The sequence below is a fragment of the Balaenoptera musculus genome, chromosome 12 (assembly GCF_009873245.2).
Source record: "Balaenoptera musculus isolate JJ_BM4_2016_0621 chromosome 12, mBalMus1.pri.v3, whole genome shotgun sequence".
Classification (NCBI taxonomy): Eukaryota; Metazoa; Chordata; class Mammalia; order Artiodactyla; family Balaenopteridae; genus Balaenoptera; species Balaenoptera musculus.
The window spans coordinates 67,806,683-68,287,694 of NC_045796.1; the positions used below are offsets into that span (position 1 = coordinate 67,806,683).

General features: G+C 41.4%; 3 protein-coding genes across 9 annotated transcripts; 1 reads left to right on the forward strand and 2 right to left on the reverse strand.

Annotated features, from left to right (window-relative positions):
• Positions 1-44,283: 44,283 nt before the first annotated feature.
• Positions 44,284-400,004, forward strand: BACH2 (BTB domain and CNC homolog 2). 2 transcript variants are annotated; one of them, XM_036871014.1, is made up of 7 exons: positions 44,284-44,648; positions 128,611-128,723; positions 244,966-245,114; positions 318,741-318,995; positions 380,364-381,962; positions 393,799-394,005; positions 399,490-400,004. In XM_036871014.1, the coding sequence occupies exons 4-7, from the start codon at positions 318,753-318,755 to the stop codon at positions 399,970-399,972; spliced, it is 2,532 nt and encodes an 843-aa protein (XP_036726909.1). In that variant the 5' UTR covers positions 44,284-44,648; positions 128,611-128,723; positions 244,966-245,114; positions 318,741-318,752; the 3' UTR covers positions 399,973-400,004. The 2 variants fall into 2 exon arrangements, with proteins under 2 accessions (XP_036726909.1, XP_036726910.1); XM_036871015.1 differs by having other exon boundaries at positions 44,309-44,648; positions 128,616-128,723.
• Positions 400,005-403,244: 3,240 nt separating this feature from the next.
• GJA10 (gap junction protein alpha 10) lies at positions 403,245-417,201 on the reverse strand. Of its 3 annotated transcripts, XR_005022124.1 has the most exons (4): positions 414,869-417,201; positions 408,305-408,452; positions 407,068-407,160; positions 403,350-403,368 (listed from the first exon to the last, which is right to left on the reverse strand). XR_005022124.1 is itself a non-coding variant. In XM_036871016.1 (3 exons), the coding sequence occupies exons 1-3, from the start codon at positions 416,306-416,308 to the stop codon at positions 403,306-403,308; spliced, it is 1,596 nt and encodes a 531-aa protein (XP_036726911.1). In that variant the 5' UTR covers positions 416,309-417,201; the 3' UTR covers positions 403,245-403,305. The 3 variants fall into 3 exon arrangements, 2 of the variants coding, with proteins under 2 accessions (XP_036726911.1, XP_036726912.1); XM_036871016.1 differs by lacking the exon at positions 408,305-408,452 and having other exon boundaries at positions 403,245-403,368; XM_036871017.1 differs by lacking the exons at positions 403,350-403,368; positions 407,068-407,160 and having other exon boundaries at positions 407,701-408,452.
• Positions 417,202-422,170: 4,969 nt separating this feature from the next.
• On the reverse strand, positions 422,171-465,060 carry CASP8AP2 (caspase 8 associated protein 2). 4 transcript variants are annotated; one of them, XM_036871010.1, is made up of 11 exons: positions 465,001-465,060; positions 448,274-448,356; positions 443,586-443,654; positions 440,790-440,890; positions 440,152-440,226; positions 438,750-438,865; positions 431,939-434,160; positions 427,773-430,905; positions 426,600-426,699; positions 425,979-426,031; positions 422,171-423,872 (listed from the first exon to the last, which is right to left on the reverse strand). In XM_036871010.1, exons 2-11 carry the CDS (start codon positions 448,326-448,328, stop codon positions 423,869-423,871), a joined length of 5,928 nt encoding a protein of 1,975 aa, XP_036726905.1. In that variant the 5' UTR covers positions 448,329-448,356; positions 465,001-465,060; the 3' UTR covers positions 422,171-423,868. The 4 variants fall into 4 exon arrangements, with proteins under 4 accessions (XP_036726905.1, XP_036726907.1, XP_036726906.1 ...); XM_036871012.1 differs by lacking the exon at positions 465,001-465,060 and adding an exon at positions 463,567-463,666; XM_036871011.1 differs by lacking the exon at positions 465,001-465,060 and adding an exon at positions 453,022-453,108.
• Between the last annotated feature and the right edge of the window lie 15,952 nt (positions 465,061-481,012).

Here is a 481,012-nt window from a genome sequence, read left to right on the forward strand (position 1 = left end):
TATGACTGGCTGACGATGGGGAAGAGGAAAAGCATTTTGTGCTCAGCTTGAGGAAAGACACTGGATGGATCTGCCCAGGGAATGTGCTGGGAAGCAGCCTACCTTGAGAAAGAGGCACCAAAAAAGCAAAGTGAGAACGTGCGAGTATGTCAAACCTATGTGAGGGGCTCCTCCAAAAGGTAAACCAAGAATTGCCATATGATCCAGCAATTCCACTTCTGGGTATAGACCCAAGAGAACTGAAAGCAGGGGCTCTAACACGCACCTGCACACCGGTGTTCACAGCAGCACTATTCACTGAAGGCAAAAAGTGGAAACAATCCAAGTGTCCGTCAACGGATAAATGGATCAACAAAATGTGGTATATACAATGGAATAGTACTCAGCCATAACAAGGAAGGAAATTCTGCTATATGCTGCAACATGAATGAACCTCAAAAACACTACGCTAAGTGAAATAAGCCAGATACAAAAGGACAAATAGTGTAAGATTCCACTTATATGAGGTACCTAATATAGGCAGATTCATAGAAAGTAGAGTAGAGGTGACCAGAGCCTGGTGGGGGGAAGGTGAGGAGTTATTGTCTAATGGGTACAGAGTTTCTGTTTGAGATGATGAAAAAGTTCTGGAAATGGAATAGTGGTGATGGTTGCATAATACTGTGAATATACTTAATGCAGCTGAATTGTACACGTAAAAAATGTTAAAATGGTAACGTGTGTTATGTATGTTTTACCACAGTTTTTTTTTTAACATCTTTATTGGAGTATAATTGTTTTACAATGGTGTGTTAGTTTCTGCTGTATAACAAAGTGAATCAGCTGTGCATATACATATATCCCCATATCTCCTCCCTCTTGTGTCTCCCTCCCACCCTCCCTATCCCACCCCTTTACGTGGACACAAAGCACCGAGCTGATCTCCCTGTGCTATGCAGCTGTTTCCCATTAGCTATCTATTTTACATTTTACCACAGTTTTTTAAAGCCACATGTGATGTAAAGTTATCGATGCTAGACTAGGAACTGGGGGTTGTCTACTGTCCCCAGACACAAGTCTGGATCAGAAGGGAGAGCTGTCAAATGTTGTTCTAAGAAGATTAATCAATAGCCATGAGGGAGAGAAGCTTGGACCAACGCCAACTACTGGCCTAAGGTGTGAACTTTCAAACCAATGAGGACATGGTAATTCTAAGAGCCAGACAAAGGGAGAATTGAAGGGATTTTTAATTGCTGGATGGGGAGAGAGGCATTGGGGAAGCCAGGTAGTTTTCATGATTTAAGCATGTTTTTTTTCCTTACAAAATATTTGCTACAGTGGTTGATTTCCATTTTTTAACAAACCAAGTATTTCCTTCTGAATATTACCTAACTTTACCTTTCTCAACTGCTGCCATAAATAGAACTCATCAACCACAAAGTCTCTAGAAAACTGTCAACCTCAGCCAATAAATAGCACTCAACCATATGGAAAAAAGTGGGCAGTCATGACTCAAGCAAAGTGACTCTGCTTTTCTGAATGGAAAAAACATTCCACATTTTGATCTTGACCAAGAATGTTACTGCATGCAGCTCTGAGGTCTGTAAATAAACCTTTTTTTTTTTTTTTCTTTTTGGTACTGCAATGTTTCCTATTGCATAACCATATGCTTTGACAAAGAGACAAATGTCACACTCTCATCTGACCAATATAAAAGCCATCTTACAACCTATTTTTCAGGATCTCCTCTTTTACTTAAGTTTTTATCACCTTACCATTCCTGTAATATATCTTAAATCTTTACACAGAATCCAAAGCAAAGTACACACTGAAGTAAAAACCTGAATTCCTAAAGGTTCAGAAACGGTGTGTTGCCCCCTTAGATACAGCTTAGGTTTGTTCTATTATCAAAGGGGTCCTGGAGTCTCTTAACCACAAATGAAGTTAAAGCAGTTAATCTGTTTAGCCCACTTACCACCCATCGTCACACAGTAGCAGAGCAGAGTCTTCAGAGACTGGGAAAGGGGGAAGTATGTTTTGATAATGAGGAGAAAGGTCTGACACTGAACCAGGTCAGTGCTAAAGAGATGGGCCAGACTGAGGGCCGCAGTGAGAGGCTCTGGGCAGCTCACAGAAGCAGAAAGACAGAGAGAAGAGAGGATGAGAATGCTTGCAGCTGATATGATACCTTTGCCTTCTTCAGCCCACGTGTTACACGCAAAAGGAAAGTAGCTGGGCTGTACCAAACTAGATCACTCCCACAGCTGGAGATGGGTGATATTCTTCTCCAAGGCATCTATTTGCATCCACTGATCTTTGTGGAACTTTGGGGGCCTTATAGGAAAAATACTTGAACCACGTCCACTTCAGGAAGATGCAGATATATGCACTCCACAAATATTTACTGAGTGCTTCCTACTAAGTCAGACACTGTGCAAAGTCCTGAGGATAAGGCTGTGAAGACAAGAGCCCTGTCCTTCAAGAGCTTACAATCTTAGTGGAGGAGAGCACAATAAATAAGATAATAAATAAACAAGATAAGTAATGACCGTGAGAACTACAATGAAGGGAAAGTACAAGAGTAAGGAAGTAAATAGAAACTGCAGAAGGCCACCTCAGATAGGATGTTCAGGGATGTCCTTAGAAGTGTGTAACATCTGAGCTTGATCATCAAGGATGAGAAGGAACCAGCCAGCCTCCCCGTGGGGAAGCTTCTCAGAGCAACGCAGGTGCTGGGCCTGAGAACATGTGTTCGAGAGAGAGAACAGAAGCTGGAGTGGCTGTGACTATGACATAAGATGGTTTGCAGAGCTGGCAGAAGCCAGATCTTGAGGACCTTGTAGACCACACAGGGGTGGTCAGAAGCCACTGAAGAGTTTTAAGCAGGAGACTAACATGATTTTATTTACATTTTTAGATGATCGCTCAGACTGCTGTAAGGAAATGGAGGTAAAAGTGGAAGCGGATTACTCAGGAAGCGACAATGATAATCCAGATAAGTGATGATGGCAGCTTAGACTAGGGAAGTGGTTCTCAAAGTGGGGTCCCTGGGCCAGCAGCAGCAGCAGCAGCACCTGACAACTTGTTAGCAATGCAAATTCTTAGGCCCTACCCCCGCCCCACTGAATCAGAGACTCTGGGGTGGGACCCAGCCATACATGTATTAACAACTCCTCCAGGTGATTCTAATGCACACTGAAATTTGAGAACCTCTAGATTAGGGGTATGGAAATAGAGAAGGTGTTATGGGTCGAGTTTTTGTATCTCCCTGAAGTTCACATGTTGAAGTTCTAACCCCCACACTGTGGTTGTATTTGGAGATGGGGCCCCTAAGGAAGTAATTTTAAGGTGAAGCAAGGTTATAAGGATGGGGTCCTGATCCAATAGGATTAGTGGCATTATAATCAGAGAGCTTTTTCTCTCTCTCCCCCTTTCTTTCTTTCTCTCTTTTTCTCCCTTTCTTTCTCTTTCTCTCTCTCTCTTCCCCCCCCATCTCTCCCTTTCTCTGTTTCTCCATGCATGCACAAGGAAGAGGTCATGTGATCACAGAGGGAGACAGCAGCTGCCTACAAGCCCAGAGAAGAGGCCTCAGAATGAAACCTATCTTGCCAACACCTTGATCTTGGACTTCTCAGCCTCTAGAACTGTGAGAAAATAAATTTCTGTTGTTTAAGTCACCCAGTCTGTGGTATTTTGTTGTGGCAGCCAGAGCAGACTAAGACAGAAGAGAAGAAGTGAACTGCAGTGGGAATAAATTTTGAAAGCAGAACTTGGCAATGCATTGAATGTAAAGAGTGAGCTCACAGAGTTGTTATAAAAGGCATAGCTGTGAAATCTTTCTTAACCAGGAGAGGAAGGAGTTAATTCAGAGTAACAGTGAGTACATTCCCCCCATACTGAGACTCTTCGAAATATGAGGAAGAAGCATGATTTGGCAGCCCAGCATCTGAACCCCCTTCCTAATTCAGAATATCACCTTGTATGTGGGTCCTAGTGGGAGACACAGCCCTGTATCCCCCTATAGACATTGAAGGAGGAGTGGTTTCCCTCTCATAACTCATTGTCATCCAGGGCTTGGGAACATGACCTAGGCTCAGACAACCAGATGCCCTCTAGGGACTTGCCTCTGGAAGGAGTGTATTCATGGCTTTGGCAGTGGAGTCAAGGTTCATTGGAAAGGATGGTGAGGATCCAGTGACAGCATCCCAACCCATGACATGACCTTGGCCAAATTATTTCCCCAGATGGTTTTCCCACCCTTCCCATCTATTTATGAGCAGTAAGATACTTCCAATAAACTCTTTTTCTGCCTAAGTTAACTAGAGTTTTCAGCCAAGTTCCCTGACTGGCCAAGAGAGGAACTCTATAAAGACTGGACTTCTTATGTGGACATGGGGGCTGAGAGCCCTTAATATCTGGTTACTAATTTAATTATTTGTACTCACAGGCTGCAGCCAGAGACATCTGGGTTACAGGGAGCCAAAGGCAATAGCTTCAGTCAGTTGCTTCCCCAAACTGTGTCTCTTCATCTAAGTGCACAATCAACAGGTAACTGAGACTTTAAATAACAGAATTTCCATTTTTTTTCTAATATCTGACCCCATGCCTCATCTTCGAGCCAACTGCCCCATCTCACTGATGACTTTGTAAGGGCCTCCTGATTATCCCTGGCCTCTGGCCTTCTCCACTGCAGTGGGTCATCCCAGAGCACTGCCGTGACCATGCGATGCCCGCTCAAACATCATTAATAAACTGTTCAGAATAAACTCCAAACTATTAGGTTGATATTCAAGGTCCCACACAATTTTGTTTCTCCCTATTTTTCTAACTTACCTTCTAGTACTTTCCAATATATACCTTATACTTAAAAAAGATTGGCCTATTTGTTGTGCCCTGGGCATGCAACATGTATTCCCACCCTGGCCTCCTCTGCCCCAATCTAGAATGCCTCTCCTCTCCACCTTCTCTCCAAATCTTTCCCACCCTTCCAGACCCACTTCTGTCCCCACCTCTCTTGGGAAATCCTCCTTGAACTTCCTTACCCACAATGATCTCTCTCTTCTCTAAATTTTTAAACTCCTACTGTCCGTGCCAGTCATCTGTTGCTCTTCACGCACTGCCTGGCATGATTTGTTTCCTTTTCGTGGGCTTGTGCCTTACTGCATCAACCAGATTATAACCCCATTTAGAGCAAACGCCACTTTCTACACAGTGATTCACTGCTCTGATTACGCGACCTCACGTCTCCTAGGCTAGATCATGGAGCATGATGGAGAACATGAGGGAAACCTAGATAAGCAAGGATATAATAAACAGGTCTCATTGTCTGCCCAATCCATAGCCCCTTCTAGAGAATCTTCTGCATCTCTCTATACTGCATGACCCTCCTCCAACCCAAAGCAGTGACTCCATTGTAAGAAAAGCACGATATGGCCTGATAAGGCACTTCCAGATGAGAATTCGCCTGAAGAGACACAGAGACTGTTGTCAGCTGGTGGTTGTTACTGGAGCTTGGAGAGCGTGATGGAGAGCTGCACTGGCAGCTGTGTTGCATGAAGTAAGCAAGATGACTGTGCAAAGGGAGCTGGCTTTGATGAGAGGTAAAAAGAGGAGATTTTCAGAGACAGAGATTGTGCAGCTCCTGGAAATGGAGAGAAGGGCTCAGCTCCTGGTGGCCTCCTGGTTCTTAGGTCCCGTCTTTCACTCAGCAGGGTCTGGCTGTATTTCCTGTCCATGAGATCGATCCCCCTTTAACATCTCAGGAGACTGGAGCTGGGTGCAGCAGGTTTCTGGTTTTTGCTTTCAAAGGAACTTTGGCTAGAAAAGAGGCAGCACAGGCTGATAATAATCCTTACCCTCCACTCTTGATATTACTCCCAGGCAGGGGTCCTTGGGTCCTGCCCCTTCCCTTCTCCTAGGACTGTCACAGCAAAGCGTGACTACTAAATTCCTAGCATGGAAAACCAAGAGGCAATTGCTCAAATGCTGTCAAAAGTGACATTCACGTTTGAGTGACAATGATGGCTTTGGTCCTGTCCCCATCCACGTCTCTATTTTTAGTTCTGCTCCTGCTCCCTGCAATTACAATGCCTAGCGCTGAAGCAGTTGCCAGGAGTTATTTAACAAGTACCTTGCCCTTCTCTGAAGACGGTGCTTTGATCCTGAGCTTACATTCTCCTCTCGGTGACAGAGACTTCAAAATGTGCCGTTTCACCAAACACCGAGCCTCTTCTGGTATTTTCTTTGAATGATGGGCTTGAGACCATGGATTGATCCTAGAAATTGGAGCTTATCATAAAGAAATTTCCCCAAACCCCAGTGTCTTCAGCAAGTCACTCTCCATCTCTAAAATGGGACTAACATGCCCAAGCTTTCTCAAAGATGCCAGGAAATATATCAATATAACAGATGGAAAGTGCTTTGTAAATTAACCCAAATAGTATTATTATTCTAATTATCAATGCCCATGTATCTTCAGGTAGATCATTCAAAGTGTAAATGTCATGTACAAAGAACTACGCAACACTCAGAGCTGTGTTGGGATGCAGGGGGCTACTTTGGCTCTCCTACTAAATGATGCTGATGGGCATGCCAGTGGACATGCTGTAGTGGCAACTCACGCGTGCACACGTATTTCTCTAATATTTGAATTTTTTACATTAAACACAAATGACTTGTCCCATGAGAAAACCCTATGAGTGAATTAGGATCAATCAAGGGTAGGAAAATTGGGGAGGGAAGGGATTAGGGAAAGAGTTTATGCAAATAAGAAAAATGTCACCCTTATCCGAAGAATGACAGTTCTTGGAGTAATGATTCTAATCATTCTTGGAGTAAGAATGATTCTTACTCCAAAGTGGATCTCCATCCTTCAGCATCAAGAATATATCACCAAGAGTTACAGATCAGGTCCCCCAGAAACTTACTGGAATGCAGGAAGTTTACTGGGGAGTCCATTGGGGAACCACAACTGTGGGAGAGTGAAGGAAGCTGGACTTGGGCTTCATTCTGTCACAACAAAAGCCTCATTGGACCCCGAGGACACTCTTAAGCTGGGCTGACCCTGTAGACTCGTCCCAAATGAAGCCAAGAGGCAGGACTCTGTCCCCACCCTGTCAGTCACCGGGTACAGACTGCCCCCAGGAAGCGGTAAGATGGCTCTCTTCATCTGAGGGCAATTTCTGGGAGGTCTTACTCAGCCATGAGCTGGGGAATGAGCTTGAAGCAGAGGCTGAAGCAGGGGCTGCAAGGATCTGGGCATAATGCAGGGTCCATCACAATGGGCCAGAGCCACGCTTGTGTTTCATGTGTCAATGAAATAAGCAACTAATAAGGAATTCCCTGAAGAAAAGGTGATCTTCACAACGGTATTCTTGTCCTTCCAAGGACACACTGTAGGGGATGGAACATATCTCAGACTAACTGGTATCTGGCCCACAGGGCTAACAGGAGAATCTGTGGCAGAGACGCAGAAAGCTCCAGACACTACCCTGCGCCTACACCCCAGACAACAACACACACACACCGCTGTCTCTTTAACCCACGGACTTGCATCTCTCGTCACTGTTATTTCACTCTGAGTGAGGTCTTGGCCTTAGCCCAGCTGAAAGGATTATTTTTCCTTTTCAAGTTTGCTCGTTCCTTTAGTACATACACCTAAGAGCTGACGGTATTATTATTTCAAAAAGACTTATGGGTATTAGCCTCAAATTAAAAGGTTATTATCAGAAACAACTTGGAGAATTAGAAGATCAAAAATAACATCTGAAACCCTTGCAATTCCCCCATTAAATGATAGGACGTGCTAAAACTTATCTACACATCATTTTGCAGGAGGAAATCCTTCCAGGCTTTCTTAAACTTTTACACATATTTATTCCTTGCAACATTTTTATAAAACTCACTGGAATACATTGCAAAGAAAAACGCCCTTGATTTTTATCAAAACTATATTTTTCCTTTAATTTCTGAGGAAGGGCATTCTCTCTCACCTAATGAAATTCTAAACTGGCAGCTCTAATGGCTTCTTTGTCCCGTCTTGCTGACTACTTTAGCACAGAAATTTATCAGTTCAAGAAGATGTATTAACTTCCGGGTTAATTCAAAGATTGTATTCTATGATTTTCGTTCACCTATAATGGATAATGTGTCTGGTTATTACCTGCTAAGAGGATCACCATTTAAGATTTTCCTGGATGCTCAATTCTTCTTTGTACATTTGCTAGGATTTTTATCTTCAGCCAGGAAAAAAATGTATGTTGTCCTACATTAATGGTTTGGCAGATTATAAACAACCATTGTTCCTTTCTCTTTTTGATGGTCTTCAGATTTTTTAAAGTGACTTTAACAAGTTCTTTGGGTCTCCCCAGTCCTTTCCAACTTATCACAATCATATTGTTGATGTACCTCATTGATAGATGAATAACCATTTATCTTTTCTGCCTGAGTATGAAACCAGTCCCTGCCTGCACTTGTTGGTATGAGCGGGTTCTCACCAGTGTGTGAAGCTGTATAAATTACAGATACCAGTCATACCCAGCACATCTGAGTACTGGACCAGTGAGGCTTCCAGCAGTTCCTGTGTGAGGAGAGACTGCAGCCTGACATCAAAATCCACGCCTTTGTGCAATCTATATATACCTGGACCCAGTTAATCTGGTATAGGAAGAAAGAGAAATCCACTTACTTTGGTATTTTCCCAGCTTTCCTAAATTAAACTTGATTCTATATTTATCTACCCATTCATTCATTCATTCGTCCATTCATTCATTTAACAGGTTCATATACAGCATTCACTAAGGGCAGGGCACTGCTCTAAGTACTTTAGAGATTAACGCATTTAGTCCTTACAATACCGTATCAATGGTGCAGCTCTGCACACACACACACACACACACACAGACAAACACACACACAGACAAACACACACACAGAAAAACACACACACAAAACATCCCTTGCCCCTGACGTGTGTCTACTTCTTTGTCTATGCCTTGTATGCGATCACGAGTTATACACTTATTTATGTGTTTGTATCATCCCAAACTGGATTATTGGCTCCTAACAGGCAGGAACTCTCTGCAGACATTTATCCAAATGCTGTGACTTGCAGGGACTTCAACAGTTACATTCCCTGCCTGGCAAACTGTTGAAAAGTGTGTCACTTGCTGAGGCTGGAGCTTCCTGACAATAAACTAGCTGGCTCCTCCTTCCTCTTTTCCAGGGTGTCTGTCCAAACAATCACCACTGCCGCGTGTACTGTTGCTTCTACACAACACACACCCGCCCCCACTCAGATAACTCAGCATGGCTGGGGATACCTGGAAAGACGGCATTTCTCCTGTCCAATTGCAGGACTCTGTGGATGAGGGCTAGAGCCATAGAATTTGCTCCTGGGCCTGGGCCTGGCTCCATCACAGCCGGCTCTACCACAGCAGTGAAACTCTATGGGGTTCTTAGTGCAACACTCTGGAAATTAGGGGCTTGACAAGTGGTTTTTCATGATGCTGAAGCTGAGGATCAGGGAACAAAATATTCCCTGGGACAAAGGGGCACATTGTGAGTGAATTCACCTTTTATTACAGGCTGTCTGGCCATCAGATCCCTCTGTGCCCAGCACGTAGGGAAACGAGACCACAAACACGAACACAGGACTGGACACGTAGAGATTGAGACCACGGCACCAAGCGCTTCAGCACCAAAATGTCTCTACCGCGCAAAAAAAAGGTCCTTAATTTAACAACCAAGTTGGGGAACTATGAACAGACACAAAGGATTAGGAACTCACAAACCAGCCTGAGCAAAAAACCCCGACAGATTCCAAGCTCAGTAGCAAGTGTTTACTCAAAAACACTAATTAGCAGGCAAAATGTGGGTTCATGAAACAGTACTCTTCAGAAAGTGAGGAAGGATGGAGAAGGTAGGGGGAAAAAGAGTAAGACAATTTCCCTAGCGAGAATGATGAGAGAATTTCTTGCTCAAGGGCAAGTTTTATAGAAAATCATGATCCAGTGCTAACAGAGGAGGAAACTTTCCAAGGAGTTAATGGAGCAGTTAGAGAAATTCAGGTTCAGTAAATCATGAGGACTGGGAGTATTGATCCAAACATTCTGGTGGATGAAAATATGGAGCTGAGCTGCTGACCAAACTATATAATAGAACATCTCTTCCAAAGAGGCTGGGGATTTCAGTTGCTGAGTCGATGCTGGAGTCTTGCCCACCCAGCTCTCCCTCCCAAGCTGGTTCTCTTAAGAAATACTTCCCACTCTGTCCTGGAAGTTAGTCGACTAACCTCCCACTCACGTAACTGCCCTTCTCATCTCTGGTGATTCCCAAATCCACAGCCTCCACCTCAATCTCTCATCTGATCTCCAGGGGGATATTTCCAAGTCTCTCAATGAATTGGGCAACTCACCATCACAGCTAATTAGACTCTCATCCTGCCCAGTGGTCTCACCACCATCACCAATGAGAAAACAAAACAAAGCAAGGAAACAAACAATAAATCCATCCCAATTGTGTCCCCTGTCTGCCAGCCTCAGAAACATGGATTTACCTGTGATCCCTCCCACTTTTTCAGCTCCTCTACCCAAGTTGCCAATAATATCAGCATTTAACCTTGGCCAGTTATTCCAGTTATTTCTCTAATTCTGTTACGTCATCTGGAGAATGCGAATAATAAGAGATTGAGGTGAGGACTGACCAAGGCCACGTGTGTGGAGCACTCAGAACGATACCTGGCATTTCATTATACACACAAACCGTCATTTTGACCAGCACTGGCATTGCATGAAAATATTTCTTCACTTCTTTCCCCTATACACTCCACCAGCATCATATCAATGCCTTCATCGCCTGAGCCATTAGAGTTTGAGACATTAATGTCCCAAACCTTTAGAGCCAGGAGACTCCTAAGAGAAATCAAGACCAGTCCTTGCTGCGTGCCACAATCTGCTGGGAGCTTTAAAAAAATACAGGGGACTTCCCTGGTGATGCAGTGGTTAAGAATCAGCCTGACAATGCACGGGACGCAGGTTCAATCGCTGGTCCAGGAAGATCCCACGTGCCACGGAGCAACAAAGCCCGTGCGCCACAACTACTGAGCCTGCACTCTAGAGCCCATGAGCCACAACTACTGAGCCCACGTGCCACAATTACTGAAGTCCACGTGCCTAGAGCCTGTGTTCCTCAACAAGAGAAGCCACTGCAATGAGAAGCCCATGCACTGCAACGAAGAGTAGCCCACGCTCGCTGCAACTAGAGAAAGCCCGCGCGCAGCAACGAAGACCCAACATAGCCAAATAAATAAATAAACAAAAATAAAATAATAAAAGAAAATAAATTTTAAAAAAATAATTTAAAAAATACAGATCCCAAGTCCTGCCCCCAGACTTCCTGAATCTGAAACTTGGAGGAAGGTGTACCTAGAAACAGTTTTGTTTTTTTTTTTTCCCAACAGCTTCTCTGTGTCTTCTGCTGCAAAGTCACGCATGGGAATCACTATCTAAGACAATCCTATTGAATGCTCTCATTCTATAGATGAGGAAACTGAAGCAGAGAGAGATTTAGAGACCGGATCAAGGACACGGAGCTGGGAAGTAGCAGAGCCAGGAGGAGCCCAGATCCTGTGATTCTCAATCCAAGTACTTTCAGGTCAACCACCATGGCTGCTCTTAGCCTTGTGGATGCCATAGCTCTCTCCCTGCTCTTCTCCACCTCCAGTGTCTCCCCTTCTAAATACTTGGTCTACATCAGCCTCTGTTCAAGAACGTATAGTTGTTCCCAGGGCAGGGCTACTACCCCTGGGGAGTGTGAGCTGTAGGCAAATATATTTTGCAGGGTCATGTATATACAAATGTTTTGTTAGAAAATTAACCCATGTAAGGCATAGTGATTTACTGGTGAAGATTTAGAACAATGGGTACTTATTTATTGCCCAACGTGAAAATTCTCGTCTTCTTCATCTCTTGTGAATGACAGTTAACCCAAATCAGCAAGTTAGCACCATTCTACCAGTCCAATGTCATGCAATATTGCAAAAGAAATAACTTGCTAGTCAGTGTTAGTGGGAACCTATTCTGACCAGGCTGATCTCCTGAGTTAGGCCTGACCTTTGCTCTAGGATCCCATAGGTATGAATGTTAGAGCTCCTCTGGATATCTGGTCAACCTTACAGGCTGGATAAAGAGTAGGATCGTGCCCTGAAGGGGAGAAATAGGTTCTGGTTTGGACACCCTGTCCAAATAGCCCTGCAGGCTGGGGACTTCCTTCATGGAAAGCCATCCAAATCGTGGGGATCTCTGAGGTGTGGGGACCCAAGATGGGGGTCCTGCCCATGGTTAAGAGCAGTACTGTCTCATCAGCTGGTTAACAGATGGGGATCTATGGAAGAGTACTTCAGAGCCACTTTTCATAGCTTTATATAGATGTCCGGCCAATTGCATTATATGTTAAATAAGTAGGGACTTGGAGGCATTAAAAATTAATAGAAAATTGTATGAATAATGAATCTGTGGCGGTGTATAAAATGATCATACATTACCTCCAGGTTAGACAATGCATCCCTGAAATGGTATGAGCTATGTGACCTTATAGTATTCTCACTGGTGGCCTGAGGAGAAGAGGAACAAAGGAGAAAGTAGATAAAATCTGGGCTGGGTGAAGGACAACATTCAGCTGCACAAGTTACTTATTCCTTGAAGCAATGTGCCTAAGGGTCTCTCCACACCCCCTCCCTGTGGGAGACATGCCCCACAGCCTGGAGCCTCTGAGCCCAAATTGCAGATGATGAGGCTGATCGCAGCCTCCTAGGATAGAAAGACCCCTTAGGATACAAGTAGAGCAGGTTAGGTCAGCCATCTTGGAGCCATGTCAGCCAGGGATGTGGTATGAGGAATTGCATGGATCTGGTCTGGCCCACAGAGGATCAGGCAGGGGGAGAACCAAATTTAAGGCCATGTTCACCAAACTCCCACCTCCACCCCTTGCTCCTCCCCCTCCCCAAGCCTGCTTTGGGGTTTCCCAAGAAAAGTACCATGTCTGTCTCCAGCCTCCCGAGGTCATTTTCCAAAGGTCTGGTAGTCTCCCATGCTTCCTTCTCATCCTGCCAGTATCCAATTACTTGGTCATCACACACACAGTACTGGAACATTTTGGCTTACAGAGTTTTAGATAATATGTTGGCTCAACAAGAAACAAAAAATAACAAAACAAAACAAAAAAAGGAGCACTTCCTGGCAAATTAGAGGCAGGCAGAGCCTGGTAACGCAGGTAATGGGGTGAACATTTACAAAGTCTGCCTCCCAACACTGTTTCTTTGATGCAATTCTTTTTTGCCCTAAAGGAATTTCATGGTAATGAAATCTGTACTCAAAAATCAAGCCTTCCTAACTAGAGATACCTTGGGACTGTTTGTTCTGTGCTGTGTAGCTGTGTGTGGCATGACCCTGTTTCTGAGTAAGTGTTAGGGGCATGGGGGTTGTTGCTATCAATGCATGATCTAAGTCTGCTTTGAAAGCTGATCCCACGGGGTAAAAGAAGATAGGGATCTAATTTGATGAGACATTAAGATCTTCTGACCTGTCTTATCGAACAGAATTCTGGTGCTTGTTTTTCATTATAAAGATCTGGGGTAATAATTTTATTAAGTGCTTTCATTTCCCCCCCCCCCCCCCCACCCGCCGCCAGATTTCTAGTGGAAAGTCAAAGATCCTGATTTACAAACAGAGGTTTCTTAAGTACTATTTTTAGAACAATGCTGTACCAGATTTATAAGGGTCTTGGGGGGAGAAACTACAGTCACTTTCGAGCAAAGTAGCATTTCACTGCATAATAATGAAGTACTAATTGCTCATTGTCATCACTTTTTATGCAAATTGCCCTGGAGCATTTGCCCAATATGCATTTTACATTTCAACAAAGAAAGTGGAGTCTTGACAAACAAGAATCGTATACCCAAGCAAAAATTAAAATATCAGCTATAAAATAAAACTGCTTAAGGTGCATTCTCTATGGATATAAATTTTTCTATTATATCATCCTCATTATTAGATCTATTTGACCAATAAGATTCCTTTGAATCTAAAATAACGGTTTATGTGTCAGGCAAAAAATAAGTTTGTGTGCAAAACCTGCATATTTTGCCCATCGTACAATTTGCAATGGAAGTTTGATGTGAAAATTATGTTCCCAGCAGAATTTAAATAGACCAAGTCAAATCAAAATCTAGATTGTCAAAGGAATCAAATTGTATCAAAGCATTTATTACAGGCACAAATCTCACTATTTTAGAGGTTTCAGTTATTCTAATGGTTCCCATTTTCATAGAGACAGTCATCAGCATTATCAAAAAAGAAACATGATTTTGCATGTCACAAATAGGTAGAGAGTTGAAAACATATCTCAAGGATGTGTGTTCAGATTCCAGTCTGGAGGTGGTTACTAGTCACTATCACGGTGACACCAGGCAACAGAGGAAAAAAAAGAGAAATGTGATTTATAAGTTTTCTGGGACCTTCAGAGAAATCTAAAATTCAAACCTGGCCTTCTAGGTCATTATGAAGATATATTTATCAAGGTAAGAGGATAGAACATATTTTATTTAACAGTCTGTTAGTTTGATCTATACCATTTAAATATTTAAACATATGGCACGTGGGCCTCCATTTGTACTGTTGCCCCAAGCCCCACAAATGTTAGAGGCAGCCCTACTTCTTAGAACCACTCCTGCACTTCCATTTCCCCAGCTTCCATCAAATCTGTACCTGCTCATTCTAAAAATAGAATACAATTGACTTTAAAGGCAGCTGACTTCGAGGGCCATCACCTATGCTATTCAGTAAATCCACACTTTGCAAATCGAAAAATACATTACGTGACCAGGTACTGTTTACAAAGCAAAAGAGGATTTCTTCCCAGATGTACAGAAATGAACGGTTGCCTTATTAAATGACCATTGTAGAGTCTAATTTCCAAAGTAGGATAATTCCCAGAATAATAATTAATAACGGGAAGCCTGCTTAATTCCACACTTCTAAGCCATTTACAGCCCTAAAGTCATTAGTCCACAGTCACTTCTTCTGAGCTGGATCCACAAGTTATCCACTCACTTTTACAAGCGCCCAACCCCAGGCTCAGAAAAGTATTGCCTAAAATCATTGAATGAGTCTGGGGACAAGTGAAGTGCAGAACCACTCATGGGCCCAGACACCCTCCATTAGGCAACCTGATTATGAGATGAAACGCTGGTAAACATGAGCTTCTGTACCCAGGAAATGCACTGTGAAGGGCATAATGAATTTCTTATACTGTGTAGTTTATGTATAAATCATATTAAAGCATGCTGAATAGTACATTATCATACTTCTATTTTGCATTACAAAAGTAACTAATGTAAGCTGCAAAGTGTACTTTTAATCCATTATTCATTTCTAAAAGTAGTCAGACCAGTATTCAAATACCATAAAAGACTACCAGGATAAGCAAATCTGCTTTTCAATGGATGAAGATGAAACAGCAAGATTTTAAAATCAATTTTAAATTAGTCAAGCTGTATTTATCAAAATTTATGTCAAATCTATGCATTCCTAGTTCAGATGGAGGAATTATGACAAACCATAACTTCTTCCCCCCAAAAGATTATATTTCTCCAGTCTAGAATCAATATAATTACTTTCATTATATGTGATTCTCTGATATTGTCTGTTTTACCTCATTTTCAATGTTCACATTGGGTCAAAACATATTTTTAGTTTCCTTGCTCATTTGGGTTCAGCTCTGTACATTCTCGTTTTCCACAGGGACTGCCTCAAGTACTTAGCACTTCTACAAATGTTTCCCCAGCACACAAGCAAGGAGTTGGGGTGTCTCTATCAAGCCCTGAGCACCCCATCTAAAGTACCTCTCAAAGGCCTTTCTAGTCAGAGTTCAAAATCCAGAAGTCATAAAAGAAAAGATTGAGGGCTTCCCTGGTGGCACAGTGGTTGAGAGTCTGCCTGCCAATGCAGGGGACACGGGTTCGAGCCCTGGTCTGGTAGGATCCCACATGCCGCGGTGCAACTGGGCCCGTGAGCCACAACTACTGAGCCTGCGCGTCTGGAGCCTGTGCTGTGCAACAAGGGCGCGCGACAGTGAGAGGCCCGCGCACTGCGATGAAGAGTGGCCCCCGCTTGCCACAACTGGAGAAAACCCTCGCACAGAAACGAAGACCCAACACAGCCAAAAATAAATAAATAAATTAATTAATTAATTCTTTTTAAAAAAAGAAAAGATTGATACAAATTGATACAAAAGCAACATAAGCACAAAACACAAGTGACAGACTAAGAAAATGTTTGCAACCTAAATCACAAAAGACCAAGCCCCTTAATGTTTAGTGAGTCTTAGAAATTGAGAAAAGTCCAACAGTCCAACTGAACAAAGGACATGAACAAAATATTTACAGAGGGAGAAATATAAATGGTCCTTAAACATGGGAAAAGATGTGCAACTTCACTCATAAAGTGCAATTCAAATTAAAGCTCCATGATGATACCATTTCAAAATGGCAAAAATTTCCCAAAGTTTGATAATATAACTGTTGACAGGGCTGTAGTGAAACAAACACATATGCTGGTGGGACTGCAAATTAGAATAAACCTAGGGGATGGCAATAGGGCAATCCCTAACAAAGTTACTTGCTTTGACCCAGTAATCCCTCTTCTGGAATTTATCCTACATATAGATTCGCCTGCACACTTACGAAATGCTATATATGCAAGCTTATTCATTACAGTATTATCTGTAGTAGCAAAACTTGGTCCATTAATAGATTTGATGGTTAATTATATATGTCAACTTGACTGGGCCACAGGGTGCAGATATTTGGCCAAATGTTATTCTGGGTACAGCTGTGATGGAGTTTCTGTTTTTTGTGTTTTGTGTTTTTTTTATGTGCTCATTTATTTATTTTTTAAAAATTTTTATTGCAGTGTAGTTGATTTCCAATGTTGTGTTAGTTTCTGTTGTACAGCAAAGTGAATCAGTTATACATATACATATATCCACTCTTTTTTAGATTCTATTCCCATATAGGTCATTAAAGAGTATTGAATAGAGTTTCCTGTGCTATACAGTAGGCCCTTGTTAATTATCTATTTTATATATAGTGGTGTGTATATGTCAACCCCAATCTCCCAATTTATCCCTCTCCCCCCTGACCCCGCTTTCCCCCCTAGTAACCTTAAGTTTGTTTTCTATATCTGTGACTCTATTTCTGTTTTGTAAATAAGTCCATAAAAAAGAACAAAGTAATGCTATTTGCAGCAAAATGGATGGACCTAGAGATCGTCATACTGAGTGAAGTAAGTCAGACAGAGAAAGACAAATATCATATGACATCACTTCTATGTGGAATCTAAAAAATGGCACCTTTGAGCGTGTTTTTGGATGAGACTAACATTTAAATCTGAATAAAGCAGATTGCCCTCCCTAATATGGGTAGGTCGGTTGAAGGCCTGAACAGAACAAAAAGGCTGACTCTCCCTTCCCCTCCCCCTCCATATAGTAAGAGAGAATCAGCTTTTTCTTGTTTTCAAATTGAAATATCTGCTCTTCCTGGGTCTCGAGCCTGCTGGCCTTCAGGTTGGAACTACACTGTCAACTCTCCTGGGCCTCCAGCTTGCCAACTCATTCTGCAGATCCTGGGACATCCTTTTGGATTGGTTTCTCTGGGAAATCTGACTAATACACTAGGGAATTGATTACATAAACTATCATGCACATATTAGGAATAGTACTCAGCTATAGAAAAAAAAATGGGGATGATCTTGATCTTGGTGAGATCCAGGGCATATTAACTAAATAAGTTATATGCAGAACAAGATGTATTATATGCCAACCTTTACATGAAAGGGGACATACGGATACATATTTGTAATTGCTTATATTCACATTAAGAAACATTGAAAAGAAACACAAAATTAGTGAATAAAATTATTCTATTTGGGGTGAAAGTGAACCAGGACACATACTTGTAAAGGAATACACTGGATACCAAACTCCACGGATGCTCACATGCCTTGTATAAAACAGCATAGTACTCGCGTCCTACACACATCCTCCCATACACGTTATTTTTTATTTTTTTTTTTTAAATAAATTTATTTATTTATTTATTTATTATTTTTGGCTGTGTTGGGTCTTTGTTTCTGTGCGAGGGCTTTCTCTAGCTGCGGCAAGCGGGGGCCACTCTTCATCGCGGTGCGCGGGCCTCTCTCTGTCGCGGCCTCTCTTGTTGCGGAGCACAGGCTCCAGACGCGCAGGCTCAGTAGTTGTGGCTCACGGGCCTAGTTGCTCCGCGGCATGTGGGATCCTCCCAGACCAGGGCTCGAACCCGTGTCCCCTGCATTGGCAGGCTGATTCTCAACCACTGCGCCACCAGGGAAGCCCTCCCATATACTTTAAATCATCTCTAGATTAGCTATACTATCTAATACAATGTAAATGCTATGTAAATAGTTGCTGGCACATGGCAGATTCAAGTTTTGCTTTTTCAGAACTTTCTGGAATTTTGTTTTTTGAGTATTTTTGATCTTTACATCCAGCTGCAGAACGTGAGAATATGGAGGGCCGACTGTATGGAGTAGTGTTGCTCTAAGTGGGGTTCAGGGAATAGTGCCCATCCAGGAATTGTTTGTCACTGAGTTTACAAGCTTACAATTGTCAATTCCACATCATTCTGACCTTCAGTTTCTGAGCGGAATTAGGTAGAATTTTTTCCCCACTCACTCAAAGTCATTACCTTTAACTCACCTTTAAGAGACAATGCCCAGATGGAAATGCTATGCTGATACCTAAATGCTGTAGAGCAGCTTGGTATAAAAAACTCTCTTCCCTTTGTTCCCTTCTCTAATAAGAGGTCCTCACCACCAGCTTAGACAGTATCTAATGGAAGTTGTTTCCTAAGTTAGTTGTCTTGTCTAGGAGTGGCTGACCAGCAGCTAGTTCCACTTCCCTTACTCTCCTATCATGATCACCATGCACCACCATCAACACAAAGGAAGCTGAAAAAGAAATCAAATAGCACCTAGAACATTTTCATCCTCTTGGGAGATTACAACCACATGGCCATGATTTCCAATCACAGATTGGTAACTTTCACAGTTTTCCAGGAGATGAAATACTTCCCATCCCAAACTTAAGTTTTTAGCCTTTGAATCTAGAGAGTCTATATTTCTCATTGCAAAACAATGGTTCCCATGGGAACAAAGTATCAGTTTCTCTTAGCAACCACTGCAGCTTCTATAACATCGATAAACTTGGTATCAACATGCAACTACTTTTACTAAGTGCTTATTATTACTGTAAAACCAAGCTTACCATAGTATAACTGAAAAAAAAATCTAAGCAGTATACAAAATTACATATAAATTGTGGTAAGTATGTACGAAATAACATATGTATAAAACATAAAAAGACCTCAAAGAAATAAACTAAAATATTAACTCTTTCTTTCTTCGTGTCCATGTTTTCTAAATTTTTGTTTTGTGCACAAAATAACTATCACGCCAAAAAAAGAGATAACTCTAAACACAATACAACTGAATTTTAACTTAGAGATGGAGGATATAAGTATCATATAAGCTCTACGCTGTGTGTCACAGCGTTTTCTTCTCTCTCTGGCTTCATGACTATATCACTGCATGCCAGTGCCAATCACTTAACCACTGGCCTGCAGATTCTTTCCATGAAAATTGATGTCTAAGTTTCCTTTGAACTCTAAAAGTCAAAGACTTCATAATTTTACTTTTCCACAATAATTATATGCAGGGGGTTGCCCCAATTTTGGAGCAGGTTTTGGAGGGTATAAAAATCACCAGGAGAATAAGAAATAACAAGTGCTGATGAGGATGTAGAAAGAAGGGAACCCTTGTACACTAATGGTGGAAATGTAAATTGGTGCAGCCACTATGGAAAACAGTATGGAGGTTCCTCAAAAAATTAAAAATAAAACTACCATACAATCCAGCAATTCCACTTCTGGGTATACATCTGAGAGAAACAAAATCACTATCTGGAAGAGATACCTGCACTCTACTGTTCATTGCAACATTATTTACAATAGCCAAGACATGGAAACAACCTAGGACCAACCAAAGTTAACATGGACAGACCTGAACGCCTCATGTTAAGTGAAACAAGTCAGACAGGGAAAGACAAATGCTGTATGATCTCACATGTGGAATCTAGGTAGACTGAACTCATAGATACAGAAAACAGATTGGTTACAAGAAGTGGGGAGTGACGGGTGGGCAAAATGGGTAAACGTGGTCCAAAGGTAGACTTACAGTTATAAAATAAATAAGTTCTGGGGATGTAATATACAACATGGTGACTATAGTTAACAATACTATTTTGTATATTTGAAAGTTGCTAAGAGAGTAGATCTTAAAAGTTCTCATCAAAAGAAAAAAAAGGGGCTTCCCTGGTGGCGCAGTGGTTGAGAGTCTGCCTACCGATGCGGGGGACACGGGTTCGAGCCCTGGTCTGGGAAGATCCCACATGCCGCGGAGCAACTGGGCCTGTGAGCCACAACTACTGAGCCTGCGCGTCTGGAGCCTGTGCTCCGCAACAAGAGAGGCCGCGATAGTGAGAGGCCCGCGCACCGCGATGAAGAGTGGCCCCCGCTCGCCGCAACTAGAGAAAGCCCTCACACAGAACGAAGACCCAACACACCCAAGAATCAATCAATCAATCAATCAATTTATAAAAAAAAAAAAAGAAAAAAAAGTATAACTATGTGAGGTAAGAGATTTTAACCAAACTTATCGAGGCAAGCATTTTGCAATATATACCTATATAAATCATTATGTTGTACACCTTAAACTAATACCATGTTATATGTCAATTATATCTCAATAAAACTGGGAAAAATAAAATAAAATAAAGTAAAATAAATAAAAAATAAAATCACCAGGGGAGCTTCTTATAAACTGGTGCCTGGGCTGCAAACTCATAGATTCCCCATGAGTAGCTTAGACTAGGGCCCAAGCATCTGCATTTTTATCATGGCTTCCAGGAGATTCTAATGTAGACCACATTTGGACACTAATCCACATTCTATGCAGAAGTCTTGAGACATAAACATTATCTAAGAAAAGAAACCATTTGGCACAAGAGAATGAGTCTTCCATGAGATCATCCAAAACCAAGTGGTACAATTGGAACTTGGGCAGTTTTTGCCCTAAAATATTTAACTCAGACTCATCTATTCTCCCCTGTCACCTTGTTATATTAATCCTTGATCTCGGCTCCATCAGTATTTTTTTCACCTTTTGAAGCATCACTCTGCACCACCTGCAACATCCTCTGTGACTCATCACTGAAACATAGACTCCCTTCACACGTGGGGCCTGGCACGCGGAAACGCCCGTGCTCTGCCCTCCGCGAGGAGGCCTGCCTCACGTTCTCGAATAGAAACGATGCTTGCTTTGTCAAATGCGACAGCAGCGGACCTGCCACTGGTGGCCACTGGTGGAAGGCTAACAATAAATGATGGAGACAATGTAAAACAGATTGTGTGTTATATATAATCCTCCATATTCAGAAGATGTTGACAAACTAAACCACAGAACCAGCAGGCTTTTACTGGGAACTTTTCCTGTCCCGGGAATGTGAAACTAGGACCCACCGGTGAGCAGAAAGGAAAAGTCCTCCCTAAAGGGGCTGCTTCTTAAAGAAAAGCAAATTTTTAGAATTCACAACAGAAATGTCTGTTCTAGATGTTTATTGTAGAAAGACAGTTTTTAATTTAATAACCAGGAGAAAACACTCTTAAGGACTGCACGGTGTTGAGTTCTGATGTGAGGCTGGGATGGGAAAGGTGTTCATGTCTTGTTGCTTATTATTGTTCAACATAAGTTCTATTTACTTAAAAAAAATTTTTTTTGGCCCACTCCTAAGTGTTTTTACCAAATTACATAACCATCAGTCATAGATGAATGTCCCCGCGGCTGCACATCACTGCCCATCTCTGACGATGTCCAAGTTTTAAAGTATGTGCCAAACATCGGATGGGAAAAAAAGTGTTTCATTGTTGCTTCTCTCTGTCTTTACATGATTACTAATAAAGTTGATCAGCTTTCTCAAGTCACAGGCCATCTGTTGCCTTTTTTGTGAAATGCCATTTAATTGCTTTGCTTATATTTCTACTGGATGTTTTCTGTTTTTATTTGCATGTAGACGTGCTTTGTATACTCTGATGTTGGTGCTTGGCCATAGGTTCTCTTTAAACACATCACGGGTTTAACAAAACACAAGGCATGAAAATTGGTGCATAAAACACAGTGGGGCATAATGAAACACATTTCAAATGCATCCTTACCTTTACAAAAAGATTATTTACATATGCTTTGAAATAAGAATATTCCCTTCAGCATTTAAAATATCATTAGTTTGCCTGGTAATATTTTATTTCTCTATCTGGGTGCTGGTTATATGTATGGGTGGTTCACTTTTTGAAAATTCATGGAGCTGTAAACGCATGGTTCGTGCCCTTTACGATAAGTATATTTTAATAACAAGTTTACCTAAAAATTCATTAGATTTATATTCTAATGTGCATATAACTTTTCATGGATGTAAGTCTGCTATACCCTTTGAAGATGGCATGTTAGAAAACTCAGTGAGAGAGGGAAAAGGGAACTAGATAGAATGAGTTCTATGAGTTTCAGTGAGGCCACAGGAGGTGAGAAGGGAGACCCAAGTCTAGGTAAAGTGTAACCCAACGTCAACAGGATGGCATGGCCGTCTAATATGGCCTTTTTTAGGGTAAAGTCAAATGTCAGAGCTGACCATTCTTATTAGTTTCTCTCATTAAAGAAAACTAATAAATCAAGATACAAATTGGGGCCACGAAGGTAAAAATAAGTCTCGCCACATGACTGGAACTCCATTCCCAAGAGATGTAGTGTGAAATCACAGAAGACGGGATTTGAATACTGAACTGGCCACTCCCTGCCCATCTGAGCCCTCGTTTACTCATCTGTAAAAGGGAGATAATAGAAACAACTTTGTGGGGTTGTTGTGAAGATTAAGAAAAGAACACATATGAAGTGCTGGTCCAGGGTCTGCCTCAAATAAGAGTAATTATTATTGCTCCTGTCCCAAGATGTGAAAATTTTGAGGAAAAAATTGTGTTTCTGTTTGGAATTACTTAAATTTTTTTAAAGGCAAAATTGAATTTTCTTTTTCCATGGAGAACTAAAAATACTTTCAGGACCAATATATGATTTCTATGTGATGAAAGAGTGTGATCTGGTGTTTTTCTCTTCCAGTTCTTGAGAAAGGTGTGGAACATGCAGGCTTCTAAGTAGGTACTGACTATTGGTGCTTAAGCTCTTAGCAGTTAATATAAACCCTGGATTTACATGGCTTTCAATTTCCTTTACAACAGTTGCCTGAGTCGGGTTTATCACCCTTGTCCTGGTGCACTCGGGAGAACAGACAAGGTGAACAAAACAGTCAAGCTGGTGAGACTGTCTTAATGTGAAAATGTTGGAGCAAAGCACGAGCTTTAATTTTTCCACCCAAATCAAAATCTGATGAAGTTGTGTTTAGACAGGGCTTGGTTCTAGATCTCAAATTTACTTGTGTATACTCATCTAAATACCTAAGGATTCAGGTGGGGTGTTGTTTTTTTTTTCCTATAAATTACTTTTATAGTAATCATATGCTGTTTGGTTAGCATCGGAGAGATCTCTATCTACAAAAAGCTTTCTTAATATAAGCAGGAATCTGTGAACATAAAAACCCTTGAAAATAATACTGGAGCCCAGATTAAACCCACAAATGCAAGAAGGTCCAGGGGTCGAGGGACAGCCTCTCCTCCTTTGCCCTGCTGTTGTGATTGTTGAGACTTGGTGAACTGGAACAAAATTGACAAGGGGCAAGCCTGTCGTTTCAAGTCTCCCAGATTAAATTGACACCTTGTTTTTAATTTCATTTCCTTTTTTATTTAAAAAAAGAACTTGTTATTCACATCTTGAAATTACGCTAAAGTGTAACTTAACTGTCCTAGCACTGCCTCTCTGCCTGGTTGCTCACTGGACAAAACACAAATGTATTATCAAAAATAGCCTCTCAGCCGTAAGACAAGAATGAAGTAATGCCATTTGCAGCAACATGGGTGGACCTAGAGATGATCATACTAACTGAGGTAAGTCAGACAGAGAAAGACAAGTATCATATAATATCACTTATACATGGAATCTAAAAAAAAAAAATGATACAGATGAGTTTGTTACAAAACAGAAATAGACTCACAGACACAGAAAGCAAACTTATGGTTACCAAAGGGGAAAAGAGGGGGGTAAGGAATAAATTAGCAGTTTGGGATTAACATATACATACTGCTATACGTAAATAGATAAACAACAAGGTCCTACTGTATAGCACAGGGAACTATATTCAGTATCTTGTAATAACCTATAATGGAAAAGAATCTGAATATACGTAACTGAATCACTTTGCTGTACACCTGAAACTAACACAACATTGTAAATCAACTATACTTTAATTTTTAAAAAAAGTTAAAAAAAAAAAATAGTCTCAATGCAGGCAGCCCAACACAAACATAAGTGTTGGCCGAGGAGTGGCCTAAGGAACAAAGTAACCATCATCTGGGAATCCCCTACCCAGTGCTATACAAAATATCACCAAGATCTGTATACTCAAGTCCACTGCAGGTATTGGAAAACAAAGGCAGGAATTTAGTCTATATTTTAAGAGGAAATTATTGGGGAAATGGAATTAGTCTTTGATATGAGCAAAGATTCCATGCTAACAGTTCTCTGGTTGCTAAACCTTGACTCTATTATTTAGTCTTTGTCATTCACGGCAAGACTTTGTGACTCAATCTTACTATCTATGACACAGGAATAACACAAGCATGCTTTATCTTCTGCAATTGTTGTACCCTTGAAAACTGTGTGAACTGAATTGTGGAAAATAAAATTACAATCTCTGACTATATTAGGAGGAAGAAAATCAGTATTTTAGGAAACCTCAAGATGAATCCTTTTGTCAAGTGAAGAATCCTTTTATACCTTATCTTAAAAAATAAATTCCATATTTAGTATTATATTCTTTAAAACTGGAATGTATTTTAAAAGGGAAAGTATGATGATTTTTATGGGCTTTATGCTATCGGTCAGACCAGGGTTCCCTACCCCTTGGCCTCTAAGGAGGTTTCTAAAAATATACCTTGTTTCCCGTTCATCTCCATGCTGCAGCGCTGGAGTGAGAATGGGGGTGGCCACGGAGGGATCTGTTGTGGAAGATGATACTTCAGGCCATAAAAAATAACTCTGTGTTCCTGGGAGGATTAAAGGAATGGGAAGTAGAAGCGGAAGCTGGAGGGAAGGGATGAAAAAGAAGAGGTAGGGCTAGGGCTGGTGAAGGAGTTTAGAGCAGAACTGGTAGACAGCTTGACATGTTTGGGAAACCTAAAGATGAGCGTGATTAAAAGGTGGTGAAGGAAGGGGACAAGGACAGAAAGTTGGAGAGAGGGGCAAGGACCCAGTTTTGCAAGGTCTTGTGTACCATGATATGATGCTTGGATTCTATTCTAACCTCAGTGGGAAGCCATTAAGGGCTCAAAGCCCTAAGGGTGACATGCCACAGTTGATTGGAGGCAGGCAAGGGTGGAAGCAAAGAGACCATTTAGAAGCGACTGAACCTGCAGTGGTCCAGGAAGGAGAGTCTTCACTAAGGGAAGGGAGTGGAAACGGAGGGAAGGGGACAGACGCAGAATAAAATCTGAGGACAGAATCGTCAGGTGTGACTGAAAGACTGAATACAGGACGTGAGGGGATGGAGGAATCAAGGATGACTCCCAGGTTTCTGGAACGAGGGACTGAGTGCCATTTGCTCTCCCCGTATTTCTCTGTAGTTTTTGGGCATAATCTCGTGATTCCCATTATTTCAGCTCTAGCTATATTCAGGATTCTCTCTCTCCTGCCCCAACCCCTCTCCTGAATTCCAGATCCCTATTGCCAACTGCCTGCTGTACATCCAATGCCAATCCTCTTCCTCTTCTGCCTCAATTCCAAAACTTGAGAACTTAGGTTGTTTTAAAAATTTACTTCCTTCTCTGTCGCTCCCCAACATCAAGTCAGTTTCCAAGAACTGAGAGACTTTACCTCCAAAAGAGCCATCAGTTCTACCCCTTGCTCTTTTCCTCCCACCCCTTCTTCAACCAGGCCTCCTCCGCTCCTGCCCCGACTTCTGTGAGAGCCTCCTTCCTGCTTCCTCACTGCCTCTCCTGCTCTCTCAATCCATCCTGCACTCTGCTTCCAGACTGAGCTCCCCAAAGTGAGAAATTCAGTCATTTCGCGCCCAGGCTCAAAAGTCATAAATGGATCACTATTGATGGAGGAATTAGGTGCAAACACCTTTGTCTGGCATTCAAGACCCTCTGCCACATAAACACCAGTACATTTTAGGGGTATTGTCTGCAGAGGTGGCACGACAATGTGAAAACATTGGGAGAGGACAGACAGAAGGGGTGGGTATTGGGGGGTGGATGAGAGAAATTGAATATGAGGTTGTGCCTGGACTGTTCGTACAGAGTCTCTCCTCTTCAAGAAGGCCTTTCACAAATGTCAGAATTAGACCGATCCCGGCTCAAAATAAGCACCTCAAGGAAACTGCGCTTGACAGGGGCCGCTTTTGTCTACCTGGCACCTCTTTCTCTTTCAAGATGGGACTGTGCCAGTCATGGTTTTTATTTTCCTGTCTAAAATGATGCGCCCATGGCATGGACACATGACCCAGTAGGGCCGATCAAAAGCTTGATTATACGGACCCCGGAAGACAAGGTGTTGTCGCCCCTCCCCAGAGATGTTGAGCAGGGAGGTCCACGTGATCTTGGAGCTGCTGGGGACCACCTATTCCGTGGTTTCACATAGCAAGCACTCGCTGGAGTGCGAGACCAACGAAGAGGAGAAATGGAGCTGAGGGAGAACCAGAGACCATGTGACTGTGTCCTGGACTTCCCAGTTACACAAGCCACACAGATGTTATAAGAATGGTGGCAGAAGAGGGGAATGTAAAACATTCCAACCCACTGTCCTTATCATAGTGAGTCAAGGTTTCATTTCACTTAAACCTGTCCTTTGCCCTTGGGATGCTCCTTGTCCAATGCCATCCATCTCAGCCCTGTGCCTCTACTCAAGCCAGGGAGGGCCCGCCATGGTTTCCTTTCACCTCCCACCTTGCGGGCGACATCTGTGCAGGCAACACTCCTGGTTCCTCTCCGCCCAGCCCAAGCATCCCTGCTGCACTGGAGCTTTGGGAAGTGCACGTGGTGAGTTTGCTGGCTCTATTCTCTGTCATCAAACTGCCACCCACCCAGTGTTCCTCAGCGGAGTATCCCAACCCTAAATAGAATTAATTGTCTCTACAACGTACTGAGCCTCGTTCAAGGTAAATTATGGTACTATTCCACCAGAGCTGGCTACGAAATGTAACCTCAGTTATTTGAGATTAAAAGCAGGAGCGTTGTGTGACATGTCCACACATACAAACATCACTTCACAAAACTTTTGAGTTAGTAAGGTTTGGATTATCCGAGATTTTTACAGTGGAATAACAGTATGTGTCTATTTCAGGTGAAGACCAGCAATTGCTTTGAGTTACTTGTGGTTTTAAATGAACTGATAATAGATTGGAGCAATTTTATTGCATTCCATTATACACCTGGGCCAGGTTGTCTCTGTACCTTCCTCTTTAGGTGAACAAAGCATGAAGCATGCTGTTCCATCACAACTGACTCTTTCATAAGCCACGACAGTTACTGTTGTGGAATACTAAACGTGACCCTAGTGGCCTGGTGGCATTAGTGCATCTTCCAAAAGTGCCCAGTTTTCTCCTGGGAAGTAATTTCATCAGTGATAGGCTACAACTGAGGAATTTCTGATAAGCAATGAGCACATATCATTTAAGGTTTTATACCGTTAGCAGAGCTATAGCAGGGGCTGACTGTTAAAAAGCATCTGTGAAAAGCAGATTATGGAAGCAGGAGGTAATATTCAAGTGGAGGCAGCTCAGCCTTTAAATAAATGTGTTTTTAATCATAAACTGTCACTGTTCTACAGACCTGTTTTTCCTATTAGCATGTTGGAGATAATGTTAATGAGATTTAGTGTTTTAAGGGCAGTTAAAGTCTTATTATGAAAGGCAGCATAAAAGGACACAGCAGGATTCTTCTGAAGCTGTGAATCATTATTTATCTGTGTGAAATCTGATGGCACTTAAATCTATATGCGAATCATCTAAGCAACAAAAACTCAGGCTTAGGTGACGACACAAGTTGTGTCCCCAAACACTTCTCCTCTTTGTTACTTTTCATACTCCTGAGAAGAAAAACAAAAAAAAACCAAGGTTGGAAGTTTGAATATCAGGGGGAGGGGGTCACAAGTCAGTATTTCAGAAGACAGCTCACTTTTGTCATATGAATGTAACTGAGGTATTGATTACTGCGTTTATCCACCAGTAGCCCCCCCTAAAAAGGGAATGACCTACACACAGGGGCAGCTGAAGGGGAAGGATTGGATGACCTTGTTCCTTGTGGCACCCTTCCCCTCTCCCCAGCCCCCTCTCCAGTTTGTATCTGATTGTATCAGAGGTGGGCTCCTAACCCACCCAAGGCAGCTAGTCTGGCCCATCTGATGTCTGGCCATCAACCAGACCGATCAGATTTCTTCTCTCACAATGCTGAAATAAGAAAGACCTAGTAAATAAGATAACATGCGACAGGAGTTTAAGCTGAAAAGATGTATGTAAAGGTGTCATAAAGAAGAGTCAGAGCCTTAAAAAGCAACAAATTTCATTTGTTCCTGAAATTTTTAGGGAACAGAAATTATGGGCATAAGTGGGTGTCTTGGTTGGGCCCCTCTCTGAGACTCAGCTCGGCTTGGATGTGAGAGGGCAGATCTCATCTCTCCCATAGATCCTCTGCACTCAGCTGCATTGCCCAGTTTTCCTGGGGTTGCACATACCCCTGTCTGACAAGACAGAGGAGGAGAGAGGAGAGTAACAGAGGCTACATCGCAGGGAGCAACCTCAGAACCCCTGAGAGGAAAACAAAACAAAACAAAACCTCCTAAGCAGTGAAGAAATCCATTGGGCTGGAAGGGTGGGCTGGACGACGCTATGAGGGCTGGGTATCAGGAGAGAATTGTGGTTTGGGTACAGTCTGAGGGTCTACCTGAAAGCTAGAAGCTCTCCTTCCTAACCTCCCCTCCCTCCTCCAGCCCCTCCCAGGAGAGGGTGTGTGTAGGCATTTCCCCAGGACAGAGAAGCACATGAGTGAATGAGCAGAAGCCCTGGCGTGTATCAGAGGGCAGGGCTGGTCCGCGCCACCATGGGGCATCGTGGGCTGTGCTGGCGGGAAACCTCAGTGAGGGCTAGACTGACAGCCAGCACAGCAGAGGGCAGAGCCCCAGAAGCTGTGATGCCTAATTTTAAGTGTCAACTTGATTGGGCTAAAGGATTCCCAGGTAACTGGTAAAACATTATTTCTGGGTGTGCCTGTAAGAGGTTAGCATTTGAATGAGTAAACTGAGTGAAGAAGATCATCCTCCCCAATGTGGGTGGGCACCATCCAATCCATCGAAGGTCTGAATAGAACAAAAAGGCAGAGGAAGGGTGAATTTGCTCTTTCTCCTAGAGCTGGGACGCCTATCTTCTGCCCTTGGACGTCAGACCTCCTGGTTCTTGGGTCCTTAGACTCCAACTCAATTATTCCACCGGCTTTCCTGATTTACCAGCTTGCAGATGGCAGATTGTGGGACTTCTCAGCTTCCACAACTGCATGAGTCAATTCCTATAATAAATCTCTCCTATCTATCTATCTATCATTTATCATCTATCTATCATCTATCATTTATCATCTATCCACCTATCATCTATAATCTATCATCTATCTTTCTATCATCTATCTTTTATCATCTATCATCTATCATTTATCATCTATCTATCTTCTATCTATCATCTATCTTCTATCATCTATCACTATCACCTATCATCTATCATTTATCATGTCTATCATCTATCACTATCATCTATCATCTATCAATCATCTATCATCTATCATCTATCATTTATCATCTATCTATCTTCTATCATCTATCTATTATCTATCATCTATCATCTATCTATCATCTACCTATCATTTATCATCTATCATCTATCATCTATCAATCATCTATCATCTATCTGTCATCTATCTATCATCTATCATCTATCATTTATCATCTATCTTCTATCTATCATCTATCTATTATCTATCATCTATCTATCATCTATCATCTATCATCTATCATCTATCTATCATCTACCTATCTATCATTTATCATCTATCATCTATCATCTATCTTTCTATCATCTATCTATCATCTATCTATCATCTATCATCTGTCTATCATCTACCTATCTATCACTTATCATTATCTATCATCTATCTATCTATCTAACTATCATCTATCTACCTATCTATCTTGTTCTTTCTGTTCCTCTGGTGAATCCTGACTAATACAGAAGCTAAATGAGCTACCTCCCTACACACACTCTGAGCAGGAGCAGAGCTAATGTTTTGCCACCTGTCAAAAGAAGACTAGGACTAAGGTGTAAGCTAACTGGTTGATGTTCCACAGAGATGACAGAGGAAGTGGAGGAGATGAAAGCCCACCACAGAGAACCGGAATCTCACCTTGCTCCTCCCTGCCTTAAAGTGAAATGCCCCACCCCACCCCGACAATGCAGGTCTGGTTCTCATGTTCACTCTCACCAAAATAAAAGGCACAACCAAAAGCAGAATAAACCAAATCTGAGACCCAGGGAGTCTAGAAAGCAATCTTCAGCATTTTGTCAGCAATAAAGTATGAGTTTCCATTTTTAATTTTGGGAAATTTTATATTGGGCAATTTACTATTTTTCCTAGAGCTGCCAGTACTATTTGCCATCCATTTGGTATCTGGACCAAACCCAAGCATTTACTTGCAGAGGCTGCTTTCACTGGTTTGGGCAGCATTGTGTATTGGTTAGGAGAACAAGCTCTGGAGCTAGACCTCACGAGTTCAAATCCTGCCTTGGATACTTTTTTTAGTTTTCTAAGACAGTTTATTGTAAAATTTTCATCCTAATATGAATTTTTTTAAACATCTTTATTGGAGTATAATTGCTTTACAATGGTGTGTTCGTTTCTGCTGTATAACAAAGTGAATCAGCTATACATATACATATATCCCCATATCCCCTCCCTCTTGTGTCTCCCTCCCACCCTACTTATCCCACCCCTCTAGGTGGTCACAGAGCACCAAGCTGATCGCCCTGTGCTATGCGGCTGCTTCCCACTAGCTATCTATTTTACATCTGGTAGTGAACACATGTCCATGCCACTCTCTCACTTCATCCCAGCTTACCCTTCCCCCTCCCCGTGTCCTCAAATCCATTCTCTAGTAGGTCAGTGTCTTTATTCCCGTCCTGCCCCTAGGTTCTTCATAACCATTTTTTTTTTTTAGATTCCATATGTGTTAGCATACGGTGTTTGTTTTTCTCTTTCTGCCTTACTTCAATCTGTATGACAGACTCTAGGTCCATCCACCCCATTACAAATAACTCAATTTCGTTTCTTTTTATCTGCCTCGGATACTTGATGGAGGTACCTCTTTAGGAAAGCACTCCACTCCTCTGTGACAAGATTCCTGCTTCCCCAGGTGGTGGTGAAGATAAAACAAAGTGACCAACCCTCCTGGTCTGCCTGGGGCTGAAGGACTTTCCAGGATGCTGGACTTTCATTGCAAAAACTGGGAAAGTCCTGGGAAAACTAGGATGTGTCGGTCACCCAAGGATAAAATAAGCTATTGCAGGTAAAGCACTAAGAACAATGGGTGCTCAACAAATATTAGCCATTGATATTAGTGAACCCACTGCAAATGTGGCTATTGCAATGGTCATTGCTTCCCCTGAACTTGGAGGTCTGGGACGAGTGTCCTGGTCTTTTCTAAAGGGGAAGATGTTTCTCCAGAGCCCTGGAATCACTGGAAACAGGGCAAAGACGAGGGTGGTGTGCCTGCACTGAAAGCAAAGTCTGCACACAGAGGGAGGGTGAGCCAGACTCTAGCCTCCGCTTCTGGCCTGAGATAATGCTCGAAATGCCGTTCACGCTCCCCTAATGCCCTCCCCACCCTGCGATGGGTCCACCTGAGCCATGCTGGCTGTCTGGCTGGTCTGCACTGGAGATCTACAGACAGAGCTTGATCTACTGAGTGAAGACTTCTAGTCTGTAGAGTCAGATTTCTCCTCAGGACACCCTGAGTCTCCCCAGGAGTTCCTAGTGAATTTCTGAAAAATGAAAGGGCCTCCTGGGAGGTTCCATTTCTTGCAGACCCTTCACACATTTTATCCCTCAGGGGCTTGTAAGTTTCCTCATTGCCTGGTCTCAAATATAGGGGAGAATGGTGTACATGGGGGGGCACTTTAGTGCAGGGCTTAGGTACTTAGGGATTCTAGACTGCCTGGGAGTGATCATGGGCAGCTTTTCCTCTTTATACCTCGGCTCCCATATTTACCAAGTTGAGATAATAATTGCTAAGATTTACGAAGCACTTACTATGTGCTGAGAAATTGACATAAAATATCTTAATTAATCCTGAGTACAAATCAAGGGGTGTGCATTTTAGGAATCCCATATTATAGAAATCTGAGGCACAAAGAGATGAAGTAACTTGTCCAAGAGCACAGAGTTTGCGAGTGCAAGAACCAGGTTCAAATTCAGGAAGTCTGGCTCCAGACCACTAGCTTTCAACAAGGTATATTCTGACTCTATGCCCACCTCACTGGGTTGTTGTGAGAAATGAAGTAAAACATAAAAAGATGCTTAGCAACTGACAAAGGATTAATCTCCAAAATATACAAGCAGCTCATGCAGCTCAATATCAAAAAAACAAAAAACCCAACCCAAAAATGGGCAGAAGACCTAGACATTTCTCCAAAGAAGACATATAGATGGCCAACAAACACATGAAAAGATGCTCAACATCACTAATTATTAGAGAAATGCAAATCAAAACTACAATGAGGTATCACCTCACACCGGTCAGAATGGCTATCACCAAAATATCTACGAACAATAAATGCTGGAGAGGGTGTGCAGAAAAGGGAACCCTCTTTCACTGCTGGTGGGAATGTAAATTGATACAGCCACTATGGAGAACAGTACGGAGGTTCCCTAAAAAACTAAAAATAGGATTACCATATGACCCAGCAATCCCACTACTGGGCATGTACCCCGAGAAAACCATAATTCAAAAAGAGTCATGTACCACAATGTTCATTGCAGCACTATTTACAACAGCCAGGACACGGAAGAAACCTAAATGCCCATCAAGAGAGGAATGGATATCTTGAAGATGTGGTACATATATACAATCAAATATTACTCAGCCATAAAAAGGAACGAAACTGGGTCATTTGTAGAGACGTGGATGGACCTAGAGACTGTTGTACAGAGTAAGTCTGAAAGAGAAAAACAAATATTGTATATTAATGCATATATGTGAAGTCTGAAAAATCTGGTATGGATAATCTTATTTACAAAGCAGAAATAGAGACACAGATGTAGAGAACAAACGTATGGATACCAAGGGGGAAAAGGGGAGGGTGGGATGAATTGGGAGATTGGGATTGACATATATACACTATTGATACTATGTATAAAATAGATAACTAATGAGAACCTACTGTATAGCACGGGGAACTCTACTCAGTGCTCTATGGTGACCTAAATGAGAAGGAAATCCAAAAAAGAGGGGGTATATGTATACGTATAGCTGATTCACTTTTCTGTACAGCATAAACTAACACAATATTGTAAAGCAACTATACTCCAATTAAAAAAATAATAAAAAAAGAATTTATCAAATTAAAAAAAATACAAAGATGCTTAGCATACAGTAAGCACTGAATAAATACTGGTTTTATTTTTTTTTAAGGGTGGAGGGCTGAAAAGATAGTCAAGATAAATGGTTCATCATCAGCATAATCTTCATTCACATACAAGAATAGACAGTGAGTCTACTAAGCCAGCCTGACACTGTTAGAAAAATTTAACCAGTATTTATTGAGCATGTATTCAGTGACTACCACTATACTAAGAACTTGGGGTGGAGCTGTGAGTGAAACCAGACACTGTTTCTACACTCCTGAAGCTTACAGCCTAAAGAAAGAGATTAAAATTGAACAAATCATTCCACTCCGAAAAGAGGAAACAAATGAACAATCCAAAAACTAAATTGAGAAAACAATTCCGTTTACAATAGCATCAAAAGAATAAAGTACTTAGGAATAACTTAACCAAAAATGCAAAGACTTGTACCCTTGAAAACTGCAAAATGTTGCTGAAAGAAATTTTAAAAGACATAAATGAATGGAAAAAGCATCCCATGTTCATGGATTGGAAGACTTAATACTGTTAAGATGTCAATACTGCCTAAAGTGATCTACAGATTTAATGCAATCCCTATGAAAATCCCAATGGTGTTTTTTGCAAAAAATAGAAAAATCCATTCTAAAATTCATATGAAATCTCAAAAGACCCTGAAGAGACAAAACAATCTTGAAAAAGAAGAATAAAGTTGGAGGTGTCACATTTCCTGATTTCAAAACTTACTATTGAGTTGGCCAAAAAGTTTCTGAAGATGTTACAGAAAAGCCCGAACAAACTTTTTGGCCAATTCAATACAAAGCTACAGTAATCAAAGCAATGCTGTACTGTCATAAAGACAGACACAGAGACCAATCGAATAAAACAGAGAATTCAGAAATAAACCCTTGCATACATGGTCAAATAATTTTTGACAAGGGTACCAACATCATTCAATGGGGAAAAGATAGCCTTTTTAACAAATAGCATTAGGAAAACTGGATATCCATATGCAAAAGAATGAAGTTGAATCCTTACCTTACACAATATACAAAAATTAATCCAAAATGGATCAAATACCTAAACATAAGAGCTAAAACTATAAAACTCTTAGAAGAAAACATAGGGGAAAACTCCTTGACATTGGATTTGGCAATAATTTCTTGGATATGACACCAGAAGCACAGGCAACATAAATGAAAATAGATAAATTGAACTACATGAGTTAAAAACTTCTGTTCATCAAAGGACACAATCAACAGAGTGAAAAAGCAACCTAGAGGATGGGAGAAAATATTTGCAATTTATATATCTGATAAAGAATGAGTACCCTGAATATATAAAGAACTCCTACAACTCAACAACAAGGAAACAAATAACCTGATCAAAAAATTGGCAAAGAACTTGAAAAGACATTTCCCCAAAAAAGATATACAAATGGCCAACAAGCACATGAAAGAGTGCTCAAGGTCACTAATCATAAGGGAAATGCAAATCAAAACTGCAGTGAGATACCACCTCACACTCATCAGGATGGCAACTATCAAAACACAAAAACAAAAATAACAAGTGTTGGCAAGGATGTGGATAAACTGGTACCTAGAGTAGTCAAATTCATAGAGAAAAAAAGGAGAAGAGAGGGTGCAAAGGGCTGAGAGGAGGGAAGAAAAGGGAGTTGATTCTGGATACAGAGTTTCCATTTTGCAAGATGCAAAGAGTTCTGGAGATGGATGGTAGTGATGGTTGCACAACAATGGGAATGTACCCAACATTACTGAACACTACACTTAAAAATATTTAAGATGGTAAATGTTACGTGCATTTTACCACAATTTTAAAAATACATTTAAAAAGAGGAGTGGAATATAAATGTAATGAATGCTGCAAAGGACTGGGTCCAAGGTACACATAAAGCAGCTCTGACCTGGGGGGGGTGGTGAAAAGTTTCACTAAATGCAGAGTGGGATGAATAGGAGTTTGCTGGGGAAGAAAAGAGGCAAAGAGAAGAGCATATGCAAAGTCCTTGTAAGGTGAGGGATCTTCATTCACTTGGGATGCTTTGTTAATTATGCACTAAGTACAAACATTTGTTTTCACCTGGTTATTTCTTTTTTTTTTAAAAAAAAAACTGAGACATAACTTACAAAGATTGCACAAATCTTAAATGAACAGCTCAGTAAATTTAGTACCAACACTTTGAATCAAATAACAGTCAAAAGGAGTATTGTCATGCTTCCTTTCCCCCTTCCTGGCCCTTTCCCTGGAGGCAGTGGTAGGGCAGGAGCTGAGGAGACATCACCAGGGAGCTGGTCCAGATGGAAGGAGAACAAAGAAATGCGGCAACTAAATGCAACCAGTGAACCTGAATTGGATCTTGGACCAGAAAGGGAAAAGACGTTGTTGGGACAGTTGGTGAAATTTGAATAGGATCTCTGGATTGGCGGGCAGCAATGCTGACTTCCTGATTTGGATGTTGCATTGTGTGTAGGACAGAGTTGTTACCTTTTGAAAATACCCTCTGATGTATTTAGGGGTTGATGGGCATCATGCTGAAACTTGCTTTCAAATATTCAGAAAAAGAATAATAATAATGGGTGTGTATGTGGATACCTATAGAAATAAGGGGTGGGGGAGAAAGAGAGCAAGAACACACAAGTGTGTCAAAATATTAACAATTGGGATATCTCGGGGGAGGTGATAACGGGAGTTCTGTGTATTAATCTTGCACGTTTCCCAAAAGTTTGAAATTATTTCCAAATAAGTTATTTTTCAAAGATATTCTCTATGATTGAAAGGAACCCACAGGTGAGGGTGAGGTCAAAAAGGAAGAGAAACATGTTGTCTATCACTGAATTTGAAACAGGAAAGTTTGAGAGAAAAGAATTTTTAGTGTTCCGTTTCTGCTCTCTCCAGACTGAAGTAGGCTATCCTGAAAATAACCCACCGGAGATTATAATACACTAATAAGCAAACATTCTGATTCAGTATCTGCTTTGGATCGCACGAATTGGTCATCAGATCTGGGAATCTGGGTCCCCTTCTCTGGATCACAGCCCAGCACAATCCCGAGACACTCCTAGACCAACCTTCACACCGCCCTTTCCAGCCTCAGAAAATGAAGGATGGAGGAAACCTACCAACAGGATTTGGCTGGCGATGACAGACCTGGGCAAAGCTGTAAATCCAGAGGGTGCTGAAGTGAAACTGGAACAAACACAGGGTCTCAGTGTTTTCATCCATCTGCAAAATCACCCGACACCCCATTTAAGTCTGGGCACGAGTCACCGGGTTTCCACACACACCTACCCTCTGAAGTGCTGTGAGGTGAGCGCCTAGGTGTGCGGTGCTGAGGGAGACTGCTTGTAGGAAGCATCTCCGGAAAATGGAGAGACAGACGAGGCCCAGAGCTCAGTCATCCACACAGGCACCGTGCCTGACGCATCCACGTGGGCGCAGGACAGCTGTGCTGACCAGCTCTCAGCTGTCACCAGCGTTCAGGTTGGATGCTCTTGTGTAGTTTATATCACATAAACAGGTTTATTTTTAAAAACAGACTAGAAACTATAAGTATAGTCATATATTTTTGGGGGAAACTGCTATAGAATTAGTGAACTCAGCTCTATGCCCCTCAAAAACTCAGAAGCTGGGTTGAGGAAAAAATTGTCAAGTTCGAGTACATTTGTATTAGAATAAAATCATCAAGGCTTTCTTTTCATAGTCATCCAAAAATTGTCAGATTACTTCTGTCTACAGCCAGACTTTTTCAAGGTTCTTAAGCAAAGATGTAATGATTGGTGAAAATAATCAGTTTATTGACCACAGCAGGCAGTTTCTCCCATAACTTTCTGATCTACCTTTCTTGATGTCATAACATCTCACTCCTTCCTAACACTCCAACACATGGACGCTTTGGTCAGACCAAAGTCCAGCCTCTGGGGATCCTTTTGTGTTGAATGTCCAGCCACTTTTCCTCCTCTGAATTCTTCCCAGCCTTGACGTTCAACTCAAATTCCACCTTCTTGGTGAAAACCTTCCTCGCTGTTTCAGCCCTCATAAATATTTTTTCCTCTTAACACCTACAACACTTAAGTTCTTATTAGAATTTAATTACACACATCTTGAATTTTATAACTTTTATTGGCTTTCTTTATTACAGAAGTCATACATTTATATTAGAGAAAAAAATTAAAAACCTGTTAAGCAAAAAGAAAAACCACTCATAAGCTCTTCATCTTGAGGGAACTACTTTAATACGGTCTGTATATATATCCTTCCACACTTTTTTCTATGGACGCTTAGACAATTTTTCCACTTTGGGGATAATACTGCTTTGCAATTTAAAAAAAATGTACTGGGCTTCCCTGGTGGCGCAGTGGTTGAGAATCTGCCTGCCAATGCAGGGGACACGGGTTCGAGCCCTGGTCTGGGAGGATCCCACATGCCACGGAGCAACTAGGCCTGTGAGCCGCAATTACTGAGCCTGCGCGTCTGGAGCCTGTGCTCCGCAACAAGAGAGGCCGCGATAGTGAGAGGCCCGCGCACCGCGATGAAGAGTGGCCCCCGCTCGCCACAACTAGAGAAAGCCCTCACACAGTAAATGAAGACCCAACACAGCCACAAATAAAAAAAAAAAAAGAGTACTAATAAAGCATTGAAATACCAGTATATGTACTTCTTCAACATCATTTTTGATGAACCCATGATATTCAATTTTATATATGAGCCACCACTTATTCAGCTAATTCTCTGCTGTAAGGCATTTAGATTTTTCTATTTTCTTTTTGCTATTATACCAAAACAATCTTTCTGAATAGTCAATTTTTTCAATAGTATAAATTCCAATAAATACAATTTCTATGTGAATAATTTTAAATATTAATTATGAGTAATACATGAAATAATTAATAAAAGTAATTAAATATAAAATCACTGCATTTGTCAATTGTTTAATTTATGTTAGCTTTGACTCCCCACCTAAATTTAAGTTCCTTAAGGATAAGATCCAGTGTTTTCTAATTTTTCATCTCTCATCGGCACAAGAAATATTCAATCGTGCATGAAGAAGAATTAATCTATTTCACTTAAATTTTATGTGGCATCAATTCTTCATGGTAATAGAAGATCTTGGGCTATGTTACCATAGATAATGATGTAAGAACATATTTTCTTCTTAAGGACTATTTCCAAAGTCCTTCTTAGGAACTGAGGTGATCTTGGGGGAGATAAAGATGGGATAAATAAGAGGGATGTGTTGTTAAAAAGCAAAAAGGCTGCCAGCCAAATTTAACAATAGCTAGAAGTAAAATTTCTGCATGATCCTAGTTACTCCGGAAAATTACAATGTTCTCTAGTCTGGAATACACTGATTATTTTTCAAAACTTGTATGAGATTTTATACAATGAGAAATAACTCTTCCTGGCAGTGGCATGTCCACAAAGACTCTAGCAGCAACCCTCAAACTTTGTGCTGCCCAGCAGTCCTGCTACATCGCCCTGCACTGGTTCACTTTTTCTCTCTCCTCCAACTCCTACATCCATCCCTCCTCCACCATCAGCTGATCTCCTCGCTTCTGAGTCCCCTAAGAAAACAGAATCACTCAGACAAGGACTCCCAGCATCTCCTACCACCCCATACCAGCATCCCTGAGCATCCCCACCTGAGCTGCCTTCCCTCCTCTTGTGGGGATGAACTGGCCCTACCTGACTCAAGTACTTCACTCCAAAAGTTATCCCCTCTCTCTTGGCTTCAACAGTTTCCCCTCTTGACTGGATTCTTCTCACCAACAAGCTCTAATTTCTCTCATTGCCCTCTACCCATGTCCCCATTTTGTCTTTAACAGCAAAGCTCCTCTAGAGAGTGGTCCATATCCATTGCCTCCACTTCCTCTCCTCCCAGTCTCTCTCAAATCCACTCCAGCCAGGGTTAGTCTCTACCACTTCCCTCCATCAAAGACACCAATGCCCTCAGATCATTAAAAAATCAATGGTATGTTCTCATCAGTAACACCCATCAGCAGCACTGATCCAACGGATTACCCCCTGCTTTTCGAGACATCCTATTTTACTTGGCTTCTAGGATGCTACACTCCCCTCTCCCCTTCTCTCTCACTGGGGCTGTTTCTCAGCTACCTTGGCCAGATCTTCATTTTCTTCATCTTCTGACCTATAAATGTTGGCATGCCCCAGGTCTCGTCCTCCGACCTCTTCTTTTCTTCACCCGTGCTAACAGATTCTCTATGCTGATGACACACAGGTATCCATCTCTAGTCTGGACCTCTCTCTTGAAGTCTCAATTCCCATGTTTAATTGTCTACTCGACGTTTTCACTTAGATGTCGACAGGCATCTGAAGTTTACTTTATCCAGATGCAAACACTTCAACCTCCCCCCATACCTGCTCCTCCTGTAGCCTTCTCCATCTCATGAAATGGAATCTCTGTTAATCAGCTATTTAGGCCAAAGTCTAGGATTTCCTCTGACTCCGCTTTCTCTCACATCCCACAGTTGAATTGTCAATAAATCCTATCTAGTTTACTTTGAATATATATCTAGATTTCATTTATAGCTATCATCGCAGTCCAAATTACCATCATCTCCCTCTTGGTCTATCTCAATAGCCTCCTAAGTGGTCTCTGTGCTCCCTCTCTTGTCCTCCCCTCGACTTAGCAAACGAAATGATCTTTTAGGAGTTGAGGCCAGGTCATGTTCTTTCTCTGCAGAAACCCCTGTAGATTTCACCTAAACTAGAACCTACTGGCTAGCCCTCTGGCATCATCTCCTGCTACTCTCCTTCTTGCTCTTCTGCATCAGGCACTGTGGCCCTTTTGGTGTCCCTGGAGCATGCCAAGTCCACTCTACCTCAGTCCACTCTACCTTTGCACCTGTTCTTCTCCGTATCTGAAAAGCTTTTCCCCAGGATAGCTGCAGAGCTCACCCCCTCACTTCACTCATATCTCTGCTCAAATGCCTCCTCATCAGGGACAACTTCTCTGACCCAATCACCCTGTCTAAGAATGGCCCCACCCCTGGCACTCCTGAGCTCCTATTTTATTTGATTTCACAGCACACTCTTCACCTCCAGATATTACAACATACAACCTGACATATATATACATATATATATATATAAATATATATACATATATATATATATAGTCAGTTCATTTTCTGTCTCCCTCCCCCATCCCATCTCATCACTAGAATGAGAATTCTGCATGCCAGCTTGTAAAACAGTGCCTGCCACATATAGGTGGCTCAATAATTTTTGAACAAAACACCACTCAAAGCTATCCAGATTTCACCAGTTTTCCCAGGTGTCACCTGTGTAGTACTGAGCTGAGGTTTTATGGTTCCGATACACTTGAAAACATCTGGTTTTGAAATCATAATCCTCAGTCATAATTCTGAGGAATTTGCCCAATGAGTAGAACTCAGTTTCTTCTTAACAGAACTTCCTTCAGTGCGTTGGCTCCTCCTGACTTTGGTACCCTCCCTCTAAAGATCTCACTCCGTTCTCTCTCATCTGATGTTAACTTTGTCCTGCTATGTCTCGTTTAAGGTACCACATTTCAAATTCTGCCTGAGAAAACGCATTATATCTTCTCAACATCCTCAAATCCTATAAGAGGGTGCTGGAGAGCAAAAAAATCAAAGACTTGGGAACTGCTCACTTCTTTCTTCTGTCTTCCTTTGCTCAGCTTTTTGTTTCCTGCATATTTTAATCTTTCCTATTTTATTTTATAAAATCAAGGAGATTTATAGGGATAAAGTTTACTGACTTCAATGTTATGGTACAAATTATTGTCCCTGGAAATCATATCCTGCCTTAGAAATGCATCACAGATGAAACCCATATTCTGGATCAGCACACACATCTAATTATGTAGGAAAAAGAAAAGTATATCAGGAAATGTTGAATGTTGCAGGCACGGGAAATAAATTGACCTCTACACAAGTTACCGCCATGAATATACAGAGGGAAGGACCTGCATCTGTTTCACATTGTAAAAGCCTGAAGTGCCCAGAGCAGCACTGCAAACCCAGGGAATGGCCGGCAAACGTTCACGACGGGAGTGCTAAGGCCATCCACAGCCTAACCTCTGCAGCAGTTCTGCTAAAAGAGTGTCCAGTTCTTGATTTACCATCCTAATTTCATGTAATTCTGAATATGCTTTACAGGCTTTAATTCAAATTACCCACTTCTAACTTTGAAAATGCAGTAACTAACTCCCTACCAGACTTCCAGCTCCTCAAAGGCAGAGATTTTGTCATACTGACAGCCACAGAGGCACATGATTGCACTACTGGACGTGACCTTAGAGATCAACTTGGCCTAGTTCAACCTCCTTGAATGACTAAATACTACAACCTATCATAGTTGCATTTGTTTTTTTCACCTCTAATTGCTGTCCCATTCCATATTTGAGAATTTCAAACTAAGAAAGCTCCAGTCTGAGTCTTTGGCAAATAGACTAACTGAAATGACCTAATAGCCTTTGTTGTATCCATCTGGGACCAGAAGCAAGGTGGCAAAATGGGCTTGTAGTATCCCCCTTCCACCCCCTCTCCACACCCCACGCTGATGCACCCAACTCCATTCACAGCTGGGCGGCCACGGCCTGTTTCAAGAGAAATGAATTTACTGGACCCTCATAGGGATCTTCTCAAGCCTGGCTCTTGTGAGAAAAACATTTCTTGGCCCTACAAAAACGCAAAAAGTTATCGCATTGACACTCACATGCTTACAAGAATGAGGAATGCAGAAACATCACTGTTCATAAGACTATAAGAAATGGTCCCGTCAAGGCAGATCACGCATCATCAGGATCCTCTGCGCTTGCCCTGAGGCCAGGCAGGGACCTCACAAGCAGGGTGTTTTGTCAAAGGGGGCACCAGACCCACAGCCAGGAGGCTGAGGACCCCTCCTACCTCTGAGACGTCTGTTCATCTGAAAACTGGAGATGCTGGCAGAGGAAAACTCCCAGTGTGGGTCTCCACCTACCCAACAAATCTCTGCAATGCTGTTAGAAAAATTACCTTGGCCTCTTCCGCTTCCTTTCGGCCATCGCTTAGCTTTCCACGCAGACGTTCAAAATGGGGCCTTTTAAAACTCTGCCCTCAAACGAAGGTGATTCAGAGCAACACTTTGGCTGATATCACAAGACTCCCAGGGCAGCGCTTCACTGCTTCCTCAGCATAGGCCAGTGCCATTTTACGGGGGGGAGGGGGGGAGGGGAATTTATGATCCTCCTCTCAGTTGAGCGAGCCAAAGTTTTATAATATTCATTAAAGATCAGCACCACATGTAATAATACGATACTGCCTGCACACAAGGGGCCCAAGTTATAGGTGTTCAGGGAACGTGGCAGAATTTCTTGGCCTCGACAGGCGTAAAGTGGCAGGCACCAGCACTACGCTAACACAACCTTCTTTTATTGCAAATGTTCCTTCAGTCGAAGTCCTAATTACTTTCTGTAAAACCCTTACCACCATCAAGCTTTCTTCCGACTGGGCAGCCACAGGATGGCCTTGAAGTGCAGCAGCAACACCCTGGCGGCCTCCCGAGCAGGCGGCAGGGGGGAGGTTGGAACCCATCAGTAGCTGAGGATTTGCAGCTGGGAGGTAGGCTTTTCAGCGAGCTTCGCGATTGCTCGCGCCCCTTCCAAAACCCTGGCGTGGGGACTTAGAGGCTCCCTCGGTGGGACAGGCCGAGGCCCTCCTGGAAAGGATTCAAACGTCAGTATCAGTGTTAGGTCAGAAGCTACTCTTCCTCGCCCCACCCCCTCCCAAGAGGGGGACCGGTCAGCTTCGAGGGGCCCGTGGAGCATCTTTTCCTGCCCCTCCTGGGAAACGCTAGGCAAACCCGGAATCCCAGGTCTCGAGGTCTGGCTCCCGTTCCTGGGTCTAGTGCCCTGGGCTCTGCCCCCCACCTCCCCAGGTGCCACACCAGCCCTCACCTCTCCCCCGACCTCAGTAGCCCCCAGCCCTGGCCTTTCAAGGCCCCTGCGAGTCGCGGGCAAGGCCGCACCGAGCCAGGCGGCCGACGGGACCGGAGCAAGAGGCCCTCCAGGCCGCGCGGACGCACAAAGCGGGGAGTGCGGCGGCGGCAGCGTGAGGCGCGCCCCCTCCCGCGAGCGGGCCGAGCGCGCGCCCGCCCCCCCCGTCCCCCGCCTCAGCCCCCGGAGCGCCATTCGCGGAGCGGCTTACGCTAGTCGCCGGGAGTACGGCGCCCCAGCGGCCGGGGAGGTGCGCTGCCCGGCTCCCGTAAAGTTATTGTGAATGGGGAGCGGGTGACGTCAGCGCCGAATGTCAACAATGTAGCGATTGAGAGTGTGGGCGTTCCGGGGAGAGCGGGAGCCGAGCGGCCCGGAGCAAACAGCGCCGAGCAGCCGCCGCCTCAGCAGCAGCAGCAGCGGCAGCAGTAGCGACCGTGCACGCCCGGGCTGCGGCCGCAGTAGCGCTAACGCGAGCGCCCGCCGCCGCCCTAGCCACCCCGCCTGCCCACTCTCGCTGCCGCCGGGCTCTCGCTTTCTCCACGGCCTCCCCTCGACCCTTCCCCTCCCCCTTCCCGGCACACTCGGGGGGCTGGGAACGTGCTGCCATGTGATGCGCGTCCTCTCCGCGAGCTTTCGGTGACCCCCCTCCCAGGCTGCGGGCCGGGAGGACGCGGGGAAGAGGAGGCGAAAAAGGACGCAAAGTTCTCTGACGAGGTGAGTCCCCGACCGCGGGTCCCGGGCCCCGGCGGCGGGCGGGGCGGCGGCGGGGCAAGTTGGCGGCGGGGGGAGCGGGCGCGCGGGGCAGGAGGGGAAGCGTGGGGAAGCGGCGCGGGAAGGGAGCCGCGGCCGCCGGGCGCGCAGCCGCCCGCCGAGCGCCCTGCCCGCTTTTATGGCATTTTCTAGGAACGGTAAGGGGGTGGAAGCCGAGACGGCGGACGCGCTGCGACGACTGTGCGCTCTCTCGCCTGGCTGTTTACGGCGGGCGAGGCGGCATTGTATTTTGCTCGCGTCGACGGGTGTTTTGGAACAGCAGGGGGAGGAGGAGCAGAGGGTAATAAGTCAGGCGTGGGGAGGGCGGGCTGGAGGGAGGCGCGCGTCCGCGCGAGCCGAAGCAGCTGTCAGACCCACGGCTCGCTCCCGGCCCCGCGAGGCCCGGGCGCCCCGGCCCCCAGCCCGCGCCCGCGGTGCCAGGCCGGGCGGCCTCCTCCCTGCCCGCGGCGTCCGCGCCCGGGGCTGCTCCGCGAAGCTTTGCGCTCGGCTGTCAGTCGCCGCCGGGTAGCTGGGACCACAGCGACTGGCGGGGCATCAAAGCCCAAGTTTAGGGTCCCGGGAAGAGGCAGGCTGCTGGCTCGCGGCGCAGACCTTGGGCTGCGCGCTGGGTGGAATCACTACTACCAATGACCGGGTTGTTGAAATGCGTCCCAGGGAGCTCAAGCCGAGGGGCACGTGCCTTCAGAGAGGGAAATCTTGCACCTTCCTCCCCCAAGATTCTGCATGAAATCAAAGTGCAACACACACCCTCCTCTCCCTGCCCACACTTCAGTCTGCAAGCCCCAGAAGCTCCACCTAGGAGAGGAGTTTATCCAGGGGACAACTCCCCACCTACCCCACGCCGAGTCTCCCTGTGGGGTCTCGCACTTTTCCTCCTCTCACTGGGTGGGTGCTCAGGAGCCGAGCGCCGATGGAGAGGGAGGCGGGCGGCGCTCCTGGGCTACCCCAGCTGCGAGAGGGGACTCGAGTGAGCATCTCGGCGACCTCCGTTTGGCCGAGGATTTGCAGGAACTCGGACCGTGAGAGGAAGCCTGCAGGGCCGGGTGTACGCGTGTGAAAGGGGCCGCGCACCCCTGGCTTCGGGGGTCGTGGGCGCGCAGGGTATCCCCAGCATCCTCTCGCGTGTAGGGGAGTTTGATAACTTGGGGGAAGTTCCTGCACAACCGCTGTCCGATGGTTTTGTCTGTGGCCCGAGAAGGAGCGCCTCGCAATTTGCCTGTCCGGTCACCGTCGTCGCCGCGACCCTTGGGCCCTGGGAAACAAGAGGGACGAGGGCGCCTCACCCCCGACTGAGCTGCACACTCCCGGCTGTCGGGCGGGCGGCGGGACGCGGCGTTCCTCGGTTTTCACCTTCAATGTCTAGTGCTGCAGTCTCTGACTCCCTGTGTAAATTTCATCTGTTGAGTGTGTTTAACTAAAATGGGTAATTACTTTAGATAAAAATCCTTTCCTGCCTAGTGCGAACCTTGGCGGAGATGATGCCTAATGAGATATTTTGCTTTTGTCTGTTTAGAGTAAAATTAGAGATGTTAACTCTGATAACGGTTTTCTCAGATCATTTAAATGTAGCATGTAGGAAAGGCATGTCGAGCTGCGAAGGCTCCGGCTGACATGAAAGAAGCCGAGCGGGAAGGGCTGCTCCTCCTTCGGTGGAGAGGCTCTTTTGGTAAGGCGGCGGCGTCTTGCTTAAAATGTGAGATTGCCTCCACCCTGGTGCTCCGGCAGCTCGCAGCTCGCAGCTCGCGAGCAAACGGCGTTTTTCCTTCTTCCAGGTAATAGTAAACGTGAGTCAAAATGACATCTTGTTACAATTAGCCTTTAGTCTGTAAGAGAGATTGCTAAATAAGTGTTGCGTTCAAACTGCTCCCGTGAAAGGTCTGTCAGCATTTCCATTATAAATTCAGGTTTTCAGGAGTTTATCATTTCACCCCAAAACTTTGAGTGGCTGAAATGTTTTTCCCTCCTAGTGTTCTGCCTTAAAAAATGCATTGATTGTCCACTTCCATCCTATTTGCTGTTCCTGAAACTTGAATAGCATTCAAATGGGGGTCCCAGAAATGGAAAACACAACCATGGAATAAAGTACTTTTGTTAGAACATACTTTATTTGCGCTGAATATTTTCATTTTGGATTTTGGAAGACATGACGTTTGCCACTTGGTAGTCATAAATGTGTTAATTCTTTTGGTGTCCGTCAGTTCTGCAGGTGGATTGAAATGTCAGTTCGTGTTGTATATGCCAGGATTACATGGAAGAACATTCTCATGTATGTGTGTGTCTGAGCTCATAGCTAAATTATATGCATGCCTGTTAGGTACCTGTCAGTTCTTTATATGTTGCATGTGAGGATCTTCCATAGAGGAGAAGAGGTAAGGCAGAAAGGGAGGGAGGGAGTCAGGGACACCCGCACCCCCCAGGTCACTTTTCAGTATTATCAGTGCCTGGAAGAGAGCCATTCTTTTGAGTTATGCCTTTGACTCAGTGTCCTCAGGCAAGTCCCTTCCAGCCACTCACCTCTGGCTGCAGTGTGAGGGGCTTAATTATTTGCAAACTACTCTGACATCCCTGGATGAAAGGCACTGCATGAATGCAAAGTATTGTTATTCTGATATGGAATTTAATGATCCATTACAGTTCATCAGGAAAATGCACTTTGCAGTGGTAGTCAGAAACGTTTCCACCTGATGGAGGGTAATAATAACCGCCTAAAAGTAGGTTCAGATTACAGATGAGACAATTAACTCTAGCCATGTGCTCTTCAATTTGTTGCAATTCATTTTGTGATCAAAGTGAGTCGCAGAGAGCCAGATGGTCAGGTTCACATTCACATCTCTCCTAGGCCAGCGCTTCACTTCTGAGCCCACTGTCTGCACAGCCAATGGGGACTTACTCATTAGCGCTTGTGAGCTGTTCCTCAGAATTTGTGATCGAGGCTCCTGTGATGCCAACAAAGGGCTCAGGCCAATCTGTATTGTTGGGAGCAGTTTAATTTTACTTGGATTAACTCATGCTTAGTGTCTCTGGTATGGATCCAGCCTTAACAAGGGAGGAGAGAGATCCTAGTGGCTGTCTAGCTCAGCAGGGCTGGGCTCCACTGCTCTACTTTTTGTATACCTCAGATTTCAGGGGGTACAGCGTCTGGCTTCTTGTAAATGTTGGCTTATACTCAGTTAAATAAATACCCTCCCTGTCTGGCTGAGGGGTTGCGGAGCAGGACCAGTTTCGTGGGCATGTGACCTGCACTGTTGCACAGGGCCCCTTCCCCCTCTCAGAAGGACGTCACACGTGGTTAATCTTCTGCTGTTGTCTTCTTGAGAGCCTTAATAATTCTTGAACATGGGCCCTTCATTTTCATTTCTCGCTGGTCTCCGTGAGGAGGGGGCACGACGTGGAGTGGCAGGCAACCACTACTATGTCTCAGTTCCTTGTCGTCGACTGTTGCCAGGCAGGAATGGGTGGGAATACTGGCTTTGTGTCGCCACATCTTCTGATTTTTCCGAGGGAGGCTGGATATCAGGGGTTTTAATGTGGAATCCGCTAATTTTTAAATATTCACTCAAACATTTTCTAAATGCTGGGTGGGAACATTGTAAGTGCCAGAGCTGGCCTGCAGGCTGCCTGGCTTCCACTGCTGAGTGAGCTAAAACATCTTATTGTTTAATATTTCTGTATTTGGCGATTTTCTAAAGGCCTGGCACATAGGAGACGGTTTGTGAGTCTCCACCAAGTGAATGGTTAACAGCGGTCAGGAAAACTGAAAAATGCAAGAAAAACAGAACTCTAAATCAAACGAAATCAACACTGAGTCCCACTCAGGGATCGATAGCTTTCTTTTTAACAGAGAATACAACGTGAAAGTCCAAATAATTAATATCAAGGACACCGTATAATCCTCTGCAGGTAAATAATCCATTGCTTTTGGGTCACCTGCCCTCTATGTAGTTGTTATTGACCAAATGGGGTAATATGCCTGTTTAATGCCTAAGGGCTCCTCCATGAGAATTTGACATTTGTGAACACCCACTAAAACAATAGCTGTGATTTATCGAATGTTCACCATGTGCCAGAAACAGTGCTAACTGCTTTCCCTGCACATGACCTTGTTAACTCCTCAAGGCAACCCTATGAAGCAGGCATTGTGCCCATTCTACAGAAGAGGAAGGTTCTCGTTGGAAAGAATTTCATCAGAATGCAGTGTGTGTTGTCCTGACTGTCTAAAGGTTATTTCCCTGTCCTATATACACAATCCAGCCCTGAGTCAATGACTGGGCGTGGGGTAGGGGTCATAGCATACAGAGAACCCAGTTCCTACCCTCACGTACAAGGAACAGGGAACAATGCAATATGCAACATATCTGTCAAAATCTGCGATTCAGACAGCAAACACCGCATCTGCTTCCCTGTCTCCTCCTTTCCTTGTTGGGATGTTGAAGAGGCCCCAGTGACATATGACCCTGTCAGAGGCACTAGCAGTTCAGAAGTCAGGGCTGCTTGCAAAAATTGGCGTTACTCTGGAAAAGAAAATAAGAAGCTTTTGGCAGAGCTGAAGCCGAGTTAGGGAAAGCAGCACCAAGGCCTTGGGAATGACAGAAAATCACTCCTGTATTGTCGATGACAGCGTATAACCCATTCCTATTCCATTTTTAAATTTTATGTAAATATTTACAAATTGTTCAAGTCCAAACTGAAACCTGCTGTGAATTAAACATTTTGTAAACTCAGATTGCCCAGAATATTACTCATCTTTTTTGGTCTGGGATGATATTTAATAGAAAAGTAGTTCTTCCTTTGTTAATTCAAGGTTTTTACTTTTTTTCCCTTTTTTTCTTTTTGTTAGGTTCAAATGTCAGTTCCCCTAAAACTGAAACTTACTCTTACCATCAGTATGCTACTCAGCTTCCCTAAAGCTGGAAGTCTCCTTAAAACCACCAGGATGTCCTTTTCAAGGACCATTTCTTTTCTAAAGAATATGGAAATTGAACCTTGTCCTACTAATGGCACTACTTCAAAAACCAGGCAGGAATGTTGCCTTTGTTTTTCCTTGAGCTATTTTTTTTCCAAAATAATAAATCTCCCCAATCTGAAAGCATTTCACGTGCTTGTTCATCCTAGTCATTGGAATTACAGCCAAAATGTCTCTCAGTCTTCCCCAGTGACCTCATAATCACCACTTCTCCAGCATATTCCCCTGGTTAACTTCTCTTTTGCTCCTCAGCCTGATAATAAATTGGCCTTTGGTTCTGAGCTGTGTCATTTGCCTCCCTGACCTCTTCGTTCCTCTCCTGGTGGCGGTAGGACACGGCGCTGATGCCGCTGCTAGCGGCTCCCTCTCCTGCTCGTGTCAGCTCTCATCTCCTCCTTTCCCAAGCATTGAAATACTCCCCTTTCCAGTCCTCCCATACTTCTCGTGATTGTCTCCATTTGTTTCTGAGCCTGCAGCTGGCATGTGGACAAACTCCAGGTTAGTCGCAGAGGGAAACTTTTTGAGTTTCCAAGTCCATTGTCAAGTTTAGTCTTGCGCCATCCTTTTGTCTCTCCCCTGCGATTGCTTCAGGAGTTTCCTCCGGACTCTTCACAAGTCTACTCCAGAGAAGGCTTAGCTTGGACTTTCACTTTGGAGTTTAAAGCTGGGAGAGCCTAGCGTGTTTACTCCCGTTCTTTTAAGTAGGGAAACAAGGTGAAGGTGCCGCTCAGGAAGTTTGCTTAGTCTCCTAGTACCAACAGATTATCGGCAGGTTTTATTTTCCTGTATTCTCCTGAGCAACAGGAGCTCGTGGATGCCATAAAATGGGCCAAGTGTCCAGAAATGCCAGCCTTTAGAGGCAAGTGCCTCATTCATTCACTAAACAAATGTGTATCTCTTACGTGGCAGGCGCAGTGCTAGGTGATCATGGTGCTAGCGGAGAGCAAAGCCAGTCCTGGCCCTAACCCCCGTGAAGCACCCCATCTGGTAGGAGGGATGGCATTTATCAGACAGCCACAGATAACTTATTGCAAGTTCTGTGAAGGAAAGGTATTTTATGCACTGGAGAATGTACTGGGGAATGTGACCTGGTTGGGAGGTTGGAGCTGCCCTCCCTGAGGAATTGTGGAGTGAGCTACCATTAGGGCCTGTCTGAAACTGGAGGCTAGCTCTCCCAAACCTATGAATTTGCTCCTGTCTGTGGCCCTTTGGAGTATTGCATAAACCATGCTATAACCCGTGGAGTCATTTTGGCAAATAATGGTTCCTGTATACAGAGTCCAGAATTGATTTATTTACCTGTGTCTTTAGAACCTGATAAAAACAGAATTGTTAATTGCCAAGAATACTGTTCGCTTCTATACTTGGAAAAAAATGCAAGTTAGCATTCTTATTTTGGACACATTGAGGGTCGTTTTGACAATATTTGAATGATTAGAAGCTACCCAGCCGTGCCCTCCCAGTTGGCTGATGTGTGTGGGCCCGGGGCGAGGGTCTCTAGTGAAAATGTGAGTCCAACTTATCGGAAGCCCCTGCCTACCCGAGAGTGGGAGGGTCTCCAGCCTCTGCAGACCGAGGATGATTATATAGACCATTCTTAGTACAATTTAGGAGTGTGGACAGTGTCTATTTAAAACAAATTGACTTTAGTGTATGCTGAAACTCCTCTATTTTCTTTTTCTCTGATGGTAGCTAACCTGTGTTGGGAGCCTTCTATGTGTGTTACTGATATTAACTCATTTAATCCATATAACCACCTAGAGGCAGGTGTGATCATTAGAAGGTGAGGCACAGATGTCATCCAGCTAATGAGTAGCTGAGCTGGGATTGGACACTAGGTGTCTGATGCTAGAACTTGTTCTCTTAACCACTGTGCTATTCTGCGCCCCCTTTCCCTTTTTGCTCTCTGCCAGGTCTCAGAAGTGGAAATATAGGCCATCTCACTCTGAAATACTGGATATGTTATTGACATCTATCTGAAAGATAAAATTGAAAAATAATTTCTCAGTGAACCTGAGTGAATGTTGTCTTTCATCTGACTCACTTTCTAAGAATTGCATTCCTCACTTCTAAGTGTCCATCTGGGGATCAGAGCATTGAAGTGATGACATGTAAAGACAAAGGAAGAACTAGACACAAAACATGAATCCCATGACTCTGGTCCCAGGGTTTTCCTGTAACTCATGCTCCTACCCTCTTGTTATGTGAATAATTTGTTTATAGCTTTCTTCCTTCCTTCCTTTCTTTCTTTTTGGATGAGGAAGGAAAAGGTGTAGGAAACCATTCCTATAATAGGTAGATTATTCTACTGAGGAGGAAGAATTTCATTCAGAACCAATTCCATTAGAGTTCCTAATTAGAAATATTAGCTGCTAGTAACAGATAAAAGCAGGTAACCTTTGCTCTCATTCTAGTCAATTTCAGGAAGAGATTATCTTGCCAGATTAGCATGTTGCAACCTTCAACAGGAGATTTGAATGGTTTTAAAGGACTCCGCTAGGCAGTTGGTTTGGCAGTGACCCTGATTACCCCGGGTTTGCAGGGTCACTGTTTAGAACGCTGACTCAGCTCTGTCCTGGGCTGGACGTCCAAGTTGTCATCTTTAGTCAAGCGGCATTATCTTTGGCGCTGCTGGAACATTAAGCATATGCTTGAAGCTTAATTTGGGAAATGATCAAGCGTATGAATGTACTGTGCTTATTTTTCAGTATTTAGTTCAAATTTTGGAGATGGCTAAATGGGGAGATGCTTAGTGTGTCACTGTTGGAGGTTTTAAGTGATTAAAAAAATCAAGCAGATGAGTGCATAAAGATTTCTATGCAAACAATGATGAGCTTAAATTAAAGCTGCTGATTTAGTATGAGAATTACTTGCATTGATTTGTAGAACATCTATATAGGTTCAAGCTTCCATATTATGCAAATGAATGAGCCCTGAAGAGTCAAACTGTGAAAAAAAAATGAAATTAACTATAAAAGACATTATTACCCATTCAGCAAGAGGAAAATGTAGACATACTTAGCATTAACCCTTACTTTTCACATATCTCCTTGGGAAGATCTGCATCAGGGTGACGGTCCTTGCTGCAATTGTAAAGAAACCAGCAAGGCTCACTCTCAGTTCTCCCAGTGGCCGCTTTCTGCCCTGACTTCTTCACTCTGTGCTTTGCTGCCTTTAGGCCACCCAATGCCCTTAACCAGTCCCCGCCTTCCCTTTCAAAACCAATCTCAGAAAAGGATTTTTATGAAAACCATATTACTAGGGTATAAGTAACTGAGCATACCTACTGCATTAGTTCTTTCTGAAGCATCAGCTTATTAATAGGAGACAGAGCCAAAGAAGTAAAACCCTAGAGATGGGACTAGTAGAATTTCATACACTGGTAGGTACCCTGGTGATGGGAGGGAATTCCTGAGTGAAGAGAGGGCTCTTTATAAACCCAACCCTGGAGACAGAGAATATAGACAAGCAGATTAGAGCATATAAACCACTGTAATATTGAAAATACGAAGGGCAAACCTAAGTGTCCATTGACAGATGAATGGATAAAGAAGATGTGGCACATATATACAATGGAATATTACTCAGCCATAAACAGAAACGAAATCGAGTTATTTGTAGTGAGGTGGATGGACTTAGAGTCTGTCGTACAGAGTGAAGTAAGTCAGAAAGAGAAAAACAAATACTGTATGCTAACACATATATATATGGAATCTAAAAAAAAAAATTTAAAAAAAAAAGGTTTTGAAGAACCTAGGGGCAGGACAGGGATAAAGACACAGACATAGAGAATGGACTTGAGGACATGGGGAGGGGGAAGGGTAAGCTAGGACGAAGTGAGAGAGTGGCATGGACATATACACACTACCAAATGTAAAATAGATAGCTAGTGGGAAGCAGCCGCATAGCACAGGGAGATCAGCTCGGTGCTTTGTGTCCACCTAGAGGGGTGGGGTAGGGAGGGTGGGAGGGAGACGCAAGAGGGAGGAGATATGGGGATATATGTATACATATAGCTGATTCACTTTGTTATACAGCAGAAACTAACACACCATTGTAAAGCAATTATACTCCAATAAAGATGTTAAAAAAATATGAAGGGCAGGTAATTTTTAATGTGATAATATGTTTGCCAGCGAGCATCACCTTTGTCTTGCCAGATACTGGATCTGATCGCATAAACCCGGGTAACGAGATGGTATGTTATTTGACATTTAAACAGAGCTTCAGGGGAAAACCACTTGGTGTATGATTAGGAATTTTTGTCGGTTAGTCAGTAGCAGTGAACCCGAAATACTCTATTATCCTTAAATGTTGAATTTTAAAAGAAAAAAAGAAAAAAAGAGCAATGGATTTTACTTATCTGCCTCCCCAGCCTACAGTTTTATTATAAAAATTGAGTTAAGTCTATTTCAAAATTGGCATGCCCCGTGCGTTTAGCATGGTTGGTGGTGACATCTGGACATTTGGAGAAGTTGATTGATTAATGAAGCCATGCTTCTTTTATATAGAAGTGCTGCAGGCTGAATACCCAGCTGTGAAGAGTCTGAACTGCCCTCCATTCTACCCCTCCCCGACGCAGACGCCTCCAGCAACCATGCTATGTTGAGTTGATGGCGCCATCTAGCGCCAGTCTATGGAAATGTCCTGCTGGACTCTTACCTTTCATTCTTCCTTTGAGGTCGGATCTCTGAGCAGCTGGGTGACGAGTTTCCCCCCTTCTCTCGGAGTACACTGTCTAGTTTTTTTTTTTTTCTCCCTAATTCCTACTTTTCCTCTGCCTTCTGTTTAGTTATGCCTCTGTGCCTTCCTCGCTCCCTGACTCCATTTCTTTCTGTTCCCCTCTCCCTGGTAGCCCCTCTTTGTAGCCCTTCTTCCTTTCTTTTTTTTTCTTCCAACTCTTGATCAACTTTTTGGAGCATACAAAACAAAACAAACAGTACTCACAACTGTAAAGATTTTTCTAATGATATGTTATGCCAAAGTAAGAGAACGTCATGCATTTTAAAGTGAAATTAACCATTTAAATCATGCTTAGAGAACCAGGGTGAAACTAGACAGAGTCCAAAAAGTCTCATCTAGAAGACTGTCCGCCATCTTCCTCTAATTAGACGTTTCTTCAAACAGTCAATCAAGAGTTTTTAATTGGCTTTGGAAGAACTACAGTTATAGTATTATTTTCTCTTTTTAAACTATAAATGTAACCTCTCACTCATATTTTAAATTTGAGACAGCCTTCATGGAATATTCTGAACATAGCGTTGTTTCTATGGGAAAATGTGTTCTGAGTTCCAGACAACCCATTTTCCTCTAGATTTTTGGCTCCGGTATTAAGTGAGAGAAGGGAGATGAAAGATGGATAGGACTCAGTCTGAGATGTGATTACACCAGAACGTTTGTGGGATCTGAGTTTGTGTTCAGGTTTAATCTCCCACATCAAACAATAAATTTTAAGTTTCCACTTATGTTAAGCATCTCGATATTGTGGGTTTGAAAGTAAGTCCCCTCTGAAAAACAGGAACTGTGCTTGTCTGTTACCAGTTTTTGTGGTCGATAGGGTAACTATTTTGATTTTTTTCAGAAGGGAGGAAAAGCAGTTAAATCCAGTTAAAATTAAAACCGGTTAAAATTAACTGGCTCGTGAGATTTGAACGCAGCTGTTCCACACATCACATCACGGAGAGCGAGTTGTTTATTACCAGTCTTCATTATTATCAGTTGTGACTACTGCTTTTTGAGCGGCGGCATAGATTGTGTCTATTTGGGGTTTAACCTTGGAAAACAGGAACTGCGAGGGAAGAGAGGTTCCTCCTGTTGGCCGATTTGCATGTACCTTGTTTTTGTTTTGGCCGGGTAGGTGTGTGCACCTCCTGCCTGCGCGAGTCATTCAGCATGTCAGCAGTTTCCTACCAGCAGCGAGTGCTGACTCATGCAGCTGTTACAGCCCTCAGCTGGCCCCTCTGTAATCTGCCCACAGCACCAGCGCTGCCTTGGAGAGCACCTCGGCCACTTAGCTGCTGGGAGGCTATTTTCAGATCTGTGGTCACTGCCGACCTTGGTTCCCAGGTAGAAAACTGGGCATATTTCTGCCTTGGCCGAGACTGCATAAGCATCACAGCGTTTCTGGGAAGCCCCCAAGAAAACCGATTTTTACTTCCTTTTAATTTTCTGGGACTCTTTTGGGGCCAGGGGAAGGGGGATGAGAGTAAAGGGAAGGGACTGTGCTGTTATTTCCTCCGAAGCACCAGAAGGAACCTTCCTGAACCGTTGACTTAGGCTTTCCTGGTGTAAGCCGGACCTGACCCACTTCTCCCTGCACGAGTAAGGAACGTGTGCCCGGAGCAGGGCAGCGGGCAGGGGGGTGCTCAGCGGCCAGCCCCACTTTGTTTTGTGTGGTTCAAGTCCTTAAGTAATGACAGATTTTGTTTATATCTGTTGCATGCTATTAAGGTTAAAAAAAAAAACAAAACCCAAAACCCCAAACCTGACCTTGGGTCATCTTAAAGCTGGCATGTGTTTTCAGAAATGGTTTCACTGTTTGTTTTTGGAGTTCAGTTCTGCTTATTTTCATCGGAAAGTGAAAATGTTACTTTTTTGAGGTTTATAAATAAACTTCCTTTTGCAGATACACGTTTATCAGAGCATCCTAAACTATCTTGAGAAGGATGATTAAAGTTAGATCAGCTGGGGAAAGGAAAGCTTTGCACTCCCTTGTGGAGTTCGCCTCCTTTTTTTTTTTTTTTTTGGCTTCAATAAGCATGCTGAAGCTGCTTTGACCAGTAATAAAGAAAAAGCCAAGCCACAGTGACTGTGTGTAACATGATGTTGATGGAAGTTCTTGGTTTCCGCCGATACAAATGACTCATCAGTATCAATAGAATTGTGACTTCTAATAATAACACAGTGCAAGACCTTCAAAACATGTGGTTTTAGCCCTAGCTGTTAGTGAAAGGTTGGAAAATATTAGTTTGAGCTTTTTTTTTCCTGATCTCTTGATTTCACCCAAGTATAAAGTTGTTTTTTGTAGGTGTGACGATCACACTATTGTTTTTTCATCTTACTGTTTTTAGTTTCGTTATGACCAAGTCGCCAAACTCAGATCATTTCATCGTTTAGAAATCTGTGCAGTAAGCATCTCCTGTCGGGGCTGTGTTTTGAGGGAAATGTGGCTGAAAAGCAAAATCCTCCCTGAACAGAGAAAGGAAAAAACTGGTCCAGACTCTGGTCGGCCAAGCTGCCCGCCTCCTACACAGCGTCTATTGTGGTGGGCTGTGGGACCGCTGACTAGCCTATTGCCATGTGAGTCATTGTCAGAGGATTCCAAGAGGAAGGGTCACAGAAAATGCGAGTCAGAGGAAACAGCCGAGTGGAGAAGGAGCAGTTATCACAGGAAGGAGGGTGCTGCCCCGTTTCCACGGCTGCAGGGCTGCCCAGAAACCCTTGAGCATCACAGGGAATTTAGGTGTGTGTTTGTATGTTGCAGCCTATCTATCTACTTGCATCTCTGTGTGGGAGCATTCTTGTTTTGTTGTTTTGTTTTGGTTTGTTTTGCCTGCAGTTTGGTCAGACAAACAGCGATCACTCTCTTAGCTCTGTACTGCAGAGGTCTTACCCAAGAGCCTTTCCTTTTTACATTCTGTAGTGAAAGCAACTGAATTTCCAGACTATGAGACTAGCATCTGCATTTACATTTATAGTTATTTTCATTCTAAACACTTCATCTTTAGAAATGTTCCATCACTTGTCTCCTAGCTACTAGAGCCAGTGGCCTTTGTGCCTTGCTTGCTACATCAGCCTTGATCTGGGATATACATGCTTTATAAAGAGAAGTGCAAAATAAGAACGTTATTAGTTGAAATTTTGTGTCGGTCTTGCCTCTTTCACACTTCCTTTTAGATGGATCTTTTTGTTGTTGTTTTCTGCCATCTTCTCAGCATTTTTGATTTTTAATACTTATACTTCCCTGTTACTCTTTTTACCCTGGTGTCTTGCTAGCTGGTAGAGTTTCCTTTCTGGGCCTCTTGTTCTTTCTCTCTCTTGGCAAGTTTTGCATTTCTTTCTCTGTGTGAACACTCATCTCTTCTCATTTGCTCTCGTAGATTCTTTTTGCTCCTGCCTACATGCCCACACCCGTTCTCACATCATTCTTGGACAGACCCAGGCATGTTGCACACATATGCACGCACTCTATATACATATATGTAACACCCATGTGAACACACGTGCACCGACATGGTTCCCCTCCCTGACCCTGGCCTCTTGCTCATGGAGGCCCTGCAGTGGCCTCGGGTCCTCCTGTTGCCATCCCTGCCCGCAGCTGGTTTCTGGGAGGGGTCTTTCAGGCGAGAAGAAAATTGGAAGGGGAGCCTGAACTGGCTTCCCACCTGTGTCTAAGAACGCATCCTGGGAAGGAGGCTGGATTCTGAGGAACCAGGAAAAAACCCAAGGGAGGCCCCAGCTTCGGAAGCCAGGGAGGAAGTAGGCCTGGACTCAGGGAAATCTGCAAAGGAGGACAAGACGTTGAGATGGCTCTGCCACCAGCCTGGAGTTGGAGAATCCCCATGGGGTCAGAGATGCATCAGGATGGGGTGGGGTGACTGGGGAGACTTAGGGGGAGGAGGAGGCTGAGAACTCAGGGTGTGAAAGAGGGTAGGGATCTTCGAATTGCCTTCTTGCTGTTAAAATGCTCGTACAGCCTGGTAGGTCTGGGGGAATGGGAAGGAGATCCCGGGGGACACACAGTCTTCCCTTGTGGCCTTGAGCTGTCTCCTGCCCCCATCAGAGAGGCCTTCCCTGACCCTGTGGAGTGGGGGGAACCATCCTCCTTCCCAGGCACCCCAAGCCCACTCCTCTCCTTCCTTTTCTCCATAGCTTTTATCACCCTCTGGCCTCCTGTATGTACTGCTTGCTTGTCCATCTGTCTCCCTCACTATGAAATCAGCTCCGGGACTCAGGGGCCCTTGTCTCCTTTGGTCACTGTGGAAGTCCAAGGGCCTGGAAAAGTGTCTGGCCCTAAGGGGCTGCTCATTAAACACGTATTTGTTGAATGAATGAATGGACTTACTTACTGTCCCTTAAAAATCACCTATGGCTTCTTGCCCACTGAACACGTCCAAAGTCCTCAGCAGAGCCTGTAAAGCTCCTTATAACCTGTTCCCATGCTACCATTTCAGATATATTTTTCATCAGTGTTTTCTTCTCACTCAACTTCTGTTAAATGTCCTTCGAACTGGTTTATGTTTTTATTTTGTACAGTTTCCTAATGTATGAGTTATACATGTTGGCTCTGAAGTTCTCCTAATTTGTCCTAAACTTTCTTCTTGCACAAATCAAGAATTACTTTAATTTGTCCTAAACTTTCTTCTTGCACAAATCAAGAATTACTTTAATTTGTCCTAAACTTTCTTCTTGCGCAAATCAAGAATTACTTTAATTTGTCCTAAACTTTCTTCTTGTACAAATCAAGAATTACTTATCGAGGGGCTTACTCTTTGCAGCAAACTCTGTTAGGCCCAGGATGTGGTGTGTGAAATACAGTCCCAGTCTGTAGGGAAGTTACATTTCATCTTGGAGGTGACATATATAAGCATGAAGCATTTGAAGTACAGTGCACGGCAGGATGTGATCAAGGGCCAGGATGAATAGTAGAGGTAAGTGTGGTGGGTGTTGGGAGAAAAGAGAGCTGGCAAAGATTGGACGACAGGAAAGCCTTAAAAGGAGGAGTTGGATCTGTATATGTCCTCGAAATATTGTGGGATTTGCTGAAATGGTCCAAATTCCCAAGTTGATATCCTTCGAGATTTTATAGATGTCAGGTTCATCAGCTTTATTGTTCCATATCAGTCATTGTCAGTATACTGTCCTTTTCTTGACCACTCCCAAATTAGACCTTCTTAAGATATAATTAATGAAGAGATATGAAGGATTCTAAGTGCAGCCCTAGGAAATTCTTCTGTAATAGTACAAAAAGTTTAAAATGTGTGAGGAGGCCTTCACTTCTGTTGTTTGAAAAAATTGTGAATAGAACTTCCGTTCATTAAAACATGAAGAGTGAGAAAACAAGCCCAAAGTGGTTGATTGATATTTGTGGGACATTTATGGTACTGGTCCAGCATATGTAAAGAACACATGAATCAATAAGAAAAAGCCAGACAACCCAATAGAAAAATGATGCTGTACATTCATATGCTTAAACAAGCACTTCACAAAAGAAACCCAGACAGCTAGTTTAATAATCAAACATATGCAAGTTAAAATCGTAGTAATATACCATACCCTCTGGATTGGCAGACATTTACATACCTGATGTACCATGTGTTGGTAAGGATGTGGAGGGATGGGAGTTCTTATAGATAGTTGGTAGAAGTATAACTTGATACAATTACATTGGAAAACAGTTTATTACCTAACCAGGTTCAACCTGTTACTAACTTACAATCTAGCAATCTTACTCCTAGATAATACATTTAGGAAAAAGTCTTACTCATGTGCTTCAAGAAACACTGACAAGAATGTTCAAAGAAACATTGCTTATAAGAGCAAAAACTGGAAACAACCCAAATACTCATCAACATCATATTGAATCAACTGGTTTTGCTGTACTTAGGCACTGGGATACTCTTTGGCCATGAAAGAAAAGAGCCAATAACACCACATACAGGAGGGTGTGGAGAGATGTGCTGAAGAGCAAGGATTCTGCCTGGGTTCAAAATCCAGGTCTGCCACTTAATTTTGTGACCTTGGGCAAGTTTCTTAACCTCACGGCAGGTCAGTTTCCTCATCTGTATGCTGGGGAAAATGATAGTGTCTACCTGATAGTGTTGTTAGGAAGATTAAATGAGTTAATATTTTTGACATGCTTAGGAGAGTGACTGGCATATAGTAAGTTCTGTGTAAGTGTCTGTTAAACAAAAATGCATGAACCACTATGGATGAATCTTAAAAACATAATGTCCAATGAAAGAAGACACAGAAGAATATGTACAGAATGATTCCATTTATGTAAAGTTCAGAAGCATGCAAAACTAAGTAGATTGTTTAGGGATGTATATATAGATGTTAAAACTGTAAAGAAAATTAAGGGAATGATTGCCACCCAAAAAGATCAGCGTAGTGGTTACCTCTAGAGGTGATGGAGTGGGATAGGGTGGGGAAGGAACTCTTTGGGGGCTTCCAAGGTCCTCAAAATGTTTTACTTTCCAGCCTGAAAAGTGGTCCCAATGATGTTCTTTTTTATAATTATTTTTTAACAGTGTGTGGGTTTTTTGCATATGTGTATACATATTACGTATTAGATAATAAATTTGAAATGGATTTTGTGAGTTGTTCTTTCCTGAAAATATTTCTCATTTGATTTGTTATTTTTAAATTACCTCAGAAAATGCCAAGCCAAAAGTAGCAAGATGACATTTAACAGGAATAAATGTAAATTCCTACATTTGGGTTAAAAAAAAATAACCTGTTCAGGTACAGAATTTGCACATCTGCTTGGTACCAGTTTCTCTACAAGATTGTGAGCTGCCAGTGCAGTGTGGTCTTTGGTGCTTACAGACGGTGAGACTTGCATAGAGCCAGTTTAAGTGAACCGTGCCATTTAGATGGGGCAATGCAGTGGTCTTGCTCAACTATTCCCAGGCCTGGCTGTCCCATGTAGGGAATACTGTGCCCCGTCCCAAGGGACTATTTTAAGGAAGATGTTGACCATGGAGGGAGCATCCTCTGTGATCAGGATGTTAGGGATCTGGAAACTGATCACTTCTAAGAGTAGCCAAGGAAGTGGGGAAGTTTACCTTGGAAAAAAGGAGATGTAGGGAGAGAAAGGGTGTCTCTCTTCCATCATTAGAAGAGGAAGCCAACTTTCTTTGTTGCTCCACAAGTCAGATCCCTGCAGCGTCTACCGGTGCAGGAAGTTTTCAGGTCCTGGTGGCTGGAGATGCCCAAGCAAAAGCTGTGGGGTCTCCTTTAGGCTTGACTGGAGCCTCGGTACCCGACGTGTGGTTCCTGGACCAGTAGCATGGGCATCACCCAGAGCTTGTTAGAATGCAGAACCTCAGGCCCACTCCACATTTATGGACTCACAATCAGCATTTTATCAGAATCTCTCTGGGGACTCACTTACACATTAAAGTTTGAGAGGCACTGGGCTCAATGTTTCTAAGGTCCTTCTTCATAATTCTTAAGATTCAGTGATTTTATTTAGTAAACTATAAACTCAACTGAAAATTACCAGTTCATAGGTGACATTATCAATTTAAAACGCCTGACTATAGTTAATAATACCGTATTCTATATTTGAAGGTTACTAAGAGAGTAGATTTTAAAACTACTCGTCGTAAGAAAAAATAAATTTGTAATTATGTGTGGTGATGGATGTTAACTGGACTTACTTGGGTGATCATTTCACAATATATTGTCACTATGTTGTAGACCTGAAACAAATGTAATGTTATATGTCAATTATATCTCAATTTTTAAAAAGTAAAAAAAAAATCTTAGTATGTTATGTATACATAAAGCAAAACAAATTTTCGTTGCTGAATTAGTTTGAAATTGATGTGTCCATTTTTCCCCTAAAGTAAAAGTTAGGTTGCTTGTGAACTGGGGCAGCTTATAGCAATTAAAACGTAATATAATGGTGATTTTTTTCTTTTTAATATATAAGATGAGATTCTTATTTTAAAATTATGTTAATTTCTTCAAATTTTTTTCTTCTGTATTCTTTAAAATTTCCAGAGTGGATTAAGGTTCTGAGTACCTGTTAAGAATACTCAAAAGAGACATTTAAATAATAAAAGCATCTCATAATGGATTGATTTTATATTTAGCCTTTTTTTTTTTTTTTTTTTTTTTTTTGCTTGTACATATTCCATATTTTGACCTTATAGGAACCTTTGAAGTCTGAGTATTTTACAGTGATTCTCCACAGTGCCCCTTATCTTTTAGATTCTAGATCTGATATCAGGCAAGTAAAATAGTTTTACCTTTTCCCCCTCAAAAGACCATGACTCATTTAAGCTTATCTCTTTTTTTCCTTAAAGATTTTGCTACTCATCCTTTTAACTGATGAAGTTCAGGTGGAACCCATGATTCATTTCATCCTTTTCCCTTTATGTAATTAGTCATTTATTCTTTTGATGTCCATAGTAAAACTAATACTTAACATGATAGTCATAAGATTCCAAAATAAAGAAGTAAATGTAAATGACTTACAATCAGATATAAAGTATGCTTCACTATATGGCAAAAATGAATAGGGAAAACTTTTCATGAATAAAAGATGTTTTTTTAAGGCCGTGTAACCATGAGTTACTTGGTTTGAGCACATATTTCCAGATCTATTTTCTTTTGGCGTATAGGATAAAGAAACTGTACTTTGATGGTTGGCTTAGATAATATGTGGTGTATATATGTCATCTAGATGAGATAATATATGACAGATGGCTTTATAAAATGTAAAGTACTATAGACATTTTAATAACTTTAGTGCATTATAATTCTGTTTTAATTTTAATTTAGCAGGGTTTCCCCTCCTTTTATAGGATTGACTTAACATCTAAATTCCATCTTAGTGTGATTCTTCAAGTTTTGATTTCTTTATCCATAAATGACTATGAATAAATGTCACCACACGTTATCATATTAGTAATTGTGAGGTGGAAAGCTAGACTTTTTGCTACTAGCTTGCTTGCTTGTTTTGTTCGTTCTTTCTTTCATTCATTCATTCATCATGAATATATACTGAGCACTTCCTGTGTTCAAAGCTCTGGGCTGAGTGCTCTGGGAAGACATAAAATGAATAAGACAGTCCCAGGTCCAAAATTTTTTATAATTTATAAACTTGTTTTTAATAATTTTAGCATCTTACTGAATTTTAGATTGATCACCGTTTTAAATACTGAGTAGATAATGAGGTTGATGTTGAACTTAATAGCTGTTAAAAATACAATTGCCTTTCTCTAATGATTAGTGATGTTGAGCATCCTTTCATGTGTTTGTTGGCAATCTGTATCTTCTGTGGAGAAATGTCTATTTAGGTCTTCTGCCCATTTTTGGATTAGGTTGTTTGTTTTTTTGACATTGAGCTGCATGAGCTGCTTGTATATTTTGGAGATTAATCCTTTGTCAGTTGCTTCATTTGCAAATATTTTCACACTGGTCAGAATGGCCATCATCAAAAAATCTACAAACAATAAATGCTGGAGAGGGTGTGGAGAAAAGGGAACCCTCTTGCACTGTTGGTGGGAATGTAAATTGATACAGCCACTATGGAGAACAGTATGGAGGTTCCTTAAAAAACTAAAAATAAAACTACCATATGACCCAGCAGTCCCACTACTGGGCATATACCCTGAGAAAACCATAATTCAAAAAGAGTCATGTACCACAATGTTCATTGCAGCACTATTTACAATAGCCAGGACATGGAAGCAACCTAAGCGTCCATCGACAGATGAATGGACAAAGAAGATGTGGCACATATATACAATGGAATATTACTCAGCCATAAAAAGAAACGAAATTGAGTTATTTGTAGTGAGGTGGATGGACCTAGAAACTCATACAGAGTGAAGTAAGTCAGAAAGAGGAAAACAAATACTGTATGCTAACACATATATATGGAATCTAAAAAAAAAAAATGGTTCTGATGAACCTAGGGGCCAGACAGGAATAAAGACTCAAACATAGAGAATGGACTTGAGGACATGGGGAGGGGAAAGGGTAAGCTTGGGCGAAGTGAGAGAGTAGTATTGACATATATACACTACCAAATGTAAGATAGATAGCTAGTGGGAAGCAGCTGCATAGCACAGGGAGATCAGCACGTACTTTGTGACCACCTAGAGGGGTGGGATAGGGAGGGTGGGAGGGAGACGCAAGAGGGAGGGTATATGGGGATATATGTATACGTATAGCTGATTCACTTTGTTATACAGCAGAAACTAACACACCATTGTAAAGCAATTATACTCCAATAAGGATGTTAAAAAATAAATACAATTGCCTGAAGTATATTCTTCAATTTTTAAGAGCAAGGTTTAGGAAGATTACTGCATATTTCTATAAGGTTTACCTGATTTTAGATTTTTTCAGAATGCTTTGAAATCACATATTCCAGTCTAGCCTGTGCTGTTCAGTATGGTAGCCACTAGCTACATGTGGCTTTTGAGCCCTTGAAATGTGGCTAGTCCAAATCGAGGTGTGCCGTGAGTATAAAATATACACTGGATCTCAAAGATTTAGTATACCAAAAAGGACAAAATGCCTCTTTAATAGTTTTTTATGCTGTTTCCATGTTGAAATGATAATATATAAGTTTAAGTAAAAAATGTTTTAAATTTTACCTGTTTCTTTTTACTTTTTTTTTCAATGTGGCTACTAGAAAATTTTAAATTACAGATATGGCTCACATTATATTTCTATTTGAAAGTGCTAGTCTGGATTCTAAAGTGTAGCGTGGTTGAGAGCTCTCAGAGAAAATAATATCAGAGCTTAACACAGAGAGTTGTAGAGATGAGATGCCACCGACAGAATCCACTTACTCGAAGAAGAAACCCCAGTCTGTGCCTTTGTCCTACTTTCAGAGATGCCTGCTTTCCTGAACACACAAAAAGAGCATCGGTATAGCAAGCATTTATTTAGTGTCTACAATGTACAGAGCATTGAGGGCGATTAGAATAAATATCACACAGGTCCCTGCCTTTAGGAAAAAATACAGCCTACTAGGGAGACCAGATATGAGCATATGACTTGTTAAATGATGATATGAGAGATAAATAGCTATTCAACACTCTTATCCAAGAACTGTCGCAAACACTTGGTAGAGGCACTCAATCAAAAAAGAAAGAAAGTTTACCATGGCCTGGAGGGGTGCCCCAAGGAAGGAGTGCCTTGACCGGGCACTCAAGAGTGGGCAGGATTCCACCAGGCAGAGGGAAGAGGGCATGGCGGGGTAGGAAGGGAGTAGAGTGGGAACAAGAGAGAATTCTAAGATGGGAAGGCACGAGGCAGTTGAGAGGTCAGCTGAGTCTGAGGATGAAGGAGTGTAAGGTCTAAGTAGTGTAAATGTTGCATATCTTTAATTGTTAGGAAGTCCTTTAAATAACAAAATTTGTAATACTGTATTTCCAGTTACATTTATATTTACATTAGTATACAACCTTATAACTTAAAGAATTCTCGGTAAGTATAATATCATTTAATATTTCAGGCAACAGTATAAGCATTTGCATATCTTTTTTTTTTTTTTTGCTAAAGGTATACTGTTATGTCATTCAGTCTTTGCTGTTGGCTCCATTTTATAGAAGTAGAAGGCAGAGAAGCCAAGATTGCATGATGAATGATAAAATCTTGAATTTGAATCCAGCTCTTTAGCTCAGTTTTGCTATGCTGAACCACTCGAATGTTCACACCTGTTATTCTATTTGCTTTGCCTGTTTTTGAACTTTATATACATGGAATCATGTAGCATGTACTGTTTTGTGTCTGGCTTCTTTTCATTCAGTGTTTGTGAAATCCATTCATGCTGTTGCATATGATGGTCGATTTTTTATGCTTGGTGCTATATAGTATTCCATTGTGTGAATATACCACTGTTTATCTCTATGTGTAGTTTTCAGTTTTCTGGCCATTATGAATAGCACTGATGTTGAACATTCTAGTAGGTATCTTTGGGTGAACACACAATGCATTTCTGTTGGGCATATATGTAGAAGTAGAATTACAAAGGCAGCTTAGTTATTAAATTATCTTGGAGATGAGGCTGAAACTTGGCTTTGTGAAGAAAAGCCAAAACTGCAGTTAAAAACTGCAAACTTTTTAAAAATGGAAGTACAGTTGATTTACAATGTTGTGTTAGTTTCTGGTATCCAGCAAAGCGATTCATACATATATTCTTTTCCATGATGGTTTATTATAGGATATTGAATATAGATACCTGTGCTATACAGTAGGACCTTGCTGTTTATATATAGTATTAGTATTTTACTATTTTATATATAGTAAAAAACTGCAGACTGTTGTTACCTCAAATACTATATCAAAATAAATATTAAGGCAGCCTTTACAAAAGGATCTAAGGTGGAAGAATTTTTCTGCCTTAATACATTTTCGGAAGGAAGAATGAAAATAGTAAACTCTTTCATCTAGATAGAGTTTGAAAGGGGTAAGATATTAAAAGACTGAATTTGTATTACTAAGTTTCTCTTACAGTTACACTTTTCTTTCTCCAAGAGAAGTTCTGGCAAATGAATAGTGCATAATTAAGATGAGATTGTTACCAGGACGGCATTATCCTAGGGTATAATGAGGAATGAGTACCTGGGGTCATGTTTATTGGGGGATGAGGAATTGGAGGTGGGGATAAATGGTAGGAAATTAAATGCCCAAATCTATAATGAAAGCTACAGTTCCCAAAACTTTTATTGAACTTTCCTCCAATCCTCCCTCTTTTTATTAGGGGAATCTGCAGGCAATTGAATTTGCATTCTTGCAAAGAAGGCAATTACAAATTCCCTAACCTGTTTTTAGAAAAAAAAAAAAAATGAAGTCAGACATTTATCCATAGGCGTCCTGTGTGAAGGAAGGGTAGTTCTAGGATTTACCAGCACAGAAGACTTCAGTGTCTACCTTTGCAGCTTCTTAACGTTAATGCTGATCATTTAAAGATGGGTATTTTATATTTAGACTGACAAGAGCTGTCAACCTTAAGCAGACTGGGCAGAGGAAGAAATCCTCCTTTTTCTCTGTGCTCTGACTCAGGGTGGCCCTAGGCAAGTTACGTGGCAAATGGAAACGTGGCCCAGTGGACAAAGACCGTTGTTGCTATCATTGGTGGTTTTAGAGTGAAGAATAGGACATGAACTTATGACATAGTGCTTAGGGACTGAAAGTTTCATACCTGTATTGCTGTGATGGACATCTCTTGCGTTTTCTAGAAAGTCCCTCCTTGTTACTGTGATGTCAGTGAAGTGTGTATTTTGGATTATGGGTATATGTTTAAAAGTCACATTTTTCTTTAATGTCCACTGATGATTTCTTTAGGATTACACGTCAGGATTAGGGTCAGAATTTGAGCTTATTCAATTTTTCCTCTCGCTTTCCAAATTAAATATCAAATGAGAGCATGATGGGGGAATCAAGTTATTTTCAAGTCATATTGGAAGAGCAGGTGTGTTCTCTCCTCATTTACAGGGCAGGTGCATTTTAATTTAACTCCTTAAAATGGTGATTAAAGAATTATTCAAGTGGAACAGAGCAAAGTTTTAAAAATGACTTATGAACAGTTGCTCTTATTTTTTCCCTGTTTTCTCTCCACTTGACTTACATAACGTGAACTTCTGAAGCAGCCCCCTCCAAGAATACTGCTCCAAACGTGTGAATTACGCTCATTCAGTAAGATCCAGCCTTTTCATTGGTAGGACAATGTGGAGGTCACAGGGCCCTGGGTCTTTTCTTTGTCAAGCCTGATTGTAAGGCAGGGAACAGTCCTCCCTCCTTTTGAACCCAGTGACATATTTCCATTGGTCATTGAACACCAGGGGGAGCAGAACTACAGAACCCAAAGTACCCCCACCCCCACCCCCCGCAACCGTGGGCTCCCACCCTCCGCCAGAGGATTTGCTGCTTTGGTCTTTTAAGTGCCCCGAATATTTGATGGTGAGATCGTGCCCTCGGGTAGCCAGTTATCAGGCTTGTGTGGGTGTGTGTAGAGGGGTCTCCCCTTAAGCTTAGCATTAGGTCTTGGTGACAGAATCTAAATAACACAGGTTACTCATCACGAGTTGAAGATTTTCCCCTTTTCACAGTGATGCTGCTGATATAATGTCGTACGTTGGCTGGTGATGTGTGCGTACTTAGTGGCCGCCGAGATGCATCTGGAAAGTGTATGGGGGTTGTCTGCTTCCTCTGAGGCTGCTCCGGGTGGTCAGGTGGGGGGCGGCCGTGAGGAAGGTACAGCACCACTTCCGGCAGCGTGTCTTGTGAGCGCTGTAACCCACTCCCTGCACCCGGGTCCCACTTCAACCCTGGTTCTCCCCCCGCGTACTTTATCTTTCGCTGCTTCTGATTTGCCTGCTGTGGGTTTATGACTAAGGTTGTGGTTCAAAATTCCCTTTTTAGCTATGAAAAATCTTTCAGATTACTTTGTGTTGCCATTTCTCTTTCTTCTTTTGCTGTGGACTTTCTGGATTTTGTAAAAATGTGTCCTAAAAAAAAGGTCTTAATATCATATAAGAGTTAGCTAAAGGTGAGGTGGATCATATAATCCCTCATTAGAGCAAACATAAAATCAGCTTAATGTTCTTGGCATACTGAGTGTGTGAAAATGCATTTTATGTTGGAAGCTGTCAGTTATTTAGCACAGTTATGGAAAAGCCCATTTCAGAATATTGACAGAGAATCACTAGACTTGGAAAGGGTTCAGTTATATCGGTCTGCCCTTCACCTACAGGTCTTTTGAATTTCTGCACCGTACTGTCCTTGGAGCTGGGAGAAACGTGAGCTGCTCTTGAGGGGTTTACAGTCTCACTGGCAGGGAACCAGTGTTTATTAATATGCCTGACAAAGTGATGATCTTATTTCTTTACATGATCTTATTCAGTCTTTGAGAAAACTTTATAACTTTTTCAGAGAAAGAAGCTGAGGTGCAGAGACCTTGAGCGCTCACTTAGGGGAACTCGTAGCAAAGAGTCAGGCCTCTAGCTCTAGAACCAATGCTCTCTGCAGTGTGTGGGCTGCCTCTCACACTTGGGCATTTAAAGAACAACTTGATTTAGGGACATCCAGAAAGTATTATGGAAGTTCAAGGACAGGAGCCACAGGTGCAGCTGGAGTCATTGGAGAAGAGCCACTGGCTGGGTGGGAATTATCCCTGAACCTTGACGATGGGTAGAATTTGTATCAAGCAGCCAGGAGGAGAAAGGGTCTCCCGCCCAGTATAAGCTGGATGAGGGCAGGGATGACAACAAAGGGAGAAGAACACACCGGATAGGCCAGTCTAGCTGGGAACCATCAGAGGTTAGCACCGAACCAGTGCTCGCTGCGCAAGGCACTATTCCAAGTTCTTTACATCTATTAACTAATCCTATCCTTGCAGCAGCCCTCTCAGGAAGATATTATCAACTTCGTTTAAGGGTTTAGGAGACAGAGGGCAATGACTTGGTGGCACTGGGATTCAAAGCCAGGCCGTCAGGCTCCAGAGCCTGAGCTCTGGGCAACTCTGCTCTACTTACCCCTCATTACTAGGCGATGCAGGTGATGGGGAGGGTTCTTGAATCGCTGGGGACAGTGATGGAAAGATCAAAATGACAGGGGTGGTGATTGGAAGATCAAAAGGACAGCAGCGAGTTGGCCAATTTGGGAAGAAGAGGAGAAGCAGTTACTCTGAGCTAAACGGGATCTGGTCAGTACCAGTGGGTAGCAAGAGACAGAGGTGAGATTTAACGAACCAACAGGCCTTGGCTGATTGGAATTGAAGGTGTAAAGAAGGCTCTATGATTAGGGGACTGTGTGGCATTTCTGCTGTTGAAGAACTGAGTGAGGTCACGAGAGAGGCTCTTTTGTATGAGGCAGTCACACAAGGGGAAGAAATGAAGGCTTTCGAATGGGTTAAATATGCAGTAGAGGCACCACGTGCTAGAAAAATGGTTCACTGGAGAGCTGAAAATAAGGGAGAGGAGTCCAAGGGAGGGGATAGGGATGGTTTGGGGGTTATCTGGGAGGAGAGAATTGATGCCCTGCAAAAAGATGATTTCTCAGCGCGAGAAGCCCAGGGCCTTGGGAAGCACCCTTGGTCAAACAGAGGAGGGAAAGAGAGGAGCAGTAGCCAAGGAGGAAACAGGAGAAACAGCTAAGCCGTGGGGGAGAGGATAATTGAAAGAGAAAATAAAAAGCAGTGTCAGCTGTTGCAAAGAGGTCAGGGGGACAAAGAGTGAAAAGGGGGCATAAGGTTTGACAAAGGGGACGACCATTTGTACCCTGCGCAGTAGGCTTGGTGGAAATCCAGGGGAGGTGAAATCCAGCTGGACTAAGGATTTTGGAGTTCTTCCTCAGCGGACCTTTTCTAAGCGCTAAATTTACAGGTAATTCACAATCACTGCAGAGTGAGAGCTTCGTAAATACCACGGGGTTGCCTGAGACTGCATTTTGTTAACACTGATCTGTCTGGCCTAACATACTTTGTCTTTCAGTTGCATTCATTCACATAGCTCCCGGGTGCTGACAGAGGAAGTGTTTTAATTGATCACTGCCCACTGAAGACATCATCTGGGGGCCAATTTGATGTGCCCTTGAAGCAGAGCAGGTGAGGCAGAAGAGTGTCCCTTGGGAACCATGCTTTAAAAGGTCACTCAGCTGCTCACCACCTGCCCCACTTCCCAGGGCCATAGACTCATTTACTTCTCAGCCTCTTTTGAGTACAGTGTTTGTTACAAGGAATCCATATCGTATCATAGCACTGCCATATACAGGGCTTCTTTTCATTTTAGGGTGCCCTTGTCATATAAAGTCCAACGGATATGAAAATAACCCAATTTTTTCTAACTTCTCAGAAATCCTCAAAATACCAAACTGTGTCATAGATCTTCCAATGCCTGTGTCCCCTTTGGTGAGAATCCAGGATTTCCCTATTTCAGCACTACAGCTGTGAATTGTAAAGCATTTCATCCACCACCGTGGCATTCACAGTTATTTTTATTTAAGCTGCCAGATTTGGAAGTGCACCTCACTTTTAGCATTAGTTTAAAAATTTTAGGGAGGAGAGAAGAAATTTGCATTTACAAATGATCATGGTTTTTATTTTAGCTTTTGGCTGGAAGCCTATTTGGTTCTTTCTTCTTCCAGCCAGTTTTTCTTGGTAACGAACGATAACTTGGTGCATTCTGATTTTAGAAAATATGTCTCGGTGTGGAAAACTCACAAGACTTAGGAGGATGTAAACGCTTTCTCTCCCAGCCCCTCCCCACCCCCAGTGTAGATTACTGGTAAGTGAAACTTAAAAGAGAGTCAACTCAGGAAAGTCAGACCCCCGCCTCCCACCCCTTCGGGCCCCTGGCTTCTCTTTCTTACTGCCTTTCTCTGTCATCATTAGCATCTTGACTCAGAAGTATGAGAGGGGAGAAAAATGAAAGTCAGTCAACTTTGTTTCTTATCCACAGTTTTGGCCAAAAGTTTGTCTTTGGTTGAACTCTTGGTAGTTGGTTTTTGGAGTTGTCTGGGGTTTCATTTATTCTCCAGTTCTCTTAGTTTTCACGTATAAATATAATCTAGAGTTCATTGTTCTTAACGAGAGAAACTGCTTAATCATTTACTTAGGTTAGAAATCTGTTCTGATTACCCGAAAGTTTTCTTCTCATCTATTTGGTACCTTTTCATAAGAGTTTGATTATATTAGCATAGTCCTAAGATGTTTAATAAGATTTAATCTTTCATTATTAAAGTTCCTAAATATATTACTATGTTTTATCATTATGAACATCAACTCTCATTGTTTAGAACTGTGCTTCATTAACCGTTTTGTTTGAGTCATGGACTGATAATTTTATAAAATACAATAAAAATGAATTACTAGAAAAATGAAATAAAAAACATAAAAACATAAGCCTGATTAAGATTTTTTTTAAATTGTTACATTCAGCAGACATGAAATTACTCTGGCAAACTGCTATAACGTCTCTAAACTCTACTCCCAGTTTCTGGGTCTGGGGGTAGTCTGCAAGTCCCACTTTGAGTCCCACTGTCTAGGTGGAATACAGTTAGGAGGCTGAAGATGAATCCCTCAACTTCAGGACATACCCTCAAAGTAGATTTTGGTGGGATCGTCATCTCCGTATTTCTTGGATTTATATTTATCACTCATAAAAGTCAAGTGCAGGAAAAAAATCCTGTTTATTTAAAGCTTTTCTACTTAAACAAAAAGTCACAGGACAATACATGATTGTTAAAATGTTTCAAACAACATAAAGGTGAATATTGAAAAGTTCATTGTCTTTCTCCCCACTTCTCAGATTATTTCTTTTCCTTTCTCTGACTGCAATATATACACCAACATATACATGTATGTATATATATATATAAGATAATTTTTCTCTCTCTCTAAAAATGAAATCATAAATAGTACTCTGCAACTTATTGCTTTTACTTAATATTATGTTACAGCATTTTTCCTTATCAATAATCATAAATCTAATGCCTCTTTTTAATATAAATTGAATGTCTCTTATGTTATAGCTGTACCATAGTTTCTTTAAATATTCCTCAGTTGATGGGCATTCAGGAACATCCTAGGTTTTTACCATTCCCCAAAACACCACAGTTAAAATTCTTGTGCATATATTCTTACTTCCTTACTTTGATATTTGAAGGATAGATTCCTAAGAGCTGAGTCAAAGATAATGCCATTCCAAAGATGGCATTCCAAAAAAGTTGCATCAATGGAGTCTCACCAGCAAAATATGAAGTACCTGGTTACCTCACCACAGCTACAGAATTGGAATCTTTTACAGTTTTCCCACTCTGATGGATGGAAAGTGATTCCCTAGTTGTTTTTGTCTGAATATCCCTGATTACCAGCAAGATTGTGCCTCTTTTCATATGTTTAAGGGCCTGTTGGATCTTTCTATTTAATTTGGGGGGCAACCACAACAGATTTCATTTTATTGGGTCCTTTAAGTACCAGTTTTTCTGTGTGTGGTATACTCAGTGATTGGGGTTTATGTTTGGTTTAGTGGGATAGGGGAGATAGAAAGATGAAAAAGATACAGTGTTGAGTCTTGTTTTGTTGAGTTGGCTTAAGTCTCATTTTCTTTCTCTAACATTTTTTTTCTACAAGATCAGCTTACTTACAGGAAATCCGTCTCTGTCTATTTGTGTGTAATGTAAAAAGAGCCCTGGGTGGGGCATCTTTATGGCTTGGTATACTGTACATCGTTATTCAAGACTGCCCAGGGAGTGTGCATTCACATGTGTGCATTTTTTTATTGAAGTAAATTTACATAACATGAAATTAACCCTCTTAAAGTATACAATTTAGTGTGCAGTCATCACCTCTATTTAGTTCCAAAACATTTTCATCACCCTAAAGGAATCCCCATACCTATTAAGAAGTCACTCCCATTCCCCTCATTTTTCATCCCCTGGAAACCACTAATCTGCTTTTCTGCTTCTATGGATTTACCTCTTCTGGATGCTTCATATAAATGGAATCATATAATATGTGACTTTTGGGGTCTGGCTTCTTTCATTTAGCATCATGTTTTTGAGGTTCGTCCACATTGTAGCATGTATCAGATATTTCAGTCCTTCTTATGACTGGATAATATTCCATTGTATGCCACAAATGTACCACAATTTGTTTACCCATTCATCAGTTGATAGACATTTGGGTAGTTTCCACCTTTAGCTATTGTGAATAATTACACATGTAAATTTAGACCCCAAGTTAGTCATACAGAGGGAGGTATGAGGGACAAGCAGGAAGGCAGCTGAAAAGAGCCTTCCAGTGGGTCTTCTAGAGCTTTCCCCTCTCTCGGTGATTGGTCATTTACAGGATCTTGAGAAGGCTGAGTCAGTCTTGGGGTCAGATTGGCAATTTGTGTACATTCAGCTTTAAACTCTGGGTTAAACCAGAACACAAGGCCTCCCAGTAGATCACATCCTCTAGATTTAAAGAGAAACTTGCTTTCCCCCCTAGGGCATGGTTGCGTATTTCCCAGGTACCGGCTTTCTGTAGCTTTAGTGGATGCAATGACCAGAAGGTGATATTTGTGGTAGTCCCCTCCATGGCCATTACCTCTGCCCCCAGCTTGGAGCTTGTGGAGTATGGTGACCAGAGGGAGGAATTGTGCCCATGATACATAAGGGGGTTCAGTTCCCAGCTCAGCAATCTTGGTTGAGTTATTTACCTCTCAGTTTTCTCCTCTGTAAAATGGGGTTACTGATACTTACGTCCTAGGGTTGTAGAGAAGAGTTAAGTGGGATAACGTATAAAGAGTGCTGTTAACAGTGCCACGTGGTAGTGCTTGATGCATGTTCATTTCCCCTTCTCAGAGCTTCCTTGTTCTCTCCTATCCAACGCCTCTAACATTACCTCCCAGTGTGTACTGAGAACAAAATGAGCTCATCATATGCATGGCATGGTTCCTAGCACCATGCCTGCTGCATAAGTAAACACTCACTATAGATAGGTCAAAGGATACCTTACCTTGCAATCTGTATTTCTTATTGAGAAAACGCCATCTAGTTGATTACAAGCCATCTAAACTGCTTTAGGTGGTAAAGATTTCATCTGGGTTTACTGAGTTCTTCTGAAGCTTTGTATTTATTACCCCAGACATATCAGGCTAATTACAAGACAACCATGTTCAGGAGAGATAGACTGTAGCCAAGATCCTGGTGTGTGAGTTAGAAATTTAGCATCCTATTAGCACAAACACATTAAAGAAAGTTATGTTTATATCAAATTGTTACATCCCAAAGAAAATATCATGTGGACAGTGTCAAATCATCTCTCTGAAGCTGACATTTCTGTCTGGCCTTTGAAAACAGTTGTTTAGTGCCCTGTTTTGAGTACAGTTTGGGTGCCTTCATTTAGAAATCCCGTCTTAGGGCAAATGGAAAGTGATTTTAGAAAAAATAGTTACAAGGAGAAGAAACTGTCTTCTGCCACCTTCCCTCTCAACAAGCATACTCTGTAAGGATGAAGTTGACCACCCCAACATGCCTGCTGAAAGGAAATGTTTCAAATGTCCTCTTGGGACTTCCCTGGTGGTCCAGTGGTTAGGACTCCGTGCTTTCACTGCCGAGGGCTTGGGTTTGATCCCTGATAGGGGAACTAAGATCCCGCAAGCCATGCAGTGTGGCAAAAAAAAAATGTCTTTTTGTCGTCGGTGCCAGTATAACTGAAGGAGAAAGAGAATTCACGTTTTGTCAGAAATGAAGCATACCTTTAGTTCCAGTCTTTTGTCTCTCTGACCAGATCTGTACTGATTAGAATAGCAAATCACTTGCGTAAGATTTGCACATAAATATCTGAAGAAGCATTTTAGACTCAGGTGAAATTTTGAAAGCATTTAAGAATATTTATAACACTTATATTTTAAAATTAAGAGGTCTAACACGCAGCTGTTTATTTGGCAAATTCATCCCATGTGTGTGCTTTGAATCTACCCCCAAACCCTTACTGAACTTCCAGACATTTCCCAGGAGCTACAGGTAGATGCTGGAGAGAGGGCAAGTAACCAGGAGCTCACTGGGAGGTAGAGACCGGGAGACCCCTAGGCCCCAGCTTTCTGGGGACTTCTGGAGGGAAGTGCCTAGATTGTGGATGTGTTCATCCAGCCCTCCATCTTCATCCCAGACTCCAATCTCAGCTGCCTCCAGGACGTGCAAACTGAATCAAGGTTGTGCCTCTGCAAGACAATCAAAGGTGTCTTTTGTTGGTCCTGACATCTCTTTAGTACAAGGTCCCCCAAACTTTAGGTTTGTGATACCAAAAAAAATGCATTTATGATATGAAAAGCTGGTACTCATTAAGTAGGGTAATTCTTTTAAACTTTATTCCTCTTTGTTTTGAAAAAGTCAAACTAGAGGAAAGATGAAAGAATATAAGGAACACTTCTATACCCTAACTTTACACTCAGTGATTATTAACATTTGTTACTGTATCTCTCTGTGTATACTTTTGTGTATCTGTATTGGGGAAAGGGGCTCATTTTTTTTAGAATCATTTGAAAGTACGTTGCAGACCTTATGACGTGTTACCCCTAAACACTTCAGCATCATCTCTGAAGAATAAGAACATTTCCCTCCATAACCACAACAGTGTTGTAGAGTAACTCTTAGTTGAAAACTTCAGACCAAGGGCAAAGAATAAAAAGGGCAGAGATGGAACAGTACTGAGATTGAACTTGAAAAGTATAAGGAGAAGAAAGAGAAGGAAATCATTCAAATTCCTATTCGGTTTGTTAAAGGATAAATTTTGTACGTACCAATGAACCACCCAATTGATACAGATTTTCCCTGAATATATCTTTAGTTTAAGGAGTTTCTCCTGGTGCTCTGAAGTGTTTAAGCTCTTCAGCCTGCAAATGCATTTCTTTAGCATCATTAGTCTAAAACCTGAGAGGTCACATCTACATAGACTTGGGTGGTTATGAGCAAACTTCCAAGGGGATTTGCTGGTGCCATTGCATTGAGAACATGGGACCTTCAGTTATTACAGTCAGAGATGGTTATTAATGGGCAAGAGGAGTAAACATGGAAGTCCTTTCCTGACGTTTCATTTAGGTTTGTCTAAAAGCTGATATACTAGCACACTATTTTGAGAAATAATTTTACTGGCCTGGCAAAAATGTTAAGCTTGATGTCATCCCAGACTTTTTGCAGATTTAAGCCTCAGGTTTCAGTTCCAGGAAAACAGCTACTCTTTTAAAGCTGAACAGCAGGGACTAAGTCAAGTGGATGGTGTATATAAGCATCACTGATCTGTGTATTCTGTAACAAAAATACGCATTTTCTTGATACCATTAGCTCATAGAACATTAAATAAATTAAAAGCTTTCTTTGGACTGTGTCCCTGACAACATCCATCTTTGGCAGGATTTAATATTTTACGAGAACTATGTTTGGGATTTATTTTTCAAATTTTATAAAAGCTATTCTGACTAAGATTTGGGATGGGAACCATATTAAGCTGTCTCTCTGGATAAGCACATCATGCATCATCATGTCAGGTGTGAGAAAAAGTGTGTTTCCTTTAACAGCAGATATGTCATAGAGATGTTTGACCCATGATTTTTCATAAAAAGTTCCATTTTCCGTAAACCCTTGTGTTTACCCAGTACATTGAATGTGATAACTGGCCTCCCACTGATCAGGCAGAAGGGTAGATGCATCCCAGAGAGTTTGAAACTGTGTATTTTCTTTCATTTCCTTTTTCTTTTTACTCTTTTAGTATTCAGTGGCCATGGAGATTTCTAATTTTAAATTCCTATTTACATATTAAATTTACAAGCGATGACTTTTAGGATAATTTTTGTACTACGTTCTGTGAGCACATTACAACAGCGTTTAATGTAAAATGCATATGTAGTTCCTTGTGTTTCAAAGCCACACTTTTCTTTGCCTGGTTTAACTGTCTCCTGTTTCCAATTTGTGTTAGAAAGTCCTGTGTGAAACGTGAACCCTGGTTTATACAGTTACTGAGGATGAATGCACGTCCCTTGGGGTAATAGCCCTTGAGCTATCTTTACGGTGATCTTATGTAGAATATTTGAATCTTTCTCCTCTGATGCCAAGTGCTCACTTTTCACATGTAAATTGAAGATGGCACTACTTGAACTTGGCCATCAGTGCGTGCCTGTAATGTTGATCAGCGTCATCATGGTTTTTGGCCACTCTGAGAATTTTGTTTTTAAGAGGCAAGTTTTATCAGGACGAACTCAAGAGGGAGGGTTGGATTTATTCATCATTCATTCTTTCCATCAGTAAACATTCATTAAGTGCCTACTTTGTGTCAATGCTGTTCAGAAAGGAACAGGATAATACTGCTGTCCTGGAATCATGTGGCAGGTGCCATGAACTGGTACTAGCTGTACAAGAGCCACTTGAATGGTCTGGGATGGGGGTGTGGAGATGGGAAGGGGCCCCACAGAAGGGTGAGTTAGTGAGTAAAGACATCTCTGAACAAATGAATCCCATACTGAATACTGAAAGAATTTGTAATAAGTTCTCCCAGTGGGACAAGGGTAGTGGAAGGAGCATTCAAGGCAAAAGGAGTGTACAAAGCTGTAGAAGCACAGAACACATTGTGTGAATTTCAGTTAGTTCAGTATGATTAGAGCTTGGGAACATGGAGGAAGATCAGACTAAAACATAAACGGGAGCCCGAGTATGAAGGATACTATTCTAAGGAGATTGGCCTTTGTCCTGTAGGCAGTGAGAAACCACTTCTGGAATTTCAATGAAGAATTTTCACGGTCCAATTTGTGCTTTAGAGCTATTGTCTTACAGCTATGTAGACATGTGACTAAGGGAATGAAATCAGAGGATCAGGTCCTATGCTCCTACAGCAGTCCGCGGGAAAAGCGATGGGGCAGTGGCAGTAGGGGTGGGGATTAGGAGCCGATGGTGCTGAGAGCCAGTTTAGAAATAGAATCCTCAGAACTTGGTGACTGATTGGATATAGGTATTGAGAGGGAGGAATGAATTGCGGACAACTCCCAGGTTTCAGGTTTGGGTGACTGCATGGGTGATGTCATCGGTGTATGGTGTTCAATTAAGTCATGACGCTGGTGCTGCTGGGGGTGGGTGAGATTAATGTGAGAGATAGAGAACAGAGAGAACCAAGAGTAGAAGCCCTGGGAAGTGGACATTTCAGGAGGAGGCCAATAAAAAGAAGCCTTAGAAGGAATGATCTGCAGGAGGAGGAAAACCTAAGGATAGGGTGTCCCAGGACTCAAAGCAGGAGTTTCCAGAAGGAAGGAGTGGTCAAGAGTGCTAAACATTTCAGAGAGGTTGGCACAGGTTCCAGGATATGTCAACTTGTAGGTTTGCGTAATTCTAATGAGAGCAGTTGGTGAGCAATAAAAAATAAGAAATGAGACAGTCCACTCATGCTGCTCTTGCAAAAAGCTGAGATGGGAAGGGAAGGAAAGAAAGAGGGTCCATGAACATTTTTCAATCTTAATTTTTAATAGCCAAGACATGGAAGCAACCTGTGTCCATTGACAGATGAATGGGTAAAGAAGATGTGGTATGTATATATACAATAGAATACTATTCAGCCATAAAAAAGAATGAAATAATGCCATTTACAGCAACATGGATGGACCTAGAGATTATCATAGTAAGTGAAGTAAGTCAGAAAGAGAAAGACAAACATCATATGACATCACTTATATGTGGAATCCAAAAAAATGATACAAGTGAACTTATTTACAAAACAGAAATAGACTCACAGACATAGAAAACTAACTTATGGTTACCAAAAGGGAAAGGGGCAGGAGGGATAAATTTGGAATTTGGGATTAACAGATACACACTTTATATATAAAACAGATGAACAACAAGGTCCTACTATATAGCACAGGGAACTGTATTCAATATCTTGTAATAACCTATAATGGAAAAGAATCTAAAAAAGAATAGATGTATATATATAGCTGAATCACTTTGCTGTACACCTGAAACATTGTAAATCAACTATACTTCAGTAAAAAAATTTTTTTTAAATCTTAGTTTTTTTTGTTTTTGTTTTTATATTTGTTGTGATGATCTGTGATCATTGATCTTTTTATTTATTTATTTATTTATTTATTTATGGCTGCGTTGGGTCTTCGTTGCTGTGCACGGGCCCTCTCCAATTGCGGCAAGTGGGGGCCACTCTTCGTTGCTTCTCCTTGCGGTGGCTTCTCTTGTTGTGGAGCACGGGCTCTAGGCGCGCGGGCTTCATCAGTTGTGGCTCGCAGGCTCTAGAGCGCAGGCTCAGTAGTTGTGCCACACGGGCTTAGGTGCTCCATAGCATGTGGGATCCTCCTGGACCAGGGCTCGAACCTGCGTCCCCTGCACTGGCAGGCGGACTCCCAACCACTGCGCCACCAGAGAAGCCCTAAATCTTAGTTTTTAAGTTTGAAAATCTCGAGCATGTTTGCATACTAGAGGATAGATAGGATCCAGAAGCGAGGAAGAGGAAGGAGACAATTAATGGAATGATGTCTCTAAGAAGATCTGAGGACCTATTAGCTGGAATACATGGAGAGATTAGCTTTGGACTAGAGAAAGAATAACTCTTCTTAAAAGACAGGAGCAAAGGAGGAAAGGGTAAGTGTGCATTTGGGTAAATGGAAGGAGGAAAGGGAAGGCAGGACTTGAAATTTGAAAGTTTGAGGAGTATGGTATCCATAACCATGAGCTGCTCACATCTGCAGCTGGAGCATAGTTGACTGATGGCCCAGTTGGTGCCCCTCTGGAGCTACCTCTGCATTGATACTAAGACCACGCTGAGCCCCTGGGCTCCTCCCCATCAGTGAATTGCGGATTCCCATTGCAGCCTCATTCCCGTGGGATGCAGGATTTTTCTAGTGGGCCATGTTGGCTTGAGAACTCCCACTGGCTTGACCAGAGCTTTCTTGGAACTGTGTTGCAGTCTGAGATTTCCTGTTCATCCTCCTCCCTTCCCTCTCTCTGTCCACATTGTAGTCTGATGGACCTCTTATCTTCCCAGTAAATCATTTGCATTTCTAATCCTGTCTTGGTGCCTACTTCTCAGTAGACCCAAACTAATGCAAAGAACATTGTCAGAATTTGTGTATTATTAAGATAATGTTAGCTGCTTGTAAAGATAACCCCTCAAATCTCAAGGTCCAAAATGGGTGTTAATGAATAATAAGTGACATTCCTCCTGGTTGTCCTTCAGAAATCCAGATTACTTCCATTCTGTAGTTTCTCCATTTCCAATGCATGGCTTCCACAGCTACTGGGCTTTTTGCATCACATCAAGAGAGGAGGAAAGAACACGGAGGATCACACTTGGAAGGTTTTTATGGACCAGGCCTGGAAATTAGCGTAATCCCTTTTGTTCACATTTCATTGGTAGAACTCAGTCACACATCAAAAACTAACTGCAAGGGAGGCTGGGAAATGTGATATAACCTAGCTATGTGCTAGGAGAGGAGGCTGTAAGTCTGATGAAATAGCCCCTCTAGGAAACAGGAGGACCAGCTGAGTCAGGGGACCTGATGCTGTGCAGCTGGATGTACCAAATCCCACAATTATATGATTTTTTTTTTTCCAAGCAGCTTCAGCATTCAGTGACCTGTGAAGGAACAGAGAAAGCAGGTAGGTGGTTGGGTTAATTCAGAGTTTAGAGGTTCTCCTCTTATTTCAAAACCGAACAGTTTTAAAAGGAAGAATAAGGCAAGTTTCCACTGGTTAATGTCTTTTCGGAGTCTCAGTACCAGTACCTTTTGGATTGATGGGAGAAAGTCTTAAGTCACAAGACATGTCGCTCTGTGGCTTCCTGGGTTTAGTCCGGGACCTGGACATCTGGCCAGGATTTGCCTCTTCCTTCTTGCTTCATGCCGGGCCCTTCTGAGGCTGAGCACTCAGTCAGAGAGTATAACTTACAGAGAGAGGAAGATGATTTTTCAGACCCTGTGAGTCCTCTGCTCCTTAAGGTGAACCATTTATCTTGGGCCTTTCTCCAGCGTGGATGCGTGAACCCTGCTTCTCGCTAGCACGCTCCCTTACCTGCTCTTCTGGTGTACCCAATACTTTTTGCCATTTTTGCTTTTGCAGATTCTGCTCATTGTGTTTTCTCTGCTTGAAGTCTTCTCTCTTCTCCTTCCCTTTAATCTTTGCCAAGCAAAATCCACGACATCCTGTCTTCTCAGGGCCAATTCACGTGACACCTCCTCCACTATCTCTCCCCATTTACCACAGCCGAGCACCTCTTTTCTCCTTGGCCACCCTTGGGTCTTGGTTTCATCATTCAGGTGCCATTGGGATGCCTTGGAGAGTAGACACTTGTGTATGAGTCTTTCATCCACTAGATTGAAAACTCACTGATGATGGGACTGTGAATTTCTAGTACCACCTGCCCCAGCTCTTTGTCTTGCACAGAGTAAAATTTTAATAATTAATTGTTGAATGGAAATGAATAAATCTGGCTGATGGTGGAGAGGCAATAGCAGACACATAATGAGGTTCAGTTGGGAAAATCAGGCTTGTGTGGCCACAGATCACTTGAAGAATATCAAGTATTTAAAAAAAGAAAACCCCAAACACCTCAGATAATGTGTTTGAAGAGAGGGGATGGTCTATATTGACTTCTTGCATCTCCAATGATGATAGGGATATTGTTTGTATTATTTATAGGCGCTACACAAGGGGATATATTATGGTTCTGAAATCTGTGAAGGCTATTTCCACCCATCTGTTGTTGAAAAAGTCAGTCGATTGGGAACCCACTATTTTTAACAATCTTGACTTACTTCGGAGGGTTCATGGAGGCAAATTGAGATTTTGGCTGGCTGTAGGGAGTCTAAGGTATATGAACCCTTGGGATGATAGTTTTGAGTTTGAAACATTACAATAGCTCCTTCAGGCCTTTTAAAATGTAGTAAAGTACTTGTAAGTGGAAGATAATGAGTTGACAGGAGACCTCTTTATACAGCCAGAAAACATCAAGCTGTTGTTCCTTTGCTATAAATCCCCTAGCACATTGGTTTCTGTTGGTATTGGTTTTTATTGCTTTTGCAGTTGTAGTTGGTTTATTGTAGGATAAAAGTCCAAGAAAAAATAGTTTTTAAATATAAGGTACATACTTTAAATATAAGATACAGACACTCAGTATAAGTTAATATACCTTTTTTTGGCTGTAGGTCCTTTTTTTTTTCCTTAAAGCCAAACATATTGTGAATTCAAAGAGGTGGAGAGCAAGCAATTAAAAACTGGCCTGAAATCTCCCTTTGTCAACTAAGTTTGCAGGGCATTACACCATTGGGTGATTCAGGCCTTATACACAGCAGGCTATTTTATCACCACTTCCTTAGAGCAACAGGTCCGGCTGCTTCATTTTATTAGCATGATTTAATATATCAGTTTTCTTTGTGTTTGGTAAATATTGTCAAGTAGTTTTGAAAAGATCTAGGAAGACACACACACACACAGTTATTTTTTCACGAATTAATTATGCTCTATACCTAACTGAGCCATTCTGTAGGGAGCATTTATTTCTATTCACCAACTATTTGCCAAACTCTGTGCTCAATATTGAGATTATAGTCTATTGATTTGCTTCTTTCTATATATTTTTCTAATATGTCTTATCTTTTGGGTTTCATTTCTGGCCCTAGAGTCTTTTACTTAAGCGCTTTTAGCTGGTTGTGATTTGTTGCTAAAGTACCTGCATTTAAATTTTTATAAATGGATGTAGATATTTTGAAAACTATTTTTTTAGGATGCCAAAGAGTAAGACAAAAATAAATATATATTGCACTACTGTGTACAAATGGTCTTTCGGAATAAGAATTGTTTGTATGTTGAAAGCAACTTGTGCAATGATAGCTTTTAAAGAATAGTTCAGCAGTGATGTTTTCATTTATTTCTATGTACATATTCTGTTTGACCACAGAAGTCCTTTATGATGACTAAGGCTTCTGTGTGGCCAATTTTCGGTCAAATATGAAATATATGGTGTAGCTACTGCTGTGTTTTCTCTTTCTAATACACTTGGACTTGTCTGTGAGATGTATTAAAAATCATTATTGCAGTTTGGGTTGCCCTTCCATTCACTAGCTTGGCTAGAAAAGAACAACTCTGCAATCCATGATGAAGAAAATCTGTTGGTACAGCCCCAGGCCAATTCTTGGTGTTTGATTCATGAAGAGTGTGACACTTTCCCCCATGTAATTACCAGTTTTGCGAGTGGGCAGGGCATTAAACATCTTCAAGTTCAATACCATCTGATGCAGATGCCTCCTCTAGGGATCCTAGTTTCGTTTTTTTTAAATTGAAATTTAGTTGATTTACAGTGTTGTGCCCATCTTTGCTGTACAGCAAAGTGACTCAGTTTTATACATACATACATTCTTTTTTTAATATTCTTTTTCATTATGGTTTATCCCAGGAGATTGGATATAGTTCCCTGTGCTATACAGTAGGACCTTGTTGTTTATCCATTCTAAACGTAATAGTTTGCATCTACCAGCCCCAAATTCCCAGGAAGGGATCCTAATTTCTGTGTAGCAAATAAGTCTAACAATTCTCACAGCAGATCTTCAGTTATTTGAATAAAGACAGCACCACGATCTCTGTAAGTCTTCTTTTTCCAAGCTGTTTATGCTAGAATCCCTTTAGTATTCCTCAAGTGGAGTTCCTTCCTCATCCTGGTCCTTCCTCCTCTTTAGAGTCTCCAGTTTATGAGAAGGTACCTTAAAATGTAGTGGGCAAAATTTAAAGCCATTCTCCGTGAGTAGTTTGACTTGGAGTCCCGCCAAGTATGGTGGGACTTGGATTTCTCTGGTCTGAGAACAGTGTCTTTATTCATGCAGCCAAAAGGGCATTTTGGCAGCCCTGTCACACCGCCTCTATTGAATCAGGAAGCTGCCACCTCTACAGACCAACTGGGCAGAACTTCACGTTGGAGCCTCGTCAACTCGACCATATTCATTTGAGGGCCCATTTCTAACCTTGCAGGAACTTTTAAAATTCTGTTTCTGGCATCCCTAGTGTTCCATTTTCATACCAGTAGGTCTTCTGTATCTTTGTGATTCATCAGTCTTTGGTGAAATGAGCCAAAGTGGTGATAACGAGTCATGCTCTGTCCAGGATGATATATCCATTGATTTTGCTTTGGTTAGAGTCTTACTGTCAATCATCTGTGCCTGGGGAAGTTGAATGATAAAGCCGGAAGAAGACATGCTTCCTAATCATTCCAAATTTTACTCTTTTATTTTAGTATTTATTTATTTAAAATTTTTTTTTAATTTTATTTTTGGCTGCATCAGGTCTTAGTTGCGGCATGCAAGATCTCTCGTTGTGGTGCACGGGCTTCTCTCTAGTTGTGGCGCTTGGGCTCCAGAGTGCATGGGCTCAGTAGTTGCAGTGCACAGGCTCTCTAGTTGTGGCACGCAGGCTCAGTAGTTGCAGTGCGTGGGCTTAGTTGCCCTGCAGCATGTGAGATCTTAGTTCCCCAACCAGGGATCAAACCCGTGTCCCCTGCATTGGAAGGCGGATTCTTAACCACTGGACCACCAGGGAAGTCCCCAGATTTTACTCTTAAGGAAAGAGATTTTTTTAAAAATTAAGCTAAGTAGAAAATTTAGATTTTATTAGCAGGGTCTCATACATCTTAGGAGACCTAAAACTGTCGGAGGAAACAAAATGGTTTACACCAAAGCCTGGTTTTAACTTTCCCCTTGAGGGCCCATAGGTGTGGGATGTGGGATACTGGTGGTTTGCCCAGGACTGTCCCAGTTCACACCTGTGTTCTGGATTAATTAACAACATCCCCTTTCACTCTTGAAAATGTCCCTTTTAGACAATACATTATGTATTCACCCTAAAGCTCTGTCTCCGCTGAGTGTTTTTTTTTTTTTAAACACATGATGTTTTTTAACTACCTCTCTTTGGTTTGGGCCAGAGACCTTCTCATGTTCCAAGGAATTTTGATTATGGAAGGTGATGTGATAAGTCTTCAACCAATTTGGCTGGAGGGAAAAAGCTGTCTGGTACCAAGTTGTGTTAATCTTTGTGTTATTAAATAAGGATAACTGGCAATCTGAAAACCAGTGGGCTTTAAAATACTGTGGTGTAGATGTTTGTCTAGGCTGGCTACTCCTGTTTCATTACAACATAGTGCTGCTTACACCATAGTTGGAAATTTGACGCTAAGCACTAAGTATTTGAACAGAGTAGAGTCTAAATAAATTATTTCCTTTCTTTCTTCCTTCCCCCTTTCTTCCTTCTTTCTGTCCTGAAATCTATGCATCGTACTTTCCCACCCCTGGAAAAACAGGTCAGAGAGTGCATCTCCTGTCACTACTGTTATCTTCCTATATTAGTAGATTTATACTGTGTGTCCTCAGATCAACCTGAATAACGTCTATAAATTGTAGAACAAAATAACTTTCCATTAAGATCCTAACAATTGTTATAAAGGCTACTGCCTGGGGAGGTTTTTCTCACATGCTGTGAGATGTATTGCGCTGAGGGGAAAGTTGCATCTTCATTAGTTACCCATGACTTAGTCCAGGTGTCACCTCCTAAGTTAGGAAGAGAGGGGGCAACCTCACACAAAGTGCCCTGGTGACACATTTGGTTTTTAAGGGAGAAAAATTCTGAAACCGAAAGAGTTTTCTTTTTTTATATGACTAGCAAAATCATTGCAAGACAAGTCAAGCAGGTGCTGGGTATGTGCTAAACTATTTAATGGTTTTCAGAGTACTGAAGGGCTATTTTTAAGTGTTTCTATATTATTCTCAGCCAAGCTGCTGGATGAAAAGTACAAAGGGCTAAAAATATTTACAGTTTCAGTAATGTCTGTTTTAAAAGAAACCATCCTGTGTGATTTTTTTTTCCATTGGTAGGAAAAGCATATTATGGCTTAGAGAGAAATGGTCACAAGCAGTTTGTCCAACACTTAGGTTTTTAGGCAAAATAACCATCAAAAGGGCAGTAAGTTGGGCTGTAAATCATTAAGAGTTTAAAAACCAAATTGCAGAATGAAAACAGAGGTGATTACAGCTACTTTTACTATTATAGTACTATTACTACTCTTTTCCTACTGTTAACTGTAGTTCCAATTGAAAATAGTATTGCGTATTTTCAAAACTTTGTGTACGTAAGGAAACATTTTAACTTGTTAGGAGACAAGTTGGGCTTGCACCTCAGCTCCATCCCTTGGATATGTAATCTTGGGTAAGTTGCTTTTCCCCTCTGTGTCTCAGTGTACCCATCTGTAAAATGGGGATAATAGCAGTGCTTACCTCCTAAGGTTATTGTGAGGATTAAGTGAGAGGACACTCTGCTGAGGGTAGAACCTAGTATATAGTAAGTGCTCAGTAAATATTGGCTACATGTATTTTTGATCTTTTTAGAATTTATTTTAGTTTTGTGGTAAGAAACACATAATATCAAATGTACCCTCTTAACCATTTTTTAAGTGTATAGTTCAGTGGTGTTAACTATGTTTATACTGGTGTGTAAAAGCTCTCTAGAACTTTTTCATCTTGTAAAACTGAAATGTTTATTATTTTTTAAAAGCTCATTTTCCTTCACAATCACTTCTATAGCTCTGTGGGCATAACATGAGAATTCAGGCTCCACTGGGGTAGGCATTTAGCCTCTTCTGTTCACTGCTGTATCCCAAGTGCTGTATCCCAGTGCCTGGCCCAGAGCAGGGGCTCAATTAATATTTGCCAAATAAATGAATAGATGGATGGATGGGCAGGGAACAGTGCCCTGGGAACAGGGAACAGGGCAGGGAACACATCATTCAACAAACTAGGTGTGTTTTTGAAAAATTATCTCTTAAACAGTAAACTCATTTTTATAAGTGATCTTCAGTACACATGGAAAACTGACTCCTTAGGAAATGATTTTTAAAACAAATAACTATTTCTTAATTGTTTATAAATTCTGATTTGGGTAGGTCAGCTTTTCTTAAACTGGAAAAAAAAGCAGTGTACCGAATGGTGACATGGTAAAAGAGAAAAGGATATGTTAAATGATTTGTCTAAAATTTGAGCAGGATTCACTTTAAGTGCAAACCTTTTTACTTTCATTCACATCTGGCCGCCAGACCTGCTTTTTCCTTAAGGCATATGTGAATCATCTTGTTCTTTCTTTTAGAAAGCAAAACTTCAGGTCTCGATCAGTATTTACCAAAACTGGTGGAACACTGCCTTTCCACTGAGGTGTGCGTCACCTCTTTTTGCATCTTTTGAAAGAATGTCAGCTGAACATCCTCTAGAAATGGCCCAAACTCTGTGGGTGGGAAGAAAGGAAGGAAGAACATGTCTGTCACTTAGAACCTACCACCTATGGAATAAATTGTAGTCTTGTTCTGTGAAGTTTGTACTTAAGTTATCTCCTCTGCTGGGAAAAATGTTAAGTTTTGATAGAGTTTATTTCCTCCTGGGTAAAACAGTGTTACTTTTTATTGCCCAACCTTAGCTTTTGTTTTTATAACACATTAAAATGTTCCAATGAACATTTTATTTTGTATCTAAGGATTACTCTTAAGTATTAGGCACAAAATGTGGCTTACACAGAGGTTCACTGCCGTCTCCCAGGGAGAGGGGACCTGCACTGCCACAGACTTTGCAGTCCTGGGAGGAAGATGATGGGAAGCCGTGTCACCTGCCCAGATTTTTTTGGGGTACCATCCCAACACAGCGCCTGGCTGTAACCAGGAGCAAAAGTACATCTCTCCTTTCAGCTGACAGTTGGCAAACCCTCACTCTGTTCCCATGGCAGAGACCGTCTTCCAAAAGGTGCCATCTTGAGTCATTTCCATTATGATTCTGGCCTGTTTTCTGAAAAGTGACACAGGAAAATGATCTTACCTAGTCACTCTTTCCCAGCCCACAAGACAGAGCTTGCCTCTGAATCAGAGACTGTAAGTAAACCTTCTGAAAGGTCTCCATTATTTCTCTGAGTTGTTAATATTTTTGTGTTTGAATTCTCTGATAGCAGGAAAGTGTATAAAATCTTGCCCGTTTTTTCAATTGCCTTTTGATTCCATACCTAAAGAGGAACAGAAACCAAATCAAAGGCAGTTCCATGGTCTGGACTCTTGAGGACAGGATAATAGTGAAGCAGTCAGCTCATCCTACCCCTCATCTGCCCTCCCACGGCTTCCTACTGCCCAGAGAATCCAGCCTCCTCCCCTACGCAGTTCTGCTGACCTGGCCCCAGCCAGGCACTCCAGTCTCATCGAGCCGTTTTCCCTTCATTGACCTCTCATCAGCCACTCCAACCAGGGACCAAGCTCTTCCTCGAGGCTGCTGATTCTCCTGAAAATGCCCACCCACCCCCCACTTTTCATTTTTCGAACTCTTGCTCATCCTTCAATCTCATCTTAATATCACTTCCTCCGAGAAGCCTTCCCTGATTTCCACCAACCTTAACGAGCAACCCCCTCTCAGTTGTTCATACTTTCCCTCCTTCTGTCTTTCTTAGGCCTTATTAGAATTTTAATTACATATTTACCTCTGGGTTTGTTTATTTGATGGCTTTCTCTCCCATTTGACAAAAAGCCCCATCGGGGATCATGGCTGTTTGTCTGCTCTTTGTAACATCCACTTAGCCCCCTTTGAAGCATAAGGTAGGAGACAGTGACTAGGAAAAATCTCAGAATGATAAAGTAGGTAGAAGCTATACTTTAGAGGAATGAAAAATTCCTCTAAGATCAGAAAAGGATAATTTTAATTACCTTAATGCACTGATGATGTCACCATTGCTGTTTGAGAGCCCTTAATAAATGAGTACTTGCCCACATACATGTCTGATGTGCTGTAACAGTCCTCTATAAATGAGACTAAAAAAAGAGTCTCTTACTTTTTAAACTGTATCCATGTTCTTGCTATAGTAGTAGCATGCAGGCTAACCATTTATACGTGGTCTTTAGTCTTTTATCATAAAAATAAAAACGGTAAAAACATTTTTATAGTAACTGACATTTGAAGTCCTTTTCCCATTTGTAATATCAAAAACTTGACTCTCAAATGGGTATCCTAAATTGAAAAATACACTTTTCATGTGTATTGAAAGGACATTTTCATACAACTTTAATGTTACGTTTCTTTTGAATGCTTCCACGTGCTATACCTAACAATTTCAGTGTAAATCCTCATTTTCCTGATCAAATTCAGTTTAACTACCACACTGGTGTTTGAGCAGAGATACCCTGGAGTATCTGTGTTCTCAGAAAGTTTGTTATGAAATATGATTTTCTGAATCAGATTGTACTATAATAGACTTGGCCATCCTTTACTTAAATTATTCCTTCAATAAATCCAGTTATATCATCTAGTTTATCTTTTCTAAATCTGAATTTTAGTAAGTACCCATTTTTCTTGAATTGGGGGTAACCCTGCAAAGAATAAACCAAGTAAATGATTTTTTTTTTTCAATCTGTATTCTTTAAGAGAATGTGTTATTTTGTTTCAGGTGAGCATACCTTAGTTAATTCACTTCCCTGCATCCTATAGCCAACAGGGAGGGGTCGGGGGAGACAGAGGGAACTCAACACCAACATAACTGATTTTCTCTTTTGCCTGGAAACTTGTTGGAACCTGTCTTAAAGACTTCTGAGCAGATGTTGAAGGACGAACATGAGGTTTTCACTTTAGTTGGAGAAAATTGGTTTTAGTGGATAACAATAATAAAAGTGGGACAATTATATTTAAAGTAGATATTTTATAACTTTTGGAAATTGACCATTTCCATGGTACACACTACACTTATAAAAGCACAGTAATTTACTTTAATTTTTACCTACTTTGTGCCGATTATTTAAACGGCAAGAGAGTATAGTAGAGGCACCCTAGGTTTATGTACGTTTAAGATTAATTGTAAGTTAGTGGTTCCTAGCTTTCACCTTTCTAGTTCAAGTAAAGGACCCTCTGTTCATTCTGTTCCAGCAATAATCACTCAGACTCAACCTACCAATTTATCACTCCAGTTTAACTTCTGTCACTTCTTTCCCACTCCTCTTCCCTTGAGAGCTTCTTGAGCTGTCACCCATTCTACTTCTTTGTGCCTCGTTATTCTGTCACTGCCAGTCTCCTGTCATGGAATGAGGATCTAGGCCTGAAGACCTTTGAAGCAGATTCCTGGAGAGCAAGCCTTTGGAGATTTTCGTCAACTCTATTTCCGCCTCCTTAAAAAAAATTTTTTAATCTAAAATACTAAAGATTTTTAAAATTCAGACTTCTCTTATTTCAAATTCAAATTATTTCTAGTCCCCTCATAGCTAGGGCTGAAGTTCATATGTGTAGGAATGGAGCTAACTAAACTAGTGAATGTAAATGAACATGTAAAGATATACTTACCCACTTAAGAGAACAAATTACTTTCAGCCACATAGAAATGTCTACTTATTTTTCAAAATGAATTATATGTAAAGGAAGAGTTTGCAATGCTTAAACAATTGTTTTTACCAGTTTATTAAAAATCACTAGAATCTCTTTTCAAAGCAAAACTTTTATTAGCGTTGTTTATCCTTCATGGTTCTTGCTGGGTTATAATTTCCGCAGATTAAGGAAGATTAGCTGGAGCTGGAAGGACCTGTGAGAGTAGGTGAGGGCTCAAGGGAGACAGGAACAGCTTCTGTGGAGGAGTCAAGTCCAGAGGGTAACATGCCATGTGTCCGATATGCTACCAGACCATGGTCCCTAGAGCATGGCAGCATCTCTGAGGCACAGTCCAGAGCACACACAAGGGCAGGTTTATGTGTTTGTATGCTCCTGAGTGTGGGGTGAGTGTGGGGTCCTACTAGATGGGCAGTAGACACACATGGAGACCCCAGAAGCCATTGATATTGCTCTGTCCAAGTAGGCAGCAGTATTCACAAGAATTTTGGATCTAGCCATCATCCAGGGGCTCTGGGGCAGAGCTGCAAGTCCTAAGAGGGAAGCTGGAGAGATCACAGAGCCACTGCTTGACTTTCCTGAGCTTCAGTTCCTGATTCCGTAAAATGGAAATGATAATAGTAATTATCTCATGGGGTTATTTTGAAGGCAAATTGAAAGAATATATGTGAAGACCCTAGAGTAGCATCTGGTGCACAGGAAGTATTTAAATGTTCGTTATTATTATATTTACATGAAAATAATAAAACTGTATTTCTTTTTAAATGCCCCATAACTGAGCTTTATTATTCCTCAATTCGGTTATTGCAGTCAATGAAATTTTACTACATTATATGTAGGTGATTTCTAGAGGTATTGGGGAGGCAGTAGGGTAGGGAACTGTTTCAGTAGTAAATCTGTTCATGACAAAGGAAAGTATTTAAATGCTGAGAAAAGAAATTTTCATTTTTTGGACAAATCTTTATTTTTGCTAAGTTCATATAGTTGGTACCCAGTGGTCCCAAACTGTAAAGTTCATGGGAAAGAGGATGCAAGATTTACTTTATAATGTTAGGGTAGGTGTAGAAATAAGGGATAAACATTATGTAAAGACCATAATACTAGTCAGAAGATGTCTCCAACGAGAAGATAATGTTTTCTTCTGTTAGCAGGACAAAACTTTCATGACCTAAAACCAAAACAGTAACAAAAACAACAACTCAACAGTCCAAGTGGTTTTCACTATCTTGATCATTAAACGTGTTCTCCAAAGTCTAAACTACAGTTTGTTAAGGGTTCATTGAAATTATACCAAAACAAATTAGTTTAAAAGTCAAATGGAATTATTGACATCACAGAAATCATAATTTCCCTCTTAAGAATTGCATAAGATTTCATAACTATAAGGGATTTTAAAGATGGTCTTCATGACTAGTTACATTTTTTGAGGCTGTAGAAGTCAGGTATTTGCCCAAAGTCATCCGTCAGGATTCCTGAATTTTTCAGTCTTGTAAGTTTGGTCATACTCTGAAAGTTAACTGTCCTACACTTAGATAGATCACAGAAAATATACTAGGAGTGTTTCCTAGTCACACTGTATAGCTAGAATAAGATGCACTTTGGTAGATGGATTTTTAAATATTACAGAAGATAGATTGATACAGCCACTTTGGAAGACAGTTGGGCAGTTTCTTACAAAGCTCATCATAGGCTTATCATATAATTCAGCAATTGTGATTATAGACATTTACCCAAATGAGTGGAAAACTTATGTCTACACAAAACCTGCACATGAATATTTATAGCAGCCTTATTCATAATTGCCCCAAACTAGAGGCTACCAAGGTATCCTTCAATAGATGAATGGATGAATTGTGATACATCCATACAATGGAATATTATTCAGCACTAAAAAGAAATGAGCTATCCAGACATGGAGGAACCTTAAATGCATATTGTCAATGAAAAAAGCCAATCTGAAAAGGCCACGTACTATATGATTCCAGCTACAGGAAAGGCCAAACTACAGAGACAGTAAAAAGAGCAGTGGTTGTCAGAGCCTTGCGGGAAGTAGAGGCAGCCTGAATAGGTGAAGCACAGTGGATTTTTAAAGCAGTGACACTATTCTGTATGATATTGTAATGGTGGATAGATGACACTGAGCATGTGTCAAACCCATAGAACAATGTAACACAAAGAGTGAAACCTAATGCAAAACTGTGGATTTGGGTTGGTAATAATATATCAATATTGATGCACTAATTGTAACAATGGCACCATACTAAAGTAAGATGTTAATAACAGGAGACACTGGGAGGAGGGAGACCTTTCTGCTCTATAATTTTTCTATAAACCTAAATCTGCTCTTAAAAAGTCTACTAATAAAAATACCTTAAAAGTAACTTTTAAAAACTAGACCATAGTCAGCTACAACAGACTAATATCCCAACAGAAAACAAACAAACCCTGGATATAACTTCTGTTATATAATTTGCCCCTACCTTGTACCTCTGGTCCTTTTTTAAAATTTCTTTTCATTTAGCTCACATTGTATCTCATTAACCTTTAGCTAGTAACGAATGGGTGGTTGAAAAAGTAAAAGGTAGTTTTATTGTTTACTTATAGTTCCCTGTGGCAAACATGTCAGGTTGTAGGGGGCAGGTCGGGGCAGGAGAGCTGCCGCCAACGTGGCTGACATCTTCCTGCTCACATCCCACCCCTCTTTCCTCTCTCTAGCTGGGTCCCACCTGACTGTTGGCAGCAGACAGGGGCTAAGGGTGAAAATGGGGTAGTAGTTATTGTGCTTTTTAGTATTGTGCTACTGTGTTTTATTTTTACAGTATCTCTTTTAAACCTCACATTTTGTAGTTGAGGAAATGAGACCACTGGTGGAGGGAAGGTCCATATGCACGCAGTCTAACTGCGTAACTGCCAGGGGAACGTGAATATGTATGACTCTGTCCCAACCTGCCCCAACCGCCGTGGGAGTAGGTGAGAAGGGGAGCCATTTGGACAAGCTGGTCCCGGCCCAGGTGCCATTGAAGTGATCAGATAACAGGACAAGGTTGGTTCTAGCTGGGGTAGATACCACCACCCTACAAACCAGCAGCTGCCATTAAGAAGTCTTATCTCAGCACTTTTAATCCATGATTAAGTGATACATGATTATCACTTATACATATATATTATTGTATTATGTATTATGAGAACCGTATGTGCATTTAGTCAATTCTTAATCTCTAGTCTCATAGAAAAGAGTGATAGAGTTCAAATGTTGTATCTATTTGACTTTGGAAATGGCAATATATTATTTTGGTGGGAGTTAGCGGCTTTAACTTCTTAAATTTGTTTGGCTGGAGGTGATATTAACATTTGGGTGTCTTTTGCAGCCTGCACATGTTTGTGATGTGGAGAGAGGGACTTGATCCCTAGCAAGGTAGAGCTAAATGTGGTAATCAGTATTTACCCCAGCTAATCCACAGAGCTGGTAATCTACATGCTGAGGATTAGTAGTTGACTTTGTGGAAACCATGGTTTTGAAAGTCAGTTTGCTTTCTCATTTTGTGATGAATATTTAAGAATTTTGAACTGTGTCTCCGCTTATTTAATTTAAGAATTTTGAACTATATCTCCTCTTAATTTGTAATTCTTGTAAGATTCCATTATAGTGGGGGATGGGAAATAACGCTTTTTCTTGTGTTCTTTTTTCTTAACATAAAAATTTTGTAAAGCAGACAGTAGCAGAGTATTTTACAAATCTTGACTAAATATTATGGATTTCATCCTTGACCAAAGCATAATATTTTCAAAATGTTTGGAAAATTCGTCATCACATAAATAATATTTTAAAATAATATCATTTAAATTAAAATTTTTGAATAGTTTTCCTCCTTGACACATAAAACATTCCTCATTGATCTTAGAATTACTTTGCAACCTACTTTACATTTTTTATGAGGCAAAATAAACTTTCCAACTTTTTAATAATTAATAAAAATTATACATTAAAACATAACATTTTTCATTTACTCTAAAATGTTTCGAATTAGGGACTTCCCTGGTGGTGCAGTGGTTAAGAATCTGCCTGCCAATACAGGGGACATGGGTTCAAGCCCTGGTCTGGGAAGATCCCACATGCCGTGGAGCAACTAAGCCCGTGAGCCACACCTGCTGAGCCCACGCGCCCACAACTACTGAAGCCTGCGCGCCTAGAGCCCATGCTCCGCAACAAGAGAAGCTACCGCAATGAGAAGCCCGTGCACCGCAACGAAGAGTAGCGCCTGGTCGCCGCAACTAGAGAAAGCCCGCACGCAGCAACAAAGACCCAACGCAGCCAAAAATAAATAAATAAATAATTTTATTTTAAAAAAATATATTATTTAAAACATAAACAAACAAATAAAATGTTTCTCATTAAACTTTTTTTAACCTAGTACATAACTAGTGCAAATAGAACTTTTTAAGGTTACAATATACCTGTGACCTATAAGATTAATTTTTATGTCTTTATTTTACTTAGCAAGTCTGCAGTAGTAGTAGAGGTTTGTTCTGGGGTTGATCCATATATTTGTTTTTCTAGTCATCCCACTAACTGAGCCTTGTATGTTTTTTTTCTTTTTTTAATTTTTAGAAATAGAATATACTGTATAATATATGTATGTGCTTATATATTTATGATAGAAAAACAAACATGACCTTTGATCCTACTGGAGATAACCATCATCTCTCAGTCATACAGAAGATAAGGTCCCTCTCTTAGTTATATAGGTAAGATTTACATCTTAGTCATATGTAGTTACAGATATAAATATATGCTTGTTGCCAGAGATTATTGAAATATGTACATCCACGCATATAGACTTTTGGAAGCAAAAAGAGAATCATAATGTTTTATAGAGTGGCTGTATCTCTTTAATGTCTCTCCAGGATCTTGCTGTAATTCAAGAGCCAGCACCTGGTTCAGGTTCACCCATGACATTTTCAGTTGATCATTCTCTTGTTTTCTTTTGTAGTTGACCTTCAAACAGAAAGTTCATAGCCTCTTCTCAGCTGTTAATGTGATTTACTTCTTCTGTCTGGAAGTCAGGATTGTTGCTGAATTCATTGTTTGAAGGGGATTGAGGTTCTTGGCTTAAAGCCAGACTGTTCCCTGCTAACAGAAAACTCAATCCACCAACCCTAATTTCAAAGATTCCTAGGTGTGTGGCCCGTGGACATCTTAGACCCTGGGTCCAGCGATTGTTAGGCTGTTCCTGGCACACCTCATATGTCCTGGGTTGTCTACTGACTATAATCCAAGTATCATTATAGCGCTGATCATTGAACACCCCAGTCAGTGGCTTGCAGTCGGAAGAATTTAGTGCAGCAACTAACCTGCTGTTCTTTGTGCTTTAAAGATAGTATTTGAGTTAGTCCGTGTTTAACTTTGCAATTCTGATCTTTGTATTAAGATATGTAATTTTTCTTAATTTTCAAACTAAGGAGTGCCACTGTTGGCTTTGTAGAGCCCTAAGGCCACAGGAAGTACACTATTAAACATAAGTGAAAAGGAGACATCTGATGAGCCCCACATATGGCAATATTACAACTCTTACTCCATCAGGGAGGAAATAGGTCATTCTCACATTGTGAGAGAGAGCTGTCTTGCCATGGATAAAGGAGATTAAGTATTAGTTTAATTAAAAGCAATTTGCCCGACCCCGAGATGTAGAGAAAGAACTAGTGGTTACAGTGGAGAGAGGGAATGGGGTGGAGGGCAAGATAAGGTAGGGGATTAAGAGGTACAAACTACTATATAGAAAATAAATAAGCTACAAGGATATTTCTTAAAAAGCAGTTTACCAGAGTTGTTGTCTAATGAGTTGACCTGGGGAACATTAGCACCAATGGTTTGAAAGCCATCAAGAGCCTCCCCCAAGGAAGACCACGCTGGTTTCCTTAGATTCCTGTCTTTGTGCCTTTACCACTCTCACTTCAGTATGAAACAGTATGAAACAGTATGAAACAGTGGAAAGGCAGAGAAAGACTTTTTAGAATCAGCTTATTAAGAATGAATTTTTCTTTAGATATTAGTAACCTAGAAGGAGAACTACTTTAAATAATCTTTAAAACATATAATTTCAGGTGGATGCCAGCAGTTGTGCTGTTGAATGGCTATGCAAATACTCTAAGAAATTTAATATTTTATCAAAAGGCACAACTGCAAAACCGAAACCCACCGACTTGTTTCTATGGTAACCACTACTGAAATGTGTCTAGCCAGTATGTGTCTTTCCATAATTTTTCTCTGAGAGTTTCAGGGAGTTCATTCATTTTACTTTCCTAACACTGACCAGATAGATAGATACAGAGATGCAAATATGCATATATTTTTCAATGGGGATGTGAGACTATTACAAAATTCCCTTAGATTCATATAGAATATGACTTCATCCTAATGCATAAATATTTTTGGCTAAAAGATAAGTCCACTGTTTTATAAATTTAATTAAACTAATGATGAAACCAGGTAAGTACTGATTTCTAAAAGAAAGATGGTTCCGGCTTCCTAAATGTTCTCTGGTATTTATAGGTGGAACTATGGGCTTCAGCACGTGTCTCTTAAAGGTAAAATTCATTTGGGTGTCTCTACAAGACCCACCAGGCCATCAGGCTCCACTGGATGGAGTTTTGACTCGGATCTAATTAACCCTCCTTGTGGTCCTTCTTCCTTGTCAGAGGTTGTATGTGGTAAATACAATGGAAGTCACAACTTATTTCTTCAGCAATCTCAATATTTCCCAACAGGGTCATTCAGAAAAGCTGACTACGACATAACCAAGGGATTCCATTGCACTTTATACTTAAGATAAAATGTACTACTGATTTGTTTTGAGAACTTCCCCACCTTTCTCTCAAGGCCTGAGTGTCACAAAACAAACAGATGCAGCCAGGTGTTCTTGTGATGTGAAATGTATGCTCACTGAGAGTGTTAACATTACAGCAGGGCTCATGGCATTTATCTAGTCAGGTGGCAAGAAAGAGATACTGAGGAAATGAAACTACACTGGGCCCCATAGTAGGGGAATCTCACTTAGTTCACCAGGATGATGGAGAAGCCAGGGTGTTTCCGAGCCTGTTAGACATGGTTGCTCATGATAATACTTAATTGCTTGCTGAGGAGGAATGAGTATTTAACTTAAGGCCCTCTGTCTATATTTTCAAGTTCTCCCAGGCTCCTCAAATAAGAGCATTGCCACTCCTGGGTCATGGGGAATGGCTTTGCAGTTTCACAGATCCCATTGCTGTAGCATAAACACACGTAGTCTTCAGTTTTCTTTTAATTGAAGTATAGTTGATCTACAGTGTTTTGTTCATTTCTTGTGTACAGCAAAATGATTCCGTTTATATATATTCTTTTTCAGATTCTTTTCCATTATAGGTTATTATAAGATATTGAATGTAGTTCTCTGTGCTATATAGTTAAGTCCTTGTTTATCTATTTTATATATAGTAGTGTGTATCTGTTAATCCCAAACTCCTAATTTATCCTTCCCTTTCCCCTTTGGTAACCATAAGCTTCTTTTCTATGTCTGTGGGTCTATTTCTGTTTTGTAAATAAGTTCATTTATATCATTTTTTAGATTTCACATATGTGATATCATATGATATTTGTCTTTCTCTGACTTACTTCACTTAGTATGATAATCTCTAGGTCCATCCGTGTTGCTGCAATGGCATTATATCATTCTTTTTTATGGCTGAGTAATATTCCATTGTGTATATGTTCCACATCTTCTTTATTCATTTATCTGTTGATGGACATTTAGGTTGCTTCCATGTCCTGGCTATTGTAAATAGTGCTGCAGTGAACATTGGGGTGCATGTATATTTTCAGATTAGAGTTTTCTCTGGATATATGCCCAGAACTGGGATTGCTGGATCATATGGTAGCTCTATTTTTAGTTTTTTGAGGAATCTCTATACTGTTTTCCATAGGGGCTGTACCAATTTATATTCCCACCAACAGCGTAGGAGGGTTCCCTTTTCTCCACACCCCCTCCAGGATTTACTGTTTTAGGCTTTTTGGTGATGGCCATTCTGACTGGTGTGAGATGATACCTCATTGTAGGTTTTTTTTTTTTTTAATATTTATTTTTGGCTGTGTTGGGTCTTTGTTTCTGTGCGAGGGCTTTCTCTAGTTGCGGCAAGCGGGGGCCACTCTTCATTGCGGTGTGCGGGCCTCTTCACTATCTCGGCCTCTCTTGTTGCAGAGCACAGGCTCCAGACGCGCAGGCTCAGTAGTTGTGGCTCACGGGCCCAGTTGCTCCGCGGCATGTGGGATCTTCCCAGACCAGGGCTCGAACCCGCATCCCCTGCACTAGCAGGCAGATTCTCAACCACTGCGCCACCAGGGAAGCCCCATCGTTGTAGTTTTGATTTGCATTTCTCTAATAATTAGCAATGTGGAGCATCTTTTCATGTACCTTCTTGAAGTAGCTGAACAGTGACAGGTCCACAGTGTCCAGTGAGCTGAAGAAGCATAGCTTCACAGAATCCAGTTCTCCCGTTTTCTGGAATCCCAGAGTCTTTCTTTTTTGCTTCATCCTTTTTTCCCCCTGTATTCAGGCTTTACCACTTCTTTTCTGGGTAAACACAGTACCCTCTTTACTTTACTCCTCCCAGTTTCCACATATGGCCCCTTCATTTATCTTTCATACTGCCAGTCAGAATGATCTTTCTAAAGGCAAAACCGAGTCTTGTGGTGACTTTCTTACAGTCTTTCAAAGACTCCTCTTCCTTAGCTGAGCACATTTCCTTCCCAGGGGACCTAACATCCCAGAGTGTCTAAGACCTACATACCTTTCCTGTCAGCATCCTTTTCCCCCTCCGCCCCTTCTGTGCTCTGGACAAACCTTTGCTTTCCCAAAAGCTTTGCACTGAATGCCTGAATTCCGCAGGCCTGAGCTCTCCTCGGGCCTCAGGTACACTTCTGTCCTAGCACTCTGTTTTCTAATGGTCCATTGACTTCCTTTCCTCACTAGACTCTAAGCACCTTGCTTGTGTTTTATCCAGCACCTAGCCCAGCACCTGACACATAGTGCTCAATATAAGTTTATTATATGAATGAGTGAATGAGTGATTATGTCCCACACAAAGCAGAGAGGAAGGAGAAGCTGCATTTAATTAGTATATGAAATAGGCTTGAGTTGCAGTTAATACAGATTTCAACAAGAGTGAGGCTGGCTGGTTGATCCGGGTGGTCACCCTAAGGACACAGCCCTGGGGGATAGCCACAGGACCAAAATCAGTTTTATTAGTTCTAGAGAGATGTGACTTGCAAGAATTGACTTATGATTAAATTGATGACAGATTAATTCATAACTGAGATCTTTTGACAGTGAGAAAGAGAGAGATGAGGCAGCACAATTAATGGGGATCATTTGCTCAGGCCATATCCTCTTGGTCAGTAAATTCTCAGGGGACCAAATATTAGAGCTGGCTAAGTTCTAAGATGAGGAATTGAATTCTTTCTAATTGTCCTTCAGGGATTTTTCCATCAAGCTGGATTATCTGGAAGAATGATTCTTTTCTTTTTCAATTTTTATTGGGGTAGAGTTGATCCACAGTGTTGTGTCAGTTTCCGCTGCACAGCAAAGTGAGTCAGCCACACACATACATATATCCACTGTTTTTTAGATTCTCTTCCCGTATAGGTCATCACAGAGTATTGAGTAGAGTTCCCTGAGAATGATTCTTTTCCTATGGAAGATAAACAAGTCTAGATCAGTGACTTTCACACAGTTCTTAATAGCAGTCAGAGCTGCTCTTTCTTTGTAATCATGATAGCTAATATTTATGGAACGTTTACTGCTGCATGTCAGGCACTGTTCTAAAGGCTTTATCTCCGTTGGCTCAATTCTCAAAACTCTATGATGAAGTTACTGTTATTAGCTCCATTTTTACAGACTGGGAAACTGAGGCAAAGATGTTAAGTGGTTTATCTAAAGTCACCTTGTGAAGGGAGCTGGGATTTGAACCCATGCAGTCAGACTCCAGCACCTATGCTGACCAACCTTTGGAAAAATGCCACCAGCCTTTCTTGTGGTTGCTTTACAGTACTTCATTTAATTCTCATAGCAACTCTTAAAAATGAGGTGTGTTAACCAAGACCTTTTAGGTTGCGAGTAGCAGACTAACTTGAGTGAAAAAGATTTAACTGTATTTTGTAACTAAGCTGTCTTTGTGTCATGTGACCAGCTGTGACACTGGGTATCCCAGTGGGTGTGGAGAGGCAGTTCTTCACAGAGGAAGAGGAGCCGGTGATGGACAAACAAAAACACACTAGGAATCGGAAGTTGAGAGAGGTTAAGTAGCTTGGCCAGGGTCACTCAGCTAGGGAATGGCAAACGTGGAATTCGGAACTAGGCCCCCGCCTCCAGAACCAGTCTGTGTTTGCTCTGATTTGAATGAACCCTGTGCATTCCACACGTCCTTCTTCTGTCTTCCGTCTCCAGCAGGTTGTGGTATCATTGGCCGAGATATCTTTTTCTCTGCTTCATTTTAGTTCTAAGGACACATTGTGGTCACCTCCCGTGAGCCTGGCTATTTCCCAAATGTAGTGTGCATTGCTTTATTTAATCCTGAACTGTCTTTTAGAATAGTTATGTAAACAGTTAAGTTCATCTAATCATTTTACTACTTTCCACTTCAGAGAGTGAATTTTTTCTGACCAGGCCCCAAATTCTAGAGAAATCTTTACTGAAGCCCTGTGACCAGACCAGAGCTTTTTCAGGCGAAGGTTTATGCAAAACATTGGCCTTCATGGAAATTTGGTTCTTGCTCACTTGGGTCTCAGTTCATGAGAATTTTCATCGACTCAAGCAGCAGGTCATAGATACAAGTACAGGTGTGGAAGCTTAGCCTGTGATCTTCCTGTCGCCTCGCAACCCTACTGTACAGATTTTTAGAAGGGAGAGTGCTCTTTGGAAGTTGCTCTGTACTTTGCACTTCTGAATCTGTTTATGAGAAAATGACAGTATTTTTCAGTGTTTGCACCACCTCTGACTGATGCTCTGATCCTTGATGTGTTTAGTTTTTTACGTGTGCTCATCTCTACATCAAAAACAGAGGAAGCCACAGGAAATTGCTGCCTGTATTTCCAGGAAATGTAACTACCTCACCTGCTCCCCGATCCGCACAGCCCAGAAGACCCCACTGTGGGCACTGGCATCGCTGATGAAGGTGGTGATTAGGAGCTGGGGCGTGTTCTCATTCTGCTGCTCTGCCAGCAAAAGCCCCAAGAAGACAGGCTTTTCAGACTCACGTGTTAACACTAAATCTGGTTCTCTAAACACTCCTCTGACCATGTAAATGCATGCATGAAGTGAGGTATCATTCCAAACCAGAGGGCTGGTGGGCCTCACTCTTTCTGCTCAGGTGTGGCACCTCCTGCCTGGTCCACAGGGCTGGGGCTGGTGCTCTCGCTGATCACACAGAAATGAAATAATCCTGGGAGAGAGCCTACTGATGGACTCGGAGGGCATTATGCGAAGTGAAATAAGTCAGAGAAAGACAAATACTGTATGATATCACTTATATGTGGAATCTGAAAAAGACAGCAAACTCCTGAATATAACGAAAAAGAAGCAGACTCACTGATACGGAGAACAAACTAGTGGTTACCCGTGGGGAGAGGGAAGGGGGAAGGGGCAATAGAGGGGTAGGGAATTAAGAGGTACAAACTGCTACGTATAAAATAAATTAGCTACAAAGATATATTGTACAACACGGGAAATATAGCCAATATTTTATAATGACTACAAATGGAGTATAACCTTTAAAAATTATGAATCGCTATATTGTACACCTGTAACTTATATAATGTTATACATCGACTATACGTCAATTAAAAAAACAGAAAGACCAGGAGGTTACACTGAACACCAGCCATTCTTTAAAGAATTATGATAATATATACACACTACTATATATAAAATAGATAACTAATAAGAACCTACTGTATAACACAGGGAACTCTATTCAGTACTCTGTAATGACCTGTATGGGAATAGAATCTTAAAAAGAGTGGATATATGTATATGTATAACTGATTCACTTTGCTGTACAGCAGAAACTAACACAATATTGGAAATCAACTGTACTCCAATAAAAATTAATTTTGAAAAAAAGAATGATGATAATAATGATAATGATAATAGCTAATATTTATTGAGTGTTGACTGTGGTATGCCAGACATGTAACTTAGGACCTATGTGTGTTATTTAATTCAATCCTCACATAAATCCCTACAGGGACTTTCTATATTATCCCAACTTTCAGATGAGGCACCTGAGACTCAAGAGAGTGTTTAATATCTCGTCCAAGATCACACAGCCAGTAAATTCAAACCCAGATGTATGTAATGCCACGCCAGCACTGTAAATAGTTGAGTAGATATTACTGGGAGTGGAGCTGGGCTGGCAGTCTGTGTGCACAGGCAGATGGGAGCAGACAGGGTCCATCCAAGCAGGCTGAAGGCTGGTACCAAGGGCAGGCTTTGCTGTAGATCTGCTGTAGTGACACTCACATGGAAGAAAGGAGGGGCCGGTAGTCCAATAAATCCTTTACCCCAGGGAATTTACGTGTCTCCTGGGTGCCGGCCAACATCCTGAGTGCAAGCAACCGAATACAAAAGGGTGACTTCCCACTGCATCATGGTCCCAGCTTCTTAGCCTAGCTCTCTTCTCTATTTTAGCTTATAAATGTTATATTGTGATTAAAACAAGTAGGAGAAATTGATGTTGCTTCAGCTTCTCCATGAGCTGAAACAAATTTTCGTTTAAGCATGAAATCTGCCATCTCACGGATCAAACAGAGGCTCTGGAAGAGAAGCATCCATAAATATTTGGGGCTTAATGAAGGCTATCTAGTTAATAATACCCCACATTATTACAAAAAGGTAACATTTGACTCCAAAGATACACCCCGTTAAAGCTGGTAACAAAAAGTTGGAAAATGAGGCTAGGAATTAATAAAAGGTTTCAGGAAGACCATTTTTGGACTTGCTAGAGACAGGCCGTAAGTGTGGTTTTGAACTTTCTGGCAGCTGTCATGAAGATGGAAAGATGCGTGTAGTAGACGTTGATTTTCAAAACTCAAAAGGAGAAAAGGTCTCTTAGAATTTTAGCAGAAAAAGAGTTTGCACGTCTACACAGGTGGTGGCTAGTGTTGGTTTAAAGCTGTTCGCATGCAGCCCCATGTACACCTCTCTGCATTCTGCTTACTTTTAGGATTAAAAAAGCCCATGTAGTGTGATTTATCACATGTCTACTTCTGGATTATTTCAAGACTGATAATCTGGTTTGTGTATCATCCATGTCTTCCTTTCTCTTTCCCTCTGGGCCTGTTGTTCATCTCCTGGACATTTCTTTCCTCATTAGCATTTCTGCTAGATGATAAGCAGAGAAAATAAAAATAAACACACAACTCTAGCAATCAACTTTGCTATTTACAGAGGTGGTTTTAATGCTTTTTTAGCAAATGGGAATTTCAAGAGAGATCTTTCCCGATTGTCTTAGAGCTCAGCCCGCCCCTGTGTGTGCTTAGTGAACCCCACCTGAGCTCCAGGTGGAGGGCAGGCAGGGAGAGAGACCTACAGGGGGAAGTTTGACCGCATCATACCTGAGATAAAGCCACTCTTGGTGAATTGACATTGAGCAGAAAAGGTGGAAACTTGTGTTCGTTTGCTAGGGCTGCCATAACAAAGTACCAGAGACTGCTTGGCTTAAACAATAGAAATTTCTGTTTCTAGGCTGGAAGTCCTAGATCACGATGTCAGCAGGGTGGATTTCTTCTCAGGGCTTCTCTCTTTGGCTTGTAGATAGTCGAAGATCACATGATCTTCCCTCTGCCTGTGTCTGTGTCCTAATCTCCTCTTCTTGTAAGAACACCAGTCAGATTGGATTAGGGTTCCCCCTGGTAACCTCATTTAACCTTAAATACCTCTTTAAAGGCTCTGTCTCCAGATACAGTCACATTCTGACTTACTGGGGGTTAGGATTTCAAAAATTCAGCCCAAAACAAAACTGCTGATTAAAACAAGATGTTGCATTACCTAGATTTCAAGACTACGAATTTCTCTCTTCTCCAGTTATAAAGAATTGAAGGTCTTGCAAGGCACCCTTGTTGTAGATTTGTGCCCTTGAAAGGCTTGGATCACAGTCAGGGTTTTTGTATGTGTGTGTTTTTTCTTTTGGATCAAATATACTGTGTCTATTGAAAGTTTGAAGATCAGTGCATTTCCTCCTGTTCAGAAAATAATAATGCCAAGCTTTCACCAGAGTTCTTTTCATCTCCAAGGCTGTCTTAAATATTGACTAATTAAGTAAAAATGGAGGAAGTCTGGCTAAATAGCCTCTCTTTGAGGACCAGTCCAGTGGACTTAGAATACACAGTGATTTGCTGTATCTTTGAAAACAGAAGCAACTAGAAATCTTTTATTATTGGCTATAATAGCAAATGGCATCTCTTATTATGTTTAGCAGCTGACATATCAAATTGCATTTTAGTTGGTTGTTATACATGAAATAGTAGGATATAAGTAGGCTAAAAATGAGAATTTACAGCCCTGGGACATGGGATATCTGACATCTAGGTGTTGCCATGACAACTCATCAGGATGTTGCTTTTGTAATCTTTTAGATTAGGTTCCAGCCCAGGGTCACTGGATTGGAATTGGAGGGGGGATTGGTAACTGGACGTGAATGTTGTACTTTTACTAAGTGGTATTTGAATTTGCAGTTTGGTCATCTTGCTAAGATCAAGTAGAAATGACATTGAGGGAATATTTAAATTCTTCAGAACCGAGACAAGGTCACATTTGTCAGCAAGAATATTCGGATGGAGTGGTCTGAGACTCAGCAGCTGGAAGACAGGATTTCCTGTCCTTGGTCAGTGGATAAAAACTATGCAAGCATCCCTTAATATATGTACACCCCTGAACAGTTCTGCGTAAATGAAACACTGGGAAATTTAACCTTTTTTATAATTGTCTTATGTTATAAAATTGGAACTGAACATCTCCGAGAAAGCAATTTGGCCGCAAAGCAAAGCACGGCTGCTTTCTAGTGTCCCGTATCCTCCATCTCAGCGGGAAATGGCCTGGAGGGCGTGGAATTTGGATCAGGGAAGGGAACTGGGCAGAGTGAGGAAGGAAGCGGTTGGAAAACAGGGCACCACATTCCTCACCCCTCACGTTGGCCTTGACCCTGGGTACCGCATCTCCCCTCTGACAGGGGGCCGCCCAGACATGCTCGTCACCAGGGAGGGTCAGTGCAAGGGCTCGGTGCTGAAGTCAGATCCCAGTTCTGCCACGAACAGCGTGATCTTGGACAAAACACGTTTCCACTCTGGGTTCCCCCTAGGAAATGAGGAGGTTGCGTTTCCTCTGGCTGTCAAGTTCGGCTGCTCATCATCGTGTGGGGAGGGGCAGGTCGCCACATTTCTCTTCTTTGCCGTTAAACCCACATTTCCATCATCTCTTTGCAGCAGAATTAGCCCTCCCCAGTTAGTGGACCTCTGGATAATTAAGAGAGAGCAGAAAGGTACACCCCCCACGCCGATCCTCATATATTTTAGGTTTTATTTCCGAAGCAAAGGCTGCCATGCAGTGAGGAGAAGATGAAATCCCAAACAGAAGACAGCCAGTTCCAGTAAGTTTTTCCACTACCGCTGTTGTCAGCTTCAGCACCAGCTTAGCCAATATTTACTGAGCACTTCTGTGTATAGGAGACAGTGCTAAGCACTTTATATACATATGCCATTTAATCGCATGACAAATACACGTCTGTGTCTGTATGTGAAAATGTAAAATTGAGCATTTGCTATGTAGCAGGTATGACGTCGAATCCTCACAATAATCCAGTGAGGGCGATCAGTTAAGCCTCACGACAGAGGTGGCGTCATCAATTAGCTCTGTTTTTACAGTTAAGGAAGCTGATCCAAAGCTAGTAACTGGTGGAGCGGGGTTTTGAACGCAAGTGGTGAGGCCTCAGAGCCCTTTCTCATAATCTCTCTGCTGTGGTTCTCTACACTCACATGACACAACCGTCACCTGGGGAGCTTTTAAAATCTATGGATCCCCGGACCCCATTCCAGACCAGTCAGAATGTGTGGGGTTGCAGCCTGCACCTGGGTATGCTGATAGGCAGCCCAGGCTGAGAACCATTGCCCCAGATGGATCACTAGGGTCCTGGGACAGAGAGGTTGTGGGCAGCCCCACATCTAACAGACGACTGGCCAAGGCGTTGCATCCAGACTGCTACCTCTAGAGCCAGGTCCCTTGATGGCACAGTGGGCAACATTCCAATTATTATTGTTGCTCTTAGGACCTGTACCTACCATCATGCCTGGTTTCCCTTTCCTAGTCTAAATCTCAAAGCCTCAGGTTCATTTAGGGCCTTTTAAAAACTGTGTAATTGGAACTTCTCTGGCGATCCAGTGGTTAGGACTCTGCGCTTCCACTGTAGGGGGCACAGGTTCGAGGCCTGGTCGGGGAACTAAGACCCTGCAAGCTGCACGGCACGGCCAAAAAATAAATCAATAAAAATAAAAATTTGTATTAGGCCGCATTATGATAATCAAAGAAGATGAACCAAAGGAGTGATTTCCCGCTTAACAGCGTCAGCTAACCTGGACTGATCACCGTCACCATCTTTAATGTCAGTTGTTGTGCTCTACGTACGGGTAGAGTCTGGGACAGTGGTTCCAAAACCTTGATGCACATTGGAATCACCTGAGGATCTTTAAACACCACAGATGCCCAGCTCCCACCCCAGACATTTGATCTTATTAGTGTGGAATGTCGCCTGCGCAGTGGGCTTTTCAAAAGCCCTCCAAAGCGATTCTCATGAGCAGCAGTTTGAACCAGTGGTTTAAGAACTTGGTCTGTAAGTTCACAAGGGTGCTGACTATGGAATCCCTTCTGGGGCCTGAACTCACTTCTTACCTCTGACAGTGTCTCACCACCGTCCTCCTTTGCATTTTAGCCAGCATGATTAATTTGCATTTAATTCTGCTCAGTTCACTACCTGACTCCCAATTCTACCTCGCTGTCAAATGATGGTTTCTCCCCAAAGGTGATTCTTATGCTTAGGCTCTTGGAGTAATACTGGTGACATGTCTGTGGGGTATCTTTGTAAGGTTCTCTCTTATTTTCACTATGAGATGTACTTCTTTTGAAATTGTTTTACATTTTAAAACATTTTTGTGATTTTTATACACGTTGCTTTTTCCTTCCAAGAGTAAAATAAACAACTTTTCCACATAATGCTTTATAATAATAAACCACTTACAAGTCTTTTCCCAAAATAGTTGACCATCAGATTCACTCATGGGAGATGGCTGCCATGCCCGCAGTGCTTAACAGTTGATAAAATCTTACAGATAGAAATACGGTGCAAATTTTCTCCTTCGGAAGTTTGGAAAAGTCGGATTAACTTATCCACTGGCAAATATAGTGGGGTTATAAAGACGTATTAAAGCAGAAGTGTACATTTGTTGACAAGTTTGCAGATGTACTGGATTGATCTGGAAATTCATTTTGCAGTAAGTACTAGGTCTCAAACTGAGATTTTTTAAGGCAACAGAGATGTTGTTTGGTGGGTAAGAGGAGACAGGTATTGATAATTTGCAAGTGGAACAGCTTTTGGCAAAGGCTGGGAGATGGAGAATTGAGCTAGGCTGGTGGGAAAGGTATAAACTGGGTGTGGCAGGTGATGAGGAAGGACTGCTGAGGTGGGGCTGGTTGTGTGAGATTTCATAGCAAGAATACTTGGGAAGAGCTAAAAAATACATGGTATCGCGGTAGGAGTTTCTGTTTTCCTTTGTGTGGTGGTTGAAGTCCAGTTGGTCTATAATCGCGTTGGTGTTCTGGATCGCTGAACAAAAAGGCTGGTAGTTTGGGTTGGTTATTATGCTTTTCTTGAGGGTAAAGCTTTTGAAATGAACTCTGCTTCTTTAGGTTGAAAATTCCTCATTCTGGTGTCTTGTCTACGTCTTGCTGCTGTAATCCCCGAGAAGAGAAGAGGGGTTTAGGACGCCTCTCTTTTGAAATGAGCAGGGTCAGAGCAGGCAGGGGGCTATCACGGTTGTTTCTCTTTGTTCCAGACTTAGAACATGTGAGCAATGGTTCCACCCCTCACTTTGTGAGCTGTTTTCCTCCGATATTTCCTAATTTTTCCCATGACGTTCCAGCCTGTTTCTTCACCAGATTGTAAGGCCTGAAAGACCCCATTGTTCTACAGGAGTCTGAGCTGGTGTACGTTTGCTGAGCTGGCCTGGCCGGCTGGGGTCTGCGTGTGGGTGGGACGTGGCTGGGGGATAATGCAGATTAGAGGATGTGCCGAGTGTATTCCTGACAGTGGCAAACACTTTCTGCTTAGCAGGCATTTAGAGCGGGCCTTTTTCTTCATAGAAGGTGCCGTGCTTTTAAAATATTTTTCACAAACTATGTCTTTCACTGTGCTGATTGAGAGAAATGGGGACATTCCATTAAGCTAAGGAAAGTTTCTTAATGGTAAATCAAATGAATGAAGGCCTTATCCAGACTTCACTTCATCTTCAGATAAATGCAAACTTTTGTTCTTGTAACACACACACACACACACACACACACACACACACACACACCCTCCACACACACTCCTGATGGCCTGCCCAAGATTTATGTGAGCTCTTGATCCATTTTCACCTTCTCACCCACCCTGAACATCTATTTAGAATTGCAGCCTTTCTCTTCCACCCCATTCCCGATTCCTCTGAGCTCAATTTTTTTTATTGCACCTATCACCTTATAACAAAAGTAATGTATTATGTTTCTTATTTGTGTTTATTATCTGTCTCCCCCCGTTAGACTCTAGATTCCACTAAGGTAGGGGATTTTGTCTGTTTTCTTCACGGATTATCCCAAGTCTCAGAACAGTGCCTGACACGTAGTAGGTGCTCAGTAAATATTGTTGAGTGAATTAGTGAATGAACAGCGTTAAGAAGTGAATGATGTGTCTCAGATTTGGGTCTGGATTGATCTGGAAATTCTTTTAAATTCTAATTTACTAGTGAATCTTAAAACATTTTCTGCGGTTTTGTTTTCCAGCTTCCCTACTTTTTAGGATAATGAAGGATGGTATCTTCTCCCAGCTGAAGTTTGGGAATGACTTGATGATCCTTAAGTAGTAGGGGCAGCAGAGTATTGCTCTTAGATTTACATTTTGACCTCAAAGGCCCTACACTAACCATCTTCAAACTCTGGTCTGCAGAAGTTCCCTGGAGATATTTAAGGGGTTGTGCAAGCATTTAATTTGCATTTTATTTTTAATATATTTAGAGCAATTTTTTATAATCATGATTTAAAAACATGCACACTTAAATGTGTTACATACCAAATTTTCACACATTGGGACCACCGACACATTGAATTGGACATATTAACCTTGAAATTAAGTGTTTTCTGCCGTTTTGGCTTCTATATTTGAATATGTTATAAATGAGTTGTCGATAAGGAAGTCTGTACCAGTATTTTTCAGATTCCAGCCTGATCACAAATTGAACAAGTGAATTCCTCCTGTTAGATAAATACAGCATGCTCAGTTACATGCCAGGCAGGGCTAGGGAGCCTCCGCTGGGTGTACGCTTCTTAAGTGGCCAGTTGTACAGGAAGTGAACATTCTGTTTTATGGTCCTGTATCCCCACTGTACATTTCGGATTCTCCTTGATTGATTATTAAAGAAATCAAGTAATTGTTAGGTCATTGTTAGTAATTAAAATTTGAAATTAAAAAGTCTTTTTTTTTCCTTTTTAAAAAAATTTTTATTGGAGTATAGTTGCTTTACAATGTTGTGTTAGTTTATATTGTACAGCAAATGAATCAGCTGTACGTATACATATATCCCCTCTTTTTTGGATTTCCTTCCCATTTAGGTCACCACAGAGCGTTGAGTAAAGTTCCCTGTAATATACAGTAGGTTCTCATTAGTTATCTATTTTATACATAGTATCAATCGTGTATATATGTCAATCCCAATCTCCCAGTTCATCCCACCCCACCCCTTTCCCCCTTGGTATCCATACATTTGTTCTCTACGTCTGTGTCTCTATTTCTGCTTTGTAAATAAGATCATCTATACCAGTTTCTTCAGATTCCACATATATGCATTAATATACAATATTTGTTTTTCTCTTTCTGACTTACTTCACTCTGTATGACAGTCTCTAGGTCCATCCACGTCTCTACAAATGACCCAATTTCGTTCCTTTTTATGGCTGAGTAATATTCCATTGTATATATGTACCACATCTTCTTTATCCATTCCTCTGTTGATGGACATTTAGGTTGCTTCCATGTCTTGGTTATTGTAAATGGTGCTGCTGTGAACATGGGGTGCACTCATCTTTTCAAATTAGAGCTTTCTCTTGGAAATGGGATTAACAACTGCATTTTTTCAAGGTTTTGGGTTAGTTTGAGGCAGATCACGAGATTACAAAGCGAGTTGCTAAAGAACTGTTATGATTTCCAATTTAAGTGTTCCTTGCTGTTCCAATCCACTCATTTCCAAAATTTGGATATGGAAATTTCCCAGAGTGAGTTCTAGTGGCAAAGGATACAGTGTTATTCATGTCAATTTGGTTTCCCAGTTTCAAATGGTAAGCAATAAGAATAGCAGATAGCAAGAGATTCACCTGAAAACTTGTCTGAATCTGTTTGGTCTCTGAGTTTAGAGAGCAGGATTCAGACAGGGAGTCATACCTGTAATGACCTGGGAATATCAGGATTCTCTTAATACAGTGCAACCAGATACAAACACAGCAGTGAAACGTATGCTGCATCAGTTTTAGAAGTCAGTTCATAAGCCAACTGCTATCTGAAAGCCCCACTCCCTGCCATCTCAAAAGTGCCACTGAATATATTATAGGAAATAGTTATGTTGTATTTTATGGAACATTTTAGAGACCTCCTTTCACAGCCTTCTATTGGGTTGGCCAAAAAGTTCGTTCGGGTTTTTCCGTAAGATGGTAAGTGCAATATTCATGCACTTAACACTGTTGTCATTTGCTGTTCTGTCTCCCACACTCATATTTGAGCCCCTTGAAAGGAAGACTTGTGTCTCCTTCCTGTCAGTGCCTGGCATTGCCTGCCACGTGGGGAGTCCTTCGTACGTGTTCATGAAACGGCATTGGATTCGACCGCAGAGGGAAGCGAGCTTGGAAGGAGCAGTGCAGCCTCGTACTAAATACACCTTCAGTAACTTTTCACACGAAGCACAAATTCTAGCATTAAAAACATGTTGGATGGTTCCATGGTTCCTTCACCTTCATCCCTCATGGACAGTTATTTACAGTTTTCTGAATTCTTTCTAGAAATGTCTTTTGACTTGGACCCTTCCATGCCATCCCACTGCCGTGCCAGGTCGACTCTCCTGATTCTGAGCCTTATCTTTCTCTTCTTTCCTGGCCTGGACTATGAAAGCAGCCTCGCCAGCTTCTCCCAGACCCAGTACTCCCTCTGGTTCTCCACATTGTTGCTGCATTTGTCTCCTCATAAGACACATCCCAGCAAGTCCATTGGCCTACACTGCCTGCAGGATCAGGTGCAAACCCGAGCTGTCCAGGACAGTGTCCACGGGCCACACGTGGCTCTTGAGCTCTTAAAATGTGGCCAGTCCACATTGAGATGTGTTATAGGTATAAAACCCATGCCCTATTCTAAAAAAACTTAGTATGTGGCTGGAAACTAGAGATGATCATACTAAGTGAAGTAAGTCAGAAAGAGAAAGACAGCTACCGCATGATATCACTTACGTGTGGAATCTAAAATATGACACAAACGAACTTATCTACGAAACAGAAACAGACTCACAGACATAGAGAACAGACTTGTGGTTACCTACCAAGGGAGAGGGGAGGTGGGGGAGGGATGGATTGGGAGTTTGGGATTAGCAGATGCAAACTATTACATATAGGATGGATAAACAACGAGGTCCTACTCTATATAGCACAGGGAACTATCATCAATATCCTGTGATAAACCAGAATGGAAAAGCATATAAGAAAAAAAGAATGTTTATATATAATATGTATAACCGAATCACTTTGCTGTACAGCAGAAATTAACACAACACTGTAAATCGACTATACTTCAATAAAAAATAAATTTAAAAAGATAAAAATAAAAAGACAGTATAAAAAATGTAATATATCTCATTAATAATTTTCATATTGATTACATGTCAAAATGGTAATGTTTTAGATCTGTTGGGTTAAATACATATCATTAGAATTAATTCCTCCTGTTTCTTTTTACTTTTTTAATGTGACTACTAGAAAATTTGAAGTTATGTGTGTGGTCACCTTAGGTTTCTGTTGCTCAGTGCTGGTCTAAGCTGTATCATGACATTTAAAGTTTCTTATAACTTGGCCTCAGTTCCCTTTTCAGCCTCAAATCCCAGCCCTTCCTGCTCTCCTCAGAGTTTCTCATAACCCCCAGAACTCACCAAGCCTATTTATACTTACGGGTTGTTGCTGTTGGTTTTTTGGGTTTTTTTTTTTTTCACATTCTGTTCCTTCATTCTGAGCTGTCCTTCCCTTTCTTTGTTAGCTGTAAAATTCCTACTCAGATTTTTAGGACCTGACTTAATTGTCCCATGCTGCTGCTGAAGTTATGCCCCCGTCTCCCCACAGCAAGCTCTTGGTTGGTCCCTCCATTGTTGTGCTGGCCTTGCTGTGCTGCCATTAGGTGTCTTCTTAACTAGGCTTCTCCAGGGAAAAGGCTGCAATTTATTCCTCCAATGACCCCTGAGGGCAGTACCTGGTGTGTACTAGACATTTAATTGACATTTATTAAATTAATGTATGAATTAATTTCATCCTACTGCACAAACTGCTATTATCGCATGCATCCATCCACCCTTGATCATCTGAACCATTAGCCATGCAAAAAATTGGATGCCGAGGCGGACAGCACTGGGCCTCTCAGCCATAACCCCAATTTCAGACTTTTGTGTTCAATAAAATGGCCTCTTTGTTCTCACTGGTTGACTTATGGCAATTTAAAATATTATACATTTGAATTTATGAAATCTATGGATATTGTATAGACTGAGAACATAAAATGACATAAACATGACCACTTTTACTCTTTTGTTTACAGGGATTTCATATAAGATTTCATTTGATTGAAGAGTTCACTTCTAAACAAGTTTGAAAGCCACTGTTCTAATCCTAAATTTCATTTACATTTCCATTCCAAAGGTTTCTTTCTGGTTTTGATGAGGTAGTTTCTATTATCACAGAAGTTTACACAGAGCAAGACTTTTCAACTCTGGCTGCCCAATAGCTACAGCTGGGAAGCTGTCAAAAATTCTGATGTCCAGGGTCCCCGCACCCCCAGGGATCCTGGTAGCATTGGGCCGGGGGCACCGGTAATTATGTAATAAATTGATTCCTGGCTCCAAAGAGCCAGGTAAACTATGAAAATGTTGAAGCTGTGAATTGATCATTTTTCTTTCTTTTTATTAGTGATATTGTAATCATGGTAATTCATCTTAAGTTTGTACTGTGATTTGGGGGTTAAAACAGCATTTGATGGAACACACCTTCTGTAGACAGTTTAAGCCTTCTGAAATTGAAAGTTTTTTTCTGTCATTCTCTAAAACCTACCTGCAGCAGAACTTTAATGTCCCTTATTCGTAGAAATAGCAAACAAAAGACCTATCTCAGATTATGAAACTAGGGCTGACAAAGACAGTGGGTGTAATACGTCCGCTCAGGCAGTGGCCCCCTGGCACACTTGTTACCCTGAATAAACAGTGCTCCCCTGACAGAGCCTCTGTAGCTCTGCCACGTTGATAAAATCTGACATTCTGCATAATCACTTTTTAGTGATATTCTTCCTTTTGTTCTTGGTATGTGAGAAATCAGCTTTTTTTTTTTTTAAGGTGTGGGAAAGAATTATCTTTAAGTTCCTAATTCAGTAAAATGGGCTGGTAATGCACATATAATTCTTGTAGGGATGGGAAAATTATCTAATTTCTGTTTATCAAATGTCTCTTCTTAAATTTTTAAAAAGTTATAAAGTACCTGAAATCACGTGAAGGAGAAAATCTGGGATAAATACTTTGGAGACCTTGCAAGAAAAGCATCTGAATTCCAGTAGTCTGTTCCATGTCATGACTGTATACTATTAAAATGCCAATGTAAATAAGCCTAAGTTTTGCAAATTATCAGTTTGTTGAAAAAGGCTGTGTGCTCTTATTCTTTTGAAGCGTCATCTCTTTCAGTTTGGGCTCTGGAGGGAAAGAAGAAAGAAAGAAAAATACACACTTGGGATCGAATCCTTTAGGGCAGAGAAAGGAATAGAATCCTTTCGTTGACTTGGTTATTTGCAGCCGGTATGTCATCTGGGTGAGACTGATGTAATGCGGATTGAATGTTGAGGCAAACTTAGGGACACGTGTGTGTGTGTGTGTGTGTGTGTTTTAAAGCCCCACTCCCAGAATTTGGAGTGAGTGTGAAGGGCACCACAACAACCCCTGGATCTGTCAAGAATGTACCTATTTTTAACATCCTGGATCAAGTGTCAGCTCTCAATAGGAGATGAGGAAGGGGGTAGGGACCGCGTGCAACGGATGCGGATGGGAACCGGCCCTCTGGCGTGTTTACAATACAGCTGTGCATTCTTAATGGCTCTGCCGTTGCCGCCAGGTAAAGTTTTCTTTGCACGTGATGAATGGCAGAGAATTCTTTAGCCGAGGGAACCGAAGGAGCTGGGAGGCGGAAAGGGGAAGGGCAGAACGGAAAAGAGAGAAAAAGAAACACACGGCTCCAGAGGGAGATGGTCTGTGCTTTGCAGTTGCTTGTGTGGATAGAAACCAGATGGTGAGCTGGAACCGCACTTGCTAGGCTAGCTGGGGAGCCAAACATATGGTTAATGGTTGGGAGAAACAGCTCCCGGAGCCAGGGCTTTGCTGACTGCTTCATATTACAGATTGTTACAGTGTGTCATTACATTGCCAACCTAAGTGCTTAATACCCACTGCGGGCGGGCGGGCGCTGGGCATCCACTCACAAGAAAGATTTGAGCTCTTTGCTGGCTCTGAATGCAGAAGTGACATCATAGGGAGGCTTAAAGTGTCTGGTGTTGGGAGGTAGGGAGAAGGGTAATTTTGTAGTGGAAACAACATTTTTTTCTTCCTTTTTTTCCTTAATGAGCCAAGCCTTCACTCCACTAAACTCTAGTGTGTTTCTGAGGACCTTTTTCTATGAGTATCTCTCTCTGTCTCTCCGTCTCTGTCTCTCTCATACATACACATACACGCGCGCACACACACACACACACACACAGAGACACACAAAGTCCTCAGGCAGAATTCTATGCCCCAGGTCCTGTCCCACCCCCTCTACTTTCACTTGGACGCCCCATCCCTGCTCTCCCAAGCCCCGCATTTGAAGTTTCTGTTTGGGGAGCTCTGGGGCCACAGCAGGCCCATGTTATCTAAGGAACTGCTGAGCCCATTCATCTGCTTTTCACGGCCCGCTTCCTTTTATTTTTAGCCAAATCCGTCAGGCCTGACAGGCGGGTAATTCGAGCCAGAGAAAGGGCAGTGCTCCAGGTCCTTTCCACAAAGCAATTCTTCTCCTCCCTCCTGGGAGGGCTCCAGACTTGGCCTGCTTCAGGCAGATGGATTTGTTGAGTCATGTGAGATCATTTACACAAAAACACAGTGAGGCAGTGGAAATCGGAAAAAAAAAAAAAAAAAAAAAGGAGGGTGGGGACAGAGGAAAGAGGAGGGGAAGGCAGAGGAGTGTGAGCTGGGGGGCAGAGGAATGTGCAGGGAAGCAGCTAGACTGAGGAATGCGGAGATTCATTTGTGTATAAGGTAATGTCTCGTTTACACGGCGGGGTGGAGCCCAGCTGCAGAGGTGCCTGAGTCCACACTGCCTGTATTTAAACGAGGAAGGAGGGATGGGGGAACTTCCTTTTTTTTTTTTTTTTTCCTTAATTTTTCAAGCAACACCCACCAAACAAAGACCACACTGTTGACAGCCTTGGGTTCCAGTAGTGGTAAACTACCAACGAGATGGTTTACAGAAAAAGGAGTTGGCTGTGTGATGTAATACAAGTTGGCTTTGTCCCGACTCCAGCGTGACTGAGGCAGCAGGGGAGGGAGGAGAGGAAAATTGCAACAGGACTCTGGGTTAATGGTTTCCAGAGATGATGTAGCAGGGCTGGAGTGGAGGAAGGAAAGTGGGATATGGTGGAGAATGACTCCGAAGTGCCCCATAGTTGCGGTAGGTAAAATAAAGTCATTACGGTGGCTTCCCTTGCTCAAGAGGCATTGAGCAATGGTTTTGAAATGCCAAGGAAGGTATCATTTTTCCCTACCAAGGTATTCATTTTCCTCTTGCTTCTGGAACATGGGGGGGGGGGGAAAGCCCAGCTCTTACATCATGGTAAACAGTATTAACATTTAGTGAATCCGTTTTGTTTATTGTTTATACTACAAGCCTTTAAAACATTTCATTAAAAAACTGTCCCCTGCTCATTCATGAAATTCTTCTCCTCCTGCTTCTTCAGATTTGCTTACGTGCATGCGCTGTGCTTGGATGGGGATTTTTCCTTCTTTTGCTGGAATAAAAGAGTTCATGAGAGAATGATGAGTGGATTATTGAAATATACATTCTTACATCAGAGATGATGAAAGTATGCTATGTAGAGAAAGGGAATATTTTGAAACAGGTACAGAAACTTAGAAATGGGAGAATTCCAAAATACGCACCATGATGATTTTCATTATGGTACCTTTCTGCAATTCTGCATTTATTTAGTGTCCTACTATGCAGAATGTAGGTCAACATCACCACGGTTCCTCATATTACGTTGGTATTTTGAAAGTTGAAATATCTTGCCGTTTTTTTCCCCAGACCTAGGTCTACTCAGGTTACATGTATGGTTTTAGTAATCGTGGAACTGAGCTCATGAATTCTTTCTGTTAGCACTCACCCCTGAATTATGACGGTAAGCACGCAGATCACACCTTTACCTGGAATAAGCAGAGCGCTCATGACGGTGCTGATCCTATGGTCTAAAATTGAAGCTGCCCCACTGTTTTCTAGGCAGCCCTAATGATCTGACTCTGCATAGTTACAAGGCAGTTTTCATTTATTTTACTCAAAGAGAGGACTGGTAAGTTTTTGTGGTGGTTAATTGTACGCATTTTGACTGCGTGATATCAACGTTATCGTAATGAGATTAAGAATTGTCATTATTTTAAACCTACATGCATCCTTGAGTGTTCCTTCTACAACAGAATTTCTCAGTTTCAGCACTGTTGACATTTTAGAGCAGATAATTCTTATTGTGGGGGCCGTTTTGTGCCTGGTGGGATATATAGCAGCATTCCTGGCCTCTACCCACTAGATGCCAGTAGCACCCTCCTCCAGTCGTGACAACCAAAAATGTCTCCACGCCCTGCAGGTGTCCCCTGGTGGGTAGAATCACCCCGACTCAGGACCACCTCTCTGTTCGTATTTTGGTTTGGAGGTTCACCTTCCACCTCCTAGTCTAGGTGCTCAGTTACATCTGAGATGGACTTAAAGGGTATAAAATAACATTTTTCCTCCTGCCATTTATTCTAAAAGTGGGAACCCCAAGTTAGGTAAAGTTTTCGAAGGCTCAAGCCAAGGGTATTTTAGGGAAGAAATTTTCCCACCAGACAACCTGGAGTTTTGTTACACAGGACAGCCTCTCTCTCGGGCTTCTGGCCTCAGCAGGTGGAACCCTTCAAGGCTGCGCTTTCCCAGGGCTATTCAAGAGTAAATGGCTCCACTGACTGCGCCTGGGGGCGTTGACATACGGAGAAAGGGAACTTCTCTTCCGGGACCGAGCAGAGCCCCAGGCCACCAGTTCAGTGGCTCTCGCCAGGCTCACCGCCTTCCTCTCCAGCCCCAGAAAGAGGGGAAGAGGCAGGACCACAGTTCTTTCTTTGGAGCAAAGCAGACATCCTCCCCATCCCAGTGGCTGTGGTCTCCGAAGCTGGAACTCTCGTTAAGCAAGGAATGTGGAGCTCTCCACAGGCTAAGGCAGCCATAAATTTCCTCTGTTTGTTTTGTGAGGCCTAGTGTCGACTGCCGTAATGAGATCAGAGGATACCCCGGGGACCAGGCCTCCAGGTCAGCGGCTGGAGCCGTTTTCTGTGGCTGTTCTCTTGGCTGCTGTGGGAGGATGAGGCCCCTCTCCAGACCACGGGTGTGATGTGGGCATGTGGTTGCATGTCTCATTCCTCGTCCTCTTTGCCTCTCTCGTGCTACCAAAACGTCAGTGTGCAGTCATCCAGCTCTAGATCATTGAAAAGTTAACGTCAGGCACATTCCTTTCCTCAGAACCCAGGACAGACTTAGCTAGCTGGGTACAGAGAGTGCAGGGAGGTGACTGCTCCCTTGGGGTAATTTCCTGAGCTGCTGATGCTGGCTGAGGGCACATTTCTCAATGCCTGGCCTGACCCTTAAGCTCTTCTTCACCCAGCATCACTCTGCTACGAGGAAAAGTCAGGGTGTGAGTCACAACAATGCAGCGTACGCTACAAAGAACATATTTCTAGCTCTTGCCTGAATTACAGCCAAATGGCCACAGAGGGGACGGCTGGATATGGCAGAATTGAGTTTAGGGAACCCCCAAACTGGAATTTGTGGCAGAACAGTATCCTGAGCTGGTGCAGCCTGGCCCCCGTCCAACCCCCAGCCCCACTCCACCCACCGCCAAAATCCTTAGGTATGTTGGATGAAATAGAAAATAACAAGTGCATTGTGAGCTCGAAGGCAGGAAAGGGAGATACCCGGGTGCCAGAAGACGCTGATGCCACAGACCTGGCCATAGGTTCTAGGGGCTGTGGTGTTTACACTCCCACAGGAACTGTTGGCCCAAAGCAGCAAGATGAATTCCCTGCAGAGTCTGTGTGGGGCTCTGAGTGTGAGTGTTTGGGGCACAGGACTGGGGAGATGGGCATCCGGTGTTCTGTTGTTTGAATGGCTGTGGGCTCCCTAGTTACACTACCTGCAAGGTGTGGGAACTTCAGTTATTTTGACGCTAAACTCATTTGAGAGCACTGAGAGCCCCAGGGCCCTGGCAGAAGCAAACTTTAGGACACAGGGTGCCCTCACAAAGAACAAGCCACGCTGAGGAGAAGCTGGTGTTGGAGAGGACAGAATGTGAGCCTCAGGGAAGCAGAGGTCAACAGTGAATCCCTGAGATTGCTTTCGACAGGGGCCCATCGTGGCAAATTGAGCTTTCTTCTGAGGATTAATGACTGTTTCTTCCCAGAGGAACAAGGCATCACACCCAGTCTGACTTGCTAAACACATGAGTTTCGCTGTAAGCACTCTGCTCCCAGTAAGGCGATCGCCTCTCACTACAACCTATCTATCCTCAAGGTACTATTGAGAATATTTAAATCCCTTAATTAGAAACCTTTTATTGGAGAGATAGCTGGTCCCCTTGAGCTTCTGGAAAGAGATACCTTCATAGTGATTTCCATCGTCTTCCTTTTCAGTGGGTCATTCTGAAGTCCCCCACTGACTAGGCTTTCTGTTGAGTTATTTTAGCTTCTCACCAAATCACAGGAAATATGTTTGCCTGAATTGTTCAGCAAACCCCCCAAGGGAGAAGGAAGCTGAGATTGTTTGAAGGTCTCTGGGATTCTTTCAGCATAACATCAAAGAAACCTGGGTAAGTCAGTCATGGTTAGTAAACCTTTGTCCTAGAGGAATACAAGCCAGCCTTCTCAATCCAAAGTGGACAAATGGCCTGGGGATTTGCCTCCAACTGTGGCCAGCCACCAAGCACACTGCCGGCAGTGACATGCACTGTTGGCAAACATGAGTTGAGGATGCTAAAATTAAGGCATGATTCTTTACTTATTAGTAGGGAGATGAAATTGCTTATGTTTAATTTTCTTCTTCTGAAGCATGCAAAGAGTGCCCAAATCGTACCCTGTTGACCTAAAAGTGATGCCACACTTCTTAAGAGAAAACTCTTCAGTACTTTATTCTTAATTTGAACCTGTTTTTTCATTTAGTCTCAAAATATTCTGGCCAAGTGAGGAGTAGATATAGATATTGCCATTAAAGCATCAGAAGAACATAAAATGAGAAGAAAAAGGCTCAGTTGGTGCCAGATTGAAGGAAGATCTTCCTAAATGTTTGTCACCAGCAATTTAGCCTGCTATAACAGAATACCATAGACTGGGAAGTTAAACAGCAGTTTATTTCTCACAGTTCTGGAGGCTGGTAAGTCCAAGATCAAGGTGCCAGCCCATTTGATTCCTAGTGAGGGCTCTCTTCCAGACAGCTGACTTCCTACTATATCCTCACATGGCGAGGAGAGGAAGAGAGAGAGAGAGAGAGAGAGAGAGAGAGAATGCATGCACACATGTGAGCTCACTGGCATCTCTTCTTATAATGGCACTAATCCCACAATGGGGGCTCTGCCCTCGTGACCTCATCCAAACCTAATTACCTCCCAGAGGCCCTGCCTCTAAATATCATCGCACTGGGAATTAGGCGACATTTGAATTTTGGGGGGAGACAAACATTCAGTCCATAACAACATTATAATTAAATTTTGCATATATTGAGTGCCTACTGCATGTAAGGCAGTGGGATAAGTGCTGGTTATTTGGGCATAAAACAGACAAAATCTCTTCCCTTGAAATACTTATAATCCAGTAGGGTAATTGATTATACTGGGTATAATCCAGTAGGGTAATTGATATGGTGATGGAAAACAGGAAGAAGAGGAGAAGAGCCTCATCTTTTTTAACATCGTGCATCCAGTACTTTCTTCATGTTTTCCTTTAATCCTCAAAATAATCTTAGGAGGTATAAAGAATTTCCCCAGATTTTACAGATGAAGGACTAGAGACTCAGAGAAGGTTAGTGCCAAGAGGCAGAGTTGACATACAGACTGATGTGGCCCCTGATCATCCCTGGTTTGCCCACTCTTCCCACTGGGCTCCCTGTGCCCAGGGAAGCCACAGCAGTACAACCCTAGAGGGTCAGGAGACAGCCTGGGAGCCACCAGCCCTGGAGATTTAAAGGAACAAAGAATCCCCCGACCGACATGAAAGGTGTACAACAACAGGTGCAACCTGACCGACCAAATCCAACCAGTACGGGATTTCCAAAATATTAACATCAATTGCCAATGTTGAAAAAGCATGTGATTTTACGTAATCTCTCAATATATATTTTTTTAATTTTAAATTTATTTATTTATTTATTTTTGGCTGTGTTGGGTCTTCGTTTCTGTGCTAAGGCTTTCTCTGGTTGCGGCAAGCGGGGGGCCACTCTTCATCGTGGTGCGCGGGCCTCTCACTATCGCGGCCTCTCTTGTTGCGGAGCACAGGCTCCAGACGCGCAGGCTCAGCAATTGTGGCTCATGGGCCCAGTTGCTCCGCGGCATGTGGGATCTTCCCAGACCAGGGCTCGAACCCGCGTCCTCAGCATTGGCAGGCGGATTCTCAACCACTGCGCCACCAGGGGAGCCCCTCTCTCAATATTTTTGTCTTTCTTGAATATCAGAAGCTCTGGGGCCACGTACCTTGTTCCTACCTTCTTGGAGCTCCACTTGAGTGGCAGACTCTCCAGTCCCCCTACTCCTCATTGTCTTCCCTGGCCTTTTCCCTCATCTCATTCTTTCTTGACCTCTTAGGCATCTGAATTTGTGTCCTCTGGTTTAAATAGCCACCCAGGCAAGAGAAGTAGGCTGAACCAGGCCCCCTCTTGGGAGCTCTTCTGTACTGTGCCTTTAATTAAGATACTCCTAAATCACTGAAATTGATCTTTTATAGAGTGATAGCGCTGAACTCAGATATCCTGACTTAGGATTTGACTACGTACGGGGAACCCCCAGCATACATGCCAGAAGCGGTCATCTGAAAGCAGCTGACACTCTACCCCTTGGCACTGTACTGTTAGCACTCTACTTCCTCCCCGTCTGGCTCTCAAGGCAGTTTTTTTGTGTTACCAGGAATGTCTCTCTCCTTGATAATCCTTTCATTTCCTCTTCCTTATCACAGTTTCCTGTTGAAATGTAGCTCATATGCTAGTTAGTATTTCAGAATATTAATTTTCAAATTGCCTAGCCTGTCCCCTTCCTTGGGGAAGAAGACTTCTGATGATGTTCGGTGGCCAGATGCTCTCATCCTTCTGGCTAGGGTCGTATGTTTTCTGTGGCACGCCGTGAAGGCAGGGCACAGGGGAGCAAGGCAGGGTGGCCAGCGTTGTCCTGTCTCTTGGGGCAGAACCATGGTATGGCATGTTTGCTGCCTAAAGCTGGGGGTGACAAGGGCACAGAGGTCCTGAAGAACCAGAGCCACGTGTCTGCTGTAACCCTGAGGATGGAAAAGGACCTTCAAGAAGTTCCTCAGGGAGCATTGCTCTGGTCCCTCTGCTTCTTCTTCAGGAAGAATGGAAGGAGACAGCCACTTGGGAGGTGTGTGTGCGTTCAGGGTAGGGGACAGGGGTCTGTTTGCTGCTTCACCTTTGGATCCTTTAATCCCAACACCACACCCCTTATTGTGGAAGGGAGGGGTTGGACTGTCTGTAATTAAATGGTTTTACATTTTCCAGTTTTGCACAAGGAGATTCCACTTGAAGGTTGTCAGGACTTTGCTTCAGAGACATGTGAACTACTCCAGCCCATGAAATTTACTCCCCCAGAGGTGGAGGATATTAGGGCTCTTTCTCCCATCTGTTCATGTGGTTTCCCAAGCTCCTAAGTCCTAGATTTAGAGAATTTCTTCTAGACTCTTATCATCTTGCCTGCTCTCCCTTTCTTTCTAAAACCTGTTCGTCTTTTTATTCCCTTATTCCTTCCCCACAAGCTCTTGGGTCCTCATGTTCCAGCCCTTCATTTAGGCTGCTGGATTCAGTGGTGGGAGGGAAGGGACTGGAGGCCATTCCACAGGCTGACCTCAGGGTGTGTTATATGTAAAAGCCAGAAGGAACTTGGACACTGTGAGGTATAAACGGCTGGCTCCTGTTGACGCGTTTCTCATAGAAGTGCCTGAGCTACCCAGCTTTGAGTTGTATCACAAAAGGCTTCTAGAATGAGCATCTTGGTAGGGGGTGCGGGAGTTGGAGTGGGGAGAAAAGCCCAGCTCGTCATATTCCATTGATTCCTATATTGGTAGTAAGTATTAGTTGTATTTTCAAGGGCCAAGAAATAACGCAGTACACACGCACACGCGCACACACACACACACACACACACCCCAGCCCTTTGACATGTCTAAGCTTCTCTTTAGAGTAAGGAGAAGAGAATAAAGTTGGCTTATGCTGTTCTCACCATGTACCTCTCTACTCCATTATCAGCGATCCAGGTGACATAGGCTTTTCTCTGTGGTGGGTGGAGACTGGTGGTAAATAAATAGTGGTGAAACAGGTAGGCCCAGGCTTAACTTTACTCCAACTCCCACTTGCTGACACCCGGGCCCTGAGAGTGTATAATCCCAGAGAAGCCATAGGATGTGGCATTGTCATCAGGAGCCTGAGTCTCTGGGTCCCTTCCGCAGTGAGGACCAGCTGGCGAGGGGCACTCGGCCACATCACTGAATCTGTCTCCAGGGCTCTGTTGGCTCGCCTGCCCTTTTCTTTTCTCCTTTCTTTGTAGCCTTCACCTTTCCTTTTCATTCTCTCTTTGCTCTCTTCTTCTTACACGTACCCTGTCACTACCTCCCTGCTTACCTACACTTCTTTACCCGCCTGGAAAGACGAATTGCATGTCATTAACCTTTTAGACGCCTCAGCTTGACCTTGGGCTTTGTTGAACCAACCCTGTTAGGAGCTACTGAGTGGAAGTCACGCGTTGGCCTCTGGGATGGGCTTTCTCCAGCCACCCTCGAAAGGCATCTGTGCTTTCCTTTTGCTTAGTATCAGGAGAATCCAGCTTCTTGAACCATTAAAAAAAAAACACTGAAAAATAGAATAAAGAAGAAAACTCCCTTAATTCCACTATGGTAACTCTGGTATCTTTTCCTCCAAGGCTTTATACTTAAGAGGCAGTCTCATTTTTTAAGCTGTGGATTTTTCTAAGCTTCTTCATAAGCTGAATTGGCTATAAAACAACGAGGTTCTCTGTGTTTCAAAGGAGATCGAAAGAACTTCATGGAATAAGGCCGGTCTTCTCTGTTGCTGTCCAGAAGCAAACTGACCCAGTTTCTAATTCTGTCATCCATTTGCTGAGGTGTTTTGTGTTAATGGTGGTCTTTGAGTGTGTGTATGTGTGTTTTATTGGGGGAGGTTTTTTATTGGTGGTCTTTGAACGTATTTTAATTCTGTAGTATCTTAAAGTGAAGTCACTTCCAGCCCAGGGTCTACTGCCTACTATAGCATGACTAAGAAGAATTCTTTTTCCTCTCTGCATCTGGTTTCCTAATTAGGAAAACTACCACTCAGATTGATCTCAGTACTAAATAAGAGTATTAATATAAAAGTGCATTGTACAGTTTTGAGCGCTGCATAGCTGTAAAGTATTCTTAACAGTATTTTTTTAAAGCTTTATGATCCTGGACATGAAAAGATTTTCCTCTTTTAAGAAAACCCTGAAGGCAGTTTGCAACAATTATCAACATTGTTTTTAAGGTCCTGCATTAAGAGTCATGACATCATCCTAGGCTCTATGAGTGAGAGCAAAGAAAAAAAAATCTATTCATAATATTTATTAAGAACTTTCTAGGTGACTAATATTTCCCTTGAAGAGTTTTTATTCTGACTTCGTTATAGAACCAACATACATGAAAATGAGACAAGAACACTTGGTGAGGGTGGGGAACAGGAGAGGATCCAAAATTAGTTAAGTGCAAACTATATAAGCAAGTTCTGAGGGAATGGGGATGGTGGAGTGATTGGAGCTGGGTGGGATTTCCTTGGGGAAATTATGTTCAAGAATCCTTGTCTGTTTGTTATTATCTTCTTGTGCCCACCTTTCCTGTGTTGATACCACTGTGTCCATTTGAATGGAATTGTGACATCAGGCATCTCTGCCAGGCTTTTGGACGAACTTCCCAGTTAAGTGCTGGGCTATAGTTTTTAAACAGATCAAATGCATATGTCAAAAAGGAATTAACATGTATAGAATTCTACTTTTAAACCCAGAAATTCACTAGCATCTGTTTCTGGAAATTCAAAGGTAAAAGTTACATGGAGAATTTTCTTTCAGTCACTTTAAGATTGGTTAGGGGGCTTCCCTGGTGGCGCAGTGGTTAAGAATCTGCCTGCCAATGCAGGGGACACAGGTTCGAGCCCTGGTCTGGGAAGATCCCACATGCCGCGGAGCAACTAGGCCCGTGAGCCACAATTACTGAGCCTGCGCGTCTGGAGCCTGTGCTCCGCAACAAGAGAGACCGCGATAGTGAGGCCTGTGCACCGTGATGAAGAGTGGCCCCCGCTTGCCACAACTAGAGAAAGCCCTCGCACAGAAATGAAGACCCAACACAGCCAAAAATAAATAAATAAATAAAAAATAAATAAATAAATTAAAAAAAAAAAAAAAGATTGGTTAGAATTAGATGTTGAATTTTCTTGGCTTTGAAACAGTGATTACTCAGGCCTCACGTACAGATGAAGGCGTTTGGATGTAGTTTAGGCTACAGGGTCAGAATTCCAGGGTCTCTCCATGTTGTACATCATTGTGAAAATATGTCATTGCTATGACTGAATGTGGTATTTTCTTTGGAATCTGTGTGTCTCAAATAGCTAGGGAGTGATCTTCAGTTTCCTCTCCCTATCTTCTGATTTATAATAATACTGTATTCAAAGAGTAGTAATGTGTGCAAAGTAGGAGTTTATCTTTTGAAAATGTATATTGCAAGATCACTTTCTTAATGGTGAAAGATGTTAATATGCAGAATACAGCCTTGGACTTCTGTGCCCTCGACTCAGCAGACGTGCGTCTTGTTATCCGACAGACCAAGGCTGGCTGCTAAGAACTAAAGGTGATGGTAGGCTAGTGGGATTCTGAGTACTTCCTCCTTTTTCTATTGAACATTTTCTATATTGTTAATATAGTTAAAAATAATATATTTTTTAAAGCACTGCAGTTCCGCTTAAGCCTCAAATTCCAGTCTTTATGGAAAGGTTCAGATATAGAAATCCTTCCTAGATGCAACCTGAAAAAAATAATACAGGAATAAGGTGATTATAAGGCACCTTACATGTTTTGTTTTCCTCTCAAATCCACCCAGAAACATCTTTCAAAGGAAAAGGCTACAAATCCAATTATGTGGTTGAAGATATTTTCTTTCTATATTTTTTCTTAATATCTGACAAATTAAGAATCCTGGAAGTGAACAATGACTGTTTAATTCTAAAATGTAATTCAAATGAATCAAAAGAACTACCTAAAGAACCAATAGTGTGGATAAAAACGTGGACCCTTATTTCCTTAAGGGTCCTTTCCTTATTGAGGAGACGTTGGGTCATCTGCTTCATTAGGCCCACAGTACAGAACTCCTGAATTCTTTTATGGTACACTTCCTCCCAAAAAGCTCTGTGAAAGGTTCTAGCTATTAAGCCCTGACAGTGGTACAATCAGGCTCCAGCAAATGCTGGTCTGTTCCTTTTTTTTTTTTTTTTTTTTTGGCCATGCCATGAGGCATGCAAGGTCTTAGTTCCCTGACCAGGGATCGAACCCACGCCCCCTGCAGTGGAAGCACGGAGACTTAACCATTGGACCGCCAGGGAAGTCCCAACTGGTCTGTTCCTTTATTCCTGTGGGCAGCACGGAAGGCATTTAGGTTTGGCATACATGCTACTCACATGCTAGATCCTTTCCCTTCCTAAGGAGGCCAAAGCCTGCACTAGAAACCCTTATATAACTGACCTCTCTGGCTTACTGGTCACTATATCCTCAGTACTCAGCACCTAGTAAGGACTCAAAAAATAGTTATCGAATGAGTGAGTGTTCTTGTCCCTGTGTATCTGCAGTCACTCTGAGCATATAATATCCAGCTTTTCCTTGGACACTGGCGTGCCCAGTGTCTATGGCCTCAAGACTCTTGATTGGACTCTCTAGACCTGCACTGTCCAGTACAGTAGCCACTAACCGTTACCTGTGTCTATTTACATTGAACATTAATTCAAATTACATAAAAATTTAAAATGCAGCCCTCAGTTGCACTAGCCACATTTCAAGTGCTCAGTAGCCACATGTGGCTAGTGGCTACCATATTGGATAACACAGGCATGGAGCCTTGGTATCATGGCAGGAAGTTCCACTGGACACGGGACTGCTCTGGGCCTTCCTGAACACCGGCTGATGGATATCCTCTTTGTCTTTGCAGTGCAGCTGTCTGCTTCAGGAAGTGACGTCTACAGGAACAAGGTGAATCTTTAAGAGCTGCCTTGCGTTGTGACATGTCTAATCTCTTGCTGCAGTCCCTACAGCATGAACAAGGTAAGAGGTACTTTGGGGACTCATCCTTTGTGTCTTTATGGTACCATGATTTACCCTGGGTATGTGATACCTTTCTGTGGTGTGAGGAGGTTGCATCTCCTGCCAGAAGCATTCCAGAGGTTGGCAAGCAGTGTTGACAGGCAGGGTCACAGGGACTGGTGGTGGTGTAGTCTTCCAGAGTTGTCAGCTGTGTTTGTCAGAGGCCTCTGGGCAGCTGAAATATTGGTTGTTAGTGTAATTGCCTTGGCATGAATATTGGAAGATTGAGGCTCTAGAGCCAAACTACCTGGGTTTAAATATCAGCTCTTATAGATACTAGCTTTGAGGACCTTGGGAAAGTGGCTTAAGTGCTCTGAGCCTCAGTTTCCCCATCTGTAAAATGTTGATGCTAATGGTACCCACCTCACCGGGTTGTTATAAGGATGAAGTGAATTAATATGTGTACCAGTGTTTAATATAGTCCCTGTCTACATTATGAGCATTTGATCAATTTTTGGTGTTGGGGACACTCTTGTCCCTTAGACATTGTTGCCAGAGAGTCTTGGGTGCATCTGCAACATTTCCACTTTATTCCCTGATCGATTCAGCATGCAGCAGTTGATTACTGGATGGGCACTCTGGGGATAAACGATGAATGGGGCTTAGGTCTTACCTTCAGCAGGTGACAGACGATTTGGGGGCACTGTGGCTAGTGTGAGGCGTGTACCAGAAGCTGTGGAAGCACAGAAGGGACACCCAACTTTGGGGGATCTGGATAGGAGAGTATAGAGGAGGTGACATCTTGAGTTGGATTCTGTATGATACGTGATCATTTCTTGGACACAGAAGTAGGGCAGGGCATTCCAGGTAAAGGAAACAACCTATGTAGAGGCACAAAAGCATATGAGAAAGTCTGACGTGTGTAGAGAACAACAGAGTTTGGTATGACTGGGCAGGATTTCTCAATCTTGACACTATTGACGTTTGGGCCAGGTGATCCTTTGTAGTGAGAGGCTGTCTTCTGTATTGGAAGTGTTTAGTAACATCCCTCTCCCCCAACCTCAGTTGTGACAACCAAAAATGTCCCCACACATTGGCCAGTGTCCCTTGAGGGGATGAAAATGCCCTGGTTGAGAACACCTGCACTGGGAGAAGATGCCAGATGTGAGCCCAGAGAAGGAGGGAAGGGTTGCATTCTGAGAGCCACTGAAGGATTTAAAACAGGGGAGAGACATTTCCAGAGACTGCAAGAAGAGGTAACCGTGGGTTGTGATGGAGTTGGCCAGCGCTTTTAGATGATTTGGTCTTAAAAATGGATTATGGAATTCCTAGGCTTTAGAAAGCCCATGTAGCTTGTTGAGATTGTTTTACTAACATCCCCTTTCCAGGGGTAATTTTTCTCATGGCCCTTTGTTTGGCCTTCTCACGGGCACGGCTGCTTTACCCCATCAGAAGAAACCAGAAAAGAGTAAGCAATTGTTTTTTGAGAGATTTTCATTTGGCTGAGCCAAGCCAAAGAAGAGGAAAACTTTGCTGACCTTTTCCCCCCTCTGGCTTCAATACTTACCCTCTTTTAAAAATCTATCTATATATATATTTTCATTGAAGTATAGTTGCTGGACAATATTATGTAAGTTACAGGTGTACAATATAGTAATTCACAACTTTTAAAGGTTATAGTCCATTTATAGTTATTATAAAATATTGGCTATATTCCCCATCTTGTACAATATATCCTTGTAGCTTATTTTATACCTAATAGTTTGTACCTCTTACTCCCCTCCCCCTCCCCCCTTCCTTCTCCACACTGGTAACTACTAGTTTGTTCTCTATATTTGTGAGTCTGCTTCTTTTCTTGTTATATTTATTAGTTGTATTTTTTAGATTACACATGTAAGTGAAATCATACAGTATTTGTCTTTCTCTGACTTATTTCGCTTAGCATAATGCCCTCCAACAGTCTTAGAGGAGTGAGCTTTTGGAATCCTAGATAGGCAGGTATTGTTCCCCAAAGTCATAACTAGAGGGCAAGGAGGAGAGGAGATCCATCATGGCGGTCACTGCAAATCTTGGCTTCTATCACTGACAGTTTGGTGTAGTGAAAAGCTAAGACAGCTCTTGGGAAATCTCAGATTGGCAGGCTCAGTATGCTGTTTCAGCCCTGCCCTAAGTTTCTCCGGGGTAACGCAAGACCTGATGTCATGGTTTGGCTCTTGACACACAGCTGGGAACCAGACTCCTTAGAAATTTCAAGTGTCTCAGTAGGTGTGTCTGTTGCTTGGGAGGTTATATTCTGCCCGAGTGACCCAGTGAATGCTTTATTTTATGTTATTTTAATTTAAAGTGGTGATTAAGCATGATGTGTAACCTTCATAGGTCAGCATTTTTCTTATGGTTTTCTTGGCATAAGACAAAAAAAAAAAAATAGGTCACCCTCTGGGGAGGAAACAGATCTCAGCACAAATAAAACTAGATAGTCATCTCATCAATTAGGATATGTAAGTTAGAACGTTGGAAATATTTTTGTGGGTGTGATTGATTTTCTAAGTAGAAGTGTTCCCAGAAAGCTGGAGACATTTGAATTGTACACTTTCCACTTCCTTGGACATACACGGTAATCACTCTCTTTCCTTCCCAAACCCCAGCTAGTTATGAGACACTTTAATCAGGGAGGTGTCCAGATGGGGAGGGGGCTGGAGCATCCGAGGGTCCAGTGTTGTTCCTTTGATGCACCAGGGCAATTCTGACCACAGTTAGGCATTGACAGCTCTCTTTTGGGTCAATTGGAGACGGTACCCTCTAGAAAACACGGGAATGGCCACAGGGCACCAGGAATTGGCAGTTTGTCTAACTATTTTAACGGGATAACCTGTCAGTGAACTGCTGGCAGCCAGGTAGAGCCTTCATTCCTCATATTCTGGAACTTCAATCTGTGCCCGGATCTGGGAACACACCAGGAAGGGGTGCAGTTCCGGCCCTCAGACAGCCAGCACTCTGAGGGCATTCCCAGCCACAATGCTCATCGTGAACCTGGGGCCCTTTCCGGAGGCTGGTGTACATGGGATATGTCAGGTTGATACCCAACCTGTAGGTTTATACAGAGTGGACACCCTCACGTCTATTCACCTTTTAAATATTGTAAACAGACTTTAATGGTTGTACATTCTGGGCTTTATGCTCTAGCCTTACATGTTAAAGAAATTGTGGGTGCACAAATTTCCCCAGGGCTCTCCTTCTCCCCGGCCCTATGCAGACTTGAAGACCATCCTTCCAACTTTCATACTCTCCTTGGATCTTTTTCCGAGAGCTGATTTTCCAATCTTTAATATTGATCGAAAACTTTAAAATTAGAATTTAACTTTGAATTTTGTCCAAATTCTTTACCCTTTCTATTTTCTTGGTTATTCTCTTGTTAATAGGTATAAATATTTATTATATATAATATATTATAAATTTTGTTAACAAGAAGGATTAGTGTTTTGTATGTATATGTGTTATCTATATGTTAACATGCTGTAAAGAGAGGATTTTAGTGTGTTACTTAGCAAATCATAGCCAAGTGGGAGGCAAGTTAAACAGGATGGGATTTTGGGGAGGCCAGTTGGGCAGAATGGTATACATTCAGTACATGCCACTGTAGACACAAAAGCACACTTACAGGAACAACATTCTGCTCTTGAAAGCAACTTTGGAATTACAATCCTCAACTCTTTCCCTCATGGCCATCGTTCTCATGAAGGCACATCGCATGCTGTTCTCTGCCTTGAATTTGTGAGGACACTCCATCTGATTGAAAAATAATTGATTTTTCCGTTATTGCACAGAATGCTCTCCACCCTCCCCCCCCCCCCCCCAGTGAAAGTGAATCTTCTTGAGAACTGTTTCTTCCTTGTCATGTTCCAATAAAGCCAAATCTGATTGTTACTGCTTTGGACAAGCGCCATAGCATCAAATGAAGGAGGGTAGTGTCTTTTATCTCTCTTGATGGGTGGATGCCACTGTTTTGCTTACTATATGCCCAACACAATTTTTTCGCTGAATATTTTCCAGTTTTCAACACCATATCTTACTGTGCCAGATTTGAGGCAGTTTCACCTTTACACTCAGATCAAAATCTCTACAGTCGACAGAAGAGTAACACTGAAATTTAGTTTCTGCCTTCATTTAGAGTTCTTCTTACTTTGCAACTCTTTAATATGAAGCAGGGAAGTCCAGAACTCACCACCGTTGGTTCTGTCACCTAACACCTGGCAGACACATAACTCAACACTAGGTCCTTCAACACATTTATCATGCACCCACTGCGTACCATGCACCATGCTTGCAATTCACCAGTAAACAAAACAAAGGTCTTTGCCGTCCAAAGCCTCTGTTCTGGCCAAGGCGAGGAGTCGTCTCATCCCAGAGTTTAATATTTAAACATACACCTAATGTTAAAACTTTCTCCATTTGAAACTTTTTCTATTTGAAGAGCAAGTTAACAGAGTTACTGGATGCAGGATAGGATTTGGTAGATAGTAAACATGTAAGATCTCTCTCCTCCCCTTTCTAGGACACTCTGGGTGGTTTCACCCAATGACCAGTCTATATTTAATGAGTCCCTACTGCTTTTTTTCTGAAAGCAAATGGCCAAGTTCCCCTCCTGGCAGACTTTGGAGAAATACCACACCCTTCGAAAACCAGTGACATGGAAGAAAATACAGACAAAACTTAAATGATCTTGGAATAAGGAGAGCCTTATTAATTTCTAGTGGCAGAAATGATAAAGGAAGAAAATGTATTTGTTTAAAACCTAAAGATTTCTTTCCATCAGAAGACATTCTGAACTATCCTAAAAGACAAGAGACTAGCCAGGCAATATTTATAACATATATGACAGAGAGTTAACTTAGCTGATGTATGTAAAATTCTTGAAAGTTAGTAAGATAAGAGTGATTCCTCTAATAAAAATGAGCAAAGAACAGAAAGATAAAACCAATAAAGGAAGAAATATGATCAGCAAATAATATATAAGAAAATATCCAATCTCAACAGTTATTAAAATGATGAGATGGCATTTTCTACAATTGATAAGATTCATAAAGGTTACTCATCAAAGGTACGAATAGGACTGGCAGGCTGTCTCATTGACAGTTAATGAAAGAACACGTTTCTCAAAGGGACTTAATGTGTATCAAAGCCTCAAATATACACGCACCTTTTGATTCAGAAACTCCTATTTCTAGAACTCAGTAAGAATTGTCATAGATGTGTATAAAAATTTAGCTAAGATATTCATCACATATTGTTATAATAGTAATTTTTTAAAAATAATAACCATGGTACATCCATACAATAAAAATGACAGGGAGGGATGGAGTAATATTTGATAATATATAGAAAGATGTTCTCAATAAATTGTGAAGAAGGCAAGTTACATAATAATATGTACAGTTTGATCATTATTTTGTTTTTTAAAAAAGATACATGGCTACCCACAGGAAAAAGATTGCAGATACACATCAAAGTATTAAGAGCGTTATCTTCTTTTTGCTTGTATGTTCTCAATTTTCTTTAGCAATATGCATTCTTTCATACTAAAAATAGTGTTTTAAAATAAGACATGAAATTATCTTTAAGATATGAACTTCACTGTATTTTTAAAATATACATGATAAAAAAGACTGTGAGATATTGCCCAGAATTCTGGCAGTGGTTTTCTCAGAGGACAGGTACATGGTATTCATGTTTCTTATTTAAGAAAATATTTTTCTGTGAGAAGAGACACCTGAGAGCTCTCTCCATTCCCCCACCCATCTGGAGAACACACTGAGGAAAGGCCGGATGAGGAAAGAGTGAGAAGGTGACTAGGAAGAGAGCTGTCACCAGGAACCAACCCTACTTGACCTTGGTCAGGGACTTCCAGCATCCATAACTATAGAAAATAAATGTCTGTTATTTAACAAATTTTTCTCTATATTTTCAACTTTCTTATAGTAAGTATTTGTACTTATGATTGACAGTCAGAAAAAAGCAAGCATTTTAAAATAAATACTATTTTAGCTGTTTTGCATTTGAGGTACAACTGGGTGGAGATATTTAATGAGTGGATAAAAAAGAGACAGAGCCATTGGTCAAACAGAGATTTGAATTTGGGAGTCATTCTCTTTGACATATTGCCAGGAAAGAACATTTTAATGTACTGATGTTTTGGAAGCAGTAGTAAGTACAGAAATGCTCTAGAAAAAGACACTGCCCTCTGATTCAGTGGCTCAAATTTTTTTAAATGGCTGTTACATCCTCTTACTCATTATATCCTCTTATTCAAGATATTGCTGATGTGCCCAAGTTTAGACCAGTGGTTTTCAAACTGTGGTTTGGGGACCCCTGGACGGCCTGTTCATGGGCCACCTGCAAGGTCAAAACTATTTTCATAATAATACTGAGACGTTTTTTGCCCTTTCCACTCTCTCTCAAGTATACAGTACAGTTTAAGGGGCTACATGACATGCTATGACGTCATCCCTCTGACAGCTGTTGGAATGTGTGGTTGTGTCTTCATGTTCCAAAAATGTCTCAGCTTTAATTTTTTTTAAAATTAATTAATTATTTATTTTTGGCTGTGTTGGGTCTTCATTTCTGTGCATGGGCTTTCTCAAGTTGCGGCGAGCGTGGGCCACTCTTCATCGCGGTGCACGGGCCTCTCACTGTCGCGGCCTCTCTTGTTGCGGAGCACAAGCTCCAGACGCGCAGGCTCAGTAGTTGTGGCTCACAGGCCTAGTTGCTCCGTGGCATGTGGGATCCTCCCAGACCAGGGCTCGAACCCGTGTCCCCTGCATTAGCAGGCAGACTCTCAACCACTGCGCCACCAGGGAAGCCCTCAGCTTTAATTTTTAATGCGGTAAAACATTGATAGAAATAACTGATGTGAACAAAAGCTCTTTAGGGTCTGCAGTAATTTTTAAGCATATTCTCAGATAGGAGTCTAGACTGTGCCTGTGTCCTGTGTTCAGTAGTCAGAGAAGCTGGGCCCTGGGTCCTGAGCAGGAGTGCCCTGGACATTGTAGCCCATCTGTGCTCACCTCCTACATCGTTAAGGAAACATCGCCCTTATTCCTTATTTTAAAAACTTTATTTTTATAGAATTTGTGTGGCTAAATGAAACATTGTTGGCACAAGGCTGGTGTAGCACCTGGGTTACATGTAAGTCAAATTCTGCTGAATGTGGGGTGTATGGAAATGAGAAAATTAGACCTCCAGTCTCTTCCTTGTGCATCTCACTGGGCAAGTCAGTGAATTTTTAGGACAAAAACGGGAATGCAGTTCCCTTCTAAGAGGTAAGGGAGGGCAAGATTAAGATAATCGTAACCTAGAGGATGGTCAGTTTGGCATGAAGTAGGGAGAAGACAAACTTAAAAGAATTAACTGAGTATGTTTATGCTCATTTGTCTTTAAAACGTGTGCATGTGTAGAACTTGTGTGTGTAAACGTATGTAAAACATACACCTGCTATTTGAGAATTGCTTCCTGAGTTAACATAGAATTCACCCTTTATACAGTCATTTCTACTGCAGGAGCAACGTCAGTGCTTCCGTTTCATTCCTTCTGCTTTACCAGGAATGCATTTCAGTGGGTCCTCGAGTGTGGGACTTACCTCTGCATCTCACAACAGCACACAGTGGGGCAGTGGTCGGTGCCTGCCTCTCTGAGAAGGCATCTTCACGGTCTGGGGTGTAAGTTGAGAATCTGAACCTTCTGTACAGAGAATTTGGCTTTAGAGGAATGATTCTGGGGAGCCAGGAGACCAGGAGCCCCGCTGCAGTATTCACGTGGGCATGGCAGTGCCTTGACTTGAGGGGCAGGACTCTGTAGCCTCACTTAACCAGCTCCCCATCATGTCAGAAAAGATGAAGGAGAATCCAAACAGGTGGGAGGGAAATTAAGGCTTCTGAACAGAAAGGCTGGACTTTTGGTTTAAGACCATCACGGCCCCAGAGCAGGAGAAGGAATATGTTTGACATGACTGGTAATCTAATTTCAAGTCTGAGAGGCCGAGCTGTGAATCATGATAAGCTCTTTGAAATATGGCCACAGCTACTGACCGTAAAACAGTTTTCACTTGGAAGAAAAAGGATGCTCGGTCCCACTTCGTTGTTTTTAGTGGCACTTCACACACGTTGTGATTGTCAGTGTGGGAATCTTGGTCATCCTTATTTCTTGAGGGTTTAGAGAGACGTGCCTAGGATTTTCTTGAATAAAACAAGTTTCGCTTTTTTTTTTTTTTTTTTTTTTTAATTTTTAACTGACAAACTGCCCTACCAACCTTCATGTTGAGCTGTAATTAAATGCTGACTGAACTGGCATGGTCTCGTTCTGCAGCACCGTGTTGAACTAAGCCCACACCAGCCCGCAGCATCATTAGACAGGTCCTTTGGACACATGATGTGGGCGGTGACCTCTTTCTTTGATGCTGGTGGTGGCTGGGTCCCCTTGTAACAAAGAAGCCAGTGGATCCTGGCCTCGTGCATCAGGCAGAGGAATGCCCTGACATCCTTCTTAAGTCCTCAGCTGTGCCCCTTTCCTCTCAATTAGTCAGTCTTAATGGAGACAATTAAGTTACATCCTATTTAGTTAATCAGTGATTGGAAACATGACTAGTTGCTCAGTTAATCCGTGGCTTGTCCATCTTTAGAATATTAACAGTCCACTCAATTTGCCTGATTTTGCGAACGTATCACCTCCACCGGTGCAGTTGGTGTGTATGAGGGGAAATTCATAACAGAGAGATTGCTTTCAATCCCAGCTTATTAATTTGAGTACCTAATGCTTTGAATTGCCTTTTTCCCCTCTCTTTCTGTGATATAGAGGCCTTATAACATGGAGCTGTTTGCTGGCATTTTTTCCTGCTTCTTGTTATCTTTTATCTCTGTAAAAATAAGCCCAGCATTATTGTTTTCTATAAGATGTTTGCCGAGAATGTTGTGCTTTTGAATGTATGTACATACTTGGCTTTATGTTTTAAAAACCTCCTACTGTTCAATAAAATTAATAAATGTACTAGAGGAGAGATGCCTATTTAGAGTGTGTAAAACTACATAATTTGCAGAAATCCCTCAGTTAATACTCAGAAGACATGTATTTCTCGTCTCTCATAAATGACAATGTTTAGGTTTAAATGAAAACATTTAGATTTGATTAATCATAGTTTAGACGTGCTTCTGGTTTATTTGGTTTTCTTTTTTTTATGGAATAATTTCGTAACGTTTTACCACCCTCAGACTTTATTAATAAAGTGGCATTATCTTGAGAGGCTAGTCTCAATTAGATATATATATGAGCAATCCATTAAGATAGCCAGCTCTAGCCACAGAGGTAAAGTGTCCTCACATGTCAATGATCAAGGAGCTCCTGTTAATTAGAACAGTAGGAAAACTGCAACAAGTTATTGGGGATAAAAACAACAATTAAAACGATGGGTGAAATTAGCAATATCTGCATCTCTTGTTATTCCTTAAATCCAACCCATAAACAATTCGTTGTGACAGCTCTAGGCTGGGATTATGGCATTTCGCATGAGGTCTGATTATAGCTAAAAATAGACACGTGTATTGAAGATCTGAAGAAGAATATTAAACAATTGAAATTTTGTGAAAGACTGATGCTGTTTCATTGTAGTAATTTCCCCAAAGGCACATTAGTAATGCTGCTAAATACAGACTTTAATAGACTTTAATAATGTGTACTTCAGAGGCCTGATACACAAAGGAATAATGTATAAAACATTCATTATGGAAAATTGCAACCTTTTTATTTAATAAGAAATCTGTTGAAACAAAACCATTGCACTGCCTATGGCACTGTGTTCCTGGGTGCTAGCAGGCTGAAGAATAATTGCCACCTTCTCTTACATTTTTTTCACCTATTCTAGTCAAGTTACAATCATATTTACTTATTTGTTCCATGAATGAAAATGGGGATTAGAAAAAGAGGACTTGCATTGGATGGCCCCTTGTTCACGTGTGGTCCAGCCTCTCACTACCTGTGTAATCTTGGGCAAGTACCTTAACGTGAAACTCCACTTCTTCATTTGCAAACTGGGGGTTGTTCTACTTAACTTACCAGGTCAAGGTAGGAGATGTGAAATGTTGGCGGGGTGGAGGCTCCGTGGAATAGGCATTCAATAAATGCTTCCTATTATGATTACTTTCTACATCTGTTTCTCTTTGTATTGCTTATTTCTGTGGGTGACTGGTGGAGGGAGGGGGGAGCAGCTAGGGGGTTGAGAGTAGGAAAAAGCAATAAAAAAGAAGCCTCCGTAAGCAGCTCTGTCGCCAAGCCTTGCATTGGATTTCAATTTGATTTTAATGTGCTGCTGCTGAGAGCCATGTTGCTGAAAAAGAGAGAAGAGTAAGAAGCAGATGCTATTGGAAGAACAGTGGGGCATTTATCTCTTTTAATGAGATAACATCATTAGAGTGACAAAGTGCAGCGAATCGATACTCGAAATGGACTGGTGCTATCTTCCCAAAGTGCACCGACGGTTACCCTTCACAGCCTTAGAATCTGCTGAATCACGAATTCTGTCTTATCTGTTATTAGAGCCACTGACTTTGATCTCACAGAATAGATCCACACCTTCGGGATCTGCCCAGGAGCAGGACAACAGACTAATTGGATAAATGAGAAAAATCCGGGGTGATTTATAAGCTGCCCTGTAATCAAGGAACCTCAGAGGAAGGCGGTTGGGCTTTTTTTCCCTTTGACTTCTTTAAATGGCTGCGCACCCTAGCCTGTTCTTCTTGCTCTCATTCTGCTTCTTGGTGTAGTGTCAGAAACACTAATCATGTCAGGCTGTGACACTGACAGCCCTGACATTCGCAACAAAGAGACAAGAAGGAGAGAGAGGCCGAGAGACCTCGGAGGGGGAAGGTGCGGAAAAGCAGCGGGGGAAGGATTTTTTCTTTCACATAAAATCCATCGCTGCAACATCACCAATGTTCTGGATAGATTACATCCAAGGAAAACTAAGGAAGGAGCAAGATGAATTCTAATGGAGATAAAATTGGTCAGGGAAGATTTTTTGCGACTATTTTTCTCCCTCTTCTTTTAGATTTCAGTATGTAGCCTATATGAGAGTGACTGAGGCTATGATTTCTTCTCACCAAGAAAAAAAAGGCATTGAAAAAATTTCCCTCTTATCAATTAGGAGTTTGGGATTAACGTATGTATACACACTACCATATATAAAATAGGTAAACAGCAAGGCCTAGTGTATAGCACAGGGAAGTATACTTAATATCTTGTAATAACCTATAATGGAAAAGAATCTGGAAAAAGAACATATATATGTATATGTGTATGTGTGTGTGTGTGTGTGTGTGTGTATAACTGAATCACTTTGCTGTACACTTGAAACTAATACAACATTGTAAATTAACTATACTTCAGTAAAATTTTAAAAATAAAATTAAAAACAATTTCTCTCTTCCGGGTATCCCAGTTTTTCTCTTTGAAACAAAGCAAAGTTGAGCACGAATCTCAGCAGGAAGTGTGTGCTCTCTAAGATTTTTCATTTTATTGCCAGATTCCCATAGTTTAATCTGAACAATGACCGCCTCAGGAAAGGAGTCATTGGTGAGGGATGTTTTCTGACCGTGACAGAGCTGACGAGGGGACTCTTTATTCAGTGTCATCCTCTGGCCACCTTACCCTTAGCCTCCCCAGCACCTGCCCGCTGAGGAAATGATGGTGTGCCTGGTAGTTCGAAGCAGGCTGCCTGTGGCCAGATCTTCCAAACACCTTTGAGGTTTCTCTCTCCCTCGAGCACTTTCTCCATTTGGAATCCCTGTGGCGAGTGGTCTCTGGTCTCCATCTCGGATCAGTCAGGACCTGGAGACCTGCGGCTGCATCTCACATGTGTCTGGAATCCAGATGTTATGATCTAAATTGAGCTCTGAGCTCAGGCTGAGTCATCCTAGCTTTTCTATAAACAGGAGAACCCAGATGCCAGCTCAGCATTTGAGGTATTTTGAATTACAACTCTGTGTCTGAACACAGATATCTGTCCTTTTACTATTTCATCATGCAAGGAAAAAAAGTAATCAAAAAATGGAAAATGGTGTATTGATTCTGTGTTAGTTATCCTACCACAAAGGAAGTACATTTTTTGGGTCTATGTTTGAGGGCAGAAGGTTTTACATGGTGACATCTCCAGATTAATTAAATACAATATTAAGTGAGAACTTTGGAAAGAACTGAGACCTCATTTTGCAATATTCTTGTCTTTAGTACCCAAGTAAAATTTTACACACTTGGGCCACTTGGGAGAAATGCTTCTCTGAATTTGCAAAATAATTGTTTTAAGTGAATTATAGCATAATTTAAACTATGTATAGCAACCTTTACGTTGTGGCTTATTTAAAATTTCTTGAGGAAATTGTTTTTCTACTGGCAGAGGAGAGTACATTTGTACCCTGGGGAGGATTTGGGGGAATTACCCCCAAATATCTTCCTGTAAATTCAGATTTTCTTTGAAGTTCCTTTTTATCCTAAAAATTTACATGGATGTTACATTGTTCTCTGTGATATGTCTGGGGGTTTTTTTTTTTTAATGTAAAAGAACTTGACAAATTACTTGCCAGTTAAATTACTTCATTAAATCTTATATGAGGTAATTTAGCTGTTAATAACAAATTAAGCCCTCAATATTCAGTGGTTTGACACAATGAAAGTTTCCTTTCTTGCTAAATTTTGAACCAGTGTAAGTATTTCTGATAGGTGAAGTGCTTTTATTAAGCAATGATTCAGGAATCCTGAACTCAGCCTCCTGCCATATTCTGGCCTTACCATCTGTATTAGGTTTCTAGGCCGCTGTAACAAAGTGCCGCAGCCCTGATGCCTTATATAACAGAAAAGTACTGTCTCGCAGTTCTGGAGGCTAGAAATCCAAGATCAAAGTGTCAGCAGTGTCGGTGTCTTCTGAGGCTGTGAGGGAGGGATCTGTTCCGGGGCTCTCTTCTTGGCTTGTCAGTGGCCGCCTTCTCCCTGTGGCTCTTCACGGCATCTTCCCTCTATTCCTGTCTGTGTCCAAATTTCCCCTTTTTATAAAGACACCTGTCATACTGGGTTCAGGCCCACCGTCTTTCAGTGTGACCTCATCTTAACTAATCACATCTGTAATTATCCTATTTCTAAATAAGGTCATTTTCTGAGAGGCTGAGGGTTAGGATTTCAACATGTGAATTTCCCAGGGGGGAGGAGACAGTTCAACCCATAATCCCATCTTTAAGGCTTGTGGTGATTGTCTGCATCTAGCTGGTGGAAGGGGAAGAGAGCATAAAGAAGGAACACTCCTTAATCCCCAGAGCCCTGAAGGGAGGCCACATTTTCTCTTCATATTCCAGTGGTAAGAACTAGTTACATGGTTCTGCCTGAGTGCAAGGGACCTAGGAAATGTAGTCCCTGGATGAGTAGTGACTGTGCTAGGTGGCTTCTAGCAGGCGTGTGCACAAGAGCTCCCCATCTTTCTAGGAAAAAGTGTCACGTGTATGCTGTATCTTCCGCTGCTCCTGAGAGCATGCTTATCCGAGGGCACTGAAAGAGATCGTATCAAAGTTTGAGAATCCCATTCTAGCATGCTTTTCAATTAACCCTCCAAGTGTTTATATGTAAATGAGTGCCTGAGGTTGCTTACTATTTTGTTTTCTTAAGAATCTAATATATTCTCAAGGGTATTTTATTTACACTATTAATGGGCACTTTTTCCTCTTATGAAACCAGTGAAATCCAAAATAATGAGGTTTTAACTCTTCGCCAGAAGTATAACTTGTGCTTAGAATGATTTCCTACAGTACAGTAACTTTTTTTTGTTACATGTTCTATTATTACTGAAAAATGATATGCATCCAAGAGGGGAAAAGGGTATTGTGAGTGCAGATGACAATTATATAACCTGCTGTGCTTATCTCAAATGGCTAGACTTTAGTATTTAATTATAAAAGTCTTGTCTCTCCTATCAGGGTAGTCATTATTTCGAAAGTTGAACGTGGGTTTTATAAGTGACTAAGTAATTGCTTTGTATGTTCCTTTGCAATTACAGTAAGAAGTCATGAATTCTCTACATTTAGAACTGCTAAAAATTATTTAGATTTGCCTGTTGAATAGGTTTATCTAAAAAAGGACTTGGGAAGAAATTTCCACTGTGAATTTTTGGCTTCTCAAAGTAATTTGTAAGAAATTTTCCATGAAAAAGATAGTGATAGTAATTTGAAAAGGATTAAGTAGGTACAGTCTGAGAACTTGGTAGGTAGTGTGAAAACACATGAATACTGAACCATAATATTTAAGATTTTAGTCGTGAAGTCCCATGTCAAGAAACGATTCTCTTTCTGTTTTATTGTTCTGTTATTTTAAAACACGGATGTTATCTAATGATTTAAAACCCATCAGTTCTACTATAGATTTACCTTTGGTCAAAAAACCTGACAGTGGTATTTCAGACAAGATAGTCATTTAAACAGTAACCTTTTAATTTTTAGTGGTTTTAGTTTTAATATGTCAAAATAAACTAACACAAATATTTGAATCATTTTAAGAATGAACTAAGCCCTCATTCATTTAGATGTTATAAATTCAGATTTTGGAGTAGGGTCTAGGATGCAGTTCATCCTTTGTAGATATTTGATAAATAATTATTATTTTAACTGTTAAACCAATATTACCTGTCCAGATATAGGAGAGCCAGTATTTGAATTTGGATTTTATTGATTTCAAAACCCATGCATATTTTCATTCTGTCACATTGCCTCATAGGAGAGTATTTGTTGGATTGAATTCAAAATATATTACATGGATTTGCTAGGCTAAGAGTAAATGCAACATCCCATGATGAATGTTTTAGTTCTTGAAAGAACAAGCCCCTTGCAAATGAACAAATTAATGTAGTGGCTGGAAATTAGTTTCATCTCATCATGAAAGCAAGTCTGTAGAACTTTTACTTGCTAACACTTTAGTAGACTACCACTTCCTAAATAAAGGAGCAGCCTCTGATGCAGAGAATTTCTTAAACATCCATTATGTGACTAACTTAAGAGTTCTTTAGAACTCATGTTAATTTCCTTAAAACTGGTTTCTAATTCATACTCTCACACTTGCCCCCCTTTATGAATGTGCTCAGGTTATGCAGGCTTTATTGATTGGTTGAGACCAACCCAGAAAAGGCAACCTTGAACCATAGGTGGGCCTGGCCTGAGGGCAAGATAAAGAAAACCTGTCTGTTTTCCAGTGAAAAGCTCAGCTAGAACCCTAAGATAAAAGAAAGGTATATTCCTCTAAAAACATTTCACCTTTTCACCTTTTCTAGCAACATGATAAGCCTGACTTCTGTGAAAAGGATGATTTAAGAGTTTTGAGGGGTGCTTACATCATTTTCAGTTTTATTCCATTTACTCCATTCGTGGTCTCTGCTATGTGACTGTGGCCAAGTCACATCCTCTGTTTGAAACTTGGGGTCTCCACGTAAAAGATGAAGCCATGGAAGTAGATTAGGAATTGTTAGCCTGGTGTCTTAGCTGAGGTTGGCTTCAGGGGCTGTCTGTAAAATGCTAGGAATTGAGTCCAATATGTGGTGTGCATATGCATTTTTCTGGAGAGAATGGTCCATAGGTTATTACATCAGATTCTCCAAGGCTTCAGCACACAAAGAAATCAATAGGCCAGGTGATCTCAGAAGTCTGTAGGGACTCTAGCTTTCTAGTTTTCTGTAAATTATATTAAGCACAGGCTATCGTGGGCAGGGTAGATGAGAAAATTAATGCATTCTATCTCCTTTCTGCAGTGTGACCTGGAAGGGAAATTTGGAGTGTTTTTATTGTAGACAACTGCTTCTCTCTTCTCTAGGATGAGTGTTCTGTGTGCAGTAAATGTTCAATAAATGTTTGTGGAGGATGACAAAATTCTGTTATTAGCAGAAGAGCAGAAGTAGTCTATCAGTTTGAAGTGAGTCACTTTTTGGTGATCAATGAACATTTTTTTCAGGCCTGAGCATTTCTTGTAGTTATCTGCAGTGGGTGTTTAAAGAATCATTTGAAATAGCACTTAACTTATTTAGAATCGCAGACACTTGGAGAGTTAGTGCCTAAAGGATGTTCAGAGTTAAGAGATCGATCCCCAGCAGTGAGGAAGCAGAGGCCCAGAGTTGCGGTGATGTACAGCAGTGCTCCAGCTTCATTTCTCTGGCTAGGGTACCTACAGTATGGTAAGCATGTTGTCCTGACAGAGAGCCTTCTCGTATGTGTCGTGGCTCAGCAGATTAGCCAGCCTGAAGCAAGAGTCCTATTGCTCAGCAGATAAACAGAGAATCAGGAGAGCACTCTGGCACCTCCCTCTTTGGGTAGGGAGGAAAAAGAATTAAGTGGCATCCCCTGGCCAGCTGTGCAGTTTGAATCTAATGGAAGTCCTCTCCTGATTGTGACTCATGCAGTTCACTGTATTAAAACAACATACTGTTCTCCAGAAAATCCCAGTTCGATTAAAACAAACAAACAAAAACACCATTTCTTGGCTGCTTGGATATGCCTTTCAAAAAAATCAGGGATGTTTACCTACGTTATTACTTCTTTCCAAAAATTGTATTTCTGTTTTATCCTGTTGGTGGATTTTAAAAATTGGCTATTGACTCCTTAATATAGATGTCTACATGTGTGTTTTACAACCATTTACTCTCTCAACTTTTGTTTAAAATCTAAGCATCTTGGCTGTTTTCCTTGGGAACTTTGTAGAAAGAGAATAATCATAGTAGGCCACAGTAATATTATTTGTCTTCAAAGTTGCTATGAACAATCACTATTAGGATTTATTCTCCAGGTCAAGCCCACAGTTCAAAGTCAAGAGCAGGCCAAATGTTCAGAGCTGGACTTTGGAAACTGATTTCATTTTATTTATTTTTTAATGCTAAAGACATACTCAGAGGGCCTCCTTTTGTTGCATTATTTTTTCATTTTTAGGACCACCAGTCCTCATTATAGCTATTTAACATGAAACTTTCATGATTATAATCACTTTTCAGAGTTGTTTGAGCTGGATTGGTAGTATGAAATAGCCATACACATTTTTCAGTAGGAACAGAAAAAGTGGTATAAAATATTATTACCTGTATTCTTTGACTTAGTTTCCTAGGATAGGTTTTTATAAATTATCGGTGTCTCTTTTAGTCATGAATGAGTAGACAGTATGGCCCATGGTTTTGTACCATGTATATTTATGTATTTTTGATAGATATAAATAAGTTAGTGCCCAGGTACCAAATAATGAACACCCTCAAAATTTGAATTTCAAGGAACAGTGGCAGAAAATATCATCACTTGAAACTGAAACTTTCAGACATCAACAGAAAAATGGCTGAGATTAGCTATGTGTGAAATTCCCAGAAGGTAATCCACACTCAGACAGACCCATGGTTTGTCTACCCATTTTTTGATATCCCATCAACAAAAATCAAAATAAATGTAGATACTTAAACAAGTGAACAAACAGCGTTGCTTGGGGTGGAATAATCTGATATCAGGTGCCTTTTGAGGTGATACAGTATGAAGGACACAACACCTGGAAGGTATTATTGCCAAAAATGTATAATCAAGCCTCTAGACCTCATTCCAGTTTAAAGGAAGTACAGGGGGGTTGAGAAGGAAGTTAAATACCACTGCAGGAAAAGAAGGAAATCAATTTTGTGGAAAATTATAAATGATAACTGTTCTTGACTCCTCCAAAAGTCAATGTCATTTTTTTGGAAAAAAAAAAAAGGTGGAACTGGGACTTCCCCTGGCAGTCCAGTGGTTAAGACTCCACGCTTCCACTGCAGGGGCACGGGTTCGATCCCCGGTCGGGGAACTAAGATCCCTCAAGCCACTCGGTTGGGCCAAATACATAAATAAAGGTTAAAATTTAAATTTAAAAAAAAGAAGGTGAAACTATTCTAGATTAAAAGAAACTAAAGAACCATAAAGCCAAAAACAGAAAACAAAAAAATGTAGATAATGTTAATTAAGTAATTAACATTAACGTTTAATGTTAATTAAACAACATGTTAGAAATTATAACATGTTCACATCAAAAGCAAACAGCCGGCTGCTGGTCCCTGTGTCAGCCACCAATAGGAGTTGGGGAGCTTGAAAATTGTAGAAATGTCCCTGATTATTATAGACCAATTGGCAGTTACATGTTGCCAGTATATTTCAAGTCCAAAGGCTTAAAAACACCAACCCAGGATGACTTGGGTCTCTTGCCAACACCTTCTGAACTTCACATTTTCCCAACAGTGAGACCCTTGGCTTCAGCATTGGAGACTGGCCTCTGCTGTCAGCTCTGCTGCTCAATCTGTGTGACCTCAGCCGAGGCCCTTAGCCTCTCCAGGCCACAGCATCCTTCGCTCCAACATGTACACAAAAGATACTTCAGAAGATTGTTGTGAGGGTAAAATGAGACCACTCATGTGAAAGGGCGTAGGACAGATCTTGACCCATGGTAGGCTTTCAGTGAAAGTTGCAATTTAAAAAATAGTAATCATCTGGCAACACTATTATGCTCTTCTGGGAAATTCTATTTCTCAGTGTAAGTCGATAAGTAAACATTCCAAGTTATCTGTCCGTCTGGCTTTTATGACTTTGGGTGGAGCCAGTCATCTCTATGTGAGATACAGACGATTTCTCTTTCGTGCAAAGCTGAGTCCTCAGTGGGCCTGGCCTCCTGGTGACCCATGAGTTGGTGGGAGTTAACCCCCCCCCCCCAGAAAAAGCCTCCTCCGCTTCACTCCTGCAAAATGGGTGTTCGTCCATGTCAGAGCTTTGTAGATTGGGTTGAAAAGTTAAGTGTTTTGTTTCTGTTTTTTTAACAGGACCAAAGAGCTAAATACATGCATGTACCGTAGCAAATGACAGAAATATGAATCCCACTCACAGTATATTTTTCAGATGCTGTTAACTGGGTTTATTTTTACTTTGACAGATACTTCCGTTTAGGGGGTGCTTTCCACAGACAGAGTCTATTGTGCAATAGAAAATTCGGTAAATTTTGCCTCTAGATTTCCTCCAGATCTCTCAGGTGACCACACCCAAGCCTCAGTATGGCCATGTTTTCAATTAGAGACCTGAGTTATTACTTTAGAAAATGATCTCAGTTTCCCTCAGGAGGTTTTTGCCGGCTGAGTGTGTCTTTTTTTATAAGGACATCGTGCTTAATATAGGGGAAGACCAACCATGTATATGCAACAGACTTAAATTAAAAGTGGCGTAATTGTGTCTGTCTATTACTTTTGATCTCACACTTCATTAGCTCCCTAATGTCAACACGTCCTTAATGGTTACGCGTTTGCACCCTGGGTGTCATCCGACCTGGGTTCAAATCCCAGCTCTGCCACAGAGGAGCCTTGAGACCTTGGGCAATCTCCCTAACCTCTTTCTAAACCTATCATCTCTAAAATACTGATGGCAACACCTGCCTCCCCGGGCTCCTTTGAGGATTATGGTAGGTCATGCCCATATACACTTAACACTCATTGTCTGGTGAGCACTTAGTAAATGTTAGCCCTTGTGATGGCTGTAGGGGAGGGGCGGTGACAGGGTTCTCAAAAGTGACTTCTCTGTTTCAATTTAATAAACTCTTGGGATTTCACATTTGCCTGCCTGTCTACTTCATGATAACCTTGAAGGGAACTGATTTATTTGGGCCAAGTTTGATACACTGTATTTTAAATTTCTAGTACGGAATACCAGCTCCAAATACTGACAGTCATTTGTATCATCTTGCAGCTATTGCACTAAAAGAATAAAAAGCTACTGTTTATAGACACCAAGGTACATCTGGAGGGTGACTTCAAATGTTACAGTAACCTTGCTCATATTCAGGGGAATCACTGGGAAGCGCTTTGAGAGGGTCTAGAAGACACTGTGAATGGAAGCTGCTCTCTTGATTTCGGCTCCGGAGTTATGTGAGTGGTTTGACTTAAGGCTGTTTGGGTTTGGTTTTGTTTCTTAAGTGGAAAAACTCTTTTGTGTCTCTCTTTTATATTAATTCCAGAGGCTGCGTCAGTGGTGAGTCCAGCAGTTGAATTAATATGGAAATCATACTCTAAACTAATCCTTAGGATTACATCCATTATGTAACACTGAAGTGGGCTAGAGCAGAGAAAATTATAGTACTGTTTCTCTCTTCACTTGAAATATGGTAGAGGGCCAGTCTTCTCTATGAAAGTACATGCTGCATAAAAAAGTCATTTTTAATAGGGGTTTTAAAAGAGGAGAAAGGATGTATGTTCTTATTCTGTGTCCCTCTGCAGGCATTAGTAACACTGAGGAATTTTCCAGGCTGGCTCCCACAGTGAATAAGAACCAGGTGCATTTGCATAATCATCATAAAAATTGTGTTCTATCTGTGTTGTTAACTGAGCCAAACATTGCACAGAATTAGACACAGCCTTTGCTCTCTAGGAGTTTAAATGTAAGACGGAAGATACTAATGTGTGTAGATATTAAGACAAATTTATGTTCACATTTTATAAGCATTATGGATGGTTCTATTGTGTGCTTTTACAGACTTCCTCAACCCAGGTAACCCATGCATGGGTATCATGTTATGTTGGTTCATCCGTAGGATAATGGTTTTTTTAAATTAGAGGACTTGTGTTTTTCTTAACTACAAAACTAATACGGGTTCATTTTAGAAAAATTGGAAACTAAAATATAAAGAAATCAACAAAATAACATGTAATTCCATCACCAGGAGAAAACTATCCAGTGTTATATCATAGTGACCTTTTTAATGTACCCTTTGAAAAGTATCTATATATTTTACAAAATTGAGATCTATATATGCAGTTTTGCTTTGTGCTGTTTTCACTTTACATATCTTTGCATGTTTTTATATTAAATATTTTTTAAAACTTACTTTTAGTTTTGTTATAAATATTAGGATAATTTAAAAGTTAAGAATCCAGCTTCTGGTCCTCTGAAACAGTCATTCAATGGATAAGAAGTCAAAGGATCATTCTAATTGTTCAACCAGCCCATTCAGACCTGTTTCCGAAACAGAGCTATTGTTCACCTAAAGTGGAAACTCAGCCGGCTCTGCATGTTTCCTCAGGCTGGATTGCTGTTCCATGTCTATCTTTCCTCACTGACTTATCAGCCTCCGTGCACACATGCACATTTGTTTATAGCAGCCTTCCTGATATGCAGCCACGGCGTGGGGTTTGGAAAACTGCCCAGTTACATACCATTCATACCGGCTGACGTTCAGCTTCTGGTAGCAAATTGGGTCCTCTGAACTCCTTCCATCCCTGGAGAGCTCACCATAAAGTGCCGCTGACCACAGAGCGAACACACTCACGAACTCTCTGAGTGTTTATATTCAGGCACGCCAACGAAAAGAGGCATCTTGGCCAAAGCATTGTGACAGGATTGGGGTCACTTGTAAAAATCATCAACTCTCTGTTTGCCACCCCCTTAGCCATACCATAAACAACTGCTTGTATTCATACTCCTTCAAGCTTAAGATGATGTTTCTTGAAGCCCCTTGGAAGCAGGTGGAGTCTGAAGGGGTTTGCAAGGAGTGACAGAGACAAGTCCCCACCTCCTGGAGGATGGATGTGCCCCCTGGAATGGGGCTCACCCCTTGTGTTAGGAAGCGTTGCCTCGTCAGCCCTGAAGCCATCCCTTTCTGAAAACTCCCTCTTGTCCTCCCACTTTCTCCTAGGAGCCTGCTCTCCTCCATGCCTTGTCTGTTTCTTGTGGAGAATGAGAATCAGGATAGAAAACCTCGTGGGGCTACGTGGTAGGGAGGGAATGCAAAGGGCAGATGAAGGGAAGTTATGCAAAGTGGAAAGATCGCGCTATGTTGGATGAGATTCAGAATCTTTCCATTAGCTCCGCGAACACTTACCTTTTTTTTCCTCCAAAAAAGATTTGTCACTCCTTTACATCAAACAACCTTCCTTATATGCAGGACCCTAAAGAGGAAATATTCACAGTAACAGCGTACCAGGAAGGGGGAGCCTTGATAAAGAAAAGATGTTAAAGCGACATTCATTCTATTTACAAATATGTCCAGTGAGCATGTTTCAGCAGTTAATCAGAGCTTTCTTACTTGGCACTTTCTAAAATGATATCATTATCTTGCTTGCTATTTCAGCAGTTCCAGGAATACCTTGCCTGTGGGTCAGGGTACTTGGTTTCCTATAAACAACTCATAAAAGCCTTTTATAATTTCAGAAAGACAGGCAAAAAAAAGAAGAAATAGCTACACGAGTTATGCAGACAACAATTAAACTGGCAAGATTTCTCTCTTAACACAGATGCTGAGAGAAGGCATCCTCTGCTACCTCTCAGGGTTAAATGTCGTTTATTTGTTTCCCCTCAAACCTTGCTGAATTTAGTCTCTTAGTAGACTGAGGCACCTTTGGAACTCCCATGGGAGACCAGGAGGTACATGCTTAATTGCTTCATGGATGATGTGAAGTCTTGGAATGAAATCTAGCCGTCACTCATTAACTAGCTTGGCTTATTAAACCTTGACAGCTAACAGAACTCAGCCAAACATTCTTGATTATAGGCAGCTCAGGAGCCCTGGGAGTTGGTCTGGTTGAATTGTACAGCAGAGTGAGTTACTGTAGTACATCCGTTTCATCTGTTTGAACTTATCCTTCTGAAATGTCAGGATGACAGAAGACGATCTGCCAAATGCTTTTCCTGCTTTCACTGATGGCAATAGGAACAAATAAGTGACCATTTTCTTAATTGGGATACTCTTCACTATTACTGACTAGAATTATGAGTTTTTGTTCAAACTTTTTGGCTTGCTTAAATCTATTTATGGTAGACAATAAGGGATACGCATGTTATCAAGTACATTCGAATTTAACAGATCTTGCATCTCACAGCAGGGACCTACAGTCGGTCAGCATTTTCAGGCATGGATATGTAAAGAAGACCAAACCCAAAGGATGCTCTACCGCAAAATCAGTGTCAACATAAACATACATCAGGTTGATTGATTTGCTGTTTGCTCCATACCACAGATCAGATAATGTCTCTGAAAACAAATACATTCAAAGTGTTATACAACATTAGCCATTCTTATTTCTGTGAATAGTCTCACCCTGAGGAGGTAAAGGTAGGTCTGAATTAGTGAAGAGCATTCTGTATGTGAATACATACATGTGCATACACACCCTTCATGCTCTGGGTGTGATTTCACATCTAAAGCCAACATTTGGAAGGGTAGTAGCTTGCCCTGCTGTTGCTGAGTTGGGAAGAGGCAAAAATGAAGCTACACCTGTATGAGTTGTATCATGTTTCCTGGTAAAGATTTAGTTAGAGATTATTTAAAGGCAAGGAATTCTTAGCCCCATTTGCAGAAGATGGAATGTTGATTTGCCTGCCTAATGGACCCTATTACTAATTCACCTTGTGAATTCATAAGGTCACAGTTTCATGAAACTGATATTTTGTTGAAGGCCTGTGATGTGCCAAGCACCACGCTAGCTCCCGGGACAAGGGGAGGGTGAGAAGTGGTACAGAGATAAATAAGGCATCACCATCCCAGGCGTCCCCTGGGAGGATCAGCACCTAAACCCATAATCAAAGGCAAGGTGAGAAGTGCCGGGAGATGCCTGCCCTAAGCAGTGTGGGCATGCAGAGGGCGAAGCACTTCTGCCTGGAAGAGGTAGGAAAACCTTGATGGAGAAGATGACATTTGAGCTGCATCTTAAAGAATGCAGAGGAGTCTCCCAGTCAGAGAAAAAGAGGAAGGGGATTCCAGATAGAGGGCACAGTATGTGACAAGCCTGGAGGAAGGAAGAGAATTGCTTATTTAGAGATTGCCAAGATGTTTCCACTTCTAGTTTACTTGGGGGGGGGGTGGGGGTGGGGAAGGTGTCTTTGATTCAGAGATGAACCGATCAATAAGAATTTCATTGCAGTGGTGATTAAAATTATAATGTCTACGAAACAGAGGGCTGCTATCAGCATCAACCAAAAGGCTGAGCTCTGGCGGCTACACCATCAACCGGGCTGTACTGTTCCAGCCTGGAAATGAGAGATTCGAAGGACAATTGGCGGTTTTGAAAAGAGCCCCAGAGGTCCACAAGTAACGGTCTGTAGCCCCGTCTTGAAGCTGCCCGTGGCAGTGCTGGTGATCCCCAGCCACGGTGGATCAGACTAGTCACCTTGCTGGTTACACAGGTCACAGGAGTGGTTCAGAGCCCAGGCCTCATGGCCAGAGAGACTTCGGTACAAGTTCTGGCTCTTCTGCTGTTTACTTAGTGTGGGACTTGGAGCAAGTTTCTTTCCTTTCTTTAAAAAAAAAAAAAGTTAAACTTTTATATATCTATATAATGCAAGTGATTTTCTGTTAGTGCATGAGTGTGATAATAGCACACACACTTTTTAGACGACCCCTTTTTAAAAATTTTCCTTTTTGCACCAGTGAGATCACTCACTTCCTTATTCCCTCTTCACCACTTTTAACTGCCCAGGTAGTCTTCCCTATTTCTCTGTGTTAATATAATCAGTTACATAAATGCACAATCATACACACACGCACATACACACACACACACACACACCAGCACACAAGTGGGAGTGAGGGGTGAGGGTTGTCATTCTGTTTTACAGAAGTAAAAACATATTATATGGAGTATGCTCAAATAATTAGTACAGCTTTAAGTTAATAACTTCAGGGTTATAATTGCTATACACTTACAAAAGAAACATTTGAACATTTAATTATTTGCATTTATTTTACTTTGTGAATTTTGAATGAAAAATTTTGCTTTTAATTTTTTGTGTGCAGTGGTTTCTGTTATGTTGAATTTTAATAAGAAACAGTATTTTAAAATATTAAATGATGAACCTTTCATGTTGTTTTGTAAGTATGTAGCATTTATACTTACGAAATTATTAAAGTTTGAAAGCACTACATGACTTTTGGGACTCCTCATTACATTTTTTTACATCCTGCTTTTCTGAAAAAGCCATGTTGAAATCTCTTCATTCAACTGATAAAGCCCTATTTCACTCTTTTTAGTGGCTGCATATTATGCTATAGTATAATTATTATAATTTATTCCACCATTACTCTACTGATGGACATTTATCTTGGTCCTGCTGACCCCCCTTTTGGCTGCTATCAACATTGTAGTCATAAACATCTCGGTACATAACCTTGCAAAGAAGTATTGATATTTCTATGGCATTGGTTCCCAGGAATGGGACTGCTGCAGCATTAAAGAGTACATGTACATCTGACCCTTGAGCAACGTGAGTTTGAACTGTGTGGGTCCACTTATACTCAGGTTTTTTTCAATTGTAAATACTGCAATATTACATAACCTGCGGTTGGTTAAATCCACGGATGGGGAACCACGGATCTGAAGGAACCGCGCATACAGAGGACCGACTATAAGTTATGTTTGGGTTTTCAGCTGCATGAAGTGTTGGTACCCCTACCCCCCAAGTTGTTCAAGGGTCCACTGTAATTTTAATTTTAATGGATATTGCTGTGAATGGCTCTAGTAGATTAATGAGAATGCCTTCGGTTTTAGAGTATTTGAAAAGAACATTCATACGCATTATCTTTGACATTCACAGGAACCTTTGAAGTAGGCAAATACTATTATTCCCATTTTACTGATGAAAAAATGGAGGCACAGAGAAGCTAAGTGGTTTCTCATAGTTACCCAGGTGGAAAGTACTTGACTTCAGTCTAGAACCAAGTCTCATCCTGAGGAAGCCCCATACAGTCTTTCCTTACCTACATGTTTGGACTTGATAGATCAGTTAGATGAAAAGCTTCTAAATTGATTGAATTAAGCAAAGGCCACATAACCTTTGGTTATGCCACCAGGAGAGAGCAGTAGTTGAAATACATTTATTTTCCTAAAATTCGCACCCCCAGTCTCTTTTTTTTTTTTAAGAATCAATTTTATGTATTTATTTACTTTTGGCTGCGTTGGGTCTTCATTGCTGCGTGCGGGCTTTCTCTAGTTGTGGCGAGTGGGGGCTACTCTTCGTTGCGGTGCGTGGGCTTCTCATTGCGGTGGCTTCTCTTGTTGCAGAGCACAGGCTGTAGGCACATGGGCTTCAGTAGTTGTGGCAAGCGGGCTCAGTAGTTGTGGCTCCCTGGCTCTAGAACGCAGGCTCAGCAGTTGTGGCGTATGGGCTTAGTTGTTCCGCGGCATGTGGGATCTTCCCGGACTAGGGCTCGAACCTGTGTCCCCTTCATTGGCAGGCGGATTCTTAACCACTGCACCACCACGGAAGTCCCCCCAGCCTCTTTTAAGAGCCATGTTTTATTTCTTTTGACATTTATAATGTCTTAATTACAGTTAATAAACTTAATAAAGTTTGGGTTTATTTGTTTGATCATTGAAATCTTTATTAAGGTTTGATGGTTACATTTCATCAATGATCAATTTCCTCTGATATTTAAGAAAAAAAATTAAAAACACACAATAGGGTGTATTTCAAGGGTTGTGAAGGAATGAATATTGTTTCCTTGGTTCCCTGAAAGGACTTCTGTGTTACATATTCTGGGTCTGATTGACTGTTCAAATTCCAGTTTTGCAAATTTACTGACTGTGTGATTTGGGGCAGTTCATGTAGTACTCAAGTTTCCTCACCTGTAAAATGAAGGAGAAAATACCTACCGCCTAAGGCTATTTTAGGGAGTCACAAATGTAGACCATTTAGCACACCATGTAGCTCACAGCAAGGGCTCAGTACACGCATGTGCATGTGTGGTCCCCATGGAGCTAAGCTGACTCTACTGATTAGGAACATGTTACAATCTAGCAATGTCTCCCAGAAATACAAGGGGTGGGATGTATTTTTTAAATAGTTTTCATCTACACCATTGCCAAAATGCCATTCAGCTGCTCTGCATTTTGTGCCCAAAGCAAGTATTGATGCAGCTCCTTAAGTAGAAGTCAAATTATAGGAAGGCTCATGGCATTTCTAGGTACCATGTTTTTGAGTGACAAGTGTATAAACCACAGTGAATACTTTTGCCCCTGCAAGGGTCTGATTGAGAGGAACAGCAAGAAGAATTTTAGTTTCTCTTCCTCCAAGCGAACATTTTTTTTTTAGCTGTCTTTTTGGGAGATGGGAAGGAGTGGTTACTTAAAACCAGTAGTGTGTGTAAATAGGAGTGACAAGTATAGTTAGCATTGACTTGCTATAGCTAATGGACAAGCCCCCATAAACGTGGCTGGGGAGACATCTGTGAACAAACAGATTTTTTTCCCTTCAAAAATGTTAAGAATCTTTCTGTTTCTAGCAGGAACAGCTGTAGAATTCAGCTGTTTGTAACATGATGTCTGAGCGAGGGCTGATGTTTAGATGTGGTATATTAATATCCAAAATGTCACTGTAGATAATAGTAAGGTGGTGAGGTACGTGGAATGAAGCCAGGAAATTCAGTTACAGCTGACATTTCATCCTCTCCGAGGTTTGTGAAAAGGCCACAGCTAACTTTGCATTTCCCCAGGAAGAAGGGTGGGGGTTTGGGTGGTATATCACGCTGCACATTATTTAAACACAGTGTTGTTAATTTTCTCCTCTGTGGAGAGTGGTTATAGAAAGTGCGTCTTTGGCTGACTTCATGCTGGTGCACTGTTCCTCTGATCTCCAGCCCTTGGGGCAAGGGGGAGACCAGGTGCCTGCTCTGGTCTGGGAACCAAAGTGAACACTTCCCTGACCCTGCCCCAAAGTGGCTTCTGGCATCTTTCCTTCAGAAACAGTTTTTCAGTAAAAGAGGAGCTCTTTCAGGGCCAGTAACTGGAAAGAGTACCCAAAGTTTCGATCCACAAGACTTTCTTATCCGCTTTAGAAGAGTGAGCATGTGATACGGAACCTGTGAAGTGTGGAATCCTTCCTAGTGAGGAAAGGGAGGCCCAAAGACAGCCTGGGACAGCCCTGAGTCACAGCTGACAAGTGGCGGAACCAGAGGTCCTGACACCTCCTCCGTTGCGCTCCGTAAACTTCACAGGGCACGAGTTGCGTGAGAGTTCACAGGACGTGTTTTACTTTTGAGTGCATGACATTTCACCAGAGGTGCAAGGTGCTGACCTCAGCAATGGCGTCCCAGAGACCCAAGTTCTCATCAGAATTCCACTTACGACCTGGAGGATCCTGGGGGTGTTAAACCCTAGATCTCAGTTTCCTTATTTGTTAAAAAAAAAAAAAAAAAAAGGGCTAATAATAGTTCATTGAGTTGTCATGAGAGTTCAGTGGGATAATGGGTGAAAAGCTGGGTGCAAGGCCTGGTATACAGTAGATGCTCAATAGATGATAGCTTCTGGGGGGCTAGTGCTGTGCTACACACTGGAGATACAAAGAAAAATAAGATACCATTCCTGCACTCAATAGTGTGCAGTGCAGTTGGGAGGGCAGACAGATTTAAAAAGCAGCACGTGTTCAATGGAATGATAGCAACGAGGTCCATGAGGAGTGGGAAGCCTTCAGAATGGAGCTGTTTCACAGATTTTCTGAAGATTAATAATAATTTTTAAAAATTTTATTGAAGTATAGTTGATTTACAATGTTGTGTTTCATTTCTGCTGTACAGACTCAGTTATACATATATATTCTTTTTCATATTCTTTTCATATGGTTTATCACAGGATATTGAATATAGTTCCCTGTGCTCTACAGTTGGACCTTGTTGTTTATCCATTCTATATGTGATAGTTTGAAGATGAATAATACTTCTGAGGCAGGCAAGGATTTTTCAAGAAGAGCGAAGAGCATACGGTATGCTAATGTATGGACCCATGAGATAATATTTTAATATCAGCATGTTAAATTAACATATTACTGTTACCATAGAGCTGCAGTTGGTTTACAATGCTGTGATCTGAAGTGTACACACAGAGCAGCCAGAAAGGGGGCTGTATTCTAAATGGCTTGGAGGCTATTCCGTGTAGGGATGGGTCAATACTGAAAGATTTTAAAGCTGGAAAGTAACACGGTGATGTTTATGTTCGGTAAAGGTTGCTCTTGGGGGCAGGTGGAGGACGAATTGGAGGAGGGGGAAGCATGCAGGCTGTTGGCAGATACTGAGGCTTTGGGTCTGGCTTGAGTGACTGGACCCTGTCAAAACTTAGATACAGAAAAATGAGTTCCTAAATGCCTGTGTTTTCCCACTTGAAATAATAGTACAGTACTTTCTTTCTTTTTTTTTTTTTTTGGCCGCCCCGTGCTGCTGCATGCGGGATTTTAGTTCCCTAACCAGGGATCGAACCCGCACCCCCAGCAGTGGAAGCGTGGAGTCTTAACCACTGGACCTCCAGGGAAGTCCCTACTGTACTTTAAAATGCACTTTCTGACCAAGTTCACTTGGGTTCATTTACTTCTTTGAATTAGGAAGTATACCACACATATAGAAGGGAATGTATTAGCATGTTGGTACATTTTAAAGAATAAAATGGAGACATCCATATTTATAACACTTACCTCGAGAATATTATCACTGCTGTTGATATCAATATGTACCTTTCTCCTATCACATTCTGCTCTCCCTAGCTACTTTCCTGGATTTGGAGTTAATCACCCTCTTGCTTTTCTTTAGTTTTATCACATATGTATGTATCCCTAAACAATGTACTATATTATTTTAACCTTTATGTAACTGGAATCATACGGGTTATTTTGTGACTTGGTCCTGCCAAAACAATATGTTCTGAGATTCGTCTATATTGATGTGTGTAACTTCTTTAGTTCATTCATTTTCATTGCTGTATCATATTTTATTGTATTTATTATAAAACAATATTTAGCCATTTCACTGTTGAAGGGCCCTGCATTTTATCATATATATGGTAACATTATTGGCCTCCTTATTAATAAAAATAATTTATAGATTCTTTAGGTTTTTCTATTTAGATTATTATATCATCTATAAGAAATAATAGCTTTGATTTTTTTCCTTTCCGTTCTATATAATGTTAATTCCCTTTTCTTACTTTATTGAGCTGGCTAGAATCTCCAGAGTTGAACAGAAGTGATAATAAATAGCAGACTTTATCTTTTCATTAACTTTACAGGCAATGATTTAAAGTTTCACCCTTGAGTATGATGTTTGCTAGATGATGTAACATTATTTTGTGATACCCTTCACCCAACTGAGGAAGTTTCCTTCTATTCCTTGTTTACTCAGAGTTTTAATCATGAATGGTTTTTATATTTTATTGAATATTTTCTCTGCATCCTTTGAGATGATCATATGTTTTATCTTCTTTAATCTGCTAATGTGATGAATAACATTAATTGATATTGAAGTAACTTTGTATTATGGGACTAACTCAAACTTAGGCATGTTATTTTTTTCTATAAATTACTGTATTTAAACTGCTAATATTTTGTTCAAGATTTTTGCATTTATATTCACAGATAAAATTGTCCTATGGTCAGTTTTTCCTTGAGGTTATGTGAATTTTGTTTTTATACATTTTGAAGATGTCGTTAGGCATATGTCTTTCTGGTGGGTTAAATGTTTTTATTACTATGTCATGAGCCTTTTCATCTTTTTGCCTAATATTAATTTTTTATGGGTTTAATTCAGTTAAACCAGATTTCTGGGTATTTGTGTGCAAATATCTTTCTCCAACTTCCTTTTTTTCAAGGACGCAAAAGGTTTTAGATTTGTCTTTTGTAAATCACATAACTAGATTTTGTCTTTCTTATTAGCTGTATTAAGGTATAATTTATATACAATAAAACTCAAACATTTTAATTGTACAGTTTGATGAATTTTGACAAGTGCATAAGGCATGTAACCAACACCACAATAAAGATATAGATCATTTCCATCACACCAGAAAGTTCTTCATGCCCTTTTGCTGTCAGTTTCTTTCCTTCACCTCTAGCCCCAAGAAACCACTGATCTGCTTTTTTATCACTGTACTATGGTCTTCTCTAGAATGTCATATAAATGGGATCATACAGTATGTAGGCTTTATAGTGTTTGACTTCTTCCATTTAGCGTAATGCTTTTGAGATTCATGTTGCAAAATGTATCAATATTTCATTCATTTTCATCTTTGAGTATCATTCTCTTGTATGGATATACCACAATTTGTTTAACCATTTATCACTTGATGGACATTTGTATTGTTTCCAGTTTGGGGCTATTATGAATAATGCTGCTATGAACATTCACATTCAGGTGTTTGGGTGGACATGTTTTCTGTTTTGTTTTTGTTTTTTTTTTAACATCTTTATTGGAGTATAATTGCTTTACAATGGTGTGTTAGTTTCTGCTGTATAACAAAGTGAGTCAGCTATATGTGTTATATATCCCCGTATACCCTCCCTCTTGCATCTCCCTCCCACCTTCCCTATCCCACCCCTCTAGGTGGTCACAAAGCACCGAGCTGATCTCCCTGTACTATGCAGCTGCTTCCCACTAGCAATCTATTTTACATTTGGTAGTGTATATAGGTCCATGCCACTCTCTCACTTCATCCCAGCTTACCTTTCCCCCTCCCCGTGTCCTCAAGTCCATTCTCTACATCTTCGTCTTTATTTCTGTCCAGCCCCTACGTTCTTCAGAACGATTTACTTTTTTTTTAGATTCCATATATATGTGTTAGCATATGGTATTTGTTTTTCTCTTTATGACTTACTTCACTCTGTATGACAGACTCTAGGTCCATCCAGCTCACTACAAATAACTCAATTTCGTTTCTCTTTATGGCTGAGTAATATTCCATTGTATATATGTGCCACATCTTCTTTATCCATTCATCTGTCAGTGGACACTTAGGTTGCTTCCATGTCCTGGCTATTGTAAATAGTGCTGCAATGAACACTGTGGTATATGACTCTTTTTTTTTTTTTTTTAACATCTTTATTGGAGTATAATTGCTTTACAATGGTGTGTTAGTTTCTGCTGTATAACAAAGTGAATCAGCTATACACATACATACATCCCCATATCTTCTGCCTCTTGCAACATGACTCTTTTTGAATTCTGTTTCTCAGGGTATATGCCCAGTAGTGGGATTGCTGGGTCGTATGATAGTTCTATTTTTAGTTTTTTAAGGAACCTCCGTACTGTTCTCCATAGTGGCTGTATCCATTTACATTCCCACCAACAGTGCAAGAGGGTTCCCTTTTCTCCACACCCTCTCCAGAATTTATTGTTTCTAGATTTTTTGATGATGGCCATTCTGACTGGTGTGATGTGATACCTCATTGTAGATTTGCATTTCTCTAATGATTAATGATGTTGAGCATCCTTTCATGTGTTTGTTGGCAGTCTGTATATCTTCATTGGAGAAATGTCTGTTTAGGTCTTCTGCCCATTTTTGGATTGGGTTGTTTGTTTTTTTTGATACTGAGCTGCGTGAGCTGCTTTTATATTTTGCAGATTAATCCTTTGTCAGTTGCTTGATTTGCAAATATTTTCTCCCATTCAGAGGATTGTCTTTTCGTCTTGTCTGTGGTTTCCTTTGCTGTGCAAAAGCTTTTAGGTTTCATTAGGTCACATTTGTTAATTTTTGTTTTTGTTTCCATCTCACTAGGAGGTGGGTCAAAAAGGATCTTGCTGTGATTTATGTCATAGAGTGTTCTGCCTATGTTTTCCTCTAAGAGTTTTATAGTATCTGGCCTTACACTTAGATCTTTAATCCATTTTGAGTTTATTTTTGTATACAGTGTTAGGGAGTGTTCTAATTTCATTCTTTTACATGTAGATGTCCAGTTTTCCCAGCATCACTTACTGAAGAGGCTGTCTTTTCTCCACTGTATATTCTTGCCTCCTTTATCAAAGATAAAGTGACCATAGGTGCGTGGGTTTATCTCTGGGCTTTCTATCCTGTTCCATTGATCTATATTTCTGTTTTTGTGCCAATACCATACTGTCTTGATTACTGTAGCTTTGTATTATAGTCTGAAGTCAGGGAGCCTGATTCCTCCAGCTCCGTTTTCCTTTCTCAAGATTGCTTTGGCTATTTGGGATCTTTTGTATTTCCATACAAATTGTGAAATTTTTTGTTCTAGTTCTGTGAAAAATGCCATTGGTAGTTTGATAGGGATTGCATTGAATCTGTAGATTGCTTTGGGTAGTATAGTCATTTTCACAATGTTGTTTCTTCCAATCCAAGAACATGGTATATCTCTCCATCTGTTTGTATCATCTTTAATTTCTTTCATCAATGTCTTATAGTTTTCTGTATACAGGTCTTTTGTCTCCTTAGGTAGTTTTATTCCTAGGTATTTTATTCTTTTTGTTGCAGTGGTAAATGGGATTGTTCCTTAATTTCTCTTTCATATTTTTCATCATTAGTGTATAGGAATGCAAGGGATTTCTGTACATTAATTTTGTATCCTGCTACTTTACCAAATTCATTGATTAGCTCTAGTAGTTTTCTGGTAGCATCTTTAGGATTCTCTATGTATAGTATCATGTCATCTGCAAACAATGACAGTTTTACTTCTTCTTTTCTGATTTGGATCCTTTTATTTCTTTTTCTTCTCTGATTGCTGTGGCTAGAACTTCCAAAACTATGTTGAATTATAGTGGTGAGAGTGGACAACCTTGTCTTGTTCCTGATATTAGAGGAAATGGTTTCAGTTTTTCACCATTGAGAACGCTGTTGGCTGTGGGTTTGTCATATATGGCCTTTATTATGTTGAGGTAAGTTTCCACTATGCCTATTTTCTGGAGGGTTTTTATCATAAATGGGTGCTGAATTTTGTCAAAAGCTTTTTCTGCATCTATTGAGATGATCATATGGTTTTTATTCTTCAATTTGTTAATATGGTGTATCACATTCATTGATTTGCATATACTGAAGAATCCTTGCATTCCTGGGATCAACCCCACTTGATCATGGTGTATGATCCTTTTAATGTGCTGTTGGATTCTGTTTGCTAGTATTTTGTTGAGGATTTTTGCATCTGTGTTCTATGTTCATCAGTGATATTGGCCTGAAGTTTTCTTTTTCTGTGACATCTTTGTCTGGTTTTGGTATCAGGGTGATGATTGCCTCATAGAATGAGTTTGGGAGTGTTCCTCCCTCTGCTATATTTTGGAAGAGTTTGAGAAGATAGGTGCTAGCTCTTCTCTAAATGTTTGATAGAGTTCGCTTGTGAAGCCATCTGGTCCTGGACTTTTGTTTGTTGGAAGATTTTTAATCACAGTTTCAATTTCAGTGCTTGTGATTGGTCTGTTTATATTTTCTATTTCTTCCTGGGTCAGTCTCAGAAGGTTGTGCTTTTCTAAGAGTTTGTCCATTTCTTCCAGGTTGTCCATTTTGTTGGCATATAGTTGCTTGTAGTCATCTCTCATGATCCTTTGTATTTCTGCAGTGTCAGTAGTTACTTCTCCTTTTTCATTTCTAATTCTATTGATTTGAGTCTTTTCCCTTTTTTTCTTGATGAGTCTGACTAATGGTTTATCAATTTTGTTTATCTTCTCAAGGAACCAGCTTTTAGTTTTATTGATCTTCACTATCGTTTCCTTCATTTCTTTTTCGTCTATTTCTGATCTGATGTTTATGATTTCTTTCCTTCTGCTGACTTTGGGGTTTTTTTGTTCTTCTTTCTCTAATTGCTTTAGGCGTAACGTTAGGTTGTTTATTTGAGATGTTTCTTGTTTCTTGAGGTAGGATTGTATTGCTATAAACTTCCCTCTTAGAACTGCTTTTGCTGTATCCCATAGGTTTTGGGACGTCGTGTTTTCATTGTCATTTTTTTCTAGGTATTTTTTTATTTCCTCTTTGATTTCTTCAGTGATCTCTTGGTTATTAGTAGTGTATTGTTTAGCCTCCACGTGTTTGTATTTTTTACAGTTTTTTTCCTGTAATTGATATCTAGTCTCATAACGTTGTGGTCAGAAAAGATACTTGATACGATTTCAATTTTCTTAAATTTACCAAGGCTTGATTTGTGACCGAAGATATGATCTATCCTGGAGAATGTTCCATGAGCACTTGAGAAGAAAGTGTATTCTGTTGTTTTTGGATGGAATGTTCTATAAATATCAATTAAGTCCATCTTGTTTAATGTATCACTTAAAGCTTGTGTTTCCTTATTTATTTTCATTTTGGATGATCTGTCCATTGGTGAAAGTGGGGTGTTAAAGTCCCCTACTATGATTGTGTTGCTGTCAATTTCCCCTTTTATGGCTGTTAGTATTTGCCTTATGTATTGAGGTGCTCCTACGTTGGGTGCATAAATATTTACAATTGTTATATCTTCTTCTTGGATCGATCCCTTGATCATTATATAGTGTCCTTCCTTGTCTCTTGTAATAATCTTTATTTTAAAGTCTATTTTGTCTGATATGAGAATTGCTACTCCAGCTTTCTTTTGATTTCCATTTGCACGGAATATCTTTTTCCATCCCCGCACTTTCAGTCTGTATGTGTCCGTAGGTCTGAAGTGGGTCTCTTGTAGACAGCATATATACGGGTCTTGTTTTTGTATCCATTCAGCCAGTCTATGTCTTTTGGTTGGAGCATTTAATCCATTTACATTTAAGGTAGTTATCGATATGTATGTTCCTATTACCATTTTCTTAATTGTTTTGGATTTGTTATTTTAGGTCTTTTCCTTCTCTTGTGTTTCCTGCCTAGAGAAGTTCCTTTAGCATTTCTTGTAAAGCTGGTTTGGTGGTGCTGAATTCTGTTAGCTTTTGCTTGTCTGTAAAGATTTTAATTTCTCCATTGAATCTGAATGAGATCCTTGTGGGGTAGAGTAATGTTGGTTGTAGGTTTTTCCCTTTCATCACTTTAAATATGTCCTGCCACTCCCTTCTGGCTTGCAGAGTTTCTGCTGAAAGATCAGCTGTTAACCTTATGGGGATTCCCTTGTATGTTATTTGTTGTTTTTTCCCTTGCTGCTTTTAATATGTTTTCTTTGTATTTAACTTATGATAGTTTGAGTAATATGTGTCTTGGCATGTTTCCCCTTGGATTTATCCTGTATGGGACTCTCTGCACTTCCTGGACTTGATTGACTATTTCCTTTCCCATATTAGGGAAGTTTTCACCTATAATCTCTTCAAATATTTTCTCAGTCCCCTTTCTTTTCTCTTCTTCTTCTGGGAACCCTATAATTCGAATGTTGTTACGTTTAATGTTGTCCTAGAGGTCTCTGAGACTGTCTTCAATTCTTTTCATTCTTTTTTCTTTTTTCTGCTCTGCAGTAGTGATTTCCACTATTTTATCTTCCAGGTAACTTATCTGTTCTTCTGCCTCAGTTATTCTGCTATTGATTCCTTCTAGAGAATTTTTAATTTCATTTATTGTGTTGTTCATCTTTGTTTGTTTGCTCTTTAGTTCTTCTAGGTCCTTGTTAAACGTTTCTTGTATTTTCTCCATTCTATTTCCAAGATTTTGGATCATCTTTACTATAATTACTCTGAATTCTTTTTCAGGTAGACTGCCTATTTCCTCTTCATTTGTTTGGTCTGGTGGGTTTTTACCTACTCCTTCATCTGCTAAGTATTTCTCTGTCTTCTCATTTTGCTTAACTTACTGTGTTTGGGGTTTCCTTTTCGCAGGCTGCAAGTTCGTAGTTCCCGTTGTTTTTGGTGTCTGCCCCCAGTGGGTAAGGTTGGTTCAGTGGGTTGTGTAGGCTTCCTGGTGGAGGGGACTGGTGCCTGTGTTCTGGTGGATAAGGCTGGATCTTGTCTTTCTGGTGGGCAGGACCACGTCCAGTGGTGTGTTTTGGGCTGTCTGTGAACTTATTATGATTTTAGGCAGCCTCTCTGCTAATGGGTGGGGCTGTGTTCCTGTCTTGCTAGTTGTTTGGCATGGGGTGTCCAGCACTGGAGCTTGCTGGTCGTTAAGTGGAGCTAGGTCTTAACATTGAGATGGAGATCTATGGGAGAGCTCTAGCCAGTTGATATTACGAGGGCCCAGGAGGTCTCTGGTGGACCAATGTCCTGAACTCAGCCCTCCCACCTCAGAGGCTCAGGCCTGATACCCGGCTGGAGCAGCAAGAGCCCATCAGCCCCACGGCTCCAGAGAAAAGGGAGAAAAGAAAAAAAAAAAGAAAGAAAGAAAAATAATAAAATAAAGTTATTAAAATAAAAAAAAATTTTAATTTTTAAAATAAAAATATAAAAAAGTAATTAAAAAAGAAAAGAAGAGAGCAACCAAACCAATAAACAAACCCACCAATGATAACAAGTGCTAAAAATTATACTTAAAAAAAAAAAACGAACGGACAGAACCCTAGGACAAGTGGTAAAAGCAAACCTATACAGACAAAATCACACAAAAAAGCATACACATACACACTCACAAAAAGAGAAAAAGGAAAAAAAAAATGTATATAAAAGGAAGAGAGCAACTAAATCAATAAACAAATCTACCAACAAACAAATCTACCAATGATAGGAAGCTCTAAATACTAAACTAAGATAAACATAAAACTCGAAACAAATTAGATGCAGAAAGCAAACCCCAAGTCTATAGTTGCTCCCAAAGTCCACTGCCTCAATTTTGGGATGATTCGTTGTCTATTCAGGTATTCCAGAGATGCAGGGTACATCAAGTTGACTGTGGAGATTTAATATGCTGCTCCTGAAGCTGCTGGGAGAGATTTCCCTTTCTCGTCTTTGTTCGCACAGCTCCTGGTGTTCAGCTTTGGTTTGGCCCCGCCTCTGTGTGTAGGTCACCTGAGGGCATCTGTTCTTTGCTCAGACAGGACGGGGTTAAAGTAGCAGCAGATTAGGGGGCTCTGGCTCACTCAGGCCAGGGGGAGGGAGGGGTACGGAATGTGGATTGAGCCTGCAGCAGCAGAGGCCAACGTGACGTTGCACCAGCCTGAGGCGCGCCGTGTGTTCTCCCGGGGAAGTTGTCCCTGGATCACGGGACCCTGTCGGTGGCAGGCTACACGGGCTCCCGGGAGGTGAGGTGTGGATAGTGACCTGTGCTCGCACACAGGCTTCTTGGTGGCGGCAGCAGCAGCCTTAGCATCTCATGCCCATCTCTGGGGTCCGCGCTGACAGCCGTGGCTTGCGCCCGTCTCTGGAGCTCGTTTAGGTGGTGCTCTGAATCCCCTCTCCTCGTGCACCCCGAAACAATGGTCTCTTGCCTCTTCGGCAGGTCCAGACCTTTTCCCGGACTCCCTCCCGGCTAGCTGTGGTGCACTAGCCCCCTTCAGGCTGTGTTCACGCAGCCAACCCCAGTCCTCTCCCTGGGGTCCGACCTCCGAAGCCCGAGCCTCAGCTCCCAGCCCCCGCCCGCCCCAGTGGGTGAGCAGACAAGCCTCTCAGGCTGCTGAGTGCTGGCCGGCACCCATCCTCTGTGAGGGAATCTCTCCACTTTGCCCTCTGCACCCCTGTTGTTGCACTCTCCTCTGTGGCTCCGAAGCTTACCCCCCTGCCCACCCCGTGTCTCTGCCAGTGAAGGGCCTTCCTAGTGTGTGGAAACTGTTCCTCCTTCACAGCTCCCTCCCACTGGTGCGGGTCCCGTCCCTATTCTTTTGCATCTGTTTTTTCCTTTTTCTTTTGCTCTACCCAGGTACGTGGGGATTTGCTTGCCTTTTGGGAAGTCTGAGGTCTTCTGCCAGCATTCAGTAGGTGTTCTGTAAGAGCTGTTCCACATGTAGATGTATTTTTGATGTATTTGTGGGGAGGAAGGCGATCTCCACGTCTTACTCCTCTGCCATCTTGAAGGTCCTCTCTGTTTTCTTTTTTTTAATTCAATCAGACAGTCCGTCTTTCAACCAGAAAATGTAGTGAATTTCTATTGTTTACTAGATTGCATTGATTACATTTGCATTTTTAGTCAAACAAAAAATAATAATGCATTTGTATTCATTTTGATCGTCTCATTTTTGCTTTCTATTTGTCCTACTTTTTCTGTGCTTTAGTTTTTTCGTTATTGCCTATGTCTGGGTTGAATGAGTTTTGCTTTGGTTTTGTTTTTATAGTTCCATGTTTTTTCTTCTACTAGTTTGTCAGTTGTACACATTATTCTCTTTCAGTGCTTACCCTAGAGATGTTAGCATTCTATTTAACTTAATGAAGTCTTCCCTTTTCTCCCAAACAGTTCAGGAATCTTAGAATTCTTTAATTCTGATCATTCTTTTTCAACTTAGTATGCCATTGTTGCCTAGCCTTCAGTTTTATCTTAGTTTATCTTAGTTTTTTTTAAATATAAAAAACTAAGTTAGTTAGTTTTTACCTTAGTTTATAAAAAACTAAGTTAGTTAGACGTTAGTACAGTTTGTATATAGTCAGCATTTGTTTTATATAGTCTGTGTTTATTTAAATTTAGACATATGTTTACTGTTTCCTTGGCTCACCATTCCCTTTCATCTCAGATCACTTTGCTTTTTTCTGAAGTATGTCCTTTAGAAGTTCCTTTAATAAATGTTTTTGAAAATAAACTTTCTTATTTTTTTGACTGCAAATGCCTTTATTTGCTCTTGCTTATGAAAGGTAGTTTTGCTGAGTATACAGTTCCATGTTTAATATTATTTTCTCTCAATGTTTTAAATACATGTTCCCCAGATTTCTCTTCTTCTCTCGAGAAATCAACTATCAATCTAGTTATCACTTACTTGTAGATAATCTGCTTTTTTCCTCAGGCTGTCCTGAAGATCTTTTTTGATGGTGGTGTTCTGCAGTTTTGCCAGGTTTTATCTGGGTGAAGATTTCTATTTAGCATCCTTGGCGTGCATTTGGCTTTCTGAATTTGATGATTGATATTTCTGGAAGATCTCAAGTATAATAACTTCTAATGCTGCCTTTCCCTTCATTCTCTGTATTTTCCTTCATACTCCAGCCTCCATAACTTTTCATCTTTCTTTCATATTTTTATCTTTTTTTCACATCTCTGTACAAGATTATGTGTAATTTCTTTATATCTAGCTACCAAATCACTAATTCCCTTTTCAGCTGTATCTACTTTGGTATTGGACTCACCCATTGAATCTCTAATTATAATTATTTTCATTTTTAGAAGTTATTTTTGGCTCTTTATCAAATCTGCCTAGTCATCTTTCATATCTTATTCTTTTTCCAAATTTTAAGATCCTGTTTTCTTTCTTTAAACACATTAAACATATCTGTTTTATATTCTGTATCTGATACATACAGAATCTCCATCCTCTGAGGGTTTGATTCTGCAGTCTGTTTTTTCTCTCTCTTGTCCTTGGAAGCTTACTTCTTTTTGTGCTTTGAGATTTTTGATTGTGAATTCAATTACTTGGAACAATATGTATGAAAACCCTTTGAAACTCAGATTTAAAGTTCATTACTCTAGAGAGGCCTTGAATTTGTTTCTGGTGTATGCTTGGGGGCACTGCCACCCTAGGACTTTTTTTACCCTAAATGTTTGTGTTTGGGAGAGGATATGTAATTTCTGATCCCAAACAGTGCAAGAGTGGGCTTGGAATTTTCTGAAGAAACTTTTTCGTTTTTTCCCTCCTCTCCCATCACTATTGCTTATCATTTCTTTCTTCTGTTCCTGGGGAGATTTTTTTTTTAATTTACCCACCAAGGATTTGACCTTTCAAGGGTATGGGCTTCAACCCTCACACCCTGTGCATGCATTAGGCTTCTCTCCTGTCCCACAAACACCTTGGGATTAGCTTATGTCTCCAGGATACATGCCAACTCAGGGATTACTTACCTCCCTGGTTTCTGTCTCCTTGTCATTTCCAACCTTTAACAATTGCTGTTACTTTCTTGCAGTTTAGCCATGAATTTTTAAAAGTGTTTTTAATGCTCACCCCAGCATTTTTAGGTGTTCTACATGGATTTGCCATACTTTGACAATCAGAAGTCCTCTTAACTTGAAAGTTGAAATGTTTCCCAGAAGGGGAGCAATACTTAATTAGTTAGATCCTGAAATCTGTGGATTTTACTGAAATCAAAAGTTGACTTTGATTTTTATTTTCAAAAAAGTAATAGTTGGTTTGTATAAACATTAATGTTCATTTTTTAAAATTTCCCTCTGAAATGGAATTATAAAAGATTTTAAGAATCTGTCACTCATTCATTTACCTTTCAGCAAATACTTGTCGAGCTCCTACATTTTTCTGGGCTGTTTTCTGTGCTGGGGATACATCAATGATTAAAATAGACAAAAAGCATGCCCCCATTGAGCTTACATTCCAATTGGAGGAGACAGACAATTAACAAGATAAATAGGTAAAGTATATACAGTTGACCCCTGAACAGCTCAGGTGTTAGGGGCTGCCCACCCCACAGTTGAAAATCTGTGTACTGCCATCTCTGCCTCGAAAACAAAGGAATTGATAAATGGCTGACTCAAAGGCAGGAAACTGAAACAGTTTGGATAGAATCAGAGCTCAAACCCTAGTTCTTTTGATTCCACATACTGTGATCTCTAATTGAACACAAACTTTTCCCCACACTTAGTTAATTCAAAGATCTGTAAAGTGAAAATATGTACTATATTTATGGGGAAAAATCTGTGTATAAGTGGACCCACGCAGTTCAAACCAGTGTTGTTCAAAGATCAACTGTAGTATGTTACAATGTGATAAGTGCTGTAGGGAACAATTAGGCAGGTAAAGGAGGACTGGGAAATGTTATTATTCTTCTTCGTTTTTAAGAGAATATATTAAAGATTGTTAAGGAGGGGCCATTTCAATTAAAGTTTATGCAAGAAGTTGCTTGAAACATTCCACTACTGCAGCATTGTTAATTCTAACTTACATTTGTAAATGTTAAGTTGACAATGATGCATACATTTGTAGATGTTCCCATATTGGAAAAATAAGTTGTTTTTTTATAATTCCTTGGGCACTTCTTGAGTAAGAAAGGAAATGATTAGAAAATATTAACCACAAGAAAACTTCAACACCAAAATTTTTAAATCCTCAGGTTTTAAAAATAGCTTTAAACTGGAAAATGATCATTTCTACCCATTAACCCCTACAAGGGATAAAACAAACAAAATACTCACCAACAACTAAATACCAAAGGAGGCTAAATATCTGTTGTACTTAACTCACTCTGGTTGGTTCTGAAAGCCCCAGTTGGTGAAGTTATAAAAGGCCATTCATTTCTTTAGTGTGAAAACTGACAAACAGGGCAGAAGTAACCAGAAGGGAACAAAGAGAGCAGTGGAGACCTTTGAAGACAGCAGCAGTGGACACCAGGGTGAGAAGCAGCAGGCACTGTTTGAAAAGAGACCAAGAGCAGAGGACCATTTGCAGCTCAGTTCCCACGAGGGCATGACCATGCTCTGTTACAAGCACATCAGCTGAGAGACAGAGTCTATTGTCAAACAATTGTAGTGGCTACCCGCAGGAAGTAGGATGAATGTCTGGGTTAGTGTCCTGACACCAGTGACTTCATCCGTCCTATCTGTGCAAGTATCAAGGAAGCGTTCAGAATAGTAAGAGTTAACGCAGAACGTTATTCAGGACTGAGCTTTCTATCATTAGGGCATCATCTGAGACTTTCAATTTTTTATTTATTGAAGAATAGTTGATTTACAGTGTTGTGTTAGTTCCTGGTGTACAACAAAGTGATTCAGTTATATATATATTCTTTTTCATATTCTTTTCCATTATGGTTTATCACAGGATATTGAATATAGTTCTTTGTGCGATACAGTAGGACCTGATTGTTTATTTTATGTATAGTAATGTGTATCTGCTAATCCCAAACTCCTAATTTATCCCTCCCCTGACCCTTTTCCCCTTTGGTAAACAAAAGTTTGTTTTCTATGTCTGTGAGTCTGCTTCTGTTTCATAGATGAGTTCATTTGTGTCATATTTTATATTCCACATATAAGTGATATCACATGGTATTTGTCTTTTTCTGACTTACTTCACTTAGTATGATAATCTTTGGGTCCATCCATGTTGCTGCAAATGGCATTATTTCATTCTTTTTTATGGCTGAATAATATTCCATTGTGTATATGTACCACACCTTCTTTATTCATTCATCTGTTGATGGACATTTAGTAAGACTTTAAATTTTTAGTGTTTATGCTGAGTATAAAATTGAGGACAGCAGAATATCTATCTTCTTTTAAGAACAAAAAAACTTTTCACAGTGAGAAAAGAGCCATCTATGAACCAGGAAGAAGTCCTCACTAGACATCTAATTGGCTGGGGCTTTGAACTTGGACTTATCAGCCTTGAGATCAGTGAGAAATCAATGCTTGTTGTTAAAGCTAAAGGAAAAAAAAACTTTTGAAAACATGTAAATCAGTTTAATGGTTTTTCTCATTGTAAAAAGTAACAGATGTTTATTGGGAAAAGAGTCAGAAAATCTTTTTTTTTTTTTTAAATCACCCATACCAGAGAGAAAGCAACTATTTTTTTTCTTTTTGATGTGAACCATTTTTAAAGTCTTTTTTGAATTTGTTGTGGTATTGCTTCTGTTTTATGTTTTGGTTTTTTGGCTGTGACGCATGTGGGGTCTTAGCTCCCGGATCAGGGATCAAACCCACGCCCCCTGCATTGGAAGGTGAAGTCTTAACCACTGGACCACCAGGGAAGTCCCAGAAAGCAGCTGTTAATACTGTTAAGGATCTGCAGTTCCCAAGCTGTGTGCCAAGGTGCACTGGGACAGCACAGCAAATTCACAAGGGTGCCACAGGATATTTTCCATCATCAAGGGAAACACATCTGTCCAATGCTGTGTTGAAGGTAGTTCACAGTTTCAACATTAGATTATGCTACATTCCTTCTGATGACATCATACCTTTGCAAAAGTAGGTTTTCAGAGATTGCTGAGTTTTTAATGACAAAATGTGAAAACCAGCATGGAATAGGAAATGAGGATAGTCGTATCCAATCTGATTCCAAGATTTTAAGTTTTGCTTGACCAACAGGTGCATACATTCTATTAATAAGTTATTAGGAAGTTATTTAAGAAAGAAAAAATAGTTCTTTTAATTTATGTGTGTTTTTTCCAAAGAGCTACTAAGTCATTAGGGTATAAACAGTAAGTTGTTTGGATCTAGCTACTGAACAAATAGCACTGTTAGATATCTGTTTGGGCCTGGAGGCATTGTTAAAAAATTACTGAGACTCTAAGTGCTTCCAGAATCATTTGGGAACCTCTAATATATGTCCTTGCAGACTTTTTCCTATGTATACCATACATATTTTAGAAACCTTTTTTTTTTCACTTAACAATATCTAGTGGAAATCTTTGCATTTCAGTTAATATGGGTCTATATCATTATTTTCAAAATTTAATGGCATAATAGTTTTCCGTTGTTTGACTACATTATTTTATTAACCAATCCCCTGAGGTTAGAAGTTAAGCAGAACTTTCGTTTTATAATGAATGGTGTGGTCAACCCCTTTGCACATCCTCTTTGTTTACATATCCAATGATTTCCTTAGACTAGATTCCTAGAAAGGAATTTGCTGGGTCAAAGAATATGTACTTTCTTATGCTTTTGATATCCAGAGAGAGAGAGAGAGAGAGCCAAATTGCCCTTTCAATGAGATTGTGCCAGTTTCTTTCTACCAACAGTTTGTAAGAATACCTCAGTTTAAAGAAGTGAAGCACTGGAGAACTCCTAACCATCGGAACTCAGATTTGTGAATCGTTCAAAGGTGTTCCTCTTCCCCAACTGTTAAATAAACTTAGTGCCAGTGAAAAAGCTGGGTAAGTGCATTCTGGTCCAGAGCTTTTGGGAGCCTCTACAGGCTGAAGTTCCAGCTAAAGTCAGAGGTAGCTGATCGCAACATCCAAGCAGATACCCACTTAGAGAACAGAAAAACCATTTGTCCAGAAACTTCTTTAGCTTTAGGTTTACTAATTAGTTTTTCAAAATGACACTGTACTCCCCAGAAAGTCATACTGCACTGCATAGCTTTCACCCTACCTCTGGGCAGGGGAGGGAGGCAAATGGCCAAAAGAGAAGTTGACATCAGGAATTTTTTTTTTGAGAGGACAGATTTCAGAGTATTTTGAGGGTCAAATGGGATGCTTCCTATCCCATGTATCATAGCACATATATTTTTATCTACAGCCACATGTGTATCACATTTTGAACTACATTCAGTTTAGACAAATGAGCTAGTATTTTCAATTGTAAGTTACCAAGGAAAAACGTGTATTATGTATGTAGGCTCTGATCATGGAGGTACAAAAATATATGGTACATTTTGGAAGTATTTCTCTTTTAAGTAAACCCTGGAGTCCTTCAGCTCTCTGGGAAACTGTGTTGTATAGAAAGACTCATTCCCCAAGCATCATGAATGGCTAAGATTTTTGTAATTTCACATGATGGTCATGTGTATTACTTTTTAAAAAATAAAGACATTATCCACCTTTGATCTTGATTTATAAAAGTTTTAAATAATTCAATTTGATAATTTTATAAACTCCTATTAAAATAACATTCTAGATTAAAGCTGTTTGAAAGATTAGTGCTTAGATTGTTGATTCTAAAAAGGTGAGTGGAATCTTTTAGGCATTCACACTTTACTCTTTTCAACTTGAAGTAAAAATTAGTGGGACAAGATGTTAAGTAGGATGGTCCTACTTAAAGCAGAAATGTTGATAGAGAAAAATTAAATCTGTATTATAAATACTTATCACCTCATTGCCTTTACCTGATGCCTTCACTACATACCAACAAAAAGCTCTTTTCACTCATATCAGAAGAAGTAAAAAGCCCACTGTGGTATGTTTATCAAACAGTTACAACATGGAGGACCTTTCCCTCTTTGTGTAGATGGCAAATATCTGAACTGTTGGAAGCCTCCATGTGACTCCACTGCCACAAGATATTTCCTTTTAAATCCCCACTGGAGAATTCTCCCAAAGTCTGGTGTGTATGTATGTGTCAGCTTTAGGGAAGTTGATTGTATTAAGAGAGAGGTGAGTGTCTGCATTTGTGACTGGTATGGTTAGGAAAAATAAGCTTTTCAGGAGTTTAGGAGAATTTGAAGGCTATATCAGTTATTTTTTATTTGACCAACGTGGTTCTCTTTTGTTATTTTTTAAAAAACTAATTGCTGATCTGCTTCCAGAGCACTGGACGTGTGTACAGACTTAAGAGCCATATGTCAAAGAGTGTACTGTAATTATGTAAACCTCATCTGTCATTCCCAGAGCAGGGTTCCTTCAAGATAAAAGAATGGGCAACATCAGTGAGGTGTGGATAGTTCCTTAACCCTCCAGGTTTTAAGTACAGAATATCATGATCATTCTTTGCTTTCTTGTCCATAGGAAATGAAAATCCATGTTAAGGGACAGATCTCTGGTCTCTGAATTTTTTGAGATAACCAGGAACATTATTTCTTTCAACCCTGCACCTTTTTTTCAGATCTTTACCAGATTAATAAATTATCTGATCAATAAGAGCATTAGTAACTTAAATAAATCCAGTCCTTAACACTCATTCATTCATTCAGCAAACATTTATTGAGCTCCACCAATTCTGGGCTCCAGAGATGAGCAAGGTAGATATGGTCACTGCCCTTAAGAAGTTTGTGATTGAATCAGAAGCTTTTGAGAAAGCCAGTGGCTGAATATCAATGAAGAAGTGCTACAGAGATTCAGGAAATCTTTTGCAGTAGAGTCCCTGGCCTCAGAGAAGCTTCCCTAAGGAGCTCTTGGTTGGTCTGAATCTTAAAGGGTGAGTAGAAGTAGGAGTACTACTACTGTGAAATCCAAGTAGAGTACATTCGTCTGGCCAGATGCTCCACTTTTTCCAATGCACATTTTCAGACCTATAACTGACACCCAGATGCTAGTTGGTACCAGTGCCTTGTGGTCCACTAACCACTACTGGATATTCATCTGTTACACTTAGCAATAGAAAGGTGAGATTTTAAACATTCTGGTTTTTCTTTTCTTTTTTAAGAATAATGCCAACTCATGATACTAGGGCCATGTTACCTACATGTAACTTGATCGGTTTTTGAGTCAGCCCTTGAATGACTTTTTAATCAGTTGTGTAACTATGCCTAATCATGATACTTTGTTTATTCACATATGTAAATAAGCACATGTGTACTTTATTGTTTATATTTATTTAAATGAACTCAGAAGTTAGTCATCTGTGATTTGGGGCAAATATGAGTGGTGGTATCAGTTCTGCCATTTGTCAGATTTGGTTAACAGTAGCTGTATTTACCTAGCAGATTAAATATTTAATGTTTATGGAATGCTTGTGTTTCATTAGAAATATCATGATTATGGTCATTCATACGATTTGCAAATCATTAGTACCAATCATAGATGAATACAGCCACGGAAAAACCACATTTTCAGACAAATCATGACTCAGATGGCTTTAACTTTTTTGAATCCCAAACTTTCATTACAGGGTTTTTTGGGTCACAGCCCCTCAAAAATACCTCTTTTAATTCCTCCCTGTTAAGATCATCCCATCGTCAAAGGGCTGTGTGATAATTTGGCCGCTTCTGGTGAAAGCCTGAGAGGAGAAATCCTTCTCTAAGGACCAGTAAGTGGTTTGATTCAGGACTCCAACTTAGATGTTTGCTCCATGGGGTTCCTTTGTCTCCAGAAACACCAAGTCTGAAGAACTGTACTCTGGCTAAAAGGTGGCTTTTTTGGAATGCTGCACAGAAGTTTCTAGCAAAGAGGTGGTGTTTGTCTTAGGTATACTGACACTATGCTTTTGAAAAGTCTGCAGTACCAAATTCCCATTTGGTTTATTTTTAGCTTGAGTCTACTCTGCTAGTAAAAATAAAGCTATTTTTGTAAGTGCTGCTTGTAGTACTTACATCCACATTTTAAAAGAATTCACAGAAAACAGTCCAGAACTGTGTGCAATGCGCAGATTGTTGCAGAATTGTGTTTTGAATAAATCTTTTTATGATGGCTGCATTTCAGCTGTACCAAAGGGTTCAGCTCACATGATTCCACCCCCGCTACACACACACACACACACACACACACACACAAGGGCTCATGGCCCCTTACTTAAAGTACTTAACTTATTTCATTTGTGTATTTGTCCAGTGTGTCTATGCTGACTGTCCTTTATGCATTGTCTGCAGCCTCACGCGCACACAGACAATGAACAAATCTCTATGATGACAGGTCCCCTTAAGAGACAAGGGATTGCTCTTTTAGGGAGTTGTGTGTTTCTATGGCAACTCCCTCTCTAAAACTTTGAATTTTATCCACATATATTTTGCAGATACCAAAAACAAGCTTATGTTTAATTTAGAGACGCTTTGAGTTTTGAAGAAGAGGAAACTATAGCTCATCAGCAGATGTCAAGGGCACGCACACTTTGTTTGAAAGCTTGTTGAAAAAAATTATGATTCTTTTTGTGCTTGACACTTAACCAAAGGCCAACGTTCCATTCGGCTAACCTTTTATTGTCAATTTTTCATGCTTCTTAGGGGTAACAGTCACAAAGAGATAAGAAATTTGATGAAACTAACAAGGAACCAAGTAGGCGCTGTGTGTGTTTATTGGATCTGTCCCTGCCTCTCTCCCCTTTTCCCAGTTTTGTACATTATAATGTACATTGAATTAAATTTGCTTTCATCATCCATTTCCTTTTCTCCGTGTTGCTACAGTATCTATGGGTTCTCAGTCACCGGCTACATCTGATCTAGAGAAAATAGGTTATGTCCCTCTTTTGAGAGGAGGACCGTCTCCATGGTTCAATGCTTTGTGTTTGTTAGCAGCTGGGATTCTGGAAGAGACGTGGGCTGTTTTCCTGAGTGATAAAATACCTATATAATGACCATTTCCTAATTTTGTAGGATAATTCAGACAACGTAATTTGTGAAGTCTGTGAGGTCTGTGTATATGAGCTTTAGTTTGCTTTTCGTTGTCTTACTTTGCTTTCAGGGTGTTTTGTTTCTTTTTTTATACTCTTGTGTGTTTTCACTCTTTTGCCTTTCTTTCTGAAACACAGATTCAGTTTGTTAAAATCAAATCAGCTCTGTGGCTGGTGCTGTTTTGCTTTTCTGCATGTGCTAATTGTCCTGTGGCTTGTTTTGTTTACTGTTTTTGCAGACCTGATTTGCCATTGTCCTTGCCTTTCATTCTGCTAGACCACGTAGTTGATTTCCCAATGGGGAAAAGACTGCCTTTTCACTGGGTAATTAGTTATCTCATTTCAAAAGGACCAAGCTTCTCTGAGATGACTTTGTCACACTTTAAATGTCTGCTTGGGAGGATGAGAGCCCATTTAGCTCCATGCTCATCCATGTGGTAGAAGAAACGCATGGTTAGGCACCGTGGAAATTCTGAAGTATTTGAAGGGCAGAAGATGGTTAATTAGACCATTTGTACTCAGCTATTGAGGAATTATGAGTTAGTTTATAGTGATAAGAAACCAACGTAAGAGATAATATTTTTCAGCCCCATGAGGAAGTGGTAGTGTTGTTTATTCCTAAAGCGTATTTGCATATTTTCATTTGCTGAAAGAGGACTCTCTGGCACTTTACCTTGAATAATTTTCTCATCATGTCTTGCTAAGTAAGCAAGCACACCCCCCAAAAGCACAGAGGTAAACTGAATTCTGCAGTCTCGCTGTTGTTACCTCCCTAGGATATGGAGAGAGAGTAAACGCTAGACTCTTCGCTGAAGGTGGGGCATGGAGGTAAGATTGCCCCTCAGCGGGGTCCCTCCATTCACTGTGCTTCTGGGTCTTCCCACATCCCCAGACCAACCACCCATCTCTTGCTACTACACACCATGAACCCCTCTTCAGGCCCCTGATCCTATGCAGCCCTGTCTCAAGGCCACTGTCCTTTTCCTATCTTGGCCTCTTTAATTATTTCCTTCCGTTCTCAATGAGTTACTACCATGTGGCTTCACCTTTCAACCCAGGCTCCAGGTCAGCCCAGGCCTTGCCCCCTTACCCGCTACACCCGGCTCTTTTCCTAGGGGCCACTCTAAGCAAAGCGACCAGAAAATATTCACTTGGAAAGGACAGGGAATGGTCATTTACTATTCTCAGAGCATCTGTGCACCAAGGCATTTTAGAGCCCTGTTTTGTATCAAACTTGATGTGAACAAAAGGTCTAAGATTTTAACAGTTTTAAAAAAATGTACGTGTTCATATTTTCTTCTCTTGCATACAACTCAGATGGTCTGGCTCCTGTGTTACCTCCTCAGCTTCATCTTGCTCCAGGCTCACCCTCGCGGTCTGTTCTCCATCTGGGGACAGTTCTGAATGTGTCATATTCCATCCTTCCACTTTGTCACTCCATATGTTCCCTCTGTCTGAAAGGTTTCTCCATCCTTTATCCCCAAAGCTCAGCGTCCCTTCTTCAGGGAAGCTTCACCTCCCCCTTTTCTAACCTAGGTCCCCTGTTATGGTACCTAAGTACCATGGACCTTTCCAACAGAGCACTTATTACAGTTGCAGCTTTATCTTCATTTACATGGTTATTTCATTAATGTCTGTCTCTGCCATTATCTCTAAGCTCCTCCAGGGAGGCCATTCCTTGTCTCCATGACAGCACAGGAGTGGACACATAGTAGGCACTCAGTGACTACTGCTGAGTGACCATCTACACGTATCTCTGGGGACCCACCCAATGGCCAGTGGCCCCTTTCTTGCTAGTATAACCCTGAGTTGGGTGAAGTGTTTACTCTCTTCCAGCTGCTTTAGGGCACCTGGCCCCCACCCCAGCCCCAGTCCCGGATCCGGGGTAGGGGGGCAAATTTGGAGTTAATCTAAGCAAATCAAAATAGACAGAAAGATGGAAAGAACCTAGGTCTTTGATGATGTTGGTGAGCTGCTAAATAAACCAGTCCTGGGACAGCTCCACCCTTTCCAGGCAACTCTGTTGTGCAAGATGATCAATCCTCTTATTTGTTTAGGTCTGTATCTGAAAATATCCTGATACAGAATGTCATGAGTGAATGAACCCATGAATAATGAACAGCTTAATCTCACGTCTTCACAAGCCCCTTTGTAATGCAGTTTTCTCTCTCTTCATTTCTGTGAGGTGTTAGGCTGCTCGAGTGAAGATGTCATCCGGTACTGAGCCCAGTGCTGAACCCCAACTAATCCTCTGTGTTTAGAAAACTGTTTCCTTCCACTAAATGCCCCATACCCTGAACTTGAACTCATGTTCTTCTTCACCTTTCACCCTTTGGCTCCACACTTTGTTCATCACTCTTCAGGGCAAGCTCTTCTCTAAGGAGGTAGAGAGTCAGGTTAAGTCATACCCAGCGATTTCCTGTTTGTGAGCCTTGAAGCTCTTGAAGAGTGCGGGCAGGTTTGACAGAACCTGTAGATGTTTTCAGACGCTGAGCTGATTCATCCCCTTTGGTAGTTAATTCTCCCCAGCTCTTCTCTCTGGATACTGCACAGTTTTCTCTTTGCGTGGGGATGAGGCTCTCAAGATCTGCCCGTTCTGTACATGCTGTGTCTTTTCTGGGTTTGGCCAAGTTACATTTTAGCTGCCAGCCCCTGCCCTCCCCCCCCCCCCGCCCCCTGACACACGCACACACTTCTCCATTGTTATGGAACGTTTCTACACAGGAGAGGAATTCTGTCTGTTTCTTAGCATTTTTGTTGGTGGTGATAAGGCACAGCTTTAAATGATCCCAGTGAGTCCGCTGCCTTTCTTGTTCACAGACCTCCGCCATAACCTAAGAAATGCCGGGTCTTAAATAAATCCCACCTGTAGTGCCTCCTTGATCTCCTAGCACTGTGGCAACGGAGACGAGACAATCATCCACTTTTGTAAAATGCGTTCCTGGTAATAAACCACGAGTGGTGGACAGCTAGGTAACCGATCTTTCAGAGTATTACTTTTGGCCATGCCATGTGAAAAAAGCACTGAATTTGTACTTGCTTTCTTTTTTTTAATTGAAGTATAGTTGATTTACAGTGTTGTGTTAGTTTCAGGTGCACAGCAAAACAATTCAGTTATATATATACACACACACACACACACATACATATATGGCTATTCTTTTTCAGGTTCTTTTCCATTATAGGTTATTACAAGATATGGAATATAGTTCCCTGTGCCATACAATAGGTCCTTGTTGTTTATCTATTTTGTATATTGTACTTGCTTTCTTAAACCAAGATAGGAACGATCCACTTTGGCCCACCACCCTGGGCAAGTAACAAACTCTCCAAGATTCAGAAAATAAGCCTAACCACTTCAAAAGGCTGTTATGAGAGCAGAGCAAGGTGTACGGTGAGAGCGTTTCTTATGCCTGGGGAGGTGCCGTACAAAAGTATTCATATTATAAGGATATAAAGACAAACCCTTGTGAAATATCTTTTCACACTGCCCGGTACCTACCTCAGTTTCCCTCCCTACCCCCAGAGATGTACAGAAGCAGGTCATCATGGTGGCTTCACGTACAAGGGGGGTTAGTCACCCTGGAACCATTAGCCTTAGTCACCTGCTTTTTCTGATAGCAGAATGCCCCTGCTGACCTCTGAATTTGATTTTTTTAACCTCGGTGATTTATACTGAAAATATAAAAAGGGCAGCTGAATTGGCTCTTATGAATTGAGTTAAGTGGTACATAAGGTTCCCAATGCAGGAATATTATATAATATCTTATATTTTATAAGATAATGAAGTGAAAGGAGGATACGGTTATGAAATTCTGGTTTATAATTCCATCTGACTTTATATAATACCAGCTATTCATCTCCTTTTTTCTGGGTATTTTTTGCCACCTCCTACTTCCTACCACTGCACCTTGCTTAGCCATCATAACTCTCTTCCAATAATATCTATTGATCTATCATTGTTACTTTAATGGAATTGTGCATTAAAAAGCGAGACCAAAAGCAACACAAATTTCTCTACACACACAGAAAAAGAAAAAATGTATATATCTTCGTAGTTAGTGATGAGGCAGCTTCCTTGTTATCTGAGAAAAAGGCTTTATACAATATTGACAGCTCATTCACGTCTTGTTCTGATTCGGTCAGCTGGCATTTTTGCACACCTGCTGTGTGCCACTCATGGATCTAGATGTGAATAAAACAGACAAACATTCCTGCCCTTTTGGAGCTTATATTCTACTGGGGGAAAACAGAAAATAATCAGTAAACAAATAAACAAATTCTAGTATGTTTGGAGATGATAATTGCTATGGAAGAAAAAAAAAAGAAAAAAGTAGAGCAATGTAAGAGGAGTGTCAGTTTGGGGACGGGGTGAGGTTGCAGTTTTAAATTAGGTAGTCAGAGCAGACCTCCTGTGTTTTTGGTCTTTTGCTGTTGTAGTTTTTACAGAATGTTGTAATGCTTTTAATATTGCAAGTGAATCATCTGCATGAATTACATACTGCCTGAAATGAAAGCCTTTCAGCTGAAGACTAAATCTGGTTGCTAAATGCTTGAGAAAAGCATGGGAAGCTGCCCTGGCCCTTGTCTGGAATTCTCAGGTTCTCTGAGTTTAGTGTCCTTTGCCAAAAACAGTATTTATATTTTATATAGTCTTCTAGTGGAGCGTATCTCTGACACCTACTGCCATGTGTTTATAGTTAAACATAACTAGCCATCTTTCCTGCAAGACCAAAAGGCTCATCCACAATGTTTCCCTTTAAAAGTTCTAAGAAGGCTCCCCCGGTTGGCTTTCCAGCCTGTAACAATGATGGATTTTGCAACCCGCTCCTGGATCAGCCATGTAGGAAAAAATAAAACAACCTAATGTTGTGGATAATTCTCGCCTTTAAACATGTGTTTTGTGTTTTGGTGGCGGTGGTTTGGGGCTGTTGTGTCTTAGGCATGGTGCTTATTATATCCATACAAGTTACAGATCACAGACAACCCCTCCCGGAATGGCACTGTACATATGATCTCCTTGCTCAGAGCTGCTTCTCCCCACGTGACCTGCTGTGTGACCTGAAGCGTAGATGAGCCTCCTTCACATTTCGGAGTTTAGTGTATGTGCACCCTCTCCCTTGTCTGGCCTCCCCTTGGCTTCATGCTGCCTTCGTTTTCTCCTGGAAGCAGCTGAGCCTTGGGAGGGGCTGGCATGTGGCTCCTCCGTCGTCTGAGTCTCTCCAGGGCAGGACCACGTCAGGATAACACTTGTTTTGCCTCCTGTCCAGTACCAACTAGGACAGTGCTCTTCCCAAGGTAAACTGGAGCTCGGGCCATCAGAGTGAATGCATTCTGAGTGTTGGCAGATGTCCTTCCATCCCTCGCCTGTTGTCCCCGGTCACTCACCAGATTCAGAGGGGGTGGTGATGCGTGGAAGCAAGGCTGGAGCACTAAGAGAGCGGGTCCTCCAGAGGGGCTGACGGCTACCCTGGCTCATGGCAACGTCTGAATCTGCCACTCATACTCGGAATTGTGCAGTGCTCTTCTGTCATCTCCTAGGACAGAGTGACCTTGAGAAGGTCGCATGCTCTCTCTAAGACTCAGTTTCCTCATCTGTGAAAGGGGAAGATTCGTTCCCAAATGACTTCAAGATTGCCTCCACTTCTCATGCTCTCAAGGACACTGTTGACTGCCCTTCTCCTGAAAGTTGGCCTTTTTGACATGCTCCACTTCTTCACTCTTTATCCTTCTCTCATTCTCCCCATGAATGCATTTTACTCATGATTCACCTGAAATACTACGTTTGCGTTGGTATCTCTGAGTAGGGAGTTGGACTATTGAGAAAAACATGTTGTAGCCCAAAGTCTCTATTTCAAAAGAGACAAGAGAATGGAATTACATGTTCTTTTTAGGCTGTACAGGCTCCATTGACCACAATCAAAATAGATCCATATCCAAGCAATAGAAAGGTAGTAAGTATGAATTTTCTCATAATGTGAATCCTAACACAAAAGCAGTTACAACACTTAAACATACATTGCATAGTCTACTCCATGAGTTTTTCAAAGTTTGTCATATGAATCTTGATGAGGAAAATGTACTCCAGTGGTTAAGAAAGCATTTTTTTCCTCTAAATCCCATACCGTAGAGGAAGTGTGTTTCATTTTCTCAATGCCTCGCGCCTGGGAATTTTGAAGTGATAGATTCATGGTCTAGTAATAAAGCTCCACAGTAAGAATATCAACATGGAGAGAGATTGGCATAAATACGTTAAAGCACCCGATTTTAAAGATGAATCCTGTGTCAGATTGCTATTCACATAATTACCACAATCGAAAACTTATCTATTAGTATTTCTTTTCTAATTGTTACCAGTGTGATAAACTTTCTTCTTTATATATATGATATAATTTAGTATATATATTTATAGTATAGTATAATTTACTTTATAATATAATTTACTTACATGTATATGTATACTACATATATATATTCTAATTTACAATAAATGAGGGTGTAGTATTGAAATAACTTTAAATAATAGGAATCAGATATTCCTACTGCTTATTTATTCAGAATATAAGTTACCCAACAAGGTCTTATATAATTTATTTTGAAGAGTATGTACTTAGAAATAGGATTATTCCTATTTAATTAGAAAAGAATCTTTATCTTAGAGGTAAAATGGTCCAAAGCCACATAACATATGAGAAACTAGAACTAGAAGTCACTTCTTTGGTATATGATTCATGTCCTTAAATTTATGTCCTGATGATTCATGTTATAAATTGATACCAGTCATCTTATGTGAAATGCTCATACTCCGGAAAATTATATTATTATAGATATACACCTCATATACCTGTCTCTCAAAGAAGAGTGGAACCAATTCCTCTGTCTTTTATATAGGGGCATACTTAATAATATATATATTGATGAGAGTCCATCTTATTTTAAAGATTTTATAACTTCTCTCATTAATCCACTCTACTGTTTAATTAGATCTGATGCCAGAACACTCTTGTCTAACTTAAATCTCTCATGCTGTAGCTTAAGTCTATTTTCTCTCACTCTCCCTAGGATATTAAAAGCAACTAATCACCATTATCCATAATAATATTCATAAAGTCCTCCATATATTTGAAATGTTAGCACTATAACTGACAGTAAGCATAACTCCCAAATATCGGTAAATTTTAAAATCGAGAAGAGAGACCAGCTCGTAATAAATGTAGATGACATAGTATTATTTAATTTTGATGAATGAATAATACCGTTAACTAATGTGACTTAGACTAAATGAAAAGCATTCATCTATTAACTCATTCACTTAAATATTTTACTAGGCACCTACTTTATGATATTGTGCTATGTTCAGAAGTACCCAAGAAAAGATAAATCATAGAGTTGAGATGATTTCAAGGCAAGGGATTTTTTAAAAGTAGAACGTATTAGGTATACTTCTCAGAAATGTGAAGCTAGAATAATCCAGTCTTAAGAGGATAACTCTGTCCTATCTAATGAACCTGTGATATTTACAGCCATATCTGGAGGCATGGCTGAAAAAAAAAATAGTCTAATGATTAGAGCATTTCTGTTTATTTTTACAGCCACCCACTTACTAAAATCTGTAGTAGACATCAAACTTCTGCTCTCCATGGTCAGCCCCTTCATTTCAGTGTTAATGTGGAAGAGGTCCCTGTGTCTTCCTGTGCATATTTGGACACATGTGAGCATCAGTCAGTGTAGGACTACAAGAGGTTTATCACTAGAAATAAATTACAGAGTCATGCAGCATGAAAATGATGTGCCCGGGAATGCAGAACACGGGGTTACCTTCTGCCGTCTTCTTTTATCATAGACAGCAGAAGCACAAAGGAGAAAGAGATTTATTCTGAAGCCATTTGACGCTGACCAAGCAATTTATAACAGATGAAATGCTGATTTATTGCTGCAAGGAAAATAATGGGTGTTCTTGCCCAAATGCCATTAACAGCTTTATTGTTTCAAGTGCAAATTATATTCAGCAATTTGTTAGTCCCCTTTGGAGGCGAAGCTGAAGTAATTCAGTGTAGGCTTTCAGCAGAAAAAGGACAAAGTAATTAGCAAATTATAAAAGAATTCATTCACCAAGGTTGGCTGATATTTGAATTCTCTGTCTGAACTGTAAAGACATAGAAAACATTGCATTTACGAGATACAAGGTGATGCAAGTATTTGTTTCAGACAGAAAAGCCATAGGAGGGCTCTGCAGAGTGAAGAGTACAGCCTTCTGTAGGTGTTACTGTTGGTGCCTACTACATGGTGACCTTGTGCTAGTGCTAGTCATCGAAGGGAAGACAAAACTGAAGAAAAAAAAAATTGTCCCTGCCCTTGGGGATTTACTGACTGATGGCAGGAAAAAGATAATTCAGAATTAATTAAAATATATTACGGAAGAGGATCAGTATTTCAAGAAAGATACACGTGAAGTGGTTCCAAGAAGGAAAAGATGACATTCAGAAGGTGAAATCTGAGGTCAGTTTTAACAGATGCCTAAGATTTCTGTAGCCACAGTTTGGGTTATAAAGCAGTTCCAGACTGAAGGAATGCCAAAAAGTGGAAAGACCTGATGAACATTGGTAGGCTCTCTGCTACCTAAGTTGTTACAGGGTGACCATAAATTCCAGTTTACTTAGGGTGGTCCCTGGGTCCATCTGTTGCCTAGTGTAATGATTAATAGTGCCCTCTTTTGCTCTTAAGAGTATCCCAGTAAAATGGTAAATTATACAGTGACCGGGGTGGCCATGAAAATGTTCACTCTGCTTTCCTGCTTTAAGGGAGCACAACTGACTAGCATCCCTAGCTGTGGCCCCTCTGGACCCACCACACTTTGGTCCCTCGACCGTGCTTCCCAGGGACTGCTCCCAGCCAGGATTGTGCAGAGTTGGAGCACTAGGCATGCCCATTCCAGCAAGACAGGGGGGTCCTCCACCGAGCAGCTTTGGCTCAGGACTCCCCACTGGCATGGTTAAACCTTTCTTGGAACCGTGCTGCACTCTAAGCCGTTTTCCATGCAGTTCCCCTCCCTTCTCCTCTCCTGCACAGGGGCCACGCTGACATCTTAGTCTGCAAGCTTTCTGTGCCTGCTCCTGCTCCCCTCTCTTGCATGTCTTATCCCATGTTAGTGTCTGCTCCTCAGCAGACCTCAACTCATGCAGCGGCCCTAGTTATTGATAAGAACTAGCTACTGCATGAGGATAAGATGAGAAAGAAAAATTGGGACCATGTTGTAGGCAACTTTGAAAAGTGCTTTGACCTTAATTCAGTGGACTCTGAGGCTTAATTATTAAGTATTTGGTGCCGTTAATGAAGAGAAAGATCGCTGAAATAAGGAGATCCGTTAGGAAGGTCCAGCAATTGTCCAACAAGAGCCTAAATAAGAATAGTGCCTGTGATGACAGACACTGGCGTGGCTACGAGAGACATTGCAGAGGCAAGGGCTGTGGGTTCGGAGACAGTGGCAGAGAGGGGAATCAGATTATTTAATCACTCTGTGCCTCAGTTTCTTCATCTGTGAAATGGGAATAGTACCAAGCCCTACATCACTCATAGAGTCATATTGAGAATGGAATGGGGGAATTCCCTGGTCGTCCAGTGGTTAGGACTCCGAGCTTTCACTGCCAAGGGCCCAGGTTCGATCCCGGGTCAGGGAACTAAGATCCCACAAGCCGTGCAGCACGGCCAAAAAAAAAAAAAAAAAAAAAAAAAATGAAATGATTTAATACATTCAAAAAATTTAGAACAGTGCTGGCACTTAGGAGTTCAGTAAGTGTTCCTGTGTTTGCTCATTGCGCTATAGCAGCACTGTTCAGTAGAATTTTCTGCCGTTGTGGAAATGTTTTCTGTCTGTTCTGACCAGTACAGTAGCCACTAACCACGTGAGGCTGTTTTGAGCACGTGAAATGTGACTAGTGTGACTGAGGAACTGAATTTTTAACTTCATTCAATTTAAATTTGAATAGTCACGTGTGGCGAGTGGCTACCATTTAGAAGTATCACCTAAATCTCAAAGTACTAAGTAACTAATAGTAATTGCAAAATGAGAGTTGACTCTTTTATTCACAAATGCCTGTTGTACTGCTATGACTTACTTGTACGTAAGCTGGTAGGCTTGGTTGCTGATGGCCGTAGTCAGGGATAACCACAGAGAGGGCTGTGATCCTAATCAGACCCCGGTGAGGTGATCAGAGCAGTGAGAAAGGAAGGAGGAAGAGACAGAATGTTTACACTAACCCTGCAATGAGAAAAGCACTGTAAGCTTGAAGGAGAGCGATCGTGTCGTGGTTTCTGCAAGTAGCTAACAGGTGGTTAAGACCTCCCGTTAAACGGGATCTGGACTGTCGGCTGTCCCTTTCCCAGGCCAAAAGAGAGGAGGTATTGCACTGCCTGCTAGTATGCTTGCCTACAAGTAATAGCCAGGATAGCGCTGTTATTATATAAGGTCACAGCTGAGGACTCCTGGTAGTTCGAAGACAGCACTAATTGGAAGTCTGAGGGTCATATTAGAAGGAAAGGTGCACAGATTTCTTGATATTTGTAAGGGCAGGATGAAAAGACATTGGTGTGCCTCTAGATCCAGAAAACAGACTTTTGAAATACCACTCTTTCCCTCCTCCGCGTCCCCTTGCCCTGCTTGGGGAGAGCCGGCCCTTCCAGTTCCAGGAATACATCACTGGATGGATGGGGAGTTTGTGCCGGGCTCGCTGTGGGCTGCCCCAACGTCGTTGACTCACCAGTTGAGATCTTTGATGCCATCGAAACTCCAGACGCCTCGGTTGATAAGTAACCTGTATGAATCAAGGTCTTTCTTTCTCTCAGGAGACAAAACGAAGGAGGCAAATGTGTAGCACGGTAGAAAGAGGAAGGACTTGGAGACCATCCAGAGAGCAGATCATAGCTCTGTTCCTTGCTAGATCCGTGACCAGTGCTAGTTATTTTAACCTCAGTGTCCTTATCTGTAAAATGGGAGTGCTGGTATTTTCTGAGTTACTTAGAAGATTACGTGAGTTTACATGAGCCTTTTACGCGAAGGTGCTGGAACAATGTTCATTCCGTGCCCCCTACCATATCTCTAGTCTCCTAATTTTCCTAAGTTCCCATTCGTTATTGTTCCAAAACCCAACATCACGTGGGACTCTCAAGTCTGTTGAACCCCGACTCCCAAATCATACATGCTCATCATTCCCACGCACTCAGCCTTGCAGGAGCGACCTTTAGCACCCTCTCCTCCCTCTTGCTGTGACTGCTGTAACTCCTTTCCTGAGTGTTTCTGAAGTCAGAGCCTTCCTGTGCTGAACACTTTTGGCTCCTTGTCTATCAAATGAAGAGGGTGACTCGGGGAGCTGAAGGCCCCTCAGCCCCAGCATTTGATAGGTTTCTGTACACAAGACCACCAGCTGATTTTATTCCTATTTAAAAACATTTACTTGTTTTTCTCTTTATCAAAAAAATTACGTTTTTTAAAAGATATTTTCCAAAAGAAGCAAGTAAGGAAGAAATTAAAGCACTCATGATATTACCATCCCTGGAAACTCCTGTGTGCATCCTGACTGTATCTTACAGTCCTGAGTGTGTGTGTGTGTGTGTGTGTGAGTGTGTGTGTGACAAAAACCCACTTTTTGGTAACATCCTTCCTAAATATCCTAATTTCTTGAATATTTTTTTCCACGTCACTAAATATTCCTCTACAGCATAACTTCAAATGTCTGTCTAGAATGCCATGTATGAATGTATTCTGATTTATTCCTAGACATTGAGGTTGTTTCTGCTTTTTTTCCCCGCTATTATAAACAAGGCAGAACATTATAGAGAGAGCAGCAAATAGCATCCTCACGCATATAACTTTTCACATATCCTTGAAATGGAATTACCAGATCAAAAGGCATGCACATTTTTAAGGGTTTTGGTACCATACTGTCAAGTTATCCTGCTGAAAGGATGGATCTATTCTCTCCTCCCATCAGGGCTCATGAGGCTTGGACCACTTGGTTCCTCATGGAACCAGTAGTCCTACTTGGGGAAAAAAATGAGAGGAAGAGAGAAAGAAAAATAATGCTTTTCCCTGCTCAAGTCGCCTATGTTTTTAAACTCCCCTTGAATAAGGGCGTCTCCCTGGCTCACGTGGGATTCTTATTTATCACCCACTAGCTTCCTCTGCTTCCTCTAAGTTGCCACCTTTAAATCAACGCGCTGTTCCTTTGAAGCACCGACCCTCTGGGAAAAAAAGCCTTTCTTTCTTCTTCACCTCCGTCTCATCAAACTGGAGAATCTCATCGGAGTCTCTTTCTTTCATCTTATCTCATTTTGCAACAATATTTTCCCTTTTCTCTGTTATTGGCCTTTTGTTTTACTGCTTTAATTTGATGTGTAGGTTCTTTGTATTACCGTTCTGGATAATTCATGGCAGTCTAGATTGAATACTCTGTAAAAATGTTTGTGAAATATTGTTTTGTGAAAGATGTCTTACAGACTCAAAGGATGAACCGAAGAGAAAAAGCTGAGCGCTTGTGGTAACTACACAACTTGAGTCTTGTGATTCCAAGGGCTCAGGAGGAAACTGCCTGTTCTCTTCTCCAACAGGATAAGGATGAGCACAGTTTTGATTTTTTTTCTTAAAAAAAAAGTCATCTTTTTCTAAAAAACAAAAAATGTCTCTCTGGGACATAGGTTGTGGCTTCAGTAGGTTGATCATACCACGTTTCATAATTTTTTAAAGCTGTGAATACATAGGTTCCTTAGAAGACTCTGGGGGTGAGCCTTGCAGTTAGAGAACCCACCCGCCTCCTGCCCGGGATCCGGGACCCTGGGGAGCAGCTAGAGAGAGAAACAGCGGCTCTCTTAGTGTACTGTTTCAGCAGCGTGTGGGAAGGCTTATGGTGGAGTGATGTGACAAGCTGTGAACAGCAGATCAGAGAAAAACGTGAGATAATTTAATTGAGGAGCTTGGGGAGAGGACAGCTGAAGAGCAGAGAGCAGGGACGTGGCAGAAAAAGGGCATCCGTGGAAGGGATAAATTATGAAATAGTGTTCTGAACACAGTATGAAAAGAGTGCTTCCTCATTTCTCTGGCAGTTTGGGTCAATTTCCTACCCTCACATACTTTGCAAAAAATGAAATAATTTATTTTTATTACTGCCCCATTCTTGTTATGGCAATTTTTAATATCACATATAGCAAGCCACCCATTTCTTCTAACTTCCTCATTTTTCTGGGTTTGGTATTTACTATTTCTGCCATATTCTACCCTTTCGGGAAAAATTCTTTTTTGGTCATTTTCTTTTCTTTTTTTTTTGTTTTTTCAAAGTAGCGGTAGAAATGTGAGACTGAGGACAAGCTATGGTGTGTTCTCTTTGACTTATATCTTTTGGTGACTATTGAAGGTCTTTTTATTTCTTCTACTGTCATTGGCTCTGAATTCTGAAATTTGTAAATCTTCATTTCCAAACCACTTTTTTGAGCTAATTTTATTCGTCATTTCTTACTGTTCACTCTCCGATTCACATTATTTAACATGATCCAGTCTTTTAGTAAATCTCAACACTAATATCCTTCCTGGGTGCTTAAAAAACAACAAACAGAACTCAAAAATGGTCTACCTGGAAATATTAAGGTATTTGATTATTCAAGTTGAAATAATTCATCTACTAATTTTTTCAGTTTTCCATTTCTTTCTGTGTTGAGACCAGTTGTCTATTTAAGTATGTCTGGCCATCTAGTTTAGAACAAGGTTTTGCACGTGTTGCCCATCAGCTTTGGATCATGGAGCAGTTAAAGCCATTTTAGACACTTCTGTCTTTATATTTTATCTAGAAAATTTTACACCCTGTCAATGACAGAATCAGTGCCTCAGTATAAAATCATCAACTTCAGTCCTTGAGGGCAGATACTGCTGGAAAACAAGGATTGTCATACACACACACGCACACACACACACACAGTCATGACGGGGTCAGTACACCATGACTTAGAGTTGAACACGGTGTTATTGCATCACTTCTGTGTTTCTGTGGAATCTTCTTTGGTCACACATGGTAATATGAGAATATTGCTTCCAGCATACCAGAATTTAACCCCAAATTCAGTACCCCTAAATGAATCTTTTTAAAAAATCCTTCATCTTTCAACTTTTTGGAATTCTCCTTCTGTGCACTTAAGTCTATACATAGAAGTTTTTTTCAGTTTCTTTTTTTTAATTTTTATTGGAGTATAGTTGATTTAAAATGTGTCAGTTTCTGCTGAACAGCAAAGTGAATCAGTTATGCATATACATATATCCCCTCTTTTTTAGATTCTTATCCTATATAGGTCATTGCAGAGTATTGAGAAGAGTTCCCTGTGCTACACAGTAGCTCCTTATTAGTTACCTATTTTATGTATAGTAGTGTGTATATGTCAATTCCAATCTCCCAATTTATCCCTCCCCCCCCCGCCCCTGGTAACCATAAGTTTGTTTTCTACATCTGTGACTCTATTTCTGTTTTGTAAATAAGTTCATTTGTACCATTTTTTTTAGATTCCACGTATAAGCGATATCATATGATATACATAGAATTTAATGTAAAACTTTTAAAGCAAAGTTTTAATGTCAAACTCTTATTTAAGTGTCATTTGTTCCTGATTCCATGATTGAAATTCCACAGTTGAAAATTTGTTGGAAGTCAAAGAGAAAAGGTCACAAAATGGCTCAGCCAGTCACTCAAGAACATTGTCAGTTTCTACCCATTTCTCCCCAGCTGCCTTCTACACACACCCTATCTTCTTGCTTAAGCCTAGGTGTTTTCCCTCCATATGCAAATCCATTCATGTCCTTTTGGAAGATTACATTCTTTTTTCTTGGGGTTATCATTCCTTGCAACTTGGTGGGTCCCAATTAGTCAAAGGGAGACTTAGTGATGAATTCGTATATTTCAATATGAATTTGATTTCAAGTCCTGGCGCATCAGTCATATTTAGGAGAATGTCACTCCCTGCACTTCTGAGAGGATATACTTGCAGAAGGAGACCCTCTAGGGACCTTCCAGGACCTTCAGGCATTTCCCATCATTCTGAGGGAGCTTGGATTGTATTTTAAGTGTCTTGCACTTAAAAAGTTTTCCGTGTGAACCAGCTTTATAAAAAGCTGACTGCGTGCTGCTTTTGTAAACCCCTTTTCTCCCCATCCCTCACATCTTCCTAAGTTTATCTCTAAATGCTTCATATCACCCAAGCACTTAAACAAGATTGCAGACATTTTCATCTAAGCTAGTAGCAGTTAATTGCCTATCTTTGTCTGCATTTCAGCACTTAATACTATTTTGACAGGGGTTGCATGCGCTCTGTCTTTGTGGAATTTTTTTAAGTGCTCTTATGAGTAATTTGAGAAATTCCAAGTAGAGATTAGGTGAGCTGTTCTTTCCTTTGTTGGTTTTTTTTAATTTTTTAAACATTTAAAGAGGACCCACTGTGTGTCAGGCAGCATGGTCTCATCACTTCCACAAACATTATCTAACTTAATTTCTTCTTCCCTTGGATCTGCACCTTGAATCTCCACTGTAAGAGATTTAAGGTACCGATGGGGGGGCCAGTTTGCAGGAGGAAGGAAGAGAGGTCATGATTCCCGGGTGGTACATCCATTTTTACTGGTGATTCGGTCTGCAGGGGGCATTGCTGCTTCCACCTTTATGTGTCTGGTTGGTAGAAATCCTGGTTGGTTACTGACAGAAGTGCTTTGTAATCGAGGATGATAGCGCTCTGGGCAGTTTCAACATGAGTTCGTTTCTGCTTCTTTTACAAAATCTGTGTTTGTTCACCTGCACTGTAGGTGAATGGGAGACTCAACTGGCTAAATGGAGTGTGTCAGGAAGGATTACTGATTTATTTATGGTTGCGTCTCGAATATTCGTAAGAAATTGGTTTTATTGCTCTCCTCAATGGGGCTTACTCACCCAGTTAGCGTTTAAATATCTCAGGCCTGTCATTCCAGAACAACGGTGTTCCCAGAGGTGCTTTCACTAACTCGAGGAGTTAAACCTGCCCAGGTGCAGCAGGCCTAGCTCGATGTCCCTCTTCTGGCCTGACACCACCTTCCTCCTTTGGGGGCAGGCCCTGTTTGCTGTGCCTCACTTAACCTCAGAGGTCATGGTCTTATTTCCACTCTTCTCTTGGCACCAAACTTTCATTTTTCTCTCCTTTCTTCTTCCCTTCCTTTCTCCCTCCCTTCCTTCTTCTTTCCATTCCTCCAGTAAACATTTGTTGAGTGCCTACTGAATACCTAGCACTGTACAAAGTCCCAGGAATCCAGAGCTAAATAAATAGACCTTTCTTTGTATTGTTCACAAGTGACAAACAGGGGCAAACCATAGGTATCAGTTTTCTTAGATGAAGGGGAAAATATTATCTTTAGCTGAATCAGCTCCCTTTTCTAGGTAGGATTGCCCACAAAGTAGTTATTGGGGAGTATGGTCTAGCGTGTAGATTTTTCAGAACAACATTCGTCTATCAAATAATTTATTAAGTACTAAGTGTGCTGAGATCTGTGCCAGACACAAGAAATATAAAGCTAGGTGAGACGTGATCCCTTTCTCCAAAGACTCATGTTGTAACCGGGGAAAGAGCTCTATAGAGTGTATGTTAATGGCATAGCGGACCACCAGGGCACGCTGGGGGTTGAGATTAGGAGCATAGAGCCAGGTGGGGACAGAGGTTTCATTCACGGCCATATTCAGAGTGCCTGAGGCAGTGCCTGAAAACCAGTAGGCTCTTTGTGTTTGTTGACCAAACAATGGGTGAGGCCTCAGTCAGGGCCTATTAAAGGGGGTGACATTTCAGCTGTTCCAGAAAAGATGAGGAAAACATTGTGTAGCAGGAGGAGCACATTCAAGAGAGAGGGTGAGCAAAGGTGGAAGATGTGGAGGTGCCTGGGGGGCTCACAGGAGCCGCAGGGTGCCCCAGAGGGTGGAGTTGGAGAGATGATTCCAGAAAGGGTGAGTCGATTTGAAAGCTTTGGCCATTTTCCTTTTGGTCAGCAAGACAGGGAGACTTTGATGGTTTTTGAGCAGTGAAGTTACATCAGTTCTGGGTTTAGAACCACCCCCCTGGGGCCTCCTGCACTGCCCAGGATGTTCTCTTAAGTAGGAAGAAACTGGGGAGAGGAAGCCTGGCGGAGGGTTGAGGAGGGGTCCAGCCACGCAGTTGGCATAGAAAAAAGGGAAGCAAACTTGGGAGGAACTGCAGGCACATTCCATGTCAAAGAGGGGGCAAGGGTGACTGTGGCTTTTAAAGGACCCCCATCCCCCCGCTAACTAGCTGTACAGACTCCCGCAAGTCCCTTTATCCCCTGGTGCCTCAGTGTCTGCATCTGTAAAATGGGCACAGTTGTATGTACCTGGTAGCATTGTTGTGAGAATTAACTGAGAGAATGGTGGTCTAAGCACTTAGTATGGTCCCAGCCTGCAGTCATAACCAGCATTTACTGAACTCAGACCAAGGCTTTACACGTACTTACTTAGGCCTCACAATAACCTCATGAAGTAGAAAGGGTTATCATCCTTATCCCGCAGAGGAGGAAACCGAGGCACAGAGAGGGTAAGTAACTTGCCCAAGGTAGCTCACCTTGTAATGGGCAGAGGTAGGATCTGAAGCCGGCAGGCAAGCTCCAGAGGCTTCGCTGCCTCTAGATGTTATCAATCATTAGTAGCCTTTATTTAACCGTCTCAGTCCTATTCCCCAGCTCCCTGGCTGCCGAGATTTTGTGGGGAAGAGAGATGGGGTGTCCTGTGCCTTACCTTTCTAATCATCTCTCTTCGCATACCACTGACCTGTCCCTATCCTGTCCCTGACTGGTTCCCTCAGGACTCTTGTCCAGGCACGGAAACAAATCTGATAAATGAATCTGCTATAAATATGGATAGGGGGAGAGATGAATGAGTTACCTTTCTAGAAAACACATCTACATTTTAACTAACTTGCAACTAGCCGAGTGACCAATTTCAAGCCAATAAGGAATTGTTTTTGAGCTGAGATCACACTCTTTGGCTGACTTAGCCTGCCTCTGCTCATGTCCCAAGTGTTACTTATAAAAATATCTCTTCTGGGACTTCCCCAGAGGTCCAGTGGTTAAGACTGCACGCTTCCACTGCAGGGGGCGCCGGTTCCATCCCTGGTCGGGGAACTAAGATCCTGCATGCCTCGCAGCGTGGCCAATAAATAAACAAATAAATAAATAAATAAAATGCCTCTTCTTTGCTTCCTTTTTATTCATAACACTGTTTTTCTACTTAAGACAGTCATTGTAGTTCATTGAAGAAACTTTAGAAAATAAAGAGAAGCAAACAGAAAGAAGCTCAAATCTCTCAGAATAATCTCCCTACCCAGCAGTAACCACTGAAGACTTTATAGAAATTGTCATTCTCATCTTTTACTCTCTATATGTACATGAGCTATATCTGAATATAAGGCCAGAAGGGGGTTTTGTTTGGCCAGGTATTATCCTTTATAAAAGTGGGTGTCATCTTATGTTCAAGTTCATACAAAATTTCTCAGATAATGGGCATTCTCTCTATAATTTTATTTTGAACAACAAAGTACTATTTGGGCAAAGACTTATCCTGAAATCACCTCAGTCAGTGCAAGTTTTACGTCTTTGTAGAAGCCACCTGATAGAATTGCTCTAAAAGTAAGTGATGAAATTCAACAGAAATTTAGCCGTCCTACCTGAAAGCATGACCTCACAGCCTGGGTTGGATGCCATTAAAAACAAGTCTTTTTAAAGAGCACTTTTTTTTCTTTTTTTAAATTTATTTTTGGCTGTGTTGGGTCTTCGGTTCGTGCGAGGGCTTTCTGTAGTTGCGGCAAGCGGGGGCCACTCTTCATCGCGGTGCAGGGACCGCTCTTCATCGCGGTGCGCGGGCCTTTCACTATCGCGGCCCCTCCCGTTGCGGGGCACAGGCTCCAGACGCGCAGGCTCAGTAGTTGTGGCTCACGGGCCCAGCCGCTCCGTGGCATGTGGGATCTTCCCAGACCAGGGCTCGAACCCGTGTCCCCTGCATTAGCAGGCAGATTCTCAACCACTGCGCCACCAGGAAGCCCTTAAAGAGCACTTTTAAGAGCAATACAGTAAGTGGTTATGTAGTGGAGATCACCGACAGATGAAATGATAACACCAGCTTTCTTAATAGGATGCAAATGGATATTTCTCACTCAGGATCAAATTTTCAGAGACAGCATCACCTACTAAGTCAAAGATTCTGTCTCTGACAATGAGAGGTGTTGGATGATTAGAAAGGAATTCTACAATGATGGAGACATTGAAGATGAATGTAAAACATTTGGATAACGTTTTTGCATAAAATATGATTCCAAAAAAATTTACAAACCAATCTATTATTCTGTTTGTAATACGAATATGAAGTATCATAAGAAGATCATTATTTCATCACATTCCTAAAAGTTTATAAACTCAAGTTAGCAAAACTGTTCTGTTTACTGTTTTTGTATTCTCATTGATAAAATGAGAGATCTTTTTTTTTTTAATATTTATTTATTTATTTTGGCTGTGCTGGGTCTTAGTTGCGGCACGCAGGGTTGTGGACTTCTTAGTTGTGGCATGCATGTGGAATCTAGTTCCCTGACCAGGGATCGAACCTGGGCTCCCTGCATTGGGAGTGCAGAGTCTTACCCACTGGACCTCCAGGGAAGTCCTGCAGATCTTTTATTTGAGGCTACCTTATATTCAGGTATATACGGTAATGTGTGTACTTCCATTTTTAAACAAAAAATAGGGTCACACTACATGTTTTGTTTCATAATTATTTTTTATACTTTATATAATTATGACCGTTTTCCATGACTTAATTTTCTTAACCAGCTCATTTGTAATGGTTACATTAGAATAGCTGGATCAGCATTTATTCAACCAATCCCCTCTTGTTAGATATGGAACGGTTTTTTCCCACTTATTTACGGGTATAAATAATCTTGATGAATATCTGCATAGGTAAGTCGCTAAGTATATCCATGGCTATTTTTCTGAAGTTAAATTTCTAGAAATAGAATTGCTGGGTCAGGGCTTGCAAATTTTTAAGGTATTTAATATAAAGTGCTGAGTTGCACCCGCCAGTAATACTTTCGTTATATCTTAGAGAATTATTCAATTATTGTCCCCTTGTGACAGTGCCTTAATTAATTCTTAGTAACTCTTTAGCAAGATCATTTTTTTTTTTTTTTGCTGTCCAAAATGTTTGTTCCGTCTCCCTCCTTCCTTCCTCACCGCTTCATGCCACTGGATTAGTATTAAATACAGGTTAGAGGATTTCATGTCTATTTCATTGTCCAAAGCTATTGATTGAAAATGTTTGCTACCCCTGGGCTCAGTGAGGTGTCTCTGCAGCACCGTGTGATATATTACTTCTTTCCTGTGAATGACATTAAATCATTAGAAAACATCACTGAGTCTTATGAGATAGAGGACCCATATGATTTTTCTTAAATTCTGTAGAATACTATTACAGTACTTTACCATAATGGTGCTCTATTTGTTTCCATTTGCATGTGTTGCTAATCTTTATATTATACAGCCTCAGAAAATAAGGAAGCTTGCAAAGCCTTCATTATATCAGAGAGAGACTGCTAGTTGGCCACCAGGGAGTCTTCTTCTCCTTGCTCACCAATTAACTGATTCCCTTTTGTAGTTGAGCTGCTGGCCAGAAAACCACATTGCTGCTAGCTAAAAGGCATGTTCCCCAGCCTCCCTGACCATGTGGCTAGGTTATGTCCAATGAAACGTAAGAAGTGTGTGTTTGAGTTGTAGGAAGTCTTAAAGGGGATGGGCCACATCCTTATTCACCCCTTCCTCCACCTTCTTCCTTGGAACATAAGTGTGATGGCTGGAGCACCAGCACCATTTTGGACTTAGAGGAGGAGGACCACATCAAAGGACTGATGGAAAGGAAAGCTGGAAAGAGCGTGACTCCTGATGAATGAGGAACCTCCGTACGGTCCTTTCTGCCCCTGGCTTCTTTTCTATGAAAGAGAAATAAACTTCTCTGTTATTTAAACCTCTATTTGGGGGGGGTCTCTGTTACCTAGAGTCTGGCTTAATCCTGTCCGAAACAATGATCTTATCAATTTAGTGGCCTTCTGTCTTCCTATTCTCTTTCCTATATTCATTTTCTTTTTCTTGTCTCATTAACTAAAAGGGATTCCTTAGCAAATGTAGAGGCCCTTCACCCATGGGGAAGTACAATGGGTATTGTTCATATGGCAAATAAGGGTGGCATCAGAACACTGCATTACACAATCATGTTTCCTATGTTCATTTACATGTGCAATTTGAGGCTGGCTGGTTTGTTGAATGTCCCCTCCCTTCCTCCCCTTTTCCCCAAGAAAAGAAGGGAGAGAAGTCCATATGCAGAACTCACCAGAACTCTGCTCTATCAGAAAATAGAAGGGGCAGCGGCCACCTGGAGTATGAGGCAGCAGTTTGCTGAAACTGACAGCCCCGAGCTGTGAGCCTGTGTCTTCATGGGACATGTCACCATGGCTGTGAACCAGCTGCGAGAAGCATTTGTCTACCTCTGCCCTCACCTTTCTTACTAACATTATCTGTGAGTATTTGTTAGGTTTATGCAGCTGTTTCACCCAACAGCTCAGGGCACACAGTGTTTTACACAGAACATTACTATTATAAAGCTGAATCGTGAGAATCGTGGCAAGGAATAAATAAAAGAAGATAGAAAGACGAGAAAGGGTGGAAAAAAGAGAGAAGATCAGAAAAATTCCAGATTTCAGCCACGGACATACATTAGCACAGTAAACAGACTTTTTTTAATCTGGTGACGTAGCGAGAAAGGCCTTTGATGCCTCTTTTTCAGTGAAGTCACCTTGAAAGCAAACAAGGAAACCAAGTAGGCATATCCTGTTTATGCATCTTCTTAAGTGTGTGTGCAGGGGAAGCTGACGGAGCCGATAGAGTATTCCTTCAAAAATGCAAACCCACTCCTGTTCTGGTGCGTCCTACTCAAAGTCGGCAGGATTAACTTCACCCCACCAGTCTTCCCACCCTTGCTTTCTTATTACTAGATCATGCAGTGGGTGAATTAATACAGACATTGAAGTGGGTTACGGGCACCATGTTTATGTCCTACTTCGGTGTGTGTTTCATTTCCTGATAGCACTGTTGAGGGTTATTATTTAGTGGCAAGGGGTTGGTGGAGCTGGAGGGGTGAGCCTAGAAAAGGATTCCTTAGATTAAACTCCTAGGAAGTGTCCTCTGGTGCGTTTAATGGATTCACCTCAATTATTCATATTAGCATGTAGTCTCCAAGAGATGGTAGTGATTTTTCAAGGATTTTTCAAGAGAAAGGCTTAAGTAGATCCTTTGTCTCTACCCATTATTATCCTTGTCTGTATGTCCCTGGTGATTTAAACTGACTTGCACTGCCCAGTTCATGTCTGTGTTTCTCCCACTTGTCTCTCCGATTAAATCTAGAACGAGCCTTTGGTTCTGCAAATGTGTGTCCTGGGCTTCATGGCATCTGCATATGGGCAGTTAGAGCAGAAGTCATAACATCATAGACTGTCAGGCTCAGAGAATCTCAGAAGACATCACCACCTCTTACATTTCATAGTCACCTCCCGGAGAGGTGGAATCGTTTGTCCCCATCGCACAGAGTAGATTTAAGCCTCGAGCCCCTTGTCCTTCTCACTGTCCCACCTGGCTCTGCAAGACAGTAGCCAAAGCTTATTAGAAGTCTGGGCATCAGGTTCTTCCTGGTTTAGAATTGTCTTGGCATATATCATTCTGATGGGGAAGAGCACTAGAGAATTATAGAATCCCACAGGCTTCTCCAAGATAATTCACTTTCAACTGTTCTCAGTAAAAGCCGCATAAAAACGTCCAACAAATCATAGAAAAACTGAGCTCAAGGAGTAGTGTTTAACCACAAACTGGACTAAAAATCTATTGGTCCAGAGAGAGAACTATGTAGAAGGTATTTTCAAAAGTGTGACAAGTAGTAAAAATGAGAAGAAAGAGACGAGGTGTCCCGTTTGGTTCCCATTGTCTCTCTGGGAAGGAGCCGAGAAATGGCGTGGATCCTGTTCTCATGGGCCCACCCTCATTTTCAGTTTTCTCAGAATTTGTTCCTTTGAAGTTCAAGCTAGTAGATTTATGACATCTTTAGGCAGTTGAAAGCCATCCCATTTCACTCAGACACACATGCTTTCCCTCAGTCCAGCAGGAACATCTGAATGCTCTGCTTGGGTATTTGCAGAGAGAGAGCTGCTTTACCTCTCTGACAGCACCTGAGTGTGGAGAACACGGCCCCTGTGTGATTTACTTCACTCGCCTGGCAGCCAAGGAGGAGTTGAATAAAATATTAGCGTGCGTATTCCTTAGGTGATAGTGTGTTTTGGGTTTGAAACGGCATGTGGCAGCTAGACCAGCCTGGTCCTCTGTCTGTCTGTGGCACGTTGCTCTCCTCGTGGCTTCATTCAAGCAGGCGCTGTGTGTGTGTCACGGTCCGGGGTCACAGGATGACTTGGCATACAAGAACCGCCTCATTTTCAGAAGGGGTCCAGTTACTCTGCAAGTTCCTGTTTAAAATGGGAATCTGGTCTAGGTTTCTGCATATGTGTCAGCTCTGTGCATAAGGCCAAGTCTTTCTCACACGCTAGTTTCCTTATATCCTGTTTCTTTGTAGGACACTTAAAGTAACATGACTTAGTGCTCATTTTGTTGTAGGGCCTGGTGACCTCTTTCTTCTGCTTTTTGCTGCTTCTGTAGAACTGATTTAGTTACTTTTCTTTTTAATCTTCTTAATCTTTAGATTTTTATAATAGAACAGTCCTGGTAATACTAAGTGTCGTTTGCAGTTACTCTGTTCATTACTATCAGCTTTGCTTGATTTTGCCAGCCATGTCCCCTTTCCTTCCTATTTACTGTGGCCATCTTCTGTTATCACCTGTGTAGGAGGGAGGAAAAGGGGGTGGGGGGGTCAGTGAAGGAACATTTACTTCTAGGGTGCCTTCTATGTGTAAGGCATTTAATAGATTGAACCCTTATCAAAACAAACATATGAGGTAAGAATTGCCATCCCCATTTTGCAGATGTGGCAGTAGAGGCCAAGAAGAGCTAAATGATTTGCCAAAGGCTTTTCATCTCCTACTGCAAATGATCAGGATTTGAAACCGGGTCTCTCTGACTCCAAAGCCAGGCGCTTCCCACACGGCCACATTCACATGACAGTTGCCTATTTTAACAGTCCTATTTATCTATAGTAGAACTGATCCTGAAAGTGTCCAAAAAAAAAAACAGAAAAGAAAAAGAAAAAAAAAAGCATAAGAAAGTAAGATACATACCTCTGGAGGTGAAGAAACACAGCCTGAGCAATAGTGACAGCAAAATGTAGTGAGACTTACAGCCTGGGACTGTGTTTGCAGGACTGGCTGATCACAGGAAAGGAGGGCCTTCTTTACAGGTGGTGTCTGCGGAAGAGTAGCTAGTCTTAAAGGGATTCAGGAAGCTTGGGCGAAGTGATGAGAGAGGAAAGAGAAGGGGCAGAGCGCTGGAAAGCAAGCAGCAGCCAAGATGAAAAGTAGGGGTGGTCAGCTGGCTGTAGCCAAGACAAGAAGCCCCAGAGGAGGGGGCCACAGGCCCAGTGGCAGTGGAATAGGTGGGAGCGCATCATGGAGACTCTGCATCATCACCGCCCCATCGGCCAAGAGCCCTGAGTCAGTGCATAAATGTTTGGTGAATGAGGGAATCGACAGGAGGAGGGTTAATGTAAGAGAATACGAGGCTTCTTAGTAATCTTGATCATAGCATTTCACCCTCTATTTTAAAGGTCGTTTGTGACCAGAATTCTCATCAACATCAAACATTCAGTAAAACTTGGAGGAAAATTGTAGCCTGAGGTCATGGGTGCAGAAGCTGCATCATTTTCTGAACTCCTGGTGCAGATTCTCCAGATCTGATGTGAGAGAGAGATGGGTGGGTAGAAGGGATGAGGAGGGAACAGAGCTTCACCGTGTTGATGATGAACAAGCCAGAGATACTGTTTTGGTTGGCTGTGTTGCGTTGGAGGACAATGACAGCAACGCTACAGAAGATTTTTGTACAATGAGAAAACTTCTTTGAAGGAAGGCAGGGCTGCTTCCGTAGCCTTCATTCCTTAATTTCAGTCTCATTTTTGCAAAAAGGTGGCCACAGCATGCTGCCTGAGAGGTGATGGTATTACAAGGGCATCACTCCACTGGGAGAGGAGGCAAATGATTCAGAAGTAAGGGTGCTGTTAAAATTATTGTACAAGTGTCAATCTCAGGACCTGTTTACTCCACATTTCATACTATCTGCTCTGTGTCTGCATCTGTCATATATCCCAACAATTGACTGTTAGAAACCCAAGGCCCCAGATCTCCACATAGCCCTCCTAACTAAGTTGATAGGAAGGAATTGACCCAGCTTTTCCCCTCTCCCTCAAAGGCCTTGACCAAAGCAAATACCAGTACTCTGCACAAGGCTTCCATTCAGCCAGAGCACACAACTTTCAATTTAGACATAAACACATCTAGCAACCCCCCTGCCCCGCCGCCTTTCCTTTCAGTTAAGCAGATCTGAGCTCTGTAATGTAAAAAGTTTCACTTTGGAGGCCACCGTTCTGGAGATGGTTGCCACTCAGATTATTCTCCTGGGCACTGCCTATCCTGCTGCATAATTATTGCTCTCCCAGCGAAACGTGACCTCGGACCCCCGACCACCTGAACTGTGAGCCCAGCTCCACCGTTCACTCCAGGTAAACTCCTGCCTCCTAGAAACCCATCCACCAGGAAGGACTCCTGCCTGTCCCTCCTTTTGTAACAAAAGAACTACCCTTGTCTCTCTCCATGCCCAGATTGATACTCTCCCCAAACAGGGCAGTGATACGCATCATCAGAAAAAAAAAAAAAAATTGTATAATATGAAATGGTTCTAAGTAAAAACTGGTTAAAAAATGAAGGCACGTGTTTAAAGCGTTTAGGGAAAAATGCATTTCTGTAGAGGAATTCTTTTATTTCCTCCCATCTCTCCACCTTACATACTGAATTGTATCTTAACCCCAGAGTTGTTACTAGACTTAACATCGGCTAGGGTGTTCGGCAGTGTTGCAGATTTGCTGACAGCAGAAGTACTTAATTCTGGGTTCACTGAATTCTGTTGTGTCATCCATCCCGAGCGGGCCAGTTACGTCTCTGCTGAGTTTACTCTTGCACTGCATTTAGATTCCCTTCCTGATTTCCCCTAAGGACATAAATAAAGACAAGTCCTTATTTATTGCAGTGGCCACACTGGTTGTGAAGGAGGAGGAGGAGGAGGACAGAGGATGGGGTAGGCAGAGATGATACGAAGATGTAGAAAATATAGTCTTCTGGGAGCCATGAGAAATCCAGCTGAAGAGATAAGAAATTAACGGATTTGCATTTGAATAGCAACAAAAGCAAAAAATATTATAAAAGAGGTCATGAGGAGGTATACTGCTTATCATCAAGTGACTGATGAGGGTTGCACATTTTCCTGGAGTGGCCAGAGCTGTCATCCTGGAGGAAACGTGCCTTAACTGGGCCTTGGTGGGTAGCCAGGTAGAAGAGGGCATTTGGGTGGGAAAAGGCATGGATGTGAGCAGGGGAGGTTAGTTCAGAGCCAAAGTGAGAAATAAGATTGGAGGGGCAGATTGGTTACCGAGTTGTTGACAGACACGAATACAAGCTGAGTTTTGAGTTGCCCCTGTAAGCCCTGGAAGGCCATTGCAGTGACCTGGTGGTGGTGTCCCTGACAGATGGGTGGGGCAGAAGCAAAGCTCAAGACCAGTCAGGAAGTTCTTATGATGATGTAGCCACGGGTGGAGGGACCAGAGGAGGGGGAAGGACCTTGCACAGAAATGGTGACAGTAGGAGTAGAAAGATGGAGATAAACATTAGGCACATATTAAAGAGTAATCAGTGGGACTTTGGTGAATACCGGCTACAAATATTGATGAAGTCAGGACGGAACAAGAGAGAGAGAAATCAGAGAAGACCCAGGGGCTCTATGTCTGGATTCCTGAAAGAATGGTTGGTGAACATAGGCAGGTGAGATGTGTGGTCTGTATGTAATGCACGCTTGTTCTGATCCTTCCATTAGATTTGTTAAAAAACCGTGTAGGGGCTGTGACCAGCTTTATTGCATACTTCAAGAACAATATTCTGCCTTAGGAAGGAATAGATGGAAGACCAAGTCAGGTTGACCTCCGTAACAGTGCACATACCTGTTCACCCATTGCTTGTAGCTGGAGCTCATAGCCACGTGGAGAGGAGTGTACTTTACCCTCTTTGACTGGGTGAGGTGTCTAGCATGTAGATAACTTCCTCTCTTAACCACTGACCCCTCTATCATATCCATTCTTGCTGCTCAGTCATAGTAGCATGTTTTCATTTACTTTTTAGTAGCCAGCAGCGTGGCTAGTTGTCATCAAGCCTGGATGTGACCGTGTCCGTCATCAGCAAGGATAACATCCCTCTTGACCTCCTGGGGTGACTGTAATCCCCCCAGAAGCAGTCTCTGAAGCTCTGTTTCCATTTAATTTAGGAAAGCAGTCCCTTTCGTTGGCTGGCATTACAATAATGAGCTTCATTTTTTAGTCGCTAGTGAAGGCAGCTTGCTCTGTGTGCGTGGACTTCGCATTCTCTTTGGCGTGGCAGCTGGCCCACTGACCTCATCATTTGGATTCCCTGTTCCTGTAGCGGAACCAACACCACAAAAGTGAAATGCTGTATTTTCCACAGAGTAACCTACATGTGATTGTTTGTTTACAGTGACATAATGCCTTACACGTTAGTTCATCCCTCCCAAAATGGCCACAAATGTGGTGGTTTGAAGGGTGAGCTCATGGGTGGAAAAAGGTTGGAGACTCTCCATACTAAAGGGTTAGATGAATCACCACAGACTGTCCTTTTGGAGCTCACCTATCTATTCAGAAGTATTTGCTGAGATTTGGGCCATTAGAAGCAGAAGGTTTAGTACCCTGATGGCTGCCCCTGGGTCTCAGCAGGTTCATGTCTTTGAACTACTTTGGGAGAAGCTACTGCATTTTGGAATTGTTACAAAATGAGGAGTCGACTGCACAAAGGTGACCCTTTTTTTTGAACCCAGTCTGCAGTGTTCAAAGGCGTGAGTGTAATCACCAATAAGAAAATGACGCCTCAGGGACTTCCCTGGTGGCACAGCAGTTAAGAATCCGCCTGCCAATGCAGGGGACACGGGTTCGAGCCCTGGTCCGGGAAGATCCCACATGCCGCAGAGCAACTAAGCACGTGCGCCACACCTCCTGAACCCGTATGCCACAACTACTGAAGCCCACGTGCCCTAGAGCCCGAGTGCTGCAACTACTGAGCCCACACACCACAACTACTGAAGCCCGCACGCCTAGAGCCCACGCTCCGCAACAAGAGAAGCCACCGCAATGAGAAACCCGTGCACCGCAACAAAGAGTAGCCCCTGCTCGCTGCAACTAGAGAAAGCCTGCTCGCATCAACGAAGACCCAGTGCAGCCAAAAAAAAAAAAAGGAAAGAAAGAAAATGACGCCTCATACTCATCTAGTTCAGCAGCTGACACACGGGTCTCCAAGCAGCCTGTGAATGTGAAAAGGATCACCTACTCTGAATTCATCTAACATTCATGTCTGTCATCCACGTATCACAGAATCCATCTTCATGTGTTGGCTTTCAGGGTCAAACTTCATTATTACTGGTAAATGCAAGTATAGTCAGCTGCTTCTACTCCCTTCTCCCCAGTGGTCATCCTGAGAACCTTCTCCTGGGTTTTCTCAGGTTGGGCTAGTTGGTATCTACGTGAAGGTCAGTCTTCTGCTGGAAGGGACAGCTCTTCCCATCAAAAGACTGTATTAACAGTAATAATAACATCTAGCAGTATGTGTGTCTGAAAACATTTTTCATGTGTATTACCTTATTCAACATTCACAAACAGCTCCGTGAACCAGGAAGTATCAGATGAACTCGGCAGGTGAGAAAACAAAAGCTCAGAGATTTACCCCAGGTCATAAAGCTAGCCAACTGCAGGGCCAGGATTCTAACCAGATCTGTCTGCATTCAAATTCCGTGTCCTTACACCTTCGCATTCACATGAGAAAAGCCTTTTGTGTCTGGGGTAGGGCCTCTGGGTGTTCCATTGTGGTGAATCAGGGTGCTGGATGGAGCTGGTTGTTCACAGTAGATGGTTTACACTGGGATGACACCACTGGAGGCAATTGAAGGGCACTGGTTCCAGACTCAGTTGCTGTCAATTCCAGTTCTGCCATTTTTGTTAGCTGTTGTAGCCTTAAGCAGGTTACCTAACCTCTTTGAGCCTCGGTATCCACCTTGGGAAATGGGAATAACAGAAGCACACGCTCTCAAGGTTGCAGAGGCAGACCTCAGAGATATTATGGGTTCGGTTCCAGACCACTACAACAAAGGGAATAGCACAATAAAGCAAGTCACACAAATTTTTTGGTTTCCCAGTGCCTATAAGTTATGTTTACACTATAATATAGCCTATTAAGTGTGCAATAGCATTATGTCTAATAAAACCACGTATGTACTTTAATTAAAAACTACTCTGGGGGCTTCCCTGGTGGCGCAGTGGTTAAGAACCTGCCTGCCAACGCAAGGGACACTGGTTCGAGCCCTGGTCCAGGAAGCTGCCATATGCCGCGGAGCAACTAAGCCCGTGCGCTACAACTACTGAGCCTGCGCCCTAGAGCCCGCGAGCCATAACTACTGAAGCCCGCGTGCCTAGAGCCAGTGCTCCGAAACAACAGAAGCCATCGCAATGAGAAGCCCACGCACTGCAACAAAGAGTAGCCCCCGCTCGCCTTAACTAGAGAAAGCCCACGCGCAGCAACGAAGACCCAGAGCAGCCAAAAATAAAAAAAAAAACAACAAAAAAAACACTACTCTGTTTCTGAAAAAATGCTAACCATCACCTGACAACACAGGGTTGCCACAAACCTTCAATTTGTAAAAAAGGCAATATCTGCCAAGTATAATAAAGTGAAGTGCAGTAAAACAAGGTGTGCCCATATTGAATGAGACCACATACGTAAAAGCACATAGCGCAATGCCCGGCACAGAGGAAATGCTTTGGCAGTGTTAGTGCTGGGTCAGCATCCACTTCATTGGTGGGACCAGCGCTTCTGACACATGGCTTTCATGGTCAGGTTGACCCTCCTGCTGGCTACAGATTTAAACACCTGAATACTGGGCTTGGGCTACTCAGGTAAAGCAGACCTGCTTTATACTAGATTTCCAGGCACCCTGCGATCCCTTCTGTACTCAGTGTTTTAAGACTTCTCACTGCATCTCATCCACCAGCAGGAATTCCACCAACCCAAGGTGCATTCTAAGAAACCTCCCCCCCACCAAGACTCAGGGGGATGACTGCCTTATACCAGCAGTCATCTGTATACTAATACGGACTCTCCCCTCTGCCTTCCTCCTGACACCAAACGGAAGGGGAGTTTGGTGATGACGAAGAGTGAGAGGGAGGGAGAAGGATGGGCCAGGGAGGGGGTGAGGAGCGAAATCAGAAGGGCTCTCTGGGCACCTGTGGACTGTGGCTGGAGCAGTAGAGATGGGTGGGCTGCTGTGAAATAAATCCGTGGGGAGTCAGAGAATTTTCCTCATTCACAGTTTTGATTTGGGTCAGCTCCACGCAAACTTTATTTTCAATAGCTACGTAAATGTAGCCTACCTAAAGACAGCTCTTGCACCGCTCAGTTTTGATGTGAATGGCAACTTCTTATCCCGGGAAGCACAGCTACTGTTGTCTCTCGGTATCCGCGGGGGGGTTGGTTCCAGGACTGCCTCAGAGTCCCGTAGAGAAAGTGGCATAGTATTTGCATCTAACCTACGCACATCCTCCTGAGTACTTTAAATCATCTCTAGATTACTTATAATACCTAGTACAATGTCAATTCTATGTAAATGGTTGCCAGCGCATGGTAAATTCAAGTTTTGTGCTTTGTGGAAGTTTCTGGAATTTTTTTTCCAAATATATTCAATCCGCGGTTGGTGGACTCTACAGATGGTGAACCCGCGGATCCGAGTGCTGACTGTAGTCTTCATTTTCCAAGGCATGTGACTCCACAGAGAGGACATTCTGCCCGACCAAAAAAATCTTCCAACACAACACCTTGACCACACAGCACAGCACTGAGCCGAGCCAGGGTCTGTAAAACATCAGGGAGAGAAGGCCAAATATTTGCTATCCCACCCGTCTTCTTTTTTTACTCTAATAATCTCAAGTGGCTGGAGCTCATTGAATAACACTGCATTCTTTATGACTTTTGCATGTAAATCATCCATGAACTAACGAATGGTATCTCCCCAGCCTCCCCGAAGCCCTAGTAAGTAATGGAGTGTTGTTTTAATTGTATGGTTACCGAAGGGGAAGGGGGGTGGATAACTTAGGAATTTGGGGTTAGCAGATACACACTACTATATATAAAAGAGATAAACAACAAGGACTTACTGTATAGCACAGGGAACTGTATTCAATATCTTGCAATAACCTATAATGGAAAAGAATCTGAAAAAGAAAAGATATATATGTGTGTGTATAACTGAATCACTTTGCTGTATACCTGAATCTAACACAACAGGGTAAATCAATTATTTGTGTCTTGTGAAACCTGAGTAGGTACAGGAACAGCCCTGGCCCGCTTCCCACCCTGGCACCTGAGGCTGGCCCTGAAGGGACGTGCTCTTGAAGGGAAGACGACCACCATGACCAGTTGTAACTGAGGTTGGGTGAGAGGCTCACCACCCCACTTCCCCTCAAAAGCAGGGTTCACCTTCTTCTCACGCCTGAGGCCATCACCCCTAGCACCGGCCGTCCTCACCTGCAGAATGGCATTCGGCGTCTCAGACACAGTTCGTGTTTTCTCTTGGAAGCAGCTTTGGTTGTTGTATGGGCTGGAAAAGAGGGAAAGTGTGTTACTTTTTTTATCTAACAACTTATAGCTGTGTCAACACGTAAGACAGTCTGTCAAAGCTTTCTGCTTGGTGTCGCCTCTGTGAATTAATTTTGAGCGGCGCTTGCGAGCAGTAAACACTTTTGCAGCGTGAACAGCGCTTTGTGTGGGAGGAGTTGCCAACAGCCCGCTGTCCCCACTGTAAGCGGGGAAGGGGACAGAAGATGCCTCCTCCCTGGCCAGTCGGGGTGGCTGCGGCTTGAGGAGCAGAAATGTGATCCACGCCCATCCTGTGATTTTCGTCTCTTTTGACCAGTAGGCTGTTAGATCTTCAGACTGGAGGACAGCCTTGACGTATGCGTTGAGAATCTGCAGAATGAAGCCTGGTCTGCACGTTCTGCTCAAGGCAGTGCATGACGTCTGACCCCCCCTTTTTTTTTCATTCGGTTCTTAGCAGGGAACCAGTTTTACCCTCAGTGAGGTGGATGCAACTCTTCTCTTTCCTCACAAGTGAGCAGCCGGAGAGCGGTGTTCCTTTTCAGAGGCAAACTCGCTGTTTCTCCTAAACCAGGCAACCTGGCCACCTCTTACTATTTTAGAATTGGTTCTAGGATGTATGGGCCGCGTCACTTTTGCCCCTAAATTGTTCAAAAAAAGATACCACCGTTTGAGAGCAGGACATAAAGCACACAGCACATGTGCCAAACACTGAGAGAGACTTCTCAGCTTCTACATTGTATTACTGTGAACTTAAATATTCTGTTGAACCTTATTACACAGGTAGAACAGTCACTCACTTCACTCAGGTCAATATATATACGTACACACACACGTGCGCGTATATGTATATATATTTATATTTATGAAGTGTTCATTTTTACCCTTTGTTTAAAGATCTTCATTCTTTCTGCTCTTCGCATCCCCTATGCAAATATTCAAGTCTGCATCGGGCAGCCCCCAGGCCTCCCCTCCTGCCGCCCTGTCTCTCTGACAGGGGTGCTGGGCTCGCTCTGACCCACATTTTTGAGGTGGGTTCCAGAGTTCCCCATCCCTTTAAAACCTGGAAGACTCTGTTGTGCATAACACTCGCATTCTAGCAGCTACTGAAATCTATTTTAGGTTGCACAGTGCCGGAGGTTTGTGTGCTTCATATGTTTACATAGGACCTGCTGTAGAAGGTCCGGCTTCTTTTTTTATCCGAAAATTCCTTTCTTCAGGCTTTTAGAGTGGGACCCGCTTGCTCTCACATCCTGAACCGTGTTGACTAAGACCTCGATCAGCCCCCGTTCACATTCCTCAGATTGCAGAGTGGGGTCTGGACACTTTCTCTGCCCTCGGCTTCCCTGCGTTCCTGCCTCCCCAGAGCCCGGCCCGCTGCTCTTGCTATTCGTGGAAAATGCTCAGTAAACGAAGGTGACTGATTTGTCTCCTTTCATTCCACAAGTGAAGCTGTGGCCAGCAGAGGGTGGTAGGGGCGAATGAGATGGGTTTTCACCCGTTTGGCATCATCAGGTTGAAAGAGATTTCTGGGGGCCCTGTGAGAAGACCCCTGCCGTTTGTTAGGGCAAGAGGGTCTACGTATAAGGCGCAGAGCCCTCGGTGGACACCTCTGTGACAAAGCAGGCCTGAGGTCACCCAGGGAGCGTGAAGGCTGCACGTGTCCTGCAAGTGAAGCCTGGTCTGCACGTCCTGCTCACATCCAGCCGATCCACCACCTCTGACCCCCATTGTTTTTCACTTGGTGCTGAGCTGGGAACTTGCACCCAGTGATGTGGATACAACTGCTCTCTTTCTTAAAAAGTGACCATTTGGAGAGGAGTGTTCTTTTTCAGAGGCAAACACCCTGTTTCTCCTGCCTGTCTAGGGTGAGGGGGGAAGGTTTGCTCTGTGTTCCTGACTGTAAGAGAGATATTAGAAGTCTATATCATGCCAGCCTCCAAAGGGTTAACTAATGATGTTTTTAAAATGGGAATCATCATGAAATGTATGTAACATAAAAGGCAAATGCAAAATACTTAAGTGACAGGTGGCATCATTTGAAAAGGATTTGGGAGCTGATCCCAGAACTGCCATCATACACAGCTGCATTAATTTGCCTAATCACTGGATGCTATAACCAGTGTCTATAAATAAACACACAAACTAATCTTTTGATTATCCTTTTTTATGGCACGTTTTCTGCTCCCTTCCTTCTTTTTTCTCTTCTTCGTGTCTTTTCATTGTGATTAAACCGTATTTCGAAACTCTATAATTCCACAGATTCTTCTATAACTGCTATTTTAAATAACCAAAATTACTCTGGACGGTTCACAAAGGGAGTAATACAGATGGCCAGTAAATGTATGAAAAGATATTCAGCTTTTTGATAGTTTTTAGAAAGATGCAGGAAAAAGTATCAATGAACTGTCATGTTTAAGTATCAGATAGGCAGAGGTTAAAATTATTATGAAAACTCCTGTGTTGCTGGTGTATACAGCCTGTGGGCTGGTGTGGTATTTGGGGAAAGGCATCTGGCATGACGTATCCAAATGAGAAGTGTGCCCATCATTTGACTTATCAAACACACTTCTAGGGATTTGCCCAAAAATAATATTGGCGAGACAGGAAGATGTATTGTCAAGGATTCTTTTATCAGTGCTCTTTGCAGTTGTACGAAAAAAAATGTGAAAATAGAACTCATCAAAAGGGGACAGATGAAATAAATTCTGGTACATAAAGGAATATCATGTATCCATTAAGAAAGATCATATAGGTCTGTATTTATTGCTGAGGACAGAGGTTAACACCTTGATGTGTGAAAAAAACAAGTTACAGAACAAGAAGTATGACTTGTATGTCATAAAACATAGTATGTTTTCAGTTATCTGAAACCAGTGCTTCTCAAATACTTATATGCAAATGCAGATTCCGATTCAGAAGGACTGGATTCTGAATTCTGGAATCTGAGTTTCTGAGCCTATTGACAATTTCCCCACTGTCGCCAGTGCTGCTGGCCTGTGGACCACACTTGGAGTCACAAGGTTAAACTGTACAGATACATCTGTGTGCCAGTAAATGCTGGGAATAAATGCGTGGAAGATTCCACAAGGTGGTGAATCTGGGTGATTTTTACTTTCATCTTTGTGCTTCCCTGTATTGCTTAATACTTTATAATGCATCTCTATTGGCTTTACATAAACAATAGAATTGATTTTTAAAATAAGAACTAGTCTGTTGCTTCCATGTCCTGGCTGTTGTAAATAGTGCTGCAGTGAACATTGAGGTACATGTGGTACAGGTAAACCTATTTGCAGGGCAGGAATGGAGATGCAGATGTAGAGAATGGATGTATGGACACAGTGGGAGAAGGGGAGGGTGGGATGAATTGGGAGATGAGGTTTGACATAAGAACACTACCATGTGTAAAACAGATAGCTAGTGGGAACTTGCTGTATGGCACAGGGAGCTCAGCTCGGTGCTCTGTGATGACCTAGATGGGCGGGATGGGGGGGGGATGGGAGGGAGGTCCAAGAGGGAGGGGATATATGTATACATATAGCTGATTCACTTCGTTATACAGCAGAAACTAAGCCAACATTGTAAAGCAATTATACTCCAATTATAAAAAAAAAAAAAAAACCAGCCTGTTAAAGACATGTCTATTTAAAAGAAGTTGACTTCAGATTTACCTCTCAAACATTTAAGGGAGGGGCAGACCATCTAGGCCAGTCATTCTTAAGAAGGCTGGATTATCAGAATCACATGGGAAACTTTTCAGAAACACAGTTTCTCAAACCTGACCCCGAGAAATTCTGATTCAACCATCCTTAAGTGGAGAAATCAACATTTTTAAAAGTTCTCCAGGTGATTCTGACACAGACCAGGTTTGGCCACTGATCCAGCCTTCAGATTCTTTTTTTTTTTTTTTTAATGATTTTTTTTCCCTTTTAATTAATTAATTTGTTTTTATTTTGGCTGTGTTGGGTCTTCGTTGCTGTGCGCGGGCTTTCTCTAGTTGCGGCGAGCGGGGGCTGCTCTTCGCTGTGGTGCGCGGGCTTCTCATTGTGGTGGCTTCTCTTGTTGCGGAGCACAGGCTCTAGGCGCGCGGGCTCAGTAGTTGTGGCTCGCGGACTCTAGAGCGCAGGCTCAGTAGTTGTGGCGCACGGGATTAGTTGCTCTGTGGCATGTGGGATCTTCCCAGACCAGGGCTCGAACCCGTGTCCCCTGCACTGGCAGGCAGATTCTTAACTACTGTGCCACCAGGGAAGCCCCAGCCTTCAGATTCTTAAGCATCAGATTTGGGGCTCAGGCATGCATTTAGAGGAGGTTTCCACCCTCTGTCCTGCTTGCTTCTCCCTTCAGAATCGTTGTGCTTTGGGCGTAGGGGGATGATATTGACACATAGACTTCTATTTCAGGAGCTGTTTCTTGAAGTTTTCCCACCAGTCTCCTGATAGGCTATCTTACTAGCCTTCTGTATTACTTTCCTAGGGCTACTGTAACAAACTGTCACAAACTGGGTGGCTTCAAACAACAGAACTGTATTCTCTCACAGTTCTGAATGCCAGAAGTCCGAAATCAAGGTGTCCCACTTTTCTCCCAAGGCCTTGGGGAGAATCCTTCTTTTCCTCATCCAGTTTCTGGGGAACCTCTGGAGGCTGCAAGGGAAGTGACTGCATACCTCCAACCTTGGCCTCCATCTTCACATGGCCTTCTCCTCCGTGTCTTCTCTTGTCTCTTATAAGGACACTTGTCTTGGATTTAGGGCTCACCCAGTTAATCTGGAATGATTTCATCTCGAGACCCTCAACTTAATTCTATCTGCAAAGACCCTTTTTCCAAATAAGGTCACATTCATAGTTCCAGGAGTTAGGACATGGATGTGTCTTCTTGTGGGGGACCACAGTTCCACCCACTACGTCTTCTATGCGGATCAACAGCAGTTTTGAAATTAAGCGGAACGTTCAAGATTTACCACGTTATTTTTCTCTGAGGTTGAGTTTTTGGTTTTATTTCCCTTTTTCAGGTATAGCTATAGGAAGTTCTTCCATGAAAACAATTGAACAGTTGCCGTGGGCAGTGTCTACACTAGCGATGCAGCTGCCTATAGAGCCCAGGGTTGTGTCCAGGTGGGTCCCTTTGTTGTCCGGGTGGGTCCCTTTGTTGTCCAGCAGTCCCCCAGCCGTCAAAGGGCCTAGGAGAGCCAGGCACATCCACAGTCTCTCTAAGCTCATCCACACTGCTTGCCTGCTCTGTGGTGGAGACGTGATCCAGCATTCATCCTGACATGTGGAAGTTAGAGATCTGTTTACTGAGGAATAACCGTAAGTCCCGTTGGCTGTTGAACTGGACTTTGAACAGGTTCAGGGCCAGTTTTCCCCACCCCCACCCACAGGGAGAAAGATAAAAGTAAAGGCTAAAACGAGTCTTAGCTGGACATCCCATCTTACTGCTTTCAAGTGGTCGTTTCCTATAAATGTTTTTTTGGTTGTTATCATTCTGGTAAAGGAGGGTGGCCTGTGTTTGATACTGAGACTGAGACAAACCTGTCTTTTTTGGTGTTTCATTAACTTGATTTCTTTGTTCAGTACAAGCTACAGCTTTCTCATAGTGGATTTCTCAGTTGAGGAGGAGGTTTCTCAAAAATGCTTTGCCAGTGTCTGGTCATGCACAGCCCCTGGGCATCCCCAGCGAAGTGCCTTGAGTCACAGCCCCTTTAAGGCCCAGACAGAGATGTGCATTTTGCCCATGATGTGCTACTCCTGGACTTGTGTCATTTCCCAAAATATACAGGAGGAGAACCAGATTAGTAAAAGGAAACCTTGTTCACACATGCGAGAGTTCCGCTGCCCCAGAATCAACCTTTACACTGGAAAGGTCCAGCTTCTGTTACTGGGAGGTTCATGTTCATTGAACCCCAATTAAACCAATTTTACAAATAAGTAGGTGTCCTCACACCAGAAATAGAGATGCAGAAGGCAAAATTAAAATTACTAACTAAATAAACAGCACATGAGTGAATATATTTGACCTTCTTTTCTGTTTGCTCCAGGATACCTGAAATTTATATATATAATGTTTCCATTAAAAAATAATATTTTTAATTAAATAAGCAATGAATGACCATTGATAAATGTCAGACAATAAAAAAAAATGAGAAAGAGCAAAAAGAAGACTCTCCATATTCCTAGAGATTCCTGGGGCTGGTTGTACAGTCATAGCCCTGTTAGCTAACCTGATTGGGACCACAAGTTTTCTAGTTAGTTGAAAAATCAGTTAAAGGGTGAATCATTTAAAAATAAAAAATAAAAAAAGATACTACATAGCCTAAGGAATGTATTTAACTTACAGCTACACATGAACAGTTATTTGCCAATCTGATGTGAGCCCAAGGCCTTTTCTTGGAGAGTGGCTCTACTGATTGGAATTCTGTGTCATCCTCCATGCATGTTACTGCAAGATTTTCATGTTCAGTCTCTTTAAAGTGGAAGAATTTTTAAAGACACTCGTCATGCAATCTGAGTGCAAAATCATTGTAAATTTTTACTGTTTCTCCAGTCTTCAAGTTTTCTTATTCATATCTAATTGAGTAGCAGATTTCCTTCAGCAACTTGCTTCTTTCATTTGATTTCACTAAACTTTCAGAAAAATAACTTTATTTTCACACTCATATTTCATTAGCCAACATGATACTTAAACATATATATTACATATACATAATATATCTATACGTATATATTCCATAATTACAATAACAAGTACAGTGGCATTAACAGTTTAAGCCTGAAGTTCCGAGGAGGGAGCTCCAGGGTGCCAGAGGGCAGCTTTCAGCCTTCATTTGACCGCACAGTGTCAGTCAGTATATTTTATAGAGGAGATGGAGAAGTCCGATTAATCCATCCAGTCAATTAAGGGCCATCCGTTAAGAGACTTTCTACTGGATATATTCTGACTCACTCCAAGAAACTCATAGGTAAAAACCTATTCAAAAAGCAAGTAGTCTTAAAATGGTTTGAAGAGTTCTCTGCCAAATATAGGGACCCACTTAGGGATATTAAGATCTGTACCAAGACTTAAGATATTAGAAGAAGGTTCATAGTTATGCAAATATTTGGCTTCTTCGGAAGGGCCAATAAATGTATCAGTGAAGATATTGTGAAGTAGGCAAGCTTTGTTCTGAGAACCTTGAACTTAAGAGAATTAGTTTGCCTAATGGTTTATTCTGATAAGGTAGTATTTTTTTCTTTTAATTTCAAATGTGTACACCATAACAAGTGCTCACAGAGTTTGATCCTTACTGAGGTAGAGAAAGCAGGTGTTTCTGTTGTGTTCTGTGGACAAAGAAACAGACCCAGAGGCTGTCTGTTCCATGAAAATGGTAATCTTCATGGACTTTCTATTGTGATGCCTGGTTTAAATTCCTTGCCATCTTTGTGGTCCTCCACATTTTTAGGGTGCTAGTAAGCCTTATTGAGTGAGCTCTTCAAGGGGCATATCTGTCTTGTCCGTTGATATCAACGATATCTGGAGTAGGTGAATGAATGAATGACACAGGTCACACAGTTAGCAAAAGGTCGAATTATGCTTACAGCAGCGTCTTCTGACTCTTCACCCTGTGTCTTTCTGTTACATCAGGATTTCCTAGTGCTGTGCTGGCTTTTCTGGGTTTTTAATGTTCCCAAGACCTGAGCAAGACCCATTTACCTAGACACAGACAGATTGTAACAAATAATATAAAGCAAGATAAGCAACTCCCAGTTTTGACCGACGTAGTGTTTCAATAACAGGCAAATTATATATGTTTTCACACACATGTCTGGGAGTTTTAAACTGTGGCTTCATGATTATCTAGAAATGTCCAAGTTAATAGTTTTCTTTTCAAAGTGAATGAGCATCATATTTTAAGAGATTGTTTTTGCCAGTAACTAAAACTACTAAACATTTGTTATTTAAAACATTTTAACCAACTAAGAATCTTCAATAAGTGTTAATGATATCTTTCTAGCAACTTTTGCAGTTACTGGGTAATATCAAATTCTGAATATTTTCAATAAATAATTGGTTTTCCAGCTGCTGGATAATGTTATATAGTTTCAGAAGGTTTTTTCTGCAGCTTTTTGTCCATTCTGTATATTCAAATTTCAGGCTTTTTTAGTTTAAATTGATAGCTCAGTAAACATATCACAAATCAAGTGATAGGTTGACCTATCATTAAGCATTTCTCTATAATATGTACAATATTTTAAATAATGAATTTTGGACGTTATATTAATGTATTTAAGTTTATTTTTGGTATGTGTGAATTAATCATATGTATGCTCTTCATTAAGTCATCACATTTTAGTTGTTGATTGAAGCTAACCTAATTAAGTAAGGGCAGTAAAAACTGGGCCCACAGGAGACCCTGGAAGGATCATGACTTAATCACCATCACTAGATATAGCTACATGTACATGACAGGTAAAAATTCAAACAGTTCCTACAGCATGTAGATAAAATTTCCTAAATGTCATATGCACATAGAGGCTTATAAGTATCACATAAAGCCTTACATGTAAATAATGTTTTTACATGTCACATGTTTGTACAAAGGGTAATTAATGTAAGATAAAAGAAAATAGTTAATTTAGGTAAAATGTTCTGAACATTTGCTATGTACCTGGGACTGGGCTCAAATTTTACTTTATATGTATTATTTCCTTTAATCGTCACAGAAACCCTATTTGGTAAGTACTGTTATCCCCAGTTTATAGTATTGGATTTAGAGGAGTTAAGTAACTTTTTCTGGATACCTTATAGGCAGTAAATGGCAAAGCTTGGAACCAAACCCAGGCCTCCTTAGGCCCTGGAGCCCACACTCTCAATCACTGTACTATGCTGCTACCTGTTTGGATACCTGCAAAGAAGAACAAATGATCCGTTGTTTGTTCCACTTTTATTTTAGATACTTACAGTGACCCTCTTGGCTTAACACTGTTAGCTTTTCTTAAGAGTACATATTGGTCTTTCCATGACGAATCAATGAAATGCATATCTTTTGAATTAATGAGAATGTATTAACATTAATGGGTTCATTATAGCTCTTGTGTACTGATCATTGATAATGCCTGTATTAACAGAAGTCAAATACAGATACAATGAAATTATTTATCAAAACTCTTATCAGCTGTGTGGCTCAATCCTTGAAAGGAATAAACTCCCCCACTAGGATGAGGGATGTACTTGGATGCAATAACACGGGCTCCTAGAAAGCTGTTTTAATCACTGGAGAGTAATTTTTTTCTAACTTGCAATTCAAGTACTTAAAAGAGTTATTTACTCATGGAATATCATGGCCCTTTCGTCCTGTCTGTATTCTTCACGGAGCAGAAAAAGCCAGTCAGTAACAAAGAAAAGTCAACTGTGTGAAGGCACTGCCCCTCTTCCCTTTAAACAATAGATGCTTCTCCTTCAGGTTTCTTGGTTAGCATTACACTCCTGGAAAATGTCCATAGAATGTCTTTGAAAATACTTGAAAAGCTATTAGCCTGAATTTTAATTGCTCTAAGGAACTTTGTCTATTAGACTTAACTATCCTTAAACATAGCCATATAATAAATGAAACTGTAAGAATCATAAAAGAAAACTATTATAGTCAATAATAAACACTGCAGAGTACTTTAAGGTATAAATGTAGATGCTTGTAAACATGGGATGGACTAGGAGAAAGTGAAGGTGAAAAAGACTTTAGAAGAAAGGGCCTAAACTTAGGTAAGATAAAGAACAATTGTTTGGCAGACCAATCACAAATAATGAAATTGAAACTGTGATTAAAAATCTTCCAACAAGCAGCCGCATAGCACAGGGAGATCAGCTCGGTGCTTTGTGACCACCTAGAGGGGTGGGATAGGGAGTGTGGGAGAGAGACGCAAGAGGGAGGAGATATGGAGATATATGTATACGTATACTGATTCACTTTGTTATATAGCAGAAACTAACACAACACTGTAAAGCAATTATACTCCAATAAAGATGTTAAAAAAAAAAATCTTCCAACAAACAGAAGTCCAGGTCCAGATGGCTTCACAGGTGAATTCTATCAAACATTTAGAGAAGAGTTAACACCCATCCTTCTCAAACTCTTCCAAAAAATTGTGGAGGAAGGAACACTCCCAAACTCATTCTACGAGGCCACCATCACGCTGATACCAAAACCAGACAAAGATACTACAAAAAAAGAAAATTACAGACCAATATCACTAATGGGTATAGATGCAAGAATCCTCAACAAAATACTAGCAAACGTAATTCAACAACACATTAAAAGGATCATACACCATAATGAAGTGGGATTTATCCCAGGGATGCAAGGATTCTTCAATATATGCAAATCAATCAGTGTGATACACCATATTAACAAACTGAAGAAGAAAAACCATATGATCATCTCAATAGATGCAGAAAAAGCTTTTGACAAAATTCAACACCCATTTATGATAAAAACCCGCCAGAAGTAGGCATAGAGGGAACCTACCTCAACATAATAAAGGCCATATATGACAAACCCACAGCCAACATTGTTCTCAATGGTGAAAAACTGAAAGCATTTCCTCTAAGATCAGGAATAAGACAAGGATGTGCACTCTTGCCACTATTATTCAACATAGTTTTGGAAGTCCTAGCCATGGCAGTCAGAGAAGAAAAAGAAATAAAAGGAATATAAATTAGAAAAGAAGAAGTAAAACTGTCACTGTTTGCAGATGACATGATACTATACACAGATAATCCTAAAGATGCCACCAGAAAACTACCAAGGCTAATCAATGAATTTGGTAAAGTTGCAGGATACAAAATAAATGCACAGAAATCTCTTGCATTCCTAGACACTAACAACGAAAGGTCAGAAAGAGAAATTAAGGAAACAATCCCATTCACCATTGCAACCAAAAGAATAAAATACCTAGGAATAAACCTACCTAAGGAGGTAAAAGACCTGTACTCAGAGAAGTATAAGACACTGATGAAAGAAATCAAAGATAACACAAACAGATGGAGAGATATACCATGTTCTTGGATTGGAAGAATCAATATTGTGAAAATGACTATACTACCCAAAGCAACCTACAGAGTCATTGCAATCCCTATCAAACTACCAGTGGCATTTTTTACAGAACTAGAACAAAAAATCTTAATATTTGTATGGAGACACAAAAGACCCTGAATAGCCAAAGCAATCCTGAGGGAAAAAAATGGAGCTGGAGGAATCAGACTCCTTGACTTCAGACTATACTACAAAGCTACAGTAATCAAGACAATATGGTACTGGCACAAAAACAGAAATACAGATCAATGGAACAGGATAGAAAGCCCAGAGATAAACCTATGCACCTGTGGTCAACTAATCTATGACAAAGGAGGCAAGGATATACAATGGAGAAAAGACAATCTCTTCAATAAGTGGTGCTGGGAAAACTGGACAGCTACATGTAAAAGAATGAAATTAGAACACTCCCTAAGACCATACACAAAAATAAACTCTAAATATAAGAGCAGACGCTATAAAACTCTTAGAGGAAGACATAGGAAGAACATTCTTTGACATAAATCACATAAATCACAGCAAGATCTTTTTTGACCCACCTCCTAGAGTAACGGAAATAAAACCAAAAATAAACAAATGGGACCTAATGAAACTTAAAAGCTTTTGCACAGCAAAGGAAACTATGATGAAACAAGATGAAAAGACAACCCTCAGAATGGGAGAAAATATTTGCAAACAAATCAATGGACAAAGGATTAACCTCCAAAATATATAAACAGCTCATGCAGCTCAATACTAAAAAAACAAACACCCCAATCCAAAAATGGGCAGAAGACCTAAATAGACATTTCTCCAAAGAAGACATACAGATGGCCAAGAGGCACATGAAAAGCTGCTCAAAATCTAATTATTAGAGAAATGCAAATCAAAACTACAATGAGGTATCACCTCACACCGGTTAGAATGGGCATCATCAGAAAATCTACAAACAACAAATGCTGGAGAGGGTGTGGAGAAAAGGGAACCCTCTTGCACTGTTGGTGGGAATGTAAATTGATACAGCCACTATGGAGAACAGTATGGAGGTTCCTTAAAAAACTAAAAATAGAATTACCATATGACCCAACAATCCCACTACTGGTCATATACCCAGAGAAAACCACAATTCAAAAAGACACATGCACCCCAATGTTCATTGCAGCACTATTTACAACAGCCAGGTCACAGAAGCAACCTAAATGCCCATCGACAGACGAATGGATAAAGAAGATGTAGTACATATATACAATGGAATATTACTCAGCCATAAAAAGGAACGAAACTGGGTCATTTGTAGAGACGTGGATGGACCTAGAGACTGTCATACAGAGTGAAGTAAGTCAGAAAGAGAAAAACAAATATCATATGTTAACGCATATATGTGGAATCTAGAAAAATGGTACAGATGAACCGGTTTGCAAGGCAGAAATAGAGACACAGATGTAGAGAACAAACGTATGGACACCAAGGGGGGAAAGCGGGGTGGCGGGGGGTGGTGGTGGTGGGATGAATTGGGAGATTGGGATTGACATGTATACACCAACATGTATAAAATAGATGACCAATAAGAACTTGCTGTATAAAAAGATAAATAAAATACAAAAAAAAAAAGAACAATTGTTTGGGACTTCCCTGGCGGTCCAGTGGTTGAGACTTTGCCTTCCAGTGCGGAGGGTGTGGGTTCAATCCCTGGTCGTGGAGGTAGGATCCCACATGCCTTGCGGCCAAAAAACCAAAACATAAAAAGAAGCAATATTGTACCAAATTCAATAAAGACTTTTTTAAAAAGGTCCACATCAAAAAAAAATCTGTAAAAAAAAAAGAACAATTGTTTATTTCTGCTTGGTATGAAAAACACAAAATAAGGGAGAAATGTAGGTTGATTCAAAATACAAGTAAAGACTAGAACTCTAAAAGCAAGAATGTTGAAAATGAAGTGCAAGAATTAGGAAGAATCAAAGAGATTAAAGAAAATAGAAAAATCAAAGCTAACCACATACACACCCTCTAGAATTATCTCTTTTGTCTTTGGTGGGATTCACACATTAGTCCATTTGTTCATTAATTCCGTAATTATTCTTGAGCACCTCTTGCTAGGGCTCAGAGATGGACAGGAGAGCATAGTCCTTGCCCTCAAGGAACTTACAGAGGAGTGGGGGAGACATTTAAATGAGTGATCATCACGGGAATGACAAAGGCTGTTACTGCAGAAGTGCGGGATGCTGTCAGTTACAAAAGAAGCAAACCTAACCCGGACAGGGAGGGTCCAAAAAAGCTCCCAGAGGAAATGCTGTCGAATCTGACACCTGAAGGATGAGTTAGCCAGGTCAGGGTGAGGGGAATGAATGACTATGTGAATCCTGAGGGGACAACACCTGGTGCTTTCAAAGAACTGAATTTCAGGACAGCTGGGACATAGAGCAGGGTAGGAGCAGTGGCTAAAGATGAGGCTTAAGAAAGAGCAGCATCCTGAACAACCTTGGAAGCCATATTCGAGCTTCATTCTAAAATCAGTGGGATGCAGGGAAGTGGTATGACGAGGTTTCCATGTTGAAAGATGACTCCCTACATTGTAGAAGATGACCTGGAGAAGAAAAAGATGGGCAGCAAGGAGACCAGTTTGGGGACTGGCGAGAGGCAGTGAGAGCTTGGACTCTGTCTTTTTAACCTGCTGAAATGGAATCAAGATGGCAGATGTTCATAGAGTGATGATGTCTGAGAAGACAGAGTCTGGACTAGTTGTAACACGTTACTTCTCTTACCTTACTTGTACGTGATTATTTTGCAGTATGCAGAGGTCTTTCCTGAGGGGTATCATACCACCCATTGTTACTCACACATACTTGCATCCAGTCGGCGAATATTAATCACCTGCTGTATTCCAAGTACTGTTCTAGATGGTAGGAATACAGCATAGCACAAGAAACAAGATTCCTTTTTGTTTTTTTAACATCTTTATTAGAGTATAATTGCTTTACAGTGGTGTGTTAGTTTCTGCTTTATAACAAAGTGAATCAGTTATACATATACATATGTCCCCATATCTCTTCCCTCTTGCGTCGCCCTCCCTATCCCACCCCTCTAGGTGGTCACAAAGCACCGAGCTGATCTCCCTGTGCTCTGCGGCTACTTCCCACTAGCTATCTCTTTTACATTTGGTAGTGTATATATGTCCATGACACTCTCTTACTTTGTCCCAGCTTACCCTTCCCCCTCCCCATATCCTCAAGTCCATTCTCTAGTAGGTCTGCGTCTTTATTCCCGTCTTGCCCCTAGGTTCTTCATGACAATGTTTTGTTTTGTTTTTTTTTTAGATTCCATATGTATGTGTTAGCACACAGTATTTGTTTTTCTTCTTCTGACATACTTCACTCTGTATGACAGACTCTAGGTCCATCCACCTCACTACAAATAACTCAGTTTCATAAGAAACAAGATTCCTGCTCTAGTGGAGATTCACATTCTGTTTCAGGAATACAAACTATAAACCAGCAATCCTATTCGTCAACAAGGTAATTTCAGAGTGATGAGTGCTAGAAAGGTAATAAAATGGAGCAATGTGATCAGGAGGAGGGCAATTATAGGGATGTGTGTATAGGAAGGTCAGGTAATGCCTGACATGGGAGAGAAGGCCCTTACCATGCTAAGGGAAGGGCCTTCCAGGCCAAGGCAGAAGAAGATGCAAAAAGCGCTGGAGCAGACAGGACATAGGTGGTGGAATGGCCCTCAGGCGGAAGTAACTGGAGAAGGGGGAAGAAGAGGAGGACGGGTATGAATGAGAAGAGAGGGCCAAGCAGGGCTTTGCAGGCCTTGGATTCTATTCTAAGAGCAGCGCAAAGTCTAAAGGAAAAGTGTCAAGCAGGAGAGTGATAGTAGGGAGAGTGGTAACAAGAATTCCATTTCAGCCATGTAATATTTGAGATGCATGTTGGATATACAGTTCAGATGCTGAGTGGGTAGTTGGATATGGAAATCGGGGAGGAGGTCAGGGCAACATATAACAGATTTGGGAGCCCTCAGCCTATGGGTAATAGAAGCCATAGACCTGGGAGTGAGTGTAGTTAGAGAAGAGAAAAATTTCAAGGTTGGAGCTCTGGAACACTCTAACATTTAGAAGGGGAGCCAGCCAAGGAGCTGTGGGGGAAGGGGTCACAGGTGAGGTGAGAAGGCCAGGTGAGAAGCCAGGACAATGTGATGCCATTAAAGCCATGGGAAGAAGTCGTTTCATGGAGGAAGTGGGCCACGGAGTCAAGTGATGCTAAAATGTCATGGAAGAGGACAATAGAAAGTGAAGCATGGAATGGGGAAGGTAGAATCCTTGGGGACCTTGATAAAAGCAGTTGCTCTGAAATAACACAAAACCTACTTACAACAGGCTAAGGAGAGAATGAGAAATCTGAAAACAAGTAAGTCTAGACAACTCTTCTGAGGGTCTGCCTTCGAAACCAGGGCAGAGAAAGGGAGTGGTACCTGGAGAAGTTATGGAATCAAGAAGGGATTTTAAGATGGGAGATAGTAAACGTGCTTGGATGCCAGTGGTCCTGGAGAGAGAGACATTGATGTCACAGGAAGAGTAAGGATAAATGCAGGGACAAATTCCTTAAGTGAGAGCACGGGCATAGGATCCAGCACTCAAGAATGGTCATTGATTCCTGGTAGGAGGAGGAAGAGCCTACAGGAAGCCCAAGGATGGGACACATCACCTCTGTGTCCTCAATAAAAAGGTTGACAGTAGAAAAGAGCCAAGACTGAAGACATTTCCTGGGGGACCCTGAGACAAGAAGGGTCTAGGTTCTACATTTGTTTTGGGTTTTTTTCCACTTGTCTGGATAGATGGCAGACATGCTCCACTGCCCCAGCCTTTGGTTCTCTCCCTCCAGGCTACGGGAAGGGAAGAGCCCACCTGATGACCAGGTTGTGTGTTGCACTCTGATCTCCGGTAGTCGGACTGTCTCCCGAAAGCCAGGGGCAGAGGAGGGATTGGACAAAGAGTGTTTGTGATTTCTTGGTAGTTCATGTTCAGTAAATAAACCATGGAGGTGTAGCCCCCTGTCCACTCATCTGATTGGACACTTCTTGACCTCTCCTTTTTATGCCACTTATAAGAGAAAACAGCTCTGGAGTTGAAATGTCTCCTCTCTCCTTTCGGGATTGTAGGCATCTGCAGCTGGAGCAGGTCAGCTTAGTCAGGGCTGTATTCTATCCCAAGCAAATGCTGTCTGTCTTCCCAGGAGGATATTTTAAATATTATTATTGTCACTGATAATGAGTACCAATCATTCCCTTCATTATCTCAGGTTAGTGACACTTGACTAACTCTGTGTCATCTCAAGACATCCCCCAGGTGAGGGGGTGGTTTCAGAAAAAAAGGAAGTGAACTGTGTCTGGTTTCATTATGAAGCTGGGACCTGTATCTGTCCTCACGCCCCATGGGCAGGACACAGCGCAGAGCAGAAATCTTGAAATCTCTTTCATCATTAAACACCCTCTTGTCTTAGATAGTTCTCAGTAGGAGAAATAAATAAATATGGTAAATATTTATTCCGAGCTTCCTCTCGGAATTGACCAAGCAGAATTCAACGCAGCATACACACGGAGCCAGTTCCTAAAGGGTATTGTGTATTGAGTTAGTTTTCACCCTGACTGCCCACTGCTTTGTAAACCGACTGCAATTTCAGGATTTAAAAAAAAAAAAAAATCTCTTGAGTGCAGAGTTCTCTTTCATGTGTTCCTTTGCCACTGAGCGGATAAACAGAAGAAAGAAGAAAACAACAAGGAACTCAACCTGAGAGAGCTGACATTTAATAATAGAAATCAGTGTCAAGACCTACAGTTGTATCCAAAAACAGAACTCACGAATAGAGAATGTGGGAAATAAAATGCAATAGCAATATATGAGAAATCCTTATAGGAATTAATTTCCGCAAGCTCAATCCCAGTCAGTGAGGTGACGGAGTTGCCCAAAACATTAACGAAATTGTGATTGCACTGCAGGGCTAGGAAGGGGATAGATAGTTCTGTCTGCTCCTCACTGTTAAAATGATGCTGAATTTGAGATTTCATTTTGATGGACATATTGGCAAATGTATCGTTGGCTATTGCATGGTATTAAATTTAAATGGTTATTTTTTTTAACTTGGAGCTTTTTTTATTTCAAAAGACAATGGCCCAAGACAATGGTAGTGAGAAAATTTGAAACCATGTCCTAAGTGACATTTGAAGGAACTGGAAACAGTTACCTGGAGAAAAAAAATGGGGTAAAAAAAGATGGAGCCGTGACTGTTCCCTAACACGTGTGTAGGTGTTATCCTTGCTCTGGTGACCCTGGAGGGCAGACCAGTGGTTTTAGGTTACAGGGAGGCAGACTCGTCTGAGAGAGAACTCTCTAAATATATATGCAGTGATATTGTGCATGTAATTGCCCAAAATGGACTTGGCTTTTTAGGAGATAGTACCTTTTTTCTCATTGGAGGTGTTTAATCAGAATCAACCACTTGGTGGTCAAGCCTTTGCAGGTGAGTTGTGCCACCCAACCATGAAAATGCCTCTCACCCTGCTATAGCGTCGATGGGTGGTTATTTCATGGCGCGTGTAGGTTTGCTTTTCATTAACCATCTACTGGATTAAAATAATGAGCTCTTCAGGCCATATAATAAGAAGAGGTGACCACTTCTCCAGAGAGGTACCTGAGGATAATTTGATGGAATAAATATCTATGAAATATTCTCGTGTTTCTGAAACTGGCTTCAAAATATGAAAAAGGTCTTTTTCTGGTCAGTCCTTACCTCAAGGAAGAAGGGAGAAATGTATTGACTATAGACGGAGGCCAATGAGCTGCCACCCTGTTTTCTTCTCCCTCTTCTGAAGATCGGGTGCTTTAGTAGGAAGCTTTGGAGAGAGCAGGAAGCCCAAAGTTGATGTAAGTTCATAAAGCGAAAATGTTGGTGCAATCTAGGGTTATAATACAGGATAAATCTTAGACTTTGAAGCTTACAGCCCCAAATTTGGAAATTTAAAATTTAAAATAGGTCTTTTAAAGCAGATTTTGATGACTAAAACTAGGAAACTTGCCCCATCCTTCACTTTTCTTCTCATTCAGTTGGTAACAGTAGAATTGCCACCCCCATCAACAGATAAAAGGACTGAAAAACAGGAAGCAACATCAAATAGTTTTAAATTACTTTGGGAAACTCCTGAAAGTGGGTGTAACATGTATGGGCCTTTAAAAATGAATCATATTTATGCATTTGATGTACAGCTACTGAATTATTTCTCACAGTTCAGCCTAACATTCATTGGTATTTTTCTTTGCCTGGCTACACTTGGTCCTTCCTTGGTGTGTCTAACTGCTGTTGGGTTGGTTCCCACTGGTACCATCAAGTTGTTAAACTAGCTGCTGGTAAATGTATTATTGCAAAGTATGGAAAAAAGAAACCACAAGAGATGAAAGAATTGGGTGAATTTTTTTTTTAAAAATGAAATTTTTCTCATTTAACCCATAGCAAGACCCTGATGTGTTTGGCTGCAGAGCAGCTAGATGGGCAAAGATTTAGCTACCCACTTTGCACATAGTCTCCCCAAAACAACAGTGAAGGAAACCTTTGTTGCGTAAGCACCTTGATATTCTGAAAGCCCCTTACAGCCACCTCAGTTTCCTCACCCAGAGGGTCAGGGTCTGCAGAATCAGAGTGCATAATCCCCAAGTGCCCGTCTACAGGCTACACAATCCTGATCTTGATGACCCCCCGGGAGGCCTGGCCCTAACCTTTGTACAGCGTGGGACAAGGGCACAATTGAAGCTCACGTGCCATATGTTTAAATATTAAAATGTTGTAAATCAAGCTAACAGACTGGTTGTATGAAATACGTTCTATCCTCTACCATGACTCAGTGACCTTTCAGAAGGCTGGCTTTGAGTTTAGAATTCACAGGCTCCTTGGAGCTCCCAGCTGGAGCATGGTGGTTCAGGGAAAGCCGGTGGACACCCTGCCCTTCTTTGCTGCCCCTTGTCCTCCCATCCCCCAACTCCTCCCACTCTACAGGGGCCTGGATGCATGCACAGGGTACCCCCCCCCCACCCCAGGCCATGCAGCCATGGTACAGCCGCATCTCCTTAAACAGCTGCCACTTGGCTGTTCAGTCACCGTACAGGTGGAGTAGCCCACTCTAAAGAGGACAGACTGAGGTAAAAGTCCTGCAGTGACGCTGGGAGCTCACTTGGGTGGGGACCTCTGAGGCACTGACGGGGCGGAGGGGGTCATGAGTTCAAGGCAGGGTCAAGGGCAGGGGTACCTTGGCCTGGCTTTTGGGGTTGTGCTGCCCGTGGGGCAGCGCTGTGGAACCTGCTGCGTCTCTGTTCCTTCCTGATGGCAGTAATTTCCCTCCACATGGAGGCAGCTCCTGCCTAGGGCCAGAGCAAGTTGGTGTACCTCTGAGAGGGACATCGTGCTTCCGGGCGTGGCAGGCACAGGCTCAGTACTGAGGTTTCAGTAAAGCGTTTTGCCTGTAGTCTTGTGTGTCCAGCTTCTCCTCTGAGCTTTGTTCCTGTTCCCCTCTGCATGCCCCTCCTCTCCACACACACCTAGATCTCTAACTCGGGACCCGGATTTGAAAACTGCTCTTGTTAACAGACTCACAGACATAGAGAACAGACTTGTGGTTGCCAGGGGGAGGGGGGAGGGGGAGGCACGGATTGGGAGTTTGGGATTAGCGTATGCAAACTATTATATATAGGATGGATAAATAGCAAGGTCCTACTGTAGAGCACAGCAAACTATATTCAATATCCTGTGATAAACCAGAATGGAAAAGAATATGAAAAAGAATGGATATATATGTATAACTGAATCACTTTGCTGTACAGCAGAAATTAACACAACCTTGTAAATCAACTATACTTCAATAAAATAAATTTTTTTAAAAACTGCCCTTGTTTGGAGTCCATCACTCAGCCCCTTCTCTTGCCCTCTCCAGAATAAATGACTTTAATAAAATTGCAAGGAATCGGAACACTTTGTGGAAATAAAATCACAGGCCCCTTGATACCTGAAGATTGTCAATCAAAAGCCCTGCGGGGTGTGTGGTTCCCACTTTGGCCACTTTCTCAGTCACTGACCAAGCCACTTAACCTCTCCATACCTCCTTGTCCCCATCTACAACCACAGAATAATAATTAATACCTGTTTCGAACTATTTCAAACGGTTGTTTTCAGGACAAATTTCTAAGTACATATACGAAGAGCAATCAAAATATTCCATAACACCCCCTTCCCGTAGAACTTCATTTAACTCTCCAAGAGCTCTTTTATATTACCAAGAAACATGATTCGGATTTCCCTGAGTTGACAGAAAAGCGTGAAATCTGTTTCTAACAGATGTTCTCCATGATCCCCCAAATGTAAACATGTTTGCAAGATGATTGTAAGACAACCTGTTTACACAAGGAAGTACTTAAAAAAGCAAACACAAAAACATCACCCAGAGCAGTCATTGTGATCAAAGTGCCGTCAATTATTAGGGTGTAAAGGGAACTGATGACTCAACTTAGCACCACCGCGGTCTCCAGATTTCAGTTTCGTAACAGAGTTTCTTTTCAGGAATATTCTTCATTTACACACAAATCCGATTTTCTTTCTAAAATGTTTCTCGATTTTTGTCAAACCGAAATAACCAGGATCCCTTCAAAAGATGATACCCATATGGTGCTCAGATGAGCGTCATGCGGATACACTTTGCCACGGAGAACCGGTTCACTCCCTGGGATCTTGGTGCCCAGAAAAGAAACAAGGTCTTCTGCACAGTGACTCCTGGCTCTCAGCTCCTAAACCTCCCCAATTAGTCAGACACAGCATAGAAACTCTCAGACTGCGTGATGGTAGGAAATAACTTTCTGAATCAATCAAAGTGTGATATTTTGATCCTTTCACATGCCTGGGTATTCTGGGCAAATGCATGCTTAAATCAGTGACTCATGGATCAAGATGCAAAGTAGTTCTCTGACTGCTGGCTGGCTGGAAATCAGTTTTTAAACCTGAAGCAAAATATAGTCTACTAAAGAATAAAATTATAATTTGTGTCAAGTTTAGCAGTTTTTTGTGAAAATAACCACCGCTGTCCCTCAAAGTAATGTACGTTGGGAATCTGTCCTGAAGTGGAAAGGTGTATAGATAGATGTGTCTGTGTGAAAACCCATAAGAAGTCTCTGCTGATAGGAAGGTTCTTTTGTAAAGGTTCATTCAAAACTCCTTTAGGATGTGGCTTCCTATAGAAACGAAACTTTAAATTCTGTTACTCTGGGAATGGTGAAGCCGGACCTGGTGGCATCCTTACCTAGTGATGCCCACTTAAATAGACCCCAGAGGATAGGCTGAGGACTTGACTTGTCTTTATAACACCACTTCTGTGGGAAATAGGTTTATGTTTCACCGTGCGTCCTGGAGTCCCAGAAACATGTCTCTCCAAATCATTGTATGGCTGTCAGCAAGAGTAGGAATGCCACTAAGACTATGGCCCCAAAGCAGGGGCGTCACCCAGTGCCTAGGGAGGAGGGACGAGTAGTGTGGGCTCTTGGTATCTGCAGTGCAATTTCAGTGCTGGGTTTTATGTGCTGCGGTCTACCTGTGCTTTAGAATGCTTTAAAATACTTAAGACTGGCATCCACAAACACACCAAAACGCACAAACAATTATTAGAACTAACAAACAAGTTTAGGATTGTAGGATAAAAGGTTGTAGGATAAAAGATCCATGTACAAAAATCAATTTTATTTCTACACACTAGCCATGAAACACTCTGAAAATAAAATTAAGAAAACAGCTCTATTTACAACAGCATCAAAGAGAATGAAATACTCAAATTTAACAAAAGAAGTGCAAGACTTATGCACTGAAAACTACAGAACACTATAGAAAGAAATTAAGAAGACCTTAAATGAAATGGAAAGACAGCCAATGTTCATAGATCAGAAGGCTTGCTATTGTTAAGATGGGAATACCACCAAACTGATATACATACATATTCAACACAAGCCCTGTCAAAATCCCAGCTAGTTTTTTGTAAAAATTGACAGGCTAATTTTTTAAAATTTTTATTGGAGTATAATTGATTTACAATGTTGTATTAGTTTCAGGTGTACAGCAAAGTGAATCAGTTATACATATACATATATCCACTCTTCCTTTTTTTTAGATTCTTTTCCCATATAGGCCATTACCGAGTATTGAGTAGAGTTTCCTGTGCTATACAACAGGTTCTTACTAGTTATCTATTTTATATATAGTAGTGTGTATATGTCAGTCCCAGTCTCCCAATTTATCCCTCCCCCCCTCCTTATCCCCTGGTAACCATAAGTTTGTTTTCTACATCTGTGACTATACTTCTGTTTTGTTATTAAGTTCATTTGTGCCCCCCTTTTTTTTTAGATTCCACATATAAGTGATATCATATGATATTTGTCTTTCTCTGTCTGACTTACTTCACTCAGTATAACAGTCTCTAGGTCCATCCATGTTGCTACCATTGGCATTATTTTGTTCTTTTTTATGGCTGAGTAATATTGCATTGTATATATGTACCACATCTTCTTTATCCATTCCTCTGTTGATGGACATTTAGGTTGCTTCCATGCTAGCAATCCACTCCTGGGCATATACCCGGAGAAAACCGTAATTCAAAAAGATAACATGCACCCCAATGTTCATTGCAGCGCTATTTACAACAGACAGGCTAATTTTTTAAAGTGAAGTATAGTTGATTTACAGTGTTGGGCAGATTAATCCCAAGGGGCAAAGGGATGAAAGGTAGAAGGGTGCTTTTGGAGGGAAAGCAAAGAAATTAAATACAAAATAGAGGTTGTTACTTTTACGGTAAAGAAAGAAAATCAAGTTTAATTTTTTAAATTACAAGAGTGCACAAAGGGCCAAGAAGGAAAGTGACAGGGATAGAGAGGGGGCAGCAGGATCCATGACAGCGAATCAAAGAACAGAACCCAAGACCGTCTGGGTAAGGCAGGTTCGAAAGAGACTGTGGGGAGAGTTCGAGTATTCCCAGAGCGGCCGGCTGGCTTGGGAGAAGCGCAGCCATGTTCACAGTAACTCTGACCAGAAGTCAGGTGGGGATGTTCCTGAAGCTAAAACAAGAAAGGTCATTCCTCATCCAGAGACTAAAGGGTCACCAGAGGAAGTCACCCTGGGATGCTCCAGGGACCGGGATCCAGTACAGAAACGCATGCGCAGAGGGAACTCTTGTTGGAGTTCATTTACAGCAGAGGATTTTAACCTGGGTTCCCCCCGTGGAGTCTTAGGCTTCAAAGGGCCCTTGAACCCTTCCCATTATGTGGAAAGGCTTTGTGTTTATTTGTGCATCTTTTTCTGAGGAGAGAGTTATTAGGTTGTTAAAGAGCCTACGATGGGAGAAAGGTTTAAAAAAATTAATTTAGATGTTTCTCTTAAAGTGCCAGGCTCATTTTCTGGCTGTGTGATAGATTGTGTTGGATGGTCTGGCGCTCCTAGTTTTTGGAATAAAAATGAATTCTTAGCGAATGATCTTAGTGCCTGCAGTGCTGTGTGATTCTGTCCTGGCATTTGATGGAACTTGTTAGGGGATTAGGTAAGACAGGATGTTGGTATATTTGAGGTCATTAAACCAAGAAGGGACGGCGGAAAAAAAAAAAAAAGAAATCTTGGTAAATACATTGTGGAGTTGAACTAAATGCTGAATAGCTAAGGGACATTCTTTGTGCTTTGTGCCAACACTTTTGAACCCTTAGAAGCAGACCCCAGTGGCAGAGACAGCTCCATCTAGATACAGTGCATTGCTAAATGCCTATCTTTCCAAGAAATACTGTTTTATTTGTCTTTTTAGGGAGGAGGCGTGGAAGGCCTTGATGTCGTGGGTTGCGTAACATTTTTGTAACCGCGTACAACTAGTGTAGATCCTAGAGAAGCGACAAAAGCTGCCTTTTCACCTGGTGACCAGCATTCTCACAGTTCTGATTTCAAGACTAGGAGAATAATGAAAAATATGTCGCAGGAGACCTCGTGTATGAAAGGTTTTGTTGGATGAAATGTAACCCCCCAAAAGTTTATTTTCCACTTGTCTTTTCCTTCAAACTTCTTTTTTTTGGTGTCCTTCAATGTTACTTTGAATTTACTATTCAGAAAATACTTAAGAATGTATTGGAAAAGCCACTATACTACAATTAAAAAAATTTTTTTAAAGAATATATAAAAAAATAAAAAATAAAATTCTATTATCAAAAAAATGTATTGGATGGGTAGTGATGATGGTTGCACAAGATGAGTGTTCTTAATTCCACTGAACTGTACACTTAAAGATGTTTAAAATGGTCCATTTTATGTTTTGCATATTTTACCACAATAAAAAACTGTATTGGATAATACAGAGGGAAAAACCATTTGCCTTTTGAGATGGGAATTCCAAGTATCTTTATATGTTAAATGTCAAGCCCTTTCCTGCATATGATATGAATATGTAAGTAACAGGCAAAACTTGTGTGGGATGAAAATGCTCATTCAAGTGCTGTGTGGTCCCAGCTCTGCCGCTCACTGGCTGTGCGACCTGCGACCTTGTATCCAGAGCCGATGATGAGACCTCAGTAAATGCTGCCTTCTCCTTCTTTCCTTCCTCTCCTCACACCTCGGTTTCCTAATTAGTAAAATGAAGAGGTTGGATTCGGCGATCTCCAAGGTCCCTTGCAGTTCTGCTGATCTGTGGTTTCTGAAAAAAAAAAATTTTTTTTAAGGTCTGCAGAAGAGTATAAAATCCCTACGGACAAATGTAGTGCCCTTGTGTATACACAGCAGCCTCCGCCGCTTCTGACTTTCACTCTCCTCCGCTCCCCATTCTTTCTCTTCCTTATCCTGCCAAGAATCTGCCCTGAGCCGGGAAGTGGGCAGAGAAGGGGGAAGGACTGAGGTGGCCCAAGTCAGAGGGCTGGGACGGGGAGCTGGGCGGTGGGTGTCAGGCTGGGCTGGGGACTGAGCAAGGCTGGAGTCGGCACAGTGGGGTTCAGGGCCACGGCCCAAGAGCCTCCGAAGGGTATGTGACCACAGCAGGATTAAGCCCAGTTGATTTTTATACAAGGCAGATGGTGGCAGGAATAGGAGCCTGTAAATCCAGAGAGAGAAGCTGAGTTTGTCATGTAAGGAAGCAAGGGCAGGAAGCAGAGCCTGGGGAAGGAGAGTCTTGGGGGGGGGAGAGGGCGGCTGTGTGGCCAGAGCCCAGTCAGGGTTCGAGCTGGGAGCAGACGGCTGTCATAAACCGTTGCCATGGGAACGACTCTATGCTGAGTCCTGTGAGTCTCCTAGTGAATCACCCGACCTGGGATTGTCTTGGGGACCCTCGATGCCTGGGAGCGGCGTGGGGGGGGGGGGGCGGTGTGTGTGGATTGAACACAGAGAGGCCAGTTACCATGGCAGTAGCAGTGGGCCAGGTGAGAAGTGATGCTGATGGCAGCAGAGATGGAGAGGAGTTGACAGATTTGAGATATAGTTTGAAGTTAGAGTCAAAGCGCTTGCCGATGGAATAGTTGCTAGAAATGAGGGGAGAGAAGAAAATCAAAGGTTTTTGGCTGGAACAGCTGGGTCAAGGGTAGTGGCTTTTCCTGAAAGGGTGCATCACTCTTCTTAGACACCACGTGCATGTCCTGTCTTAAGGGTCCTCGGCCAGACTTGCAGCCCTCTCCCCTGAGGCAGCAGTCAGCTCTGTGTGGACCCCGCCCGCCTCATGTGGGGATGACCCAGCGGCACCTTGCCTTGCATGAGACCCGCTTGGCACCCATACCTGTGCGACCTGTAAGTCAAGGGGCACCTGCTCCTGCAGATGAGGCTGGCAGCTCCCCACACGGGGAGGAATTTACAGGTTTTGCTAGCTGATAGGTGAAGCACAGGCAGAAGCAAAGCTCTCAGATGGGATGAAAGAGGCAGAGATCCCTCAAAAGCCCAGACCAAGTGTTGAACCTGGGAAGAGTCAAGGTATTATTTATTTTTACTTTTTAAAAAAATTTTTATTTTATATTGGAGTATAGTGGATTAACAATGTTGTGTTAGTTTCAGCTGTACAGCAAAATGCTTCAGTTATACGTATACATGTATCTATTCTTTTTCAAATTCTTCTCCCATTTAGGTTATTACTGAATATTGAGCAGAGTTTCCTGTGCTCTACAGTAGGTCCTTGTTGGTTATCTGCTTTAAATATAGTAGTGTGTACATGTCAATCCCAGACTCCCAATTTATCCCTCCCCGCCACCCTTTGGTAACCGTAAGTTTGTTTTCAATATCTGTAAGTCTGCTTCTGTCCTGTAAAAAGTTCATTTGTATCATTTTTTTTAGATTCCGCATATAAGTGATAGCATATGACATTTGTCTTTGACTTACTTCACTTAGGAGATGATCATAATCTCCAGGTCCATCCATGTTGCTGGAAATGGCATTATTTCATTCTTTTTAATGGCTGAGTAATATTCCATTGTATATATGTACCACACCTTCTTTATCTATTTCTTTGTCGATGGACATTTAGGTTGCTTCCATGTCTTGGCTGTTGTAAACAGCTCTGCAGTGAACATTGGGGTGCATGTATCCTTTCGAACCATGGTTTTCTCTGGATACATGCCCAGGAGTGGGATTGATGGATCATATGGTAGCTCTATTTTTAGTTTTTTAAGGAACCTCCATACTGTTCTCCATAGTGGCTGCACCAATTTACATTCCCACCAACAGTGTATGAGGGTTCCCTTTTCTCCACACCCTCTCCAGCATTTATTGTTTGTAGACTTTTTGTTGATGGCCATTCTGACTGGTGTGAGATGGTATCTCATTGTAGCTTTGATTTGCATTTCTCTAATAATTAACAATGTTGGGCATCTTTTCGTGTGCCTCTTGGCCATCTGTATATCTTCCTTGGAAAAATGTCTGTTTAGGTCTTCTGCCCATTTTTTGATTGGGTTGTTAGTTTTTTTGATATTGAGCTGCATGAGCTGTTTGTAAATTTTGGATATTAACCCCTTGTCAGTCACATCATTTGCAAATATTTTCTCCCATTCTGTGAGTTGTCTTTTCGTTTTGTTTGTGGTTTCCTTGATGCCCATCCGAGTTCTCAAGAAACTGCCCTTTACTAATTGACGGGCAGCCCCTACACACACGCCCATCTCCACTCCTGCAGATGAACTTAGTCACTGACTGCCTGATTTCATAGATCGTCTTTGACCTAAGGACGGAAAATATGGTACATGAGCCCTAAATGCCACATCAGAATCTGCTTTGGGTGTTTTCTGTTTGGGCATTGCCAGGGTGGTGCTGCCCTTCAAAGACTGGGACCCAGAGCGAGATACCAGATACAGTGTTTTCACTGCTGTGTCTCATGACAGAGGACAGGTATCCTATGCTTATAATTCACCTGGAGAGAATGATCTGGGTCATTTTTAAATAAGATACCTGATAGTATTTTTAAGAAACTGCAATAGAAAAAATTTTTAATTCTAATATGCTTCATGAAATATAACCATTTTAGTGCTAACAAGCTAGTCAACTTTATGCACAAATAATTAAATTGCTAAAGGACCTGCAGCTTTGTCACTTTACTTTGACATTTTACTGGTAGCACATGGAAAAGCAGTCATGTTTCCTTTGGGGAGAGGGATGTAGTCTCCCCAAAGTGTAGTGGACGGCAGTGTTGCATAGGATAGGGGTGGCCTTTAGGGTCAGATGGGCATGGATAAAGATTACATATCATCCCCTCTCATCTCCTCCAATGTGACCTTGGGCAAGGCACGTTGCCTCTCTGAGCCATGGTTCTCTCATCCACCGGGTGTGCTAATAATACCCGAAAACTCCTAGCACAGTTCCTGGCACGTGGAAGTTTTGAGTCAATGGAAAGTATTAGTATTACTATGCATAAATACAGGCCAGTATTCCATTTTTTACCTTATAAAACCTACAGAAACCCCCAAATTATTTCAGGTTGTGTATTTTCTTTTTTATTGAAGTATAGTTGATTTATAATGTTGTGTTAGTTTCAAGTGTACAACAAAGTGATTCAGCGCTATTCTTTTCAGATTCTTTTCCCTTACAGGTTATTACAGAATATGGAGTATAGTTCCCTGTGCTATAGTAGGTCCTGGTTGGTTATCTATTTTATAAATAGTAGTGTGTATATGTTAATCCCAAACTCCTAATTTATCCCTCCCTCCGTTTCCCCTTTGGTATCAGGTTGTGTATTTTCAACACTTGTTTCTTTTTAGCTTCGTTTCAGAATTGTCAATGGCAAGTTGTTCTGATTGCACCATCCTCTTAGGGAGGGGTAGGAATCTGAACGAGCTCTCCACTGTATTTTGGGAACGTAAATACCTTGAGTATCAAAGAAGTGAATTTTCTAGCTGGGGTTCTCCAACTAGAGTAACTTGGTCCCAGCATCTGAAATGTGTAAGTGGAAACTTTCAGAAATGTTTTATCTTAATTAATTTCCTCCATCCTTTCTGAAATGGCTGCTCCCCAGTTCTTTCTCTGTTGCAGCAAAAAAAAAGCACATTTCCTCACATCACCTTCCCATGCTAGTAGAACAAAACACAAAAGCCACAAGATCTATGATTCAAAGGTCTTCTGCCTCATACAACTGACTGTTGAAATTCTGTGTGAAATGTAGATTTAAAAAAAAACCCTCATCTCTGTAGTTTCCAAAAAATTAACGTCAATGGACCCTTTTCTTTTTAAAGCCCTTCTGGTCATAAAATGGTGTGTGCCTACTCAATTTAGTGCTTCTGAATATGAATAAGGACTCCAAGGCCACTCACAAGTTAGCATGTTTATTGCTAAAGCTGTCACCAAGTTTTTAGTAATATTTTTATACAGCATGAGACCAGCAGAACATTTGAGATTTGACCTTTTCCAGCAGATGGTAGTCTCGAAATGCAATTTGTAATTTTAGAACTAAGTTTTGAACTCTTGTTTTCTGACCACTGTAATTTCTCTTTCTACTCAATCCAGAGGGAAAAAGTGATGGAATGTGTGTATGTCTGTGTATATGTACAATAGTTATTTGTTAGCCCTAAAAACCAATAGTGTGACTTTGCACAGAGGACCAGAGTGGCATTTTAAAGCTCAAAAGTCAGATTGGCCCAATGGTGTCATCCAAGTACAACCCCATTGGGATGCTGAGAAAATCAGGTTATTTTGCTTGGTGATTCTTTCACCTCAAGTGAAATAATATAAACACAATGGAGACAATTAGCTTAAAAACACTGTTTCCCGGCGTGTGATATCCCTGTCCTCTTAAATTTTGGCAAACCTGGATTCAGGTTCAGACAAAAGCATAAAACAATTCTGAATATTTTGTCTTGCTTTCTTATTACCAGTCTAAATCCGAGTAAGGTAGGAAAAGGTGATCAGGACAGGAGAGAATTGACAACAGGATACAGGAAGCAATACTGGAAATAGGAAAACCAATAAACCAAACCACTTTTCTGTTTCTTAGAAATAATGTTGCTGGTATTCGATTTGTGATGTAGATAAAAATACCTCCACCTGTAGTTTCCTGGGGAAAAGCAAAGGGGGCTTTGCTCATCAAATCCCATTCAAGCCACTGTGAAAATCTTAGCTAAGAGTTGAGTTGTAGGGCTAAAGAATGCCATCGGCCTTACTTATACAAGAAGTGTAAGTAAGGCTGATGATGATCTGGAAAACCTGATCATTTCACAGCTAATTGGTATAAACGTTCCCTTGCCCACTGCTTGCACATGGAGACCCACCTGTATTTTTTATGACTGTTGCTGTAATTAAATACCATTTACTTTTTCTTAGCTTAAGAATGCAGGTCCCACTGACTTTTTCTTTTAAGTAAATTTAAGTTTGTGCAAGAGGGAATTACTTACAGATGATTTCCCTCATCTGGGATATGTTACTTTACTTGTAAGTGAATGAATAGTAACCATTCAGATATCTCTTTTTTAAACTTTCCCCCAGTTTTCCTAACAGTAAATATGAAGAAATGAAAAAGCAGTGCTTTCATGCTTAGTGTAGCATTACCATATCTCCTCACCCACCTTTTCCTAAGCACAGTCTGGTGAACCACTTCAAGATTTTGTGAGGTCTTCGGAAATCAGTGTAGCTGAGAAAAACCATGAGAGCAGGAAGTGTCCATGGCGGTCTTATTCACCACTGTTCTGAGATACCTGAATGGTGCCCAGCACCCAGGAGGTCAGTAAATGCTTGTTGAAGAGATGATTATGTAGTGTCCTCTGAGCTTCTGGGGTCCAAAATACAGCCAAGAAAACTAGTATGTGAAGCAGCCTACAGCTGCACCATTCAATAAGGTACCCACTAACCACGTGTGCCTATTTAAATGTACACGAATTTAAATTGATTAAAATTAAAAATTCAGTTCTTCAGTCTCACTAGGAACATTTTAAGTTCTCCATAGCCACATGTGGCTGATGGCTACCATTTTGGACAGCACAGATATTGAACATTTTCTGCATTACAGGAAGTTGTATTAGACAGCCTGGTAGAGTATCATTAGTAGAAGCAGAAGTTAGTGGCCCCAGTCCTTCTGAAGTGAGATTCTCACGCGACCGTGACGTGCACTCATACGGCAAAAAGTAACCCTTTTAGATCTCTCCTCCAACACTGTAGGAGCTCAGTCAGGAGAGATGGGTGGCCCGCAGAGGTGGCCATCTCTTTGAGACTGGTAGCCCGACAACAGTGGGACTGTTAGCCAGACTGACATTCCAGTGGTCTACACTTATTTGGCTACACTAGTTGTTAGAATTGTGAAATATTTGTACCAGTAACTAAAGAGCTGCTGTGTCAAGCTCTTCCGGAACCTCCTTCGTATGCCCCAGAGGCCCTGGCTATTGGCCTAGGATGCCCCCAACCTCCCCTTAATCCAGCAAAATGAGTTAGTTAATGCATGGCCCATCCGCAGGCATGGGAGGCTGCTCAAGGACCCTGCCCCAGCACTGCAGATTGGTTAAGTGCTGACCTTGACCTCCAGGAGAGACTGCTTCCTAAGAGTCGTTGTTAAAGCTGCCCCATCACTACCATGGCCAAGTCGCAGATCACAGAACCATTAGTCTCAAGAAGCCTTTTAAAAGCATCTCACCCAACTCCCTCATTTTACTGAAGAAATCAAGTCCAGAGAGTCACTCAGCTAGTTTGTGGCCATTTCAGATATAAAACTCTCCTAACTCAGTTTTTGTTTTTTTTTTTTTCTAACTCAGTTTTTTGTTTTTTTGTTTTTTTGTTTTTTGCTCTGTCTTCCTGTTGTCAGTTTCCTTAACTGTGAAATGGGGATTTGTATCTTTATGCCTCACAAAGCTGTTAGTAAAAAGAATAATGATATCCAACGTGTTATATATGTCTTAATAAGAGTTTGCAAGAACTCTCTTGATTGCATTCTCATTTGATCCTCACAGGAACCTGTGAAAGGTGTCGAGCTCAGAGGCAGTGAATGACCTGACCTTGATAGCAAAGCTCCTGTGGGTGGCCGCGGTCTGAGTCTCTTAGGGCTTAGGAAACTATAAACTCTCTTGTAAATGTAAGATAACATAACCACATGGCATTACTAGTTTTTAGCTTGTGGTATTTTGCAGTTCAAGATTTAGTGACATTGAAAGTGTAATTTTGTTCAAGCAACGCTTTTTTTTTTTTTTACTTTGATAATGTGCCAATTGCACAGACTTTGGTTCAGCACTAAAACAGAAGTGGGCTGCTTCAAAGTATATTTTTTAAATGAGAGAATCCAAATTTGTAATTAGCTTTAAAAATGCTAGTTTTGCAGTTTGAGTAGCTAAAGAGCTTCTGGTAATCATTTCTGTCATTAGTGGTGGTTTATTTTTTTTTATTCCCCCCCCTCCCCAAGTAATTAGGCCCTTTGGAAAATACAAAGTATGTTCTTTCTTTGAGGGTGAGTGGTCATTTCCTCTATCACCACCTTATTTTTCACACCCTATAGGCCTGGTGTACTGAGAAAATTAACCATATATCCAATTGTGGCAAAGAAAAATCACTTAGAAGCCATTCCACCCACTTGACACCTAATTATCAGGAGAATGCTATTTTAAGTATAAAGAGAAGCCACAGTGGAGGAAATGGTCCACTTCTTGATACATCCTTGGTCTTTTGATAGATTTGATAGAAACACCCCTTAGTTCTAGAGAAGATTGTTGAGAAGATAAATTTAACTCACTCCCAAAATAAAATTAATTTTCCCCCTCTCTTTTTCTCTCTGTGAACTGCTGCCATTTTATAGTATATACCAAACTATGCAAAACTGAGTTTCTAGATAAGGGAAAGAGTGGGGTTATTTCATTCCATATAACAAAAAAATCTCTCTTCGATTTTCTTTTATTAGTATATGAAAATTGTGGCCTTCTCTACATCAATTATCCTGTAAGGTTAAATATGTAAAGGGAAGAGAGCAAGAAAATTTATTAGAAAAAGCTATAAACGGAAAGGAACTTGGGCTTGTGAACCCTGATTTAGCATTACTAATTTGTAGTCACATTTGGGAACAATGTGTTTGTATGTTTGGTTGTTTTTATAAATTTATTTATTTATTTATTTATTTTTGGTTGTGTTGGGTCTTCGTTTCTGTGCGAGGGCTTTCTCCAGTTGCGGCAAGCGGGGGCCACTCTTCATCGCGGTGCGCGGGCCTCTCGCTGTCGCGGCCTCTCATTGCGGAGCACAGGCTCCAGACGCGCAGGCTCAGTAGTTGTTGCGCACAGGCTTAGTTACTCGGCGGCATGTGGGATCCTCCCAGCCCAGGGCTCGAACCCGTGTCCCCCTGAATCGGCAGGCAGACTCTCAATCACTGCGCCACCAGGGAAGCTCCTTTGGTTGTTTTTAAAGTATATATTATGTATGTGTCCTCATTCTTCTCCGTGTTACATATAACAGACTCTCAACTCTCCATTGTACTCTGAGATACAGCCTCTCTCCTGTCCATATAGGACCTTCGAAGTGTTTATGATTATCTAGAATTTTCTTGGATTTTATTTATGCCATTTTCCCTGCTTCGTGAAGATACTGTTGGAGGTGCTGACAAAAAAAAAAAAAAAAGCGTAAGGGTAACATTTGTGATTTATAGCCAAACTTAGAGTCACTAAGTCTTAGGATTATCTTGGAGTCGTTCAAGACACTAGGCTTGAAGAGATCTTTGAGATTGCAAACGTTTAATTCCTCCAGACTTACTAGGGTAGAAAGAGGATTGATGAGCAAGGACGTACTTTTGAACTTCACCGCCACCAGTGTCTGTACCCATGCATTCAGCATTACATGAGATAATGCACGCAAGGCACCCGGCACCAGAGTTGACACATCGTAATAGGCACTCGGGAGGGTTAGCCGTTATTATGGGCTTGTCTGATTTGGTCTTCACATCTCTTTCTGCTCTCTGATGGCCATGCTGAGGAGCAGCCAAATGTCCAAAAAATAGGAAAACACCAAATGGAAGGGAAACACAAGGCCTCAGTCTTCCAGAAACAGAATTTATCAGCGCACAAATAAAAATGATTGTTTCTCCTCTCATGATGATGTGCGGATTACTTCCATACTCCCCCTCACCCTTTTCCAAGTGAGGACCCTACGGACAAGGGGCAACTCCTCCCTTGCCCAGATCTGACTCAGTCTGGTCTAATGAGGGCAACTTGCTGGTAAACTTAACCTTATTCCCATTTCTCTCTTATGTGGAAACAGTGATCTCTTCACTGTCTTCTGCGTAAGAAGAACAAAAATACAACCAAAGTTTGGTTGTCCCTGATTAGAACTTTGTTAAGGTGTGTGATGGGCAAGTGTATTTTTTCTGTGTCTGCGATAAAGTGGGTAGTTAAATAAATTAAACAAACACTCATGCTGTGGCAGGAGTGTAAATTGGTACAGCTTTTCTGAAAAGTCATCAAGACCCTTAAAGCTCATTTGACCCTGTAATTCTTTTTCTAGGACTCTATCTAGGAAAATACTCAGAAATTCAAACAATCTGATATTCAGATATGTCTTTCAAAGTGTTATTTGCAATAACAAAAAAAAGAAAACAATATGTAATTCCAAAAATGAGAGAAATAATGAAATAAACAAAACCCTTTTCTACGGGGTGTAATATTACATAGACATTGAAAAGCATGTTTCTGAAGAATTTTTAATAACTTGGGGAATTGCTCACATTCATAAAATATTGAATTAAAAAGTAGAAACAAAACTCTGACTGTGTTTGTGTATCTGAAAAGAATACTGATCCACAATCCCTTATCCCCAATTCTGAATCCTTTTGGTTCAAAAATCACAAAGGTCTCTTGGTGACTTCTTTGGTAGAAAAATCTGATCTAAACTAATGTGAGGCTCTATTTTATCTGACTAAATAAGAATATGCATCTATTTTGCTGCAGAGATTTTTAATGGGTTTGATTATGGGGTGCTGCTCCAGATTCCAATGGGGCATCATGTAATAAATGGTAGTTTAGCATTGTAATACTCTTTAATATCCAAGCAGTTCTGAACTCTGAAGTGTATCTGGCCCAGGAGTTTCATTTAAGGGGTCGTGGACCTATACAACAAAATATCATGAATGATTTATCAGTGTCAAGGTTACAGTTGATATTTATTTTTTCTTCTTTTCCGTAAATTTTTCAGATGTTCTATAATTAGCATGGATTAATTTATCCTCAGGAAAAAATAAGTACTATTAATTTTTTAAAAAACATATTCAAGGCATCAGAGAATCATCTCATTTCAATCAGAATTCTCGAATTTATCATTTGCTTCCTGTATCTTCTTGTTAATACAACCACGTGTTTTTTTTTAATATATAAATTTATTTATTTATTTATTTATTTTTGGCAGCGTTGGGTCTTCGTTGATGCACAGGGGCTTTCTCTAGTTGTGGCGAGAGGGGGCTACTCTTCGTTGTGGTGTGCGGACTTCTCATTGTGGTGGCTTCTATTGTTGCGGAGCACGGGCTCTAGGTGCGCGGGCTTCAGTAGTTGCAGTGCGTGGGCTCAGTAGTTGCAGCACTCAGGCTCTAGGGCACGTGGGCTTCGGTAGTTGTGGCACACGGGCTCAGTAGTTGTGGCGCACGGGCTTAGTTGCTCCACGGCATGTGGGATCTTCCTGGACCAGGGCTCGAACCCGTGTCCCCCGCATTGGCAGGCAGATTCTTAACCACTGTGCCACCAGGGAAGTCTCACACGTGTGTCTTTTGAATCAAAGTGTTGTGATTTGTTGAAAGAAAACATTCATGAGCTTAAATAGAGAACTGATTGGACACTGACCTATGTCCAAGCTGCCTTGGGGTTCAGGAGAGCACCCGGTGAGGGCTGTGCTTCCCCCTGGGGTGAGCCCCAGCATTGATACCTGGATTATTTTATCGTATTCTGTTTAGATGGACCGGTCCAGAGGCACACCGTAAGTTAGAGGTCATGAAAGCAGGGGAAGGGATGGGGTATAGTGTGATAGCAGGGGAAGGGGGACGATGTTAACATGCAAGGTTTCCTCTGCTAATGGACAGTCTTCTTCCCTGATCAGGTGGACACTCGCTGACCTGTCACAAGGTTGCCCCACAGAGCTTTGGGGTCCATGTCTGAATGGATTGCCGTAGCCTTCTCTTCTCTCCCTTCGCCCAGTTCCCTGCATCCTAAGACTTGAAGCCAGCACGGGACCTGGAAAAATTACATGTAAGTTTTGACTAAGGTTTCTTTCCTCCAACCAAACAAGGCTAAGAATTTTCTGAGATGATAATAACAAGGTGTCTTGAGAATTATAATTGAGGAAGGGAACGGGGTTAGAATCTGCATATTGGTGGTTCCCTAACTCAGTGGATCTTACACATAAGCTTGCTTCAGAATCACCTGGAGGGCTTGTTAAAGTCCAGCTTGCTGGGCCTCGTGCCCAGACTACCGGATTCAGGAGACGTGGGGTTGGGGGGGTAGGTCTGGAAATTGGCTTTTCTAACAAGTTTCCAGGCAATGCTGATGCAGCTGGTCCAGGGACCCCACTTTGAGAATCACTGCTTTAACTCAAGTGTGACTGAAAGGAGGCATGATAAAGGTAGAAAAGTGTATGAAACATCACTAAATTAAGATAGTGGTGCTTTACTTAATACATGGACTCATCTCTCAGAAGAGAGAATGTTAAGGTCTTCTCAGCACTGTCACCTTTGAAAGTCCAGCCAAGTAGATGTCTTTATTCTGTGCCAGCTCGACTCCAGAGGCGTGAGTACCAGCCACTCTTTGCCCTTGGCTTTCAACAGGGTTAACTAACAGTGCTGTTAACAGGCTAAAATGACAGCTACGGTCCTTTTGCAGGTGTCCTCATCATGCTTTTAGACACACTCAAAAGAGAAAATCTTTTTCCCCCTGGACTGGGAAATATATTGTTCCCTTTCAAAGTGAATCATCCCAGTATGATCCTTCCTCTCATACACTTAAATGTGACTTGATTTACAAATCACATATGGGAAGGAAGGTGCACCTCTAATAAACAGTCCAAGCCAGCAAGTCCAGGGTTTTGTGGGGTTTTAAGTCCTTAGGACTGACATATTTGGAAGATCAGCACGTTACTGTGTTAGCTTTGGAACAAGCCGGTCACCTCTCTGCCGAGGACAAGAACAATTTATTCCATGTTAATAGAGTAAAGTAGAAGAGTTTGGCTCAACAAATGCACACTAGGGTATACGGGAGCATACATGCAAATGTACAGATGTGCCTGTGAACCTATATGCATTTTGTATATTTCTAAGCTTTCAATGTAGGAGTTTTACACAACATGTTTTCTTTTGTTTCATTGAGTCAATGTGAGTGTAAAAATAGTCTGAGCGATGCTGTCCAGGAAATGTTTGAGAAATTTCTGGGCATTTTGAATCTGTGGATAAGTATTGTGATTTATAACATTTTACTTCAATGTGGTAAATGTTATCATTCAAAGTAGCACTTAGGGCTTACACTTCTTTTACTATAACTCTCTGAAATTGAGAATAATCACTTTTAATAAAGCAACTCCCAAGCAGATATGTAATGAAGGAGCATTATCTATTGCCTAAACGTTAACGGAGCCCAAAATCTCGGAGATAGATTTAAGTGCATGTGTTTAAAATAAAAATCACAAAATCAGACAAATAAGACCAGAAAAGCAAGAGGTGATGAAAGAGTTCTAAAAGGAATTAATCCGGAGCTGTCTTCTGGGAGCTGCCCAAAGGGCTGGTAACAGGGTTGGTATTAGGGCTGACAGAGTTGTGAGCGATGTAATTACCTATTATCGCTCTACCCTTACCAACGGTAACATCTCCTTCAAGCCCTGATTGGCTATTCTGTACAGCATTCTGGGAAGTTTCAGTTTATGAAGCATCTTCACCAAGAAGTAAAAGAAATGGGTTGGATCGAAGGCTCCTTAATCTCCCTCCTCCTTTCCTGCTTTGGCGTCTGTGAGTGTCCACGTTTACGCTGCAGGTTTTCCTGATGGATGACCTCTGATGTCAGTCAGTTTAATAACTACGAGCCAGCACAGGTAGAAGGCTGCCGTGACACCTCAGGCAACTTGGAGCTGCAGACTCCTGCCGGCCCTGGCACCACCTGCCTGAAGCTCTCACTGCAGCCTTGGGCGAAACACTCAAGGCACCAAGTGCCTAGCGCATCTCTATAAAAATATCATGCGTGTGGAGGTGAGGGGTATGTGGGACCCCATGGTGCTTTCCCTGCAGTTTTGCTGTCAACCTAAAACTGCACTAAGACATTAAGTTTATTAATTTAAAAAAACTGAATACCAAACGGTATGATGATTCCTCAAAAATTTAAACACAGAACGACCATATGATCCAGCAGTTCCACTTCTGGGTATAAAAGAAGTGAAAGCAGGGTCTTGAACAGGTGTTTGTACACTCATGTTCATACAGCATTATTCACAATAGCCCAAAGGTGGAAGCAACTCAAGTTTCTATCAGCAATGAATGAATAAAGAAAATGTGGTATATACATACAATGGAATATTATTCAGTCTTAAAAATATGAAATTCTGACACATGCTCCAACGTGGATGAAACATGAAGATACCAAGTGAAATAAGCCAGACACAAAATGACAAATATTATATGATCCCACTTATATGAGGTACCTAGACTAGTCAAAGTCATAGTCAGAAAGTATTTAGAAGGGTGGTTGCCAGGCGCTGGGAATAAAGGAGAAAGGGAAGTTAGTGTTTAATGGGTACAGAGTTTCACTTCGGGAAGATGGAAAAGCTCTGGAGATGGATGGTGGTGATAGTTACACAATAATGTGAATGTACTTAATGCAACTGACCTGTACTCTTTTTTTTTTTTTTTATTAATTAATTTATTTATTTTTGGCTGTGTTGGGTCTTTGTTTCTGTGCGAGGGCTTTCTCTAGTTGCAGCGAGCGGGGGCCACTCTTCATCGCGGTGCGCGGGCCTCTCACTATCGCGGCCTCTCTTGTTGCGGAGCACAGGCTCCAGACACGCAGGCTCAGTAGTTGTGGCTCACGGGCTCTGTTGCTCCGCGGCATGTGGGATCTTCCCAGACCAGGGCTCGAACCCATGTCCCCTCAATTGGCAGGCAGATTCTCAACTACTGCGCCACCAGGGAAGCCCTGACCTGTACTCTTAAAAATGATTTACGTTGTAAATGTTATGGTATGTGTATTTTACCACACACACAAAAACCCCTGAATACCAGAGCTTACTTTCCTTCTAAGAATACTGGGCAGAATACTAAATAGTGCTTGACAGGGCTGCTATAGTTTGGGAGGGCAGAAGAGGCACAGATGGCTGTGTCCCTCACACCTCCATGAGCCCTGACACTACCCTGGCCCCCTTTGGGCAAATGTAAGGGACCTGCAGAATGTTAGACTTCAGTCTTAGGAATAGGTTTCCTATGGGGACAAGGACATATTTGTCAGAAACCACTAGGGAAATTTGCCATCAATGACCATCATCTCTTTCAAAAAGCCGTTTACACACGCAGGAAAGCTGCGTCACTGTCATGGAGGGGACGTGTACCCTCCTGTGTTCCTGTCATGGGGCTGCTGCAGTTCATGTGAATTGTGTCATCATAAATGAGTCCGTGTACCGCGCCCCAGGATGTGTGTCTCGTGGCGGCAGGTGACAGGTCTTAGCAGTGGAGGCGGATGTGGAAGCAGGAACCAGGGGATATAGACTTGCCATAGACTGAAGCCTAGTAGAAAATGGAAACTTGGAAAGAAAATTACTAGCAAATAGTTCTCCTGCAACAGGGCTTCTAATTATAATGCCTGTTTGACATTCTCCCGATGAAGTACAGTTCATCCCCCATCACCAAATCTCTGTAATATTGGGCATTATGGTACCCATAAATCACAAAACAATTGTAGGAGTGACCTGCAGGCTTGTGAGAAATATGCAGGATTGAACCCACTAAGTCCATTTGGGCCCTACTTTGGGGGGGATTTTGCTTTTTATTCTAGGTTTCTAGAAAGCTGGCCTTGCAGAATGATCAGTGAATTCTCACGGGGCTAGTAGCCATGTTTCCCTCAGGTCTCCTTTACTACTTTACTATTTTACTTTACTCCTTTCAGGCCCTGCCCTTAGGTCTGACCAGGGATTGTAATTCCTGAAGAGCGGTGCATAAGGATCCATAGTTTCAAAGAGCTTAAAAACCTCTGTCCTAAATTATCCCGCTTCCTCCTTAAGACATCAGAATCACTTAGATATGTGAGCGTGCATGTGTGTGCATTATATACGTCTACATACATACATATTGTATACATATATGTACATACATACATGCGTACGTATGCATTTGGCTCAAGGAAAAGGTATAACCAAAAAAGAGGTGAAATAAAGTCATCAAAGTTGAAGTACAGTACATCTAAATCAGTCGCTTGTTCCCACCCCCAACTTCCCAGACCTGCTTAGAAATAAACTCTCCATGCTTTTCACTTAGGTGATGGCCAACAGGGCGTAGCAACAAAGGTTTTGGAGTCAGTTGCCATAGGGAGCTGCTAAAATATCAAAAAACTGGAATTAAAGGTTTTTATAGAAAAGAAAATCCAGGTGAGCAAAGTCTAAGAGAGAGGAGAAGTAGGTGCTTATTCATCTTTGACATCACACGTAGCTACCGGCACCCTAAGCGTGAGTTGAAACGACATAGATACAGACTCTAATCAAAACAAATTCGACCCCAGGAGTTTGGAGACCATGATTTCTGGATGGAGACCCTGACACAGATTCCCCTCAACAGTCACCCAGAGGAAAAGCCATGAGGTAGAGAAAACCAACAAAGACCGACCCTCGGGGGCTCTCCTGGTCAGCTCTCATGGCCCCAAGAATCAGATGTGCCTGTTTACAGGCACTGAATTCGTATTTAGCGATGGCTCAGCTACCTGGGACCCAAGTAACCAGAACCCTGAATTAACTAGCCTTCATACTTCCTACCCACCCCTCCCATACCCCACCCTACCGCTCACATCCCACTTCCCTTTTTCAGTGATAAAGATTCAGAAAACAAGATAGCTTTGGTTTAGTAAAGGTAGAGAATATACCCTGGAGGATATTTGTAGTTGGTGACACTGACCTGCTGAATCACTGAGAATGGTTAAATCCTTTATAATTAGGAAAAGAAACTGCTTTGGAAACGTTTTCAACAAAAAGCATTTTCTAACTGTCTGTCAATTCACCGGAAAACTGAAACAAACCAAAAACTCATCTTGTCTTCAAATAGTCTAATCAACTGAGGTTTTATTGTACCTATTTTCGTGTCTTAATAATAATCTAAAGATGTTGACTTAGAATAGAAAAATATACAATTCATTTTTATTCTTGAGAAACCGTGCAAGTTTTGGCTTTTACCACCTTTCCAGTGCCAGAGTTTAAATCTCAGATATTCTGTTTACATTTATTCTGTTTATTATGTTTGGAAGCGCTCTAAAAGTTGTGATGTTAACGATAAGATTGGTGATAAAACAATTTCATGAACATATATATTTAGTTCTTATTGTCATTGGGGAACCATTGGCATACTTTTGAAGCCATTCTGTTTCTTTTTTAAAGAATGTACGTGATTATTTATAACATATTGTTTCACAATTATGTTCTGCTCAAGGCATCATCAAAATTAATTTTCATTCTCTGCGTATACGCTCATGGTACAGATAGGGGTGATGTGACCAGCATGGTAATATACAGGTCCAAATTTCAAAAGGTGTTATTCTCTGCGAATCTCCAAATAAACTCAGCCATGCATGTGACAGAGCTGGACACCAAGTGATGTCAGTTGTAGTACGAATAGTTTGTCACCTTATTCTAATTAATTTCCAATCTTGCTTTTTCGAAATTATTTGTGTGCTCTTTTTTGGATGTGCCTCTACTAAGGAAGTGACAAGTCTCTTTCTGAGCCGTAATTTAACCCAAGGGATAGCTACCCTCTTCCAAGGACACCCCCGTTAAACTGATCACTGTGAGGCCCCTGGCGGGTGGAGCTCTGGTACAGCTGGAGAGTGCCCAGACCATGGTCATGGTGAGGAAGAAAAGTATTTGCAAAGCTCTGTAGTGTAGCAGGATTCTTAAGCGTCCTTGTCATGCTTAACTAGAAGCTATAATCTATTGTTTCTAGCAGATTTTCCCTGTATTTCATGTCTGCTTTGTCACCAGCCCAGATGACTATACTAGATCCAATGTATGAAGTGTTCTTAGTGACTAGAAAGAGCAGAATCAGAGAATTGTTTCCTTTTATCAAAACAGAAGTAGCTTTATTTTCCCGATTATAAAAGTAATACATGTTTATTGTACAAAACTTATAAAATAACAGAAGAGAATAAAGAAAATAAGTTACCTTTCATCCAGCTACCCAGATACAGCCTACCTGTTAACTCCTACTTCTGTGTATTTTTCCAGACTTTTTTTCATTTTATCAACTAATTCCCAATTTACAAGCAGTACTCTGGCCTGCTGACATCCCACAAATTGGTGGAGTTCAGGAATGATGCCTTTGATATCATTTTCTAGGACAGTGATCGCCTAGTCGCTTATTTTTCTCCCTTCAAATTACAGTCATCAACTCTTGCAAGGACAGATACCTCTGTAGACTCACCAGTGTCTTTATGGAGTGAAAATCACTATTAACTGGTTTTTTTTTTTTCATTTCTGTATTCTGTCAATAAAAATAATTTTTGAGTGGCCCTGCAAGATCCTAGTGGGCCTCTGGAATCATAAAAGAAAGATTTACTGAGGACCAAGATGGTTTTAGTGTTAGATCAGCTGACTGTGTTCTAGGTATTTAAAAATTCACAGTTGATACACTCTAAGACAATTTGGCAGAAGTGGGAAAGGTTGATTACCCAAATTCCCCCCATCCCCCAGCCATACTCCAAACAATGTGGACTCCAATAAAATTCCAGTTTTACGTTCAGATATAGCCCTTCTTGTGCTATGAACCAGAGAGAGTTTTCCTTCAACTCTTCATGCTTTATCCCCCTTCAAAGAAACTTCTCTTCAGATTCCTCTGGTACGGTGTTCGGGCTGTGGCGTGGGTTGTGCTGCATATCTCTGTGCTTCCCTTTGGAGAGCTCGACTTTGGATCAGGATGAATCCTGACTCTTAGCCAAAGTTAGGAAGGGCTTTGAACACTGAAAGAAAACCCAGATTAAAATTAAGAGGATTGTTAAAAGGAGTCATCTGAGAAAGGTTGAAGGGATGCCACCCACAAACCTTACGTCAGTAGAATAGAAAGTGTTTAGTAAACAGCTGCTGGAAGAGATTTTGTGTTTTAAGAATGATCCTTATTAGGCATTGGGTGTGGCGAGGTCTTAGCATCCTCTGTACAAGACTTAGGTTCTTTAAAAGCAGGTCCTTCTAAGTTCTTCCCTCTGCATCCCTTCTCATCCTTTGTGTCCTTGTATATAATAGGGACACAGTGGGTACTGATTTGAATTAAAAGTTCTGTAGCTCTTGAGTGACAGATGAACGAATGCGCTCAGTCCAGGTATATATATCCTGCCTTCTTCAGACAGTAATCGAAAGATGCTTTGGTAAATGCCCGCAATTGTATCGAATGCCCGGATTGGGTACTGGTGTGGGAGGTGGTCTGCAGTGCTTTGATCCTCCCTTGGAGGAGGAGATGCTCGTGTGGATAGTGAGAACTCGGTTCCTTGCCTTCAGTTTTGGTTTGACCTCCTTGCTTCCCTGAGTCACGGCGTTTGCTCGTCGCGGCGGGCATGTCACAGAAACCTAAGACTGTCCCTTGGACTGTTTGTGACACTGACTCTGAATTTCCCGTGACACGAACAGCCAGCATTTGTTGTAAAACTTCAAAAACTCACTAAGAAGTTTTAGTTGGTTTGCAGTTGACATTGAGATTAACTTTCTCTAACCTAAACCAGTGAAAACTAAAACGCTCCTCACCACATAAAAGTTTTGCTTTCGCTGTGTTCAGACCCCTCCCACCCTGTCACAGCACAGTCATTTGGAGTCTAGCGTGGGGAGGTGTGGCTCTCCCTCAGTCGTGGATGACCCACTTTTTTGTAACACTTAATTACCCGTGTTTTTACAACACTAGTCAGAGATTCTGACGCTAGTGGACTCTAAGCCCCGAAAGATTTTCTCATCCATCTCATCAGCGCTACTCTTCAGAAGGAGGTGTGAGCTCTGCAGGGCGTCGTGTAGCTACTGGCGATGACAGCATTTCCTCTAGTTTCTGGATAATGAGCAAGCACACAGGTAAAGATGCCTTTCTCAGCGTTGACTCTTTTCGTGTCTTCATTATTTGGTGGAACTGACTTTTAAATATTAATCCTTATCTGCGTGTGTTTGCTGCTGTGCTTTGCAGAGGGCTCAGAGGAACATGCATTCGGATTGGTACCCAGGGACCTTAATGACTTAACTTTTCATGAAAAGTCTAAAGAGATGATGATAAAAAAATAGACTCTCATCTCTGTCCTCTCTATGCCCCCAGAAAACATCCTCTTCCTCAATTTTTTTTTTTTCTTATTTGCTCTCAAGGTGGGTGTTTCTCAACACCAGCGGCTCCGCTTGGCAGGGAGAGCGTGTATGCATTCGTGCTTGGGGAGCTGCAGGCTTGGGGAGTAACTGGATGGAACAGACAGAGACGAAAATGCAGAGAAGGGAAGGGAGACAGCAAGGGGATGCTGTGCCTTGGTGAGCGTTGGCCCACGGCACCCTGAGAGCAGATCTAGGACGAGCGCTATTGCCCTAACCTTGGCAAAATCATTCTTGACAGCCTGCTCTGTTCTAGAGACGTTGCCGTTTCTGATGTCACTTTTGTTCATTAGAGGAACTTTTAAAACACCGAGCTTGTTGCAAAACGAAACGTTGTAGGTATCATCTGCCCGAATTTACAGAAATGTGTTTGGGGTGCGTTTCTTTGCTAGAAGCCGGTTGACAGGCAGCTCACAACAGGGCGGTGGCGGTGCCTGGCGGATCGCGCGTGCCACTGCGCTGCCAGCTCACCACCGTGGAGTCTCTGAAAATGCCCAGAGATAAGTCATTTTCCCTGAAAGTCCTGATACGGAAAAAGGATGAAAGTACAAACACTAACTGGAAAAAATGTCACACATTTTAGCCACTTTGCATCCCTTGTTAGAACGAACCCTGGCTTGGGTTTTTTTTTGTTTTTTTTGTATGTGTGTGTGTGTTTTTTTTTCACATTTGTGGACTTGTACGGTAGGTGGAGCAGTGTGGGTGGCCCAGAAAAAGTAGCGGTTAGAATAAGATTTTCCATTTATTGCCCTTTATGCGTGGCTAAAAATAAGATTCATACAAATCAGAATGTGTAGTGCAAGCACAATCACTCTGTTAATTCTGATGACTGGCTTGCCCACATCTTTGCATCTGTCTGGTAAGTGGTGCATTGGGGAAATAAATGTGTCTCTGTTTCAGCAGTAGCAGCAAGGCGGCCAGGTTTGGGCGCTGTGTGTCTGCTTGCGATAGTTTATCAGCATTTTCCCCTTCTGAAGGAAGAAAGGCACAACTCATACACAAACAAGTTGTGTCGCAAGAAATAGTGACGGGATCCTTGAATCTTTTGTTGAAGAGTAATTGCCTTGTTTGAAATGCTGTTTTACAGCATCCATCTTCTCGGCTCATTGTTAGAAAGTTGTGTCTTGTCAACTCATAGGACAGCAAGGGAGGGATTTCTTAGCAGTGTTGCGGAGAGATTGGAACCCTTTTGTTGGCGTAGGGACGGGGTGGCGGGGACAGTGGCGGGCACAGGCCTGCTCTGGACACAGATGCCGGAGGGGCAGTTAACCAAGTAAAAACTCCCTTCATCTGACGGCCGAGTCTCCTGCAACCACAGTAAGTGGTAATGTGTCGGTTTGTGGCTACAAGAAACAGCAAAGAGAGGTGATGGTGGTGTTCACAGGGAAATTTGCGCCTCCGTGATCCCAGTGATGGTGCTGTCCCTTTTCTACTGGCTGAGTGGCTGTGACATTTCCAAAGAACGAGAATGTCTGCAAGTGTGCTAAAGCCTTGCAGTTTGATGTCATTTGGGAAATAAGATGAGTCAAGAGAGCAGTCATTCCAGAAGCTTCTGGAAACTGATGACTGCAGATCACATTCCCCACTGGTGTCTCCAACCTCAGCAGATGGTGAGGCAGGAGTAGTTAAAGTGAGGCAAGAGCTTTGGGAGAAAGAGGACCCAGCCTCAGATCTTGGCTTAGCTACCTGTTGACCTTGACCTCGTTATTGAACCTCTCCCAGGCCTGGATGTCTTTCATTAAAAACTGGAACAGGGGTAGTGCCTACCTCATAGGCTGCTGGTGGGGAGTCAGTAAGATCACGTACGTGAAGCCCAAAGCCAGCCTTCAGTAAAAGGTTGATGGTGATGCTTATTCGTGCTGTTGCATCCTACGAATGTGGTGGACAATTTCAGGGCATTTGTGGGGTTCCCCGCTCTGCTCGGAGTACAAATTTTGGAATTAAATGGACACAAGATCAGCCTCTTGTTCATCGTTTCTCAATCAGAAGGCTACAGGTCATTTCCCAAGTAGTTTGGCTCTTCATGGGCTGCTGATACTCTCCAGGGGCTCAGTTTTTTATTTTGCCATTAAATTAGCACCCTGGAAGCCTCTCTTTCCTCTTAAGGTGAGCCCTGTGTTGAACATAATCAGTTATTTTTACCTTCTCACTGTTTTTTATTTAAACGTGGATATTTCAGTTCTGACATCTGTGCATGTTAACTGTAATACCTGCTGATGTACATCATGAAAGAGAGAGCGCTAATGTTATAATCAAGGAAGGTTTTAAATACTTCAGGGGGGAATGGGCAAAACTTGAGGAGCAATTAGCTTCCATGGTGGTCTAATTCCCTGTAGACAATATCACATCTGTTATCACATCTGATCAATCTTATAGATAACCAGATGCTGACAAGAAGAAAACAATTACTGTTTCTTCTCCTTTTTATTATTTTGTGCAAATTATTTTGTTTAATGTAATGTATACCTGCCCTTCTAGGAGTCCTTTTCTGCCCACCAAAGTTTTCCATTAAATAAATACATTGTATATTTCGTAATAAGGTCACCACTGTAGGTATCACTTAACTTTTTTTGGTTAACCTTTAGTATTAGATGCTAAGGAGTTTACGTCAGACTCTTCAGCCTCCTCCGTGACCTTCCTGGGATGCAGTTCCTTCATTTATCAAATTAATAAAGAAATTATGACTGTACCCTGACTTGGCCTCACTTGGGACCTGGCCAGAAGTGATAAATGAGACCAATAAGCTAAGGAATTAAAACATGGTGCAGGTATAAAGCAGTGACGGCTTGCTTTTATCAATTGATGTCTTTTGGTAGTTTTAAATTTTTTCTCTCCAAATTTTTCTTTTCATGGTCTGTCCTGCCACCCCAATCACAGATACAATCTCTGATTTGTAATGTAATGTATATGTTAACATCATCATTGGATTTTCTGGATCTTTCATGTTAGGACCCATCAGTCTGGTGGGGTGCAGATATTTCTCAGGTTAACTACACCAGTAAAACCTTTCTTTCATTGGAATGGGACCCAGGTTCTTTCAGTGCATCCAGACACTGCTGGTTTTTCCTTTTTCCTGTTCAAAGAAATGGAAGAATGCTTTTCAGGCAAAGCAAATCATTCTAGGTGACTAACAAGTTCCTAGCATTGCAGATACAGCCTCAATCCCCTCCATGAACACACCTACTCCCTATTATCTTTGCCTGTCTTATTGCACTTTGCCACAGACAGAAGTTTCTGTAAAAATCATAGACAAAAGAAGGTGATAAATTTGGCTCTGGCTGTGATTTCCTACCACACCTTCCTAAGGAATGACACAGATTCTGAAATTCATCTCGTTGATATACCGCCTGCTTCTTCCTGCATAACAGCAAGTTTTAACCTATCCTTCATGTGCAGTTTGAGGGTACTGGCCGGGCTAGGCTCATTATTCCTTTGGTTGAATAACGTAAAGCATTTGCAATGGAGATTTACTCTAATGATGTATTTTAAGTGCATGTCCTCATTGCCGGTTTAATGCATTCAGTCATGGAATGCTTTAGAGTTTATTGCTAATGGATGAATCCTCGGGAAAATTGGCATTTTCAATAAGATTGACATCTGGAGTGAGAAATAGAAATCTAATGAGAGCATTTCAGCCGAGGTTTGTGATTAGGGCTGAATGGAGTAAATTTGTCCACGCACACCCCAGAAGGGTACCGTGGAAGGTGGAATTACACACTCTGCTATGAATGAGGCGTGAAGGCCAATGGATCAGTGTCAGGCCACGACACTGTGCAGTATAAATGATACTGTCACCAAGTGCTGCACCAGGGTATCAAGGGAATTCCACTCCAGTAAATTACATTACTTAGACAGACCTGAAGGCATTGTGTCGGAATGAGAGGAGGGAAGAGAAGGCTGTCAGCACCAAGCGGAAGATATTACATCACAGCTGGCTGCAGGGGTGGACGTCACCTGTTTCCATTATACCTGGCGGTTTTATATTCTCCTTTGTTAATTAGTTTTCAGAGGTTACAAATGTGTACATGTGAAAGCACCTCATGTCTCCTGGGGTATAGGTTTCAACTGACCACAAGGGAATAAATATAAGTTGATTTGTATAAACTGGTTAGTGCTGGATTCCCTTTCTTGTCATTTGTAGCTGGTGATACTAGATGTTCATTTCTAACCTAGCCCTTGTCTATTTTCTTTTGGTGGCAATCCTACGTACATTATGAGGATGTAATCATCCTTCTCTCTGTAACATTGTTTCTTTTCCAACACCCTGCCTTCATAAGAACATACGTTTCTTTAATCCTGTCCTATCATTTTTTTCCCTCTCATCACCTTCCATCCTGAAGGGCAACAAGTTGACCAGCGCCTAACATTTCATTTCGTGAAAGAATTCCAAGTTAAGAACAGTTGATTCCTAGAGTGCCGTTTGTGGAGAAAAACTATTTTTTTGCTTCTTCTATTTTCTTTTATCCCCCCGCAGTGAAGTGAGGCCACCTTTTGGGGGGAAATATTAGGAGAAGAAAATAAGAGCATCAATTGGACCCCTGCCTTCTTGGCCACTGGAGGTGTTCTGGGCACTTTGTCCACTTTGACCTCCAATGCCAGTTCTTGAAAAAGCCATACCAACTGCTCCGGGATTAGTCACAGCCACTTCTTAACCAGAAAGCCGATGTCCTCTCTGAATGGATAGAGAGTTGAAACTGCATCATTTGGACTTTCTTAAATACGTGTTACATTTTGTCCTTAGTGAAACAAACCTGATAAGCATCTCTGATGCTTCTGTTAACAAGGAGAATACATGGTATTCTGCAGAGTGTCTCTATAAGGCTTCCAAACTGCAGATTTTGAGCAACCTTTCTGAAACAGGGGACACAGATAGCAGTGACAATAATACCTTGGATTTGACTTTTATTCTTTCCAAAATAATACTTGATCCATATCAGGGTATTGTAATTTAGTCTTTATTTTGTAGCCATAGTTACAATCTTATTTTATTCATCCAAACATAAAACTTAGTAAAACCAAGATACTTGGAAAACTAATGTTGAGGGTGGATAGGAGAAACCTTGGTTCACAATGGTTGATATTGGGAAGATGGTTGATATTTCTGTATTATGTTAGGTACCATCACCTTAATGACATTTTTAAAAATGCTGTTAGTTGATGATTCTAAAGTGATAACTAAGTGTAAGAGGCAGATGCAAAATGTCTTAGTATCACGTGCCATCCTCAGCATACAAAGACTGTGCTTATAGTCATTGCCTTATTTACTAAAGCGACACAAAAAGTCTGGGACCCTTAGGTTGTATGTGAAATGAGAGTCTCTCCCTAAATAAACTTACTAGAATTTTTTGCCTTTGTATTATGTTATTTTGATGGTAGTATGTACCTTATATCTTATATTTTCATTTCATCCATGACATCGATTGGGAGATCCCATGTGTTTTGCCATTGGCCCTAATAATACACATGCGACATATTTCTTTGTCCCGGCTTCTTGACGCAGCATGCTATCAAACTACATCTTTTGAGTTTTTCTGAGTTGAATCCTGATGGAAGGTGTTTAACAGCATCTAAAATGGAGCTGGGTTAGATGCTCCTCCAGTCTGTAGAGGTTCCTTTGTTCCTGCCTACCTACCCATGTTTGACTACATTCTCTCTCTTTCTTCTTTTTTTTAACATTAAAATTGGAAAGGGAGAAAGGGGGAGCTCCTTAGGAGGAATAGGTCTATGGAGAATTGTGAGTACTCATTCAGAAGCTATTCTTAGTTCTGAGAAATATAATGAACTTGAGCTTTGAGTCCTGCTGAATCTCCCATTAATGATCCCGCCATCACCACCACCTCTCCTCTTGATTATGCTTTCCCCAAAGACTACTGGTATTTTTCCTCTAATATTCTGAATGGAGTATCTTCCAAGGAAAACACATCTTGGAAGGAATTGAGTCCTGTTGCCCAGCAGGGCAAGCCTCTAAATTTACTGGATGATTCCTAATTGTCCTATGAAATGCTTCTATGTTGCATTACCTTGAAGTCTGCGGTGTAGAAGAAACTTTTCCATAGGTCTTGATTTACTTGTCAGAAGTCAGCCCATTAATGTTAACACTTCACTTACATGATCATTATGGTGTTTCCAACTGAAAACAGCTGCCACACGCTCCGTGTTCCCGAGTTCCCAGTGCTGCAGAAAAAGGGACTTTTGTTCTGACTTGATGAGGGAAAAAATGCAAACAACAACATCAGCCCTACCACCAGAGATCCTATAAAGACACGTTCAAATGAACAATAAAGCCGTTTGTTCACAGATGACATAAGGATATAAGAATTTAAACAATAAGACCTCTTGTGAAATGTGGCAAAATATGCACCACAAACGTTGTGAAGTTCTCTGTCTCAGGGAAGCCAGTTTTTACACGGGCTTCAAAAAACCCATTAACGTATAAAGCACCTTTTAAAAAAGAAAAGAAAATCACTTGTCTCACTATAACATTAAAGCAATTTCTGTTCTAAAGAAAGCTAAAATGCATTCATTTAGATAAAGTACATGCACTATAATTTATAAAAAATACAGTCCTCTATTAGGGAATACAGTGCCTCTTCCCTCCTCTGCCTGAAATGGGAAATCCATCATTTGGTCAAGACCCTTCTTCCTTTGAATGATATTTATTTCTTCAAATGAAAAAAAAATTCTTTAAATCACTTAGATTCAAGATGAAATTTTAAGGCTTGACAGTACTTCTCTAAATCCTCTGACATTGGTGGAACACTGATAATCCTGCTTTAAAGGAAATTTTTAATTAAATTTACTTTTATTTAAAGCCTATATCCCTTTTTTGCCTTGCACCTGTAAGGAAGGCTTGGTATATTTGTAAACCCCAACAAGGCAATGGCAGGAAAATGCAGAGATTTCCTTGTCAGCTTGGATCAGGTCTCTGATGATGCCCCCATATTATTTGTTTTGAAGATTCTGATGCTTAAAATGTGACCCTCCTACTTCGATAAAGCAAAAAAAAAAAAAAAAAAAAAATGTTACCTTCCAGGAAAAGTAGGGGGGAGAAAAAAACACAATTTAACTGGCCAGAGGTGCTTGTTGAGCTGACTTAGTATTAAACTCTAAAGATTTTCAAGTATTTGCAGATGGATATATATACAGCATCCTTTCAGAATCCTCTTAATTGAAGAAATGTTTCATCTCTATCTCTGTTGACAGAAAAGATTGCCTACTGATAATTGCTTTGCTTAAGTGTCTGATAATATGCCAGGAATGAGAGCATTCTGTGTTAGGTCATCTTTAATTATGCATGTGCCACCTGTCAGCTCTAAATCAGTACCAGATTAAATCCTCCTGGAGTCAGTTTGGGGAGGGTTGGAGGCAGGCTGGGATGATCTCTTTTAGAAACAACAAAAATACAGAGTAGTAAACATGGCTTACAACCTGCAGCTTTTTTAAGGAGCCTCGTCTTCATTGTTCTTGGGCAGGAATAAACTCTTGGTACAACTGAAAGACGTTTGAAATCTCGCCCAAGCTACCTCAAGTGGCGATAAATTGCTGCGAGAGAGGATGGTAGTCCCATCTGTTGCATTTCCTTTTCGCTCCCTCTCGTCATTGTAAATGAGCCAGGGAAAAGCTCAGAAACATTTTTTATAAGCTGTGTGAGGACAGGAAATATGTTAATGATGTTAGATTTCCTACATTCCAGGGTTGTTTTTTTTTTCTGTAGTTTGGTTGGCTTTTTTAGAAGGACAAATGTGGGTTGGAAATAATGCTTGTTACCCTCTGTCAGCTTTTGGTAGTTTTAGTCTCACTTTTCAGGGTTGTTTGGGACTTTCTGGTGGGATGTTTAGTGTTCTTTACTGAAGGTTCTGTTCTCTCTTCTATCCTTTGATAGCATGGATTTGTGAAAGGTGTTCTTCTTTGTTCCCCTGTCAGAGGTTACAGGGAAGCCTTGAGATATTGTGCGCTTTTTACAGGGGAGGAGGTTGGATTGACCAAGGGGCTGAAGGCAGAGAAGCGATATGCAGAAGGAAATAGCAGGTGTGTGAGTGATCACGTGGTGAGTTTCTCAGTCTCCGCAGCAAAGGTGAGGCTCCTAGCCTGACTGCTCTCCAAACTGAGAAAATTGCCTCTGTAAGAGCTTGTGAATAATAACCTTAGAAACAAGAATTTGGAGATCCTGAAATGCCTTATTCCAAACACTACTGGCTAGAGACATTGAAGAGAAAACCAGGTCAGCTGAAAAAGGGGTGAAGACCTCCACCTCTGTGGATGTTCTGTCTAGCACCATGGTCCAGCTCATGGCTCTGAAGGACCCTTGGCTGCCTTCTGATACTGGAGGAACCAAATTTTTGACAGTACATTTGATGAGGTACATAGACTCCATGAACAGGGATCGGGATTGAAGAGGCCATCAGAGAGTATGTCTTAAAAGCAGTGGTTGAAGGAACTAAGGAAGGTGAGCCTGGAGAAGGTAAAAAGAAGGAGACACGCAATAGCTGTATTTCGATGCATGAAAGACTTTGGTTATTCCAGAAAAAGCAGAACCAAAAGGTACAAGGGAAAGCAATTTGGACTCAGAACAAGAATTTTCTTGCAGCTAGCGCTAGCCCACGGTAGAACCAGTGGTCCCATTTGGAACAATGAACCCCCTTCCACCCCCCATCACTAGAATGAGAATCGTTATCTTTTCGGGCCATGTTTGGGAGCTGTTATAGACAAGGCTGCAGCAGTGCGTGGCAGCACAAGGCAGGTAACCCTAATGTTACTTTGAAGGATCAGAGTCCCCATTCCATGCAGTCACAGGATGACCGTGGGACATTAGCCCCAATCTCTCTGCCGTTCCTGGTTGGTCTGATACTTAGCCTTCATCTGCCCACAAGTTACAGGTTGAAAGTGGGGATGGGGTCGGGGGAAGGGAGCTGGCTACTTCCCCCAGGAGTCCATGCAGTGAAACAGAAGGAGCCCTGGATCGCATCCCAGTTCCCACGCCTCCTGGCCTCTTGCTAGCTGTGTGACTGTGTGAGTGGCTTCCTCAAAGCTTGGAAGCCTCCTTTTCTTGCCGTGCAAAATGGAAATAATAGTGTTCACTTCACGGAGTTGCCGTGAGGCTTAAGCAACGTGCTGTCCGTAGGTGGGTGCTTGCCCAGAGCCCCTGCTCCACCACGGATGACCTCTGAGCTCAGGGTTGTCACCGGTACAAGGGGACAGAACTGCCTTCCTTGCAGGGTAGCTGTGAGCTGGACGACTGAATAAAATGTCACGTACAAAAATAAAATGCTGCATATAAAAGTCCCCAGCACAGTGCCTGCTACAGAGCAGGTGCTGGTATTGTCAGCTTAATTTCACCCTCTGGACCTGGGGAGACTGGGAGAAGGTGTCCTCTCTCACGCATCTCTGCTGGTCAGGTCCTTGGCAGGTGCTCTCTGACCTTCCCCAGAGACCTGGCCTGATACTCACCGGTCTCCTGTCACCTTGCCATCTCACCATCGAGCCACCTTCTCTGCTGCTTCTTTTTTCTTCCTCCTCTATTTCCTTCTCTCCTAATCCTCTTATCTTCTTTTTCTCCAGCTAACTTCACTCTGTGCATTCTGGGTAGGATTATTTTGATGAGCACAAACTCTAAAGTACTATTTTCAGTAATTTTTTGTTACTGAAAACAAGAGATGTTAGGTAGCTTTGCAGGGGACGGGGGGAGGCCTTTCTCATTTTCTTCTGAATTTGCTTAAATTTATTTTTTTTAATGTTATCATTTTCCCGTTCTCCCCTCCCTTGGGCTTATAGTCGTTAACTTGCCAGACACACAGCAGCTGAGTGTCTCTGTGACATGGCTGGAGTCGGGAAAGTGTCCTTCATGGGGAACCTCACCCATGTATTAACTCAGACAGAGCAAACTGCTGAATAAAGAGCCCCGGCGTGCCACCTTGATCTTCTTGGTCCCATCCTTTCCCATGGAAAAGGGGGTTGCTGAAACAGAAAAAGCGACAGGCAGGGGTCGGGGGTGAGGGGGTAGTTTCAGCCATTTTACTGAGTCAGAAATTGGAACCCTGCCATCCAGATTCAGGCATCTCATCCATCCATCCATCCATCCATCCATCCATCCATCCATCCATCCATCCATCCATCCATCCCTCCACCCACTAAATGTTCAGGAAACAGGTCCTTATCTAAGACCCAGCATAAGGTCCTGGGCAAACATGAGGCGAGTGCTAGGATGCCTGCCCTCAGCCTTCCTCCCATCTCCTCTGCTATTTGAGCAGTTGGAAGAGCGGCTCGTTTCATCTGTATTTCTGTACTCCTGCAGTCCTCAGAGGTCTAGTTCAGTAAATGCAGGAGTGACGGTAAAAGCTGTGCGATGGAGGGAGGGAAAGAATGAAGGAAGGAAAATCATCAAAGGAAGAAAGGAAGTTTCTTTGTATTATGTGTAGTGCCAGGCATGTAAATTGGTGCACACTCTAAGTGCAGTTTAATGATTGCCACGAGAATCCAGGGAAGCATCGCTGCACATGGAAATTTGAATAAAATGTCCAGGGAAGTGGTGCTAATTATCCTCGGCTACATAGAAGTCAAAATGGAAGCCATGCATTCTCCGAGTACATCCCCTAGAACACGCATTTCTCCTGATTTTTCTCCCACTAAGCGATGTAGCTTTTTATTTAGCAGAAGACTGCAACTTTACCCCTCCAGTCATTTCTGGTTTTTCGATCAGAAAACTGAATTCTTTCCCTTCCAAGGAAAGTAAAGAACAATCTATTTCTCCCCCACCGCACCCAGCCACCTTTTTACCTGTAGTGTTTCTTTGGGGCCATTGACCTGGTGGGAAGAGCGTGGCTTTTAGTTCTGGGATCAGCCTATGACTCAGCAGCTGCCAAAGGACGTGCCGATTTCCCCGCATCTCAGCGCCGCCGTGGGAGGGGCGGAAGGAGCCTGCCTGTGTGCACCCCTGGCTTGTCCCGCGACAGTCCCGCGAAAAGAGATTTATACAAAAGCACCTTGAAAATGCAGGTGTTAAATATGTAAAGAATTTTATTGCGAAACAGATGTCAGCATGATTTTTCACAGGACATTTATGTCTTTCTAAAATCTTAGCATAGCACCTGAGGTCATTTGCTGTCTGCGATTTTGTCAACTGCCAAATTCCATTTCAGAGAAACTTGCAGTGCCCTAAAAGAGAAGTCATTTTCTTCCTTTTTTCCAGAAAATTCTCTGGACCTTTGTGTTATTCGCAAATATGCACGTGATATTTTTTTCATAAGCCAATGCAAAGATATTGGAGCTTTAACCTTCCACTCCCCTGGTTTTCCACACCACTTGGTTTCTGTTTTCAGTGCCCACCATGCTGTGCAGCGTTGTGTAAAAGCTCAGTCTCCACCCTCAGAGTTCACTGTCAGGCAGAGGATGCATGACATACACAAATAGCTGTGACATAGGTAGCAGGTAACAGGTGCCAATCTATCTGATAGGTAGAGTCAGGAGTAAGGGCATCTCTGGGAGAGGTAAACTAGCCTTCTAAGCAGAATAAAGAGAAAAAGAAAAAGCAAGACACATTCGAATGTCCTTAGTATTGTCTTACCATATAATATCTTATGTTTGTCTTATCCCTCTTATTATACATCACGGGATCCTGAGGACAGGATCTACTATATTTGGTGACGCCTGCTGTGAGCTTACAAATAGTAGGTCTTAGGGAATGGTCACTTGAGCAAATGTTTTCTGTATCATCTCATACAAAATTTCAAGCTCAAAATCAATACCCCCATTTTAAAAAAACCTCAGTAACTGAATTCTGTACATGTATATGGCATTTTGGGCCTTTCCAGAATAAGTATTTTTTAACTACTGGGGAAAAAAACAAACAAATGCTGACTTCAGGAGGAATTCTAGAACATAGTCAGAATAAGGAAAGTGGTTTTGTTTACACTTGAAGTATAAACCAAGTGCAGAGAGATTTCCAGAAACTCCCTGCAACAGGAAAAGTGGCTGCTAGAGGACCTGTTTCCAGGTATAATCGGGTTTCCCTTTTGTCAGGTTTAGTTAGATAACAGAAGCTCCTTTTACCCAGCAATCTATACAGTATGGTGATTTAGCCACTAACATTATACTTATTGCTAGATGTCCCCACTCTTTACTAAAATTCATAAGCTCTGTTAGTGCAGAAATATTTGTCACATCCTTTGATGTATCTCCAGGACCTATAACTATCCTTGGCATGTAATAGGTGCTTAATAAGTATTGGCCAAATGAATGAATGAATGTGTCAAGTCCTATGGTAGACTCTGGGGCTAGAATGATGAGTAAGGTATAGTCTTTGCCCCAGGAACCCCATCATCTAACAAGGAAGACAAACATATGAAGACAACGATTATTGTAGAGTGTGGAAAAGTAATGACAAAGCCAGGCAAAAAATTATCCTCTGTGATTTGTGTTATTGTTGTTGTTATTACCTTGAAACAAGAAGTATCAAAGAACAGTCAGTCTTTATCACTTGTTCTGTCTGTTTGTTTTACTAACCTTCGTCCTAAATTGTCAAGTTTCCTGGGTGATAGATTGTCATGATAAGCACCAAATGCAATCCATGCTAAAGGTTGCATACAGAGTCAAAGTGAACATCAGACTTCCAAGGTCAGATCCAGTGGCCTCGTAAGAACAGACATTGCTGGTTTGCAATTGTTTTTTCCAGAATCCTTGCCAGTCCAGTTTCCTTTGCAATCCCTCTTCCTCTCTCTTCCCTCTTACAGGTTGGTGTTCCATAGCTACCTGAAGAATTTCACCTACCACCTAAGTACTGAGAACTTGACTATAGCTTATCTGCAGGCCCAACTTCTCTCCAGTGCTTTATAGCAAACTGCCTACTGGATTTCATATGCCCTCTGTCCAGACTGGAACTCATTATTTCACCCTCCCATTCCCTCTGACAAGAATAATCCCTTCACTTCCACCCATCAGACAAGCCCATGAGTCATGCTTCCCTGCGTGCTCTCCATCCAGGGAGTCTCCAGATCCATTGACACAACTTGCAACCTCTCTGATCCAGGCATCTCTTCAGTCCTCACCCACTGACCGTCCTCTCTGCAGCCCTTCCCCCCTCCTCTCCTCTGTTGTACACAAGGAAGTGATCTTTCTAAAACACAACTGTGAACCCATGCATTCAAAACCCTTCGACGCAGCCTGTAACCTCTTATAACCTCCTGCATGTTTGGCCCCTGGAAATTTCTCTAGTTTCATCTCCTGCCACTCCATCTTTATTTCTGAATTCCCAGGCTTTTACCACATTGCCTGGGTTCAATGTGTGTTTACTGAATGAACCAATAAACCCAGAGCTGAGCACTTACATAGGAAACCTAACAAGTAAAAGCAGAGGCAGGAATCTGTGTGATGTGTCCAAGAGAGGAGACCAGTAGCTCAGAGCTGGGGAGTAGGAGATATAGCTGGACACACACACACACAAGCCACTCTTGGCCTTTGGCCACGCTAAACCATTTGTGGTTTCTCTGTTACCCTGTGGTTTCACAGCTCCACAGCCTTGCCGTTCTCTTGGACCCTCTCCCCGTCACCCACCTGGCACACCTGGCAGGCCACCTTCTCTGTGAAGTGGCCTCTAACCTAACCTCCCTCCAGATAGTCTTTCAAGCCTGAAAGTGCAGTGGTTTAACCACCACCCTTATACTTACTCTAGTTTTGGTAGGTCCCTTCATTCCTTAGGCTCACTCTTCTCACTGACTCCTGGGCTAGTCTGTTTTCTCACTCCTGGGTTACTAAGTTGTCCTAACTCTGCCTGGAATCCACCCTACCCTCTGCCACCAAACTAATCTTCATAAATGTAGCCCTTTGCTCCAATAACATTTGGTTTAAACACTCAGGCCTGACTTTCCAGGTCCTTCACGCTGCCTTCTCCCCCATCCTCCCAGATCCAGAATCATGTGCCCAGCTGTGTCTCTACCTCCCCTGAGGTCTAAATCCCTTTAGTTGTGAGGTTTGGTTTTTTTCACAGACATGCCCTTCCTTCTCTCCACTCCGGGTTGATTGCTTTGTTCAGTAAGTGTGCATCGAGCCTGGCTGTGAGCTGAGCATTGGGCTAGGCTCTGGGAACACAGAAAATAGAAAATAAAGCATCCTCTGCCCTCCGGGGGCTCTCAGTCTATGGAAGTATATAGTCACAAAAGCCAACAGCATAAAAATTCAAGGAAGGAGAGACAGAATTGTTTGGGTAGCTGTCACATTCTACCCATCCATTAAGATCTATCCGAGTCGATTTTTTGTCCAAATTAATATTTCTCTTTTATACACCTTTATTTTGACATTTAATCACATATGGACTCATATTGTTGTATAAGCATCTCCTGCACATGTGTCCTACTTCCACAGGTGGATTTTAAGTGTCTTGAAACAAGGCCTATGTTGTCTATGTTTTATACCAGCTTTATCAGTTTGAACTTGCTGTGTAACAAAATACCCCAAACATAGTGGCTTAACAAATATTATTTCTCACAATTTTTCAGTTGGCTGGGCAGTTCTTCTGGTTTAGACTGGCTTGATAGGGGCTAAATGACCCAGGATAGCAGTAGGCAAACTGCAGCCCACAGGCCTGCCACCTGTTTTTTAAAATAAGGTTTTATAGGAACACAGCCCTGCTCATGTTGTCTGTAGCTGCTTTCATGCTACAACAGAAGAGTTGAGTAGTCGTGACGGAGATCATATGACCCACAGCTTTCAATATTTACTCTTTGGTCCTTTGAGAAAAAGTTTGCTGAGCCCTGCTCTAAGATAGCCTCACTTTATTTGTATGTCCAGCAGTTGGTGGGCTGGTTGGTCCAGGGAGGCCTCACCTGGGTTGACTCAGCTCTATTCTCTGTGGTCTCTCGTTTTCCAGGAGGCTATCCTGGAATCCTTTATATGGTGGTGTCAGGATTCCAAAAAGTGGCAAGAGAGGGCAAGCCCCAATATGCAAGCGTTTTTCAAGTCTCTGGTAGCATCACATTTTTCGGTTGTCCCTTTGGTAAAAGTAAGTCCCAAGGCCACACCCAGAGTCTACTGGAGGGACTACCCAGGAGCCTGTATTCAAGAAGGGAAAGACTTGATTGATTGCCAGTTTGGAAAGCAATCCACCCAACAGCCCATCCTCTCCCAACCACCATTCCCCTCGCCTCCACTCCCAGTGCTCAGCACTGAGCATATGGTGGGTCCTCAATACGTGCTTGCAGAATTGAATTAAAAGCACAAATTGACTTTTTGGTGGAAGAGAGTAGGACAAATAGTTATTGTGTAACCCTCCCAATGGCCGTGGGATTTAGTGATGAACAAAACATACAGTTCCTGTCCTCAGGGAGCAGGTAGCCAAATTCAGTTCTGTGTGTCCTTCCTGTCTAGCTGTGAAGTGCACTTCACCCTTAAGATTCCTGCTAAGGATCTTTGGTATTTAACTGTGACTCTTCCATGCATTTGTTATCTCCTTTCTGCCCCCTCTACCTCCCCATTATCTGGACTTCTCCAGCCTACACACGGCTTGCTTTAGGATGCCCTGCTTCTAGCCTCTTCCTCCCCCTTCTCTCTGAGCATCAGATCCTCCTAAGGCCTCATTTTCATGAGTCTACTCCTTGCTCAAAAGCCTTATCTATCCACCAACTAGAGCTCAGACTCTTTAATATCATTAGCAAGCACCTCAACACAGTCCCAAACTCCTCCTTGTCCAGATTCCTTGCCCTTCTGTGAATACACACTGCGTATCTGTATGTCCATTCCCAAATGTGCCTTTGGAGATGCTACCCATCTGCCAAGGCCAGGCCTAGGTGTCATCTCCTCCATGCTGTCTTCCTGATTGCTCCTATTGAAAGTTATTTCCTCTTCTGCACTCACAGGGTGCCAAGTTTGGAATGTAACTCAAATGGCATATGTCACATAATGTTTGGCATTTGATCCTGCCTCATCCATATCATGCATTGCATCCTCCTTGAGATTAGGGATCAGGTCTTATGGATTTTCATTTTTTTCTGAATGCCTTGCACAAGGGAGACTTTTAGTGAAAGCTTGTTTTATGAATAAATGAGTAACTGACATTTTACCATTTCCAAACACTTTATCTGCCATATTTCTAAGAGGCCATTGATTTAAATATAATATTTTGTGTACCACCAAGAAAGAAAAAACATACTAGGGAAACGTAAATCAAAACCACAATGAGATATCACCTTACACCTGTCAGAATGGCTATCATCAAAAAGACAAATAACAAGTGTTGGCAAAGATATGGAGAAAAGGGAACCCTGTGCACTGCTGGTGGGAATGTAAATTGATGCAGTCATTGTGGAAAACACTATGGAGATTCCTCAAAGAATTAAAAATAAAACTACCATACAATCCAGCAATTCTACTTCTGGGTATTTACCTGAAGGAAACAAAACACTAATTCAAAAAAATATATGCATCCCTACCTTCACTGCAGCATTAGTCACAATAGTCAAGGTGTGGAAGCAACAATGTTCATCAGTAGATGAATGGATAAAGAAGATACACACACACACACACACACACACACACACACACACACACACTCTGAATATTACTCGACCATAAAAAAGAATCAAATAGTGCCATTTGTGACAACATGGATGGACCTAGGGAGTATTATACTAAAGGAAATAAGTCAGAGAAAGACAAGTCCATATGATCTCACTTATATGTGGAATGTAAAACACCAAAGAAGCAAAGCAAAACAGAGACGGACTTACAGATACAAAGAGCAAATAGGTGGTTGTGGGCGGGGGGGCGGTGGTGTAGGCAAAAGAGGCGAAGGGGATTAAGAGATACAAACTTCCAACTATAAAATAAATAAGTCATGAGGATGTAATATATAGCATAAGGAATATAGTCAGTAATACTGTAATAATGCTGTATAGTGACAGACTTGTGATCATTTAATAATGTCTTTGATTGTTGGATCACTATGTTGTACACCTGAAACTAACATAATATTGTGTGTCAACTATACTTCAATTTTTAAAAAAGGAAGAAAGAAAGACCAAAGTATAATAAGCTATCAATTTTAAGGTATATCCTAATTTTTGAAATATCAATATGTGGGAAAATGTACATCCTAGAATCAGTAAAATACATAATAGTAAATCCAATTCAGATAGATACAAGTATCCAATTAGATATTTATAAAACACCTAAATGTGTTGGGCATTAGAATCTCACACAGCCATGTAAGAAAGGTAGGGTGGGTAGTATTATTCCCATTTTACAGAGGAAAAAGTTAAAGTTCAAAGAGACTGCAATACATATTCAGAGTAAAACAAATACTGTAAATAAGGGAGCCAAGTCTTATGGCTGAGATATAGCTACCTTCCTAAAATCACCTGCAGATATCAAAACCCTTAAGTCAGCTCTAGGTCTCGTTATCAACATGTGCCATTTTCTTTCTTTTCAAATTATATGCACGTCAGTTGGCCTTTCAGTTTGTTTTTCCCAGCTATATTGTTTTGTCATGTTACCCCAGGAACATCCTGTTACTTGACATAACATAATGTAATGGTATGTGATATTTCATGCTGCTTAGCAAAAATTAGAATGATTGTTGGATGCTTAGATTTTCTTCAGTAGTAATTAGCAGGCAGAATCTCTCTCGCACCCACCCATGGGAGTTTCTCAACCATCCATTAGCCTCAAAGTAGTAGAAGGCTTTCCAAACCCAACACTTCACTTAATTAATTACTTCATCTGACTACCTCCTTTTGGATTTTAGAAGCACTCTCCCGAATTTACATCTAAGAGACAAAACATTTTTTATTAGTAAGTTTAAATATTTGCGGCACTTTAGAAGGAGTTGGTATGTGCAGATTTTGACTTATGTAGACGTCAAACTGATTTACTGAATAGGGACTTTAAAAACTCTTTCCTACGTATGTCTGGTTGTATTTTCATTTTATTCAGATTGCTAAGCGAAATAAGGAAAACGCAAGAGGAAGCGTCTCCCCACATCAGCAGGAACTGGAGAGTGTTCAGGTCTTGGCAGAGTCAATTCAGCCTTTCATCCGTCCAAGGGAGATGTGTTGAAATCCCCGCACTGTTCTCAGGATTACTCAGACTTTGAGTAGCTTGTCGATTTCTTGTCACAGCAGTTGGAGAGAGGGAAAGAAGTCCAGAAGACTAGCCAAATGATAAAAAATAAGATCTGTGCAAGAAAATTAAGAGAAAGAGGTTGTTTAGCTTGGAGAAGAAATAGTGAAGTTAATTTCTACCTTCAAATACATAAGGTGTTTTGTTTTGGTTTTTTTTGGTGAAGAAAATAACAGTTTAGCTGTACCTTATGACCACTAAGCACAAAATAAGAGGAAATGGACTTCAATTTGTGTTGGACACATTACATGGTGACAAAGTTCTAAAAGTGGTTCCCAAGGAATACCACAGTGAAGGAGGTGTCTATTCTAAGACCTTTAGGATTCACTTGCCTAAGTGGATAGGAGACCAAATTAGAAAATCTCTTAAAGCCCCTTCAGCACTGTGATTGAGTTAATCTCCTATTTTCATAACTGCTCCAAACAACTTTTGGGTGATGACTATCAGATATGTCCTATAGCTTCTATCACTGGCGCATGGGTAAATTTGAACATAGGATGCAGCACACCCTCATGAGAAGTTCAGATTACACAGTCCCCAAGTCCTTATATAATATATATGAGGACTAGACTTTCTGTCCTGTAGGTCATGTGTGTGACTCATGTTCCACGTCACACACATGTTCCATGTCACATCTTAAAAGACGTTTGGGCACTTGGCCTTTTCAAGAATGTTGCTCCTGAAAATATCCCCTTTCTTTTATGTATGATTAGTTTCTCCCTTTGTGCTCAGTCTTTCCCCTGGACGTATACAATCTTTAATATTGCCCAATGGGAGGAAAAAACATTTCTTATGCCACACCCTCTTCTAGCTTCTACCTGACTGTACTGCTCTCTTTCACACAAAATGATTTGAACTTTTTGTCTATAGGTGTGATTTCTACTCCCTCATCTGACTCTACTACTCCAGCAAAACTGTTCCTATCAATGACCTCCTAGTTGCCTCATCTTCTTCAACCTCTCAACAGCATCCAACACAGTCAACCATTCCCTTTTTTCTAAAATCCACTATTCTCTGGGCCTGCATGACAGCACCTTTTCCTGGATTTTACTCCTTCCCAGTCACTACTGCTGTCTTCTCCTCTGCTCCGTACCTGAATTGGTGTGTCCTGGGGCACAGTCCTAAGCCTCATCTTTTCTCTCTGCACTTTCACTGATATCTCATCTGATCCCCAAACTTCATGGTACTAAATCCCCAATTTATATCTCCAGCCCTGATCTCTCCCCTGAATATCAGGCTCATATATCCAATGATGTACTTGACATATCCACTTGGATGTTTGATAATCATTTCAAACTTATATATCCAAAACAGAACTTAGGCTTCCAGTTTTTTCACGTATTAAGATCTTATGAATTCTCAAACAAAGATTGTCAAAGAAGGAAACAAACCACCACAAGTGAAAATCACAAACAACAAATAATACTTTGACTACCCCTTCCCCACCAAGGACTTTGGATGTTTAAATTATCAGATTAAAGAAACAAAAGGACCACCTCTATATATTTTAATTATTTATTTATTTATTTACTTGGCTGCGTCAGGTCTTAGTTGCGGCACGCGGGATCTTCATTGCAGCGTGTGGGATCTTTTGTTGCAGCACGTGGGCTTCTCTCTAGTTGTGGCACACAGGCTCCAGAGCACATGGGCTCAGTAGTTGCATCACGCAGGCTTAGTTGCCCTGCGGCATGTGTGATCCTAGTTCCCCGACTGGGGATCGAACCTGCATCCCTTGCATTGGAAGGCAGATTCTTAACCACAGGACCACCAGTGAAGTTCCTATTCAAAAATTTTTAAGTTAAAGATAGACTACAAAAATTAGCAAGCAGCAATGGGCTATCGAAATCACCAAGCAGTTCTTAAAAAGAAACAAAGAGAACTTTTACAAATGAAAACAGTAATTCACTAACAAAAACATAAGTGGACATGCTCATTTGTAATCGATGAATTCATGAACTGGAAAATTGAACTAAAGTAGTTTCATACAATAGAGCACAAATAGATGAGGAGATGGAAATATAAGGCTAATAGTATGGAGGGCAGAATAAGAAAGACTAACATAAGACAATTCAGAGTCACAAAAGGAAAGAATATGCAGGATGGAGATGAGACAGTGGAGAATTTATGGCTGATAATTTTCCAATTAAGGTGAGAAATATGGATCCACAGATATAGGAAGCAGTGTATACTAGGCAGACAAGTAAAAAGGCATACATAACTTTTACAATGTAGTAAGACTGAGGATCAGTGAAGACAAAGTTTTACTCTTAAAAGGAGAAAACACAGATCACACCCACCAAAGAACAATACTTATACTGACAGCAGACTTCTCAACAGCAATAATTGAAGCTCAGAGACAGTGAAATAATATTTTCAAGGTTCTGAGAGAAAATAACTTTCAACCTAAAATTGTGTACTCAGCAAAAGTAACTTTCAGAAACGAGAGTTGAAATACTGTTTTCATAAGAGGAAAACCTATAAGAGTTTAACAGTAGCAGACGTATATTGAAGGAATTTCAAAGATATACTTCAGAAAGAAGGACAGGGATAGCAAAAGAAAAGTCTGAGATACAAGAAGAAATGATAAGCAAAGAAATTGGTTAACATGTAGGTAAACCTAAACAATCATTGTTGGTTTGAAATAATAATGTCTAATATAGGGGAAAAGATAAACTAAAATACTGGGTAAAACTCCACATATACAAGAAAGAGCTATCAGAGTTAGCATTATATGGTCCTTTTATGGTTCTGAAGGAGATTATGACATTAATTTTAGACTTCAAGGGTAACTATTACAAGAATAGAAATGGTATATAGCTTCCAAGGCAGTTTTTTTAAAAGTCAAGCAAGGAGAAAGACAAAAATGAAGCATAGAAAAAGTAGGACAAATAGAAAGCAAAAGTATATCAGCTATCACAGTGTATGTAAACTTTCTGGCTAAAAGACAGATATAGTAAAATTAAGATTCCTTAAAATAATAATAATTCAGCCCTACAGTGTTAGAAAATACACACCTAATATGGAAGGACAAAATAAATGGATGAAAAAATATATTCCAGCAAATACTACTCAAAAGGAAGCTAGGGTAGCTTTATTGATACCAGTCAAAATAGACTTTAAAAAGAAATAGACTTTAAGACAACATTATTTGCACGGGGAACTATATTCAGTATCTTGTAATGACATATAACGAAAAAGAATATATATATGTGTAACTGAATCACTTTGCTCTATACCAGAAACTAACACAGCATGGTAAATCAACTACACTTCAATTTTTCAAAAGTGAAAGAAAGAAAGAAAAGACAACATTATTAAGGATAGAGAGTTTTAATTCATTGGAAAAGGTATAACATTTCTAAAATAGCCTCAGAATATAAAAAACAAAAATTGATAAAACTGTAGAGAAATTTCTCATGTTTCTCTAAGTTATTGTTCGGTGAAGCAGACAACAAATAATGAGTAAAGGTATAAAATTTAGGCAGCACAATTAAATAGCTTGACTCATGGACATAAGGACTTTGTACGAAACAATTAGAATACACGTATTCTTCACAAGGAAGAGTTATAAAAATTGACCTCATACTAAGCCACAAAACAAGTCTCACCAAATTTCCAAGAATCACTATAATAATGACCATATTCTCTGATCATAATACAATTAAATTAGAAGTCAGTAACTAAAAGACACCCCCTCACAAAATCCCCCCCTATATTTGGAAATTTAAAAACATTTCTAAATAACTCATTGCTCAAAGATATCATAATGGAAATTTTTGAATACTTAGAATTGAATGATAATGAAAATATTACATATCAAAACTTGTGGGATGCAGTGAGACTTGTACTTAGAGGAAAATTTATAGCCTCAAGTGCTTTTAGCAGAAAAGAAAAAGTAAAAATTAATAAGCTAACTTTGAGAAGGTAGAAAAAAGATAGAGAAAACAAGGGAGGATGAATAAAGACGGGAACAAAAGTTAATTAAATTGAAAATAAAAATACCACATAAGGGATCAACAGAGCTGAAGTTGCTTCTTTGAATGAGGTTCATAATACAGAGTTTTATAAAAACGCAGATAGTATTTTTGACTCTGTTGGCAATACAGTCTCTGTCACTCAACTCTGCCATTGTAGTGTGAAAGCAGTTACAGATATGTAAATGAGTACTGTGGTTCTGTTTCAATGAAATTTTATTTGCAAAAACTGGTGGCACAGTTTTGGCCTGCGGATCATAATTTACCAACCACTGGACTAATGTAATGGTATGACAAAGTTTACTGTTAAAAATAATGGCAAAGTTTGGCAAAGTGGCTGGATATAAGATCAATATACAAAAATTAGTTGCATTTTTATACACTAGTAACACAGAAAAGTAACTTTTAAAAAGTTATAGTTTACAATAACAACAAAATTTTTAAGTACCTAAGAATAAATCTAACCAAATTTGTGCAATACTTAAATAAATTTAAACTTTATTGTCTAATCTGCCTTATTCTAAGACCAATGGTTTTCAAACTTTTGGTCTCAGGACCCCTTTACATTTCTTTTTTTAAAATTTTTATTGGAGCATAGTTGATTTACAACGTTGTGTTACTTTCTGCTGTATGGCAAAGTAAATCAGTTATACATATACATATATCAGCTCTTTTTTTAGATTATTTTCCCATATAGGTCATTACAGAGTATTGAGTAGAGTTTCCTGTGCTATACAGTCCCCTTTATACTCTTAAAAATTGCTAAGAACCCCAAAGAGCTTTTGTTTATTTGGGTTTTATCCATATATACTTACCTTATTAAAAATTAAGACTGAACATTTAAAGTATTTATTAGCTAATTTAAAAATAAAAATAATAAGCCCACTTACATGTTAACATAAATAACATATCTTTACGAAAAAACTAAATCTTTCAAGACAAAAACAATAGTGAGAAGAATGGCATTGCTTTATATTTTTCCAAATCTCTTAAATGTCTGGCATAATAGAAGACACTTCTATAAGATAGTTTGATTCTAATATATGTTTCAGTATTCAATCTGTTGTTATATGATGTTTTGGTTAAATTAGATGAAGAAAATTACACCTCACACAGATGCATAGTTGGGAAAGGATGGAGTATTTTAATAGTCTTTTCAAACAATTGTGGATACTTTTCTTTGATACTGCATCAAAAGTTGACATGGTAACTTCCTAAAGGTTAGTTGCCATGCAGAATCTAAAACCATATCAATGAACTTTTCATACTCCGTTACATTAAAATGCATTGGTCTGCTTTGCGTATTGAATGGATCTATTACCAAAGCATGATTTTTTAAGACCATGATTGGTTATTTGGAAAATATTGATTTACTGAGTTATACAGATCTTCAGAATGGTGACACGTTTCATTTTACAATGTCCAAAAAGTTCACATGTTAAAATTACCACCAATCGCATCAGAAAAGTTTTTAAGTTTGGGGAAGCTGTCAAGGTCATAGTAGTAGATACACATTTTCAAAAAATCTGCTTTGTAGAAGCTTGAATTTTATCATTGGCAACAAATTCTGCCAGTTGTTTTCCTTGAAGTAACAGCTTACCTTTTTCATTTTCAAGAAAATATCAGCCAGATACCTAAATCTGAATAACCATAGTTTATCAGGCATTCTTTCGAGAAAAAATGTTGTTCCACGAAAGTTGTCATTCAACTTGTAACTCAGACAATCCCACAGATATTTTTCCTTGAGACAATTGTACCTCAGTGTGCAACAAAAGTTCTTTATGCATATTTGTCACACAGAATGTTACAATGACGTGTACTCAAATGTTGAGATTTAATGTAAATTTAATGCAAATAATAATTCTTACTGCTTGATCAAGTACATTCTTAAGTGAAACTAGCATTTTGTTTTACTGTGCATGCCTGGTGGTGAAGAACTAATACAGTCAGGGCCACTGGCTGTGTCATGCTGAGGCACCAGCAGTTTTACCCACTGTTACATTTGCACCATCAATGCAAATGTCAACGTGTGAAAAAAACAAATAGTATCTTAGTATTATGAAAACAGTAGTGACTTCATTGACTTTCTGAAACGGTCTCAGGATCCCCAGGGGTTCCCGCAGACCACCGTGGAATCAGTTGCCATAGACCTTCATGTGGCTCTCTCCTTCATATCACTCAGACCTCAGTTTAAATGTCATGACCTCAGAGAGCCCTGTTCTACGTAGCCCCCAGTGGCTCCCTAACATATCACCCTATTTTGCTTTTATCATAGCACTTATCACTATTTGATAGTGTACTGTTTATTTATTTATGTGTTTAGTATCTGTCTCCCCTGACTGGAATATAAGACCTGAGAATGTAGGGACCTTGTCTGTCATGTTCAATATAATAACGGTGTCTCCAAAACCTAAAATAGTATTTGGCACGGACAGAGTCAATAGATGTTTGAGGAGTGATTGAATCCCATTGAGATGGGACACAGGGAGTTGGGATTCTCATCATTTCTCACTCAGATGGCCTCATAGCTGTAAATAGCTCTTTTGCACTCACTCTGGATTCTGTGGATAATAACAGAAGGAACTTTTGAGTTCTGCAGTTTTACATGTATTAACTCAGTCCTCACGAGAACCCTGAAAGCTAGGTAATTATTTACCACTTTTTACAGAAAAAGCATTTGAAGGTCAACAAGAACTGTTTTAAATATAAAGATCTGATAAGTATTAGAGCCAAAAATTGAACTCGTATCCTTCAGCTTCCTCCCAGGTGAAACAGTAGCTCAATGGATGCCCATTAAGACATACTCATAAGAATCGCTCAGAGGGCCAAGGTTTCAAGAACTGGCTGCCAATGATGAGGCAGTAGTCATTCAGAAAGTGTGTTTGTTAGAGGGAATTTTTTAAATAATTAAAATTGAAACTCTGAAGTTATAACAAGTGAGCAGCAAATTTTCAAAATTAACTTCTTTGCACATTTTAGAAATGTTTACCTCAACCTTTAATTCCCAAGAAACCATTGTTTCTTCAGTCTTTGACCCCCAAGTTCATGATCTTTCATAGGAACTGTAGCAGTGGCAGATGAGCATGGAGTTCTCGTGTTACGTTCGTACCAAAGATCTTTCCTTTGCCCTGCTTCCTGGCTGGAGCAAATGTACAATAACATGTGATAACATGCATGTCAGCATGAGGACTTAAGCCTGAACCTAATCTCAGCTATTCTGTCTTTACTTCCTAGATTATGCCACAGAGAAGCTATGACTGAATATTTAGGGGCCACACAGAAGTCAGCAATGAACATGGAATATGAGTCAAGCCTCCTATTGTCTAGAGAGATGCTCTGTTTGCTTCAGGTTTTATGTGTAATCTTTAATACCAAGGAGAGACTTACCAAGAATCTTTCAAGGGAGCTCCTAGACTAGCCCATTAGACACCAAGAGATATGGAACCTTTGACAATCAATTCCGTAAGATTGTGTTTGCTAGCCCAGAGAGCTATAACTTTTAAAAAATAAAGTGGAGTGCCAACATTCTCTCCAAGTTCTGCTTTTTAAAGGCTGCTTGTGAGAACTCAGGGCCGCTCACCTGCAGGGGTTAGTGGTGTGAATATAGTAGGCACTGGCAGGGCCTTTCTTTTCCACCCATGTGAAAGTCCACAATTATCTATTAACTTAATTCACCCTCAATTAGAATATAAATACTCCTAGGAACGTCAGGAGAGGTTATAAGTCAGGTACAACTTTCTGAAAACTAATATGAGCTCTAAACACACAAAGGTGCTCAGCTTTACCAAGGAAACTGGAGGTGAGAAGAATAGAAGGGAAGGGAGAAATGATTTGTGAAAGTGGGGTGCAAAGTAAGAGATTCTGTCCAGCAGAAGAGCACTGATATCCAGAAGACAGAAGGAGGGAAGGGGGACTTCTCTGGAAGAGACTTTGCTCGCTTCAGGCATTCCTAGGGTAGACCATAGATGTGCCAGTATAGTTCTAGCTGACGCTAGATTCTCACCAGCAGTGGGAGAGGAACCTGTCTGTCTATACTGCAGGCCCTTCCCACTACCCCAGCCCCAGTAACTTCCTCAAAGCACCCAAAGAATAAAGATTTGTAAAAACAACAAGACCAGTTTGTCAAGGCCTGGGCTTGGCCTCATGCTAATGACTTGCTTGGTCTTGAGGTCACCTTTCCCTGAATTCTTGTAATTATCGTGTAAAAACCAATCACCTTGTCACGTGTAAAGCACAATAGGTGAAATATTTGCAAAGTGTACCAAGGGATGTTCTAATATGTTGTTTTCTTGAGTTTTTTAATCCAAATCCCTAGAGGGATGACTCACTCTTCTTGTGTACGTCCCCAGCAGCAACACAATGTCTGTAGTTTGTGATATAAGATTAACGTAGGTCAGGAAGCCTCTTTCAGACATGTGTCTCCCACTCCCAGTGCATGCCTGCCATGGAGAGTCACTCCTCTAGTGTGTTTAACATAAATTTCTCCTTTCCATGCTGTCTACTTATCTTGGGACTGTTTTTGATCCATTATAGGGTTCTTATTAACCTTTTTTTTTTTTTTGGTCTTCAGTATCTGTTGAGTTCCTGGCAGGGTTGAAGGAGTCTCTAGCTTCTGAAGTAGAAGCACCAAGCCATAAAAATGTAGGGCTGCTGGATGGACCTAGGGATTATCATACTAAATGAAGTAAGTCAGACAGAGAAAGACAGATATTACATGATATCACTTATATGTGGAATCTAAAAAATAATACAGATGAATCTATTTACAAAACAGAAACAGACTCACAGACATAGAAAACAAACTTATGCTTACCAAAAGGGAAAGAGAGGGGGGAGAGGGATAAATTAGGAGTATGGGATTAACAGATACACAGCACTATATATAAAATAGATAAACAACAAGAAACTACTGTATAGCACAGGGAACAATATTCAATATCTTGTAATAACCTGTACTGGAAAATAATGTTTTATATATATATAAAAAAATTTCCTGGATTCATGAATGACTGAATCTTCCCATCTTTCCAAAGTTCCACATAACTTGGCTCTTCTTTGAGTCTGTTTCAAGGCACCCAGAAATCAACACAGTGATTTATGTAGTTTGAGCAGCTAAGAGTAGAGCATATATATATAACTGGTTCACTTTGCTGTGATTCACCTGAAACTAACATAATATTGTATCAATAAATCAACTATACTCCAATTGTTTAAATGTAAAAAATAATTCTAAAAATTAAAAAAAAAATTTAAATGTAGGGCTGCCCCCAGGCTGGCAGAATATAGGTGATGGCACAGACCATCTTTGCTTGCAGATGCTAATGGTCAGGGTCATATTTTCATGTTAATATTAAAAGGCTCAGTTACCTCATACCCACATTCTCTTGACTGCCATTAAAAATCATGCCTAAGCTCACTTGTAGTCCTAATTGGGAAGATTCTAGTATTTCTGATCAGTCCATTTCTGAATGTCCATAAAGTAGATCTTTTTCACAAGGGCATCTCTCTCTAGGTCAGTGGAGAAAATATTTGAAAGAGCCTATTGAATCTACTCTCCAGCAGCCTCCTCTACAGTACCTTCTCTGTTGATATCATTCATAGGGCCACCCAGAAAAGTCTGGTGTTTTTCTACTTTGCTGCTTAGAAATTTGAAAATAGCTACTATGTCTTCTTATTGGAAGGAGGTACACCAGATTCATCTTTGTATACCTAGCATCAGGCTTAAGAAAGAAAACATAGTTAGGGATCTACAAATATTAGTTGACTCTTCCTTGCAAATTTTAGTTGATCTTCCTCTCCCCGTTCTCTTAAATAACTCCTACTTTGTCATTTAGAATTCAGTTCTGGCATTGTCATTGCTGGGAAGGGTCCCATCTGTGCTTGATGGCATGCTGAAGTACCCCTGCAACAGCCTTTTGGCATGGTATCTATCTGCCTGGTCATCCACTATATTATACGTTCAAAGGCTTATTTGTGCTGTGACCCAGCACCTAGCTGAGTGGCTGGCATTGGTTAAACTCACTAAACATTTCCTGGATGCATGAATGACTGAATCTTCCCATCTTTCCAAAGTTCAAAGTAACTTGGCTCTTCTTTGAGTCTATTTCAAGGCACCCAGAAGTCAACACAGTGATTTATGTAGTTTGATCAGCTAAGAGTAGAGGAGACTGGCTCTCACCAGCAGATAACAGTAATTCTAGAACAAAGCTTTATCTCTTTGGGACCTAGATAGGACACTTGAGAAAGCACAAGATAATGAGATTTTATTTTGGGTCTTTATTTCCTATTTTGAGGATTACACAGAGATAGGAAGGATATTTGTGATCACAGCGGGGCAGGGGAGCAGATATAAACAAGGTGTTGATGATTTTTAAGTGCAGAAAGCCTGGAACAGGATGGGGTGAATGGAGATCAGGAAAGTCAAAAGAAGCTGCAGACTTTAAATGACAGTTTTTAATGCCTCATGATTAAAAAGCAAAATAGCAGGAGATAGATGAAACTCTGCCTACTTAAAAAGAAATATTAGAAAGTATGCAAAAGAAATTTTCACAGTGGATATCTCTTATATCACCACCCTTTTTCGTAGTTTTAAATATGATTATACTCCTCTGAGCCTGAGAAGCTATTGGTTTGGGGTAATATATTTGAAGTAACCGAAAGAGTTTGGTGGACCCACTGACCTGCTTTTGACTTCTGAGAAATGCAGCTTCACTATCTCAAATTCTACAAAACTTAGCCTGGGTTTATGGCAAAGATTACTGTATCTTAGTCGTGGAAGGTTGCCTGCCTGTTTCTTCAGTAGAGACATGTTGCGCATAAAGGGTGTCTACAGATGTTGGATTTGTGATCTTTTCTCCCCTTTCTAATTTGAAATACATTTTGTACATCTGTTAATCTCGTTTCTTTCCGGAAGGACTCACTCTTATTGATTCCAGCCTGTACCTCATGCTATGACAGGGCGCTCACCCACAGAGGTGCTTAGTTCCCAAGCAGCCTGTAGAAGGTTGACACACCTTACCCACCTGCTGAGCAATGGAAACTTGTTCCAGAGGGTTCTATGATCCACTTTGTCCCCAAGTAATTTGGGATACAGGCTGTATTTCCTTGAGAGTGCAAGGAAAAAAATCAGAATTGGCCACCTAGACAGGGAGGAAATTTCAGCTGTGCACTCTCATCCCTCTGTGTATTATTTCTTTGTCCAATTTCTGTAGAGTCAGATTAGATGACCCTATTAACAGGTGCCTTCCTGCACACAAACTTACTTATTCATTCATTCAACCCATATGAGCTTACTCCCTGGGTGATCTCACCCAGTACTGTGGCTTTTAAATACCATCTCCACCCTAACGCCTCTCAAATTTATATCTCTAAAATCAACCCTGCCCTGAATCTCAACCTCTGTGTTCGGCTGCTTATAGAATATCTCCATAGGGCTGTCTAATAGTGCTGTCTGCATACTTAGCACATCCAAAAGCAAACCTTGTTCTCCACTCACCCGCCACACCTGATCCTGCCCTGAGGTTTCCCATTTCAGTAAATGACACCCCCCATTCATCTGGTCACTTAAGCTGAAATCCTTGAAAGCATCCTTAACTCATTCTCTCACATCCCACATCAGTCCACTAGCAAGTCCCATCATCTCTACCTTCCAAATATATGCCAGGTCCAGCCACTTGTCACCGCTTCTCCTGCTCCCTCTCTAGACTAATCCGTCATCCTTGCTCACCTCGGCTGCTGCAAGAGCCCCCCAGCATGCTTCCAGTCTGACGGCACAACAACCCACTTCCCACAGAGAAGCCCAAGGCATCTTTTAAAAATAAAAATCAGATTCTCTCACTTGCCTACTTTGGCTTCCCATAGCACTTAGAATAAAACCCAGACTCCCGCCCTGAATGCACACCTTTCACTGCCCTGACTGCCTCGACAGCCTTCTGGCCACATCTTCCAGGCTCTGGGTAGCTGTTTACTCTGTCAGGCAGGCTCTTCTCCCAGATACCTGCCTAGTTTCTCACTTCATTTAGAATCTGCATCAGTGAGACCTTCCGTGACCACACTGTCTAAAGCAGGACCTCTGTTCTCAACCTTCGGTTCTCTTGCCTTGCCTTATTTATTTCTCTTTAGCACATTTGATCAGGAATCTATTTATCTGTCTGTATATTGCCATCTCCCCCAATAGAACGTAAGCTCCTTTACAGTACGACTTTGCTGGGTTCCTGGCTGTCTCCTCAGGCACCTAGAACAACACATGACATCATGTACTGTACGTGGTGGGGGGGATATACGGTCAGTATTGATTGAGCGAGTGAAAACATGTACTGAGTAGCCAACTCTGTTTCAGGCATTATGCTACGGGAAAGAAAAAAGAAAAAAAGTATGGTCTCTGCCCTTGAGGGACTTGCTCTGCGTGGCAGACAGACACATGAACGATTCTGTGTTAGTGATACGACTGGGGAGCTGGGGAAGCTTGAGCAAGAATCTCTCAACTGTGCCTGCAGGAGTCGGGAAGTAACCGGAGGAACTGACATTTGAGATTATTCTTGAAGGATGAGCAGGTGTTTGCCAGAGAAGAGTGGGAAGGGCACGTGATGTGTGGATACTGCACATACAACAGCGTAGAGCTACGATAGGACAAAGATCTTGAATATGACCAACTGATGGGAGAGTTGTATGATATGAGTTTGGATCATGAGCTTCCAGGGAGCAATAATTTATTTCAATCCCAGCCCCCAATTTATCATATTAATAGGATTTATAAAAGCTCATTTGATCATCTTCATAGATGCTGCAAAGATATTGATGTAATTCAACATCCATTTTTCATTTAAAAAACACTTTATAGGGACTTCTCTGGTGGCGCAGTGGTTAAGAATCCACCTGCCAATGCAGGGGACACGGGTTCGAGCCCTGGTCTGGGAAGATCCCACATGCCGCGGAGCAACTAAGCCCGTGTGCCACAACTACTGAGCCCACGCTCCACAACTACTGAAGCCCGCGCACCTAGAGCCCGTGCTCCGCAACAAGAGAAACCACCTCAATGAGAAGCACACGTGCCACAATGAAGAGTAGCCCCCCTTGCCGCTGCTAGGGAAAGCCCGCGTGCAGCAACAAAGACCCAGCGCAGCCAAAAATAAATAAAATTTTAAAAAAAACACTTTATAAAATAAGAAATGGTGGTATCTCCTTAACGTGATGAAATATATGTATCACCAAAAATTGAGCATCGTGCTTGAGAAGGAAACACTAGAAGCCATGTCATGTCAGAAAGAATGAAGACAAGGGTGCTTAACATTATACATTGTCCTGAATGTACTAGCCAATGCAGTACTAGAGAAAGAAATTAAAAACATAGAAAGTCAAAAGGAAGAGGTCGAACTATATTTGTAATTTGCAGGTGATATGCCTGTATACTTGGATTGTATGCTTGTTTCTATGAATCAACTGGAAAATTGTTACAAACAACAGAACTCAGTAAAGGTGGCTGAGTACCAATTTATTATGTAAAAATGACATTCTTCATATACAAGATCAACAGCTAGTTAGAAGATATAATGGTAGAAAAAAAGAAAAATCCAAATATAAATGTAAATATACACATAAATACATTATGCACATAAACACAGGTATTGAGCTTCACAAAGAATCTGTAAGATATAAATCTTTATTCATATAAATAAGTGAAACTTTTTTAATTCCCCCAAGATGCAGAAGAGTAAAAGAAAAGATGTAAATAAGTGGAAAGGCAATCCGTGTTCTTGTATAGAAAATCTAAACATCACAGATTTAACACAATCCAAGTGAAAATAACAACAGAACTGTTTGTAACCAAACAAGCTGATGCTGAAGTTCATGTGGGAAAAAAATGTTTTTAATTAGGAATAGTCTAGAATAAAAAAAAAAGAAAACAATGAGAGAAAATTGCTTTTTAGATATGAAAATATATTACAAATATATTTATATATTTGAGTTGGAGCATTAAATAGATAGGTCCATGATGGAGTATGGGGTCCAGGAATAATCTCAAATACATCTGAAAATTTAGTTTACATTAAAGAAGCCATCTCAGATCAGTGCAGTTAAACTGTACTGTCCAATAAATGGTGCTGGGATGACAATAATAGCTGTCTGGAAAAAATGAAGTTTATTGATAGCTAATATTTTATACCAAGATGAATTCTAAATGAATCAAAGACTTACATTAAGAAAAAAACCTAGAGGACTTCCCTGGTGGCGCAGTGGTTAAGAATCCACCTGCCAACGCGGGGGACATGGGTTTGATCCCTGGTCTGGGAAGATCCCACATGCCACGGAGCAACTAAACCTGTGCACCACAACTACTGAGCCTGCGCTCTAGAGCCTGCGAGCCACAACTACTGAGCCTGCGTGACTGAAGCCCACATGCCTAGAGCCTGTGCTCCGCAACAAGAGAAGCCACCACAAGGAGAAGCCCGCACACCACAACAAAGAGTAGCCCCTGCAAGCCACAACTAGAGAAAGCCCGCACGCAGCAATGAAGGCCCAATGCAGCCAAAAATAAATAAATAAATAAATTTATTAAAAAAAAAAAACCTAAAAGTACTAAAAGAATTTAGGGGGAGATTGTTTATATTCACAGGTGGAAAAAGCCTTTCGATGAATGATATAAAAACTAAAAGCCATAAAAGGAAAACCATAAAATTAATCCAATTACATTAAAATGAAAAATTTCTGAGGGGCAAACACCACTGTATACAAAGGCGAATGACAAGTGACAAACTGGGAAAAATATTTTGTAACTCATACAAGAGAAAGGGCAGATTTCTCTAATATGTAAAGAGCCTCTACAAGACACTAAGAAAAAAAGACCATCAATGCAATAGGAAAAAAATAGGTTATTAACAGAGAATTTTTGGAAGAGGGCATATAAGTAGCTGCTTATAAACATATTAAATATATCCAACTTTGTTTATAAAAAATGAATGCAAATTAAAACTATAATGAGATACTATTTTTACCTACCAAACAGGCAGATTTTTTTTTTTTTACAGTTTGATAACACAATCTATTAGCAAGACTATGGAGAAAGAGGTACTCTTGCATATTGCTGGCAGGAGTTTAAATTGGTACAATCTAAATGGAGAACAATTTGGCAATATCAAAACTACAAAAGCTGGGACTTCTCTGATGGTCCAGTGGTAAAGAATCCACCTTGCAATGCAGGGGACACGGGTTCAATCCCTGGTCAGGGAACTAAGATCCCACATGCCATGGGGCATCTAAGCCTGCCAGCCACAACTACTGAACCCACGCTCTTCAACTAGAGCTCACGTGCCGCAAACTATAGAGCCCACCCACCCTGGAGCCCGCACACCACAACTAGAGAAGAGAAAAACCCACATGCCACAACTAGAGAGAAGTCCTCACGCCTCAACGAAGAGCCCATGTGCCACAATGAAAGATCCCGCATGCCTCAACAACAACAACAAAAAGATCCCGCGTGCTGCAACTAAGACCCCACGCAGCCAAAAATAAATTAAATAAATAAATAAATAATAAGTAAATCTTAAAAAAAAAAAAAACTACAAAAGCTTATATCCTTTTAATGCTTATATTCCCATCAGCCATAGGGAAAATATACGGATGTGCAAAATTACAAGGTTATACATTGCAGCCTTGTTTATAATAACACAAGACTGACAACAAGCTAAATGGCTATAAATAGAGAATTGGTTATATACATTATACTATATTCTTATAGTTGAATTCTATGTAACCAAAAAGCGAGGATGAGGAAGCTTTTATGTGTTGGTATGGGATGAAGCCCAAGATATATTTTTAAGTGAAAGAGCAAGGTACCTAATAGTGGTATAATACGTTAGGTTTTGTGTAAAAAAGGAGAAAGAGGGTATCTATAAATGTATATATCTTTGCTTAAATAGGCATAAAATTCTTCTAGAAGGATCTACAGTTAACATGAGTTGCCTCTAAGAAATGGAACTGTGTGATTGGGAAGCAGGGAGGGGAGATTTTGAAAACTTGCCCTGTATACCATTTGTACCTTTTGAAATTTGAACCAACTGAAACAAACCAAAAATAATTTAATGCTATTTTTAAAATCGTCTTCAGAAGAAACCAGTGTTACATACAACATGGATGAATCCCACAAACATAAGAAGCAAAAGAAGCCAGACACACACCCCCCAAAAAAAGTAGTATATTTTCCCAAATATTTAAAGTTAAAAAGGAGACAAAACTAATCTATGGTGGAGGAAGTTAAAATGGCAGTCATCTTGGTGGAGATAGTGAATGGGACAAGGCATGAAGGAGACTTCTGGGTGTGGTCATGTTCTTGATCTGGGTGGTGTTTACACGGGTCTGTTCACTTGAAAAAAATTCATTGGAGTGTCCTCTTATGGTTGATACACTTCTCTGCATGTGAATTATGCTTCCGTTTTTTAAAAATTACCAAAAAGAAAAAGAAAAATCTTTAGGATTGTATTAGTTTCCGAACGCTGCTGTAACAAAATACCACAAACTGGTTAGCTTAAAACAACAGAAATTTATTGTCTCACAGTTCCGGTTGCTACAAGTTCAAATTCAAGGTGTCTGCAGGGCCATGTTCCCTCTGAAACCTGTAGAGAAGGATCCACCCTTGCCTCTTCCTAGTTTCTGTTGGTGGCCAGCAATCCTTGACATTCCTTGGCTTCTGGAAGCACCACTGTAATCTCTGCCTCCATCTTCACGTGGTGTTCTCTTCTACCTTCCCATGGAGTTCCTTTTATAAAAACACCAATCATAGTAACTTACGGGCCCACCCTACCCCAGTGTGACCTCATCTTAACTATTTACATCTGCAATGACCCTATTTTCAAATAAGGTCACATTTTCAGGTATTGGAGGTTAGGGCATCAACTTTTTTTTTTTTTGAGGGGACACAATCAATCCGTAACAAGAGTTAATGAAGAATTTTTAAAGAGCATTGGAGTTTCTATAAAATATTATAATCCCATTTTAGTGACTGATTTGTGAAGTGTGCCATTGTTGAGCTCTTGCAGAACGAAGTGACCGAATGCTTTGTCTGCTAAGGGTGTCTCTCCTTGGCAATCATTCAGCTGCTGAAGGGAAAAAAGAAAAAAGGCCTAATCCACTCACTACCCACAGTTAGGTGAAAAGAAATAAACAAGGAGGTTTGGGGCTCCTTTGGCAGCCTCCTTCCTGGTTTTACAGTTCTATAAAACGAGGGGCTGTATCCTTATAGGCTAGGGCTTGGCACACGGTGACCATCCATCTTCATCATAGAGCAGGAACATCGGTCTGGAGATGGGCATTTTATTTATTTATTTATTTATTTATTTATGTAACATCTTTATTGGAGTATAATTGCTTTACAATGGTGTGTTACTTTCTGCTGTATAACAAAGTGAATCAGCTATATGCATACGTATATCCCCGTATCTCCTCCCTCTTGCATCTCCTTCCCACCCTTCCTATCCCACCCCTCTAGGTGGTCACAGAGCACAGAGCTGATGGAGATGGGCATTTTAAAAAAGACTCCTCATTTTTAGATTTACTCCAAGGATCCTACAGAGCCCTTGTTTTTCGCTGGGCATGGGTATGGGTTTTATTTTTCTGTTGAAGAGTCAGCAAGTTTCCAAATGAGTAACAGACCCAGGGTGTGGTGTGTGGCTTCCCTTTTGGCTGTAAGTCCAAATCGCCCTTCAGATATAATTAATCCCACAGTTCTCACCACCATTGAAGTTATTTTCCAGATTTAACGGAATGATTATTTTGTTGTTACTGGCTTTCAGTGTGTGTGGCTTGTTGTAAGTGCTCAAGAAGTGTTTGTTGACCGAAAGAAGGAAAACAGAACAACATTTAGCCACTTAACTGTCAAAGGAGGCCTTTAATAGTTTTCAAAATTCAACTATTCTAGGACAGGCAAAATTAGTCTATGTTAGAAAAACATTAGAGCCGTGGTTGCCTTTGGCAGACGTGGCGGGGGATTAACTGGGATGTGGAATCTTTCTGGGGTGATGATTATGTTCTGGAGCTTGATAAGGTTCAGATTACACAGTTATCTACATTTATCAAAACTCAGTGAGTGTGAAATGATTTGTACATTTCGTTGTATGTAAATTATACCTCAGTTTTTCAGAAGAGAAAAACTGTAAACAAATCTTGAACTCCAGCAAATGATATGCCTGTTAAAGTATTTAGGGGAAGGTGTGCCGATGTGTGCAATTTACTTCGATATGCACTCAGATGGATTGATAGACGGATACAGGAATGGGTATAGCTGGGTAGATTTGTAATGCAATGAGCATAATAAAATGTTAACTGTCACATCTAGATGTGGGTATATAGGTGTTCAGTGTAAAATTCTTTATACTCTTAACACTCTTCCTCTACCCACCCCCAATCTTATACTTCTCACCCTTGTGGAAATTAACTGTAAAGAAAAGAGCTGAGTTTTGGAACAAAAAAAAATTATCTCCGTATTCTTCCCCATGACCCTCCTCCTCCTGAATTTTCTTTAATACAATACAGTAGAAACCTGGGAGTCAGAAACACATGGGTTCTCCTGTGTCTGTTCCTGAATGGTTCTGTGGTCTGGAGTAAATCACTTTGATTTACTCAAGACTTACTAGATTTCCACAGTTGTAAAAGGAGCAAATTCAATCAAAGGATCTACAAGTCCCTTCTAGCACTAGAATGAAACTGCTTTTTTTTTTTTTTTTTTTTTACCATGTCTCCTTGTAGCATCTTTTGGGGGGGTCGGCTGTAATGAAATCTTGAAGCCAGACCCTGGCATACTCTAGAAGGAGGAACTCCCTTTCCCAACAAGACACACAAAAGACTCTGCTAGGAGCTCATTTAAATGATGCTTAAGATTTTAGTCCCAGCAAATTTTCCATCTATTCCTCCGTATGAGCCAGACTTGAAATTAGTCGAATATTTAAGGCATTCAGGAGAGGAAAGCCACAATGTCTTACGGTACATCTCTTCCAAAAATATCAGTGAAAGCAGAGAAGAAAGTGATTTTTCTATGTGTAGATCTGTATGTTTTGTTTACTTGGGCTTCTCCCCAGGTGAAAATTTCATTTAAATATTGTGTATGGGAAGAGGCTATCAATTACTAGCCAGGTATTTTTCCTCAAGGACTGAAAGCAGAACAGAGTAAGTATTCCTAGTGGGATGTGTCTATTTTCATTCTCAGGGTATAATAGAACTACAAGGCAAGAGCAGTTTGGTGTGTCACGATATATAAACAACCCAGAGAGGATAATTTGATAAACTTTGTATGTCTTCATGTGCTACTTACTCAGCTATATTACCAAAGACAGAGACTCAGCTTTCATTATGTGGGTTCCTTGGCAGGTCTAACTACCTGAGGGGTAATTATACAGACATTTTTTTCATAGTCATGCCAGATGTAAATTATATACCAAATGTAGTTGTCTCCATGTTGTATCTTTTCTGTAGCTTATGTTTCTGTGTTTGCATATTTTGGCACATATACCTATGTATTTTCTCTCTTCAATTAACTATAAACCGAATGAGTAGTGGGACTACTTAAATAATGAAAGAGGCTAATTATCAAGGACTTGACTTTACTAGTGTACTCAGGTTGGAAATGTTTTGGTGAGGAGAGCATGGGCAAGCCGTCTGATTTGGTCCATTATTATACTTTCAATTATCTTTGGTGCTCAAAGAGAGACATTAATATAGCTGAGGATGACATAGCAAATTACCACAGCTCTCTAACCTTTTAAATTGCTAACACTGTTATAATCTGTAATTATAGAAATCAGTGTGAGGATTGTGGCACTGCATAATTATCTTTCCTGATACTTTATTGCTGAATGAATTATTAATCAGAATCAGTCTTGTATAGTATTTGCAGCAACTTTGAAGAATAATGTATAATTAAATTTCATTATTCCTATTTTTGTGCTAATGTTTTATGATGTTGTAATTGATAATTAATTGGCCAAAAATTCACCCAATACTTGGGAGTTTCAGGTGGCTGGAAAATGTTCAGTGTGCCGAGTTCATTAACTAAGTAATGATCGTTCTGTAAAGACCACAGAGTCTAGTCCAATCTGTATGAAAAATCTTTTGAAATTGTTATATTAACCATTAAGCATTTCATGTTTCCTTAAAATAAAGCAATAACTGTGAGCACATACAAATAAATAAGAAATCTTAATAGATTTCAAATCTGGTCAATTTTGAGTAATCAGATGTTGATTACGAATATCAGGCTAATACTCTAGATTCAGTTGGTGTGCTTTTCTATGTATCAATTTCCATTCTAATTAAACAACCAGCAGACTTCGTATAACCACAATTTCAAAAAGAATAGCGCTGTAGCCTAAAAAGCCATTTCCCTCTGTCTTTGAAGAGTATAACCCACATCTTTATAGATAAAGTCTGGTCTAATCTTTTCCAGTTATCCAAACTACTAAATGGTTTTCCTCTGCACAGACACAGAGAATTTAAAATCTGAAAGGATTATGAACTTTTCCTTGACTGGCGTTCTAAGTGAGAATTCCCGGTGTGAGTCTCTTTTGGTATCCTTTGCAACCTAGGTAACCAGCCAAAGCTCAGAATCCAAGAATGTCTTTCACTCAGCCTGAGTTCTATTGAAAAGAAACATCTTTGGGCATTTTATGTGAACTTCTGCTGTGCCATTTTATTTGATTTTTTTAAAAAGAAGGTGATGCTTTTTCCTGGTTTTCAAGTGTCTCCTTTAGAAACATGCAAGTTTTTTTTTTAAATGGGTGGACATCTTTTTCCTTTTCAAAGAATTTTGAAGGCATTGTGGTAGGGAACTTTACAGTGTGTATGCTATTTTTTTTGGTAAGGAATTAATCCCAATCTTTTTTTTTTTTTTGTAATTTATTTATTTATTTATTTATTTATTTATTTTCACACACACACTCTGTATTTTATTTTTACAAGAGATAAATAGACTGACACCAAGCATTGTACATGGATGACCACAACAAAAGCAACAATGATTGCAATTACCAAACATGAAACACACTCATACTATGTCATAATATTGACATTCAGTCCAGTAATCCTCTACTGTAACAGCTCCTTTACTTTGCAGTGAAAATTGATTTGTATATTCTTTGCCTCTGAGTCCTTGTTGGATTTTTTTTTTTTAGTTCAAACAGAAAGTCACGAAAATTATACTCATCCTCATCAGTTCACTCAGTCCCACGTAATTAATTTTTTTTTTCATCTTGATCTTTTGTTAGCACTTTTGTGAGTTCAACAGTTTTTCCTTAGAGTTCTGAAAATGCTTATTCATTCAGCTCAGCAGTACAGTCAGTTACCAGAAACCTGTACTTGTCAGAGTCTTTTCCATGAATTTCTTGAAGATGAAACCCTTTTATAGGAACATATTTGCAAAAGCATCAGAGTACACCCAGAACTGTCTGTAAATGACAAAAGACTTAAAAATGACCACGGTTAAAGATTTGATGAAAGTTCATAATAATGCAGTTGACAAGAAAATTAGTTATTTCTGAGATATACATTTTAAAGTAATAACTAGGATTATGACTTATAACATTATACCAGAACATATAAGATTTTTAGAAATTTCATGTAATGTCTGAAACATTTATATTAACATATTTCCATACAAATAACCCAATGAAAGTTTAGTATTAGTTGTTTAGTTTGTTTTTTTATACTGCAGATTCTTATTAGTCATCAATTTTATACACATCAGTGTATACATGTCAATCCCAATCGCCCAGTTCAGCACACCACCATCCCCACCCCACTGCAGTTTTCCCCCCTTGGTGTCCATATGTCTGTTCTCTACATCTGTGTCTCAACTTCTGCCCTGCAAACCGGCTCACCTGTACCATTTTTCTAGGTTCCACATACATGCGTTAATATACGATATTTGTTTTTCTCTTTCTGACTTATTTCACTCTGTATGACAGTCTCTAGATCCAGCCACGTCTCAACAAATGACTCAATTTCGTTCCTTTTTATGGCTGAGTAATACTCCATTGTATATATGTACCACATCTTCTTTATCCATTCGTCTGTTGATGGGCATTTAGGTTGCTTCCATGACCTGGCTATTGTAAATAGTGCTGCAATGAACATTCAGGTGCATGTGTCTTTTTGAATTATGGTTTTCTCTGGGTATATGACCAGTAGTGGGATTGCTGGGTCATATGGTAATTCTGTTTTTAGTTTTTTAAGGAACCTCCACACTGTTCTCCATAGTGGCTGTATCAATTTACATTCCCACCAACAGTGCAAGAGGGTTCCCTTTTCTCCACACCCTCTCCAGCATTTGTTGTTTGTAGATTTTCTGATGATGCCCATTCTAACTGGTGTGAGGTGATACCTCATTGTAGTTTTGATTTGCATTTCTCTAACAATTAGTGATGTTGAGCATCTTTTCATGTGCTTCTTGGCCATCTGTATGTCTTCTTTGGAGAAATGTCTATTTAGGTCTTCTGCCCATTTTTGGATTGGGGTGTTTTTTTCTTTAATATTGAGCTGAATGAGCTGTTTATATATTTTGGAGATTAATCCTTTGTCCGTTGATTCGTTTGCAAATATTTTCTCCCATTCTGAGGGTTGTCTTTTGGTCTTGTTTATGGTTTCCTTTGCTGTGCAAAAGCTTTGAAGTTTCATTAGGTCCCATTTGTTTATTTTTGTTTTTATTTCCATTACTCTAGGAGGTGGATCAAAAAAGATCTTGCTGTGATTTATGTCAAAGAGTGTTCTTCCTATGTTTTCCTCTAAGAGTTTTATAATGTCCAGTCTTACATTTAGGTCTCTAATCCATTTTGAGTTTATTTTTGTGTATGGTGTTAGGGAGTATTCTAATTTCATTCTTTTACATGTAGCTGTCCAGTTTTCCCAGCACCACTTATTGAAGAGACCGTCTTTTCTCCATTGTATATCTTTGCCTCCTTTGTCATAGATTAGTTGACCATAGGTGCGTGGGTTTATCTCTGGGTTTTCTATCCTGTTCCATTGATCTATGTTTCTGTTTTTGTGCCAGTACCATATTGTCTTGATTACTGTAGCTTTGTAGTATAGTCTGAAGTCAGGGAGTCTGATTCCTCCAGCTCCGTTTCTTTCCCTCAAGACTGTTTTGGCTATTCGGGGTCTTTTGTGTCTCCATACAAATTTTAAGATGATTTGTTCTAGCTCCGTAAAAAATGCCATTGGTAATTTGATAGGGATTGCATTGAATCTGTAGATTGCTTTGGGTAGTATAGTCATTTTCACAATGTTGATTCTTCCAATCCAAGAACATGGTATATCTCTCCATCTGTTGGTATCATCTTTAATTTCTTTCACCAGTGTCTTATAGTTTTCTGCATACAGGTATTTTGTCTCCCTAGGTAGGTTTATTCCTAGGTATTTTATTCTTTTTGCTGCAATGGTAAATGGGAGTGTTTCCATAATTTCTCTTTCAGATTTTTCATCATTAGTGTATAGGAATGCAAGAGATTTCTGTGCATTAATTTTGTATCCTGCAACTTTACCATATTCATTAATTAGCTCTAGCAGTTTTCTGGTGGCAGTTTTAGGATTCTCTATGTATAGTATCATGTCATCTGCAAACAGTGACAGTTTTACTTCTTCTTTTCCAATTTGTATTCCTTTTATTTCTTTTTCTTCTCTGATTGCCGTGGCTAGGACTTCCAGAACTATGTTGAATAATAGTGGTGAGAGTGGACATCCTTGTCTCGTTCCTGATCTTAGAGGAAATGCTTTCAGTTTTTCACCGTTGAGAATGATGTTTGCTGTGGGTTTGTCATATATGACCTTTATTATGTTGAGGTAGGTTCCCTCTATGCCCACTTTCTGGGGAGTTTTTATCATAAATGGGTGTTGAATTTTGTCAAAGGCTTTTTCTGCATCTATTGAGATGATCATATGGTTTTTATTCTTCTATTTGTTAATATGGTGTATCACGTTGACTGATTTGCATATATTGAAGAATCCTTGCATCCCTGGGATAAATCCCACTTGATCGTGGTGTATGATCCTTTTAATATGTTGTAGGATTCTGTTTGCTAGTATTTTGTTGAGGATTTTTGCATCTATATTCATCAGTGATATTGGTCTGTAATTTTCTTTTTTGGTAGTGCCTTTGTCTGGTTTTGGTATCAGGGTGATGGTGGCCTCATAGAATGAGTTTGGGAGTGTTCCTTCCTCTGCAATTTTTTGGAAGAGTTTGAGAAGGATGGGTGTTAGCTCTTCTCTAAATGTTTGATAGAATTCACCTGTGAAGCCATCTGGTCCTGGATTTTGTTTGTTGGAAGATTTTTTTTTAAATTATTTATTTATTTATTTATGGCTGTGTTGGGTCTTCATTTCTGTGCGAGGGCTTTCTCCAGTTGCGGCAAGTGGGGGCCACTCTTCATCGCGGTGCACGGGCCTCTCACTATCGCGGCCTGTCTTGTTGCGGAGCACAGGCTCCAGACGCGCAGGCTCAGCAATTGTGGCTCACGGGCCCAGTCGCTCCGCGGCATGTGGGATCCTTCCAGACCAGGGCTCGAACCTGCGTCCCCTGCACTGGCAGGCAGACTCTCAACCACTGCCCCACCGGGGAAGCCCTGTTGGAAGATTTTTAATCACAGTTTCAATTTCATTACTTGTGATTGGTCTGTTCATATTTTCTGTTTCTTCCTGGTTCAGTCTTGGAAGGTTATACCTGTCTAAGAATTTGTCCATTTCTTCCAGGTTGTCCATTTTATTGGCATAAAGTTGCTTGTAGTAGTCTCTTAGGATGCTTTGTATTTCTGCGGTGTCTGTTGTAACTTCTCCTTTTTCATTTCTGATTTTATTGATTTGAGTCTTCTCCCTCTTTTTCTTGATGAGTCTGGCTAATGGCTTATCAATTTAGTTTATCTTCTCAAAGAACCAGCTTTTAGTTTTATTGATCTTTGCTATTGTTTTCTTTGTTTCTATTTCATTTATTTCCGCTCTGGTCTTTATGATTTCTTTCCTTCTGCTAACTTTGTGTTTTGTTTGTTCTTCTTTCTCTAGTTTCTTTAGGTATAAGGTTAGATTGTTTACTTGAGATTTTTCTTGTTTCTTTAGGTAGGCTTGTATAGCTATAAACTTCCCTCTTAGAACTGCTTTTGCTGCATCCCATAGGTTTTGGGTCGTCGTGTTTTCATTGTCATTTGTCTCTAGGTATTTTTTGATTTCCTCTTTGATTTCTTCAGTGATCTCTTGTGGTTATTTAGTAACGTATTGTTTAGCCTCCATGTGTTTGTGTTTTTTAAGTTTTTTTCCCTGTAATTCATTTCTAATCTCATAGCGTTGTGGTCAGAAAAGATGCTTGATATGATTTCAATTTTCTTAAATTTACTGAGGCTTGATTTGTGACCCAAGATGTGATCTATCCTGGAGAATGTTCCGTGTGCACTTGAGAAGAACGTGTGATCTGCTGTTTTTGGATGGAATGTCCTATAAATATCAATTAAATCTATCTGGTCTATTGTGTCATTTAAAGCTTGTGTTTCCTTATTTATTTTCATTTTGGATGATCTGTCCATTGGTGTGAGTGAGGTGTTAAAGTCCCCCACTATTATTGTGTTACTGTCAATTTCCTCTTTTATAGCTGTTAGCAGTTGCCTTATGTATTGAGGTGCTCCTATGTTGGGTGCATATATATTTATAATTGTTATATCTTCTTCTTGGATTGATCCCTTGATCATTATGTAGTGTCCTTCCTTGTCTCTTGTAACATTCTTTATTTTAAAGTCTATTTTATCTGATATGAGTATAGCTACTCCAGCTTTCTTTTGATTTCCATTTGCATGGAATATCTTTTTCCATCCCCTCACTTTCAGTCTGTATGTGTCCCTAGGTCTAAAGTGGGTCTCTTGTAGACAGCATATATATGGGTCTTGTTTTTGTATCCATTCAGCAAGCCTGTGTCTTTTGGTTGGAGCATTTAATCCATTTACGTTTAAGGTAATTATCGATATGTATGTTCCTATGACCATTTTCTTAATTGTTTTGGGTTTGTTTTTGTAGGTCCTTTTCTTCTCTTGTGTTTCCCACTTAGAGAAGTTCCTTTAGCATTTGTTGTAGAGCTGGTTTGGTGGTGCTGAATTCTCTTAGCTTTTGCTTGTCTGTAAAGCTTTTGATTTCTCCATCAAATCTAAATGAGATCCTTGCCGGTAGAGTAATCTTGGTTGTAGGTTCTTCCCTTTCATCATTTAAGTATATCATGCCACTCCCTTCTGGCTTGTAGAGTTTCTGCTGAGAAATCAGCTGTTAACCTTATGGGAGTTCCCTTGTATGTTATTTGTCGTTTTTCCCTTGCTGCTTTCAATAATTTTTCTTTGTCTTTAATTTTTGCCACTTTGATTACTATGTGTCTCGGCGTGTTTCTCCTTGGGTTTATCCTGTATGGGACTGTCTGCGCTTCCTGGACTTGGGTGGCTATTTCCTTTCCCATGTTAGGGAAGTTTTCGACTATAATCTCTTCAAATATTTTCTCTGGTCCTTTCTCTCTCTCTTCTCCTTCTGGGACCCCTATAATGTGAATGTTGTTGCGTTTAATGTTGTCCCAGAGGTCTCTTAGGCTGTCTTCATTTCTTTTCATTCTTTTTTCTTTAGTCTGTTCCGCAGCAGTGAATTCCACCATCTGTCTTCCAGGTCACTTATCCGTTCTTCTGCCTCAGTTATTCTGCTATTGATTCCTTCTAGTGTAGTTTTCATTTCAGTTATTGTATTGGTCATCTCTGTTTGTTTGTTCTTTAATTCTTCTAGGTCTTTGTTAATCATTTCTTGCATCTTCTCAATCTTTGCTTCCATTCTTATTCCGAGGTCCTGGATCATCTTCACTATCATTATTCTGAATTCTTTTTCTGGAAGGTTGCCTATCTCCACTTCATTTAGTTGTTTTTCTGGGGTTTTTTCTTGTTCCTTCATCTGGTACGTAGCCCTCTGCCTTTTCATCTTGTCTATCTTTCTGTAAATGTGGTTTTTGTTCCACAGGCTGCAGGATTGTAGTTTTTCTTGCTTCTGCTGTCTGCCCTCTGGTGGTTGAGGCTATCTAAGAGGCTTGATGGGAGGCTCTGGTGGTGGGTAGAGCTGACTGTTGCTGTGGCGGTCAGAGCTCAGTAAAACTTTAATCCACTTGACTGTTGATAGGTGGGGCTGGGTTCCCTCCCTGTTGGTTGTTTTGCCTGAGGCAACCCAACACTGGAGCCTACCTGGGCTCTTTGGTGGGGCTAATGGCAGACCCTGGGAGGGCTCACGCCAAGGAGTACTTCCCAGAACCTCCGTTGCCAGTGTCCTTGTCCCCACGGTGAAACACAGCCAGCCCCTGCCTCTGCAGGAGACCCTCCAACACTAGCAGGTAGGTCTGGTTCAGTCTCCCCCAGGGTCACTGCTCCTTCCCCCGGGTCCCGATGCACACACTATTCCATGTGCGCCCTCCAAGAGTGGGGTCTCTGTTTCCCCCAGTCCTGTCGAAGTCCTGCAATCAATTCCCACTAGGCTTCAAAGTCTGATTCTCTATGAATTCCTCCTCCCGTTGCCGGACCCCCAGGTTGGGAAGCCTGACGTGGGGCTCAGAACCTTCACTCCAGTGGGTGGACTTCTGTGGTATAAGTGTTCGCCAGTCTGTGAGTCACCCACCCAGCAGTTATGGGATTTGATTTTACTCTGATTGCACCCCTCCTACCGTCTCACTGTGGCTTCTCCTCTGTCCTTGGATGTGGGGTGTCCTCCTTGGTGAAGTCCAGTGTCTTCCTGTCAATGATTGTCCAGCAGCCAGTTGTGATTCTGGTGCTCTCGCAAGAGGGAGTGAGAGCACGTCCTTCTACTCCGCCATCTTGGTTAATCCCAATCTTTTTTTAAAATTTATTTATTTATTTATTTATCTTTGGCTGCATTGGGTCTTCATTGCTGCATGCAGGCTTTTCTCTAGTTGTGGCGAATGGGGGCTACTCTTCGTTGCAGTGCGCGGACTTCTCATTGCAGTGGCTTCTCTTGTTGTGGATCATGGGCTCTAGGCGCGCGGGCTTCGGTAGTTGTGGTGCATGGGCTTAGTTGCTTGTGGCATGTGGGATCTTCCCGGACCAGGGCTCGAACACGTGTCCCCTGCATTGGCAGGCGGATTCTTAACCACTGTGCCACCAGGGAAGTCCGACAACGCGTATGCTATTTTTTAATCAATTCTTTTCTAAACTGATCAGAAAAGTATCCACCGGGGATTGTTCCTGGGGATTGCTGGGCAAATACATTTCCACCTTCCCAGAAAGATCATGAATGGTTTATTATCAACCTCGGCTTTGTTGACTCCAGTGTCTTACAATTAATTCCATATTATAAATTATTAAAGAAGAGTTTGTCATCAGACTGCTATGAGTGGTACTAAGGCGCATTCCTGTAGCATCTGGGAGAAAGTTGCTCAGTGGCCTTTGTCTGATGTTGGAGTGAACATCAGAAACCTTCCTCTCATGGTCTTCTCTCAGTTCTGGGCCCCCCAGAGCCGTGTATGATCCCAGAGCAGCTGATGCCCAGGCAATGGCCTTCTTAGCTCAGTCACACTCTGAAAACATAGTCCTGGGGATGCAGTTGAGGGTCCTGTGTGCCCATCATCTCTTGAGGGTTTGGAGGCCCACGTGCTGCTGAAAGGGAGCACATAATTGGTCCTCTGTTTGGCAGTTTAAGATTAAAGGCTATGAACTTAGGGAGAAAGAATCAGAGCCATCATGCTTTTACCGGGATAGAAGAGCTAAATTATACTCTGTGGGGACCCATGTTGTACAGAACCAGCAGACAAAAAATGTGTTTCACTGTTAGTGAATAGTTGGGCCCAGAAAGTTTGGAAATAAAACACACTTCAGACCCTTCTGCTGAGAAACTCTACAAATGTTAGCGTTTCCTTTACTGTGTCAGCCTCGCCTTTTCCTATAGCTTCTGTACCTTCCCATTCTCTTGGTGTGTATCTTGGAGGTTATAGCATTAGTTTCCTCTAACATTCTCATTGCTCAGAAGGGACGGGGTTTCCTGTGGATAAATAGATCCGCAGGGTGGCCTGGTGGCCCAGAGAAGACAAGCAGCTCCAGAGGGCATAGGAGGATCTGAGAAGAAGCAAGTTTGAAGGTGGCCTTGCCAGAAACAAAAGCAACACCAAGTGGGGAAGGAGGATGGAGACGCAGGCAGGAGGTATGGGGGGCTGGCTTTAAGTAGGGTGGCCAAGAAGGCCTTCCTGAGAAGGTGCCATCTGAGCAAAGACTTGAAGGACATCAGGAAGTGAGGCAACACGTTCAAATCTCAAAACAGTCTCCTAGGAGGCAGATTTTATCCTCCTTTTACATACAAGGAGACCAAGAACTTACGTGAGCTGCCCATGCCCTCCAGCTCTAGGAAGTAGCAGGTGGACCTCCCTGGTTTGTAGGGCTGCCTTGGATCAGCTTCCCCGGGGGGTAAAATGTAGATACCCAGCCTTACTCCAGTTACCCTAAATCCATACAATGAAAGGACTGTTGTAATTCCAGGCGATAGGGTGGCAGCTGGGCAAGTCTGAGTTATGTTGGCAGGACTGAAAGTAGGAGATGCCAATGTGAAAAAAGGACAAGTGAGATACACACTACAGTATATATGATAGATAAACAACAAGGACCTACTGTATAGCACAGGGAACTATATTCAGTATCTTGTAATAACCTAAGGTGGAAAAGAGTCAGGAAAAGAATAGGTATATATATATATATATATATATATATATATATATACACACACACACACACATATATATATACATATATATGTATATGTATAACTGAATCACTTTGCTGTACATCTGAAACATTGTAAATCAATTATACTTCAATTTTAAAAAATAATTTTTTTAAAAAAAGGCCAAGCCGTCATCAGTCTGGGAATGAAAAGTGAATGGAAACCGTTGGCTTGTTGACAGAGAAGAGCTAATTTTATTGATCACGTAGTGCATATTGAATGAGTGAATTAATGAACAAACAAACATGTGAAATGTTTTAATCCTTACGACCCTATGGGGTAGGTGCTCTTTATCTTACCCTTTTTGTACAAATCAGAAGACTGAGGCACAGAGAAGTTGTGTCTTGCTGAAGGTTTGGCCAGAAATGAGTGGCAGAGTCAGGATTCCAAGCCAGGCAGCCTGGCTGTAGAGGCCGTGTCCTCAATAATTAACACGGTCCTGCCTCTATTCACCCTGCTGATACAGTACTTAGTGCCTGCTTACTACACTCTGGGAATTGTTCCAGGCGCTTTGCATGTTTGTGCTTTACGTTACTTATTCCTCATGACAACTGGATTGCAGATGAGGGATCCTCACAGAGAGCTTGAGGTCAGTATGCAGATGCCAGCAGGCTGGCTTCAGAGCCTGGCTTGTCACTGCTATACCCGCTGTCTCTCAAGATGAAGGAAGGTTCTGATTTGTATGAAACATGCAAAAGATAGCAGAGAGAGAAAACAGGGAAAGCCTGTCATAGAAGGCGGACTATTCAAGGCACATCCTTCTAGCAAATATAAAGGGATAGAATCTTCCAGAAACATTGTTAGATGAGAATCAGGACAAGCCCCCCATCCGCCAGGCTCTTTCTCTTGGCGTGAAAGAGAAATATATCAGGGTTAAGTGCCCATCAGAGCAGACATTCTTGGTATAATCGTGTGTAGAATTAGACAGAGGTGAGGATAGTTCCTGATGCAAACAGAGTACTTTATACTTCTCAGACAGCTCTCAGATCTACTGCCTGATTTGACCTTCTTGGTCATCATGCAGTGTTAGAGAGGGAAGCCTGCAGTGGTGTCGTGGTTGAAGTTACCAGAAGGCACCAGATCCCACACATTGTCCCATCATTTTCTCACAGGCCATGGATGGAGATCAAGCAAATTGGGCTTTCCCCAGGTTTAAGCTGGAGAATCTGGCAAACAAAGACATACCTCACTCTTCATGCAGTTCAGGTTTGCCTCAATATAAGAAACTCTCAATCTGAACAGAATTACACATTTTATATAGTATACAAAGAAATTAATTTTCTTTTCATAATCATAGCTTCCATTTGTGGGGTGTTTACTGTAAAACAAAGACCATCCTAAATACTTTATTGCTTCATCTCATTTAGTCTTCACATAGCCATTTTGCAGATGGAAAGACAAAGGATTACAGAGTCTAATTAATGTACCCAGCTAGGAGGTGGGAGAGCAGGGACTCAAATGGAGGGCCCTCTGTCTAGGGATGGAAGGAGAAATGGGAAGCAGGTACATTGTAGAATCAAGAAAGTACTGAAACAGAGAAAGACAAATACTGTCTGCTATCACTTATATGTGGAATCTATAAAATACCACAACCTAGTGACTATAACAAAAAAGAAGCAGACTCACAGATATAGAGAACATACTAGTGGTTAACAGTGGGGAGAGGGAAGGGGCAATATAAGGGTAAGTACAAACTATTAGGTATAAAATAAGCTACAAGGATATATTATACAACACAGAATATAGCCAATATTTTATAATACTATGAATGGAGTATAACCTTTAAAAATTATGAATCACACTGTATTGTACACCCGTAATTTATATAATATCATACATCAACTATGCTTTAATTAAAAAAAAAAGAACTTGGGACTTCCCTGGCAATCCAGTGGTTAAGACTCCGCACTCCCAATGCAGGGGGCACGGGTTCGATCCCTGGTCGGGGAACTAAGATCCCGCATGCTGCACAGCACAGCCAAAAATAAAAATAAAAATAAAAAATAATAATAAAATTTAAACAAAAATTAAAAAAAAAAAAAAATTAAAAAAAGAACTTACCCAGAACCCAAAACAAAAAAGAAAGAAAAAAAAGAAAGTACTGAGAGGTCTCTTCCTGCCTGGTACTTCTGGGTGCTTTTGGGTGATTCCCTGGTACCACCTGGTCATACCCCTTCCTGACCATTTGGAAAGAGGGTATTTTCTCCTCCACGGTAGTGCATATTTGACTTTTTACAATCAGTGAGTTAGAAAATAATCTCTTCTTAATATACTTTGCTTTATCTGAAGCATATCCTTCTCATCACCCTGAGAAGCTGCCAAGGACAGGACAGGGACTTGGAAGGCTCCAAGCACATCCTTTTTCCCCCATCTCTCTTCATTGACCTCCTGCCTTTTCCCCATCCTCCCAGGAGAGCACTTCACCTGTGTGTTAATATTCCAGCTCCATTTGATCCCCTCCTTGGTGACAGATGGTACAAGTGCTTTTGTTACCTGATGTGGGATTTAACAGACTGCCAAGCAATGCTCTTAGCTTCACGGTTTTAATCATTTTGAAATGGAAAAACAGGAGTGAGGGTGCCCAGGCTTCAGTGGAAAATCCACAGACCTTTCCCAGAGCATTTCCCGAAGTGACCCTTGAGCCAGATAACTCCTCTGCCTTGACGCCCTGATTGGACGCTGCCTACGTGGGCGCTGAGTTTTGTTTTAGTTACCAGCTGAACCATCTTGCAATCTAAGCTTCATCCATCCCAGCTTGCAACCCTGCAGAGAAGATAATATTTCAGAACAGAATCATGTTGTCCAAAAGACCCCAGTGCATGAAAGAAGCAAGTTTCCTTTTATTCAGAACCTTTTCTGTGAAAGCTGTATTTCTGCCAAGCCACAGAAACTCACTTCTGTTTTCTTTCCCACCTGTAAGCAGCACGCCCTCAAAGGAGGTGGAACAGCCATTGCTAGAGATCACAGGGATGAACAGCCACATAACTGTAGATATTCTTTATGTACAGGCAGACCTTTCTGTCAAAAGTGTGTCTGGAGGTGACCCCCTGCCCCCGCTCCGCGAGAAGGAGTTAGGTTTGATAACCCAATCTCTAGCTAACATCATACTTCCTGATCAGATGAATCTACCTTTGGCAAGTTACACATATTAGCAACTGCAAGCAGTAACTAGCCCAGAAAACGATGGCTTTGCTAACATGGTTTCTTCACATCGACACCGAAGCCCAGCATTGTCGCTGACCTGGTGAGTAAACTCCTGAAATTAACGACACAGTATCTTTTGAAACGAATTCAAGGAGCAATGTTTTTAAATTATAACACTTAAATATTCTCTTTCTTTTTGTCCCCTCTCTCTCTCCTCCCTTTCCTCCTTCCCTCTCTTTCTCTCTCCCTCTTCTTTCCCCCACCCCCTTAATCAGATTTGAAGTCCACTAATTACTGTGTTCAGTTTTTGACAGTCTTAGGTTTGACAGTAATGCTAAAGTTGGAATCAGACAGACTTGCAGGCTCGCCTTTTTTCTGCATTTGACTATCGGTTGTCTTTTCTTAGTCTTTGAGTCTCTGCTGTGAGTTTTGACTTGGTTCTTCACTAAGACAGAATAATTTCTGTCAGGTTCTGGGAACTCCCCTCCCACCTGATGGAGAAGTTTTGGGGAGGGGATGCACGCCCCATGTTGAACTGCACGCTGGGTACAAATCTGCAGTGCCTCCTATTAAAACGTAAAATGATCCGTTGAGTCATCTTCCCTCTGGTTTGACTCAGATGCTTTATGGTGCACTTTGCATGTCATTTCTCTGTAACGATTTCCCCATGGAGAAGGGTGTCTGATAGAATCCAGGCAGACTGAAGATTGCTCTGAGTCAAATGGATCTTTTAATTCTTTTAGTATTAACCCTTAACTCTCAGTTTCCCGTTTTTGCATTTTCCCTGAAGGAACCTTAATGAAGTAAATAGGTTCCACCACCCTCATTTAGCCTCCTAATCACTGTTCGTAATTTCTTCTCACATGAGCAGCATGAAGCTCTAGGGTCATATTTCTCTGGCTGAAAGGGAACAAACACCAGGAGAGAACATTTCACACAGATGCCCTGATAAAGAAAAATGGAGAAAAGAAATGACTTCTCTCTGTCCTCTCACTCCTAATGTGCAAGAAGCAAATGCTAATAGGAAGCAGAGATTGGTGTATGAGAAATGAGTATAAACAGAGAACACAGATACAAAGAAGCAGTACCGGAGACCAACTAGAAGTGACAAGACAGAAAACTTGCCAAGGGTAGGAAAGGAACTACCCCAGCAGAATAAATGCGGGCTTCGGCTACACCCTTAGCTGGGGGGTTACCGCAAAAGAACCAAGACAAGCAGGGGAGATGATGGCACAGCTGCATATCCAAATCTACCCATCCCTAATTCCACACTTCCTCCCTGGCCACCCTCCTCCCTCCCCCACACGCCCTCCCCACCATCATCCAACCTCCACTGACAATAATCGTGTATCTTGGACAGCCTGATGTGGAGTCCCTTTCCCCCACTGATTTCAAAGCATGTAATTCTTTCATCTGCTTTTTGAGATGACAGTGTATGTACTATGTGATTGTTAAATCCAAGCCATAGCATCCCTGGGGCCCCTGAACAGTGTTGGATCACCTGACATCACTGGGTGGAGACTCGGACAGGGTGGAGACTTGGACGGGAGGGGGTGATGGACACCCTGCTTGATTCCAGAGCCACATATCCAAGACGGCTCCTGAGAACCCGTCCTGCACACCAGAGCCCTCTTTGGGAGGAGCGGGGTGGGAAAAGAACAAGGTGTTGAACTATTGTTCAGTCCCAATGGACACTGTGTTCCACTGATATGAGCAAATTGGCCCTTGATTCATCCTTCCTTTGGGTTGACTTGTTTTTAAGGGGAAAAAGTTCAGATTGTTTTTGGGCAAGTCTTCCTCTCTTCTTCATCTTTACCAAAAGTTATGTGATGGCATTTCTCCTTTCCAGCGAGCTGTGTTATTTTGAGCATCTCTGACTTCCAAAAAAAAAAAAAAAGCCTTCTCAAGACTGTGATTAGAAAAGCTCATGTTTCAAGTTTTTCCTAAAGTTTCTGTACTTTCACAGAACCATCGAAATTAGAACTAGAAATACCTTTCTGGTCACCTAGTCCATTTCCTCATTTTATAGATAAGGAAGTGGAAGTGCATTGAAGTGATTTGGTTTTCACAGGAGAGAAGATGATGAAACATGAGGTCTCTGAAAAGAGTTTTGTTCAGAAACAGAGGCCTGGGCCCAGATGTCTCACCACCTCCCGAGCGGCCTCGTCCCTATACTCTGCCCATTCTTGCAGATTCTTATTTGAAAGGTCCAACTAGATTTGATTATCTTTAAGGACCCTTCAGACCTTAAATTGTAGGTTGTAAGATGTGAGTGTGTATTTTCCTTTAAAACCCAAAGTCCACGCCAGGACCTTTGTAATTAAGTCATTGAACTGGAGCCAGGTAACTTGAGTTGTAAATCCTTTCCTAAAATCTTCAATTTGGAGTGAGATGGGATTTTTTACTGAGAAAATACAATGCAGAAAAAGAAAAGTGCATAAGCAAATGTATAATTCAATGAAAAGCAAACACACATCTTCCTATCACCGATGTCAAGAGATAGACCTTAGTGACAGCACCCCTGAGACCTCCCCAGTGCCACTTACCAGTAACTCCCTCCTCACAGCCAGAACCTCTACTCTGAGTCTTTTCTTTATAGTTTCACCACCTATGTATGTATCTATAGATACTGAAGTTTTGCCCATTTTTGAACTTGATCTACATGGAATCCGATGGTGCTGCAATTTTGTGCCTTGCTTCTCTGGCTCAGCACTCGAGGTTAGTTTTAGGTTTGTGAGATTCGTCCATGTTGCGTGTGGTTCTCATTTGCTTTGTATTCTTCCATTAATGAATATATGAATATACCTCAGCGTATTTATTAATCGTGCTACCGGCCGACATTGCGTTGTTTCCAGCTGGGAGTTGAACAAGCTGCTGTGAACACTCTTGTCCAGAGTTCTGCTACAGATATGCAGGAGCATCGCTTGTGTGAAACCTCGGAATGGAATTGATGGGTGATAATCTTCACCTTCATTAGATAATGCTAAACTGTTTCCCAAAGAATTTGAACCAACCATCAGTGTATGAGAGTCCCTAATGCTTTACATCTCCACAAACACTTGATATTGTTTAACTTTCCATTTCTTTCCAATTCGGTGGATAAGTAGTAAATCTTTTTTTTTAAATTTATTTTTGGCTGTGTTGGGTCTTCGTTGCTGCGTGCAGACTTTCTCTGGTTGCGGTGAGCAGGGGCTACTCTTCGTTGCGGTGCGCGGGCTTCTCATTGAGGTGGCTTCTCTTGTGGAGCACGGGCTCTAGGCACACGGTCTTCAGTGGTTGCAGCATGTGGGCTCAGTAGTTGTGGCTCACAGGCTCTAGAGCGCAGCAGGCTCAGTAGTTGTGGCGCATGGGCTTAGTTGCTCCGCGGCATGTGGAATCTTCCTTGACCAGGGCTCGAACCCGTGTCCCCTGCATTGGCAGGCAGATTCTTAACCACTGAGACACCAGGGAAGTCCAATAAATCTTTAATTCTTTATTACCTTTAGATTATTACATATCACCTGTTACCAACTTTCTAATATTTCTTGTAGCTCAGCCTCTGTATCATACTCTGCCTCTCCAAACAGTTTACTTTTAAATATGGAAATGCTAGTCGTTGTCACTAATATTTTATCACTGGATATTTTGGAAGTTTGGATTCTTTTTTATTTGGGTCTGTTTATAAGTCAAACAACAACATCAACATTAAAAATTACCCAAAAAACTGGGGCCTATTATGACGGTTCCTAATTTTTTTTTCAACTGTGCAGTAAAAACCACTGTCACAAACTGTATCGGTAAATTGAACTTCCTCCTGAAAGGTCAAGGAAAATGGAAGTTTATATTGAAGTACAAGAACCACTCAGAGCTATTAAGGATTTGATGATACAATTGTAAGTGCTTCCTCCTAACAACAGCCTTAAATTTCAGTTCCCTAGCCACTAACTAGTACACACACAGATGGAATGTTTGAGTGAATAAAGAACATGGAACGTTTTAGTGCCCCATGTCAGGCCGTCACTTTAGCTACCTAAAGGCATTAGAGGCATTAAGTGACAGGCACTGCAGTTTTCCATTAGAAAATACCAAAATTGGATTGCTTTCCACTTTAAGTAAGAAGTTTGAGTCCTGATGCGATTGAAAAGTGTTTCCAAGCCAAAAGTAATAACTTCGTAATTTTAATGGCGCTGTGCACGCTAAAATTTCTATAGTCTTTTTTTTTTAATTTATTTACTTATTTATTTACTTTTGGCTGCATTGGGTCTTTGTTGCTGCATGCGCGGGCTTTCTCTAGTTGCGGCGAGCGGGGGCTACTCTTCGTTGCGGTGCCTGGACTTGTCATTGCGGTGGCTTCTCTTGTTGCGGAGCACGGGCTCTAGGTGCGCAGGCTTCAGTAGTTGTGGCACGTGGGCTCAATAGTTGTGGCTTGCGGGCTCTAGAGTGCATGCTCAGTAGTGGTGGCGCACGGGCTTAGTTGCTCCGCGGCATGTGGGATCTTCCCCGACCAGGGCTCGAACCCGTGTCCCCTGCATTGGCAGGCGGATTCTTAACCACTGTGCCACCGGGGAAGTCCCCAAATTTCTATAGTCTTGATAACTTTCTTTCATAAAAACTAACCCGTATGGTTTCATAGTAAATAACTATTTTTAAAAAAGAGCATGCTTGATAAGAGCAGAAATATACTCAGCAATTACTAAATAATTTAGTGTTTGAGTCACAGAAGTGTTTACTTAATGCACTGTTTCTAGGAGAAGTGTGGTTGGAATTTCAAGTGAAATGGTTTATAATTTGGTCTTTTTCATTACCTCCAAGGCGTATTCATTTCTTCTCTTCTGAAACATTCTAGACATGACAGGTTGTCTGGAAAACTTAACATTCTACTTTTTTGTGAATTGCAGCTTTTCAGATTTCCCAGTGTAGATTTTTTTTCTTTTTTTTGGCTTTTTGATTTATACTTTTGCCTTCAGAACTAAGTGTTAGACATTTTAATTTCTGAATATGACCCAATAATGAACAAAGAGTGAATGAGTGAGTTAATAAGTGAGTCTGTATTCATTAATACTACTTCTTTGACTGATAAGAGCTGTGGTCCGTGCAGCTTTTTGAGGGGATGAGCATACTATGATAAAATGATAGTAATTAACTTTTACTGCCAAACCATATGATAAGATGATTGGGGTATATGTGTGTGTACATGTGCAGCTGGGGTTTTTTTGGCCTACAAAAAGAAGAATGAGATCGAGCCAAAACCCAAATCAGAACCTTTGGAAAGCTTCCTTACAATCTGATTTCAGCTAATGTCTGCACACTTTAACACATTGTCTAATGCTTAGCGTAAAGACTGGCTGTCAGACTCCTCCATGCTATTCTGGGCTGTTACTCACTACAAGGTATTTCATTCTTAGATCCCATGGGTCCTGCTACAGATTTCAGGATTTGCTGCATTGGGAAGGGCGGGAATGTTTTTTGGTATTAGTAAAGCCAATGAAAAAAGGAAAACTTAATAGGACATAATGCAATGATAGGAGAACCAGAATTCAGGTTGGCATTGGTTAGTCAAAAACAGACAAATTAGAGTTCCTAGAAGAGCACTAATGATAACTGGAGCATGGGAAGGGCTGACTGATTTCTTAAAGAAGAAGGAAAACAGTATGTTCCATTATGCTTGAAGAGGGGCCAACAGGGAGGGGTGTGATAAGCTCCAGTAAGAATGTAAAAGCCAAGAGGCACAGAGTGGGGTTGGCATGACACAGGAAGGATTATCCAGGAATAATGTAACAAAATCAAGAAAATCCTCAGACAGATTAAAGTCTAACAACAGCTTCATGAGATTGATAGATTATTCTTTCCTTTTTGTTATATTCACTAGTTTGTTGTATTGTTTTAGATTCCACATGTAAGTGATATCATATAGTATTTGTCTTTCTCTGACTTATTTCACTTAGCCTAATACCTTGCAAGTCCATCCATGGTACTGCAAATAACAAAATTTCATTCTTTATACAGCTGAGTAATATTCCATTGTGTCTGTGTGTGTGTGTGTGTGTGTGTGTATACACACCGCATCTTCTTTATCCATTCATCTGTTGATGGACATTTAGGTTGCTTCCATGTCTTGGCTGTTGTAAACAGTGCTGCTATGAACATTGAATTGCCTGTATCTTTTCAAATTAGAGTTTCCTCCAGGAAATGGAATTACTGGATCATACGGTAAGTCTATTTTTAGTTTTTAAGGAACCTCCATACTGTTCGCCATAGTGGCTGCACCAATTTACATTCCCACCAACAGTGTAGGAGGGTTCCCTTTTCTCTACACCCTGTCCAGAGTATATTATTTGTAGACTTTTTGATGATGGCCATTCCGACCAGTGTGAGTTGATACCTCATTGTAGTTTTATTTTGCATTTCTCTAATGATTAGTGATGTTGAGCATCTTTTCATGTGCCTGATGGCTATCAGTATGTCTTCTTTGGAGAAATGTCTATTTAGATCTTCTGCCCACTTCATGATTGGGTTGTTTGTTTTTCTGATATTGAGCTGTATGAGCTGTTTATATATTTTAGATATTAACCCTTTATGAGTCACATCACTTGGAAATATTTTCTCCCATTCTGTAGGTTGTCTTTTCATTTTTGTCGATGGTATCCTTTGCTGTGCAAAAGCTTTTAAGTCTAATTAGGTCCCATTTGTTTATTTTTGCTTTTATTTCCTTTGCTTTAGGAGACAGATCCAAAAAAACTATTGCTACGGTTTATGTCAGAGAGTGTTCTGCCTATGTTTTCTTCCAGGAGTTTTATGGTTTCTCGTCTTACATTTAGATTCCTAATCCATTTTGAGTTTATTTTTATATATGATGTGAGAAAATGTTCTAATTTCATTCTTTTACATGTAACTGTCCAGTTTTCCCAGAACCACTTATTGAAGAGATTGTCTTTTCTCTATTGTATATTCTTGCCTCCTTTGTCATAGATTAATTGACCATAAGTGTGTGGGTTTGTTTCTGGGCTTTCTATTCTGTTCCATTGATCTATGTGTCTGTTTTTGTGCCAGCATCATACTGTTTTGATTACTGTAGCTTTGTAGTATAGAAGCTAAGGAGCCTGATTCCTCCAGCTCCGTTTTTCGTCTCAAGATTGTTTTGGCCATTCACGGTCTCTTGTGTTTCCATACAAGTTTTAAATTTATTTGTTCTAGTTCTGTGAAAAATGCCCTTTGTATTTTGATAGGGATTGCATTGAATCTGTAGATTGCCTTGGGTAGTATTGTCACTTTAACAATATTAATTCTTCCAATCCTAGAACACAGTATATGTTTCTAGCTGTTTGTGCCATCTTCAATTTCTTTCATCAGTGTCTTATAGTTTTCCCAGTATAGGTCTTTTACCTCCTTAGGTAGGTTTATTCCTAGGTATTTTATTCTTTTGATGCAATGGTAAATGGGATTGTTTCCTTAATTTCTCTTTCTGATATTTCATTGTTAGTGTATAGAAATGCAACAGATTTCTGTATGTTGTAACTTTACCATATTCATTGATGAGCCCTAATAGTTTTCTGATGGCGTCTTTAGGATTTTCTATGTATATAGTATCATGCCATCTGCAAACAGTGACAGTTTTACTTTTTCCTTTCCAATTTGGATTCCTTTTATTTCTTTTTCTTCTCTGATTGCTGTGACTAGGACTTCCAAAACTATGTTGAATAATAAAAGTGGTGAGAGTGGGCATCCTTGTCTTGTTCCTGATCTCAGAAGAAATGCTTTTAGCTTTTTACCGTTGAGTAGGATGTAAGCTGTGGGTTCGTCATATATGGCCTTTATTATGTAGGCATGTTCCCTCTATGCCCACTTTCTGGAGAGTTTTTATCATAAATGGATACTGAGGGAATGATACATTTTAGATTATACCATTTGATGAACAGATCTAATATGTTTCAAATGTCTTCTAAAACTCTCTGGAAGGTTTAGCCCAAAAAACAGGTGTCCATGTTCATGTGACTATCATAGCATGCTTCATCAACTCAGGGTGCATATATTGCCACATGTCCTTTATTTTCCCAAACCTGCCCCATTAGCAGGATATGGAATCTTTCCTTGAGCCTCCCAGCTGTCCTAGAGCCAGAAAGAGACCATCTTACTTGTGAACTGGAATCTGAGAATCCACCCACTGCCTTGGCTTCACCACTATTAATGCCTGGACTATTGTCCAGTGCTGCTATATAGCAGTCAGCCCCCACTCAGACCTCAGTGGAACTCCACACTGGTTTCCCAGGTGACATATTCTTTTACTTTATACTCCCTTGCTCAGCCATGGTTCCCAGAACAAACCTCTGGGCTAAGATATCCAGGACTGAAGGAGCTAATAGCATCAGTTCCACGTATTGTGCCAAAATGTCCTCCTAGGTTTGGATTCCCCATTTCCTACAGATAACTTCACTTCAAGGGACTTGTGCCCCTCTATTTACTTAGGGACACCATGGTCTATCCTGACAGATCTTCCTAATTTGAAACCTGTGGGATCAGGGGTTGGGGTCCTGGTTCCTTCTCTTCCAGAAGGCTTTGGTTTCTTCCTGTATATTGTCCACCCCATTCCCTGTAACCAGCTCTACAGAGGCAGTTTTTAAGCCATAAAAAACAATGAAAAAAGGGTACATAAATGGTCTTTATAAGGTCAAAGAAAGCTAGCTTCTGTCAACTAAAATGACAGTACCCCATTCTCTGTGATCAAGTCGGTATTTCTTTTATAGACTTAGACTCATAGAATTGTAGATCTGTTAAGAACTTTGCTAGTCTTCTAGTCCAAGCTTCTCATTTTACCAACATGGAAGCAGGTCCAGAGAAAGTTAGGCAATTTATCCAAAATCCACAAAGCCAGTCAGTGCCAGAGCTGGACTGAAAGCCCTAGAGCCCTGGTTCATTCCTCTTTCCACTGCACCTCACTTCATTTCTCTTTTGATTTTCTTTCATTTCATGTTTCACTAAAGAATTTATGGCTTTGTATCCATTATAGCAAGCTCCTCTCGTCTTGATGTAGGTACATTAATATGAATTACACATAAATGGATTGGAAAAATGAGATGTCTCTTATAAATCTCCTGCTTTTTATGATTTTTTTTTTTTACATCCTGGAACCTTAATTGTCCCACCCAGTTTTGAGTGCTGTCAGCTATATGCAAGCTATTGTGATTCAAAAACAAAACAAAACTAGTTTTCACAGACTGAGAAAATTAAATGTGTTAGGAGAAAGAGTAATAATTTAAGAACTAAGAATGGAGAAAATAAATCAGACAGGAGACCCTGTATGGGAGATAAGAAAATCCTGAAAACATTCCATGGAAAAGAAACCAGAATAGAAAAAGATTTGTCTTCTTACTAGATAGTAAAGAATTTAACAACAATTAACTAGTCATAGATAGTAGTCATGTAAACTCAATCTTACCCCATGGCTTATGGTCATTATAACTGAATTGTGTCATTTATAACTCTATTCTTATTGCATTAAGAATGATTCCAGTTAATAAGGCTCACAGATATTTTATCTTTTATTAGAATACCAAAGAACTGAAAATTCTTCTTGGCAGGTACATTTTTGTAATTAGGTATTAAAAACCATCATTTATGGTAGAGCAAAATTTATACTATATGGTTAGCAATGTGATAAATTATTGTTTGTAAAGTGTATACAGTAACTATAATATAAAGAATAAATCCAAGACTTTTGCTTCCAGCCAAGATGGAGTAACAGGTACTAGATTTATCCTCTCACTTGAAATAACTATAAAAATAGATAAAATATGTGAAACAGTGGTTTTCAAGACTTTGGACGCCAAGCAACAAAAGACATTGATCCTCAAGAGAAGGAAAAGAAGCTGAGCCCAGCTTACTGTTTTGAGAATGTTTCCAGGCCATGGCACAGGAAGGAGGAACCAAAGAGGGCCTGGCTGACTCTTGAGTTGTGGAGACAGAGCTAATAGTCTGGAGAGCCTATGGTGGCTGGAGTTCAGAATGCAGGGTAGCAGAGAAGGGAGAGCTGAACAGAGAGAAAACTCCAGACATCTAAAGAAGATTTCCCTTCAGTGTCTTGCAGAGTACTCATTAGCACAAGTGTGTTAGGAGACTACAAAAAAAATGGGGGAAGAACTATCCAAAACAATTAGAAGGAGCAGTACTCAGAGCTCACAGAGGGCCAGGAATAACACCTGTTCCTACCAGCCAGACTAGAAAACCCATAATTCAAGGGCGTTGGGTAAAATACTTAGAAGTAGTGGGTAATAAGGAGCCCTAGATTAGGGGCTTCCCTGGTGGCACAGTGGTTGAGAGTCTGCCTGCCAATGCAGGGGACACGGGTTCGAGCCCTGGTCTGGGAAGATCCCACATGCCGCGGAGCAACTGGGCCCGTGAGCCACAACTACTGAGCCTGCGCGTCTGGAACCTGTGCTCCACAACAAGAGAGGCCGCGATAGCGAGAGGCCCGCGCACCGCGATGAAGAGTGGCCCCCGCTTGCCACAGCTAGAGAAAGCCCTCGCACAGAAATGAAGACCCAACACAGCCCTAAATAAATAAATAAATAAAATTAAAATAAGGAGCCCTAGATTAAATGCTGCTGTTCCCACTTAAAAGATCTCAAAGGTGAAACCTGAAGGATTGAACTGTTTCTATATAACTCAACTGAGTCCTAGTACAAAGCTTAATAATATTTATAGGAACACAAAAATATCAAGCATCCAACAAGGTAAAATTCACAATATCTGGCATCCAATCAAAAATTTCCAGGCATGCACAGGAGCAGGAATGAAGAGAAATATCAATCCATTGAAACTGAACCAGAACTGATACAGATGTTAGAATTAACAGACAGAAATAGTTATTATAACTGTATTCCAAATGTTCAAGAAGTTATAGGAATGATTGAATATCTTAAGTAGAGTCATGAAAGATACAAAAGAGACCCAAATTGAACTTTTAGAGGTGAGAGCCACAATTTGTGTGTTGAAAATTAACTGTGAGAGGAATTAATGGCAGATTACATATTGCATAAGAAAAGATTAGTGAACTTAAAGTCCTAGCAATAGAAACTGTCCAAAATGAAACACAGAGAGAAAAAAAAAAAAAGACTAGCAAAAATAGAAAATGTACAGAGCATTTGGCAAAAAATATTTGAAGAAATAATGGCTAAAATATTTCCAAATTTGATGAAAACTATAAAACCACCCATCTAAGAAGCTCAAGAATCATGAAAAAATTATACCAACCCACATCATAATCAAATTGCTCAAAACAAGTGATAAAGATAAAATCTGAAAAGTAGCTAGAGCGGGGAAGATGTATTATGTAGAGAGAAACAAAGGTAAGGATGAGGCAGATTTTTCATTGGAAACCATGCACATGAAAAGACAGTGCAATGACAGACATCTTTCAAAGTGCTGAAAGGAAAAGAAACAAAACAAAACTGTCAATGTAGAATCTATAGCCCACAAAAATAACTTCAAAAATGAAGTCAACAGACTTCTTAAGAGAAACAAACACTGAAAGAATTCATTACCAGCTGTTATGGACTGAATGTTTACGTCTGTCCAAAAGTCGTATGAAGCCCTAACCCCTAATGTGATGGTATTTGAAGGAGGGGCCTTTGGGAGGCAGTTAGAATTTTAAAAACTGAATTTGTTTTAAAAACTTAATTTGTAGTTACAGTTCCAGCCCAGAAGACTTCATAGGTAAATTCTACCAAATATTTAAGGAAAAAAACCAGTTGTACCCAAACTCTTCTAGAAAATTGAAAAGGAAGAAATCCTTCCAAACTCATTTTGTGAGACCAGCATTACCCTAATACTAAAACCAGGTTTAAAATATATAAGAAAACAAAACTACAGACTAATCTCCCTCATGAGCATAGATGTAAAAATTCTTAACAAAATGCTAGCAAACTGAGTCCAGCAATGTATAACAGGGCAAATGTATCATGAGCAAGTGGAGTTTATCCTAGAAATACAAGGTTGGTTTAACATTCAAAAATCAATCAATGTTATTTACATTATTAACATACTAAAAAAGAAAAACTATGTGACTATCTCAATAGATGCAGAAAAAGCACTTGGCAAAATTCAGCATCCATTCCTGATTTGAAAAACAAATAAAAAAACCTCCCAGAAAAATAGGAATACAAAGAGACTTCCTCAACTAGATAGGGGCTTCTATGAAACACCAATAGTTACCATCATAAATAACAGTGAAAAGCTCAATATGTTCCCCATAACTCTGGGAACAAGGGGAGAATGTTTGCTCTTACCATTTATACTCAGCATTGTACTGGAGGTTCTAGACAATGCAGTAAGGCAAGAAAAAGACATTGAAGTCATGCAGATTGGAAAAGCAGTAAAATTTCTTCATTTACAGACAGTATTATCTTCTATATAGAAAGTCTGTGGAATCTACCTCCCACCCCACCCCCCCCAAAAAAAAGGCTATGGGAACGAATAAGCAAGTTAGGCAAAGTTGCAGGATACAAGATCAATACAAAAATCAGTTATATTTCTATATGCTAGCAATGAAAAATCAGAAATTTAAGTTAAAAACAAAACCATTTATAATTGCATTAAAAATATTTATATCTAGTTATAAATCTGACAAAAGATGTGACCTTGGTTTGTACAAAGATTTTTTTAGATATGACACCAAAAGCATGATCCATTAAAGAAAAAATTGCTCAACTGGACTTCATCACATGAACACTTTCTGCTTTTTGAAAAACACTGCTAAGAGAATAAAATGACAAGCTACAGACTTGGAGAAAACATTTGCAAATCACATATCTGATAAAGGACTTTTATTAAGTATATTAAGGAACTTTCAAAACTCAATAGTAAGGGAAAAAACCAGTATAAAACGGGCAAAGAATCTACCTCTCCAGAGAAGATAAATAGATGGCAAATAAGCACATGAAAGATTCTCAATATCTTCAGTCACTAGAGAAAACCAAGTTGAAAACACAAAGAGATTCCACAGTGTACCTATTAGAATGGCCAAAATTAGAAAGACTGACCATACCACGTGGTGACAAGGATGGGCAGGAACTGGACTCTCATACACTGCCATTGAAAATGTGAAATGGCACAACTGCTTTAGAAAACAGGGCCATTTCTTTAAAAGTTAGACTTACACATACCAAATGATCCATCCATTCTATATCTAGGTGTTTACACAAGACAAGTGAAAGCATTTGTTCATACAGAGATTTATACACTAATCCATAGCAGCTTTATTTTTAATAACCAAGAACTGGGAAATACCCAAATATCCATCAATAGATGAATGGAGAGGTGCAAGGGAGAGATTGTTAAGGGACATAAAGAGACTTTTGGTGGTGAAGGATATGTTCATCGTCTTGATTGTGATGATGGTTTCACTGTTGCATATATATGCCAAAACATATCAAGTTGCACAGTGTTAAGTATATGCAGTTTATTGTATGTTAAAACTCTTTTAAAAAATAAATAATAATAAAGCAAAAAGAAAGTAAGACTCACTACTGGAATTCACACTAGTGTAAATATTACTGGAAAACTGTTGTGTAAGTTAATTAGATTTTTTTTTTAAACATCAATACATCAGTGGACACTTTTTAAAGCAAAGAACCCTTTCGTAAAAGTAATCTTCACTGTTGAATACATCTGTTTTTTTGACTCCTGATGCAATATATTGTGTTTCCTTAAAGAGGATGTACATCCAGTCTGCTGGGATAACAGCAGCACACTTCCACTTCTTTTCAAGAGCCTTTCATGACAACAGTAGCATCATGGTGGCCATGCTTTGTCTTGAAGTGGCGGAGGGCAATTGCTACATCCACTCCTTCGTACACATTCCGTTTAGTTCCCCTGTTAAATTACGTATTGTGATTAGATATTTACTCTGCTTGGCATCTTAGCCAAATTTCAGCCTAGGAACTTACACGTGCTTCATCCAGGCAGCACTGCCAATACTTCAGAATGAGTCATTTCCTCTTAACACAAAGCTCAGTTAATTCTTTGCACTGGGACTCTGTATGGGTGAAAGTTCCCTTTCAGTCCACTAACAAAATTAAAACTACCAAGTTTTAAAGTAGGTATGCATTTTGAATGTTTTGGGTGTTCCATTAAAAGACCTGGCTTTGTTTCCGCGTGGTAAGAGGACTCAGTAAGAGGAAAGGAGAGAAGTCAGCCACAGAACACAACCTTCCAGATGTTTTCTGAGCTCACAGTGCTAACTGCGCGTAAGATGCTGACGGGCAGTTCTGTGTCTTTCGCCCTGGCTCAGGGCGGTGACGCCCAGGCGCTCAGCATCCTTTCTCACCGTGTCTCTCTGACTCAGGGAGCCGTGATGACCCAGGCTTGCTTGCTTTCTTTCAGGGTGTGAACGGCATGTCTGTGGATGAGAAACCTGACTCCCCCATGTATGTGTATGAGTCCACAGTCCACTGCACCAACATCCTCCTGGGCCTCAATGACCAGCGCAAAAAGGATATTCTCTGTGACGTGACTCTGATCGTGGAGAGGAAGGAGTTCCGGGCCCACCGAGCTGTGCTGGCCGCATGCAGTGAATACTTCTGGCAGGCGCTGGTTGGACAGACGAGAAATGACTTGGTGGTCAGCTTGCCTGAGGAGGTACAGTAGTTTGGTTTGTTCGTGCAGTTGCTAACGGAGGTTTGTTGACTTGGAGACAGTTGGCTGAGGAGGACCTGGAAGGTAGGACCTGTGCCACATCCCTGCTTGGGGGCTGATGATCAAGTCACCCACGCGTTAGGTTTGCGGCAGAGCCAGTTTCTATTGGATGCATTTCACGTCTCAGAGGCATGAATCTGAACCTCACCTGTGCCTCACAGCCCCACCTAGTTTCTAGTTCACTTACTCTTCGGGTTTTGAGTAGTTTGCCCAGAGTTTAGTACAGTCCTACATGTGGGATCTCAATCACTGGGACTGTTGCTATGATTTTTCTCTTTCAAATGGTTGAAGCAACACTTGATTTCCCTTGAGAGTAAAAGAATGAAAGTATTCACAGCACCTTCCTTGCCCAGGGGGAAGAGTAAAAGCAGGCAGTCGTTTTCACAGTTAATATAGTAAGATTCTAAGAAGTGTAAACTTGCTTTTCTCACCATCGTTGAAAATACCCTACTCAGGTTTCTTAATTACTTCAGGGAGTCCAGTCACTTCTGTACTTTGGGGACACTAGTAGCTGGACTTGTTCTGTCCAGAGATGACATACAGTTGGATGGTTTGAGCTGCCAGAACTCAAAGGATGGGCTTCATGCCGACAAACCATTAAATTGGCCACCCCTTTGAACTGTCTATACAGTTACTCTTTTTCTATCATCCTGATTCCCCTTCATTTTTGTGGGACTAAGGGTAACACTGAGCAGCCTTAGGCTTTGTGTTCAAGGCCAGAATCATTCCCTGTGCCCCAGCACGGTCTACAACACCAGGGCTGCCACTGACAGTTGTGCAGGCTGTGCACTGCACAACTCTCAAGGGTACAACTCATGTTCGTAGTCTATGTGAAGAGAGACCCAGAGTTGTGCCGTGATCCACAGAGCAGCTCTTCACAGCACCCCTAGGAGAAACCAAAGACCTGGTCACTCTGAGGGAGGTGCTAATGGGCACAAGTAGCATTAAGTCTCAGGGGTCCCAGATCCAGTGTCTCCAGAGGCCTGGCAAATCATATAAATGAGTAAAGCAGGTTGTGTATGAGAAGTAGGATGTGGTGGGGCAAGCAGCTGCTCCACAGAAAGACATTCAAGTTCAACATAAAAAACAAATAGACATACACACTACTGTATATAAAATAAACAACAAGGAAGCTAGGGTAGCTTTATTGATACCAGTCAAAATAGACTTTTAAGACAACATTATTTGCACAGGGAACTAGATTCAATATCTTGTATTGAACCTATAATGGAAAAAAATCTGAAAAAGAATATATATATATCAATATATATTCATAAATATAACTGAATCACTTTGCTGTTCACCTGCAACATTGTAAATCAACTATTCTTCAATTTTAAAAAATCCATCTATACCCCCCAAAAAAAAAGACAAAAATAGACAGGGGGTCAGAGGGGTCACTAGGTCCAGTCCCCTGTTAAGAAATGTCTGCTGTTACCCCTGCAGAGCAGGAAAGTGGCAAAGTGAGGGCTACATAGGCAGTTTCACATGAATATTCTTTGTTATGTACCCAGGTGAAGGGCTCCATTACTACTCCTCACACCACTGGCAAGGAGATAACTAGAAAGATCCTAATACTAGAAACAAAAGGACAAACCAGTTGAAGATAATGTAATTGGGGCTGGAGGGGGGAGGGATGCTTATATACCAAGTGATGTGGGAAGGCCAAGAAATGGCAGCTGGTGGTGTGACTGGTGATCCTGAGCTGCATTAATGGGCAAATACTTAACCCGTCATTAGGTGAGAGGATAAATATAAAAGACTACGTTTAAACTGGTTGGCGTTCGTCAAATATAAGACTCTTTCTTCTTCTCTTGAGGGGCAGCAAGCGCGCCTTTGAATTTACTTTAACTCTAGAATTCTCTGAAAATATCTGACAAACTTCCAATTATCCAGAATGGTTTTAGGGAGGGGGTGGAGTTTACAGTTAATTTATTATCTGTATCTGTTTGAGAGTCACCTCATATATGTTTTTTACTAATTTACAAAAAAAAAGAGATTACGTTAAAATATATTTACAAATGAAAACCATAATTTATGTAATTTAGTCTCTCTTGCATGACTGCGGTCCCCATCTGGAGACTCCCTGGACCTTGTGCCGTAAACCCTGGCCTGCCCCCAGTTAGCTCTGTGATCCTGATCTAGTCACTTAACCTCTCTGAGCCACAGTTCTTACCTGTAAAAACCCCTAAAATGCTGAAGCCCTTAAATTATTTATCATAATACAATACCAAGGCAGTAAAACCTAACCTAAAAATTCCTTTTTAGATCAAATCCCTGATAATCACTTATTTCCTTGGCACTGGGCACTCTTTGAAGTTAAGAGTGTGTAGATGCCACACAAAAATCTGCTGTTTGACCTTTTGATTGTTAGTGTTCCAGTTAAGTGAGAATTTGCTAAGTGTTGATTTTCTTTCTAGTTGTGTAAAATGATTTCTGTTCCTACATCATCTGCATTTCCAAATAATTAAAACATTCTGGTTCTTCATGTACCTGAAACCTTCAGATATAACTAGACACTTTTTTTTTTTCCTGTGAAACGTGAATTCGTATTGTCAGTAACCCAGCTCCAGTCATCCTGCTGATGGGCATGCAGGCCAACCCCCATGTGGCATTTTCCTTTGCGGGTCTGTAATTGTTTCTGAGGCCTCCTTCCAGGAGCCTCTGCCTCTGCTCAGAGGCCCCTCCTGGGGCCCCAGGCGCTGGGCATTGTTTTCTCTCCTTGCTGTGTGCACACTGAAAGGTCCTTGCAGGCTCTCAGATGCTGTCCCACTTAGCTCAGTGAATGACTTCATAGAATTTGAATTAAGTGGTGAATAAACAAACATCCCAAACACTACCTTGGAAAGTAGCTGCTTGGAACTCACTGGCATTTGGTTCATATGATGTAAGAAAAAGCATTTGATTAGCTCCTTGGAAATCTTTAAACTTCATCATAATCCATCACGAATTCAAATCACCTTCTGGCCCGGTCCCAGCCTTGCTCACTCTTGGCTCGCCTCTGTGCTCTCTGCCTGGCCAACTGCTGAGCTTCACAGGGGCCGGCATGGCTGAGTCTGAAAGCTCCGTCTCTGGGTTATGTTTTTTTTTTAATATTTATTTATTAATTTGGCTGTGCTGGGTCTTAGTTGCACGTGTGGGATCTTCGTTGCGGCACACGGGCTCCTCCGTTGCAGCATGCGAACTCTTAGTTGCGGCATGCATGTGGGATCTAGTTCCCTGACTAGGGATCGAACCCGGGCCCCCTGCCTTGGGAGCACGGAGCTTTAGCCACTGGACCATCAGGAAAGTCCCTGAAAGCTCTGTCTTTGGACTAGGAAACTTCCGGATACAAACCGCTGCCCTTTTTGCTCCCCTGCTCTGTCAGTTTAGGCCAAAGCCGGCCCCAGCCTGCACCCACTGTCCACTCGTGCAGTTCTAGCCCCACGCCCTGACTCCCGGTGGGCAACGCTGTTACCCACAGAGTAGAGCCAACCAGAGTCCCGGTGTAGCCTCTCAGCTGAAAACGGGAGAGGCAAAAATAGAGGCCTCCTCCTGGAAGTCAAGGAGTCATGGAATTGTCTTGCTTTTTTTTTCTTTTCCTAAACTGGCATGACAGATTGTCCCTAGGATTTCTGTGACTTGAGTGTTAGTTCCTCATGGAAAAGCACATCTAGGAATGTGTGTCAGCAAATAGCAGGAGATAAGGCATTGTCCTTAGTACTTCTGTTCACTGATGAAACAGGTCATTTGGTTTGTAATAGCAAGTGTATTTCGTGTTAAGAGATGAAGAGAAAGTGGGTCGTGTACCAAGCGTGGCAAGGTCCTTCTTGCTCTGCTCCTTCGGATTCAAGCTGCCTCAATGAGCACCTCCTCGGCTATGGTCATAGAGACCGCTTAGGCTGGATGCCGGCCATGCTGGAAGTGGCATCACAAGCATGATGTTAAGGTTATGGTGTGTCAAGTACAGAGGGCAGGAAAGGGGTGCAGCTTTGCCCATCAACCCCATTCTGATGGGCTGGTCGACTCTCACCCAGAATGCTAGGGAAGAGTGGCTGAAAGGAGGTTATTGCCAAGGTCTATTATCAGAAAGTCAAAAGATAACAAGTGTTGGCCAGGATGTGGAGAAAAGGGAACCCTTGTGCACTGTGGTAGGAATGTAAATCAGTAGAGCCACTGCGGAAAACAATATGGAGGTTCCTCAAAAAATTAAAAATTGAGCTACCATACGATCCAGCAATTCCACTTCTGAGTCTATATCCAAAGGAAATAAAATCACTATCTCAAAGAGATAGCTGCACTCCCATGTTCATTGCAGCATTATTCACAACTGCCAAGACATGGAAACAACCTAAGTGTCCGTCAGCAGATGAATGGATAAAGAAGACGTGGTCTGTATATAAACACACACATACATACACACAAGTGAATATTATTCAGCCTTTAAAAAAAGAAGGAAATCCTGGTATTTGCAGCAACACGGATAAACCTGGAGGAAATTATGCTAAGTCAAATAAACCAGACAGAGAAAGACAAATATTGCACATTCTCACTTATTTGTGGCATCTAAGGAAAAAAAGTCAAACTCATAGTAACAGAATAGAATGGTGGTTACCAGAAGCTGGAGGGTAGGGCAAAAGGAGAGATATTGATCAAAGGGTACAAACTTTCCGTTATAAGATGAATAAGTTCTGGAGACCTAATGTACAGCATGGTGCGTGTAGTTAATAATAACGTTAATAATAACGTATTTTGGGGACTTTCCTGGTGGGAATCTGCCAGGGTTAAGAATCCGCCTGCCAATGCAGGGGACATGGGTTCAAGCCGTGGTCCGGGAAGATCCCACATGCTGTGGAGCAACTAAGCCCATGTGCCACAACTAGTGAGCCTACGCTCTAGAGCCTGAGAGCCACAACTACTGAGCCCATGCGCCATAACTACTGAGCCTGCGCTCTAGAGCCCGCAAGCCACAGCTACTGAGCCCACGCTCCACAACTACTGAAGCCCGCGCACCTAGAGCCCGTGCTCTGCAACAAGAGAAGCCACCGCAATGAGAAGCCCGCTCACTGCAACGAAGAGCAGCCCCCGCTTGGCGCAACTAGAGAAAGCCCCGCGCAGCAACGAAGACGCAACGCAGCCAAAAATAAATAAATTTATATTTAAAAAAATAATAGGGCTTCCCTGGTGGCGCAGTGGTTGGGAGTCTGCCTGCCAATGCATGGGACGCGGGTTCGAGCCCTGGTCTGGGAGGATCCCGCGTGCCGCGGAGCAGCTGGGCCCGTGCGCCACAATTGCTGAGCCTGCGCGTCTGAAGCCTGTGCTCTGCAACGGGAGAGGCCGCGATGGTGAGGGGCCCGCGCACCGCGATGAAGAGTGGCCCCCGCTTGCCGCAACTGGAGAAAGCCCTCGCACAGAAACGAAGACCCAACACAGCCATAAATAAATAAATAAATGATTAAAAAATAATAATAATAATAATAATAATAATGTAATATGTACTCGAAATTCGCTAAGAGAGTTCTCACCACACACACAAAGGATAACTATGGGATGTGATGGATATGCTATTTTGTTTATAATGGTAATAATTTCACAGGGTACACATATGTCAAAACATCGCATTGTATACCTTAAATACATACAATTTTTATTTGTCATAAATAAATAAACAAACAAGAGGGAGAGCTTATTGCCAAGGCTCCGGCACCTTTCTTTGGGCTTGTTTTCCGGGTCCCCTCACTCTGTAGAGAAGGGGAAGGGTTCACGCAGGGAATGGCCGTAGGGTAGAGGTATGTATGGCCCCTTAGGCGGAACTTATGCTTTCAGAGGTAAAAATGTATTTCAGACTTCTGCTCACTCACTATCTCTATCTTTTGCTTCCCCTCTATCTTTCTCTTTCTCTCTCTCTACCAACATTTTGTGACAAGTCTTGTTTTTGTAGTGCTAAACAAAAGGGAAAACTGACCCAGAGGGACTCTGGAAACACAGCATTTGTTGTGAAGTCTCCACCGCAGGGTATGGTAAAGAATGTTCCTGCCGTAGTACTGAGGAGCACAGAAGCCAGCAAGGAAATTATGGAATCTTCTTGTCTGAAAGTTTTTAGAGGCTATGAAAGCTGTTAATGTCTCTGGAATGGCTTAGACCCAGTTTTTTAAAGAAGCAATAAGACAGTCGTGACCGTCTTTGGACAGTCCTTTCAGGATGTCATACTACAGAAAGTACTCAACGCTACAGCACAGGATGCCCAGAGCTTTCTGAGCCTGAGTGTGACTCTAGGGGGAGGGAAGGTTTGGCGGGAAGCAGGGGGTGAGGTCTCTGGGAAGTGGCATGACCAGGATAAGAAGTGCAAAGCACTCCCCCACCCCAAAGCACAGAGCCAACCCTTTAGCGTCCCCCCATTTATCACCTAGACAAAACTCAGAAGAACAGGTCAATTTTAGGAACTGAGGAGCATCAGCCATGAGAGGCTGGGAAAACCATAATCGGGACCTTGGCACTAACTGCATATGGGGTCTTGAGCAAGCCGGTCGACCTCTTTGAGCTTCTGTTGCTTCGTTCGTTCACTTATTCATTCATTCCGCAAATATTTATCAAAGGCTGTACCAGGACGCGCTGTTCTAGGTGCTGGGTGAACCTAGTGAACAAAACAGACCTTACATTCCAGTGGGGGAGAAGGAGAGACAGAAAATAAATAAATATAACATGGACTTTGTTAGATGCCATTGAGGAAAATAAAACAGGGAAGGGGGTTAAGGAACGTCAGGGTTCAGGTATGGCAGTTTTAACTAGGGTGGTCAAGAAAGGCCTGTTTTGGGGATGACTTTTGTAGAAAGACCTGAAGGAGGTGAGAGAGACAGCCATGTTGACATGTGGGGGTAGAGTGATCTAAGTGGAAGGAATAGCAGGGAAAAGGCCCTGGGGATGGAGTGGACCTGGCCTGTTTTACACACGGTAGCAGCATGAGCAAAAGGTCGATAGGAGGCAGCACGTCAGAGAAGTATCAGGGCAAGGCTGTGCACCTTTTGGATACATTACCTTTCCTTGGAATGAGCTAGGAGGCCATTGGAGGTTTTCCCAGGAGAAGATAATTTTGACTGCTGTGTGAAAATAGATTGAAAGAGGGCAGGGGCAGAAGCAGGGAAAACAGTTAAGATGCTGAGCCAACAAACCAGGCATGATCTGATGGCCTGGACCAGGGTGATAGCAGTGCAGTGACGATCAGTGTCGGATTCTGGTAATATTTTTTTTTAAGTTTGCAAACTTCTGTTTGTTTGGCTGTGCGGCTTGCGGGATCTTAATTCCCCGACCAGGGATCAAACCCGGGCCCCCTGAAGTGGAAGCGTCGGGTCCTAACCACTGGACCACCAGGGAATTCCCTCTGGTAATATTTTGAAGGTAGAACTTATGGGATTATCTTATAGATTGGACGTAGGATGGAAGAGAAAGAGAAGAGTTAAGGATAACTCCAAGGTTTAGGGCCTAAGCTGTTGGAAGGGTGGAGTTGCTGTTAGCTGGGATTGGTGAAGAGTGAGGGAAATAGGTTTCAGGTGGTGGGAGTGGGGCAGGATTAGGAGTTCTATTTTGTACATGTTAAGTTTGAGAAGCGTGTTAGCATCTAAGTAGAGATGTCCACTACACAGTAGGATGTACATGGCTGAAATTCATGGGAGAAATCTAGCCTGGAGATAGAAGTTTTAATACCAGAGTACTGGGGATATTGAAAGTCCCAAGACCAGATACAAATACCAAGTGAATAAGTGTAGACAGAAAAAACAAAAAGAGAGAGAGGTCTTAGGATTGATCCTTGGGTCTTTTCAGAAGTAAGGGGTCAGGGAGAAAAAGATGAGGCAGCAGGGTAAACCAAGAAAGAGTAACTATTGAAGTAGAAGGAAAAGCAAAAAAGAGTTTAGTGTGTTGGAAGCCAGGTAAAGATGGAGAGAGTAATCAACAATGTCAAACGATGCTGATAGGCAGCTAAGGTGAAGGCTGAAAATTGACCATCCAGCAATTTGGAAACCATTCGTGATTTCATTGAGCACTTTGGGAAAGAAATAGGAGCAAAAACCAATTGGGCTGGGCTTCCCTGGTGGTGCAGTGGTTGAGAATCTGCCTGCTAATGCAGGGGACACGGGTTAGAGCCCTGGTCTGGGAAGATCCCACATGCCACAGAGCAACTGGGCCCGTGAGCCACAATTACCGAGCCTGCGCGTCTGGAGCCTGTTCTCCGCAACAAGAGAGGCCGCGATAGTGAGAGGCCCGCGCACCGCGATGAAGAGTGGCCCCCGCTTGCCGCAACTGGAGAAAGCCCTCGCACAGAAACGAAGACCCAACACAGCCATAAATAAATAAATAAATAAATAACTGATTGAAGGACTTTATTAAAAAAAAAAAAAAAACCAATTGGGCTGTGTTCTAGAGAGAAGGGAAAGGGAAGGATTTGAAGAAGCTCATGTAGGCTACATTTTTGAGGCCTTTTGAGTTAAAGGGAGCAAAGAGGTGAGCCAGTAACTGGAAGGAAATAGAGTCAAAAGAGGTTTCCTTTGGGCTTCTTTTCTAAGTAGGAAGAAATTCCAGCACACTTGCCCTCGATGTTAAAGATGATCAATATTCACTCATATCCAATTTTCCTCTCTTCCCTGCACACACAGGAAGACCACATTTACAATCAGGTTTGCTGGGTAACTAGATCTAACCAATAAAACGTGAGTGGGAGTCATGTGTCACTTCTAGCCCGAGGCAGTTAAAAGTAAGTGTGAGTTCTTGGTGTTCTTTCACATCCATTGAACTGGTGTCAGAGAACTCCTAGGTGCTGGAACCAAAACCCAGATTCTTTTTTTTTTTTTAGAGATTTATGTTTTATTTTATTTTACATCTTACTTTCCAAAAATAAATTTTAAAACAACCACTCAATTTTAAAAAAACTTAAACACTAATCCAGCTGAAACACAATTAATTCCATTTTTGCCTGTTTCCTTCCAATATTCTCTTTATGTATACACATTTTAAATGGCTGTAGTCATAGAATTGCAAGATTATATATTGCTTTTTATTAGTTAACATCAGAATATCATATAATCTTCCCGTGTCAACTCATATTCCATTCCATGCATAATCTTTGCAATTGCAGTTTTAATAATCAGACTATTCAGCTGCATAATCATACCATAATTTACCTTATTCTCTTTGTCGAACATTTATTTTTTTAAACATAGCTAGTGAACATATTTTAGCATTTAGGGTTATTTAGTGTTTTTAACTTCTGTTTTATCATTTATTTAAGAAATAATGGGGGAAATAGTTTAAGATCATTGAGTTCAAGTGTGAATATCATTATTGCTCTTATATACTTCTGCATTAATATCAAAAGGGTTTGTAGAAACTTACAGTGCCTACATGAGTAAAAAAGGAGTCAGTTTATCATACAACCCAGATTCTTGAGTCACTTTTGGAACAGAGCCATCTGACTCGCATCAGACTATGACATGAATGAGGACTTAACCTTCATGTTAGGCCATTAAGACTTGGTGTTTATTTGTTTGCACAGCAAAGCCCATCCTGACTCATACTTGGGCGGATGGGAAAGTTCCAAAAGAGACAGAAAACTTGCTGATATGGCAGACAGAAGGCCAGTCGCTAAAAGAGTGCTCTTGAGGACTTGAGAGAGGACAGGATCTCCTGAGCAAGTGGGCCAACTCAGCTCAACAATGCTCATCCTTCTGGACATTGATGGAGTTGAACTGGATGATCTCTGGAGACCTAGCCTGTGCTACAGGTTGATGGTCTTGGAATTTTTCTAGGTTCCTGCTGGAGGGAGAGAAAAAAAATCCTGCAGGTCAGAACGAGAGGAGAGACGTTTGGATTGAGAGGTAGGGAAAGACCAGGGAGATGGGAGGCAGATTGGTCTGGAAAGGAGAGAATCATCTGACTTCAGAAGAGGCGTGAGCTCACTTGTCTTATCTTTGTTTGTAAATCCTCCCTGACTTTTCCCATATGGTCTTAGAGTTCATCGGAGATGACAGTTCAAGAGCTGTAGAACCACTGGGCTATTTGATAACCTAGAACATAGATTTTAGAAAATGCAGATCATTGCTCTGTAACGATTTCAGAAGGATCTTGAAAAAAATTATTATTATTTAATGACCTCAATTTCCACATGAGTATGCAGGGAATAACAATACAGGGCACCAGTTTGCCTTTCAGGGCTGCTCTTCAGATTAATGAAATGTGATAAGTTAAACTTCTTGGAAGGATGGTGCTATATAAACAGTAGGTGTTATTATTCCCATAAAAGGAAAGCACAGCCTTCTCTGGTGAAATGGCTCTTACCTCAGACTCTTCATTAAAAGCTGTGGTGCAAGTTTCCAAGTTGCATTGGTGAGACGTGGTAGCAGATGAAAAAAAAAAAAAAAAGCAAAAAAATAAGAAGTCAAAGTATCCCAGGTAACTACTTGCCAGCAAGTAAGAAGTTTTCAAGTCCTAGAATCGTGCTGATAAGTCTGAACTGCCTAAAGGCAGAACTTATTTATAGTAACACAAAGGTGACTTCCAGCCCTGAAATCTGGGCCTCCGCCTCTGATGGGGGTGCAATAAAGCAAAGCTGTGAAAAGGGGAGCTAATACTATTGTGATTCCATTTCTGAAGGCTGCTCAGTGGTGCTGCTACAGAGGGAGGGAAATCTGGTGTGAAAATAGCCACAGCAATAGCTGATTTTAAAACTGAAATATATAAGCTATTTCCAAACCTCTTAGATTTCTAAATCCTGAGGCCAGTAAGTCCTATTTAAAGAGCTTTATGCAGAGGTGCATTCCTCTTTTGGAATAGTAGAAGGAGTTGAGTGGACAAAAACTAAGACCTTTCGAAGAATTATTTTTAAGTGACCTGATTTCAAAGGCAGTTTTAAGGCTTTCTTTCACTTTACCTGTTTCACCCTGTATAATGTAGGATGACCACAGTAATCAACATTTTTAAATGGATTCATAACAAAGCCTTTGACAGTAAAGTTGTTTGCATTAAATTTTATAAAAGTAGGTACCAGTGTATCTATTCATTTCAAGACTCTTCTCTATATATGAATTAAATGTCCCTTACGTTTCTTGCTTTGCACTGTTATGGAATCGCTTAGCTATTTCAATTGAAATCAGTAACAGATTTAGAGACAGAGTTCAGAGCTGTAAAGTTCCTCACTTGATCAAGAATCATACATATTATTTTTGTCATATTTAATCATAGAACCCAGGCCTTTAACAGGGTACTTAATTAAACTTCTAATTCATGATAAGAAGTTAAATAGCACTTGGGAGGGTTTTTAAAAAATTATTTCCATGTCCCATCCAGATTACCAAAAAAATTAAAAATAAAAAAAAATAAAGGTATGATGGACATAATGGCTGTCAGCCCAAGGGTATTGTAGGTCATGCCAACATGAGCTGGCAGCAAGCCATTGTCCAATTAGCATGACTTTATCGATGCAGAGTAATCACTCTTGAGTTCATGGTTGAGTCACTCGTGATGGAGTGGTACTTCCCTTGAGCCAGTGCTTCTTAGAATAGGTTTCTTGTTCACTGTTATTACCTGCCCTACTTTGCCAATAAAAGAGCAAGACCATTTAGGCTGAAAGCCGAACAGAAGAGAAACATTGATTATAGATCTCATTTCTCTTTGCTTCCTGAAAACTGAGATTGCAATTACACAGTGAAAGCACGGGGTGTTTTTTTTAAATGAGTTACAGGAAAATACAGTTTCCGCACCAAAATACTCAAGAGTTGGAATCCAAGAGTCAGTTTTGATTCTGTCTTTTCTTTGGCAGCTCGAAGACTGAGCACAAATGGGAGGATATCAGTAGAGTTACCTAATCATCTTAATGGATTCGCATTCCATTCAAAAACTTGGAATGTCCCCAGACTGCTTCAGGTTTCAGCTCTATTGTTGGGGTGTCCATGACATTTCTGGTGGGTGTGCAGTTCTACACAAGCAGACAGCTTTTGAAAGGGACCCTTCTTCTGGTGAGAACACCTGGAATCTTGGTTGAACAAGCTGTAAACCTGGAAATTGATTCAGGAATTCCTTAATAAAAGGGATCGTATCCAGGCGTTGGGGTGGTGTTTGGTTGTCTGTAGGAAAGGCTGTTCTTAGAAGCACAAAGAAAGTAAAATAGCTGTTGGCACTCATCAGTTAATACCTTCCTGTTTATTTTCTTGTTTGTTTGGTTTCTTAACCAGATCACAGGCTGGACAAAGGGTTGGGTTGGTTTTGCTTTCAGGAGTGGGGCAATTAAACAGCCGCACTTGGTTTCCTGATATTTCAGAAGTGTTCTTTTTCCCATTAACTTGGTGCATATAGTAAGATGTTTGTTTCACTTTGCCCTAGACCCCTCAAATATGTTGACAGTCTCTCTCACTGACAGTGGCACCTCTTCCAAGCTCGCTGGTGATGCAGTGAGCTGTACTGTCTGAGCTGGACTTCTGTGTGTGCAGCCTGGCAAAGGCTGTGTGTGAAAAAGTGAGTGCATTCAGCACCCTGGGTGGGATGGAGCCAGGCCTCCAATGTGAGCACATTTTTGGACTGATTGGCAGCAGAGAGAAATACTGGCAGCTGTTCCCAAGCAAGCCAAAAAGTTGGCCCGGGGATGGAAAAAAAAAATGCTGGGATTTAGCCAACGAAAGATTCCTGCGTTTAGAAGAAAATCAAAGGAAGGATACAGAAGGTCACAATGACAGACCTCCAGCTGGTTGAAGTCACAACTATTTCATTTTGTCTTCTGCTGTATAAAGGATAGTATTACTTGTCATTGCCGCTCAATTTTTCCCAATTCTTTATTTCTAAGTCTTCATTTTTGTTCTCTTGATTTCTTTATTTTTTTTTAATTCTCTACATACAAAATCAAATGACAGATTATTCTTCCTAAAAGTAGTGTGCGGGTGATGTTATTTGCAGAGGCGGTATCTGCAACCAGAATTGAATAGAACGGGGCAGGGCTCAGAGGGCAGTAGCCACACGCGTGTGTTCCAAGCCATGTTGAGTGATACGGGTTGGAGTGGAGTTATGTGTGAAGATCACCTCAAAGATCTGTCCAGAGAGACCCTCTGACGCCCCACAACTTATCTATTATTCTTGTTTTATTAGTTACTAAAAGAGAAGGGTGGGAAAAACAGGAAAAGTTCCTAAAAGGCCAGGAAAATATCTGCTGAAAGATAAGATGCTCAAGGGTGTTGCCATGTAAAGATGAGCACTCTTGTACCACCGGAGACATTTTCCTATTTGATGTCATTCTTCCTTCCAGTGAACACCTTAGACTATGTGCGAATATTCTTTCTGCCAAGTAGAGCTGTTGTAGCCCAAGAATTAAATTGTACCCTACAAATAGGAAGGTGGAAAGATTAAAAATGTGGACCACCAAAATTTGGGGGTAAGAAATATGCAGGATTCTAAGAGAAGATGTTTGAAGCACACCTTTTGTAACTCTGGGGATTTTGGGGGGGTGACAAATCCATCAGATCTGCAAGATATTCACGGAAATACGATGACCTTTCAAAGTTCTGTTTAACAGAGTCTCTCCATGCCTCCTGTTTGAGGCTGTTACAGTAGATGTCAACCAGATATTCTCACTTGCCAACAGAAGAAATAGTATCCTGGCTACGTGGGGGGGGGGGGATTTCAGCTCTATTAAAGGAGAATTTGATAACAGTGCAAGATGCTAGACACTGCGGTAGGGTAGAAACAAACACAGAATTACCTTCAGAGGAGGGGTGTGTGTGTGTGTTTAAAGGACAAAGGGGTCAAGAGACTTCCTTGGCGGTCCAGTGGTTAAGACTTCGCCTTCCAATGCAGGGGGTGCGGGATCGATCCCTGGTCGGGGAGCTAAGATCCCACATGCCTCGCAGCCAAAATAAACAAGCAGAAGCAATATTGTAAAACAGAAACAATATTGTAACAAATTCAGTAAAGACTTTAAAAATGGTCCGCATCAAAAAAATCTTAAAAAAAAAAAAGGACAAAGGGGTCAAAGGACAAGATGGCTTAAGTACAGCACTTCATAGAAGCAGAGGAATGGAACACATGACCCTTTTCTAGATCATTTCTTTTGGGGGGTTAACTTAGAAATTTAAGACAGAACCATCTCCTCCAAGGAGCTTACAATATAGTTGAAGAATCAAGACAAACCATAGAAATCAAAGGTGTAAACAATTCAAGAGCATTTGCTGTAGATACCATGTTATGTGTTAGCCGTTGTTTGTGCCACAGAGGTTCTGATCTGGGGGAGGACAGGATTTTCCTTCCATCTCCTAAAACCACCTGAAACTAACACTCACCGGATTGATCAGACTTTCTTAGGGAACAAGTGGGGAGAGAGCCTCCAGGAAAAGACACTGGCACGACAAAGGCCCCAAAAGAAGCAGTCACAGGGCCTTGAGGAGCCAGCTCTGATTAGCACAAAGAGTAGATTTGGGGAAATAATTCAAAATATGGTCAGATTACATGGAGCCTTCCTAGGAAAAAATAAGGTTTAGACCAAAGAATTTAATCTTGATGGAGTAAGCAATAGGAATTCACGGAAACGTTGTGAGCCAAAAAGTGACAGGATGAAAAAGCATTTAAGGACTAACTGTCTAGCAATGGAATGTTGGACGGATGGGACAACAAACTACTCCAGACAGAGGGCACAGCCATGAAGCTCACCCTGCTCCCAGCATGAGCTGATGGAGGTTATGTGCCTGGTGAAGAGCTGGGAGATGCCAAAGACTGAGTGTGGGACTCACCAGTGGGAAAAGAGGCCATCCAGCCTTGATATGTATCTATAGTGCTTTATAAGTTCCCAAGGCACCGCGAGTGCAATGCTGAAGATACAGATGCGAGGAACACGGGCCCATAGGTGGTGACTGAGACCACCAGGAATTGCCGATCCCTTTCAGAAAAGAGAAGAGAAGAAAGGTCGGGGGCTGAGATTGAGCTCCTATACTTAAACTCCCATTGCTGGTTCCTCTAAGAATGAAGTCTACTCTGGATGGCTGGTTTTAAGGTGACTTTCATTTATTTGGGAAATATTTAAGCCCCAACAATTTATCAGACTGAGGATACATATAGAGGTGCTCCCTAAATTACCTTTTAAGGAGTATGCCTTCCAGGTGATATTGTGAGCATTATGCCTTACTTGGCACAGATGGATACAAGGACCTTCAAGGAGATACTAAATTTCTGGAGGACAAAGCCTCTAAAAATACCTCAAGGGTATTTGTAATCCAGTGCCACATACTTTAAAGTGCCAGGAACAGATTCAGGCAAAGGTGATCACTTACGGTTAAAACCATTATGATGAATGTTTGCTGGACTAATTTACTATAGTAGCTAAGCAACACACACAGACACAAAGTAACAACACACACACTCTCTACCCACAAACCCAGGCAGGGGTCAGCCTGAGCATCACTCCTGGTGAGTCACCTAGGTGTTAGATATCTTCTGATGATATTCATGAAATAGACAGTCTCCCCAGTGATGTGTTCCGTGTGTAACTTGACCTCATAAAGCCTTTAGATATAACTTCCAGTTAGAGGAAAACCAATGATTACAAAAACAAGCCTAACAACACCATGAGGGAGCAATGGGGCAAATCCAGAAGGTGGGTTCTGCAGGACAAGTGGCCTGATTTCTCCAATAAGTGTCATAAAAATGGGACTATGCTAAATTAAACAAGAGTTAAGGGGTTTAAAAACTAGATGCACTACGTGATCCTGGAGTGGTTACTCGTTTGGATAAACCAGTTATAAAGGACTTTGGGGGGGAAATTGGAAAAATCCAAATGTGGTCTGGGTATTAGGAGAAATTTTCCTGAAATGGAAAGGTGGTAATAATTGGAAAAGGCAGACTGAGAAACAGTAGGTCCTGTATGATCTCGGTTTGGTTAAAAAATACAAATTGGAGTGTGTGTGTGTGTGTGTGTGTGTGTGTATGTAAGGGAGCCAATGGACCTGTGCTAAAGTGTTAAGAGTGGTGACCTGTGAATGGTGGGAATTGATGGGTTTTGTTTTGCTTGTTTGCATTTTCCAATTTCCTACCGTGTACATTATTACATTTCTGTAATAATAAAAAGGTTATTTGAACAGTTCAGTGGATAGAAGGGAAGGAGGGAGTGAAGATTGGGTGGAGTGTGGAGCATAATACTGGAAAAAGTACAACTCCGCAGTATGGCATTATATGTGATTTCAACACTTCTGTGGCGCCATTGATTTTCTTCCTAGAAGCACCAATGCTGCACCAGTGCTCCCTGGTCCCTTCCTTCCAGCTCCGGGCCCTCCATTCTCCTAACTAAGAGACTAGAGTCCTTAACTAGGACCAGACAAACTTGCACTCACAGTCTCATTGGTTAAATGAAAATCAACCCAAAAAGCAATAAAGAGAATAGATTTCTTCTAGTTCCTTCTTATTAAAAGTGTGAGAACTTTTTTCATATTTAAATTTACCTTGATCATTGAAACCTACAGATGCTCTTCCTTCCTATATGTTCTCTAGAGTTGCATCTCTGGAAATTACTAATGTTATTTTCAGTGAAAATAGCTCAGATGTTTTCCAAGACTCTGACCCTCTGCGTCCCCAGATAGAGAAGGAAATTCTCACCATCTAGTCAAATCTTGTACAACTATGAAGGAAGTAGCAGATGTGGGGAGTGTCACTCCTTTCGTGTTACCCTGGTCTACAAGTACTGAAATTGAAGACAAGGAGAGTCCTTTCATGAATATTTTCAAACCTATGTAAATATCTACAAATGCGTGCTTTGGAAGTTACTCAGTCAGCTTACTTCAGGCTTAGGTTATATACTGAGTATCTCCAGATAGTTGCTTTTTCAAGGATGTGTCAGAATGTTCAATAGGAAGGACATGTTTTTATATTAATCAGTTGGATGATGACATTTTCAAAAACCAAGAGTAAAAGACGCTGCTTCCATCCTCAACTGGGCTTTGTTAAAAAAGGACAACCATAACGTCGTCCCTGGATCCTGGAAAGCCTGGACCACTGGGGGACCTGCAGTAATGAGGTGGTTTCCCTCCATCATGCCCAAAGTCTGGAAGAAGACAACTGACACGTGTGTGATTAAGACTTCAGAAGAGTGAGTCAAAATAGAAAGTGATGCTCCAGTGGACCTGCACCTGTAAGTCTCACACTGGTGTTTAAAACAACTTAATGCAGACTGCTTCCTACTCTGTGGTCAACAGAATGCTGCTTCTTCCTTCCGCATCAGGAGCCTCCAGAAATATCTTTTTTTTTAAGTTTCTTTATAAGTGATTTTCTCTTAAATCAATCTTTAGCTTGTTTTCATGGGAAACCTGTAGTATTTAACTCTTCTAATACCCATGTATTAGTCTGCTCAGGCTGCCATAACAAAATACCACAAAATGGGTGGAATAAGCAACAGAAATTTATTTTCTCACACTTCTAGAGGCTAAAAGTCCAAGACCAAGGTGTCTGCAGGTTTGGTTTCTCCTAAGGCCCCTCTCCCTGGTTTGCAGATGGCCTCCTTCTCGTTGTGTCTTCACATGGCCTTTCCTCTGTGCACAGAGAAAGAGAGAGAACACGGGTGTCTCTTCCTCTTCTTATAAGGACACCAGTTCTGTCAGCTCAAGGCCTCACCCTTATGACCACATTTAACCTTAATTACCTCCTTAAAGGCCCTGTCTCCAAATATGGGGAGATGGGGATGAGGATTTCAACATACGAATTTGGGGAGACACAATTCAGTCCATAATGACCCACTAAAAAATAATGGGTTTATACAAATAACTAAACAACATAGGTGCAAGATTATCCACATATGTACAGCTACACAACCGCTTACTATGTAACCATATGGAAGAAAAAAGATCTCCATGAACTGATATGGAGTAATTTCCAAGATATACTTTAGAAGGCAAAAACAAGATGCAGAAGAGTACATACACTAGGTATGGTATGCTTCCTTTTGTTTAAGAAACAAGAGAAAATATGAGTATGTATTTGTAATTCATGTGTATAATTTATAAGTATACACGCACATTTGCATATTTTATTAAAAGAAACACAGAAAAGACAAAAAATTATGAAAAGGTGACCTATGGGAAGTGGGTGAAAACAGAATGAAAGGATTTGAGATGGGAATGACTTTCTATCATTTTAATTGGTATTGACTTTTGAACCATTTAAATGTTTTACATAGTCAAGAAATTAAAATTTAATCAAAAAAGATGAGAAGCAGCAAGCCCTAAAATTTAAAACAAATAGAAAAAAATGAACTCACTGTATATTAAATTGGTTAATTAACCACACAGAATAAAAGAATAAATTAGATTAACTTTTGAACATGGTTCTATGGCTAGACATCCTCTGTGGGATATTCTTCAATACAGCTGGCCTGAACTTTTCAAAAGTGTCACTGCCATGAAAGACAAAATGATGGGGTACTCTCCTAGGTCAAAGGAAATTAAGTGGGACCAAATGCAGTAAGTGATACTGATTGGCTCTCAGATTAAAAAAAAAAAATCTATGAAGGACATCCTTGGAGCAATTTAGAGACTCAATATAGACTGTATATTAGTTTACAACATTGTGCCAACATGAGTTTTCTTGGATAGGAAATTGTTATTTTGGTTATACAGAATGTTCTTGTTCTCAAGATATATATGCTGAAGTATTTAGGAATGAAATGTCATGATTTACTTTCAAGTGGTTTTGGGAAGAAATGTATATGTGGAGGGGGTGGGGGTGTGTTTATCTATAGATAGATAAAGATATAGAGAAGACAGCACACTTTTTTTTGCTTAAAACACTAGGAGGTATTTATTGGGACAGCTTCAGGCACAGTTTGATCAAGGGAAGCATACAAATTTAGCAAAATTTAACGGTTGGTGAATTGAGATTAAAGGTATATGGATGTACATTTCTTTCATCTTTTCTGTAGGTTGGAATTTTCAAGATAAAAAATTGGGAAAAAAATAATAGATAATGGATTGATTTTTGTCATGAAGGTGCTCCATTCACAAGAAGCATTTACTAAGTACCTACTCTGTGCCAAGCCCTGTTCTAAGTGCTGGGGATGTAGCCGTGAACAAAGACAAAGAAAGTTGGAGCTCTCATGGGCCTATATTTGAGTGCAAAAGACAAATAAGAAAACAGACAACTTTAGATTGTGATGAGTGCTAAAAGTATTAAAACGAGGTGATGTGATACAGTCATCAAGGGAGAAGCAACATTAGATAGGGTGGCCAGGGAAGGGTTCTCCAAGGAGGAGACTTCGGGGCTGAGACCTGAATGACCAGAAGGAGCCATTCATTCATTGACCAGATTTGCAATGAGCACCAACTGTGTGTGCTCTTCTCGGTACCCGAGGTAGCGGGGAACAAAATGGGTACACCCTCTGCCTTCCCAGAGCTTACATTCCCATTAGGGGCAACATACAGTAAACAAGAATATGTAAGCTGGTGATCAGTGTTACAGGGGAAAATAAAATAGGGAGGGGAGTAGTTAGTGAGGACAGGAGTTGAAATTTTGTTTTGTTTCATTTTGGCATTGTAGGTTTTTTAAAATTTTTTTGAAGTATACTTGATTTACAGTGCTTCAGGTATACAGGAAAGTGATTCAGTTATACGTGTGTGTATGTGTATACATATACACATTCTTTTACAGATTCTTTTCCATTATAGGTTATTACAAGATATTGAATATAGTTCCCTGTGCTATACAATAGGTTCTTGTTGTTTGTCTATTTTATATATAGTAGTATGTGTCTGTTAATCTCAAATTCCCAGTTTAACCCTCCCAACCCCTTTCCCCTTTGGTAACCATAAGTTTGTTTTCTATGTCTGTGAGTCTATTTCTGTTTTGTAAATAAGTTCATTTGTATCATTTTTTAGATTCCACCTATAAGTGATATCATATGATGTTTGTCTTTCTCTGACTTACTTCACTTAGTATGATAATCTCTAGGTCCACCCATGTTGCTACAAATGGCGTTATTTCATTCTTTTGAATGGCTGAGTAATATTCCATTCATCTTCTTTATCTATCTTCCTTGTCCATTCATCCGTCGATGGACATTTCAGTTGCGAGTTGAAATTTTAGACAGGGCAGTTCGGAAAGGGCTCGTGGAGCGGACAACATACAGAGACCGGGTCTAGAGCTGGGGTGTTGGGAGGAGACAGATAGTGAAGGGCCTGATGGGCCATATTAATGATGTTGGCTTTTACTCAGTGAAAAGGGATCTTCTGGATGGTTCTGGATAGAGCAGTGACATCATGCAACCTATCTTTCTACAGGATGGCTCTGGATGCTGGGTTGAGAATAGGCTACAAAGGGAGGAGGGCAGGAGTGGGGATACCAGCTAAGCGTCTCCTGCAATAATTCAAGCAAGAGGTAGTTTGTAGGAGGGTGGTGGCAGGGAAGAAATGCAAAGGCTTGGAACCTGACTCTATTTTGAATGCAGAACTGCCAGGACTTCCCACTAGCTGATTGGAAGTAGGATATGAGAAAAAGAAAAGAATCCAAGATGACTGAGGTTTTGGCCCTAAAAACTGGAAGGATGGGAGTTGCCCTGAACTGAGGTGGGAAAGAAAAACTGCCCAAGGAGCAGGTTTGAGAAAGGACGCGAGGGATGGGGTGGGTGAATGGCAGGATCCGGGGGCAGTCAGCAGCCAGGCAGAGGGAAAGCAAAAGCTTGAAGATGTACTGAGAGTTTCACCGCAGGCTTGTTCGAGGATAGTTAGGAATGCCTTGGGATAAATCTTTTCGTAGAATTTTTTTCATTTACAAATTAACCTTTTGGTAATTTGAGCTCCATCCACTCAGATGAAAAAGTTAACTCCCAGTTTGCACTGTCAGCTGCCTCTAGGAGTCTGGCTCCCACGTGGAGATGCTCTAGGAGGTCTCCCTTGTTCTGGGCGCTGGGTGGAAGTTTTGGTGAGAAAGGGGGATTTGTGCTGAAGATGTGGCTCTATTCACAGTGACATGTGAGGTGGCGTTGGTGGGAGTGACCCTGCAAGGTTCAGCCGGAGTGTCATAGTGGTTCCCAGACATTTTTTGCCAATGATCCCTTTGACATGCGACTGAATTTCACAGGCTGCCTTTCAGTTTTGAACCCAAATTTCCCTTCCTTCTGTGCCCCTCGCCTGCGTCCGCGAGGGATGCACATTCTGAGCATATTTCGTTCCTCAAGAGCAGGCTTTGGCAGCTCAGAGACTATTCATTCACATTCCATTGCCTCTTCTGTGCTCCCTCCAAGATTCCAACAGAGGCTGCGCTTAAAATAATGAGGCTTTATTTATGCAGATTCTTCCTCCCCCAGAAAGATGCTGAGAGCTTTTCATGGGAATTCTTGAAGAATTGCTGAGGTTCCGTGGACTTCAGAAAGTGTGCTTGAAATGGGGACTCTGACAGTTAGGGCCCCCGGTAAGGCTTACTGATGGAGAGAACGGACCTTGAACCCACTCTGCCGCGAGGACCCTCTCTCTGCAGCTGTAACACACCCTGCCAACTGCAGTCCAGCCCATGACAACACTCCGGGGACCTCCCTTTCTAGCCAACACCAGAAAAAGGAGCGGGGTGGACTTGCCCTCCCCCTCTCCTTCTTTATACCTTCTCTTCTTACCTCCCTGTGTTTATTTAAAAGCCATGCCAGTCACAAAAAGCCAGTCACAAAAAGCCAAATACTGTATGATTCCACTTAAATGAGGTATCTAAAGTAGTCAAATTCATAGAAATGGAAATAGAATGATGGGTACCAGGGGCTGGGTGCTAGGCGGTAAAAAGGAGTGGTTTAATGGTTACAGAATTTCAGATTTTTTTTAATGTTTCTTTTATTTACTTATTATTTATTTGGCTACGCCGGGTCTTACTTGCAGCATGCAGTACCTAGTTCCCTGACCAGGAATCGAACTCGGGCCCCCTGCATTGGGAGCACAGAGTCTTAACCACTGGACCACCAGGGAAGTCCTAGAATTTCAGATTTCTAAGATGAAAAAGTTCTGGAGCTCTGTTTCACAGCAATGTGAATATACGTAACACTGCTGAACTATACCCTTAAAAATGGTTGAGATGGTGGATTTTATGTTACATGTTTTTCACTACAACTTTTTAAAAGCCACATTAACAGCATTACTTCCGTGAAAGGAAAAATATACAAGTTCTAAAAAGTGGAATGCTTTCAGACAGAGAGAACAAGCCGAGGCCACGGGGTAAGGTTTTTATGTTATAACTGTAGGTGTTTCATCCATCTCCCCATGATTTTTCTAGATACACATATGTATTGTGTATGTGTTTGTGTGTAAGCACTCCAGCATTTTGTACACTTGTATGGGTCTTCCAGACGTGGTTATTACCATCATTAACAGCATAAGAAAAAGGCTTCAGAATCACCCCCAGGTCACCCAGAGCAGCCACTGGTTAGTCCTCTGCTAGGTTCAATATCAAAGTAGTTAGTAGTCTAGTTCAGCTCCACTTGGGGGCAAATTTCTATTCTAGTTTATATTGTTATTACTTCTGGTCCAGAAGTTCCTGGAATTCAGTTTCCTCTGTGCTTCCCACGCACGTGAGCCCCTTTTCTAACCGGTTGTTGAATTGGATAATTCCCTGGGTCCCATGGAGTCTGGCCTCCACGGGCTGCTCAGTCTGTATTAGAAGGTCATTTCTGAGTCTTAAGATTCACTTCAGTCCTTTTTTTGGAAATAAAATACATGACATTATTTGTAATTGTAACTTGCTTTGAAGTTACCGATGTTTCAGAAGAAGAATTCTGAAAGAGCATGATTGTCTTACCATCCAAGGAATTCTTCCTTGCTTCATCTTGTAGAACTGGAGAGGCAACCTCTGCACCAACATGGCCATCTATGATCAGAGGCCAGTGTCAAGGGAAGGTCCCTCCAATGCCAACTTGACAACATGAGACCCAGTTCAATTGTTCACCTCGACGTTGTGTCTAGAATTTGAGTTAGAATCACTGATTAGAAGATCACTAATTAGATGATCACAGACCTGGGAGAACCATCCAAGAAATTCCAACCCAGAGTCAGGTCCTAACCATGAGAACAGGAAACAGATGTCTAAACAGGAGCTAGAATGGTGACCTCCAGGAATCTATGTGGTATCATCATTGCAGGAACATCTCCTTTGCCTTGGCCTCAGGTTGCTGGTACAGAACTATGTTCTCTCCTAAGTTGTGACCATTCTTGATAAATTATAGGTATTTCTTGAATATCAGCCATGAGTAAATCACAGTACATGTTGCCATGTTTTCGAGGTATCCTTCACCTCATGTCGCTTATTTCATTGCCTTTTGTCTTCCGCCTCTTCTACTTATAGTCATTTCTTCTTGTTTCTTTTCTACTCATGTTGAGATTACCTGGTTCAGTCCTAAAACCTGTCCAAGAGATTATTAAGGAGGAAAGGCTTTGGGCTATTTTCTCCTGCCATTTTAGAGTGTGCAGAATGGCAGGGTGTGTACAACTTTCATGATATTTTTTAATGGCTGTTGCTGTGTCAAGCCCAGGAAAAATACGAGATGGGGCATGCTGCTGTCCGTTCAAACAAAACTGTGGTTCCATGTGACAGACTACACTTGCTCTCCTGACAGGTCTAAATAGAAAGGGCTTACTTGTTCAGCAGGGGAAATCATGCCTGGAAATAACGCCTGTGTAAATGTCTTGAAACTCAGACTGCTGAGTTTGCATTTGTTTAATTTCTAGGTTCTGCAACTACACAGATGAATTTTTGTTGAGTAGATACGACGGCCTTTGAAAATGTACATACTTAGGAAATCACTGACTTCTTTATTTTTTTAATACTGCCTTTCATTACATTCTATCAAGGCTGCCTGTGTTCTCTGCAAATTGTTCGTGACCTCAGCAGACTGGTTGGACTAGGTCAGAATTCCAAACTAAAGTAGCTTGAAGCATGCGTCGTTCACAGGCTTATAGGAGACTTGGGGAAGTTTAAGAAAGCTCTGTTTGTTTTGCCAACTCACGAGTCCATATATTTTGCCAGCAGTATCCAGAGTAAATGAAAGTACTATGCACCTTGTCTTTCTTCCTTGTCGATTTTTGTATAAAGTGTTTAAGGAATACTAAGAACCATAACTCCTCTCAATTATTGTGGTAGAAAGTGAGGCATATAAAGGATTGAAAGTTAAAAGATAAGGCATGTTAGAAGTCATGTAGTCCAATCTCCCATCAAATTTGGACTCCTTTTGTGATAATGACACAGGTAGCTCTCCAGCCTCTGCTGGAACCCCTCCAGCAGTGGGGAGCTCACCACCGCCTAAGAGCCCCTTTCATTTTGTACAACTGTGATTACTAAAAAATTCTTCATTTTTCATCGAAATCTACCTCCCTGAAATTTTCATCTGTGGTCCTGTTTATGCCCTCTGGAATGGAAGAGAGCAAAGCTCATCTCATCTTTCCATGATAGCCCATTAACTCTCCAAAGACAACACTTGTGTGGGCCCCATATGTCTCCCTTTCTCTGGGTTGAACATCCCTGGTTCCATCGCCACCTGGGACATGGGTTCAGTGTTCATCATCATGCTTTTTGCCTGGCCTGTTCTTAACATACAGCACCAGGACTAAATACAAGAGTCTCAGTGTGATCTAAACAGTAAAGAATCTAGAGAGAAGCTATAACCCCATCTCTGCATTATACGTCTCTTGATATAGCCCAGGTTGTGTTAAGTTTCCTGGCAACTGTGTCACAGTCCTGACACACCTCATTAAGCCAGAACTCTCCCATCCTGTTTTTACAAAGTTGACCTTTTTTTTTAAAGTATAGTTGATTGACAATTTTGTGCAAAGTTGACTTTTTAAATTCCAGTACAGGAATTGACACCTCTTTGTTAAATTGCATCCTTACACATTTACACCATAATATCAGCCCATGGTCATCATTTAGGGTCTTGATTCTGTCTCCTAGAGTATCTTACCAGCTTGCCGCCCAAATCTTTTCCAAGTCAGAGATAGAAGTTAAGCATGACAGAGTAAGCAGAAAGCTGGGTCTTATCACCAGACAATTTTCCTCAGGTTGAAGCTGACAGTAATCCATCGCCCAGCCACTGATTGCTTAATTTTACTATCTTCTAGACCCTATTTTTTCATATGACTTAAAGAGTGAGCTAAGAGATGTCAGCTGCCTTGCTGAAATCCTGGGATGCTATTTCTACCGCATTCTCTGAGCAGTGATCCCATCAAAACCAGAAATGAAGTTTTGTTGGCATGACTTGGTCCTAATGAAGCTTGAATCACCTGCCACTTCCCTGTCTACATTCTGAGTGGGTTATGGTTTGTTCGCCAGACCCAGAAAGATCAAGTATACAATTCATGTGGAATTCCAAGACTTAGTTTTACTCCCTAAGAACATCAAAACTTTCAGAGGGTGGGTGGGAAGATTTAAAAGTGTCTCGTGGAAAATACAAGTGCCTCATGCACATCTGGATTGAGTGACAGGGAAAATGTCAGGAAAAAAAAATCCTCCCTTATGTGTATACGTTATAAAAATGAAAAGAAAACAAAAACGTAAGTCACTGTAATTCTTGAGGAAATGGCTGATAAAATTGGAATATGATTTAAAAACAGAAATGGAGGCTGGATATTATTTAAAAAACAAACAAAACAAAAACTTTGAGTCGCTGAAGCCCATGGTGTTACACATCTCTATTAGAGAGAAAGCGAGATGAACAGAAATATGGTAGAAGGCAACCCCATCAGGCAAGGCTAGGAGTCAATGGGAGGGGTTCCTTAGGAGAAAGATGACTAAGCCGGTTCCTTGACCATGGAATGGGCTTGTAAATCCCACAGAATGAAATGCAGATTAAAAACACACACCAAAGTGGAGAAAAGGGAACCCTCCTACGCTGTTGGTGGGAATACAAATTGGTGCAGCCACTATGGAGAACAGTATGGAGGTTCCTTAAAACACTAAAAATAGAGTTGCCATATGATCCAGCAATCCCACTCCTGGGCATATATCCTGACAAAACTATAATTCAAAAAGATAAATGCACCCCAATGCTCGTAGCAGCTCTATTCACAATAGCCAAGACATGGAAACAACTTAAATGTCCATCGACAGATGAATGGAGAAAGAAGATGTGGTACATGTATACAATGGAATATTACTCAGCCATTAAAAAGAATGAAATAATGCCATTTGCAGTAACATGGATGCACCTAGAGATTATCACACTAAGGGTAGTAAGTCAGAGAAAGACAAATACCACATGATATCACTTATATGTGGAATCTAAAATATGACACAAATGAACTTATCTACGAAATAGAAACAGACTCACAGACATAGAAAACAGACTTGTGGTTGCCAAGAGGGATGAATTGGGAGTTTGCCAGATGCAAACTATTAGGTATAGAATGGATAAACAGGGCGTACAGTATAGCACAGGGAACTATATTCAATATCCTGTGATAAACCATAATGGAAAAGAATATGAAAAAGAATGTATATATATGGATAACTGAATCACTTTGCTGTACAGCAGAAATTGATGCAACATTATAAATCAACTATACTTCTATAAAATAAATTTTAAAAAAATAAAATTAAAAAGACATACACACCAAAAAGAACCATCATCACAAAGCTCCCCCAACGCACAGCCCAGGCACTGGGAGCCCACCCGCACCATGCAGGAGGCTGAATTCAGTTCACCTCCAACATCAGTCTCACTGTCTTTCCGTTTTCCTGTTTGAGTCTTCCTCAGATACCAGGTTTGTGAGAAAGGTCTTACAAGTCCTGCGGTAAGAGAACTGGGGCATGCAAGCAGCAGCCCAGGACCCTCAATCTTCCAAGCCCTGCCCTGTTTTCCTAGAGCTGTGCTTCAGCTCCTCACGCCCCTCCTTTCCAGCATCAGAAATGACTGAATCCTGGAAAACGCTGCTGCGGAGTTATTTTTGGCTCCCTTCCCTCCAGCCCCAGAGTCTGCCGCTCATCGACAACCATTAACAGCTGTTCGAAGGGGCTTTCAAATCCCTGGCTTCTTGCTGAAGCGCTTTGACACCAGTTTTCTATGAGCTCAGCCACACTGGAGAGGTGAAAGAAACATGCCAGAAGAGTTACATAAAATGCCCTTCGTTTGGGGAGTCTGGTTTTTCTCCCTTTTGTGCAGGAAAACTAAGCCTCTGACAGAAGCTGTGAAGGCACCGCCCAGCTGAGTCCCTGTGCAGGCTGATGAATCCAGATGATCTCATGTGACGGCCCCAGCGGCGGCCCTGGGTCGTTCTCAGGGCCACGATCAAGTCTGTGCATCCTTGGTGTGAGAAATTTCAGCATCCTGCCCTCACCGAGCTGCAGCCACTCCCCTGCAGCATCTGGAGTTCTGGACTAGACACGGAGGAGGTGGCCTGTCACCGCGGAAGCTGGAAGCTGCCTCCAGGGCCCCCTGAGGCCACCCGAAAACCCAAACCCAGGAGCCCATGGCTGCCGGTGAGGATCCCACGTGGCTCCTTCCCTACAAAGGACTGAGAACTACAGTAGATGTTTGGAAAGTTCTGTGCTCCTTGTCGATGTTGATCCGTTAATTCACACTAGCTCCAGAAAGGATACCGATGATGTTGCAGATCAGGGATTAATGCTTCATGGCTACCTATACTTTGCCACTTCTTACCCCTTCACTTTTTAGGGCAGTCACCCCCGACCACAGAGGAGTGACACATCCTCTCCCCCTGTTCCAGACTGGAAAATACGAGAGACCATGTCCAGATGTCTCCCACTGCAGCACTTAGCCAGAATAATTATTCAGCCTCCTAATCCCAGTATTATTTCCCATCATATGAATATTTGTAGCACAACTTGGAAGTGAAATGATTTTAAGTGATATATGAAGAACTTGTTTTCAGAATTACTGTGTTTATCTTAATATGTATTCGAAAAAGTGTAACTCACATGTTAAACCTGAGATTTCACAGGTAGTGTTGCTTAGGAGGAGTTTCTAAGCTAAATTTAATTTGTAAACAAAGTGAGTTGCATTAGAGAATATATTAAAAATTGTGACATTAGGTCATAAGTGTCTGTAGTTTGGGAGACACTCCATAATTCAGTAATTTTTCTGTCCACTAGTCCTGTTTTGTGCCATCCCTCCCCAAAGAAAGCCACAATGGCAGCTTATTGAGAACACAGGTCATGCCTATTTTCATAAGTTTTGTAATAAAGCATAAGGAAATATAAGGCTTTTTGCATTAAGTACATTTTTAAAAATTATTTATTTATTTGTTTATTTATTTATTTGGCTGCACCGGGTCTTAGTTGCGGCACATGGGATCTTTGTTGCGTCGTGAGGGATCTTTAGTTGCGGCATGTGGGATCTAGTTCCCCGACCAGGGATCGAACCTGGGCCCCCTACATTGGGAGCACAGAATCTTAGCCACTGGACCACCAAGGAAGTCCCACATTAAGTACATTTAGATGAAAATACTTTTTATGTGTGTTTCTTGGTTATCTGATTTGTTTTTTTCTTCCAAAATAGTCTAGCTCTCCTGCTTGGGTCCCTAAGCGTCTATAACACCTCCTCACCTGCTTCTATACACTTCCTCATGGTGAGGGTAGAGAATGATGCTCTCCTTGATGACTGCCCTGTGCTGAGAATTTCTTCAGAGCTCGCTTAGATGATTTACACTTACGCTAACTCAGTTCTTTGGAACCCACCTCTGCCTCTCTCCCTCCTTCTCTTCTCATGTTTCAACTCAGTGAAGTTCTAAAGAAGATCTATTTGTTTGGCTATTGTGGACATCCTCATAACTTAAATATAACTTCCCAAGAATGGATACAGAGGGTGGTGGATTTGATATCAATAACCCCATTTTTTATTGCCAAAGTGTAGGGTAGGGAGAAGACATGGCAAGAGATGAGGCAGGACAGGTCTTTGGAGCCCAATTATAAAGAGCCTTGAATGCCATGATTGAGGGGCTTGGGTTTTATTCTACAGGAAGCAGGTTGACAAAATGATTGTCATTAGGAAGATGAATCAGGCAGCAGTACAACGGAAGGATTCAGGGAGAAAGAGACAACGGCCAGGTTGTTGCAGTGGCCTAAGCAAGAAGTAATGAGGCTGTGAAATTAGGCATGTTTGTTGGAAAAGAAAGAGATAGATGACTTTTAAAGAGCGAAGGGAGAGGCTTCTCTGGTGGCACAATGGTTAAGAATCTGCCTGCCAATGCAGGGGACACGGGTTCAAGCCCTGGTCCAGGAAGATCCCACCTCGTGGAGCAACTAAGCCTGTGTGCCACAACTACTGAGCCTGCGCTCTAGAGCCTGTGAGCACAACTACTGAGCCCTCATGCCACAACTAGTGAAACCTGCGCACCTAGAGCCCGTGCTCCGCAACAAGAGAAGCCACCGCAATGAGAAGCCCGCACACCTCAATGAAGAGTAGCCCCGCTCGCCACAACTAGAGAAAACCCACGTGCAGCAACGAAGACCCAACACAGCCAATAAATAAATAAATAAATAAATAAATAAATAAATTTATAAAGACCAAAGGGAAACAGAAAAGACCTAAAATTGTATCATAGTTTTCAGTGATACATTCGGCGACTTACTCGTTTATTATCTGTTTCTTTCTCTAGATCAGTGTTGTCCAATAGCATTTGCTATGGAAATGTTCTTCTGCACTGACCAGTATGGTAACCACTAGTTGCATGTGACTATAAAGCACTTGAAACGTAGCTAGAGGAACTAAGGAACTGAATTTTTAATTTTAATTAATTTTAACGTAAAGAGTCACACATGGCTTAGCGACCGCCATTTGGACAGTGCAGGACAAGAGTACAAGTTCCAAGCATCATGCCTGCCTTGTTTGTCATTATGTCCCTGGAGCCTAGCACAGTGTCTGGCACATAGTAGGCACTCAATAAATATTTGATGAATGAATGAAAAGAAACCCTATAAAACAGAAGTAAGGATTATGTCCTATTCAAACCAGTAGTCTTCTTTATGGGGAATTTTGGCTCCCACTTAAAGAAGAAGGAGGAAGATGGAGATTTCCCATAGACATTGAGGATATTTCCCAAAGGTTTAAACTGAAGCTCCCAGCATGAGCAGGTGGAGCTAAATCATAGGTGAATGTCAGACAGTGGTGGGAACATCCAAAGTCAGGGTCTATTCTGTGGTTCCTGCCTTTCTTGGTCTTCATTTCTGGCTCTTACAATGCACAACACCCAAGCGTTTTCCTGAAATATGTAAGGGTAGTAATCAAAATGGAAGAACAAATTTTAGGAGGAATGAGAAAAAGAAAATGTGTTAGAGCTGCTTTGTTAGAATGGCTGTAGAGATGGGGGAGATCACACATGATCTGGAGTGAGGAGCTCAGGACTCGAGCCCCACGACTGTGGGCAGGTTGCTTAAACTCTCCACACCACAGTTTTATAGAAAATGAGAATAAGAATCATTCACACTTCACTTCCCAAGCTGTTGGAAGGAAGAAGTGACATAAAAATATATAATGACAATATAATCCATAAATTTCCATTCAGATGTTTATTATAATTCACACACACTGGACTCATAGCTGAATGTATGTCTGAAAGGCACAGTTACGTTAAAATACAATCCTGATAACGTGCCTTTCGGAAAAAGAGAAATCAGAAGTCATCAAATTCTAGACGCCTGTATTCAAAAAAGGAACTGAACAATCCAAAAACAAAAAAAAAAAGACTTTTATCTCTCTTAATATTACTATTTAAAAAAACTCCAGGCAAGTTGATACCACAACTTCCTTCTAGAAGCTTATGATTCAGTAGTGCTTGTTGCCAGGAAGTTCCTGATCCAGTGGCTACCTCCCCCTCCCCACTTGCCCAGGACCACCTCGCATTTCCCTCTGTAGCCCTTCATACCCTTCCCTCATCTTCCCTGCTCTGTACTTTTATCCCCTGCCTTTGGCCCCCTGTCCTAACAATGAATTTAGGCTCTTTTCTCCATGAACTCATCTCCCCAAACTCACAACTTCGGCAGCACCTGTAGCCTTCTATTAAGAAATATCTCCAGCCACCTGAGTCCCACAGAACCACCGCTCTCCCTCCTGCTCCGCCCCCATCTGCCTTTCTTCACTCCCCGTGATTATAGCAAAAGTTGTTATCATTCCACTTGTACTCACCAACCACAGACATGGAGCTCTGTCTAACCCTGTCAAATCATATCACATTGAGGTGGACCAAATCACATGCTTCCTGTAGGTAACAGCTACTTACGGGAAAGACTCAAGATTTGGCCCATGTGTCAGATTCTCAGTGCTGTGCCTCAGATGCAATATTTTTAAAAGAATTCCTGTTGAAAATGGTTATTACACTGCCACTAGAATCATTTTCTCATAGTACGTCACCCCATTTCTTCAAAGACTTTCTTAAATATGACCTCTCTCTGATCTCTTTGTCATTTTATTTCTCAGTTTAATATACTTATATTAAATAAGAATAAGGGGCCATAACAATAAACAATTTAAATAAAATGCTCATCAGTTCAGGGAACCTGAACATCAGTTTTCACCATCATGTTCCCCAATATTCTTCCTCATTGAGAACATGTTCTCTTTCTAATTGTATTTAAAGACAGAAATCACTATAAATCTTACTGGCTTTCATCATATATAAGCTTGAATAATTATTTTCTGTCTTGCATTTGGGTTGTATCTTTTTTCTTCCCCAAATATTGCCATCTCATTGAGCCTAATCAGAATTTATACCATTTGTCATCTTTAAACTTTAATTCTAATTCAGGCATCTCCTTAGGCTTAGCACATAAAGAATAAGGCCCCCCTAACCCCCGTCATTGGTAAAAATACTGAAAATCAGTGGGCCTACAGCCAGTCCATAGTATACCTGATTGTATTAACAAAAGGGTAAAATTGTAAATATGCTAAAATTATACAAAAGATACACAGAATGAAAATAATATATTTTAAAATCCTATGATATAAAGAAATAAAAGTTATACAGACTTTACAAAAAAAGAGAAAGCAGCAGAAGGTTCAACACCTTGCAGCAGAGGCCAGTGGGGTTCTGCAGATGCGCTGTTAGGTGATTTACCTACCTAAGGTCTGGGTTCTCAGCAGGTGTCCTCAGGGCTGAAAGACATTAAAGAAAACCCACACCTGGCACTTCTGCTCCCTCTGGAGGGTGGCCACTCAGGCGTGGTACCTGATAGTAAGGGTTAGCCCCAGTGGTCTAGCTCTGTTCCCAGATAAACAGTCTAACCTGGATTCTAATCATAGTCATAAATCAACCTAGTATAAGGGTACTTGTAAAGCATTTTTCTATACAGTACTGCATACAGCCAGACTTAGTCCCATCTTCATACGGAAAGCCAGATGTGTTTTTCACTTTTCATTTTACCGAGGCTGATACGAGACAGGAGTCCTCCCTTGAAACAGATTTTTTTTTTTCCTAATATGCAAGTTACATAACTGTGAGAAGAATCTTCAGTTCACATTTGCACTACTTGAAACATTTCCATTGTTTCATGCATTGGTCCATGCAAATGCAGGTTACACTTTTTAAAATTCTCAATCATTATCTTTTTATTTACTTATTTATTTATTTTTATTTTTTTGGCCACGCCGCGCGGTATGCGGGATCTTAGTTCCCCAACCAGGAATTGAACCCGTGCCCCCTGCAGTGGAAGCATGGAGTCCTAACCACTGGACCCAGGGAATTCCCCAGGTGACATTTTTGGTGGCCCAGTGGCTAAGGAACAAAGGCTAGGATAGGCAGTTTAGATAAATTGCATTCCAGAAGTTTGTTGAGAAATTAGTTGTCTGAACTGCTGAGAGTGTCTTTTATCCTGGAAACAGGTTATGAATAGTGGCTGCTTTCTTAATTCAGCTCCCAAATCTCCTATCTGTATCGCCTATTCATTTTTTGAAATTTATTCAGGGAACAGATATTTATCATCATGCAAAGAGAGAAGGAAATTAATTCTGTAGTCTAGGAATAAGCGAAGGGCTATGACATTACAAAGGAGGAATAGATAATTCTAATGAGAGAAAAAGAGAAGTTCTCGTGGAGGAGAGGAGGTGAGAGTGGGATTTCAATAGGTGGGGAAAGGCCCTCTCGAGTTTAGTGTCCCTCCATTATATGCTTGTCACAACTTTCTATATCTCTGTCATTGCAGCTTGTACACTGCATTGTAACTGAAGTATTGCTTGTCTGTCTCCTCATTTGGACAGTAAGATCCGTATGCAAGATTTCTGAGTGGTGGTAGTGGTGATGTTAATTTTGATCTGCACGTCCACCATCTAGGACAATGCCAACGTGGTAGCCATTTGGTTAACGTCTATCAAATAAATGAAGGGTCTCCTTTAGGAAAGTTCTAGAGGTGGGAAAATGTGTAGTGTATGTTAGGTGAGAATGAGAGGAAAGACTGGAACAGAATCATTGAGAGCCAGAGGCCTGAATGCCAGCAAAGACGATCTCATTGGATTCTAGTTCTGATGCATCTTTTTTTTAAGCCACACCTAACTTCTATTCATACTGTTATTTTTTTTAATGGGACAATTCTTTGGAGTTCCAGCTAAGGGACCCAGTGCCAAGGATGCAGGAGCTTCCTCTGGGGAGGGATGGAGATCTTAGCACAGCAGTCACTTACCCCTATGGATGGGTATAAACGAACCAGTGGACCTACCCACACCGGCCACGCTGGGAGTTCACAATTGGAAAACGAAGGGCAGTTGCTTCGCTGAGCCTTCCTGAGGTCTTGCCTGCCATTCACTTTTAAGTCCAGCTTATTCATAAAGTGAGGGTTGTTTATAAGTCAGGGACAGCATGTGTTTTATAAAAATGCTTTCAGTATCAGATTCTCTCTCTCTCTACCACTCGCACAAACATACGTGAAAATTTTGGCTTTTCTTTGCATTAGCAATTTATGTCTCTCCCTCCTCCCTTTTAAAGTTAGAAGTTACTGTTTTTCTGTTTATTTCGTATTTTTTAAGGCTAACCCAACCCAGGCAGTAAATTTAGGCTGGAGCAGCAGTCACCCCGGCTGCTGGCAAACAGCCTGGAATCAGGGCCTGGGCAGCCTCCTCTGGCTAACTGCAGAGTTCACCCTCTAGGCTTCGGTTTCATCACTATAATTATGAACGAGAAGTCTAGAGTTAATTACAATGCATGAATGGGAGATATTCCTGGACTTATTTGCATTAATTACTTGCTGGTAGTTCCTCTGCTGAGGTCTCCATCCTTGTTTTTACAGAGCTTTTGGCAGTGTTTCTGCAGTTGGTGTGTGAATTTTTATGATCTGTTGCATGTTATTCATGCAATTTCCTGCTCTGTAATGGTATCAGTTTTCCAGACACAGAGGAATACAGACTAAAACCCAGGAGCCTGCATTAGCATAAAATGTCCCAGTTCTGTCAGTTTGATTAATTTGTCTCTTTGTCTCCACTCTATATGATAAGTGCTATTAATGGTTGCAGCACTTCATATGTCAAAGTCTTTCTTCCTAATGACTTGAAAATGCGGTTTATTTCCCCTTTTTGTATTATTTTTCTCATTTAGCATTCCACTCAAGTATAGATTTATGCCATGCTCTTTCATTATCTTACTGGTTGCAGCACTGGAGTGATTACATATGGTGTAGAGTATGCGTAAAGATGTGATCCCAGGGGCAGCAGCTGCTGATGCAAGCTGAAAATAGATCCAGCGTACGCTCAGCACTTTTCCCAGAGGCCTTTTATTTATTAGTAGCAGTCTCGGTACAGGACAGCTTGGATCCTCATTTAGCAAGATGACTTTTTGCCTTTCCCAACACTGCAGTGACTTTGCTCTATTTACTGACACTGCTGTGTAATTTTTTTTTCACTGCCTTGTATCTCAGCAATGACGGAACCTAACATAAATTGTAATATAATCTCGGTATATAATGAACTCAAGAAACGACAGGCTCCATTTGAAGTAATGGAGCTTGACAGATCTAAGGTTTAAATTAAATAATCCTATTTGTAAGACAGCATTTGTACATGGTACACTGCTTTAAAATGAATTTCTATTCTTCTCTAGTGCTTCCTACACCGTTTTTAGTATTCTCCTTTTCAAAAGGACTTTTTTCCAGAAAGAAGTGCATTGCCAAGCCAACAGCTCTTTCATAAGGAAAGAATAAAATGAAGTTTTTTTTTTACCCATTTCAATCACTGAACTGGAACCAGCATCATTAATGATTAGAGATGGGTAGTTATTAATCCAAGCTGGCAAATCCAAATAGCTTAGACTTTCCATCAGCACAGAACATCTGTGATAGAAATATAATAGCAGAATTTAGGATTAAGATAATAGCTAACCTTCTGCGCATGTTTTAGGTTCAAGTAGGTATTTTTCAGTAAATCTGAAGAGTCCTAATAATGAATATATGTATGGATTTTCTGAATACACCCAAGAAGAACTATTTTGTAATGTCATTCTTCTCATTGAAAGATGTACGTTAGACAGGATGAGGAGGAAGTTCATTGTACATACTAACAGATAGCATTAAGCTAGGCATTCCTTGCTGCATGATACATTTTTCCAAATTGCAAAAATAAAAAATAACATTTAATAGTTTATAGGCAGATGACAATTTGAGAGTATTACTTATTGGCAGGACCTAGTCATCTGATGAGGAAGCCTTAGGAAAAATGAATTTATAGATAGAGAGCGGACCTCCTCCTGATGAAATAGGAAATGTAGGCGGCAAATTAGTATATTTGCTTTTTGCTATTTTGTGTGTGATTTTACCTGCTGCAGGACCAAGCAGCCATTAGAGAAGGCAATTCCCTCTTTTAATTTGTCATTACCCTGAAATAGTCCCGTGGGTTCTTCTGTTAGGTAACAGAGATTTTATTAATTCCATGATCGAATGAAAGTTACATGGGGTAAACACATGATTTCCTGCTGGGTTGGGTTAAAAATTAAAACAATGATTCATGATAAAGAAGTACAGCGCAATAGATTCATTTTAGTGGATACATGACCCATAATGTTGTTGAAAGAGCAGTAATTCAAACCATTCCTTGGAATGGGTTTCCTTATCCCTTGGAAATAAGCAAACCAAGGGGCATTTCAGCTGAGTAAGAGAAGCCTCCTTTATCCTGCTCACATGCACAATTGCAGGAGAAAGCGTAAGACCACAACATTCCATCAGCTGTGATGTCTGTTGTTTCGTCTGTTCTTTCAAGTTCCTTTGGGAGCTTAGACTGCTAATAGGCTGCGTTGCTGTAACTAGGGCAGCCGTCCGCACCCTGCCTTAAAGATGCCCTCTGTCGGAAAAGGTGGAAGGCGAGCAGGAGCTTGTCTGCGGCTACGGTGCCTGCTTTTTTTTTACTTTTTATTTTGTCTTCCTTTCTTTCCCTCCCATCCTGCTTCCCACTCTCATACAAAGAGCACCCAAGCTTGTTCTCCAGGCTCATCCCTAATTCCCTCCATCGTGACACAGTAATGTTACAGCTGATTTCATTCTCTGTCTAGTGGCCTCAGAACAGGGGGTGATCTTGCTTGCTATGGGAAGAGTGATACTCAGACATGACAGAATGAATTAAGGATGGGGTTTAAGTATTAACTCTTTAATTTCCTAGCTCTTGTGGTTCTAAATTAGATTCAGTGTTGTTAAAACTGGGAGAGCGTGAGCATTTATATGTATGTGTGTCTGTCGCCAAAACCAACAATTCAGTTGTTGGATCAATTGAATTGACCTTGTTTTTCTCGTGAAACACATCGACTGTATTATGAAACAAGCAGTCCAAATGAAGAGAAACATTTCGCATATCTTGTCAAATATTTCATGGGGACCTCTGAAGGCTGATATTTCCCTTCTGCCACCAGATCTGAAATGAGAACAAAAGCACTTCATTTTTGATAAGTGGGACGTTGTTTTTTTCTGAACCTTTTTACTTCCAAGATGTCTTCTGAGAGTTATCTCAGTTTGGGCTAAGCTTCCCAATAAATGATGGAGAGTCTGAAGGAGGCTCTGGGAGCCAATGATAATAGCAAGTGGTTTGTAAACCGAAGACTAAAGGAAGAAATGCATTACCAAATAGGGGCCAAGGAGAGAAAGAAGAAGGAAAAAACCAACTTTACTGAGCACCTGTTGTGTGCCTAGTGAATATGACGATAACTTGAGCAAAATAACAAAGATTTTAGTATCAGAAGAACAAAAGAAGAAGTTCAATGAACTTACAGGGTTGGCTTTCTTTTAATGGAACACTATGTTTTGTAGAAGTGTTTGAATAGAAGAAAGAAAAGGGGGAGAGACAGAGAAGAAATAAATGAAGTTGTTCAAGTCTCTTTAAAGAGGTAATAATAAGATGGAAGAATTTCAGCCACTAGGACAGAACTAAATCAGCCAATTTTAATACCAAGGTAGCTGCTAGCCAAGTAGAAATGTAATATTCATTTTCATTCCTGTATTCCATTAGCAGAATTTCTGCCTCTTCAGATCCTTTTGAAAATAGAGAAGTCTGCGTCTGAAGCTTTGCCTGGTCGAGGGTCTGCCTCACCCAGAAAACGTCCTCAGGAGGCCAAACTCAGTGGGATTTTTTTCAGTGGATAACACAAGCCAATTTTGAGTCTGATTTAAAACTTGCTGTATAAATTCCTCCTGGCTTGCTACAGCTGTAAGTGTCCTCTATTTTTTATTGCCCACTCTTTCCGTAGAGCATACATCCACTCCACTTTCCACACTTCACATTTCAAGTGGAGGAGAGCTATTTGAAGGCCTACTCTCAAAAATGACTTGTTGAACCTTGTAGAACCTGCTTTAAAAGCTGCCACGAGTATAGATGTGTATGTGCTTATGTTGGGGTTTTTTTTTAGCTTTTAACTCTAGATTTTTTAATTGAAGTATACTTGATTTACAATATTGTGTTAGTTTCAGATGTCCAGCACAGTGATTCAGATATATATATATATATATATTCTTTTTCAGATTCTTTTCCTTCATAGGTTATTATAAAATATTGAGTATAGTTCCCTGTGCTATACAGTAGGTCCTTGTTAGTTATCTATTTTATATATAGTCGTGTGTATCTGTTAATCCCAAACTCCTAATTTATCCCTCCCCACCCTTTTCCCCTTTGGTAACCATAAGTTTGTTTTCTATGTTTGTGAGTCTCTTTCTGTTTTGGAAATAAGTTCATTTGTATCTTTTTTTTTAAGATTCCACTATATGTGCTTACTTTTTGAAAATGATCTTTTTTTTTTTTTTTATATATTTATTTATTTATTTTTGGCTGTGCTGGGTCTTCGTTTCTGTGCTAGGGCTTTCTCTAGTTGTGGCAAGCGGGGGCCACTCTTCATCGCAGCGCGCGGGCCTCTCACTGTCGCGGCCTCTCTTGTTGCAGAGCACAGGCTCCAAACGCGCAGGCTCAGTAGTTGTGGCTCACGGGCCCAGTTGCTCCGCAGCATGTGGGATCTTCCCAGACCAGGGCTCGAACCCGCGTCCCCTGCATTGGCAGGCGGATTCTCAACCACTGCGCCACCAGGGAAGCCCGAAAATGATCTTTGACCCAAGAAAATTATAGCATTTGTATTTATGGGCATGCAGTTATGCAGTGAGCTTTTTTAAGGTACTGTTTTAAACAAGCTAGAGCCCATATCCCTCTAGTTTTGGTTATGTCCTGTTCTTCTGAAAGGATACACATGCTTCATTAAGCTAAGATTTATTAGCAAGGCCAGCAGGTGACAATGGGACAGTAATTTTTACATATCAATTTTGACTTGGTGCCCTTACTTCTCAGCAAGGAGAAATATTAAAAGATCTTGCTAGTGCAGCATGATGCATGGGAAGTGAGAAAGTCAAGGGGGTGCTTTTCTTCCATGATATACTGGGAATCATAAAACCTTGGTCTTAAAAATCATCTGACCCGGCACTAAGGAAAAGGGCTATATTTTCTCTTTGGTACATCCCTTGGGTCTAATCTAGTGATGATGATGATTAAAAATAACCTTTATTGAGCATTCACTATGTGCCAGGCACTGCCCTATGCACTTTACCTGTTTAACCCATTGTCGCTGTAGGATTGCTACTGTTATTACTCCCATGGGCCAGATGAGGAAACTGAGGCAAGAGATATTAATTAACTTGCCCAAAGGTCAGCTCCTAAATTAAGGAGCCAGAATATGAGCCTGGGCAACCTGACTCCAGAGCCCATGTTCTTAACCCTTGGCCTCAGTGATGACAATAGGAATGCTCATTAAAGATTGCAAGTGCTGGGTTTTTAACAGGTGGAAAATAAGGCCTGGGGTCACAAACGTGTCAGCTGTAGCAGTGGAGACAGCAAGTCTCTCCAGCCTTTGTTCAAGGTTTCCCTGTGCCACACAGAAGTCCCTGTGAACCCAGCACTAGAAATGTGCCTTTACACAAGAAATAATGAAAAGGATGCTGAAAAAATCTAAATGTAAAATGAAAGCAAAGAGAAAATACCTGAGATCTGAAATTTTTGTGCTTTTTCTTCACTTTACCCATTGATGACTCCTCAATTCACGCCACTTGATCACATAAAGACCTGAATATCTAGGTCACCTTGGCTTACCCAAGGACTTGCCTTTGTCTGCAGCCTCAATTTTGAAGCACTGAAAGCATAAGACACATCTGAGGACTTCCCTGGTGGCGCAGTGGTTAAGAATCCGCCTGCCAATGCAGGGGACATGGGTTCAAGCCCTGGTCCGGGAAGATCCCACATGCCGTGGAGCAACTAAGCCTGTGCGCCACAACTACTGAGCCTCAGCTCTAGAGCCTGCGCGCCACAACTACTGAGCCCGCGCACCTAGAGCCCATGCTCCGCAACAAGAGAAGCCACCACAACGAGGAGTAACCCCCGCTCGCCGCAACTAGAGAAAGCCTGCACGCAGCAACAAAGACCCAATACAGCCAAAAATAAATAAATAAATAAATAAATAAATAAATATTTTTTAAAAAAAGACACATTTGAGAAATGAGCTCTGTAGATTTTATAATAACCCAGTGTGGGGAATTCCCTGGCGGTCCAGTGGTTAGGATTTGGTGCTTTCACTGCCATGGTCCAGGGTTCAATCCCTGGTTGGGGAGCTAAGACATCCTGCAAGATACACGGCGTGGCCAAAAAAAAAAAAAACAGTGTGGTAGGTAGAGTAATGGTCCCTCAAAGATGTCTACATCTTTTTGTTGTTGTTGTTGTTGTTGTTTGTTGGGTTTTTTTGAATTTTATTTTATTTTTTTATACAGCAGGTTCTTATTCGTTATCCATTTTATACATATCAGTGTATACATGTCAATCCCAATCTCCCAGTTCATCCCACCACCACCCCACGCTCCCGCCGCTTTCCCCCCTTGGTGTCCATACGTTTGTTCTCTACAAAAGATGTCTACATCTTAATCCCCAAAACCTGTGAATATGTTACCTTACATGGCAAAAGGGGCTTTGCACATGGGATTAAGTTAAGGATCTTGAGATGGGGAGATGATCCTGGATTATCCAGTTGGGTTCAGTGTAATCACAAGAGTTCTTACAAGAGGGAGGCAGGAGGGTCAGAGTCAGAAGGTCCACTTTGCAGTTTGAAGTCCACTCAAGTGATGATGGAAGAAACTGTATGGACCATGGCCACGGAACTGGTCAGCTGCTCCCCAGTTAACACCAGACTCAGTGGACAGGAGGAAGGTTGCCTTTCTCCATCTGTAACCGTTGCTATTTTCAACAAGGCATCTCATGTTATACTAGTTCGTCTCTCTTCCATTCATCTTTATTTAAATTTTTTAAAAAATGGACTCCTCACATTCTGTAAGAACTTTCAGCTCTCTCTTATTGCCAGACCAGAATGATTTATTGGGCAAGTTGACTGTTTTTAAAAGTCCTACATCATGCAGTAGCTAAAATAATTGGCATCAATGGTTGTCTTCACTTAAAGAAAGCTCTAGGCTACAGAATGCTGAGCCACATCCCCTTCAATAATTTATGACTCTGAATCCTAAAGTACCTTGGTTGCTCCTGTGAACCTTAATTCCTGCTGAGACCGTCACACAGGGAAATATGAGGCATGTCCCAAATGGCTTCCGACTGGAACCTTACTGTCACTGATGTGGTGTCCAGGTTATGGCTTTGGTTAGTGGGTTAGAAGCACTGTGACCCTCTTTTAATCATTCTCAGTCTTGAATTGGGTCCTCACACACCGCCCGCTCTCCCTCCTTATGGTGTCTCTAGTCTGTTCACATCTCTCTTCCACACCCCACGTCCCCCCATCCCACCGTCCTCACGCCCACCACAGCTGTACTTCTGCCATCCCTTGCTGTGGGCCGGGTTCTCTCCTGTGTCTTTGCGCATTCCTTTTCTTCCACGAGATCCACCAGTTCCCTCCCAATACCTCGCTGATCCTCACCCAGGCTTCAGCCTGTGTGCCACTTCCTCAGAGCCAGACCCCCTTCTGCCAGCACCTGTACCCCACCCATTCCAGCTCTTATCAGCTGCTGACTTGTCTCTGTCTCATCAGCCTAGAACCTCTCAGACCAGGCACCCTTGCTTCCTTATTCATTGTTTGATCCCCCCAGCACCTGAGACTCTATGGAACTATGGGAGGTGGTCAGTATTCATTTGGTAAAGGAATAAGGGGGTCTGTGCCCTACATTGCCAAGGTGGTCATCAGAAGCTTCCCATATCATGAACCCCTGTGGGGAGAACGGCCTTGTCACACTGCCTCGTCTTGTGACACAATCCTCAGCTCACACACCTATTCCAGCTAAGACTGTGGTGGAACTGGGACCCACTGGTCTCCACGTGAGGCTGCACGCTGGCCAGATTGACGCAGGTGCTCCCGTATCACTGAGTGGCGAAGGTGAACTAAAACGACCAGGGAGGTGCCAGCTGTAAAGTGTTATTAACACTATACAAGTAAAAGTGCACCAAATCACTTAGACTGTTTAACTCCACTCTTCCTCTTAAAGCTGAAGGAAATTCAGCATGCAGGAGGAAAAGCCTAATCAGAATGAATCGTCCCTGTGCACAGACTTAGTGATGGGCTAGCAACTACAGATTGAGGAGTTTCATAAAGTCATGTTACCATCCAGGATGAACGAAGAACAAACTAAATGGCCTTTTAGGTTTCTTTCATTATGATCAGCTAAGAATGTTTTCTGTGTGATGAGCAAATGACAGATTCCAAATTCCCTTTTCCCGCCCAAAAAGTACACCCTTCAGATGCCACGTATATTTTTTGAGGCAACTGCCTTCTCCTTGCCTCGTTCTCTTTCTCTGACTTGCCCTGCGACCCAAATCTGTACATCTCTTGTGTCCTTGTGCTCCCTCTCCTGGTCTTTTCTGTTTTTCAGCAAGACCACGTTCCTAAACAGTGCTTCCCCCGACACCACCGCCCCGACCCGAAGGTGGGCACCTGGCGGGGAGAAAGGAGCCAGCCCGTGCTGCAGGGCTTGTTGTAAGATCCATGGGGGATTAGAAACAGCTTCGCTTCTTCTCTGTTTGCAGTCCAGCTTGACAGAGCGAAAAAGGGCCATACTGGCATGGAAAGGAAACGTGGCTGGCGTCCTTTTTGAGAAATGAAATGCTCTCCAGGAAAAAAAAAAAAATTTATAATAAAAAGCACTTGATAGTACCTTTTTGAAAATATGCTTCCCTAGAGATGTACAGATGCAGGTAGATGTACCCTATCAGTCAACAGTGCTAATTACCTAATTATCTGGTCAGGTGCAATAAAAGCCCCTTTGACATTCTTTTCCTTCCATATGCCAGATAAAGTGTTCTGGTGTCCGCTCTGTGACTGTGGTGAGGCGCAAACTGGATTCTCTTCCCACCAAGAGTAAGGATGTAGAACGGTCTTTGGAGCTGGCTGGGGGCAGTGCTTTGCTTCAGGGGCACAGCTGGGAACAGGGCAGCGCAAGACCCCATCCCAGAGCTGGCAGGACAGCACGCCCTCAAGGGGGACACTGGACTTCACGTGGCCTCCGTGGCTCTCAGTGTCCCCTGGAACTACCTGTGAACTCTGACCCCGCCCAGCTTTTTTCTTATTGCAGTTGCTTCTTAGACATTTCACCATTTTACTTTGTTACCTTATATTCTTTTTTTTCCTGTTTAACTTTCTGAAATATCTTCCCTGCTATGTCGTTTTTCCTGCTTTAGTATAAAAGTGGATTTTGATTTTGCTTTTTCTCAAGCTGATCGAGAAGTGCCCCCATGCCGCAGTTGTAAAATCCTATGAGTCTCACTTAGCATGCTAAGGAAGAAACAGTTTTGCTCGTCCACTTAACTCTCCCAGCCTTCACTTTCAGACCAGCTTCCAGCTCCTGCAGCTTCTACAGCGATGGTATACGGGTGCCCTTCTGAAACCCCAACTGTTGTGCTCTATGGCTTTCTAAACACCATTAGCCTCTCCCGACAGATCGTTTCTGTTTCTACCTTGGCGTCCCTTTTACGAGGTCCAGTTGAAGTTTCATTCAAATGGATCAGAGGACACTGGTTTCTCTCAAACAGACAAGGGTGTTAAATCCTAGATTCTTTCCTAGACAGCCATGAGGCTGTTTTTTTTTTTTTTTTAAATATTTATTTATTTTTTTTATTTATGGCTGTGTTGGGTCTTCGTTTCTGTGCGAGGGCTTTCTCTAGTTGCGGCAAGTGGGGGCTACTCTTCATCGCGGTGCGCGGGCCTCTCACCATCGCGGCCTCTGTTGTTGCGGAGCACAGGCTCCAGATGCGCAGGCTCAGCAGCTGTGGCTCACGGGCCTAGCTGCTCCGTGGCAGGTGGGATCCTCCCAGACCAGGGCTCGAACCTGTGTGCCCTGCATTGGCAGGCAGATTCTCAACCACTGCGCCACCAGGGAAGCCCCCATGAGGCTGTTTTTGACATTGGCCAAGGTCAGGGTCACAGTATTTGGAGGGTATGGGTTGTGTGCTCTCCTGTCCTCTGCCTGCTCGCATTCAAGCTTAGTGCTATCAGACAGCCCATACCCATGCCTCTTCTCGCACTTTCTGTTGTACCAGGAGTCTCAACAATGTATCGTTTAACACTTAATTATTCTCTGCAACTCTGGGATAGTTGTATTCTCTGCAATACATCCTGAGTTCCTCCAGGGTAAGACTATTTTTTGCTTCTTTCAAATTCACCTCAGCACCCAACACAGCAAATGCTTGAGTAAATATTTTTGGATTGATTATTGACTCACATCTTGTTTATGCGAGATACCTAGGATGTACACAGAAATCCTCATGGCCCCAGCACTGCTCTGTGATCTAATGATTTCCTATCATTTAACCTTTTGTGAATACTGTATCATCTAATTGACATGAAAATGTGACCTTTTGTTAATTCTTTTGAAAGGTGTAATGCTAATGCCTTCTGAGAAGAAGTAACAAACTCTTCTTGACAATGCAGATATTTGCGAGATTTTATTAGATACATGCAGGTGGCACATGAAAAGTAGACCTCCAGGAATTTCTCATCAAGACAGGCACAACACATTAGCAGCAACATAGATGGACCTGGAGATTATCATACTAAGTGGAGAAAGTCAGAAAGAGAAAGACAAATACCATGTGATATCACTTATATATGGAATCTAAAATATGACACAAATGACCTTATCTACAAAACAGAAACAGACTCACAGACATAAAGAACAGACTTGTGGTTGCCAAGAGGGAGGAAGTGGGGGTGAGGAAGGACTGGGAGTCTAGGATTAGCAGATGCAAACTATTATATGTAGAATGGATAAACAACAAGGTCCTACTCTATAGCACAGGGAACAATATTCAATATCTTATGATAAACCATAATGGAAAAGAATATGAAAAAGAATATATGTATGTATAACTGCATCACTTTTCTGTACAGCAGAAATTAACACAACATTGTAAATAAAATAAATTTTTTTTAAAAAGGCACCACATTCAGATAACAACGCAGAACAGCACTCATGTGATTGAATGCCAGGTCTGGGGGTCTATAGGCAGTAGCTATTGTCCAGGTGGGTGGGTGGGAGGTGTCCAGTTTAATTGCCACCTCCTTTGCAAGGGTTTCCCCTGGCCTTGCATTCCATACTGATGGACACCCCCTCCCCTGTCCTCCACAGATGTCACAGGTACAGTTGGAATCAGTAAAGCAAAGTGAAGAATGCATCCAGGCAGTGAGCACAGCTTGAGTGAACGCTAGAAGGCCAGAGAAAGGCTGGCGGTCTGGCTCAGGAGGATAACTGGAGATGAGACTGAAAGGGGAGTCAGTTGGGGGGCAATCTGGAAGATCAGATGGAAGGGAATTAAGTTTGCTCTCTAGGGACTTCACTGGTGGTCCAGTGGTTAAAACTCCGTGCTTCCAATGCAGGGGGTGCAGATTCGATCCCTGGCTGGGGAACTAAGATACCACATGCCACGCGGCCAAAAAAAAAAAAAAATTGCTGCTGGAAACACAGTCCATGTCGGGAACATTTACCCAAAGACTCTCCAGCCTTCCTGGGATTGAGGATCCAGAAAGGTCATCAAGGTGCAGGAGAGAGCAAAGATGGTATCAACAGAGAGGAGAGAGGTCATGAGCGGAGAAGTGGTATTAGTTTTCCCTTTTGCTTTGAGTATCAGTATTTTTACCACAATGATGACTCTACCTAGAGATTCCTAAGCCCTGGGCTCCTATGCTTGTTAAAGAAATGACGGTGCTAGTGGTTAAGAATCTGCCTGCCAACGCAGGGGACACGGGTTCGAGCCCTGGTCCGGAAGACCCCACATGCCGCAGAGCAACTAAGCCCGTGGCCACAACTACTGAGCCTGCGCTCTAGAGCCCGCGAGCCACAGCTACTGAAGCCCGTGCACCTAGAGCCCGTGCTCCGCAACAAGAGAAGCCACCGGCATGAGAAGCCCGCACACCGCAACAAAGAGTAGCCCCCGCTCGTCGCAACTAGAGAAAGCCCGCGCGCAGCAACGAAAACCCAACGCAGCCAAAAATAAATTAAGTAAATAAATTAAAAAAAAAAAAAAAGAAATGACAGTGCTGTCCAGACACCTGCTAGCTTGGGTGAGGTTTTCAAAGCTCCACTGCTCTGGAAGGCTGCTGGTAATCTTCTGTGGAGGGTCCTCCCTGCCAGGAGCCAGGTATTTCCTACTAGAATAGTGCAAGGAAACTGGAGGGCTTGTTTTGCATTATGGTTCTTTAGGTTTCTGATTTCCAACTTCGATGACTAAAATTCCATCAAAATACTGGAACACCCCCCAAGTATTGTTGGTGCCTTAACTCGCATCCTTAAAGGTATATTCAGAAATACTTTGATTCACCCAGAACAAAACACCTTGTTTTGTTCTTGAGAGTTGGTGTTTGTCCAAAATCAAAAGTTTGTTTTCAGGATGCTTGGTTATCTTTATTTATAGCAGAAAAGGTGTTTCCCTAGTTAGGAGCTGTAAGTAAAGAGATCTTTCATAACAGTTCCAAGCCACATTCAAAATAGGTGGCCCAGAACAGCCTCCAAGGTGCATTTTGGATGCACCTGTGACTTATTTCCTTTTCTCACCATCCCCTGAGTTAGGATAAAAAGTGTGTTTCGGCCCCACAGAAACTGGATACAGCCACCCAGACACTGGTGGAAATTCTGTCTCACCTGCCATCAGCAGTGCTACCAGAGATGACACCACTGTCCAAAACAGGCCCCTGGCCTTCATGCCCCAGAAGTCTCAAGTCCCGACACACTGCCCTTCTCAGCAAAGCTTGCTCCCTGTCCCCGTTGATGTCATTTGCAAGTCTGGCGCCCTAGTGTCCCAGGGAAGGCTGTGGAAGACTGCAGGGCCAGAGCCCAGCAGATCCAGGTAAAAACGGCAGCCCTGGCCACGCTGATGGATGGAATCGGCTTCCTCTTCATTCCCTCCCTTGACGACGGGAATCACACATAGAAAAGATGAGAAATAGGGGGAAAGGAGAGGAAGTGGCTGAGTGACAAACTTGACTTCATGCTCCCATCCAGGAGCGTGGGTGTTGTGTCCTAACGATTCCTGCAGCCCTGATTTCTACAGAGCTGTGTGTTCCGTCTGCTGTCCTACGGCTCCAGGGCAGCCGTTGTCCAGCTCACATAGGGAAGCTTTGTGTTGATGGCCGCTGTTTCAGTCCTTACAGAGCACAGATGGCGCCTGCATTGCATCAGCATTGACTCTTCCCCACTGGCAGAGCCCACTGTGGAAACAGGAGAGGGGAGTGGAAATCAGAAGTATACAGTCCCTTTGGCAAAACGTCTGGTTTCCATACATGCATTTACCCCGGCTTACTGTACAGCCTTGGATAACCCAGTCAGCATGCCTTGACTTCTGTTTTAGGGTGGTTAGTAAAGGACTGAGATGAAGGAAACTAAAGACGGTAGAAATACTTTTATTGCTGTTGGATACCATGCCCATAAGGCAAAATCTGTAGCTTTGTTCCTTCTGTGAGCCACAGTAACACCCACTTCCACTGCAAATGGAAAAGCTCTGCTTGAAAAGATGATACACATCTTTTTAGAATTTTTAGTGTCTGTGTCTCAAAAGCCTTTCAAATGTATTATCTGAATTTCTTCAGCGTGTCCCTATTTATTTATTCCTGTTTTGCAAATGAAAGGGGAAGTGGCAGCAGAGTTGCCCAAGTTGTCAAGGTCAGATTACTTTCCCCACTAAAGACCAGTGATCCTCCCTTGGTGGCACAGAGTCCTCATGGCGATTGGGGTATTAGTGGAATGTAAACCCACTTGCTGGACTTCCCTGGTGGCGCAGTGGTTAAGAATCTGCCTGCCAACGCAGGGGACACGGGTTCGAGCCCTGGTCTGGGAAGATCCCACATGCTGCAGAGCAACTAAGCCCGTGCGCCACAACTACTGAGCCTGCGCTCTAGAGCCTGCAAGCCACAACTAGTGAAGCCCGCGTGCCATAACTACTGAAGCCCACACGCCTAGAGCCCGTGCTCCGCAACAAGAGAAGCCACCGCACCTCAAGAAGAGTAGCCCCTGCTCGCCACAACTAGAGAAAGCCCGCGCGCAGCAACGAAGACCCAACGCAGCCAAAAATAAATTTTAAAAAAATAAATAAATAAAAAATAAACCCACTTGCTTCCAGAGGTCAAGAAGAAAATAACATTTTCCATAAGAGATGTGTGATCTGTCAGTTCTTCAGTTTTCATTTCAGATGGAAAATATGACTTTAGTTCTTGAAGGAAAAAAAGATTCCCTAACCAGGTATGACAGATGTCTTCAAATATGTGATGGATTGTCATGTGAAAGAAGGACTCAAATCCTCTGCTTGCCCCGGCAGGCATTACTAGGGTTAGCTCAATTCAGTCCAACCAATAGTTATAGAGAGCCCACAGCGCATAAGTCTCATGCTTTAAACTGAAAGGGGGGAGGGGGAGGGAAACGAATATCCTGCTAAACTCATGACACCAATTATCACAGAAGCAAGCAGGTTTGACATTGATGTGAAAGTGAGAAGTATTTGGTGAATCATTGGATAAACCAAGGAGAAGGGGAAGACAGAAGCAGTACTTACAGTTTCCAATGTCTATCTATCAGTGGGTGAAACAGGAGTAATTAACAAATTGAATTGGAGATTATTGCCAGGGTGATAAATAGAATTTCTTAGGTAACCCACGTAACCTGGCGAGCAAAAGGGCATCACATCGAGATATGGCTGAGAAGGAATTCCATATTCAAATTAAAAATGTCACCAACTGGGAAGAAAAGCAGAGCAGCACCATATATCCAGAAGCTCTGTAAGCAAGTCAAGAAACATGAGGGCAGGAGCCTTCAAAAGAGTACTGGGAAGAGATTAGAAAAGAGAGAAACAAAACTGATAGTGTAGTAGGAGTTCTTTACGGGTTATACAGTCAGAGCAATTACCAGCTCCATGTTCCAATTCCCATTTACAAGATTAGGGCAAAGGAGAGGCATGATACAGGACTTCAACTATATAAATAACTATCAGAATTCTCTTCAACTAATAGAAAGAATACCTGAGTGATCATTGATGTGCCTTACTGGCAGTTTCACCTTCAAAAGGGTAGAGAGTTCGAGACTAGAATTGCTATTCTGGTCCTAATACTGACTAACTAAAAGGAACTGACAAGAGTATACGTGAGAGAAACCTTAGAAGAGACCATATCATTTTAGAGAACATGATCATCAAAGAGGAGATTTTGCACAGTCCAAAATATTTCAACACCTTTTTATTGTGATTTTAAAAAGCACAACATGAATTTACCATCTTAACCATTTTATGTGTCCTATACTAATGTCCATCAAACATTCATCTTTAAAAATAGTCACATTGTTATGAAACAGATGTCCAGAACTCATAACCCTGCAAATCTGAAGCTCTATACCCATTAAAGAACCACCTCCCTTTCCCTCTGACCCCAGCCCCTGGTAACCACCATTCTACTTTCTGTATCTATGAATTTGACTACTTTAGGTACCTCATGTAAGTGGAATCATGCAGTATTTGTCTTTTTGTGACTGGCTTACTTCACTTAGTATAATGACCTCAAGGTTTATCCATATTGTAAAATGTGACAGTATTTCCTTCCTTTTTAAGGCTGCACAGTATTCCATTGTATATATATATACCACATTTTGTTTAGCCATTCATCCATTAATGGACATGTGGGTTGCTTCCATTTCTTGGCTACTGTAAACAGTGCTGCTATGAACGTGGGTGTGTACAATACCTCCTGCTTTTGATTCTTTTGGATACATACCCAGAAGTGGGATTGCTGGATCAAATGGTAGTTCTATTTTTAATTTTTTGAGGAATGTTCATACTCTTCTTCCATAGCAATTGCACCATTTTACAATCCCACCAACTCCGCACAAGACTTCCAGATTTCTCCACATCTTTGCCAATACTTATTTTCTCCTTTTTTGATAGCAGCCATCCTAGTGGGTATGAGGTGACATCTTATTGTGGTTTTGATTTGTATTTCTCTGATGATTAGTGATGTTGAGCATCTTTCATAAGCTTGTTGGCAATTTATATATTGCCTTTGGAAAAATACCTATTCAAGTCTTTTGCCTTTTTTAAAAATCAGATTATTTGATTATTTTGTAGTTGTTGAGTTATAGGAGTTCTTTATATATTCTGGATATTAACCCCTTATTAAATATAGGATTCACAAATATTTTCTCCCATTCCATAAGTTGCATTTTCACTCTATTGTGTCCTTTGATGCACAAAAGTTTTTAAACTTGATGTAGTCTCATTTGTCTATATTTGCTTTTGTTGCCTGTGCTTTTGGTGTCATATCCAGGAAATCACTGCCAAATCCAGTGTTATGAAGCTTTTCCCCTATGTTTTCTTTTAGGAGTTTTCTAGTTTGGGGTTCATGACCTTCTGAGAGATTTTTTTAAATAAGAGAAATGTAGAAATTACACATATGCAGGGAAAGATGACTCAGGAGATCTATGAATGCCCAAAACAAAGTTCAGATGAGGACCTTTTTTGTTTCAACAAAGGAGAGTAATTGTGCCAGCAGTTCTCTGTTTAGCCCAATTTTCTTTTTTTTTTTTAATGGTAGAAAAACATGAACGACTATGAAAAGGTATATGGACCCACAAAAACAGTATCAAGAAAACCCAAGCCCAAAATGAATGGAGACCTTTCAAAGAGGGACAGATAAGGAAAACAAATATATTGTTCTCTGTGGAGCAAGAAGACGAGGAAACCCAACAGCTGCTCCTTGGGGCTGAGCATTTAGTATTGAGGATGACAGAGAGCCCTGAGTTACCTCTATATTGTGTGTCATGGAGAATGTTCATTAGATGGAAAACTGAGAAAAACTTGGAGAAAGAAATGGAAACCCCAGGTAGAAGAAAACGCCTAAGCCCCCGGTCTGGAGGAAGTAAAGCTCCCAAAGTACAGAAAAAAAATAGACATAATGATGGTACAACTTGTTAAGGTCAAAATCTTTGAGAAACTGTGGAGCCCAGCAAAGCATCAGAAGTCTGGAGATGAAGAAATGGCATTATAGTTTTCAAAAAAAGGAAGAAAGTGGATCTTAAAAAGTTTGCCTAGAGGGACTTCCCTGGCGGTCCAGTGGTTAAGACTCCACGCTTCCACTGCAGGGGGCGCGGGTTCGATCCCTGGTAGGGGAACTAAGATCCCGCATGCCGCGTGGCACAGCCAAAAAAAATGAAAAGGAGAACAGTGTATGTAATAAAAAAACAGTTTCTGAATATCTAGACAAGTGTACACTCTTGGGTCAAGAAATCAATTTTGCAAGATTAAAATGGACACGTGGCTTATCAGTAGCATGTGCTAGAAACAAAAAGCTCAGAGATGGTAATTGGTAGCACCATAAGTAACAAGTGGCAATGAAATAAATCATTGCATTCATAGAAAATAGGCTCTAGACGGAGGGAGGGGACAGTTCTGTCCTCTGTTCCAGTGACTGGAGCATTTACTCAGTCCAGGTGTCTGCTGGGGACGTAGTCAAACTCAAGATGTTTCAGAGGGGGGCGATGGGGAGGGGAGAGGGGCTCGTAACTGGTTAGGTTTCAGGGATGGGAATTTTGGCTTAATAGGAAGAAGCATTAGAAGGCTCTGATGAGGAACTGAACTTCTTTTAAAGACTAGAAGCTTTAAAAAATGGTTTGTGTTTTCTGGTTGAGCATCAAATGGTTGCTGGTTGGTTTGAAAGGACTAGAGGGGTCTAGGAGGTAAAACCAAACCTTGACTCAAGAAAATTCTTGTCTATGAAGATCATTGGTTTCCTGAAAGAGGGGAGAGGGTCATTCAGATGGAAAATAGGTAATTTTTTAAATCTTTTTAAAAATAATTTTCTGTTGGAGGTGGTTTTTCAAATGAAACTGTAAACCTAGATGCAGGTTTTACTACTTCATTACCAGTGAGTGGGATGCTTTTCACTTTCATTTTACACTGAAAAACGTAAAAAGTTACTACTATCTTATACCTATTTTAAGACCTACACTTATACTGAAATTGAATTTTTAAAAATTACTCCATGAGCTTCATTATATAATCTTTCAGAAGAGAGACTTTCTGTTTTCATTGTATGCTTTTAGAGTAAATATGAATACAGTACCTTATATTTGAATCACATATGACTTCTGCCCGTCGCTTACCTGGAAATATAACCATCTATAGCTGAATGAGAAAATAATTAAGGCCACACATGAAGGAGTGAGATGAGGGGTAAAATCACCCGGGTGAAATGAAGGTTCCACAGGGCCAAGGTGTTGCCGGTTCCCAGGAAAGACGATAATGAATGCTTGCTTCCCCTTCCCTGTTCTCATCAACCTGAGACAACCAAATGCCTCAGGGGCAGTTTCGGCTGTTACGTAGCCTCATGATAATTCTGAGCCAGCTGACACAGGCAGGGGCCACGTGACTTGCCCCCTAAACATCAGCTTTATCAGGCTGCCTTTCTCATTTGGAACAAAGCTTTGGTCCCTCATGGCTCCCCGCCAGAAAGGCGTTTCTGCTTTGATTCCTTCCAGATTCCAAGAAATGAAGCTGAGCTTAGCCTGCTGATTTATCAAATTCCTATGCGATAGAAGAGCTCCCTAGATTTACGAGGTTTTACCAGGCAGGAAAGGGACTTAGCACTTAGCTTCATTCTTTGGGAGAAATCTAGCCACTGCATCTGAATAATGTAAATAGCGACAGAAGCAAATGTGAGATTCATCCTTCTTCCTACCCGGGAAGTACCACATTCAGTTGGCCAGACTTCTTTGGATAGAGCTGTATAAAAGTGAATGTTTTAGAGAGTGCAATAAAACTCGAAATATGAAACATCATTCCTTTTCTGGTTTACTTCAGAGAGACAGCAACTGGTATGAAAGGAGCAGGAGAGTTGAACTCTGCAGTCAGAAGGCTTGAGTGAAGCCCTGGCTGACCAGACATGTGACTTTGGGAAAATCCCTTCACCTTTCTGAGCTTTCTGGGCTTCACCTCATTTGGCTTCCTTGTCTGTAAAATGGATGAGGATTGAGTCAGGGAAACAGAAACCATGACACACCTGTTGCAAATAGAGGGGGTGTAAGACAGCGAATTGGTTACACAGGTGCTGGAAAACTGAAAGAACAGGAAGTGGAAGGAGAGTTAACCCAGTGATTAATGATGGCAGGAAGCAGCTCTCACTCCCGGGGCTGGAGGGATAAAAGGGACCTCTGAGCATGCAGGAGGGGCTGCACCTGGGGAGAAGACCACCACTTCCAGACACCCCACCAGGGAAGGACAGAGAAAGAGAGCAAGAAACGGGAACCACAGCTTCTTTCCTCCTACCTCTGATCTCCCACCAGTGCCCCCTACTGGCAGAATAAGTCACCTGGCAAAGGAGCCTGGGAAACAAAGTTGAAAAACTCCCAGCCTCAGGGGCTTCCCTGGTGGTCCAGAGGGTAAGACTCTGAGCTCCCAGTGCAGGGGACCTGGGTTCGATCCCTGGTCAGGGAACTAGATCCTGCGTGCATGCCACAACTAAGAAGTCTGCATGGGGCTTCCCTGGTGGCGCAGTGGTTGAGAATCTGCCTGCCAATGCAGGGGACACGGGTTCGAGCCCTGGTCTGGGAAGATCCCACATGCCACGGAGCAACTGGGCCCGTGAGCCACAATTACTGAGCCTGCGCGTCTGGAGCCTGTGCTCCGCAACAAGAGAGCCGCGACAGTGAGAGGCCCGCGCAACGCGATGAAGAGTGGTCCCCGCTTGCCGCAACTAGGGAAAGCCCTCGCACAGAAACGAAGACCCAACACAGCAATCAATCAATCAATCAATAAAATAAATAAATAAATAAGAACGTGAATTTCAAAAAAAAAGAAGTCTGCATGCTACAACTAAAAGATCCTGCATGCATGCTACAACTAAAAGATCCTGCATGCCACGATGGAGATCCCACATGCTGCAACTAAGGCCTGGCATAGCCAAAATAAATAAATATTAAATATTTTTTTTAAATTAATAAATAAAATAAAAACTCCCAGCTTCAGCATTAGAAACGGGAACATAAGGAGAGTGGGTATGACATATGACATATAGGAGAGTTGCTGAGAAAGTAAATCCTAGGGGTTCTTATCCCAAGGAGAATTTTTTTCTTTTTATTGTATCTATGTGAGAAGATGGATGTTAGCTGAACCTGTTGTGGTAATCATACGTAAATCAAACCATCATGCTGTACACCTTAAACTTATACAGGGATGTATGTCAATTATTTCTCAATACAAGTGGGGGAAAAACAAAAGAAGAGTGGGGCATGAGGCTGAGAGACAAAACTGTCCTGTTATGTTTGTATTAAACTAGTGCTACTTTAGTTCATAGATAGGTGGAGAAGGATATATAGATAGATTTGGTTCTGATCTAAACAGTTTTTGAATAATTTTTTGTTAAAGTTTTTTTAGTTAAAAAAGTTTGTGTCAGTTCATGATTTAGGAAAACTACCAGATGTATGTTTCTGCAAACCCTTGTGACAGAAGAAATCATAGCAGCAACCTGGATTATTACAGGATCCTTCCTCAAGAGTTCCTGGATCTGTGAACTGACTCAAGTGTGGGATGATGACTCTATCACAGAGACTCAAGCAGGGCTTTGTCCACTTCACCTACATGATTTTCTTTTTTTTTCACCAATCAAAAAGTACCTTCGTGAGCTGACTATGTATTTCAGTCCAAGATACTCATGATCCCGCCAGCCACCGCTGACCTACACTGCTGATGCCAGTAGCTGTGCCAGCTAGCCTTTGGAGTTTCACTCAATTGGAGTTCACTGGCTCTACCCTAGGATGCCGTCACCCCACTGAGATCAGGTAGCAGAGCCCATTTCAATACCTGCGGGGCATAGGTAGCAAGTGTGTGTTGACAGGGCTAGATTCAAGGGCTCATGACCTGTGCAATTGCCTAGGGTCCCCTGCTCAGAAGGACCCTGTCATCATCTTCAAGTTCTGAATCTCCGAACAAGAGGACCACCTTTCCACTTTGCACTGGATCCTGAAAATCACGTAGCCAGTCCTGGTGCTGGGAGGACAGTTGTGATTAGAGGCCCAGGAAAGGCCTCACTGAGAAAGTAGCATTTGAGGAAGAGCCTGAAGGAGATGAGGGAGTGAGCCAGGCCCTTCTTTGACTTACTCTGATGAACTTCAGCTCAGCCTTCAACACTTGGGGCAAAGGTCACCACTTCTAGGAAGGCTACGCTGACGCCCTTAGGAGTTACTACCCCCAGCTTGGTCCCGCCTTAGCACCCTGCAAATACCTGTTACATACTTAGATTACATTGTAGACATTTGTGTTGAACATCTATCTCTCTGGTCACCCTCTTAGTTCCTTGGAGAAGGAGACTATATATTATTCATTTTTGTAATAACAGCAATAATAATAGCTGTTACTCAATGCTAGAAGCTATTCCATAGGTTTTACTACAAGGCAGGCACTGTTGGTCTTACAGTTGGAGAAACTGAAGCACAGAAAGATTAAGTAAGAAGCCCAAGTTACCCAGCTGGTACATCATAGAGCTGGAATTTGAATCCAAGAAAGCTGGTGCCCTCAGATGTCACACAGTGCCCAGAACATGGTTGGTGAATGAATGAGTAAACAAAAAATAGTAATGACTGAATGATCACATAGAGAATCTCAGGGACAGATTTACAAAAAGGAGAGGAACTTTGTATTTTGGCTGCAAACCCAAATTCAAGCCTGCACAGGAGAGAAAAGACACTTAATTTCATGCTTTTAAGCCACATTCACTAACACAAATTTTTTTAAAACCCACTATATGAAATTATATAACTTGTACATATAATCAACTTGCTTTAGTTTTTGTATTGTTACTTTAGGAATGGAAACAGGTTGTTTGGTCTGGCTCTATCGTTAACTACAACTAGTACCAAAATAACCAGAAGCTTTGTTGAAATAGTGATGTTAATTTAACAAATACATCCTGAATGTAGTATGCTTATAGAGCATGCTGCTTTGGGGAGAAACAAGTGATAATATGGATATTAATTATAGAAAATTAAGATTGGAAGCGATGCCTCATCGCTAAGTCAGTCTTCAGCCTGCAGAATGGGATGCAGTGCATTGTGGAGGTGGAAGGGAGGAGTGAGTTGTCACTGGTGCTGTTTTCTTTATTTGACAAGTGCCTTGCTGTGCAAATACAACCCAAGTCAGTGTTTTCAAAAGCCCATCGGCATAGCTTTGTTACCTCCTCTTGCCTGCTCCAGCAGCGTAGGAGAGATCCAGCTCCATTAGGACATGATGTTGCTAAAAGTAAAAGATTCTGTGTTTTGTGAGGCTGTGGTTATGGGACCTTGAGCAGCATGCCACCCCTCTCCTGGGACGCAGTCCCCAGATCTCCTGACCCGTCAGATCAGGCTCGGGTAGATGGACTCAGTGCTGCAGCCATGAATATACACTGCCAGAAGCAGCAGAGAAGACCTTCATCACATGGCTTGAGTAGAAAATGCTGTTCCAAGTCTTATAAAAATTCCCAAACCCTATTTTCAATTTATGCCTGAAGCCCAGATGCCTGATCCCTGTAATAATCCAGAGTGACAAAACTGTTAGAAGTTTCCTTTCACAAGCTCTGTCCAGCAGCACACGGACCGCGTCCTGAGGGAATGAGCTCCCCAGCCCTGCAAACAGCACCCAAGCATGCCCTCTGCCAGCTGCGTTTTCATCACGTCATCTTCCTTTCTTCCACAGCAGAGAGATGATACGTCAGAACCCAAGGGAACAAAGGGTGGAGGGTCATAGTTTCAGTGGGTCAGATTTTCAACCCATGAGTGGCGTGTGGGCTCACACCACAGTGCACGAGTCTGGTAGTCTGACCTTGTTTCTTTCAGGCCCGAAACCCAAAGGTCAGAGCCACTCGCCTTGGGTGTGCCAACTGCTGGATGAGGTCACCGCCTCCTTGGGAGCAACCAGAGAGCAAGGCGGGATTACTTCCTGACCTCTCACGGGTCTTAGTCCCCCAGGGCACCCTCCATTCTGCCCAGTACGTGAGCCAGTCTCATCTGTAGCACAATGTATATTGCACATTATGGAACCATAATGTGATGGAAAAAATACTCTTCAGAATGATCCAACCAAAAGATTCCATTCAAAATGCAAGACTGTTATCCCAGGTGCCCCTAATACTGTATTTTGCATTTGTTTATCATTCCTTTAGGCCATTCCTGACTGGTGATTTTTAGCCTAGATATGTCTGCTTCCCTGAGAGTAGTGGAACACAGCTCCATTAATACCAGTGAGCTGGGACTGGCTTGCTGTTTCTCATCACTTCATTCCACTGTAACTTGATGATCATTACCCTTTTTTTTTTTTTAATTAATTAATTTATTAATTTATTTATTTATTTATGGCTGTGTTGGGTCTTCGTTTCTGTGCGAGAGCTTTCTCTAGCTGGGGCAAGCGGGGGCCACTCTTCATCAACGTGCGCGGGCCTTTCGTTATTGTGGCCTCTCTTGTTGCGGAGCACAGGCTCCAGACGCGCAGGCTCAGTAGTTGTGGCTCACGGGCCTAGTTGCTCCGTGGCATGTGGGATCTTCCCAGACCAGGGCTCGAACCCGTGTCCCCTGCGTTGGCAGGCAGATTCTCAACCACTGCACCACCAGGGAAGCCCGATCATTACCTTTTTAAATAACATTGTTATGGGTCATTAGTTTTGTGGGTGATTCTCCACCCTCCTACCCCCTCTTATTTTTCCTATTATCAGAGCCCTACTTGTTACAAACAGAAAGTAAATAACAATGCAGGCTTGTGGCCCCAGTTTCATAAACATGCAGGTTCACGTTGGTACCTGGATATTTGCTTTCTGAGTACGTGAGCTTAAATGATTCCTCAAAATGGAAAGACAGTGCAAGCTACTCAAGATGGAGGCTAAACCAATATTTAGAAAGCCACTGCCTATTTTAACACTGGCCTGCATGTGTGATGGGCACCCACTTTCTGTTTTGTGTATTTGGAACTATTGCAACTGGGCTGAAATGCACCAGAGATGGGTTCCTGGAAGGGACAGCAGTGGCAGTTCAGAAGGTACCCATTGTATCAAAGCAACCCTTGACCCCGATCGGACCCAGTCGGGGGCAATTCAGTACACTCCAGGTGTCCTGCTTACAAGTCCCTGCTTCAAGGGATCCCACAGACCTCAGCAGTCTCCTCTTCTGAACTGGTCAGGATTTCTTTGTTGACAACTAATCATGTCGTCTTGTGACATGTCATCTTGCCTTTCCATTGTTGATTTACGTGGTTCCTGAAAATTAACTTATTCTTCTTATCTCCTCTTCAAAACTAAATTGTAGGTTTCTTGAGCACAGGGCTGAGTCTTGTACTTAACCATTTTCCATAGCACTTAGGTTGGAATCCCAACTCTCTACTTACTAGCTCTAGGACCTTGGACGCACTCCTTCACCTCCTTGCTTCTCAGTTTCCTTGTCTACAAAATAGCGGCAATCACGCCTGCCTTCCAGTGCGTTAGGAGAACCAGCTAGCGCGGTGCTGGGCACTAGCAGGAGCTTGGTGAATAGTAACTGACTCTCTAGACAAAGCCCTGCGCGCAGAAGCTGAGCAAAATTTAGCAGAATTAAATACGACAGAGCATGGTTTAAACTCGCAGGAGGGAAGAGCTAATTATGGACTCTCGAAATTTCATGGTGAGGACACCGTTTTCTCTGACCTAGGATTGAATGACATATTACAACCCTGTTTTTATTCATGACTTGTTCATGACCATGTGACGATCATTTCAAGCTCATCGTGTCTCCTGAGCCCCCAAAGGATCAATGAACTGATTTGGGACGTGGAGACTGTGCTTATTGGCATCCTTGGACCCACTCATACATTTAAGTATTAGCTTGGCCCTGAGTGGAGAAGCTTTCTGCAGCTCCTTGCTGCCATGAGGCAAGTGGTGATACCCAGGACTGATCTAGTGATCCTCAAGAGTGTCCCTTAGCTTCTTCAGGAATTTTCTTTAAAAGCAGCCATAGCAGGGGATAGTGGTACAGCTTACTGAGACCGCATCAAAATAAAAAAGAAATGGGGATGAGAGTATGAGGAGGACTGTATAAAAAAAACATAAATAGCATCAAGATGAGTTTCCCCGATTTCCCGTATAACGAGTGCATCTGCCAAAACTCAAGATATGTATTATCCACTCTGCAATTGGCAGATTGCCTAGGAGCGGAGCGGAAGATGCTTCCTGATGGAGGGGTCAGCTCTGCCTTGATTCTGCTATTTTCTCTTTGTGGTGGAGCCGTGTTACAATGAAGAAATGGGTCCTGTGACATTCTCATCAACCTTCTTTGGTTACTTATCAATATGCACTTCTTTACCTTACACTCCCTTTTATAGGTTCCTGGGAGAAAAGTACGTAAAACAGACATTTGCTGAATCTATTGCCATGTCAGCTTAGTAGAACAAAAGTGTAGGTCAGGTGAAGTCCCTTTCAATATAGGTGCTAGGGGACGTGACAAATAAGCACCCCTGCCTGCCATTGATTAATTGGTGTAGTTTGTTGGTTTACACAGTGCCTTGCTCCAAAAGTAATTTGAGACAGCACTCACCAAGCAGAGTGTGTTGTCACCTTCTGGACACTATAGTTGTATGTTAGGGGCACAGTTAGACTTCAGACATATTCAGTAATATACAAGCTTTTATCAGATGTTTAGAGACCCTCCTTAGGTGCAGGGTTACAAAGAGAAATGAAATAATCCCTGATCTGAAGAAGCTTTGCTGTCTACTGGTAGAAACTGACACAATTAAGTACAATAAAAGGGAGATGGCAATGATTGCCCTTGTAGAACTATAATGTGGGTCTTGCAGTCATGGGTTTTTGTTGTGGTTTTTTTTTTTTTTTAAACCAAACATCTCAGGACTCATTATCTGATGGAGAAATTTTTTTGAATTTTATTTAAAGTACTTCAAAAATATTAACAATTAAAATTCCATTCAGCTATGTATCTAAGAAATTTCCGTTACTAGGCATTCCCTTAGAATGCAGTCAGTGATATAAAATCAGCACTGCCCTTGGGGAAGGCAGGGTGTTTCCTTTCTTCGGCTATGGGGGCTGAGAGGATGGTGTCATTCACTCTCTAAGAAGTCTGCAGAGGGCTCCCAGTAGAGTTGATGTCTGTGTTGAATCTTGAACAGCAGATATAGGTCCTCACAAGAGTTTGGGCTCTGTGTGCTGTTCTGAATTCAATCCATGTGGCAGTCAGCTCCAAAGCCTGCGGGTTCATCTTGCTCTGCACTTATTCCCCTAGCAGATATTTTTTAGTCACTGCTACTGTAGCTTCCAGCAAGGACCCCATGACCTCTGCTTTCATTTGTTTTGTGCACATGATTCATGGACCTGCCTCCCCTCCCTTCCTTATAGGGTCAGCAGCGCTTGCAAGAACCTAGAGGATGCGTGGGTATGTGTATAGGGTAAGGAAGCCTGCCCTGAACACCAGCAAGTTTAATCCATTTTCATTCGAAAGAACAACTGGCCCTAGGCAACATATTTCTAATGGTCTAAGTCATTCAGCGTGTGTGTGCGTGCAGGCACGCGCGTGTACACAAGCTGTGCATAAATAGCATGTCTCCAGTCTGCGGAAAATGTGTCATGGACTAGCAGCACATGACAGTAGGCTCAGCCCCTGAAGATTTACCAGGAAAGAAGACAGCTGCGTGGCAAAGCTGCTGCTTATAATTAGGGAAGGAATTGCCCATGTCCTGTGCCATTCAACAACTTCAGCCATTTAAATGACAGCCGGCTTGTTTAGCTCTGTAACCACCCTCCACCCTTTTTAGGGGCCAGGAGTTAATTTCTTTTTTGAGAACGCTGCTTTGGACTGTCATCTCTAGTATCATTCTAAGATGGGATACGACGTGATGACTGGAAAATCTCAACTAGAAACCATGATGAATGAGCAAAAAACAGGAGTTGCTTTCAACGTCTCTTTTTAACTTTGTGAGGGAAAAACTATTTTCAAAACCCCGTGGACTTTCCGGTTTCTAACAGGGCCATATTGCTAGTTCTGCAGTTGACCAGAAAACTATAATGCTTTCTTTGGCTCGAGTGAGCTGTAAGAAGTATCACAGCACTCCTGACGTACAGTGGCTCTCAACAGGACGGATGGGGAGGGAAATTAATAGGCTTCCCATTGTTACCGTGCATATTTGCCAGGATATTTCATTAGTGTAAACACTGAACCCACTGTCATCTTGTTTAGCCACTTGACCCTGATGATTTTCAGTCCTGTGTGTCGTGATGAGTAGAGCGCTGGCATGCACGAGACAGGCCCTAATTACTGGAAGCAGAATCACTGCTGACCCAGGACGAGATTAATTGCTCCTTTGCAGTCTTTATCCTGGGACATTAGCGCTGTCTGGTTATCTTGCTTCAGTTGAGGGATTCGGGACAATAGCAGTGCTGATGGTAACGGTCGGCAATTCCCCTGTTTGTTTTGCAGGTCACGGCCAGGGGGTTCGGGCCGCTGTTGCAGTTCGCCTACACCGCCAAGCTGTTACTCAGCAGAGAAAACATCCGCGAGGTCATCCGCTGTGCCGAGTTCCTGCGCATGCACAACCTGGAGGACTCCTGCTTCAGCTTCCTGCAGACCCAGCTCCTGAACAGCGAGGATGGCCTGTTTGTGTGCCGAAAGGACGGTGCGTGCCAGCGCCCGCACGAGGACCGTGAGAACAGCGCCGGAGAGGAAGAGGAGGAAGAGGAGGAGACGATGGATTCGGAGACGGCCAAGATGGCTTGCCCCAGGGACCAGATGCTTCCAGACCCCATCAGCTTTGAGGCCACTGCCATCCCAGTACCAGAGAAGGAAGAAGTTTTGCTGCCGGAGTCCGACGTGCCCGCGGACACCAAGGAGAGCGCGGCAAAGGACGCGTTAACGCAGTACCCCAGATACAAGAAGTACCAGCTTGCGTGTACCAAGAATGTCTATAACGCATCATCACACAGTACCTCAGGTTTTGCAAGCACGTTCAGTGAAGATAACTCTGGCAGCGGCCTCAAGCCGGGGCTTGCCATGGGGCAGATCAAAAGCGAGCCGCCCAGCGAAGAGAACGAAGAAGAGAGCATCACGCTCTGCCTGTCTGGAGATGAGCCTGACGTCAAGGACAGAGCCGGGGACGTGGAAATGGACCGGAAACAGCCCCGCCCCGCCCCCGCGCCCGCCCCCGCCCCCCCTGCCGGGGCCGCCTGCCTGGAGAGGTCCAGGGGCGCGTCCTCCCCCTCCTGCTTGAGGTCTCTGTTTAGCCTAACAAAAAGTGTGGAGTTGTCCGGCCTGCCCGGTACCTCTCAGCAGCACTTTGCCAGGAGTTCCGCGTGCCCTTTTGACAAGGGGATCACTCAGGGTGACCTTAAAAGTGACTACGCCCCTTTCCCGGGCAATTACGGACAGCCCCACATGGGCCAGAAGGACGCGTCCAGCTTCACAGTGGGGTCGCCCCTCAAGGGGCCTGGGTTGGAGGCGCTCTGTAAACAGGAAGGAGAGCTGGACCGGAGAAGTGTGATCTTCTCCTCCAGCGCTTGTGACCAAGCGAGCACCGCGGTGCACTCGTATTCTGGGGTAAGCGGTTTGGACAAAGATCTCTCTGAGCCGGTGCCAAAGGGCCTGTGGGTGGGGACTGGCCAGTCCGTCCCCAGCTCACAGGCCTACCCTCACGGTGGGCTGATGGCTGAACACTTGCCCGGAAGGATGCGGCCCAACACCAGCTGCCCGGTGCCAATCAAAGTCTGCCCTCGCTCGCCCCCGTTGGAGACCAGGACTAGAACTTCGAGCTCGTGCTCGTCCTACTCGTACGCCGAGGACGGGAGCGGGGGCTCGCCCTGCAGCCTTCCTCTCTGCGAGTTCTCCTCCTCGCCCTGTTCCCAGGGAGCCAGATTCCTTGCCACAGAACATCAGGAACCAGGCCTGATGGGAGATGGAATGTACAACCAAGTCCGACCCCAGATTAAATGTGAGCAGTCTTACGGCACCAACTCCAGCGACGAATCCGGATCGTTCTCGGAAGCAGACAGTGAGTCGTGTCCTGTGCAGGACAGGGGCCAGGAGGTAGGGAACCCAACTAAATTCAAGCATGTGATCCACCCTCAGTCCTTTATCTGGACTCTCCCTGCCCCCCCACCACTGCCAGATGGTTCTTGTTTGTCAAGATTAAAGGTTACAGTACAGGGACTGTCCCCCTCATCCGTAGAGGCAGGAGGCTTCAAGGCGATTCCAAATTAACCACTTTGTCCTAGAAAGCACTTGAAATTTGATCGAGATTTCAGTACTCAACAAGCAGAGGCAAAGTGCCTAGTGAAAACAGTTAAGTCAATGCCTGAAAGTGTGCGCAGGTACTTCCGATCCCCGACCCCCTCTCCTTCTCCTCTGTCTGCTTTTAAAGGATGCCATACCCCTCACCCTCATCCTTTCCCCTTGCCTCTTAAGGATGCCATACCCCTCACCCTCATCCTTGCCCCTCGCCTCTTCAGTGTGAAGGAAAATATAGAATCGCTTTCAAAACTGACTGTTTGAAACTAGAGAGATCCACACTGAACAGGTGCTTTCCCAGCACCTTTAAGTTTCCTTGTCGGATGGGACTCTGGAGCCATCCCGTGTCCATTCATTTCGATGCAGGTGATGGACAGCTCACCATCCGTCCCAGTCCCAGTGTCACTGAAGAAGCACCCTTGTCAGTCACACATAACTGTATAATGTGTCATTTCCCAAGCTCCCCACAAACGGTGAGAGTCATTTTAAGGAACAGTGGGGCTGTGTAGCAGTCCACCCTGAAAGCAAAGTACTTTCTAGATAAAAATTCCCAAAGGCGCCATCTGCGTCTTCCCAATGCTGGGAGAGGAGGCAGGAGCAACGCCAGCCACATCGTGAGCAAGACTCACGTGGCCAAGGAGAGAAGGAATAGACGCCCTCAGATGCTCGCCCTTCCCCTGTAATATGAGGGGCCCCCGGAGAGATCTGAGGGCGTCTGTGTCATGGTCTGGCACAGTCATGCTGATCGACAAGCAACCAACCTGAGGCTGCCACCTGTGTCTCAGACCTGCCTCCGGAGCAGGACAGAGCGAGCCCGGTGAGAAGTCCCTCCCGAGAGCTGCTTGTCCGAAAAACACAGGAGGAAATGAAGCGTGGTCCTCATTATGCCAGTGCCCTCCGCCCGCGTCTGCGCTCCCTGGTTATTAGCCTCTAGCAAAGCAGGGATGTTAACCCAGCCAGACAGCAGAAATGCCACACAGGGTGAGGTGGCTTTTCACAGAGCCACGTGCGGTTCATTCAGCCTCTGCGAGGTTGGCGAGAAGCACATGAAGATTTTAGATCGGGCATGTTTTGAAAATAGATTCCAAAACTTCCTGTGCCAACTACAGAAGTGCCCTGTGGTCACTTCCTCGTTTTCTAGCTAGCCCGGTCCCCGCTCTTCTGTTACTGCCTGGCAAAGATGGAGAAAGAAACATACTGAAAGGATTTAATTTAGCTAAAAGTCATTAAAAAGGAAATTTGAATGGGAAACTATTGCTATTTGAATACACTGTATCCCCTCAGGTTTGGGATGGAGGTTTGGGCTCAGTGCCCCAAGCCAGACTCACATCTGTGTCGTCACGTCTGTGTCCCTGACCTGAGAGGACTGAGGTTTCGTGAGGACAGTGAAAGGCTGTGCGTTCTCTTTCCTCACTCATTTCTTTCCGTCTGATCACAACATTTAGGAGGTTTTCTTTTTTCCCTGAAATTATTCATAGGCACCCCTGATGCAGAAGCCCAGTCGCTGGGTCCATGGGCATAATGATTTCCCTTGCCAAGGATGTCTCGAGAAAAGGACAAATGCCGTAGAGTCTTTGTTTTCTTTATATCTCTCCCTTAAGAGGAGCCTCACCATTAACTAAAGGGAGTGTGCGTTTATGACATTTGCATATGTTTAAGGACCTGTCAGTTTCAGATAAATCTCCTTTTGTCTGTCTAATGTCCCCAAAGAGAACTTAAAGTCACTTCTTGGAACTAAATGCTGCCAACAAGAGCACATGTGTCTTTCCTGTGTTCGGGCCTTATCACTTGTCTACCTTAGACCTTTTCAGTTTTAAATGAATCAATGAAAAGGAAAAATTGGGGCTTCCTTGGCGGTCCAGTGGTTAGGGCTCTGCGCGTCCACTGCAGGGGGCGCAGGTTCGATCCCTGGTTGGGGTGGGTGGGGAGGGAAAAAAAAGAACAGGAAGAACCATTCAACCTATAAAATAGTCATGAACAGGACTAGTCTCCCCTCAAAAAATACCGCTGTTTTCAAAAATATTTTTATTTTCACTTTAAAAAAATAGATCTGTTCTTTGCATTTCTAAACAGTCTTGAAAGAAGAGACATTTTCCAAATTTCTGTGTCATTTCGGGAATCACATTTAGCCCCTCTCGGTAGTACATTCTGGGTAGGATTGTTATAGTGAAGCTAAGGTTTTTTCCCAATTTGACCTTTTAGTTTTCCTAAAGTAGAGATTAGGTTTTGCAAGAACTGTCTCAGGGACTTAGCATGACTGCTCCTCTTTGAGTTAGTACTTTGCTTTGGGGAGTTTCTTTGACCCCAGTGGAAGTGTGGTCTCCAGTAATAACACTGAAGGCAAACTCTTCACAAAGTGAATCATAACTGATCCAGAAGCCAACATCTCCTGGGCTGATTCTTCCCCGATCTGCTCTTGTGTAAGGTTCCAGGTGACTTATCTTCCAAGTGAACCCCAAAGAGATGCCAGAGCCAGAAACCAAAAAAAGAGTTTCCAGGGGACTTTCTTGGCGGTCCAGTGGTTAAGATTCTGCGCTTTCACTGCAGGGAGCTCGGGTTCGATCCCTGGTCAGGGAACTAAGATCCCGCATGCCGTGTGGCATGGCCAAAAAATAAATAAAATTCAAAAAAGAAGAGTTTCCACCTCCAGCCAGCCACCTGTTCAGTACTTCAGACTGACGGGTCCTGGCTTCCTCCCAATCTCTCTTTCTCTGTAAAGAGCCAAAATGTTAGATCAAAAGAAAAGTGTTAACCTACCTTATATTCTGATTTCTAGTTACACCCTCTTAACTCTCCTATCTCGCCAGCATTGACTTCTCATCCTAACTCTTCCCCAGCTTTGAGGAAAGTTTAAATAAGCACAATATTGTCCTTTATCAACAATCAGCTTTTTTAAGTTCCTCTTTTTAAATAATCAATCACAGCATACCCAGCCCCTAACATACCAAATTTAGCAGGCTTCCTCTGTGCCTACAACAGTATATAAACACACATTCGCATCTCTAGGGGTTTGGGTTTTATTTTAATACCATTTGCCATGTAATTACTAAGCAACTTGCTTTTTGCACATAGCTGTCTACTGTGTACGTGCCTCTAGGTCAATTGTGTAGGGTTGACACATGCTTCTTTAATATCCGTGGTTCCCATAAATCACAATTGACTCAGCGATCACCTATCAACAGACATTCCGGTTTCCAGTTTTTTCCCTCTTACAAACATTGGTGCAATAAACATTCTTGTGAACATGTTTAGTGGTGGTGCTTTTATTTTTGTGGGTTAGAGCCCCCATAAATGGGTTAAAGGTTATACTCATTTGTTAAATACTACCTACCTACTTTCCCAAAAGGTTGTAGCAATTCACATATCCTTCAGCAACTTATGAGTGTCCATTGCCCCCTGTTCTTGCCAGTAGTAGTGGTCACCAGTCCTTTTGTTTTTTGCCAATCTGATGGGCAAAACATGATGACTTCTAGTGAAGTTGATAACTTTCTTGTGTGTATTCGCCATTTTGTGTTTCCTTTCCTGGACTTCCCATTTGTCCACTTTTTGGGTATGTTGTTTGACTTTAGTCAATTTACAGGATCATTAATGCTTAATATAGGAATATTAATCCTTTCTTATATTAATCCTATATCTTCTCCTTGTCTACTTTTTATAGTGTCTTTTTCCATTTAAAAAAAATTTAAGTTTTATGTAATCAAATTATCAATCTTTTTCTTTATGACTTCTGGGTTTGCTATTTTACTTAAAAAGTCAACTTGGGAATTTTTATTTATTTATTTATTTTTGGCTGCACAGCACGGCATGTGGGATCTTGGTTGCCCAACCAGGAATCAAACCCATGCCCTCTGCAGTGGAAGCATGGAGTCCTAACCACTAGACCGCCAGGGAAGTCCCCAACTTGGGAATTTTTTTCTTCCAATGATGAAAAAATGGACAGGTCATATTAAGTGAAAAAGGTAACATAAACAGTATGTATAACAAGGTCCCAGTTTACTTCATAAAGAAACATATTATAAATAATAAAAGCAGTATAGAGAATAAGATAAAATGGGAGGCAAAGTTGGCAAGAGGGAATACAGGGAAAGGTTAATTTCTATGTATTTCTGTAATGTTTGAATTCTGTATATCTCACACAGATTCTTAATTGAGATATAATTCATATACCATAAAATTCACTCTGTTAAAATGAACAGTTCAGTGGTTTTCAATGATTCACAAAGTTGTATGACCATCACCAATGTCTAATCCCAGAATATTTTCATAACCCCCCAAAAAAACATAATATCCAGCAGCAATCAATTCTCATTGCCCTCTTCCCTTACCCCATGAAATTACTAAACTATCTTCTGTCTCTATAGATTGCCTAGTCTAGATATTTCATTTCAAAGGAATCTTACAATATGTGGCCATTTGTGTCTGGCTTCTTTCATTTAGCATGTTTTCAAGGTTCCTCCTTGCCATTGATGTACCCACCAGGTACATTATCATGTATCAGTTCTTCACTCCTTTTTATTGCTGAATAATATTCCACTGTGTAGATATACCAATTTTGTTGATCCATTCATCAGTTGAGGGACATTTAGGTTATTTCCACTTTGGGGCCATTATCAGTTATCTGCTATGAGCATTTGTGTACAAGTTTCTTGTAGACATGTGTTTTCAATTCTCTTCGTTATATACCAAGGAGTGGAATTGCTAAATCATATGATAACTCTATGTGTAGCATTCTGAGGAACTACTAGACTGTTTTCCAAGGTAACTGAACCATTTTACATTCCTACCAGCAATGTATGAGGGATCCAATTTCTCTGCATCCTCATCAACATTTGTTACTGTCCATCTTTTTTATTATAGCCATTCTCGTGGTGTAAAGTGATATCTCATTGTGGTTTACAGGTTCATTTTTAAATTTTGAAAATTATAGAAGAGTCACGAGCATTTGCCAAGTAGTAAGCATCTTAGTGACATAGTTTTGTACCACAAGCATTAACTGTAGATTTTAATAAAGAAGCACTAGGAAGACAGTTTATTTGCATAGTCAAAAGCATTGATTAGTTGGACTTGCTTTATCTATTTTATTTTTTTGGCTGTGTTGGGTCTTTGTTGCTGCGCGTGGGCTTTCTCTAGTTGCGGTGAGCGGGGGCTACTCTTTTGTTGCAGTGCACGGGCTCAGTAGTTGCGGCTCGCGGGCTCAGTAGTTGTGGCATGCGGGCTCTAGAGCGCAGGCTCAGTAGTTGTGATGCATGGGCTTAGTTGCTCCGCAGCACGTGGGATCTTCCCAGGCCAGGGCTTGAACCCGTGTTCCCTGCATTGGCAGGTGGATTCTTAACCACTGTGCCACCAGGGAAGTCCTGGACTTGCTTTATTAACATGCTTCATGTCAAGAGGCATGAAAGTGTATGAGGGTGATGTGTGTACATGTATGTTGGTGTATGTGTTGGGGCAGGGAGAAATAAGGTCCAGAGCAAACACAGAAATGTTACAGAAGAGCCGTGTCTGACTCTAAGTCTTCCACCCAAATGTTGGCTTCCAGACATATGTTGGATGTAAAATGTTTACAGTCATTTTTGTGGTTTGTTGAATCAGGCATCTTTTTACAAGTAACTGTAGTTGGTCTGCTTAATATTTAGAAAGAAAACCTTGCTGGGCAGCATAGAAGTCAGCCATATTTCTAATTAAAACAATGTTTTCACGTTGTCTAGAAAGACTCTTAGCATCTGTAACTGCAAAGCATATCGTATGACAGAAAGAAGAATCTATGTGACAAAGAAACGTAGGGCTGATAAACAAATACTAATACTCCACAACGACTACTAGTACTAATAATAATAATAATGGGAATTCCCTGGTGGTGCAGTGGATAGGACTCCGCACTCCCAATGCAGGGGGCCTGGGTTCAATCCCTGCTCAGGGAACTAGATCCCACTTGCATGCCACAACTAAGAGTTCGCATGCCACAACTAAGGAGCCAGTGCAACCAAATAAATAAATAAATACTAAAAATAAATAAATAAAAAGAATTCTCGCTTAAAAAATAATAATAATACTTCATAGTCATAAGGCAATTCAAGCTTTTTAAAGCACTTTCTCCATCTATTATCCAGTTTTATTCTTCATAGCAATCCTCTCAGCTAAGTAGGGCAGATATTATCTCCCTCTGACTCCCAGATCCTCAAAGAACTTCAGGACAGAGAAGGAAAGACTTGCCTGAGATCACATAGCTAGGTAATTGCAGCATCACAACTAAATTCCAGGTGTCCTGTGTTTGGTTCAGAAACTGGATCATAAGAACAGAGGTTAGACAGACAGTTGTGCAGGAAGTGTGTCTTTGGCAGGGGAGATTTTGTCACTGGCATCTGCCCGGCACAGAGTTGGCTGTCGCCATTCCAACAGCACTAGAATTGTCAGCCCAATGGGCATCTTGCTTTGTCCCCCAGACAACTCACAGGGATCTGAGGGGCTTGTAAGAGCATAAATGTTAAAGGCTTTGGAGAGGTGACTGCACTGCACCATCAGGTCCTCAGGGTACTGCTAAGGGGTCCAACTCCTGCAGCTTCTACTCACCATCTAATAGTGAAACCAAGAAAGGAGATAGGAAAGAAGATTGACCAACAAGCTTCCGCTGGGATTGCTAGAGGAAAGAGGTGCTTTTTTTCGCCTTTTTCTACAACGCCTGCATCTCTGTCCTGCTTCTCCAACAGCCCCCATCCAGCACAGCGAAGACACCAGGCGAGTGAGATGTGTGTTGAGAGGCATGGTGAGGTGAGGTAGGCGTTGCACTGTCTGATTACAACCCTGTAAAAAGTATACAGAGGAAGCAAAGATCACGGGGAAGTCCACCGGAGCAGAGGAGTCATTGTTTGGGTGTGGACACTTTATTCTCCTCTTTTGTCTCATCATTGAATTTTCTGCCAGAAGTTATACTTCTCGTACAATTTTTAGATGGTATTTTTGTTTAACTGGGAGAGAGGGGATGTGGTTTTGGCGGCAGAAACAGGGTAGTTGTTGGCAGGAGAGAGAAAGGGAGCAGCTGCTTTCTGTCTGGTGAGAAAGAAGCACCAGCACCTGGGGTCCAGCCAGCAGCAACCCCTGGTCAGGCCCCCGAGGAGGAATATTTAGGTTTCTTTCACTGTCCAGATGTCACAGCGTCTTCCCACCTTTTGTCAGCCCCTAGGGCCAGAGACCCCTCGGCAGTGCAGGGACCACTCATTGCAGGGAGCTCCCAGGAGGTCTGAGCCCCTCCTCTGGTCACTACCGAGCCGGCCAGGATGGGTACCAGGTGAAAACAGCTTCTGCCCTGTTCCTCCTGCTGTGCTCCGGAGAGAGGAGAGTGAGTACCGTGCTGGGGCCAGGATGACAGCAACAGAGCAGATTAGACAAGCTGAGGCTGCCCAACTCTCGGAGTGAGTCTCCACTGAGAACCCAAGCGGTGGCAAGCACCTGTCTAGAGAGGCGTCGGCGCCCCGGACCCCTCGGGCCCTTGCCCTTCTAAGCAGCCTGGCCAGCCTTCCGTGCCTCTGCGCTGAGCCTCGCTCACGTGTGATCGCCGAATGGTGGTGGTGGTGATTGGCTGGACTCTCCATCTTGTCACCTCACTGTTTACAAGAGTCCGTGGAATGAAAACTAAGCTACCTCCGAGAAGTAAAATCCTGGAGGAATCATTGGGTTCTAAGAATTTGCCAGAAGAAAGGCAGTCAGGAGGGCCTCAGCCTTCTCAAGGTCCAAGGCCAAGTCACATTAGCTGACTTTTGAGCCCATTTGGGGACTATGTGGATGCCTGCCAGCCTGGGAAAGGAATGTTCTCCCAGCTCCATAGTGGGTCTGCAGCTGCCCTTCATCCCGGGGGAAGATGCCCTTCAGCTTGGAACTTACTACCCTGAAATCAACAAATAGGTGTGGCGAAATTTCCACTGTGCCTTTCCAAGAACAGTCAGGGGCTTCCCTTTGGTAGTTGGGGTAAGTCCTCCCTAGCTAGAAGGGTAGCAGCACCTTTTCGAAAGAAACAAGAGTAGCTGGGGTTTGGGCTTTTTTTTTTTTTTTTTTCATGTGGAAGAAAGTCTATAGCTGATGATTTTCCTTTGACCTCTTTGCAAAGCAGCTTGAGTTGCAACAGCTCTGCTGAAATGTTATATGGCCTTTTGCTTCAAGGACTTTGAAACCAGCATTGTTGATTTTTCCTCTTTCCTGTCAACCTCGGTCCTGTTTCCGTAGTGTTTTATGTTTGCTGTCTGGAGGATTTTAAATACAGTAGCTCTTGGTATAGAAGGCCTTTTGACTTTCCCTGTGGCCTGAGCTATAGGTATATATTCTGTCTGAAAATAAGTAAACACACCGTAGAGCAGAAGCAGAATTGCTTTGTTGTCAGCAGAGGGGGAGACGCCACGAAGCCCAAGCCCGAAGTGCTGTAACCCCTGCTGTGCAAACAAGCCTCCTGCCTGGTGTGGAAACATCCCTGTACCCAACAGACCGACCTCTGTGTTATTTAGGTACCGTCCAGGATCTGAGTGTCTGTTTGTTATCCAAAGGGTATAAAAGGGAAATCAAACATTCTTTCATATCATTATAAGCCCTGCGCAAACACAGCCCGTGGACAAAGCCCTCTCCTGGGTCCATAAACAAGGAGCTGTTTGTCCTGACTGCCCGTCATTAGCAGCCAAAGCAGGGCTGAGCTGAGCATGTGTCATGTGCACTGTTGCGATTCTGCTCTCTTGGGCCAGAATTTGACAGGTGTCATGGGACAGAGTTCGCCCTGTGGAAGTTCAATCAGAGCACCCACTGGGAGCCTTCAGCAAATGCCACGTCTAACAGGCTCAGAGCTATGAGGTAACCTGACTAAGCCGTTGCACCCAGCCGCAGGAAGGCAGATCTTTAGTAGGATTGCCTTTGTGCCTGGGGATTAACGGGCCACAAATGCCAGGATCCAGACTCATGTCTGCCTGTATCTGATGCAACCAAAGCAAAAGCCTGAGCTTAGGATAAAATATCTCCATCTCACTCCCCTGAACAACCCAGACATAACGCTGCAGCTTCTGAATATTAACGAGGGCCTGGATTCTTCACCCCAAAATATTTTGATCAATTAAGCCCAGACCTGCCAGTCTGATTCTCTGGTTACTGAAGTTCACTCGAGTCCACTTGTTCCGTCTTCTAGAGCTGTGCTGTCCAGTAGAGGAGGCATACGTCACACGTGGCTACTGAGCCCTGGAAACGAGGCTCATCTGAATTGTAATGAACCCCCAAGTGTAAAATACACCTCGGATTTTGAAAATTTAGTACCCCCCAAAAGGTGAAATATCTCAATAATTTTTAATGGTAATTACATGTTGAAAATATTTTAGCTCCATTGGGTTCAATTAAATATATTATTAAAATTAATTTCACCTGTTTCTTTGCACTTCCTTTAACGTGGCTACTAGAAGATGTAAAAATCACACACGCAGCTCACGTTGTTTGCATTGGACAGCGCTGGCCTGGCTCCTGAAGGAAGTTTAGGTTTATAGTGCCATCTGCTGGTCCACCTAAAGCAGACGCTAGTGTAAGCGGGAGTTCAGCCGTCCGAGCAGGGAAACACTGTCTCTTGGCCAAGCAACATGCAATCTTCCTCTTCCAGAAGCTTCTGAGCAGGACCAGAACTGACCCCTCAAGTCTCTGCCTTGTCAGGAGTCTTTTTTTTAACTTTTTATTTTATACTGGAGTATAGTTGATTAACAATGTTGTGTTAGTTTCAGATATACAACAAAGTGATTCAGTTATACATATACATGTATCTATTCTTTTTCAAATTCTTTTCTCAATTAGGTTGTTACAGAATATTGAGCAGAGTTCCCTGTGCTATACAGTAGGTCCTTGTTGGTTATACATTTTAAATATAGCGGTATGTAGGGATTTCCCTGGTGGTCCAGTGAGTAAGACTTTGCGCTCCCAATGCAGAGGGCCTGGGTTCAATCCCTGGTCAGGGAACTAGATCCCACATGCATGCCGCAACTAAGAGACCTGGCGCAGCCAAAGTAAATAAAGTTCTTTAAAATAATAATAATAAATATATAAATATAGCAGAGTGTATATGTCAATCCCAAACTCCCTAACTATCCCTCCCCTCCACCCTTCCCCACTGGTAACCATAAATTCAGTGTCTAAGTCCTCGTCAGTAGTCTTGAAGAGGGCGACGGCAGACTGCTGGAAGGTGCAGGCCTGTGTTCTCTACCTTGTGGGTGCTGAGGAAGCCCACAAGAATAGCAGTTCTTTTCCTAAGAAAGATTTCAAACCGCCACAGGGTTGTAAAGAAGCATGTAACAGAATATAAGGAGGACATAGATCCATCTCTAAAAAGACTAGTGTCCTCTCTTTGGATGATGCTTACCTGCCTTGATTTGTCAAGAGTTTGAAAGTAGGACTCTTTCTGATAATAGTATCTGCATCGGTTATCTGTTGCTGCATAACAGATCACCCCAAAACTTTGTGGCTTCAAACAATGATAATCATTTAACATCTCTCACTGTTTCTATGGGTCTGGAATTCAGGAGTGGCCCATCTGAGCACTCCTGGCTCAGAATATCTCATGGGGTTGAAGTCAGATGTTGTCTCGGGCCAATCCCTGAAGGTTTGCCTGGGCCCAGAGGATCCACGTCCAAGGTGGCTCGTTCATGTGACTGGTGAGGTGATGCTGGTTGTTGGCTGTAGGCCTCAGTTCTTTTCCACGTGGGGCTCTCCACAGGGCTGCTTGAGTGTCCTTGAGGCTCAGCAGCTGGTGTCCTCCAGAGAGCACCATCTAAGAGGCCTAAGGGGAGGCTGCACAGCTTTTATGATGTAGCCTCAGAAGTTACACGCCGTTACTCCCCCCTGCATTGTATTGGTCAAGAGGCAGGAACACGCATCCCACCTCTTGACTGAGGAAGGTCAACATCACGTTGTAAAAGAAAATGTGAGAAGGGTTGGCCATTGTATTTTCCAAAAATGCGAAGTCCCTAATGGGTGTATAGCACTGTGCAACTAAAAAGCGTGCCCCAGTTCTGCAGATGAGGAAATTGAGGCTCAGAGAAGTAAAGTAACCAGCCTGCAGTCTCACGTCTGGCAGGAAGGACTAAAGCCCAGTTCTAACTCCTAGATCATACTGGTGTAGCCCCTCCAGGTTCTTTTCCTACATCTCCCTTATGCTGTTGTAACTACAAATTACACTGACTGTTTCATCTTTCCAGCATCTTCAAGGTGTGCAGTGCTCTCTTCATTCAAGTGTTTTAGATGATTCTTCAGTTGATGTCTGTCTATAAACTGTCATTTTACTGAGTTGAGGCTCAATGGGAGTAGGTTTCAACTAACTATAGAGCCCTTCTTACAAAAGTGCTGTAGCAATGACAGTGTATACATTTTCCAATATTTTCCATGCTGTTTGCTTCAAAGATCTCAGGAATAATAACCACATTATAATGTGTGTACTCACATTCTGTTTGATTATCTGAATATTACATCTTATTTATTTTTGAAACAGGAAAGAATAATCACTGCCTGCTTCAGTAGTTTTCAGAGTAGTTGGTCATTGTAAAAAGGAGGTTTTTCCAATTTTTGATGTTCCACCTGCCAGAATGAAAACAAAACTCCAGCTGCCATAATCATGTTCTGTTATTCTTGGTTCCAGGTCAAACTTCCCTTTCCTGTAGATCAAATCACAGATCTTCCAAGGAATGATTTCCAGATGATGATTAAGATGCACAAGCTAACCTCAGAGCAGTTAGAGTTCATTCACGACGTCCGCCGGCGCAGCAAGAACCGCATCGCGGCCCAGCGCTGCCGCAAGAGGAAGCTGGACTGTATTCAGAACTTAGAATGTGAAATCCGCAAACTGGTGAGTTGGCCCGCCCTTTGCTGTCAGCAACCTGGAGTGACCGGGGCTGAAGCAAAGTTACGGTAGCGAAGGCCGGAGAGGTAGAGAGAAGGGCCACCGTTCAGGGAAGTTCGAGTTGATTTTTAACGAGTTCTCAACAAAAATAATACCTTTACATCTGTAATGTGTGTGTGTCTGTGCAGGTGTGTGATTGTGTGTCAGTATTTTATATCTTTCAGCCATTCGTATATTTTTTTAAATTTATTGACATATAGTTGATTTACAGTGTTGTGTTAATTTCTTCTGTACAGCAAAGCGACTCAGTTATACATATATTCTTTTTCATATTATTTTCCATTATAGTTTGTTACAGCATATTGAATATAGTTCCCTGTGCTCTACAGTAGGACCTTGTTGTTTATCCATTCTATATATAATAGTTTGCCTCTGCTAATCCCAAACTCCCATTCCTTCCCTCCCCTAGAGGTGCTTCTTTTTTATTTTCCATTCAACATGTGTGCTGAGAGCTAACATTTATTGAGTGCATATGTGGACCAGATATTATTCTAATCTCTTTCTGTAGGTGATCACATGTAATCCTCACATCAACCCTATGATTTAGGTTCTACTTTATCTCCATTTACAAAGGAGGAAACCAGAGTGCAGAGAGGTTAGGTAACTCCCCACTATGTGGCAGAGCTTGAATGCAAACCCAGCTGCCTGATTCCAAATCTTGTTATTTGCACTGCTTTCTCCCACCTCCCATGGAGGAGTGTAGGTTAGAGGCAGGACACCAGCCTACCACCAGGGGTCGCTCAGCCATGTGATCTCCTGAAGCCCTTCACAGCCCCAGGGTCCTGAATTCTGCCTCAAAGTGGCTGTCACCTCCTCCCTGTGCCTGAGAGTATTTTGCCTCGGGGAATAATCTCCCATCTCCCAAGCCTCCCCCTCACTCAGAGCTCTGCACTCCCTTCTCCTTGATAAGCAACCTTAAGCTACAGGAAGTAAATCCAGGTGGCCTCTGGCTCCTGATTGTACCCTTGAAGGCAATCAACGCACCTTCACTCAGCTCAGCCTTTCTGCCGGCCAAATCCTGGAAACTCATCCCAGGTGCCCTGTCTGTGTCAGGCTGAAGAAGAGGGAGGCCACGGACTGTGGTCATGATCTAAGTTTGGGTCCTCAGGCTATACGTGGCAGTCCTTTGCCTCCTGGTAAGCCGTTGTCCTAACGAGAACCTAAGAGCAAAATAAGACATTTGAGAAGCCTGAGTAAATGTTACCTGTTATCAAGATAGTCCTGGACCTTGGGGTCTTTTTTTTTTTCTCTTAATTTAATTAACACCAGCCAAGCAGGGAAAATGTGCCCATGTTCAGCAGCTGCCATCACCTACAAAATAAAGGCCAAGCTCCTTAGCAAGATGCACTGTGCTCTCCATGATTCAGTCTACCCTCCAGCATCACCTTCCTCTCTCTTCTTGGAACTGGACCCCCAATAAAATCAAACTGGATGCTCTTCCCCTCAGCCCCATCTCCTGCTGTTTCTACCTCTGTGCTCATGCCTCTGCTATTTCTCCTCTACCTCGGACAGTCCTCGACTGTTTTTTTCTCCGACTACATCCTTTGTTCCTTAAGAGTCAGGTTACTGTCACCTCTCCAATAAGCCCCTTTCCTGAGTCCCTGGTGAGGCTGAGCACCTGTCCTCAGAGCCCTGATCTGACCTCTGGCTTCATACTTACCACATTAGTCTTGCATTATCCGTGTATGTGTCTGTCTCCTCAGCCCTGGCCCTAGACTGTAGGTTCCTCACAACAAGACAGTCTTGAGAAGCCTCTCAGGAAATGTCTGTTGCCCTAAAATGTATTAGAAATTGTGACTGAGTCATGAGATTACAAATTCCTTCTTTCCTTCAAATTTTTCTTTAATGTTGTTTTAACAACAACAAAAATGTTTAATTTAAGCCAACATAAGGAAGCAAGATATTGCTGCTGATGAGTGGGGGTCTTTGGAAAGCCTGCTGGGCTTAGGTTGGGACCCAAGCAAGGCTGAGCCTGCTGGGTATAAGGTTTCAGGGCCTTAAGCACATGTCTATAGTAATTCGGCCCTGCACTCTTTTTCAGGTACGAGAATAACTCTAATCACCCATATTTGAGAAACGCCTGACTTTTTGTAATTAGCACTCTTCTCTGTGTAATTTTGTAATACTGAGCAAATAGGAAAGTCTAAGCCATGCCCCTGGCAGATACCTAAAGCTCTTTGCTAATATTGTTCGGTTGAGAAACCAAGAAGGCATCTCCTAGTTCTCCCCCTGCTTTTTTGGAAACCCCTTGAGTAATGTGCTGCATTTCCCTGCTGAACGAGAGCGTCGATGTACACCTGTGACTTAGAGCATCCTGTTTTTTTTTTAAATTAATTAATTATTTATTTATTTATTTTATTTACGGCTGTGTTGGGTCTTCGTTTCTGTGCGAGGGCTTTCTCTAGTTGCGGCAAGTGGGGGCCACTCTTCATCGCGGTGAACGGGCCTCTCATTATCGCGGCCTCTCTTGTTGCGGAGCACAGACTCCAGATGCGCAGGCTCAGTAATTGTGGCTCACAGGCCTAGTTGCTCCGTGGCATGTGGGATCTTCCCAGACCAGGGCTCGAACCCGTGTCCCCTGCATTGGCAGGCAGATTTTTCAACCACTGCGCCACCAGGGAAGCCCAAGCATCCTGTTCTTAACCGAGGCCTTGATTTCTACTGCCTTTCCTGCAGAGAGCCAAAACCCTGTCACGTGCAGCATTTCATCTTCTTCCCCCTAGAAAGTGGCCCAGGACCTTTCGTAGATCAGTGGACGTGGAGGGGTGGGTGGCTTGGCCAGGATGATGCGGCAGAATGGAGACCGCGATCCCTCCTGGGGCTGGTGTTGCCTCCCATTTTGCAGACTTGCAGGTCCAGGTAAGGAGGTCCAAGCTGCACAGCCACAAGCGTAAGATTTCTTCTCTTGGCGAGCCCTCCGGATGTGTTTTACTCCACACCCGCCCCTGCTCTGGGGAGTGGCGCCCGCTCCCGGTGGGCGGGGGCAGGCTGGTCCCGCCCCGCGAGGCCCAGCTCCCGCCCACTCCCGCCTGCACCCACGCGGTCTCCAGCACGCCACTCACTCTGCTTTTGCAAACTTGCGAAATGTGTTCCTCTCGAGTTGCACTTGTACATCTGTTTATTTTTCATTTTTAAAACATGTTTTCTTGATAAATTTATAAATATTTTAGCAGGTGCCCTTTCCCCGTGTAAATCTCTGTCTCCGACACACATGCCCACACTGCCTGCCAGACTGCATTCGTCTTTCGGCACGTGCACCTCCCATGTAGGAGACCCACTGGTATGTTTGCTTCTCTCTCTCTCTCACTCTCTCTCTCCCCCGCCCCGCCCCGCTCTTTTTCCCATCCTCTTTCATCCTCTCCTCATCTCTCCTGCGCACCCTTGCAAAGGGTGAGGACTCACTTCACAGCACTTCAGATGTCCCGTTTTTCCATCCATTTCACTGCATGCGCCTCACGGAGCCTCCTCATCTTCTCTCCTCACACAGCTAGTTATGGGAAAACCTTCATCAGTCTCCCCTGTGGTGGCTAAATTCATCTCTCTGATGGGGTGATGAATTTTAGTAACACAAGAGGTTATGTGGGGTTTTCTCTAAGGAGAATATCTCAGAACCCTGGGCTGGTACTCTAGGGCTCAGCCTCCTCACCTCTGTCCCTGCTTCCTGTGTCCAGAGAGATTTGGTCTTGGGACTCACTGCACAGTCCCCAGCCATCTGTGCTGTTGTGTTCAGTCCATCAGCCTCAGAGGCCGGAGAGCCTACTGATATAGGATTTTTAAAAACATAACTTTATTTATTTTTATTTTTGGCTGCGTTGGGTCTTCGTTGCTGTGTGCGAACTTTCTCTAGTTGCGGCGAGCAGGAGCTACTCTTTGTTGCTGTGCGCGGGCTTTCTCTAGTTGTGGCGAGCAGGAGCTACTCTTCGTTGTGGTGCTCAGGCGTCTCATTGCGGTGGCTTCTCTTGTTGCGGAGCACGGGCTCTGGGCACGCAGGCTCAGTAGTTGTGGCGCACGGGTTTAGTTGCTCCGCGGCATGTGGGATCTTCCTGGACCAGGGCTCGAACCCGTGTCCCCTGCATTGGCAGGTGGATGGATTCTTAACCACTGTGCCACCGGGGAAGTATAGGATTGAATCATGTGAAACTGCTGATGGTTGATTTCTTTTTGCAATTTTCATTGTTTTTTTCTAAATAGACTTGCTTTTTTTAGAGAAGTTTTAGGTTCACAGCAGAATTGAAGGGAAAATACAGAGTTCCCACCTGCCCTCTACCTCTGCACACTCACAGCCTTCCCAGAGTGGTACGTTTGTTACAACTGATGAAGCTATAATGACACATCATAATCACTCCAAGTCCATAATTTACCTTAGGGTTCATTCTTGGTGTTGTATGTTCTATGGGTTTGGACAAATGTATAATGAATGACATGTATCCACCATGACAGTGACATAGAGTAGCTTCATCTAAAAATCCTCTGTGCTTCAGCTATTCATCCCTCCCTCCCCCACCCCACCCCTTAGCAAACACTGATCTTTTTACTGTCTCTATAGGTTTGCCCTTTTACAGAATGTCATATAGTTGGAACTGATGGACTGTTTTTGACCTTCAGCAATCGCAACCTAATGCATTTGGGGGAGATTTTCAACTACAAGGTTTGGGACTAAGAGTTTTCCGATTGATTCTCTGCAAACCCCCAATTCCAGGCAACTGGAACCTTGATTCTCTGCAGTTTTCTGGTTGGTGGTGATTTTGCTGGTCACTCAGCTGGGCCTCAGAGAGGCATGAAAAGAAGCTACCACAGGGAAGGTGTCAGGGTCAGTGGCACATCTGGATGGGCTGCTCAGATGGGAGACTTGGCAGAAGTATGTGTCCAGGCTCTCTGGATAGATTCTCTTTTAAGTTTCTAGACCCTGACCTAGTCATTCATGAGTTAACACTATAATGTAGGATGCAAAAACCAAAGTTGGAAAACCCCCAGAACCTACTGTATAGCACAGGGAACTCTGCTCAATATTCTGTAATAACCTAAATGGGAAAAGAATTTGAAAAAGAATAGAAAAAAAAATAATGATGTGGGCTTGTATGATTCCATTTATATGAAATTCCAGAGAAGGTAGATCTATAGAGATAGAATGCAGGTGAGTCGTTGCCTGAGGCTGGGGGTAGGCATGGGGAGTGACTGCAGTGGCCGTGAGAGAGATTCTTGGGGTGATAGGACTGTTCTAAAATTGTAGCATGGGATGGTTACACAACTTTATAAATTTACTACAAATCACTGATTGTTTCATAGTTGAAATTAATGAATTTTATGGCATGTAACGTCAACCTCAACAAACCTGTTAAAATTTTTTAAAAAGAAAAGCCCCAGAAAACAGGATGCTGGGTCCTCCCATTCAGGCTGGATCAGGCCTTTTCTTTTTCTTCTGTTGTTCAGGTGTGTGAGAAAGAGAAGCTGTTGTCGGAGAGGAATCAGCTGAAAGCGTGCATGGGGGAACTGCTGGACAACTTCTCCTGCCTTTCCCAGGAAGTCTGCCGAGATATCCAGAGCCCCGAGCAGATCCAGGCCCTGCATCGGTACTGCCCTGTCCTCAGACCCATGGGTCTCCCCACAGCCTCCGGTATGAACCCCGTGCCCTTGGGCGCGGAGCAGAACCTTGCCGCCCCCCAGTGTGCGGTGGAGGAAAGCGTGCCCTGCTGCTTGGAGCAGGGCACAGCGGCCCCCGGGCCCCCCTGGGCGCCCAGCAGCGCCTCAGAGAACTGTACTTCTGCTCGGAGGCTGGAAGGCACTGACCCAGGAACCTTCTCAGACAGAGGACCTCCTCTGGAACCCAGGAGCCAAACGGTGACCGTGGACTTCTGCCAGGAAATGACTGATAAGTGTACAACCGATGAACAGCCCAGGAAAGATTACACCTAGTGACAGCCTGCCTCCTAGTTCTCAGCCCTCTCCCACCCAGGTGTCCACGGGTCAGCCTGCGGTGCCGTTTGTCTGTCGTCTGGAAGAACCAAGAAGGAATTTGGTGCACACTACAGCAGTCTTAGCAGCAATACTGTTTCCAAGTATTCTCTCCTCCCTTCAAGCAGGAGCGATATATAGTTAGTTACCTTCACGATGGTGCTACCCCTTGCTCAGGCAAGGAAAGACGACAGTGACAATGCTGTCTGTCTGTGGGTTCATTTCAGTCTTAACAGGGATAGACTATAACACCTCTAGGACCCAACCACGGATTTTTTTTCTCAGTGGCCCATGTCACAAACCCTATCTCAGGAATTTCTTCTGAATGTTCAATTTTTTTCATTGAAGACAGCTTCTATACACATCAAAGTTTTATAGCTAGACTGTACATATTATATATAATATATATATAAAATATATATCTCTCTCCATATGCAAAAGTCCTGCATGCCTCAATTTTCTCATCCTAAAACTGGAAACTTCGTTTCTCGTTTATAAACAGGTTCCAACATTCCTCTTCTTTTGTCTCTTGACGCTAGAACTAGTTTGTAACTGTTAAGATGGTCGTTTTTCTTGCTTCACCGTTCACTTTCAAGTTGTGCTTATTTATGGACAGAATTCAATGTTGGAAGCTTTCTTTGAGGTTTTATTTCAGACCTTTTTTTGTTGGTTTGGTTTGGTTTGGGCACCGTCAGATGGTGCCAGTTGAGTATCGTGGGTTTGGTTTTTTCTTGCAGATACTGTACAGTCAAGGTCAACTTTGCCACTTGCACTGAGTTTTGGGTCAAACCTATTTTCTTAAATGAAGTTGTCACTTCAGTATAACTCAAGTAAACTGTATATTCTTTGCTTTTAGTTAAAAAAGTAAAACAGTTAGCTAATTAAAAAAGCACTCAGGTGATAATTATGTAGGAAAAACAATCTTGCCAAATAATGAATTCATCCTAGGATGTAGACAATAATCTGCTTGAATATTTTTATATTTCACCTCCTCCCCACCTTTTCCTAAGCAAAGTTTAAATGCAGAGAGTTGAGAGTTGATGCTGGATGTTCAGATTCCTAAGTGGGGAAAGAGTTTGGACGTCTCACTCAAAAGCGCATCGAAACAGCAGGAATCGTGATTTTGTACCAGAACTCAGCAGGCATTGGCTCCTAAATAGCAAGTTAGAACTGTTTTCTCAGCCCGGGAGTAAGTCCCATTCATTTCAACACTTCCCCAGGCCTCTGCTTGCTCTCGGAAGCATAGGATAGTAGGAACTTCTCCATCGAAGGACTTGGCTGCTGAGCCACCCAGCTTCCCAGCCCCAGGACCTGCCTCCCTCGGGGACTCACCTGAGGGGGTCTGAATCACAGCCCTGGGGGTGCCGCCCTTAGGTGGCCGTCCTGGGGTTGACGCAGCTGGCCCAGAGTAGGAGAGAGCAGGACAGAGGTCTGTCCCTGACGCAGGCAAAAGCATTTCTTTCTCTCTTCTTTCTCCAAATGCTTTGAGTTGAATTCTGAGGTTTTTCCACCCTTCTCTAGTCCGAAGGCAGATTTCATTCTGAGGCTTTGGACACGACATGGCCAGGAGCCCTCCGTACTGCCCCCCCTCCGCCCCACTCACCAGGCACACACCTTACCCTCACCTGATGATCATTTCCTTCTCTTGCTGCAAAACTAGTTGGCTTGCAACCCACAGAGAGCAGCTTCCCTTGGCTCAGGGGGCACGTTGGCCCCTGGCCACGTTTACAGGAAGGTGTGCCGGACGCCACAGCCGGCGCAGGGGAGAGATCAGCTCCCTCCCTCCTCTGGGCCGGCTGCAGGAAAAGTCCTGAACAGTCTGATGTGGGGATGGGGTGGTGGGCAGTGGGGACTAGGTGGTTGATTTTGTTTCTTTCTTTGTGCCATTGTTTGGACGATATTAAAGCTGCATGTAAAAGGGGAAATTAGTATATGACGTAGGCGAAAAGTGAAATCATAGTAACATATGTTTTAGTATTATTAACTTTTTTCTGTACAAATATTAGTGCTAAATGTTTAAATATGTATGAATGCCAGAAATTTGTTGGTTCATGCGGTAGGATTAAAAAAAAAAAAAGGCTTTTCTTTGAAAATAGTTCCACTTTTAAAACCTGCCTCTGGGTTTTTGTTTTTTCTCCTGTGTGTATGTATGGTGCGTGCTTGTCTGAGACAGATTGTGATCCAGCTCTGAGTTGGAGGTACCGTTTTTCTTGTGGCTGTTGGGATTTCTTGGCCTAGTAGAAGAGTTCTGTGCTTCACCGTGAGGTTTGCCTTTGGGAAGAACTGGTGACAGCTCGAATTTAAACTCGGTGTGAATCACGTGATCCATCACAGGCGTGTGTTCTGGTGGAAGAGTCGGCCAACAGTATTATTTTGGTTTTTTAACTCTCTTGTTGCCTTTTTTAAGTGACCTCCTCTTCTTTGGAAAAAGGAATGTTTTCTGCTCATATCGTAACAAGGTCCAAACCAGCTCGTTGGCGTGACTGACCCTGGTACCAACACATGTGCATCTGGCAGTCTTGAGCCCATTCGTGCCGTCCCCGTTCTGTTGTCCTGCGTGGCAGGCCTCCCGCTGGGGGGTGAGAGGGGTGTCCTCTATTCTCCTCCCTGCTAACTCAGCCCACAGCCTCCTCCCACCAGCCCCTGCCTTGCGTTTCTTCCTCTGCCCCAGTCACACCCCTGCCACCCTGGCCGTGGGAACTGGTTAAAAACACTGCTGGAGAAACTGTCTTTCGATTTCTTAAGAGATGTGAACAAGTTGTTGGGATTTGGTTCACTATCCACCAGGAACAAGCGACTGGCCTTGTGCAATTGTTGACGTGACGTGTCTGTGTCTCTTACAGCTCTGAACCGTGTGCTTGTCAAGATTATTTCCGGGTTGATTCAAAGGGAGGACTAGCTGGGGACCAGAGTCCAAGTTCCCTCAAGTGGAATTTTAAAAACCAGCCTGTCTCCTTTCCCTGGGATCCCTTAGTGCAACTCGTGTCTTTTCTGAAAGAGAAAAGCAAGTTAACAGCAAGGAATAGCATCTGCACGGCATGGTGACATTTAGTGGTATCTTTAAGGGTCCATCCTTACAGATATAAAGGACTCTCCCGCTACGGAATGTTCAGGAGGGTCCCTGCGACAGGCGAGCTGTGTCTCCAGGTGGCTGGGTCAGGCGTGGGCTGTTGGAACGGGGACAGTGGAGGTGGCCCTGTGGCTAGTTAACATCCGCCTGAAACTGGTCCTCCCCTCGGATCTGCCTTTGTTCTACTTGTGTCTCTCTGGACAACCTCACTTCGTTCAGGTTGGTCAGGCTTGGGCAGGTGCATGCTTTGCCGTATGTGTCTGTTTCTCTTCGTTATCCGGGGGTGCCTTGAATAAAAGAACTTCATGACATACTGATTCTGGAACAAAACCGTTGCAAAAACGAACAAAAAAAGAGCTGGCAAAGTCAGTAGCCCACCTGCTCCTTCTCTTCTGGGTTCCCTAACAATGACTCAGGCGTCAGAGGTGATGCTGCACTAGGAAATGTTATTTTGTATAGTGTACAAGTAATTTATTAACTGTCTTTCTAAAGGTATGCTGCTTTTAAGATGCACTATGATTTTGGATTTAATCCTTGTGTTGCTTTCCCAAGGAAGTAAAAAAAAAAAAAAAAAAGGCTGGTGATTAGTATGTCAACTGCCACTTCTCCTTGAAAAGGAAGGCAGGGACCAGCAACAGGACTTGTAATGAGGGGACTGCTAAAAGCCAGGTGGGCACACTGTGAAGTCCAGTATTACCATCAAGAGGTCTAAACCTACACTTTCTCTTTTAATGCTTTATGATTGCCATTGAAGAAGAAGAAACAAACAAACAAAGGTGTGAAAATGATACGCCTTTTAAGAAACCACTGAATCCTGCCCCTTCAAGCTGATCCACATGCTATGTTGAGCATAATCCTCCCAAAATGTGTAAAAGCCTGCAAAGCTCTTTCGAAACCCTATTAGCTACCTAGTTCTATACATTATACCCCATTTCAACTAGGAGCCGCTTAATACATGACTTCAAACTGTGCCACTAGTGCTTAACAATGGTTGGAGGAGTTGCCGATCAAGAAGGCAGCCAGAATCAAGTCTTGTTCTCAAATCACTATAAATAGTCAAAGAAACATACTTTTTTTTTTTTTTAAAGAATAAAGCTGGGACTTCCCTGGCGGTCCAGTGGTTAAGACTCTGCACTGTCAATGCAGGGGGTACGGGTTCAATCTCTGGTCAGGGAACTAAGATCCCACATGCCACACAGCGCGGCCAAAAGATTAAAAAAAAAAAAGAATAAAGCTGCTCACTGGACCATGAGTTGGTCTTTCGTCCCCAAATTGAGGATTTTGCTGTAGGTTCAGTTCCTGGCGAGTCAGTCCTCAGATCAACGCCTGTGTGGAGTTGGCATTCGTGCGGGCAGTCTGTGTGCATGGGGGCATTGTGTTCAAGCTGTGTGTGCCGAATACAGCCCGAGCCATCTCCTGACCCAGGCATCAGAGACGGATGCCGTAGAATAGAATATATTTGTACACAAAACTGCGTGCAAATAGTCTTTGTACATAGAAAAGACCTATTGTGGCAGATGGAGGATAAATTATTCAACCGACGGTGCAAAAACATTTCTTGCAAAGAAAAGTGTATAGTATTTTCCTACACTCCACCCTGGGAGATAATATTTATATCACATGGATATCAGTGCATTTTCATTGTAATATGAAAAGGATGCTGCCATTTTGTAAAGAAAACCCACTTGGTTGCAGAGGCCCACTTTCGTAGCTTTGATTGCCTGTTGTGACGTGGTGTGTGCATTGCACTCTCAAGCAATGGACAAACAGCTCTGACTTTCCTTTCCATTCCAGTGGACTGACCTCAGATAACACAGTGGCCTCCTTAGACACAGAAGTGCACCCAGAGCCTTCATTTCAGGTAGACTCCCCTGCGGTGCCAAACGTTCCCGTGGGGACAGGCAAGAGTGAAGGGACTTGGACAAAAAGGGTTTTTCCTACAGTTTGATGCTAAGTCTTCTACCAAAACATGTCTGGAGACAGAGGGGTGACCTCCACACAAGTCCTAACAATGCATTTCGCACGTGTAAATGCTGGGATGCCCGTTCATGCGCCGAGGTAAAAGACCTGCCACCTCTAGTGAGTGATCGGGAAGCTTCCGCAGGCGTGCAGGAGCTTCGGGCGCTGGTTAGACACGGTGAGCCATTCAAGGCAAGCACCACCTTTGCTTGTGAGGCCCGAAGGGCCCGTGAGAATTTGTTCCAGAACCAGTCTGATGCAAGTGCACCTCTAATCTATGCCTTACAAACTCCAGAGGCCATATTCAAAACAGGGTCTTCTCAGTGTATGCAAGGGACTGCAGCCCCTCTCCTCTTCCTCCCCAGGTCAAACAATACGGACAGTTTTCACACATATCTACCTGTATAACCCTCTGTACCTCTCATAACTGGTCAACGACTGTAACAGGTTACATCAGGTGTTTTTCTACATACTTTTTACACAGATTCTATGCGATTAATGTAACTTAATTCAGTGCATCATTTTATTGTACTAGTTCTTAGGCTTGTCTTTATTTTCTAAGTGATTGTGGTTTTTCTTGTGGTTTTTAACTGTAAAAAATGAAATGGCTGTTGATGCTTATTCTCTGTAACTAAGAATTTTTACCTTTTTGGGGGAAAAAAAAAAAGCATTGCTATGAACTAATGAATTGAAACTTCATTTACTCATTGTAAATATACTATTGTGCAAAAAAAAAAAAACTCAGTTGAATTGCTAGTGTTAACTGAATTTTGTCTAGACACCATTTCTGTTGATGAAATAAAGACATATCATTACACATTGTAAACTGATTTTCTCTGATCCCTATGTTAGAGATTACAGAGCTGGAGGCCTTAGGAACTCTTTCCTCCCAGAGAAGCCACGTCTCTTCCTCTTGTTTTGACCCTTATCTGCTACCTGATTAATCTGATTAGAAATCTTAAAAATGTGATAACACTAATGCGATTCCTCAACTCCCAATTTAAAAAATCCCTAGTGCCGGGACTTCCCTGGTGGTCCAGTGGTTAAGACTCCATGCTCCCAGTGCAAGGGGCATGGGTTCGATCCCTGGTTGGGGAACTAAGACCCTGCATGCCACACGGCACGGCCAAAAAAACCCCACAAAAATCCCCAGTGCCTACGAGAGTAAACAAAAGGCATTAAGCCCAGTTTCCTGGTTTTGATATTGTGTTATAGCTATGCAAAACATCACCATTGGGGGAAGCTAGGTGAAGAATATTGTTTCTTAAGGGCATGTGAATCTACAATTATCTGAAAATAATAGGTTTAACTGAAAATAAAAAGGTAATGAAAGTAAATGGGGAAGAGGAAAAACCAATGCCAAGATACAGTGAATTGCAGGCAAGGATTTTAGAATTGTGATTAGGGTGTACATACATCTAAGCCAGAAAAGAATATTTGATCATTTGAGTCTTGGATTTTGATGTAAAGGGAAAACAAGATATTGAATGGTGGGCAGGCCAGACAACTTGAGTGCGCGGGACTCATAAGTGGTCTGGCCGAGCTGGCAGTGAGGATGGATTCACGTGATGGCAGGAGAATGCAGTGCTGCCGGGATCTGAGCTTCCAGAAGTGCATGGCCTTACCCCACCGACCAGGTGGGAAAACTGAAATTACCAGTTGCTGAACTCCACTCCCTCCACGGGCTCCCCACTGAGGCGAGGGCTTCAGGGACCATATAACGGGATTAGCAAACATGCACTGTTGTGAAACATCTTAGGTGTCAGAGGTAAAATAGAGTCCTTTGCCTGAAGACATGAAGTTATTCAATCCATTCTAGGAAAACGGTATCATGGTCCCAAAGTTTTCTGTAGGAAAACCTGGTCACTTAGAACTGATGATCATATGCACCTTCGACCCCAACATTAGTGCTTGTGGCAGGAATGACAACTGTGGTTTGATACAGAATAAGGCCCTTATATCCTGCAGAAGGGAAGCATTCGAACACCACCCAGCCCCAAATGGGAGGCAGCCATTCTCTTTCCTACCTTGAATGTGCACCTTAGGTGTGACTTGTATCTACTTCCAGAGCAGTGAGGAATCTCAGTCTGCCTACTCCCTGCCAGCAGGTCTGCTGTATGCTGTTTGGGAAAAAAATTGAGCTCGTCTTTGAAATAGTTCTAGAACTTTCCACCCTTCTCCAACTCATCACCCTCACCTCCTCAGTTAGGATGCATTGGCAAGACCATACTCCACGTCTAACGCCAGCTTCTGATGGTGCCCAGAGTGGGATGGGCTTCCAATTCTCCCCACTGAGCACCTCTGCCTTCCTGGTATAAATGAATACGATACTTCCTGGTATCAGAGAATCCAGGTCCAGAGATATGGAGAAAGCCGCGCATCCCACATCACCTTATGAAATTTCCTTTCATTTGACTCAAGAGCATGATCCCTTCTGTCCCCACACCCACCCCTGGCTCCTACAGATCCCAACATCTACTTGCTACTGGCTGCTTTGTCAACCAGAAAGAGGCGTGACTGGTTCTCCGTGGCTAGTTTTCACTCCCTCTCCTTGAAGACAAATGGACCCGAGGCAGTGACCCTCATCCTAAAGCAATGGACGGAAACCTTCAGAGACACAGCAACATTTACTAGAAGCATTACATTTTACACTGCATCCTTTTAACTTCTTTTTTTAACCTCTATTTGTGCTGTACAGTTGATGACCCTATAGAGGCTTTTGAGAGTAAAGGAAATTTAAGTTACAAGAAAAGGTATGGGGGAAGTGGGGAACGCTGCCATATAGGCTCTTGAAAGAACCTCTCATAATAAACCTGCGGACAAGGCAGGACAGGACACCAGGGAATAAGGATTAGACTGGAGGGTTGCAAGTGATGGGTAACGTCTGGTCTTTGGCATCTATACATAAACATGCATGCACTCAACCAACGCTGGGCTACATACTGGGCATCCAAGATTTAAAATGCACAGCCTTATCCTGAAAGCTTTCACAGGCTAGTCGGGTAGACAGACGTACAAACAAATCATTGTGCAGGGGCTGCTGATGGTCACAGACAAGAGAGAGGGCAGGGCTTCCTGGGAGGAGCATGGGCCTCAGAGCAACTAGATCTGGGTCTGAGTTCCAGCTGCAAAACAGGCACTTCAGTTGGAATTTAGCTGTGGGGCAAGTCACTTGATCTCTCTGAGCCTTCTCTGATCTATAAAATGAGGACAAACAACGACTTTACACAGTTGCACGTGGTATAGATAATGAGGCCTAAGTACCTGGAATATGGTATGCCCCTTAAAATGGCACCCATCTGGGCTTGGCCCCAGCATCGTTTTCATCCACCTGGTCTTCACAGGCTCTTCTACCAATTCATTGTGGAAAAGATCACACACCTCTTCACATCTCCACCCCTCACTTCCTCCTCTGCAAATTGGAACAGAGAAGACTCAGGAGCCGTTCGGGCTAGAAGCACAGACCAGCCCCAGCCAGCACTGGGCTCCGTTCTGCAAAATCCTGGGCAGCTACCCAGGGTATTAGGGTTCTCCAGAGAGACGGAACCAATAGGAGATTTTATAGAGAGACAGATATAGGTATAGATACAGGTTGATTGATTGGTTGATTTGTTCGTATTGGCCCACACAATTATGGAGGCTAAGAAATTCCACAATTTACCTTTTGCAAGCTGGAGGCCCAGGAAAGCCGGTGGCATAGTTCTGAGAACTATAGAGCCAATGATATAAGTCTCAGTCCAAGGGAGAAGACTGATGTTCCAGCTCAAATAGAGAAAGCAAATTCACTCTTCTTCCACTTTTTTATTCTATGCAGGCCCTCAACAGATTGGCTGCTGGTCACCCACAATGGGAAGACGATCTGCTTTACTCATAGCGCAGCCAGGTTAGGGCACAGGAGGTAGGGAACGAACATGAGGCAGGAGTCAGCCCATGAAGGCTTTATGTGCCAGGCTAAGGAGTATGGAAGTATGGCTTACTTCCTACAGAAGACAATCCCACCACATTGCCCCAGAGATGAACGTGCGTGTAAGAGGTTCTGTTCCCCAACAGCGCTGCGGCAGAAGATCTGAATCCCACCTGCCATCTCCTCCTCCTCATCCAGTTGTGGTTGTTTTGTCCAAAATCCAGGTCTAATACTAAAAGGCCAACCTTTTCCTAAGCTCCATCTTTGTCCCCTCCACAATTAACCAGAATTTTTGACTTTGCAGCAATGTAGAATGGGAAAACTGATCCAAATGTGGATGTTCCATTTTGTAATAATCTATCTTAAAAATATGCTACACTTAGGTTGCCTTGTGCAGGGAGAGCAGGAAGCAGCAATGGGATATGGGAGAAGGACTTGGGTTGAGGCAGACAAGCTTGGGATAAAATTCCAGCCCATTCACTCACTCAGTAAATATTAATTCATGTCCCTGCTATGTCCCAAAGACTGTGCTTTACCACATCCTAATTGCATGACTTTGGACAAGTCATCTATTTCCTTATCCTTAAATGGGAATAATCACAGAGTCACAGTGAAGAAGCGCATGGCAGTGTCTAGACCACAATCAGGGACTCAGTAAAGTGGGAGTCTTTCCTCCTCTTCTTTAGACTCTTTAGTAATTGATATATTATGTAAAGCTCCTCTGCCAAAAAGTTCAATAAATTATAACAATCAACTCTTCAAACACCCATCTAATAACCCCTGTTAATAATGTTGAGTCAAAAAAACCTTCCCAAATGAGGCAAAGAACCTAGAAGTCACAGAGATTTTAGATTTAATATAATATTAAAATTTTAAAGACACCATACACAGGGATAAGAAATAAGCAGACTGGGAGAGTATCTTTCAATACGTATATAGACAAGGAGTTAATACAATATCATAAAAGAGCTCCTAGAAATCAGAAGAAAAACAAATAACAGAAAAACAGACAAGGATAATTCATGGTAGAAATACAGATGGCTAATAAACATATGAACAACTTACTTAGTAACTTACTAGTAATCATGGAAATGTAAATTAAGACAAACATTTTAGAAATGTTTGGAAATGTTATGAAACATTTCTAGTTTGTCAAACTGGAGGTGGGGGGAGATAACGTCTGATATTGGCAAGGGTGTGGGGAAAGAGTGCTTAATGCACTGGTAAAGAGGATCAATTGGTATAGCCCTTCCTGAGCAAAAATTGGCAGCATCTATCAAAATGTAAAATGTGCATGCCCATTAAAACCAATAATTCCACTTCTAGGTACCTATCAAAGATATATGTATGAAACATTCACTGCAACATTGTCTGCGGTAGAAAAAGCTTAGAAAGGCTAAATGGCCATCAAGTATCTTATGGTTCATCCATTTCATGGAAAAGCACGAGGCATATAAAACCGAGGCATCTCCATGGGTGCTGATGTGGAGAGTCCCTGAGACATATCATTAATTAAGCAAAAGCAAATTGCAGAGACATCTCTACAGCAGGATCACATTTATATTTTTGAAAAAAATAAAAAATATGTGTGGACATATATTTGTCCTCAAAGACAGATTGTGGATGCAGTGAGGAAGGTAGGGGAACACACCCCATTCTGTTCACAGTGATTGTCTTTGGTGAGGGAAGTGGGAATTGAGTCCAGGTGAGAGTGAGAGATGAACCCTCACATGGTCAGGTTCACATTTTACTCTTATGTTCTTCTACACTGCTTGAATGTCTTTCAATGAGCATGTACGACTTTAATTTGAAAAACAAGAAATAAGAAAAAGACTCTTCTTTCAAACGATTAATAGTGGTACCCCTGGTCTGAGCCACACTCCCCTCTCACCTGGACACTGTGCAAGCCTCCTAGCTGGTCTCCCTGACTGCACTCTTACCCATTGTCTTGGTCTATTCGGGCTGTTATAACAAAATACCATAGACTGGGTGGATTATAAAGAACAGAAATTTATTGCTCCTATTTCTGGAGGCTGGGAATTCCAAGACAAATGCACTGGCAAATTCAGTGTCTGGTGAGAGCTCCTGGTTCACAGACAGTCATCTTTTCACTGTGTCCTCACATGGCAGATGGGAAAAGGAGCTCTCTGATGCCCCTTTTATAAGGGCACTAATCCCATTCATAAGGGCTCCACCCTCATGACCTAATCACCTCCAAAAGGCCCCACTTCCAAATACCATCACACTGGGGATTAAGGTTTCACATATGAATCTGGGGGGGACAAACATTCAGACCATAGCATCTCTACAAGAGACTCATCAGAAACAGTGATTTTAAAAATATACGTATCAGACCACCACCACTCCTGCACCATCCACCTCAAATTCCTTTCCATGGCCTATAACGCCCGACAGATCAGCCCTTGCCCATTCCAACCTCGTCCCTAGCTCTCCCCTCCATGATCATGGCCCAAGGGTGCTCCCCAGGACCTTGGCACAGCTGGCACCATCAGCCATGCCAAGGTCCTGGGGTGGGTGGGGCATCACAGGCAGAGGGACCAGTAAGTGCAAAGGTCCTCAGCTCTGTGGAGCTACAGGAGAACGCTCTTTGTTAGCACTTTAATGTCACAAAAGATTGGAAGAGGTCGCAGGGCAACCTTCTTCCTAATGCCAAAATCTTCCTCCTCTACAGTGGTGGCTCTGAGCTCTGGTTGCACATTGGAATCACCTGGGAGTTTTAAAAAATAGTACTAGGGGCTTCCCTGGTGGCGCAGTGGTTAAGAATCTGCCTGCCAGTGCAGGGGACACGGGTTCGAGCCCTGGTCCGGGAAGATCCCACAGGCTGTGGAGCAACTAAGCCCGTGTGCCACAACTACTGAGCCTGCTCTCTAGAGCCCATGAGCCACAACTACTGAGCCCACGTGCCGCATCTACTGAAGCCCTCGTGCTCTAGAACCCGTGCTCCACAACAAGAGAAGCCACCACAATGAGAAGCCCTCGCACCACAACGAAGAGTAGCCCCCGCTTGCCGCAACTAGAGAGAAAGCCTGCGTGCAGCAACGAAGACCCAACGCAGCCAAAAATAATAAATAAATTTAAAAAATAGTATTGGTGCCCAGGCTCTATCTGCAGAGATTCTTATTAGGGCATTTTTCAAAGCTTCCCTGGTGATTTAACGTAGAATTGGGCATTGAGGATTACTACTCCACAGCGTCTCTGACAGGTGAAGACATTCAACGATGAGGAAAGTCTTCATCACAGAGGGTAGCATGGGTTCCTAAAACTCAACCAGCACTCTTCCCCATGCTCACTCGGCCAGACTAAAAATCTGCTCTCCATGCCCAATTAAGTCTTTCCACAAAGAACCAACCTTGACAGAAACTTATTTAGTAATCAACAAGCTTAGACTTGAAAAAACTGCGGGGTTTGGGTGACGGCAAGGGAAATGTCTTGGAGTATAAATCACGGCTCTTCCAGGTGGTTTTTCTGACCTACAATAGCGTGGATTTCTTTTGCAGGACAGTTCTCTCTAAGGGGAACAAGTGGCAAAGCAACTGTGGTACCTACCAGAAGTCATTTCACTCTGAAACACCAACTGCTGCAATCAGAATACATCTGATTGAGCCCTAAAATTTCGGCCCTCTGGGAACTGATACAGTGTAAGAAGCTGTTTACAGTCCATATATTGAAAGTGGATGCCAGCAATCCTTTGCTTGCTGCACTAATTTCCAGTGAAAGATCCCTCTGTTTGCAGTAAGTATGATGTGTCAGCTACAGTGCTCTGGAGCTGACGGCTGTGGCCTCAATCCCCAAGACTTCCACCATTTGGGGAGTGAAGTGGCCTGTCAACCCCCTAAGAGGCTTGGGGGAAAGTGACCATAAGTAGGAAATCTCTGTGGCCAAAGGCATTATTTATAATTCCTAGAAACATAAACAGGGAAGAAAGAGGAAGATGAAAAAAGAAAGAGGGCCTGTCACCTTCATCATCTTTTCTCCAAGCTCCTCAGCGAGGATGGTCTCTCCCAAAAGATAATCTGAGATTAAGAAAATCTGCTTCAACTAAACACCGCTTTTCCTTCCTCAATTTTCTGTTAATACAAAGGCTCCTCTCACATGGAGTGAGATACAGGAGAGAGAAAATGATGAAAATTGTCATGCTGACTTCACAAATGCAGATAAGAAGCAGTGGTCACTGGCAAGGTTACTCTAAAATGGTGGATCTCGGGAGTTCCCTGGTGGTCCAGTGGTTAGGACTTGGCACTTTCACTGCTGTGGCCCAGGTTCAATCTCTGGTCAGGGAACTATGATTCTGCAAGATGCAGGGCACGTCCAAAAAGTAAAAAAATTTAAAAACTAAAAAATTAAATAAAATAGTGGATCTCAACCCTGGCTGTACATTACAATCACCATGGGAATTTTAAAAATACCAATCCTCCATCCCATCTCCAGAGATTCTGGTTTGATTGGAAGTGGATGGGTCTTGGGCATGGAGATTTTTTTAAAGCTCCAGATGACTCTGACTCAAGCCAGATTTGAGAACCCTGCTATAGTTTGGCATAGGGTTCCAAGCAGCCAGACAATAACCCTACACGTAAGCTCCTGAGAAGACAGCTGGTCACTGACAAGAAATGAGTATAAGTTTGAAAAAAAGCATTTTAGGAAAAATCTAGGTATGATGATTCCTCCTCAAGGTATGGCGTTAGCGCACTAACAAAATATCTCATGGGAGATACGAAACTAGGGTGGAAGGATTCAATCATTATTAACACAAAGAATGAAGCAAAGGAAAAAGCAAGGGTGTGAGTTCAACCAAGTGAACTCAACTGGGAAGTTCCCCTATTAACTTGGGGGACTTTTCTTTTTAATGGAAAAAAGAAAAAAGTTGTTAGGAGCAGTAGGTAAAACATGTGTCATTCTCTCCCTTTTTTTTTTTTTTCTTCAGAATTGAGAAGAATCCACAGTAAATATCCATTATGTCTTACAATGGCCAGGGAATGTTTATTCCACAGTGGCTTTTCAGAGAACAGAATTATCAATACAACATTGATCTTCGTCTTTGTGAACTATATCAACAAATATTTGTATATGACTTTTAAATGCCAGAGCTATTAAAACAATGGAGCACACCCTCTTTCCTTAGTGAGACAAGGGCAACTCAAGGTTACAAATGATCCCTCCTCTGACCCATTTTCCACACTCTGATGCAAAGAGCTGTCTAAAGTGCAACTCCGATCCAGTCACTCCTCTGCTGCACATCCTCTGTGGGTTCTCCACTGCCTCCCTGCAAGGCCTCCATGCCCCCTTCTCCAGCTTTCCCTCTCTCTGAAGCCCTCCTACTACTCTGTGCTCCAGACACACGTGGCTCCCCAGACAGCCCTGCTATGTCACACCTCTCAGCCTTTGTCTGTGTTCTCCTTGTACTGGGACAGCCTCCTTCCATGTACCCCAGTCCTCCCAGGTCTGGAGAAACTCACCACATCTTTCAAGACTCCATTCAAAAGTAGCTTCAACTATAAAGCTTTTCCTGACCCATCCAGAAAGAATTGACTTCTCCCTCCTTTGCCCACCACTCCCTCTAACATGGCACCTTACACTTGACCATTTATATGTTTACCTAATTTCCCATCCAGACTCTGAGCCCTTTGATGGTACACATGATATTTTATTCATTTATATACCCAGCACTTATAAGACTAATTGATATAAAGTTTTCAATAAGTTTATTTTATGAATTAAATTCAACTGAATGTGTTAAATGAATGAATTTAACTCTCCATAAATTAACCTCTCTCTCCTCCTTTCCCTCTCTCTCAACACACACATATATACACAAAGAAGGAGAAAACAGAAGGCTAAGAAGTAACCAAAGTGGAACACCTCTTGTGAAAGTTCCATGATCAGTCAGGCTGTCTGTCTTTACTTACCATTGATGTTCTGTGCTCAGTGGCTGAAGGCAGAAGTGAGGGGCTGTTTTCCCGGTGTGGAAAGCCCAGGCAAGAGCTATTTCGAGAACTGGAGCTTACTGAGTCACTGTACAGCTGTCCCTTTTCAGACAGCAATCTGGACAGAAAGCTGGCCTTGCGACTGCCCATGCAAGATCCGTCTGTCTGGACTCTGCTCTCTCTCATGCTGCCATCGCTGTGTCTGCAGTGACTGTGTAGATCTGTGAGAGGCTCCCCTGAGGGTTGCAGGTCCTGGGACTGCTCCCAGGGTCCTGTTGAACGTGATGGACAATGTCTAGGAGCCATCGTTGTACCTAGCCAGGACTGGGGCGTTGTAGTCTGCAAGCCAAAGGAAGACCGGTCTGGTTGCTGTCCCGAGTGCTGAATTCTAGCACCATCATCCCAGGGACACGGGCTGTGGACATGGAGCTGTCCTCTGTGCTGATACCCCTCTGCCCAGTCTTTTTTACTACAGCAAGGGTCTACCTCAAGTTGCCTGGGCTGTGGGATTTGCCACATGGTTTTAGAATTCGGCACATTGACTCGGAAGACTTGCTGTTGATTGCTGGCTTGAAGTAGAGAGACTCTTTCAGGGAAGGGAGAGCAATTCATACACTGCTGGGCCGCTGAATATCTTTTCAAATGAAATGGAGGTCCCCTTTCGTCCTCAATGCCCTCACTGCTGAATTTGTCATAAAGTGCCCTCATGATTTTCCTGATCCCCAGATGAAATATTTCCAGTACGTTGAGGAACAAAGAGATGGCTGCAATGCTGTGCATAAAGAGCATGAAAATGGTCTTCTCTGTGGGCCTGGACACGAAGCAATCCACTGCATTGGGGCAAGGAGGTTGAGTACATTTGTAAAGGGGGTGCATTTGCAACCCATAGAGAATATATTGGCCTATCATGAACCCTACTTCCAGCACAGATCTGGTCAAGATGTGTAAGACATAAGTACGCAGAAGACATCCTTTCAGAGGGACTTTCTGGATCTTCTTCTGCTCCTCCAGCTTCCTCAGTTCTCTATCTATCTTTTGCTGCTCCTCCAATTCAAGCTCTGGATTCTCCATCTGGGCTCTAAGCTGTGACTTTTTCCTCTGCCTCTCCTTTTCAAAGGCCCTGAGGCTATAAAGTGCATGGCCCATATATACCAGAGAGGGAGAAGACACAGAGATGATCTGCAAAACCCAGAACCTGATCAAAGAGATAGGGAAAGCATCATCGTAACAGACAGTGTTGCAACCTGGCTGCTGGGTGTTGCAGACAAATGCTGACTGTTCATCATCCCAGACATCTTCAGCAGCTACACCAAGTATCAGCATCCGGAAGATGAAGAGGATGGTCAGCCAGATTTTCCCCACCGTGGTTGAGTGGGAGTGAACTTCCTCTAGGATGCCACCCCATAAATTCCAATCCCCCATGGTAAGGGACTAATGTCTGAAATATACAGAAAACACTGAGGTTAATAGCATCCACGGATGTCATATATAAAGACAACGAGCTCATCAATACAGCCGGTCCTCTCTTCATGTCAACAAAACTACAAGGGATTTTCCAGCTCTAATATTTATGGCCTGTGCTTGCTGAAACAGGATATTTCTAAGGAATATGTTTTGGGAAAAACACTAACGACCCTCCCCAATCTGACCCAATTCCCTTCCTGTCCCCTTCTCTCCTACACAAAGTTGACTGTCATCCTGGTTATACTCATTGGCCATCATATTTGTACAATGCATTCCATTCCAAAATTTTGCTCATTTTTCTAACATATGAGAAGCCATATTTACCATACATCCTACATGATCTTAAACAAGTCTCAACTCCTCCAGGAAGTTTTCCCCAGCCATCCCAAGTCAGAGTGATTTTTCCCATTCCTAAATTCACACAATACTAGTGTTTATACCACTCACTTGGTACTGTGCCTAAAATGAGTTTTGTGATAGTTGTCTTATGTTATCTTTCCTGAAAAGGTACTCTTTTTGCAGATAGGGACACTTTCTGTTTCATTTTGGTCTGGCACACTAAGGTATCAATAAATAATAGTGGATTGAATTGTCTTTTCTTTTTAAAACTCAGTTCCTTGACTCTATCACTGGAAAAATCATCAACAGAAAAACAAAATAGATCCTCATTATGTATCATCGATGGCTCCCATTGCAAGACTGAAAGCACAAGTAAAGAAAACAGAACTCAGCCAAATAAACCTTCAGGAACTGGCACAGGGTAGCAGTAAAGATTAAGCAGGCTCAGAAACAGTACCAGCAATGACATATGATTACATCTACAAAGCCACATCTGGAACAGCAGGTTTTCGCGGAAGCTCTGCTTACTTAGAAGAAAAGTGGGGGGTGGTGGTGGTGGGATGAACTGGGAGATTGGGATTGACATGTATACACTAATATGTATAAAACAGGTAACTAATAAGGACCTGCTGTATAAAAAATAAATAAATAAAATTCAAATCAAACAAAAACAAACTAACAAAAAAAAGAAAAGAAAAGTGAATATAAACTGCTTCTCTAGCAAGCTTGGGTGCTGGGAAAGAATCAAGGCATAGCTGATATAAATAGGTTACTCGGTTTACCCTGAAAAAAACAAATGTTTTTCAAGGTTCAATGAAGTTAAAATATTTGAGAGCTTAAAGGCTTCTAAGATGTGGAAGACTTCCATGTATGAAAGACATAGAAAAAAAACAGGATAAGTGTTTAATAACTTAATAGTTACAACAGATAATGAAACAATTCTCTCCTTCCACAATTCATTCATTCAACAATGTTTACTAAAATGTTACTATCACATAGGCATTGTGCTAGATGCCAGGGAATTCAACAATGAAGATATACCTGGTCCAGCCCTCACAGTACTTAGTCACCAAGGATGCCCAGTAACGTATAAAATGGACAGTGAAAAAAAAACAAATGAATATCAACTCAAAAATACAAGAGAAAAAAACATGGAACTGTTATATTTTCCCTACTTATCTCCAAACACAAAAATAAATTCCAGATGGAATACAAGTATTAAATGTAAAAACTAAACTATAAAAGTATTAAAGTAAAATGTAAAAACATATTTTATAATCTTGAAGTAGAAGGCGGCTTTTTAAGCCCATTAATGCCAGAAATTATAATTGGAAAAAACTTACAGATTTTACCCAACAAAACTGAATGGCAAAAGTGGAGATGTCCAGAAGGCAACAACAACAAAAGTTGCAAATTAGAGATAAATAAACATTTGTGAATAATCATTGAATAGGTAGAGACCACTTAGGGACAAGAAGAAAAAGTAAGCCAATGACAAAACCTTGAAAAATAGCACAGGGAAAAAAAGTCTACAGATGAAAATGAGAAATGGCCAAAGAGAAAGAGGGGGAAAACCACTAAGGGCAATGTCACTGAAACCAAAGCAGGACAGAGTTTCAAGAAGAGAATAGCTGGGCTTCCCTGGTGGCGCAGCGGTTGAGAGTCTGCCTGCCAATGCAGGGGACACGGGTTCGAGCCCTGGTCTGGGAAGATCTCACATGCCGCGGAGCAACTGGGCCCGTGAGCCACAGCTACTGAGCCTGCGCGTCTGGAGCCTGTGCTCCGCAACGGGACAGGCCGCGATAGTGAAAGGCCTGCGCACCGCGATGAAGAGTGGCCCCCACTCGCCCCAACTGGAGAAAGCCCTCGCACAGAAACGAAGACCCAACACAGCCAAAAATAAATAAATAAATAAATAAGTGAAATTCTAAAAAAAAAAAAAAAGAAGAGAATAGCTGACAATGCTAAATACACATACACATACCACTATTTAAATAAATAAATTTAATGGTGGGATATACCATGCTCAGGGATTAGAAAACTCAAAATTTATAAAGACAACAATTCTCCCCAAATTAATTCATCCATAGATCACTGAGTAAAATAAAATCCTATAAATATACATATATGTGTATGCATATGTATAGGAAATATATGTGTATGTGGCTATAGAAGTATGGAGAAAAAATACAGAAGGGCACACATGAGGAAGTTCATATAGGTTACTGGAGGTCTGTAGGAGAACATGCGGGTGGAAGGGGGAGCTTAAAGGGAGAGGCAAAAAAGAAAAAGGAAAAGGAAAAAGACTCTTCTAAGAAAGCATGACTGATTTTAATCTAATATATACATTTATGTAAATTTATAGCTGTATGTACATACATATGTATAAACAATATTTTAAATAAAATTTTTAAAGTAGTAGGTACCTGTCAGAATTTGGAAGAGGTATTAAGGAGGCTTTTTTTACTCTATATACTTGTGAATTGTTTGAAATTCAAAAATTAAAAATGTAGTCATATCTAGCACATGCAAATAAAAAATTAGATTTAAAAATTGTGGACTTCTGCCTCATTAACAGAAGCAATAATTTACTAAGCTCTATCCTCTCTTAAAGAGTTTAGGTCCTTTCCCATAATTATTCCTTTAAAATTGTCTGGCCATTCTTCTTTATTTAAAAAAAGAACCCCTTTAGCACTTAAAAAAAAAGAGCTTCTATTTTCTGTAAAAACCCCAAGGTGAAAAACCTAGCTCATTTTATCAACTTATTCTCTATTTAGAAATCCTAAACTATTTAATGCTTCTTTTTGCCACTCTTGCTTTAAAACTAGGAAATTATAATTTTTAAAAAGCAAGAAAAGGAACACTGAAAAACAGAAATACATGAAACAGAAATACAATCATGCATATTAGCATGCAAGAGCAAGATCCTTTAGACAAGCGTTCCTGTTTCCTAAAAATAACTATTTTTTACTATTAAATAACTACAGGTCCAAGAAATATTCTTGAATTTTCTTTTATTATCAATCAAATACTAATTTAGCATCTCCTGTATAAGAAGTCAGTGCTTTCCTGAATTTTATTTCAAATATTATCTTTGTATCCCCACAGGGATTTCCTATATTTCTCATAAACAAGAGATACCATATATTTACAACTTACCTTAGGAGTGGATAAAAAATTATTGACTGGGCTCAAAGAACCTTCAAGTTGGACCATGTGCGGCTAATTAGTGGAAATACTGCTGGTTGCAGATGTAAAGGCTCTGACCCACTGGCTGTGGGGACCAATGCAGAATAAGCTCAGTCATTTTGATCAATGGAGTCTAACCTAGTCCTCCCCTGAGGTCAAGATGTCCTTTGGTGCTTTTTAATTCTCTTGTCATATTTTTTTTCTAATTGGCACGAAGCTGGAGCCCCTCCTAGTATATCATATTTGGAAACGAAAGGTGAAACAAATGAGAATTTTCCTTTGTCGTTTGTGGATGACAATGGTGATTTGAGTTTGGGTGCATTTCTTTCAGTCAATTGATTGCTCTGGGAACTGATGTCGCAGATCAATGGGTCATGTCCAATTTCATCAACAGCTGCCTGGGTTGAGTCTGGCCTCACCAAATGGGAACAATAACAGAGCGACAGTCAAACCCAAAGTGCTCTTGCAAATCACGCCAGGCTGAAAGGAGAAATAGCTCAAAATGAAATTAAGCATCTTTAGACCACCAAGAGGGGGCTGTGCCTGTCTGTAGGTTATGTGTTCTAGCAATATTCTATTAGGCTGAAACAGGCAGCTCAGGAAAATTTTCTTTTCCAGTAGAGAATGTGAGAACCTTAGAAACCTATATCAAATTTTTGTAAAGTGTTTTAATTCAGAGAGGTCAAATGATTTGCCCAATGCAGACAGAGACCAGATCTCCTAACTCCCAGCCTTGTAGCATCTTACATTAGTCACATCTCAAGTACACAATCTAACTGCCACCTTAGAGGAGTTGACAGCAAGGGTGTCCCTAGAACACAGCTCCGAGGCACATTTCTAAATCTGCTCTTTTCCATATAAAATATAGAAAGTACATAAAGTTATTGACACTTCATAAGTATCATCTGCCTATTCTATTTTCATATATTTAATTTTAAAAAATAGATGATAATGAAAGGTAGACAGGTAAAGAGGTTAAATTTCCACTACCCCGGCACACTAGCCTCAAATACAAACTGTCAGAATTAACTAGAGGTGAAAACACACGATGTATTAATATGTGTATCTGTGTAGTACTGGGTACATTGTCCAAGAAAGCCCTTGACATTTAATCCTAAAAGTCAGCTGCAAATTAATACCTTTAATGCATTTTACCAGAGCCAAAACATTAAACTCATACATTTATGCAAAGAACAACTCAGAAGTGTACATAGAGTAACTCCTAATATTAGTTGCCTCAAGGAAAGGTAACCCAGTGACTGGAGAAGAGGTGAGATGGATACTTTTATATGGTTCACTGAACAGTGAATGTATTACCTATTCAAGAAAATAAATGTGTAAACTAGAAAATAAACAATAAATGGAACCATATATCTGATTTTTTGAAGTCTTCAGCAGGTGAATCAATCTTATCACTTCACTCTTGAAGACTTAGCAAGTAGGTGAATATCTTTAAGACAGAGGCACAGAGTGGGCAACTCTCCATAACCTCACAGTAATAATTGGAAATTATTGATGAGGTAAGTAATGTTAGCACTGCACAGCTGTGGGAAAGACACCCACTGCCTCATTCCAACCGGCCCAAAGGCTGAGCAAAAATCAGCACACTAAAGGCTGAGAACCACTTCCACAGACAAGTTTTTTTTTTAAGTTCCTACTTTTACTCTCACCGAAAGTTATGCTCAATCTATGGAGTCACTAAGAGGCCCAAAACACACGCAGAGAAACAGAAGGGAACAGAAAGCCTAGAGAGAATAAATGTCTCAGGATAGAGAAAGATGCACACAGGGTGAGAGCTTCACTAGCCACTGCCTTTAGGCTAGTCAGTGGTGCCCGTATTCACCATGCCACCTTGTTCACACCTGGTGATATAAATTCCTATGGGCAGAAGCGGAAACCAAAAACTTCGTGACTTGCTTTATTGCAATATTTGCCTTATTGCAGTGGTCTGGAACCAAACCTGCAGTATCGCTGAGGTCAGCCTGTACACACTTTACCAAGGTATCTGCTCACTCACCCCTAGTTCTTGAAATATTTCCTGCACTTGTTTTTTGTTGAGTATTCTCTCCAAAAATGTTTACAGTGTGGATCTTTGAGTGATGAATATTAATGTTTTTTATTAAACCCTCACATTTGAATAACAATTTAAATGGATATAAAATTTTAGGTCCAGTACCTTAAAAATACTGTTTCCTCACAGCCAGCATTGCTCTTCTGAAGAGTAAGGTCAATATGATTCTTGTTCCTTTATACAAGGATTGACTGTCTAAAAGCCTTTAGATTTTTCTTGTCATCTTTGATACTCCTAATTTCAGTATGTGTCTAGATGTGGGTACTTTCTTCTTTCTTGTTTGGCACTCTATGGCCCTCTCAGTCTTCAAATTTTTTCTTCTTCTGACCTCATTTGTTACTTAAATGTTGGCACATCTACTTCTGTCCTTCATCCCACTTACATCTGCATTTATTTTCTATTTATCCTTTTTTTGCTGCCTTCTAAAAGAGTTTCTCAATCCAACTTTTCAACTAATTCATGCATCAGCTGTATCCACTCTATTTTCATTCCCTTTTATTACATTTATTTTAAATATTATATTTTTAATATTTCTACGTGATTAGTTCTGATTCTTGTACCACACTGACAAAATCTTCTCTTTTTCCTTTTAACGTTTATTGGCTTTGTCTTAGATTGTTATGGTCTTATGTAATCCTGTTTATTTTCTTTTAAACCAGTGGTATCTCTTAGTTGCTACTTTACTTTGGCTCGTGAACTCATTCACCTGGTGGTAAGGGTTCTGAGTGATAGAATGCACTGGGGAAGGACTGAGGGCCAGCCCTCTAGGCAGCCCCAGCACTACAAAACCACAGTTCATTATTTTAGTTTGTTATCTACCAAGTAATCCTTCACATCAGGGCTTCTCCTGCAGATGCTGGACACTGTGGGAGAAATGGCAATTTCCTCAAGTCACTTCATAGAGTCCAAAGCCTAGATTGTAACCCATCAGTACCACCAGTCTGAAGGGGGGGAGGGATGAATAAATAATGCATAGCTAGTTAATCCTTACCTGTTTTTCCCAGATCTTCACCCCAAAGGAGTTTTTGTGCTGCCCTGATTTTGTCTGTGAGGACACCTGCAGCACAGTTCACTGTACCACTACCTGCTGTGAGAAAGCAGGCAAAGGCAACTGGTTTTTTCCAGTTAATCTGCTCCAACACATTCAGCCAGCCACGCATTCAGTCAGCCACACCCTAACCAAGAACCACTTCAAAATAGCCCCCAAGTCCTCTGGGAGTTTTACCTTTTTTTTGTTTCAATTACTATCTAAGCACGCTAAAAGAAACATTCTAATCAAAATATAACAGAACTTTACATGGTTTTATTTATACATTACTGGTAAAGAAAGCAAACTTTATATAAAAAGTTTTATACAAATAAAAAAGTCCTTGGCTAGGTACAGCCATTTATGTGTGTGTATACACCCAAACATACACACACACACACACACAGTATTTTACATCATTATAATTATACATATTTACAGATACACTATTTAAATTATTTTACAATTTACCAAAATGAGGACAGGCAATTAGAAAAGCAAATAAAAATGGATGAAACAAACTAAATAATGGTTAAGCTTAAAATTCTACAAAACTATTTTTAAAAATCTAGAAAAGAAAGTCATTTCTTTGAAATATCAAAACTAAGGTTTCAATACTGTTTTGTTGTTGCTTTTTATCTTAATAACAAGTTCTAACCTGTTTAAAAGTAAATATCGTGACCAATAACAGGTAAGCAAATCAGACTGATGTCAGGAACAAGGTGAACGTGCTGGCTTGAGATTAAGAGTCAGCAAGTTATGACAAATGCAGATTATTATCTGGTAATCAAATGTCATAAAACTGCCCTCTCCTTCCCCATTAAAAACATGAAGAATTCCAAGCTTCTGTGTAGTTTGCAATATCAATTAAGACTCCAAGGAATTCAGCAACTTATCTGTAATGTAAGAAAATGCTAAAGTTATGATTCTATTTTTCTGATATGACCATCTCATAAAGTGTTGTTCTTTTAAATGAGTGCTACTTAGATAATAAATATTGGTGGTTAAAAGAACTAGCTTTTTACAGACTCAGTTTGGTAACTTTATCATTACACTCTGATTTTGATAAGAATGTAATGAGACTATAGTACCTGAAGGAAAAAAAATCAGTTAAGAAACAAACTAGGGATTGGGATTGACATATATACACTAATATGTATAAAATAGATAACTAATAAGAACCTGCTGTATAAAAAATAAATAAATAAAATAAAATTCAAAAATTCAAAAAAAACCAAGCTAGGAATGAAATAACCCACTATTTGTGCTACCATGCCAGCAAATAAAATCTCAAGTACCAAATCCATTAAAAGATTGTAGATTTGTAATGGAATTTGGAAATTTCAAACTAATAAGTGTCATTTCCAGATACAAGTTAGTTCGTTCATGAAAGGAACATTATCTTCAACAAGAGAATGGAAGTCATATTTTAAGATAACATTCAAATAAAACAAAAAAAAACTCAGTTTAATTTCCTAAAGGCAGTGAAAAATTTACAGCATAGTGAATCTGAAAAAAAACCAGGCCATTTTTGCATCAAACTATTTTTTTAAAGGTTCTTTAGAATAAGCTTTTTCTTCAAATTCCTCATAATTCAATCTTACATTCTGAATTATATAAACAGAATTTTAATGTCAGAGTATACTACTAAATATCTTTCGAAGATTACATTAACAAACTAGTTGCTTTGAGAGGATACTGAAATTAACAGATTACCTAAAGACAGTAATTTACACTGGGTTTAGAAACAGATTTTTATAACTCAAAAGTATTCAGAACCCTTCACAATGAGATCAATGTCCAAATATGGTTCTTCTTCAGAGTTAGTTTTATTTAAAGTTGGGCGTTCTGGATTCAAATAATTATGACTACAAATCAATTGAAAACTAGTGATATGTTAAATATCTTTACAATTTTCCTTACATAAAAGTCCAAAATATTTAAGCAATTGGCTCAGGCCTTATAGGAAATACCTGATAAACATTATTGCCTTAATAAACCCGTATAAGAATGGCTTAAAGAAACATGTCTGGGGCTTCCCTGGTGGCGCAGTGGTTGAGAATCTGCCTGCTAATGCAGGGGACACGGGTTCGAGCACTGGTCTGGGACGATCCCACATGCTGCAGAGCAACTGGGCCCGTGAGCCACAACTACTGAGCCTGCGCGTCTGGAGCCTGTGCTCTGCAACAACAGAGGCCGCGATAGTGAAGAGGCCCGCGCACCGCAATGAAGAGTGGCCCCCGCTTGCTGCAACTAAAGCCCTCGCACAGAAACGAAGACTCAACACAGCCAAAAATAAATATAAAAATAAATAAATAAAAAATATTTAAAAAAAAAGAAACATGTCTGTGAACATTATTAATAATGTAACATGGTAAATCATGTCACCTCTTCAGATGACAATGGACTTCATGTTTATAAATGTATGTTTTGTATTTTAAAGCATTTTAGCACTCCTAATTAAAAATGTAAAAAATGTTAAATTACAATGATTGCACAGATTTCACTGGCTATGAAATATACTGCTATTCAAGAATGTTTTCTTTCCTTTTTTTTCTTTTTTTGGCTGAGCCATGAGGCACGCAAGATATTAGTTCCCCCAACCAGGGACAGAACCCAGGCCCCTGGCAGTGGAAACACAGAGTCCTAACCGCTGGGCCACCAGGGAATTCCCTCAAGAATGTTTTGTTTTTCTTCATCGATAAAAATTTATTATCAATCATCAAATGGATTTCCCCCCACTTTAGACTCATCAACACTCAGAAGGCTGAGGAGAGATGCTGATCTGAACTGCAGCAGGCTTCACTGACCACGTCCCTGTGGATGAGATGCCTTAGAAGCCTGCACGAGCAACAATTCTCCAACCTGTGACTGAAACAGGAACTCAACTGGATGTCTCTCACCCACCACTCACATCTTCAATGACTAACAGGCCATTAACTGCACAGGCACAGTGTCAAACATTTACTTTACTAGCCTCCTGTAGTGTAACCATTAACTACCTGCATTTTGACTTTTCAAAGAGCTTCATTAGCTGCTGGAATCTTTCTGAGACCTGAAAAATTTTAAATGAAGGTTAATTATAAACATCTCAATAATTTTTTTTTATCTTTGATGAATATTTTCACAAACCATCTAAAGACAGAGAAAGTTACCCTTAATTACAAAGGTAAAGTAATAGTTAGAAAAACAAAGTATCTTCATAATAAAGGTAATTGCTAGTTTAACTTTTCAATATCAAACTTTCTTAAACAAGCAAATATCATTACAAAATTGCTCAAGATCAAATAAGTAAATGGCAGAACAACAGAATAAAGAATTAGGATTGTTTCAAACTTCTTCCACGATCACTAAGTTTTTAACAGTCTTTTTTTTTTTTTTTTTGGCTGCACCGCGCAGCTTGCGGGATCTTAGTTCCCCAACCAGGGATTGAACCCATGCTCTCGGCAGTGAAAGCATGGAGTGCTAACTACTGGAACACCGGGGAGTTCTCCAAAGAGCCATACTTTTAAAGAAGTTTGCTAACAAATAGCTATATATTTTAAACACATTAAAAATCAAATCTAAATATTTAGAGTAGTAACATCTGTGAAACAATAGAGATGTAAAACTGGGGTAGTTACCTGATATGGATTTTTATTCAACTTGGCAGCTAAATGAGAAAATGTTTTCAACGATGGCCCTTTTTTCTGACACTCCAATAAAATTTCCCGGTCATCATTTCTGAAGGGGGAAAAATGTTATTTAGCTTTTGTAGGTTCGAACAGAAAGGTAACAAAAATTCCATTGCCTTACTATCTACCAATAAGAGTTGACACTTTTATTAAAACCCATAAAAAAAGAACAAGTGTATATACTAAAATATGGACAATGGTTATCTCTGAGAGGTAAGATTATGGATGATTTTAATCTCTGAGTTCATACATATTTCCCAAATTTTCTAAAACAAATACTAATGTATGTTTCTAATGACAAAATAAAAGATTTTTTAAAATTCTACCAGTAGTGTGTATAGTACTTTAAAAATTAGGGCCCAAACGTGATCACAGACTTGATAAGCTAGAAGAACCAAAAAGTAACACAGAAGCCAGATCTTCTAATCCCCAGACCTCTGCTTTTTCTACATGGTCTGAACCAATGTGTGTTATTATAGTCTCTGGGATTTTACCATCTGCAGGTTGCCCGAAATGAAGGCATAGAGGACTGAGGTCTTAAACAAAACTGATCACCAATTTCAACAAAATTCAGTCTCTCTCATTATGCACTCTAGCTGGTCTAGAGATCATGCACTTCTGGTTCAATGGTTCCCAACTGTGGTCACCTTGACATCCGAAATGGGGTCTTTAAATCTGCATTTCTTAAAAATCTCACAGAAAAGTCAAAAGTACAACCTGTTTTTGAAGCTTCTAATTTTGGGGGAAAACTCAAATTACAAACACCCACAATTTTTGTCCTATTCACCACCTGTCATTCCTCCTTTCTAAAATGTGTGTATACCAGGCTCCTTACAAATGAAAGAATTTTTCTTTTTCATTGAAAAGTGAAGTTGAAAACATAATGAAAAGTTCTGTCCACGGTGCTAGTACACATCGCTGGTTAAGAGCCACTGCTCTAGACTGTTCTACAGTACAGCTGGGTTGTATCCTAGAATTTAACTTCTACCAACTTTGGCCACTTTTGAAGTAAGTCATCACTTTCCCTATTTTAAGATGGGATAAAACTATGATGACACGACAGAACAGATTTCTGGTATCTCAAAATTTCCTGGTGATTTAATAGTCTCATTAGATTCTTACCTTGTCCACGAAACTATAATTTCTCCCTTCTTTTTAATAACATTCTTTGCAGAAAGGCTTGTAAGAGAAGTGGCAGATGCTGCTGATGCATCCTTAGTCCCTGGGCTTTCGTTTAATGATGAGTGATCTTTAGTCACTACAGGGGCCTTTTTCTTACTGGCTTTCTTTCGGTGAGCATCACCATTCTCACCAGAATCTTGGGTAATTTTCTTGGTCTTTTCCCTACTGGTTAAGTGTGTTTCCTTTCTCTGTTTTTTCTGAGAAGAAGGATTTAGATCAGAAAGATTTTTCCTCTTTTTGTGCGCATTATCCAAAGCCCCAGGGAACTCTGAACTATCAGAATTTGATGCCAACTCTGATTTTAAATCAACCTTTTTCACTTCACCCGAACTGGGAGATTCCGAGGTTAAATCGATACAGCCTTCCTCAACAACGCATTCCAAAGGCCTGTTTGCCACTTGCACCTTTTCTTCCTTTGAGTTATCTTCATCTACACATATCACCTGACACCCCAAGTCTTCAACAGCTAAAGCAGGATGGTTACCTTCATTTTTACTGTCACTTGAAACATCTTGTGTCAAATCAATAAAAGCATCTACAGTATCAGGCTGCATATTGTCTAATATTGGAGCATTTTGATCCACACTGCTTCCAGAACATCCCAACTGCTCAATATTTAAAACTGCTACTTCTACGAATTCCCCCAACTTTTTGGTCTCGGTGACTGGATCTTTTGTGAGGTCTATATATGTGTTTCGAAGATGATCCTCAACAGAATGTGGAATTTCTTCCATTGGAGGCAATTCTTCAACGCTTTCAGGTACTTTTGGTTCCCATACTTGATGCAACTTGAAATATTCCTCAGCTACTTCAGTACTATGAACCACTTTACCTGAAGCATCTTTAAGAAATTCATATATATCGGGAACCTCTGTTTGTATCATACAGTCCTGTTCTTCATGAACTGATTTACTGCTATCAACATTTTTACTGGAAATTTTCAATTCCTCCACAGACTTAAAAACTCTGTACTGACATGAAATATATTCTTTCTCCACTGCTTCATCAGCTTCCTTTTCCACTCTTGGCAAAGATTCATCAGCTACCACATTCTGTTTATGACTAGGGGAGGTAGGTGGTGCCGCACGGCGTATTTTCACAATGAAATGATCGTTGGACTTTTCCATTATGACAGCGTGCATGGGTAGATTAGGGTGGTACTGAAAGCCTGGAGCAACAGACCGGCTTGTCCATGATGAAGAACAACTTGATTTACTGCTTGAATTATCAGACTCCAGGGCTAAATGAATGTCCTGTTCAGATGCATCCTCTTCCTCAAGTAAGGCATCTTCACTAAAATGGGCACTAATAACTTCTTCGGGTGTTGAATTAGACGAAGCATCTGACTTTAAGAAACTGAGATGACCATCTGACTTCAGAGGTGATGGTACTGTTAAAGAGACTGCTAGATCTTCAGCAAGTATGGAGGAAACACAGGGCTTGCTCTTTTCTGAACTACATACATTATCTTTACTCAAAGCTATGTTAGTGGACACTTCAAACATACAATTTTCATCCAACACATCAGGATGAACTGGCAATGAAAGCCCTGAAGACAGAGACGGACCTTTCTCAGATGACAATAATGACCAATTATCATCACTAATCATCTTAGGACAGGGAGAAACCATCCCTGAAACGAGCTCTTCCGTTGTACAAGCTGGTAGAGATTCACATTTAAGACTCTCTACCATCTGTTTCCCTTGTATCTTTAACTCCCACTCACTTTTTTCGTTACAGTTAACACTGTTGTCCAAAAGATCAGAACCTTGCAACAAACTTTTAAATATTTCTCCCATCTGTGCATCACTCACTAAATTAAAAGTAAGGCTAGATGCTTGCTGCTCAGTAAGAATCTCAAAACTGCGTTCTGGCTTCAAAGCAGCGTGCTGGGATGCCGGTGCATCCTCTATGGTGCTGCCTTCCATTTTTCCTGCCTTTGGGGTGCTCGGGCAGTTTGGTTCCAAGGAAGGCTCTTCAAATTGAGGGTTCTTAATATTATCAAAGCAAGTGTTAGTACTTTTTTTAATGTTGTGCTTTACTGTGTTAATACTGGAATTATTTTGCTCTTGATGTTTTTCCTCAGATTTTTTACAACCTACTAAAGACTTAGAGTAACCAGAATCTTCTGATTTGGGGGATTTCTCCTTCAACATTTCTTTGCTGGAGCTGCCTACATTCCCCTTCTGACAATTTGAATATTGTGCTTTCTCTTTATTTAGCTTTTCAAGTTTTCCTTCGTCACTGTCACTGCCAATGTTTATGGAGTCACAAAACTTTACTAAGATTTTCTTAAGCTTTGTAAACAAATAATCAAGTTGTTCATCTACAAATTTCCACAATTTTTTTTTCATATCTGGTAGCTGCTGTTCAAATAAACGATCCACGATGCCATTCTTTTTAACTTGCTTAAGTTTGGATTCTATAACATCACAGAGATTCTTCTGTAAAGTAGTCACTGACTTAGAGATTTTGGATAAGTCAAGGTGTTTAATTAGTGATGTAAAACTCAAAATTGCTGACTCAATAATTCTATGAAACTGTATTAATGAAAATTTTACCTTGAATTTCATATAATTTTTCCTTACATGTTTTCTTATCATTCGTAACATGTGCACAACCTCTCGGACAGAAGAGGGTGCAGCAATAATTGGAACTATTTTTTCCAGGCTGGAAGTGCTCACTGACCTATCTTTCTTCTCTGTTTTTGAAGATCTGCTAGATTCAGTTTGTCTTTTATTCCATTTGCTTTTGGTCTGATGGATTTTTATAGAAGATATCTTCCTATTGTCTTTATCCAAATGCACAGTGCTTTTCCTACTTCCTGGGCTAGTTTTTGTGTTCTGCACTTCAGCAGAAGCTCTTGGGTTGGTACTTTTGTCAAAACGTTTTTGTGGTTCAGATTTTTCACTGTCGCTTATAATTTCTCCTTCTTCTAATTCATCTAAAGATGAATTCTTGTGGGAGTCTGCTTCTGTAAATTTGTCAGATTTGCAAATTGGCTTTTGATTTTCCTTATTGAGATCAGACTGACTCTTGGAGGTAGAATGAGCTGAATTTGGTGGAAACACATCTGTGGAAGAAAAAAAAGCATATTATAGTCACATGACTACTGAGTCTTTGTCATTTAACATTTCCATACTAAATATAACAAAAAATTAAATGTTGAGGCAATTTATTATTTTAATAGCTTTTACACTATTTACACTATATTACTCTAACGCTTACTCATGTCATTGGTCTTTACTGGTCTCAGAAAGTGCCTGACAATAGTGATAGTATAGAGTTTGGTCATTTGGATAACCAGCAACCAACTGTTCAGGTTTCTTTACTTGATGTGAGCAGCATCACCTACTCTATGCCATCTGATGATGGCTTTTGGACAACAAAAATATACCTGAAAGCAAGCAAGGAGTATTTGAAACAATCTATTCTACCATTCCCTTTTGTTGTATAAATAAGAATTACCTAAATCTAGACTAAAGGCTCAATGTACATTTCTAGGTAACAACAAAGGTCTGAATAATAATTAAGTTATCAAATAAAAAGCACTAACAAAATAATGCCATTTGCAGCAACATGGATGGACCTAGAGATTGTCATACTGAGTGAAGTTAAGTCAGACACAGAAAGACAAATATCATATGATACCACTTATATGTGGAATATAAAAAAAAGGGTACAAATGAATTTATTTACAATAGAAAAGTAGAGTCACAGATGTAGAAAACAAACTTATGGTTACCAGGGGATAAGGGCAGGGAGGAATAAATTGGAAGGCTAGGACTGACATATGCACACTACTATATATAAAATAGATAACTAATAAGAACCTGCTGTACAGCACAGGGAACTCTACTCAATACTCTGTAATGGCCTATACAGGAAAAGAATCTAAAAAAAAAAAAGAATGGATATATGTATGTGTATAACTGATTCACTTTGCTGCACACCTAAAACTAACACAACATTGTAAATCAACTATACGCCAATAAAAATTTTAAAAATAAATATCAATAAATAAATTAAAAGCACTGATTCATCTTGCTGACATATTCTACACTCTCACAAAAATATAAGTTATAGGAGATAATATAAACTATTACCTTTATGACTGTTATTATATAATGGAACTCGAGATGACCTTTCCAGTCTAAGAACTTTTGCTACAGGTCTCACGGGACTATTCAGAGGACTGATGGCTTCTGGAATAGGTCTCAGCTGATTAAGGTCAATGCTCAGAACTGAGTTCTCATCATCATGATATACTGAGTTTGCTTCACCAGTTTCCATTCTGTGGTCCGTTAACTCAGTCTGCTGAAGTGAAGATTCTGGAGTCTCTTTAGGTAAGCAAGGCTCCAAGTGACAAGACTTACTCTCAACCAGTGGTGCATCTACAAGAGAAGGCTCCAGGTTTGGTTTACCATCTTCTGAAAGGACTGTTGGCAAAATGCCAGCTTCTTCAATTGAAGGCTGCAAAATGCTTTCATTGGATTTGGTCACTTTGGTTGAAAAAGCCTCCTTCATTTCTGTATCTTCAGAAATACTACAAGAATTTAAGTCATCGTTTCTTTTGGTATCCAATTCCAAACCAAAGTTTTGAGAAACATTTGTCTGTACTGTGTCCATTACCACAGGAACTGCTGCCCTGGCACCATTAATGGTCTGTTCCATTTCTGTTGATGATGGAAACAAGGATTCTGTTTGTTGCATTTCCACAGATGCTGAGAAGGAAATCTCTGTGCCACAAATGGGCATTTCACAATGCACAGTATTCGCAACAGATTTAATGAACAAACTATTTTCTTCTTCTATTTTCCTTTCTGAAACACTGGTTCTGGGTTTAGATGCTGCTGTAAGAGCATCCTTTGGTTCCAATAACTCTGATTTGGTTTCCTCTGTGGTATGTTCACTGACAGAGGGAATACATGTCACAGTTTTAGCCTGCACCAAGGACTCCAAGTCACATATGTCACTAGATTTGGGAGTATCGGTTATTTTATGCTGATTTTCCTGAGAAACAGGCTGCTTTTTAGCAGGAGAAAGAGTTAAGTTCAATTTTTCCATAAAGCTTAACTTTAAGTCTTTGTTTTGTGTTTCATTTGAACCATTCTCAGCTTTAACTGCTGGCTCTTTATTATCCACTCCTTCAGAAACATCATTATTAGAGACTTCACCGTTACCGTTTTTTGGCTCATTCTGTCTCTTTAAATCTGTAGCGGTTTTCTTAGTCTCTTTGTTTGTCTTCTGCAGATGTTCTGCAGGTACTCTTTTTTCATTTCTCATATGCCTATTTTCTTCTTTGCCCTCTTGTTCTCTTTTCCGCTTATCTTCAGTTCTATGCCTTTCTACCCTTAAAGGTGCATTTTCCCATTGGTGCACAGCATCAACTTCCTTGGAGTCAACGTGTTTGTGAGTTCTATTGGTTGAAAGAGAGGACGGACATCTTCCTTCTTGAAAACTATGATTACTTACAGCCCTGTCTCTTTTACAATCTTCCCGGCCTCTTCTCTCTTCTGGATGGTATTTACTTGAATTATGAGAAGATTTTGCTAGTTCCTTCTTGGAATAAGGAAGCAATGCTCGTTCAGATCTTTTCCAATGATCCTGGTCTTTTACTACTGATTTAGGTTTTTGATCAACTTTCCTTTCTTCTTTGTCTTGTGATTTAAGTTCTTTTCTATTTATATTTTGTGATCTTTCACTTTGTCTTTCGAGTTTTTTGTCACTTTGAGATTCTAGTCGAGTGTGTGACCTGTCTCTAGAGCTTTCTTTCTCCCAAGAAGAGCTACTGTGTTCATTTTTATAATCCAAATCTGTGTTACTTTTAAACTTTGAATTTTTGCTTTCAGCCTTTGGTTCACCTTTACTATATTTCTCAGGACGTCCTTGTAGCCTCTGACTGGCCTCTATGTTCCTCGGTTCACCATCACCACAGCTAGTGTTCAAGTCTTTTCGTATTCTGTCAGTCACTCTGCAGTACTGGTTATGTCTACTATCTTTCCTCCCTCTTCTGTGATCCTCATTGGAACTACCCTCACCAACCTGATAATGGGAACGTGACCAAATGCCATTGGTGGAGTGTTTTTCAATAGGTGTAGGCAAATGTGAAGTGCCCTTTTTTTCAAAATGTGATTTTCCTTCCTTTTCGAGGTATGGCAGTGAAGTGCTATAATGTACATCTTTAGAAACATCACTTTTCACTCTGTGATCAGTCTTTGAACAATCATCCAAATGGAGAGATCTGGATTTAGGACCTTTTGTTTTAACTATATCTGGTATCCTTGAAGTTTTATGAGTATTTCGAAGATGTGGAAACTCAGACAATCTATTGAGAAACAGAAATTAACACCAAAAAAACAAAGTTAATTCCTTTTTAATAATCCAAGGTTTAATCACATGTGATACACTTTAAAACTGGGGGGCCCACATACTGGCAAAACTAATTTTACTTTGTATAAAAGCATGAGTAGTAAGAATTTACCAGCTTCCAACTAAATGAGCCAGTTTTTAAAACAAGGAACTCTCTTTCATTTGCTTTGCTCAAACAAAGCCTGGAGGACCTCTCAGTTCTAGCCCAGCACTTGCCAATGTCTTTCAGATTTCCTTCACTACAGGTGCACAACTCTCAAACTAACCACAAATTCACTTCTTTTAGAACAAGTGACATTATTTTCTTGCCTTCACTCTAGCCCAACTGAAACATAAGGGAAAGTGAAACCTTGCTGGAGAACAGAGACGATCAAAATACGACTCTATGTAGCTCCCTATCCTAGTTTTCTGTTTCACATACAACCCCACAGTAAAACCCAAAGCGTCAATAGCCGTCTTAAATTGTTACATACTGTGCAAAAAGAAAAAGGAATATAGAATTGTGATTCTTTCCTAGAGGAATGCTATGTATTTATTGTTTAAAATAACTCCTAAGGTTTTCAGAAAACTGGCAGTTTTCCTAAAAATAAAATGTAAATAGCTCATTTTAGCTTTTTGTAATAATATAGCCATCTTCCTGAACTTCTATAACTTCCCTGAATTTCCATAAATCTATGCCTAATCAGTACTAAGTGTGTAGAGAACATCAAAACTTAAAAGTTTCAGGAATAAGGGAAGATTTTTATAAAACAAGAGGACACAGGAGACATACAACTTAAGGCAATGTGTAGACCTTATGTGGATCTTGTTACGGGGCTGAACTGCGTCTCCTCAAAATTTAATCCCCAGTACCTCAAACTAGTGACCTTATTTGGAGACAGGGTCTTCGGAGGTAATCAAGTTAAAGTGAGTTCATTAGGGTGGACCCTTATCCAATATGACTAGTGTCCTTATAAAAAAGGGAAATTTGGACAGAGATATGTATAGAGGAAAGACTTTATGAAAGACACAGAAGAAGGCGACCATCTACAAGCCAAGGAGAGGCCTGGAGCAGACCCATCACACAGCCCGCACAAGGCATCAATCATACTGACACCTTGATCTTGGACTTCTGGCCTCCATAACTGTGAGACAACAAATTTCTGTTATTTAGGCCACCCAGTTTGTGGTACTCTGTTATGGCAGTCCTAGTAAACTAATAAATAAACTCAAAAAAATAAACATGAGGAGATACCTTTGAGACAACTGGGAAAATGTGAACACAAAAGCACTAACCATAAAAAAAAAACAAAACTGACTGAATTTCACTAAAATTTAGAACTTTTATTCCTCACAAGACACAATAAAGAGAGTGACAGACAAGTCACAGAATGGGAGAAGATGTCTGCAATAAATTTATGCAACAAAGGACTCACATTCAACAAAGCACATACACGTGTAACATACGTCATACTTATTAAAATGTAAGGTCCTAAAAGATAGTTCTAGCCCACAGAGCTCGTAATACACATTTAACGTAACTCCACACTAAATAAAATACTATCAAAAGTTTTGTTTTATTTTGTGTTGTTGTTATTGTTGTTATTTGGCCGCGCCATGTAACATGCAGGATACTAGTTCCCCAACCAGGGATGGAACCCGTGCCCCTGCAGTGGAAGCATGGAGTCTTAACCACTGGACCGCCAGGGAAGTCCCAAAAGTTTTATTTTAAAATAAACCTCCACATTAAACACTTTCCAGAATTTACACTTTAAAATTTTTATCTTATATCAGTATTTCCATTCTTTCTATTAAAAATGAACTTTCAGCAAAATGATAAACATTTACCATTAGAGTACTAGCTGAAGCTCACAAAGAAAAAGTGCAAATATTTGACAGAATATTTATTAGATAATGTATCAATATTACCACGTATAACAATCTAATGAAATAACACATCATTTATTCACCCAGTTTCTCTGAATTTTCACTCTATTCAAACATTATACCCCTCCCCTAAAAGATTCAAATATATATAAAATTTCCCCAACACTTCAGGAATCAATCTTATACTTGTTGCACCTTGTGGGATTTAGATTAGTAAACATACACAACCGTCTTTATTTTCAAAAGGCCTAAAATGCTTTATAATATCATATGGTCCACACATAGGATTATCTTCTTTCACTCTTTAAATATTTATTGCACATGGTAGATACTCAATAAATGGTGAGGACACAAAGACATGGTTCCTGCTCCCATGAAGTTTACAGTTTAGTGGAAGAGAAGAACACTAAGTGATCCCATTCATGATTTTTTAAACTGCAAGTGTAAATGAAGCTACAAAAAAAAGATTCGACCTAGTCAGTGAGAACAGACAAATGTCCCGCATGAAAACGATGCTTATGCCGAGACCTGAAGATGAGTAGGTATTTAGCAGGTGGGGGAGAGGAGCATTTCAGGGAGTGGAAACAGTTCATGCAACTCAGAGCTCATGGTACACCCAACAAACTGAAAGAATGCAGGAGATACACTAGAGCTACGATACCTAGGCAAAGGCAAACACTGAAAACAAGGCCTGAAAAGTAGTTTGGGACCATATTGTGAAGAGCTCTGTGGACCAAGTTAAGATTTATGATCTTTTATCCTAAGAATGATGAGAAGCCACTGATGTGTTTTAATCAAGAAAAGGGGTGGGGGAATTCCCTGACGGTCCAGTGGTTAGGATGAGAAGCTTTCCCCAGCTTCTCATTTCATTCCTGGGGTCTGGGTTCAAACCCTGGTGGGGGAACTAAGATCCTGCAAGCTGCTTGGCGCAGCCAAAAATAAATAAATAAATATATCATTTAAAAAAAAAGAAAGAAAGAAAAGGGGTGGGATGGGGTGGTTCTGTGACAGATGTCCAGAGTTGCGCTTTACAAAGCATCCCGTGGCTTTAATATCGAGAAGTGAGAAATCACAGGCTGGAAAGAGCAAGAGCGGATGCAGAGTTTTGAGCACAAAGACTACTGCCAGTTCAGATGAGAGTTGATGGGCAGCAACAACAGCAGAAATGGAAGAGAAATGAACAACCTGAGAGATCATAAAGACATAAGTCAAAAGGACATGGTAATGAACTTGGATCTGAAGGATGACCAAGAGCTAAGTGTCAATGATGACTCCTATGCAGGGTGACTATATGTCCCAGTTTGCCAAGCAATGTCAGTGTAATTATTAATAGCCCCTCCTTCTACTCTCAAAAGTACCCTGGTTTGGGCAATAAATTAAATGGTCATTCCACCCCTCAGTCACTCTAGCTTGCACAGCTGAATAAATGATGGGGAATCCACTGAGCTAGGAACAATGGAAGGGGTTCAATCTTAAATTCTGTTGTGGATGAGGTAATTTTGAAAATTTTGTACAGATGTGAAGTAGTATCTACATATAAGTGGAACTGACTAGTACAAGTAAGATTACATCATAAGAAAATACTGATAGAGAAAGGAAAGGACATAGTTTTGAGCTTTAAGGAATTCCAACTTAGCCAAGTACAGAAAAATAAATCTCAAGTTAGGAAGAAAACTAAGAATCATGAAACCCCAAGGGAGAAACTATTTCAAGAAAAGAGGGTCACCTATGTCAAACAGTGTATAAAGACAAGTTAAAATGAGAAGTCAAACTATTTGATGAATTTAGTGGTAGTCACAGCTGTTTTGGAGGAAGAGATCAGAGTAGAATGGGTTCAAGAGTGTGTAGAAATGGGAAGTGGGGAAATGGAGACAGCACGTTTAGATAACTGTTTTGGAGGTTTGACTATCAAGGGGAGGAGAGATATGAAATTCTCTGGAGCCAAATACTGCCCCTAACCAAAAGAGGGAGAGAGAGAAATTAAGTAGAAAATCCATTTAAGAGGGAAAAGAACATATAATTGAGGGACTTCACTGGTGGCCTAGTGGGTAAGACTCCACCCTCCCAATGCAGGGAGCCCAGGTTCGATCCCTGGTCGGGGAACTAGATCCCACATGCATGCCACAACTAAGAGTCCACATGCCTCAACTAAGAAGCCCACATGCCACAACTAAGAAGTCCGCATGCCGCAACTAAAAAGATCCCATGTGCCGCAACTAAGAGCCGGTGCAGCCAAAATAAATAAATAAGTAAATGTTTTTTTAGACTATATATATATATATATTTTTTTAAAAAAAGAATATATAATTGACAGATTTTTAAGGGTTGTCTGTTAACAGTATATGACACAGACATCCTCCTGATATTTTAGTAATTTGATGGGTGCCTAGAAGAACCCATGACATACACCACCATCTTCTCAGGACCAAAGGATATCAGAGCAAGATCCCAGTGTATTACAAAGCTGAATATATTCAGAGAGGTATGTGGCAATCTTCTACTAATAATCATATAGATATCATTACGATAATATACCATTAGAATATTAGTCACTTACTTTCAGTAAAACCTTAAATATTTAATAAAATGCATGATTTTCATTAGCTTTCCAAAGTTAAAAATATTCCACCTATCAATACTCATGTAATTTACAAACAGATCCATATCCCTCAATCATACCTTTGGTGAAGATTATTTATTTCTTCATCTTTGCGGTTTATTTCCACTCTGGCAGTTTTGATAAGTGCTGAGATGTTTTTCTTAAGAGATTGGTTTTCATTTTTTAAGCTGAAATTCTAAACATCATAAAATACACTTAATAAAGTATATATCGACAGGATTATTAAATTATTTATAACAGTTATTGATTACTGATGCTAACTACATGCCACGCATCACATATTTTATCTTATGCAATTCTCAAGATAGTCTTCGGAGGAGTACAGTGATGCTCACTATACAAATGGGGAAGCTGAGATTCAAAGAAGAAAACTGGCACCAAAGAAAAGCTATTTAAAGTGAAACTACTTAAAAGAGGGATCAAAATGAAAAACCAAAAAAACCAAAAAAAAAACCAAAAAAAAAATTAAAAAAAAAAGAAAAACCAATAAATAACAAGAAAAAGAGTCATTATTTTGAAAATGGGTCATTATTTTGAAGATGATAAAATTTTTATTATATTTAACAACAGGAGGTTTAACTTGCAACAATGTACTAATTCTCAGGTGAACAAAGAATGCATTGAGGATTGACTGGCTCTTTGGGAGAGAGGGTGAAGGAAGAGAAACAACTTTACCAAAAAATAAAAATCAGAACAAGACAGGACATTCCTGACTTTGCAGCATGATCACAAAAAATGTCTCTCTGGCAAAAATTGTTAAGGCATCACCATTTTTCTCCAACAGCCATTCTAAAGCTTCACTCCTCAAACCATTCTCTTTTAAACCACCTGATACAATCTCTAAGAATTCTCTATTATTTAACTGTTAATTAGTCTAGCAGATAATTTGTCAGTATCATTTAACAAATCAAGCAGTTTTCCTTTATCAGTTTCACTGACACTGGAAATAATGCATGTTTTGCCAGATTTGCTCTTTCATTTAATATTTTTTAAAAAGTTTCCTTACAACCTGCCAACACTTTAGCATTTTAATTTTAACAAAAAATTTTATTAAATTTTGGTTTTAAAAGCTGATAAGGCGGGGACTTCCCTGGTGGCACAGTGGTTAAGAATCCACCTGCGAATGCAGGGAACACGGGTTTGAGCCCTGGTCTGGGAAGATCCCACATGCCACAGAGCAACTAAGCCCGTGCGCCACAACTACTGAGCCTGCGCTCTAGAGCCCACAAGCCACAACTACTGAGCCTGCACGCCTAGAGCCTGTGCTCCGCAACAAGAGAAGCCACCGCAATGAGAAGCCCGCGCACTGCAACGAAGAGTAGCCCCTGCTCGTTGCAACTAGAGAAAGCCCGCGCAGCAACGAAGACCCAACACAGCCAAAAATAAATAAATTAATTAATTAAATAAATTTATTAAAAAAAAGCTAACAAGGCAAAAATAAAATATTCATTATAATTCTACCTGTGTCTGTATTTCCTTAAACTTTTTCATCAGCTCTTTCATTTGCAGCTGACATTTTCCATATTCTACCTGCAACTGTAAGATATAAAAAGATCAAGCATCATTCTAAATTATTTTCTTAGCTTAAATGACATTTCAAAATATTTAAAACTTTGCAAATCAACCCACAAATAAGGGTATATGAGGTCTATTTCTACTAACAGATATTTAGTTAGATTACTGGTTTTTAAAGTTGGGCCTACCAATAATGTATTTTCTTTAGTTTCACATTCAATCTCCAAAGTTTAAAATTCAAATAAGGTAGAAAGAAATTTGTTTGCATGAAGTCTTGGGACAAATTATAACTTTGTATAAATCATGAAAAAATAAAATATTTTATCACACTGATTGCCTGTTGAGATTTTATATAGTCAGACACTTAAATTCAATCAAGCAAAATTATAACTAAATTTAGGCAAGCATCCAGAAAACATTGTTTTAAAAAGCAGATCTGAAGGCAGAAACTGCCTTAAATATTCTTTTAGTCTAAGAGCTGCTTCCCAAACACAGAATGTCTATTCAATAGTAAGCTGATGTCTGCATTTCAGGAGCCACAAAAGAGCAAAGTAACTGTCCTTCAAAATTCTGGTAATCCATACATCATTATATGTTGCCTCCTTTGCAGTTCCTTCTTCAGTCAGGATTTCTTCATATAAATCCAAACAATTTCTGGATGGTACAGACGATTTGGTAGCACTGTCTAGAACAAACAAACAAAAAAACCTTACATTAAAATATGTATTTCCAGATTCAATGAAATCCCTGTCAAATCTCCAATGGCATTTTTTCACAGAAATAGGAAAAACAATCCTAAAATGTGTATGGAACCACAAGACTGTGAATGACCATAGCAACCTTGAGAAAGAAGATCAAAGCTGGAGGCACGACACTTCCTGGTTTCAAACTATAACACTATAGTAATCAAAACTGTATTTTATTGGCATAAAAACAGACATATAGATCAATGGAACAGAACAGAAAGCCCAGAAATAAACCCAGGTATATATGGTCATAATTTATAACAAAAGAGCCAAGAATATACAATGGGGAAAGGGTAGTCTCTTCAATAAATGATGTTGGGAAAACTGGACAGCCACAAGCAAAAGAATGAAACTGGACCCTTATCTTACAGCACACACAAGAATCAACTCGAAATGAGTTAAAGACGTGAATTTAAAACCTGCAACCATACTTAATATCTTGTAATAACCTATCATGGTAAAGAATGTTGGGAATGCCCTGGCGGTCCAGTGGTTAGAACTTCGCACTTCCACTGCAGGAGGCATGGGTTGAATCCCTGGTCATGGAACTAAGATCCCGTAAGCAGCGTGACGTGACCAAAATAAATAGGTAATATAAAAAAAGAATATATATACATGTATAACTGAACCACTTTACTGTACACTTGAAACTAACATGACATTATAAATCAACTATATTTCAATAAAAATTTTTTTAAAAAACCTGAAACCATAAAATGCCTAGAAAAAAAATATATAGGGGGTAAGTTTCTGGACATTGGTCTTGGCAATAATTTTCTGAATTTGACACCAAGAGCAAAGGCAAAAGCAAAAATAAACAAGTGGGACTACATCAAATTAAAAGGCTTCTTTCTACAGAGCAAAGGAAATCATTAACAAAATAAAAAGACAACTTACGGAACGGGAGAAAATGCTTGCAATTTTTATATACATATATATCTGATTAGAAGTTAATATCCAAAATATATAAAGAATTCACACAACTCAACACAAAAAACTAAAAAATGGGCAGAGGAACTGAATAGACATTTTTCCAAAGAAGACATAAATGGCCAACAGGAACATGAAAAGGTACTTAACATCACAAATCATCAGGGAAATGCAAATCAAAACCACAATGAGGTATCATCTCACACTTATCAGAATGGCTATCATCAAAAATACAACAGATAAGTATTAGCGAAGATGTGGAAAAAAGGGAACCCTTGTACACTGTTGGTGGGAATCTAAATTGGTACAGCTACCATCAAAAACAGTATAGAAGTTCCTCAAAAAATTAAAAATAGAACTATCATATGATCCAGCAACCCCAGTTCTGGGTATATATTCAAAGGAAATAAAAACTGAATCTCAGATATCTGCACTCCTCTGTTCACTGCAGTATTATTCACAATAGCTAAGATATGGAAACAACCTAGGTGTCCACCAACAGATAAAGGAATAAAGATGTGGTATATGTGGGTGCATATATGTATGTATACATGTGCGTGTGTGTAAATATATGTGCATATATAAATATATAATGGAATATTATTCAGCCATGAAAAAGGACACACTGCCATTTGCGACAGCATGGATGAACCTTGAGGGCATTATGCTAAGTGAAATAAGTCAGAGAGAGAAAGACAAATACTATACAATATCACATGTGGCATCTAAAAAATCCAAATGCATAGAAACAGACACTGAAACGATAGTTACCAAGGGCTGGGGGTGGGGGAAAAGAAGAGATGTTGATCAAAGAGTACAAACTTCCAGCTATAAGACAAATAAATTCTGGGGATCTAATGTACAGCATAGTGATTACAGTTAATAAGACTACATTATATGATCAAAAGTTGCTAAGAGGCTAGATCTTAAAGAGATGGTAATCATGTGATGCTAGGCAGGTATTAGCTAATGCTGTGGTGGTAATCATTTTGCAATATTTAAGTGTATACAAATCAATATACTGTACATCTTAAACTTACTTAATGTTATATGTCAATTATAGCTCAATAAAGCTAGGGAAAAAAGAAAAATACATGTGTTAAGCTTTTTGATGTACTGTCTACCTCTACCCAAAGGGCTCTACAGTTCTCCATCTCTTGCATTTCATCCAAATCTATACTGATTTCACAGATTAGAAATGGAAAACCAATTTACCTAAAACAAATCTGTCAACAAATCAGGTGTAAGGATCACATTTGTTTGAAGCTTTGGAAGATTTTATTACAGAAAGGTTTTCTCATTTGGACAGGTCATTAGACTCTCGGCATATCACACTCCTACTGATACATTTGAAAATATTTATAGTAACTACCCTTTTCAAAAGTTCTAATATCATGTAGCCTGTGACAGTATGTGTGGTAATATATGTAGAAACCACCATCAGTTTCGTTTTCAATGGTACAAAATATTTTTGTACAAGGTCCAATTAAATCTGAGACCTAGATGAAAAACAAACCTAAGGGCTAGTTTATTTTATTGACCAAGCTTTGGGCAAAAAAATAATTACCTGAGTATAATGATTTCAAAGAAAAAGCAGATTGTTGAGGAGCTATGAGTTACTCCAGGAACTGATAACAACAAAATAAACACTTCCAACAGACTGACCAAACAAAATGAAAGTATTTTATTATAGAATTTACATACCAGAAACAGCACTGTCCAACCCAGCATATATGTCCAAAGAACCTTCATCATTATTTTTAAGAGGAGAAGCTGCAAAAAAAAATCAAAGACTAGTTAAAACTGACTCTATGCACTTAGTGGAGTTTTTCTATTCTGACTCTGAAGGACCAGAAAAAGAAAGACTTATTAGTCCATTGTCAAAAAATAAAATTGTTTAGAAGCTTTTGTACATCCTTATAAACACACACATCTTAGAACACAGGTTTAGACTTAAAAACTCACTTTCAAAAACAAGCTAGTAGGGGCGGGTGTAGGGGTGGTGGTGGTGGGATGAACTGGGAGATCGGGATTAACATATATTCACCAGTATGTATAAAATTGATAACTAATAAGAACCTGCTGTATAAAAAAATAAAATAAAATAAAATTCAAATATTAAAAAAAAGAAAGAAAAAAAAAGAAGAAAAAAACCCCACGCTAGTAAGAAGGTTACAACTCCAATAATAGCAGAATAGTTTCTATCAGAACAATCTTCCTGCAAAAACTATAAACTCTAAACAAAATATTAAAAGCTATCTGCAGTCAACGCTCTACCACTAGACTTACTGTGGTGTTTTGCAATATATACAAACATGGAATTATTACATTGTACATCTGAAACTACTATAATGTTATATATAAATTGTACCTAAATTAAAAAAAGAAAAAATTTAAAAAAAGCAATCTGAAGAACTAAAGAGCAATCTAAAGCAGGCAAAAACTGGAGAGGAGATGACACCTGAAAGAAGAAAACAGCACTGCATGAATTCCCTATCCCCCTTTTATTACAAGTTTTTGTGGAACGATAGGCTCTAGCTGGAGCCACACTTGGCACTGAAAACTCAGATGGAAACTTCTAGTCCTGATAGCTTAAAGAAACAGAGAAAAAACTTTGGGGGTGATAACAGCAACTAGAAAGAGGAAATCCAGAGTGCCACAGAGAGGACTCCTCAAATTGTACCCAAATCTGAATGACCCCCAAATTACACATGTAAAGGTTAGAACTCCCAAAAGTCCAGCTAAAGCTAAAGAAAGCTGAACAGAGATTTCAGCTGCTGTTCACCACAGGGAAGACAGAAGATTAAGTTCAGTCAAGATAAATACCTGCTAGAATTAAAAACACCAGCACTTTTCAGAGGAATATAACAGAATCCAATGTCTCTATAATATAACATTTACAATGTCCAGAATGCAATGCAAAATTACTCACTGGAAATCTTGGTAGAGAAATAAAAACAACTACAAGAAACAAATGAAAATTCTAAAACTGAAAGTACAATATCTAATGTAAAAACTTCAACAGAAAAGCCAGTGAGCTTGAAGATAGATCAATAAATTACTCAAATGGAAAAACAGAGAGAAAAAGATTAAAAAAAGAGAGAGAGAACAATCTTACTAACTTATAGTATATCAAAAGTTCTCACATACTATATATCTGGAGTCCCAGAAGAAAAGAGACAATGGGGAGGAAAATGATACTAGATCCTAGAAGGACAAAAATGGTAAATAACTGAGTAAATATAAAAGACTAATATTTCATCTTAATTGCTTTTAACTCCTCTTGATTTCTTTAAGATACATACAACAGTTTAAAATAAAAATTACAGCACTGTATCAAGGGGTTCACGACATCTTTAACATAAAGGGATGGATGGAGTTTAAACGCAACAATATGTACAAGATTATACAACTTACATAAAAAGATTCTTACATTTAAATAAGTAGACTGCAAAATGTTAAAGATGTATATTGCAATCCCTTCAGAAACCAATTGTAAAAAATAATGCAAAGGTGTAGCCAAAAACCTAATATATAAATTAGAATGGAATTCTAAAATATATTCAAATAATATTTGAAAGAAGGCAAGAAAATCAGAGAGAACAAAAACTGAGGAGACAAACTAAAATTTTAAAATGACAGAGGGACTTCCCAGGTGGCGCAGTAGTTAAGAATCCACCTGCCCATGCAGGGGACATGGGTTCAAGCCCTGGTCTGGGAAGATCCCACATGCCGCGGAGCAACTAAGCCCATGAGCCACAACTACTGAGCCTGCGCTCTAGAGCCTATGAGCCACAACTACTGAGCCCGCGTACCACAACTACTGAAGCCCACACGCCTAGAGCCCGCGATCTGCAACAAGAGAAGCCACTGCAATGGGAAGCCTGAGCACTGCAACGAAGAGTAGCTCCCCTCGCCTCAACTAGAGAAAGCCCGCATGCAGCAATGAAGACTGAACGCAACCAAAAATTAATTAATTAATTAATTTGTAAAAATAAAATAAAATGATAGATCTAAATTCAATCACAATAATAAAGGACATTATTGGGTTAACTGGTAAAACTGGTATAAAGATGGTAGATTAAATAAAATTACAGTATTAGTGTTAAATTTACTGAAATTGATAATTATGCTGTTCTTATGTAAGAAAACCAACTTTTTCTTGTGACATACCCACTGAAGTATTTGGAGGTAAAGGACCATAATGTATACAACTTAGTATCAAATGGGTCAGGAAAAAATTGTGTGTGTGTGTGTGTGCGTGTTTAAAGAAAAAAGTATGTGCACAATGTTAAAGCCACTGGCATAAAATATTAACGAGTGTTAAGTTTGCAGGAAACCAGGTAAAGGATTCTTTGCATGTTCTTATTCTTGTAACTTTTCTGTAAGTTTGAAATTACAAATATAATAAAAGACAAGCATGAAAATGTTACAGGAATAAAAATTTTTGTGAAATCATGTTAACTGGTAAAAAGTAAAATGTCCACTGTGTGTATGACTATCAAAAAAAATGTATGCATGTGGACAGGAACTTGAGAGAGAGCAATATGTAGAAATGAAAACAGTTATTTCCAGCAAATGAGATTAACAATATAGTTTTGTCCTTCAAAACAAGAGTTACAGGTGTGATAACAGTTAACCATTTGTGGGACTTCCCTGGGGGCACAGTGGTTAAGAATCCGCCTGCCAATGCAGGGGACACGGGTTCAAGCCCTGGTCTGAGAAGATCCCACATGCCACAGAGCAACTAAGCCTGTGCGTCACAACTACTGAGCCTGAGCGCCAGAACTACTGAAGCCCAGTGCCTAGAGCCCGTGCTCCACAACAAGAGAAGCCACCACAAGGAGAAGCCGCAACGAAGAGTAGCCCCCGCTCGCCGCAACTAGAGAAAGCCCATGCACAGCAACGAAGACCCAACGCAGCCAAAAATAAAATAAATAAATTTATTTAAAAAAAAAAAAAAGTTAACCATTTGTGAATCTAGGTGAAAAGTAAAGGTGGTCATTATATTATTCTTCCCATTTTTCTGTTTTTCAAAGAAAAAACATCATAAGAAAAATACATAGCAGCATAACAATTTGAAACCACATCAGCAAAAAATAATTAAATAACACCAAAAAAAAAAAAATAACGCTACCCAGAGTGGTTATGATGGCCATATTTCATGTGACTCCTTCCATGTCTATGGATATTAATATTTTAAAACATATATTTTGGGCTTGCCTGGAGGCGCAGTGGTTGAGAATCCGCCTGCCAATGCAGGGAACACAGGTTCGAGCCCTGGCCCGGGAAGATCCCACGTGCCGCGGAGCAACTAAGCCCGTGCGCCACAACTACTGAGCCTGCACTCTAGAGCCCGTGAGCCACAACTACTGAAGCCCATGCGCCTAGAGCCAGTGTTCCACAACAAGAGAAGCCACCGCAATGAGAAGTCCACACACTGCAACGAAGAGTAGCCCCAACTCACCGCAACTAGAGAAAAGCCCACACACAGCAACAAAGACCCAATACAGCTAAAAATAAATAAATAAATAAATTTATTAAAAAACAAAACAAAACAAAAAAACCCATATATTTTAAGCAAAAATGGAATTCTACTAGACGTGTTTTACAACTGCCCTTTTCATTCTATACCATAGTAAGCATAATTCTGATCAATAAATATACAACTGTATTCTCAAAAAATTTAATGATTGTCATAGCATAATTATAATTAAGACAATAGAACTAGATAAATGTTATGTCAGGATTTGGAAGTTTAAATTCTGTATATTATTAAAAATATTTCCATTTTATGAGCTTATTTTACTACCAGGTCTTCGCTCTTTCAAACTTATCATCTATTTGTGACTGTCAATTTTTCCCTGAACAATAAACAAGTACCACTGCATTTACTGGAAGTATTAACTTCAAGAGTCACAAATACCTATCATTCATGTATACATATTATATATATGTATATATTGTATATATATGTATTTAAATATATATATTTATATATTTTCCCCCCGCCCCCTGCCCCCCCAGCTCACGGCTTGTAGGATCTTAGTTCTCCAACCAGGGATCAAACCCAGGCCCAGGCAATGAAAAAGTGAAAGCACGGAGTCCTAACCACTGGACCACCAGGGAATTCCCCATATATTTTTTGATGTAACAATAAAAATCATTACTGCTTACATTGGCAAAGCCAATGTAAGAGGCCTGAAAGCATACAATAATAAGAAAGTTCTCACTTACTAAGCACTTTCTATTTGTCAAGCATTTTTATTGTATTAAATTCATTTATGTGCGGGGAGAAAAAGTTGATAATGACAGTGTTTTCAATGAGAATAACTAAATGACTTTGTAATTAAATAAGTAAACTTAGAAAGACAATTAAAATGAGCTCTTACCAGAAAAGACATCAAATAAACTTGTTCCATCACCATTGTCATCATCTGCTGCCATGATCCTATTTCTTTTTGATAGTCGCCATCTAAAGTATTAAATATAAATATTCTCCACTGTTAAAATCAACCTCACAATTCAGAGACTAAACTTAGCTTTAAGTTAAAAGACAACTTTCAAATTTGGACACACTGACAATGTTCACTCTACTGTGATTTTTTTTTTTTTAATATCTAACATTTTCCAAAAGCTAAAACTAGAAAACAAAAATCTTAAACTTGCTGATACGGTTAACTCATGCCACAAAGTAAATGATGCTAATTTTATAAAGTAGACCAAAATATAAATTAACTTGTATACTTAAATAAGCCAACTATCATAAAAGTGCAACTATATGGTGAGTTCTGTGAGTCCTCTTACCAAATCATCAAACCTGGTGGTGATCTTGGGGACTCTAGACACACGTGTTTTCACCAATAAGGGAGTAAGATGGGCAAAGAGCGAAGAGTTCGATACTATACTAGGTTGGTAAAGGTGTGGGAAAAGAGTGATGTATATACTCTAATACATCAAGTGTATACTGGTACAAGCTCTATGGAGGCAATATGGCAATAGCTGTCAAGTTTCTAAATGCAAACACTCTTTGACCCAACAATTTCATATCTAGTAATTTGCTCTACAGATATACAAGCACATGATCACAAAAATGCGTATACCAGAATATTCAATGTAGCACTGTTTGTAGCAGCAAGACTAGAAGCAACGTAAGAATCCAAAGCAGTAAAAAAAAAAAAAAAAAAAATCTGACTTATCTGACATTCTCCATTCTGCCCGTAAAATACATGAATGTTGCCTATGGTCAAAGAACTATGGCCACTGTGGCTCCTTGGGGTCACTAAGGCTACCTGTGCCTGCACACTTCTGCTCCCACCAACTGAGATAGTCACTTACCAACAACCAGGTGCATTTATTATCAAACCCAATTATGTTTATTTCCTTATTTTTCTAAGTAATAGTATGATGAAAGATTACATTACCAAAGGGAGTTATTTTCCAGTGAAAACTAGGCTGAATGTTCTGGAAAGACTAAAAGGCGAGTAGCAAGACACTTACAGTTGCTGTCAAATCAAGTAAGGGTGAGATAATCCAAAATACTGGAAAAGAAAATCTAGTCTGTACTCAGACTGACTCAGAAGTATCGAATTTCTTACTCTAATGAAGAAAGTGCTGGAAATCATAAGCAACGTCTTATGGGTGTGCAAGAAAGAAGTCAGAACTCTAACCATTGGATGTATACTCAAAGAAAAGGTCGTGGTTCTACCACAACAAATACAATTTATATATTATTCCTTTAAATAAAATTAAGGTATATGTATATCATTTTTTCTTCATTCCCCACATTCCCCATTTTTTCCAAATAGCTGAGTTGATTAATCAACTGTTATAATACAGCTTGTGCAATAATTACAAAAGGCACAAATGGCATAATCACATTTGGCAAATAACACAACTGACTCTTGGTAAAGCAAAACTCAACTGATGGAGCAGAAACTCACAGGCTTCCTGACGGTAATCAACTCCTAGCTGTAAACTGTCACACGGAGAGGGGAGCATCAGTCAATGGGTTTTTTACAAAATGGAGATCAATTAATCTAAAGATTTGGTTAAAAAGATGATTCGGTTAAACTGATCAAATAGATCAAAGCTTTCATTGCATCTCATTTCACACAGTTTTAGTTTTTACTACTAAAAAAGGATTCTACTTGTCTTGGTAAATTAAAACTGGGAAATACAAGAGATCTAACAAATCCTGGATCTTTTGTTCCTCATCTGTCTTAAATTTTCTCCAATTGTTCACGGGATCTTTGTCTCCAAACCTTAATTTCTAGGCCCCTATCACCAAATATATATATATATATTATATATATATATATATATATATATATATATATATATATATATATAATATATATATATATATTAATTACTTATAAATTTAAGAGAAAGTGACCATTTCTTAGTCACATCATATGTAGCATTATGAGATCTTCAAAATTGTTTCTGAGAATAATATATCTACATAGTAACATAAAGAAGTTGTCAAAAGAATATATGTGGTTTCTCACTATGTACTATACATAAAGTTAAAGGAATTGTGGCAATTATGATGTCTCTTTATTCCATATCTACCCTGTGTGATAATGGAGGTAAGCCTTGAAAATACTTCTGTTTTGCTAACTGGTACTACGTACAGCCTTGTCACTAGAGAGTGCTGGAGGGAGACTGGAAAGGAAGCCGGTTTCTCCTCCTAGTTTCAATGTGCCTGGCTAGCCAGGCTCCTGCAGGGCAAAGCTTTCTCCAGCATTCAGTTCCTGCAGTAGACAGTTTCTCCAGCACTAGGTTCCTGCAAGGGCACAATTTTTCTGCATGCTTGCCTCCTATACGTAAGGTTGCTATTACAATGGGCTCCTGCAGGACACAGCTTTCTCCTGCTAGGCTCATGGAGAGGGCAGCTTCTCCAACTCTTGGATCCCACAGCACCTGACAGCCAGCAGCATCCAGGAGCTTCCCCATGCACCTCCTGGCCAGATTCAAAGCAAGGTCACTAGAAAGGCACTTAGCAACTTCTCCACCATCCAATTAGCCCTGGCCACACTCTTTCCAATGAGGGGGAGACAGCTCTTCTTTGGATGATCTATCTCAGCCCTAAAGGTAGTGGCTGATCCTTATATCTGCTATTCCTACATTCCTTAGGGTTATCTTTAACTCTTTACTAAACAATTCCCAGTTATTCCAACCCTCTGTTCATAATGCTTTCTCTTTTCAAATTACCATGTGGTTTTTGTCTCCTGATTGGACCTTGTCTGATACAGGTAAGCAGTCACAATAGAGGTTTTAACACACTCTTCTCTGCTAATAAAGCAGTTAAAGAGATTTAAAGATACAGCTCTGAACACAAAATTGACAGGTTTGATCTGATGATTTTTACTGATATATTACCTACAGTAAAAGAACTTATATTACTTTCAAGCATATTTATAAAAACTGACACTATATCATAATAGAGCTAGTTTCAACAAATTTCATAAAAGTGCTTTTATCAATAAAATTTGAAATTAACAGTGCATTTTCAAATTTCCCAATTCCTTTAGAAATTTACAAACATAGGTCAAAGAACAAACATTAATGGAAACTGGGAAATACATAGAACTAAATAACAATGAATACACCACAGAACAAAATATTTGTGGGGTACAATCAAAATAGTACTTTTAGAGGAAAAGTTATAGCATTAAATAAATTTATAGGAAAAGAATACAAAATATTGAGGTCAACATTCAACTCAAGAAAAAGAACAAAGTAAACTGAAAGAAAGAAACACATAAAAAAGAGAAATTAATAAAAAGAAACAAACACTACAAAGATGAATAAAAATAAACACTGGCTCTTTGAAAAGACAAATCAAATAGGCATATGCCTGGCAAAACTAATAAAGAAAAAGAAAGAAGGCACAAACATTAGGAATAAAAAAGGAGTGACAGCTTCACATATAGCAGAGATTAAGTTATTAACAAAATATATTTGAAAGTTCAATGAAATGGATAGTTTTTTAGAAAAATGTAACTTGCCAAAACTGAAGAAACAGAAAATATGTACACATCTAGGAGGATTAAATTGTTTGATACAGTAATTAATCTACTCATGAAGAAACTACTAAACCCAGACAGTTTTACAGGTGAATCCTATCATACCTTCAAAGAACAGATAAACCATAATCTATTCCAGACAACAGATAGGAAAAAAAGAAGGCTGAGAGACAAATAAGTTTATAAGGTTAGTATAGTCTAGACATCAAAACTGGGCAAAGATAGGGCAAAACAGGAAAATTACAAGACAGGAAAACTACAAGTCGATCTTTCTTACGAACATACGAATAGCCTTTAAAAAAAAATTAGCCAGCTGCAGCCAGCAAGACGTTAAACAAAAAAGAAAAACAAAAATACACTACGGACAAGTAAGATTTATTCCCCAAAATGCTAGGATAGTATAGCATTAAAAACTCAATTCAGGGCTTCCCTGGCGGCGCAGTGGTTGAGACTCTGCCTGCCAATGCAGGGGACACGGGTTCGAGCCCTGGTCTGGGAAGATCCCACATGCCGCGGAGCAACTGGGCCCGTGAGCCACAACTGCTGAGCCTGTGCGTCTGGAGCCTGTGCTCCGCAGCGGGAGAGGCCGCGATAGTGAGAGGCCCGCGCACCGCGATGAAGAGTGGCCCCCACTCGCCGCAACTGGGGAAAGCCCTCGCACAGAAACGAAGACTCAACACAGCCAAAAATAAATTAATTAATTAATAATAAAAAAAAAAATACACTACGGACAAGTAAGATTTATCCCCCAAAATGCTAGGATAGTATAGCATTAAAAACTCAATTCATATAAGCACTGTCTTCTAGTTGATAAAGTTGCCTCCCAGCAGGGTATGAGTTGTTAGTTCTGATACTGTTATATGTGTATATTGGAATTGAACAATTTAAATAGATGGGTGGTAGATGGTGGGAGCCAGGTTTCTTGCTACTGAAGTGGAAGGTTACAGAAAACCAAGAGAACACACTAAAAATGACCCCTGTGGTAATGGATTATAGTTGAAGACATCAGTAAGAACTCACATTTAACTTAACATAGATACAGATGAATATACACAGAAATATTTACAGGTATATGTATATACATGAGTTAGTAGACACATACGTACTATTTCTTTGCTCCACCAGCAAAGCAGCAATAAGCACAACTAGTATCCATATCTTGGTTTCTAATACTATCCTCCATTAAGATGGACCAGGGCTTCTTGAAGAAATGGCTGATTCTAAGACAGGGGCAGAAAATGCACAAGATGAACATGGAGCATCTTACAGTGCAAGAAAGTAAGGAAGAGTCAAAAAAAAAAACAAACAAAAAAACTAACAGAGGTATGTCAAAGAGGCACTGGAACCAACTGAAAGAGCTCTCAATAGCCAAAGCTGGAACAATTTGAGCAACAAATTAAAATAGTACTGGATTATAACCCACAGCATAAAATAAACATACATGGTCCACACTGATATAAGTAAATTAGTAAATGGAGAAGAAACAAATCTTCCATGCAGAATTCCAAATAAATTATGCTGATACTCCACTCTAAAGCAGGCAGGGCCTAACTTCTCAACCCTCAAATGAGGGCTGTGCACTGTGACTTATTTCCAAAGAGTAGAGTATGGAATTGGGTGGGGGGCTAACTTTATGGTGAAGAAACCTGACAAACATTACTTCAGTCAAATGATCAAGCCAACATCAACAGTCATAAATCATGTTGATAATATGTACTCTTGATATGATATGATGAAAATGGCACTTTACCTTTGATGTTCCCAAAACCCATAATCTCAGTCTAATGATGAGATAAACATCAAATTCTAATTAGAGGAGTATCCTACAATATACCTGTCTAGTACTCCTCAAAACTGCTAAGGACACCAAAAACAAGGAATGAGAGAAAATGCCACAGTCGAGAGGAGCCCAAGAAGACATGACAACTAAATGTAATATCGTGTCCTGAAACAAAAAAAAGGATAGATATTGGCTAAAAATAAAGGAAATCTGAATAAACTATGGACTTCAATTAATAATAATGTATCAATTTTTTCATTAATTATAAGAAATTATCGTAAGATATTAATAGCAGCGAAAACTGGGGGGTGTAGGGTGACATATGGGGATTCTCTGTACTTCCTTATTTTTCTGTAAATCTAAAACTGATCCAATAATAGTCTACTAACTAAAAATTAGTATATTTCATGCTAGATTAGAAAAGAAAAAATATGATCATCTCAACATCTGCACAGGAAGGGCATACGATAAAGTTCAACACTAACTATCAGCAAAGTTGCAGTTTATGAAAGTTTAAGATGGGACCTTTCAGGAATTCCTTTGCGGTCCAGTGGTTTGGACTCTGACTCTATGCTTACACCACAGGGGGCACGGGTTCGAGAACTAAGATCCCACATGCTGGGCAGCGCGGCCAAGAAAAAAAAGATGGGAACTTTCATAAACTGATAGAAGACATATTTATACTAAATAAAAACAAAGCCCCTCACATTGGGACTTCCCTGGTGGCGCAGTGATTAAGAGTCCACCTGCCAATGCAGGAGACATGGGTTCAAGCCCTGGGCTGGAAAGATCCCACATGCCGCAGAGCAGCTAAGCTCATGCGCCACAACTACTGAGCCTGTGCTCTAGAGCCCACGAGCCACAACTAGTGAGCCTGTGTGCCACAACTACTGAAGCCCACGCGCCTAGAGCCCATGCTCCAGAACAAGAGAAGCCACTGCAATGAGAAGCCCGTGCACCGCAATGAAGAGTAGCCCCCGCTCGCCGCAACTAGAGAAAGCCCGTGCGCATCAACAAAGACCCAATGCAGCCAAAAATAAATAAATAAATAAATTTACTTATTTAAAAAAAACAAAACCCTCACGTTAATCATCATGCACGATGTTGAAACCATAGAAGCATCTCCTTCAAAGTCAAGCTTGCTTCTATTAGCAAAAAGAGTAAAACATGAAATGAGACAGAACTGGAAAGGAAGAAACAGAGCTGCCATTATTCACACTATGATCACCTACGCAGAAAATCTACAAATTATTAGAACTGGTAAGAGTTTCTCAAAGTTGCTGAATGTAAGATTATACACAAAAAGCAACAGGTTTCCTATATGACAGCAAACAGTTTTTAAACATTAACTGATAAGAAGATATTATTTACAACAACAAAACTATAAGGTACATAGGAATTCATCTAATACAAGACCTTTATGGAGAAAATAATAAAAGATCTAAATCAGAGATTTGAAAACCTTTTTTTCTTCTTTTTTTTTTTTCTGGCCATGCCGTGAGGCATGCGGGATCCTAGTTCCCCGACCAGGGATTGGACCTGCCCCCTACAGTGGAAGTGCAGAGCCCTAACCACTGGACCTCCAGGGACGTCCCCTGAAAACCTTTTCTTCTTAAAGGGTCAGGAAGTAGGCATTATATGCTTGTAGACCATCTGGTCTGTCACAAGGACTTAACTCTGCTGCTGTAGCTCCAAAACAACCATAGACAACTCGTAAATGAACAGAGGCAGCTGTGTTCCAATAAAACTTTATTTACAAGAACAGGCAGCCTACCTCTGCTCTAAATGACAAAATATGTCTCAATCATTTTGAGGAAAACTCAACATCAAGGTTGGCAAATTCTCCCTAACTTTATCAACTCAATGCAATCCCAAACTTAACAAGCTGACCATAAAATTCAAATTGAAGTGCAAAGGGCCTAGGAGAGTCAGGACATATTTTATTTTGATGGGGAGAGAGTAAATTTTTTATTGAAGTATAACATAAAAATAGAAAAAAGCACAAATCATAAGTAGACAGTCCTATATTTTTCACATACTGAACACATCCACGGAATTACCACTCAGATCAAGAAACAGACCATTACCAGCACGCTAGAAGTACTCTTTGGGCCCCCTTAAAGCCACTATCCCCTCCCAAATGTTGGCAAAAATGTGTGGAGGATAAAAGCATACACATTGCCAAGGACTTGCTTGGTTGGAGGGGAAGGACTTGCATGTCAGTGGAGGAGAGGGAGGTATCTGTGGAGATCTCTGTAGATTCCAAATGAGAATATTAACCTTGGAGGAAAGGCAGACATGGAGAACTGTAAATAAAACAGCCTAGTTGAAACAGACCTCAGAGCAGGATTGGGAGACAAAACTAAAATTTCATCAGTGTCAAACAGAAGATACTAAATGTCAAACCAACGTATCTGGTCTTGAACTTCCAGAAGATAAGAGCACTGAAGGTTGCTGAGTTAGTACATTGGTATAAAGAAAGGAAAGAGGAAGGCTAATGTGTGGAATGAACTGGAAAGACAAAAGTATAGGAAAAGAAACTGGGAGGGAGGCTACTATAAAAGTCCACATGATAAGACTTAACCCAAGACGGAGACAGTCAGAACGAAAAGAGTGATTACATGAGGCATAATAATGGAAGAAAGTAAATTACGTAAATGCCTGGATATGGAAAATATAAACTATCATCTCCTGCCTCAATTCACTCTCAAGCTAAAAGCTTCCATTATCTTTGACTCTTTCTTAGCACCACACTCACCTTCAAGCAGTCACAAATTCTTAGTGATTTTTAAGTCTCTCAAATTTAGTGTCTCCTTTGCACTCAGTCACTGCTCCAGTTTCAGATACAATTATTTCTCACTTAAATTATTATAAAAGTCTCCTAGCTAGTTTCTACACTACCAATATCTTTTTCCTCTTACCATTTTCCACACTGAGGCCAAAATCAACCCTGTTTATGTCTAGCTTGTGTTTCTCTCCCAGGTCAGAAACCTTCAACAGCTACCCCAAATAAAATTATCAAGTTGAGCTTCCCTAGCGCATAAACCCAAGGCCTTTCTAGAAATGTCTATGAGTGCTTTTGTATTTCTCACTGTTCCTCTCACACACTCCAGCCACAGCCACCACAGCACGTTTCTGTAATGCAAGTTAGCACATACATTATTGAGAAATAGAGAAATGATGTCAGTATAACCCAGAAATTACGTTGGTTCAGATGGGGTTCTTTCCCAGGATGTTAAAGTTTTGCACCATTAATGAACAGCAGCTAAACACAGCAAGTAAGAAGGAATCTAGTCCTGTACGTGCCACCCTTACCCTAGATACCCATCACTCCCCTTTCTTCCTCTAGTCTCAGTACAGCCGCAGGCTCTGTCTTGCATGGGCTTAAGCTTGGTTTCCCTCAATCTTTGTGGGAAGGAGGAGGGGGAAAAAGCCAAACACAAGGCAATGAGCCAGAGCCATCCAGTCCAGCGTCACAAGATTTCACATGAAGCCTGCATCTGCCTCTGTACTTACAACCTCTGATGTTTATGTCCCTCTTCTTGTTGCCGCAATCCTTCCTTATTCCTCCTTCCATCAAGCTATCTTCATCCTTATTTTTTCTTGAGGAAAAGACCTATATTTACTGAGATACTTATTTACTAGGAATTTAACATGTCTTTTAACTGTGCCGATATTTTAATTACAATTGATATTGTTCCTGTTGCTGCTCCAGTAATATGAGTAGATAGGCTTTGAGTATTCTGCTCCTATTTTTCCCATAAACCCTGTTTTAGTGAGTGATTTTGCAGAAGTAAAGGTTTTTCAAGAATACATATACCATTAGAGCAGAAATATCTGTACTTGCAGTTCCTGAAATATGCCATGTACTTCAACTCCACAATATCTTGCTCATTCTGTTTCCTCACCTGGACTGCTCATCCCCTTCCCAAACCCAGCTACCACACAAAAAATAAATTAGGGACTTCCCTGGTGGCACAGTGGTTGAAAGTCCGTCTGCCAATGCAGGGGACACGGGTTCGAGCCCTGGTCCGGGAAGATCCCACATGCCACGGAGCAACTAAGCCCATGCACCACAACTACTGAGCCTGCGCTCTAGAGCCTGCGCGCCACAACTACTGAGCCCACGAGCCACAACTACTGAAGCCCACACGCCTAGAGCCTGTGCTCCGCAACAAGAGGAGCCACTGCAGTGAGAAGCCCACGCACTGCAACTTAAGAGTAGCCCCCGCTCACCGCAACTAGAGAAAGCCCACACGTAGTGACGAAGACCCAATGCAGCCAAAAAAAAAAAACTTTTTAGAGGCATAGTTAATTCCCAATCCCTTATTCTATCAACATGCTGAACATGTCATTATTGCATTTACCAATCTCTACTGGAATCATCTGCCTTCTAAAGTTTTCCTTAAACTTTAACATGCATCAGAAAATCCTGGAGAAGTTTCGTAAGGCACAGCATTAAGATCACAATGCTTGTGATGGCCCCAGGGACTGAAGGCAGGGTCTGGCCCCTGCAAACTCCTCTCCCTGACTCTTCCTCTAGTGCCTCTTTCAGGTGCTCACATGCACATTGGTCCTTCCTGCCTCAGGAAATTTGCAGATGCTGTTCCTTCTACCTAAATAAGCTCTTCACCACCATCACCTAGTTCTCTCCCCTAAATCGGTTAGACTTCAGCTCAGATGTCACTTCTTCCAGGAGATCCTCCCTGTCTCCTGTCTCCCTCTCTTCACCAGCCTGATGGGGCCATGGTAGGCCTATCCCGGGATCCCCAAGGACCTTGTAGGTTATGTTAAGGCATTTACTCTTCTATCTAGAAGAGAACAGGGAGCCACCAAAATGTTGCCAGCCAGGAAAAATAAGATCAAATATGCTGGTAGGTCTGGGGCTAGAGAATTACGAACAGCAGCAAGCAGCTTACTTGGGACACAGATGACCCTTGCTCAGCAAGCAGTGGCCTCATCCTACCTCCCCAGGGGACCTCCAGTAATTCCCTATGGTAGTGTTTTCCAGAATGGGGCATGACTATCACCGGGGGCTCTAGGGATAATTTTAGTGGCATATAACCAAATATTTTTCAAAGATTAACATATTTATTTCAATGGGGATTCAAAAATAAAACTTGCATTCTAAACCCATGATTTCATGGCTATTATTGCTTAGGACAAACTTCATGAGGTTGATACTCAACTGACTAACTAAAGCTTGGGGCCTCTTGCTCAAGTCAAACTTGCCAAGTACCCTTAAAAATCCCTCCACTTCTTTCTCTATACAACTCTCCTGCCTGAAATGTCCTTCCAACCCCCTGCTTTGGAAATTCTACATACCTTTCAAGGTCTCAGTTGAATCCCCGCTCAGGAAAGTGGCCTTCAATTAGGGTAGGAGATTGGCATAGTGGTTAAAAACTAAGGCTTATCAAATGTAAATTTTGGACTTTGGGTGATAATCAGGTATCAATGTACCAATGATTGTGTATCAGTGATGTACAAAGTTCACTAATTGTAACAAATGCACCACTCTGGTGTTAGATGTTGATAGAGGGAGGAAGTTGTGTGTTGGCGCAGGAAGCATATGGAAACACTCTGCATTTTTGCTCAATTTTGCTGTGAACTTAAAAATGCTCTAAAAAATAAAGTCTATTTAAAAAAAGAAAGAAAAGAAAAACCTGGAGAAGTTAAAACACAAGATTTGGTGGGCCCATCTCTGAAGTTTCTGATTCAGTAGGTCTGAGATGAGGCTTGAGAATTTGAATTTCTAAAAAGTTCGCAGGTAATGCTGCTGGGGATCACACTCTGAGAACTGTTATTTTAGACCAGTGCTGTCCAATAGAACTTTCTATGATGATAAAAAATGTTCTATATCTGAGCTGTCCAGTATGGTAGCTACTAGCCACATGTAGCTATTGAGTACATGAAATATGCACAGTGTGAATGACTATTCGTTTCCTATTGCTGCTCTACCAAATGACCACAAACTTCATGGCTTAACACAAATTTATTACCTTACAGTACTGGAGGTCAGAAGTCTCACTGGTCTAAAAATCAAGGTTCAGGAGGGCTGCATTCCTTCTGGAGGCTATAGGGGAGAAACTGTTCTTTGCTCTTCCCAGCTTCTAGAAGCTGCCTATGTTCCTTTGCTGGTGGCTCCTTCTCCCACCTTCAAAGCCAATAGTGTGACATCTCCTCACCTCTTGACCTCTGCCTCCATGGTCAGACTTGCTCCCCTCCCCACCTTCCTCATGCTTCTGTCATCACATGGCCTTTCCTGTCACTTACTCGCCTGCTTTCCTCTTAAGGACACTTATGATAATACTGGCCAACTGGATAATCCAGGATACTCTCCCCATTTCAAAATCCTAATCACATCTGCAAAGTTTCTTTTCGGGGGGGGGGGGGTGCACCACGTGACTTGCGGGATCCCAGTTCCCCAACCAGGGATTGAACCCATGCTCCCTGCAGTGGAAGCACAGAGTCCTAACCACTGGACCTCCAAGGAATTCCCTCCAAAGTTTCTTTTGCCATGTAAAGCAACATATTCATAGGTTCCTGGGATTAGAACATGGACATATTGGGGAATCCATTATTCAGCCTAACACACTGAGGTTGATGTTTAAATTGTAATTAATTTTAATTAAAGTTAAGGGACTTCCCTGGTGGTCCAGCAGTTAAGACTCCACACTCCCAATGCAGGGGGCCTGGGTTTGATCCCTGGTCAGGGAACTAGATCCCACATGCTGTAACTAAGAGTCCGCCACAACTAAAAAGATCCCACATGCCACAACTAAAGATCCCGCACACTGCAAATAAGATCCCACATGCCGCAACTAAGACCCAGAGCAGCCAAAAAAAAAAGATGATTAAAAAAAAATTTTAAGTTAAAGAGGGAATTCCCTCTTTAACTTTATTACAATTTAATTACAATTACAATTGTGGTTATTACAATTTAATAACACATAACTGGCTCTAAATGCTATTGGGCCCTTGTAAAAAGGTATCCGAATACTTTCCTAAGGTGACAAGCTCCTAGACATCAATATCTTATTTTCTACAACTGCAAAGCAGTTTGGATTGAACATTTGATGGGCAAACACAAGGAGGTCGGGATAGAGAGCAAGAACTGACACAAAAAGTAGGGGTACCAGATCAGATTTATAGACTCCTCTGCTGCCCCTCAGTGCTTGAAAATTAGGATATGTTTGTACTAAAAAACAAATCAACAGTCAGCAATAAGATGCTAAAGTTAATAAAGTAAACGCATTCCTGTAAGTCCAAGCTCACCAAGTCCAAAACCAAAAAAGATCACCTTTCTATCAACATTTGTCACCTCCTGACATTGCTACTTCTTTAAGTAGCATCCCTACAGATGCTACCCTACAACGCTTCTCCCATGTTTCCTCATTCTTGCTATTGAAATTTGTTTCAGACCCCCCACTGTAGCTATCCAGTTATCTCCCCTCTCCAAACACATGTTACACACAACAGTTGGGTTAGTTCTTCCAAAGCAATCCTGCTCATCTCACTTCCTGCTCAAAAACTTTGTATTACTTCCCAATGTCTACTGAATAAAGTCAAGAAAGGCACCTACCTTTCTAGCCCTATCACTCACTATCCCAAGGTTTCCAAAACCCCAAGGTTCAGTGAAACTGGGTTTGTGTTCGTAAACACACTTCCTGACACCATCTCCCCACATCTATCTAAGAGCCCACAAGCAAGCCTGGGTTTGAATACCCAGAGATTAGAATGTGAGAATTCAGATTTTAGAAAAGTCCAGTGATATAATTACAATACTTGGGCTTCATCCACTATGGAATGAGGGAACCACTGAAGGCTTTTAAAGCAGAGAAATATCATGATCAAATCTGCTTTTCAGACATTCAACTCTAGCAAGAAGAGTATAGAAAATATTAGTGGCAAGGGAGATAGAAAATGCTATTAAAACATGCAGGAGAAGGGTTTCCCTGGTGCGGCAGTAGTTGAGAATCCACCTGCCAATACAGGGGACATGGGTTCGAGCCCTGGTCTGGGAAGATCCCACATGCCACGGAGCAACTAAGCCTGTGTGCCACAACTACTGAGCCTGTGCTCTAGAGTCCGCGAGCCACAACTACTGAAGCCCCTGCGCCTACAGCCCGTGCTCCACAACGAGAGAAGCCACCGCAATGAGAAGCCCACGCATGGCAACTAAGAGTAGCCCCCGCTTGCCGCAACTAGAGAAAGCTCGCGCGTAGCAACGAAGACCCAACACAGCCAAAAAAAAGTGCAGGAGACAATGAGGGATGATTAAGTTATTAGTAGTGGAAATAAAGACTAGGAGCAGACCTGAAAGATTTCTGTAGCAGAATCAAAAAGATTTAAGGGAAAGGGTATTCAAATATCCAATCTTGCCCATTTCAAAACCACAGCCTGAGCTGTCTTTTCAAAATGAAAATCTGATGTTTCCTCCTCTGCTTAAAACCCTTCAGTGCTTGCAGCTGATCTTAGGTTAAAAAACAAATTTTGTCACAATTCTTCTTACCAAGCCCTGAGTGACCCGGCCTCTCACCACTCCTCTAGGGTTATTCTGCAGCATTCTCCCCCATTCTCTGCTCTGATCATATTGGCCTTCCTTCAGCTCCTAGAACACACTGTTTGTCCCTCCCACCACAGCGCCTCTGCAGGGAGTGTTCTTTCCTCACTGTTCTCCTTCACTCAACTCATCTGTGTGTCATAGTGGCTTAAGTAATGTTTGAGACTTCCCTGGCTACCCTTTCTCTCCACTAGGTCAGGTCCTCTGTTAAATATTCTTATACCACTTTGTCCTTTCTCTACATGGCCTCTTTTCAGTTTATGATGACATTTTTTGTGGAATTCCTAGAGAAATATCCACCTCACCCGCTAGGCTATAAGCTCCACCAAGAACAGGCCTGGCTCTGTTCTGTTCACCATTGTATCCCCAGCTCTCAGCCCAGAGCCTGACAGGTTGGTAGGTAATAAAAAAATAATTACTAAATTAATCAAAATCCCAATTTGTTACAGACAACTCTGCAGTTCCTAGCTTGAATAACAAGGTAGTCATGCTTTTAACTGAAATGGAGAACCAAAGAAGCCATGTTGAATTATCTGTCGAACATCCAGCAGAAAATGTCTAAATAGACAGTTGGAAAATGGAGTATATAGCACAGAAGACAAGACATAATTGCTACTATTTGCAACAGCCAAGACATGGAAACAACCTAAAAGTCCATCGAGAGATGAATGGATAAAAAAGATGTGGTACATATATACAATGGAATACTACTCAGCCCATAAAAAAGAATGAAATATTGCCATCTGCAGCAACATGGATGGACCTAGAGATTGTCATACTGAGTGAAGTCAGAAAGAGAAAGCCAAATACCATATGCTAGCACTTATATGTGGAATCTAAAATATGATGCAAATGAACTTATTTACGAAACAGAAACAGACTCACAGACATAGAAAACAAATTTATGGTTATCAAAGGGGAAAGGGGGTGGGGAAGGGATAAATTAGGAGTTTGGGATTAGCAGATACACACTACTATATATAAAATGAACAACAAGGTCCTATAGCACAGGAAACTATATTCGATATCTTATAATGAAGCATAATGGAAAATAATATGAAAAAGAATATATATATACATATACATAAATATATAACTAAATCACTGCTGTACACCAGAAACTAGCACAACATTGTAAATCAATTATACTTCATCAATTAAAAAAAAAAGACATAATTGCTGTAGCCAAGATTACTCTTGAAATTATAAAGGCCAGTGATTCTCTTGAAAAGGAAATGAGGAAGGAGAGGAGGAAAACTTAGGTATCAGAATCTCTTGCAAAGAACGATTTTTCACACTTGCTCTCACCTTTCCCCAAATGAGGATCTCAGTATACAATGAGAGTTGCTTGTGATAGGAGAGTTGCACCTAAGTGAAGAGGCAAAATTTTCAAAGTTGAGAACCAAGAAAAGAGTTGCAAGCTCACTCATAATCTTTTGAGGAACAATCCCAATGGATTCAGATGTGAAGTCGAAGCAGATGAGAGAAGGATCACCTAGACTTTTGTGAGAGGACAACGTCTTTAAGAGACAGTCTGGAGGAAGTTTCCTTTAAGAAAAAAATCGAGGGAATGAAATAAACATTTGTAGTGAAAAACAAAAACGTGTAGAGAAAGAGTCAGGGGAGAGGGAGAGGGTATTTTTAGGCTCATGGGAAACACTTAATCCAATACAGCAAGACCCCTAAAAAGACGTAAGGGGAAAAGAATAACAAACGCCACATATACTGTACACTATGTGCCAGACACTGGCCTAAAATGCTCTAAATACATTATCAATTTACTTTAAATACTCCCAAAAGTCCTATGGGGTACAGACTATTCTTTTTCCCAATTTACAGATGAGGAAACAGATAAGAGAAACTTGCCCCAAGGTCAAACAGCTGGTAAAAGGCAGATCTGGGCTTAGATCCCAGCTGTCTCTAAAGCCATATGACAAAATCAAGAACATTCATTAGAGAGAAGAGTATAACAAATTTTTTAACGGGCGATCTCTTGTAAAATGGCAAGAAACGCCAGGAGATAACTGGAGTATGGGGATTCTGGCCCTGAAGGCCTCTGTCCGCCTCCTATCAAAGGAGCCCTGAGTGAGATGGGGGAGGGGTCCTGAAAAGAGGCAAGGTTTGGAACTGGAGCTGTGGACAACGGGAAAGACCAGAGAGGAATCAGAATCAATGCCAACTTGATGCCTGAAGCGCAAATCCTGAGATTCTACGAATTACACATTTACATCCGATTCAGGGCCTACTATGTGTTAGGCATGGCTCTCTTCGCTGTAGAGATTAAGATAAACAACTTCTCTGGGCGTAACAGGAGCGGAAACAACCAACATCAATGATCACCAGACACAGGAAAAACCCATTCCTCCAGAGAATCCCATCCGAAAGATTTAATTTAAGAGTACATTCCAAGGGAAGATTGGTTTTGGGGGGGAGGGGCAGGAAGAGCGGTCGAAAGGACACTTCCTACCTGCGCTCACCCTCGCCCCCGCCCCCGCCCGGATACTCTCGAGGGACCACAGAGGGATTGGGGGTGAAAGCCCAGAAGCTGCATCCGAGGGCGGCGGGAACGCGGCTTCCTGGGAGCCCCGGACATCAGACGCGCCATCCCCCCGCCACAGACTCCGCCGCTGCCTTTAACTCCCTGGCTCCCCGGACGCCGCCGGCCTCCTCTCAGAGCACTACCGCGCAGGGCAACCTCTTCCCCAGCAGCCCCGCGCAGACCAGAACCCCGAAGCAACTTACCCGCCCCGCCTGGCCCAAGGTAGCCTAGGGTCCTCTCTGAACACCGAGGTCTCTCTGGCGTCTCCACCAATGCCAGCGCGCTATCAGCACGTGGAGGCGGGATTGAGCGCCCAAGGCCAATCAGATCAGACGCAAGGCACGTCCCCGGCGCACATTCCTAGTTCCCGCCTTTGGGAGGGATTAAAAAAAACACGGTTGGCGCCAAACTCCTGTAGTCTTCTAGGGGCTTCAGGGAAAGGGGCGGGGTCTGATCTGGCGGGGAAGGAGGGGTGCGGCTCCGCTACCGTCGGGGCAGGACCTTGGCCGAGGTAGGGGCGGTGTCTGGGAGAAGCTCTTTAATGAAAGGGAAAGTAACATCTGAGAAGGCCCTGTCATTTATTTAGTTCTTTTTTAAAAAAATAAATTTATTTATTTTATTTATTTATTTTTGGCAGTTTTGGGTCTTCGCTGCTGCGCGCGGGCTTTTCTCTAGTTGCGGCGAGCGGGGGCTACTCTTCGTTGTGGTGCGCGGGCTTCTCACTGCGGTGGCTTCTCGTTGCGGAGCACAAGCTCTAGGCGCGTGGGCTTCAGTAGTTGTGGCACACGGGCTCAGTAGTTGTGGCTCTAGAGCGCAGGCTCAGTAGTTGTGGCGCACGGGCTTAGTTGCTCCACGGCATGTGGGATCTTCCCGGATCAGAGCTTGAACCCGTGTCCCCTGCGTTGGCAGGCGGATTCGCAATCACTGCGCCACCAGGAAAACCCTATTTAGTTCTTTATTCTGTTAATTCGATTGATTGTTAACCGCGTGCTAGACAGGTGCGGGTGCTGGCTCGATGACGATGAGTACGCACTGTTGTTCCCTCAGACACTTTACTGAATGATAAGCAATTTACCTCAGGGAGTTTGGAGCTTCGAGGAGGGGATACCAGGCCAGTGGGGTGGGAGGGAGAGGAGTGCTTTTTAGAGGTAGACTACCGGCGTCGTCTCTTAGAACCTGCAGGAATCTGAGGTGCCTGTAGGGTCTAGCCTCCGGAGGCTGGGCCTGCGCCATTGATTGGTGGGGAAATAAAGCCAACTTCCAATGCTACCTCAACGAGGGATTTGATCTTGATCCCTAGTCCTTTCCTCCTGTTTTGTCCACTTTAACAACTTGCAACTGTCATAACAATTTATTGCATATTTTTAAAGTTTTCAAAAAGGCCCCATTTGGGAGAATATGTTCTCTGGAAGAATACTGGTTTCCTAGATTCTCCCCCAGCCACCTACCTTCGCTTCTGAAGAGAAGTTAGTCAGCCAGCATTCCAGGTAGTGGAAAGGGAAAGAGTAGAGGGTGTGCAATCACAAAGCATTCGGTGTTGCTGGAGCATAAAGCACGAGATGAGGCTGGAGAGGGAGGAAGGGGTGAGACTTTGAAGCCTCCCTAAGAGCTCGTCTTATGGGCGGGGATGGGGAGCGCCACTGAAGGATTTTAAGCTTGGGGTGCTGGTGATCTGATTTGCATTAGTAAGATCTGTTGGCCTTGAGAAGCAGGATTTTGAGATGCTGTTGCAGTGATCCAGGCTAGAGAAGATGAGGACCTGAGGGAGATGGCAGGTAGGCTAGGGGATTGATTTTAGAATATGTAGGAGATGAAAGTGACAAAACTTAGCAATTGGTTGAATACTGGTTTTCACCATGAGGGCTTAATGATAGCATTCATAAAAAAATATTTATTGGGGCTTCCCTGGTGGCGCAGTGGTTGAGAATCTGCCTGCCAATGCAGGGGACACGGGTTCGAGCCCTGGTCTGGGAAGATCCCACATGCCACGGAGCAACTAGGCCTGTGAGCCACAATTACTGAGCCTGCGTGTCTGGAGTCTGTGCTCTGCAACAAGAGAGGCCGCGATAATGAGAGGCCCGTTCACCGCGATGAAGAGTGGCCCCCACTTGCCGCAACTAGAGAAAGCACTCGCACAGAAACGAAGACCCAACACAGCCATAAATAAATAAAGAAAATTAAAAGTATGTGTCACATTAAAAAAAAAATTTATTGAGAAAATAGAATATTTGCCTCAAAAATAACTAAAGATTTCCAGCAAAATTATCTTCCAGAAAAGAATGACCTTATAATTTAAGCCCTTACAAAGTCTCTCATTTTTACTGGTACTCTCTTAAATGGGGGAGGGGGGGAAGATGGGTATAAAAATATTTGCTTGGAAAGACCTCATTGCCAATTTGGCATACTTACAGAAGCCAACTGAAGGAATCAGTATTTTTCTTAAGGAAACAAAGTAGTAGTTTTGCTTTATGGACTCTGAACTCACAATTGCAAATGTTGCTAACGTAAAAGCAATTTCTGAAGAAGATCTTCATGTAATCTATGAGATACAGTATTAAGGGGAAAAAAGTACAATGAAAGAATGAGAAAAAGAATATACATATATTTGCTTGTTTTTGCATAACGATACATTAGAACCTCATAAAAAGGGTACCGTATGGTATCTTGAAGCCACCACTTAAGTATTTTTACATGGAAATATGCATGGCTTTTCTTGCTTTTTTAAATTACAGCTTTATTTACATATAATTCACATACCATATATTTTACCTATTTAAAGTGTTGAGTTTGCCTTTTTATAACCTTTTACTTTTGAACTATGGAAGTGTTTCATATATTAAAAGATTGAACTAAATCAGAAGGAAAAAATGCAGAGATGGAAAATAAATCTAAATAAATGAAACTGTGTAAACAAGAGAAATATAACCACATAGACAAAATCATTATTTTTTTAACATCTTTATTAGAGTATAATTGCTTTACAACGGTGTGTTAGTTTCTGCTTCATAACAAAGTGAATCAGCTATACATATACATATATCCCCATATCTCTTCCCTCTTGCGTCTCCCTCCCTCGCACCCTCCCTATCCCACCACTCTAGGGGATCACAAAGCACCGAGCTGATCTCCCTGTGCTATGCGGCTGCTTCCCACTAGCTATCTATTTTACATTTGGTAGTGTATATATGTCCATGCCACTCTCTCACTTCGTCCCAGCTTCCCCTTCCCCCTCCCCGTGTCCTCAAGTCCATTCTCTAGTAGGTCTGTGTCTTTATTCCCATCCTGCCCCTAGATTCCTCGTGACCATTTTTTTTTTAGATTCCATATATATGTGTTAGCGTACGGTATTTGTTTTTCTCTTTCTGACTTACTTCACTCTGTATGACAGACTCTAGGTCCATACACATCACTACAGATAACTCAATTTCATTTCTTCTTATGGCTGAGTAATATTCCATTGTATATATGTGCCACATCTTCTTTATCCATTCATCTGTCAATGGACACTTAGGTTGCTTCCATGTCCTGGCTATTGTAAATAGAGCTGCAATGAACATTGTGGTACATGACTCTTTTTGAATTATGGTTTTCTCAGGGTATATGCCCAGTAGCGGGATTGCTGGGTCGTATGGTAGTTCTATTTTTAGTTTTTTAAGGAACCTCCATACTGTTCTCCATAGTGGCTGTATCAATTTACATTCCCACCAACAGTGCAAGAGAGTTCCCTTTTCTCCACACCCTCTTCAGCATTTATTGTTTGTAGATTTTTTGATGATGGCCATTCTGACTGGTGTGAGGTGATACCTCATTGTAGCGAAATCATTATTTTAAGTGACATTTGAACACAGCCTCTGACTGTACATCATGAGTGGGATATATTCTAAGGACTAAAAGAACTGCAGAGAAATCTTATACCTCACGCAGCAGTTTTATTGTTAGTGTTAACATTGTAATTTTAAAACTATTTTATGTATATTGTAGGATAAAGAAATATGTAATATGTTAATATTTTTAGGAATTAAGATATTTAGTGAAAGAGAAAAGAGATCCAAGCATGAAATCAAAAAAAAACTTAAGGGTGAAATCCTATACTATTTTGTGTGAATTGGAAATGTCAGCATGAACTCATGATTTTTTAAAATACATATCCCTTATTTCTGTTCCTTAAAGGGTCTGGAAGCAATGATACCCTATAGCAATATGTCATTAACACACCTGAGACCCAGATCAGGATTTCTAAATACTATTTTCCACTGGAAGGGAGATCTGCTGAGAATCCTCATCGCCTGAACAGGTTAGCTCCTAAGGGCAGAGAGCAGGATGAAGAAGGAGGGGGAGTCTATCAAAAGGAACAAGTGCAAGATACTCAGTATCCTGAATATGGGTAAGTGGCTAGGCTTAACATTTCCAGTGATAGTATTTTTTACAGTTTTTAAAAATTCTCTTACTCAAATAATTCAGATGAAAGTGCTTTGGAAATTTGTTAGAAATCTCAAAAAGTGCATCTAGTTGTGGTAAATAAAGAAGCCTGCAAATTATTTGCTACTCCTCCATTGAGAAGTGGAGTCTAATTTCCAGCCCCTTCAATCTGGGCTGGCTTTAGTGACTTGCTTGACCATAGGATTCAAGGACAGTGATGTTCTAGGACTTCTGAGATCTTGCAGTTTCTATCCAGGCTTCTTCTTGGAGATCTCTCTCTCTTCTCAACCCCAAGTTGCCATGTAAGCATTCCAGCTTACAGTTCCAGCTGAGCCCAGCCTTCCAGCCATCCCTACCAAGACACAAGACATGTGAGTAAACCCATCTTGAACCCTCCAGACCAGGCCATCTACTAACTCAATACCACTGAATGCCCTCAATCAACATCTCATGGAAGAGAAGAATTGCCATCTGAGCCCTGCCCAAATTCCTGAATCCCACAACTGTGAAATATTATTAATGTTGATGTTTTTAAGTCACTATGTTTTAAGGTAATAATTTGTTACAAAGTTTTAGATTACTGGAACAGTAATGATAATGACAGAACAAAATAATGCAGAGTTTTATTAAAATTGTTACATGAAATATGAGAATGGAAGGCCAAAGGAGGACTGTTTTTTTTTTTGGAAATTCATCTCAAGTAGTCATCACTTCACTACTCTTTTCATTCCTTTTCTTTTTTAATTAATTAATTTATTTTTGGCTGCGTTGGGTCTTTGTTGCTGTGCACGGGCTTTCTCTAGTTGCAGCGAAGGGGCTACTCTTCGTTGCGGTGTGCAGCTTCTCATCTCAGTGGCTTCTCTTGTTGCAGAGCACAGGCTCTAGGCGCGTGGGCTTCAGCAGTTGTGGCTCGCGGGCTCTAGAGCGCAGGCTCAGTAGTTGTGGCGCACGGGCTTAGTTGCTCCACGGCATGTGGAATCTTCCCGGACCAGGGCTCAAACCCGTGTCCCCTGTATTGGCAGGTGGATTCTTAAGCACTGAGCCACCAGGGAAGGCCCAAAGGAGGACTTTAATGTTTGAGGAACTTAAATTAATAATCACTCCCATTTATAGAGTATAGTAATTAAATTCCCTTCAATATTTTAAACTCCATTTATAAATGTAATGCATTTGATCTGTTTTTTAAACACTTCATACTTGTAGGACAAACACAAAATCCCTGACAATTAAAACATTCCTTAGTGTTACCGAGTCTAAGCTCATACTGCTCACCACACGACAGGCCAATAATCGAGAGACGAGCTGTTGGGACAAGGAATAACAACTTTATTCGGAAAGCCAGCAGACTGAGAAGATGGTGGGCTCATGCCCCAAAGAACCATCTTGCCTGAGTTAGAATTCAGGCTCCTTTTATACTAGAAGGGGAGGGAGTAAAGTCAAACACTTCCTGGTTCCCATCAGCCTCCAGAGGGAATGTGTTAATTTCTTCCTCCCTGCAGTCATTCACAGGTGGACCTGGTCAGGATGTTTCATGTGATCTAAACAAAGGTATTCTAGCTTAATGCTCATTACCTGGGAAGCAGGGTTCCCAGCGATGGGCCATTATGTATAATTTAATCTTATAGGCAACATCCCTTTAGTGATTAACTTGTAATAGAATACAAAAGGTTCTTCCTTATTACATCAGTACCTAAACATGTAGTGAATCCTCAAGTTCTCTCAATCATTCTAATACTTTTAACAACATTGGTCAACTTCTCTGACTTTTCAACTTAAAATCAAAGGTCTATGAATATGGTGAACTTATCTGCATTTCAAAGTAATATATCCACCTAGAACAGGAAAAAAAAAAGAAAAAGATCTAATCCAGGGAAACTTGGAACACAGTACTTTGACTATATATCTTTAGTTTAAAACAAAAAAGCAAAGAAACAAACAAAAAACAAATTTAAAAAACCTGCAAACAAATTGTAATCTCCATTTAGTAAGTTTGCTGTTTACAGTGGTATGAAGGTAGCAATTCTGAAATTATACTGTGTATATTGTAAAACTGAGAAATGAAGAAACATATTGATTATTGTGGGAGCCAGAGTTCTCACTATGGGAAAAGGATGATACAAATATGGAAAGGGGGAAGACAAGGAGGGATCCTGTGTTTTGGGATTGGATTAGAGATATCAGTATGAACTTATGATTTGAATATGTATGTCTATATCCACGTGTATATTATATATATATTCATATTTACTATCTCTCTTCTCTGAAAGGGCCTAGAAGAAGTGACACACCAATAACAATGAGCACTCATACCATACAGATCTTGGTCTCTAAATACTATTCCTCAATAAAAGGAACTCTTTAGAGATATGGATGATCCAGGAGTGGAGCAAGAGGGAAAAAAGATGATCCTGAAATACCTTGCTGTACCAGAAAGTAAAGAAGTGTTCACAGTATGATGGGGGATGTGTGCAAGAGCAACTGCTTATGGGTGAGCCTGGATAATGGAACACTCTGAAATTGTTTGCAAAAAATTATGAATTGGTACATTTTTCTGGGGAAAAATTCCCTAGCTTTCAGTAGGCTATTGAAATTGGCCATTGGGCATTACCTTCCTTATTGATGATTTAATTCTAAAGAAATGGCTCCCAGGTCCTTGAGGAAAAATTCCTGATTTGTGAAACTGGCAAGAAGCTTATTTTAAAAGACTTACATATATTTGAAAAGGACAGTGAAAGAAATTCTGAAAGAAAAGGGAGGGGTGGGACTTCCCTGGCGGTCCAGTGGTTAAGACTCTGCACTTCCACTGCAGGAGGCATGGGTTTGATCCCTGGTCGGGGAACTAAGATCCCACAAGCTGCCCCGAAGCCAAAAAAAAAAAAAAACCAAAAAGGGAGGGGTGAATGGGGGAGAGGAGGAGCTTCTTCCCTTATTTTTCAACAGGGAGAATAAGCCTCTTAATTTGCATTTGTTCCTACACAGTTTATAAGTAGATAGGGAAATCAGATAGTGTATCAGTTTCTAAACAAATATATTTATTTTATAATTCACATAAGTGATTTAATTAAGTAAATTGCTCCTGGTTTTCTCAGTCACCTAAATACCTGGAAGGATTGAATATTTATTAAATGCCTATTATATGTGTGACAAAGTAAGTTGAGATACAAAGATGAATAAGGCAGATCCTGTGTTCCAGGAGTTTTTATTCACCCTGGGAGATAGACACAGAATCAGAAGTTTTAGAGAAAAACCAAGGCCTAGGAAGGTTAAGTCATTTAACCCAGGTCACAGCGAGTTAATGGAAAAAAGTGCAACCTTAATGACTCAGGTCTTTAGATGCTGGTTCAGCACTCTCTGAACTTCACATAATACTTCTAATGATATCCTAATGAGGTGCCAGTAATTTTTTTTTTAACTTTTAAAAAAATTTATTTATTTTATTTATTTTTTATTTTTGGCTGCATTGGGTCTTTGTTGCTGCACACAGGCTTTCTCTAATTGTGGCGAGCAGGGGCTACTCTCTGTTGCGGTGCCTGGGCTTCTCACTGCGGTGGCTTCTCTCATTGCGGAGCACGGGCTCTAGGCATGTGGGCTTCAGCAGTTGTGGCTCGCGGGCTCTAGAGTGCAGGCTCAGTAACTGTGGCACACAGGCTTAGTTGCTCCGCGGCATGTGGGATCTTCCCGGACCAGGGATTGAACCCGTGTCCCCTGCATTGGAAGGTGGATTCTTAACCACTGTGCCACCAGGGAAGTCCCGCCAGTAATTTTTTGATGGTAATAACTAGAGGTTAAGGAAGAGGGCCTGGGAGAAATGAGAACTCTTACACCAGATGTTTCCTGAATTCTGAATCCCACAAATTTTTAGCTTTTATTTGCATTTTCTATATTCATTTTTTTAAAAAAACTTTTATACTGTAAAACAAAAAAAAGATATAGATTAAAGAATCTTACTCATTAAATTCATTGTAACTACCACCCTGGTCATGGAATAGAACTTAGACACTTCTTTCTAAGCCCTGTCCCAATCACAGCCCCTCTCCTCCTCCCAAAAAGTAATTACTACCCTGACTTTCAGAGTAAAAACTTTCTTGCATTTTGTCATTGTTTTATTAACCAAGTTTGTAAGCACCATAATTTAGTTTTCCCTGTGTTTTAAAAATTTGATGTCTTATAAGTCTCAGTCTTAGTCATTTCAGCTGCTACAACAAAATAACATAGACTGGACGGCTTAAACACCAGACATTAATTTCTCACAGTTCTGGAGGCTGGGAGGTCTGAATTCAAGGTGCCAGCAGCTTCAGTGTCTGGTGAGCGCCTTCTTCCTAGTTTGCAGACAGCTGCCTTCTTGCTGTATCCTCCCACGGCAGAGGACCAGGGCTCTGGTTTCTTCCTCTTCTTGTAAGGGCACTAATCCCATCATGAGGGCTCCAGCCTCATGACCTCATCTAAATGTAATTACCTCCCAAAGGCGCCACCTCCAAATACCATTATTTGGGGAATTTGGGCTTCAACATATGAATTTTGGGGAACAGAAGTATCTTGTTCACAGCAGTCTCTTATAATTGACAGTTTCCCCCTCCCATACCTTTCTTTTTCTGTATCTTTCTATATATATTTTTCTCTTTCTAATATTTATTTATTTGGCTACGCCAGGTCTTAATTGCAGCATGCAGGATCTTCGTTTCCGCATTAGGGATCTTCCTTGTGGCATGCAGGATCGTTAGTTGCGGCATGCAAAATCTTAGTTGTGGCATTTGGGGTCTAGTTCCCAGACCAGGGATTGAAACTGGGCCCCCTGCATTGGGAGCGCGGAGTCTTAGCCACTGGACCACCAGGGAAGTCCTCCTTTCTTTTTCTTTAAATTGATCTCTTAAAAAACTTGATTTTTTGACCTGCAGAATCTCCCAACAGTCTTGAGTTTTTCTGATTACATATTCATGGTTCAGTTTAGCATATTCTTCTATCCTCTTTATTTTTTGCAAATTGGCAGCTGGATCTAGAGATTTGATCCTTTTGACAAGACCATAGGTGGCATTATGTTCTTTCATCAGGAGCCACCTAAAGTCTGGGTTTTTTTGCTCCTTTTGTGATGTCAGCAACCATTTATCAATTGATTAACTGGATGTTGCAAAATGGTGATATTCTAATTCTGTCAATTCTTTTTTATATTAACTGGAATTTTTTTTATAGTAATCTTTTATTTATTTATTTATATATTTTTATATTTATTTTTGCCTGTGTTGGGTCTTCGTTTCTGTGCGAGGGCTTCCTCTAGTTGCGGCAAGCGGGGGCCACTCTTCATCGCGGTGCGCGGGCCTCTTCACTATCGCGGCCTCTCCTGTTGTGGAGCACAGGCTCCAGACGTGCAGGCTCAGTAGTTGTGGCTCACGGGCCTAGTTGCTCCGTGACATGTGGGATCTTCCCAGACCAGGGCTCGAACCCATGTCCCCTGCATTGGCAGGCAGATTCTCAACCACTGCGCCACCAGGGAAGCCCTTAACTGGAATATTTTAATGAAGAGACACTTATCATCTATTTGGTTACCCAGTAGGACAAGGTACAATTCATATATGAAAAGCAAGATAAAATTTTGATCTTTTCCTTTTACTTACCAGCTTTTAAGATTGATTTCTTTTTCTTTTTTTTTTAATAAATTTATTTATTTATTTATTTATTTATTTATTTATTTATTTAATTTTTGGCTGTGTTGGGTCCTCGTTTCTGTACGAAGGCTTTCTCTAGTTGCGGCAAGTGGGGGCCACTCTTCATCGCGGTGCGCGGGCCTCCCACCATCGCGGCCTCTCTTGCTGCAGAGCACAGGCTCCAGACGCGCAGGCTCAGTAGTTGTGGCTCACGGGCCCAGTTGCTCCACGGCATGTGGGATCTTCCCAGACCAGGGCTCGAACCCGTGTCCCCTGCATTGGCAGGCAGATTCTCAACCGCTGCGCCACCAGGGAAGCCCCTAGATTGATTTCTTGTTCTCCAATGGTAACCAATTTTTAAAAATATTATGTATTCATGGATTTAGACATATACAACAGGTTTCAACTCATTGCAGTTGTTAGCCTTATTGAAGCTCATATTGTACTATCTTTGGTCAGTGGGAGCCTCTTCAAGTTGGTATTGTAAGGGAGGGAAAGAAATCTTTTTCCTCTACCCATTTTGGGTTCACCAGCTTGGGCCCCGTAAATTAGACTAACAAAATACATTAACAAGAGAAAGACAGACATTTATTAACATGTGCATTGTGCATACACATGGGAGCATTCACAGATGAGTAACTCAAAGGGATAGTTAGAACTTGGGCTTACCTAGCATCTTTTTTTTTTTAATATAAATTAATGAATTTATTTATTTTTGGCTGCACTGGGTCTTTGTTGTTGCGTGCGGGCTTTTCTCTAGTTGCATCGAGCGGGGGCTACCCTTCATTGCGGTGTGCAGGCTTCTCATTGCGATGGCTTCTCTTGTTGCGAAGCACGGGCTCTAGGCGCACAGGCTCAGTAGTTGTGGTGTGCAGGCTTCAGTAGTTGTGGCATGCGGGCTCTAGAGCGCAGGCTCAGTAGTTGTGGTGCACAGGCTTAGTTGTTCCGCGGCATGTGGAATCTTCCCGGACCAGGGCTTGAACCCATGTCCCCTGCATTGGCAGGTGGATTCTTAACCACTGTGCCACCAGGGAAGTCCATTACATGGCATCTTAAAAAAAGAACAATAAATTTTTTTTAGAGAAGTGACAAGACAAAGGAAAGAACTTTGAGCTTCTAAGAGTGGCAAATTGTAAGAAGGCAAAAATATGGGGAAATTAGTGGTAAATAAGGGCTAGGTTGTTTTTTTTTTAATTTTTATTGGAGTATAGTTGCTTTACAATGTTGTGTTAGTTTCTGCTGTACAGCAAAGTCAATCAGCTACACATATACATATACCCCCTTTTTTTGGATTTCCTTCCCATTTAGGTCACCACAGAACATTGAGTAGAGCTCCCTGTGCTATTCAGTAAGTTATCATTAGTTATCTATTTTATACATAGTAGTGTATATATGTCAATCCCAGTCTCCCAATTCATCCCACCGCTCACTTCACCCCTTGATATCCATACGTTTGTTCTCTACATCTGTGTCTCTAGTTCTGCTTTGCAAATAAGTTCATCTGTATCATTTTTCTAGATTCCACACATAAGTGATATTATATATTTGTTTTTCTCTTTCTGGCTTACTTCACTCTATATGACAGTCTCTAGATCCATCCACATCTCTGCAAATGGCACAGTTTCATTCCTTTTCATGACTGAGTAATATTCAATTGTATATATGTACCACATCTTCTCTACCCATTCCTCTGTTGATGGACAGTTAGGTTGCTTCCATGTCCTGGTGATTGTAAATAGTGCTACAATGAACATTGGGGTGTGTATATCTTTTTGAGTTATGGTTTTCTTCCGGTATATGCCCAGAAGTGGGATTGCTGGGTCATATGGTAGTTCCATTTTTTTTTTAAGTTTTTTTTTGGAATTTTATTTATTTTTGGCTGGGTTGGGTCTTTGTCGCTGTGCGCAGGCTTTCTCTAGCTGCGGCGAGCAGGGGCTACGCTTTGTTGTGGTGCACGGGCTTCTCATTGTGGTAGCTTCTCTTGTTGTGGAGTACGGGCTCTAGGCGTGCAGGCTTCAGTAGTTGTAGCACACAGCCTCAGTAGTTGCGGCACACGGGCTCTAGAGCATGTGGGCTTCAGTAGTTGAGACACATGGGCTCAGTAGTTGCAGTGCAGGCTCTAGAGCGCAGGCTCAGTAGTTGTGGCACACGGGCTTAGTTGCTCCACAGCATGTGGGATCTTCCTGGAACAGGGCTCAATTCCGTGTCCCCTGCATTGGCAGGCGGATTCTTAACCACTGCACCACCAGGGAAGTCCCGGTAGTTCTATATTTAGTTTTTCAAGGAACCCCCATATTGTTCTCCATAGTGGCTGTATCAATTTACATTCCCACCAACAGTGTAGTTTTAGTAAGGTTTGATAGTTTCCTCTGATGCTGTCTCCGGGCTGATAAGGGTCTAAAGTTGTCTCCAGTGATTAGCGTCTGTCTTTCGTGGTAGAGGTAGAAGAGGGGACACTTTTATAAATTAATGGCGAATGGGGGGAGGGCAGAGAGCTTTTGTATAGGCATACCTTGTTTTATTGTGCTTCGCTTTATTGTATTTCACAGATATTGTGATTTTTACAAATTAAAGGTTTGTGGCAACCCTGCATTGAGCAAGTCTATGAGCACCACTTTTCCAACAGCATTTGCTCACTTAGTGTTCCTGTGTCACATTTTGGTAATTCTTGCAACATTTCAAACTATTTCATTATTACCATATTGTTACTATATTATGGATACCTGCGATCAGTGATCTTTGATGTTACTATTGCAAAAATATTACGACTTGCTGAAGGCTCAGATGATGGTTAGCAGTTTTTGGCAATAAAGTATTTTTAAATTAAGGTATGTAATTTTTTTAGATATGTTATTAATAGCACACTTAATAGACTATAGTATAGTGCAAACATACTTTTAAATGCACTGGGAAACCAAAAAAATTATGTGACTCACTATTTTGATGTTTGCTTTATTGTGGTGATCTGGAACCAAACCTGCAGTATCTCCAAGGTATGCCTGTATCTGCTTCTCTTAATTGCCTTCAGTTCAAGAAAGCTTATGTACCTCTTAGACAAAGAAGCAATAAATTTGTGAAGAAATCACACGACAAAAGGGGTTTGGGCTAGGGGCAGTAAATTGTAGAAAAGAGACTAGGAGATATATGGAAGATAAGGGTTGTTTTAGTAAGTTTGTTTCTACAGATCCATTTGAATGTTGATTACCAGTCTCAGGTGACAATGATGTTCTTCTATTGCTGGTTCAGGGAGGGCACATTTCTCATGGGAAATTTGATGGCCTGTTTTTAAGTAGAAACATCTGCATCTGTTGTTTCCAGAGTACCTTTAGCTCAAGATAGTCAGTATGCCAAAGTGCCATATTTTGGGGTGGCATGTCTTGAAATCCTTCCTGCCAAAGCGGCATGTTTTGGGGGTGGCATATTCTGCTACCCTTTTTTACCTGAGTCCTTTTGACGTGACCCTAGTAGTCTTTTAAAAAATATATTATTTTATCTTTTATTATTGAAATTTCCAAACATATACAGTAGTAGAAAGGCAAGTCTATGGACTCCCACTACCCAACATCCAGTTTCAATAATTATCAATATATTGCCAGTTTTGTTTCATCGATACCTACACGTCTTATCCTTGTTGATTATCATTAGCATTACTTTTAGAGCTTTCTTGAGCATAATTCACCCATTGGAAGTGTGCAATTCAACGATTTTAGTAAATTTATAGAGTTGTGCCACCATCACCACAATCCAGTGTTAGACATTTCCATCACCCCAAAATGTTGCCTCGCAGCTGTTTGCAGTCAGTCCTTCTTCCACTCCTATATCCAGGCAACCACTGACCTGATCTATCAGTTTAGTTACTTTAGAGCTGTTGATTTTCCTGCTGCTGCCCAATAAAAGTCTTGGGATTTCTCTTAACAGTCATCCTAAGTATTCTTTTCACATTTTTCTTTCTGTGTTGAAGCTCTCACTTCCTAGATACCATATCTTCCTCTTTCTTGGTTTATACCCTCATACAGAGGAGCACCTTTTTCAACATATTCCTGAGAAAGGGTATATAGGGGAGGAAAAATAATTTTCCTCTACCCTTCTGAGTCCTTGGCTGAGAGCCCTGTAATAAAAGACAGATTAACAAGAGAAAAACAAACATGTTAATTAACATGTATACTTCAGGTATACATGGGAGATACCCAGGGAAAAAATTGAGTCACTCCACAAGTGTGGGTAATTTTTCATCTATTGTGCTATGACCTCTCAGGGAACCCTCTCAATTATCTTGGAATTTTTTAAAATTATTAATTAATTAATTTATTTTTGGCTGTGTTGGGTCTTCGTCGCTGTGCGCGGGCTTTCTCTAGTAGCGGTGAGCGGGGGCTACTCTTCGTTGCGGTGCGTGGGCTTCTCATTGCGGTGGTTTCTCTTGTTGCGGAGCACGGGCTCTAGGCACGCAGGCTTCAGTAGCTTGGCTCACGGGATCTAGAGCACAGGCTCAGTAGTTGTGGCGCACGGGCTTAGTTGCTCTGCGGCATGTGGGATCTTCCCGGACCAGGGCTCGAACCCATGTCCCCTGCATTGGCAGGCGGATTCCCAACCACGGTGCCACCAGGGAAGTCCCTCTTCTTGGAAATTTAAAAATATTATTTATTTGGAAATGTATTCTGTCCCATTTTCATAGTTCACTTGTTCTGAAAGTTCTGCTGTTGAGTTTGAGTTCCCCAAGGAGCAAACATTCAAATCCTGGACAAAAATTCAAATTGAAATACATTTTTAAAAGGTTTAAACTTCCTTTGGAGATCTACCCATGTCAGTACAGAAAGATCTACTCCCTTTTAAAACACTTTTTAGAGGTAGAATTTACAAAAGTGCAAAATCTTAAGCGTACAGTTGATTTTTTTCTCTTTTGTATCTACCAGAGTAACCACAACCCAGGGGAAGATAATGAAACATTTCCATCTCCCTAGGAGGTTCCCTTAGGCCCTTTGCAGGCAATACCCCCCAAAAGCAACCACTAGTCTGACTTTGTCATTATTTTGGCTTGTTTATGAACTTGACGTAAATGTACTGTTAATTTTTATGTACTCTTCAACACCCCTCTTCACAGTGCCTGAAGACTATTCTATACCTTACATACTTTATTTCATTCCCATGTCAATGAAAATAATCAATAATCTATAATAAGAATAGAAAAGAGTTTTATTTGAGCCAAACTAAGGACTAGCCTGGAAGCCAGCTTCCCAGATTACTCTGAGAAGCTGCTCCAGAGAAGCATGGTTTCCAGCACAGTTTTATATCTTGTCAGAACAAAGAACATTAAACAAGACAGGGTTACATTCCTTCAAGGTTTTAAAAAACAACAACACACACACAGATCAGCAAGTACACAGCAAGCCAGCATGGCCTTGGCACCTGGAAAGGAAGTCTTATCATCAAAGGAGTACTAGCATAAGCATCCCAGGAAGAGAGACATTTAATCTTTATATTTAACATGGACATTCTTTACTTCTGGTCAGTGTGCTCTTTTCTTTAATAATTAGAGCAGATATACAATTTATGTCTGATAGGCCATAAACAGGCTATTTTAGTTAGCATAAAATTCAAGTTAACTCATGCATAAGCCAAGAATGACTTTCATATATGTCAATATGTGAAAATTTCTTTTATCACCCATCTTAACATTTACACCCAATATTTATATTAAGAATGCTGCAAGGGACTTCCCTGGTGGCGCAGTGGTTAAGAATCTGCCTGCCAATGCAGGGGACACGGGTTCGAGCCCTGGTCCAGGAAGATCCCACATGCTGCGGAGCAACTAAGCCCGTGTGCCACAACTACTGAAGCCCGCGCGCCTAAAGCCCGTGCTCCGCAACGAGAGAGACCATCGTAATGAGAAGCCCGCGCACCACAACGAAGAGTAGCCCCCGCTCAGCACAACTACAGAAAGCCCACGCGCAGCAACGAGGACCCAACGCTGCCAAAAATTAAAAAAAAAAAGAATGCTGCCACGGTTATGCTTGTTACACTTGTGTGTGAATTTCCAGAGACCAGAGGTCTAAAAAGGGAATTGCTGGGTCAGAAGAGGCGAATCTGCTTTTCATTCCTATCTGATCTTTTCGCCTGTTGAGGCAGAAGGATCCCATACCCCAGGCTCCCTAGCTTCTCC

Coding starts and splice junctions, on each gene's coding strand:
- BACH2 (XM_036871014.1), top strand. CDS start 318,753: ATGTCTGTGGATGAGAAACCTGACTCCCCCATGTATGTGTATGAGTCC. Junction 381,963..393,798: donor TGCAGGACAGGGGCCAGGAG/GTAGGGAACCCA, acceptor TCTTGGTTCCAG/GTCAAACTTCCCTTTCCTGT. Junction 394,006..399,489: donor AATGTGAAATCCGCAAACTG/GTGAGTTGGCCC, acceptor TCTGTTGTTCAG/GTGTGTGAGAAAGAGAAGCT.
- GJA10 (XM_036871016.1), bottom strand. CDS start 416,308: ATGGGGGATTGGAATTTATGGGGTGGCATCCTAGAGGAAGTTCACTCC. Junction 407,161..414,868: donor CTGAGCACAGAACATCAATG/GTAAGTAAAGAC, acceptor TTTCCCAAACAG/CATACAGCAGACCTGCTGGC. Junction 403,369..407,067: donor ACCTAAGGTGCACATTCAAG/GTAGGAAAGAGA, acceptor CTTTTATTCAAG/GCACCCCCGGATAACGAAGA.
- CASP8AP2 (XM_036871010.1), bottom strand. CDS start 448,328: ATGGCAGCAGATGATGACAATGGTGATGGAACAAGTTTATTTGATGTC. Junction 440,891..443,585: donor GTTGGACAGTGCTGTTTCTG/GTATGTAAATTC, acceptor TGTTTGTTCTAG/ACAGTGCTACCAAATCGTCT. Junction 438,866..440,151: donor TTAAGGAAATACAGACACAG/GTAGAATTATAA, acceptor TATGATGTTTAG/AATTTCAGCTTAAAAAATGA.